At 45.1% G+C, this 573651-nt stretch overlaps 19 protein-coding genes and 7 long non-coding RNA genes across 70 annotated transcripts in view; 12 read left to right on the plus strand and 14 right to left on the minus strand.

The window, feature by feature from the left end:
- Nucleotides 1–8492, minus strand: part of CCM2L (CCM2 like scaffold protein) — a 15947-nt gene extending 7455 nt beyond the window's left edge. For 7 of the 9 annotated variants that reach the window (XM_017660627.3, XM_073236750.1, XM_017660635.3 and 4 more), the window contains exons 1-6: nucleotides 8414–8492; nucleotides 6020–6187; nucleotides 4044–4127; nucleotides 3774–3957; nucleotides 2516–2976; nucleotides 817–952 (exon numbers count right to left, since the gene is read on the minus strand). In XM_017660627.3, the coding sequence (XP_017516116.3) occupies nucleotides 817–952; nucleotides 2516–2976; nucleotides 3774–3957; nucleotides 4044–4127; nucleotides 6020–6187; nucleotides 8414–8443 (1063 nt within the window). In that variant the 5' untranslated portion in view covers nucleotides 8444–8492. The other 2 variants (XM_073236748.1, XM_073236747.1) reach the window with 2 other exon arrangements.
- A 10327-nt stretch (nucleotides 8493–18819) lies between these two features.
- On the minus strand, nucleotides 18820–41229 carry XKR7 (XK related 7). The gene is made up of 3 exons (XM_017660616.3): nucleotides 40640–41229; nucleotides 21568–21770; nucleotides 18820–20331 (listed from the first exon to the last, which is right to left on the minus strand). Exons 1-3 carry the CDS (start codon nucleotides 41227–41229, stop codon nucleotides 19376–19378), a joined length of 1749 nt encoding a protein of 582 aa, XP_017516105.2. The 3' UTR covers nucleotides 18820–19375.
- An 11074-nt stretch (nucleotides 41230–52303) lies between these two features.
- Nucleotides 52304–58655, plus strand: PDRG1 (p53 and DNA damage regulated 1). 2 transcript variants are annotated; one of them, XM_073236753.1, is made up of 5 exons: nucleotides 52304–52502; nucleotides 54056–54206; nucleotides 55125–55196; nucleotides 57126–57206; nucleotides 57740–58655. In XM_073236753.1, exons 1-5 carry the CDS (start codon nucleotides 52416–52418, stop codon nucleotides 57820–57822), a joined length of 474 nt encoding a protein of 157 aa, XP_073092854.1. In that variant the 5' UTR covers nucleotides 52304–52415; the 3' UTR covers nucleotides 57823–58655. The 2 variants fall into 2 exon arrangements, with proteins under 2 accessions (XP_073092854.1, XP_017516115.2); XM_017660626.3 differs by having other exon boundaries at nucleotides 54056–54131.
- A 1705-nt stretch (nucleotides 58656–60360) lies between these two features.
- TTLL9 (tubulin tyrosine ligase like 9) lies at nucleotides 60361–101158 on the minus strand. Of its 3 annotated transcripts, none has more exons than XM_017660618.3 (16): nucleotides 101093–101158; nucleotides 98218–98261; nucleotides 92844–92936; nucleotides 86981–87092; nucleotides 86126–86311; nucleotides 84658–84696; nucleotides 78575–78643; nucleotides 77776–77850; nucleotides 77053–77143; nucleotides 76384–76424; nucleotides 75313–75400; nucleotides 69411–69469; nucleotides 68378–68574; nucleotides 66724–66837; nucleotides 65380–65504; nucleotides 60361–60802 (listed from the first exon to the last, which is right to left on the minus strand). In XM_017660618.3, the coding sequence occupies exons 1-16, from the start codon at nucleotides 101105–101107 to the stop codon at nucleotides 60726–60728; spliced, it is 1425 nt and encodes a 474-aa protein (XP_017516107.2). In that variant the 5' UTR covers nucleotides 101108–101158; the 3' UTR covers nucleotides 60361–60725. The 3 variants fall into 3 exon arrangements, with proteins under 3 accessions (XP_017516107.2, XP_073092853.1, XP_017516109.2); XM_073236752.1 differs by lacking the exon at nucleotides 101093–101158 and adding an exon at nucleotides 99740–99898; XM_017660620.3 differs by lacking the exon at nucleotides 84658–84696.
- A 3517-nt stretch (nucleotides 101159–104675) lies between these two features.
- On the minus strand, nucleotides 104676–111905 carry LOC140849481 (uncharacterized). The gene is made up of 2 exons (XR_012131388.1): nucleotides 107187–111905; nucleotides 104676–106613 (listed from the first exon to the last, which is right to left on the minus strand). It is a non-coding gene; the product is annotated as an uncharacterized lncRNA (long non-coding RNA).
- Nucleotides 111906–112339: 434 nt separating this feature from the next.
- On the plus strand, nucleotides 112340–121394 carry DUSP15 (dual specificity phosphatase 15). 7 transcript variants are annotated; one of them, XM_037004614.2, is made up of 9 exons: nucleotides 112340–112450; nucleotides 112593–113192; nucleotides 113899–113932; nucleotides 115511–115593; nucleotides 117507–117556; nucleotides 118500–118574; nucleotides 119572–119658; nucleotides 119746–119917; nucleotides 120776–121394. In XM_037004614.2, the coding sequence occupies exons 2-9, from the start codon at nucleotides 112938–112940 to the stop codon at nucleotides 121046–121048; spliced, it is 1029 nt and encodes a 342-aa protein (XP_036860509.1). In that variant the 5' UTR covers nucleotides 112340–112450; nucleotides 112593–112937; the 3' UTR covers nucleotides 121049–121394. The 7 variants fall into 7 exon arrangements, with proteins under 7 accessions (XP_036860509.1, XP_036860511.1, XP_073092857.1 ...); XM_037004616.2 differs by lacking the exon at nucleotides 112340–112450 and having other exon boundaries at nucleotides 112624–113143; nucleotides 115511–115627; XM_073236756.1 differs by lacking the exons at nucleotides 112340–112450; nucleotides 119572–119658 and having other exon boundaries at nucleotides 112624–113192.
- A 9296-nt stretch (nucleotides 121395–130690) lies between these two features.
- FOXS1 (forkhead box S1) lies at nucleotides 130691–135651 on the plus strand. Of its 3 annotated transcripts, none has more exons than XM_017653713.3 (3): nucleotides 130691–130831; nucleotides 131393–131511; nucleotides 134319–135651. In XM_017653713.3, the coding sequence occupies exons 2-3, from the start codon at nucleotides 131414–131416 to the stop codon at nucleotides 135415–135417; spliced, it is 1197 nt and encodes a 398-aa protein (XP_017509202.2). In that variant the 5' UTR covers nucleotides 130691–130831; nucleotides 131393–131413; the 3' UTR covers nucleotides 135418–135651. The 3 variants fall into 3 exon arrangements, with proteins under 3 accessions (XP_017509202.2, XP_036860508.1, XP_036860507.1); XM_037004613.2 differs by having other exon boundaries at nucleotides 134490–135651; XM_037004612.2 differs by having other exon boundaries at nucleotides 130703–130831; nucleotides 131369–131511.
- Nucleotides 135652–144515: 8864 nt separating this feature from the next.
- MYLK2 (myosin light chain kinase 2) lies at nucleotides 144516–155727 on the minus strand. Its single transcript, XM_017653702.3, has 13 exons — nucleotides 155585–155727; nucleotides 155388–155487; nucleotides 154473–154914; nucleotides 153281–153585; nucleotides 151658–151763; nucleotides 150981–151074; nucleotides 150449–150558; nucleotides 150230–150371; nucleotides 147666–147736; nucleotides 147409–147537; nucleotides 146702–146854; nucleotides 146433–146565; nucleotides 144516–145470 (listed from the first exon to the last, which is right to left on the minus strand). The coding sequence occupies exons 2-13, from the start codon at nucleotides 155437–155439 to the stop codon at nucleotides 145390–145392; spliced, it is 1818 nt and encodes a 605-aa protein (XP_017509191.3). The 5' UTR covers nucleotides 155440–155487; nucleotides 155585–155727; the 3' UTR covers nucleotides 144516–145389.
- A 135-nt stretch (nucleotides 155728–155862) lies between these two features.
- On the plus strand, nucleotides 155863–194432 carry LOC118969813 (uncharacterized). Of its 4 annotated transcripts, XR_005057631.2 has the most exons (6): nucleotides 155863–156158; nucleotides 162318–162472; nucleotides 168392–168461; nucleotides 183061–183253; nucleotides 190387–190491; nucleotides 190710–194432. It is a non-coding gene; the product is annotated as an uncharacterized lncRNA (long non-coding RNA). The 4 variants fall into 4 exon arrangements; XR_005057629.2 differs by having other exon boundaries at nucleotides 190387–194432; XR_005057630.2 differs by having other exon boundaries at nucleotides 168395–168461; nucleotides 190387–194432.
- On the minus strand, nucleotides 169379–234563 carry TPX2 (TPX2 microtubule nucleation factor). 7 transcript variants are annotated; one of them, XM_073236755.1, is made up of 19 exons: nucleotides 234451–234563; nucleotides 233396–233613; nucleotides 229896–230058; nucleotides 213547–213633; nucleotides 205121–205295; nucleotides 202518–202640; nucleotides 195284–195410; nucleotides 190287–190415; nucleotides 187873–187994; nucleotides 186734–186885; nucleotides 185521–185692; nucleotides 183492–183633; nucleotides 182620–182836; nucleotides 176483–176575; nucleotides 175293–175466; nucleotides 174760–174906; nucleotides 172558–172669; nucleotides 171692–171879; nucleotides 169379–170199 (listed from the first exon to the last, which is right to left on the minus strand). In XM_073236755.1, exons 5-19 carry the CDS (start codon nucleotides 205224–205226, stop codon nucleotides 170089–170091), a joined length of 2115 nt encoding a protein of 704 aa, XP_073092856.1. In that variant the 5' UTR covers nucleotides 205227–205295; nucleotides 213547–213633; nucleotides 229896–230058; nucleotides 233396–233613; nucleotides 234451–234563; the 3' UTR covers nucleotides 169379–170088. The 7 variants fall into 7 exon arrangements, with proteins under 7 accessions (XP_073092856.1, XP_073092855.1, XP_017509197.3 ...); XM_073236754.1 differs by lacking the exons at nucleotides 233396–233613; nucleotides 234451–234563 and having other exon boundaries at nucleotides 229896–230060; XM_017653708.3 differs by lacking the exons at nucleotides 229896–230058; nucleotides 233396–233613; nucleotides 234451–234563 and adding an exon at nucleotides 229734–229813.
- Nucleotides 234564–234710: 147 nt separating this feature from the next.
- BCL2L1 (BCL2 like 1) lies at nucleotides 234711–279522 on the plus strand. Of its 5 annotated transcripts, none has more exons than XM_017653700.3 (3): nucleotides 234711–234914; nucleotides 236331–237006; nucleotides 277906–279522. In XM_017653700.3, the coding sequence occupies exons 2-3, from the start codon at nucleotides 236443–236445 to the stop codon at nucleotides 278041–278043; spliced, it is 702 nt and encodes a 233-aa protein (XP_017509189.2). In that variant the 5' UTR covers nucleotides 234711–234914; nucleotides 236331–236442; the 3' UTR covers nucleotides 278044–279522. The 5 variants fall into 5 exon arrangements, with proteins under 5 accessions (XP_017509189.2, XP_036860560.1, XP_036860561.1 ...); XM_037004665.2 differs by having other exon boundaries at nucleotides 234745–234914; nucleotides 236313–237006; XM_037004666.2 differs by lacking the exon at nucleotides 234711–234914 and adding an exon at nucleotides 235612–236031 and having other exon boundaries at nucleotides 236313–236817.
- Nucleotides 250118–282659, minus strand: LOC108393095 (uncharacterized). 4 transcript variants are annotated; one of them, XR_012131392.1, is made up of 3 exons: nucleotides 280801–282659; nucleotides 255997–256168; nucleotides 250118–255728 (listed from the first exon to the last, which is right to left on the minus strand). It is a non-coding gene; the product is annotated as an uncharacterized lncRNA (long non-coding RNA). The 4 variants fall into 4 exon arrangements; XR_012131391.1 differs by lacking the exon at nucleotides 280801–282659 and having other exon boundaries at nucleotides 250118–254815; nucleotides 255638–255728; nucleotides 255997–257958; XR_012131390.1 differs by lacking the exon at nucleotides 280801–282659 and having other exon boundaries at nucleotides 250118–254815; nucleotides 254918–255728; nucleotides 255997–257958.
- Nucleotides 282660–291239: 8580 nt separating this feature from the next.
- Nucleotides 291240–300253, minus strand: COX4I2 (cytochrome c oxidase subunit 4I2). 4 transcript variants are annotated; one of them, XM_017645790.3, is made up of 6 exons: nucleotides 300195–300240; nucleotides 297112–297162; nucleotides 296019–296150; nucleotides 294458–294622; nucleotides 293391–293522; nucleotides 291240–291484 (listed from the first exon to the last, which is right to left on the minus strand). In XM_017645790.3, exons 3-6 carry the CDS (start codon nucleotides 296098–296100, stop codon nucleotides 291348–291350), a joined length of 516 nt encoding a protein of 171 aa, XP_017501279.1. In that variant the 5' UTR covers nucleotides 296101–296150; nucleotides 297112–297162; nucleotides 300195–300240; the 3' UTR covers nucleotides 291240–291347. The 4 variants fall into 4 exon arrangements, with proteins under 4 accessions (XP_017501279.1, XP_073092860.1, XP_073092861.1 ...); XM_073236760.1 differs by lacking the exon at nucleotides 291240–291484 and adding an exon at nucleotides 291496–291879 and having other exon boundaries at nucleotides 300195–300253; XM_073236758.1 differs by lacking the exons at nucleotides 291240–291484; nucleotides 300195–300240 and adding exons at nucleotides 291496–291879; nucleotides 297467–297491.
- A 16036-nt stretch (nucleotides 300254–316289) lies between these two features.
- Nucleotides 316290–317517, minus strand: ID1 (inhibitor of DNA binding 1). The gene is made up of 2 exons (XM_017655707.3): nucleotides 316989–317517; nucleotides 316290–316747 (listed from the first exon to the last, which is right to left on the minus strand). Exons 1-2 carry the CDS (start codon nucleotides 317409–317411, stop codon nucleotides 316706–316708), a joined length of 465 nt encoding a protein of 154 aa, XP_017511196.1. The 5' UTR covers nucleotides 317412–317517; the 3' UTR covers nucleotides 316290–316705.
- A 23598-nt stretch (nucleotides 317518–341115) lies between these two features.
- Nucleotides 341116–377830, minus strand: HM13 (histocompatibility minor 13). Of its 4 annotated transcripts, XM_037004601.2 has the most exons (14): nucleotides 377533–377656; nucleotides 372997–373054; nucleotides 369122–369220; nucleotides 364888–364970; nucleotides 359676–359764; nucleotides 358009–358094; nucleotides 357790–357915; nucleotides 356951–357008; nucleotides 353909–353992; nucleotides 350565–350601; nucleotides 348562–348664; nucleotides 344291–344376; nucleotides 342445–342591; nucleotides 341116–341559 (listed from the first exon to the last, which is right to left on the minus strand). In XM_037004601.2, exons 3-14 carry the CDS (start codon nucleotides 369206–369208, stop codon nucleotides 341460–341462), a joined length of 1086 nt encoding a protein of 361 aa, XP_036860496.1. In that variant the 5' UTR covers nucleotides 369209–369220; nucleotides 372997–373054; nucleotides 377533–377656; the 3' UTR covers nucleotides 341116–341459. The 4 variants fall into 4 exon arrangements, 3 of the variants coding, with proteins under 3 accessions (XP_036860496.1, XP_017511229.1, XP_017511218.1); XR_001852410.3 differs by lacking the exon at nucleotides 372997–373054 and having other exon boundaries at nucleotides 342390–342591; nucleotides 377533–377789; XM_017655740.3 differs by lacking the exon at nucleotides 372997–373054 and having other exon boundaries at nucleotides 377533–377830.
- Nucleotides 342588–348555, plus strand: LOC140849484 (uncharacterized). The gene is made up of 3 exons (XR_012131395.1): nucleotides 342588–343250; nucleotides 347877–347938; nucleotides 348226–348555. It is a non-coding gene; the product is annotated as an uncharacterized lncRNA (long non-coding RNA).
- LOC140849483 (uncharacterized) lies at nucleotides 359767–369115 on the plus strand. Of its 2 annotated transcripts, XR_012131394.1 has the most exons (4): nucleotides 359767–359885; nucleotides 362905–362991; nucleotides 367947–368059; nucleotides 368570–369115. It is a non-coding gene; the product is annotated as an uncharacterized lncRNA (long non-coding RNA). The 2 variants fall into 2 exon arrangements; XR_012131393.1 differs by having other exon boundaries at nucleotides 367947–369115.
- A 7589-nt stretch (nucleotides 377831–385419) lies between the features above and the next one.
- Nucleotides 385420–397182, minus strand: LOC108394279 (uncharacterized). The gene is made up of 5 exons (XR_001852409.3): nucleotides 396913–397182; nucleotides 396488–396608; nucleotides 395709–395771; nucleotides 389347–389491; nucleotides 385420–388762 (listed from the first exon to the last, which is right to left on the minus strand). It is a non-coding gene; the product is annotated as an uncharacterized lncRNA (long non-coding RNA).
- An 858-nt stretch (nucleotides 397183–398040) lies between these two features.
- Nucleotides 398041–405808, minus strand: REM1 (RRAD and GEM like GTPase 1). Of its 3 annotated transcripts, XM_037004658.2 has the most exons (7): nucleotides 405650–405777; nucleotides 405024–405244; nucleotides 404281–404657; nucleotides 403141–403229; nucleotides 402811–402930; nucleotides 399787–399988; nucleotides 398041–398618 (listed from the first exon to the last, which is right to left on the minus strand). In XM_037004658.2, exons 3-7 carry the CDS (start codon nucleotides 404618–404620, stop codon nucleotides 398350–398352), a joined length of 1020 nt encoding a protein of 339 aa, XP_036860553.2. In that variant the 5' UTR covers nucleotides 404621–404657; nucleotides 405024–405244; nucleotides 405650–405777; the 3' UTR covers nucleotides 398041–398349. The 3 variants fall into 3 exon arrangements, with proteins under 3 accessions (XP_036860553.2, XP_036860554.2, XP_017511240.2); XM_037004659.2 differs by lacking the exon at nucleotides 405024–405244 and having other exon boundaries at nucleotides 405650–405808; XM_017655751.3 differs by lacking the exon at nucleotides 402811–402930 and having other exon boundaries at nucleotides 405650–405776.
- A 2121-nt stretch (nucleotides 405809–407929) lies between these two features.
- On the plus strand, nucleotides 407930–410918 carry DEFB124 (defensin beta 124). The gene is given in 2 exon segments (XM_017655698.2): nucleotides 407930–408135; nucleotides 410761–410918. Coding segments are annotated over 2 exon segments (219 nt in total). The 5' UTR covers nucleotides 407930–408074.
- Nucleotides 410919–427129: 16211 nt separating this feature from the next.
- Nucleotides 427130–443068, minus strand: LOC140849760 (uncharacterized). Its single transcript, XR_012131943.1, has 3 exons — nucleotides 442962–443068; nucleotides 436441–436522; nucleotides 427130–427258 (listed from the first exon to the last, which is right to left on the minus strand). It is a non-coding gene; the product is annotated as an uncharacterized lncRNA (long non-coding RNA).
- An 18691-nt stretch (nucleotides 443069–461759) lies between these two features.
- Nucleotides 461760–462961, plus strand: DEFB121 (defensin beta 121). The gene is made up of 2 exons (XM_017672692.2): nucleotides 461760–461814; nucleotides 462804–462961. The coding sequence occupies exons 1-2, from the start codon at nucleotides 461760–461762 to the stop codon at nucleotides 462959–462961; spliced, it is 213 nt and encodes a 70-aa protein (XP_017528181.2).
- Nucleotides 462962–494551: 31590 nt separating this feature from the next.
- DEFB125 (defensin beta 125) lies at nucleotides 494552–494920 on the plus strand (the record flags this gene model as incomplete). Its single annotated transcript, XM_017672693.1, has 1 exon — nucleotides 494552–494920. A coding segment is annotated over one exon (369 nt), but the record flags the coding sequence as incomplete, so codon positions are not given.
- Nucleotides 494921–513501: 18581 nt separating this feature from the next.
- Nucleotides 513502–515369, plus strand: DEFB127 (defensin beta 127). The gene is given in 2 exon segments (XM_017643342.3): nucleotides 513502–513550; nucleotides 515116–515369. Coding segments are annotated over 2 exon segments (303 nt in total).
- Nucleotides 515370–519869: 4500 nt separating this feature from the next.
- DEFB128 (defensin beta 128) lies at nucleotides 519870–521690 on the minus strand. The gene is made up of 2 exons (XM_017643340.1): nucleotides 521642–521690; nucleotides 519870–520102 (listed from the first exon to the last, which is right to left on the minus strand). The coding sequence occupies exons 1-2, from the start codon at nucleotides 521688–521690 to the stop codon at nucleotides 519870–519872; spliced, it is 282 nt and encodes a 93-aa protein (XP_017498829.1).
- A 28565-nt stretch (nucleotides 521691–550255) lies between these two features.
- DEFB129 (defensin beta 129) lies at nucleotides 550256–552442 on the plus strand. Its single transcript, XM_073238093.1, has 2 exons — nucleotides 550256–550313; nucleotides 551976–552442. The coding sequence occupies exons 1-2, from the start codon at nucleotides 550256–550258 to the stop codon at nucleotides 552440–552442; spliced, it is 525 nt and encodes a 174-aa protein (XP_073094194.1).
- The last annotated feature ends 21209 nt before the right edge of the window (nucleotides 552443–573651 follow it).

Here is a 573651-nt window from a genome sequence, read left to right on the forward strand (position 1 = left end):
AGGAACTAGTTCCACTTCCCAATAACCACAGCTCTCACAGCTGGGAGTGCCTCTTGAAGGAAAGTACCAGATCCCTGATGCTGGAGCTGTGCAAACAGGGGCCACACTGAGGGGGCCAGGGCTAAGGAAATTCATTAGTGGCCTTGAAGGCAGCATGAGGAATAGGGCTGTAGCAGATAAAGGCTTTAGAAACAGACACACTTGGGTTTGAATCCTGACTCTGTCACTTACCAGCTGTGTGGCCTTGAGCATTTGTTGACTGCTCTGAGCTGTAATGCCCTCATCTATAAAATTGGAATTATAAGGCCTCAGAGAATTTTTTCATCCATTCAAAAATACTTCTTAAGCATCTATGGTGTCTCCCTGGTCCTGTGCGAGGCTGACCAGGTTGCTATGAGGGTTAAATAAGACTTGGCACGTAGTCAGTGCTCAATAATGCCTCTACCCTTGATTGCATTCAAGGACCTGTTTGTAAATCTTGGTTTTGACCTAGAGTCCTAATGAGGCAAGACAGCTCAGTAAACAGACAATACATGTGTTTAGATTTCTGCAAAGCAGGGGCATCAGAAACAGAAGGAAGAGAGAAAAGTCAGCTCTGAGAGGCTTATTCTGAATCTGGCAACCAGAACATCTATAAAGAAGCTAGGGTTGAGGTCACCAGGGAAACTGACATTTTATTTTAACTACATATTGGGGGTATACTCTAATTGCGGTAGAGATCAGGACCCCTAAAGCTTTCGTTGGCTCTGAGTCCTGGGGCATCCCTCCAGCCTTTTGGAAGTTCTCACAGGAGTTGCCAGGATTTTGAGTACTCACTGCGGCTGCAGAGCCACGGCCGTTCAGGAGTGGATGTGTAGTGGCAGCCAGCCCGGTCCACACACTCAATGCTCTGGTCCCCATAGATGATCTGGAAGACCTGACAGATGAGGGCACAGGACTCCTCGGCAGCATCCTAGCCCAGAGAGGGAGAGAGAACTCAGGCCCACTCCAGTGACCAGGATGCCCCTGCTTCCTAGACGGTGTGAGGAGGCTCACAGGGCACACATACACTCCTAGAGATGCTTAAATAGACTTTTAACGGCATTTCCCATCAAAATCATATGGCTACTTTCTGGGTCTTGGACTACTATACAAGGTCCAGCGACAACTCTTAACTCTGAAAAATGCACCCCAAATTTCTGGCAATTCACAGGGCCCCTAAAGCTTGTCTAAAATAAGCCCTAAATTAGTTTAATTTACATGTAGGAAGCTGAGGCCCACATAAGTGGTGATCAGCCAGGATTAGAACCTGGGTCCCCTAATACCTACTAGGAGGAAGAATTAAATGTGGAAAATTTAGGTCATATTTAGATATGAGCTTCCTAGTACCCAGGGCAAAAATGGAAGTAGGATGAATACATGACCTTCAGTCTCTGATAGAAGAAAGGAATTTAAGTTTGTGTGTGAAACTTTTTGAGATTACAAATTTGAAGAGGAATTTGCATCTTTAATTTACTTCTTTATGCCTTTAAGTAAGAGACACGGAAAGACAGGGGAGACTAACTTCATAATGCCATTTCCTATTTTGTACCTCAAAAAGCCCAGGGTGTAAGTTAAAATGTAACCCAGGATAGGCATTTTGGGATGGGGAGTGTAATAATCATCAAGCCAGGCTTGATCCTTACAATAACCCTACAAAATGGACAGGGAAGAGTATCCTTATTTTAGAGTTGAAGACACTGAAGCTTAGAAAGTGATTAAGTGACTTGCCTAGGCTCACACAAGTTTACGGCATTGACTAACACTGGCACCCAGGTTGTTTCACTCTAACTCCCATGCTTTCCTTGGGACCATGGTGCCTCAGAGAGGAGGCGAGATACTCCTGGAAAAGAACTCTTCATTTATTTAATGATTCTCATTCACTCCTTATGTGTGGCAGGCACTAGGCCAGGCTCTGGGGTCTCAGAGATAAATTAGATGAGGTCTGTACCCTAAAGTCCTCCAGTCCAAGGGGATAACAGGGTGCACTGTGTCTGCTGACTTCTACCCCTCCTTCACATTTCAGTTTAAAAGGGACAAACTCACTTCTCTACGGAAAATTACTTAGTCTCTGGGTCTCAGTTTCCTTCTCTATAGAATGGGGATGGTTGTAACATTTGCCACTAGGGGGTTACCGTGAGAGTGAAGCGTGTTAATACTGGTTCCGTGTCTGGCATGGGTTGGCACTAGATTCCTGCTGGTGATTAGTGTCCTGATTGTTACTGTTGTAGTGCAGACGACATTGGTGAAGGAGCTGGGCTGGACGAGAGGTTAGATCAAGCCTGATAGAGAGCCATTTTGGCTTTTCATCCCATTGGGACAGCAAGTGGGAGGCGGCCTGGGCCGGAGTTCAGAAGCCTTTTGTCGTCATGAGCACATACACACTACAGGTAGAACCTTAAGTCGAAGGTAGGGCCGAAGGAGGGAGAGGCTAGGGTGGACCCCAGGAACCTCATAACCTCGTGAAAGCGCGGGGCTGGGGTGCCCTCGAGCTCACCCTGTTGGCCACAGCCAGGATGACGAGGTTGCAGTAGGCGTCGGGGCTGGGGTCCTGCGGGTCGAGCGGGTTGGTGCCCGGGTGGCGCCGCTCCCAGCTGCCGCCGCCGCCCGCCTGCCTCCGCTCCCAGCTGCCGCCCGGCTTGCCCGCACCGCCGCCGCCGCCGCCGCCGTGTCGCCGCTCCCAGCTGCCGCTGAACGTCTGCCGCCGCTCCCAGCTGCCCGACGCCCGAGCCCCAGCGCGCTGGCGCTCCAGGCTGCCCCCGCCACCGGCCCCGGCCCGGGCCTCGGCTCCCGCGCCCCCGCCCCACGCCATGCGCCAGTCCAGGCTGCAGATGGTGTGGCGCCGCTCCGTGGTGCCCACCCGCCGCTTCTCGGGCGCCGCGCCCGGCGGGCCTGGGTCGCGCCCCGCGCCGCCGGGGCTGGCGTCTACGCCTGCTGGCACAGGATCCACGCCCAGACCTAGGAGAGACCGGGTGCCTTCAGCAGGAGATCCGAACGAAGTGGCCCCTGCGAGGCCCGCGGCTGGACCTGCCCCCGACGCGCAAGGTCCCAGGCCCCACCCCTGACTCCAAATTCTCGCGGCCAGACCCGCCCCCTCGCGGCCTTACTTTTGGCCACTCCCCAAGCCTCAGGCTCCACCCCTGGTTTTGGCTCTGCAGGCCGTTCCCCCTTGCCCAAACCCACTCTGGCGCCCCTTGCCCCAGGACCCGGCGGTCGGCCTGAAGGTGGTGGGCATCCCGTGTGGCTGTCCCATCCCGCTTGGATTCCGACTTTTCCTCAAAGCCGCCCCTGGCCCAGCCCCAACCCCCACCGCTGGTTTGGAGTGGTCTGTCATCTCCCACCTGCTATCCCGCCGTGAGCTCCGCCTCCCCGGGTATGGCCCCGCCCCTCGCCCTAGGTTTCGTGCCAGCCTTAGAGGGCGGCGGTCTCACTCCCCATCAGCACGCCCTTTAACTTTAGTTAAAGGATTCTAGTCTCTGCCCTTCCCAGGCTCCGCCACCTAGCCTCAGGAAGGCGGGTCAGGCCGCCCACCCTTCAACCTCAACCTTGGGCTCCGTGTTCTTGCGTATGACCACGGCCTGCCCCAGCCTCAGGGAATGTGGTCAGGCCTTCTCCGTCACCCTATAATCCAGCCTCAGCACACCCTCACCCCCTGCCCCAGGTCACGCCCATTCCCAAGACAAAACAAAATGTGGGGCTCTTTCTACCCGCTGCTTGTGAGGGTCAGGCCTCCGGCCAGATCCCGCCCTCTGTACCGGTCTTAAGCACCAGCAGGTGCAAAGCGTCGTCCTGCAGGTAGGAGGCGGCAGCGATCTCATGCGTGGGGATACGCAGAATGAGCTCCTCGTTGTCGCGCCAGGTGAGCAGCAGGCAGCGGGCCGACAGGCTGAGGATGCTGTCCTGCTCCGCCGTGGTCTTCAGGGGCAGCTCCTTCAGTTGCTGCGGGGTGGGTCGGATCTCCTGAGTCCCGGGGGGCCTCGGGTGGGAGAGAGAGTTGGGGACAAGACCCTTCCCCAGAGCCTCACCCTGGCCGTGTCCAGCAGCTGCAGGAGCTCGTCCCGGCTGGAGGGATTCAGTGAGGAGGTGACCCAGGTGAGGTGGCCCAGGAACTGGATGGAAATGGGGAGAGGAGAGGGATGGTGAGAGAGGGCAGAGAGAGGTCACCCTGAAGCCTTGGAGGACCCTGACCTCCTCACTGGCTATTGCAGGGTAGACTGAGATAGAAATATCTGACTTAATATAGGAACCTGGTAATAATGGTTATTAAGGCGGTCATAGAAGCCAGACACCGTCCTGAGAGCTTTATGCACATTCACTCATTCATATTCACTTTAAGGATGAGAAAACTAAGGCACAGCAAAGCTCAATAACATGCCCAAGATTATAGCTAGAAAGGGCGAAACTGCCCTCCCCATACACCAGAGCCACGCTCTCACTGCTGGCTTACGGTGTCTAAACACAGTTATTTAACTATGCCCGAGGCAAGAGTTACAATAATAGCTTCAAACAACCCACCACCTGTGAATTCCCATTGGGTCTGAGTGGCTCTGTCCTCCCTAAGCACCAGTTGTTAACTATTCAAGTCCTTTGTCTTCTTTATGATCTTGTAGAAGTTCAATGGAAAGGGTAGAATGCTACATCGAATCAATATATAATTTTGGCAGAAAAATGACGCTCCAGATCAATAAATTAATTTTTTATTTATTCTTAGTTATAACTTGATGTTGTTACTTAAGTGTTATTAAATGAAAGAATCAACTTTTTTCATTATTTTTAGTTTTATTCTTCTAGGTGAATTCCACCAATCAAATATTTTTTCTTTTTATTCTTTATGAAATTTCAGTCCCCAATTTTTAAGTGATTTGTTAGCTTTTCCCTTCATAATAGGGTTGCCAGATAAAATACAAGATGGCAGTTAAATTTGAATGTCACATAAATAACAAATACTTTTTTAGTTTGTATTTTTAGTATTTTTAGTCTCACGCGATATTTGGGACACATTAATACTAAAAAAGTTCTCCTTGCTTATCTGAAATTCAGATTTAACTAGGAAGCCTGTTTTTTTGTAAATCTGACACTCTTAACCCCCATATCAATATTCTTTGGGTAATGAGGATTCTCCACTCCTCCTTCACGGTGTTCACGAAATAGAGGTAAAGCCCTTGAGAGGTCTGTGGCTTGTTGACCTGGGTTCCTTTAACCTGCACACTGTCTGAGTAGCGAACAATGTCTCTGTAGTAAAACTTCACAGGAAGTATGCCCTTCTCTGGGAGTAAGTTTTGAGCCCCATGTTGACACAGGAACACTGAGGCTGAGCAGGTGGAGTTCACTTGCTGAGGGTCCCCAGCTTAAGTCAGGGGTGAGGCTGGCTGGAACTCAGGCTCTATTCTGAGCCTCCCCTGTGTGACACAAGGCTGGTCAGGGTTTGGTGTGGAGGAAAGGTAAGGTCTCTCCCAGTAGGGTCCAGGACACAATATCCCAAAATATGGCACCATGGCAGAGTGAATATCTTAAACTGAAGGAGTTTGAGAAAATGGCAGAAATGAGGTCACTCTGACTCCACCCACCACCTTTCTGCCCTGAAAGCAGGAGATACATCTCCCACGTGACAGGTACCCTGCCTGTACCAGGAGGGAGACATCCTTATCACCGGTGACAGGAAATTTAGGGCCAAGAAGGCTGTATAAACAAACCATGTTACTCCACCACTTACCACCCTGCAGCCCAAACCCCTCTGCCTTGTCAGTTCTTCACAAATGTATTGTTTCTTTATCAAAAAGATATAAAAGCTTCCTGCTCTGGTCCCTCCTGGGGGTCTTCATTCTCTTGTAGATGTTCCCGTGGATATGTACAAATGTAATAAAGTGTGTATGCATTTCTCTTGTTAATTTGTCTTTGTCAGCTTAATTTTCAGACCTAGCCAGGGGCCCTAAAAGGGTCAAGAAAACTATGCTCCTCACCCCAAGATTCTTTCCATCCCTTCTCCTCATCCCGCACGTACCTTGACCTCTTTCTCCAGGTAGTCACACAGCAGAATCTGGGGGTCGATGAGGTAGTCAGGGGGATAAAGGGGCATCGAGTGCAGGGGCCGGCGGCTCACACTATTCCGAAAGGCTGCCCGGCGTCCAGACTTGGGGAACACCAGCCTCCGGATGGGGGAGACAAAGCCCTGGGGAGTATGGGGTGTGTGGGGGAGGAGTAACAATAATACCAGCAACTGACTTTATCCAGAATTTATATGCCCAGCATTTTACTTATATTATCTAATTTAATTATCACAAAAACAAACAACAGCAACAAAAACGGGTACCTCTGTGATCCCCATTTTACAGATAGGGAGGAATAATACAGATAAGCCTCAGGAAGGAAACTAGCTGATAAGGTCACCAGCTAGTAGCAGCAGAACCCATAGTGCAGGCTGGCTCCAAAGCCTTCTTTCTGAGCATCCAGGTGAGGATGCAGGCCCTGCAGGGCCCAGGCCCAGGTGAAAGGGATGGGCCCAGGCTAGGGCAAATAAGAAAAATATTAAGATTCAGTGTGGCTGGGCGTTGGGTGCTTAGGTATTTGTTAAAGCTATCTCTGTGCTTTCCTAAAAATTAGAAATAGTTAATAAGTATATTTAAGTATAATCCAGTAGGCACCTACATAAAATGGCCTGAAGCAATGTTAAAAGAGCAAATCCCGGGCCCCAGCCCAGTCCATCAGGTTCTGGATCTCACGGGAAAGTTTGAGCACTACTCCAGGGCAGCGGATCTCACCACCACCACCAGCAGCAGTATCCTGGGGACTTAAGAGAAATGCCCATTCTTGTCCTCCATCCAGACCTAGTGCATCAGATCCTGGGGGTGAGGCCCAATGATCTGTGGTTTAACAAGTGCTCCAGGTGGTTCCCATGCACGCCCAGCTCATGCTTAACAACCAATATTCCGGGGCTTGGATGGAGTCTCTGGAAGCTCTGAGAAATGAGAACAAACATCTGGGAAAGGGCATTCCCAGCAGAGGGCACAGCATGTGCAAAACCCTGGAGGCTGTAAGGGCTGGATGAGCATGAGCCTGGAGAAGATGTATGTCATCTGTTGTGGCTGAATTAGGAGATGAACAAGTCATAAAGGGCTTCATCCTATGTAGGTGAGTATGTGTGTATATACGAGTAGAGTGGGCAGGTAAATGTTTTGTCTGTGGCCCCAGCCCTGCCCACTTCTCCAGCCTCATCTTACTCCCCCACCCCCCTACCCATGGTTGCCACTCCTACCTTCCAGCTACAAGGCCATCTTTCAGTCCTTCCTAGTTGCTACATTTCTTCCCACCCTGGGGCTTTTGCACATGCTGTTCTCTGTCTAAAACACTCTTCTGTGCCCTCTTTCCTTCCACTCCTACAGATTTCAGCTCAGCCTGACCAGTCTAGGGCTAGGTCCCCTAATATTCTGTCTCCCAGTATTATGTATGGAGACTTTCATGCAATTTTACATTCATTGATTAAAATAAAAATTAATAGTTGCCTCCCCTGTGAGCTCCTGGGAGGGAGCAAGGATGTGGTCTGACTTTGTTCACCACTACATGATCTCCAGCAGCAAGCAGTGCCTGACACATGATAGGTGCTCAATACATATCTACAGAAGGAATGAACCAAGAGAGCAAACACCCAGGTCTTGGCTCCCTCTGAGCCCCCATGATTCACATGGGAGCCTCTGTGCACAGCCTGACCCAGGTTTCCTGAGGAAAGAGGGTGCGGTTGGGGGTGGGAGTGGGAGTCAGAATGTGAGGGGATTCCTAGACTGCAAAGACCACCAGGTGAGATGACCAGAGAACCAGACCAGCAAACTTCTGAGAGTCAAGGAGGGGTGAGGATCTATAAGGCAGGGAGCAGTGAGGACATGACCCCCAGGCCGTGGCTTTAGGAGCAGAGCTGGTCCTTGTACAAAGATGGGGAGGAGGCAGGCTAGGTTGGAACCCAGCAGGCGAGCAGGTAGGTGTCTCAAGCCTGGAAAGGCAGCCTCATAGCACAGAGTTGCCTTGTCTAGGGAGGTAGGGAACAGGGGGCTGGGGCTGTCGGGTGTCTCTTGGTCTGAGAAGCTGCAGGAGGGAATCCCCAGGAGCACCAGGGAAGCATGGTGAGAGTATCTCCCCAGCTAACCTGTCTGGCCGAGTTTCCCTGGAAGGTGCCTGTCTGTCCGTCCACTCCAGGGATGGCAGAGACCACTGAGAGTGGGGGAACGGTTTAGGGAGTGTGGATCCCAAATGTCTGGCTGCCCAAGGGTGGGGAAGAAGGTCCTTCCAAGTGAAAAGAAAGATCCTACTTATGCCACTTGCTGCTCATCACCCCCACCCCAGGCTTCCCTCTTCCCCAGGTCTGGGGACATTTCTCTCCCTGCATCCCTCCCGACCTCCCACCTACCTTTTTCCCTTTCTTGACTTCATATTCCATGGTGAAGCGTCCCCTCCACTCCTGCCACCCTCTTGGCCACCCCCTCCCTCTTCCCCTACACAGTTCTTTGTTCTTTTTCCTGCCTGGTCGGAAACTCCACCAGCCCGGAGTTCCTGCCCCTCCCATCTGATAGTGAGCAGAGGTTTGGGAGTGGGGGGCGGGGGGTGGAGAACACAGCCTTGGAACCCTCCAGCTGGAGAGAGGACCCCTGGCCAGAGAGGCTGGCCTGAGGACGAAGCATCAAGGCTCCAGCTAAAAGGCCTGCTATCGAAGGGGCTTGCGAGTTCAGTAAGGCTGGGAACCAGTTCCCTGAATTTGGAGGCAGAAAATCACAGATTCCTCCCCTACTACTACCACTGACCTTGCTGTGTGGCCTTGGCAAGGCAAGTCAGTTCCCCCCTGTCACAGCCTCAGTCCCTCTCCCCTTCTATAAATTGGAAGCAAACATTGCCTCCCTCTCTGGGCTGCTGTGGTGAGAAATAAATGAAAGAGTGGGTGGGAAAATGCTTCATAAGCTGTAGAATAATGTGTCCAAGCAAGTTATGATTTAAAAAATTAATCATTACTATTAAGGGAGGCAGTGTGCATGAGCTGCAGAGACAGGCTTCCTGAGTTTGAATCCCAGCTTTGCCACGTACTAGACTATGACCCTGGGAAAGTCCCTAACCACTTGGGCCTCGGTTTCCCCATCTATAAAATGGGCACAATACCAGTCTGCCTTTATCATTAACTTGTAAGATTAAATGCACCTAGAAGAGCTCCTGGCACATATGAAGAGCTCAATAAATATTAACTATTTACTTATCTATGTGTCTGTGTGTCCTGGGCTGGTTTACTGTCCCTTGGGAGAATATTAGGGAGGCAAGTTTCCCTCTGTGGTTCTGTGCTGAGCACTTGACATATTTCATCTCACTTATTCTTCATTATGTTGCGGTACCATTATTACACCTATTACACAGATTTTAAAAACAGGCTCAACTGCAGCGGCTGACTGAAGGAGGTGACATAGTGAGTACAAGGAGGACGTGGGGTTTCTACCCCGGCCTGGATTGAAGCCTCGTTCCTTGCCTTTAGGGCCATGTATTCTGTGTGTCTCACTTAGGACAGTAGGAAAGGTTCTATTGACACATCCCCACCTTGCAGTGACATCTGGGTTCTGGAGAATCAAGTTTGGGAACTGATTTGTTGTATGATCCAGGGCAGGTTGTAATGTCTCCGGGCCTCAGTTTTCTCATCTTTCAACAACAATCCCCAAAGCCCTGCTGTGCAGTCGGAGGTGTGGCGAGCAGGACATTAGGCTATGGATGAGAAGGCAGCTGGAAACTATGAAGTGCAGGGGTCAGTGCCTCAGATTGTTTGAAGGTTTTCACCTGAAAGTGCGGGTGTGCCAGGTCAGTGGCTGTTGGAGTAAGGGCCAAGCTCCCCGCTGCCTCTGGGTGTGAGGGCCACAGGAGACTCCCAAACACTAGCCTTCCCGCTTCTTCCTTTCCTCCCTCCTTTGAGGGAGGGAAACGGCCCAGGCTGCTTAGGGCAACTCACACAGCGACTCCCTCCTGCTCTCCCACATCCTGCCGGTCACCTCCCAGGAGCAGGAAGTGAGATCTCCACCAGCTGACCAGCCAACAGGAAGAGGCCAGGATGTGCCACCCAATTCCTGACTGCTCTGGACATCAAAACTCCCACTTAACCCTTTGAGCAATCCCGAGTTCCCACCCTCAGAGTGGCAGCAGGGAATAAAAAGTGGTTTCTTGCTCTGCCCCCTCCAAGACTAGCTTTCTCTCTTTGAGCCTTGGTTTCCCTTCCTGTGAAATGAGGACTTCTACTATTCCTGAGCTAACTCCAAACATCACTGAACTGCTAGGAATCTCAAATAGGACAAGTAGTGTTCCAAATGCCACAGGAAATAGCAAACTATGTATTCCCCACAGTGACCACCCCAGGGCCATGAATAAATCAAGAGCTTAGGAAGTATCAGTGGGTGGTGACTGATAGACCAAGTTCATTTGTGCATGACCTTGAACAGGTAGCACATCCCCCAGGGCTCCGGAGTTTCATGTGTCAAAAGCAGAATAATGATGGGTTTTTTGCTTCAGAAGGCTGCTGCAGGATTAAAAAGGAACAGAAGCATACAATGCTAGCATTTATTATTAAAATTAGCTTGTGAATCAAAAAAGATGAATAAAACAAAGTCCTTGTTTCAAATAGGATTCATCTCTTTTGAGCCACTTTCTGTTAATTGACTGGGGCTGCTTGGAGCTCTGCAGAGAGGATTATAAAAACCAGATCTAGTCCCAGCAGGAAAAGGGATTGATTATCAATGCTTGCCATGGGATAGGAGGTGGGAATGTGGCAGCAGGTGTACAGTGCATATGCTCACCCTGATCTGGTTAGAGAGAAAGACATATGAACAAAAATTCTGATACAGGGCAAGTGACTTGTTTTGGAGAAGGCAGAATCAGGAGCCAGGCCTTGGAGGGCATACAGAAGGAAGCTCACTCTAGGTAGAGGGAACAGCTTGGGCAAACACACAGTGCCTGATCTGCGAAGCTTATGGCTGCAAAGTCTAGACTACCTGATCAAAGTTGGCTCTCTAGATAAGGACACTAGACTGCCTTTCAAGACAAGAAGTCCAATGGTAAGTGATTTCAGGGCTGCTTACTTGAGTAACTTCAAATTCCTTACATTTTCTACTTTGTTGCTGTTCCGAGCTAACTTGTGCCCACCGACCCATTCAAATTTACATGTTGAATCCCTAACACCCTGTATTTCAGAATGTGGTTGTTTTGGGAGATAAGACCTTTAAAGTTGGTTATTAAATTAAAATGAGGCCATAGCATGGGCTCTCACTAATCTGTCTACTGTCTTACGAGAAGAAGAAATTCAGACACACAGGGAGATACCAGAGCCAGGCACACACAGAGGGAAGACCATTGAGGACACAGCAAGAAGGCAGCCATCTGCAAGCCAAGGAGAGATCCTCAGAAAAACCAACCTGCGGACACCTTGACCTCAGGGTTCCCGCCTCCAGAATTGTGAGAAAATACATTTTCATTGTTGAAGTCACCCAGTCTGTGGTGTTTTGTTACAGCAGCTCTAGCAAACTAATACCACTGGCAAGGTGCCTGTGGTGGCTTTGGGAGTAATAAGGACACAGTGTCATCCATTATCTGCTTTGGATGCCATCAGCCCTTGATGAGGCCAAGGATTTCTCATTCTTGTGGGTCTTTTCGTTGTGAAGTAAAACCTTCCCCAGAGATTCTTTGAAAGACTTTCCTTAGGAATCTCAAGGCCAGGTGTATCAGCCAGGATATATTTGGGCTGTGACAAAGACATAAATAACAGGGGCTTACACAAAATAGAAGTCTATCTCTTCTATCACATAAGCAGTCTAGGGCAGGTATGGCAGCTCCATGTGTTCAGGACTTGGGGGCTTCCTATCTTGTTTCTTCACCATACAAGTTTTACTTTCAACTTCTAGATGGCTCTCCACATAGCTGCAGTCCAGCCAGTAGGAAGGGTAAACAAAGGTTGGGAGAGCACAACCTCACCCTTTAACGGGATGATCTGGAAGTAGCACAAAGTTCTGCTCAAATCCCACTGGATAGAACTTGTTTCCATAGCCACACCTAACTGCAAAAGAGGCTGGGAAATGTAGTCTTCTATTCTGATGGCCATGTGCCCAGCTAAAAATTCCTGTACAGAGAAAAGGGAGCTGGATACCAGGGAACACATAGCAGTCTTTGCCTCAAAGAATTGAATCACATGTCCCTGTGCCCACCAGTCCTCAGTCAGGGAAATTATCTTGGGCTCATGGTTCTCAAATTTGGGTGTGTACCAGAATCACCTGAAAGCCTATAAATATATGGTGCTCTCCACACCCATGGTGGCTGATTCAGTAAATATGGGACCTAAGAATGAGCTTTTCTAACCAATTTTCTGGTGATGCTGGTCTGGGCACCACACTTTGGGAAGCACTGTTTTAGACCAATTGTGACTTACCTTCTGGGGCAGGTAGGGGCTTCATTCCCTGAGACGTGGGATGGGAACCCTTAGGAAATGGGGCTCTACCTACATGAATGATGTGAAAGACCATGGGGTAGCAACCAGGAGAGGCTTATGGAAACAGGAAGATGGGTGGTTTAGAAAGTCTCTGAGGGCAGGCAGGGTAATGTTGGAGATGAGGATCAAGAGGTATCTTGGGACCTGGTTGAGAAAAGGCATCAGGCAAACGGTTTAATCTTTATCTTGAAGGCCCTGGGAGCCACGGGAGGTTCTAAAGCAAGGGAAGATCGTGGTCAGATTTGTGGAAGGATGCATTAAAGCAATGGTCCTCAAAGTGAGGTCTTCAGACTCCTTGCACTCGAATTCCCTGGATAACCTTTAAAATGCAGATTCCCAGGCATGCTCTATCCATCCTCTGGTTCTGGAGATGGAAATCTTCACTGAAAACAAGCCCCCTCCACCCCAAGTGATTCTGATACCCTTTTAAGCTTGAGAACCACTGGATTAGAGGGTGGAAACCTTGGGGGCAGGGACATTTTTTAGGGGCAATACCCTCTAGAAAGTAAGGTTCAGGAGGGGGACCATGCCTGTTTTATATCGTTCTTGTTCACGGTGCCTAGAAGAGCGTCTGGCACATAGTAGGTATTCAGTAAGTATTTGTTTTAGTGGCATTAGAAAACTGCAGTCTGCGTCCTGATTTTGTCATAGACTCATTCTGTGACCTCTGGCTAGCCCCATCTCTCTCGCTCTCTTTTTAAAATTTATCTGTAAACTGAAGAGTTCGAGTTCGGAGATAATCCCTAAAACCTTGGGGTGGGGGTGTGTATGTGGGCGGGGGGGAGGGGAGTGGGTGTATTCCGGCCGATTGATTGAGGCTCTTTCCAATCAACAGGGAGCTTTGTATAACGTCCTGTTCCCGCCCAGATATATGCCTTCTTTTTAAGGAGTTTCAGGGATTGTGGCAGAGGGTATCCCCCTCCCTCCCAGAACAGCCAAAGCAATAGGACACCAACAGCATATACTGAAATGATTTTTAATATCTCATGTCGCAGCAAAATTAAAAATATACAAAAAGTTTGTGGTGTAAAAAAGAGTCTCAGTACGAAGCCCCAGCTTGGGGCCTCCTCCCCCTCCTGTGGGAAGCGCAGAGGGGAGAGTGGAAGTGGGGGACGTGGATGGCACAGATGTAGTAAATACCAGGAGATGGGGCCAGGAATAGGAAAAGTGGGCAAGGTGATTAGGAAGGGAAGAGAGAACCAGGAAGGGAGAATCGCCCGGAGCTGTGCTGTGGGTGGGAACTCGCCCCTCAGGCATGGCTACTGGTTCCTGGAGTTGCAGAAGAAGTGGAGGGGGGCCATCAGGGTCGGGGGTGTTCTGGTGGGTTACACTAAGGATCTGGTCCCACCCTGTCACCAACTGACTATACGACCTTGTGCTTGCTGCCTCTCAGGGCCTTCCTTTTCAGTAAGAAAGGAAGCTAGATGATTAAGCCACTGATTCCAGCTTGGGGTCCCAGACTGAGCATCTGTGAAAGCAGGGTAGGGGGCGCATGAGTGCTCTCAAGAGTATCGTGTATTAAATTATCTGTAAGAATACAGATATTCCCCCACCCACAAGCCCTAGAAGCTAACGAGAGGCCTTGGCAGCCTTTACCTGCAATCAGAAGCTCAGTTGGAGTTAATGTGGGAAAATCAATGATTCGTCAAGAAGTGAGGCTTGTTTTGGGGGAAAATCTCCCAAACTATAGGACCTTGAAGGGTGAAAATAATAAGGGGGCTCTGGGAATGGTTCAGGTCCCTTCTAGCTGTTTTATGACTGGTTTGGAAAACCAAGGGCTGAGGGCTGTGTTTATATTAGCCTCCCTGATCCTCAGGTTTGGTGGGTTAGCCCAGTAGAGATGGGCTGGGATTCTGGGATTCGGGTGAGAGAGAGATGGAGGAATATCCTTTTCCCACCTGGTACCTTTCTGACCCCCTCCTGTCTCAAGCCACCCTCCTCTAGGATTATTGCAGGTACCCTGGGGCCCCACCCCTTCAGCCTGGCCTGGGGGTGGGGTGCCCTTACAATGGTTATGCATAGAATAAAGGCCAGGATTGCTGGGGAGAAGGTAGCCCTCTCCTTGCTGTAAGAAGGAATGAAAGGAATGATGGATGGGGCCAGGCACAAGGGGACCACCCCTTTCCCCCTGGGGAGTTATCTGTCTCCAGGAACTAGGCCATCCCTAGGTGGGGCCTTACTCCATGATTTTCTGCTCTTCCTCCTTCACCCCTACCTGCAGCAACAAAGAACCCAGGAATGTTCTAGCTCCTTCCCAACCATAATGGCACATTTCAGTCCCTTTTCCCCTCAGGCCCAGGGTCTGAGAAGCCCCTCTGGTTGGGAAGGGAAGACTCAGCCCCCATCCCCACTACTGCCCGCTGGCATTCAGTGCCTTTCACTGAGACACCAAGAGTCTCATTAGTACAGAAACTGACAGCTCTCTGGCTTTATCTGGGAGGGAGACAGGTGCCCACGGGGGGCAGGGGCCAGGACAGGATGGGGCAGCTGGGTCCTGACTTGCAGTACTCTTATACCTGGATTCCCCCCTGCCAATGCAGGTTCCTCCTAACCAGGGGCCCTAAAACTGGAGAACACTCCAACCCCTAACCTGCCCACTTCAAGTCCTGAGGGGCCTGGGGGCCTTAACAGACAATGGTTCCTGAGGCAAAGACCCTGTCTTCAAGCCCCCTTCCCTTTCTAGTTGCAGGGGTGGGGCTGTGGTCAGGCTGTGGGGAGTCAGAAAAGTCTCCAAGGGATTCAGGGTCTCTGTCCTTGGCCTCTCCAGAGGGGTTTCCAGACTGCAGGGCTTCCTAGCACCTTCTCAACATTTTGAACCAGAGGTTTCAAACTGGTGACTCACGGGCCAAATGTAAGTTTAGTTCGGCCAGCAGAGGTTTTTTTCAAAAACCTGAATTTTAGTGCCTAAAGGTAGGGCATGTACTCTCCCTTTTGCCAGAGTCCCCACCACTACTCCACTTTCATTTTCATTACCAAAGGCATTTGAATTTGCAACCCATGCACCCCTGCCCCAGAAAACCTTCTCCCCGATGCCTGAGGTTTCTGTGAGTTCCAAGCCCAGGTGAGCCCCGAGGGAAGGACATGTGGGACTCTAGCCCTCAGGAGGGCACTGAGGCTGCCAGGAAGGCCCACGCTGGGTACTCCAGCCTCCTTGCCCTTACCGCAAGACTTGGACACTCCCCACGCCTCACCCTCCCTGCCCTCTGCCTTTCCCAACTCTCACGGGTGACATGCCCCTGTGGGACTCAGGCATAGCAAGGAGCTGGCTGTGGTAAGACAGATTTTGGGGAGAAACAAAGACGAGGCATATCAGAGAAGGGGACTGAGAAAGCCTTCCTTGTTGGGGAGCCCCCTGGTCGGGAGGAGTGGAGGTCTGTGCTGTCCAACTGGATGAGTTACAAGGCACATGGTACATCAGTGCATGGAGGTACAATGAGGGGTGTGTGGTGCCTGGAGACGTTTGGGGAACAAGGTCAGCGGGGATTGGTTCAAGAAAACTGGGAGATAGACTTCTGCCCTGGGAATGGAAACATGGTCTCCTGGGGCTGTAGAGATTCTGAGGGCAGCACAGGGCCAGGCTTGCTTGGTACTGAGTGTCCTGTTCTCTTCTATTCCGGGCAAATTTCACAGACTCAACTACCTCTCATTCCCAGGGAAAGCCTAACTCTGCCACTGACTTCCTGTGTGATCTTGGTCAAGTCCCTGGCCCTCTCTGGACCTGTTTCTCCTAGAAGACCTAGGAGACAGGTGGCTTAGGAAACACCAAGGGTTCCCCTGGGCTGTGGTTCCAGAAACTTCTCTCACTGCAAAGACCTTGTAGGGATTCTGGGAAGGACTGAGCAGCCAAGCTGGGGTTGGGAACAGAGAATGGGGAGCAGGAGGCAGGCACCAGGGGGTCCGGTTCTGTCAAGGAAGAGAGAGACCAGCTGAGGTAGACTGTGTCACAGAAAGGAAAACAAAACAGCTCAAATGGAATGTGCCCTCCCCACTCTCCATGCCAGTGAAACAAGGGGGCCCCTCAGGGAGCAGATGAAGTCGGGGACAGGCCAGTGGAGAGGGGGACCTCAGACCTGGGAGATATGGGGCCATGCTCCTGGGTGTGTAGGGGGCAATCCTTAAGGGGCTAAGCTCATTCCTGAGGGTGAGAAGCAGGAAGAGGTGCCCGTAGCCCTCTCTGAGGGCCCTTTGGCCATTTCCGGCACTCAGATGTCCTGGCAGACAGAGGCCCTGTGGGGAGGTCTTGTGGGATTGAGAGGTGGGCGGTGGAAATGGATAAAGTCCAAAAGTGTGGCGTGGCTTCCTTGACAGCCTCAGGCCATGCCTGAGCACTGCCAGCTCATCCCTGCTGCCTGGTTGTCTGGTGGCTCCTGGAGCTGTGAGGACTCCCAGCTCTCAGGGAGGATATTTTACACTTTTCTTCTAGGATGCCAGGGAACAGGGCAGCCAGAGGGGCCATTCTAGGACCCTGGGGAGGAGCCTAACTTGCCAAGGCTGACCCGCATGTCACTTCTTAAGTGTCTGGGTCGCCTCCTTTGCAAGATGGGTCCATAACACCTCCCTTGTAGGGACGGTGCCAGCAGGGGAGAGTGTAAGTGAAACAACCCAAAGTGAAAACTCCGGTACACTAGCCGGGGAGAAACGGTCAGGTGGGTCTGGGCCCACATCCCCAGTGCCCCCGTCTCACAGAGAGGGCTTTGATGTGTGTGTGACTGGCCATGGAGTCTGGCCTCTGCAGACGGACCTGCGCAGAGAACAAGGAGGATGGGCGAACCTACCGAGGGGGTGTACACGCCAGCAGTCCCGCCCTCTCCGGGCCAGCCTTGGACTTGCCCCACTGCCTATCCCCTTTGGGCCTGGTTCCTGGGGCTTCCTAGGGATCAGGGAAGCAGAAGGAAGGAGAAGCATTCTTTGTGCCCTAGCAGGAGGGAGGCATGCCCAGTCTCGGTCAGCTTAGGTGGGTGTCTACACAGTAGCCAGTGTGCCAGGGGGATGACGCTGGTTTGTGTCACGGGGGTGATGTGTGCTTGTGTACACACTGGCAGTCCTGCCCTCTCTGCCTCTCGGGTCACCCTGCACCCTCAGTGCAGCCCTCTCCTTGCATCCTCAGCAAATTCACTATCACCCATGGCCATCTCACGGGACAGCCAGGACCTTGTGAGACTAGCCACGACACTTGGGCCTCAGTTTCCCATCTGCAGGCTGTACCAGCGAGCAATTCGTGTCCCCTAATTTGCATAGTCTAGGATTCTCCTGGTCCACATCACCTCCAGCCCAGGTCCACATCTGTCCCTCACATTGCCGGCTGTGCCCTTGCTGTAAAAACATGTTGGCATGGGAGGGTGGGGATGAGGGGGGTTTCAAGCTCTGCCTAGGGGTTCTGTCCCCTCACCCCATAGAAATGCCCACTTTTTTTCTCCCATGGGCACCCCAGGATGTTTGGGCCATGGGAATAGACCATGTATCCTAGAGGTTTGTAGCTCTGAGGCAAAACAGGCCAGTTTTTCTGCCCGCCCCATTACCTCCGGGGAGCTGCACGTGCAGGGTGGCTGAGAGCCAAGATTCGTGTCATATCCCCAGAGCTAATTTTTTCCAGCTGGAAACCAGTTGGCAATCGAAATATCTCAAGGGTTCAGAGGACAATTTCCTCTTGGGAAGATGGCCATGGATCAAAGTGGACAAAACAAAGGCATAGACCTTCTTTAAACCCAAGAAATCTAAAACTGGAGTACCCACTTCTAGAATATTCTGCTTATGAGTTCTGGAGCCTCCCCCTTTTGATGCCTGCGAGGCAGGAGCTAGAATCTCCCAGAGCAGAGCAGCAGGGTTCCAGTACTCTCACCCTCATAACAGAATCCAGATCGCGGTGACTTCCTAGGACATTTTATCAGCTAAATATTCTAGAACTGAATCCAGAATTAAGAATATCTCTTTGCTAAATGTGCTAGGACCTAATCTATAAGTGAACCCAGAGTATCTTCCTAGACATTTTATCTGTTGCATTCAAGATCTTTATCTAGAGGAAGTGCTCTAGATGCTCATCTAGAACAAAGAATGGCTCCTTGAAATATTTCACCTGAGGTGTCTGGAACCTCATCCATAACAGAGCCCACAACAAAAGGTGTCTCCCAAGTTCACTTTTGGAACATTCTCTATACTCTGGCTTGCAAACTCCCTACCCCCAAATCTGCTACCCCTTCATGCTTCTGCCAGCCTGGACCCCTCAGATGTCTCATGGTTCTTCCTCCTGTCCAGCCCCAGCACTGTCAGCCCCCACCCTCAACCCCCCATCCCACCCCAACTCCCTCCTTTAATCCCCCTCTTGCCCAGGCTCCAGACCTCAGACTCCACGGGAAGTGCAACACCCTTGTCTGCCAGATGCTCTCACCACACCTCACATCTTCCACAGCCTCCTTCATCCTTCTCAGAGATCTCCTCTTACCAGAGGGGCAGCCCCCCTCCATACCCACAAGTAGCACAGGGCCTAGGTCATGGACCCTGCACAGAGCCCTTGTTCTGGCAGGTCCAGAAGGGGCAACACATGGGTAACTCCAAGCAGGGGAGAGAGAGGGTGTGAGGCCCTGGCACCAGACATGGTATGGAGGCCTCCATGGAAGTGGCAATATAGCACCAGTTGATTCCCTGGGCCCCGGTTCAGGAGAATTTAGGAAGTTGGCCACAGGGCTGAAAACAGGGCCTAGAGCTGGGGCCTCCACAAGGCTGCCCCCTATCCTGAAAGAACCCAATGGTGGGGTCACTCTACCCTTGGACCAACAGATCCGCTCTCCCTTAGCCTGGTGGCCCTGAAATTCTGGGCCCAACACTGTGGTTGATGTGGGTCAGCCGAGCCTACCCCTTTTTGGGGTAGACTGTGGCCTACACTGTGGTCTCATACTCCAGCAGCTCCTGGGAGGTCCCCACGCTCCGGTACTGCAACCGGGGTGTGGTGGGTGAGGAGTACTCCAGCGCCAGAATGGTCTTCCGGAGCCGGCGGTCAATAAAATGAGCATCCCACGCAGGGTACTTCTTACGAGGCAGGTCAATCCGAATGACAGGCCCCTCTGTTCGCAAGGTGCGGGCCACTGGTGTGGGAGGCAAGCCAGGCCGCACCTGGAAGACAGGTGGCGTGGGGGTCCCTGCACGCTCGCCCCCCACTGAGGCCCCATCCCTCTCGGCTCCTGTAGTCCTTGGCAGGGATCTTGGGGGACTTGTGACAGCTTCAGCTGGTGGGCCACAGGGCTCCGGGGCCCCAGGGAAGATGCATCCAGGCGCCTGAGGACCCAGCATAGGCCCATTGGGGTGCAGAAGACAGTAGTAGACACACATGAAGAATATGCCGAGCGCAAAGCTGGAGGCCACCACACAGACCAGGATGAGCGAGCGGAAGTCGGTGGAGAAGTTGCGGCTGGAGTACCAGAAGCCGGTGAGTGCGGCATTCTCAAGCAGGACAATGCAGTAGTAGAGGGTCATGCGACGGCGGCTGCGGCCCTCCTTGACATTGAACCAGCAGAAGATGTAGATGATGCCCACCACCATGTTGTAGATGATCTCTTCCCACTTGGACATGCAGAAGTCTGTCTCGCCCTGGATGACCCAGAAGGTCATGACACACCAGTGGGCCACAATGAAGATGCCAAAGTAGAGCTTGTAGATGCTGGCAAAGAGTGCAAAGGCCAGACTGCGGGCCGCGATGGTGAACAGGTGCCACAGCACCTGGGCCACAGCACCTTTGTAGGACAGGGGCCGCTTGTCATCCCGCGAGTCCCGCAGCACCTTCTGGTAGGAGGCCAGTGTCCAGGCCAGGGACAGGAGTGAGGCGGAGGTGGAAAGGGCTGTGGAGACAGGGTGGGGGTGGGGAGGGCTGGGTTAGGGGTGGGTCTGGGTCAGGGTCTGGGGAGAGGGGGAGGGTTCTGGATCAGGAGCTGGGTTCTGAGGAGGTTCAAGGGAAAGGTCTACAAATCAGGAGGGGTATCTGGGTGTGGGGTCTGGGTGGGTGGTCTTCCAGGGCAATGATGTGGGGCAGTGAGAGTGGATGGGGCTGGGTACTTCTGCAGGGGTGGGAGCACGTAGGAGAGGGAAGGTAGGTGATTTTGGTTTCCATAAGGGTCAAGTTTAGGTCTCTAGTATGGGGCTGAGTTCAAGGTTCTTGGTGGGAGGGTGGAAAATTAGGATCCAGGGTTCTGGGAGTGGAAAAGGAGGCAAAGGGGGTTACAATTAGGAGCCAGGCAGGGACAATTAGAAGCTATAGGCCTCTAGGGTGAGACTGGAGTGAAGAGAAGGACATCGAAGCTGAGCATAGCTGAAGGCATGGGAAAGAAATCCAGGCGGGAGAGTTTGTGGCGGCCCGGTATGCTGGGCAAGGGATGCCCAGAGGCCTGAGAGACGACACTGAAGGTGGGCAGGGCAGTGTTTGGGTGCGAGGAGCATGGGGAGCTCCAGGGACACTGGGGATGGGAATTTTCTCTGACAGGGAAAGGGCTGGCCTGGTCTGCTGGAGTTAGGGAAGGGACTAGGCGGGGCCTGAGTGCCTGCGGATCAGGACTTAGCCTGGGAAAAGTCCCCAGAGGGATGAAGAGCAGTGAGAGGTGGACAGACAGCCTCTCCGGAAAGTGATGGTGACTGAGCAGATCTGTAGGCAGGGGGTCCCCAGGGCGTGAAGGCTGGGGAGGGTCTGACATGTGGTGATGGAGGCAAGGGCCTCTTTGTACTTGGCAGCATTGGGGTCTGCCTGGCAACTGGGAAAAGAGGAGGGTGGTAAGGGGCGGCGCCCAGGGGGTTTGAAAGGAGGCGAGGAGGTGGAGGGGCCAGGTCTCTCCTAACACTGAGGGAAAGGAGACCATTGGAGGGGATATGGGGATCCCCCCAGAGGCCTGGACGGTAATGAGAGTAGAATGGGGGGCCTCCCGTGGAGGTGGGGTGCGGAGGGGCAGGGCATCCCCCAGGGGGCCTGAAGCAGGGAGGGTGAATCGGTGGGGCCCGCAGAATGTGAAGATGAGTGTGCCCCGAGGGGCAGGAGCACAGGGCCTCCCCGGAGCTCTGGGCTGGAGGGCGGAGGGGCCGGGGCTTACCGGGCAGCAGGTCGGGCTGGCCGCCGCGGTGCACCAGGAGGCTGAGCTGCAGCACGAGCTGCGGCGCGCTGCGCAGGAAGGTCTCCAGCAGGCGCAGCATGCTCACGTCGGCGCTCTCGAACAGCATCCGCCAGTAGAAGTGGCGCCGCAGCCGCTCCCCGCGCCAGCGGCTCTGCAGCCCCAGGTACATGGCGCGCAGGTACCTGCGGAAGGGACGCCGCCGTGTCAGGTTCCGGCGCCGCACCGCGCTCGCCCCTCCTATCCCGCCCCTGGCCACTCTGCGAGCGGAAAGTAGTCACTCACTGCGCTGAGCCTGTTTCCTCAGCTTGTAAAATGGGTGTATTGAAAGGACCACGTCGTGGGGCCATAGTGCGGAGCGCCGAATGGGCTCACTAGCTTAAAACATTGGCGCGAAGTAAGCCCGTAATAGAGCATTTTCATCCTCGTTGCTTCGGCAGCTTAGGGCCTGCTTTCTTTGTAGGATTCCTGACACTTCACAGTGCACTGAGCTTACAATACCCTATTATTATCCCCACTTTATAGATGAGGAAACTGAGACCCCAAGAGGTACGTCACCTGTCCAAGGTCACACAGCTAGGAAGCAGTTGAACCAGGATTCAAAGCCAGATAACTTGGCCTCAGGGCCGGCACTCTAACCATTCCGCAACATGGCCTCTCTGTAAGTCATGAAGAGTTTGCTCACACCTAGGTTCCTTCAGGGATAGTCCCTGGTGCCAGCCCCCAGTTCTGTGGCCACCAGCAGTCCCCTGGCTTGTTCCACAACCTGTGACTGCCCGGTTCTCCCCACAGGGCACTGGGCAAGATCTGGGCATGTGAGACTTTGCTGCTGCTTCTTGAACCACTTCTCCCAACAAACTTTCTGGCTCCAGCTGCTGTGCACAGGTCATAGATTCCAGCTTACAGTGCTCTCCTCACTACTGGGCTGTTCCCTCTGCCTGGAACAACCTGCCCTGTCCTCCAACTTCAAACCTGGATAACTCATGCTTTTCTTAGAAGGTTCAGCTTTACACATGACTTCTTTTCAAAAGCCTCCTCTGACCACCTTTCACTTGGGGTAGGGACCTCTCCCAGGCTTCCCTCTAACCTAGCATTTGTCACAGTGGGTTGTAACTGCTTGGTTATGCATCCATCTCCCCCAGACTGTGAACTCTGTTAGAATGACTAGGTCAGCTTGCTAAATGCTGTATCCTCAATTCTTAGCATACAGTAGGTGCTCAATCTGCGTTGGCTGAATGACTGCCTGAATGCCTGATTGCAAGTTTGTTTAACTGAATGGACTCTGGTAGCCCTGTAGGAGGTATGGCAGGGATTCTGAAGTCCTGAGTTCATTTCCTGACTTTGTTTCTAATTTACTGTGTAATCTTGAGCAAGACTCTCTCTAAGCCCTAGTTAATTCCTCCTAAAGTGGCTGTGAGGATTAAATGGATGGGAAGATACTTTACAACTATAAAGTGCAGTGCCATGTGGGATAAGAAGGGACCTGTCCACACAAATCTCTGGATCTGATTTCTGCCCCGGTTCCTTGCCCAGCAACTCTCTCCCTGGCTGTTGCAGCCAGAGACCCTGTTCCACAACCCCCAAAATTCTCTGATTCACAGAGTAGGCACGTACTTTGCTAAAACCAGAGAGGACTCCTCTAGACGTTATCTCCCCAGAAATCAGGGGAGATAATCCCAACACAGACTCAGTGACCTTATTGCCTGAATCTAAAATTGAGGGGCCAGGGATTTGGAGGGTCTATACCCAAATAGAAGTGCTGGCATTTCTAGGATGTTTGGGAACCTAAAGACCAACTATATTCAACTGTGTGTTGCCAGTCCAAGGGAAGAAACAGTCCTCCCTGGAATTTGGGATTAGCTGATACCCAGTTTCCCCAAATGGGTATCCCAGTCATAGCAAGGGTATGGCTCTCTCTGGGCCTCAGTTTCTTTATCTGCCAACAAGAGGGATGGGTTTGCTGACTCTGGGGATCCTTTCAGAGTGGATGTTCTGGAACCCAAACTTTTCCCCCAAAATGTGGCCAGAAACATCCCATTTAGGGTTCTCCTCCCCATCCCTGGGTCTTCCATGCACAAACTGAGGATGCAGACACAGCCTGAACATGATGCAGTATGGAACTGGCAGCCCAGATGGCAAGAGGGCTGTTCCCTCGGAAGCTGACTCAAGAAATGCAAAAGCCCCTCAGTCAAACTCGTCCACACAATGAAGGAATTCCTGCAGCAATTCTCAGCCTCATGCCTTTATACCCTCTGTTCGCACACGTCCCAGGATAGGGCACCCCTACCTCCTGAGGCAGGGCCTTCAGCTTCTGAACAGCTCCAGAGCTGGACTGTGTTTCTTCTGATGAATAGAATTCTGTCTTCCTGTATTTTCCACTCTACGGGCCCTTGCCTACCTCCTACATAAGGATCCCTGCAGCTAGAATCGTTCATTCACGTGGCAAGTATATTCTGACCACTTGTTATGTGCCAGGCCCTGTGCCCTTAAGTATCTTGCAGTCCCATGGGAGAAAGACAAGATAAGAGCTGAAATAGATGCGCTAAGATGCTGTGGAACCTAGAGGAGAGATGGGTATCTAGCTAGGGAGGGAGTCAGGGAAGATCTGATCTCAGTTTAAAGCATGCGGAGGTAGTTGAAGGCCCACAGGAGGCAGAAGTGCATTCCAGGTGGAAGAACCAGCTGAAGCAAAGGCATAGAGGCATAAGAGAACTTGGCCTTTTAGGTGAATGGCCAGTGGCTGGCTGTATCTGGAGGGGTGGGTTTTCATGGGCAGGGACATAAGAAGACTAGAATTGTGAAGGGCATCAAACTCTGGACTGAAGAGTTCATATTTTATTTTAAATCTGAATTCTATCCCAGAATCAGGGGTGATGTGATCAGCTTGCTGGCTCAGAAAGCTTGTTCTGGAGGCTGGATTGGAGGAAAGCCAGGAGAGGCTGGGGTTTGGTCCAGGCCTGGAACGACAGGTTGAGCTTAGGCAGGGCACAGAGGAGAGGCAGAGAGCAGAGCTGGAGACAGTGAGAGAATGGGGCCTGGGGGAGAGACCCAGAGCTTGTGTGGGGCCCAGAACACAACCACCTTGCCCAGCCTCCATCTCCTTACTGACCCCATTTCTTTCCCCAGTCCTGTAGCTCTGGCTTTGAACAGGAAGGGAAGACCAGCTGGTCCAATGTGAAGGGGCCTGGGGAGTTGGGGGAGGACGACACCCTGGAAGTTTCTCTCAGGCTGGAAGACCATCTGTTTCCTGGCCCAGGTCAGCGTGAGGAAGGCCCCAGGCCGGCCAGCATCCATCACCACCTGACAGGCTGGCTGCCCACCTCCCTGCCCATTCCTACCCACTCCTTTGTCATCTCCCAAGGCCCCACGCCCCAGCTAACTACAGACAAAGGGCTTGCCCAGTCCAGGGTGGCTGTGGGCTAAGCAGGGAAGGGACAGGGGAAGAGAGGAGGCCTCTGGGGTCAGCAGGGAGTATGGAAAGACCACACCACAGTCTGGAGGTGAAAAGGCCTGGGTTCAGTCTCTCTTTGCCCCTTTTAGCAACAGGATCCAAAACTGTGGCTGTTCCTTCAGCCGGCATTAAATGCTCACTGCAAAGGGCCTGTGAGGTTTTCATGGGCCTAGGAAAACATTTGAGGCCTGGAAAATTGGCTCTAAAACATGGGGAAAAACTGCAGAATCAAAATTAATAAATGTTTAATTAAATGTCTGCACAACAGAACATGATATCAGCCAGTCAACTGCAATTTGGCTTTTATCTGGTTATATATAATTTACGTTTGATGTTCAATGTGACTGCATTTTAATAGGCTTGAGAGATATGGGGCCCACAGAGGTCTTAAAACAACTCTGCCCAGAACATGCAACCTAATTTCCCTGGGCCTCAGTTTACCTTCTCTAAAAAGGGGCAGGTACTCACCATACTGCCTGCCACATCCCCTAGGGTAAGGATCACAAAGGCAAGACAGCAATATGCTGGGTCTGTGGGTTAGCTTACCAGACCTGTCCTGGATGCTGGGTGGCCGTGGATAGTCTCTCTGCCTCTCTGAGCCTCATGTTCCTCTTTTTGTGAGCATTGAATGAGGTGATGGATTTAAAAATAATTTGTAAACCATAGAGGGATATGCACATAGTGAGAGGGAATATATGCTAGGTGGAGGCTTCTGGCTCTTCCTGATCACTAAGCAGCCTCTCTTGAAACCTCCTCCAGGAAGCCTACCCTCTTCCACTCTGCTTGAAAGGAAGTTGGAAGAAGTTGATCTTCACGAAAATGGGACAGATAATACCCACGTAGAAGAATGCCCCATTCAGGGAAAGGAATCCGACCATGGGGTGGGATGAGGTAGGGGTTAGGGAGAGGGGGCATCTGCTCTTCTCCAAAACACATCCCCAGTTCATCCTTCCTCTCTGCTCCACCTCCCTGGCCCAGGCCACCGTCATCTTCTGCCTTCTCAGTAGTCTCCCTGTACCCACTGCTGGCCCACTGCAGTCCATTCTCCACATGGCAACCAGCAGGATATTTTAAAAACCTGTCAGATCATGTCATTCCCCTTCTCAAAACCTTCCAAGGGCCTCCTGTCACACTTGGAACAAAATCCCAGCTTCTCCCCTTGGCTTGCAGGCCCTAAACCATCTGGCTGTCTGTTTCTCTCAGCTTATCTCAAACCACAGTTTCATTTGTTCCCAGCACTTGCACGTGCCCTGGAGTTTCCTCGAACCCAGCCAGTCTTGTTCCTGACTCAGGATGTGAGCGGTGCTCCTTGCTCTGCCTGGAACACCCCTTCCCCAGATCCTCCTGTGGCTGGCTCATCAGTTCCTGTGTCGCCTTCTCAGAGGGGCCTGCCAGGTCACCCACCCATGTCAGCCCCTCTGCCCTCACCAAACCCTCTCGTCTATCACATTGCCCTGTCTGATTTTCTTCTTAATATACATTATCAATCTTATGTGTCGGTTTACACATTTGTTTTCTATTTTACCACTGCGGGTCCATGGATAAAGGTCTCATCCTCTTGGTGACCCCAGCATCAGTCCATGTAGAAGACACTCAATAAATGTGGGTGTTTTCATATCTTCCTCCTAACCTTGCAGACCCTGGGGCTCTTCTGTCTGAGTTTACACCTCGCAAGCAACTCTGGTCCTCACTAATTAATTTCTATCCTTCCTCCTCCAGGAAGCCTCCCCTGATGTTCCTTAGCCTGGTTGGGCCTCCCCAGTGCTGGCACCTTTCAGACTTAAACTGCTTGAGGCCGGTGTGTACCAGAACCTAACAGAGCTTCTACTACCCCCATGTTACAGGTGTGGGAACAGAGGCTCTCAGAGATCTATTTTGGATTTAATTTGCTGATTCCCAGTCCTGTGCTAAGAGAGGAAGCATGTCTGGGAGGGAATTGGAAGAGCAGTTATTTGAGTATTGTTGAGGGTGAGGCTGGGAGCAAAAAAAAAAAAAAAAACCAAGCCTGAAGGGGAGAGAAGCCAGCAGTTAAGCTGTGAGAACCCTCTACTCAAGGATCTAAATAGGTGTCCCTTCTGGAACCCTTTGCCTCTGTAAGCAGGTGGCAGGGTAAAGAAATGGATGGAAGATGTTCCCTTCTCCCCAGGCCTGGTTGCTTTTGTGACCCAGGAACCTTCCAGCATCCCCCGAAGTTGGGGGGCTCCTCTCTAGCAGGGAGAAGGATGAGGGGATCCCATGTCCCTGAGAAGCCAGAAGCTTCTGGGCCCGGTGTCTGGGTCACCTTGTTTCTCCCCTCTCTGCTGTTCTGGGGTCGTCCTGAATCTCTGGTACTGGTCAGTTTCTGGCCTGGGCCTCAGCCTCCATGGGCCCATTCTTTGCCTGTCCTCTGATCCGGGGTCACGGTCTCTGTCTGTCTGTGCCTCAGATCAGCCTGTTGTGTCTTCACCTTGAATGCAAGGTCAGCCTATTTATCTGTTCCTCAGATACGGTCAGCCAGTCTCACCCTGGGACACTGAGTCAGTCCCCCTTGCTGTCCCTTGGCCTGTGGGTCATGTTTTCTCTTAGATACTATGTTCAGTTAGTCAGATAGACCCTGGGATCTTGGGTCAGCCTGTCTGTTTCTTCTTAGAAGCTGCAACATCAGTCTATCCATCCTTTGGATGTCAGGATAGCCTGTTTGTCCCCTTGGATACTGGGTCTGCTTTTCTCTCTGTATTTGTTTATCTCTTGGATACTGGGTCTGCCTGTTGGTCTGTCTGTCTGTCTTTCTGTCCCTCGGCTGCCTGGCCCATCTGCTGGTCTGTTGCTCAGCTTGTGGCACATGTGACTGCAGTTTTCCTGCCGTCCTCTGGGCCTGCTCCTCGTCTCCCCAGCTCCGGGGCTCCCTTTGTCTGTCTGCGTCTCTCACATCCTCAGCTCCTCCATCTGTTGGTCTCCGCGTTTCTGAGTGTGTGTTCTCGCCCCTCTGTCCTCCCCCTCACAGCTCTGGGCCCAAACCACAGCAGCTCCCAGCAGCTCCCCCGCTCCGCTCCATCCAGGAACTGCCAGCGCCCTGGAGGGCTCTCCAGTCTCCACTGTGGGCCAGGCCTGGGACCCCTGCAGCGTGAGCAGAGGGCAGCTGGGGAGCAGGGCTGATGGGAAGGAGGCTGCGCCCCTTACTGCTGTGTAGGGCTGTAGGGAGACAGTGTGCAGGTGTTAATCATAATCATAATCACTCACATTGAGCGCCAACTGTATGGTAGGCCACCATAAGCCTTTTTATACACAGTGTGCACTCCTCATGGCAAATCTTTGAGGTGGGTAATGTCATTACTCTTATTTTACAGGTGAGGAAACAGACCCAGAAAGGGACTGTGCTTGTATAAAGTTTCCCAGCAAGTTAATGCCAGGTCTGGGACTCAGACTTGCCTCTCCACAGGCCCCTGCCCAGAGGAGGTGCTTTGGCCGCCCCGACAGTACAACTGCCCAGGAGGACCCCTACTGGACAGTGGTGGACCTAAACACTTTGCCTGGGATTCCGTGGGTTTAGAGAAACCTGGGGGAGGGGTGACAATAACAATTGGAGAGTCAGGGAACCCAGGCTAGAGCCCCTCATTGGATTTTCTGGCAAAGTCCAACCCCTGTGTGGGCCTCAGTTCTCCTCTACAGAATGGGCCCAAGTAACCTGTTCCTGCCCCACGGAGTTTTCCTTAGGCCCGTCTCCACACTCATCCAGTTCTGGTAACACTGAGGCCCAGCCCACGTACTCCTCTCTCTCTGCCTGGTGTCACCACTTGTCCAAGCTACCTGGCTCCAGATCAGAGGCAGCCTCCATCCTCCCTGATCTCCTTCCTTCAATCCTTGCCCCCTTAGAGCTCATCCTTCACACAGCAGCCTAAGAGGGCCTGTAAATCCTAGATCAGGCCATGCCACTCCCCACTCACCTTAGAATAAAATCCTCACTGTGACTTTTGAGGCCCAGTGTGATCCAGCCTTTGCCCACCTCTATAACTTCATCTCCCTCCACCCTCCCCATCTCCTACCTCCCCAGCTGCTTGCTGAACACCCCAAGGTCACCCCAGCCTTTGGGCCTCTGCTTGGAAATGTCTGGCACATTCTCATTCTTTCCAACAAGCTCAGTGTCACCTTGTCAGAAAGGCCTTTCCAGACACCCCTGCCCCATCTCCAAAGCACTTCTACCTACACCTCTGGCCACCTCTGTCAAGTTACCCTGTTTTCTTTTCTTAATAGCACATATCACAACCAGAAATGGTCTGATTTACTTGCTTACATATTTATTAGCTACCTCTCCAATGGTGTGGGGGCCATGGCTCTCCTGTTCTCTGCTATGTCCTTAATGCTGGGCACTTAGTTAATGTTCAATATGTACTTATTTATTGAGTAAGTGAGTGAATGGAGAGTGTGAATGCACTTGGTAAGTTCTGCTTTATAAGCTTCCCAAGTAAAGGCAGTCAAGTGCAGAGGGAAAGGACCCAGGCTTGGGAGTCAGGGGACCCGGGTGCAGATTACAGCTCCATCACTTACTGTTGGGTAGTTCTTGCTCAAGCTGCTTCCCTCTTCAAACCCCTCAGCTCAATGCCTACCTTACGGGGTAGCTATGGAATCAGAAAGTGGTACTATGCATTTAACTCCCAGCCCAGTGCTTGGTACTTGACGACAGGGAGGTTTTAAGGCATCATCTGACTCAGAGGTCACAACAGGAAGAGAAGACCTTGTAGTTTCCAGTTTAGTTTCTGATAGAACCTGGTGCTCATTGAATATGTCTCCAAGAGACAAAGGATCAGAGAAATCCCTCTGGGGCAAGTTCCCAGAGCAGATCTTCTTTGGGGTCTTTATCCTCACCCTGAAAATAACTGCCACTCATGGAAGCCCTGGCTAAAATCCTCATTGCAGCCCTATGAGGTTTCATGGGCATGATCCCCATTTTCCAGATGAGGGAACTGCATCTCAGAAAAGCAGAGGTTCATTTGACACTTATTTACCTAGCATTTTGAGTGCCTACTATGTGCTAAAGTGCTGGTGGATGCAATGGTAAGCAAGACAGACCCAGCCCATCTGGTACTGCCTAGCAGTGGGGCTGGACGTTATTTAAATCACCATATAAACATGCTGCAACAATGGGTTCCAGACATGCTTCAAACAGGATTCTGTGCTTGAGCACTGAGGAAGGCAGTGCTATTGAAGAAGGGCTGGGCCCGGCTCAGCAGTCAGGCAGGGCTTTCTGAAGGAGGTGGCTACGGAGCCATGATCTGAAGCAGGCATAGGAGTTAACCAGGTGAAGGAGGGAAGGAAGGAAGGAACAATATGGGCAAAGACCTGACTTGGGAGGGAACAGGAAGTGGTCAGGGCGGCTGTAGCTCAGAGAAGGAGGTGAGAAAGGGAGAGAAGGGGCAGGCCCTGGTGAACCTTTGGTCTTTATCTTTACTGGTGATGGGAGCCACAGAAAGTTTTGAAACAAAGTAGTGACAACAGAGTTAGCGCTTCTGCACTTTAGAGGGAGTGCTCTGGCTGCAGGGAACAGATTGGAGGGAGGCAAGGGTAGAAGGCTGGAGGCCAGTTACCAGGTGAGAGGTGAGGGTGGCCCAGACAGAAAGGCATGGACTCCACGGACATTTAGCAGGCATTTGGAGAAGAAACTTGCCCAAGGTCAACAGCCAGAAACACAGGAGCTGCATCCCAAATCAGGAATGGGCAGCTCCTCCATTTCACCACAGAACAGGGATCAAGCCGAGTCAGGCCCTGCAACCCAGGTGCAGTCTGCGGGTCCTCCGAGGAACACTGGGCCTCCAGTTCTACAGCTACCTCACCTGCAATGTGGCGCAGGAAACTCTTGGGGCAAATGGCTCTGAGACCCCCTCCCCACATCTGTCCATCCCTGGATGGTGAGCCCTCCTGCAAAGATGCAGAATGGGACTTCCTGAGGTTGGCAGCCAAATGAGTCATAAATGTCAGAAAAGAATGTGATTTTACACGTTTGGCTCCTATTTAATGTGATGCTGGGAGCTAGGCTGTCTCCCTCCTCCTCAGCAGTCCCCTACAGAGCCACAGCACCTCTTTTTTTTTTGCTGGGCTAAGGCCAAACATTTCCCTACCAATAATTTTAGACTCTGGCTTAAAAGCTGAGACCCTCTCCCATCCATTATATCAGCTATTATTTTTGTTCAGTAGGGAAGCAGGCAACCCCTCTCCAGCACAATATTTGGGACCAAGTTCACGCCTCAATGTCCTTCATTGCATGAGTGCAGCCAGATCTCTTCTCTATGAGCCTCACTTTCCCAATCTGTGAAATGGGTACAGAGCAGAGACTAACCTAAGACTCCATACTCTAGCCCAGGGCTTTTCCCCCCTTTCTCCCTTTTCCTGATACCTCTGTGCAGAGGCAGGATGGCATGAGCTACTGGGGGAAAAGGGGTTAGATTCCAGTCTCTCAGTGGCACCTGAAGGTACTTGGAGATCAAGGCAGGGAGACAGCACCACTTCTATCTGTCCCTGGCCTGTAAGATCCTAGATGGTAGAGATATTATGAGCGACTCTGGGGAATGATAGAGGGGTGCCCTGTCTAAAAAGACAGCTGTGCCCAGCTGACTAATGCCCTGGGAGTATGTGAGCCCAGAGTGCTGGAATTTCAATTTTTTAACAATAGTTGGAAATTAGGATATTTAGGCAAAAAAAAAAAAAAAAAAAAATCCCAGTTTGGAAATGTTGGCAGCTAATTTAAAAAATACCATATGAATTTTTAAGAAATTATTATTCCTTTTTTTAGGTATGATGACAGTATTACATGTCCTAGTTATATTTTAGAAGTCTATCTTTTTAGAGATGTACTGAAATATTTATGGGTGTAATGATATGATGTCTGAGATTCGCTTCAAAACAACATGGAAGGGAAAGAAATGCGGTGGGATCTAGACCTATGCTCTTCAACACCTACGTGTCCTATACTAGCCAAATATGGCTGTTTAAATTTCAATTAATTCAAATTAAATACAATTTACATTTCAGTTCCTCACTCACACTAGGCACATTTCAAATGCTCAATAGTCACGCGTGGCTAGTATTGGACACCGCAGGTACAGATTATTTCCATCATGGCACGAAGTTCTTTTGGATCAAACAAGGTTGGCCAGCAGTTAATTGTTGAAGCGCGGTGGTAGTACATGGGCCATCATTACCCCGTTGCCTTTGCTTATATTTAAACACTTTCTGTGATAAAAAATTTCATTAACCAGTAGGGAAAAAAATACTGTGTGGGCCAAGTAAACACATCCTTAGGTTAGATTTGCCCATGGGCTGCTGATCTGCAACTTGTGGTCTGGTGGTAGGCATCATAAAACCCCCAAGTTAGATCTACAGACGGTCTAAATTATAAGCGGCTTTAGAGTGCATCTACTAGTTTATCCTCTAAACTGAAGGCAGGAGGCCCTGCTACAGCTTCCCTGCCAAAGTCAGGCCAGCCTGCCCTGTTTCTGGACAGCTTGGCAGTCGGGGTGTTCTCGCTTCTATTCAGACAGATTCTGCCTCCCTTGAACCTTGGGTTGTTATCTGTCCTCTCACAATCTCTGGAGCCACAGATCATGTCTTCTTCCTTGTAAGGGGGTCGGTGGGTGAGGGTTAGTGAGTGTTGGGACCCCTGATGCCCCTCTCCTATCCCCTATCTTGCTACCCAGCAAGTAGCGTGGCTGCTACTTGGGCCTTAAGAATAGTAAAAGTAGTAAATAGTTTCTGAGCATATAGTATGTCAAAGCCCTGTGCACATTTATATTATCTCATGACACCTTTATGAGAATCTTAAGAGGTGGATACTACCACTATTCTCACTCTGCAGATGAGACTAGAGCTCTGGCTGGTGAGTAAGCTGCCCAGGGTCACATAGCTAGGACATCAGAGAGCTACGAGCTGGGCAGGGCCCCAAGCTCTCCGCTACTCTGCTCTCTTGTCTGAGTCCTGGGAAACTCACCCAGGATTCTTAAGCCTTACAGTAAGATGGGGGTAACTGAACCTCAGGCAGGGAAGTATGCTGCTCAAGATTCTGATTTCAAAGATTCTATTCAGTTCACGTGAACATTTATTGGGCACCTAATGCATATGAGGAACTTCCCTCCTAAATCAGGCACACCTGCATCCTCATGGGAACTCAGCCCTGGGGTTGTTCCTACTACATCTTATTCAAACACAATCACATTGCCCTTAGCCCGCATCGGCCCATTGGCAGTTTGGGAGGCTGCTGATGCACGCCTAGCAGAGCTGTGTACTGAGGCCACAACTGCACAGGGCTCGCACACCCCTCAGGGTCCCCATCAGCCCCAGAAGCAAGGCCGGCTTCAACCAACTTCATGTTCTAGGAAACTGCTACAGACCTCACCAAAACTGGACGGTACAAGGCCAACAGCAACAGAAAGTCTGCTCCAAGCCAGTCACCGTGGGGGCAGAGAGAAGAAAGGACAAGGCCCCAATTCCTCAGGGGCTTGTAATCTGGTAGGAAAACCAGCCAGGTGAGCAGACGATGACAACAGAATATGATCAAGACTGTGGGGCTGAAGAGGAATGAGTAATTGTGCCTTGGGGGAAAGTTTGAGAGGAAGAACCCAGAATGTTAACAGTGGGGGTATTTTATATTAAAAAATTTTAAATGCTTTTCTAATTTTTTTTTCCTCTTCCCAAGCAATACATGATTGATTGTTTTGTAAGAACATGCTTAACTAGCAGAAGGCATATCATTTGGTGGTTAAACATGTGGGCTTGGGAGCCCGACTGCATCACTTCAAACCCTGGCCTTGCTACTTACTATTAACTGGGTGGCTGTTACCTCTCAGAGCCTCAATTTCCACATCTGTAATATGGGCCAATAATCTTAACTAACACTAATTGAGCACTTACAATTTACTGAATAATGTGTAAAGCATGTTCCATATATTAATTCAATAAGCCTTCACAATGGCCATTTATATAGGGACATTATTAACCCATTTCACAGATGAGGAAAACAGGCCCAGAGAAGTTAAGTGACTCGCCCAAGGTCACACAGCTCATAAGTGGCAGAGCCCAAGTTTGGGCTTCACAGTCCTTATTCTTCATCACCACCCTCCCCACTTGACAGGATTATTGTGACGAAGAATGATAGAATGATGTAATCTAAGTCTCTATAAATGATAATTACTATTTTCAGTAATATCTGACTTCTAAAAAATAAGTGAATGTGTATATATATATATATATATATATCTCAGTTAATTAAAAACCAGAGTAAAATCTTCAAGCAATACAAGAAATACCTAGGTAGGAAGTGGCAATCTCCCCTAACTCCACTTCTCTGCCCCCAGAGACAAGAGGAGGGAAGTCACCTTACACGTTTTCTGTGCTGCCTGAGGTTTCAACAAGAACACACAGCTCCTTTATAACATACAAACAACCAGGCAATTTCCATTTTCGATTAAAAACCACAATGTGCCCAGTTGAGGGAGTGGGGGGTGGAGTCCAAGGAGCTGAGAGTGAGTGGCCTGTGTTGGGTTTGCTCAGGGAATACTTCTCAGAGGAGGCAGCATTTGAGCGTGGCCTTGAAGGGTGTGCTGAATTTCTCTGGGAAGAGAATGGGAACAGGGTGTTACTGGAGGAAGGACCACAGGCAGTGCCTCAGGCGCAAAAAGAAAGGAGGGTGTGGCTTGCTTTTTGGGGACCAGAGCAGTGAGGAGATGATGAAAGGGCAGGAGGCAAAGGGCTCTGATGCCAGGCTAAAGCACTTGGATTGTTTGAGGGGCAGAGGGAAGCAGGGCCAGCTCTCTGGCTCTCTGGTGGCAGGGTCCAATCTGAGCTTTGGAACTTTCATTCTGGCTGCAGGTGGGGTGGGGTGGGGTGGCGGGAACTGGAGGCTGACAGGATTTCCCAGGGGAAGAATTCCAGGCCCTAACAAAGACAGGGCGGTGAATGGAAGGGCCAAGGGAGCTCCCAACCCATCCTCTTTCCTCTCCCCAGGGACCTTCACCCCAGCTGCTGGGTTCAAAGCTATTTCCTGGCAGCTCTCCCTCCTCCCAGCAGGGCTTCTCCTGTGTGGTCTTTATAGATCAGACGGGACATGGGGCCCAACTGCCGCCGCTGTGTCTGTTCGGAGCAGCTCTAATGGCCTGTTGCTGCCGGATGGGCAGGGAGAGGAGGGCAGCGGGGTGGGGGAGTCCTGGAGAGGGGTCTCCCAAGAGGTGGGTGGTGAGGCTGGGCTGGAACAACCCTGCCAAGTCGGAGCAGGGAGGAACCTATGGACAGTCACTGAGTTCAAATGGTTGTAAATATGTTTCAAGCTGTGGGATTGTCAAAACAAAATCTTAAGACTTGTATCCACCATATCCAAAAAGAGAAACTCAAGAGATAACTCTGTTGAAATCATGGTGACAGGGCTAAACTTCTATGGAATCCAACCCCTGGACTGTTTTATAAATAATAATACAAATTGTAATGGCTAATGAGAATTGCACTGGAATTCTTGTGTTCCAGGCACTGTGCTAAACACCATATATATATTATTTAATTTACTACTGTTTCAAGCCACATGTGATAGGTAGGTACTATTATTAGGATGTACATTTTGCCAATGGGAAAATCAAGGCACAGGTAAGTTACGTCATTTGCCCCAAATCACAGAAAGTGGCAGACACAGGATATGTCTGATTTCAGAGTGAGTTCTTAATCATTAGCTCTTTGGCCCCCATGGGGAAATTGACCAAAGCATGCAAAGATATTCTGTCTTTGCTCGAAATGGACACCTGCCCTCACTGCTCCTACCCTGGTCCAACCGCTGTCTTCTCTCACTTGGATTATGTATATAACATACGTTCTATTTTATTTTGTTTGTTTATTTGTTTCCCCCATTAGAGTACTGAACTCCATGAGGGTGGAGACTTTGTCTTGCTCACCATTCTATTCCCAGAATTCAGCACTGTGCCTGGTAGATAGCAGGTGCTCCATATAGTCAAGTAAGAATGGCTACAGATGAAAGGAACAGCTGCCATGCCATGGCACCAGGGGCCTTTGAGGCCTTCTTGCCCTCCTGCCCCCTCTCTGGCCACCAGTTCAGTGAAAAAACCTCCTTCTACAGGGAACAAAGCTCAGGCTGACGGAACTAATGACTGCCAACAGTTCTGGCTAATTAACAATGGGACCAGCCCTTTGCTAACACTTGGTACACATTATCTCATTAAACCTGGAAACAACCCAAGAGGTGGTACCATTATGGTCTCTAGTTTACAAGGGATGAAACTCAGGCACAGAGAGATTATATGGCTTGTCAGGATCACATATAGGAAGTGGTAAGGTCAGGATCTGAAGTGTGGATATTTGAGTCCAGAGTCCATGCTCTTAACCATTAAGCCAAGAAATCTTGCTTTTCCCAGAGAAGAGACCCAGAGCCTGAGAAGGTCACTAATTAATTTCAGAACTTCTTTTGAGGGCAGGGCCTGTGAGGAGGCAGAGGGAGCAGTGTTCGAGCCCAGACATAGAGGGCACATTAGAGGGAGGGCCTTCAAAGCTGTTTGCCTCCCTTCCTCCCTCCTCATTTTGGGGTCCCCAGATCTTATGACAGATCATCGTCCACTAATTGGCTTAGCAAATCATGCTTATCTGGGCAAAGCTGGGGCCCAGTGAGTTCAAGATTAGGGAAAGCAGGATTCATGGCTTACGGCTCTGCTGCCTACAGGGTCAGAGGAGACAGGGTTAAAACTTTAATTGGCTTAACAGCTCTGAGTGGCTTAACAGCTTAGAGGGTTGGGTGGGTGTGGTGGGGAAGGACGGACACACAAATTGGTGTCCAGTGCACAGCCAGCTTCATGTCCCACCGAGGATCTGTGTGCTCCTCTCTCAGGGATCAGTCTATCTCCGTATGGGGCCATTACTGTGGGATACTTCCAGGCAGCTGATGGGGTGGTGGCAGGGGCAGAGCTTGGGCTTGGGAGTTGGACAAAGCTGGGTGGGCACCTTGCATCTCTTCCACTTCCTCACTGGGTGACCTTGGGCAAGTTACTCGACTTCTCTGAGCCTCACTCTCTTGTCTGATAAGTGGGTATATGAATCACAACCAGAGGGAAGGTTTTAGGGTAAAATGAGATCACACGCCTGGAGCACCTCACAGGCGGCTGCTAGGCCATTGTGGGTGCATAGTGCCCATGAATTCCTTTCCCTCTTCTCCCTCCTCAGAGCCCCATTTTGTGTTTAAAATAATAATAACAATACCCACCCCAAAGGTTGCAAAGAGGATGGGTCCAAAAATATGTTTCTTTTGGTTGACACTATTTTAAAAAAATCTTAACTAGTAGTTGAAAATTGGCAGAATTCACACAAAAATCCCAATTTCCCATTTCTCTTGACAAATGGAGACTTGACAATACTGGATCCATGGTTTCTAAAGGCATCAGCAGCTGGAGGCAAGTAGTGCCCCCCTTCCCTGGGACACTGCTTGTCCCATAATGCTGTCTTTTATTGACACAGGTCTCTGTTACCTGCCTCCTTAAAGTATTCAGGCTTTTGATTCAGCATTCTACAAACATGAGGAGTTGAAAGATATTGTTATGGTTCAGGTTATTTTATTCAGAATTGAGGGTGTGTTGGATCAGGAGGTGAATGGCTGGCCAGTCTCCCAGCTTTGATCCTATAGGGCTCAGACGCTCATCTCCTTCCTCATTACTCCCCCTGCCCAGTTCCACTGCTCAGAACATCTATACTAAGTCCCTCTGAGCAGCGAACCTGTTCATTGTGGGAACATTTCACGTGGTAAGCAAACATGTGGTGTTAACATGCTTAATTTCTAGGAATGCCAGCCCAGATGCCTTCCCTATACTTTGTCTGGATTTTCCTCCATTTAACAAGATCTTCAGCCATTTTAGAATCCAAAGCTTTTGGGACAGGGGCCCAGAGGCTTTAAGCTTTGTTAACTAGACCCAGAGTCAGACTTCCAAAAAGGGAGGCTCTTAATGTCATCAGATCTCATGTTCTCATTCCACATACTGGTAAACTGAGGCCCAGGGTGGGAAGATCCTTGCCCAAGGTCACCTAGCAAGCTAGTTATAAACCCAACTAAAGACTTAGGTCTCCTGAACACGGCCCCCAAATGCAGCACTTTCCCCACAATATACACAGTCTCCCCATCCTAAGCCATATAGTTCATCTCCCTCCCCTCCTTTCACATTCTTATCTCAGTGCAGCAGAAGCCCTGACTTTCTATCATCCTGGAATCTTGGGATCTCAGACTCATAATTCTTTGAGCTTGGGGGACACTTTAGTGGTAGAATTGCAGGGTAGATAAATTGAACTTGGGCTTGAAGGCAGAGTCTTGAGTCCCCAGCTCTTCTACTCCCTAGTGACATGACCTTGGGCAAGGATTCCCTTTTCTGAGGCTCCATTCCCTCATCTGTTAGGTAGGAATGATAATACAAACCACATCCCAGGATTACTAGGAAGAATACAAGAGCTGAAACAGGTAAAAAGGCAACCCACAGGCTTAGCACAAAATGAGTGCTTAGTAATATAATTGTTATAGAACTGCAAATTAGGGCTCTCTTTCCCCTAATCCCTAAGTGAAATGGTTCAGATGTGTTCAAAGGGAATGGAGTTGGACAAACTGGAGCATATATATTCTGTCTAAATTGTCACAAGCCTGATCCTACTAGATTCCTTTTTTTTCTTTTTTTCAAAAGAAGGTAGGACTCTGGATTTTTGAAATACTGTACAATCCAAACAAAACACTTCTGTAGGCCAGGCCAACCCAAGGGCCCTTAGTCTGTCATCCCTGCAAAATCATCTCATCCCAACCCTCTCACTTTATAAATAGAGAGTGGAAATAGCTAGCTCTTTTATTTAAGAAACCATGGAGCTCAATGGACCCTCAGCCATCTCCAGCCACTCCCCTGATGCCCCACCCTCCACCCCATGGCCATTTTTTGCCCTGTTTGAGGTAACTTCAGTTTATGTTCAAGAAAGAAGTGTCAGTTCCTTGTAAGTAGATTCTGAATGAGGGAAGGAGAGGGCTTTGAGGTTGTCAGTGAGTCAAGGGGCAGCTGGCCCACTTTAGGCTGAAGGGAAAGGGGGGTGATGCTTTGGCTACTAAGAATAGGAAGTTGCCATTTCAGAATCTAAAAATATCTTTTACCATCTGTCCACTTGGGCACAGAATGATAAATGCAGATTAGTTCCTGGATGTAGACATGAATCTTTTTATGTGTCAAGCTAACAATAATAACACCACCTTGTGTGGATAAAGCCCCACCCCCCTTTTCCCCCATAGCAAGCTAAATGGAATATACACATCATCTAGGCAAGGCACCGATGGGGAAACCAAGACGGAGAGAGATTTGGCAGCACAACAAGGGTGACACAGCAAGTGAGCAGCTGGGACAAACCCAGGGAGTCCTGATTCCAACCCTCAGCCCAGAATGGAATCTTCTGAGTTAGGCAGAATGTGTTAATAAGTAGCAGAATAGCCATAACAACAGCAATAATCACCTTTACATCTCTACAGTGACTAACTTTTTCCATGCCTTCCCCACATCTGTGATAATCGTGATAATCTATTCCATTCCTAAAACATGTTAAAATGACCAGGGCCTTCACATAGACCTCTTACTCCATCATCCCAACAGGTAAGAAAAATGTGATGGTAGACCAGTGTGATGAGAAGAGTAGGAATTCTCCCTCATTTCACAGGTGAGGAAACTGAGGCTTGGAGGGAGGAAGGGGTTTACCTAAGATCACATGGTAGGCATGTTCATTCTGTCAGTGCACGGTACAGCCTAAGCTACTAGAGCAATTCTGAGTCAAGGGAATCCCTAGGTTCAGAATTCTCCCTGTCTCTGATTATCTCGGCTCAGCACAGCAGGCACCCTCAGTCTTGGCAGAGGAAGAAGCCTGGATATGGGTTGATTGTACAAAGCCTCAATTTTGTTTTACTCTCAGGGAATTAAAGGACAGGTAGGGGCCATCTCATCTCAGATTCAAGATTGCAAATCCCTTTGGCCCTATTGGGGGTGGGGTGGGCCATATTGAAGTAGTCCTAGGATACTGAGTCACATAGAGGAGTCAGGCAGCTTCTCAGCTGGGTCCGGCATATCCTTAGTCAAAAGTCCAAAAAGTTTAGCTGCCTCAAATTCTTTTTCTCCTGGGAGGTTAGGAATGGACTGCAATTCCAAACTAAGGATCTTTGAGAGCAGGGAAGGGCTTCTGAGATCTTTCTTAAGCTCAGGCTCCACACTCACGCAGAGAGGAGTGGGTCAGAGCTAGAGGGAACTCTGGGGCCCTGTTCCAAGCTCTACACTCATCCCCATCTGCCCAGGGCCCTCCTCATTCACACACCCCTAAGGATCTCTTTCTCTCCCTTGTTGCCCCATCCTCTCCTCTCTCTTTGGCCAGCTCAGCCAGAATGGCAGTGGGGTTGGTTGGTCAGAGCTTGAGGACAGAGGTCAAGGAGGAGCTGGCAGAGAAGAAATCAGAGCTGCAATAGGGTGGGGCGAGGTGGAGGTCAGGACTGGAGGGGGGCCTATGGAGATCAGAGCACAGCTGGGGCAGCAGGCAGCCCTCACCCCAAACCCCCATACTCCTTGGGCTCAGTTCCCTCCGCTGCGCGTCTCCTACCTCCAGACCTGGCCAAGCTGCAGGAGGTGGACGAGGGTCTGCAGCAGCCAGACGCAGAGGCGGCAGCAGCGGCGGCGGTAGGCGCCGGCCGAGGAGGGCGCGGGCCGGGGGCTCAGCTCGGGGCTGCCTTCTTTGGTCCGGAAGGCGACGACGCTGTCCTTGGTGCTGACAGCGGTCTCGCCGGCGCCGCTGTCCTTCGTGCTGACGGCGGGTCCCGGGGCCCCCGCGGGCTCCGTGTAATCGTACACAAACCAGCGGAAGCTGAGCAGCTGCACGACTAGCGAGGGCAGGAGCACGAACAGTAACGTGAGGCCGAAATAGGTGCGCTGACCCTGCAGGTAGTAGGAGGCCGCCAGCCACAGGTCCGTGGCGCCGTCGGAGAAGAACACGAGCAGCGCACACAGCACCCAGCAGCAGTCCCGCAGCTCGTAGCGCGGCCCCGAGCCGCCCGGCCCGGTCTCTCCGGGACCCTCGGCCGCCGCTGCCGCCTCTCCGCGCCCGCCCGCACTGCCCCGGGTTCCCCCGGCTGCCCCCTCCGGCCCCGGGCTGGCCGCGGCCGCGGCCGCCGCTCCATCCGACTTCGCGGCCATGTTGGCGGAGCAGGAGGCGGGGAGCGACTTCCGGGCGGCGGAGGGGGTGGGGTGCAGAGTGGGGGGGGACCCTGGGCAGGAGGCTCCCGCCGCCTCCTCTTCCTCCTCCTTTTCTTCCTCCTCCCCTCTGTACTTCAATTATTCATTTCCCCCGGCGCCGCCCCCTCTCTTCCCCCATGCCTGCTGGGCAGTGGCCGGAGGGGGGCAGCCCCCTTGGGAAGGAAGGGGGCACCGGAGGGGAGGGCATCCCCGGTCACCCTCTCCTTCGTTCCTCACGGGCAGACCCCAGCCACATGCTTTTTGCCTCTCAACCCCCACCCCGCTCGACTTCCTTATTTCCTCTTTTCTTCACCACCCCCCTTTGCATCCTCTCGTCTTTCATGTATCACCTCTGCTAACCAACAGGGGCCTGTGTTGGGGAGGGTGGGGGACCAGGGACTCGGAAGTAAGGGACCGCTTGGGCAGGCACCCCAGTAACCCTTTAACAATCACTGATGCCAGCAGACCACTTTCTACCTTCCAGAGGACCCCACCCCTTCTTTGATTCTGAGAGGTGCTCTGTCTTTCTTATTGTTTTGAAGCTAAGAAAACTGCAGCTCTGAGAGTTGCTGTCTCTCCCCCACTTAGCCCTTTCCCTTCCTCAGGGACCCCCTTCAGGCCGCTAGCGCTAGCACGGCAGGGACTGGGAAGGGGCATCAGAGGGAGAGGGATGGGAAGAAATACCAGGTGGGGGAAAGAGCAAGTGCAAAGGCATGGTGGCCTGAGACTGGAGGGCATGTTTTCAAGGAAGTCTGGATCACAGATCCAGGGTCGTGGAAAGCTAGGGAAGATGGGTCTGGGGGGTTCTGAGGGATGAGATCCTAAAGGGCCAGAAGATGATGCACTTTATCCAGAAAGCAAAGGGGAGCCACTGCAGATGAGCAGGGGAGGAATGCAAACAAATCAGGATTTGGAAAAAGTGCTCACAGGAAAGTCGCCTGGGGTCGGAGAGACCAGAGGGAGAGTCAAACAGTAATCCAAGAGAAGGGGTAAGGGTACCTTGATATACCCCTGATACCCCCAGCTCATCACCCACCCCCTTTGCTCAGATTGAATGTACCAGGGCATTTATTATACAAACACTCATGCAGCAGTTTCTGTTTCCCCTGGACAGTTCTAAGCACTGTACAATTACAAACTCATTTTATCCTCAACATTTGTGAGGGAGTTTATGTTTTTTTCCTCCCATTTTACAGATGAAGAAACTGAATCACGGAGAAATTGATTCATTTGTTCAGAGTCAACACAGTAAGTGCTAGAGTCAAATTCTAGCCTATCATCTGGCTCCAGAATAGGCTTTGCTACTGCTCGAGGTTGGGGGGAATTAGGTGAGAAAGGGAGGAAGGAAGAGGGGAGTAGGGGATGTGTGAGGCTGACACCTCAGAGTGGCAGGGAAGGGAAGATGACGGGAGACAGCTGCCTTGGGTCAGAAAGGAGCAGCCATCTGCAGTCCTGTAGCCCAACCTCCCTTTCATGTCCAGGGATTGCTTTGGCCCCAGCAATGTTCAGGAGTTTGGAGTGCCAGCTGTTGCCCAAAGCTGAAAACAGAGGAGGAAGAGTTAGGGATTAATGGAGTTTTCTAGGCTGGGTTCAAAGCTGACAGTCTCTATCCATGGGCATGTGTAGTCTACTGGGAGTTTTTCTGTGTTGGGTTGGAGGGGAGTTCAAATCCCAATGTGATTTAGGCAGGAGCCGTATCTCTTCCTTTTCTTTATCTCCTACAACCCTAGCCAGGGAAACTCATGAAGTTCATAGAACCCTGGGCACAGGGAAGCTCTGACCCCAAGCCCATTTTAGGGTCCTGAGCCTGTTCTATATGTGTTTGAATCTCTGCCTTCTCACTGGACCCCACCCAAATGGAGGCAGCCCCTCTACCTCCCATGCCTCACCACATTCCAGGGTCAGCCTGTTCAAACAGGCATTAGAAGACACATTTTTATGTCTGAGACTCTGGAGCCAGGAGACCTGGGTTCAAGACCTCATTCTTTCCTGGCTCCATGATCATGGGGCAAGTCACTCAGTTTCTCTTAGCTTCAGAAAAATAAAGTAAAATTGTTGGGTGTGTGTTACCAGTGCCTTCACCCTAGGGCTGTGATGAGGATAATTAATGTTAATTAACTGGGGTGATGTCTCTCCCAGGAAGCCCTCTTGGATTTCTCACCCAACTGTGCCCAGCTCCTGATCCCACAGAACAATCTCCCTGATACTCCCGTTATGAGTTTCCATGGCACTTTAGTCTTTTCCTTCTTAACATCAGTACACTGGCAATTTCTTTTTATGTTTGCCTGTTTGAAATTGCCTGGAAGGTCCATAAGAATTGGGACAAATCTTCACCAACAAGTATACTGAGTGCTGTGCCAGTGCTGTGCCTGGCATTCATACGTATCAAAAACCACTCATTCATTCATTCATTCATGATAAAAACTATGAAATAGGCTCCATTATTCTCCTCACTTTATAAAACAAGGTAACTGATTCAGACAGGGCAATGATTACAGAATTATCAAGCCCTTTTGTGTGTCAGGAGCCATGCTAACAACTTTACTGATATTGCCACATGTTATCATCAAACCGGCCATTTTTGGGGTAAGAAACTGGATCTCAGGGAGGCACTGTCACTTGCCCAAGGCCATTAGTTAGCAAGTAGCAAAGCTGATATTCAAGAACTCCAGGCAGCTGGGGGAAGTGACACAAAGGAAGGATCTGATGAGGTGTCTGAAGTATGGTTTATGTGACCCACCTGTCAGTGGTACTGTAGAAGGGACTCTGCCCTGAGCAAGTCTGAATTGGTGCTCTGAGTGGTCTGAGATCAGAGACCAGGGATTCAGACTAGGACCAATAAGGGAATACAGAAGTGGTGTTCGGGTGCAGGTGGGAGACAGGTGCAGATCAGCTTGGGCAAAGGCTCTATTATGGGACTGAGCCAGGCTCATTCAAGGACTAAGAAGAGGCTGGGTCTGGCTGGTGTGGAGGGAGAAGGTGGACCACAGCTGATCAGAACTGGACAGGCCCTTTGAGATCTCATCCAGATCCCTGAGCCCCTCTCTCACGTTACAGAGAGGGACCCTGAGGCCCAAGGCAGTCTCATATCTACCAAGTGGCAGAAGCAAATCTGGGAGGCTTTCCTTAGTCCCAAGGTCATGGTCTCTGGGTTTTGTTGGGAATCACTCTTGGAAACAGCCCTCATCATATTTCCTCAATTAGCTGAGAGCTCAGTCCGTGCCTACTGCACCCTCTGCTTGGACCAGTTTCTAATAATATACCTTTAGTTCCCATTCCAAACTATGCATGAGATAATTAACACAGCATTGTTCTTAACAGCAAATATTGGGAATGTCCTAAATGCCCATCAATAGAGGACTGGCTAAATAAATCATGGACTTTCTGATAACAAAATGGCATATAGCAGTAAAGGAGATGAAGAAGCTCTCTACCTCCTAATACAGAGAGGTCTCTTTAGAGGAAAGCAAGGGACAGAAGAGGGGACAAAGCTGGGTGAATAATCTACATTTGTATTTGCATATGCATAAAGAAACTTTGGAAGTATACTTAAGAAAATTAGATTACTGAAGGGGGCACTGGGCAGAAGGGGAATAAGGATGGGAGGGAGCCTTTATTATATGCCTGTTTATCATTTTTTTTGAAATGTGAATATATTTACTATTAATAAAATAAAATAATAAGGATAGCTGCTACTCAGCTACTGCTGAATGCTATAATCTGGGAATAGGCTATCAGTATGATCAAATTTTCTAATTATTCAAGAGAAGCCAGAAGTCTGAATTTTATAGTAAAATCTCTTGATTTTTAAATGTTGGCTCCATTTTTTTCCTCAAATACTTTTCAGGCCAAGTAAATAGGTCAGTGGGTCAGACAGGGCCTCAGCGCCACCAGTTTTCAGCCTCAGCTCTAACAGCTTCTTGCTTCTAGCACTGGAGTTCTCAGCACCCCAGGGCTTGCCCCCAACGTGGGCAGCAGCTTGGACAGAAAAACACCTCATCCTGCCCCTCCCCTGACACCCTCCAACTCTTGCCTCTTGGGGCTGTGACATTTGGGGCTTTTAATGAAAGATCTGGAAGGCAGAGAAGGGTTATGAACTCTCAGATAATTCTCTCCCCCAGGGCCCTGCAGGCATGGAGGCCCAGCTGCCTCCTGCTGCCCACCCATCTGTCCCTGGGACATGGGGACAGGAGTGGGGCTGACAGTGATGGGGGTGGGCAGGAGTCCCTGCTCTGAGCCTTATATCACTGGGCTCTGTTCAGACTCGGAATCCAAGAGAAGAAACCTAGAGATTGTGAGAAAAGAAAATAGGGGCTTGGTTGCACTTAATTGTGCGTGCTGATATTATTCACCAAATTTTGAAATGCCAGAGCCAAAAAGGCCCTAAGAGACCCCCTTGTTGCAAAGATGGGGAGACCAGTCTCTGCTCCCCACCACACCACCCCAGGCCATGGCCTTGTCACCTCCCTTCTGAACAACTGGACTATACCAGCCTCCACACTGAGCTCCCTGCAGCCCCTCTTTCCCCTCCCTAATGGTCAATCTCCACCCTTCGCTAGAGGAACCTTTTATAACGAGAACTCTGATCAGGCCCCGTGTGTGCTCAGAAATCGACCACTGACTACTTCCTACTTCACTCTGAACCAAAGTCCTCAGCCCTACCTACAGTCTCTCTCCAGCTCTCCCCTCTCATCTCACCTCCTTCTCCCTTGCTCATTCTGTTCCAGCCACACTGGCCCTTTGCTATTCCTTTAACACACCGCCCTTTTCCCTCCCACCAGGCTTTTTTTGTTCCTGCTGTTCCCCCAAGTAGTCACAAGGCTCCATCTTTCTTTTTAAAATGTTGACTCTTCAGAGGGTTTTTCCTGGTAATTTTTCTGACACTATTCCCTCACCTGCCTTATTTTTTATCCACAGCATTTATCATTACATGATGTTGCAATCGTATTTCTTTGTTTCTTATCTGCAATATAAAGCCTGGGAAGGCAGCAGTCTTGCCTATATTGTTTGTCCCTATGTCCTCAGCATTTAGCAGAGCTCGGTACATAGATGCTAAGTGATCCGAGCCAGCTGTGACATTCAGGGCTCAGGTCTACAATCTGGGTGACAGCCGGTAGTGATTCTGCCACCACCTCATTCAGTGGCCTTGAGCAAGTCACCTCACCTCTTCTGCACCTCAGTTTCCTCATTTTTAAGACAAGGGAGTCACTAAGACATCTTCAATTCAGCAACACTGAGATGTCTTCTCTGTTTCAATGTTTCTTTCTTCCCTATAGAATCTGAAAGTCCTTTAAACAATTGTGTTTATTTATTTATTTGTTAAATAGTTAATACCTTCACATGGTTCAAAATTCAGAGGTACAAAGGGGACACATTTGCCTCTCCTACCTTGTCTGCCAGCCGCAAGTTCCCCTTCCCAGAGGCAACCAGTGATACCAGTTCCCCCCCCCCACCTTCTCTCTCTCTCTCCTCTCTCATCTATTTATCTTTATACCCAAGCCCACCATTTTGAAATAAATGATAGCTTAATTATATGCAGTTCCATGCTTTGCCTTTTTTTCTCATAATAGCACTGTTGGAGCTTGCTCCATATAGTGCAGGGAAAGCTTCCTCCCTTTTTCATGGAATCACAACATTCCACTGCACGGATGGACGATAATCTACAGTAATCCCCCCTTTATCTGCAGTTTCACCTTCCACGTGGGTTTCCTTTGGTTGGCTGCAGTCTGGAAGCAGATGATCCTCCTTCCGACTTTTGTCAGAAGGTCAACAGTAGCCTAAAGCTACATCACAATGCCTGCAGCATGCACTTCACTTCATCTCATCACTAGGCATTTTATCATCCCACACCACACAAGAAAAAGGATGAGTAGAATATAATAAGATATTTTGAGAGAGACCACATTCATATAACTTTATTACAGTATATTGTTATAATTCTCTTTTATCATTAGTTATTGTTAATCTGTTACTGTGCCTAATGTATAAGTTAAAATTTATCATAGGTAGGTATATATGGGAAAAAACATGTATATTTAGGACTGGGTACTATCCATGGTTTAAGGCATCTCCTGGGTGTCTTGGAACATACCCCCCAGGGGTAAGGGGGCTACTCTACTTCACCAATCCCCTAAGTGATGAGCAATTAGGTTGTTTCCAGCCTGTTACAACAATACTTCAGTGAATAACTGTGTGGACACATCATTTTAGATATTTGTAGAATGAACAGACTTGCCAATGGAATGGTATGTGTGTTTATACTTTTGATAGACACCCTTTTTTAAGGATTCTACTAATTTATACTACCCACATCAGCACTGAGTAAAAGAGCTCATTAAAGGCCTTTTAAAATTGTCCTGAAGACTCCTTATAGATAGGTAAATCACTCTACCTTGCTAGACTTGTTTCCTTTTCAATAAAATGGGTGTCTTACTTCACAGTGTGGTGGTGAGGATCAACCCAGACAGTGCATGGAAAGCGCTCAGTCCAGTGACCCCTATAAAGGTTGGCCATTCCTCCTCTGCCCCTGGACTGTGAGCTCAGTGGGAACAAAGACCTCGTCTGTCTTGTTCATAGATTTCGCACAGCTCCTGGCTAATGGAAGCTGTCCAACAATTATTTGTTGAGTGAATGAGTCCACTTTCCAACTTTGCTCTGCCCACTGGGCACTCCATTGTGCCCTAGATCCTGCTTAGCCATTCAGCATCATCTCCTACACCGCTCTCCATTTCTGCTTGGGCTCCAGCCACACTACCTTCCACCAGGTTCCCTCCTGTTATAGGGCCTTTTCACTTGCTGTTTCCTGGTCCCCACCCCAACCCAGCCTCTCCATTTGCTTTTTATTCCCATTCATCCTCAGATCTCAGGTCAAATGCCACTTTCTAAGAAAGCTTCCTCCACCTCCACTCCCTGATTTAGGTTGCTACACCCTTCCATACAATCTCACTGGACTCTAAGCTTTGCATTTGAGCCTTATCACAATAGGGAAGGGTACATGCATGAATGTCAATCTTATCCTTGTGACTGAAAGCCCCAAGCTGGAAAACACCATATGTCCATAACAGCAGAATGGTTTAATTGTGGTATAGTCATATAATGGAATACTCTACAGCATTGAGAGTAAGATATCTTCGACTACACACAATAATAGAGAAATATCTCATGAGCAAAATGTTGAGTGAAGGAAGTCAGACACAAAAGAGCACACACTGTGATTCCATCATCATAAAGTTCAAAAACAAGCAAAACGAATGTTATGGTTTTCTATGTTGGAGTAGTGGCTACTCTTGGGTATTGGTTGAGAGGGCTTGGAGGGGACCTCCCGGGGGACTGCTGAGAGGGTTTCACTTAGGTCAGAATTGAGTCAGGGCAGGGGGGAAGGAGAAAATAGTATAAAAGCAGACGGCCCTGGCAGACTAAGTCATGACCATGTGACAGGAACTGAGAGGTGGGACTAATTCAACCCTCCATACTTCAGTGCATGAAAAATAACTATAAAATATAATTTAGAAAATTATATAAGCAAGTGAACTATGGTGGTTATACACTATAGAATATTTTGCAGCTGTCCAAAAATAGGAGAGAGATCTAAATATACCAGTCAAAGAGGTCCAAGAGCAACCAGGCTGCAGGGAGTTACAGTTGTGTGCAATACCCTCTGTCCACCTTCCTACCTGCTACACACACAACAGGCCTGCATATTTCCTCTGGGTTCCTAACAATGTCTCTAAGTAACTATCAGAGTTCTGAAAAGACACACCCACACTGGGACTCTGGAGGGAACTGAGGTGGGGAGAGGGGTGTCAAAAAAACACTTTACTCTTCTTTGTAATCTTTGCACTTTTGTTAAGAAGATTCTACTCCTAAAATTTGAAATGAATAGATTTAGTATTAAAGGTAGTAGTAAAGCCAGCTCAGGGAGGCCTGGAATGATCTGGGCTTGTAGTCTCTTTGAGGTCACTTAAGATTTTTCAAGTCAAGCCATGGGACCATCTGTTGCCTGATGAAATCGAGGCATAGAGAGTTGGGAGACCAGACCCCACCTGGTGTCCCCATCTGGTTGCATGACCTTGGGGGCATCCCATCCTCTTTCCGGGCCTCCGTGTCCTCATCTGTCCAATGGGAATCAGATTTCTGCATTACCCAGGGATGTGGGAGGATACAGTGAGGGCACAAGGAGAATCACATGAATATAAGGGATTATTCTCTAGGTCAGGGGAAGAGAGGGAGTGGAGGCCTCCCTTCCACCTGCCAAGCCCACAAGGGCGCAAAGGAAGCAGAGGGAGGAGCTGGGGACCACCCAGGAGAGCAAATTGTCCATCTGTGGGAGAGGGGCATGCTGTTAGCAGCTGGGAGGCCTGGCCAGGACTCCTCCCAGGCCAGAGCCCATGGGGTAGCCACCCAGGCTGCCTGGAGAACTGGGATATTGAGCCAGCTTCTCACTGTTCCTAGCCACAGTGCAGCCACAGCCTTGTCACCTCTCCAAGCCCCCATCATCACCCTCCCACCCCTGAACCCCCAGAGCAGGACACCACACTTGCCCCTTTTAGCCCATCTTATCACCACAGCCAGAGGGGGCTTTCACAAAGTGAACCCAATCATGTCCTGTGCTTGATCAAAATCTTCTAGTAGCTTCTCATTTGATCTGAGAACAAAATTCAATCCCCTTACCTTAGCCAACAAGGCCTGGTATGATCTGCCACTCCCACCTGCCACTTCTAGCATAGAGGTTAAGAGCCTGGCCTCAGAAAGAATCTGACTTGGTTAGAATTCTGACTCTTTTCATCATTCATTCATTTTTTTTTAAAAGTTTATTGAGCACCTACTATGGGCCGGGCACTGTTCTAGGCATTTAGGATACATCAGTAACAAACGGGACAAAGATTCCTGCCCTTGTGGAACTTCCTTTCTAGCAGAGGTAAATTAACAATAAATACAAAAAAATAGGTTAGACAGAATGCTGGGAAGTGACAGAGGCTATAAAAAAGGAAAAAGAGTTGAGTGGAGGAAGTTGATCAGTAGTAGTGGGAGAGGCAGGAGTTTGTATATTTTAAACTGAGTGGTCATGGTAGGCCTCACTGAGAAGGTGAAATTTAAGCAAAGACTTGTAGGAGGTGAGGGAGGAAGACATGCAGACATCAGGGGTAAGTGTAGGCAGAGGGAGCAGCCTCTTCCCCCAGATATTCACATGACTCACCCCTCACCTTCTCCACATCTCTGCTCCAGTGTCACCTCTTCAGAGAAGTCCTCCCTGACCATCTTATTTAAAACAGCCCCTCCATCATCCCTTCTCCACCTCACCCTGCTCTACTGTTCTCCATAGCCCTTATCACCACCTAACATATGAAATATTTTCTTGTTCATGTGTTTATTGTCTCTCTTCCTCCAGCCTGGGAGCTTTCTGAAGGAAAAGACCATGTCTGGTTTTACTCAGGGTGGAATCCCTGTAACAGGGCCAGGGCAGTCAATAAGTATTTTTGAAATAGTTGGTTCTGAAACATAAAGAAACATATGACCTCTCTCCCCAAACTTCCAGTGGCCAGAGGTGCTCTCTAGGGCCAGTCACAGCCAAAAATCTCCCAATTTGGGAGTCTCTTTTAACCCTTCCCATCCAGGCCCATCTTCCAGGGGTCAGAGGGTTAGCCTGGTCCAGCCTTCTTTGGGCCCAAAGGTGGAAGAGACCTGGTACTGGGGCTCAGGCCCCAGATGAACCCTGTTTCTCCTTTCCCTCTTCTGTCACAGGGCCTGTGCCTGCATTTCTAAAACAGAAGGTGTTTACACAAAACATCCTGGGTTTGGCAACAAATTCACCCTCAATGAGAAATCCTTAATGAATCTCCTTTCTTCCCCAGGGAGAGTGGGGGCAGGGAAAATTAGCTCTGCCTCTGGCAGTTGAAGGAAGCCAAAGGCCAGGCAAAGAGGAGGTGCTACTAGGACTTCTAGGGCCGCAACGTGGGTTTTCTTCCAGGGTCCAGAGATGGCTATGGTATGAAGGCCAGAACGCTTGTAGACACACAATTCTGATTTGCTATGTGAACAGGCATTGCACTTCTCCTGCCTCACTCTACAGCTGTGAAATGGCACAGCAACAACCCATTGTACAAAGGTTTTTGTGAAATTCAAGTAGGGCAAGGGTAAGGAGGGACTTGGTTACAAGTGGTGGAAAAGAGAATAAAACCTGAACTTAGGGAGGCAAGAGGTTGCAATTCTAGTATCAAGTCTGCTGGGGACTTTTTAAAGTCCTTGCTGCTCTCTGAGCCTTGGTTTTTCCAGCTGTACAATGAGGCATTTGGGCACAAAGATCTTTAGGAAGCCCTCTGGTTCTAAAGGGCAGCCACTCTCCACCTGCCTGCCTCTCTTTGGCTGCCTCCAAGATTCCACTGCCCACAGATTTGCTTTCCAGCACTTAACAGAAAAACTCTTCTGACCTGGCACTTCATTGCTCACTGCCCATAGTTTTCCAGCCCCTTCCTTGGGTCTAGATGAACTACTCTGGACTTTAGGCCCAAGACAGGGGCTCAATGGTCAAACTGAATTAAGAATAATTCCTGTCTCCTAGTCCTGGGGAGAGACTTTGAGGGGGATTTTTATTCACTCTCATCTTACAGTACAGAAACTGAAGATGTCAGTTGTATACAAGTCATGCTGATTTATGGGCCTCCTCAGTGTTCCTCAAACAGGAGATGAATGATTTGTTTTTCTCTAAAGCCTTCATCACTGCTTGTCATCGTATGTAATTATTTGTTTTGTCATTAATTGTTGGTATTTCCCACCAGGATACAGTTGCACCAAGACAGAGACTTTGTTTTGTTCGCTGCTATATTCTCAGGCATATAGCACGTGCTCAAGAAATACTATCTTGGCATATAGTAGGTGCTCAAGAAATACAAGGGGCGAAGGGGGTGTTAAGAGGCAGCGCAACAGACGGCTCTCTCTGGGCCTGCAGGGGGTGCTCCAGCCCCGTTCCCCAAAGCTAGGCCCCGCCTCTCGGGTCTGGTTGAAGGGCGTGCGTTGGAGCCTGCGCGCCACGTTCTTCCTGTAATTGCGCATGTGCGCTGGAGCCCTCTCGGAGCTGCGTGTGCGTGCACACGGCCGCAGCGGAGCTTGAACCTGGTCGTAGGAGCACAGAGTGGGACTTGGGGGGCACTATGCTGTCACCCGAGGCGGAGCGGGTGCTGCGGTACCTGATGGAGGTGGAGGAGCTCGCCGAGGAGGTGCTGGCGGACAAGCGGCAGGTGGGAGGCCCGTCTGCGGCCCTGGGGCCCGGCTTCGGTGGCTGAGGCCTGTTGGCGAGCGCTGTAGTCAAGGGCGCGGGGCCAGCACCGCTCGCCGCGACTTGGCATGGGCTGGTGGGCTATGGGTTATAAAATACAGGGTGGCTGTGAGATGAGGTGGGTTAACGCTTGGCCCAGCGCCGCGCATGTATTAAGGGAGCGCGTGCTCCGTGTCAGGGATTTTCTCTCTCCATCCTTTCTCTGCCCCTTACCATGCCCTCTGGATCTGTCCCATTACCGCTTTGGGTGGTTTGCCACAACACCTTTTTCAAAAAGAAGTTCTTCCCTGTCCCCTCTCACCCACCCTTATCCCATTGATTTTGGATGCGCTGAGCCGGTCAAGATCCTGAAGGGAGAAGAGGGAAAGGGGTCTGAGTTGTTGGGCAGGGGTGGGGACGCGGGAGAAAGGTGGGGCCCTGGTCCTGGAGGGCCTTGTAGACCTGTCCAGGAAGCTTGAGTCTTGTTCTGTTTTAAGTGCTAGGTGTTTGAAGGGCGTTCATGGTGGGAGGCAGGATGACATCATTGGATTTAGGTTGTAAAAGGATTCCTCTGGCTGCTGTGTCCAGCACAGAACATAGCGGGACAAAGGGGCCTATGAGGGACCATCGTCAAGGTCCAGGTGAGAAACGGGTTTGGATCACATGATGGAGAAAAGCAGACAGGTCAGAAATACATTTTGGAGATGTCCTCCTACATTTAGTAGTCCTTGCTGATTGTTACACATACAGGTTGAGGTTGTACGAGGAGTTGAAAATGATTCATGACCACTCAGCTTTAGTTAGATTGGATGGTTGCTCAGGTATCTACAGAGAAGGGGAAGACTTGGGGAGATGCCCATTAAATTAAGCACTGCATCGCGGTGTGCTGGGTGACAGTGGTAATAGCAGCTAACGCTTGCCAAGTATGTACTGTGCTAACGCATTTAGTTCCTGGCTCAGTAACCTATGAGGTAGGTACAGTGTGTATCTCCATTTTGCAGAGGGGTAAAGATGAAGATGAAATCACACAGTTCACATGGGCAGCAGGATTCAAACCTGGGTATTCTGGCTCCAGAGCCAGTGCTCACAAGCAGTATGCTCTACTGCCTCCTCACTTCCTTAGTAGTAGCTATTGCGTTGTTACCACCTTCTCAGTGGCCCCTCCCTGCTAGTATTATTGGGTTTCTTACAATACTAGGTCAGAGTCAGCTGGAGGAGCTTGTCCAGGGAGAGGTTTCCACTCCGCTGGTGATTCTGAAATGCCTAAAAGCTTGAGAACTAGCAGTCCAGTGGATGATAACAAATTGTTTAGTGAGCATTTTGCCAGTACCTTCTCTGGGGGGAAAACACCTCACAAAGAGTTATCTTTAAAGACCTGGAAGCTGAGTAGGGGAAGAGATACGTTCATACATCATTCTGTTTTAGGCAGGATGTTGGAACTAACTTAGGAATGATGCCTGTTATCTCTGTTAGGTTTTAACAGCCCCTGGTTGGTTTGAAGGTAGCTGAGTTCTTTCTTGCCCTTGTGCTTTTCAGATTGTGGACCTGGACGCCAAAAGGAATCAGAACCGGGAGGGCCTGAGGGCCCTGCAGAAGGATCTCAGCCTCTCTGGTAAGTCAGGATTTTGTCACCGCAGCCCTGCAGGCCTGTGCAGTTTTCCTTCTGAGACCAGGCAGGAGGCCACAGGTAAGTGACACAGCCCGAGGTGGGGGAGAAAATATTGCAGGTCTGACAGACCGTTGCTCAGAGCTTTAGCTGCTCACTTACATGACAGGCCATTAGCTGCTAGTTCGTTGATGAAGGAACTTGGAAATTGCTGGGTGTGTCTGAAAATAGTGTGGTTCCTGTCCTTGTGCTCTGTAGATATGACAATGTAAATATATAATTGAAAATTCTGAGAAAGCTGAAGGAATTGGTTGTGGGGTAGGTATTAGAGAGGTGGGGGCTCTTTATATGAGGCCACGTCGCTGTGACAGAGTAAACAAGTGGGGAGGGGCATGTAACGAGGCTGAAGAGATGGGCAGAGGTCAGGCCATAAAAGAAAGGCCTTGAGGGCTGAGGGTTTAAAGTGCATCAGAAAGCCTAAAACCTTCCAATTGCTTCTCTTCTCACCAGAGTAAACTTCAGAATCCTGCAAGACCCCATGTAATCCAGACCCCCTGGACTCTCCAACATCATCTCCCCCCTCACTCATCGACTCCATCCACACTGCTCTCCTTACTGTTCCTAATACCCCACAAATCACTGATCTTTGCTGTTCCTGTTGCCTCTCCCTGTGCCTCCCTGTCCCCAGAGGTCTGCAGGGATCACTCGCTCGGGTCCTTTTGTCTCTGCCCAAGTGTGACAGATTCAGTGAGGCCTTCTCAGACCACCTGGCGTTCCCCGTCCCTCTTATCCTGCCTTATTTTCCTCTACAGCACTTAGACTTGTCAGGGTCTGACACATCATCTCGTTGCTTGTTTATTCCCTCTTCACTCTCATGTCAGCTCCACAGAGGCAGGAACTTGATCATCTTCTGCTATGTTCTCAGCCTCTCAAACAATTCCTGGCAGATAGTTGGTGCTCACAAATACTTGTTGAAGGAATGACCATTTGCCATTTCAGATGTGATGGTTTGCTTTGGGAACATGTTTATCAAGATGCCGCACCCGCAAACGAAGGAAATGATTGAGAAAGGTAAGTCCCCCTAGGGATGGGCCAGGCCCCCCACTGCCTTGGTCTTAACCCAAAACTGACAGTCAGACTTTTGGCAGCTTGATGAGAGGTGGCTGTGTGAAAGGGTTCGCACCGATGTGGGTTCTAATCCATGCTTTGTCATTGTGAATTTTTTCCTCATGTACATAGCACAGTTGTTTCAAGTTGAGATAAAAACAGTACATGTGCTTAGCATAGTTCTTGTTTATCAGTGAGTTGGACTGCAGTAACAGAAAACTCAGAAAAGTGAGGCTTAAGGAAATAGGACTCTGGTTTTCTCACGTAAGAAGTGCCCAGAGGTGGGCAGTCCAGCAAGGGCGCTACTGCTCAGCAGTGTCACCTCAGCATGTTCTCCTGGTGTGTGTCACCATGGCAGGCCTGTTGGCCATGTGCCAGGCCGAGGAAAGGTAACGGGCGTTCTCCACATAAGGCCTTGCCTTCTCTTTTGGAAATAAGGTTTGTCCTCCTCGGGTCTCTGACATCTCATTTGCCAAAACTAAGTCGCATGGCTATCCAGAACTATAAGAGAGCCTGGCAGAGTGAGCTTTTCTTTTTCACATACCCTGCAGTAGAGACTGGGTTGAAAATAGATGTTTGGGGAGAATGAACCTCCAGGGTCTGCCACAACCTGGGCACTCCGCCAGCGCTACTCATATCTTCACAGCCACCATCCTGGAGCTCTTTGGAGGAGCATCATAAAGGCAAAAGGCCAGGCTGTTGGTCCTTGGCTGGGAAAGGGGCAGCTTATTCATATTTCCTCTTTTCTACTCTTGAAAATGGACAAGCCGAGAGAACCACCAGCAAGGTTGCCTTAGTTCCTGAAGATGGGTCTACTTCTGTTGAAAGAAAAACTCTAGCAAAGGAAACCGTATCAGTTAGGAGAAGTTTCTAGCTTTTCTGCTGAAAAATATGCATTAATATGGTTATAAAACTGTGAGTTGTCATTGCCCTTGTTTGGTGGGCTGGAGGCCACTCAGGTGAAGCTTTCAGAGGGGTTCGTGTGCCTGCGTTGAGGATCTGGTCCTCAGCTTTCTCGGTCCACTGAAACCCTAGAGGGGTTCTGGGACATCATCATCCTTGGTTCCCAGGGATCAGCACAAGTTACACAAGCTCATGAGAGACTGGGGTTGCTCATTTACAGTGAGAATTAGAACTATTGCCCAGGCCAGAAAGGGCTTCTCCCCATCAGAAAGAATGAAAGTCTGTGGGGAGGACAAACTAGCCAGAATGTCACTTGTGAGCATGTGGAAATGGAGCAGGTGGAGTTGGGTGACATCAATCAGTTGCATCTTCAAACTCTGTGCCTCCACTTATACTGCAGTTCGCGTTCGGTGCAGTGCCTTATAGTAGAACCTTTTCTGTTCTCTATGGTTATGTCGGTTCAGCTTGAGCATTAGGCTCTCCCATTGATTGTTTAGGTCACATTTTGACAATCGTGTTTTTCTAAAAAACCCTCGGCTTAATGCACTTGGGTTTGAAAAATTCCTTAGCCACCCATTTTCCTTTTTCTTCCGTCTTAGGGCATACTGGGTCTAGATTCTTCATTTTGTTCTTACATTTGAATTTTCTATAATTTCACTGTGGGAGAGTGGCCTAAAATCCTGATGTTGCCATCCCCATCCACTGAGCAGCCCAGGGTACTTTGCATAATGAAAACAGGTCAGTGAATTGAGAGCCCGGACTGGTGTGTTCAGCCCTCTCTTGGGCTCAGTCAGCAGTCTTGAACAGGTCACAGTCCTTCTCTAGCCTTGAGTTCTTTCCACAACTAGTCTCTGAAGTACCCTTTTCCTTCCCAAATGCTACAAGCCCTTGCTCTCAAGGAGGCTGGGGAGAGGCTGGTGTCTGACTCCCTTTGGGTCGTTCAGTCTGTAGTATAACCTCATCCTCTGTTTGGCCACCTCATTTTTTCAGATCAGGATCGTCTGGATAAGGAAATAGAGAGACTCCGGAAGCAACTTAAAGTGAAGGTCAACCGCCTCTTTGAGGTCCAAGGTACTGGCCTGGGGGGAACTGGAGAGGGGAGAGAACCATCAACGCACACCTTGCAGGGGAGGGGTGGCAATGCCCTCCCAGGGGGCCTGTAGCCTGGGCAGCATGTGAGTGGCACTGAAGCTGTATAGCCCCCCAGAAATGGAATGGACAAAGAAGTTTGTGGGCTCTTATTCCTTTCATGAGTTCTTTTCCAGGCCCCAGGATAGCTCTGACTGAGGCCTCAGTTAGGTGGTCCAGGTCAGAGCTGAATTTCCAGGTAAACCTATCCACTCCAGACTGGTCATAGGTCTGGCAGAAATCTGGAGGTTTCTGGGCTGCAGAGTCATGACTGCAGGTTCTTGATGACTCAGCAGGTGTCGATGTGCCTCCATCAGTGCACTTCAGAATTTAAGGCCCTTCCCGTAAGATCTCAAAGGCTAAGTATTTGGCAGCCTAAATGCAGTATAAGCCCCTTTCCCGGGCCTGAGTCCAGGGTCAGCAGGGGGCTGGACCACAGGAGGCCGCCTTGCTGATGGATTGTCTTCTCCCCATAGGCAAACCAGAGCTGAAGGGTTTTAACCTGAACCCCCTCAACCAGGATGAGCTTAAAGCTCTCAAACTCATCTTGAAAGGATGAAACTCAAGCACCAAGATGGGGGATATGAGACCAGCATCCCCCCTGGGGTCTTGGAGGACCCAGACTGCCCAGCCTTGAAATCCGAAAGGACAGGATCTATCCTACAAAAGGGGACAGGCATCAGGAACCTGAACATGGCTGCTGTACGAAGCCTCTTTGTCTGTAGTGACTGGCTGCTCTATGACGACAAGAAGGAGCCCTCAGCCTGCCAGTGTCTACTGGGCTGGGTGGACACAAGACCCATTGACAGGCCCTAGTGGGCGGGGGACCACGTCTGCGGGGGTGTGAGAATGGCTGCCACAGGCACTTCTAACAAGGGCCTGCTGTTCAGATGGGCCCCTGCAGGGAAGAGTAGGTGCTTCATTCCAGCATTCCTCTCAGGAAGGGAGGCATTTTCAAGCAGTGTGTGTAATGAAATTGGACTACAGCGGAAGGCTCACAGGGGGTTCCTGAACAAAGGACAGAATCTTGGTGGTTGTGGCTTGCCACAGACATCTGTGGGCAGACACACCATCTCCCCTGACTGCCCCCACTTTGGCCCTTTTTTTCCTGCTTGGCCCAAGGACGGAGCCCAGGGTGGGTGCTGCTTCATCAACCTCTTGCCCTTGCTCTTTAGTCATCAAGGCCTTGTAGTCCCGCACCAGGATGTGTGAGAGGGATGTCTCTTAACATGGTACTTGCATCAAGGATGCCCCTCACCACCTCGGAAAGCAGAGCCTGGGCTAGTGCCACTCAGAGTTCGTGCGGTGGTCTCAGACCCTAGTGTGAATGTGCTGTGAGGGCACCAGGGTGTCTTCTGTGTTCATTGTGGGCTTAATAAATGTTTCTTAAACAAGTGAATAGCCACTTCTAGTCTTACCTTCATTCGGTCCTTAACTGAGAGTACATCTCTCCCTTTAGGACAGTGCCTGCGAAGGAGCAGTGGTTCCTGCCTTGAGGTGGCAGCAGTCAGGCAGGCAGTAACAACACAAATAACAAGACGGAGAGGGCACATGTCACCCATTCCCCTTGATTCACTTGGCAGCAGCCGACAGTTATATGGGAACACTGACTGGTATGGCCAGATCTTAGGTTTATTTCAAGAAGAGCTAGAAATTTAATTTATCTTCTGTCTTAAATATTTCTAATTCAGAAAAATTTTTGAAGACTTGGGTGTTGACCAACAAAATACATAAACCATATTCAGTCCAGACCTACAATTTTGCATCCTCTTTTAAGTTCTTAAGTAGAAATTACTGTGTATTTTCCTCATGATGGCCCTAAAGTAGGGAGGTGGAATTGGAAGCTAAATGTCTGTCCACAGTAGACTTGTTAAAGGAATTGGTAGCTCCAGATGGTGGAATACTGTACAGCTATAATCAAGAATAAGGGAATTCTGAGCACTGATTAGAAACAAGCTCCAAAATACAATAGGTAAGAAAAGCAGGGGCAGAACAGGTATCTAATAAGGTGATAACTTGTGTGCAAACACTACAGGTTCCCTTGAGACAAAAACTGCAGGTTGAAGCACAAGGGTGGAAGAGAAGGACGTGTCACTGTTAATATTGCATATTTTAACATATAAATGTAAAAAAATAGGGAGTTGGGAGTGTTAATTCCTGTAGATGCATCTGGGATGTGTGCCTGGCTTATAATTTCTCTGTCTGAACATTGCTCCTGCCTGTCGGGCAGGGTGGATGCTAGACTAAAGAAGAACCAGTCAGATTCTTTGCCTTGGAAATGTGGAACCTGTGCCTGTGGCTGTTGGGGCCTGTTAGTCACAGGGATGGAGGGAAGTCCCCACACTCTGGAGGCAGGAGGCCCAGAGTGGCCTACTCTTCAGAAGGCTGGCTGGTTCGCTTTTTGGATTTGCCAGTATCTTCCTTCCAAAAAACCCTTTCCTATGCAGTCAGGTTCTGCTATTTGCAGCCAGAAGAACTGTCTTGAAGGAGGGAGAGTGGTAGAGGGAGCTGCCTGGGGTCCATGTATGTCCCTCATGGAGCAATTAGCCCACCACCCAACTCTGTTGCAATCCCTCTTAAACCAGGAGGAGGTTTAGGAATATTGGAATGGAAAATACAGAAATTTTACTGCACTCAATTCCCTAAGCTATTTTCTTGCCTGCCAGGCCAAGGCATGCTTTCTGGTTTAAAAAGCTCAGCTACCAACCTCAAGAAGGCTCAGGCACCTGTCTCCCCGAGCTGTCTTAAATAAGTGCACCTTTGCAGAGACAATCGCTGAGCAGCTTTGCCTTCCTGATCCTTATCCATCTGAGAAATGGGAATGCTCTGGCCCACTGGTTTTCAGATGGTCAGGGAAGTGCCATGAGTTCCCCCGACATTCACGGTCAAGAGTGTTGGAAGGAAGGAAAGATGTGCTTAGGCCTTAGCCCTTCCCCAGGCCCCCAATAAACACAAGATCAAATAACTACATGCTTCACAAGCACAGCTTAAGATGAGTTCCCTAGCCCCTGAACCCTTGCTCCTGAAGGACCCTTCCAGCACTGACCTAGAAGATACCAAAAGGCCAAAGCCAGGAGGACTTGGCTTTCAGCCAACAGTATCCCTTGGACTAGGCCCAGGGCCAGTGACTCCGAGTGAGGCCTGTGCTCATTTATTAGATATGCTCGGGTAGCAGAACTTGCTGTGTTTGTCCACTGGGGTTGATCACCAAGTCAATCCATCAAGGTTAAAACCCACCCAGTCCTGGGATTGGCTCTCTTCTGGTGCAAAGATGCCCAGGGTGGAGTGGGGGCACCCGGGGGCCCAGAACAAGCAGCAAGCAATGGTGCCGGGCCAGCAAAGCTGCCACCAGGCTAGAGGGGGGGGAGGTGAGGACTCTGAGGTGCTGCTGCGCTGGAAACAGTGGAGAGAGGACTAGCGTGGCACCTCCACCGTTGCTTTCCTCCAGGCGGTGGCCGGGGATTAAATGGAAGCTTTCTTCTGGCTTTGCAGGGAGTGGAACAGCTGCCTCAGCTGTTTTTTCCGGTCATTGACGCAGCCTAGAAGGGAGGTGGAGTGTTGGCTGGGATGGCTGCCCTTGGCAGAGGGGAGCACAGGGAGTAGAGGGGCTTGTGCTCCCGTCACCTGTTGGGGGAGGGGAGAGCAGGAGCGATGCTACTTGGATGGCCTCCAGTTTGCATCGGGCTCCACTCCTGAACTGCCATAGCCCTCAGGCAGGTCATTTACCTGTTTGAGCATCAGTTTTCTCATCTGTAAACCAGGACACCTGCTTTATTGAGTGAACATTAAGGATCATCAAAAATAGCAACATTTACTGGGGGTTTACCTCAAGTCAGGGACTGCTTCAGGTGCTGAATATGGATTAATTTTTTGAACATTCACAGGGATGACATATAGGAAAGAAATCACACAGTAAGTAGCAGAACTGAGACTTGAACCTAGGCTATCTAACTCCAGAGGCCAAGCTCTTAACCACAGCCCCACACTGTCTTTCCTCAATGGAAGTGCATTTAAAGCCAGCAAATGCCTGGTACCTACCAGGTTAGATGCAAACTTCCTTCCCTTAGTCAACCCCATGTGCCAGGCATAATCAATTAAGAGATCAGTCTTCCCCACAAATGGCCCCTCCTCCCATGGAAGTGTGTCTTGTGGAAGCAGTTCATGCTGAGAGGCCAACAACAGAAGCTTCTGAGACATCCTCTCCCAGCAAATTCCCCCACTGTTAACCCACTTCCCAGTGTTAACCCACTTCCTGTCTGTTTTCACACCTGACCCGTGAGGCAATTCTGTGGTCAGTTAATACTGTGCCAGGGAACATTGATGACACTCGAAAACGCTGGTTGAATGAATGAATCCCCGTGGCCACAGCTACTCACCTAGAGGTGTCTGTCATCTTTCTTAGTTCCCCAAAGTCCCGTCCCCACCTCCCATGCACTCACAGGGCTTCACTAAACCAAGAGCCTGCTATATGTGTCCCCAGGGTTTTCCAAAGTGGGTTCCATGAAACCCTAGCTTTAACTGTAATTGGCTCATTCATAATTCCCAAATCCTAGTGTCCAGTGTAAACCTTTTCTTGGAGTTCTAGACTTATCTCTGAGTTATCTGCTGATCTTTTCACCAGAACATCCCTTAACATATCCCTAACTCATCAATGCCCTTCCCACCTCAACCAATTCCTTCTACATTCACCACCAGTCACCAAGACACTCGACTGAAGACATGGCAATTATTCTAGAGACTTTTAAAGCAGTGGCTTTCCACCTAGGCTGGGCTTTAGAATTATCTGGGACCTTGAAAAAATGCTAATGTCCAGTTCAACTGTATGTTGATCTTTAGCAAGTATCAGTGTCTTTTGAAGCTCCCATTTAATTCCAATATGCAGTCAAGGTGGAGAACAACTTTTCTGCATCTCTGTTACTCAAACTGAGTTCAGGAACAGGCAGCATAATATCTGAGGTGGGTAGTTAGTGGAGATGGCTGCAACAATTCCTTCCATTCCTATATGCACATTTCTCTGCAAGGTGACTTTGCTGCTCCTCCCATCAAGAGGTGGAATCTATCTCCTCATCCTGTGACTCCTAGCTGGACTACCTATGACTAGTGGATTGTGGCAGAATGACACTGTGGGTCTGCTGAGCCTCGGCCTCAGGAGGCTTCACCGTGTCTTCACTTGCCCTCTCGGAGCTTTGAAATAGTATGTGAAGAAGCCAGGGCTGGACAGCTGGAGGACAAGAAACCACCTGGAAAAAGAGGCCCAGCTGCAGCCAGTATCAACCACTACACGTGTGAATGAGGCTATTCTAGGCCATCATGTCTCAGTAAATCTGCCAGTGCCTGCAGCCCTATGAGTGACCACAGGCAAGACATGAAACATCATGAGCAAGTAAGAGAGTAGTTCTTTTAAGTCCCTAGATTTGGGGAGGGTTTGTTAAACAGCAGTAATTAACTAATAGAGCATCACCTGAGAGCTTGTTAGAAATGCAGAACCTTAGGCCCCACCCCAGACCTACTGACTCATAATCTGCATTTTAACAGTATTTCCAGGTGACTGTATGCACATCAAAGCTTGAGAGCACTGTGTGGTCATCCTCCAACAACCAATGTAGAGACACTAGACAATCTGCTGTGGAAAAGCCATTCACAAAACCCCCTCTCCTTTTCCTTTCTCAAGCAAACTACTTGACATTCCCAGGCTTCCTCGCAGCTGGTGTGGCTAGGTGACCCGGTTCTGGCTAATGAGATGGCAGCAGAGAACCCTGGGAGGGCTTCCCTTTGGAATAAACAGTCAAAGTCTAAGGAAAGGCTTTGGTCCTTGGGCCTTCTTGCCTCTTCCTGCCTGGGACAAGGACACACTGTCTGGAGTTGGAGCAGCCATCTTGCAACTATGAGGCAAGAACCATTAGCAACCTGCCAAGAGGGGCAAAGCGCAAAAAGGTAAGAGCTGAATCCTTGGGGGCATATCACAGCCATTGTATCAGCCCTGTACAGCCTACCCCAAGACTTCTTGTGGCCCAAGACAAATCAGTCCCTCCTATTAACTATTAGTTGGTGTTTCCTTTGCCTGCAGCCAAACCCAATTCTAAATCATACCAAACCCTAAGATTAAAACTTAAGTGTCACAAACAAAATACTCAGGAAAACATTTACCATAAGTTTGACAGAGGGGTAGTATCCTCAACATATTAATATCTGAGACCTTTATCACTTTAGAACAATGTAAACAACTCTCAAAAAATAGATGAAGACTATGGACAGTTTACAAAGAAGTACAAATTGAAAAATCTGAAAAATCTCCCCAGTATTCAATGGAACACTCATAAAACAATGAGTCAGTAATTTTTATCTGTTAAATTGGTAAGTTCTGTTATTTTTCTTTTAATTCTGAGCATGAAAATTTGTGTAATCTTCCTAGAAAGCAGTTGGGCTGTAATAAGTACAACCCTTTAACCCCACTCATTCTACTTCTAGGTATCAGTCCTAAAGAAATAGTCAGAATTTCAGCTGAACTTTATATGAGAGGATGTTCACCATGGCAGTATTTAAAAAAGTAAAAAAATTGGAATTGCTCCAAATGCTCAATTATAAGAAATTGGTCTAGTATATTTGGCATATGTGCACACTGGAATATTTTGCAGCCATATGGAAATTTTGTTCTGAATTGTACTGAGGGACAGGAGAGTCCAGCCATCTAGCATTCAGGTTTTGGAGTCAGTTGGAATTCAAGTCCTGGCTTATCCCTTACAAACAAGACCTTCAGCAAGTTATGTAACATCTGGAGACCATTTCCTCATCTGTAAAATGATAAAAGCTGCCTACAAATGGAATGAGAGAATGTATGCAAAATAGTTTGGACCTGGCCCAAAAGCATTTCCAAAAGAGGCTGTTATTAATGTTGAACGACGTGGAAAAAAACACTACGTGGAAAAGTGGGACTCCAAACACTACTCCAATGCCAATTTTATAAAAGGAAAAGTATGAATATGCATGTTTTAAAACTGGAAGGAAATACAACAGACTGTTAAAGATGGTTATGTCTGGATGATTTTTTAGTTCCTTCTTTAGTTTTCAAATATTTTACAACGAGCATGAATGAGTTTTGTGATCAGGAAAATTTTTCACTTTTTAAAGACCTAGTTTAAAGTCAAGCCTTGAAGTCCTTAATTTATTTTCACATATTGTGCATTTTTTTGTTTGTTTTCCATCTAAGCCCTTTGAAGTCCACCTTCTAACCGATTAATAATTCCTTCACCCAGGAATTCCACTCCTAGAAATTTACCCTAAGAATGCAGGATCCCAGTTTCAAAAAGACATATGCACCCCTGTTTATTGCAGCACTATTTACAATAGCCAAGAAATGGAAGCAACCTAAGTGTCCATCTGTAGATGAATGGATAAAGAAGATGTGGTACATATACACAATGGAATATTATTCAGCCATAAGAAGAAAACAAATCCTACTATTTGCAACAACATGGATGAAGCTAGAGGGTATTATACTCAGTGAAATAAGCCAGATGGAGAAAGACAAGTATCAGATGATTTCACTCATCTGTGGAGTATAAGAACAACTGAAAGAACAAAACAGCAGCAGACTCACAGAACCCAAGAATGGACTAACAGTTACCAAAGGGAAAGGGACTGGGGAGGATGGGTGGGAAGGGAGGGAGAAGGGGAATAAGGGGCATTACGATTAGCACACATAATTAGGAGGGGGACATGGGGAAGGCAGTATAGCACAGAGAAGACAAGCAGTGACTATAGCATCTTATTACACTGATGGACAGTGACTGTAATAGGGTATGTGGTGGGGACTTGATAATGGGGGTAATCTAGTAACCACAATGTTGCTCATGTGATTGTATATTAATGACACCACAATAAAAAATAATTCCCTCACTATGTGCCAGCTGTTCTAGGTATATATTGAGGTAGAAACTATTAATCTCCATTTTATAGATGAAGAACAGAGAGGTTAAGTCCATTGCCCAAATCATGCAGCTGGTATGCTGCAGATCAAATTAAAACAGTCTAACCACTGTGCCAAGCTGCCTCCTAGTCTACCTGGTACCACCTATGACACATCCCTGGTGCCCACTCCCCACTTGGCCCCACATACCAAGGTGTGTGTTGGTCACAAAGTTCCCCATTCCTGACGGGTTGGGAGCCCCCTCTTCTCTACCGACAGGGCCGTCATTCCACATGAGGTCAAAGCCTCCCACTCGCTTCTCCCTTCCCGTGAGTCTGGATAGGCGGGAGACACAAAGGGTTCGTGAAGGTGAAGCTGGCCAGACCCTAACACCCAAGCCAGGGCCCTGATCCATCTCCGCACCCTACTGGTGCCCATGCTTTGGAATGCCTTCTGCCCGTTCACTGGCCATTCCCAGGCGCCTACACAGGTCTCAGAGAGGCTGTCCCCGCTTTGTCCCCAGGCTCCTACATTTGCTTTCAGTAACATGAGCCCAGTTGTGCATTCCGGTTTAAAGTCTGCTGTCCTCCCGAGACCATAAGCTTCATGAAGGTGGGGACTAGGTCTGCCGTGTCCTTTACTGTGTCCCCAGTGTGTGGCACATGGCCTGGCACACAGTAGGGGCTCAAACGTATTTTGAATGAATAAGTGCTGATAGATATGGTGGACATCTGAGGTTCTGACTACTTAGCACCCATTTCACCTTCTTTTGGCCTAAAGTCCCCTTGGTTTTTCTCCCCCATCTCTCACTCACATGGCTCAGGTGGGACTGACCCCACACCCTGAGAGGTGGGCACAAGACCTGGGCCTGGTCAGTCAAAGAGTCCCAGGGACTGGCTCAGAGATGGACATGTGACCCGATCCCCCCAATGAGCAATGAGGTTTTGGAGTCAGCTGGAACTCAGCCCTCAAACTTTTGCTGAAATAATTGGGAAAAAGCTAATACAGAGGGAAGAGATGAGAGAGAGAGGAAGCAGACAGACCAACCAACACTGACTGAGCACCTGGATTCAGCCATTCCTGAGGTGGGACTGTGGATTTTTCCATTAGATACACATTGTTATAACAATATATAGTCTCTAATTGAGCACTTACTGTGAGCAAGGCATTTTACAATAAATGTTATCTTGGTAAATGAATCTAACAATACTTGGAGGCAGACATGGTGTTTCCCATTTTACAGATGAGGAAACAGGCTCAGAGAGGCAAAATGACTAGTCCAGGGTCCCACCGCCAGGAAGTGCTAAGGAAATCCTGCTGCACCGAACCTCAGAAAGCTGTCGTTGGCTCTGCTCTGCCCCCAAAGTGCTGAGTCCTGGGACCAAGATCCAGCCCTGTGTGGACATCTCGGGTCCTCCATCTCTTAGATGCTGAGGCAGGCCAGAGCCATCTCTGAGGGCCTCTCAGTCCCAAGGTTTTGAGTTCTCTGTCTTCCTTGGTGGGAGCCCCAGCTGCCACGTGCAGGGCTGCATGAGCACCACTGCCCTCCCTCACCTGGCCTCCATGTCCACCACATGCAGGGTGTCTTCCAGGAGGCAGGTCTTGAGCTCATAGTCCTCCTTGCTGCTGGCTGTCAGTGATGGGGACGCATTGACCTCCAGGAGCCACCTGTGGGCGGGTGGGGGGGCGGGGGGTAGTGGAGAGCCTTAGGTTTACCTGGTCCCTGGAGCCCCTGGAACTCTCTTGAGAGGCTAGATGGGGTGTCTGGGCCCTACCTCAATTCAGCCAGGGTTGCTCTCTCCACTTTCCCTTTAGAAGAAAGGTTTCAGTGGCTAAAACTTTTTGAAAACAATTGTCACAAACCTTAAATTCCCACAGGGGCCAGGTGGTCGTTTAAGTGAGGCAAACTGGAGGGGGCTAGACTGATTCTGGTGCTCTCATGACCTATTATTGCTTTTCCTTCTTCCAGTAGACCTGTGAGTACGGGAAAATCTTCCCTTTTCTGATGAAAATTTGCCTTACAGATGGCAACACACCTGTGTGTCAGGGCTGGGGGGCAGCAGGGAGGCATTGGGGCCATGGTGGACCGAGGGGAGCCATGTGCAAAGAAGCAGTTGTGGCCAGAGCCGGGACACTGCTGCCGGCGGGAATGTGAGCCCGGAATTGTGAGATGACCTGGTTTTCCAGGAAAGGCAAAAATCCAGATTTTTGCAAAAATGTCTCCCAATTTTTAAAGACTTTCAATGAATTTAAATAAAAAAAACATTCTGAAGGCCAAATTCAAAGTGTCTGTAGGCCAAAAGCAGCCCAAGGGCCTCCATCTTTCACCTCTTGTTTTGTGCAACCCAGTCACTTATGGATAGGAATCTGGGACAGAGAGGGAAGAGCTCGCCCAGCAGGTCATGGGGAGACTGGGGCCCCTTGCCACCGTCTGCTGCCCCCCAGGCTTGCTTCCCCCATCAGTGTCCACTCTAACGTCCACAGCCACAATCTGCAGCTGGTGCTAGGACCCTATTTCTCTTGAACCCAGGCCTGACTTAGGTCTTGCTCCTATTTGTGGGTCAGAAGGCTACTTATCACCTGTATAGTGACCCAGAGGAAGGGATTAGGTCCAGGAGCCACAGTGCTAGTGGGTGGTTTCAGTGCTCAGCCCAGGAACCGAGACCCTGCGCCTGGTCTGCCCTTGACCTACTGCGTAACCTTAAGCCCCCAGAACAATCCCATTGGGCTTCCGTGTCCTGTTGTATAACATGAGGGCCATTGCTGTGGTCCCTGCCATCTCAGGCTCATTCTACTCATCAGCTCAACCTCCTCAATGGGCACTGTGGGAGTACACCAAATTCTTGGCAGGGACTGACGGGGTAACAATATTCCCTTACATGGCACTTTGCATCCTCAAAGCACCAGGGCTTACAGAGGGGAAGTTTCTTGCTTGTTATTAGGAGAGGATCCCTGACTCTGCAGATGTTCAGGAAAGGCCTCTTAGTGCCAGGCCTGGGGCTCAGCGCTCTGCAGACCATACCTCCTTCATTTCTCCTACAGGAACAACGACTGTGTCACAGAGGGACAAACTGAGGCACAAAGAAGGAAGTGCACCCAGCTAGGAAGTAACAGAGGCGAGGTCAAACCCGGGCAGTCTGGGGGCAGAGTGTGTGTAGAACCCCCCCGGGTCTACCCCTGGCTCTCGGCCACCAGCCCAGCCACTTACGGCTTGAGGTTCTGGTCTATGAGGATGTCATAGCCATACAGCTCAAAGCAGTGCTTATTGCTGACGATCACCTTCTGCACACTCTGCAGGCTCCTGATGAAGATGTTGTCCATGTCACTGAAGAGCTTCTCCACTGCCTCGGGTCCGTGCTTGGATGCCAGGTACTGTCGGCAGCGCTGGAGCATCCACTTGCAGCCCTGTGGCCTCAGGCACCGGGGTGGGAGAGGAAACCTCAATTAACTGGGACCTGGCCTGCCAGGACCCTCAAACAATCACCTTCAGCAGGGCCCTTTGTCTTGGACAAGAGTGGCCCAGCCCTGAGTCCTCTGATTAGGAGAACCCCAAGTGTACCCCTCTTTATGGGGTGAAGAATCTGCATGCCAAGGGGAGGTATCCACCCAGAGCTGGTGTCTCTTTCTAGAGCAGTCTGGGTACCCAGGATCCCAGGAGTCCCTGCCCAAATGCCCTGCACAGGCCTCTCCCCTGGGCCCACCTTCCTGGGGGCAGACTGCACTGACCATATGTGTACCCCAAGGCCCAAGGAGTGACTACGTGGTTGCTGTGTTTTGAGTGTGGGCATGGGGGTATGTACGCGGGAGGCCCTCACGGGGTGAGATAGAGAAAGGAGGGAAAAGAGGGGAGTGGGTGTGAGCTGGGGAGCAGCTCTCCCTGTGCCTCTCTGTGCCGGCTCTTAACTCAGAAGTCTGAGAATTCTAAATTTGAACCTGTGTGACAGGTTATTAGATAGATGGATGGATGGATGGAGATGGATAGACAGAGACAGAAGTATATCTGTCAGGGTAGAAAGATAGAACACATTTTGTTACAGGGTATGTTAGTTTGATTTGTAATTATCAAATATTTAGACAAAATGTATGGGCCTGGGATCTGCAAATGGGAATGGTGGCCTGACCCCACTGGTGAACTATGAGTCCAAGACAGGCCTCTCCTGGTCTCCTTGGCACTCTGCCTCCCTGCCACAGCCTGGTCCTAAAAGGCTGTACCTGGAGGGGCAGACGCCCAGCTTCCTCACCTTCTTTGGGTGGTAGTCAGGAGATGTCTTCTGCACAGCAACGTTGGTGAGGTGAACATCTGGCAGAGGTTGTGGTCAAGGACAAGTGGGGGTAAGAAGAGTGAGCCCTGCGCCATGTAGCCCCCCTAGGGGCAAACTAAGACCTTTGCTTGGCATTGATGAGGAAGGCTACAAAATAGCCCCTGTCACCTGTGGCGGCTTCAGTCCGATGGGCCTGGGTTCAAATCCTGCTTGAATCTTTACTGGCCCCTGAACAAGTCACTTAACCTCTCTGAGCCTGCTTCCCCACCTGTTACATGGGGCACATGTAGTATATTGACCTTATAGCATCTTTTGAAAAATCAGATACGATACCATATAGAAGTGCCTCTTACAGTGCCTGGCCTAGCTGAGGTGATTATATTATGATCTTTCCACTCAAGTGGAGGGAACACTATTCTAGTAAGTTGAGAGACCAAATACAGAACAGCCATCTCAGGACATTCTGAGCTCTCTGTCACTAGAGAGGTTCAGGCTGTGTGGCCACTTTGTAGGAATATTGGAGAAATGATATAGCACTGGGGAGGGGGTGGGTACAGTTGTCAAGACAGGCTTTGAAGTCCCAGCCCTGAGACTTCAAGTATCATCATCGTGACCACCAGTAACACAGGCAACACTGCAGCTTACAAGCACGTCTGCATACATCTTGTTTGTGCCCCAAATTATTCCCATCTCAGTAAAGACCTTTGAGGCTCAGAGAGGTTAAGTGACGGCCGTACAGAATATTCATCCTCAACATCCCCCCATGATGGCTAAGTGGGACAGACCTCCCAAAGTTGTGAAGTAACTATAAGACGTACCTTCCTCCAGAACTCACTGAGACATGTCACAGATGGGGAGTTAGAGGTTGTAGGTCACGGGCCCAAGTCTAATTCCCCTAAAACAGTGTTTCTCCATGTTTGTGGCATATCAGACAGGGCAGGGTGGCTGCAGCCTCTAGAGAGAAGGTGGGTCTTCTCATTAGCATCATTTTCCTAGAATGTCTCCTTTAGAGCTTTTCCCCCACATCTGTCTGAGAGATTTTTGGTCTCAATGTCAAAAGAATAAGCATGTGACAAATACTAAACAGGAAGAGAGCCCTTGTGTTCATGGTGAATTGTGAATTGATTTTTAAAAAGGGGGGCAAGGCAGTTCAATGGGAGGAAGCACAGTCTTTTCAATAAATGGGGTGGGAATGCCTGGATATCCACATTGGGCTCCTTCCCCATATCATAGACAAAGATCAACTACAAATGGGCTGTAGACTTAAAAATAAGAGCTGTACCTATAAAGCTCTCAGAAAAAAACTTAGGAATGAGTCATTATGACCTTGGGTTTGCCAGAGTTTCTTAGATATGACCCCAAAAGCACAAGCAATGAAAGAAAAAATAAATTGGACTTTGTCAAAATTATAAAATTTTGTGCTTCAAAGGCCATTATCAAGAAACTGAAAAGGCAGGGCACAGAAGGTTTTTAGGGCAAGGAAAATACTCTGTATGAAGCTATAATGATAGATGCATGTCATACATTTGTTTCAACACATGGAATGAACAACACCCTTGTGAATCCTAATGTAAGCTACAGACTTCGGGTGATTATAATGTGTCAATGTAGGTTCATCAGTTGTAATTAAGTCCCACTCTGGTGAGTGACGGTGATAATCTCTCTACTACTACTAATCATAGTAGACTATGTGTGTGGGGACAGGGCATATGTGGGGACTCTGTACCTTCCTTTCAATTTTGCTATAAACCTAAAACTACTCTAAAATAATTAAGTCATTTTTTTTAAAGAAAAGGACAGCCCACAGGAAGGGGAAAAATATTTCTAACTCATATATCTGAATAGTACTGAAAATACATAACCCTTATAACTCAACAATAAAAAAAAGACAAATAATCCAATTAAAAATGGGCAAAGGCTTTGAGTAGACATTTCTCCAAAGAAATTTACAATGGTCAACAAGCATGTAAAAAGATGCTCAACATCATTAGTCATCAGGGAAATGCAAATCAAAACTACTTCATACCCACTACAGGGGCTATAATAAAAATGGCAGATAATAACAAGTGTTGATAAGGATGTAGAGCAACTGGAACCCTCATACCATGTTGGTGAAAATGTCAAATAGGTGCAGTGCTTTGGAAAATGGTGCAGTGTTTCCTCAAAAGGTTAAACATAGAATTACCATGTGACTAGCAATTCTACTCCTAGCATATACCCAAGAAAAAGGAAAACACATGTCCACACAAAAACTTGCCTATGAATGTGCACAGCAGCATTATTCACAACAGACAAAAAGTGGGAACAACCCAAATATCCATCAACCAGTTAATGGGTAAATAAAATGTGCTATATCCATTCAATGGAATGTTATTTGGCAATAAAAGGAATGAAGTACTGATACATGCTACAACATGAATGAACCTTGAAAACATTGTGTTTCAAGGTTGAAACATTAAATAAAATTAGTCAGACACAAAAGACCACATATTATATGAATCCATTTGTATGAATTGTCTGGAATAGGCAAATATATGTAGATAGGAAGCAGTTGCATAGGGTTGGAAGGAAGGGTTGTAGGGAAATGGGGAATGTCGGCTTATATACAGGATTTCCTTTGGGAGATGACGAAAATGTCCTAAAACTGAGTGTGGTGATGCTTGTGTTAATATTTATCCTATTAACCACTGGGTTGTATGCTTTAACTGGGTGAATTGTGTGGTATGTAAACATATCTCAATAAAGCTGTTATTTAAAAAAATAGGAAAAGAGCATGTTCGAGTAAACTAATGACTTGCTTAAGAGGGGAAATCATTCCTCTGTGATGGAGGAAGTGTTGCTCCTAACACTTCATGCTTCATACACTCCACTGCATCCATGGGGAGGGGAAATGAGGGACTCGCCTAGTGCCGAGGGAGAAGCAGGGCTAAGAGAGGAGCATGGGTGACTGGTCACCGGACCTCAGAGCCTTCCTCTCCACAGACAGTCCTACAAATCAGGTTTCAAAGGACCAAACAGCCAAGCAGCAAAGAGTAAGCAAACAATCAGAACCAACGTACAGGGAAATGGAACTGATTAATTGTGAAATCTTTTGGGGGAAAAGAATTTTCTTAGCTTACAAACAACATCAGAAATCACAGAGGGAATCAGTGGACAGAGTCAACTATGTAACAATAAAAATAATCAGATATCAAGGCAAAAGTGAAAAGCAAACATGACTAGAGAAAAGATTTGTAGCAAATACGCCCAGCTAATGTTTTTGTCACATGAAAATACCTCACAAACTGTTAACAATAAAATGTTATGACCCTAATAGATAAAGGATATGAAAACATAAAAGAGAAAATATAACTGGTAAAAGGCCATCTGAGAAAATGCCCAAGGTTTCTAGTAATAGAAGACACACAATTTTAAAGGGATTTAAAAGGAGAGAAAATTGCAAATTGGAGGTGAAACCCTGCTTCCCCACCTGATTTGTCTTTAAAGAGCTATGCTTTTAGCATGAGAGTTTATGAGTTTTATTTTTATAATTAAAGTAATGCATATCAGTTGTAAAAGCGACTCATAATATAGGAAAATGTGTAAAATTGAAAATAAAGGTTTAAAGGTTTCTTGACCTGGTTCTAATCCTCTGAGGTTTTTAGAGTCAATAGATTAGCGAACATCCTTTCATACTTTCCTCTAAATGGAAACATACTTCTAAAAGCAAAAATGGGATCATAAACATACTAATTCTACACTTGCATGCTGTTTTTCATTTAATAGTCTTTCTTGGACACCTTTCCATGACATTTCAATGGACATCATAATAATGCAGACACAATATCATGTAGATGCTTTATCATTCATTTCACCATCCCTCAGGGGTGATTTAAGTTTTTCTGTTTATCATTACAGCATTGAGGTGATTATTTTTGTGCATGTGTAGCTATATATTTTTATGTGTGTGTATATATGGATATATATTTGAATAATTGTGTATAAACTATACATAATAAAATTAAAAAATATATAGATGAGGTCAGGTTAAAAATATGTCTTATTATCTTGTGATCCAAAATTGATTTGTTATTTTAAAAGTTGGTGTGTGACATCTGAAGAAAATATGGCAAAATATTAGTATGTGTTAAATCTAGACAGTAGGTGCATGGCTTTCTGTTATAGTCTCTTCTGCAGTTTTTCATATATTTTGTATATTTTATATAGTATTTAAAAATTAAAAACAATTAAAAGAAGCAGTGGAAAATAAGGTGTATTCACTCAGTATGAAAACGTCAAAGTCTCATTAAATAGAAACTAGCCCTGGGAGAGGCTGGGGTTTGTTTCATAAGGCCCCTGTGGTGCCCAGAGATACACAAGCACTTTTAAGTGAGAGGAGAGAGAACCACTAACGTGTACTGAGTAGTCACTTGGGCGAGACACTATTCTCAGTGCTTTATGTGTATCATTTAATTTTAATAAAAAACAAAGGCAAAAAAGTGAAACTAAAATTTGATGACTTGCATATAATAAATGCTTGCTAGAATTACAAAATAAAACCAATATGCTAGAAATGATATAGTTGGCAAAATAGAAAAAAATTGTAAAAATTACTCAGGAGGGCCTATTCCTATTCTAATATGCATAGACACATATTTAATGAAATGATATAATTAAGGCAGAGAGTCATGAATCAGCTAAAAGCATTAGCCAGATTGCCCAAGCCAAAAGCTTGGCAGCATCGCCTTCATTTCCGTCTCTCCCATATGCAGCTACTCTAGTCCTGCTGATTTATCTCCTATATATTTCTGGATTGTTTACCCCTTTTCTTCAGATGCTCAAATCTAAGACTCTTATAAACACTGCTTTTTGACATTGATATTTTAACCAGATAAAACATTCCCATGGTTCAAAAGGCAAAAGGTATAAAAATGTATAAAGGAAATATCTCTTTCCCATACCTGTCCCCACCCACACATCTATCCTCCTAAAGGCAACTTCTGTTTCCAGTTTCATGTACATCCTTCCAGAGATACCTATGCACAGATAAAAACATATATAGAAATACAATTTTTGGCCTGAATGAGAGCATACTTCTTAAAGAGTTCCATACTTTGTTTTTTTCCCAATTAAAAGACATCTTGGAGATTATTTCATTTTAGTACTTAAAGCAATCTCCCCCCCTTTTTAACAGCTGCATAGTATTCCACTGTATAAATGAACCATTCATTTAGCTGCTTCCTGGGGTGTTTTGGTTTGGTTTGATTTGGTTTTGCTCACAAACAAGGCTGTGCAGTGAATAACCTTTAAACTTCTTTTTCCCTATCCTGTAGGATAAATTCCCAGAAGGGAATTTCTGGGTCAGAGGGTATGTGCACTTGTCTTTTGATAGACATTTGCCAGATTGCCTCCTAAGCAGTTGTGCCACTTTGCCCTCTACCAGCAACATCTGTACCCCCCCAGCCTCACCAACACAGTGTGATATCAAGTTGTTGGTCTCTGCCAAGGACATTATATTTGAGTGAATGAATGAGTCAATGACTAGACAGATAAAGGCTCATGAAGGAGGCTCATAAGGGGCTCAAACTATCTGACCCTAAGACTCTAAATCAGTGTGAATGTTAGGCATACCACCAAAATGTTCATCAAGCAGAGAAGTTTGCGGTGAGTTGCTCTGAGCACAGCAGGGCTGCTTCCCTCGGATCACTGGGGATCCCCCACCCCCACAAAACTAAGCTTCCACAGGAAGGCACCAGGCCTGTTTTATTCACTGCTGTACCTCCTGGGCCCAGACCAGGGCTTGGCACTCTGCAGGCAGTCAGCAAACGTGTGGAATGAATGAATTCTGTCGGTGGGAAGGGCAGGGTGCATGGGGAATGGGTAGGCAGGGATCCCAGGATACACTGGTCATCAATGCTGTTCAGCGTGAAGCGGGTGTTAGAGAATCGGGCGAAGCCATCCCGGTAGAGCCAGGCCCTCAGCGGGAGGTACTATGGAGGAGGCGGGAGGAGAGGGAGAGAAAAGGGAAGGGGAAGAAATGTAGCCACTTCCATGCACCCGAGCTTTTGTACCTGCTGTTTCCTCCACCTGGAATGCCCTTCCTTCTTACCCACATCGCCCCTCAGGAATCTGCTCCAACATCTGCCTCCTTTGATTCTCCCCGTCCTTCCCGGGTTGGGGTGTGAGGAGATGCAGAGAGGAACAAAATCAGCCTCTTCTCTACTCCACCACCACGTGGCACACCGCCCAGCTCAGTGTGTCCATATTCCCCACCAGACCTTAAGTGCCAGGAGGACAGGGGTGGAGCCTGTCTCCAACTCCCCTACATCTTTGTGCCCAGCACTGAGTAGCACACAGGCTTAAATGTTTGTTGACTGGGTAGAGGGAGTATAGCAACTCCTTGGTTAAAATAATAGGTTCTGGGGCTAGGCTGCTGGATTCGAATCCCAGCTCTGCCACTTGCCAGCTGTGTGACCTTGGGCAAGTCACTCAACCCCTCTCTATCTGTTTCCTCATCTGTAAAAAGAGGATAAGAATAGACACTACCTCTTTGGTTATTAGGAGGACTGAATGAGATAAAACCTGCTAAATACGAGGGCCTGGTACTTAGTAGGTGCTCAAAAATGTTAGCTGTGGTTACATGGATGACTGAATGAATAAAGGAGAACAGGCTGGGGGTGGAGGGATAGGGGTGGGACTCGGGGATGGCCAAATCCAGAATCCGGGGCCTCTCAGGTGGCAGAGCTTGGATCTGTTTACTCATGTCCTCAAGGTTCATCTATGTTGTAGCATGTAATTTCATTACTCTTAATCAATTTAAATGGAAATGTACTTGGCCACATGTGGCCACCCCACTGTCAGATGCCCTCTGGAGTCTCCCAGGCAGGTAAAACCCAACAATGGCACCTGGCCCCCATCCCACAGTCCAGCTGCCCCTTACCTGCCACTGAAGAAGGGCCCCTGTCTTACTTACCGACATCACCAGCACATAGACACGCAGGTCAAACTTGCGGCCTGTTAGGCAAAGAAAGAATGAACCCGTGTAAAAACTATTGATTGAGCACCAGGCACTGTGCTAGGTTTGGGAAGTACAGCAGTGGACAGACACGAATCCCAGTAGAGCAACAGGAAGTACAAGGAGAGGATAACGAGGGGCAGGGTCAGTGCTGGAGACATGGTGGTCAAGGAAAGCCTCATGGAGAAGCGGTGACCTGGAGGAAGAGAAGGTGCCTGCCTAATCCAGAGGGATGGGGCCTCCAGGCAGGAGGAACTACTGAGCTGAGGCCCTCAGAGGGGCAAAGGGCTTGGTGCAAGGGCAGTGGAAGGAAGCAAGGTCAGGGACCTCAGCAGGTCATGTGCAATTTTTGCGCTTTGTTTTACCAACTATGGGAAGCCACTGAAAGGTATCTTATCTCTCTGGCTACTGTGTTGAAGTGGAGCAAAGGATGGGAGTGGGAAGGGCGTGCCAGACAGAGAGCTGATGGGCACAGCTAAGAGGTAGGAGAGTGCAGGGCAGATCCCTGACTTTGCATGCCTCAGGCCTGGTGTCAGGCTGAGCCCATAGTAGCCTGCTTGTTAAGGTTTGTTGACTGACTGACCAACTGTTCAGTACAAAGGCAAGGAGTAGAGACAGGTATCTCACCTCCTATCAGGTAGGGATTTTCGATATAACGCTGAGCTACATAGTTCTCCACGGGAATTTCATCTTTCTGGTCTTCAGAACTTTTTGCATCCTAGTTGCAATAATAATTATTATTAACATTTACAAAGTACTTCCTATGTAGTAGGCATTGTGTTAGGCACTCTATTTGAGGTATATTATTTCCTCCTTAAATCAACCCTATCAGGTAAGTACCAGTGTTATCACCATTTTACAGATGAGAAACTGAAGTGATGGGGAGTGACTTGCCCAAGGTCACACAGCTGGTCAATCGTACGGCTGGGATGTGGACTCACACAGGCTGGGCCCCCAGCCTGGGCATTTAACCTATGGACCTGCACTGCCCAATAGGGCAGCCACTGGCCACATGTGGCCATGTACATTTCCATTTAAATTGATTAAGCACAATGAAATTACATGCTACAACATAGATGAACCTTGAGGACATGCTAAGTGAAATAAGCCAGACACAGAGGGACAAGTCCCTTCACACTAACCTTGTGAGGAAACCGAGGCACAAAGCCAAGCGTCACACACCTGGTGAGGTCGCACAACAGTGCAACAGGGTGAAGCAGGGAACTCGGTGCTTCTGGCCCCAAGGGCAGAATTTTCTACACCTACCATCACCACCACTCCTCCGAGCTGCTTCAAGAGGCAGCAGCCTTCCCTTTCTGGAGCCCGGAGCCACCCTCCACCTGTACTCACATGGCCACCAGAGAGACTGAGGGTGCCCCGGGCTGGCTGGGCCTCCAGGCTGGTGAGCTTCTTTCCAGCAGTGTCCTGACAGCATCATGAGAGGAATCAGGACACGAGGCAGAGGGGGAAATTCATTTATTATGCAGCTGCTGTGAGCCTGCTAGTGCAGTAGGTGCTGGTTGTGTAGGAGTTTGGTCATCCTGCTCCCCTCACCCACCCAGCACCATTATTATCTCTAAGGCTCAGAGAGGTTCAGCAATTTTTCCAAGACCACCCAGCTGCTGAGTGGCAGAGGAAGGACTGGAACCAGAATTTCTGCTCCACTGTGTCCTGGGACAAGGATGGACGAGGGGAGGAAGTTGCTACCACAGGCTCAGTCTAGGGTCTAGAGAAAAAATTAGCCAAACTCTTCCCCCTCAGGTGAGCAGAGGCGCAGATAAAGAATGCAGTGTTCTCAGGTTTTAGGCATATTAATTCATTGCATTGTCATTAGGTACTATTACTATCCCCTATTTACTTGGGCAAAAAGAGGTGAAGTAGTCAGGACTTCTGGCCCCACGGGTGGAATTTTCTACACCTACCATCACCCCTCACTCCTCCTCCTTGCTGCCCAAGGTCACACAGCTATTAGGTGGCAGGTCAGGATTTGAAACCCTGCTGTCTGACTCCTGAAACCTCTTCCCATGGACAGGCCCACAGGCAGAGCTTCTCTGCCAACCCTCTGAGTTTTAAGGGCAGGAAGGAAGGGCCCTTCACCCCAGCAAGGGCCAAGGAGGGTTTGGGGAGGAAGGGGGAGAGGCAAGCTCACCTTCCTCCAGTCCATGATGTCTTTCAGCCTCCGGAAGAGGAAGATGCCTTTCCCCTGCGAGCGTGCTACCTGAGGTGGGGATGGGGGGTGAGTTGCAGGAAGCTGGTCTCTCAGCTCTGTGGGGCTCCTTCTTGGCCCCAGGGCCTGAGGTCCCTCCCAGAGTTCTATCTCCATCTCGCCCGCTGGGCCCCAGCTATTCCCAGAGGAAAGGCCCCGCCCAGCCCTCAGGGGCTGGGAGAGAGAAGGTGCTAAGCCCGGCAGGAAGGCGAGAGGAAAGCAGAAAGGAGTGGGTGCCCTACTTGGCCCACAAAGGCATTCAAGAGCATGAATAATACAAAAGAGCAGACAATTAAAAAACCATTTCCAATAGTCCTGGGAACATACCATCCAATTCTTTTTTTGGAAATCAATTTGTCTTCCTAATTAGGTTCTGCTTCTAGTAATACTGATCAGTCTGCCTTTACTGAATTCCAGCATGGATAATTCATAGCTTCACAGAGTCTAAGAGCTGAGAGCATCTGCAATACCATGCAGAGCAGTTGGCACCAAAGGCATTACTCCCTCCTGTGACATCCCTCTACAATGGTCACCTGCCTGGCCTTGTAGGTGACCAGGGATCTCACTACCCTCCCCCTACCTTCCCATGCATCCATTTTATTGCAGGATAGGTCTATTAAGCAGTCATCCAAAAGGTATATATTAAGTGTCTACTGTGTATTGGGCATTACGCTATAGCAGTAACACAGACCTCATGGAGATTTCACAGCCTACACCTTTGTTGAGCTAAAATTTGTCAGCCTGACTGTGGCTTCTAGGGCCTCCTAGAACACATCAGATTCCTTGGCCTCAGAACAGCCCTTCAGTTATCTACAGTCACTAAGTAGGTCCCCCCTGAGATGTCTTTTCCACAGCATAAAGGCACCCAGGGAGTGCTGTCAGGAATGGCTGCGCAGGGTGTCCACTGCATAAAGGGGAAGAATTCAGTTTAAAATATTTTTGTAAGGTTCATACCTTTTGATCCAGGAACCCCCACCCTACCCCTGTTGGCTGCCTTCCCTATAGCCATTCCCCTTCCTGACTTCCTGGCTGACAAGCCATCTCTCACAATGGAGGCTGTACAGACCAGAAACTTGTTTTCCCGGGCTCCTTTGTAGCTAGTGGAAACCACATAATCAGTGTTGACCAATGAGACCTAAGGAGACATCTGCTTGTTAAATATATTGGAGTTGAAGAGGGAGGGAGGCCAGGAGTGAGGAAGGAATGCCTGGCCCCTTTCCTTCTTTCTCTGAATGCTACACACTGAGGAGGTGATGCTTGCAACTAGAGCCTCCATCTCACACAGATGAGGCGACAAGCCTGATGACAGAAAGACCACATACTGAGAATGCAGAGTAGGCAAAGAGAGGGGGCCCGGGCTTTCAACAGCATCATTGAACACATCCCTAAACCTGAAACTTCCTACCTCTGGCTTTCTTGTTATGTGAGATCATGAAATGCCTTTATCATTTAAAGGATTGTTTAGTAACTGAAATGCTTGTTCTAGGAGATGCCCTCCTAAGGAATAAACCTAAAGAGTGGAAACTGAACTTTCTGCATGGTGATCTGCGAGGGTTGTTAAGACTGGAGACAACCTAATATCCAGCTCCAGCAGATTGTAGTTTCCAAAAATAATCACAATAATATATCCAATCCCATGTTTTTCCAGAACCTTGCTACCCCACCCCTCCCTCCATCAAAGGTAAAGTCAATGTCTCTTCACCTTTAATCTGGGCATTTAGGACTGTCTTGACTAATTGTGTATAGCAGAAGTGACAATATGCGGATTCCAATGCTGGGTCATAAAAGGCAATCCACAGCTTCCACGTAGCTTTCTCTCTGGTGATGGCTGTCCTTGGAGCCCATCCACTCTACTGTGAGGAAGCTCAGGTCACACGAAGAGGCCCACTCAGAGGGTAACTGAGTCCTCCAGCCCTCAGCCCTGAGACAGCCCCCAGCCAACAACCAGCACCAACTTGGCAGCCAGGTGAGGGAGCCTGCCCACAAGCAGATCCTCCAGCCCTCGGGGGAGCTGCCCCAGTACATGCTGGAGCAGCCCCGAGCTTCCCCTGTCAAATGCTGCACAGGCTGGACGCTCATGAGCTAAATCAGGCATGACTGTTTTTTCAAGCCACTGAGTTTTGGGGAGCAGCAGTGGAACCAGAACACTGACTTAAGAGCAGTGGTTCATAACAATGGCGATACCAGCAGCTAATGCTTCTCTGGGGCTTCCTGTGTGCTGGGCACAAGGATCTGCACACGTTACCTCAGTGAAGTTTTAAAACAAAATCCTATCTGTAGGCATTTATATTGTCCCCATTTTGTGGCCAAGGTAACTAAGGAACAGAGAGGCCAAGCACTCTGTTCAGAGTTACCAGCCAGCAGGTGACAAATCCAGGATAGCTAAATCTGAGCTTCACAAGTCTGGAGCTCATGAACCTCCTTCAAAATGCCAGGAAGCCCACAAAATCACATGATTAATGTGGTGCTGTTTCTGGGAGTATCAGTCTTACTTGACTATTTGGGAGGATATTTTTATATTATTTTTATAAAAATGTTATTGATTGGAAAATATGAATGGATTATTAGAATGAACAAAGTATATTATTATACTTTAATTTTGTGCCACCTATGGCCTTTGATCCCCTGCCCCTGGGGGCCATTAATTATGTGGCATTCACTGAGGGCATTAATCAGGGGTTACAGATGTGTTTGGTGGTCTCCACAGCAGCCATTCCCTTTTTTTTCCTGCCAACAGGACCCATTTGGGTCACCTTTTCCCAGTGGTCCTCTGAAGAGGACTGAGCCCTCACTGTGGCCTCATGCGCCTGCCATGTGATAAGCTCAGGCGTGCACCAGCTACATGTCAGGGGAAGTCTGCTGCGGGGACTGTTGGGAAGTTTGTTTTCTTCGAAAGGGCTCTAAGATCAGGGGGAGGTGTGAGGAGCTGTGAGGAGCTGTGAGGAGCTAGAGCTACAGCATCCATGTTGTATTTGAGAGGAGCAGGCAGCACACTGGGCTGGCGATTGATGACGATGTCAGCTGCCTAATAAACCATCCCTGGTGTCAACCTTCCATTATTAAAGGACGTTCCCTAGGGTCTGCAAGCTTGAATGAGAAAAAATTCTTATCTTTATTTTGGTTAGCCCCCACCAGATTTTCACGTTTCCATCCACTATGAATGACAGGCAACAAATCGCAATAGTATTAGCATGCCTGTGACTTTGTTCCCTAAAGAAAACAGGTATCTTTATTATATCACATTATAATTGTTGCAAAAATCTCAAAATATTGTTTATGTTCATTATGACTTGGAAGTTGTAATTATTGGGCCTGCTGTTAGGCTCTCTTTAAATGTTAATGAAAAGCACATATATTACTACAGCATAAAGAATGTTTTAATAGCTTGTCTGGCAGCTGTGAGAAAGCCCCTTGCAGGCCTCCAACTGCAGGAGCATGACTGACTCAGAGAGCCAGATGCTGCTGCTGAAGTCCACGCCATGCGTGCCAGGCCTCGCTGGCAGGGACTGCTCCCAACCAGTGACTGAGGATGGCAGGGACATGAAGGCTGGCCCCCTCCTGGGACACAGGGGACTCCTCTGACAGCTACCTTGGCTTGAGGCCTCCCTGCAGCTTTACTGAACTTCCCTTAGGCCACATGGCAGTCTAGGCACTCCACCCACCCTCCCTCTCTCTGCCTGGGGTCCGAGGGCTCCCCCAGCCTCCCTGGATGCTCCCCCTGTTCTTTCACAGCAAAACTCTGGCATGGTGAATCGTGTCTTGACATGTGTTTCTCAGAGACCCAGACCACCAGTTTGATAACTGTTTTTCAATAAGTTGCCTTCCTTTATAATCAAATGTACTTTATTTTATGCTTTTAAAAACACTATTCTGTGGCACTTCACCAGAGGCCAAAGAGGTCTGAGGCATGAGAAGAACTCAGAACCCCTGTCCTTTGGCCTGAGCCACTGTTAGTTGGGTTTTCTGTTCTTTGCTGCCCAAAGCATCCCAGTTCTTAGATTTCAGTAAAAAGCTGGAGAAGCTCTGGCTGGGGTGGCTTGTGAGCCACAATGGTAAAACGTGGCTCTTCCTGTCCTGCATGTCAGAGGACTCTGAAGCTGAGAACAGCCCAGTGGTTGCCCGGATGCCCACAGCCCTGAGTGAAGTGTCAGGCCAGCTCACTGGACAGCCCTGCCAGCCCAGTGCCTGCCTCCCAGCTGCACGAGGGAGGCTGGAGGAGCAGGTGTGGCCCCCATGGTCTCAGTCTTGCCCACCTCCCTGCCAGACAGAGGGGAGCTGCTGGGAGGGGAGAATGCTTACATGGACAAGAGTTTGGATGGGTGTAAGTTTTACACTAGACTGGCCTTTGAAATGCCAAACCCAAGAGTGGCAGCAAAGCTCTGAGATGATGTGGGGTTCAGGCTGGGGCAGAGGGGTCCCCTCAGAGTGGCATGGAGGGGATAATACTGCCGGCTTCCTTCTGAGCCCAACTTGACCCACCCCCGCACCCCGACTGCTCTGAAGCCACTGAAGAGGAAAGAGAAGGCTCAGCAAACCTCAGGGAACTATGCAGAGGAGGTGCAAAGCAAAAAGGCAGGCCAGTGGCTGCCGGGACAGGCCCAGCCACCTCAACTATGTGAAAACTCTGGTGTGTGGGTGGACAAGTGCCAAGCAGTTCTCAGAGGCCCTTGTAGAAAGAGTAAAGGGATTCACAGATGTTTTTCCTCTGCTTTCTAAATTTGGAGAAATGTCCTATTGTCTTAACATTTCCCTACCCTCAAGGAATCCAAATAACAGGATCACAGAACGAATGCTCTAGCCTGGTGGTTCAGAGTGTGGCATGGACATGTGGCAGTTTCATAACCTGGGGTGATGGTTAATCCTGTGTCAGCTTGGCTGGGTGATAGTGCCCAGCGTTTGGTCAAACACTAGTCTAGATGCTGCTGTGAAGGTGTTTTGTAGATGTGACTGACATCTACAATCAGTAGAGGATATCACCCTCGAAGACATGGGTAGGCCTCATGCAACCTATTAAGGGCTTAACAGGTTTCTGGAAAAAGAAGCAATTTTGCCTCAAAACTAACATAGTTTTCAGCCTGCTGGCCTGCTGCTGCCAATATCAGATACGTCAGCACCCACAATATCATGTGAGCCAATCTCTTACACACACACATATACACACACACCCTAATGGTTCTGTTTCTCTTAAGAACCCTGACTGTTACTCCTGGAGCTTGTGAGAAGTGCAAATTCTCAGGCCCCACACCAGGCATATTGAGTCAGACACTTGGGGGAAGGGTGCTCTCCACAAAAGTCTGACACATTCTTCAGATCTGAGATTTACTCCTCCACAGAGTCACTAAGCACAGAGCTGTCTCTGGGTCAGTAGCCACGGCACCACCTGAGTGCTGGTTAGAAACAGACTCTCAAGCCCCACCCAGACCTGCTGAATCAGGCTCTACATTTTAACCAGAAGCCTGAAGATCTGTGGGCACATTTAAGTTTGACCTAGTGCTTCCCAGGGGCAGGGAGAAGAGAAGGTGTAGCCTGGACTCTCAGAAATAACACTAAAAATGGTCAGGTACTGGGCACCCAAGTGCCAAACCCTTTTGCTAACTGTATAATTCATGTATGTAACATGTGTGACTCCATTTCATTCTCTCACACCTCTATAAGGTAGGTCCACTCATTAATTCCACCTTGTGGATGATGAAATGGACCGAGAGGGGTTGAGTAACCTATTCAGGGGCACAGAGCTCATAAGTCACAGATACAGAGTTAGAACCCAGGCAGGTCTGACTAAAGCACCCATTCTCCACCCCCTGCACCTGAGACTGGAGCATCAGCCATTCAGGAGGGAGGGGACAGGGACACATACACACACACACACACACACATGCACACGCACACGCACACACACGCACACACACAGCCAAAATGCCACCTCTTAATTGCAGCTGTCTTGTGCCTGATGCTAACAAAGGCAGTGGGCTGGGAGAGGAATCAACTTAATATGCAATTGCTTGTTCCCAATTAGCACAAATTACCATTTGTCTGCGAGGATGGTGCCAGGATCTGGAATCCACCTGTGGGTGGGGAGGGGTGGTTTGCAGTGTTCATCTGCCTAACCGTCTCTGCTCCAGCTTCAGGGCCTTCTTCGTGTGTCTTCCTGGAAGGGGATGCAAGCCTGCCAGCAGGCCTCACCAGGGAGAGGATCGGGAGGCCTAGGGAAATCCTGGCTGTGTCCCCTCTGGGAGCATCTGTTGGTTTTGTCTGCCCCATGTTGGTTCCCCTGCCAAGCACTGTTCTACTGGCTAAACGCGCATCTCAGCCAACACGAGCCCTAGACTTAAGCTCGCAAGGAATGGCTGCCCCCGTCTGCCCTTCCCCCAGCTCCCTTCCTGGGGTCTGGCATGGTACCAAGCCCAGAAAATATGAGGGGACTTTGATGATGCTATTCAAGTCTACAGTGGCTTTGTGGTGAGAGAGCAGCCCAGGAACGAGGAAAGGTTCAGGGACTGATGGGCACAGCCACCCTTGCCCTTCACTCAGCTTCCTGAACCCCGAAAGGCTACCTCCAGACACTAGGTCTTCATGCATGCAGTTCCCTCTTCCTGGAATGTTGTTCCCTACTCTGCCCTTCTCCAGGCCGACTCTTCTGCATCCTTCAGGTCAGTACTAATTCTAATACTGGTACTAACAACAGCTATCATTTGTTGAGTACTTAACATGTGCTTTACTTATGTTAATTCATTTAGTCACACAACATTATGTAATAGGTACTATAATTATTCTCACTTTGTGGATGGGAAAACTGGGGCCCAGAGAAGTTAAGTAATCTGTCTGAAGTCACACAGCCCATAAGTGGTACAACTAGCACTTGAACCAAGGGGGTTGGCTTCAGAGCCCAATCTCTCACTTCAGAAAAGCCTGCGAGCAGTGGGGAAAGCCTCCAGCAGTTTCCTCTCTGTCCAGTAACACAACTGTTACTGTGTGATACATCACACAGGTATCCTCTGCATACTGTCCGCCCTCAAGGAGGGCAGAGACCCACTGCTGACTTGCTGAGGGCTGTCTCCCCAACACTAGTTCTATGCCTGGCACATGGCAAGCACTCGATAAATCCTTATAGAAGCCTTGAATAAATAGGCCTCAGGCTACCCATCTTTAAAATTAGGTAATACTTCCTCCCAAGGGCCATTTGGAGAACAGTGACAATGTAAGTAAAGCACTTGGTATGGATGGCACTGTTTCTTCTTATGTCAGAAGAGAGGCGGGGGTCTGAGCCCCAGCAGGGCTCTGGATTCCCTGCCCTGGTGTCCTGATGATCATTGTTCATCTAGTGGAAACGTACTGAACAGCCATACCTGTGGGGTCCACATGCGGCACAGAGGAGATGAGGTCAGCCCTCCACAGATGGCTGAATCCCCAGGTGGAGTCCTGTCCCGAGGCATGTCACGAAGGTCCCCGCTCTGGCGCCACCCCTCCCCCGAGTCCCAGGCCCTGGGCACTCACAGGCTTCATGATCCAGGTGATTCCTGGGTTTTTGCGAAACTCCTCCACAAACAGGTGGTACTCGCAGGGCATCTCAAAGGTTTTGGGGAAGAAGTCACACTTGGCTGCCTCCAGCTTTCCCGCCTCACACTCCAGCTGCTTCCGGAACCGCTTCAGGTTCTTCGCCATGTAGTCTTTGTGGGTCAACTGAGCAGCAGGATGGGCGGGCGGGCTGTTAGTGTTTGCGCTTCACTTCCCAATCCCCACCATCCCAAGTGGGGGATCATCCCTGCAGCCTCCATTCTCTGGCCCAGGAAATAACAACAGGGAGAGTAACTTGGACTGAGAGCCTACTAATAATAATCCCACTTTACAGGCGAGGAAACCGAGGCTCAGAAAGGTTCAGTCAGTTACCCAGAGCTATCCAGCTAGCAGGTGACACAGCCAGGGTTTGACCCTGGCCTGTCTGACTCTGAAGTTCACTGGCTCCTCCAGTCCTGTTTTTGTAGTCCAGTTCCTCCTAGACCTCTCTCCCATCTCTAGACTCCAAATAGCTCAGCTTGTCTCTACCCAGAAATCACCATAATCACTCAAGCATCCTGCTCCTTCGGCCTCACACCCCCAAGCTGGCCTGCACTCTCATCCCGAGTGCTGAAATGCCAACCAGCCCGTGACCTCAGTCCCCACCCAAGGCAGCCTGGTCTTCGGGTCTTACACCCTTGCTCCTCCCACCTGAGTGCATCATAGTCTGGGGCACATATTCCCCACCTGGCACCTACCCCAAATTTCCTCACATTCTTCCATTTTGGTCTTTGTAGGCCCACTCCAGCTCCTGCTTATTGCCCTACCTAGTGACAAGTTGGCTGACCAGCTCACCTCGTAGTGGTTTCGGAAATGACTGATGCGCACATGCTCATCCATGTAGGTGGGATTGAAGTTCTCCCGGAGCCAGCTGACGTCACACCAGTAGAAATCCCATTCCCCTTCACTGGGGGAATGAGGGGGGGATATCATGACCTGAAGACCTCAGCACTGCTTGGGAGTCTGGAGCCCGGGGTAAGCAGCAGTGTCCATCAGGAACCTCAAGGAGGTGGCTGTGGGCCACTATGGCCACAGTGTGCTTTGTTAGACCAGGGTGAAAACTAGAGAAATGTTCCTGTAAAAATGCAGGCTGCTGGAGAGAGAAATCAGGAAAACAATTCCATTCACAGTTGCATCAAAAAGAATAAAATACCTAGGAATAAACCTGACCAAGGAAGTGAAAGACCTATACCCTGAAAACTACAAGACACTCTTAAGAGAAATTAAAGAAGATACCAATAAATGGAAACTCATCCTATGCTCATGGATAGGAAGAATTAATATTGTCAAAATGGCCATCCTGCCTAAAGCAATCTACAGATTCAGTGCAATTCCTATCAAAATACCAACAGCATTCTTCAACGAACTAGAGAAAAATCGTTCTAAAATTCATATGGAGCCAAAAAAGACCTCAAATAGCCAAAGCAATACTGAGAAGGAAGAATAAAGCAGGGGGAATTACACTCCCTGACTTCAAGCTCTACTACAAAGCCACAGTAATCAAGACAATTTGGTACTGGCACAAGAACAGACCCATAGACCAATGGAACAGACTAGAGAGCCCTGATATAAACCCAACCATAAACTCAAAATGGATTAAAGACTTGAATGTAAGTCATGAAACCATAAAACTCTTAGAAGACAACATAGGCAAACATCTCCTGAATATAAACATGAGCAACTTCTTCCTGAACCCATCTCCTCGAGCAAGGGACACAAAAGCAAAAATGAACTCATGGGATTACATCAAACTAAAAAGTTTCTGTACAGCAAAGGACACCATCAACAGAACAAAAAGGCATCCTACAGTATGGGAGAATATATTTGTAAGTGACATATCTGACAAGGGGTTAACATCTAAAACATATAAAGAACGTACATGCCTCAACACCCAAAAAGCAAATAACCCGATTAACAAATGGGCAAAGGATATGAAGAGACAGTTCTCTAAAGAAGAAATTCACATGGCCAACAGACACATGAAAAGATGCCCCACATCACCAATCATCAGGGAAATGCCAATTAAAACCACAATGAGATATCACCTCACCAGTTAGGATGGCCAGCATCGAAAAGACTAAGAACAACAAATGCTGGTGAGGACGCAAAGAAAGGGGAACCCTCCTACACTGCTGGTGGGAATGTAAGCTAGTTCAACCATTGTGGAAAGCAATAATGGAGGTTCTTCAAAAAACTAAAAATAGAAATACCATTTGACCTGGGAATCCCACTCCTTGGAATTTACCCAACGAATACAACTTCTCAGATTCAAAAAGACATGCATCCCTATGTTTATCGCAGCACTTTTTACAATAGCCAAGATATGGAAGCAACCTAAGTGTCCATCAGTAGATGAATGGATAAAGAAGATGTGGTACATATACACAATGGAAAACTATTCAGTCATAAGAAAGAAACAAATCCTACCATTTGCAACAACATGGACGGAGCTGGAGGACATTATGCTCAGTGAAATAAGCCAGGTGGAGAAGACACATGCCAAATGATTTCCCTCATTTGTGGAGTATAACAATGAGGCAAAGCTGAAGGAACAAAATGGCAGCAGACTCAGAGACTCCAAGAAGGAACTAGTGGTTACCAAAGGGGAGGGGCATGGGAGGGCAGATTGGGAGGGAGGGAGAAGGGGATTGAGGGGTATTATGTTTAGTGCACATGGTGTGGGGGATCACGGGGAGAACAGTGTAGCACAGAGAAGGCACATAGTGAATCTGTGGCATCTTACTACACTGATGGACAGTGACTGCATTGGGGTATGGGTGGGGACTTGATAATATGGGTAAATGTAGGAACCACATTGTTTTTTCATGTGAAACCTTCATAAAAGTGTATATCAATCATACCTTAATAAAAAAATTTTTTTAAATGCAGGCTGCTGACTCCCTTTGAACAATCTGCACGTCTGGCCATACTGAGCCCAGATGCCTCCTGGCACCTGTTGCCTGGACTGAGGAGCGGCCACCACGTTAGATGGGGCATGCCCTCTCCAGATCACAGTCCCACCACTCCCTATGTCCCGCAACAACCAGCCAACCTCACCTGACCTTGTCACCTGCCTGGGCTCTAGAAGCATCCGCGTTGCCACCCCCTAGCCCACATTACCAAGCAGTGGAATTCGGTAACGTTTGCAAGCCCTTCCTAGTTCAAAGAGCCCAACTCTCACTGACACCTCACAGGCCCTGAAAGTGAATACGATGGTCTCTACAGCCCTCAGAGGACGATTGCCTTGCTCCCCAGGGACGTGGCAGCCTCAGACCTCCCACCCCCACCTGCCTGTCTCCACATTCTGACCCTGTTCTTCACCACTATGCCAGGAGGAGGGACAGGAAACCTAACCGATCTATTGAATCTGGTACCAGAGCTGCGCTGCAGAGAGGAGGTGCTTGAAAAAGAGATGACAGGAAATAAAATAACCACCACCATGATGGTTTCCAATTTTTTAAAAATAAAAATTAGATATAACTGAAGCCCTGTTGTATAACTGATTCTATCTCCATCTCTCCTGTCCCAAAGGAAGCCACTAGCTAGAATTTGATGTGTATCATTTCTGAGTATCTTTATAGCTTTACCTTGTATACATCTATGTATCCATATACAGCACTGTTTGACATGTTTTTAAATATTCTAATGGCTCATATTTACTGCTCACCAGGTGCCAGACACTTCTAAGTATTTCGCAAATATTGCTTCTCATTGCAATCCTAAATGGTAGGTTCTATTATTATGCCCAATTTATAGATGAGGAAACTGAGGCACTGAGAGGTTAAAGAACTCACTCAAGTTCATACAACTAGCAGGTGGCACAGCAGAATCTGAACTCAGGCTGTCGGGCTCCAGAGTCCCAGCTTTGTGGTTAGAACCACTCCAGTTTCCTTTCACAACTTGCTCTGTCACCAACCTTCTGTTGTGGATGACTGAATAAATAATGCATCATTCATTCATTCATCCAACACATATGTGTTGAGGTTGTCTTCATGTCAGAGACAATGTTGAGCACATTGTTGGGTGCAAGGATACAGGAGGAACCAAAACACATGGCCAGGTGGTGCATATAATGTCACAGGGAGGAGTAACAGTAAACAAGGAAATAAATAACCCTATAATGGGGTGTTGTGAATCATACCTTGAGAAATGCAAGGGGAGGCCATGAGGCAGGGTAGCTGAGAGAAAAGTGTTGGGTGAAGGCTACCCTGTGGAGGTGACATTTCAGCTGAGATCTGATGCATAAAGAGGAGTGGCCAGGTCAAGAACAGTGGGGAGAGGATCCTCATAGGGAAGGGCAGGAACTGAGGCCTGAGGCTGGAAAGGGCACATTCAGGAAAATTGGAGTGGAGGGAGAGAGGAGAGACGTCAGGGATGACACTGAAGAGACAGGTGGGACCCAGTCAAGCACGGCCTCATAGACAGTGGTGTGGATTTTGGATTCTTTTCTGAATCTGAAAGACCATTCATTTGTATACTATCTTCATGAATATCACAGTCACATTGCTCTTAAACCATCCAGGAAGACATTAAGCTGCTCAACAAGACCAGCAGGGATCCAGGGCCCATTCTGCCAATCTTAACATGCTCTCTTCATGCTCATCACCTCAGGTCACAAAACAGTTGCTGTAGTTCCAGAATCACACCAGCTTTCTTGGTGAGAAGCAAAGGAGGGGACAGGTTTGGTTACATCTATGCCAAACTCAGACCTGACAGGCTGAACTGAGTCCTCATTCTGTCTGGATATTCTAACTGGACCCCAGTTAGTTCCTAAAAGATAAGGTCTTGCATTCACAGAGCCATGTCTGGCCTTTTCCTGACTTGAGGACCCTTGAGGTCATGTGGCATCAGCGATGGAGAAACCTGCTGCATGGGCTCCTACACCATGAGCACCAGATAAACCCCCTGACCCTTCCACCTGACCTTGGAGTGAGGCTGAGGTGGGCAGGAGGCAGCCTGAAGTCACACAGCTGGTCAGGACGCTGTTCTATCCATACACCATCCCACCTGCCAGTTACCTCCTTGTCTTCTAATTCACCCAAGTCCCCTACCCTCCCTTACCTTAGTTTCTCCAGATCCAGGGAAGGAAATGCTGTTCCAGGGTTAGTGTGATATGTGAGAGAACCAAGAAGGAAAATCCACAGTAGCTGCCATCATCGCCATTCTCAACATCATTATCATTGTTGTAATAATACCCAGAATTCCAAAGAGACCACTCTGCCATCTTGGATTACCTGTACCACAGCATGCCACAGACAACCAAATCATAATTCTTTGTGGAATGATTTAGCCAAAGCCTGTCTCCCCTGCTAGACTCCAGTTCCAGGCAGTGGGATCATGGATTCATTCCATTCATTCACTTGTTCCCTGAGAGATTGCTAGCAGAGGGAAGAGAGGAACCTGGGAGTCTGTGGACAGACAGACCAGGGGCAGATCCTAGTCCCAGCTCGTACAAGCTGAGTGACCTCAAACATGCCACTTTCTACTGTTTTGTGTCCAGTTTTCTCATCAGTAAAATGGGGATGATAGTAGCACCTACGTGGAAGGCTTGCTGGATGAGTCAAAGAGGTTGTGCGTGCAAAGTGCCAAAGAGTATCTAACAGGCTTAGTTATCATTATGCAACAAATATTTATTGAACACCAAGGCTGGCTGTCCTCACCTCTTATAACTATTCTCCCCTTTTTCTACAATAACAGAATTCCCAATGTTTGCCTGGGAAAATGGAGCCTGCGTTTTCTAGAATAAAGACTATATTTTCCCTTGCAGTTAGGTGGGGCCACCTGGCTAAGTTCTGGCCAATGAAATGTGATGGGCTTCCGGTTGTGTCCCTCAAGGGCAGGGCATGCCTTTTCTTGCCTCCTTTCTACCTACTGATCCTTGGAATGTGGATGTAGGACTGAAACTCCACCTCAGACCATGTGGATGAGGGCCTCACTCAAGGGGTAGCAGAGTGGAAAGATGGAAGCAGATAGGTCCCACATTTCCGTACCATCTCTGAACTTCCTACATCTGGACTTCAGTGGGAGAGAGAGATAAACTTCTAGTCTGTCAAAGCCTCTTTTACTTTAGGTCTGTTATGTGCATCAAACCTTAACCCAGATATTAGCACCTTCTCCATGCCAGACATTGTATGCTTATTCATCTCAGCATCCCCGGGACCCAGCATAGAAGAAGAAATCTAAGCTGAGTGGTTAAGTGAACTTGTTCAAAGTCACAGAACTAGTAAGTGGCCAGGGAAGAGCAGCCCTTGACCTTGACCTGCCATCATTGAAAGATTCAAGCCAGCAGTTGTCTGATGGCTTCATTCCTTGATTCCCCTGAGAGCTATAGGACTCTGGCTCTTGACGTCAAACTGAACTGGGTTTGAATCCCACTCTGACACTTATGGGCTGTATAACCTTTAACAATTGGATTAATACCTGTGAACATAATCATGTCTTGCTGGATGGCTGTGAGGCTTAAATAAGACAGAGATGGTATCAGTTAATACACCTGACACATTGTGAGTGTTAAGGAAATGTTGGACCCTGTCACAAATTGGGACAAGTCACCACCAGTAGCCACCCAGGGAACCTGGGAGAAAAATGAAGGGAGAAAAGGACCTGGAGAAAAGGGAAGGAGAGACAAGGCTGGTGGGGATTGGGGTGTGTGTCTTACTCCTTTACTTCCACCCATCCCGGCCTGTTGCGGAGGACATCCATGAGAGTATTCATAAGCGTGCTCTTGAACCGGATTGATGCTCTTGGCTTTCTGCAAAACAAGGCAACAGAACACTTGCTCAGGATCAACTACCTCCCTAGGGTGGCACAGGGACAGGAAAAGACAGAAAGGAAGAAAGGTCAAGTTCCATATCTGGAAATGCCAAACCACAGAATTACTGAAAGTCAGAATTCAGCATCACAGCATGCAACATTTAAAATAATCAAATTGAGAATTATAGAATCTTTGAATCATTGAAAAACAATAGCAATCATTTATTCAGTGACTACTGTGTGCCAGGCATGGTCTGGTGGCTTTACATGTGCCATGACTAATCTTTGCATTAAATGAGAAGTATTTGCAAATCCCCTTTCCTGGCACTCTTCTGGGAAGATGGAGCAGATGGACTTTCTCTTGTTCCTCCCACTAGGACAACCAAAACTCCAGGACATTATATATAAACAAACATAAGAAGACTGAAAGGTGGACAGAAGAAGGCAGACTGGCTAGGGACCTTAGGACCCAAGGCACAGCATGGTAATGAATTCCCTGGGGGTGTTTTTTGCATCTAAATGAAGAAGCTGGCAAGCCTGAAATGCCAACACGAGCAGATTAAGAGCTCCAACAAAAGCCTGTTTTCTCCCAGACAAGCACCTAATGATTTCCCTCATTTGTGGAGTATAACAATGAAGCAAAACTGAAGAACAAAACAGCAGCAGACTCACAGACTCCAAGAAGGGACTAGCGGTTACCGAAGGGGAGGGGTGGGGGAGGGCGGGTGGGGAGGGAGGGAGAAGGGGATTAAGGGGTATTATGACTGGCACACATGGTGTGGAGGGTCACAGGGAAGACAGTGTAGCTCAGAGAACACAAGTAGTGATTCTGTGGCATGTTACTACACTGATGGACAGTGACTGCAATGGGGTATAGGGAGGACTTGATATGAATGAATGTAGTAACCACAATGATTTTCATGTGAAACTTTCATAAGAGTGTATATCAATGATACCTTAATAATAAATAAATAAATAAATAAATAAATAAATAAAAGTTAAAAAAAAAAAGCCTGTTCTCTCTAGCCAAAGAATCAGCAAAGGAGTGACCCAGCAAGACAGAAGGCCTAGACAATAACTGCTCTACTCCAGCCAAACTGCACAGAAATAATCTGTGGCCCACTCCCACTTAGACTGGCAAAGGCTGAGTAATTTGGAATTCCCACCAGGTTGTGACAAGGTACCCCAACAGCCCCTAAGATGCCTGCTAATTGGTATAAAGGCAAAAAATGAACCTAGGCCCCAACCTCATACTTCACACGAAAATTAATTCAATATGGTTCACAAACTTAATGTAAAAAATTAAACCTCAAAACATAAGAGAAAATCTTCAGGATTTATGGGCTAGGCAGAGTTCTTAGATTTGACAACACAAGCATGGTCCATAAAAGGGAAAATCAATAAACTGGATTTCTTCAAAATTAAAACCTTTGCTCTTTGACTCTGTTAAGTCAATGAAAAGATAAGCTACAGACTGGGAGAAAATATTTGCAACCACATATTTGACAAGAGACTGCTATCTAGAATACATAAGCCAGCTTCAAAACTCAACACTAAAAAAAAATCCAGTTAGAAAATGAGCAAAAGACATGAACAGGTAGTTCACCAAAGAGGGTATACAGATGACAAATGAGCACATGAAAAGATGTTCAGCACCATTTGTCATTAGGGAAATGCAAATTAAAAGCACAATGATATGTCACCACATAGTATTAGGATAGTTCTCATCAGAAACAGTGCAAGCCCGAAGGCAAAGGAACATTATCTTTCAGAATTTTTTATCCAGTAAAGTTTTACCTCAACAATAAAGGCAAAATAAAGATATTTGCAAATAAACAAAAGCCAAGTACATTTATTGCCAACAGAACCACACTATTAGAAACTCTAAAGAAAGCTCTTCAGGCTGAAGGAAAAGTATACCAGATGGAGACTGAGATTTACAAGAAGGGATCAAAAGTAGAGTAAACCTGAAATACTTCCATGTCTTAATTGAAAAAAAAACTATGTAAAGAAAATATAACAAGAATGTATTGTAAGGTTTACAACATGTTTGCAAATAAAATGACAAAAATAACAGCATAAAGGACCAGGGGAGAGTGAACAGATGTGCTGTTCCAGGGTTCTTATGTTATACATGAAGCTGTATATATTGATGCAAGGTAAACAGTGATAAATTAAGGATGCACATTGTAATTCCTTAGAGTGGTTCTTGACCTGTGCCTTAAGTATTCCTCGGGGTCCCCAACTGTCTTTCAAGGATACACAGTCCTCCCTTTTTCAACTACATAGCTTTTATGAGACTGAATTTGCTTCCTATTCAACCAAACCAACATATTACGACAGCTTGAATACAGAAGATTTGAGAAGCCAAATGTTTTCTGTCAAGTCAAACAGTAAAAAGATTCAGAAAAATGTAAAACAATTATGACTCATCTCAGTAAATTGGGGGGAGGGAGTGATAGAATCCGGACTTGAGTACCGCCTTTTGAATAAGCCCACCCAGCCTCTCAGAGAGACCTAGGTGTCATCTTACTTAGGCTACAAGCATCCTCCAGAGGACCTCTTGACCTGTTAGAGACTCTCTTTCCTTTGTTCTGCTGGCCAGGAGAGTGGGGTCCCTCTCAGGTTCAGCAATAAACCTGCTTGGGCTGATGAATTCACATCCCCTCTCTTCTTTCAGGGAGAATATATAGTTCATAAAAATATGTTATTTGTGCTACCATGTAATGAGCATATTATTGCTTTTTAAATGAATAACTAAATAAATATTTTTTAAATTTATCATTTAAAATTTCTAACATGATAAATCTTGATAAGTGTAAACCACACAAACACAATAATTTTTAAGTTGTAACAGGATTCTGAGCTCAAATTTTGAGAACCACTCCTCAAAATAAGTAAAGTTTTAAAAATTAATCCGAAACAATGAAGGGATACAATTTCAAAATCCATAGTATTGAAGAAAATGTTTGAAAGCAGACAAATACCAAGAGTTTACAATAATGTGGAGAAATGATAATTATCCCAAATCCAATGGTAGTATAAATTGGATAAACCTTTGGAGAGCAATTTGGCATATTAAAACCATCAGATAACTATTTGATACACATTAGACTGCCAAAAATCTAAAAGTCCAAGTTTTGGCAACAATGTGCTCAAATGGAAACATCTTCTCTGCTGGTAGAAGGCACTTTGGAGAAACCATATGGCAGTATTTGGTAAAGTTGAATATGCACATACTCTACACTCAGCAGTTCCATTCTAGCTCTATACCCGAGATAGATACCCTACATATGTACTAGGCAATATAGGTACAAGGGTGTTCACTTGTAATTGTGAGTATTTTTAATGGAAATAAGCTGCAGCACACACTGCTGGTGGTCCGCCCTTATCCCTGGCACTCACCATTCCTGTGCATGCCAATTAGGTGAGGGCTTTCCAGCCAGCACCTGCACCCCTTTCCCTGAGGGCTTTTCTTGCCGCACCCCCCACCCCACGGCTGAGTCTACTCTGACAAGCAGGGCTTGGAGATCTGAAATGCCAGGGAGTTACCTGCACCCCTCAACAGCATACAACCAATGAGGACTGGGTTGATGGGTAAAGCCTCCCGCTCTCTTGTGGCTCAGTTAAGTCTGCGGTGTGCTCTATACTAGCTCCAAGGAATCCCCAATGAGACTGAGCCCCACCTGCCCACAGGGATAACTTGTCAATAATGCACCTTTAATGGGTTTCCTTCCTTTACTGTTCCACTTCCCTACTACCCTACCAGTGGTTACTGGAATCATCTTCCAAATAAACTATTTGCTCTCACATTCTTGTCCCCGGGTCAGCTTCTGGAGCAAGCCAACACTAAGGTACAACCCAAGTGCCTTTCAACAGGAAGAACACAAATAACTTGTGGTATACAGTGCAACACATACAGTAGTTAAAATGTGTCCAGAACTATACTAAAAATATAATTTTGTGTGAGGAAAGCAGGGTGCAGAATAACAACAGTATAATGCCACGTATGTAACTTGTTTTCATAGCCATTCATGCAGCTTGGGGGTGTTCATGTGACACAGTTCTGGTCAATAAGATAAAAGCATAGGACTGCTAAGGAGGGTGGGTTCCTAGGAAGCTTTTGTTCTTTAGATTAAAAAAAGAAAGAGAGACAGAGATGTGTTTTGAGTCTTCCCTCCCTGCTTCTTTCTATCTTGATCACAAAATGAAGGCTGGAGCTATACCAGCCATCGGGCCCATAATAAAGAGGTCAAGACAATCACAGAGACACTAACCTTAACACTGTTGAACCACTACACCAGCCCTCGGGACTTTTTGTTATGCGAGGAAAATAAACATATATTAAAAAATTACTATTTTTATTACTAATAAAAATTACTATTAGTTGGGTTTCCTGTTACTTGCAGTTAAACAACATTTCTAATTGATATCAACCATCACAAAACAGATGGATGGATCCTGTTCACTGAAGTGCTCTTTGTTTTGTTGCAGTGGGTGTTGGGGTGTAACTTTAAGGCCAGTATCCGGGACAAAGTGGAGCTACTCTGTGAAAGAGAGTGAGATATTTGAAAATGATGGAATAGAGTCAGTATGGAGAGAAAAGAAGATGGGTGAGAGAAGATGCACGAGAGAAAGGTCAGAGACCAGACATGCCCCCTCAGTGAGAGTATAGCCAGGAGGGACTTTAGAAAGATTAGAAATAGCTAATGAAATTGAGTACTAACCTAAAATCTAAAATATTTGCTACAGTGTGTGCAATATTACCTCCTTCAACTCCCCACAAAAAACTTCAGTGAAGTCTACACTGCTCACTCCTGCTTTGTGCAAGTGGGTTCTATTTAAGGACCCCAGAGAGCGGCTGAGTTCTGCCACCAGGTTATCGCTGCCAAGTGAAGCAGAGGATCAGGACAGCTGCCATTTGCATTATCAAGTCATCACATGGCAGTTGGAGGGGGCAGGAGAGCACGGTTAGATAGCTCTGCCACTAACTAATCCCTTGGTCTTGAACAAGTTAGCCAGCCTCTCTGAGCTTCAGTTTTCTATCTATAAAATGGACACGATAGCAGTAACTGCTTCAAAGGACTGCAGTCAAGATTCAACAAGATAATACAGGTAAAGTGACTAGTCCAGAGCCTGGTACATGACAAGTGCTCAATAATTGTTTATTATTATTATTACTATCATCATCATCATCATTATTGAAGTAAGGAAGGGTGCAGGGAAGGATGGAAGGAAGGAAGGAAAAAAGTCGTGTTGTTTTGGGTGGGACCACTCACCGCTCTTTACCCTTTGACAATCCATAGCCCTTGTAATTTTGATTCTGTAAAGAGAAAAGGAAAGTGATGTACTGGTTTTGCATATCCACCCTGCCTTCCCAGCTCAACTTACCACAGGTATTAAAACGTTCAAATCATCAGACTCAACACTGCCCAGAACCTGAGACATAAAGGTCCAGTCTGGCCCAGTTCTCAGTGGTCAACATGTGCCCAGCAAATTGGTCCTTGGAATTAACCCCCAAATATGCAAGGATCCACCTTACTACAGGATTGCTCCACAGGCATGACAAGTAGAGTGAATACCTAGTTTTCAATACTCCAAAGGTCTAACCCTAGATACCAGTTTTGAGGGCCAATTTCAGCAGACTCTGTGAGAAGGATCTGGACCTTCTATTCTAACCTTGAATGTTTGATTAGACCCATGATATAGGAAGGGCCTACATTAAACACCGAGAGCAAAGTTAATTTCTTCCACCCGAAATGGACCTTTAGATCCTCAAAGAGTGGTGTGTATTATTCTGCCTCTACTATGTTCAAAGCAGTTTGGCTTTCAATCCTGGTAAGATTGATCCCTAATGATGGGTATGAAAAAAGAAATAAAAATTGGTCTTGTGCAGGATCACCTCTGCAGCTTGGACAGATTTGCCATCTGCACTAATTTTCTGTTATTGCATAACAAATTACCACAAACTCAGTGGCTTAAAACAGTATAAATTTATATCTCAGTTTCTCTGTGCCAGGAGTCTAGGCCCAGCTAAGCTGGATCCTCTGCTTAGGTCTCACAAGGCTACAATCAAAGTGAAAGCCTGGCTTATGGTTCTCATTCAGGGTTTGGGGTCCTCTTCCAAGATCATCCAGATTGTTGGCAGAATTCAGCTGCTTGAGGTTGTAGGACTGAGGTCCCTATTTACTTGCTAAGTATTGGCTGGGGACAGCTCTCAGCATTTAGAGACCACTTGCAGTTCATCTCATCATGGCCCCATAAACAGTTCAGAACATGGATGTTTGCTTTCTTCTAGGCCAGTGGGAGCAAGTGCCTCTGACTTCTTACCCTCTCCTCTCCAAGTCAGCCACGATGAAGTCTTATGCAACATACATTATAATAATGGTATTCACTATCCCATCAAATTTACAGGCTCTACTCACCCTCAAGGGGAGGGAATTATACAAGGTGAGTACACTGAGGGTGGGAATTGTGGGAGCCATCTACCCTTCAAAGAGCCAATAGAGGATACTGCATTACAAAACTGGCAGAAGTAAGCCCCCTACAAAAGCAAGTGACATCTTACACCATTCATCCATTCAAGCTCCTCCAGTTCCCCCAGTACTAGTCAAGTGGCCTAATCTTTTTTGATTGTATCTTTTTTTGTGTGTTTTTTATTGTGTTTTCCATGTTTATCCAGTTGCTCCAGAAACTTTGGTTGAAAAACTTTTCCTCACTGAGTTGCATTGCCACTTCTGCCAAATTCAGTTGACTGTGAATATATAGATCTGCCTCTAGGCTCTATTTTGTTTCATTTACCAATTTGTTTATTCTTCTGTCGTGACCATACTGGCTTAATTACTGTGGTTTTCTAGTAAATCTTGAAGTCAAGTAGCATAAATCCTCCAATTTTTTTTTCAAGATTGTCTTTGCAAATTGGTCCTTTGCACTTCCATATAAATTTTAGAATCAGCTTGCAATTTTCTACAAAAAACAAACAAACCCATGTTTGGATTTTACTGGGCTTGTATTGAATATATATGATATGATAAAGTAATGAGTCTTCCAATCCATGAATATGATCTATCTCTCCATTAACAAGTGTTTTAACTTCTTTCCACAATGTTTTCTAGTTTTCAGTACAGAAGCCTTGAAAGTTTTTAATTAAATGTATTCATTTATAATATGGGTGAATGTTGAAACCACAATGTTGTTCATGTGAAACCTCGATAAGATTGTATATCAATGATACTTTAATTAAAAAAGTATTCATTTATAAAAATAAATCTTTATAATCTAAAATTTTTATATTATAAACACAAATATATAATATATAATATATATTTTATAATATAAAAATATTTTTCATTTTCCAATAATTTGATGATAGTGTACTGTGATAAGCAGAGTAATGCTCTCCCAAAAGACGTCCATGTCCTAATTCCCAGAACCTGTAAATATGTCACATTACATTGCAAAGGGAAATTAAGGTTGTAGATGGAAATAAGGTTGCAAATCATCTGACTTTAAAATTGATTATCCTGGATTATCTGTACGTGCCCAAAATAATCACTGGGGTTTTTTGTTGTGAGAGGGAATTAAGGAAATAGGGGTGCCATTCGTGAGAGGTGAATCAAAGGGATAAGAATCAGGTTGGGGTGGGAGGAGTTGGATTCTAGAGCAATTCACTGCCCTTCTTTGGGTCTCATTTTTCCCATCTTAAAATAGGTAGTTGGCCTGTGACTCCTAGAGGGCAGAGGTTTGTCTGATTCACCTCTGCGTCCCCAGTGGCCTGCATGGCAAAGAAAAAGCACTGATTAGATTTTTTTTGGACGGATGGATTACGAATGAATGTGTAGGCAAGCGGGCAGTGGAATGAACAGATCAGGAAATCCGAAATTCTGAGCTTCCCTACGGTTCACAAATAACTGGGTACACTTTAGAATCCCATGTTTTCGTAAATTTCCCGCCCATAAACCAGGTCCCGCGCAGCAGCTCCGGCGGTGCGCGGCATGCCGGGACCCGTAGTCTTCCCTCTAAACTCATCTTTCCCATTCTATCCGGAATCCCTCCGTAAGGACCCCCACCCCCACCCTCAAGGTCCGAATCCTTCCGCGGCTTCCCTCCCTCTCTCAGGAAGATGAAAACAGCTGGATAGGTTGGCGCTCCTACCTTCGGTCGCGACATGATTCCCAGCGCCAGATCCAAACCGCCACAGCGCCCCCACGCATACCTGTGCGTCTGTTGCCAAGGCGACGGAGGGCTTCCGCCGCTCTGATTGGATGAGCCAAGTGCACTCCTCCCGCGTGGTACTTAAGATCGGGTCAGGCCCGGGCTGCTGAGAGCTCATAAGCTGCCCTGGCGGCCCGCCCATACTCTACTCCTTCAACCTCTGTCTTCCAGCCTCACTCCTCCGCGATCCTGGGGCACACCCGCCAGAGACTGGCTGCCCGCCCGCACACTTATTGCCTGGTGCCGCCTCTGGCTGCATTTCGCCCAGCCTAAGAGCACTGAGTCTGAAAAGTTGTCAGCTTTTGCTGAATGCAATGGTACTGTTCCGTTACTCGGTCCCTCACTAAGTCACCGTGTTAGTTGGTGAGTTGGTACTATGGCCAGTCTGTCACTAGTGCTCTCTTGCAGTCACTATCTCGAACTCTTAGGCACTAACTCTATGCCAGGACTCACTTCAACGCTGCAGTAGCTTCCTGACCAGTCTATTAAGTGCCCACGATTGCCCTGTGCATTCCAATACATTCTCCACACTGTACCCAAAGAGCTCTTAGAACACAAATTTGATTGTATCTCTTCTTTGCATACAACCTTTAGTGGCAATTTATTCATCATTGTACTGTACTGTCTGTGTCCTTCCCTGACTCACTTCTCCACTGGGAGCTATATACCAACCACAGCTGATCAAAAACTTTAAAAAAAATTTTTGATGTCTGATAGCAACTCATGTAGTAATGTAGCTAATGAAATACATGAAAGACATTTAATTAAACAATAAATTCTTACTAAGCATCTACTCTATGTCATGTGCCATTCTTGACTTGAGGATACAGCACTGAACAAAAACAGCAAGCATCTGCCCTTATGGAATTTATATTCTCATAGAGAAAATTACAAAACATTGAAGGGCACTAAAGAAGGCATGAATAAGTAGAGGGATATACCATGTTCATGGAAGGGAAGTCTCAAATTCATAAAGATTTGTATTTTCCCAAATCCAATGAGGATTTTTAAGAGAACATGTAAAACCAAAAGAACAAAGTGTATATGTTGAGTCAGGGAAACATTTCTCTGCCTATCATGTCCCATTATAGTTCTGGGAGAGGTAAATATCAATACAACACAATAGCAATCCTAGAAACAGACACAGGTGTGTGTGTATGTGTGTGTTTTAACTTGAGTAATAGAGATGGCATCATAAATCAGTGGGTAAAGGATGAAAGACTCAGTAAATGGAACAGAGAAGCTGGCTTTCCATAGGAGTGAAAAACATGCCTACTTCAAATGGATTAAATAAAAAATGTGACAAATATTTCAGAGTACTAGAGATATATAAATATATATATATAATTTTTTATCTCAGGGTGGGGAAGGATTTCTTAATAAAGCAAAACTGATAAAGGAAAAAATTATCTGTGACTCTCAATGTTTAAACTGCCATATAAACAAAACGCATTGTAAGTTCAATTAAAAAGACAAGCTACAGACTAGCAGGAAATATCTGCAACACATACAGCAAAGACTAGAATTCAAAGAACTCCTATGAACCATTAAGAAAAAGACCCCCTAACCCACAAAAGAAGAAAAAAAGGGACAAAGGATATGAATAGAGAACTATCATCAGGAGAAAGTCAAATAGCCAATAAGCGAATTGAGATCTATAAATCAAAACCATTATATAGTATATATTACTATATATAATTATACATTATACATTATATATTATAAGATAAAATTCTAAACACATAGATTAGACAAAAACATATATCAATGTCAAGTGTTTGCGAGGATGTGGGGAAACTGAACCTTTATATATGGCTGTTATATTCAAACTTTGGAAGATAATTTGCATATCTCATAATGTAGAAAATGCACACAGCTTACAACCCATCAATTCCACTACTGGACATATATCCTATAGGCTTGCTGAATACAGCTGCACAACCCATGGACTACCTTTTACTTTGTAGCTAATGTGCAAGAGAAAAAATATCTCCCCCCTAAAAATCTTGCCCTTGTTTATAGGTCATATGTGCAAGAATGTTCATGGAAAATATAAGAAACAATCTAAATGAACATTAGTAGGGGAAGGCCACGCTTTCCCCAACATAATCAGTTTAAGATGACATGGCTCCCCTGCTAAATTTTCTCATTGGCTTTCCATCACACTGAGAAGAAAAAATGTAGGCGCCAGTCCACTTGGCTCCCCACTTCCCTCTTTAGCCTCCCCTCCACCCAGTCCTACTGGCTCCCCACAAAGACTAAGCTTTTCCCCCAGAGAGGCCTTTGCCCATGCTATTTCTTCTGCTGGAAACCTGTCTACTCTCTTAAGTAACTGGGTCCTTCTTATACATCAGATTTCAGCTCAAATGTGACCTGTTTAGAAAGGTTCTTCCTCTCTGCCCTCCCACCCCCATTTTGTTCTTGCCATTGAAAACTATGACCATTTGTAAATGCTTTGTCTATTTGCTTGTTTGGCTTCCCTCCTAGACCTGAGATGTCCAATACATATGGCAGTTAAGCATTTGACATGTGGCTAGTTAGAACTGAGATGTGCTCTAAGTGTCAAATACACACTGGATTATAAACATTTAATACAATAAAAAGGATGTAAAATATCTCATAATTTAAAAATATTTATATATTGAACTGATAATATTTTGGATATATTGGGTTAAATAAAAACATAAACCTATTTCTTTTAACTTTTTTAATGTGACTACCAGAAAATTTAAGATTACACATGTGGCTTACATTATATTTCTACTGGTCAGTGCTAGTCTAGACTGTCAACCAATGAAGGTAGGAACCATCTCTGTCTTATCTACCTCTGTGTCCTAGTCCTTACCTTATGGTAGGTGGTCAGTAAGCATCATTGAATAATTTGGTTTTTATGAACACCCTGGGTACAAAGACAGCTGAGATAGGCAACCCCATGAGGAAGAAAGACACACCAAAAAAAGTTTTATTTTTTTCCATTCACCACATTTCAAACAGGTTTTGTCCATTCTCTGTCCTGCTCTGTGCTGAGATTTCTCCCAGTCACCTACTACTACAGGTATGCTTGGCGGCGGGGCGGGGGGGGGGGTCTGCTGGAGGAGCAAAGCTGGTTCAGCTGCTGCTTTTTCAGTCCCATAGGTGGTATCTGGTCTCAGTTACTTTACATTCTTCAGCTTTAGTCCTAGCAGCCACGAAGGGCTCACCTCACACTGAGACACACAGGAGAGCTGAGCCCCTGGTTATTTGCTCACGGTCACCCAGCAGGGCAGAGGTGAATACAGCCTGGAACCTTGTTCGAGGACTGTTTCCTCTACATCCTGATGTAGTCTCCTGTACTCTAAGGGGACACAAGTGACTGTAACTCTCCCTCTCCTCACGTTTACCTCTGATTTCTTGAAGCCCTAAGGGTGTAAGCCTGGTCCCAGCAGAGCTGACCCAGATGGTGCCATGCTCATAAAGTGTCCCGACCCGCGGGATTAACGTGGAGTGTAGCCGGAGACGCCTGCAGAAATGAACAAGCAAGGGACACAAAGAACGACCAGCAAGACAGGATGTCTGATCAAGCTGGCGCAGTTTATTTGCAGCAGGCTTAATTTATACAAGTCAGCAAGGAAGGGGAGGGTCAGAAGATGATTGTTCACCAGGTGGTGCTAGCAGGAATGTGTACAAGGGTGATTGGGTCTCGGTGGGTACTGGCGGGAATAGTAAACCCGGAAAAGAAGCAGGAAATCCGCCATCTTGTGGGTGTGGGCCCTTTTGGTCTCCGGCATCTCCTCCTTTTCTATTCTTTTAGGAGGGGTTGGGACAGGAACTTGGAGCTATTTATCTACTGGGTAGACGGTGCCTGTCTTAGGTCTAGAGGTTTTGTACCTGGCCTGTTTTCAGGAGCTTGCCTCTTTTCGGAGTCAGCCTGGTGTCTTCAGGGTAGCTTGCCCTAATACTGGATAGGCCTATATAAATAGGAGCTTGCCCCAGTATTAGATCGGCCCCTGTTATTTTTTACCAGAGGTCTTATGTCTGTCCTGTTTTTCTGCAGGTACAACCTCTTAATTACCCGTCATTGACTACCCGCCTAATTGCCCAGAGATGTTGTCAAGGGACAGGACAAGAAACCTTGACATAGCTCATTCCTGACTTATTTTATTGCCGGCTTAGGGCTCTATGTAAAGATTCATACCTTGATCGGCTAAGGCAAGGCGGTGATAATGAACTTGGATGGGCTTTGCTATGAGGGAGTCAATTTGCTGTTTGACTAACATTGTAAGTTTTTGGAAAGCCCAGGGGCCGAAAGAAAGTACCAGTAGTAATCCTAAAAGAGGGCCTAATATAGGAAGGAGGTACGGGAGGAGTCCATTCAATCCTGTCCAAAGAGGGTTATTCTGGAGTTCTTTCCTTCTTCTCTCGAGATCTTCTTGGAGAATCTTTATCTTATCTCGAACAATGCCTGACTTGTTGGCGTAGAAGCAGCATTTTTCCTGCAAAGCTAAACAGATACCTCCCTGTTCTGCTGTGAGGTCTAAACCTCGACGATTTTGCAAAACTACCTCTGCAAGTGAGTCAATTTGGTCTTGGAGATCATTGATTGTTCCTGAGAGAGTTTGAACATCATTAATTTATTGATGGGATAACTTATGGTAGGAATGTATGGCTATTCCTGCCCCTGCTGTTCCTGTGGCCACTGCGGTAGTAATCCCGAGGCCTACTAGGAGCGGGATAAGCTGGATGGCTCTTTTAGAGCGTGGATGCCCTGCTATATACTCAAAGCTGGGTATGGGGATAGGTTCTTCTCCTGGGATAATATCAATATCTGGGAGAATACTGGCTTGCACACATAACCCAGTCCAATTTGAGGGTAAGGCAGTGAAGGCTAGGTTTCCTCCACAGACAAAAACTTGTCCAATAGCGGGGCAGAGAGCTGAGGAATAATTAGAAACTTGGGAGCAATTTGTGAAAGAGGCAAATCCTACGTTCACGTCATCACTATTATTCTGGGGCTGCTTTTGTATGCATAGGGATGTGTTAAATCCTACAGGCTGTACTCTAAAGGGTGAGTTAAGAGTACAATTCTGTTCTGGCAGTGTAGTGGTAGCGTTAGTGGGAATTGCGAGGGGCATAGGTGTACCAAGGGTCATGCATAGCCAGCAATTTTCAGCAAGGCTGGGATTAGTAGCGTTTAGTGCGCTATGGGTGGCTTTTAGAATATCAGCAGTCTGGGTGTCAAGATCTATGCCACGAGACTTGGGCAAGGCTAGAGGGTGATACTCTAGGGGAGGGTATATTTCTTTGATAATTTTTTCAATTTTCTTTTGAACTTGGGCTTCTCTCACCTGATCTGTTGGTCCACCACCATCAGATATGTGGATTGGGGCTTGCAGTGGCCAGCAGGTCGCCTTGCCAAGTTGGCCATGACAGGAGGCTTGTGCATATTTAGAATGTCCTCGGGGGTTGCTATAATCATACTCGCCTCCAAAGGAACCAGCATAACCATTTTGTAAGATGGCTGTTAGATATTCTTTGCCATCGGCACCGGTGCACTGTTGGACAGTGCGGTAACAGGTAGAGTGTACTGCAGTGGCGTTTTGGCAGGGGTTGGGACAAAGCCCTGGTTTGCTATTAATTGTAGGTATAATTTTGGGCTTTCTTACACATTTCCAAGACTGGGGAGTCCAACCCACTCCAGATGCAGAGATATCTGCTGTGAGGTATGCTAGTTTGTCTTGGCAGTCTACGGCTCCTCTGGTAGTAATTTGACCAGGTAAGTATTTTGTCCCTTGAGATGTTATTTGAGTATGTCCTCTCAGGCTAGGTTCTAAATCCATCACTCCTCCCTTACAATCACAAGGGCTTCCATACAACTGAATGAGGAGTTCTTCCTTATTTGGAGGGGGTCCAAACCCTCCTAGGACAACAGTGACTATTACAGTAGCGATAAGGGAATGGATAGTAGACATGATGACGTTTTAGGGTTTAAATGAAAATAGGCAAGATCACTGGCAGTGGGCCTACAACTGTGCTAACAAAGGTCAGGTGGGCTTACCTTGTCCAATGATGATGAATATTTATCTTCTCCCTGAAAGGCAAGGAAAAACTGTTCTCAGGGTGGATTCTCCTCCCTGGAATGTATTGAATTATTACAATTTTGTTTTGAAGAAGTATTGATGGGTTTAACAAGGCGTTCGGGTAACCATCGAGGTCCGTTTCCCTATGTATCATAAACACAGGCGTGACCTCTACCCCAGATAAGAACTGGGTCGGGACCATGCCATTTAAAGGTTAAAGGATGTTTCCAAAAGACTTCTGCAAATTGGGTTTTTGTTTCTTGGTGCCACAACCTGTCGGCGGCTGACTTATTGTGGTTATCTAATTGTAAGAAATTGAGTGTAAATAAAGCGTGATTAAGGAGGTTTTTTGGAGAGCCTCTTATAGGGTATACTGTGTTGGTTTTAAGTTTGTTAATTGTATTCTTTATTGTCTGATGGGGCCGCTCAACTATTCCTTGTCCTTGGGGGTTGTACGGGATACCAGTGATATGCTTGATTTGAAATTGGTGACAAAAATTTTGGAATGCTTGCGAAGTGTATCCAGGTCCATTGTCTGTTTTAATAGTCTGAGGCTTACCAATAACAGTAATGCATTGAAGAACATGGGCTATGACATTCTTAGTGGCTTCCCCACTGTGAAGGGTGGCAAATATAAAACCACTGTAAGTATCAATAGTCACATGGGTATATTTAAGAGCTCCAAACTCAGGAATATGGGTAACATCCATTTGCCAGATCTCATTAGGGAGTAAACCTCTCGGGTTGACTCCCAAATGGGGGAGGGGCAGTGAGGTAACACACCCTGAACAGTCTTTAACAATCTGCCTAGCTTGTTCTCTGGTGAGTTTAAATAAAAGCCGAAGAGTATGAGCATTCACATGGTGAAGAGCATGATATTGACTAGCTTTGGTAACTGCATCGGTTGTAACAGAATATGTGAAGCGGGTATTTTGATGTGCAAGGGCATTGCCTTGGGAGAGGGGACCAGGAAGGTCGGTGTGGGCTCGTAGGTGCCCAATATAAAAAGGGGCTTGTCTGCGTAATATAAAGGTTTGGAGTTGTTGGAAGAGGGAAACAGCATTGGTAGAGGGCTTAATGTGAGGGACTGTTTCTAGAATAGGAACTGAATATGCTATATAAGCACTGTCGGTATACAGGTTAAAAGGGACTTGGCTCAACACTTTGAAAATCTGTAGGATAGCAAATAATTCTACAAGCTGAGCTGATTTGAAAGGTGATTGAATGCTGTGACTCTGTGAATTAATAACATAGGCAGCTATACCTGAGGAGGAGCCATCAGAGAAAACTAAAGGGGCGTTGTCTAAAGGAGTGGATGAGGTTATTTTTGGGAAAATAAAAGGATGTAATCGTGAAAACTGAAGGAGTCTGTGTGAGGGATAATGATTATCTATTTTACCTTGGAAAGAAGTAAGGGCTATAATCCAATCATCTTCATTTTGTAAAAGCCAATCTGTTTGCTCTTTAGTATAGGGGATGATAAGCTGATCAGGATCTCTGCCAAAATACTGACGGCTTTTTTCCCTACCCATTTTTATGATCTTTGCAACTAGCAAAGGGTATGTAATGAGGACTTTAGATGGGGAAGAGGGCAAATGAATCCATAATAGGGGATTATTCTGCCATAAGACCCCAGTAGGAGTATGCAGCGTATTACAAATGATGAGAGCGAAGGGCTTGTCATAGGATAGGAACGTAATTTGTTGTTGTTGTATAGCTGTTTCAACAATGTTTAAAGTTTCTTTTGCTTCGGTGGACAGTTTCCGAGGGGATGAGGGATCGGGGTCTCCTTGTAGTATATCAAAAACAGGTTTTAACTCTCCAGTGGTTAATTTAAGATAGGGTCTGAGCCAATTAATGTCCCCTAAGAACTTTTGGAAGTCATTCAGTGTATGTAAGTGTGACGTTCTTAATCGAATTTTCTGGGTGGTAATTTTGTTCCAAGTCAATTCAAACCCAAGGTAGTAATAGGGATCTGTTAATTGAATTTTATCTGGGGCAATTTGAAGACCGAAAAAGGTGAGATGGGTGGTCAGTTCTTGACTGCATGTTAGGACTTGAGTGCGGGAGGCTCCAGCTAGAAGGATATCATCCATATAATGAATGATATAGATGGAAGGCCATCGGGTTCGGAGGGGATCTACGGCTTGGGCTACAAATTTTTGACACAGTGTGGGGCTATTTGCCATACCTTGAGGGAGTACTTTCCATTGGTAGCGGTGCATGGGTCCTTTAAAATTGGTGACAGGAATACTAAAGGCAAAGCGCTCTCTATCTTGGGGATGGAGAGGAATGGTAAAGAAACAATCTTTAAGATCAATGATGATCTTGAAATAATTGGCTGGGATGGCTATAGGAGAGGGGAGACCGGGTTGAAGGGCCCCCATTGAGAACATGGTTTTGTTGATTTCTAAGGTCTTGGAGGAGTCTCCATGTTCCTGAATTTTTCTTAATTACAAATATTGGCGTGTTCCAAGGAGAAGTGGTAGGTTCTAAGTGTCCAGCAGCTAATTGTTCCTGTACTAACTTAGTAGCTGCTGTGAGTTTTTCTTGATTCAAGGGCCATTGATCCACCCAGACAGGCGAATCTGATTTCCATTTTATTTTGTCTGCATGGGGTACAGGAAGGTCAATGGCCCTCATGGAAAATTGTTGTTCCCTAATCCTAAACGGTCATTCTTGGGTATAACAGTAAGGGGTTCTTTTATGCCTTGACTGTATTTTCCTAAACCTTGGCCAGGCAGATAGCCTTGATTAAGCATTTGTCGGGCAATTATGTCATTTGGGCTGGCCATGACGAGCTTCAATTGAGATAGAATGTCACGGCCCCATAGATTAATGGGCAATCCAGCGACTATGTAAGGTTGGACTTGTCCTGAATTTCCCTCCTTATCCTTCCAAATTAAGATCTTAGAACTTTGCTTTGGGTTAGTAGATTGACCAATGCCTTTGAGATGGGTTATGGACGTACTGCAGGGCCAACTGGGAGGCCACTGTTGGGCTGATATTACTGTAGCATCTGCTCCTGTATCAACTAAACCTTCGAAGGACTTGCCATCCAATTGTAGGGTTAACAATGGCCGTTCAGTGGTAATTTGTTGCACCCAATAAGCATCAGAGGAACCAAAGGCAGCATTCAATCTGAAATTTTTATTGTAACTTTTGTTTGTTAAGTCTAACGGGAGCAATAGGAGTTGAGCTATTCTTTTTCCTTTGTAAATAGATATTGGGCCTGTCGGAGCAGAAGCTAGGAGGGTAATTTGTCCTGTATAATCATTATCAATAACTCCTGGTACAATATGAAGGCCAGCTAATGTAGAGCTCCCCCATCCTAATATTAGACCAAAGGTATTGGAGGGTAAGGGTCCATAGGTTTCTGTGGGGAGCAACTGGATACCTTGATCGGGTACTAATATTGTGTCGGTGGCGGAACAGAGGTCCAAGCCTGCGCTTCCTGGGGTGGCACGGGAGAGGGAGCTGATGCTTGCGCAGGGAGGATTTGCTGTTGTTGAGCTTGGGGAACGAACCTGATAGCCCCTTGGTTCGTATTCAGTAGTGGGGCCAGGGGCTGGCCCCTCTGGGAGTTTCCCTGGAGTGGCGGGAGGGGGGTACCTTCAATATTCGTTTTAGAACGGCACTCATTAGCCCAATGGAAACCACGCCGACATCGAGGGCATAGGGTTTTGGGGGGAGTACGAGGCAGGGGTGTATGAGGCAGGGAAGTGCGAGGCGAGTGAGGCTGAGTCTCTGCCTGGCACTGGCGAGCAAAATGTCCTGGTTGTTTGCCATTTAAAGGACGTAAGTGCGGGATAAATATTTGGAATCTTAGGGGGATCAGCTATGTCCTGGGTATCAATTTTATCATGGGTATTTGGGGATTCTGTGTCTGGTTGAAATTCAGGGGATTTGTTAGTAGGAATTATGGGTTCGTCAGGAATATCTACGGCTACTGAAGGGCAGGCAGAGGGCGGTCGGGAGTCCTCTCTGAGAGCTTTTTCTCCTGTTTTGATTATAGTTTTAATGTCGGGATCTTGTGAATGAACCTCAAGGACGTCATGAATAAGGTTCCAATATGAAAATGCTGAGACAGGAACTTTTTCAGGGCCAAAGGTCCGATAAAAATCTTGAAGGGCATCACCAACTCTTTTCCACTGTTTGTGATCAATAGTGCCCTCTAGGGGAAACCAGGGACAAGTCTCATGGATAAAAGTAAAAAAATACCTAAGGTCTTTTCTTTTAACCCTAATTCCTCGTGTCCTGAGGGACTCCTTGAGTCCAGTAAGGAAGACTTCATGGGAGTTCAGAGAGTTGCCCATCACTATGGCCGCAACCCTTGCACTGTATAAATTTGAATCCTTTCCTCCAATTTAGCTGCAATTACATCAATGTCCTGAAACACTGGAGCCACTCTCGTCAGCTCAGAGGAGCCCTTGTTTACGTAGGACAGTCGGCAGGTACAATCCGCCTGCTTGGACCCTCTAGGGCAGGGACTCTGGAGTCGGAGTCCCCTGGGTATGCCTTCGAGGTGAACGACCGTTAGCCCAAAGTAAACACAAGGTTTTCAGAGAGGAACAACCAGTGAACAAAACAAGGAATAAATCGCGGTAGCAAACTGGAGGGAAGTGATAAGATCAAATGGACTGCTGAACACCCAAGAGGTTGTTTGGAATCTTGCTTGGGGGATTCGTCTACTCACCTCTCAAGGATCTGTATTACGGACGGGTGAGCCGCAGTGATCCTTCTCCATGCAGAGTCGACATCAGGTCAATACCCGTGCGGTGACTCAAATGAATGCCTGGCCAGGGCTTCCGAGCAGACGTTTCAGCAGGAGTCCCGGGGTGCCCCACGTTGGGCGCCAGTTGTCCCGACCCGCGGGATTAACGTGGAGTGTAGCCGGAGACGCCTGCAGAAATGAACAAGCAAGGGACACAAAGAACGACCAGCAAGACAGGATGTCTGATCAAGCTGGCGCAGTTTATTTGCAGCAGGCTTAATTTATACAAGTCAGCAAGGAAGGGGAGGGTCAGAAGATGATTGTTCACCAGGTGGTGCTTGCAGGAATGTCTACAAGGGTGATTGGGTCTCGGTGGGTACTGGCGGGAATAGTAAACCCAGAAAAGAAGCAGGAAATCCGCCATCTTGTGGGTGTGGGCCCTTTTGGTCTCCGGCAATAAAGGGCAAAGTGGATGGGAGAGAGTGGGAAGATGGATGGATGGATGGACGGACGGACGGGCCGGTGAATGTATGTACTGGAGGAGGCGAGGACAGATGGTTGCATGAGAGGGAGAGGAGAACGGTTGGCTGACAGGATGCCTGCTGGAGAGCAGAGCAGGAGAGGGGATATACTGAAGGACGGAATCACCCACTTTTCTCCTCTCAAACAGAAACTGAAATTCAGAGGACCCACAGGGATCAACGTCCAGCCCGCACCACATTTTCGCTAGAAGGCTGAAGCACGAGGGGAGGGATGTTTCGCCCCAGGGCCCGCAGGGAGGTCCAGGCAGAGCCGGAACTGGGATGGGAGTCCCGGCTGGGGCCCTCTCCGCCCCCCGCCCCCCACCCCGCCCGCGCCTGACAGTGCCAGGGTGGGGGGAGCGCCCCCGCCCCCACCTCCGGAGGCGGCGGCCCACGCGGCCCCAACAAGCTGCCGTTGTCCCGCGGGCGCTGGGCCCGGCACACTGCGGCTTTGTCCAGGCCCCCGCCGCGACCCACGGAGGGGGGGGGCCCACATGACCGAGGGGGTAGGAGGAGCCTGCGGCGGCGGCTCCACCGTCATTTCCCTCACGGGCCGGGGTCCGCTGGCGGCGGCTGCGGCTGGGCAGGCCTGGGCGGGACCGCGGACGCCAGGCCCCCTGTTCCCCGCCAGGCTGCAGGCGCCGGGCCCGGGCTGTCAGCGGAGCGGTGACCCGAGCGCTCTCCGGGCGGCAAGCTGGGGGTGCGCCCGGACCCCCGCCCCCGGGATCATGGGGAATGGCATGACGAAGGTAGGGGCGGGGCGGCGCAGCCGCTCCGGGCCGCCCCCCAGCCCGACGCGGCCCCGCTCCGGCCGCCGCGCGACCCGCCTCTGACCTCTGGCTCTCGTTCTGAGTCTCTCTGTCGAGACCTGTTGTCTCCCTGTGACTCTGAGATCGTATCTTTCTGCGGGTCTCTCTGGGGCCGTATCTCTGACTCTATCTCTGTGTCTCTGTCTCTGTGACTCCGTATTTCTTGCTGTGTCCTTCTGTGGCTCTCTGTCACTCCCAGACTGTGTCTCTCTGGGTCCCTCTTTCGGTCTCTGAGTATCTGTCTTCCTTGTCTCTGACTCCCTCCCTGGTGCTGTTTCTCCATCCTACCGCCCCCACACACCCCTGCCTTTGCAGGACCCTCCACCTTTCCCTGCCATCCCACTGCCTCCTCAGATTTCCCCACCACTCGCCCTAGCTGGGCCACCTCTCCCCTCCCCCCACTGCTCCCCATATCCTCCCTCCGTTAGTCTTCCTGCCCCTCCCTCCTGTTTCCTCTCATCCCTGCTCAAGATGGTCTCCCTTGGTGTCCTCCTCCCACTGGCCTTCCCCACCCCTCTCACAGAGAGCAGAGGCCCAGGAGAGGGAGGGGATTGCTCCCTGAGTCCTGAGGACCAGCGGGCCCCCAGCTGCCTGGGGGGAAGGGTGTGCACTCCCACCCCCTGACTCTGGCCTGTCTTTCCTGTAGGTACTTCCTGGACTCTACCTTGGAAACTTCATTGGTGAGCACTGCCCACTCTGTCCCAAGGCCATGGCTCTCTGCTTGTCCCAGGCCTGTGCCCATGAACCTTGGGCATGCTCAGGAATGGGGCTGGGGGCAGGGACGGGATGCCAGGCTAGGAGGGGACAGGAGGATTAAGGGGACATGGGCAGGAGAATGTCCCCAGTGCAAAGGGCTCAGAAAACTGGACTCCTGGCAAGTCTGCACCTGCTCTGAGCCTTGGCTTCTCCCTCTGCACAAGGCCCAACTGTCTCTAAGGGTTCTTCAGGCCCCGGGGTTCTGGGCTGAAGTCTGGTTGGGGGTGCTGCTGGGAAACTGGGATCCCTACCCCTACCCCCTACAGCCTCCTCCTCAGAAGGAGGTCCCTGAAGACTGGCCTCTACCTCAGTAACTTCTTGATGAGCACTGCCCACTCTGTCCCAAGGCCACAGCACTCTGCTTGTCCCAGGCCTGTGCTAACAGACAAGCTGGTCCAGGGCTTGGGGGACCCAAGACTGGAAAAGTCACTTCCATCTGTGGAGTCAGAGAAAGCTTCAGAGAGGGAGGGTGTCTGCACTGGGGCAGGGCCTCCCCCACCCATCCCATCCTCTACCTGGCTTAACCACTTCCCTCCCATAAACCCTGCTCCCTTCCTCTTTGGAAGATGCCTCAGTAGTTCACAACACTTGATTTCTGAGTATTTGGCTTGTAATGTCTGAAGCCTCTTTAAGTGTGTTAGCTCCATGAAGGCAGGGGCCATGAACTTGATCCCACACCCCCATGCTCAGCCAAGGCTACACATAGTACACTCAGTAAACGTGCTGAATGAGTTAAGTGAACATATGGAGGCAGAGGGACATGTGTTATTTATTCTGATTATCAAAGGTCTGTATATACTGGAAACCCAGCCCTTAGAGATGGTACTGATAGCAGTGTGGTTTATGTCCCTGGGTCGGCTTTCATATATCTTTGTAGATGCAGGTATAATATTTAAAACAAAAGTGGAAACCTATTTGGCATGCTCTTCTGTAACCTGTTTCCCATTTAGTAATATATTGTGGACACAATTGCACATCAGCACATAGAAATCTTTTCAACGGCTACAAAGTATTCGAGTATGAATGTACCATTATTTGTCCAGTCCTCTTTTGATGGACATGTAGGTTGCTCCCATTTTTTAAACTATTTCTGATGTATTTAATGTTATAAGCAGTCCTGCAGAAAATACCATCCTTCCACACACAGCTTTCTGTGGAAGCAAAGCCTTCTGTAGACAAGATTCCTGGAAGTAAAGTTGCTGGGTCAAGGATATGCCAGGGAAGTGGGTTTGTGATGGAAAGAACAGCATAGGGAAGGCCGGGATGATGCTGGGCTGTTACTTGTGGGTGCACCAGAGGAAGGACTGAAGCCTAGGAGTGGGACAGAACCTGTCATACCAGTCGCAGGAAATGGCAAAGGAATAGGAAGCTGGTGGAAGGTGGGCCAAGGTGGCAAGGGAGGGATGGGAGGGAAGCTGGGCAGCAAGCTCCTGCCTAACTTGGCCATCAGGAACACATAATTCATACCTACCAGATTGGCTGAAGCATCCTGTGTCTTTCAGATGCCAAAGACCCAGATCAGCTGGGCCGGAATAAGATCACACACATCATCTCCATCCATGAGTCACCCCAGCCTCTGCTGCAGGTACTCCTTACCCCCATCCTCAGGCTGTGCAAAGGTAGGGAAGGTGGCTTCAAAGCTGGCTTGTTTTACAGAAGCACCCGATTTGATTGCTGTTTGGCAACTGAGGCTCAGAGAGGCAAAGTAACTTGCCTAAGGTCACACATTCAGGAAGCTGAGGAGCTGGGATCTGAATACAGACCATCTGGCCCAGAGGCCTCACACTGAACCTTAAACACCCCCCCCCCCACATGGGCTTCCCATTTCCCACCTGAGAGATGACTCTCCAAAGAGATGATCCTGAGCTGTGACTTTACCTCTCTGACTACCCCTAGGGGGCTGTTGTGAGGATGCAAAGGGGCTACATACAGGAGGCTAAAGATTCTTTGCACACTGTAAAGCATAGCCCTTACCAGAGGATGGTGCTTGGAAAAGAGGGGTGAGGATGCTATAACCTAGAGGAGGAAAGTAAGAAATTCAGACCCCGTGTGCTAGAGTCAGGAGCCCTGAGTTCACATCTTCACTGCTTACTCTCCATAATCTTGGGCACAGGACTTGAACTCTATGAGCCTCAGTTGCCTGATCTGTAGAATGGGAATTTTAAAACAGCACCTAACTCACTGAGTTGTTGAGAGCCATATAATAGGTACTCAATAAAGGATAGCTGATACAATAACAAAGTTAATAATATTCTTATCCCATAAACAGAGCTTCTCCCTGCTTGTCAGTTAGAGTCTGTGTCACCCACTGAAGGGAAGGAACTGTGGGTGGGAAAAGGCTCTGGAAATCTGAGATCCAGACCAGGTTCTAGATTTGCTGTGTGGCCTTGGGCAGGGTCCTACTCTCTCTGGGCCTTCATTTTCCCTTGTATCAGATTTGATGGTCTCTAAAAGCAATCTCCAATGATCTGTGATTCTCAGTGTCATTCAAAGACAAAATGTCCAAGTCAACAGAGTCCAGTTTTGCTTTGAAGGGCAGGCTTGTTTTGAAGTCTTTGGAGTAGTCAGTCACTAAATTGAATGGAGAAGGTTCTCAAGCCATGAATGTATTTTCTAATGAAATGACTGCTCACAGAATGAGTCCCTGCTCCAACAACCCTCCCTCTTTGCACAAGCAGTTTTCCCACCCTGTCCATCAGTGATTTTACCAGTCAGGCTTTGATGATGCCGTGCAAACCCAAGGCCAAATGTGTTGCAAAGTGAAACTACAGACCTTGCAAAAAATGTAGGACTGCATGACCTTGGGAAAAGTGAGTTAGAGAAGGGCTGAAATCTGCAAAGCCATTAACAAATGAGGACCTGGCCTGGTGTCCCTGAGCTACTGGCTGGTGGTGAGCCTGGAACTTGAAAAGAGCCATTTGAATATCAAAGGTTGAAGAGATCCTTGAGAAAAGTGATTCTTAGAATGTGGGCAGAAATCATCTTTATGATCTTGTGTGAAGGTTAAGCATGCAGCGAAGGATGTCATAGCCAGTTTGTTGGAGATATTACTGACAATTCATTCCTTGATTATTTTTATAATTAGAACATAGTTTTATACCCACAATTCATGAACTATAAACTTATTTTCATAGTTTCTGTTTCTTTTCAAGGTAATAAAATCTGCTTTGCCCTTCTTACTGTGTGGTTTCACAATCCTCATTCAGAGGGGAGTCACTTTCAGTGGCCCTTTCCCAGCTATTAATTAAAAGTTCCCTGGATGCTTTTTATGAAATCCTCATACCCAAGTCACCTACAGGGTTAGGATATCATCTTCTCAGAAAGTTCTGGAACCACAAATGGTCAGAGCTGGGAGGCCCTCAGAGATGGCATCTACCCTCTCTGGACAGAGAGAGCAATAGTGGTCCAGAGAGGGGCAGGAACTGACCTGGGGTCATGAGTTGCTTGGGTGGCCCTGGCCAGGGCCCCCAACTGCCCATGTGTGTTTTGTACTTGCAGGACATAACCTACCTTCGCATCCCAGTGGCTGATGCCCCTGAGGTACCCATGTAAGTTCCCCTTAATGGACCAACAGATGGACAGACAACTGCCTTCTCTGGTGGCAGTAGGGAGGGTGGGAGGTGGTCTGAGGGAGAACAGAGAGGACACAGGCCAGATAGCTGTCTTGGGGTCACCCACCCATAGGTTTGATTCTGTCTCAGCTATACCCTTGCCTGTGATTCTGGTGAAGACTCTTAACCTCCAGTCTCTTCAGTTATGAAATAGAGAAAGTACCCCTGTGGATTTGGAAGGGTCAGGCTCAGTCTTTTTCTGGCCTTGGAGTTAAGACATCTGGGTTCTGGCAGGCTTTGCCATTTACTTTCTGTGTGACCTTGGACAAATTGCTTTCCCTCTCTGAGAGGGAAAATGGGGGTGTAGTCATCATCAAGCAGGCTTTGAAAGATCAGATGGCACAGGTTCAGGATTAGGATAGGGCCTGGCATATAATAGGGGCTCAGAAAGCAAGATTTTTATTTGTTATTAGCAATGTTATTTGCGATTAGCAATGCCTCCCTGCCTGGGAGGGACCCAGAGAGACACACTCCTGCCCCTTGGGAATCTTGCTCCCAGCCCCTTTGCTGACCAACATTGTCTGCAGGTGCTCAGACTGCAGACCTGTGGGAGTCCTGTGTCTCTTCCCACAAATTTCCTTGAAAGGTCAAGATAAACCCTCTGTGACAATAGGATCCCAGGGCCCACTGGAGAGGTGCCTGTGTGTGGGATTTGCCATCATTGACCTCTCTTACCACCTGAAACGCCACCATTACTCCTTCAAATACTCCTCCATCTGTGCTACAGTACTGGCCCCTATTCATTGCACACACCGGCTGGCTCGCTGACCTGAGGATCCAGGGCTCTCGGTCTCTTGCCAGCCCATAAATGGGGAGGGGGACGGGGACAACTCCTAGGAGGCCTGCCGCCAGTGCTCCCTGTCCTGTTGTTTTTCTCTAGCAAAAAACACTTCAAAGAATGTATCAACTTCATCCACTGTTGCCGCCTCAATGGGGGAAACTGCCTTGTGCACTGGTGAGTAAGGGGTGTGGGGGGAGAGGAGAAGAGTGGCTGTCCTCCAACCTCAACACACACTAGTCCTGTGGGGAATGAGCAGCCTGTGAATGGAGCTTTCCCAGCCTGTCACCACACCTGACAGCCTACCCTTCATCTGATTGAGGCTGATGGGGCTCAGATCAGGGCCCTATCAGCTGTGTGTGCCAGCTGTGTGGCCATGGCCAAAGAGCTATTTCTCTCTTAAGATTCAGTTTTCTCATCTGTAACATGAGGGAGAGAATGTTGACCTGAAGGGTATTAGGAGGGATAATTGAGGTCATGCAGGTAGCCCAGCACCCTCCCATATTCTAGCTCCCTCTTCTCCCCTCCAGGCCTTTGGAGTGATACGACAGGGCATTGGGGAACCCCGGCTGGGAGACAGGGCCCCTGTGTCTTCCCAGGGGCCCCTGGCTCAACTGATAGCACTCATCCCATAACCTCTCACAGAATACCCACCCCTCCTGGGCTCCAGGCCAGCTCTGTCGGAGCCCCAGCCATAAAACAGCTCCTCCTCCAGCCCTGCCTCTCATGCTTCTTCCCTCCTTCCCCTGCTCCAGCTGCACTGGCCATCTCCCCCTTCTTGAAATCCATGGGCTCCCACCTCATGGTCTGCCCAGAACATTCTCAACTAACCCTTACACAGCTCTCAGGACTCAGCTGGATGTCACTTCCTTGGGAACCCCTTCCCTAACCCTCCCCAGCCTCTCTACTAGATCAGTGCCTCTTCTTATAGGATCTCCTAACCCCTGGACTCATCTTCAAAGCGATTATTGCCACCTAAATTTGTTTCCCTGGTTAGTGTCTGTCTCCCCCAACCATACTGGACGCCTCAGGATGGCAGGGACCATGTCTGTTTTATTCTGCACTATATACCCAGTGCCTGAAAAAATAACAGGATATCAGGGAATGTTTGTTGAATGAATGAAGAAGCTGATGTTTCACTCAGGCCTTTGATGTGAAAGAGGGGATATTCCAGGCAAAGGGAACAGCATGGGCAAAGACCTGAAAATGTGGGAAGACAGGTCCTGGCAGGTTCCTTATGGCTGGAGCTCAGAAGACAAAGGTGGGAGAGGTGAAGTGGGGATGGGGAGTCGGGGAGACATGGGGGAAATTTGGGCCTTACCTTAAGCCTTGGGGGGTGGTATCCCAGCTTTGCAGGCATCTCCCGAAGTACAACCATTGTGACGGCATATGTGATGACAGTGACGGGGCTTGGCTGGAGGGATGTGCTTGAAGCCATCAAGGCCACCCGGCCCATCGCCAACCCCAACCCGGGCTTCAGGCAGCAGCTTGAAGAGTTTGGCTGGGGCAGTTCCCGGAAGGTACGGGCTGGGCAGAGAGGCTGGGGCAGGGGTGAGAGACTTCTTTCCACTTGAGCTGAGCACTGACTGGAAACAGTTTAGCCCATGCTTCAGACCTGGCAGATTTTTCTAGGGTCTCGAACTTGTAGCCCTTGAGCTAATCTAACCTTACCTGTTATTTTGTTTGGATAGCCAGTTGTTTTCTTTTCCTTTTTTATTTAGAATTTGAATGCCTTTGGGCCAGACTAAGGATCTTTCTATTTGGCCAGGTCCCAGCACCGCCTGCTCTACTGGCCTGGAACCTGAAGGCATTTGAGCATTTGGCCCCTCTGGGGAGAAATGCCTAACCCCTGCTTCACCCCTGGGTCCTTGATGAGGCCAAAGCAGTTCCTTCTCTTATGCCCACTGGGCAAAGGGCATATGGATATGCCAGGAACTGAGGCTCCCTGGGAATAAGGGATGAGAGGCAGAGAGAAAAGCATCAAGTGTAGGAAAGCTCTCATCAGGTGGCAGGCTAGCACCCAGAGGCCTATCTGCAAGGCTGCATTATGAATGAGCCAGGCAAGGAAGAGCCCCTGCGTGAGTGGAGTGGTTGTGCAGTGGGGCGGGGCTAACGTGGTCCCCACTGTGCAGGGGGGTGGCTCTAGCAGGCCTGAAAGATGGAGTGTCAAGGGGAAGGGGTTCAGGGGAAGGGAGGGAACTAATAGCGGGGCAGGGGGCCCATGAGGGGAATGGAAACTCGGAAGGAAGGCTGAGGATGCTCTGGAAGGGGAGGGGCTTAGCGAGGCGCCGGAGGCTCGCACTGGGAGGACGCTGTGAGGATCCGACGCCGACCCGCCCCCTCCCGACGTCTCCGTCTCCGCCCCCGCCTCCCCCCAGCTTCGCCGGCAGCTGGTGGAGCGCTTCGGAGAGATCCCTTTCCGCGACGAGGACGAGGTGCGCGCGCTGCTGCCGCTGAGCAAGCGCTGCCGGCAGAGCCCATCGACCCCGGCCGCCTCGCCCGCGCCGCACTCCTCAGCGTCGGAGGGGACCCTGCAGCGCCTGGTGCCGCGGGCCGCCCGGGACGCCCACCGGCCGTTGCCGCTGCTGGCGCGCGTCAAGCAGGCTTTCTCTTGCCTCCCGCGGTGTCTGACCCTCAAAGGCGGCAAGTGAGGAGCCGGCCGCACTCTCCTGCCCCTGCGACTGGTCCCCTTCGAGGGCTGTCTGGCTCTCCCAGGTCTCCGGGACAGGTCCAGAGCCTTGGGAGCCCCGCGGCGGCCAGATCCCTGCCCCCGCCCCCGCCCCCGAGGCCCGCCTCGCTTGTCTTGCGTCTGCAGTGTGTCCTGCGTCTGTGCGTCTCCGTGTCTGGGTTGGCCTGCTGCAGCCACCTGGTGCCTTAGTCCTGGGGCAGGGAGAGGGGCACCTGGGTCTCTACCCTTTAAAGGCAGCGGGAATGGGAGGGGGTCGGTGAGTGGGGACTGGAATGGGCCTGGGGGATATTAAAGATACAGAAGCTGCCTGTCCGAGCACTTGTCAATCATTCTGCAAAGGTGGGTACCGGACAGCAGGACACTGCAGGGGCAGGTGCCTGGAGGGCCCAGAGATGGGAGGCGGTCTGCATCCCCTGGGACCTGAGGAGTCTGCTACCCTAAAGAAACTGCAGTCTTCAGGGCTGAATTCTAAGAGTACTCCGACTTCCCTGACCCTTACCCCATCCCTCCCTGGAGCCCTGGTGTCCTGAAAAGGTCTCTGAACCCTCCTCTCTGGACCTCTTCCCCCTCCCTGAGCCCCTTTCCCTTCCCTGTTCGCAAATACTAGCTAATAAGATATAGTAGTATGCCTCCCTCCTGCCTTATTTTTTACATGCAGGAGTTCACCTAATTCTCAGGGAGGAAACTGAGGTTCAGAGAGATCAGGCAGCTTGCCCGAGGACACACAGCTAAGATAGGGGAGGCTGGATTTGAACCTAGCAAGTTTGTTTCCCAGGGTGGTTAAGCAGCAGTTCCTCCTGGTCTCCGAGGTTACTGGTGAGGAGTAACCCACCCCAGCTAGTGTGAATCACCCTTCCCACCTAGAATTTAAACTCCTGAGCAGCCACTGAGGTGGGAGAGCCTCAGGGCAGCCAAAAAAAAATCAGCCAACTGACTCCAAATGAACAGAGGTCACCAGAGCCTGATCTTTCACAAACTACAATTAACTTGGGAGTTGAGAGGAGTCTGAAATAGCTTCATCTAATGCCCACCTGAATGGGTTTTTTATTATGTACCAAGCCTGTGTTCAGGGCTGTAGGGGAGGCCCAGATTCTACCGTTGGGGGTGGGATGACCTTCACCTGATTCCCAACCTACTCTGTATTCATTGAGCAAATGCTTGTTGAATACCTACCATGCAGCAGGCATTGTGCTGGGCAATGGGAATACAGCAGTAAGAAAAACCCTTGCCTTCGTGTTGCTGACATTCTAATGGGAAAGACACCAGATAAAAGAAAATGGGTGGTAGTGAAGGAGTTAACCCTTTTCCTATCTGTGGGGGAAGCATTCCAGGCAGAGGGAACAGTCAGTGAAAGGCCTTGAGGTAGGATCATTTGTGAAGAGCAAGGTGGCCAGACCCACCAGAGTGCAGGGTGTCTGTGGTTCTCTTGGCTGATTAGTGGCACCACCAGCTGTCTGGTTTAAAACACCTTTCTACTTCTGCTGGTGTCTCCCTGTATTTTTAAAAACCAACATGGCCCTATCACCTGTAGGGCAAAGCAAAGCACCTTGATCTGATGTTCCAGGCCCTTCATGATGCTCCCCCACTTTCATCTCTGCTTTCACCACACTCTGACTCAACAAATACAATAATAATATCACTCATTTATTGAGCACTCATTATTGGCCAGACAATGTGCTAAGCACTTAACCCTCATCTCATTTAACCTTCAAGCAACCCTATGAAACAGGTGTTGCTGTTTAACAGATAAGGAAACTGAGATTGGTGTCCAAGGGCCCCAGCTAGCAAATAGTGGGGCTGGGATTTGAATCTAGGCAGTCTGACTATGGACCCTAATCACTATGACTCTGCCACCCAGAAAAATGAAGAGATTGCTTGTCACACTCAAGACCCCTGCTTAGACATAATTATCACTCTTGTATTTAATCATATGAAGTGTATTGTGCCCCACTGGAGCCCTACAGGTCTGAATTTGAATCCTGGTGTGACTGGAAGTGTCAGAAAGGTGGCTGCTGGTATTTGAGGACAGACGGTAGAGAGCATGAAGAAGGTCCCCCGACAGGTACACATGAGGGATGGTGCTACAGCCTCTGGTCACTGCTGGCTGGCTGGGTGTCCAGCTCTGTGCCCTAGGCAGTGAAGGGTGGTTTCTCTCTCTTGGAGCCTCAGTTTCTCCATGTACACAGCAAGGGGTGGAACAGTCTGAACTACTAGACCTCTTTCATGTCCCAACCCCACTTTGACAATTTAGTGAAAGATACAAACCCTAGAAAAATGCGTAGGCATGAAAAACTTTGCATGCACTTTGTGAGGGGAGGGTGCCGGACCTCACCAGGAGTCCGTGAATGCCAGATATGGCTGTGGGAGGCAGTGCGGTGCTCTGCTTAGGCTCTTGGGTTCTGGGGGCAGAGAAACACAGTTCAGGTCCAACATACTAGCTCTCTGCCCCTGTTACAGGGCTTTAACCTCTCTGAGCCTCAGTCTTCCGAATGATAAAATGAGTAATTATACTCATCTCACATGCTGCTTTGAGACTGCTGGGACACCACAGGAAAGGATTCCACCAGGCCCAGCACTCAGTAAATGGGGACTCCCAGTATTTAAGGAACTAGTTCCCCAAGTCTGGCCCATGGACTACCTGGATCAGAATCGCATGAGGGAACTCCTTAGAAAACCTGATTCTGCAGGCCTGAACGGAGGCTAGGAGTGTGCCTTTTAAATTAGTCTCTGTTTCCCGGTTCTGATGGGAGTCAGAGAAGTACCATGCCTTTCCAGCCTCTGCAGTCCAGTTCCTGAAAAGACAAGTTTCTGGTAGGCTGGCAAGAGCACAGAACAGGGGAAGGGATGCGGCTGCCGCTGGGTGCTTGTTGTGGCCCCCGCTAGGGACGGGCAGAACCCGGGCTACCCTCCAGTGGGTCTTGGCGTCCCACTGTGCCTCTAGCTGTCTCGCTGTCGGAGGCCCGACGCCCTGCTGGCCGGGCCATCACGGGGAGGGGCGAAAGGAAAGGCTTCCCGGAGACGGGGCGGAATGGAAAGCGAAACCGGCCTGCCCAGACTTTCGCTTTCGCCGCCTCCCCTCGCCATCCAGGGGGTCCCCGTTCCCCTGTCGCGCTGGGGTGCAGCCGTCGCGGCACTGCGTCCTCGAGGACCGGCGACCCCTGGCGGAGAGAGGAGGCGTAGGTCCCCGACGGCAGGAGGCCGATGGCGGAGGCCGAGGGTCCCCTGCGCCTCCGCGACTGGCTAGTGGCTCAGATCGAGAGTGGGGGCTACGCCGGGTCGCGCTGGGAGGACGCGGGCATGACAGTCTTCCGCATCCGCTGGAAGCACGCAGCCAAGCAGGGCTACCAGGCGCGGCAAGACGCGGTGATCTTCAGGGTAAGACGGCGGGGCCGCAGAGCGCTTTGGGTGCGCCAGGTCCCAGCGTCCCCGCAGACCGACGTGCTGGTCCAGGGCCTCAGTTGTCTATAGGTTGTGAGTAGTGTTCATATATGGGAGACGCTCAGATACCCTCTTCAAATAGACTCAGCCGGGCTGCAAGACTGGCGGCACCCCCCCAACCTCTCAGGGGGCCTCTCCACGGGGAAATTAGATGCCACTGATGGGAATTCCCTCAACTTCCCACCCTCAAACCGCCAACCCCTGCAGCCTGGGGACATTATCTGCTTTCCAATATCAGCCTTTCTCGGGGACCTCCTCCAGGGATGCCTTCCCTTTCCTCAGTCATCATTAACTTCCTCCAAACCGGCTCCTTCCCATCAGCGTTTAATCTCTGCACTCTGTCCCATGAGCGTTAAGTAACCAACGCAGATCAGGCCAGCACCCCAAACGCCCCGGCCTCCAGCTCCCACTTCTCTGGGCCCTCTCTCCATCCACAGGGTGAGGCATCTGGAAAGAGTCTACTGGGCATGAACTCCCTCACCCATAGCTCCCCAGTTCCTTCTTCCCGATTCCTCACGTCTGTCTGGCTTCTGTCCCTGCTGCTCCTGTCTCTCAGTTCCAGATCCAAGAATGCCAACATGATCTTCTCTGACTTGGTTGGTCTGTGCCTAGTGGCCCGTCCCTCCTCCTTGGAACATTCTTACTTGGTTTCCAGAGTCTCTGCCTTCCTGCCACCCATTTTTTCCTTCTGCCTTCCTGGCCCCTGCCTCTCAGCCTCCATCCCCTCCTTTCGTGGCCCTCAGCATTCGCTCCTGCACCTCCTTCCTTATGTCCCACTACCCCCTTCCACAGCCTCAGCAGGGGGCCCCACAGCTCCCTGCCTCCCGGCCATGCCCCAGGCCTGTGTCAAGTGGCCCCCACAGACCTCTCCAATTCAGCACACCCTTAACACCAGACTCGTCAGCTCACCCCATGGGCTTCTGTGTTCCCCAGAATGGAAGACAGCACCAATTGCCACCTAGATGCCAGAGCCAGGTACCTGAACGCTGACTGCTCCCCTATCTCCTAGTTTCATTCTACTCCATTGCCAAGGTCTGCTGGCCCTTGGCACAAACTCCCTTCAGCCCATCTACTTGGATCCATTCCCACCATCTCTCACCAGAACACCCACAGCGACCTCACTGAGCTCCCTGCTCCCCCCATCCGTCAGGTCTCCCCTCAGTCTTACAAAGGGATCTTTCTAAATGTAAATCTTGGCACTGCCCTATTCAGGATCCTTCCATGGCTCCCTATTGCCCTCATGATAAAGTCCCAGCTCCCTACCATGGCCTCAGGCCCTGCATGAACTGTACCTCCCTGGCCTCATCTCTCTCCAGTCCCAACCCTCCCCAACTTTAGATCTGGCCTGACAGTTCTCTCAGTTTCTAACTGCTTTATGTCTCTGTCACCACTGGACCTTTGCACATGCTGTTCCCCTGCCTGGAATACTGTTGTTTTCCCCTTCACCTGGCCAACTCCCATTGTGCTCAGCTTAAACATCTCAAGAGAGCCTTCCCTGATGCATGCCTTTGTTTAGTGTATTTATTAAGCTCCAACTGAGGTGCTTCTCCCAGGCCATCCCTGATTCCTTCTGCTTCCTCCTTTGGAACAACTTCCCCTATGAGTTTTAAGTACCTTATATGAATATCTCCTCCATCAGACTCCCTCCAGCTGCTTGAGGGTGGTGACACTAAGCACAGTGCCTGGCCCACAGAAGGTGCTCAGTAAGTGATGAACAGCAGGTAGTTAGGTTCTTTTGGACTGTGCTGTCCCAAGGAGGGAGATTCTGGGGACTAGCCCTCCCTGTCCCTCTGCCTGCTTAGACCCATGCCTCAATGTACCACTGACACACACATGTGACTCCCTGGCTTCACGTGCTCCTGGTGCCCCAAAGCCCACAGGATAAAACTTGGCCTTTGAGGACATTCATGATCCAGCTTCAGTCTGTCTCCTCTTCCTTAATTCCTTTTGCCCTTTCAGAACCACATACAGTCAATCCTCATTATTCATGGATTCCATATTTGCAAATTCACTTACTTGCTAAAATGTATTTGTAATCTCAGAATCAATGCTCAAGGCACTTTTGTGGCCATTCACAGACATATGCAGAACAGTGCAAAATCGGAGGCACTAGACGCGCACATTCCCATCTGAGGCTGATCAAGGTGATGCTCTGCCTTCTACTGTAAACACGTGTCCTTTCTGCAGTCTAAAGTGCCATCTTTTTAATATTTTTGTGCTTTTTGGTGATCTCACACTTAAAATGGCTCCAAGTGCAGTGCTGAAGTACAGTCTAGTGTTCCTGTGCATGGGGAGGCTGTGATGTGTCTTATGGAAAAAATACATGTGTCAGATTCACATTCAGGTGTGACTTACAGTGCTGCTGGGCCTGAGTTCAATGTTGATGAATCAACAGCTTATATTAGAAAAGGTGTCCTTAAACAGAAAGACATATAAAACAAGGTTATGTATTGATCAGTTGGTGAAAATGGTGTAACCAGAGGCCGGCTCTTAGGAACCTCATCTTTTATTTCCCCAGAGAGCAATGACTCAGTATCTGTTAATTCAGTGTTTGTGCAAATTGTTTAAAACACAACTACCCCCAAATAATGAGAATCAGCTGTGCACATGACCTCAGACACACATATCCAGCTCCAGCAACAGCAGGCTGCTCCATGTTCCCTGAACGAACTATGCCCTTCCACACCTCCAGGCCTTTGCTCAAGCTGTTCCCCCTGCCAGGGATGTCACTCCACCTGGCAACTTCCTACCACCCTTCAAAGCCCAGCTGAATTCACTCCAGGAATACTGAGTATACCGTGTGTGCCAGGCATCACTCTAGGTGGTTGGGGACACAGCAGTGAACAAAACACAGATCCTCCTCTCATCATGCTGATAGCATCCTGGGTCATGTACCCTGGTTACCTTGGGTTAGAATACCCCTAATATAATGAATAAATACTGCAACAGGTGTGCTCTGACCGTGTGCCAGGTGCTGTGTTAGGCACTTTCCGTAGAGTACTCATCTTACACCCACCAACCTCATGAGATTGGGTATTTTCAGCATGGTTTACCGACAACAAAATCAAACCCCAAAGGTCTCATCACTGGCAAGCATCACCAAGACAGGAACTGTGACTTTTCTGCTTGGTGTTCATGTTTCTCATCAGGCCTGGAATCTCTGAGGGCAGTGATTGAGTAAGACCTGTCATTGGCATGCCTCCCTGGATGTGATGTATGCAAGCAACACATCACCTCCTGCCCTCTCCTTTGGCCCCTCTGGTCTAGCCACACTGGCCTTCCTGGAATCTAGCAACTTCTTTCCACCTCAGGATCTTTGCAGTTATTGTTTCTTCTTCCTAGAACAGTTTTCCCATACTCCATCCTTCTTTCCATTCAGGCTTCCACTCAAATGCTACTTCCTCCAAGAAATCTTTTCTGATTGCCTTCTCTAAAGTAGCCCCTCATATTTCCAATTTGGTTAGTTCCTCTACAACAAACAGTCATCTAGTGTGTTTAATGAGTATCTTTGGTGTGCATGCTTTCTTGCAAAAAGGATACCTGCTGTTTTGTGGATATTCTTGCCTTATACACATCTTAACTTTTTATTTGCTCAGAGTCATGCTCTTAAGACCTATTCTTGTTCTCTGTATGTGTAATTTGCTACTCCTAGATGCTTCTAGATGCTGCACAGCACTCATGACAAATACACCCTACCCTCTTTCCCAGGGGTGGGCACAAGTTTGCTTTCTAGTACCACAAGGAATGCTGATCTGGGTGTACTTGACGTGGTCCTCCTGTGAGCCTCTGTGAGAATTCCTTTGGCACTGGAATTTCTGCTCATGGGGTATGTTTATACTAAATGTGACTAAGCATACCAGGTTACCATCTGGAAGCTCTACACCAATTCCACGCCCACTAGGTGTCCACATCCCCACCAATTCCTGGCATTATCCAGCTCACTAAATTTTGTCAGCTTACAGGCGACATTTCATATTTTTATTTGCATCTCCCTGACACTAATGAGTTTAAGTACATATGCTCATGGACTTCTGGGTTCCTCTTCTGTAAACCAATCCTTGTCTTTGATAAGATCTTTTTCTTTAGGGGATGACTTCTGCTTCTTGTTGGTTTGAAGAAGTTCCTTGTATGTTCTAGATCTTAGGCCCTTGCTGAGTGCAGATATTGTAATTTTTTTTTGGCCCATAGTTCATGCCTTTGAAGTCTTGTTTGAGAAGAATTTTCTACCCCTCAAAAAATTTCTCCTATATTATCTTCTATTGATTTTACACTTTACCTCTTACTTTTTTATTTTTTAATCATCTGGAGTCCACTTTGTATGTTGTAATAGGTTGGGGTTTCATTTATGGCTTTCCAGATAGCAAATCATTGTCACTGTTTTATACCCCACCATCCTGTTTATTTCTTATTTATCACAGTACATAACTTGGACTATAATTATTTCCATTTAGCTGTTTGCAGCTGTCTTCTCCCATTAGACTTGAGTTCATTGAGAACAGGGACCATGTCTGTCTTCCTCCACATTTAATGCCCAGCCCCTCGCTTGCACCTAGCATGCAGAGTTGAAGGAATATGTATTGGACGGAGGGAGATGGGGAGGAAGAGAGGAAAGGATGGAAGGCAGGGGACGGAGGGTTGGAGGGAGAGAGAGAAGGGTGGGAGGCAGGATAGCCCCCTCTCCCAGGTACTCCTCCCCAAGTACCTCTGCTCATCCCCAGGCCTGGGCCATCTACAAGGGCAAGTGCCTAGAGGGTATTGACAAGCAGAACCTCTCCACCTGGAAGACACGGCTGCGCTGTGCCCTCAACAAGAGTGCCGATTTCTGTGAGGTGCGTGAGCGCAGCCAGCTGGACATTTCCAACCCCTACAAGGTCTGCCCGATTGTGTTGGAGGGTGCCTGTGGCCCAGGTACCAACCTGCCCCTGGAGGTAGTGGCCAAGGATGGCTCGACAAGGACCTCACTTTGCCCATCTGTAAAATGGGAAATGGTGGGCTTGTGAGCTTAAACTCATGGGCTGGTAAACATAGGACCCTCAGACACTCAGTTTATCTTCCCATTCAAAAAGGAAGAAACTAAGGCCCAGAGAGACATGGGCTGTGCCTGAGATCATGCAGTGAGCTGGGGTCCTCTTGTCTGGGATCATCTTGGTTGAAGGGGTTGCCCTTGGGGCCCAGGAAACAGCAGGCTGTCTCTTACTCCATCCTGTTGCCAGGGTTTGTGCTTCTCCTGGAGAGGAGGGCATGGCCTGGAGCCTACTCCCCACCTACCCTGACCTCCTCCCTGGGATCTTCAGGGACCTTGATCTAGAGATCAAGGGACCCAGGGGGAGGTGGAACCTAACTGCATCCCTTCCTTCCCCAGGGTCCCGGACACAGGACCCTGCACACCCCTGGAGCCCCTTGCCCTTCGAGCTCTTCAGTGACCCTGGTAAGAAATCTGAAAGCCCTCCCCTCTGAACAGTGTGCAGAACTGGAGAGGACCCAGGATTGGGCTGGCCTAGCCTCTGTCTCCCACCCATAGCACCCAAGCCAGACAACAGCTAACATTTGTTGAGAGTTTTGTCTCTGCCAGGTATCCTTCTAAGCTCTTACCACTGCCCTGTGAGATAGACACTGCCATTATCCCCACTGCACAGATGCAGAAACCAGACACAGAGATTAAGAACCTTGCCCAAGGTCACACAGCTAGTAACCCTGGGAAAGTTACTAGCTTCTCCCAGTTAAAGCCCTTAAGTGGCAGTGAGAGATTACAATGCGGGGGCCTGGCTGCAAGCCCACAGCCTTAACCATTGAGTATAGTGCTGACAGCTCAGGTTATTACTAATATTATTTCTACCAGCATTAAAATATTTGCTGGAAGAAGCTCCTAGAATCCCAGAGGAAGGGGCTGGGAAGACCACAGGGTCCCCTGCCCTGTCGGGGGTGGGGTCCTGGTGTCGCCAACGCCTGGTGCTCGCGCCCACTTCGGCCCTCAGATTGCTGGTTGCACGTGCGGCTGTTCTACAGCGTCCAGCTGGTGGGCGAAGCCACTGCGCGCAAGGCCAAGGGCTGCCATCTGTGCCCGCCTCCGCGGAGCGCCTGCTGGGGCCGCCACTGCCTGTCGCGCAGGTTCGCTTCCGGAGCCGCCGCCGGGCGCCCACCTGCTGCAGCGCCTGCTGCCGCACCTGGAGCGCAGCGTGTTGCTGTGGGTGGCGCCTGAGGGAGTATTAGCCAAGAGCCTGTGCCAGGGACCCGCACCGCGTGCAGCCCAACCAAGTGGAACGTGAGCGCACCTGTCAGCTGCTCGACACGCGCCGCTTCCTCGCCGGTGAGAGCATGGCGAAGGGGCTCCAGGGGCCGTGGGCACAGGAGTGTGAGCCCGTGAAATGTGGGCACAGGGGAACAGGCTAAGGGTTCAGGGCACCGAGTGGACATCGAAACAAAGGACTGGGCACACAAGCGCTGGGAATGGGAGTCAACAAGGGCATCAGAATGGCTGGACACTGATAGAAGACACCGTGTAGGCAAGGGCAGGCTTGGCATATTGGGTGCCAGGCATACACATAGGGCTTGGGCACATATGTTGGTATAGGGCGCTATTCATGGGGTGGGCATTAGGGGCACTGGGCACAAGATAGGCATAGGGGAGTGGCAGTGGGGATGGAATGGACATAAAGGAAAGGTATAGTAGTGAGCATAGGGGCACCAGGTAAGGGTCGTGAGCACTTTAAGTGAGCACAGATGTGGGACACGAGACAGGCATAGGGATGTGGAAGTGGGCATAGAGCATGGACACACAGTGGAGATGTAGACATGGGATATAGCACAGGTGGGCGTCAGGTGGGAATGCCCTGTCTTGGCCCAGCCCCCACAGTCTTGATGCCCATAGAACTGTGCGCCCACCTGCAAGATGGTGACCGAGAGCCTGAGTACCAGATCCGTTTGTGCTTTGGCAAGGAGTACCCAGGGCCCCCAGACCAGCCCGAGGAGCGGCTCATCATGGCCCATGTGAGACACCTCCCCCTCCAGTGGAGAACCACACCCTCCAGTCACGTCTGAATGGCCCCTCCCTGACTCTCTCCTGTCCCAGCTTTGCCCTTGACCTGATGACCCCTCTGGTCTGTAGAACCCTGCTGTAAAATGCCTGTGGGGCGGGAGCTGTCACTAGGGCTGTGACTTCCCACCAGAATGTATAGGGCAGGTAAATGAGAGGGTTGGTTCATTGCCCCACCCACCTCCACAGGTAGAGCCAGTCTTTGCCAGGGAGCTCCTCCAACACCTGAAGCGCCACAGCCACGGTTCCCTGGTGGCAGGTCCACAGTGCAGTGTCCCTGATGACATCACTCACCTGCTGACTCAGCCGAGTCAGCCCTAAGCGGCCACTTCCTTCTCTGTACCCTCCAAAGTCAGCCTCCATCCCAGCCCTGCCCAAACTGAGCCAGTGGACCTGGGGTGTCCCTCAAGGTGGGTGGGAGAGTGGAAGCCAGTTTGGGGCCTTCAACCTCAGCTGCAGGGATGGAGCTTGGAATGCCCCGTGTGGTCCACTGCCCAGCAGCTGGGCCTGGGGTGCAAGGAAGAAACCAACTTCGACCTTGAGGTTCTGGAAACAGCAATTGCAGAAACAAGACTTCACCTCTTGATGAGAGCCCGATAAGTTTATGGCTGTTACTTAGAGCCCATTTTACTTGCAAGTAATCCGTTATAAGGTTTGCTGAAAGCTGGGTTTACCAGTCATTAGATCCTAGGGTTATTCAGTGTGGGGCCAACAAGTCACAGAATGGCCTGCCTTCTGAGACATTCTTCTTCCCACCTGCCATTAGTCTCTCTCCTTTTGTGACCAGAGGAGGGGTCCCAAAACAGAAGACTTGGCCTGAACGGGGCAGGGGAGAGTGGGGCTTTGGAGGCTAACTACTGAACCACAAGCACCAATAGATACTGCCTTTGAGAAACTGAGGCAGTCCCCCAAACACAGCCCTCAGACAGAAGCCACAGCAGGAGCCTGGAATCCAGCCCCTCTCCAAGCCAGTTTTGCAAACTGTAAGTGGTAGACAGTCCTAGAGAACTGGGAGGGAACCTGAAGGCAATTGATCCTGTTTTGTCAGTAAAGTCACTGTGTTCTGCCTCAGATTTCAGGCCTTTTCCTTTTCAGACTTCTATTTATAGGAATTCTTTTACAGATGGCAACAGAATAAATCTTTTAGTGATACATTAATTAGCCATTTTTATGGGGGGAGTGTATGATTCAACAAAGGACAGAAGACAGTTGGATCACTATTTTTTTATTCAGTTAACAAATGTTAATTGAGCACCTACTCTGTTCCACTAATGCTGGGCACAAGGGATAGAGGAAGACTGCATGGTCCCTACTCTCTGGGGTTCACAGCCTGTTTTCCGGTGGGAGCCCAATGACTGTCCTCTACCCCTGCCCCTCACAGAAGAGGTGGTATTAGGGAGTTACAGAATCCTGGGCTCAAATCCCAGCTTTAGCACTCACTAGCTGTGTGACCTCAGGCAAATCACTAACTTCTCTGAGCCTTGGATTCTTTACTATTCAAAAGAAACTATGAAGGCCCCTGGAGCTGGGTGGTCTGAGAAGTAAATGTAGAGGGGACGGGAGCTGGCTTGGCATGGCGAGTGACACACAGTGGTTGCCCTCTCCTCTGACTTGGTTACTTGTGGGTGGGAGAGCATGGAGGAGGCTGTCCCACTTCAGGAGGCCTGACTGTCCATCCTGAGTGTCACTATTTCCCTGGCCAAGGCTGCAGCTGGCCAGGAGCCTCAGTTCAGAGCAGTAGACCTCAGCCATGTCCAAACCCCTACTGTGTACTAGGCTCTCAGAGGCCGCTGGATTCCATATAAGGGCTCCCATTGCCTCCTCACCACGGCCTAGACAGCTGAAGAGTTGCCAGGTCCATTTTAGAGATGGGAAACTAAGACTCAACCAGGGTCAGGGACTTGCTGGGGAAGCCTCTGGGGAGGCCGCTGTCACTGCCAGGATGGCTGTCCTTCCCACACCAGTCACCAGAGGGCACCGGGGCTCAGCAGGCGGGTTTGGCAGCCGTCATTCCCAGGCGCCCAACCAGCATATACCTCTGTGCTAGGAGGGCAGGGAATCGTGTGACCTCTAGGGCTCTTCACTGCGGAGAGAAAGAAGATCACAGGCCTGGCACGAGAAAAAGAGGAGAAAAGGGGAACTAGAAGTGGGGATTTGAGGTCCCCACGGCTTTTCTCCAGGGGACTCCCAGCTTTGCAGCTCAGCCCCTTGGATTCTCTCTCCTCCATCTCACCGTGTGTCTCTCTGCCCCTCAGTCTCTTGTATCTGTACCTGTGTCTCTGTATGTCCATTTTTCTCTCTATCTCTATAGATTCCTTTATTTGCCTCTTTGAGTGATTCTTTATATAGTGTGTGTGTGTGTGTGTGTGTGTTTCTGTGTCTGTGTATTTCTTGGTTTTCCTGTCTCTCATCTTTGTCTCTATGTCTCTGTGTCTCTCTGTTACTGTCTCTCATTAATCTCTGCCTCTCTTTTGTCTCTCTCTTTTTTTAACTCTTTCTATCCCGTTGCTTCTCTGCCTTTATCTCCTTGTTTCTGTCTCTGCCTTGCCCAGTTTCACATCCTGTCCCTCCCCAGCCACCACCACTCAGCACATGTGGGCTGAGGGTCTCAGGCCCTTCCCTCCCATCTCCTCACCCCTGGCAGCTGCTCAGAGCTTCCCAATCCTGGCCTCTCCTGCCCGCCCCACTTGGGCCTTGGGGGAGGGGGGCGAGGGAGGAAGGGAGGGCAGCCTGGCGGACCCACCCCTTTTTGCCTTTCCAGGCTGGGAGGCTGGGCCAGTGGGTCTTTTAACCAGCCCTGGACGCTGTGCCTGGCCCCTGCAGTCCCCGCAGCCGCCAGCCAGGCCAGCTCAGCCAGCCCTGCCAGCATGCAGCAGCAGCCCCCACCTGGGCCCCTGGGCCCTGTGGCTGAGCCGACCAAACCTCCCTACAGCTACATAGCCCTGATTGCCATGGCCATCCAGAGCTCCCCCGGGCAGCGGGCCACCCTCAGCGGAATCTACCGCTACATCATGGGCCGCTTCGCTTTCTACCGCCACAACCGGCCCGGCTGGCAGAATAGCATCCGCCACAACCTGTCACTCAACGAGTGCTTTGTCAAGGTGCCCCGTGATGACCGCAAGCCAGGCAAGGGTAGCTACTGGACGCTGGACCCCGACTGCCACGACATGTTCGAGCATGGCAGCTTCCTGCGCCGACGCCGACGCTTCACACGGCGGGCAGGTGCTGAGGGCATCAAGGGCCCTGCCAAGGCACGCCGTGGACCCCTCAGAGCGAGCAGCCAGGACCCAGGAGTCCCCGATGCCACGACTGGCAGGCAGTGCCCATTCCTGCCGGAGCTGCCAGAGCCCAAAGGCCTGAGCTTTGGGGGCCTGGTGGGAGGCTTGCCAGCCAGCATGTGCCCAGCAACCACTGACGCCAGGCCTCGGCCACCTGCGGAGCCCAAAGAGATGCCTGCACCCAAGCCAGCAGGCCCTGGGGAGCTCCCTGTGGCCACCTCATCTTCCCCATGCCCAGCTTTTGGCTTTCCTATGGGCTTCTCTGAGGCTGAAGGCTTTAGCAAGGCCCCTACACCCATCTTGACCCCTGAAGCAGGCATTGGAAGCAGCTACCAGTGCCGGCTGCAGGCGCTGAATTTCTGCATGGGGACTGACCCAGGCCTTGAGCACCTCTTGGCCTCAGCAGCCCCCTCCCCCACACCATCCACCCCTCCAGCCTCACTTCGGGCCCCACTGCCCCTGCCAGCTGACTCCAAGGAGCCCTGGGTTGCAGGTAGCTTCCCTGTCCAGGGAGGATCCAGCTACCCATTGGGGCTGACCCCCTGCCTATACCGGACACCAGGAATGTTCTTCTTTGAGTGAAGCCATCCCGGGCCTCTGCCAATTATACCCTCCAGGCTGAGCCTAACTAGGATCTGAGGAGCTCCCCAAAGATCCAGGTCTGGCAGCCAACAACTGGAACAGGAAGCCAAGACTGGAGTGGTGAACACTCAGCCAGCCCCTAAGACCCCTGGACTTGGGGGTGAGGGGAGGCAGGGTCCTACTGGGATTTACTCTATGGCTCTCAGGGCCAATAAAGCCAGTGTGATGATGAAGGCCAACTTGTTGGGTGGTTGGGGGCCAAGGACAGGGTCTCCTGGTTCTGTGGTGGCTGTGGTTGAGGAGTGGGGTGGCAGGGGTGGGGGCCCTGGATGGAAATACCTGACATGAAGCCTTCTTTTGCTGGGGACTTTCCTGGGGAGTTTCCCAGGAAGGAAGGGGGAGCAGGAATGGGGAGAGAGAGAAGGGATGCAACCAAGAGAGACACCAGCGGGTGAGGCTGGGCTGGAACGAGGGGCTGATTCTCTAGCCCTAAACTCTGTGACTCAGCAACCCCCATTATGACTGGTCATAATAACCACGGCTGTTTGTGGCACTGATTCTGTCCTGGGCTTGTATAAGTATGCTCTCCTGTGAATCCAAGAGAGACACCAGCGGGTGAGGCTGGGCTGGGACGAGGGGCTGATTCTCTAGCCCTAAACTCTGTGACTCAGCAACCCCCATTATGACTGGTCATAATAACCACGACTGTTTGTGGCACTGATTCTGTCCTGGGCTTGTATAAGTATGCTCTCCTGTGAATCCTGTGTGGTACGGAACGTTGTCCCCATTTCACAGGGGTAGAAACTGAGACTCAGAGAGTTTGGGCCTCACTGGCTCCAACTTCAGATGGCAAATGAGTGGTGGAGAGGAAATCAAAACCAGGTCAGTGTGTCTCTCCCCCCATCTGGCCTGCAGCTTGGAGGAGGACGCGGGGGTAGGAGCAGGGCTGATGGGGACTCCAGAGCTGGGGGGCATTTTTGGAATCCTGGAATGCCAGTGCAAAAGAGGCACCCTTACCCCCTGTACAGACAAGGATCCCAGAGCTCAGAAAGCAGGCACCATCCCTTTGTCCAGATTCCCACATGAATGGGGGACCTCCCTAAGCCCTCATCTCTCCAAAGTCTCCTGGTGACTCTTTCAGAAAGCATTTCTCTCATGGAGGGGAGAGGCGTGGCTGTCCTGAGTACAGATGAGAAGTGATGGAGCCCTGACCTTTGGCCTTCTCTAGCTGCCCCCTTGGGTGGAAGCAGGAGATATGGGTGCTCTTGTGGCCCCCACCAGAGGAACAGACTCGGGGACCTGAAGCCTCACTGTCCTCACACACCCCCAAAACCATGGTTGTTGAGGCAAATGGCTTACTTCCAGAGCCTCAGTCCCCCCATCTGGATCATGGGTATAGGAAGAGAGGGGCCAAGGGTGCTGGGGGAACCCCCTTTCTGGCCTTTGGTGGAGGGGCCTAGAGGGCCTAATGCCCCAAGAGGTGACATCCAGGGGCTGGAGACCCCTTCGTTAGGCAGGCAGCCCAGTCCCCTCCGAGGCCTTCTGCTGGGCAGGCAGCCATGCTGACTTCAGTCTCTGCGGCCGCCTCCTCCCTCAGCAGGTCCCCTGGGGCCTGGGAGGAAGCAAGCCCGGCTGGACAGCCCCAACTGTCTGGTTCCCACAGACTCCAAAGCCGGGGTGGACTGGGGACCTGCAGGGTGGGGGCTCACTGGGGCCAGAAGGGGTTGGGAAAATGCACAGCCAGCTGTGGGCCCTTCCCCACAAAGGCCTCTGGACCCCAGCCTAGGATCCAGTGAACAATGGGGAGGAGAAAGGGTCTTTCCTGTCACTTTCGGGCAGCCTCACAGTGGAAAGGGGAAGAGAGAAAAGTCCTGTGCGGGGCCTGGGTGAGGAGGCAGTTGTGTGGATTCATACTGCAGCGTGTGCCTGAGTGGGTCAGTATGTCTCAGTGTGTGTTCGTGTGTGTGATGCAGAGACAGACAGAGAGATAGGATGAATGATTCAGAGGTGTGAGGGCTCCTTCTCTACCAGGTCAGGGGAAGAGGCCTCTGCCAGGCACTGTTCCCTGTGGTGCATTCCTGTGGAGACTCAGTGACCCCAGTCCCTTCCCAGCCTGTGTCCTGAGCTGGGAGAAGGGTGGAGAGGCTGCCTGCCCACCCACTGAGGAGGTTTAGCATCTGAGCTGGAGTGGGGCCTGTGGGGGAAGAAGGTTACGTCCCCTGCTGCCCACCTGTTGCCCTGGGGGAGTGTGCAAAGGGTCAGCCACACTCAGGTGCACAGACTCAGGGCATGGCCCCCTCTCCATGTCCCTTTCTCTGGTCCCCCAGCATAGTGAAGGAGTAAAGACAGGCCCCCTCCACCCCAATCCCCAAGCAGGACCCTGGGCTCAGTGCCTGCCTTGGACTCACTTTATGAGGCCTGGACCAGTGCCCATCTCTCTGGGCCCTGAGTTCATTCCCTTTGCCCAGTGGGGGGTGTGGGCAGAGTGGGGGGTGAGAGGGACAGTGGCAGCCGGACTCTTTGAGCCTGGATCCCACTGGGGGGGGGGGCCTGACCTGAGGGATGGCCTGGAGGGGATCCCATCCCCAGAAGTGCTGGACCAGGAGGCCCAGACACCATGATCTCATGTTGCCCTCTGCTCACTGCCAAGCCCAGGGACCCCACCCACTGCGCCTCCTGCCCTCACATTCTTTCCATGACCAACAGACACCCTCTGGCTCCTGCCTGGCCATCCCTACCTGGGGGTAGACAGTGCCTAGCAGATTTCAGAATGCCTAAGCTGGGCCAACCCAGAGAGGGCACCTATGCACAGATGGAGAGACAAAGGCCAGAGAAAGTAAGTGACATGCCCAAGGTCAGCAAGGCAGGAGCAGGTACCACCTCTGCTGTCTTAACTATATAGCTCTTAGGGGACAGGGACCATTCCATAGACTGGCTCAAGGATCCTCCTCACTGAAGGCTTATCTGTCTCCAGGAAGGGACCCCCACTCCTCCTCCTCAGAGGTTAGAGTGAGAAAGGACACAGAGTTGCCTTGTAGGGTTAGGCTAAATCAAAATCTAAAATGTCAGAACAGTGGTATTTCAGAATATTCCAGAATTTTTAATCACAGCAGCTCAAGATTCTTGCACTATCAGAGTTGAAAGGGTGTCTCCTGCCCAATTTTGGAATCTCCTCCGCACCAAGTAGTACGGGTCACGTGGGGTCCCAAGAAAGAGGAGCCATGTCTTCAGAGGCCGCCCCTCCTGCCCAAGTTCAGCAGCTGTGAAGGACTGTCAGGAAACTCTTCACCTGCGGGGCCTTAGGTCTCTGCTCTCCCAGCCCCCAAGGAGGCCACCCCCGACTCCACGGGGCTGGGCCTTCCTGCTCTGCCCCTCCACCCTCCACATCTTATCTGCCCGCCCGCCTGCTCTCCCACCTCCCGCTTCCTGCCTTGGTTTAGGGCATTCCACAGCCCAGAGCTGGACATTCCTTCCCACAGCTCAGACAACACCTGGGCCAGGGGTGGGGAGACTCTCAACTGCCAAGGGCGGGGTGCTCTGAGGCCGCCGCTGTGAGGAGGAAGGGGGAGGTTGTGCTGGCCAGTCTGGACCCAAGAGTCCAGGCCTCAGCCAGAATATCCCCTCACCACACAGGCTCCGTCATGCCTGAAGGCCAGGCTGCCAGAAGCGGTAGGTATAGCAGCTAAGAGCAGAAGCTCTGGATCCCAACTGCCAAGGTTCAGATCCCAGCTCTGCTACTTCCTAGCTGTGTGACCTTGGGCAAGTTGCTTCACCTCTCTGTGTTTTTCTCATCTATAAAATATGGACACTAAGAGTACCTATCTCCATGGGGTTGTTGTGGGATTATATGAGTTAATATTTGCAAAATGCTTAGAACAGGATCTAGCATGTGGAAACTGAAATATAAGTTTTTAAGGAAAATAAATAAATATTTGGGCTGTGGGAGCAAGTCCCCTTAACCTGATTTGCCCTCAGAGGAAAGTGCAGCTGCTGTGGAGATAGGAGAATGCAAGGGAAGGAAGACTTATACAGACAAGGCTTTACATTCAATTCCTGGCTCTGCTTACTTGCTGTGTGACCTTGAGAAAGTGAATCCACCTCTCTGAGTATCAGTTTCTTCATTTGTAAAATGAGGGAAAAGATTTCAACCCTCAGGACTGGTATGTGGGAACCTTGCCCTGCATACTGTGTGTACAATTCAGTCAATGAAACTGGAACATCAAACAGCCCCTTGTACCTTCAGCCCAGCCCTCTCTACCCCTCCCTCTGCATGAGGCAGAACCTCCATTCCCACAGGTCCTGAAGTGCCTAATCCCCTGTCCTTGCCCTGCTGGTAACTAGGTGGTGACTCAGGGAGGGAGCTGGTGGGGCCAAAGGAAGTGGTTCCAGGCTAAAAGCAGGCCAGAGGCCCATTTAGTCACACAGTCACACAGTCACCGGTGGCCCCTGGCAAGGCCAGGGCTGCCACCTCCTAACCACAGCCCTCAGGCGCCCTGACCTCAATGCACATGAGAGGCTGGCCCCCTGCTCTCCCTGCTGAGTGTCTTTTCCACCTCTAGGTATTTAAACTTGCTGTCCCCTCTGCCTGGAACATTTACTCCCAACTGGCTGACTTCTCAACACCCAAAGCCCAAGTTCAATATCACCTCCTCAGAGAAGCCCCTCCCCTTTACCTGATAGATGCCCCTAGACTATTCTCCATCTCTGCACCCCTTTGGTTTCCACCCGGCCCCTGATGCACTGTGGACTTGTGCATTTCTATGTGTATTCACTTTTTACTGTGTCTCTGCCTTGGAATAAAAGCTTCAGTGGGCAGGGTTTGGGTCTGTCTTATTCATTTCGTCCACATCCCTAACCCGGTCATGACCCCGCAGCAGGCCCTCAGTAAAGGTCTGCTGAGTGGACAAAGGGAGTCACAGTAACCCACACATCCCCTCACCATGGGTTAAATCTCAGAGGACTCCCCAGGGGCTCCCTGGCCCACCCAGAGCATACCCCGAGTCTTCACAGGGCTGTGTGATCAGATGTCATCCCCTCTTGCCCTCCCTCATGCAAACAGTCTCCCCACTTGTTCTTCCTCTACCTGGAACAGTCTTCCACTAACACCCACAGGGATCACTCCCTCCTGCCCTTCAAACTTCCTCAGAGAAGCCCTCCCTGACCACCGCATCCCCCGCCAGCCCCACCAACACATCCTAGATTCACTATTGCCATTCAGAGTTCTCACCCACTAGAATGAGGCTCCATGAGGCCAGGAATTTTTGTCTACTGTCTACTTGTCCCCAGCACCTAGAACAGTGTCTGGAATATAGCTGGGACTGGAGAAATCGTGTAACAAACATCAGCTCAGCAGCCTGACCCAGCTGCTCTATCTACATATCTCATGTAACTTTTACATCGCCCTTGGGAAGCAGGTACTGATATTACCCCATCTTACAGATAGGAAATTGAGACTCAGAGAGGGCAAATAAGTAAATTTGAACGCTGTTCTGTCTGACCTGCACCCAGTCCTCTGTCATCAGCCTGTCTCCCTAGAGGTGTGTGAGATATGTGTCTCCCTCATCCTGTCTTCACAGTCCTCAAAACCTTTCAAGCAGACTCCCCCTGCTCAGCCTCCCCCTGGCCTCCCTGCCTAAAGTCTCTGTCCCACTTGCTGACTTCCCTGGCTGCAAGGATCCTTCTAAACCATAGATCTGACCATATCCCTCTTTTGTTTACAAACTTTAGGAGCAAACCCAGGCCTCCGATTCAGCAGCCTGTACTGATTGCTTTGATTCAACCTGGCATTTGAGACCCCTGCCAACTTCTTCAGTCTTATTTCCTGCTGCATCATATGTAAAAGCCACACTGGAATGCTCCAAAACAAGCTTGATCTCAGTTGCAAGTCTCTGGACATGCGATCCCTTCTGCCCGGAACCCTTCTCACTCTGATTGGAAAAGGCCTGCTCCTTATTTGCTCTCAACTTGGATGTCACTACACTGGAGAGTAGAGAATGGGGCTTAGCGGCTTCTTCCATGTCCTTGCAGCTTCCCTCTGATCCCCAGCCTCCCACCCACTGTGGCTGCAGAGGCTGTGAGCTCCCTGAGGGAGGGGACCATGACTAATTCATCTCCAGGCTCTAGCTTGGGGCCAGGCCCACGGCAGAAACTCAGAAAATAGCTCTGAAGTGATTGGATGTGTCAGAAGTCAGGCTTCATTTTTTGCATCCTAACTCCACTATTTACTGGCTGGGAATCCGTGGGCTTGTCCATAAATTCCCTGAGCCTCAGTGTCCTCATCTGTGAAATGCCGATAATGAAAACACACACTCACAGGGTGGGGATGAAATGAGTTCATACATGGGAATCACTTGGTCCAGTGCCTGGTGAGCAATAAATAACACCCACTGGAGTGAGAAAAGGAACAGGTGTGTGTGGGCAGCTGCCCAAGGGGGAGCTTGATCCAGGTGGGCACATCCTTCAAGACAGCCCTGGCTGCTTCACACCCCTGGGGCGGCCCTGTCACTGGCTGAATCTTTTCCCACCACTGTCCTGTTGGGTCCAAGGTGGCCAGTGGAATTCAAGGCCACTGGACACAGACAGGAAAAGGCAGCGTCACCAGCCCTGGTGTAATCCAAACCAGATGCGGCCTCAGACCCATGGGGGTGGTCACTGTGGGCCTGGCCAAGGCCCAGAGGCAGGAAATGGTCTTGGAGGGAAGCTGCTCCCTGGGCTGGGACCAGCCTGGAGGAGCTGACCCACTGAGGATGTTAACCCTTCTTAGCCCGCAGGCAGGCCCAGGACACTGGGCAGGGGAGGTGCACAGCTTCATGAAGCTCTTGGAGGCCCCCTGAGGCACACAGCACCTTGTAGGAAGATCACGGCATTGGCGTTGTGATGGGCCCTGTGCAGGAGTGGGCACTGGTGGGCAGGGCATGCCAAGTGAGGGGCGAGGCAGGGGACACTCACAGCTGGCCTCCAGGACTCTCAGAACCCAAGAGCCAGAGCCTTGGCTACAGCTGGCAGACCCAAAGGAGGCATGGGTCCACTCCTGCCATCAGAGTGGCCCTGAAAATGAAAACCCTCTTCTACCAGGCCACCAGGGACAGGAGCTCTGGTGAAGGTGATGGGGCTGGGACCCAGGCCTGCAGAGGGCAGAGACTCAGCCCCACATTAGGGCCACCCCAGCTTTTTCCTGGGTGTGCTCTTTGGCCCTTGTGGGGAGCAAAATCTTTCCAAACCCCCATTTCCCCATCCATATCATCAAGTTTATACATCCTTTACCTCCAGGGACCAGGGGAGGCCTAAAGGAGGTACTTGGTGAATCAGAAAGCTTTCTAAGATGTTCTTGGGAAGAGGTGGGGCAGAGGCAGTGATCAGCTGTGTTCCATGGCTTTGGATGGCCTTAATTCCCAGGACATATTAATCTGCTGTGTGGTCTTGGGCAAGTCACTTTCCTTTGCTGAGCCGATATCCTCACTTGTGAAATATGGTGAATGAGCACCCTGCAGTGGCCCTAGGAGTGGCAGAGGAGAGCAGAGCTGAGGTTGTCATCTACATGTTATAGAAGAGGCCACTGAAACTTGTGCTGGGCATTGGGAATGCTGGGTTCTAGTCCCAGCTGATGCTGTCTTTGCTGAAAGGCCTTCCTCATTTTGGCCTCGGTTTCCCCAGCTGGATCCAGGCCCTGGATCTCTGCTCTGGCTGGACCTCATTTCGGCACCCACCACCCCCACCCGCAACACAGCAGTGACTCATCGCTCATCATCACGCTGTGTGGCCCAGGCTCGGCCTGGGTGGGGGCCGGCAAGGCCGACAGAGCTCAGAGGAAAACACAGGCCTGGCCCAGCTGGCAGGTGCGGGCGGGCAGGGATTTGCAGCCCTGAGGGTCCTGCCCATAGCACATGTCCCACCAAGGTTGACGCCAGGCTCCCCAGGCCCCCCAAGTCCCAAGTGCAAGCCCCACCAAGCTCAGACCCCAAAGTCCTCCATACCCCACCCACCTGCTGCAGTGAGACTCTGCACCTATTGGCTGGAATAGGGCAGGGGTGGGAGGGAGGACACTGGCCTCGGCCTCCAGGCCAATGTTCATAGCAGCAGGAGGGAGGGACCAACTGTCAAGGCCTCAGTCTGTGGGCCAGTCCAAGATTTCTCAAGAGGCAGGCAGTGTGATGGGTAAGAGCAGGGGCTCCATGCCCAGACTCTCTGGGTACAAATCCGGGCTCTGCCACTGACTAGCTGTGTGACCCTGAACAGGTATCTTAACCTCCCTGAGGCTTGGCCTCTCCATCTGAGAAATGGACATAATATGACACCCACCAGGCAGGATCACTGTGAGCAGCCAGTGTGATAATGAACACATGCAGCTGAGCCAGGGTGCGCCCCCAGCAGGTGCTCAGTGCAGAAGAATCACTCTCACTGCTATTCTCGGGAAACGACATGTCCCCCAGCAGGTGGGCTACCTGCCCCACTTAGGCCAGTCGCACTTCTGACTCAGTTGTCCTCAGAGGCAGAAAGCCTGCACTCTGTTAGGGTTAAGCTCCCTTGCCGTCCGGGCAGTCCCCTCCTGTAGATGGAGCCCTGCCCAGCACTGCAGGCCTGCCCGACCTCTGGCTCCACCTGGAGACTGCGCTCTTCTTACACTTTGTCCTGCTGAGAACCGGGTGGGCCCACAGGCGGAGCCGCTCTGGGGAACAGGAGAGTTTGTTTCAAGCCCCAGGTTCCAACCTGTCAAATAGCCAAGTTCCTTCCCCTCTCTAAGCCTCAGTTTGCCCCTTTGTAAAATAGGGATAATAACAATGACTACCATATTAATCCATATGCTGTGGATTAATATACACACAAGTGCTTAAATAGAGCTTGGCATACAGTAATCACCCAATAAATGTTGGCTGGTGCTGTGAGCTCCCTCTCACAGATGAGCAGAATGAGGCACAAAGTGGGGAAGCCACTTGCCCAGGCGGTGCCCTGGGCAGGCTGGCTCCTGAGGCTGCCTGGACAGCTCCCACACTGCTCCCTGAAGTGCCACGACAGCGCATGGCATGCAGTGGTGCTCAGTGACCAGCAGTTGTCTGGGACCTCACCCCAGTGTACGCACACACAGAGGGAAGGAGGCCACATCCAACCTGTACATTTATTTACAGGGTGCAAGCTGAGAGCAGGTTGGGGACTGCCCAGTGGCCTTCCCACTCCTCCTGGGCCTGCTGACCCCATCGGCTGAGGCTGTGTGTGACCCTTGGGATGGGGGCCTGGCGTGACTGGGCTGGGCCAGCTTGGCCCTCAGGCAAGCTCGGGGGTGGCCTCCCCTGTCCTCCGGGCCCTCCCTTCCCCCTCCACCAGGCCTAGGCTGGGCGTCCTCTCTCTCACACAAAGTTCCTGTGTGTTGGTGGTCAGCAAGGAAGGTGGGCGGGGGCCAGGCCTGGGCCAGATGGTGTGTGCTAGGCCTTATCTATTGGGAGTGGGGAGGTGGGCGGGGGCATGGAGGCCCTCTTTCACAAAGCCTGCTCTGTCTGCCCTGGCAGCTGGGCCTTAGTGACTGGCCTTGATGCCTTCCTGCCCCACCAAGGGCCTCCCATCTACAACCACAGAGCCCCACATGCTGGGACCCCCAGCCTTCCCACTGCAGCTAGGAGCAAGCTCAGGCCAGGGATTCCCCAGGTGAGGCCAAGTAGGGGTCACTGGGACAGCGGTTCTAAGACTGGGAGCCAGGGAGGGGACAACAGGACCTGTGGCATCTGGGCTGTGGCTGATGGGCTGGGGCCCTGTCTGGGGAGGCGGTAGCAGGATGGGGTCAGGCCACACCCCAGGTGGCTCACGTCGGGGAAGCAGTCTCTGCGTGGGGGCAAGGGGAACCCCGAGCCTCCCAGCCTGGCACAGCCTCACCCTGGCCAACCCACCCTGGGGGTCTGGCCTGTCTGATCCAGCCTTCCGGGCTGTGTGGCCTCAGCCCCGGCCACTGTGCGGCTGTGTCCAGGCCTCAGCTGCTCCCAGGGCTCAGACCCCAAGAGCCATCAGTGCCCCCGAGCTGCTGATCTTCTTGAAGCGGTTGGCAGCGCTGACGGCAATGAAGTTTTTCTGAGGGATGAGGGAGAGGGGTCCCAGTCAGCACCATGCAGGGGAGAAGCTGTGGGATAGCTGAGTGTCTCCTAAAGCCCTTCAGGAGGGCCAGGTGCCAGGAAAGATGCAGTACCCAGAATGGCCACAGGAGGCGCCAGGGCTCCCACCTCCATTCTACAGCTGAGTCAGCCAAAACTGAGCCCAGCTCTGATGCTCAAATGCTAATGGCTCTTATTTTGCTCCCAGTAAAGACAAACGCCTCGCTATGACCAATGAGTCCCTCCTACCCCACCTCCCTTTCCTCTCCAACCTCATCTCCCCTACCCCTTGCTCATTCCACACCAGCCACACAGGGACCCTACCTGTTCCTCACACACACCAACCATGCTTCTGCCTCAGGGCCTTTGCACTGGGTGTTCCCTCTGCCTGAAACTCTCTTCCACCCAGTACAGGAATAGCACACCCCTGACCTCCTGCAGGATTTTCTTCACATGCTCCTTCTCAGTGTGCCCTCCCCAACCACTCTATTTAGAAACACAGTCTCTCCCCAGGCCCACCTGACCAACGTTATATTTTTTCTAGAGCCCTTCCTTAACCCTTTTTAATAAAGGTTAAAGCAGGGCTCCACCCTCTACCAAAAGTAAGTCCACAAACTGAAATCCTTGTCTCTTTTGTCTACTGATGTATTCCAGTGCCTAGAAGGAGTACATGCTCAATAAATACTTCTAAATGAAGGGCAGAAGCCTGTGATGGGGTCAGAGACCTATTCCTGAGCCTGAGCCCCAAATGGAGGCCCCACCCCACCCCAGCGTGGAGGGGGTGGGTGGAGGGTCACTGCTCCAGGGCAGGAGCCAGCCCGGGACAGAGAGCGAAGAGCCGACCCTGTTTTTCAGACAAGGCCAGGCCTGGTTGGCAGAACCCGCCAAGCCAGAGCCCTTCCCGCCTGCAGGCCTGCCTTGGCCCCAGCCCCTCAGCTATACCTTCCAGCGCCTCTTCATGAGGTATTTCTTAAGCAAGATCTGGGACTTGAGGCGTCGGTTGCAGCGCTTAGCTTTCTCTGCCAGGTTGTTGAGCCAGGGGTGGGCAAGGCACTGAGCGGCGTTCATCCGCACCCTGTGGAGAAGGGGCAGCATGGCGAGAGTGGGCCTGGGAGGCCGGGAAGCCCAGCCCGCCTCCCAGCCAGGCCCGCCCTGCCGGCCCTCAGACACGGGGCTGGCACACGCAGGGTCGTGTCCTGGGGGCGCCTCACCTCTGGTCCTTGACAATGAGCTTGGAGACAAAATCTTTGGCCTCGTCGGACACAGCTTCGAAGGTCTCCTCGTCAAAGTACCAGTTGGCCGAGAGAACATTGTTTAGGGTCTCTGTGTCGTCATCTCCCAGGAATGGGGAAAGGCCGCTCAGCCTGGAGGGAGGGAAAGGTGGGAGGCGGGGAAGTGAGACTGGAGCTGCCGAGTTACCTTCAGGGGCTTAGGGGGGCATATCCTAGGAGGCAGCACTGTATGCTGGAGACCCCCAGCCTCTCCAGTGGGACAGACCTGGGTTTGAATCTGGCTGGGTGACCTTGGGCAAGTCACTTCCCCTCTCTGAGCCTCACTCTTCTCATCTGTAAAATGGGCATAATCATCCCAGCTTCCCAGGGTCACAGTGAAGAAGAGGAATGAAGAGTGCACAGAAATTGTCTGCTACCCCTGTGCCCCCACCCTGGGCCATCAAATATCTGCTGTCCAGAACCCCTCACTGGGACACTATGCCTTTAGGGGCCTTGGTTTCTCCATCTATAAAACAGCGACAAAGTTCCCCTTTCCTGGGTCTCCCTAGCATTTACAATCCCCAGCACACCCCTGCCTGAGGAAGTAGGTGAGTGGGACCCTCACCAGGCCCCTGAGGCCAACCTGGGCCTCAGCTGCCCCCGTACATGACCCAGCCTCGTAAACACCACTCTCTCTCAGGACTCACAGCATGTAGGTGATGACCCCCATGCTCCACATGTCTGTCTTATCGGAGATTTGGTCGTAATTTACCACCTCAGGTGACAAGAACTCTGGGGTTCCAAAATTCACCTTCAGCTTCTCATTGGGATTGTACCTGGGGATAGACCAGGGGCTCAGAGCACAGGTCCCAGCCCATTCCCAGGCACTCTCCACCCTCCCCTGTACCTCTCCCACCTCCACCTCAGGGGCTTGCCCTGCCCTCCCCATGCACCCGGGTGGTACCTTCGCGCCAGGCCGAAGTCAATGATCTTCACCATATGGCCTGTGGTGTTGACGCACAGGATGTTCTCTGGCTGAGGAGAAGGCAGTGGTCTGGACTGAACTCTGACCCAGCTCATCAGGTCCACCCAAGTCCCAGGCTCCCTGGACCAGAGGCCCAGGCTGCCAGAGACCCTAGGACCTGTCTGCTGCAGTCATGGATGAGGGTCCTGAGCCCCAAGAGGAACTCCTCCAGGGCAGGGACCATCTTCTCCTGGACTCCTTTCTCCTCACTCTCAGTGTCTAACAAAGTCACCCAGAAGGTGCTCAGCCAAGGCTCCTGGGAATCCTGGGCCTAAGCCAGGTGAGCGTGTGAATGAAGTTGTCACACGGTTAGTCTCTCCTCACTCTGGGCCTCCATTTCCTCTTCATGTAACACAAGGACACAGGACTAATTCGAGGTTGCAAGGCAGAAACATTTTAAGTTAACAATGTTAAAAGGCAGGAGATTTTGCACAAAAACCCCTAATTTCCTGATTCTCAGCACCTTCTGAAAGACCGGGAGGCTGCGCACTGCGTGGAGCGAGTTGCCGCCGACCCCTGGATGCCTCTACCACCCCAACCTGGTCCCTCAACACAGTTCTGTTATTTGTCTGGGCTCTGCGGGCATTTGATTTAAGGCCCTTAACAGTGTATTTTCTGACGATCCTTTTCAAACTGATGCATTTGCCCAGAGCAGGACCTGAAGATTTTAATGACTTAAGCTGGTGTTGCCCCAAAACAGGGGATGAAAAGAAAGGTCCTAGGATACAGTCGCTTGGGGAAACCAGACAGATTCAGACCTTTTGGAGGACATGAAGCTCCCTGAGAAGCCCTGAAGCTGGCAGGCCTGGCAAGGCCTTCAGGCTGTGCTTCACTCAGCTTACTGGACTGTGAAACCCCTATCTGATGAAAAACTTATTGCTATCCTGAAAAAATAAATACATACAGAAGCTTAAGGTTGAACTTCTTCCCCAGGCACTGCATTTTAATTGGGGACCCTGTGCTTCCCCAAAGAAACTGGCCTTCACGGAGGAATGGCAGGCCTCCAGTGCCATCACGCAGCCAGCCACCGGCTCTGCCCAGAAACTCAGGAGTCACCCTCACTCTTTCCCTCCCCTGCCTGCCCCCATACCAAAACCCCCAGCCAATCAGACCGGCTCTATTTTCAGAATGCATCCATCATCTGGGCACTTCCCATCCCTCCCCCATGCCACTGGCTCCAGCCCACATCATCTCTCCCCTGGCTTGCTACAGCCCCCTCCTAATTCCTTGCTGCCAGGGTGGACCCATGGACACCCATCGCCTTACCCTCCTGGCTTCCTCACTTGTCAGTGGGGATGATCACGGCAGCCCTGCTCCACAGGGCTGTTGGAGAGTATACACCCCGAACAGCTCTGTCCCCAGCGAGTGCAGTAGAGACGTTAGCCGGCAGCCACGGCATCTCATGGCCTGCTTCCGATCAAGTGCACCCTTCTCTGATTTCACTTTGGATGTCTTCCCATTACTCTCATGCACTTTTTCATAACACTTTAAATGGTTTAAAATGATCTGTTTATTTGGTCATTATTCTGTGACTCTTTCCCCCAGTAACCTTAGGCTCCACAGGACAGGGCTGTGCCCTCTGTCACCCCTATGGTAATGCCTGTGCCCAGCACAGCAGTGGATGCTCAGTCCATATTTGTCAAATGAATAGACAAGAGCATTGTCCTCTGAGGGGATGGTTGCTAAGCCACCTGGTGTTCATATTTCATCTTCTCCACTGGCTTTGCTGCTTATCCCACAAACATGACACCTGCCGTAAGGACAGGGCACACCCCGCACTCAGGCTGCTCCTGCCTACACCACCCCGTGGCCCACGCCACTGCTTCCCAGGCTGCCCCCAGTCGTCCTGAGCCGGTGTGATACATGAAATCTGTTAGGTCTTCCTGACCTGCTATTGTGAGAGGTACTGAGCAAGGTCAGAAGAGGGGTATAAATATTCTTCCACGAAGCATTTTTGTTAGTCCCTACCATGTGTGCATCGCTGCCCTGTTGCTATACTTACCGATTTTTCTGACTCCCCTTCTCAAACACAGGCTCCATGAGGGCAGGATTTTTTATCTGTTTTGCTCACCACTGGATGTTACCACTTAGAACACTGCCTGTCAAATAGTAGGCCCTCGACTAGTATTTGTTGCATAAATGAACAAACTTTTGCAGTGCCTATCAGGGGCCAGCACTGAGGTCAGTGGTTTGTAACACTTATTAACAAGTTCTCTGTGTGAGACACTGAGCTAGGGGCTCCCAGGACTGCAAGAGATCCTTTAAAAAGTACTCAGCACTATCCTAGAAGCTCTGAGAGCTAGCACCAAGTCTTCTTTGTTCTCTGTTGTACTTCTGGCAACTAGTACTTAGTAAGTGCCTAGTAAACCATTTTTTAATCTACAGACAGAAGGATGGATGGAGGGAGAGCAGGTGAGATGGGGGAGAGAGGCGGGATGGCCGGTTGCAACACTGATTTCAGGGTTAGCTGCTGCTCCTGCCCCCAACAGGCTCCATCCTGATACCTTAAGGTCCAGATGCAGAACCCTCATCTTGTGCATGAAGAGGATCCCGTCGCAGATCTGCCTGACAAACACCATGGTGTCCACCTCCGTCAGCTGGTAGTCCTCATCCACGATCCTCTCGAAGAGCTCACCACCCTCGATGCTGTGTACACAGACACGCTACAGGCATGCTTCCGGGCCGGCAGCACCCACTGCCCCTCCCCCACCACCCGCACTCACTACTCCATGAACAGGACGATCTCGTGCGAGGTCTCAATGGCCGCGTACAGCTGAATCAGGTTGCGGTGGTTCAGTTGGTTCATAACTTCGATCTCGAGCATCACCATTTCCTGGGGACCAGGGAAGTCAGGGACACCATCCAAGTGTCATCATTTCCTGCCCTCCACCCCCGATACCTGCGCCCTGACTTTGCCTGGACCGCTGTCCAGCCTTCTCCTTGCTGGTCTCCTTGCCTCCTACCTTTCCCCACCCCTGAACCTATGTCCTCACCACCCAGTCCTTCCTGTGGGACACCTTTCCTTCCAGGTTCTTCCCCTCCTCCTACTGACGGAACACTGGGATGACGAGGGCCCAGCACTCCCCACTCGGCATCCTGCCCTCTACACTCTGTCCCTGGGCAGCAGCCTGTGTGACATCCTCAGTACAGGTTGGTCTGCACACCAGGCCCCTGGTGCAGACTCAGGGGTAGAGGGAGGTGAGAGGCACCCAGTCCAAGACCTCCTTCCCCTCCCGCACAGCCAGCCCTGACTACCTTGTCTTTGGGTGTCTGTTTCTTGATGACCTTGGCAGCTAACTTGAGGCCTGTGGCTCTCTCTGTGCAGGTACAGACTGCTCCAAACTTGCCCCTGGAGAGAAAAGGCTGGGAGTGAGGGGTCCCAAGGGGACAAGCCCCGGGGGGGGGGTGGCGGGAGGGCGGGCCTGTGCTCTGTTCCCATCTGGATCCCTCTCTCAGAGATGCGGGCACTTGCTCCAGCCAGCCCTGACTCCCTCCTGAAGCTGTGAGCCCTACAGCAGGGACAATGGTGAGCCACACAAACCATGGGCACAGGAGGTGGAGGCCCAGCTGAAGGAGAGCCCCTGATGTGACAGCTCACAGGCCTGGGGCAGGTAGGGGCCCTGGGGCTCTGGGTCCCAAGGGAGGGCACCTTCAGGTCCTTTTAAAGAGCACCTTGAGGGGGTCAGTGTGTGACTGAAACTGAGTCAGGAAAATACGGGAAACACTGAATGACCAGTGGTGTCTGTGCGTAACAGCAGCATGAGTACGTATCAGCCCATGTGACAACTTGCACACAACTGGTGGACTATGTGGTAGTAACCGTCTGTGGGTCACGCCCAAGCTAAGTGTGTTTGGGCCTTTCTGGGAAGATGTGAGGCCCTGGGGGCTCAGTGCCTCCCGCCCAGGGGCCAGGGCTGGGGCCTGGCCCTCACCCGCCCAGCGCGTCCTTGGAGTTCAAGCTGAACTGACTGTTGACATTCCCGGTCCTCAGCTCCACGATGCGGTGGGGGAAGGGGGCGGGGGGTGGTGGGCAGTCATCTGGGGAGGCAGAGCAGAGAGAGCATGGCAGTCAGCCCAGGGCTGCTGAGGGTCCACCTTGGCACCACACCTTCTGCCTGGCCTGGGTCCCATCCAAGGAAGTTCTCCAAGTGATACCTGGGGGCAGCTTGGCTCCAGGGTGGGGGAGGGAGCCCAGTCTCCAATTACAGCTCAGCCACCAACACAAAATGGCTTTGGGCCTCTGTCAGAACTGGGGCTCAGCTTCTCTGGGCACAAAAATTGGCACAGCTGATTGGACTTCTCAGACCCTCCCACATTAAAAGGTATGAAGATTCCATCCTAAGCTATCTGCATTTTCATTTTTTTTTAAAAGGGGAGGTCTATAATAGTGGAGTACCGGGGTTACTTGTCTGAATGATGGCGCAGGTGAGGGTCCTGCCTACATCCCTCTAAATAACAGCACACTCTGGGCTGACCTGCGGAATGAGTGTCGGGAGACCGGGCACAGATGTTTGGTGGGGAGAGGCTGCCACCTGGCGACAACCACGGAGAACAGCGGGTTCTGGCCGCCGGCAGGCTGAGTCATGGGGAATGGAAACCTCCTTATAAATAGCGAGAGGGACGCAGGGAAGTCGGGCTGGTGATAAACCCGATGGCCCCTGGAGGTTGTTCAGGTTCTGTCCCGGGAGGATGTGATTTCTGGGAGGGACGGGCAGAGGTCTCAGGGGAGGAGGCAGGGTTCCTGGCTGCCGCCCCACCGCCAGGCCCTCCCACCCTGTCTGGGTGGCTCTGGGTGCTCACCAGGCAGGCTGGCGGGTCTCCCAGGGCACCTCAGCCTGGAGGAGGGGGTGGGGGGTGTCAGGACACTCTGGGCTCTCCTGACCCCATCTCACCCCACCCCCGGCCTTGCTGCAGGCCCGCTCCCTGTTACCTGCTCAGCAAACTCACTCATGCTCAGTGGCTCCTTGCGGCCCGTTGAATGAACCGCGGGCTCCTTGTCTGATGAGCAGTTAAGGCCACTCTACAGGCCTGCCCCATCTCATGTGCCCAGCTTCCTTGCTCACTGTTTCCTCTTCACGAACCCTCTGTGGCTCCCATGGCCCTCCTCACCTACTCCAGAATGCAGTTTAACTACCAAAACCTGGCATTTGAGCCTTTCTACAGACTGACTTCAAATCCCAACTATTCAGAGTTAGTGTTGTTCCAATAACCTTCCTGATTTTTTTTCAAAATCCCATTTTAGACAAGTAGAAGAAAATGAAAAGTGAGCCCTGGAGCCAGGCTGCTGTTGACGGATTCAAACCCTGTCCTATCTGTGGATTTGAGGGCACTGGTTCGATTTCTCCTTTTCCAAGCCTCCACTTCCCCATCTAACAAAAGGGACTAGGAGCCCGTACTTCCTGGGGTTGTGTGACTCTTAGATGGATCAGCCTGCATGAGGCATGGCTCAGAGCAGTTCAGTCTGCTAAATGGGGAGACTTGGGGAGGGGAGGGCCCTTCCTCCCCTCCTCCCTCAGCCCCGGGACAGCCCCAGCCCCCACCTGTCCCTGGCCTACCCAAAATCTGGAAGCAGTCCTCCTCCCTTGCTGTGAGACTGAGGGCCTGCCCCATCTCCGATCTCTCCGGGGAAACAGCCTGGAACTCAATCCCCCTCGAGGTGTCCCCTTGCACCTTAGCCTGGCCAGCCTGGCCTGGAGCCTTCTCTTCTGCTTCCTTCTGGCTGTCTGCCAGGATGTTCTTCCCTCCTTCCGCTGCCTTGGCTGGCCCAGGATCCATGGGGCCGGGGGTCATGGGCACCCCTTCAAAGATGAGCTCCGATGCCTCATCTGGGGGCTTAAGCCCAGCCAGCAGCGTCTCGGGGCTAGCATGTGAGAACACAGAGGTGGTGCCCTTAGCAGCCACAGCCCCACAGTGGCCTCTGGCAGATGAAATGCTTCCACAGCCTCATCTGCAATCTGGTACTAATACAATCCTGCCCTCCCTCCCCAAGCACCCCAAATACTTGCAGTGGTGCATCTGGATTCACTTTATATAAAATCAAGGAATGTTAATAACACCACAAATGTCTATGGTCATTATCTTGACTGTCAATGCACTAATAGGTCATTAGTAACTATTTATAGGATTATTGATTTGGTTGATCATCATGTGGCTAGAATTAGGGAGATTATGTAGCTGTTGATTCATAAAAACTGTGCCAAAGCAATTCATGTAATGAGATTAATAACTAATTCAAACAGGTATATTTATTAATATTGTGATTTACAATATATCATTAATAATTTCATTAATATGATTAGCATTCAGATAAGTATAATGGGGTTCACATACTACTGGTGCTATATTATGATTATGAAAGTGTTAGTAATAACCTAACAGTAAGGTTAATAGTCATCTTCCCATATTATACCAATAATTTTATTAAAAAGGGTTATACTTTCCTCCTGACATCTCAGCCCTGCCACTGGCTAGACCCAAGTAAGGGGAACTTGGACTCATGCCTAGAGAAGAGGTCTTTGGGGACCACTCCTCTCTGACAGTCCAAGCTTCTGCAAACTATCACTAAGTCCTGGTTTCTGCAGGGAGACACGGTATGAACAATGCCCAGGATGGAGGGAGCTGAACTTCAGAACGACCCAATGCACCGCTGAATGTTATGACAATGATGGCCAGGACAGAGAAGCTAAGCATGGCCCCTGGGGACAGAGTCACAGGACGTCTGCCTGCTCCAAGGCAAGGGGCATTTACCTTGAGATGATGGCAGGACAGCTGGGGCTGTGCAGAAAGGCAGGTGAGCCCCTCCTGGCTGTTGCTGGGCCCTCTGCCACCTTCTTGTGCACCTTGGTAGAGTCCTGGCTGCCTGAGGTCCCCTGCTTGGCACTGGGCTTTTTGTCACTGGCCTCTGCTGTTGCGGTCTGCTGGGGCAGGGCTGCCGGTTGCCCAGCACTGCCCTCCGCAGGCCTCCCACCCAGACCACCTTCCCCATCGGGGCCCTGGTTGCTAATCGAGGGTTGGGCCAGGGCACCACCCCTTTTCTCTAAGGCAGGGGGTTTGGCGTCTTTCTTCAGGGTGGGTGGATCAGGTTCTTTCTTTGCATCTGGGGGCCCAGGACCCTTCTCTGAGTCTGGGGGACCAGGGTCTTTCTCTGCAGTCAGGGGTCCTTTGCCTGCTGCACCTTTAGGTGCCTTGTCTGCAAAGGAGGTGAAACACCAGTCAGGATCCACTCCCCTCCCCTCCTTCCCCAGTGAGGCTAGCCAGAGACCAGCTCTGGGCCCAGCTCTCCACCCAGGCAACAATTTGCAAATGCTTATCCTGCTGAGCCTCTGGGGCTACTTGGTGGGCTCTAGAGATGGGCTGCCAGTCCTTGGAGGCCCTGTGTGGGAGGCTTCTGGTCCTCTGGTGGGCCTTGATGCCCCCACCATCCCTTGCCCTGAGTGGGTAGGTGCCATCCATAGAGGCTTCATAGCTTCCCAGTCTCTCCAGGGACGGTTTCATGGAGGCCCTTGACTTAGCCCATCCCTGCCCAGATTGTTCTGACTTCTGGGTCCCCCATGCACCATACAAAGAGGCCTTGGGCACAGAACTCCCACTGAGAAGCTAATGCACCCTGGATGCAAACCCCTTCCCAAGCTCCTCCCTCCATCTCCTGCCCCAGCTTGGCACCTGTTGACGGGCTCTGGATTCCCAGCTCGACTGCTCCTTTTTCTGTCGCCATGAGGTAGGGAGGCGTGTGCTTCTGCTTGTCTAACTCAAGTCTTTCTAGCTGCAGAAGGAAGAGTGAAGTGTGTCAGGCGGTTGGATTCCTCCTCTTGTCTGACTGAGAGGAGGCCAGGGCCAGCTGACTTCGGGGAGAGAGGTACCTGCGGCAGAGAGGGGTGACCTGGTGGCCGTCTGTCCTGCAGCAGCCACCCAGGAGCAGTCCTGGGGCAGTTGTAAGGGACTGGCCTGGGTGGGCAGAGGCGGAGGCAGGGGCGCAGGCAGGGGAGGCGGGGACGGAGGAGAGGATCTCTTACACCAGGGGCCATGCAGCTCGGACTGCCACCACCTGTCACTCTTGGCCCCCATTCAGAGGACACAGCATTCTTCCCACAGACCATGGGGGAGAGTGGTGCTGGAACAAGCAGGAAGAGAAGAGGGAGGGGGCACCTGGGGCCCTGGGGGAGCAGTCTTTTCCCAGGCCTTGCCTGGTGTCGCTGGCTTGCATGGGATCAGGAAGGGGGCCTGGAAGCAGAGGGGCTCTTAGGCAGAGCTGAAGGACAAGACTACTCCCAGGAGAGAGCCTGGCTCTGCACACCTGCCTGGCTCATCTCCTGGGGTTCCCCACAACCTGGTTAGAGCCACACTGGCCCAGGGATAATCACCCTGACCCCAGCACCAAGCTCTGTGCCCATGATCCCTGCCCCTGGCATCCGGAACTACTTGGAGCATCTTTGGGTAAGAAATTGTTTCGGGGCACTTGTTCAACATGCCCATGAGCTGGAAAGCCTTTTCTTTTGCAAATGTCTTTTTCTGGGACTCCTGGGGAGATGGAGGCTGCCCCAGGTGGCTGTGGGAGCCACTGTGGGAGCTTGTTCCCTTCCCCTGAGCTGATCCAGGTCTCTCCAGTGGCCCACCTGGGAGGAGAGGGCTTGGGGGGGGGGGGTCTTCCATAACCCTTCCACCACAGGGGTTACCAGGGGGCGCTCAAGCTTGAGGTGTGCAAGCTGAGATGGGATGGAAAAGGTGCGCTCCAAAGAGCGTCCCATCACCCGGGGGCTCTCTGCTCAGAGCTTTTCTCCTGGGTGGGAGTTTGAGAACTAGCTGAGCTGAGTGCATTGGAAATAGCTCTGCAGCAAGTGTCTGGGTTCAGGTCCTTCCTGTGGCCATCCATCGGTCTCTGTAAACTCACTCCCTGGCCTCAGCGGCTCTGACTCTCCATTAGAGGGAACACCCCCACCCTCTGATAAGAGAGGGCGGGGAAATCCATGGAGAATGTAGCACGTCTAAGCAATGGGAAATTCTGCCTGTAGCTGTAAAAAAAGATTGAGGAAGCCATGAATGAACTGACATGAAGCAACCTCCAAAGTGGAAAAAAAATGAAACCAGGTGCAGAAAAGCATGTAGAGTATGTTTTCACATGGGCAAAAGGGGATAAAATACATAATATTTAACATAGTAAGATATAAATTTTCATTTCATACATATAAGAATTTCGTTGACAGGATGAGCAAGCAATGGGGAGCAGGGGCGGGAGGAAGGTGTCACTGCGTGCCCTCTTATTTTTTTATTTGAACCGTGAACTATGTGAATGGATTACTCTTCAAAATGAGTGATTTTTTTTTTAAGTGAGCAAATGTTGGGGTTGATGGTACAGACCAGTGAGAACCAGAGTCAGAGCTCTGTCCCCAGTCCTGAGTACCCGGGTTCTGGCTGGCCCCCTCCTCTGACCTGGCCCTCCTCGCCTCCATTTCTCTCTTGAGGGTCCAGGTGATGGCTTGCCTCTCCCAAGGAGTAAACACACTGACTGATGCCCACCCAGGACTCACCACGCACGGCAGGCCTCCTCCTGAGCGCTCTTACATAGGTTCACTCCTGTGATCTTCAGAAGAACCTGATGAGATAGGTAGGATTGCAGGTGGTGAAGGTGAGGCATGGAAAGGTTGAGCGGTGTGCCCAAAGCTTCACCGTGTGCCTGGGGATGAAGTGGGGCTGAACCCAGGCTCTCCTAAGGGACGAGAGTTCCTTTCTTTGAGGCCCTATAATCAGCTTTATCCACACTGTCTGCAAACAGCACCTTGGTAAGAACTCTACGGGGGCATTCATCTTATTTTCTAGGTGAAGAAGGGGAGGATCAAAAGAAACTAACCCCTTTGCCCAGAGTCACTCCACCAGAAAGGGAGCTGAGCCAGAAAAGTCCTTCAAAGCCCTATTCCTCCCCTAAATTTCCCCAATCAGTGCCTTGGCCCTCTTGCCCCCCTGGATACCCCCGTTATGGGTGTCCTAGCATTCTGCAGGTTGAAGGGCTTCCCACCCATGCCTGTTACAGGAGCGTCGAGCCTGCTAATTGGTCATCCCCACAGCATGTGCTGGTCAAGCTTGAAATGTTGGGCCCCTGCCTCTGGCCTTCTTCAGCTCCAGCAGCTACCACCACTGACACTCTCTGGGAGCCCCTAGAGGACGGGGGCTGGTGATGGTCCTGGGTGTCATCAGCACAAACTGTGCTTGCTGTCCAGTGTTTGGTGAGCAAACAAATAACTAGGTGGCGAGCAAGGCCCCGCACTGGGTATACGAGATTCTGCTACCGGCTAGCCCTTGGCCTCAGTATTACTGTGGTTGCCAATGCCAATCGCTTATTGAGAGTGCCCACAAAACGCCAAGGGCTTTACCAAGCTCACTGGAGCCTCACAAGGGACTCTGGGGCCAAGACTCAGACCATTTTAAAGGTGCAGAAACTGATACCGAGAGCAGGTGAGAGGCTGATCTGTAAAGTCACACAGCTATCGAGTAGCTTCAAACTATCCAGATTCAAATCAGAGCCACTTCCCATAGAGACCAAAATCCAGGCTGGCAAAACATAAGAGGCTTTGTTTGCTGCATTTGTTACTGTGATGGTCCCCAAATAATAACTAGCATTTCTTGAACTCTTATAAACAGGCAGGCCCTGGGGTAAGCAACTTCATGAGGGTCCTCCATTCAATCCTTACAACAATCTTCCCAAGTAGTGGTTCAGGGGCTCTGTCACTGAAGCTGAGACTAATGCCATCATTCGTTTCCTCATCTGTGGGATAAGCACCGTCCTCATAGGGAGGTATATAAAGCCCTTAGAACAGTGCATTTGTACCTAACAAGTGCTATGAAAGCACCAGCTACTTTATCCCCACTTCACGGATGTGACAGGAGAACTGAGTCACAGGGCAAACTCAGTCGGGCTTGGACCGTCTAACCCGCAGCTTAGCTCTGCTCTGTGACCTCCCCATGGGTGGCTGGGAGCATTTAGCAAACACACATCTGGTTGAGAACTTTTCATAGTACCCACAGCACTGCGGGTCGAGATAATGTGGGCACCCTAGGTAGGGGGCTTGGCTGTCCCAGCAGACTCCTCTGTGGGTCTGGGATGAGAGGCTGGCCTGGCTCCGGATCCATGGGATTGCCTGCTGCTTGCTTGCCCGCCTGGCCAGCTGCTCCCTGGGAGTCCCCGAGCTGCTGCTCAGCGCTCAGTTGGAGAGGTGGGGCCTGGGAAACCACCCCTCCACCCAGGTGGGCGCTGCCAGAACTTAAGAGGGGGCTTTCCCACCTTGTGCCAGCTGTGCATCCACCCCCTTTGCCTCTACAAGGCTAGGGCATGGAAGTGGGGCAATGCCAGGGCCAATTAAGCCCATCAGGGGAATTAAGGTCAGCAGGATGCAATTATGCTTGTTGGATTTAACAAGGCCAGAGGGAAGCTTTCTCCAGCCAGAGTCAACGGCTCCTTAGGCCTCTTGCCCTGGATGGCTTTGCATTCCAGGAGCCTGGGCTCCCAGGCTCACCAGCCCTGGAAGACTTTCTTGGGAGAGGAGGGGTTAACTTCACCCAGGCACTGCTTCCTGGCTCCTGGGAGGAAATCGATCCAGCCAAGAGGCTTTAAAAGGACCTGCTCAGAGGAGACATTTCCCGACCTGACCCTCTCTCCCTGCCTGGCTGTGATGGAAAATCCAGGGAGTTGAGCAATGACCTTTCTGGTTCCAAAGAGAGCAGCCAGCTCCCCTCTCAGCTCTCCTCTGGTCCCGACACGGGAGCAGCTCAGGGCTGTTTTCTCCTGCCTTCTCCCACCTGGGGCTCCTAAGCCCAGGGATTCGGCGGGACCTCTCCGGCCTCTGGGGAAGCCCTAGGTTAAATGCCGCTGTCCTTGGAGCCCACCTGCCTTCCCTCCAAGGCTGGCAGAGATGTGTGGACACTGTGGCAAGTTGGACGTAGATTTCTTTAGATGCTCAAATGACACACTGATCCATCCCCAAACTGTAGAGTTCTATTGTTAAGATTATTTACTGAATGCTCTGCTCTGTGGCAAGGACTAAACTGATCACTTAGGAAACAGAGAAAAGTGGAGGGAAAGCTACAGAATCACCACATTGTGCATTTTAGGTGAAAATGATTGTTAAACTATTCATGAAATAGGATCTCCTTTTTTGTTGTTAAAAACATTTATAGGTAAAGTGTCTGGAGGGATCTAAATATACATATTAACAAGTATAGGTATGGAGATAATTTTTATTCTTTGGATTTTCCAATTTTTTTTGAAATGACCATTTGCAACTAAGCAGATTAATGCATCATTTGAAACATATCAACATGGACACAGATTTCTACAATTCAAGATAGAAAGCGGTTAAGAGCTCTATCTGAGATATAAAATATCATGGGATTTCAGAGGTGGAGTCTTTGGGATTGGTGATCAGGGATGACTTCTCAGCCAAAGGGGTGGCTATGGAGGGCTTTCTCAGTGCCCAGGCCCCAGAGTTTGTCAGAATGAAGCCTCTTTGGAAGGGGGGCCCAGGAATCTGCCTTTTAGGTGGTTTCTGTGTGCACACACCTCTGAGAACCCCAGAGCCAGAGGGCCAGCTTTGAGGTACTCCTGCTAAGAGTCCTGCTGGTGCAGCTAGCAGAGCCTCCCAGGACACAGATCCCTCGAGAGCCTGGGCCATGCTCTCGAGCACATGGGAAACACCTGGAGAGCTTCCACAACCCCCCTCAAGTCTGAGCCCTCCTGAAGTCAGGCCAATTAAATCAGAATATTTGGAGGTGGGGCCCAGAATGTTGCTATTTTTAGAATCTGCCCAGAAGATCCTGATGTGAAGTCAGGGTTGAGAGCCACTGCTCTGACACTCTCCCAGGACAGGAATTTCATGTCATTTTCCTGCAATGCCTCCACAAATCAGGGGAAAGCAGGCACATGGCAGGTGTTCTGTTCTAACTTGTATTGACTGTGTGCACTGTGCCACTATCTGGGGCTCTGGGTATCCAGATGCCAGCTCAGAACGGACAGACCATGTCAGTCAACTTTGTATCCTAAGGACCTAGTACAAAAGTGGTGCTGCTATTAATAATAACTGCCACTAATATTTATTGTAAATTTACTATGTGCTGTCTTAACTCCTATAATCTTCATAGCAACCATACAAAGTGGATACTATTATAACTCCCATTTCCAAGGGGAAACTGAGGCACGGAGGAGTAAGTTGCCCAAGGTTTCAGAGATAGTATTCCAGTGGTACTGGCATTTAAACTCAAGCCAACTCCAACTGGCTCCAGAGCCCTCGTGCTTACTCCATACCACAAAGTAAATGCCAACGAAAAAATCAATTTGTGAGTGAAGAATACTTAAGACTATGGAATCAACTTGGTAGTCCCAAGCCCTGACATTCAGTAGGTGCTATGCAAATGTGGAAGAATGAATGTTCCTACTTTGGTAGGGCCCTGGAACAATGGGAAACCAAGACAAGCACCTCCTTTACTCTTTTTTCCTCTCTCCCACCTCAGCCCAACTTCTCTGCTGCATAAACAGCAAAGCCAAAAATAGCCATCTAATGACGTCAGAGGAACAAGGTCATCTGAAAATTGCCCATGGCCACTGGACACCTCCCTATAGGATCAAGTAGCAGGAGGGTACCCCAGGCTGGTGCAGCTGTTCCAAGAACAGGAAACGTCCCAGGAACAGACTTGGAAGCGCAACCTCAGGAAGGCAGGGCCTGTGGGGGCAGGGGACAAATGCAAACACATAAAAGAGTAGAAGTAAGACCCAAGTGCGGAGTATAGACCTGGGAGTTGAGAGTAATGCTTTATCTGCACAAGAAGTTTCTCCCATCACACGATCCTAGGAAATGGCTAAAAAGAAGGGAATGCATGTTATCCTGCTGCACAGGACAGCTTCCCAGCCTACCATTGTGCTATTTATAAAACTTCAGGTCCGTGTGCTAAACTGGGTTACCATGAGAACCAGGGGCTGCAGGGCAAGCTCTGAGCAGCTGCTGGAAGAAGAGGGCCCCGACTGGGATGGTGAGGGGTACCCAAACGAAGGTGAGGAGTGGGCTGGGACAAAGCACCTCCTAGCTGCAGTCACTTGGCACTGTGACCACCTTGGCTATCTGGGCCTGCTGAGGCTTGTGACTTCACTGACTGGCAGCTGCCACATCCCTGACAGGAGTCCAAGCATCCAGCATGGTCTGACATGCTTGCTGTGTCAAGATGAGGAGAGAGGACCTGCCTCCCAACCTCCGGGAAGCTTAGCTGGAGGTTCCCACAGCACAGTTGAGTTCAGTGAGGGCTCCAGCCCCAGCTGCAACCTTCACAAGACACTTGCTCCAAAGTCCTGAGTTGGTGGCCCTGAAGGCTCACTGAAACAACCTCTTCTTCACCCATGGGGTCTTTGATCAAGTGTCACTAAATTCCAAAAAGAGCCAAGAGCTGAGAATGCCCATCCACTACAGCTGGCTCTACTCAAGGGATACAACTGGTGTGGTGGAAAGGGCACCTGAGGGTGGAGAGACCTGGCCCAAATTCTGACGCTGCCACTTACTAGCAGCATTTCTGTGGGAAAGTCACTTAAACTCTGGGCCTCAGTTTCCTCATCTCTCTTAGGACTTGTTGGAAGGCCATATAGAAAAGCCTTCCTCCATCTTGGTAATGGAGTGTTAGCTGAGCAGATGAACACCTACACAACCAACTCGGCAGCTCTCCTGGGTGACGTGAACAGACTGCACAAAGATAGCAGCAGAGGGGCCTCTGGAGGAGAGGTATGTTCTTGCCCTCCGGGTCAGCTCTTGTTTGGCCTGGGCACTGAGGGTCTCAGAAAGAATGGAAACTGGCTCCCTGGCCCGTAGGAGCCTTTGCACTGGGAGACCTGTTGTCTATTGGGACCTGTAGGTCCCTGTCCTGGTGCACTGCTGGACGTGTATCAGTCCCCTGGCAGACTTGTTAAATCACACATTGCTGGGCCCCACATCCAGACTGTCTTACTCAGAAGGTCTGAAATGGAGCTGGAGAAGTTGCTTTTCTAGTTGGGGTGATGCTACTCAGACCACACACTGAGGACCACCGTCCTAGAGAAAAGTCCCCCAGCCCAAGTTGCTGAGCTTCCAGCCTGCTGACTCCTACCCATTTTTGAGGCCTCTGGGAGGTAGGACTGTTTGGGTGTGTGAGGAAACACAGGAACACTCAGATTCAAATATCAGTACAGCTAATGTTTCAAGGAAAGGCAGGTGCACAAAGTTAAGGTATTCAGTGGAGGGTGAGGGTACCGTGAGCCCCTTCCAACTATCTGCTTGCTGAGCTGCTTCCTATATTCACTTCCTATTGCTGCCGTAACACATCACCACAGAGAGGCCAAGGAGCCAGTAAGAATCAGTGAGCCTCCAGTGTGGACTTCACCTTCCAATTAGTAATGAGATTACTACAAGCTCGACTCAAGCCCCTCGCCTTTCTGCCTTTCTCGCCCGCACACTCCCGTGGAGACTCCGCCCTGACGCAGCTCCTTGCTCCCATAGCTGCTAACTGGCAGCTGCTGGCCCTGCCCTATCAGGCTGTTAGCTTTGGGTTAAGCAGAAGGGGCTTCTGGCAAACCCGGGGGACACATACCCACTGATAATGAACACTGAACGTCTGACTCAAACATGGTCACACTGAGTCACACTGGCCGACAGGAATAAGTGCCCAATGTGACAGTCACCATTGCTGCCCAGAGTGCCTCGTCACATGAAAGCTGGAAGCAAATTCCCATCCAGAGAGCTGGAGAAAAGGTTCTTTCTAGAATATTGTTCTAAGATGAGAAACCCAGAGAATTCAAATGATGTGTTCAAGGTCACAAAGCCAGGAGCCACTCTCATAATTCCCAACCTATGGCTCATTCCACTAAATAAGTGTACTCTCCTGAACTCTGACAATTTTCGTAAAACAATCCAAGTGCCACTGACCATGAACACGGTAAAAACCGAACTGCGGTGGAGAGAAACAGAAGAGCATCGAGACAAAGGTGTCAGTTTTGCTGTGATGTCCTTAGAGTGCCTCCAACAACGGAAGAACCATTCGTGGGTAGCCTCACATCCTGGAAGAGCCAGCGACAGAGGGACTTCCCTGTGGTAGTCTGTAAGAACTCACTGAACATTCTGTGCAGTCTTTAACCAGTTCCAAGGTCAAGAGAAACATCAGAAAATATGCGTGTGTGTCAGAGGACATTATTCAGGGATTAGTCCCCTGGAGTGATCTGGGCTAGATTTCCGCTTCCAGAACAACCCTTGGAAAGTCTTCAACAAGATAGCACACTGGTCTCCAACACACTTCACTGAAGTTCAAATGGCAGTCCAGGGGCAGGAGGCCTGCTAGAGGTGCCCTCCTGCAGTAACTGAGCAGCTGGCCACAGGAAAACCTAAGTCTAAAAGACCTGGTGTGGTTACAACAAACTGCCTAGAAAATTTTCTGGAAATATTCAAGCCAAAAAGAGCCTTATTAATCCTTCTAGTTCCATCTCTTTTGACAAATGTGGAAACTGAGTCCAGAAAAGTAGGGTGACTTATTAAAGGCCACCCAGTGTCAGTGACAGAAGTGAACTCTTCCCCAGAAAAACATCACAGCCCCAACTGGGGTTAAGAAAGAGGACATTCTCCTTTCAGATTTGATCTGAAGGCTTAGCAACAACAATCCAGTGCTAAGTCTGAAAATGTAGTTCCAAGAAGTTTAAAACAACATAATCAGAATTCTTTCCAAGAGAGGCTTTGCTGAAGGCCAATAAACTTTTTCACTGTGCATGAGTGACACTGACATCCCATCAGCCAAAAAGAGCTTTCCATTTTGTAAATGTGTATGCAAGAATTATGTCATTAGCTATGATTTTGGGAAGAGCATATATTTCCTTTTAATATTTTAATTACAAAGATTGATAAGTGGTTTGAACAGCATTTAAAGTTTAGAGATAGACACGATACATTAGGGAGACACCCAAAATTGTCCTATAAGTAATCTAGAAAAATCCTTTGCAAAACAAGCATTTTTGGTGGGAAGAAGCAAACTCAGAATAATGCAACAGTATGCTGCTGTTTAAATTGGTATTTATAAAATATGCAGTAATATAGGAAAAATATTTGAGTTACTACTATGCTAAATGAAAAAAGCAGAATACAAAACGTATATAGATACAGAAAAACCCTACAATGTAGAAAAACAGACTAAGGTTCTATACAAGAAAAAAATAGATTATACAAAACATCAGTGTTCAAGGTAGGTGATGGACTTTTTTTCCTCCTATTACCAAGTATTTTCCAGATGTATATAATTAATAATAAACCTCAATTTAAAAACTGAAAACCAAAACATTGCGAAACCCAGCTGAGATTTTTGCAGAGCAAATTCAGTCACTTCTAGTCACAGAGTCAGTTTTGTGACACAGACTGTGTGCATGATGTGTGCCCATGAGTGAGAGAATGTGTCAGGCTGGAGGCTTAGCTCTCCTTACTACCAACCCAGCTTGAACAATACCACTCCAAACTGCTTCTCATGTAATAATTTATGACTGCTATTTCTTGACTCACTGAAAACCACATCTCCCACCCTTGCTCCTGAAAGACCTTGAGAATACCCTCCGTGCCAAAGCAAGCGAGGAAACAGCACTTGGCTACAGTTCTTAGCAGTCACACACCTGCCTATGATGTTTGGGGACCCAGTCCCAAAACTACAAGGGTCTCAGCAGATCAGACCAGGTTTTTATTTCCTTCCTAATAAAATTTTAAAGAAAAGGGAGAGGGCAATTGATGCCTTCAAGTCAGGCTTAGTCTGGTGAAATATTTCCTGGTAAAACCTAGTATTTTCCTAAGCCTTTTTTACCCCTGCCCTTTCAACCATGGTTTCTCCGAGTGAAATGTCAGCATTTGTCAAGACCTTTCAGGAAGCTGATACCTTCAACACATGAGAGCCACACTTTGACCTGAGCCCAGCCACTTATTCTCCTGCAAGAAAGAGAATAACAATACCACCAGATATTTTCAATGCCAGTAACCTTCCCTGCAGCCCTAGAAAACAGTGGTATGCTAGAAGACAAACAAAACAAGGAAAAAATATGTTTTTCTGTCCCTAGGCTTCTTTTTTGTAGCAACTATACTGGCTTCAGCTGGATAACAAATTGTCCTGGAATTCTTGGCATTAGAGCAAACATGTCAGCTCCCTGGTTACGCCTTCGTCACTGCCCAAAGTACCACGCACTTTAACCTTCCTGCTCTTTCCATAGGCCTGGATTTGTCCCGTATCCAGGAAACTTTATATGTTGTCTGAACTGAACATCCCAGCAGGCTGCAAGGCAGATGGCATCTCAGGATTCAGAATGTTGACTGATTCCTACCTGGATCCACACCACCAAGCTGTAACTCAGCCTGCCTGTGCAGAAATAGGAGCCCAAGCACATGGCTAACAGCTTTTTTAACTGCTACTCTCAGCAATGAGAAACCTTCTCAGCAGACAAGACTTAGAAGGGAACTAGAAAGTAAGCAATGTCAAGACTTATCTGAAGGGATACACAGGCTTAACCAGATACTCAAGCCAATATGCCCCCATGGCTCAGCTAAGCCAGGAGAAGCTAAAAGACCCAGGTGTTGTTGACCAGCCCTCAAATCCTTGGGATCTCTGGACAACATGAAGAGGAACCAGACCCCACTACCCATTTGCTTCCATGTTCCTAGATTCTCAGAAGAGGCTTCCTACTTCAGTCAGGGAGGAAGCTAGGACATACCCAAGGTGGTACCTAAACCCAGCATTCAAAGCAGAACACACATGAAAAGAGTGAGGTTCAGGGTGGAAAGTGTGACACTATTTGTGTAAAAACAGGAGGCGGGAGGAGGGAGGAATATGTTTATGCTGATGACATCTCTGCAAGGGAACACTCCGGGCAGCACTGTCTCTGGGGAGGGGAAATGAGCTGTGGGAGAAAAGGTAGAAAATGTTACCTTTTGTAGCTTGTGAATTTTTAAACATGTGAATGTATAATCTTTCAAAGAACAAATGAAAATTAAAAACGAAGACAGAATGCTGTAATCATAGTGTCATAAAAAATGCTCTGTAAGTCTGTGTGTACATAAAAACATTCTGGAAGAGTACACAGCTTTTAGCAATGGGTTACTCCTGGGGATTAGGAGTAGGGGAAGCAAGGAGATGGTCGTTTTATTTTACATAGTCTGTTATAATTGTTTCAAAAGGCAAATACTACTTCCATAATTCTGAGAAAACATCTTTAAGAACTGCACTCTCACCTCCAACAAGAATCTCTAAGCTCCTGCAGCACTTTTTCTGTCTTGAGTGACTCAGTCACATCTTATCTTGTGTTACAAATTACTTGTGTAGAAGTCTCACCTCTGTTAAATGCTGGAGCAACTCCACCTGCAGCCTGTCTACCACTCAAGCTCCACTTTCAGGGACAAAACAGCAGAAAAGAACCGGTAAGGAACAGAATAGTAGTCAAGGTGGCAATGAGGAACAAAATGGCCAACCACAGTCAGTCAGTCATCTTACATTAATTAGCACCACACTACCTGCAGTGGGAAAACACAGCCAAGTCAAAACAACATGGAGAAGAGTCCTTCCCAGAAACTGTGGGGATTCCAACGATCCACACGTGCAAGGAGCTTTGCAAAACTGCCAAGCATAGTGTGACAGCCCAATTTATCATTAGAATGCAGCAGATTCCTATCAGAGAACATGTTCCTTGTTTAGAAAAATTGAGTGACCTCTGAGGATTGAAAGAGAGGCTTCCTCTAGAACATGGCTTGAAGCGACCAAGAACCTGAATTTCTCTGGAAAAATTAAAGCGGAGAGTTTGAGTTTCAGGGGAAAAAGGGCTGTACTAGAAAAATGAAGGTCACGTGAGGTCATCCAGACAAAAGGACTCAATACTACAGAGACTGCTGAGTAGAAATAGGTAGCCACTGGGAAACTGAGAAACTCTGAGAAACAAGAAGCAATGGATGCCTGTCTCATTCTAAGCCATTTGCTCTGAAGTAATGTAATCCCTCTTTGTTGCCTCTGGGACCGTCACACATGACGACCCTGACATGGGTGTCTGGAGGGGTGATCCAGAATGGAGCAAATAGGGTGGAGCTATCCCATAGGCCCATAATTCTCAACAACACTCTTTCCAAAGCCCTCAACTTGAGGGCTGGATTTATTCTACCTGAGACAACCAAAAACAAAAAATGGGCAAAATATATGAGAAATGGTATCAGATGGAAATATCTGAATGGCAGTGAATTATTAGGTAACTCCTGATACAAGAAGGGAGAGAAACTACATAGGATAGACACAGAGAGGGAATTAAGGGATGAAGAGAAGTGGAAAAACCAAAACAATAGATGACCAGGAGAAAACAGCCCCCAGGAAGCCACCAGACTGAGGTAGACCTGGCCTCCTCGCAGTGCAAGGGGTGGAGAACTCAGTCCCTGGGGCTGACACCTGAGTGCCTCCTTTACTGATCCTTCTCTCACTCTCTACATCCAGTCTGTTAGCCAGTCTTATCAGTTATGACTTCAAAACACATTCAGAACCCAACCATTTCTCAAACCTCCACTGCTACCACTCTACCCCAACCCACTATCAACTCATACCTAGACAACATCAAGAGCTGCCTCACCTCCATTTCCAATTTTCCATGCTCCATCCCCACCCGTCTTTTCTCCACACAGCAGAGACGTTTATCACCTGCCAGAAGAGGACAGCTATCGGTTTATTGTCTGTCTCCCCACCTAAAATTAGGTAAGCTCCTTACCTTTTAATAAAAGGCAAAGTCTCCCTTGTACTTCTATTCTTTGCTGTATTCCTAAGGACTAGAACAGTGCCCAGGTATGTCTAGATAGCATCAAATTAAGTGTTACATGAACTACCTAAGTTCTAGATACCACATACCTCTGGGAAATGAACAAAGGAACTGCACTTTGCGTCAGTTTGTGAACCTTCAGGAGACCCAGGGATCCGCAAACTATGTCTTGCTTTATCACTCATCACTGAATTATAAGGGCTTGTACATAACACTCATTGAATGAGTAAGAAGGAATATAAAATAGATTTAATGTCATATATGGTGCCTAAGACTGGTCTGGACAGAATATGGATGCTTTCATATCTCCTGGTACAAGAGTAGATGACTGGTGCAGAGGAGAGTTCATAAATAATGTCAAGTCAAAAAAATACTATTTAACATGGACCTAGTGTATTCTGCCAGCTACAAGAAATAACAGAGATGACTATGATAATTTTTGTCTGTAAGGACTAAGATAATTTTAGCTATCTGTGTCTCTACCAGTTTGTGAACAAGTATAAGTAACCCAGTGATCATCCTTACCTATGGAGGTCAGACAAGCAAGGAAGGATTCATGAAAAAGATTTTACTTGAGTTGTGTCTTATAAGGAAGAGTTTGGCAGATGAGAAAAAGCACATTTAAGGAAGAAGGCACAGTCTGTATGAAAGTATAGACTCATGACTGCCTTCCAGAGTGGTTCCAGGGAGGGAGCTAACATCATTTGGAAGGATATTCTGACATAAGACAGAAAAGATTTACAAAGCACTTTCCTTTAAGGACAGAGCCCATGCTTTTAAAAGTTCCTGGACCCTCCCCTCAAAGTACCCATTTCCCTAATACGACTGACAGATTTTAAAACATCAAATAACAAAATCAGGGAGGGGAAGACAAACATTTTTATTCTGGTCCAGGTTACTAGAAGACTTAAAACATGTGCTACACAGTGTTCCCTGTTATTATAGCACTGACAGGGGAAAATGTGCCTGGATAGCAGCTCTGCCCAAAGCCTGCCAATCATCACTGTGGGCTCCCTGTCAGCCCATGCCGCCTCCTTCCTCATGTGCAGTTAACGAGGCTTCCCCCTCAGAGCCAAAGGCTCCTTAACTTTAAATTCATTTTGTGCAGAGAAGAGGAAAGAATATGATATACTGACTGTTCCTCATTTAAGCCATGACTTAAATCCTACCTCAGTATTTAACTATCTTTATTTTCTGATTAAAATAGAAAAAAGGGAGAGGGAGGTAGGAGCAATACAAATTACACTGTGCTGACATAAAGACCTTAAATTTTAGTTAGAGTTAAGACCCATATTAAAGGTCAATTGATGGTACAAAGAAATATCTACATGGAATCTGACTGATACATACATGAGTTTGAGTCTCATTATTAGCTTCAATAATGTAGGAAAACAATTCTCAACAAAACTGGAGTCCACCCTTGTCTGGTATGCTGTCAGGCATGGGTATGAGCAAGTCTGGAGGAACAGTTTCTCTCTAGGCCCTGGTGACAACGCAAGAAGGCTCCCGGTTTGATGGAAAGAGTAACTCCTCTTCCCAAGTAGTGTCTGCAGTGCACAGCTTAGTCTAGCAGTGGAAGCGAGTGGAGAACTTGGGGGATACAGGCACTGTCAGAGGCTGGTCGCTTGACTTGACCTCCACACTCTGGTATTTGCGGATTGGGTTTGCCTTGTGCACCTGCAGAGAGAGGAAAACAAAGTCACCGCTGGTAAGGACATTAGAGAGCCACCCATTTGGTTTCTATTTTTTCTTCTTGAGAAAATGTTTGTATAGTTTTTATAGATCCTGATCTCTGTTTCAAACAGGAAATTAAAAAAGGCAACACAGTATAATGGAAAAGCACATGAGCTTTGGAGCCCAAGGAGGTTTTGCTGGGTCCCTCAGCTTGCATTGTACAATGTCAAACTTAACTCCAATTTGATTGTTTATTACTAGGCTGTAATAGGGGTGTACTCAGTTGCAGAAGAGAAGAAATATATTTTAAGAATTTGCCAGAGTATAATCTAAAGCTCGCTGATTAATATTCACCAAAAGTGTAGGGAAAAACAACAAAACAAAAAAACTCACAGAGGGCTACTGGGAGATGGCATGTCCCATCCATCCTCTGGGCAGTCTAAAATCAAGTCAGATTAGTCAAGAACTACCTAGCATTGACTGAATTATGCCTGACGATATTGCCACCAGCCTACATTGCAAAGTGAGGTCAGAAAAAGCTGTGTGACAGGGACAGACACAAGAGGCAGTACCAAGGGCTGGAGAAGAAACAAACTCAAGGCTGGTTTTGTGAGATACCTAGAGTGGTGACTATTGTTTTTTCTTCACCCAATCAATAAATGGTAGTTTGGGTTTCTCCCTAGAGCCTTCCTGTGGCCACAGGCACCCCTGCTAACAGCTGTATCAGCTGCTGGCCTAGGACATTTAGACTAAACCTCAACAATCTGTATTTCTACTCATCCCTTTATTAATTATATGAAGTTCCACCTATAAAATGTCTTCTCTCTTATTAATGCAGTTAACCCAGCTTGCAGTCCTCCTAGCAAAAAGGTCCTTAGTATGAATTAAGCTTTCTTTGAATAACTAATATCTAAACCAGTATGCTAGTATTATCATGGAGGGTCACCTGGACGAATATGCACTCTAACTACAAGGAATCTGAGTCAGGTATTGAGAGAAAAATGAAAATACAATCACCACACAATTCCTACATATGTGTCCTTTCCTATCTATGTATTCTTGCCTAATTATAAAACACATTAGTCTTCTTAAGGCTTAAAGAAACAGTACGTTAAATAGAGTCCTAGGAATGCATCACCGAGCCCCTGGAAGAAATTGTCTGAATTCAGTATTGAGGATAAATGTATTTTTTTAATAAGCTAGATTGTTTATATCTTGTGAATGTGGTGAGTTTTGTAACTAGTAGGTTGGTTCCTGAAAAGGACCAAAATTATGGCTCAAATTTAGCAGATACTTGGATCAGAATTTTACCCATCTTTAGCCTCATTCATATCCAACTTTTGTTACTACCCTTGGTTTGTATGATTTCCCACCTTCACTTGTCTTTGATACATCCCTGTAGGCCACCTTAGATCCCTTCTAGAACAAGGCAAGGAACAGATAAAACAAAACAGGGACAACCGCGGGTTAGTTAGTGCTCATGCTGCCCAGTTACCAGTTCTTTCCGTAGCCTGGACAGCTCCTCCTTCTGCTGCTCTTCCTCCTGCTGCCTGGCCTCCTCCAGCTGCTGGGCCTTCTGAGCTTCTACCTCAGCCATTCTCTTCTCCAGCTCTTGCCGTTCCTTGGCTCTCTTCTCAGTGGCCAGCTGAAAAGGTTCCTGAACTAGAGAACCAGAAAGGCTCTCTGAGCACAGAAACATAGAGAATATTGGTTCAAAGCAGGAAATGCATAAACCTATCCCCTATGGGTCCAGCAAGTGGCACAGGCACACATGGCAATGGAAGGCTGAGCTCTAAGGGAGCCCTGTTGGAAGAAAGGTGGAGTAAACCACATATTTAAGTCTTAGAATTTTAAGGGTGAGAAGGGCTCTTGGAAATCTTCTAATTAGAAGAAAAGCAAGACCCACATAGGTGAAGAGGCTTGCTCAAAACTACATAGTGATTTTGAGACAGAGGTGGAAGTAGTCCAATTTTCAGACACCTTGCCCAATGCTTAAGGAATCAAATGTTTGGTATCTAAGTTTGCTTTCAGGGTGAACTCCAGAGAGAAGTCCTGGCTCTTCTTCCCTCATTTACTTGAACTCTTTGTGTGGGGAAAGCCTATACCTGTTTTTGAAATGCCAGCTGCCTCTGCCCAGGCTCTTGTTCTATCAATCTGGCCCCAACACATTCTGCAACTCAACATAGCCACTAGGTTCAGCAAAGGCAAAAGACTGGGTATAGGGGAAGAAAAACTAGATCTTCTCAAGGCAAATGCTCCTGGTTGACACAGCATTATACTGACACAACTGGGTCCCAGGCACTCCCCACTAGGAGGTCTGACAATCCTGCTCAAACCCCCCAAAAGTACATATAATACTACCAGCAACAGATCTTTTCTCCTTCTTGGGAACAAAGGGTTCCTGGGAAGTGATGGTATTTGGACGAGCCTTGAAGCAAGCTGCTTCCTTCTGCTGTTTCAGTTCTTCCTCCAGCTATTGGAAAGAAAGGCTGTTAGATAAGCAACTACAGAACTTTCCATGACTACACACTCAATGACTAAAGCCCTAATGTTTCTAAATTTCTTCATCAATAAGGACAGTAGACAATTAAATCTAAATCCCAGTAACAATCACCTTTACAGTGAGTAGATCTGACTGACAGCATCTGAACCTAATCCCAAAAAGAATCTAACCAAACCTCCAGATCTTACTTATTTATAGGAAATACACGAGATAGAGGAACATATGAAACAACATCATGGCAATACAATGACCAAAGTCCAGACTGTGGAAAACCTATAGGACAATCTAGTTTATTCAATAAAATGGGAATAGAGGAGTCTACAGATTAAAAGAGATTTAAAGATTTATCAAACAAAAGCAATACATGGACCTTATTTGGATCCTTATTTAAAGAATTCAACTGTTTAAAAAAATTATGAGAGGTTTAGGAGTTTATGAATGCTGACAATTTGTCACTACTAAAGGATTACTGTTAATCTTTTTAACTGTGATAACAGTAATATGATTATGTTTTTTTTAATCCTTTTACTTTTAAATGAAATGAGATGAACAAAAGTGAATAGATTCACTTCAAAGTAATCCTGTGTAGGCAGAAGTATAGATGAAATAAGGTTTTCAATGTTTTGATCATTATAGAATAAAGTGACAGATTCTTGAAGTTCAGTACACTTTCTACTTTTGTATATGCCTGATAAACTTAAAATATTTTTATTATAGAAAATACCCCACACAGACACTCTGTCATGATCCTTGAAAGAGAGATTCACTATTTCCAAAGCAACAATACTATGTTTCCCTGGAGAACAGTGCCAACGAGGGACCTATGTTCATTCGTGTAAGCAATCACATCTCTTGAGTTTCAAGAGGGTTGACTTCCTACAAACACAGATTAGCCCAGAGCTCCTTTTGGACAGAGTCCAGGATAAGTTATAATATAAAAATACTGACAAACTTAGGGATGCAAGGGAACCTTTTCCAGATAGAGCAGATTAGATCCCAATCAAACCAGCCAACAACTAATTAATTGTTCTTAATCCCCCGTCATCTATAAAGAGCAAATAGCATACATACTATGTTGAGAAAACAGCCTACCATATTGAGAATCTATTCTCACCATACTGTTTCTTATCAAAGCACCAACAGAAAGGATTAAACATTTAATGAACAAGTCTAATAGATGGAATAGGTGAGATCTTGAACTCCCGATGCAAACAAAGCATGTTCTCACATTTCCCAAACCATCTCTTAGTGCAGGGATCAGCACACTTCAGCCTGTCGGCAAAATCCGGCCTGTCACCTCCTTTTGTACAGCCCTTGAGCTAAGACTAGTTTTTACATTTCTAAAGGATTGAAAAACACACACATGCAAACACACACACACAGAATATGTGATAGACACAATATGTAATCCACAAAACCTAAAATATTTACTACCTGGTTTTTTTTCTTTTATTTTGGTATCATTAATCTGCAATTACAGAAAGAACATTATGTTTACTAGATTCCCCCCTTCACCAAGTCCCCCCCACATACCCCTTCACAGTCACTGTCCATCTGTGTAGTAAGATGCGGTAAAATCACTACTTGTCTTCTCTGTGTTGCACAGCCCTCCCCGTGCCCCCCCACATTATACATGCTAATCGTAATGCCCTCTTTCTTTTTCCCCACCCTTATCCCTCCCTTCCCACCCATCATCCCCAGTCCCTTTCCCTTTGGTAACTGTTAGTCATTCTTGGGTTCTGTGATTTTGCTGCTGTTTTGTTCCTTCAGTTTTCCTTTGTTCTTATACTCCACATATGAGTGAGATCATTTGGTACTTGTCCTTCTCTGCTTGGCTTATTTCACTGAGCATAATACCCTCTAGCTCCATCCATGTTGTTGCGAATGGTACTACCTGTTTTTTTATAGAAAAACTTTGCTAACCCCTACTTTAGAATGTGGGCCCTGAAATAATTCAGTAAGTTAGTTCCAAGAAGAATTTCCGTGTAGTGGGTCTACCTATTCTAACAAACCAACAACCAAGCAATTAACATTTAACTGCTCTCCCCAGCATCCCCCACCTGGTGCTTCCAAGTCTGCGCCTTCAGAGCACCTCTTTTGTCAGTCTCCAAGCAGAAAGGCTCAGCCTGGGTCGTACTCTTCACCTTCTTCTCTGGCAGGTTAATGGTGTCAAAATGAGGCAAAGGAAGTGCCTTAAACTTGGGCACCTAACAGAGAAGAAAACATAAGGTCTAAGATGAGGTCTCTCTAGCCAGGCAGAAGTAGCTGCTTCGGCATTTTTGGATGAACCTGAGAAATAGGAAATGCTGATTTCCAAAGCAGCACGATGCACCTGGAGGAGTGATGCACTCAAAAGGAAATATACATTTCCTCCCAGTATTACCTTAACTGGCAGCAAGATCATGGGCAAGTCACTTAACCTCGTTGTGCCAGAAGGGTTATTAAAATTACTTGTTCTACTTATACTTCATAAGGTTTGTTAGAGGGATCAAAAGAAGTCAGTGATTTTATAGTTAAAGGTGCAACATAAAAGATTATCTTTGAGGGACCAAAGAATAGTATTATGCTACTTTACAGAAATGGAAACACCTACCTCCCCTTTCTGCAGTTCTTTTATTTTCTTCTCCTTCTGTAAATGACGTTCTTTGTCTCGAGAATCAAAAGAGAATGGGCATATTTCCACAGTTCTTGCCTCTGAGATTTGGGGTTTATAAGGCACCCCACAGTGTGGCACAGGATGAGCTCTTATCACTACTGGTTCTTCTTCCTAAGGGAAAAACTGCAGTTTAGACACAAGACTCCTTGCTCTCTCTCGCCTCCTCAGAATGTAGTCAGAAGGCATTATTTAAGAGAATATTAATCAAGGCAAGTCACTCAGTGCCTTAGGACTCTTAGCTTCCTTTTCTATCAAAGAGGAATAATACCTAAGTCACCTACCAACACACAGGGGTGAGTGAGACCACTGGGAAAGCATTTGATAAAGGACTAACACAGTTACTCTCAAAGAGCTAAAGTTTTCCATAGGAAGGATGTAAAAACCAAATGAGATCAAACAATACGAACAAAATGAAAAACAGGAGCCACTAACCAAGCATATACCTTGGCCTCTTCCTTGACCTAGTCTCCACTAAAACATGTGACTGGGAGTTCATGGTTGCCAAACCCAGAATAGGACCAAGTAAGTTGTTTGGGTTTAAGCTGGTAACATAAGATTACTGTGTATTTTAGTTCCAAATGAACCTATAAAAAGGCTATGCTTAAGATCTGCTATAAAATTACCTTAACTCTGGATATTTATAGGTAAAATGGGAGATGTGACAAGAAAGTAGCATAATCAATGACAGTTTATGTATTCAATCTCATGAACCAACGCCACACAGTCACCTCTGCAACCCTTGGGTTAATGGATAGGACAGGGCAGATGTAACTGCTTAGTATGAATTTTAAAAGCCCCTCACTGAATAGTGAAAATAGCTCAGGCAAAGTAGAGAACAGGGTGTGACAACTTTGATCCATGTTCCAATGACAGACTGATTTCCAATGCTCTAGAAATGGACAAACCTCCAGTGAGTGGCAGCCAGGTACCACTGACAGCTAGAAGAGTCACACCCTTACAAATTACTTTTGCTCTTGAAGGAGCAAAAAAGATGATCAAATGGTCATAGCCATTGTTAAAGACAACTCCAGACAAGAGTGACTACCTTTGAATTTCATTAAGTTTAAGAAATAATGCTTAGATTGTTGTACAGAAGGAAGAAGAAAATCCCTATCCCAGAGAATCACCTCGATTTTGGAGGGCATTCGAATTCTGTTCTTCAGTGTGAAGGCCGGTGACTTGGGGACAGTGATTGGAAGTACTTTCTTTTCAGGAACACCCTGCAAGGAGGAAGCAACTCAGTTAGACATTCCAGAACAACCTACACTAGGCTGTGATAAGATTAGATCCCTTTCTTAAAGGGAAGCTCACACACAAAGAATCAAAGAGCAGTTAGTAGTTCAGTACATTGCTGTTCACCCAACTTAAGACAAAGGCGTATCTAGTATGGGGTAGCACTCCAAAGGTGGCCTGTCGTGACAGAACAGCCATGACAAGGACATAACTTGAGTGTGTATTCAGTAAAAATGTCTTTTGGTATTTATAAAAAACACTTGTCACAACAAAGAACAAACTAAATGCCAATATTTTATCATTTCTCTCCCTGTCTATACCCCAATCTGTCAAAAACAAAATAAAAAAGACTTCTAAATGTGTTTAGGATCAGAATAATACTGCCCATTCTCTGAACCTATTCCACACAAAGCCTTCAATGAGAACTTATGTTCAAAACATTACACTCAAAAGACAAAGGGGAAAAAATATTGGGCAAGGGCTAGTTCAATTTCCTTTGCCAAATAAATGGGTAAAGAATAAGAACAAATAGTTCACAAAGATACACAAGAGGCTCAGTCTCAATAATTCTTAAAAATACAAATTAAAACAAGGTATTTTCACCTAAAAGACTGAGTAATATTCACAAGACCCATTAACGCCAGTGTTGGCATGTGTGAGGAGAGGGTACTTACGTACAGTTGGGTAAGGGCACAGGGCATAAATTGGTACATCCTTTGGGAATTAGCTATTGAATCTTTAAATGGTCATACTCTTCCACTCAATATTACACCTCTTGTATTTGATCTCTAGTTAGTTTTGTTTTTAGGTATACTTCAATACAATAATGAAAAACTGCAAATAATTCAATTATTTATCATGAAAGAATCAGCTGAATCCTTTCTTAAACTGTGCTACATCCACACAATAGAATATTACACAGCCACCAAAAAGAATAAAATAAATCTTTATTACTGACACAGAACAGTGCTTATATATAATATTGAGGGGGAAGTGATAAGTTGCTGAAATAGAGAATATTTTTGTTTTAAAAATGTATATATAACATCAAACTCTTAATTCTCACATGTCTTTGTGAGTAAACAAACATTTAATTTTCTATAGTTCATAATTCTAATATATTCAATTACTCTGAAAACTTTTCCCTTCATGGCTAACATTTCAAATCCTTGCAGACTGAATTACATGTATCATACTATGCACATTATTCAAAACTAACACTTTAGAAAGTTGTTTCATAAGCATTTTCTGATTCTCAAAAAATCTATGCTCTATCACAAATCTGGTAATTAATCCTAACTGCCAAATGGTATCTCTTAGGTTGTAGTTTCGGATGATGTATATGACCAGCTCAATTGAAAAAAAAAAATCAAGCCTGAGACATCTTCAGTAACTCCTTTGTTACACTCACAGGCACATGCTGCCTCACAAGCTCTCTATTCTGATTTGTAATTTTTCACTACCATGCCATACATAGGCCACATCATCTATTACCTGTACCATTCTCCTAGCCTTCTAACAGTTTTTCAAATTCCGATCTCTCTTCTGTGTACAGTCAGAATTATTTTTCCAAAACACATCTGATCATGTTACTTACTGACTCAAGATTCTTTAATGGCTTCTACTGCCTACCTACAACAGTACAACAGATTCCTTGGCACAAAGTACAAGGCACTTCATAATCTGGTACTCTGCCTGACTCTCCAGCCTCATGTCCCACCCTCCAACCACAATAAACTACTGGCAGCTGCCAAAATGTAACACTGATTCTCATCTCAATACTTTTGCTTGTGTTCTCTCTCTCTGAAATGCCCCAGCTGCCTGGAAGCACCTAACCCTTCTTTTAAAGCCTTCAGTGAAGCATCTCTTTTAATAGATTGTTCTAACTCCCAGAACCTACAGATCTGACCCCTCTTTCCCTAGTATATAGTTCCCAGTAATAGTATATACAGAACTTCACCGCACTTGTTTAGATGTTCGTCTCCGAGCTGCCTATGAGTGCTTCGAGTGAAGACTGTTATTCTATCAATTCCTAGCAGCTAACACAGACCTTGGCAAATACAAGCCATTCGGTAAATGTTTGAAGAATGAATAACAGAATTTATACCTTGGACTCTAAGGCTCTTGGACTCCAGCTTATACCTTGGGAAACTCCTTAATCTTAACAATGCTGCCACTGCTCAGAACACATGTGAAATGTCTTTCTTGGGAGTGGCTTTCAAAACCAGGTTTGGGGCCATGCAAGGTAGTCACTCAATCTCTACTTTTAATGAAACAAAACTGTTTCCAGCTCTTACTATCTTGGCCTACTACTCAGAAGTTTTAGTTCCAAATGACTTTACTCCTGAAAGGATATTAATCTTTAAAATACAAAGATTTGGCATTGTTGAAAAGCTCCAAATGACTGTGCCATAGGATCCAAGACAAGTGGCTTTTCCAAAATGCTTTGCACACTATCATTGGAAAGAATTTATACCCTCCCAAGGTAACCACCATAAAGGGAATGCTCCTTCTGCTATGAAAGTTCCTACATGTTTTCTAAGGAAAGCCAGGGTCATTTCCATAGGGCAGAACTTGTAATTAGAGTGTTCAAGTCCATGAAATGGCTTTTCAAATAATGCTTACCATAAAACAACAAATACCTATTGCTCTACAACACAGACAAGTGGACAGCAGTCTCTTGCTTGAACATACTCAGGACTTGTGGGAGTGGGAAGAATACTGAGCAGTCAGAGGTTGGTTCTAGCCCAGCTCCGATTCTAATCTGTGTGACCTTGGGCACAGTGGATAGCCTTCTAGGCCTTGGTTTTTTATTTCTGTTGTTTTCTTCTCATGAAATAATATAATGGAAATAAATATATGAGGGCTTATTTATCCCTCTTTCTTATTTTTCTACTCTCTCTGCACCCACCCAGCAGAGATGTGCCCTTTGAATGAAGAGCAATGCAAATCTGATAAATAAACCATGAGATATTTACAAGTAGGATCAATCTTCGTAATTAGTTTGGGGAGAGGAAAAGGTGACTTATGAAAAAAATCTTTGCAGCAACCACCCATCTACAACTACTCTCTACCATAATCAAAGCCAACTGGAGATTTAATCAGATATAAAAAAAGGACATTGGGTTTCTAGAAACAGAGACATCTTCTTGTTTGTTATTTTAACTTTTCTTAGTTATAAGCTCTTTGAGGGCAGGGATATTGCCATTTGCATTCCTTTGCATCCTCCACAGCACCTACAAGAAGTAGTAATTGTTCCATGAACATGTGAAGATTAATATTATGGTCCTTTGTTTACATGCCAATATGCTCTATTAGGTTGCGAAAGTTTTGAGAGAGAGGGCTGTGTTTTCTCCCAGCTTTGAATTCCCAGTGTTTGGCATGGACTGCCATGTTTCAGCTTGTACTGTCATTCACTCAGCTATCCAGTATCAGAGCGTCTATGCCGTGAGGCCAGGTGCTGGGGATTCAGAATTGAACAATATAGACACAGTCCCTGCTCTCAGGAAGTTCACATCGCAGTGGAGGAAAGAGACAGTAAAAAAGTAAATCAAGTACAGTTGACACTGAACATACAGGAGTTAGGGGTGCTGACCCCCCACACAGTCAGAGATCTATGTATAACTTTTGGCTCCCCCAAAACTTAACTATTAATAGCCTACTGGTGACCAGTAGCCTTACTGATAACATAAAGTTGACTAACATGTTTTATGTGCCACATGTATTCTTACAATAAAGTAAGTTGGAGGAAAAAAAAATGTTTTTCAAATTGTTGCAAACCTCCAAAATATTTTTCAGTATTTATTGAAAAAATGTGCAACAAGTGGACCTGTGCAGTTCAAATCCCTGTTGTTCAAGGACCAAATGTATTTCCTAATTTTCACAAGTGCTATGAAGATACCCAACAGAATGGAGCTAAAGATAACATGGGAAGCTTCAATGGGAAGCTCAGGGAAGGTTTATCTCTAAAGGGGTGATGAAATGGTTAGAAGTAAGCTATGTGGTGGACAGATGATGCATGTAGCAAAAGGAGCCCAGTATGGAGAGTGGGGGTGTTAGGGATATAATTCCTTCTAAGGCAGAACATGCCCCCAAGTGCCCTGGGACAAGTTCTCAGGCCTGTCCCAGAACAGTTAGGAAGTTACTGTGAAGCAATGTTATCTCAGGGAGTATTAAAAAAAAAGCCTGCTGTCTCCCCAAGTCATCCCTTAAATATCGCTGCTAAAATTACTCCCTGGCCTCCTGGACACCACATGCACCTCTGTGGTGCCTCAGCTCCCCACTAGATGTGGGCACCAAGTTTACATTTCACACCCTTGAGCTCAAGGCTTTCATCACTTCACCTCTGCCCCAAGAGCCCTTTTTTCATCTCTGCCTCATGGCCCACTGCTTCCCAAGCCCATCTCTCATCAGCCCCATTGTCTCTCTGCCGCCTATCAACCACAAGTGAGAGAGCAGAAGAAACACACGGAATAAAACAGCAGAGTACGCACAGAAAGAGAGCTTTAACACTGGGGGACATGGAAGGGCAATGATGTGGCAGACAGACAGGCAGCATTTGGGCTCTGGAGGCAGCTGCTTCTGTTCTGCTACAAGAGTTCAAGACTAGAAGTTAAGAGACCTAATCTCAGTTTTGCCACCAACCTAAAAATGTGTCTATGAGCAAGACACATTTCCCTTCCAAAGCCTCCCTTTCCACAAAATGAAGAGGGTGAAGAGAATACATCTAATGTCTCCTTCTATGCTTTGCTTCTCTAGAAACAAAGCACTAAAGTGAAATCACTAGAAATTTTAGTAGGGAGAGCTGTCAACTGCCAACATCAAACTCAAAGAAAACCCCCACATTTGCCAAAATAAATGATAACAGTCAGCACTGTGGGGCAGAATAATAGTGTTTAAGGAGATGACAAATTCAAATCCTAGTTCTGCATACTGGACATCTCTAAGTAGGTATTTCCTAATCTGAAAAATGGGGATAAAAATAGAACCCACCTCTTAAGAGTGTTATGAGAAATAAATAAGATAATTTACACAAAACAGTCAGTACAATGTAAGCATGCAATAAAATGACAGGTATGACTATTAACAACCGGATTGCTCACTCAGTGTCAGACCCTGAGCTCTTCACCAGAGCTCTCTAATCTATGCTGCACCTAACAAATCAAAACTCCAGGGGTGAGGCCCAGGAATGTGTTTATGTAATAAGATCCCCAGAGGATTCTGAGAACCAGCTAGATTTGGCACACTCGCTTCAGCATGCCATACCAATTCAGTTGCACCTTCCTCACTTACCTAGTGCTTTGCTGATCTGTTTACCCAGAATTCTCAACAAGGCATAACCTGGTACAAGGCTACCCTAGGATCTCACTTAACTCTTAATGAACTCTAGTCACCTTCCCCACTTATCACTTCACCCTAGCACTTTCCAAGTACAACAAACTGCCAAACCAATTTCCTAAATCAGTGTTTCTAAAAATGGAATTCAACTGGTGATAGAGAAGAGGACGTTAGGGTGGAATGTAGACCTTTTTTTTTAAGAACCACAAAATTTCTTCTATTTTAATACAAGAGTACAAACTCTGGAACCGTAGTGCCTAGATTCACACCCCGCTGCACCATTGGCTAATTGGTGATCTTGGGCAAGTTATTTAACCTCTCTATTTCCTAGCTGTAAATGGACTGATAATGGTGTTTATCTCATAGGGTTATTTTGAGAATTAAGTAAGTTATTACATAAACTAAAGAGCTTAGCATAAAACTTGGCACATAATTAGCTTTATATAAATATTAACTACTACTATTGTTATTCATGGCAAAGAGTACTGGTTTTCCATTTATATAGTGATTTAAATGTTCCCTTTAAAACTGCTTTAAAAATGAGTTGGTTTTAAGAATATATCTCTTTATCTCCTATAGCTCCAAATATGATGCCTGATCATACTATCTACTCCAACATTTATTTGCAGACAGATGGGTATTGGGTCATGAGCAGGACACCTCTGCCAGCAGGCACAGCCTTAAACATCCTTACCACAACATCTTCCAGGATCTTGGTAGGGCAAGGTCTGGAATGAAATTCAAAGTGTTCATCCTCGGGTTTCTTCCTTGACTCCCGCTCCTGGATTCTCTTCTCAATTTCCAAATCAAAGCCAACAGGCTGAGTAGGTGGCTTCACAGGTGGTTTCTTGGGCAAGATGGGTCCACCTTCAAGAATTCTGGGATCAAGTTCCCGTGCTTTGAATTTGTATCTGTAAGGTAAGAGTTTAAATGACACCCACAAAAAAAATTATTTTAATAAAATGAAAACCACATGAAGGAGGCCAAAAACAGAAAAATAATAATGATTAAGATTAGCTATCATGCACGGCAGTTTTCGACTCTATTCATAGCCATTATCTCTACCTCTAGAGCAAAGAATAAATGACAGTCCTAACATTCCCACCACTCTAAAGATTGAGTTTTTTCTTCACAGAGGAAGCTCCTCTTTTTCAAAAGAAATACAAAAAAGACTGGAAGGATACAGAGGACAAACTCCAGCGCTACCCACTTTTAAGTTCCAACTTCCTCCACTGATAACAATACCTGCGACAATCCCTTGGGTAGCCATAAAAGGGTAGAAGCTACCTAATCCAACCTCAGAGGACAACCCTTAGTTGGAATCATAAGTAAGTACTCCCACCCCAACCTTTGCATTAGTTTTTTGCCAGTTTATACTCCAGGACATCTCCATATTCCCACTTAAAATGCTTTCATCATAGAGGCAAGAGCACAGCCTGCAGAGTCCATGATTCAATCACCATAAATTCCCACGGCAAGGAAAATAACAACAGTCCCTTTCACAGAACTGAAATGAAAGTAGGCAAATTCTCAGAATTCTTCCTCGAATACTGCCAGTGGACTTACTGTTGCAATTTTTCGATCTCCTCGGCCTCCTGATCCACTGCACTTTTGCAGGTCACAGGCCTTGCACGCAGTTTGGTTTGTAGCACAGGAGTCTGTGGGTCTCTAGAAATCTTGGCCACAGCAGATTTGGAGGGTAACAGCACTGTAAATTGAGATCACAGTCACCCAGCTCCCTGAGACCTTGTTACAACCTGAATAGAGCTCAGCTGTCCAGAGATGCCAAACCACAGAGTAGCTGGCCCTCCACTCAGCTCAGCTCTCATGAGTCCACCTGATAAACACTGAGTCCCTTCTTTCCTATCACTCTTTATTGAGGGATATGATGAAAGCAGCCCTTGGGTAAACTCTTGTCAAATACTGAACTTAAAATCCATAGTCTGATGGATTCCTTATAACTGAACAAGCCTAACAAGCCTATTAACAATGCAACTATCTTGTTTTATTGACATATGAGATTTTTGGTTATTCCAGCTTTAAAATAAGGCCTTTCTAAAGACCAAGTAATAAATCCCAATTTTATGAATTCCCTAAAAGCATCTAAATCAAAACATTAAGACCACTTCTCACAGAAAGTCAAATGGAGAAAGCAAAAAAACTATGTCAAAGCATCAATAATAAGACCATCACCACCACTCACTGAAAATACTGATTTACCTGGCCAGGAGCAACCTTGCCAATTTCATAATTATATAGAATGAACCCTCCCATTTAAATCTAATCACATAACAATGCAAGAGATAAACCAAATTACTTATTTTAGAAATAAGCCAGACTTCAAGTATACCTATAGCCATTATTTAGCTATAACTGTACAAAGTTTTAAATAAAAATTAAAGAAAACAATTTTTCTTTCTGTTTACCAGGACCAAGATTCTAAGAGCAGGGTATATCAGACTCTAAGAGTCACATATAATTAGGAAGGTCATGCTTAATATTTAAATTTCCATTAGGATAAAAGAAGACTTCAGTATTTTTATAATACAGAATTGACAATCAGCTACTAGAACATAATAACAATATTAAAAAATACTGTACTTAAAGGAACTCGCCTAGCTACCTGACACAGCACTAAACAATTTCTATGCAAGGGCGGAAAAAAATGAGACCTTCAAAGGCGAGATCACCAGATTCTGCTTTATCCAGAATGCTATAGGGATACACTAGACTATTTTATACCACTTCCATTTTTCAAATTCCTTTCTTTACCTTTCTTCCTATAGTAATTATTTTTATAAATATAGAAGCTATTAGATTAGAATCCTCTCATGTGTTCATCACCACATCACCCACCAGCATATGTACCCACTCCTCATTCTTCCATCCTCCTTTCAAAGAACAATCATCCCACCTGTACTAAGTATCCCTCTGCTACCTGCCTGCACAGGGACTACTCACTGGTTACGTCCTTTCTCTCCTGCATCAACTTCCTTCTCTGCCAGGGACTTCTCAGCATAGAGACATGCTCAACCTATCTCCACCTCCCTTGATCCTTATATCTCCCTCCACACTCACAGCAATTACCACAATTTGTAATGATGTATTTCTTTTTCTCTCTCTCATTGAACTGGAAACTCAATGTTCAGTAATACCAAGTCCATTTTGTTCACTTCTATACCCTCAAAACCCAACATAGTACTTGGACTATACTGCTAAAAAAATGTGTTGAATCACTCAATAAAAGCACACAACCTTGAATGAATGAAATGTCTTCATTTTCTATAGGTAAGTATACTATGACACTGGCATATGGCAAAGAAAGCCTTGATGCGTAATGACATCTCAAGTTACCTTAATTCTCCCTGGCTAATTGTTGACCAGGAGGATCAAGGTGGTTGATGTGTATAAATGGAAAGATAGCTAGGTGGTTTGGGAAACGCTCAACTATATATTTATTGTCTGCATATAGGCACATGTAATACTTTAGTTTAAAAGTTAGGATTTTAGCTAAAGGCAAATCTGTACTTAAGATGTAAGCAAAGGAAATTCTAGGGGAGGTTCCAGTTAGCTATGATATTGCTAAGAAACTTACTAATATCATCCTTCTTGCTCCTCAAGTGATATCTGTTGGGGGTTCGTTTGTGGAAGGCTTCGACCTGCTGTGCAAGAGGCACATATGTAGAAGATGTTTCATCAAATGTCCTTTTCTTTCCTTGGGACAGGTTGAAAGGCTTAATAATGGTACATCCCTTAATCACTCGGGCCTGTTAAAGAAAGAAATTGTTTCCCAAATAAAGTGTTATGGAAGAACTCAGATCTACCCAAGCCACATATTCAGTGCACACAATCAAAAAAAAAGGTCCCATGTAAAGCTAAGACTATTATTCTTAAATTTATCAGTTTTTGAGAAGAGATATAACCAGTCTATTCCCATTTTTTTTAAAAAGGGAGAAAGGATCTAGCACTTAACTGTCTGCTCTGCAATAGCCCTTAAGGCGATTTCTCCCAAGCATGTTAATGTTTGGAAGCAACAAGCACAAGTATTCTTAGAATTAAAAGGGAAAAGAGCTGCAAAGATATCCCACTCCTAATCCCATTTAAAAAAACTGGTTGGGCTTCTTAGTACAGACCAGGTCAGGCAGCTGCCTAATCAAAGAACCTCTCCATCTGTCGTCCCCAAAAGTGACTGATGAGGAAGTCTACTCTTTGGATCGTTAATTTTGATAAACCTGGCCTCTGTTTGAAAACAAAACTCTTCATGAACCTACATCTCGAAGGAAGAAGCACAACCCCAGGGCGTAAGACTACAAATGACTGATTTCAGCAAATAATGATGCTGACTGCAAATGCAAGTAGAATTTCTTAGTATTAGAGCTTTTATTTAAGATTACTAATTGCTTTGTTAGTGCTCTGGTAACAAAACTGCACAAGATTTGAGTGTCTGCTCCAACCCATTTTTCCCATAAACCCTGTTATATTTTATACATAATTTTGCAGACACAGATTTTTTTCAAGAATTTTTTAACTGCACAAGTTGTAACAACCCTGTGCCTACAATTTGCCACATATAACTCTATGTTTATGTACATTCTTGATTCAGTTTTCATAGCAACTTGGTAAGAAGATGTTTCCTATAAAGAGAGGTTTACCACACAGCTAATATGGGGTAAAGTGAGGATTTAGAGCTATCGTAACTCAAAAACATACTTTACACAATTACACTATTTTAAGTGTGATCATAAATACTACATGTGAAATCCTCACTGAATTAATAACAAGACTATTCATTTAGTCCATCAGCTTACAGGAGATGGAAGATGCTTTCGCAGTTCAGATGTAAAATTCACTTCCTTATACTCCTCTTGGTTCTTAGGATGTTGTTTGATTCGCTCATCTGTGCAGAAGTGGAAGTCAACCGATTTGGTTACCTGGCTCACTGACTTCTTCACAAGTTTCCCTGAGTGAGGAACAGAACAAAATACATAGTAACATTAAGAATACAGAACATCAGTAAATCGCCTTTTATCCAGTCCTTTTAGTATTTCTATTACCATGGATCTAACTTTGTTCACTCTCTTGCATATAACCCAAAATTTGAAACAGTCCCCAGGGACATTAATACATGTGCTTTACCCACTGGAGTACTATCGGGTTTGACGCCCTTCAGTCAGATGCAAGCTGTGAAGAGGTAGCATGGGGGAGAAGAATCTCATCTCTCCCAGATTCCCAGATGTAGTCACAGCTCTGGAGACACAGAGTAACCAGAATACATGTAATAGGAAAAGCTAAGAACTGACTTTAAAAGCACACTTAACTAAGCATCTCTAAAAGGGAAACCCTCTAAACTCCAGGGGTGCTCTTTCAACTCAGTAAGCAGAGCTTTGAAGCTCTGACTAAGCCAATAACATCTCTATGCCAGAGCAAAGCAGAACTGACCCCTTCAGCTTCCTCAGACATACTTTTCCTCCATAACTACAACTGGATTGGTTTGCTCGGCTTTCTTTTCCTCCCGCTAGGACAAAATGGGAGAACAATCACCAAAAACTGGCCTGCCCAATTGCTTTATCTTCTGTCTCAATCCTAGACCCATCTTTTTCCAATACAAAGAAATAGAATTAGAAGGAAAAAGGAGGGAGGAATTAATTCTACTTGAAGAAATGAGGGAAGTCCTCATGGAAAAAGCACTCAAAAGATGGGTGTGACTTCTATAATTAGAGGTGGACAGGAACAGCATGCTCTAAGAAAGGACCAGTGTATGTAAAATGCTTTATGGAATGATCGTTGGGATATAAATGGTACCCATGTCCAGCCTTCTAAATAAACATATCATTTTATTCTGACTATTGACAGAAAAAAAGCCATTTTTGCTTCAGAGACTTCAAAAAACCCTACCAAGATTATGAGAAGCACCCCTCATACATCACTCAACCAGAACCAAGCTGACCTGCTCCTGCGAGAGCAAGTTTCTTGAATTCTTCATTCTTTTTCCGCATCTCCACCACCTCCTGTTGCATTTTCATTGTTTTCTCCAGTTCTTTCTCCTCAGTACTCTTCAGAATCTTCTGCCTAAAGGGCAAATCAATAAAGGAAATAGGAGAGAAGAAGAAGGTTCAATGATTCAAAATAATCTGAAGACATTACATATATTAGATTTTTAGCCTGTGATAAAATAACCACCCAAACCATAAAGTAGCATTCAATAAATTGATACTGACTTAGATTAACACTATAAAAAAAATCAAGATGCACAATTATACCAAAATACTGAAGAATTTTCAGAAAAGACAGATAAAACAGATGATAGAAGATACTATAAAAGATTCACAAATTTGACTATATAGTTAGCTTTTATTGCCACAAGAAAAACTAAAATTAAAATACCAGTAGAATGGGAAAATGTCTGCAACAAATGTGGCAAACCATTAATATATATAGAATACATACTGTAATAAAGAGGACAGACTTAGGAGTACAGCCACCCAGAGTTCAAATCCCCACTGTGTAATTTCATTTTCTGCCTATGTAAGCCTGAGAAAACTATCCTCTCTGAGCCTGTTTTTGAAATATAAATACTCATCCTCATACAGTATTTGTGACTATTAAATCAGACGTTTCTGAAATACCTGACACATAGTAAAAGTTCAATTTAGAGTAGCCATTCTCAGCAATAAAAACATCACCAAGACAACTTCTAGATAAACAGAAAAAGAAACAGACGGTTCACAAAAGGAAATATGGAAGAGACATTTACAGTAGCAGTAATGAATCTTGTCAGCAATCAAGAAAAGGTTCTGCCTATAAAGATGCTCACTGATTACTGATAATAGTGAAAATTTTAAAACTACATTTTCAACAGGAAATGGTTAAATATAATTTGGTGGAATATTAACAATCTATCAAAAGAGGAAATATGTGAAGATTTTATAGCAGTACAGGAAAAAAAAATGAAATACTCTTGTGACAAGTGAATAAAATGGAACCCAAAGGTTGCTTATACACTGATTATGGAAATATGTATTTTACTTGAGTAAAGACCGGAGGAGAGCTTTGCAAAATAAAAACTTCAAATTAGGTAGTAAGAACCTTTATTAACTTTTTCCTTTCTTAGTTCTTCTAATTTACTCTAATAGTATATTTTTTCTTGATATTTTAGACTAGAACACCCACCAGGACATAAAACAATTCACCTGACCAAGGTTAGAGATTAAGGAGTTTCCTAAGCTCCCTGTGTACCAGGCAGCAGATGTATCATTTGTAGTTTTATTTATTGACTTTATAAAGTTTAAATTCAGGAAAGAAGCATACATAACAGGTGGTATATAAGACACAGTATTTCTACCCTTGGCTGTCTCTTGGGAAGACTCATTCTTTTCAGAAGTAGCTTGGTGAAGACTGCCTTCATCCTCTTTCTCTGGCTTCTTTTTATCGTTAGAACTTGAATTCAAAAGGACAAAAAATATTCTCTGAATTCCCTAAAGAATACCCTGCTCTGTCCTCCTCTCAAATCTATCACATGTGGCTTAAATTTCTTCATTCTTTAGGACATAAAGCATCTTCAACTGCAAGATTCTTCCAATAGTATCATCAGATCATATATGCCAATGGCTACAATAGGTAAACTTTGAGAACACCAATAGAAGTCAAAGTAAGAGCTCTCTGGTAACAAACGGTTCAGGAGGGTCTAAGGGGATTCAACTGCTCATCAATAAATTCACAAATGGCAGACACTTAGTTGCCTTCCCGATATCTAGTCCACTTTCTTATTAACAGAACTCTAATTTTGTTTGGAACAGCAATGTATGAAGGCAACAGTATTGTACTTGCTTCGACAGCCTCTCCTGCATCTGGGTGGGTGGGTCAGGGTAGGGGTGATGGTGCTCCAAATGACGGTTGGGCAACTGAGATATAAAAGGGTTTCTGGAAAATATTTCACTTCTGTGATATGGGTACTGCCCCTCTTCCTTTGCCATACCCTCCTCCTCTTGAACATGGATGTGACACCTTAGAGATACAGCAGCTATTTTGTAACAGTGAAGCAACAAGCACAAAGAAGCAGCTGAGAAACACAGAGCTGCCATCTTGAGCAACAAGTGTGGGGAAAAAAAGCTAAGACTCACAGAAATGCTGCCCTAGCATTGTTCAGTCACTGAACCAAGGTCAACAGCAAACTTCTGTGAAGCAAATAAATCATTATTCTTTAAACCACTCTAGCTGGTTTACCCTAAGCTATTACTTAGGGTAAAATACAGTCGTAACTGATACAAATCGGAACAAGCACTATATATTTTGCTTGCTATCAACAACAGGAACAAACAGGGGTAGAACCTATGCCAACTGACAGAAGCTGTGGCTACTTACACTTTCATTTTTTTGGAGGGTGGAATTTCACTGATGGTCACAGGAGTAGCACATCTCTTGGCTTTCATTTTTACATGGTGTTTTTCTTTCTGTTCCACAGCCTTCTGAGCAGAGAGTCTAAGAGATCTTCTGTGGTTTAGAAGAATTGACGAATTTATCTGAATTATCTACTACAGATAAACAAATGTTCCTCAGAAATATGAAAGTATGTCAAACTATAAAGGGGCTACAGAAAGTTTAGTGGTATTATTCCCACTTTAAAAATGTATTCTCTCCTTATCTTACTGATAGTTTTTAAAATTTCATCATAAAATGTTGGTACTTAAATGCAATTGATATTTGTAAATTAGACCTCAATAGAGCTGATTTCTTTTCTTTAAAAAGGCACTGGCAATAACCTAGTACAACTCCCTCCTTTTATAGGTAAGAGTAAAAATAACAAAAGATGACATGTCTTGACTCTGCTACAGAGCTAATTGCTATCAGACTTGAAATTAGAGATCAGCTCTCCTGGAAACTGATTAAGGTATTTATTTTCTCCTTGTTCTTTTAGGCACATCCCCCTTCTTTGTAAAATATAACACATATGAAAAAATGTACAAAATAAAAATTAAGTTAAATGATTACTAAGTGAAGACTAATGAAATCACCATCTAGGCTAAGAAACAGAACCCTGGCAGCAACTGCTGTCTTGACTTGTTTTACAGTAGTCATTACTTTTTACTTATCATTTTACCACATAAGCATTCATTTCATATACATGGCACATTAGTTTGTAAACAAAACACCAAATAACAACCACAAAAACTTTATATGATGTACTCAGGCTACTGCAAGTATTCTTTTGTCTGGTTTATTTCACTCAACATTATGTTTGTAAGAGTTAATCACATTGACTCATGTATCTTTAGTTCACTGACTTTTCAATGCTGTATAACATTCATTGTAGGAATGTACTGCTATTTATCCAGCCTACTGTTGATTCTTGTGTGTCTCTTGGTGCAGATGTGTACATGTTGCTGGTGAGCATATTAAGTTGTAAAATTGCAAAGTCACAGGACATTGATTATACCAACTAAAGTTGTTTTCCAAAGTGTACCATAAAATGGTGCAGCTACTACAGAAAAGCAGTATGGAGGTTTCTCAAAAAACTAAAAATAGAAATACCACATAATCCAGCAATTCCCCTTCTGGGAATTTACCCAAAGAAAATGAAATTACTAATTTGAAAAGATATTTGCATTCCTATGTTCATCTCAGCATTATTTACAATAGCCAAAATATGGAAGCAAACTAAATGTTCATCAATAGATGAGTGGATAAAAAAAGATGCAGTGCATATATACAACAGAGTATTACTCAGCCATAAAAAAGAATGAAATCTTGCCATTGGTGACAATATGGGTGGGCCTAGAGGGTATTATGTTAAGTGGAAGAAGTCTGACAAAGACAAATACCATATGATTTCACTTGTATGTGGAAACTAAAAAAAAACTAACATATAGATTCATAAGCACAGAGAACAGACTGGTGGTTACCATAGGGTAGGGGTTGGGGGGAATGGGTGAAAGAAAGGAAAAAATTAGTGAGAATGTTTGATACCCTGATCTGGGTGATGGTTAAATAAGGGTATACGTATGTCAAAATTCATCAAGCTGTACACTAAGATACACGCATTTTATTTTATGTACCTCAATAAAAGAACAACACAAAGTGCTTGTACCCATTTATACTTATACTGGCAAGTGTGTAAGAATGCATTGCTCTACAACTTCCTGAACACTTGCTATTGTCAGATGATTTAAATCTAGCCAGTAACAGCAACTGGAAATGGCGGTGGAAAATCCTGGAAGTGAAAGAGCTACAGAAAAGACATCACCCAAAATCTGAGCAAAAACAGCACAAATTCCTACTTGACTGCTAAACTTTGCATGTTTAGGGGAGACCCAGAGGCCCAGCAAAAAAGCAAGCAAAAACTGGTGAGGTATCCACCCTTAAAAGACATAACTGTGCCAGGTAAGACTTGAGTTTGCTGCTTTTTTTTATTACATGTATTCCCCGCTGTGTATATTGTAGAATGGTACAAACCCAAAGTTATACTAGCTTAAGTTGTCAGAAGACAAACATTTGGGATGACAAAACAGCTGGATATTGAGAGACAAAACTCCAGAAGCAAGAGAACCAGAGGGTGAACACTCAAACTTCGTTATAAACACTACTCAAAGTCTTAGCTGACCGTTGACCTTCATAAAGCAGCGGGGAGACTCCAGAAAGCTAGACTGAGAAAGCAGCAGCCATATATAGAGATATGTGAATGGTCATGTATCATGAAATGTAATCAGCATCATTAGTCATAAATGCATATTAAAAACACAATGAAATATTTTTAAAAAGACTGACAATACCAAGTGTTGGGTAAGATGTGAAGCAACCAAAACTCATATATTGCTAGTGAGAATGTAAAATGGTACACTTTGGCAAACTATGGTTTTTTTCTAATAAGCACACACTTAACAGTGTGGCCCAGCAATTCCACTCCTAGGTATTTATTGAAGAGAAACTCAGATCCTCATAAAGACCTATAGCAAAACCTACAGGTTGCTGAGGGTGCTCCCCAAATATGGCAACAACGCCTAGCAGCTTTATTTATAACCCCAAACTAGAAGCAATTCAGATGTCCATTAACCAGTTAATGGATAAATTGTGGTATATCCATTCAAAGAATTTATTATCAGGCATGAAAAGGAACACAATACTAATATATGCAATGACACGGATGAATCTTAAAAGCACATGCTAAGTGAAAGAAGTCAGATATAAAAGTATATATTATAAAATTCCATTTACAAAAATATCTAGGACAGGAAAAACTAATCTATGGTGACAAATTAGAACAATGGTTGCTTCTGGGTGGGAGGTGACAGAGTAAGAAGGTAGGGAGAGCAGTAAGGTAGATAAGCAGTAATTGACTGTAATGGGACAGAGATGAGGCAACTTTGTGATGATGGAAATGTTCTATACATTTTGATTATGTTGTGGTTGCATGTAAGTATATATTTGTCAAACTTAATCAGACTATGTACTCAAGATCTATTCATTTTACTGTGTGCAAATTATACCCCAATAAGGTTGATTAATGATTGTGCATTGAGTTCCCTATACAGAATTTTATTGTTGTTAGCAACCATTTGATCAATAAATATGAGAGATAACTCTCAAAAAAAAAAATTATACCCCAATAAAATTAATTTTTTTAAATGGACTGGAAATCATAAAAATTAGAAAGAAGGCAAAGTGTATGAAGACATAACCATTTTGGACCATTCATTAAATTCAACATATAATGACATTATCTTTGAAGAAAAGAATTGCTGGGTATCTTTAGGGAGAAATGGCTAGGGGATAAAATTCCAAAAATTAAAACATGTATCTCTGGTAAAACAACACCTCCATGGAATAACTATTATTATAGACTAAGGCCTTGTTTACTCTTAACTATTCTGTGTCAAACAAGTTTTGGTCATCTTTTAGCCTATCTATCTAAATTATGTGAAAATAAAATATTTGGAAATTTGTATGATTATCTACACCTTCATATTCTCTCTGCTGTCCAGATTAGGTAACTCTGGACTAAGATAAATCTGAGATCTGAGATGAATGGCACTGATGTTTTACATCCTACTATGCATTCTCATAGTGCAGTATCATTTATGAAGTACTGTCACATATTATCTTTTTAGGCCCTTTCTTACAATAAGCTTGAGAGATACAGTTATCTTCAGTAAACTGAGGTTGTGAGTGGTAGAGGTACCTGCCTTAAAAACAAAACAAAAAAACCATTCAGATCTTCTAACTCTGAGAGCAACTAGCTTCCTGTCATACCATCATTTCCAAAAAGCATTCCAGAATCCAGATGAGGAACACCTTTAGTAATCATATGTTTATACAAAATGGAGAAGCCAAGACACACACTTGCTTGGATTCTGAAGGAATCTATAGGACACTAGTTTCTTTTTCCATTGGCCTCACTTCACAGTCTAAACATGGAACAGAAACTATAGAATCAATCTATAGCAAACTCTTAAGACTCCTGTAATATATACATAGCTGGTTGAGATTTCATAGAATTCTTTGATTAAAATGGTCTCCTTTACCAGAAAAGATTAAGATAACATGTATGATACCATCCTCAAAAGATGATACCCTTATGCCTGCACGAGACTTTGCAAAAGGTAATTTTATCACTTCTGAACAATATTATAAATACTCTGCCATTCCTCTTCCTTGAAGATATTCTAGGTGACATAAAAGTATGAAACAATCAACAGTCCTGCAGTGTAAACTCTATGGGTGGGTGGTAATGATTAGATGGTGGAAGTTTTAAAAAATCTGAATAGATACTTTTAATTAGACCCATCTGAAGGCAACTTATGTTAAGACTGACAGCTCCCAAACACCATGTTTTTGTTATCAAAAAGAGGTTACTGATGCAAAATGCAACATTCGAAGACATTAGATGTTCTGAGTTCACTAATGCCAAGGTTGCAGCTTAACCCACCCATTCCTCCATTAGCTCATTCATCAAGTATTAATTCAGCTTCTCCTGCCAGACACTGTTAGGCACTAAGGATACATGATACTTGCCCTTATGAAGTTTACTTACAACCAATATATAGAAAAAAAAAAATCTGTCATATACTCATAAAAATGTAAAATTTCAACCCATGTTGACAGTGTAAACAGCAGGGGTTTTGGAACCAAAACTTATCAGTTTAAATCCTGATAAAATTGCTTTGGGGAAGCAACTTAGTTCCTCTGAACATTTATCTATAAATTAAACATATTTCCTACAACATATTAAATGCTATGAAGATTAAAAAAGGTAATATAAAGAGTCTAACGAATATAGTATAGGACAGAGTAGGTTCTCTATCCAGTAACTGTTCTTTGAACATTATTAATATAACTACTACTTTTGAGCCCCAAAGCAGTCTTACCTCTGAGGCTGGGCTGGAGTATTTCTTGAGGTGTTTTCCATGACTTCCAGGGAAGAACAAGCATTTGATGGAATGGACTGGTCCACCAAATTTTCTTTTTCTGCCTCTTTGTAATAAGTATTGTCAACTGTAGGAGAGCAAAAACTAGTCAGCACTCCAAATCCAAGGAAATAAGTTGGAGATGGGAGACACATCTATGTATTTTGACTCACTACAGAATTCTAGATCAAAATTGTATATGCATGCATGTGTGTGTATACATATATACATAACCCTCTTAAGCAGTAAAACTTTTAGTTCCAGTGGAATCTCATGCAGAAGACCAGTTTACAAAGGCTACTTTAGTTGAAACAGAAATATAGTATCCAGGGCCCTGCCTATTTACCAGCCTAAGGCATCACCTTAGAAAAAAGCATCCCAAACACATCCTCATGACATTTTAAAAAGGTAAGACTCTGAAAGCTTCCATAGAGAAAAGAAATCACCTAAAATGTAAGGGAAATGGGATAAGCTAAATTCCTCATTAGTAACACAGGATGGTAAAAGAACAACAATACCTTTAAAGTAGTCAAAAAATTTTTTGATTTTCAACTGTATAGGTGGAACAATGAATGACATTTTCAGACACGTGAGAACTCAAAAATTCCCTGCTACACCTAGTCTTAGGAAGTTCCCTGAAGATACACTCCTGCAGAATGAAGTACAAATGAAAAAATACAAAAAAGAAATAAGCTTCAGGAAACAAAGCAGAAAAGATATTATAAATATTAAGAAAGGCTATGCTCTCCAAAAAAAAAAAAAAATGACAGTTATAACCTGCAAGGATCACTGTTCAATATGAAGTGGGCTACAGTATAACAAAAATTTAAGTAATCGGTAAAGCTTAAAGAGACTCTTCCTGACCTTGATGTTTTCTGTGGCCCAGGGATTGTACCAAAGAAACTGAGGAGAACCAAGGAGAACCAAGAAGGAATAAGTTACATCACACTAACTGACCTGGCATCAAACAGTATTTACACAATCATAATAATGAAAATGTTGATGATATAATCATATTATCAGACATAATGGCTGTAACCACCAGTTTGATTTAAACAGTTGAGAGTTAAAAGATACAGCATTTAAGAAAAGGGAATGGGTATAAGGGTGGAAAGGGGAAGGAGGTATTTTATATTCTGATAGTATTCTGATGTTACCATGGTCATTGTGAATCAGAAACAGAAAAAAGTACTATGAAAATAATGAGAATGGAAAAATCATATAAAGAATCATGGTAAAAATAGCACTTGATGGTATAGCTTAGGAACTAAGACTTGATAAAGAAGAAAATGCTAACCAGATGACAGGGAAAAAAATCAGGCACTGAAAATACATTTCATACATTATTTATTATTGAGAACAATTATTTGGCTCATTTCCTAAAGAAACTTTTTTTGTAGAAGGGAATAAAACATAGAAACTAAAAATGATTGTATATTATGTCAAGTCTACAATAGAGACACTTAACTTCAATTCTTCAATTAAAAGGCAGAGATGACTATATTAAATTGAAAAAAAGCAAGCCACAACAACATACTGCCTACAAGAAATGCATTTAATATATAAACATACATCATGCTAACACTAATCAAAAGAAAGCTGGAGTGGCTATATTAATATCAGACAAAGTAGATTTCAGAGCAAAAAATGTCACCAGAGATAAAAAAGATAATCTCACAGTGATAAAGTGGTCAATTCAACAAGATGACATAACGACCTAAATATTAATGCACATAACAGAGCTTCAAAATATATGAAGCAGAACCTACAAGGACAAATAGACAAATCCATAATTATACTCTGAAATTTCAATCTCTTTCTCTAGTTGATGGAACAAGTTACAGAAAAAAATCAGTAAAATATAATAGCCATAAATAATATATAAGCAAATATGCATGGCTGTATGCCAATAAAACTTCATTTACAAAAATATGTTGTGGTCAACTCATCAAGATGATGTAACAACTATAAACTTATGTGTACCTAACACCAGAGCCTCAGACACACTAAGGAAAAACTGACAAAACTGAAGGGAGAAATAGACACTTCAACTACAACTTCAATATCCCCACTTTCAATAATTGATAGAACAATCAGGAGATCAATAAGGAAATAAAAGATTTGAGCAACACTATTGACCAACTTGATCCCAACTGACATTTATGTAACTCTCCACCCAGTGACTACAGAATATACATTCTATTGGAGTACACACAGAACACTTACCAAGACAGACCATATTCTGACCATGAAACAAGTCTTAATACATTTAAAAGGATTTAAGTCACATAGGTATGTTCTTTGACTATAATGCAATTAAATCCCTCAGGAAATCAGAAACAGAAAATATTTTTGGCATCCCCCAAATACTTGGAAATTAACCCACCTCTAAATAACACATAGGTTAACTTGCAGCTAGTAGATAAGTAAGTCCTGGAGCTCTAATACACAGCACAGAGATTATAATCAATAATACTGTATTATAAACTTCAAAGTTGCTAAGAGACTAGATCTTAATTGTTCTCACCACAAAAAAGAAACAATAGTTATGTGATGTAATAGAGGTGTTAATCATATTGCAATGTATAAATGTATTAAATCAACACATTGTACACCTTGAAATTATACAATGTTATATGTCAGTTAAACCTCAAATGTAAAAAACTACATGGGTCAAAGGTAATATCAAAAGGGAAATTAAAAGGGTTTTGAATGTAATGAAAATGGAAACACAGCACATCAAATTTGTAGGACGGCACTAACCAATACTTAGGGGTAAATTTACAGCAGTAAACATTAAAAAAGAAGAAGGATCCCAATGACTTCAGTTGCTACCTTAAGAAACTAAGAAAATAATAATAATAAGAGCATACTAAACCCAAAGTGAGTAGAAAAAGCAAAATAATAAAGATCAGAATGGAAATCAATTTGAGATAGAAAATAGAAAAAAAATAGAAACAAAAATCAACTAAACAAAAAGCCTGTTTTTTGAGAAGTTTAGTAACACTGATAAATCTCTAGCCAGATGAATTAGGAAAATAGAGATAAAAAACTACCAAAATCAGGAATGACAGAGGTGGCACCACTACAAAATCCATAAAAATCAAACAAATAATAAAATATTCTCAACAACTTTTTGCCTATAAATTCAACAACTTAGATGAAATGGACAAATTACTTTAAGGCAAACTACCAAGAAAGATAATCTACATCAATTAAAGAATTTGAATTTGTAGTTGAAAACCTTCCTATAAAGAAAACTCTAGACCCAAATGGCTTCACTAGTGAATTCTACCAAACATTTAAGAAAGATATAATATCAATTCTACAAAATTCTTCCAGAAAAATGAAGAGAAGGGAATAGAGTAAGGCAGCATCACTCTATCAAAATCAAACAAGAGAATCACAAGGAAAGCTACAGACCAATATCTCTCATGAATAACAGATGCAAAAATTCTTAACAAAAATGTGGCAAATTAAACCTAAAAACATATTTTTTAAAATATATCATAACCTGGATTAATGATTGTACATTGAGTGTTGACCCCCCTATACTGAATTTTATTGTTGTTAACAACCATTTGATCAATAAATATGAGAGATGCCCTCACAAAAAAAAAAATAAATATATATATATCATAACCAATTGGGATTCATCCCAGAAATGCCAGGTTGACTTAACATTGGAAAATCAGTATAATTCAACCTATATCAGAAAAAGAAGAGAAAAAAAAAAATCACATAATCATCTCAATATATGCAAAAAAAGCATTTGACAAAATCCAGCATCCAATACTGATAAAAATTATCAGCAAAACAGGAGAAAAGGTAACTTCCTCAGCCTAATAAAGGATATCTATGAAAAAAAAAATACAGCTAATGTCATATTTAATGGTGAAAACCTGAATGTTTTTATCCTAAGATCAGGAATAACACAAGCATGTATACTTTCTCTGGTCCTATCTGATATCTACTAAAGGTTCTAGCCAGTGCAATATGCAAGAAAAATAAATAAAAGGTGTATTTGCAGATGACATGATTATGTAGAAATCTAATGCAATCTATAAAAAAGCTACTAAAACTAGTAAGTGAATGTAAAAGGTTGTAGGATAAAAGATGAATACATAAATATTAATTGTATTGCTTTGTACTAGCAACACAATAGGAAATTGAAATTTAAAGAGGTATGAAAGTGCTTTTAGAACACAATTAAGGGGAATTAGTTAGAGAAAAAAGGATATTTGAGCTAGACCTTGAATGATGAGTAAGAATTTTTCAGTTAAATTAAGGGTATTCTACTAATATTGTCAAAATGGCCATCCTGCCTAAAGCAATCTACAGATTCAATGCAATCCCTATCAAAATATTGACAGCATTCTTCCATGAACTAGAGAAAATAGTTTTAAAATTCAAATGGAACCACAGAAGACCCTGAATAGCCAAAGCAATCCTGAGAAGGAAGAATAAAGGTGGGGGGATTATGCTCTCTGACTTCAAGCTCTACTACAAAGCCACAGTAATCAAGACAATTTGGTACTGGCACAAGAATAGACCCATAGATCACTGGAACAGAATAGAGAGCCCAGATATAAACCCAAGAATATATGGTCAATTAATATGTGATAAAGGAGCCATGGATATACAATGCGGAAACAACAGCCTCTTTAACAACTGGTGTTGGCAAAACCAGATGACTACATGTAAGAGAATGAAACTGGATAATTGTCTAACTCCATACCCAAAAGTAAACCGGAAATGGATCAAAGACGTGAATGTAAGTCATGAAACAAAACTCTTAGAGGAAAACATAGGCAAAAATCCCTTGAATATAAACATGAGCAATTTTTTCCTGAACACATCTCCTCGAGCAAGGGAAACTAAAGCAAAAATGAACAAATGGGACTACATCAAACTAAAAAGCTTCTGTACAGGAAAGGACACCATCAACAGAACAAAAAGGCATTCTACAGCATGGGAGAATATATTCATAAACAACATATCTGATAAGGGGTTAACATCCATAATATATCAAGAACTCAAATGCCTCAACACCCAAAAAGCAAACAGTCCAATTAAAAAATGGGTGGAGGATCTGACCAAACACTTCTCCAAAGAAGAAATTCAGATGGCCAACAGGCACATGAAAAGATGCTCCACATCACTAATTATCAGGGAAATGCAAATTAAAACCACAATGAGATATCACTCACACCAGCTAGGATGGCCAATATCCAAAAGACAAACAACAAGAAATGCTGGCGAGGATGCAGAGAAAGGGAACCCTCCTATACTGTTGGTGGGAATGTAAATTAGTTCAACCATTGTGGAAAGCAATATGGAGGTTCCTCAAAAAACTAAAAATAGAAATACCATTTGACCTAGGAATTTACCCGAAGAAAACAAGATTTCAGATTCAAAAAGACTTATGCACCCCTATATTTATTGCAGCAATATTTACAATAGCCAAGAAATGGAAGCAACTTAAGTGTCCATCAGTAGATGAATGGATAAAGAAAATGTGGTACATATACACAATTGTTTTCAGCTATAAGAAGAAAACAAATCTTACCATCTGCAACAACATGCATGGAGCTAGAGGGTATTATGCTCAGTGAAATAAGTCAGGCAGAGAAAGACAAGTACCAAAAGATTTCACTCGTTTGTGGAGTATAACAACAAAGCAAAACTGAAGGAACAAAACAGCAGCTGACTCACAGACTTCAAGAAGGGACTAGCGTTTACCAAAGCAAAGGAGGTGGAGGAGGTGGAGAAGGAGGGAGAAGGGGATTAAGCGGCATTATGATTAGTACACATAATGTAGGAGGGGTCACAGGGAAGGCAGTACAGCACAGAGAAGACAAGTAGCGACTCTGTTGCATCTTACTACACTGATGGACAGTTACTGTAATGGCGTGTGTGGGGGGAGATTTGGTAATATGGGTGAATGAAGTAACTACAACTTTGCTAATGTGAAACCTTCATAAGATTGTATATCAGTGATACCTTAATAAAAAAAAGAGAGAAGAAAAAAAATTAAGGGTATTCTAGGCAGAGGGAACAACACTAATAGGCAGGTGAGATTGTAATAAGAAAGCACACAAACTTGGAGGGGCCTAAGGGGTGTGCATGTATGTGTGCATGGTCTTTGCCACATGATGGCCCCAGCAAGTCTCTTACTTTGGGGCTTACTGTTGACAAACAGCCTTAAACTGAAAGTGGTCCAGACAAACTAGGTAACATTAAGTCCCCTTTCAATTCAAGACCATCAAAGACCATCAAAGCAACAGAAAATCTGCCACCCTTAATGAACTAATGAATTCTACCTGAGGATATCACACTCAGGCCATAGGCACGCCACGTATGTAAGTGAAACATTCCACACAGTTCTAATCCCTTGTGCAAGAAAGACAGATGCAGAAGTTCAGGGTCCTTGTTCAGATCCTTCATTCAGTAGATATTGTCAGTACTTATGAGTTATTTCAAACTCAGCCTAGCAGCTAAGACTCTGCTATCTAGACAAGCTCACTGAAGCTATTTCCAGATATGGCTTATCTAGTTAATGGTATAACTGAAGCTAGTTTTCAGATTTACCAGAAAGAGTAATTTTCAAATGTTCTAAATTAATTGTAGTTGTGGTCACACAACTACTCTCTGAATGTACTACAGAAAAACAATGAAATGTACACTTAAGTGTGAATTAGTGTGAATTATATCTACATATTGCTGCTACTTCAAAAAAAGAATCATCTTCAAGGATTTATGAGCTCTTAAAGAATGCTTTTGTTCTGATCCAATAGACAATATTCTGTAGATTTAGTAATCATCAGTTTAAACCAATCATTTTTTAAAATCAGAAATATGACTCAGAGGATTCTTATACAGTGACAAGTGGTACTTTCTTCTCTCCTGCTGTTTTGTTTCCCAGTCAGACCCATATTAGGTTACATTAAATCTTGTCATAAAAAGAAAAGAGTTTTATATCTGGCAATAAAATTCTGTTAGCTTAAATTCCAAGAGTTTAAAAAACACCTAGCACATCATTAGTTTCACTTTCATCATGAAATAAGTTAGCCCATGTCACCAATAATAAACCAAGGGATACAACATTTAGGTAATACCCCCAGATCCCTTATGTTCTTAATCCATTGTTCAACCATTCTGACAAAGAGCTTTTTTCTAAGATGTTCTTTCTTACCTGGTCTCAAAGGTGTGACAAGAGCTTGCTGAGGATTAGCCTTCCTCAGAGGAGTTTTGCTCTGAAAAATACCTCCTGTCCCATTCTTCCCAGGAAATTTATTCTCCAAATTGGCTTTTTCCTCTGTGAAAAGGTAAGAGCATCATCATAAACAATCAGCAAGGAAACAAAATAAATCAGTGCCATGCATTTAAAATGGGGCCTAAGGCCCCTTACCTGTACACTCCTAAGTCATTTGGCAAGTACAAGCAAAGTTCTAGTGACCAGCAGGAAAGGAGCAGGAGTGTACGTCAGAGATATACTATAACAGCTGTCATTAAGACACTGGTAACACTGAACAAAGTATAATAAAAAAGGAGAAGTGCAGACTCTGCATTGTGAACAGCTCCTTATCTTTGTTTGATACATATTAGGACCATATAAGAACTGGCCTCATCCACCACTTAAATATAATTTTATCTTCAAGAAAACTGGAGCCACCAAGATCTGCAGGGCTTACAAAGGAACATCTCATAGTTTGAGTTGAGGTTCTTCCTAGGATGAACTAGGATGGTGAGAGGGAAGTTTGGGGTATGTGAGGATGCAACAGAGCTAGGCTCTCTCGAGGAATTATTTTTTTTTTGAGAGGGCAGCTCTCATATTTATTGATCAAATGGTTGTTAACAACAATAAAATTCTGTATAGGGGACTCAATGCACAATCATTAATCAACCCCAAGCCTAATTCTCAACAGTCTCCAATCTTCTGAAGCATAACGAACAAGTTCTTACATGGTGAACAAGTTCTTACATGGTGAACAGTGCAAGGGCAGTCATATCACAGAAACTTTCCATTTTGATCACGCATCACGAACTATAAACAATCGAGTCAGATATGATTATTCATTTGATTTTTATACTTGATGTATATGTGAATCCCACATTTTTCCCTTATTTTTTTTTTTAATAAAATGCTGAAGTGGTAGGTAGATGCAAGATAAAAGTAGAAAACATAATTTAGTGCTGTAAGAGGGCAAATGTATATGATCAGGTCTGTGCCTATAGACTAAGTATTAATCCAAGCTAGACAAGGGCAACAAAACATCCACAGATGCAGAAGATTTCTCTCAAAACAGGGGGGGTGAGGTTCTAAGCCTCACCTCTGTTGATCCCCAATTTCTCACCTGATGGCCCCCCTGTGACTGTGCCTGTCTTAGGTTGTTCCTCCCTTGAGGAATCTTACCCGTCTCTGGCTAACCAGCTGTCTTCCAGAGCTCTCTCAAGGAATTTTATCTTAGTTTCTGCTGTGCCCAAAAGTCAGTGCAAAGCAGTGAAACATCTGTTCTACCAACAGTCTACTGATAGATAGAAGCTTGAAGAATACAGTGAGCCTCAGCAATAATACCACAAATATACAACTGTGTAAAAAGATGTGATTGTTTGGAAGTCAATCAGAAAGTAATATGTTAGAAATAAAGTGGTTTTGAAAAATAGTGGTATATTTTTCTTCCAAACTGTATTTAACAGTACTGTCATGCCAATAATTCCTTTTTTTGTTTTAAAGAAAACTTAGAAAAAGAGATAGACCACCCAGGCCTTTCCTTAGGGTTTCAGTGGAGCAAGGGCATGGAGAAGACCTGTGTAGGGCAGCTGGCCCTCTTTTTTATCTTTCCTCCCACAGCACTTCCAACAGACCCCTCCTGTCGGGATTCCCAATGGATACCAATAAATACCATCACATTTGGACATTGCACTATAAATGATAAGTGCAACTGCAATGGACTCACTTTTGAACCCATCACATACTTATTTCTCTTAGTAAGGAGGATAAAGACATGAGAAAGAACAAAATGAAGAGGACCCAGCAACTACTAGCCTGATGTTATCACTGCTCTCACATATTATTCCAAAGTCATATAAAATCATAACCACATCCTTACTTATTGTTGACCTGGTATCACAGTTTGTGTCATATCACACTACCCAACAATAGGGAATCCTATCTCTGCTTTGGGCACTGGGGCCTAAGCAGCCTAATCCCTCCACTTAAAAATGAATTGGTGAGGAGTAATAAAAGGGAGGTGAGTATAGCTATAAAAGGGCAACACAAGGATTCACAAGTTAGAACTATTCAATATCTTGACTATGGTGGTAGATAAGCTACACAGGTGATAAAATTGCATAGAACTTAATAAACATAAATGAATACAAGTGAAATGGGAAATCTGAGTAAGATTGGTGGATTGTATCAATGTCAATATCCTAGTAGTAATATACTCTATGGTCAGTGACAGAACAAGTTTTTTATGGGCTGCCATCACCACCCACACGTTCTGAGTCCTAGAGTTTCATTCAACTTTGTTTCATTTGGATTTTCCTATATGTCCCTAAGGCTCAAGTGTTTGTCATTCTTAATTGCAAAATAACATTGATTTGTACTGTTAGTCCATTCCCAAAATACTGGGCGTTTCCATTATTTTATCATCCATGGATAACAAAGTGTCTTGGTGCAAAAAGGAGTTTATATTTCAGTTATTTTCTTATAACCCCTTCTGTATTTTGAGAGGTCCCCTGCACAAAGCAAGCCAATAACCCTTGAAATGGCAGGAGAAAGGACACACTTACCAAACCAAGAATCTATGTTTTGGTGATCTTCCTCATCATCCAAAGATGTAAAATTTATGAAGTCCGTGGGAGCATCATAGGAATAGGAGATTTTAACTTGTGACATTGTCCCTCCTTGGCACAGAAGAGCACGCTTTCCCCAGTATTCGTGTCACTCTTCTCAACAGGTCACTTCCTAAGGAAAGAAGGATGTTCAGAAACTTGGCTGCATATTAACCTAAAGTGCTGAGTCCCTAGCAATTACTTTGTGTTTACTATCACATTCATAACTCTGAAAATCATAACTCTGAAAACAATATATCTTACTTTTAAAACCAAACTAAAAATTCACTTTTCTTTTCTTGTGATTTGAAGACACTCCTTGAGGTAAATATGTTGGCATCAATATGAAGCAAAGTTTGCCAAGTACCTACAACATGCCAAACTCTGGGCCAGGTGTTCTACATTATTTTATTTTCCTTCAATCCACCAGTTTCTCATTTCTAGTCTCCCCCACATCCAATTCCTTCTCTCTTTCTCTTCTCTGAATAACCCAGTTTCTGAAGCACACCATTAAATTTTATACCCGCAAACCAAAATTTTACTCATCTTTCAAATTCAATTCAGTTCTCTATGAACTCTTCCCAATTTCTACCTATCATACATAATTGCTGCCTCTCCAAAACCATACTGCTTTGCTTACCATCCTATTTTATACTCTTTAACTATGCAAATGTCTCTCCTGGTAGACTATAGGTTTCTGAAGGCAAAGATGGATTTCATGCACTTGTATATACCTCATCCATTAAGGAGCTTAGAACAGTTTTTTATACATAGTAAGAGCTCAGTACAGTTTTGACAAGCATAGATTTTCTTTCCTTAGAAATATTTTCATAAAAACACTCTTCTTGGGCATGAAGATAAAGACTAAAACACAGCATGCAGATTAGGCAAAAAGAGTAAGTCAAAGATACGCGCCATCCCTGCTGCCATATACAAAGTTCCACACTCTGTCTTGTGGAAACCTGCATAGGCTTAAAGTCAGCCCCCATCCAGCCCTGTATGGTTAAGAAAATAGCTGGAAGTAGTTTGAAAAATAGCCCAAAGGCCACATGCACTGGCAAGTAATTTCCCTATGAAATCCAATGAGCCATTTGTCTTCATATTCTGTATCTTGGAAGAGAAGTAGATACCAGTAATCACTTGCATGTGTGTTTATGTAATTAAGTACCTTTAAGTCCTTATTTTATTATAAAAATATGTACTTATTAAAAACATTAGATCACAAAAACTTTTATTAGTAATCTACAGTGCCACACTGTTTCAGACTCCTGCCTTCTCTTTCTCTCTCTATATATATAAACTTTTTTTAATGGGATCACTGACATTTTGAATCTGCTTCAGACACCAAGAGCATTTTCCACCAATAAATAAAGCTATGTCAACTGATAGCTGCACCAAAACTTCCTTATTCCCTATTTTTAGGCTTTTCCCGATATTTTCACTTTAAAGATACTAGTAGGAGAATATCCTTATAGCTAAATCTCTACACACATCCATAATTCTTCCCTTAATTAAGATGAATTCTTAAAGATGGAATTGCTGGCCCTTGACACATAACTGTAAAAATGTTCCTCAGAAGAGTAATACCCACTTACATTACCAGAGAGGTGTGCAGTTCCCCAAACCATCATCAATTCTGGGCACTAACAGCCCAATGCTCATTTTCTCTACATTAAACCACTATACCTATACTCTGAGCTAAACCATGAGATTAGTTACACTATACTCACTGTTGCTCAGTGGTCTGGCCAGCATTTCATTAGCCTCTCTCAGTAGACAGGGAAAATTCAGAAGGTACTTCAGGGCCTCAGAAACACTTGTTCTGACAAATATTTGGTTTACGTACACCAGATAATTTCATCTTCCCAGTCTCTCCTATGAACTCACTGCTGTCAGAATTCCACAGATACCTTTTTAACAATGCCCCAAATGAGGTACTTAGTGTGGAAACATGACATTTTGGAACTGGGAGGAATCTTAGATGACGCCTAATGTTTGCAATTTATAGGTAGGGATTAATTAAAACAAAAAGGAGTCCTCCAAGATCTCACAAAATGATTATGGTAGAAACAGTTACCAAAATGCTTCTACATGCCAGGCACCATGAAGTACTAAATACATACTATTTCTAATATTCTCAACAATCCTGTAAAGCAACAATTATTATCTCTATCCTGGAAGAGGAAGTTGAGGATAATACAGATTAAATGACTTGCCCAAATTCAATTATATAAAGGCAGAACTAGATCTAGAACTGACACTCCTAACTTCAATACAACATTCTCTCCACATGATTCTGCCCTCTCACCCTGTGAATCAGAGAAGCATGTTAGTGCAGTTGAAGTCTCTATTGGCTGAGAAATAGTATTGGACTTACTTCCAAGTAGATACATTCTCCATAGTCTTTTGCTCTGAAGAGAGGATTCTTTATTATCCTCCTAAATTTTTCACTGTCCCCCATTTCTACTTTCATTATTCAATTTAATTCAAGCTATTTGTTAGTGGTCTGCTCTTATTATACACTTGCTTGGAGCCATAAGATGTGGCCTTGATGTATTGGAGCTCTTTTCTCACTAATATTCAAGGATGAGACTCTATGTCTCATACAAAAAGTAGACCTAGTCTCAGGCACAAAGGTATTTAAAATCTAGATAGGAGCTAAGTTCTATTACACTCAATAAGTAAGACAGTATACAATATTAAATTGTATAGTATAAACTCTAAGTATAAAGAGAATTAGAGATTAATTAACATGGCTTAAGCCAAACTATGAGTAAATATTTTCTATGAATATCATCAAAACAGTACAGTAGGACTCACACTAATACCAGAAGTCACCTCCTTGATCACCACCTTCCAAGACTGGAGTAGCCACAATTATGGCCAGTGAAAACAAGGTAGGAATCTGCTGAGGGACTCATAAGAAAACTCTTACTTTCCTGATACAGCTACAGCCCCCATTCCTGCCCTATCACTTCACCCTTCTTGACTTGAAAGCAGACAGGCCTAGAGCTATAGCAGCCATTGCATACAAGTGAATGCGTGGGTAAGAGAGTAACAAACATTGGCCCTGACATCTCTGAACAACTGAGCATGGATAACCAAGTATCTGCAACCATCTACCTCCAGACAATAATACCCTTTTTATACAAGCCATTAAAGTCACATTTTCTGTCACTTATAGCCAAAAATACTCCCAACTAACACGGAAGTCCAGAATTCTAACTCTGTCTCTAACATTTACTAGACATATATGACAGTGGGCACATCACTCTACCTTCCTGCCCACCTACTTCCCATAAACAAATGAGAAGGCATTTTAAGTGCTATGAAATACCTTCATGTCAGGTATTATCACTGCCTTTTGACCCACTGATGCCTTTTCTCTCCTTGACCACATTTGTATTCAAAAGACCCTTCCTGAAAAATTCCCCAGCAACTGACAGTGGTTAAAATTCCCCTGCAGTGAGGAGGAAGTTTTCCTGTTCTATTGAACAAACATGCTGAAACACATGGGAAAATCTTGGATTCCCATGATCTTAATGCCTAACCCAGGTCACTGGGAACACTTCCCAGGCAGGAATGTAATGAAGACAACTAAAGCTGGGGGAGGGAAGAGGCAGGAATGCAATATGCAGCAGCCCCTCTCAGCTTCCTAAAACCATGATCCCCCTGAAGCATGCTGCTGAAAACCACCTGGAAAGCATTCAAATTTAACTCCTCATATCCTTTTTTCTTTTTTTAATTATGGAGCTATACTGCTGGCCTCTTTGCAGGTCAATTTGCATTTTTCTTTTTGCTAGATCTTGCCAAATGTAGAAATTGAGCTTATAGATATCTATCAATGCTTATATAAGTCTAAGAAAGTTCACCACAACATTGTTCACACAAGCAAAAAAATAGAAAGCCAAAATTACACCAACAGGAGATTGGTTGGATAAATTATGGCATAACTGTATATAAAAAATGAAATAATTTTAATATTAGGTAACTTTGCATATGTGATATGTATAGAATGAGCTCCAAGAGCAATTAAGTGAGAAAAGTAACATACACAAGTGTGTGCTCCCACTGATGTTAAAAAGAATGAAAGGAGCAATATATAAACTATTATGGAAACAGACACAAAAGTGTTAACAATATTTGAGTCTGGAAAGAGAGCTGGAAGTTCTGGGTCAGGGGAAAATTTTTCACTATGTGAACTTTTACATTCTGGATATATTTTATTATGTAAATGCATACCTTTTCAGTTTAAAGAACTAGTTAAACAGTAATTATTCCCCCCAGAATCTATGTTTACAGTCCAGAGGTCACTGAACTTTCTGGAATTTTTATTAAGTATTCTTGATAATTCAGCAATAATTATTAAACCTCTTGACTATGGGAAATAATGCTTCCCATTTACACGGTCAATATATTGGCTACTAACTTCATGTATCCAAATGTTATATATTCTTTTTCTTTTTTTAATGTTCCTGAATAAAAACAAAAGTTCCTGGGTCTGACTTAATAAAAAGGTACATCAACTTGAAAAAAAAATTAAAAATAATAACAGCTATTAATTACTGAGTACTTAGGACATGTCAGACACTGTTGGCAGTGTTTTATGTGTATTAATTCAGTAAATCCTCACAATAATCCTATGAAATAGGTACTGTCATTATATTTGAACTCAGGCCCTAAGGTTATAACCTAAACCACTGCACTATCCACTGCCTCTCACATTTATTTAAAAATAGACAGTATATAGATCAATATGAAATGTCAAGGAACAAGGGACATCTATATAACTTCCAAGTACTGACTGTCTACTACAGGCCAAGCAACTTACCAAGGCACTTCACATAAATCATCTCATCCAAACTGCATTAACAATATAGAAGGTAGATATCATCACCATGATTTTCAAATAAGGGAACAGGCTCAGAGAAGTTAAACTACTCTGAGATCACCAACTAGTAGGCAGCAGTATTGTTTGAAGATGAGGTCTGGGATCCCTATAATATACAAGGTTTTCCTATAACTATTCCTTCAAAACTGAGGTAGGTAAACAAATCATACTAACTTGTCAAACGCAAAAATAACTGCTATATATAAAAATTAAGCATCCCTGACAAGTTGTTCATAAAGAACACTCTGATAAACCTATTCTAAATACACTGAGAAAACTCTGAGCTAAATGTTCTCATAAAGTAAAACACCATCTCTTTTCTCTTTCTCAGTTCATACTCTTGTATATAAAGATTTTGCTGTATGTAAGATGGAGGCTAGTTTGAATCTTTCAGTGAATAGTATAGAGTAAAAGAGACTATGAAAAGAGTATTAAGGAAGTTATTTAAGGAGGGATATTTTCTGAGCGTAGGAGTGCATTTCATTGGTGGGGGTTAAACGGCAAGGTGCTCAAACCTAAATACACCAATTTCTTGTTTAGGTGAAACTTTAAAACCAAAATACCATTTTTCCAACATGACTTATTTTTAAAGAAGCTTCTATTGAGCCATCTTTTTATCTAATAGGCCAACTCAGGAGATCATTCCCACCCTCAAATCCCCCCAAAAAGGGAACAAATACATATCCATTGAGAAGTCTGACTTTCTTCAATAAAAAGGTGACAGCGCAAGTAGATAAACAATAAACAAAACCAAAAGCAACTACTGGGTTATACCAGTTTCACCACACTGATTCTCCCATAAATAACAAATATTAGGATATGAAACCTTCAAAAATTAAAAATCACAAGGCCTAGTAGGAAATGGAACAGACCAGAGCCAGAGCCAACTGTTTAAATGAGAGAGCCCCAGGCATGATGGGAACTGGATACCTTCCTATACCGCTTAATCAAGATTGAATTTCTGTCAACAGGTCTCACTGAGAAAAAAAAAAAGGGCACATGCGTCAACCACATTCCCCCAAACAAACCAAGCTGCCAAGCAAGAGAATCAGCTTCACATTTCAAAATTATCTGAATCCACCACACCACAGCTTCAGCCGCCTGTAAAACTAGAAACATTTAGAGTGAAGAAATAGTTTTCTGATCAATAATCCTTCAACACACCTGAGCAAAAAGCCTCACAGCTGAGGAAAAACGCCTCTACCCTATGTCATGAACTAGTTAGGTTCCTTCTAAAATTGCCTATTATTAAGTGTCATCCATTCTATCACACAGTTCATTTTTGTTTCTAAAAGACAAAGATTGAAAGGATATATATATATAACCGTAAAATCCCTTCCCTTCAGGAACACACATTTGAATGAATGCCAGCAATTATGGTAGTTTTGATACATGGTGATCCTTGCTGTAATGGAGAATAAGCCAAGAGCACTAGGGAAGTGCAGAGAAGGAAAACAAGGTGAAGAAGAGTCAGAAGCTCCCTGGTAGAAGTAATAAACAGAAGATAAAGACAGACCTGCAGAGTTCCAGAGGCTAAAGATGAATATTGACTTTCTCCAGAAGAGATAAATGGAAATGCTAAACAAATAAGGAGAAAGTAGACAGTTGAAGAAGACTTCAAAAGTAGCAATAGCAATGTAACTTGTTTCCACATTCATCTGAAATTAACCTCCCTCCTGTCTTGTGTCTTCATTCTCACACCAAAAATAACTAGCCTTGACAAGCTCTATAAATCAAAAGGTGCAGGTTCAGAGGGGGTGGGGGAAATAGCAAAAGGGCGCATTCTAAACAAGGCTGAAATAGTGGAGTAGCAGCTACTAAGCAAAACAAAGACTTTGTTGTGATAGATGCTTTCAAGCACCTCACTGTCCAGCTGTATCTTGCCTGTTTCTATTGAAGGAAAGTCATGAGTTAAACAATTGGTAGTACAATAGAGTAAAGAGTAACTGACTTCATTAGAAGTGTAGTTAGGTAAGATGGTCCCATCCCAGGCAGTGCTGTTTCCCTAGGGACACCCACTCCTACTTTCACAAGGGATAAGAGATCCTGTTACAGTACCACAAGTTAAATAGAGTTGAGTTATTTTCATCTTACCCAGGGAGAAAACACCTACATTTTTTTTTTTTGCACATAAGGGATTAGCAGGAGTCAGTAAATGGCAACATAATCCAGCATGCAATTTTAACTGTTAATCAAAGTCATAAACTAAGTCTGAAGGAAGTTAATGGACTTTGTGTTTCCACATTTACGTTCACTAACTTCTATGTTGAAATCGGAACTGTTTACAGAAACAGATCTATGGAGCTTCCAAAATTGGGTCAATTTAAAATCCAATGACAATCTCTCACTATCCAAGCACTCAGAAGTCAGCACAGGACACATGGACACTTGTTCTAATTCATCACTGTCCAGAAACCTCAAGCAAATACACTTTTCTATTCTTTCTCCCCCAAACTTGTGAGTTTCTTATCACTCCTTTTGAAGGATTAGAAACTCAGTTCCTTTAATTTATCCACAGAACTCTATGAACTATAATCCACTCTTACCGGACTGACTGAACAGAACCTAGATAAAAAACAATGATGCCATTTATCTCTAGACCAAATAATGACACGATCTTTGTAGAATACTGAAAGGAAATCTTTGTACAATAGCAAAGTGTTGTGATGTTCTTAGTTCTTAGTTGTGTGTAGTTCTACACACACTACAAGTGTGTAAGGGTTGACAGTGAGGCTGTAGGAGGTTATAACCCTAGTTGAATCTCAATTACTCAGTCTTACAGAGATCTGCATCTTTCAAAAGGTATCTGGTTTGGGAAGTACACATAAACAAACACCCAAGACCTTAAAACTAAAAAGTGACTGCCTATGGGATGACATGGAATGAGGTAAACAGTGACAGGGTTGGAAAATTTTGAACTGTAAGTTTTTTTATATTACTTTGATTTTTGCACCATGTGACTGCATTATATATTTTAAAAAAGGTAAATTTGTGCCTGTGTGAATATACACTATTAAGTGGGAATGTAAATCAACATAATTTTCCAGTGAGCCAATCTGATGTTATATATCAAGCCTTAAAAATGTACATTCTTTATGACCAATGATTTAACTGGGTAAAATATTACAATAGAACCATATAATGTACCATACGGCCATTAAAATTATGTTTTAAAAAATTTTAATGACATGAAAAAAATGCTCAAATTGTTTTAAATTTAAAAAATGAAGGTTTTTAGTGATGATTTTTTAAAAGCAAATATAGGTACGGAAAAAAACTGGAAATAAATCTATAAAAATGTTAGCCAGTTTACCTGAGAAATGGGATAGTGAGTGATATTACTTTCTTTTGCTTTTCTATGTTAAGTATATTTTCTTCCAAAATGTGCTACTTTATAAAAGATGCACTAAGTTTATTTAAGCACTTTTAAAGTTAATACATTAACATTTCCCTTATTCCTTTTTAATGCAATTCAGTGCAGACACAGCCTTACCTGTATGTGGTTTAATCACAGAAGTTACAATATACTCTTTTACCTCTTCTGAAATCTTGAAGCCTAGCAAGTACTTCTTATCAAGACCTGAAGAAACAGAAGGTGATGAAACAGGTTCAAGTTTTTAATAATAAAAAACAGAAAAAGAAGGGACAATAAAAGACCAAGGCTCACTCTCAAAACCGAGTGCTTCTGAGAACTAAGGTCTAAATAGCACAGTTACTCCCAAATGCCAACAGATTACTGTTTCCTTAGTGTAGAAATGTTCTTAAAAAAATTTTAATATCTCCTGATGTCTTTGATATTACATACTCCCACTTTAAAGCAATCTTTCCAAAACCTGCAATTTAGGAACACTGACACCAAAGGGTGGCAGTACGTACTTCAAGCCTATTTGAACATCAGGACAATAAGAGCTACACTTAAAAATAGGAAAAGACTTTTACTACCTTTTTTTAGTTAAAAACAAATAGAAATAGCTTTTTTAATTTGAAAATAAACACCTTTCTCACTCACCTTTAATTTCCTTCTAATCAAGATTCTCTGTACAAACAAAGAACCCCTCCCAGTTATCTATAATTATTTCACAAAGTACCTTTACCCTGAGCTGTTGATCTCTATGTCTATTCAGATCTATTCAGAGTTGCTTGGGCTGTTCAACCTCCCTGTAGTCAATTCTGCTTTCCAACTTTACCCATAGCAAAAAAATACTAAGTTTGCCAAAGGGCATTTAAATCTCCTTTCTTACCCAGCAATTCAAAATGAATTAAGCAAGAGACCTAGGAAAGACTGAAGAAAAATAAATACAGGGCATATAGAACTCTGAACCTCTCCTGGTACCTAAACAAAAATGAAGGACCTTCCCATAATCCTGTCTGATGAAACTTATTTGCAACTGTAGGATAAATTAACTTTATTAGGGTTGTAATACACAGACTTAAGCATAAGCCTGGCCAAAATAACCTAATTTCATTCAAATAACTTGGAAGTTTAAACAAATTTACCCACCCAAACGAACATATCTAGTTATTCATACCTACAATTTTATAGTTAGTTTAGATAATGTTCTCCTGTCTATCCAGTTCAACAGATAAGTGAGTGATTTCTGTTCACTGAAGACTGCTCTAGTCCCTAAACCAAACTGCATGTCAAGAGCCAGTTTGTGTCCCACCTCCTTCACTAAGCCATACTTGCCCGTTTTAAGCCTCCGTGACCTCCCTCACCTCTAAATTGCTAGGGCACTTACAATATCTAACAGTAGAGCTCTCAAAATGTTGTCATGTCTTATTCTGATTGTCATTTGTCAGTGTGAATATGTTTTTTGTCCTCAAGCATACTAGAAAATCCTTGAGGACTTCATACATCTGCATACCACATTATCTAACACCAATCTGAGCACACAGTACACCCTCAAACAGTTAATTAGTCAATCAACTAAGCGAGCTGGGAGCCACTGTAATTTTGATTCCAAGAGTGACAACTTAATATTGAGCTGACACACCCAACAGTGCTACTCCAAAACAACCAAGGGTGATATGAGTGGCTTCACAGGGAGGGCGATTCAGAGGCCAGAACACAAGAATATCGTTCTTATAGTGGTAAATAGCTCAATTTCTGACATCTGGTGAGCGAGGCAAATTCAAAGAAAGGCCATAGGATGTCAAGACAAGGTAAGGCTCAACCCAGGAGTACACTAATCAATGACATTAGAGCAAAATCAGTAGAGCACTCAGATACCGTCTTGTCTTAAGGGGAAAGTCCTTGGTACTTAACTACTAGAAAATTTCACGTGAGAAAAAGAAACCATATATCAAGAAAAGGGGGGCAAAACAATCCTACAATATTATAGCCTAGTTCACACTATTCCTTTCCTCTTCAATCCATAAATGTTCTAGGGAAGGAAATCAGAAAAGCAATAATATCTAGTTATTCAATACAAAGGGGAAGGACTGGGCACATACGGATGAACAGAATCAACTTAAAATCCCAAACAGAAAGACAACTCCAAGTGGAATTAAACTCTCCCTCAATATATTCTCACACCACCCCATTTACCTTATCACACACAACAGTTTTGAAATGTACTGGTGACCACATGTTTTCCTCTACCAATGCCGCAGTTTCTCCACCAAATGCCCTTTTCTCGAAATGTATCTAGATTGTGGTCCTCGATTCCCTCCTTTATTAAGTGGGACTAAAAAAACACCTACTTCATTGGCTTCGTGCGAAAATTAAACGAGAAAACGCACGCGGAGGGCTTAGTCCAGTAAATGCTTATTTCATGGGTGCGTGACAATAACAATTGTCGTTACCGTTACTGTAAGTCTACAGCCTCCCACAACTCCTTCCTATTTCCCACAGCCGGCCTCCGCCTCTACCTCCAGACACGGGCTCCCGCCAGACTCCGGCCGGACAGACTTCAGGGGAAAATCCTGTCACCAAGAAATGGGTGGCCCGAAGCCCGGGCTCCTACTCCGCCCAGCCAGGACAGCGCCCTCACACCACACAGGCCTCAGAAGCCCGGGCCTAGAAGCGCTCGAGGCATGCAAGCGACCTCCAGCCGTTCGAAAATCAGAAAGAAAGCAGCCAGGGACCCAGCTGCTCCCCGTTTCTCCCCACCGCTCACCTTGCCTCAAAACGGAGCGCCCGCCAATCCCGCCGCGGGACTCATTCAGTCCGTTGAAAATTTGAACCCAGGCTCTTTAGTCGAACGCACCAATCAGAGTGCTGGGAGCCAGCAACCCCAGCATCCCAATTGGCCCTAGAGAGCGCAGCGACGCCGGAAGTCAGGATGGACAAGCAAATAACCGGTCGGAGAGGCTCCTGGGAAATGTAGTCTCTCGCGACTGGATGATTCTGTTGGACCAACTCTATCAAGGAAATTACTACAAAGCCCAGAATGCTCAGCTCCAAACTCTTCGGAGGAGGTGGTACCAACTGAAAAGATGGGGAGTCGGTTTAGGTAACAGAGTGGCGCCCGTCCTAAACATCCTCACAACTTTCACGGAAGAAATTTCTTCATTCATTTATTACTCTTCCTGTAGCTGTATACTGTGCCTTGAATGTTCATAGGGGTTCGCTTCATTTGAACATAGAGTTCCCTGTATAAAACAGACTCGCCCCCAGCTTCTCTCCCAATCATGAAGGAGTCTCTCGCACTCTATCCAGTCTCTGCCCTGATATTACTGGTTTAAAGCTACGGTCTATAGGTTACCTCCCTTTTCATAACGACGACGTCTCTTGCTTTATCATACTCGTATTGTAGAAGAGAAAACAAGCAGAGAAATTGAGTAAACTTGTCTGAAATCATATAATAAGTGGAGGAGATGGGATCTGAATTAAGAACGCCGGGTCCTCTTTATCCATTCATTCATCGTAGACAGTTTGCTTCCCCTGGGCTAGCATTTTAGTGCGTAGCATAGGGAACGTAGTCAATAATACTGTAATAACTATGTATGGAGGTAGATGGCAACTAGACTTAATCATGGAGAGCATTTTGTAATATATAAAGATCAAATCACTATGATATACATCTAAAACTAAAAGGCTATTGTATGGCACTTATAATTAAATAAAAATTAAAATGATAAAAAAAAGAACGTCGAGTCCTATACACCATCAATAATTAAAAAATAGTAGGAACAAAGAACAAAAAGATCACCGTTCACAACTAACAACATGCTACAGTTTTTTAAAAAGCCTAAGCCATTAATGGGAAAATAAACAAAAACCGGTAAAACTTAGATGAATAACTATAAAAATAATTGGGGTTATCAACCTTCTTAATGGATAAGGAGATCCAATGTTGTAAAGATGTTAATTCTCCATATTAAAATTTCAAGGCAACTGCAACGAAATTCCAATAGGTTTTGTCATGGAACTTGCCAAGTTGATTCTAAAATTCATATGGAAGTGGAAATGTGGCATTTGAATTTTGAAAAATAGCAGAGGAGAATTGCCATACCAGATCTCGTAAATATTATTAAATCATAGTCATTTTTAAAGTGTAGTCAATTGACTCTATGGGGATACAATCAGCAAAATCCAGGCGAGGAAATTCTTCAGGATAAAAAGATCTAATTTCTTCAAAAATAAACTACAAGTGTGGGTTTGGGTTTTTTGTTTGTTTTTCAATACTCTTTAATTTTAGAGATATGTATAGAAATGGTAGGGATGGAATGACTCTATAATTTTCTTCCAAATAATTGGCAGTATGGGGGGGAGGGAAATAAAATAGGTGGGAGTATAGATGAAACAAGATTAGTCACAACGTGATAATTGTGGAAGCTGAATGACAAGTTCATGATATATACGTACATACATATACCCATATACATATATGTGTTTGAAATTTCCCACAAGATTTTCTTTTAAGTAGGGTATTACCACAGAAATTTAAGTAGAAGAATTTTAAGAGTCCAGGAACAGATCCATGTATGTCAAAATTTAGTAAATGCTGAGTAGAATTTCAAATCAAATAGAAACAAATAAATAATGGAGCTGGGACATTTGCTTTTCATTTGGGGAAAATATTATGTTAGATTTTTATTCCATACCATTTACAAAAAGAAATTTCAATTAATTAAAACCCTACAGATACTTCTAGAATTAAAAATTTTAAAGTTTTAAGAGAATAAACATATGATGCTGGGGTAGGAAATTTTTAAGTAAAACATAGGGAAGAACTAACACATAAAGGAAAAGACTGACCAAAGCAAAATTTTAAAACTCTGTTTGACGAAAGAAGAACAATCAGTCAAGACTGTAGGGTGAAATATTTCTAACACATGTTAACAAAGGATTAGAACCCAAAATGTAAACAAAAAATCTCCTATTAATCACTGAGAAAAGGACAAAGATTCAATAGGAAAATATTAGAGAAAAAAAGCAATTTTTAGAAGAAAGAAATTGTCCATTAAAGACACAAAAAGGTGCTAATAATACTGGAAATTTAAACAAGAAGGTACCATTTTCATTCATCAGATTAACCAAAATTAAAAGTTTGATGGTATCAAGAATTTGCAAGGTAACTCAAGAGGTAGAACAGATGGGTTGGGCAACTTTAGAGAGCAACTTGGTAGCATCTCTATTAAAATATCAAACATGTATGCCCTGTGACCGAGGACTCCCATTTTTAGGTTTACTTCCAAAAGACACACAACCACTTTTACACAGAGGCACAGGCACTACAACATTTTTTGCACCTACTATGTGTCTGTCACTGTGCTAAGTGTGGGGATACAACAGTGAAAAGACAATCTCCTCAGGCAGCTGACATTTTAGTAGAGAAGACAGCCACTAAACAAGGTGAATAAATAGATGACGTAGTATATTAGGAGGTGATAAATGCAAAGTTATTTGCTCTCCAAGCCCCAAAGGGTAGATGTCAGTAAGAGGAGGAAGGTGGGGCTGGACAGAGACCAAGGGAGCACAGTGTCTGCCTAGGCTATGGCTGGCTGCCCACTTTCAGCAGACACATCTGCCCACCAGGCGTATGCAGGGCCAAGGAGTAGCCAGGCTAGGGAGGGGGTGAAGGCAGAGGTAGCTTGCTTTATGTTAGGAGGGAAGGGGCATCAGAGCTATGCTGTGTTCTGGTCCTACTAGGCAGAAGGGGCTCAGTGAGTGAATGAGTGAGTGAGTGAGTGAGTGAGCAAATGAGGCAATGCCAGGAAGTCAGGATGTTTGCAAGAACTTCCCAAGTCCTTGCAGACTAACAAGAGGTATGCCTGGCCTGAGGGATTCCTCTCTTATCATTACATCTGCATCAGTTGTATTCTAGATTGAGTCTCAAGTTTCCATTCTTCATGAATGGGCAATTGTGAGGTCTGAAATCACTAGAGCAGAATTTTAAGAGCTGGAAGGAAGCACAGATACATCTAGTCCACTCCATCGACAATTCAATTTCAGTCACTACTTTTCTGGCCTTATCCATGTGAAAGGGGTCTGCAGTTTTAAGCAGGGTAGTTGAGGGACATTTGGTCGAAGACCTCCAGAAGGTGAAGTTGTAGGCAATGCAGATATCTGAAGGAAAAGTGTTCCAGGCAGAAGCAGGAGCATAGCAGGTCAGGGTGGCTGGGTCAAATGGACAAGGAGTAGAGTGTCAGAAGAAGCCAGAGATACTCTGGGGCAGGACTGCAGACCAACCAGATCATTGTAAAGATTTTTTTTTACTCTGAATGAGGTGGGAGTCCTGGGTTGGTGTGGAGGTTTGATCTACTCTCTGCTTTTAATGGGATTAATTCTGGCTGCTGTGCTAAAAAGAGCGGGGATGAACAAGAATGGAACTAGGGAAATCAATTACTAGGCTGTTGCACTGTAGTTGTGAGAAATTTGAAACCACCTAAGTGTCCATAAGTAGGGGAGTATTTCAATAAATTGTCTATAGAATGGAATAAAAAGCATCAGTTCAAAAAGAGTTTGATCTGGAATGACAGGAAGGGATCTTTGAGACACATTTTTTAGTTAAAAACAAATCACTGATTGATATAAATTCATTTTGAAACAATTATATTTTTTAAAAATATGCAAAACAACACTACTTTTAGTAAGGGCATGTATAAATAATAACAGCTAGCACTTATCTGACACTTAACATATACCAGGCACTGTTTGAAGTACTTTACACATATTAACTCATTTCATCCTAACAGTAATCCTATGAGGAAGGTAATGTTATTTCCACTTTATAAGCTGAGGATATTGAGGCTCAGAAAGATTAGATAATTTCTCCAAGGTCATACAGTTTGTATGCGACAGAAGCAGAATTTGAATCCAAGAAGGCCAGCTATAGAAGCCAAGCCCTTCACTGACCTATACTGCCTCTCCAAAACATGGATGTATATATATATAGAGAGAGAGAGGGAAAGGTATGGAAGAAAACTGTCAAGTGTGGGAACTGCAAAGGGCAAGAAATAACTGGATTTGTGGATAGAAAGGATAGATAATTTGAACTATATCTCTAATTTTTTTTTTTAATGTAGCTATATGACCCAGCAATTTCACTTCTGGGAATTTAGCCAAGAAACAAAACCGCAATAAAGATATATGCACACTGACATTCACTGCAGCATTATTTATAATAGCAAAGCTATGGAAGCAACCCAAGTGTTTAGAAAATGGATAAAGAAGATGTGGTACATATATACAATGGAATATTACTCAGCCATAAAGAAGGACGTCTTGCCATTTGCAACATGGATGGACCTACAGGAACATGCTAAGGGAAATAAACCAGGCAGATAAAGACAAATACCATATATTTCACTTTTATGTGGAAAATAAAAAACAAACAAAAAAAGAAATAGACCCACAAATATAGGTAATAGACTGTTGGTTACCATAGGGAAGGTGGTGAGACAATGGATGAAATAGGAGAAGGGGATAAAGAGGTACAAACTGAAAATTGTAAAATAAGTTGGACATAGGAGGAAATACAACATAGAGAATTTAACTAATAAAATTATAGTATCTTGGTATGGCAATGGGGTAACTACACCTATTACGGCAAGCATCTAGTAATGTATACAATTATCCAGTTACTATGTTGTACATCTGAAACCACATAGTATTATGTATGAACTTTATTCCAATAAAAGATTTCTGAAAAAAAGAATCTAGCCCTTTACTTAGTGTGTCATTTGAATCTATTGTTTCTAAAATAAAGAAGTCCTGTAAGGAAGAGAAGTCTGCAAAGGAGAGAGAAGAAGCCAGTGGTGTAGAAAATTTCTCAGTCTCATCAAGCTCTAATTTTCAAATGTGAGAGAGAAAGAATCAACTTTTAGTCCTGCCCCTTCCAATTCTGCTCCTTCACTCTATGTCTGTCAGTCCTTCCACTATTTAACCAGGGGTCACCAGGCCAGAAATCTGAACCTGCCTTCCAGCTTGGTGAAGGCCTCTTACTTCAATGACAGCCAGTCATTGGCTCTGGGCAGCCATGTGACCCTCAGGTATTTCTAGGTGAGGTGGCAGTGCTCACCCAAGGACTTTCCTCTGGAGAAGACAGCAGTGTGAGCCCTTAGTGACAGCCATCAAAAGGATTCTTAGGGAAGCGGGCACCACTCTTCTTCCACAGTTGGAACAGATATACAGCCAAGCAAAGCAAGTTCTGCAGCTGTTCCCTCGGCTCTTGCTTCGTGGTTGATGTGGAATTCTTTTGGGGGAGGGATTACAGAAACCTCAGCAACACTGCGATTAAAAGGAGTGGACTACAGGAAACAACCTAAATGTCTACCAACTGATGAATGGATAAATAAAATGTGTTACATCCACACAATGGAAGAGTATTCTTTAAAAAAGTGAATGAAATATTGTACTGATACATATTACAACATAGAAGAACATGAACGTTACACTAAGTAAAAGAAGCCAGACTCAAAAGTACAAATATTGTGTGATTCCATTTATCTGAAATGTCCAAAATAGACAAAGCCACAGAGACAGGAAGCAGCTTAATGGTTGCCAGGGGCCAGGGAGTAGGGGGGATGGAGAACGACTGTTAATGTAGAGGTTTTTTTCAATAAGTTCATGTAAGATCAGTGGTAGCCAGGTTCAGAGTGGTGCCTCTGTCTTCTCCTGGGGGCAGGAAAGCGAATCCCTTGAAATTCCAACCTCTGCGCTTGCACTAGCAACTGGCTTGGTGCCTAGGCCTCAGCAACTTTAATATTTGAGACTTTCTCTGTTTTTTTAAATAATGTTTTAAAACTACGAAAATAATAACATTTATAACAGAGTAAGGGTGTATGTTAGGTGCTGTACATGCATGATTTCACTTAATTATTGCAATACCCTTTCCAGCTAGGGGACTATTATTTTCAGTTTCTAGATGAAAAAAAAAAAAAAAAACAGGTCAAGGAACTAACATGACTTGTCCAAGACCACACAGCTGAGTTAAGATTAGCAGCAAGATCCATCTGGGTTCAGAAACATTTATGAGGTAAAAAGTGAAGATGCCCTTACACCTCCCAACACATCCCATCATCAGTCTCACTCATCAGTTAAAAAATCAGTATTAAAAGCCAGGCAGAGAGGGGGATTAAAGATGGTGGCGTGAGAGGAGAGACACCGGCTTCCTCCTAAAACTCAATACAATTAGAAAATATAGTTGGCGCAACTAATCCTGAGAGAGCAACAGGAAAGAGGACAGCACCAGACTACACACACCTGGAGAAAAGAGCAGACCTCACCTAACGGGGTAACGTACCAGAGCTGTGGCTCCACGGGACCTGAGCCCCTCCCCCACCCCAGCTCCCCACCCTAGCTCACCAGTGGGAGGAAGAGAAACGGAGTAGGGAGGGAGTGAAACGCTTGGGACTGCTGAATACCTAGCTCCGGAGATCTGCTCTGGGAGCACAAACCTACATTTCATGGTGCTTTCATGATATTCACATGACTCCTGGGTTTGAAAGTTAATACAGGCAGAGTTCCTGGAGAGACTGAGATTCCAGCTACTTGTAGAAAGCAGGGATCCATCTCCAGCTGCTCTGGGACAAAAGCTCAAACCTGTGTGCTTGTCCCACTGGTTCAGGCAGTGGAGACAGGCACAGCAGCCGGAAAGAGGGGAACAGCTCTTTCCTCCCCCCAGGCACCAATACCGCTCCCCTGCAACCCCTGACATTGCTTCAGGGGCTGAGCAGCTCCAGAGTAGAGCTTCTGGACACTAGAGGGCGCCATATACAAATATGAAACGCTAAAGGAACCTGGTCCAGAGTAAAATTAATATAACCGGAGAAAGATTTAAATGACATGTACCTTATGACTCTTCCTGAAAGGGAGTTCAAAATAAAAATCATCAACATGCTAATGGAGGTATGGAAAGATATCCAAGAACTCAGGAATGAATTTAGGTTGGAGATCCAATCGCTGAAGAGCACGATGGAGGATATTAAAAGCAGGCTGGATACAAAGGAGGAGATGATAAATGGAATAGAAACTAGAGAAGAGGAATACAAAGAAGCTGAGGCACAGAGAGAAAAAAGGATCTCTAAGAATGAAAGAATATTGAGAGAACTGTGTGACCAATCCAAACAGAACAATATTTGCATTATAGGGATACCAGAAGAAGAAGAGGAAGAGAAAGGGATAGAAAGTGTCTCTGAGGAGGTAGTTGCTGAAAACTTCCCCAGTCTGGGGATGGAGATAGTCTCTCAGGCCATGGAGATCAACAGATCTCCCAACACAAGGGACCCAAGGAAGACAACACTAAGACATATAGTAATAAAATTGGCAAAGATCAAGGATAAGGACAGACTATTAAAAGCAGCTAGAGAAAGAAATAAGATCACATACAAAGAAAGCCCATCAGGCTAACATCAGACTTCTCAGCAGAAACCTTACAGGCCAGAAGGGAGTGGCATGATGTATTTAAGGCAATGAAGCAGAAGGGCCTGGAACCAAGATTACTTTATCCAGCAAGATTATCACTTAAATTTGAAGGAGGGATTAAACAATTTCCAGATAAACAAAAGCTGAGAGAATTTACCTCCCACAAACCATCTCTACAGTCTATTTTGGAGGGGCTGCTATAGATGGAAGTGTTCCTAAGGTTTAATAGCTGTCACCAGGGGAAATAAAACCACAGTAAAGAAAGTAGAACAGCTAATTACTAAGCAAATGCAAAATTAAGTTAACTATCCCCAAAGTCAATTAAGGGATAGACAAAGAATACAGAATATGATATCTAATATATAAAGAATGGAGGAGGAAGAAAAAGGAGGAGAAAAAGAAAATAACCTTCAGATTTTGTTAGTATCAGCATATTAAGTGAGTTAAGTTAGACTCTTAGATAGTAAAGAAATTAACCTTGAACCTTTGGAAACCACAAATTTAAAGCCTGCAATGGGAATAAGTACATACCTATCGATAATCACCCTAAATGTAAATGGGCTGACTGTACCAATCAAAAGACATAGAGACACTGAATGGATAAAAAAACAAGACCCATCTATATGCTGCCTGCAAGAGACTCACTTTAAACCCAAAGACATACACAGACTAAAAGTGAAGGGATGGAAAAAGATATTTCATGCAACCAACAGAGAAAAAAGCAAGAGTTGCAATACTTGTATCAGACAAAATAGACTTCAAAACACAGAAAGTAACAAGAGACAAAGGACATTTGATGATAAAGGGGTCAATCCAACCAGAAGATATAACCATTATAAATATCTATGCTCCCAACAGAGGAGCACCCACATATGTGAAATAAATACTAACAGAATTAAAAGGGGAAATATAATGCAATGCATCCATTCTAGAAGACTTCAACACTCCACTCACTCTGAAGGGCAGATCAAGCAGACAAAAGATAAGTAAGGACACACAGGCACTGAACAACACAATAGAACAGATGGACCTAACAGACATCTACAGAACTCTACACCCAAAAGCAACAGAATACACATTCTTCTCAAGTGCATATGGAACATTTTCAAGAACAGAACATATACTAGACCAAAAAAAGAGCTTCAGTAAATTCAAAAACATTGAAATTGTAACAACCAGTTTCTCAGATCACAAAGCTATGAAACTAGAAATAAATTACACAAAGAAAATGAAAAATCCCACAAACACATGGAGGCTTCACAACATGTTCCTAAATAACCAATGGATCAATGACCAAATAAAAACAGAGATCAAGCAATATGTGGAGACAAATGACAACAATAATTCAACATCACAAAATCTGTGGGACGCAGCCAAGGCTGTGCTAAGAGGAAAGTATATTGCAATACAGGCCTACTTCAAGAAAGAAGAACAATCCCATATAAACAGTCTAAACTCACAATTAATGAAACTAGAAAAAGAACAACAAATGAGGCCCAAAGTCAGCAGAAGGAGGGACATAATAAAGATTAGAGCAGAAATAAATAAAATTGAGAAGAATAAAACAATAGAAAGAATCAATGAAAGCAAGAGCTGGTTCTTGGAGAAAATAAACAAAATAGATAAACCCCTAGCCAGACTTATCAAGAAAAATGGAGTCTACACACATAAACAGAATCAGAAATGAGAAAGGAAAAATCATTACAGACACCACAGAAATACAAAGAATTATTAGAGAATACTATGAAAAATTATATGCCAATAAACTGGACAACCTAGAAGAAATGGACAACTTTCTAGAAAAATACAACCTTCCAAGGCTGACCAAGGAAGAAACAGAAAATATGAACAAATTACCAGCAACGAAACTGAAATGGTAATCAAAAACCTACATAAGAACAAAACTCCTGGACCAGATGGCTTCACTGCTGAATTTTATCAAACATTCAGTGAAGACCTAATACCCATTCTCCTTAAAGTTTTCCAAAAAATAGAAGAGGAGGGAATACTTCCAAACTCATTCTATGAGGCCAGCATCACTCTAATACCAAAACCAGGCAAAGACACCACAAAAAAAGAAAATTACAGACCAATATCCCTGATGAACATAGATGCAAAAATACTCAACAAAATATTAGCAAACCAAATTCAAAAATAGATAAAAAAGATCATCCATCATGATCAAGTTGGATTTATGCCAGGGATGCAAGGATGGTACAACATTTGAAAATCCATCAACATCATCCACCACATCAACAAAAAGAAGGACAAAAACCACATAATCATCTCCATAGATGCTGAAAGAGCATTTAACAAAATTCAACATCCATTCATGATAAAAACTCTCAACAAAATGGGTGTAGAGGGCAAGTACCTCAACATAATAAAGGCCACATATGACCAACCCACAGCCAACATTATACGTAACAGCGAGAAGCTGAAAGCTTTTCCTTTAAGATCAGGAACAAAACAAGGATCCCCGCTCTCCCCACTTCTATTCAACATAGTACTGGAGGTCCTAGCCTCGGCAATCAGACAACACAAAGAAATAAAAGGCATCCAGATTGGCAAGGAAGAAGGTAAACTGTCCCTGTTTGCAGATGACATGATATTGTACATAAAAAACCTAAAGAATCCACTCCAAAACTACTAGGTCCAATATCTGAATTCAGCAAAGTTGCAGGATACAAAATTAATACACATAAATCTGTGGCTTTCTTATACACTAACAATGAACTAGCAGAGAGAGAAATCAGGAAAACAATTTCATTCACAATTGCATCAAAAAGAATAAAATACCTAGGAATAAACCTAACCAAGGAAGTGAAAGACCTATACTCTAAAAACTACAAGACACTCATGAAAGAAATTAAAGAAGATACCAATAAATGGAAACTCATCCCATGCTCATGGATAGGAAGAATTAATATTGTCAAAATGGCCATCCTACCCAAAGCAATCTATAGATTCAATGCAATTCCTATGAAAATACCAACAGCATTCTTCAACAAACTAGAGAAAATTGTCCTAAAATTCATATGGAACCACAAAAGACCTTGAATAGCCAAGCCAAAGCAATCCTGAGAAGGAAGAATAAAGCAGGGGGAATTATGCTCCCCAACTTCAAGCTCTACTACAAAGCCACACTAATCAAGACAATTTGGTACTGGCACAAGAACAGACCCATAGACCAATGGAACAGACTAGAGAGCCCTGATATAAACCCAACCATATATGGTCAATTAATATATGATAAAGGGAACCATGGACATACAATGGGGAAATAACAGTCTCTTCAACAGCTAGTGTTGGCAAAACGGGACAGCTAAATGCAAGAGAATGAAACTGGATTATTGTTTAACCCCATACACAAAAGTAAACTCAAAATGGATTAAAGACTTGAATGTAAGTCATGAAACCATAAAACTCTTAGAAGACAAAATACTCTTTTCCCTCATTTATGGAGTATAACAACGAAACAAAATTGTAGGAACAAAACAGCAGCAGACTCAGAGACTCCAAGAAGGGACTAGTGGTTACCAAAGGGGAGGGGTGTGGGAGAAGACATAAAACTCTTAGGCAAAAATCTCCTGAATATAAGCAAGAGCAACTTCTTCCTGAACCCATCTCCTTGAGCAAGGGAAACAAAAGCAAAAATGAACTCATGGGACTACATCAAACTAAAAAGTTTTGTACAGCAAAGGACATCAACAACTAAACAAAAAGGCATCCTACAGTATGGGAGAATATATTTGTAAATGACATATCCAACAAGGGGTTAACATCCAGAATATATAAAGAACTTACACACCTCAACACCCAAAAAACAAATAACCTGATTAACAAATGGGCAGAGGACATGAAGAGATGGTTCCCCAAAGAAGAAATTCAGATGGCCAACAGACACATGAAAAGATGCTCCACATCACTAATCATCAGGGAAATGCAAATTAAAACCACAATGAGATATCACCTCACACCAGTAAGGATGGTCAGCATCGAAAAGACTAAGAACAACAAATGTTGGCGAGGATGCAGAGAAAGGGGAACCCTTCTACACTGCTGGTGGGAATGTAAGCTAGTTCAACCATTGTGGAAAGCAATATGGAGGTTCCTCAAAAAACTAAAAATAGAAATACCATTTGATCCAGGAATCCCACTTCTCAGAATATACCCAAAGAATACAACTTCTCAGATTCAAAAAGACATATGCACCCATATGTTCATCGCAGCACTTTTTACAATAGCCAAGATATGGAAGCAACCTAAATGTCCATCAGTAGATGAATGGATAAAGTAGATGTGGTACATATACACAATGGAATACTATTCAGCCATAAGAAAGAAACAAATCCTACCATTTGCAACAACATGGATGGAGCTGGAGGACATTATGCTCAGTGAAATAAGCCAGACGGAGAAAGACAAATCCCAAGTGATTTCCCTCATTTATGGAGTATAACAACGAAACAAAACTGTAGGAACAAAACAGCAGCAGACTCAGAGACTCCAAGAAGGGACTAGTGGTTACCAAAGGGGAGGGGTGTGGGAGGGCGGGTAAGGAGGGTGGGAGAAGGGGACTGAGGGGTATTATGTTTAGTACACATGGTGTGGGGGATCATGGGGAGAACAGTGTATCACAGAGAAGGGACATAGTGGATCTCTGGCAACTTGCTGCACTGATGTACAGTGACTGCACTGGGGTGTGGGTGGGCACTTGATAATATGGGTAAATGTAGTAACATTGTTTTTTCATGTGAAACCTTCATAAGAGTGTATATCAATATATCAATCAAACCCTAATAAAAAATTTTAATTAAAAAAAAAGCCAGGCAGAGAAAGACAAGTACCAAATGATTTCACTCATCTGTGGAGTAAAAGAACAAAGGCAAAACTGAAGGAACAAAACAGCAGCAGACTCACAGAACCCAAGAATGGACTAACAGTTACCAAAGGGAAAGGGACTAGGGAGGATGGGTGGGAAGGGAGGAAGAAGGGGGGAGAGAAGAAAGGGGGCCTTATGATTAGCATGTATAATGTTGGGGGGTCACGGGGAGGGCTGTGCATCACAGAGAAGACAAGTAGTGATTTTACAGCATCTCACTATGCTGGACAGTGACTAATGGGGTATGCGAGGGGGTCTTGGTGAAGCGGGGAGTCTAGTAAACATAATGTTCCTCATGTAATTGTAGATTAATGATACCAAAATTTTTTTAAAAATTAAAAAAAAATCAGTATTAAAAGATGAGTATCTTTCAGAGCTCTCTTAATTCGAATGCAAACCCTCATACCTATGTCTGTACACACATATCACTTATGTATTTTTATATGTTTTTATATATTTCTATATTCCTCATTTCAAAAGTAAAGCTTTCTTATTTTTATATTTGAAAAATAGAGGAAATAATAAAGAAGAAAAAAAAATAACTATAGCCTAGCCTTTAGAGGCAACATCTCTATTACTAGCATTTTAATATAAAATGTATAAAAGGCATAAAGAATGAGGCAACACATTCTGTATACATATGTACAATTCAATTCAATAAGAGTATTTTGATTATCTTTAAAGCTCCCAATTTTACCCTCTTCCCCAAATCATCCTGCACCCTCCTCTGTTAATGTGCAATGGCTATCTTGAATTTCATATTTTTTATCCCTTGCATTTCTTTGTAATTTTACATAGGTGTACATCCCTGTATTATCTATTGCTACAGAACAGACTACCCCAAACTTAGCAGCTTAAAATTACAAACATCATCTTACACAGTTTCTGAGGGTGAGAAATTCAGCATAATAGAGTGGTTCTGGGTCAGGGTCTCAAATAGGGTTACAGTCAAGCTGCTGGCTATAGTCATCTGAAGGCTTACCTTGGGCAGGAGGATCCTCACATGACAGTTGGCAGGAGACATCGATTTCTCACCACACATAGGCGTCTCCATAAGGCTGCTCACAGCACTGCAGCTGGCTATCCCCCAGAGCAAATGAGAAGAGAGAGAGGGAGAGGTAACCTAGTCTTGGAAGTGACATACCTTCATCGCTGCCATTTGCTCTCAGTCACACAGAACCACTCTGGTACACTATGGGAGGGACTACCCAAGGATGTGAAGACCAGGAACCAGGAATCCTTGAGGGCCACCTTGGAGGAAGCTGGCTACCACAAGCCCTGGGATGCAGTATGTTGATTAGTTTGGCCTGTTTTCAGAGTACATATAAATGGAATCATACTGTTATTCTTTTGCAATTTTTTTCATGCAATATGTTTTGAAAATTCCTTCATGCTGTGTATAACTAAATCCATTTTCTCACTGTGTTATATTACTATGTATAAACGTACTATTCTTTAACTGTTCTACTATAATGGACACTTTGGTAGTTTCCAAATTTTTGCTATTACAAGTAGTGCTGCTATAAACTCTTTATACCTACATCCTGCACATGTACAAGAGTTATCTGAGGACAGATAGCAAAGAATAGAACTGCTGGGTCATAGATCATGGCATCTTCAATTCTATTAGGTAACAATGAATTTTTTTCCAAAGTTTGTCCATATTGAACTACACTTGATCTTACCAAATTTTCTCATTTTTCCCAATCTGGTGGGTATGAAATAATATCTCACTGAGGTTTTAATTTGCATTTTCCATGGCAACTAGTGAGGTTGAGCATTTTTTCAAGTTTATTGACCACTCTGTTTCCCTTTCTCTTTAGCATTTGTGCAAGGGTTTTCTCCATTTTCTTTTTGTCTCTTTCATATTGATTTCCCATTTTCCTATGCATGGTATTTAGAGTTGATATCATGTCACACACATCTAATTTTGTATACTTTGAATTTCGCATAAGATTATACTATATCTTCTAATTCTCATCTAAATCTCAGCAAACATGTTTTTAAAACAGTGTTGTCCAATTAAAGGAAATGCAGTCATCTTCAGCTAATACAGAAAAGTATAAAAAAGAAAATTAAGTCACCCCTAATTTGATTGCCCAGCAATAACCACCTTTTTTACATTCTGGCATAATTCCTTCTATTGTATTTTGCATGTAATGTACATTTTTTAATAAATTAGAATAATTCTCAATATAGTTTTGTAACTTATTTTTTTACAAAGTGTTATATTTTGAGCACTTTTTCACACCATCAACTATACCTCAATTACATTTTAAAGTAATGAATTTAACCCATGTAAACCATCACTCTATTTATTGAACTTCTCAGTTTTAATTTTTTCCTCCTTGTGCTATAAATAACCTTGCATAAATATCTCATACATAACCGTGCATAAATATCTCCATGTTTAAATCTTTGACTGCATTTTACTTATTTTCTTAAATTTGATCCCATCAAAGATCATTATTCAATGATCTTTCTAGAGCTACTTCTAGGGCTTTTGATAAATATTGCAAAGTTCCTTTCCCAAAAGATTCTATCCATCTTTCCAAAAATTTAATTTCTTCATGTTCTTTCTGTTCAAAAAGCCAGGATGGCTTCTAGTGTCCTGTGCACACAGACGCAATCTACGTTTAGTCTTCCCTACCACCACTCCCCTCTCAGCCATCCCAGTTTATTTCTAGGACACACCATGGGCTCTCACTTTAGACCTCCATGCCTTTGCTCAGGCAGTGCCTTCCACCTAAAATGTCCCTTACTTCCTTTCTCTCCCAGGCAAAATCCTATTCTCTTTCTAAAGGCCAGTTCAATAAAGCCCACGGTTGTGGGTAGAGTTGATCTGCCCTCTGCTGGGCTCGCAAAGCACATCACAGACTCCCCTATGATGATTTTCACATCGAAATAATTATGATACCACAGGTTTTAAAAATGGAAATCAGATCATGTCCTGTGCCAGTTTAAAACCTTCCATGGAACATGACAAAGTTCAGAAGTGAACCGAACAACTTGGGCATGTGGATTATGATAATGGAGACATTTCAAATGAGCTGGGAAAAGATGATAATACTGGGATAACTTCATCGTTATTTGTAAGAAAGTTTTGGATTCCTGACTCACACCTTACACCAAAGTGAATTTATGATGGGACAAGGATTGAAAATATGTAAAATATGAAACCATGCGAAAACTAGAAGAAAAAAGAATTCATTTTATAATATCAAATTGAAGGTCTTCCCAAGAATGACATAGAACTCGGACGCCACAAAAGAAAAGACTGATAAATTAAAGTACATACAAAATAAAAGGCTGTCCATGGTAGCAAATAATAAAGCGGAAAGATATTTACAACTTATCTGTAGGAAAAAAAGGATAGAAGTTCCTATAAATCAATGAGAAAAAAGTTCAACAGAAACACCACCTGGAAAATGGACAAATGAGATGAAGAAAAAAAGAGCAAATGAAATGAAACCAGAACAAAACCCCTCCCAAAAAATATGAAAAGCTACAACTTCAGTCTTGGTAAAAAGAAATGAAAAATAAAAGTGGCTTTGATTTTGATCGGATTGGCAAGGGTAAAAATAACACATTGTGTAGTTTAGGTCCTGAGGAAACAGGTACTCATACTTTACTGATAGGACAAACTGGTACAACTGCTATATAGAGCACTTTGCCAATACCCATTAAGACAAAACAAAAACAAATTCATATACTCATGTACTGGTAATTCCACTTCCAGGAATTCACCTAACAGACTCCCACATATACAAAATAACAAATGGACAAGTTACAGCATTATTTGTAACAAGAAACGATTGGAAACTACCTGTTTCCAAATAGCGTAGTGGGCAAGTAAATTATGACATGAAGTTGTGTGTTAATTTAAAAAATTGAGGCAGACCCAAAATGTAGAGCTCAGCAGTGAAAGTAAGATGTACAAATATTTATAACAAATACTGTTTGAGTACATTTATACATAGAAATTTGCTTATTATAAATTTAGCCACCTTTTCTGAAAGAAAGAAGTTAAGAGTGATGACCTATGTGAGGGCAACTGAGGACTGGAAAGCAGGGTTGGGAAGAGCACTTTTTTCATTCTATCCTGTTTGGTATATTTTTAATATCCAGTGTTCCTGTATGCCTATATTTAACCAATTAAATTAACACAAAATGAAAACCTTTCAATGCTTAAAATCAAGTCCACCTCACTATCATGGTCAACCTTCCAAACTCCTCTCCCCCATATTTGCTCTCCCTCACTAGCTTTCAGTCATTGCTTCTCCTTCAGCTCCTGGAACATACCAAGATCTTCCTGCCTCAGGACATTTCACACAAGCTGTTTCTTCTGCCTAGGTTGATGTTCTCTAAAGTCTTTGATAGGTTGGCATTTTCCTGTATTTCAAATCTTGGGTTCTACATAATCTCTTCACAGATGCCATCTCTGGCCACCCTGCATAAATGATTATGGAACAAATGCCTCTCTCCCTCATTGGGCAGAGAGAGCAGGGCTTACATCCCTGATCACCCACCCTGTCTAAAACAGCACCATCCCTTCATCTTTTTTATAACAATACCCTGATTTTCTTCATAGCATTTGCCACTCTTCAAAATTAACCTTGTTTGTGTATTTTCTTAGTTGTTTACCGTCTCTCTCCATCAGAAGGATTTAAGTCTCCACATGAACACAGGGATCATGTCTTGTCTTGTTCTGATGCCGGGGTTCTTGTTTGCGGAGCCGAAGAATGAGCTTCACAGTCAAGGTAGGAGAGCAAGGTACAGGCTTCTATTTAGAGATAAGGTGGAAGGACAGAGCTCCCAGGTCACGCCAGGAGGGGACAAGAGAGTCCGCACTGGTGCGTTGTCTAGAGGGTTTTAAGGACAGTTGAGGATTTTTTGAGAACATGAAAAAACTCAGCGGTGTGGACTTGTTAAGTGGTCCCTGAATATTTAGAATTAACTTAACACAAGCAACTTCTGAGATACCAGCATCTTGGTCTAGGGGCATATGAAACAAGGCCACCTGCTCAGCCCCCAAGGTGGGCTGAGGTATTGTTTGCTAAAGAGTAAGTTAAGAATTTCTAACGTCTTAACTTCTTGGGTATTAAAATGCAATCTTATCTTTAAGGTGGAATCCTTCCTGCCTTTTCACTGTGTTGTTTATACCTGGGCTTGCTAAATTAGTTGCCCAGTTTGCAAAATCACTTCATCAGATCTGAACGAGGAAAAACAGCACATAGGCCTGAGCCTTTTAGTATGCAAAAGTAATCTTACACATGATTATAAATGGTTAGCATAATAAAACATGTGCTACTCTTCTTTATCAGGGGAACGTTAACTGATTTCACTGAAGAATGATTCTAGAGCTCAATGTTTAACATAGAGTTATAGCAGGGGGGTTTCCTTGCATGTAGTTACATTGCTCTGACTGCAAATATCTCACCCTGCCCCCTCTGGAGTCCCTCACACTACTCTGACTACATCCATGGTCCCTATCTCAGTTCCTGCCTCTTATCTTCAGCAACACAAACAATATAAACATTTGTTGAATTCATGCAGCATATGCTATGGATCATACATTGTTCTGCGGACCTCACAAATAACCCTTTAAATCCTCACAATAATAATTCAAAAACGGGAGACATTGTTTTTCACCCATTTTACAGTTAAGGAAATGGAGGCGATCAATTGAGTTAACTTACCCAACTAGCAGAGATGGAATCCCAGATACGGGTTTCTTAGCCACAACGCGAGCTTTTTCTATATGGAAACTGACTGATGAATGAAACTGACAAAATGAGTGAATGAATGAATGGTAATGTGAATGTAAGCGCTGGTTTCTTTTCGCGTTTCTAAATTCCCGAGCTCTACCGCAAGGGGGCACTCTCTCCAAGGTCTTGACGCCCGTCCTCAAGGCGCGCACCCCCTTTGCGTCTCGGGCTCGCGCGCGCTGCCGCGGCACCGGAAGTGACTGAGCCTGCAAGTTCCCCCGGTCTCTTCAGGGGAAACTGAGGCCGGCTCGTTCGGAACAGAGAGCGCAAGCAGCCAGCCAGGTAGGCCTGCCGGGTCTGCAACGCGGAACTCGACCGCGAAGAGCCCTCGCGTCTGGAAACAACCTGGCCGATGAATGAGGGACGTGGCCCCCCACGGCTCGCGGGGCTCGCAGGTGAGAGCACCGCCTTCCCTGTACGTGGCAGGCTCTACGCCCAATGGGACCCCCCGCCGTCCCCCTTCCGTGCCGATTTGGCTCACTGATTGGCTACACCGGGGCAGGCCGCCGGGGGCGACATCCTTCCTCCCAGAAAGGTCTAGGGGGCGGCCCTGAGGGAGAGGGGTTGCCTAGCAACGGGGCGGTGCCCCGGAGGGTACCCGGCCTAGCTCGCGGGAGAAGCCGTGAGGCGGTAGCCCACTCACTCCCGGCTCCGGAGAGGTGCATCCCCCGGCCACCATGCCCTCCTGGGGGCGCCGGGAAGCCACCTTGGGCCTTTCCGTAGGAAAACGTGGTCTCAACTGTAGCGGCCCTCGGGCAGGCCTCGACCCCTCTTCCTGACACGAGGAGAGGCCCAGCGCCCCACCCTCACCCCGTCTTTGTGCAGGGCGCCGGCGGCCATTGTGTCCGTGCGGGGAATGGAGGACCCAGCAATCCCCCATTGCCACTACCGTGTCCCGGGCCTTTTGGGAATTCAAAGAAAACCAGCAGCGTTTCTGGGGGGTCCCCGGCCTTCAACCTCCCTGAAAGACCTGGGGATGGCCTTTCCGAGGTCAGTCCGCAGATCCGAGGCAATTTCCCCCTCTGTCCGTCCCTCATCAAAACCTTGAGCCCCATTGAGAAGTCCCTTCAGGGTTTCAGAAGCCTCACCCTGGACTGGTACTTAAATAGGAGAGGAAAAAAAAAAAACAACTAAACCCCACATCAACCACCTCCGGGAGAGTTCTCCTGGCTCCCAGTAGGAGGCGGAGAGCCAAGGGGCGTACAAGAGCGAGGGGGCTGGGCTCCCAGTGGCAGGAGGCCGCGGCTGCGGAGCGGCCGCCCTCGATCCGGGCGATGGAGGAGGAAGCAAACGAGGGGGCCGGTTCCCCAGCTTAGTAATTCCTGTATCGCCGTTTGGGCTCCCAGCCTGTCGGGTCGCATGATCCCTCAAGTCGGAGCTGGGTTTTTTGCCAGCCGCCGCGAGGCCGGCTGAGTTACCGGCATCCCAGCTGCCACCCTCTCTCGCGACCTGTGATACAAAAGATCTTCCGGGGGCTGCACCTGCCTGCCGTCGCCTAAGAGGGATTTGAATGTAGGTGGTGCGGGGGTGGAGGCTGGGGGACTGAGTGCCCATGGGGGTGACTTTCTGAGGAAGGCGTTTCGGAGAAAAGAGGGTGGCTGGGGTAAAAAAAAAAAAAGGTCGGTGTGATGATTCAGAGCCCACTGGTGCTTTCAATTTGACTTCATTGAAGTCTCAGGAAAGCTAGACCCACACCTTCATAAGAGCCACAAAGAAACCAGTTCGGGTACCTGGAGGGGGAATGGGATGTTGTAGGGTAAATGGCATGCATATTAATTTTTTTTTCTCTGAAGCTCTTTATCTCCCTACAGAACCTTATTTTGTCTTCGGATCTCAGAAGAGAACCACTAAGCAGAGATCAGACTCAGTGAGTGAGCAGGTGTTTTGGACAATGGACTGGTCGAGCCCATTCTTATTATAAAAATGTCTCAAAGCAACCGGGAGCTGGTGGTTGACTTTCTCTCCTACAAGCTTTCCCAGAAAGGATACAGATGGAGTCAGTTTAGTGATGTGGAAGAGAACAGAACTGAGGCCCCAGAAGGGACTGAATCAGAGATGGAGACCCCCAGTGCCATCAATGGCAACCCATCCTGGCACCTGGCAGACAGCCCCGCGGTGAATGGAGCCACTGGCCACAGCAGCAGCTTGGATGCCCGGGAGGTGATCCCCATGGCAGCGGTGAAGCAAGCGCTGAGGGAGGCAGGCGATGAGTTTGAACTGAGGTACCGGCGGGCATTCAGCGACCTGACATCCCAGCTCCACATTACCCCAGGGACAGCGTATCAGAGCTTTGAGCAGGTAGTGAATGAACTCTTCCGGGATGGGGTGAACTGGGGTCGCATTGTGGCCTTTTTCTCCTTCGGTGGGGCACTGTGCGTGGAAAGCGTAGACAAGGAGATGGAGGTATTGGTGAATCGGATCGCAACTTGGATGGCCACTTACCTGAATGACCACCTAGAGCCTTGGATCCAGGAGAATGGCGGCTGGGTAAGACCACGCCCCTTATGTGTCCCTTTCCTTGGCCTCTGGTCAGAGATCCCCAACAGCCTTCCCCTGTATCTCTTTTTGTAGTGCTGGGTGATTATTGGATGATTATTGGAGATGTTATTTGTTAAAGAGATGTAACTGGCCTCCCTGCACCACAAGAGTTAACTGCTGTGAAGACCTAGTACTTAAAGGAACAGGCACTGTGCAGTCTGGCAACTCTCAAGACCCCACTCTTTCATACTTGTGTTCCAGTTTCTTGGCAGAGGAAAACAACCCAAAACCTTTGGGCTTGGAAAGTTAGTCCAGTGTTCCCCCAACCTTGACGTAATGGCTCACCAGGCAAAGGGATGATGAATATAATGCCTAGAGAAGATAGTAAGCCTCAGTGACCCACAAGCCTCTCTATTCTTACTCTCTCAGGAATGTCAGTCCTGTCCCAGGCTTCCCTTCCCCAAGTCAAGTGCCCTTCATTTCAGGGTTGTGTATATGGGCCTGTCCTCTCAGAACAGGGCATGGCCAGGGCAGGAGTTCCCATTGGCTTGGATGTCTGAGGATTATCTGATTTTAGGGCAGTATAAGCAGTGCTTACACTAGTGGGCCAGTTGTGTCTGTGCTGCACCCCTGTGTGCATTTCTCTAAAAAATGCATCTCTGTGCATGGTTGGCCTGTTTGGAGAGTGCTTGCTGCGTCACGCATTTAGCCGCGGGACTTTGCACCTCGCTGCCTGGGGTCGGTTGGGGAGCTCCAGCTGCTCTGCCTGTTGCTTTCCGGCCAGGGCCCTGGTGCCTCTTCACAGAGCACTGTTTGCTGGCAAAGCAGGAACCTGTTCTGTGGGGTACCCTGACCCACTGAGATTCAGTGACAGACTTTATAAACGAACTGACACAGGAGTGAGTCCCAGCCCTGTCATGTAACTACTTAGGTAACCTTGGACAGGCCAGTTTACCTCGAGCCTCAGTTTCTTCCACTAAAAAAATGTGGCAAGCCCTCCATGTCCTTCAGAGTATTGTGAATTTTGGAACTAACATGAAGAGTGACTGTCACCAGCAAGTTTACTATAGGAGTTGTTTTTTGTCCCAGACACACTTTCTGAGCCCAGGAGTCATGCCCCATCCCTTTCCCAGGGATTCTCGTTCTCTTGCCTGTCATCAAATCAGGATGAGGTAGTGGTGAGAGATTCTTTACCAGGGGTCATTGTAGGAAGGTTTTGCTCTTCTGTAACAAACTCATCCTATTTGCTTTGCCTTGTGTCCATGCCTAGGGAAGGTCAGGGCCTAAGAAAGGTATTCTGGCCCCTCAGAATGCCCAGAAAATCTCGCAGGCTGTGGAAAATAAGTCATCTATTGCAGGAGCTGAGGTGGAAGGGATCATGTACCATGGCCTCAGGAATGTCAAGAATGTAATTATCCGTAGGCTGGGCCTAGGGCGTGGCACGACTTCAGTTTACTGCTGAGCCAGAGACCTCCAAGTTTGCCCTGGAGCTGCATCCCCTGTCTTATATCCCATTTCTTTGCAACTTCATCAACTTTTCCCTGCCAGTTCTTGTAAAAGGCAAAGGGGTCAAGTCAATAGAGGTTAGATGACTGGGGTTAGGGGGAGGTAAGAGTTGAGGGCTCTCATGAACTAAGGCTGACCAGACTTGAAAGCCATTCTGTAAATAAACTCCCTGGGGGGATAAATGATTAAATAGTTCCTGTTGGTTTGTGCAATGACCTCTCTTACTCTCTCCTGCTTTGATTCTCTGTGGGGGCAAATATTTGTTCAGCTGATTACAGGAGGGACAGGATTCCAGCGCTTCAGACACACCCTCTGAGGCATCTCTAAGTAGAGACTGAGACCATTTTGCCCACTTTGCCTGACTATTGTCTTTGGCCAGTGGTCCTAATACCAGGTGGGTTGTGCCCAGCTATTTAACAAAAGGCAGTCTGGGAGAGGTGCCTGGTCTGCCAGCCAGCCTCTACAGAGGGCTACCTGGACCAGAGCATTGCCAGTCACCCACTGTTGTATGAGGAATGAGGTTTAGACGCAGCAATACTGGGCAAGTACATTAGATCGTAGCTGGATTAAAATTCCATTTTCTGTCTCTTTGCTCAAGAATGATTAGAGCCCGTTGGACAACATACCATATGTTACTCCCTCTTGGTGAACAGAGGAGATGTGCAGCAGGAGAGCCAGTTATATCATAACCATTTCTGAGCATGCATTTTTGCCTGGGGCCAGGAAGGAAAGAAATTCAACTTAGGATCTTTTGGATTGAAGGTACCTGCCCACTTCCCTCTTGGGTACCATCCTGTTTGAACTGCGTGAATTCTGCAGTAGCATCTCACAACCTTCCTGGAGGCTGTGGCTGAGGGGAATCCATGAATGCATGAGTAGGGCCACTATACCCTGGGATATACTCTAAATTTAGCATCCCTACAGGAAAAGGTAAGAAAGCGAGCCTTAATGGAATACATCTTATGTATGAGGTGCAGCCAAAACTTACTGAACATCTACTGTGAGGTAGGAATGGTGCTAGGTGCTGGCCATAGCCAGATAGGGTACCTTCCTTCATGGAAATGACATGCTGTTTCATATATTCTACATAATAACCTTCCAAGGTAGGTGGGATTATTCCCAGTTTACATATGAATATCCTGGTAGCTAAGTGACCGACACCAGCCACCTCAGCCAGTTAAGTGACTGAGTGAGAATTTATACCTAGGTTGGCCTGACTCCAAAGGCTAAACTCTCCATCCATATTCGGTTGTCCTAGGAGTAACAGAGTGACCCAGACATACTGGCACAGAAAGCAAGAGATGCTGTTGGGCCAAGTAAAGCATACCTGTGGAAGTGCTCACCCAGGGCTGTGGTCCCAGAGTTGCTCAGGTAGCTGTAGGAAAAACAGTGCCTTTGTTGGGAGTAGCAGGTTCCCAAAGGCATGTATGTAGCCTCAGATTCTGGCACTGGTAAAACTCAGGTGGGTATGAGGGTTTTGCCCAGAGTGGGCTTCTTGTTAATTTTTTCATTGTTATAACCCTCTCCGGCCCTACTAATACATAAAAATCATGTGCATGTGAGGAGAAGGTGGCCTGCTTCAGCTATGTCTACTTACTTGTGGGTGATACTCCGAGGACTGGAATTCCAGACTCATAGCTACACCACTGCCTGCATGGAGTCACCTGATAAGGTGCTGAACCTGTTTGCCTCCCTTGTGCATCCATCCCTCCCACCTGTAAAACAGAATAATGATAGCCGCCTTCCATAGCTTAACTCTAGTAAAGGATCTAGAATAAAGGCCCTTCTGGGGCCTTAATTGTAGGGTGGAAGCACCTCTTTTAATGAGTGGGCTATCTGCCTCAGAAAACTAAACTTTGACCCCAGAGTTTCTTAATAAATAGAGCCAGCTCCTGAGATACTCACCTATTATCATACAGAATAGTATATGACCTGACCTTCCCCAAAGGGACATGCTTCTGGGGCCTTCTAATGGACATGTGGACAGTTACAGGGTAAGGGCCCAGGTAGGCCAGACCATTTTGGGATCATTGTTCCTGGGAAACCCCTTAGCTTGGTGGAAACACCATTGTTAAGAACAGTGAACAGTATGTGGGGAAGAAAACAACTTGGCCTTTCCCAGGTTGCATGGCTCTGTGATCTTCTAGTTTCTGTAGGTTTCTTCTTGCCTTTTATGTCTTCTTCAGATACATGCTTAACTGAAGCACCTCAGTGACCTTTGTCAATCTCCCCAGCTGTTGGCAGTTCTGCGGTTTTCTTGGGGAAACCCCATTAGAAACCCCAAACATGGAAATTTTTAGTAATCTCTCTCAGGTTCCAAAGTGAGATAGAAGTGACTCAGGGGCTCCCCCTCAAAACACCCAGTTCTTCTAGATGTACATTTGAGGTTGCTCTTAGAACTCTGTTGCCATTGCAGGGCTTTCCAGACTTCTCGGACTAATTTCCCCGGTAGCCCTATGGAGCCTTTCAGCTTCTGGTAGGAAATTACCGAGGTATTTTTTCAGGGGGCTCCAGTGGAACCCAGAGGGTTTTCTTGACTTTTGTTTGGGCAGTCACCAGATTTGTCTGGGCTACAGGAGGCATTACTGTCCCTTTCCCAGCAGGCATTTGTCCTGAGGTCAGTGGGCTTGAGCATCCTCCTCTGTGCCCAGTCTCCCTGGTTTTGCCAGCACTCGCAGCCTTCCATTATGGGGCTTGCTTTCAGCAGCTGTGGTTTTGCTTGGGTTTAGCGTGCATAGATTTAGGTGTAATTCCCAGTGAGCGGCTCTTCTACAGAAACATAATCTCCTACTACCTTAATTAGCAGGGCCTTGTCCCCACCCCCAACCTCCAACCTAATTCTACAGGGTCCTCCCTAAGGACTCCCCCTCTCTTCTTTGAAGGAGTCACTCTACTTCTGGATCCGCTTCTCTTCAGTCTCTCTAGCTGACAGTCTGTCTTCCCCATTGCCTGTTGGCAGACCTGAGTCAGACAGTCCCACTGGGTCTTTTTGTTTAGCCTGGGGTAGAGAAGAGCCAGGAGAATAAGATCACTGGTTTCACGTAACTGAAGGAAAGAGGGGCTAAACCTTTTTTATAACAATGGTAGTGTTTAAATTAGCATTAAGAAGACATTTCTAACACTACCATGTTTCTGCCAGGTTTAGGAGCCTCATGAGGGTAGAGTCCACATCTTGTCCAACTTGTGCCTTCAGCACTGAGCAGAGGTCTCGAGCATAGCAGGTACCAAATGAAAGAGATGCCCACTAAATTTTTGAAAGACAGGCACTTGCTAAACCAGAGTAATAGTGATGACCTAATCATTCATTCATTGATTCAAACAATACTGAGCTCCTTCTATGCCCAGGCTATCCTGTCCTAGGTAGTAAGTGTACAGCGTTAAATAAAAGTAAGTTTCTGTCCTTGTGGAACTCAGCTTTCTAGTGGGGAGAGACAGACAGTGAACGTGTAATTATATATGTAAAACATGTATCAGGTGATAGTAAGTGCTACAAAGAAAATAAAGCAGGTTGAGACAGATAGTATGACTAGCAAGGGAGGTGGGGCTGCAATTTTAAGAGTGACCAGGAAAGGCATCACCAAAAGGTAATATTTGAGCCAAAACCTAAAAAGGATGAGTGAGGTGGTAGGCAATACGGGTACTTGTAGAAAGAGTGTTACAAGCAAAGGGAGGGAGGATGCTTGGCATGTTCAAGGATAAGCAATAAGGCTAATGTGGCTGGAGAAGAAACAAGAGGGAGAATGGTAGGAGAGAAGAGGGGAGAGCAGTTGGAGTTAAGTGGGTAGAGAGCCAGGGGTCACATCACATAGGGTGTCACAGGCCATGATGAGGACTTAGCTTTGGTTGAAAGAGAGGCCAGGAGAAGGTTTGGAGCAGGGAAGAAGTGATCTGAATTCTGCAAGGGTGGCAGCCAGGAGCCCACCAAAGAGGCTGGTGATGCAACTTCCCAGTGTAAAAGGATATTGATTTGAATCAGGAGGTAGAGGTGGAAGTGGTAAAAAGGAACTAGAGAATAAGACCAAACTTGCACATGGCGTATTCATGGATCTAGCCACATTGGAAACCACATTTTTTAACCATTTGGGAATCACAGAATCAGGGCTAAATAAATTAGGTGTTCTTCAGGGCTTGTTCTCTCCAACTGTGATATCCTGAATGATCCTCCTCCATTCTGGCAAAATTTCTGTCTCAATAACTGCCACATCTGGGTTCAGGTCCCAGCTTACCCATGTCTAGCTGTGTGACCTTGAGCAGGCTCCTTGAACTCTCTGACTTGGAGCAAATAATACCTGCCTCATAAAGTCATAGCAAAGATCCAGTAAGGTATGCCTGAGATATGTAGAGCTTGGAGCATGTTGGTATCATAATTCTTTAACCATCTTCACCAGAAAACTCACGTGGGAAACCCATTCACTTTTGTTGTGACCCTCAGGGCAGGCAGGCTACAGTCATATTTGTATTGGGGCAGGAGCTCCGTAGTGTTCCTATGTCATGTTGGTACAAGCACTGATCTTATAGTCAGGATCCCAGTTCTCTCAATCTACTTCAACTCTGTGTCTCACCTTGGCCAATCACTTTACCTCCAGGCCCCAGTTTCTCTGTCTGTAAGGTGAAGGGTTAAAGTAGACAGTCTTGGAGTCCTGGTTCTTAGTGGCTTTAGGCCTCATGGCAGATTCCACCATTGTGCATATTTTGCATTAGGTGTATTTTAGGATGGTTCTTCCCTGTCACAACATCTGCAGCATTTTAATTTCAAAAATCAACTAACCCTATTGTCAATGGGAGGTCGTTTATCCAGACCCCACAATAATAATACTCTTCATTTATGTAGCACATAACTTATAAAGTGCTTTCATGTCCACCTTGCCTTTTTGATGCTTCTAGCCACCCAGGAAGGTAAGCAGCAGAAAAATCAGGCTAAGAAAGATGAAGTGACTTACCCAAGGTTAATCAGGAGAAAAATGCAGGGTCTAGACTTTCAAATCTGGACTTAACCACTTACTGGTTCTGTGACCTTGGGCAAGTCTTTTAACTTGTAAATGGTATAATAATAGCGCCTTGTTCTGAAGATTCAGGAAGTTAATTTATGTCTTAAGGCCCTCAGAATAGTGATTATTAGTTATCAGCAGCAAACAGCGGCTGCCACCTACGGCTCCTTCAGTTAGCATCTGGCTTCCCGTTTATTACGTATTGATTTTTGCAAATAGTGTTTTTGCAGAAAGAAACTGCTTTTAGGACCTTCCGCTACTTGGTTTCATCCCTGACTAGGCTCTCAAGCCAATCTGGAGCCTTACAGCTAGCTCCAAGCTACAGGGCTTTTTTGGGCAGTCTCCTGCCTCCTCTCGGAACTAGAAATTTTTCTCTCGCTCTTCAGGAAATGCCATTGCAATGACTTCCATGGACTGCTTCCTGTCCCAGCCCTGCAGCCGGATTCCTGCTGGCGAGGGCTAGAAACTGGAAAGTAATGTCCCTAAAGGCTCCCCACCACAAACTTTTTTTGTGGGGGGGGAACATGTCCCTCCCTTTCCTCTTGTCAGTTACTTTCTTTGCTCCCACTCACTCCCTTACCCTTCACCTAGCTTCTCTCCAGTCTGTGATCAGCCCTTTAAAATTTGGAAAGTACGTTTCCACTTAATTCTGTCAGAGCTTTCTGCTCAGTCTTGGTCAGAACTCCTGGGTTCTCCCCATGGCTCCATCACTCAGTAGCTGGTTCAGTCTTGGACCCCCACTAGAGGGGCATTAAGCCTGTCACTGGCAGTACCTTGTGTCATCCATTAACCCTGAGTTCCCCCAGAGGTCCCCACCCACCCCTGCATAGGATGGAGACTCCTAAGAGGGATCTTAGAGGTTTGGCACATATAAATCCTGCCTCTTGGATATTGGTGACCGATGGTAGAGGGAAGTGGAGTCTGCCATCGCCTCTCCATAGTCACCTTTCAGGAGGAAGCTAGAAAGTTGAAAACCTCCTTGGACAATCATCTGAGGAATGGGAGCTAGCTTGGGAGGGGATTGGAACGCACTCAACTATGCGTCAGATCCTTTGTTCCACTCTTGAAAGGGAAACATTCCCCTCCCTCCTCCCTGGCCACACACACGTGCCTTTGTTCCCCCAGTCAGGCGGGGCTGGGAACACTGTGTCCCTTCCAAGGAGCCTGACTTGCCTCCCCAGAGGCAGGCCTACGATCAGTGGGACTGGGATTTTTGCTCAGGAGAACCTGGCCTAGTGTCCTTTACACAGAAGGGTCTTTCTCTCAGAGGCGGAGAACTTGCTTACAAACAGCTGCCCAGGACATCCCTGGAATTATTCCATGGGATGCCCATGTCCCAGGAATAAACCATCCCTCCCTGTTATTCCACTTGGTGATTAATATTATTGTTAACATTACTATTAATAGCACCTAACATTTATCAAGTACTTACTCCATGCCAGGCATTGTTCAGAGTGCTTTAACATGTGTTAATTTATGCTGTTCACACAGTCCTCTCTGAAGTTGAGACTATTATTATCCCCAGTTTACAAATGAGAAAACTGAGGTAGAGAGAGGTTAAGCAACTTATACAAGGTAGCACAGTTAGTAAGTGCAAAGTCTGGGAGGGTAGCTTCCAAGCTCCCACTTTTAAACACTGCATGTGCCCCCTCCTCTGGCTATACCAGTGTCTATAGATGATTGTTGGCATTTAGCCAGAGCTCCCTATGTGACAGGCCTTTTACCAGCATCATCTCTGTTTTTCTGTCCCAACAATCTTATCATGACAGGACACCAAAATTTGGGAAGGCTCAGTTAGGAAGGGGCAGAGTCAGGAGTTGAAACCAACTTATTCCAAAGCCCATGTTCTTTATCTCTAATCCTTCCTAAAAACCCTGTAAGGTTATCATCATTTTATGCTTGAGAATCTGAGGCTTAGAGGAAAGTGACATGCTCAAAGCCTCACAGACTAGTACCAGAACAACCTGGGATTCAAGCTCTAGGTATTTGACTAAGCAACACTTTGCCAAATTAGTAGTCTATAGCGTGAGATAGTTGCTTTTATGTGATGGTAATTCTTTATAATTTACCAGATTCTACTGCATGTATCATTTCAGTGTTGTCAGTGAGATGGGTATATTCAGTCCCATTTCAGGGAGTAAACTAAGGCAAGGGGGCTTGTCCCACAATAAATGGTAGAGTCACACTTAGAACCTGTGTTCCAGCTCTTGGTGTTTCCGATTATTGATGTTGCCTGCCTTCCCTAAGACTGGATTCATCCCTCGGAGCTGTCCTCAGAATTTTGTTTCATTTGTTGAATCAGCAAATACAGATGAATGCTTTATGTGTGCTAAGTGCTGGGCATGCTCTGAATACCACTATGAGCAGGACTGGGTCCCCTCCCTCAGTAGTCTGTTTCTGTGGCCCTCACCTTGGGTCTTGCTGGTATCCTGCCATTCGAATTGGGCTGTGTGCATCTCCTCTCCATCCCGTCAGCTCCCAGACACACCAGGCAAGGTTTATTGTAGTTAGTATTGTATAGATCATCTTCAGCACACCCATAGATAAATCCCTGGATTGATTTGAAACTTAGCTTGATTTCTTGCTGGTGGCATAACACTAGGCAAATCAACTTCAAAATCTCATTCATAAACCCGAGAGAATAATACCAACTACCAGAGTAAGTGAGGCTTAAATGAGAACATGAAATGCAAAAGTGTTTTTTAGTAATAAGAGCAGATATTCTGTGTTGAGTGCTTGCACTGTGCCAGGTGCTATGTTTATGACCTTGACGTAATTCTCTTGTTTGGTCCTCACAGCTGCTCTGGTATGAAGATAGAGAATCCAGAGCTTCAAGAGGCTCTATAATATGCCCCCAGTAACACACCTTGGAAGAGGCAGAACTGGGTCTTGCACTCAGATGTATCTGGTGCCAAAGCCTACTCTCAAGCCATTGCGTCATTGCTTCTCTGCAGGCCCAGACTGGCTTCTCTTACCCGGAGTACCTGGCACAGGGCCTGGGGTTGGGCAAAGGCTCGGCCAGTGTCTGCTGAATGAACATTAAGGATGGTTATTATTAGATGCAGGTTAGGCTACAAAAATGTCTCTGTCTCTAAGGAAGCAAACTCATTTGAAGTGCTAGGAATAGACCCAGAACACTTGGTGAATGGCTCCAGGCAAACTGTGCCAAATTTGTGGTGTAGACTCCAGAAGCGGAAGAGGATAGATCTACTGGCTGCATCCCGCAGGTGTCCTGGGCCTCTGCCAGACTAGCCCACTTCCACCATCAGCCACTCAGTCGATGACCCAAAGCCTTCCAACCCCCCGCCTGCATCACAGTGTGTTCCTTCTGCCTCACCAATTGTGTCACCAACTCAGACCCTCTTCTGTGCCAATAGTGGAAAGTGTCAGGAAGGGGAAAGGGCACTAGAGGCTTGGATAATAGCTTTCATAGCAGTATGGCATTGTGCATTTCACAGTGAGTTCTTCTGAAAAATGAAGGTAACAGTCATCCCTTAATGGAGATAATAGTAGTGGTCTCTAGTATCTCTCATAGGCTCTCTGTGTTCTGCCTGGATCACTCTTCCCTTGGATCTGATCAGGGCTGTTTTCTTATCATTTACGTCTCAATTTAAATATCACCTCTCCAGAGGCCACCCATGTTTACATGTTTACTGTCCATGTCCTCCAGCAAAACCTAAGCTCCCAGATTGCAGGAACTTTGTCTCATGTTTTCCTTCCTCCCCTGTATCTAGCAGAGGGCTTGGCCCATAGGAAAAAGTCAGCAAGTATTTGTTGAATGAGTAAGTGACCGTAGCCCACCTAGCACAGTGCCTGACATACAGTATGCTCAATGTTAGACATCGTTACTACCTATCAGGAAGATGTGGGCCATGAGAGTTTTCAGTAGTAAGTGCAGCCTTGGTAGGTAAAAACTTCCCAGACAGATCTGGAAGATGGGAAGTGTATGAAGCATTTGGGAGACCATGAGGGGGCAGACTGGCCGAAGATGGTCTGGATTGTCAGTAAAGTTAATCAGGAAAAAGGTAGCAGACTGATGGTTGAGGCCTTTGGGCAGAGGGACAGGGATGGTTGACATTAGAGGTAGGCCCAGTGGGAAGAGGCCCAACACCGGAGGGATGCAGCCAGGTCTCCAGGAACCCCTGGGAAAGAAAATTCTTTGCCAGCCAGGGCTCAGCAGACAGAGCTGCAGGGAGGTAAAAGCCAGAGGCACCTGCAACCTGTGGATCAGGTAGGCTGCCCTGGTTGTTATTTTGGGGTTCCAGACCAGGTGCAGATTCAAAGGCTTGATTGAAGCCTTTTGGCAACTCTGTTCTCAGCAGGGTAAACATCACCTGTCTCCTGTCTCCTGCCACCTGTGGCAACAATGCCAGGAAGGTACCCTGGGCAGGCCCAAAGGGGCCCACCTTTCTTGCTGCCCTCATGGAACAAGAAATACCCCCCCAGGAGAGGCCACTCCCTTCCCTGCCCTACAGCTCCCTTTCTGAAGGGCTCAGGTGGCAATAAGGTACCTCCTGCCCAAGAGGCCCCCATGGTTCTGGCCCGTGGAAGGCAGGGGCGGGGCATTGGGAGCCGTTGACAGCTGGGCCCAGCTGGCGGGTGGAGAGGGGGTGTCACTTTGGGAGCAGGTGCAGATTTCGGGGAAGGCGGGGCCTGAAGGGAAGTAGGGATCTTGGTAGGCTGCAGAATTTCCCTCCCCATCCCCCACCCCACAGCCACAGCTGGCTTCTCCAGGAACCAGATGACCTAGTTACAATGCTTAGAAATTGTTAGCTTAGCTTGCAGTTCAGGACTGTGCCAGTATCCCTCCTCTCTGAGGTTTCTTGGATCCAAAAGGTGCCCTCTGGATTCCCAAAAAATCTCCCAAGGGGATTCCATGGGAAGGACATGCACCATATCACCTGCACAGGCTTCTTGCCCAAAAGAGGAAAGAACTAGTCATGTTCAGACCTCTTCCTCCTCCCTGGTTTGCCTGCCCCAATCCCAGAGAGAAAACACTCCCTGCCTCTGCCTCTGCCCTTTCCCGTTTCTCTCTTTCAGGGGTTGTTGGGGGGCACGTGGAGGTCACAAACCTCTTCCCTAGAGGTTCAGCGGAGAGGGAGAGACTCCTGTTGCCCTAGGGATAGCTTGAATATACCTAACTGTTCCGCTCTTTCCTCCCCATCTCAGGATGATGTCCAGACGTGATGGAAGGGGGTGAGGAGGAATCTGTTGACACCTTTGGAGGCCCAGCCTTCCTAGGCACTTGCTGCGCCTAGTATCCCTGATTGCCTCTCCAGTGCCTCCCTGGAAGAAATTCTGTCACTGTTAGGAGTTAGGTGTGAAATTTGACAAACAAATGACTGAATTCTACTTTCTCTATAGTTATCATTGGACAAGTTACATAATCTCCCCCAGCCTTAGTTTTCTCATCTATAAAAAAGGGATAATAACATACAGTGCATTTCTTGAAAGACTCTTAGGAGCATGAAAATAACAGGTAGGATACATGGAGCACTTAGCATGGAGGCTGGCATATAATGATGACTCAGTGTGACAGCTTCTATTACTGCTGCTGTTATCAGGTTGCCTTCGCAGTGAGCAGGTTTCTGTGATCGCTATTGGAGCTACTCTCCAGGAGTAAACTTTTAGGCTGACAGAGTATGTGGATATCCTTTGAACCAAGAGCTTAGAGATTTTATGATTCCTGAAGTTGGGGACCATGGCTCATAGCCTTGTCCACTACCTCCTTGGCAAGGGCCCCAAGTCATGCTTTGTACACAGCAGGAGTTTGGCCAGTGTTGCTGACTAGGCATTTGGCAGTGGGGCATAGTTTCTTCAGTCTTTGCCAGGTGCCTCCCAGAAGGCAGGGACCTCCTCTGCTTTATTCACTGCTATATCCCTAGAACCTACCAAAGAACCTGGAATATAGAAACCACTCAATTGTATTTGTTGACAAGCAGAAGACTTAATGAGTTAATTATTTAAAGTGCAAAGGAGCATACCTAGCACATAGTAGGTGCTTAACACATGCTTGAGTGATTAAACAAGGTATGTGGGGACTCTTTAAGTTTTTCCAGGAGGGCCCCACTCCTTGTTTGTTGTGTGTAGCCATAAGCCTTTTGCAAGCTCTGCCTATTGCCTCATCTGTTGAAGAAAGATAACACCCGCCTTGCCTCCCTCATGCACTAGCTGTGAGGCCCAAGGAGATGATAGATGAAAAAGCACTTTGAGAACCATAAATGTTTGGTCTTGTTCTTGCTCCTTGACTGAAGTCAGGAAGCCATACCTGTGGCATTCATACATTCAACCAACAAGCATTTGTTGAGTAGAAGCAGTATTCTAACTCTCAGTTATCTGACTTCATGAATTTGGACAAGTTACTCCTCTAAGCATGAGCATCTATAAAATGGAAATGGTACTCATTTCACAGGATTGTTGGGAGAAGACCAAGCAGGTGCTCTGAGCTTATTGAGGGTGGAAACTGCCTCATTCACTGTTTTCAACTACTATTAGGCTTAGCTCTTGGTGGCTTAGTGTTTTGTGACCAAATACTGAACATTCATAACTATGAATGGTATATGTAAATTGTCCTGTACAGGGCCTGATGTGGAGTAAAAGCACACCAAGTGCTGGGTCTTCCCTTTTCCACTCACTGAAGTTTGGTCTTTCACTGATTCAGCCATTTGTTGCCTTCTGCAACCAAATTACCAGACCTCTGAGTGTGACTCACATGGGAAGTAGAAAAGAATATTTCTGGATGTCCTTGCCTGCCTAGGCTGGACAACTGAGTGGGAGCCCTGACTTGCCAGGACCAGTGATGCTTTAACATAAAACTGTGAGGCACAGCAGGCCTCACCCCATTCTCACCTCTGATTCAGAACAAGAACAACCAACTCCTTGTTCTACCCACTCTCTGTCTGCTCCTCAGCAAGAAAAAATTTCCCGTTGCTCACAGCACCCACATTTATATGCAACCCAATGGTTACCGTATCAAGGAAGTCCCCAGGGAGTCACCCAGATAATAGCCCTTTGGGACAAGGTCCAGGGAGGGAGCCTATGTCTAAGGCTCAGGGTCTCCTGGGACTAGGTCAAACAGCAGGTGCAGGCATGAGGCCCAGGCTCGTGGCTAAGTGATGAAACTGAGAGATGTATTGGGCCAGACAAGAATTCAACCCAGAGGAAACTGCCTGCCTATCTGTGCAGGTGTCTGGGCACCTGGGGGCAGTTTCTGGGTCTGATTTAGTGGTAGAGGTTGGGGTTCCAAATTAGTACCCCAAGACTCAGTGAGGGGAACCCATGGAACTCCAGAGCAAAGCCTGCAGTTGGCACCTTTGAACCCTCCTTAGAGCCCTTCAAGGTGAAACTTCCACACTGGCAGCTTCCTCTGGGCTCACCAGTAACTCCTACTGGCAGATCTCTGGAAACAGTGGAATATAACCACAGCTCTCTTTAAGGAGACCTCTGCTTTGGGTTGGGAGGTTTTTAAAAGAATGAATCATTTTGTTAAGTATGGGCTCTGGGGTCAGGCTCCATTACATACTAACTGTTGGATCTTGAGCACATTCTTCCCCCTTTGAGCCTCAGTTCCCCTGTCCAAAAAGTAGAGATGATAATACCTGCCTCTTGGGTTTTTATGAGGATGAAATGAGATCATGCACATCCAGCTTAGCACAGATATTACAGTAATTTTAATAATAGCTGACATTTATTCAGCACTTACACTTAAGTTTCATATGTATTAATTCATCGATCCTCAAAGCAGCAGCATCGAGGTAGGTACTCTCATTCTCATTTTACAGAGGAGAAAAGTGAGGCACAGGGAAGTTAAGGAATTCATCCAGAGATGCACAGCTAGTAAGTGAAGTTGTGTGAACCCAGACAGTCTGGCTCCAAAGCCCAGGTGCTCTGCCTCTGGATCAGGAGGGCCTCCTGGTCAGTGTGGTGCGGCTGTTACTCTTACATCCAGGATTGTGGCTGTGGGTTTTCGTCTGTCTGCTGGAGTCTGAGCTCAGTGAAGGCAAGAAACCCATCTTAATCACCTTGCATCCCCAGAGACCAGCATAGTACTTATAGTACTCATTAATATTTGCTTAATGGCTGAGAATATTCCCTCTCTTCATTAATCAATCAGTAGCTCTTTATCGACCATTTCCTGTAGGCTGGATTTGAGCTAAATCCTAGGAGGAATACAAAGTACAACTTTGCCTCATAATAAGAAGATTGGGTGTGGTGGGGGGAGCATTCCAGAGTACTGTGTCATTGGCGGAAACTTCCACACAGGAGGCAGAAACAATACAGGTGGCTTGGTATGTTTTCCAAGCTGAGATTCCCACCCCTCCCTGACTGAGCCACTCCCTCCATTCTGCAGAATGAAGTTAACAGATTCCCTACTCCTGTCGAGGGCAGCAGCCACTTCTCTTTGCTCCGTATCTAGTGAGGAGGATGCATGCATCTTTTCTGCTCAGGCAACCAATTCATGGGAGCCTAGAATGACAGGGAAGGAGTCAGAAGTTTGGAGCTGGGAAGGGGCCTTTAAAAATCACTACTGCCCCAACACTGCAGTCAGAGTGACCTTTTAAAAACCAAGATCAGATCTTAGCACCCTCTTGCTTACAACCCTCTGCCCACTTGGAATAAAACCCGGAGTCCTTTACCAAGGCCTGTAAGACCTGCATGATCCAGTACTGGCTGCATCTCCATCCTCCGTCACTCTGCCTCTCCTTCTCTGCACACAAACCACCGGGGCTCCTTGCTGTTCCTGGCTTCTAGCACACTGCCTGAGGGCCTTTGTAGTTGCTGTTGCCTCTACCTGGAATGCTTTGCCCCTGGTGTTTGGCTTGCTGGTTGTTTCAGTTGACTCAGCCCATGGGCCACCACCTCCGAGAGGTTCTCTTTGGCCTTTGGTCTAAAGTAGCCAACCTACTTCTAAATCACTCCATAGTCTTTTACTTTCTTGTATTAGTACCAACCTCTATCTAAAACTTTCTGTGTATTTGTTGTTTTTTATCTGTTTGTTCTACTAGAATATGAGCCTCATGACTGTAAAGACTTCAGTTTGTTCATCATTTTATCTTTGGTGCCCAGACCTGTTCCCTGAAGGTAGTAAACATTCATTGAGTGATTTTGAAGTGACTGATCGAACAAATAGACAAACCTAAGACATTGTTTTCATTCTACACGAGAAAATTAAGGCCGAGAGAAGAGAAGCTATTAAGAATTGAGAGCATTCTTACAACTTACCTTTTGAACATGCTCACTAAGTGCCAAGCACTGTACTCAGTGACTTACATGCATTATTTTTGTAACTTACCTTTAATTGTTACAATGTACTGTTTGGAGCATCATTTTTTTGTTTACCCTTGTGGCATTTAAAAGAAAAGAGTTGGAGGCAACACAGGACAATTCATATAACCAAAAGGATAAACTAACTGTGGGAGTCAGGTGAAAGGAAAGTATCGGTAAGAAGACAAGAGCCAGAACTAAGATTAGTTCAGTTCTCAGAAACAGATACCACACAGGTCCCTCTGTACTGAGCAACATTATTCTCCTACTCTTTATGGTTGATAACTAAAGGATGCCCAGATTCTTGAAAATGACGGTTTTTGAAAATCCAGTCACACGCATGACCTTGGGATTGTCCCAGACTGCATGTGATGGTTCTGGATTTTTTGGCTCCCTCACTGCCTCATCAGCAGGGCTCCTGTACTGAGAGGCAGCAGCATCTCCCCTTCCTTCTCACTCACCAGAGGGGCCAGTCCAGCAGGGAGGAGCCTGGCCCCCTCTCCAGCTCTCTCTGAGCCCATCCAACTTTGTTTCAGAGATAGCCTTTTTCCCAGAAGACTTCTTAATTGAGATACTGCTATTGAAGACCTAGTTCCGCCCTCAAGACACTTCCACTTGAATTAGAAAAAACATGTAAAGCGATCTCATGAAAGCTAACAGTAAATGCTAAGTGCCAAGAGAGAAGACAAGTAGTGACTCTATAGCGTCTTACTACGCCGATGGACAGTGACTGCAATGGGATATGTGGTGGGGACTTGATAATGGGGGGAATCTAGTAACCACAATGTTGCTCATGTAATTATTAATGATACCAAAATAAAAAATATATATAACAAAAAAAATACATAAATGCTAAGTGCCAAATAAGAGAGGCACTCTACAGAAGAGGTAAGATTTGTGCTAGGACTTACCACAGAGACAGGGAAAAGAGGGGCTGGTGCGCCCAGCAGGGAGTCTATGTGAGCTAAGATGGCAGGCTGGGATGGACTCCCAAGAAGAAACCCATATGCAGTAATAGCCCATTTTGGAGTACATGTGGAAGCGTCTCTTTTACTAGGTGGCAAAGCCAGAAAGGCCACCTGGAGCCATGTTTGTGGGAGTCTCGAGTGCCAGGGAAAGATTCTGAGGCCTTCCTCAGCAGCCCAGGTATCCCAACAGATGAGTCATTGCCAGAAATGAATGCCCATCCTGGCTGCCTGCCAGTCTGCTGATTCCCAGGTAGCAGTGCCAACGCCAGCATCTGAAATGGGAGACCTTGAACTGACAGTAAGCAGAGGAGTAGGTGTGGGGCCATTGTCAGGTTAGCCTTTAGCCATCCCAGGTACATTCATTCATTTGGTGATTCATAAGATGTTTATTGAGCATCAGCTACATGCCAGGCCCTATGCTTAGTGCTAGGGGTGCTGTGATGAACAAGGCAGTCAGGGACACTGCTCTCATAGAACCTGTTAGTGAAGGAGAAACAAATAAGATGATTTCAGTTAAAGGGTCAAATGATGTAAAGAAAATGAAACTGAGTAATGGAGTGTCTAGGGGAGCAAGTTTACACAGGGAGGTCAAAGAAGCCTCTCTGAGGAGGTAACATTGGTAACATTTGACCTGAGGGTAGATTAAAGAGAAAAGATCAGCATGGGAAGATTCTGAAGCAAAGATCTTGCAAACAGAAAAGCAAGGCAGGATTGAACTTGGCTCATCCAAGCTTTGGGCCAACACAGATACTCAGCTCTGACACTGGAGGGCCCAGGCTGGGCCTTTGTTTACCTTTGTGTTACAGTTAAAGATGATCTCTCACACCTCCCTCACAGAGATCCAAAGGGAATGATGGTACTACGTTTGTTGCGCACTTACCCCATATCAGGTACTCTCTGTGTATTTTCTCAATTCTCCCACCCAGCCTACGTGGCAAGTGGTCTGTTGGTCCCAGTTTCTCTTCCAATAAAAAAACAGGTTTGTAGAGATAAAGTTCCATGCCCAGGGTGTGCAGCTTGTACAAGATGGAACCTGGATTCAGACCCAGATTGGTCTGGCTCCAAAGCCAGGCTTCTTTCCATTGCTCCACCCTTGGAGTAAATGAATATTGTTAGTTAAAGACATGTGGAAAGTTACTTAGCAAAAGGAGAATTGGGAAGCATTTTGGAGTGAGGGTCTTGAAGGACACCTACTGTTCTCCCGAATGAGAGGAGTCAGAAGAGTTCTCATCTGCAGGAGGACGCCCCAGAGACTGGGGTTACTATTGGGCTTTGCCAGAGGCATGTTCAGACTTAGCCAGCTGAGTCCTCCCTAGTTTCCTGCTTTTACCATCTCAGCTGCTGGTCAGGAGGTTTGGGAAGCTGACATCATCTAGCTGAATCAGCTGCTGCTTCTAGACACATTAACAGGAACTGAAAGCCATTGCCCCTTCCTCCCTGCTCCACAAGTCTCTTCAGAACCAGGCTGGGGCACAGGTATTCCACCTGCCCACAGGGTCTTGGCTAGAATACTGCTACTTGCTCTTAAAGACCTAGAAGGTGCATTTTCTTGGAGAAAGCTGTCCTCCCCATCCCTCTTTTCCACCTTCATTTAGCCCTGTGACTTCAGCAAGAACTCCTGACCTTTCTGATCTCCTTTACCTAAGTCCAAGGCTCAGGCCCAGCACTGTAGAGTGGGCAAACAAAAGTGTTATTTGTGGTCTTTGACCTTAAAGCATTTAGAGTTTGGTCAGGGGACAGAAAGAGCTTATATCTCAGAGCAGAGCAGCCACCACACTATGATATACTGGATATCCCTGTTTGACCCAATGCCTGAGAAGGAAAAAAATGTGAAATGCATCTTTTTAAAAAAAGAAGATGAAAGTAATAAAAAGATGGCTCAGTGCCAAGCAAGTAGGACAGCAGACAGCTTACCTGCTCTCTGACTTTGCTTCTCTCAGCTTCACTGTTTTCACATATAAAATGGATGTCACCAGCTTATGTGGCTCCTTGGGTCATTGGAATACTATATAACACAGGTAAAACATTCAGCCATGCACCCAGCACCCAGGGAGTGCCCAGTGAATGGTAGCCCTGGAGATAGGTTCTCAAAAGAGGAACAGGCCATGGGGTAAGGTGGGGAAGGCTTCCTGAAAAAGGTGGTCTTAGAACTAGACTTTGGAGCCTGGGTAGGCTGTGGATTGATGCTGGCTAGAAGCAGCCTATTCAAGTGGGAAGAGGACAGACTTTGGATGCTGACACTGTACTGTGTGATCTTTGGCAGGTGACTTTACCTCTCAGAGCCTCAGTATTCTTTGTAAAATGTGGGTTCTACTGGATGCCACTTCACGGAACTGTTGAGGGGGTTACCAAGATGCTCTGTTGATAATGGAAACTGCCGAGTAGATCCCCCGGCATTTGCTATTGCCATTTCTTCTTTGGCAGAGGAGATAGCCTGGTTAAAGGCTGCAAGTGGGACAGGAGAGGGCACAGTTACTGCTCATGCCTTCTCTCTCTGAGACAGTTCTCCCCACCGCCTCCCTGCTTCTGCCCTTGCCCCCCTCTCTCTGTTATCTGCAAAGCAATCAGTGGTCCTTCTAAAATGGGAGTCGCATCCTGTCATTCTTCAGTTCAGAACCCTCCAATGGCTCTTCATTCATGAGAATAAAAGCCAGAGTGTGTACAGTGCAGGGACAGATGGAGGACAGTCCTCTAGAAATAAATGCCCTAGGCTGTTCCTTCTCAGAAGCAGCCCTACTCCAGCTCCTGTGTCCCTGTGGGTGTGTGTGCATGGAGACCCAAGTGGACAACACAGTGGTGATGCTATACATTCAGAACATGTCATAATAGGGAGGACTTGACCGCTGCCTTGGAGCTACCAAAGGTCATTAGGGCTGTGAAAGCAGAGGGCACTCAGGCAGGCCTTCCTCCCCTCTGAGTCTGAGTCATTTCCTGAGGGATATTGGTCATTCATTCATTTGTTCACTAACAAATGTTTATCTAGGGCCTGCCATGTATAGACACTGAGCTATAACTTGGGCATATGGTGTAAGCAAACCAAAGTCCCTGTTTTCCCTATACCAGCAAGGGCAGGAGCAACAGGCCAGTAAGAAGCTGAGCGAATGGTGATGGTGGTTTGCTTGAGGGGGGAGGTGTGGCAAAAGTGGAGAGCAGTGGTCAGAGCTTTGATACAGTTTGAAGACAGGGCCAACTGGATTTGCTGGTGCTTGGGTAATGGGTATGAGAGAGAGTGGAATCCAGGTTTTTGGCCTGAGCAACTGGAAGGAGCTTGCTGCTGTTTAATGAGAAGGGAAAGATGTCATGGCCAGTAAGTGGTTTCCTGCAATGGCTGTGGAGTCACACTGCCTGCGTTCAAGTAGTTTGTTTGCTGTTTGACTTTGGGCAAGTGTTCATTTTGTCAGGCTTCAGTTTCCTCGAATGTAAGCCTCCTATTTAGGCCATAGGCAGTTGGGTGCTGTGGAAACTAAATGGGGGTAATTTGTGTGATGGGCTTAGGACAGTGCCTGGCATATAGTAAGGCCTCAGTAAGAGTCATTCTTATTGTGGAAGGCAGGGAATTCCATGACCAAGCAGACATCAGTTCCCACCCCACCTCCACCACCCCCTCAAGGAGCCCACCCTCCAGGAGGCAGCTCAGACACCATCTGTCCAGCAGAGAAAAGCCACTGGGAGACAGCTCTCTGGGGGCATTAGATAGATGAGCCCCTCCCAAGAAACCCAATCTCATTCTCAGCAGGTGCTAATCCCAGCAGCCTCCCTTGGTATCTAAACCCAGCCCACCCAGTTCCTTCCCTACCCCCATCCTGAGTCCCAGATCCTCTTCCCCTTCTCACTAACTCCAAGCTGCCACCAACATACTTCCTTACCAGATGGAGGGGCTCTGACGGGGGAGGCTACCACCCATCTGACTGATCCCAGTCCCACACGTGTATCAGGTCACCAAGGGCTTCAGGTACCACCTGTCTAGAACTGCCTCCCCCACAGGTGCCCTGTGCCTGGGCGTGGTGCTTGATCCAGGCAGATCCAGGCTGGAGCCAGCTGGAGCCAGGGACTCCCACTGTGCCCCAGCTGCTGCCTGTCCTCCCACCCCTCCCACCCTCAGGCTGAGAAATAGGCTTAACCCTTTGGACACCACACATGTAGCCAGAGTTAGTGGTTGCAGTTCTGGCTCCAAGTATTACACTGTATGATAGATAGAAATCGATCAAATATGACAGAGAATATGTAATGCATATGTAAAGTTTCAAGAATAGGAAAATGACCGCCCGTAAACTCATCACCCAGTTTAAGAAATCAAACATTTATCAATACCTTAGAGGCCCCTGTGTGCCCCTCTCCTCTCCAGTCACAACCATTCTACTGAGATTTGTGTTTATCACTCCCTTGCTTTAAAAAAGAAAAAAATTACTACATATATATGGAGAGTCATCTTATGCATGCTTTTAAACTTCATTTAAATATACTATGTGTATTCATCTGCAATTCACTTTTTTCATTCAATATTTTGAGATCCATCAATATGTGTATAGCTGTAGTTCATTTTTTTTTTTAGCTGTAGTTCATTTTTATATTGCTTTGTATGATTATGTCTCAAGTTATGTATCCTTTCTACTATCAGTGATTATTTGGGTTGTTCCCTTATTTTTGCTATTTCAAACGATGTGGTTTTGAGCATTCTGTGCATATCTTCTGGACATGCATGTTTTTCAGGACAGTGGTTCTGAGGTTTTAACTGCCCATAAGAATCACCTGGAGGACTTGTTAAGCCGCAGATGGCTGGGCTGCACCCCTGTAGTGTTTGATTCTGTATGTTTGGGGTGGGGCCCTAAGAATTTGCATTTCTAACAAATTCCTGGGTGGTATTGCTGCTGCAGGTCTCAAAGACCTGCGTCACACTTTGAGAATCATTATTATAGAGTAGATACTCAGGAGTAGAATCGCCTGATGGAAGGTAATGCCTGATTGTTTTCCATGTGCTTGTGAGAACTTACACTGCCAGCAGCAGCTTGCTTCTCCGTGGCTTTACTTCTTTGTTAATACCTAATATGGTCAGACTTTAAATTTTTTATAGAGCTAGTAGTGGATATGAGATGGCATCTTGTGGTTTTAATTTGCATTTCTCAGATTACAAGTGGGGCTGAGAATCTTTCCTCACATCTATTCATGTTTCCTTTTTTGTAGAATACCTGTTCAAGTCTTTGCTCTGTTTTCTTTTGATTTGGCTCTTCCTTGTGGATTTCTTTAGGAATTCTTTATATATTCTGAATGCAACTCTTGGCCACACGTGTTACAAATACAGACTCTCAGTTTGTAGTATGTCTTTTCACTTTTTATATATATCTTAGATGACTAGAATTTCTTAATTTCAGTGTAGTTGAGTCTTTTCTTCTTTTGTCTTTTGTTGAAGAAGTCCTTGAACCTGTGATACTAAAGACATTTGTCTGTACTGTTTTCTAAAAGTTTTGAAGTTTTGCCTTTCACATTGAAGTCCTTTATAGATCTGGAATGGACTCATGTCACCTTAGTATTTTTGTTTGCAGAATACCTTTATTTCAGCAGGTTTTAAACATCTACAAATCTGAATTATTTATAACTTGAGTTATACCTACAGTTTATTATATACACTGCATTAATATTTCATATTGAACAAAGGTGCCCTCATTTGGAATGACTTTTGATCACATTATAAACCCTTCCAAGAATTTTGTTGGATTTTTCCAGTTTTAGATGTGATAATGGTATTGTGGTTGTGATTTTTTTTTCTTTATAATTCTTTATTTTTTAGAAACATATACTGAATATGTCTGGAATTTGCTTCATAATAATACTGGGTTGAGGGAGAGTGGTTAGGGAAGAGATGAGATCAGATTGGTACTAAGTTGATAATTGTTGAAGCTAAGTGATGGTTCATTTTATCATTCTGTCTCCTTTTGTACATGTTTAAATATTCTCGTAATAGTTTAAAGTATCCTAGGACTATTTACAGGGTTCTGTAAGAAGTAGAGCAGCATTTGTTCTTAGATCTTATTAGCCATTTGTGTTTCTTTCAGAGCCACTTGGGTCTCCATCTACTTCCAGGAGTCCCCAGTTTAAGTGTTTTTAGCAGGCAGGCAGATTAATTGTTAAGGAAAACAGGAGGAGGAATGGTAGGAGGTAAAGGGAAAGAAAAGTGTGAGAAAGGGGGTTCTCAGGCTTAGTTCTAGCCCTCCTCTCAGAGCCTGACTGCCCCCACCCCTTCCAGGACTAGGTTCCTTCCCTTCCTTTTTTTCTTCCAAGGCTCTTGGGTAATTTTAATTTTAACCAGAACCTCCTTTCCCTATTATTCTGCCCAGACAGACTTAACCTGGAGGTTAGAGGAGCTTCTTCATGGATCCTGGTCCCCTCCCAGTATAAGAACACCCAGGGACAAAGGGCCAGAGATGGTGGCAACCCTACTATAGTTATCATGCCATAGTTGTGTTGTTTTGGTGTCACAGGATGCAAATACTAGAGCTGTCATTTTTCTCTGATGGTATAATAACTAGCCAAAGACTCTGTGTCTGGGGAGTCACAACTTCTCATGAGAGAATCTCTCATGCTTCACCTTTAAATTTATTTATTTTCTTAGAATAGGCAATACACTCGTGATTCAAAATTCAAAAGGAATGGATGTCACCCACCCACCCCTATCTCCTAGCCACCCAGCTTCCTTCTTGGGAGAATACTCTGTAGACACAGCAAACACATGTATGTTTCCCCCGAGTTTTACACAAGTGATTGTGTGCTGTACATACTGTTTTTGGTACCTTGATTTTCTCACTCAACAGTGTCTCTTAGAGATATTCCTTATCAGTCCATCAAGAGCTTTCTCATTATTTTAATAGCTGCCTAGTGTTCCATACGTGGTACTGTCCTCTACTTAACCAGTTCCCAGTGGCAGACACTTTTTTTACAGTCTTTTGCAATTTTAGTAGCCATAGTCAGTGAACAGCCCTATATATTTGGCTCATGTGTGAATGCAGGGTATCTATGGGGGATTAAATCCCTAGAAGTGGAATTACAGCAAAGGTTATGTGCACTTGTGATTTTGATGGATGTCTGCCAATCTGGGCCTGTAGCAGCGTTGCCAGTTTACAGGAGCATCTTTTCTCTGTGTCCCACTTCCACCAGGACAGGATTCAGCATTTATTGAGTGCCTTCCAGTGCCAGACCCTGGATACAAAGATTACACTTTCATGTATCAAGTGAAATTATTACTGTGTGCCCAGTGCAGGCATAATATCTGGTAATATATAGCCACCCAACAAGGAAGGTTTATAGATGAGAAAACTAAAGCTCAGAAAGATTAAAGAGTGTACAATGGTCACTGACCCAAGCTAGTACATGGCAGAGCTGGGATTTAAACCCAGGTTTAAATACTCTAATCCCTGTGCTCTTAAAGAACATCCTTTGTCTCTCAAGAATAACATATGGTTTTAGAGTCTAATAAAGGTGAAGAATTTGGCACAGAAAGAGTATCTGGCCAAAAGAACACCGGAAGTTGTGGTGTCCCCAAGGGCAACCCACATAAGTCTGATCTGAGGCCTATGGTCTGTACTGAGTTGCCTCCCTGCCTTCCCTGGAAAGAGTTCCAAATCTGATTAGGATTTGGTCAAAACTTTCTCATTCACAGTTGCTGTAGACAGCCAAAAGTCACTGATTTTTGGTGTGCATCGATTAGCCATGAGAGGGGCCCATAGACATAACCCATCTGCGATTAATATACTAATGACAGTATAGTTGCTGCCATTTATTGAATACCCACCACGTGCAAGATGCTGTAAACTGTATTGTTTTTTTAACCCTCACAATAATCTTGTTTGGAAAACATATTGTCCCCATTGTTCAGATTAGAACACCAAGAATAAAGCAAATTAAATAATAGTCCCAAGGTCAAATACTAATAAGGGCAGAATCCAAATCCAATATGTTAGATTTGGAAGCCCTCACTCACTCGGTCTCATGTCCATGGGTTCCCTTAGCCTCTTACACTTGCTCTATTCTTTGGTGTGTCCTCTCCAGAGGGTGTCTGGCTTCTCCACCTCACACTGACTGCTTTAGAGGAGAGGGCTTATAGCTTCTATTTACCCCATACCCCCCCACCACTACTCTCAGTGCACAGATAGCCAAATTGGGTGGGCCTCCAGGTGATGTTCAAGGATTGACAGTGATCATTGGCAATAGCCCCCATGATACTGTCTCAGAAAGGACCCATCTCCCAATCATATGACAAGTGCTCTTGAACACCTGTCATGTGCTCAGTTGTTCTAACGGGAGAGAAATATAAAGTTTAGGCCTTGCTCTCAACAACTTAGATGAGGAGACTACAAGCACTAAAGTAAATGGAAAAGACTACAAAGGTTAGAGGAGTGCAGAGGACAGAGCAGCGTAACATACTTATAATAGTAGCATTTACTGAGCACTATGAGATAGGTCTTAGGCCTGTTTTATAAACGTGAACCCTAAGGCTCCGAGTTTAAGTCATGAGCCCAAGATTGCACAGCAAATAAGTGTCAAGGACTCCGAACCCTTCCACAGCCTCTCAGGGGAAAACACTGTAGGCTCTGTGCTGGGTGGCCTGGAGGCTCCAGGATCTACATGGGCCATATATAGACAAGAAGGGAGAGGCTGAGGTGTTACAGGACAAAAAGCTGAGAGGTGGAGCTGTAATATCCCTGCAATATTACAGTTTGTGCCTTAAGCTCTCCTTTCAAATGGGGGGAAACCCAGGCTTGGGCCACAAAGTAGTAGCACAGGATTGTTAACTAAAATTTGTCAAGAGCTTCTTCGTGTCCATACATGATCTGATTGAGTCTCTGACCATGGTAGGAGGTAGAAGAGGTCTTCCTCCTACCATGGAGGGAACTGAGGTCTTCTGACTTTAAATCCCAAATCCTTTACACCATCCATGCTGCCTTCACATTCCTATATTGGAAGAACACAGGCTCTGCAATCAGACACACACCTGGGTTTGAACCCCACCTCTTCCATTTTGTGTCTCTAAGATCTTAAGATTTGAAAATTGGGGAGTTACTAGATAAAGAACAGGCCCTTTGGGAGGCAAGTATATGTTAAAGGGGTGAACAGCACAGTGAGGCATAATAATCCCAAAGTTCCTGTAGTGCTTTTTTTTCAATATACTTTCAACTCTTTGGTTTACATACTTAGAAAGTGCCCAAGAGGTGAAATGACTTGCCCAAGATCACGGTGAGTTAATAAACAGCAATGCTGCGATTAGTACTGGGTCTCTTGTCTCCTAGGAAAACTTACTTTTTCCTAACATAACACTGCACCCCCGAGGGGGCACAGGTGGAAAGCCTAGGGAAAGTATCATAGCATTTTGGAACTGGAGAGAGTTAGAGATCATCTGGTCCATCCTCCACACTTGACAGATGAGAAAAGTGAGGTCCATGGTGCTTAATAGACATGTCCGTAGTCAGATGGAGCTACCACAGAGCAGGAGTAAACCCATGTGTCCTGAGCTCAAGGTCTCAGGTCTTTTCACATTACCATGCAAAACTTCCAAATTGCCTTTTTCTGTGCAAATCCAAAGCCTCACTCCAAATGCCAGCAGTTTACAACGAGAAGAACATCTCTTTGGTTTGGGGCTTTTTTTTCCAAATAGAATCTTGTGCTGTCTGTCTGTCCTGTCTCTCTCTCTCTCTCTCTCTCTCTCTCAATTCTTAGTAAGTATAATATACTAGAAGAGAAAAAAAAAAGCTTCAGTGAAAGACCTTGGTAAAAAAAAAAAAAGATGAAAATTTGATAGTCTATGGAATCTAGGGAGATCTTCAAAGCCAGGAAATAATTTAGAAACCAGTCCCCTTGCCTATCCCAGCCAGCTCACCACTTGTTCTGCCCTACTCACAATGGCCTTCAGAAGGCCCAGGCTTCCCTTGGCACCTGCATCTGGTGAACACCAACGGAAATCCCTGGTATTTTTCTTTACATGCAACCAACCATGGAGATGTAGGTCAGGCATTGCTGCCCTGGCAGTTTGCAACAGCTCTAGTTTTACCCCTTGCACCTGCAACTATGTTTGCTAGGCCCCTTGGGAATGGGAAAAAAGATGTTCCCTTCCAAACAGGGATTGAATCCAAAAAGGGCCTATGTGGGCGGAGTTGGCTGGGACTTGGGAGGGTGCTGGAAGAGACCATCTGGAATGTGGGGACTAGGAGGGTGGCTCTGTCTCTTAACCCCCTTAGTATTGGATGCCTGCTGTAACTAGTAGCACAGTTGGTGGTGCCTCTGTTTAGCTCAGGTTAGAGTCATCATCACTGACAGAGGAGACCTAGAAGGAGACCCTCCTCCCCACTGGGCTTAATTGGGCCCCTGGGCGTGCACCTGAACCCCCACGCCTGTCTGTGTTTACGGTATTGAAGCTGCCACCCTTTGGGACCTAGCATGTTTTCATTTCTGCTCTCAGCTGTCTGGTCTCCATGGGCCTCACCTACAGGTTTGTGCATGCCCATCCGCGGCATTGCAGCCCCATGAGGTTCCTCCAGCCTGGCTCACTCCTCTTTGGCCTTTGTTCTGTTGAGTAGAGCTGCCAGTTCTGTGCCTGGCCCGAGGGAGAGCTGTCCTAGCCCCTCAGACATGCTTTTTTGGTCAGCCTCGCTGCACCCTTCCCAAGATTCAGTCTGTCTACATTCTGGGGAACAGGGCTGTGGTTCCAAAGCACCAAGGGGGCACCTGTGTGGCCACTCTGGCCTGGCCTCCAATTGGCTGGCTGGTTCTGTCCTGAGCTTTCCCCTGTCATGGGCCTCATGTATATCCTTTGTAAAGGTGTGGAACCAAGATTGGAACATGTACCTTTGATCTCTAAGGTAATTCATAAGTAATATGCAAATAGACATTCTTTAATTTTAATAGTTACTTTTTATGCTGATTCCGTCTGACAAGGTGATACTGGTTTTCTTTGTATAGTAGTTATAAGTTGCCTATTCTTTTTTTTTTTTAGCATTTAGCAAATATTTACTGTCTGCTCTATGCCAAGTACCATTCCAGCTACTAAAGACATCTGCCTTCCTAGAGTTTACATTCTAAAAACACAGAGGGTGATTATGGGGGTGGAGGGTGGCTAGGCAGCTTTTGGTATGTGTTTTTGTTTGTTTTCTTAATAAAGAGTGACTGGGAAAGGCTTCTCTGAGGAGGAGGCATGTGAACAGAGATCTGCATGAAGTGAGGGAGTGAACCATGGGTAGTAATCTGTGGTAAGAACATTCCAGACAAAGGGAACAAGGGCAGAAGCTCCAAGGTGAGAAAGGTGTGCTTGGCATGTTTGAGTAGGAGATGAGTATGGCTGGAACAGAGTGAGCAGAGGAAGAAGTGGTAGAAGGTAAATGTTTGTGTGCCATGGTGAGACATTCTGGCTCTTCCTCTGGGTGGAAAGGGGAGGCAGTAGGGTGTCTGGACCAGACAAAGTCAAGCTGCTTTTAGAAGGATCCTTCTGGCTGCTGTGTCGTGAGGGACCATAGTGGAAAGTGAGAAGCTGGGAGACCAGTAAGAAGGTTGTCACAATATAGGCAGGAAATGATGTTGGTGGAGGTGGTGAGAAGTGGTGTGATTATGGATAAATTTTGAATATAGATTCAAGGGAATTTGCTGGCAGATCAGAGCTAGAGAGGACTTGGTTCCAGTCTTCAGCACCTGGAAGGATGAAGCTACTGCCATTTACTTAAAAGAGAACAGATGCAGAAAAAAACAGATTTTGGGGGAGAAATCGAGAATCTCCAATACATTTATTTAAATTTTTTAAATGTGAGTCAATTAGTAGAAAAATGTTAATAACAATGATGCATGGATAAGGCTACAATAGTGATGACTGAAATTGTGAATGGAGTGGACCAGATATGTTTGTGCTTCCTTCTGGCTCTAAAATTCTGCTTTGGGAAGTTCTTGCAAACATCCTGGCCTCCTGGCATTGCCTCATTTGCTCACTCACTCACTCATTCACTCACTCACTGAGCCCCTTCTGCCTAGTAGTCCCAGGACACAGCACAGCTCTGATGCCCCTTCCCTCCTAACATAAAGCAAGCTGCCTCTATCTCCACCCCTTCCCCGGCCTGGCTACTCCTTGGCCCTGCATGCACCTGGTGGGCAGATGTGTCTGCTGAAAGTGGGCAGCCACAGCCTAGGCAGACGCTGCGCTCCCTTGGTCTCTGTCCAGCCCCACCTTCCTCCTCTTTGCCATCTACCCTTTGGGGCTTGGAGAGCAAATAACTTGGCCTCCATGAAAGCAGAAATGATTTGTCTCTTCATCCCATAGGGTTCCCATAGTTATCAAGCTGGAAAATAATCCTCAAAGGCCTTTTCCCTTGCCTTTTTTTTTTTTTTTTTTTTTTTAGGAGAGCAAGGCAGAGGCTTTTATTTAGAGAGAAAGCAAGAGGACAGAGCTCCTGGTTCAGACCAGGAGAGGACAAGAGAGCCCTACTCCCTTGCCTTTTTTAGACGAGAAACAGAAGGCCAGAGAGGCAGGCAGCTGCCCCGTCCACATCCAATCCATCAGCAGATCTTTTCAGCTCTACTTTTCAAAATAAATTCTGAATTTGACTGCTTCTCACCAGCTTCCCTGGCACCATCCTGGCTAAGCCACCAGGGTATTTCTCCTAGAAGACTAAATCAGCCCCTCACTAGGCCTTTTGCTTCCACCATTGCCCCTGGAGGTCTCCACCCAGCAGCCAGAGGAACCCTGTTAAAACCAGTCTAATCTTGTCCCTCCCCTGTTCAGAACCCTGCAGTGTTCCCATGTCACTCAAAGGACAAGCCCAAGTTCTTAAAAGGCCCTGTTCAATCTGGCCTTTGGCTGTTTCTAGACCCTGCCGCTACCATTTTCCCCTCATTCACGAGGCCTCAGCCACACTAGTGTCTTTCCTGTTCCTGTAGCACCCCATATATATTCCTGCCTCAGGACCTTTGTACTTGCTGTTCCCTCTGCCTTTGCTCAGTTCCTTGCAATGCCTGTTTCCTCACTTCATTCCAGCCTCTGACCAAACGTCACCTCAAGAAGCTTTCCCTGACCACAGGTTCTGATCTTGCCGTCTTCTATGTTTCTCTCTAATCCCTTTCTCTCATTTATTTTCCTTTTTAGCATCATCCTACACATTTGTTTCCTGTCTCTTTCCACTAAATTGTAAACTTATGCAGGTAGGAATTTTCATCTGATTGAGTTAACTGCTTTATCCCCAGTACTTAGCATAGTGCCTGGCCCTGAGTGGGCACTGAATAAAAACTTATGAAATGAATGAATATCCAGAGCTAAGAAGGGTAGCTTGTCTGGTCCTTCCTGTAACCCCGACAGGTCAGCTCACAAAGGCATCATGGTCTGTCTTAGAAAACTCAGCTAACAGCTCCACCAAAGCTATTTGGCATCACTTTTGTTTCCAAGATAGTGACCAGATAGAGGGAAGGACTATCCTTGCTAGAATTGGTCTTGTAGGGGCTGGGGTTGGGGTGGGGAGAAGCACAGAGCAGCCATCAGCATACCTCACCTTTCCCACCCCCGAGGCACCCAGGGAACCAGGAGGCATGCCTCTTCCCTGTCCTCAAAGAGTCACCTCTGACTTCTGGGGCCCAGGAGTAGCGGATCCTCAGATAATGGGGGGGGGTGGGGGGGTGAAAGGCAGAAGGAAGGAAGAGCTCAGTGACATCCTCTACATGGATCCTTTTGCACCAGCACATTCGATGTGCTCTGGAGTCAGACCCTCACTCAGGGACCAGTGAGCTCAGGCTGTCTCAGCAACTCTGAGTCTTAGTTTCCTCACTGGTAAAATGGGGACAGCACCTACTTGCAAGATTTTGAGAATTCAAGCAGCGTCTCTAGTTTTTGTTTGTAGCTACAAATAATGCAACACATCATGAGACACACAAATGGGGCCACTCATTTTTAGCTATTGAAAAAAATAACAACTAACATTTATTACGCTATTAAAAAAAAAATAACAGCTAACTTTCTCCTACCCCCAACCAAGCTCCTACAAGGCAGATCCAATATTGAACATTATTGGACCATTTTGCCTTCTGCTAAGCCTGTGATATAAGTAAGGTATTCTTACTCTATAGTCACCGGGCATGGAGCAGTAAAGGGTCTTATCCCAGGTCCTACTAGTAGGCAGTCACAGAGCTGGGGTCAGAACCCACACTGTCAGACTCCAGGGGTCAGGAGGCCTTGCACGGGAGTACCTTCACTTCCTCTGGGTCTCAGTTTCCCATCTGTTCAGGGAGGGGGTTGAACCAAACATCTCTGAACCACAGATCATGACACATGGTTTCTGTGTGGTCCACATGGCACATCAATTGGGACAGTGGTTGTTTCTGGGGCCTCCTGGTGGTGATGGTGGGGGTGGTCTTCTGCAGTATATTGGTGCTTTAGGTGTTGACTGTGAACAGCAAACCTCCAGGTGGGCCTCCTCACCAGCTCCGGCATCTTCAGGTACAAACGGTCCTCCAGCTCTCCTGGTACCGTTTCAGGCAGCTTGCTGTTCTGCACCTTGATGGGTGGACTGGGATAGAGATACAACAGGGAGAAGACTAGAAGGAACTGGAATGTAGGAAATGCAACCCTGAAGGAGCCTTCAGCTCTGAGTCTTTGGTTACAGGGGGGCTGTGTATGAGCGCTCACATGTACAGTGGGGGGAAGGGTGTTGCAGGGATTTGCTCCCATCCCCAAACCCTCCGGAGTGCCTTCTGCTGTGGAATTTCAAACATTTCCGATCAGATAAAGGTGGCTGAAAATACCCGGGACTTGTTTGGACTAGTTGGAGGTAGTGCTGGGGTGAGGAGGTTGAGGCCACAAGGGCAGAACCCGGCAAGGTCTGGCCCCTCTGATATCACAAAGGTGCCTGTTGGAGTCCTGCAGGTTTGAGGGCAAGGCTCTCAGCAGGCTTTGAGGTGAAGGGGGATCAGACCCTTTTGTGGCAACAAGTCCTATTCCAGAATGTCACCTCTTAGCCTTCCACACTAATGTCGGATCTTTTGGATAGTCCCAAGAGAGACCCTGGGTAGTTGGTCACCCACCTAGGAGTGACTTTCAGCCTCCTCATTCTGCAGCACTAGTAGCAACTCTTTGAGATGATCCCCTTCATTTGGCAGATGGGGAAAGTCCCAGACTTCCCCAGGATCCCAGACAGAAATGGACTCACCCCAAGTGAGCCAGTATAGAGCTGGGACACGAAACCCACATCTGACTCACAGCCCAGTGCTCTTTTTCACAGCGTGCAGCACTGATCATCTGGGTGGGAACAGCTTTGGGTGGAAAGGAGGAGGCTATAGCTGCTTTGGACCATGGAGTACTTAGAGGCATAGACCCCAGAAGGAAGCAGAGTTTTAGGGAGGGATTGGCCCCAGAGACCAAGCCTCTGTTCCTTGTAGGTTGCTATCCCAGTCCCTCTTGCCTGTTGTCAACACAGTGCAAAAAATGTATTCAGAATCTTCTTGTAGCTTCCGATCCTCCTTCCTGAGCCTGGGAGAACTTCATGATTGGGGATTCCTGGGCACCCTGCCCAGTTGCCTAGTGTCTTGGGGCCTCTTCCTAATTTTACCAGGCAGTGAAGATGGGGATGAAGAGAGAGGGAACTGGCCTTTCTTTCCATCTCACTCTCCACCAGTCAGCCGTACTGGTTAGCACCTTCTAGGCCCAGCACTGAGCTAGGCCTGGGGAACAGAGCTCATGACCAAAAATGAGTAGCTCAACAAACTGGGAAGAGAGCTGAAGGAGACTTGGAGGCAGAGAGCAGGAGGCCTTCTTGAAGGAGTAGCCTGTAGGTTAAGACCTGAGAGAGATGTAGGAGAATGTTTGGCAGAGGGACCAACACGGGCAAAGGTCCTGAGACTAAACAGAACATGGTATGTGAAGAATGGAGCAGCCTGGCCCTAGACAAAGCTGAGGAATCCTGCAGCGTCTTGCAGATCAGACAGAAGGCTCTTAAGACTCCAGCCAAGCCTTGTACTAATAGTAAGAGCAGTAATAATAGCTAACATTTTCTCAGAGTCTATGGGCCTGCCATGCACAGTTAAGAGCTTTACATGTATCACTATTGAATCTTCATAGTGTTCTTGTGAAATAAGTACATTTTTAATCCCCACTTTATAGATGGTCCAAAGCTAAACATCTTAGTCTAGTTGCGAGACTATTGGGCCCCTGCCTACTCTCTGCTCCGGCAGTCCAGCTTGCTGGGAAAATGGAAGTTACTTTTTCACCAGCTTTGGCCTCATCCAGATAGTGCTGCCATTTTACAAATGAGGAAATTGATACTTGGAGAGGAGCAGTACCTGGTCCAGGGCCCAGAGCAAGCCTAGCAAAACCTCCTCTGCCAGCCTGTGTTGCCTCCGTGGGCAGCCCCTGGGACAGAGTTGGAGGAGAGCAGCAGAGAGGACCAGAACCAAGGCCAGCCAGCGGGGGGAGGTAGAGGAAAAGAGGCAAATGTTTTCCAACAGAGCTGTCCAAAGACGAAATGCTCCACCCAGGAGGGAGGTGACCCCTTATCACAAGTGTGTAAGCAGAGAGTGCCCTAGAGGGGACTGAATTTCCATGCACATGGACTGTCTGCAGTGAAACAGACCCACTGTGTGAACTGGGCACTCCACCCCTCTGAACCCCATCTGAGAAATGAGAATGAGTATGTCGTAAGACCTTTTGCTCCTTAGTCCCTCTCACCCTGGACACTGGGAGCAGAATGAAAAGCTGTGACCATCTACTTGTGAAAGAATAGGAAGTCACCAAGGATGAGATGATAGAGGAGTGAGGATGAGGGGAGGCCTCAGAATTCCAGGGAATGAATGTACGTGAGCATGTTGCAGTCCCCTAGGAGCCATTAAGTGCTTGGGCTCTGCAACCAAACTGCCTGATTCAAATCCCAGCTCTGCTATTTATAAACTGTACGACCTTGAAGAGGGTCAGTTGACCTCCCTGTGCCCCTTTCCTCATCTGTACTGTGGAGAGTGGTAATGGCACTTACTGGGTGGGGTTATTGTGAGGATTAAGTGAATTCATATAGCCAACGAAGTTCTCAGCCCCATGCCTAGTATATGGTAAAGATCAGCTATCACTCCCATGGAAGGAGGTTGTGAGCTCTTAGATGAGCATCTGTGCCCCCAATAAATACTTTTCTGAATTTTGCCTCTGTGCCTCCAAGACTAGCTCCCTGATTCTGAGCCGAGGTGGGGAGCCCACGCTCGCACTGCTGGTTCCGATAGCTTTCTCAATTCCCCTGTGGAGGTGTTATCTCCTCCCAGCACAACCACTTCCTCTTCTGAGAAATGAGCACATCTGTCAGGCTTAGCTTCTTAGAACTAGTGGTGGGGGTGTGGTAGGGGAGGAGAGGCTGGCAGCTGACAGGGGCAAAGTTGGAGAAAACATGAAGTTTGCTCTGAGGATGCCTCCAAATAGCCCCTAAAGCCTAGATGGCTTGAGCTTCCCATTGATACTCTCTTCAGCCAGTAACACCAGGGTCACCTAGCTTTACCAAGGGCTTTTATTCCCTGATTTCACCACCCACTGCTTTGTGAGGTCAAAGCCAAGAAACTGAGGCTTAGAAGTAGAGAGGCTTGCTTGGCACCCACATCTGAGCTGGCTAGACTGAAGTGTCAGCCCCAGCAGTCTGGCCACCCATCTCTTTGCCCCTGTCCCACTGAACTGCCTCTCTTGGGTTGCCTACATCCAGGTCCATGTTTCCCCTCAACCCGGGCAGGGGAGAGAGAAGCTGTGTTCCTCTCACATTACTGAGGCCAACAGCTCCCCCAGGAAAGCCAAGGGAAGTGGATTCTAACCACAAACCTCACTTCTTCCGAGTCTCCGCCTGCAGCTCCCTGCCCAGAGAGTGATAAGCCTCTCCATTTGCCCCACCCCCCTCCTTGACATCTCCCAGGGATCTCCTAACAGCTTTGTTTGTTAGCAAGCATTTATCATCCTCAGGGAAACTGAGGCCAGGAGCAGAAAGTGAATGTGCAAGTGGCTCATGGCCTGCCCATGCAGAACTGTGGCAAGGCTAGAGCAAGGTACAGTCCTGATGGTCCTGGCACTTTCCCTGGGCTGCTGGGAGCCCCTTCCTCTTCTCCACCTACCTCTTTCCCGAAATAACCAAGCAGGAAGGAAGTGGTGGGCCTGGGCCCTTCAAAGTCACCCTAGAGGAAGGAAGGGCCTGTCTGGCACAGGCGCTTGTTCTCCACTGAAGCCAGGAAGGAAGGGTTTCACTTTCCCTCCTGGTCTTCGTCACATCCTTTTCCTGTGGCACCCAGTTCCACTCAGCTGGCTGGGGGCCAGAGCTCATTCATTCAGCTGGTGGCCTCAGGCCACCTTCTCGCTCCAAGAAGGACACAGAAGATGCCCTGGCCAAGAATATGGGGTTCATTGCCACACATGCTGGGGCTTGAAACTGGCTTCCCCACTTATACTTTGGGCAGGTCTTTCAGTTTCTCTGAGTCTTAGTTTACTGGGCTTCGAATGGGGACCACCTTCAGCAGCAGGAGTGCATGCCCCTGGCCCACAGGACCCTGAGAAGTAGTGTCCTTTTGAAAGTGAGCCAGGTGCTGTATTGGGGTGAGGAGCGGAGGCACTGGAGCCAGTTGTTGGTGCGGGCAACACAGCCAGGTCACCAGCTCACTGTATGACCTTGGGCAAGTGACAGATCGCCTGTGACCTCAGGTCAGCAGCTGCATTATGGTTAACAATAGGACCTGCTGCCCGACAGAACGTGGACACGGCTCAGTGAACTAATCCATGAAAAGGGCTGAGAAGAGTACCTTTCAGGGTAAGTGTTCAGGAAACATGAGCTGCTGGTGCCACCACTGCAGAGGTTACCTCCTCTGTGGGCAGGGAGAGCAGGGCCTGAGATGGCAGGGTTGGACCTCAAAATGGACCTCAAATGGACCTCAAAATGAGCAAGAGGCCATAACTCAGATCCTAGCCCTGCCACTTCCTAAATAGAGACCGTGGGTGAACAAACTCCAAAGCCTCCGTTTTCACATCTGTAGAACAGGATTATTGGTAAACATTATGAGGATTAAATGAAAGTAGTCATTCATTTGTTCATCTAAAATAAATTCATTTAGAATGGCACCTGCTGTGTTCCAGGTATAGCACCAGGTTCTGGAGATACAAAGAATAATCACTCAAGTGAATATGACTGTGCATGTCATCAGGAAATATGTCCTAGTATGGGTGAAGTGCTTTAGTTCAGTGCCTGGCACAGGTAAAACATTCAGATGTGTAATAAAGGTCAGCTTCTATAACACAGGTATTATTTTATTGTTATTTAACAAGTGAGGGCACTGTGGGCCAGAGAGATGGAGTAACCTACTCAAAGTCACATCGCTCGGAGGAAGTGTGGAAACGTGGGAGGCAGAGAAGAAAAGGATGGGAATTAGAGGACTGGTCAGCTTCATTCAGGGACTGCATTTCACCCCTGGCAGGATGGTTGTCCCCTGGCACCTGGGCTGGTGCCCTGAGGCATTCTTGGCCCAGGTTTTTTCTTCTCCTTCTCCAGGATTGCAGGTGGCTGCAGAGTGACCCACACTGTTCAGTTGGCTACCTCTGGGCAGAGATCTAGCTGAAGTCAGTCTGGCCTGAAATGAGGATGGGCCTCTCATTTCAGACATGGGTCAGACCTCATCCCTGTCTGAGCTCCCAGACAGATAGGGGAGACTGACACATAGACAGAGGGCCTCAATTAGGGATGCCCTGACTCCCCTTCCTGCCTCGGCCTTTGCACTTGTTGCTTCTGCTGGAACGTGCTCTTTCTTACCTAAGATTTTTAATCCTCCTTTGACTACCACCACCTTGTCATTCAGGTCTCAGCTCAGTCCTTACTTCCCAGAGGAAACTCCTCTGACCACTCTACCTACATCAGTCCCCCAGGTATTCTCTGTCCTCTCCCCATAACTTTTTTTTTTTTGGTGTCATTAATATACAGTTACATGAGCAACATTATGGTTACTAGACTCCCCCCTTCACCAAGTCCCCACCACATACCCCATTACAGTCACTGTCCATCAGCGTAGTAAGATGCTGTAGAGTCACTACTTGTCTTCTCTGTGTTATTCTGCCTTCGCTGTGCTACCCCACATTATGTGTGCTAATCGTTATACCCCTTTTCCCCCCTTATCCCCATAACTTTTTATCTTCAAAACCCCATCATTTCTGAAGTTGTCTTGTTTCTTATTAATCTGTCTGATCTCCCATTAGGAGAAAAAAGTGTTTCTCAACCTTTTTTCCTTTATCACCACCCCCATAGGAGTCTTTCTTAGACATTTTTGTCCTAATTGCCCTCCCATGACATTTGAATACCACAGCTGTGCTGTGTTATCTCCTTACGTGCTGTGGCCCCGTGGAGAGCCACAGACCACTGTAATATCCAAGAATTGTTTGCTTTGCCCTATCAGAGGTGATCCCACTCATGCTGAGAATGCATGGATTAGAACACAAGCCTCATGAAAGCAGGGACCTGTTTGTCTTGTGCATTGCTGTGTCTCCAGCGCTGCTGTTGGAGCATGGTATGCACTCAGTAAATATTTGTGGTGTGAGTGAAAGTCCAAAAACCCTGCAAACACAGAGGAGGCGTTCATCACAAAGTTGAAAGAGGGACAAGTAGAGAAAGGCCTCTTGGAGGACAGGACTCCAAAATGGAATCTTATAAGCTGAGTAGCAGTTGGCTAACTGAGGAAAGGAGATTGGGGAGGTGACCAGTTAGAGGACACAGAGTTGGCAAAGGCAGAGGTATAAAGCACTCTGAACTCTGCAGTGGGGCCATTCCATGTGTCTGGCCAGGTCTATTAGAAGCAGGACCTTGAAAGTGGTCCCAGCCTTGGCTTCTCCTGGGGATACTGGTTCTTGTCTCAGTGCTTTGAAGGGCACTGAAGGCAAGTCAGGAGACCCCAATTCCTAGTCCAAACTCTTACCACAAACCGGCTGGGTGAAACTAGATGGGCAGGTGGATTGACCTTGCTGATTTGGGAGTCTGCCTGGCTAAGAGTCCATGATCTTCCCGTGGAGGTCATTAGCTATTGTCCTGAAAATCCCCACATGGATCCTTGTGGTAGTGGTCACAACTACCAAGAGAAACTTCTGCCACTTTAAGTGGGAGCTGAGGATGTGTCTCAGGCCCGAGTCTCCTGAAAGCCTCTGTAACATCAGAGCCCTCCCTGCAACCCACCACTACATCGCCTCTCCCTGCCTGCTGTGCCAGCTCTGCTAAAACCAGTGGCAGCCCCTGAGGAGCAGTGGGGACTTATCTCTGCTTTTTCAGACTGGGGCTGCTCTGCAACCTTGTTTATTTATCCAGAGCAGCCGCCCACTGAGAAAATGGCTGTGTTTGTTTCCAAGTGTGCCGTGTGAACCATGGGCTAAATATAAATATACCCACACCACTGCCTCCCCAGCACCCGCCCTGGAACAGCACACCCCATTTCCCTAGTGCTCTCTCTGCAAAAGCAATCCCCAGAATCTGCCACCTTCGGAAATCCTACTCCCCCTCCCCAAGAGAAGGAGCTCCTGAAATGGAGATGAAGGCTGTCCTGGCCAGGAATGCACAAGTGGGGGCTGGGCCCAGCAGAGCCTTGTTCTCTGTGGCACAGAAGTGAGAATGTTCCCTCCACCCTGGAATGGCTGTTCCTGGACAGTGAGTGCTTTGTGCCCTTGCAGGGATAGGGCCTGTTTACTCCAGCCCAGCCCAGAGCCGAAAATTCCCTGTGGCTGCCAGTCCTTGACTTCAGGAAAGTTCCCATCAAGAGAGCCAGGCCTCTCCCACTTTGGCTGCGACCCCAGTGTCCTTGGTTTCTTGTGGGACATTTGGCCTCTTGGGATAACCAAGGCCTTCTGGCCATGGCCTCATTTCTCTGATGCGCCCCACAGCCCAGGACTGTCCCCCACCACGGATCAATGTTTTTATGACTCTACCTGGCCTGTTTCACTTGGGACCAGAAAAATCAAAACCCCAATATGAATTTTCTTGCCTGCGAGCACCAATTTAGGTGGTCCGAATGAGCAGGGGGAGACAGGGAGGCAGATCCACACCAGCCATGCCTGGGCAGCGACAGAGCCAGATGGGAGGCCGGCTGCTGCAGCCACTGCCCTTCTCTCCCCAGACCCAGGGTCCCCTCATCCCCCACCCCAACATCCAGTGTTTCTGCACCACAGATAGGTCCCTCCCAGCGTCCCACATAAGGAAGGGTCCTGTTGTAGCAGCCCTCCCTCTGATAGCTGGCTGACTCCAGGCAAGGTCTTCCCTGTCCTAAACCTCAGTTGTCTCATCTGTGAAATGGGGCTCACATTTCTACATCTGAAGGTTCTGATGAAGGCGAAATGGGACAACAAGGCCTGGCACTTGGTAGACACACAGTACCTTCATTATGCTCATGTATTTATTGAGCACCAACTATGTGCCAGATACTATTCTGGTATTGGATATATAGAAACAAGACAGGATCTTTGACCTCATCAAACCACATCTAGTGCAGAAGACAAAAACAAAAACAAAGTGTAGAATCTGGTTATGAAAAATGCCAAGAAGAGAAATAAAGCATGATAAGGGAACAGGTAGAGAGAGATGAAGTTGGGTACTATTTTAAACAAGGTGGCCAGGGATAGGCCTCTCTAAGGAGATGAAACGAGCAGAGTCAGGAGTGATATGAGGGAGTGAGGCAGGTGATGATCTGGGGTTAGGCCCTTTGAGCTGTTGGAGGAACAGCAAGGAGGCCAGTGCAGCTGGGGTGGAGTGTGCAGTGGGGAGGGGCCAGGTCCCACTAGGCCTTGCTGCCCATGGTGACAAGTAGGGACTTTATTCCAGGTGTGATGGGAAGCCTTCGGAAGGGTGAGAGCTTTGAGTGACATGGTCTGAATGAGGGGCTTTCCTATCTGCTTCCTGTAGTTTCCTTTTCCCCTAGAGAGGTAAGCTTTCTGGTTAGGGCTCTGGCTTATGCTACCTCCCTAATGGCTTAATAAATGTTGAAGATTCTTTGAATCAAATTGGCAGATCAGTGCCCATGACACTGGCTTTCTAAGTGCCAGAGAAAGTTGTTGGAGGTCTTTAAGCACAGGAGTGCGATGATCTGATCTATGTTATTAAAAATCTCTGCATAGAGCATGGACTGAGGGAGTTATCAAGACCAGAAGTGGGGCCAGGCAGGTATCAGAGTGAGCAAACTGGCTGCGTGGGACCCCAGGCCACCTGGAGATGGCAGGTGCTGTCTAAGGGATCAGCCACCACTCAGCCACTTGGGCCCAGGAGGAAATATGGGTCCATGGTGTGAGCTCTTGGTAGAGAGGAAAACATGGTCTCTGGAACCAACCAGTGTTCCTCACTCCCTAAACACATAGCATACTCATTCTATGTACCTGCCACCAGGTTTGGCTTCTGGTTCTACCACTGACAAAGCTGTGTGACCTTACCAAGTCCCTCGGCCTTGAGATGCCCAGCTTCTTGGTCTGTAACTGGGGCAAGATAGCCCTGCACTGCAGTGTTGTTGTGGATTAAAGGACAAATGGGGTGCAAGGTAAAAGGGTGTTCCAGGCTTCCCCTCCCTGCCCCAGGCTGGCCCTACCCTGAGCGGGGTGATTTAACCCACAGCCTCTCCGTGTCATGTGCTTTCCTCCTGACTAGCTCTAGGGCAGAGGGCTGCCACTCTCCTCCTGGCCCCGAGTCATACCCCCTGGGGGGACAGGGCCAGGGCCTCTTAGACCCCATCCCAGTCCTGCATCACTGTTACCTCCTCTGTTCTTCCCTGCTCTGCCCACTCATCAGTCTGTCCTGGCCAGGGAGAAGGAGCTCCTGGCCCACAGTCCCCAAACCTGCTAAGCCCCTAATCACTCAGGAGTTTAGCTTTTTTCTCCTTCCCTAAGACTCAGCTCCAAGCTCCTTGTGGCTTCCAGACCATGCATGATTCGGCTCTCACTCACCCCTGCACCCCGTCTCCCCTGGCCCCTGCTGCCCTGCACTCTGCTCCAGTCACTTGGCCTCCTGTCACGCTGTTCCCTGCCCCTGCCCATCTCTTTCCCACCTTAGGTGCTAGTGTACCACTTCTTAGCTGTCTGACATTGAACAAAGCTCTTTCCCCACCTTGCAACTGCTTTCTCAGTCATTTCCAACAAGAAGGACTTAACCTTTTATCCCCCACCCATTCACACGACTGTCTGAGGACTAAGACCACACCTTCCCTTCTCTCTCTTCCTGCAGGACACTTTTGTGGAACTCTACGGGAACAATGCAGCAGCGGAGAGCCGGAAGGGCCAGGAGCGCTTCAACCGCTGGTTCCTGACGGGCATGACTGTGGCTGGTGTGGTTCTGCTGGGCTCACTCTTCAGTCGGAAATGACCAGACACTGACTACCGTCCCACCCACCCTCCCACCTCCGTCTTTCCCCCACCACATCCCTCTGTCCAGCCACCATTGCCACCAGGAGAACCACTACATGCAGCCCATGGCCACCTACCCATCACAAGGTTGGGCCTAGACCTGGTCCCCTGCAATTAGTTTTCTAGAATCTACCATGCTTATGTGAGAGCTGCCTTCCCTCACACTTCAGTTCTCCCAGCCTCAAAACCCTCAGAGTTTCCCCAAAATCTCCATGGAAGCTAGCAGGTATGGGGAGATTTTTGGCTGGGGGCTGGAGGTCCCTGCCTGATTGGTGGAACCCCCTTATCCCTTAGCCTCCCACGAATGCTTTCCTGCCAGGGAGCTGGAAAGTTTTCTGACCCTTTTCCCCAGAAGGAGAGACTTGCCTTTGTTTTGATGTTTGTGGCCTCAGAATTGATCATTTCCTATCCCCTGTAGGACTTGGGCTCCCCTTTTTTTCATCCCCAACCCCCAAGAGCCGCTTAGGGGCCACTTCTGACTCAGTAGAGATTCAGGCTGTTGGGCTAAAAAAACAAAGACCAGGACCCCCTCCCCACCTCTGGCCTGGCCAATGTCCCCCGGAGGCCTCTGACTAGATGCCAGCCCCATCCATCCAGGAGGGAGGGGGCTGCAGCTGCAGGAAGCACCCCATGCCAAACCTAGGGTGGCCCTTGCAGTTCAGCACCATCCCAAGTCCCTGCCCTTTGCCCTCTCCTGGCTCCCATGACCATGACTGAGGGACCAACTGGGCCCAAGACTGGTGCCCCAGAGCTATTGATGGCCTCAGCTGCCTCGCTTTCTGCAAGTTAGCCTGTGGTATCTTTACCTTGGGCTGTTGCCCATGGGGTCCACGGGTTGAGGCCTCGGCCCAGAGGTGAACGGGAGCTATGGGGGGCAGCTGTGGGAGCCCTAGGGTCTTCCCTACCTCAGGCAGGAGGGGCAGAAGGAGAGCCTGGTGTACCAAGCGGGGCTGGCTGGGGGCACCTAACAGATTTGTGCCCCACCCCCACTGAGCCTGGCAGCAGGGCTGCCAAGGTCAGAGTGGCCTGGCCAGGAGCCCTTCAGGCCTCCCTCTCCCAGCTCCACCCATGGCCTGTCTCACCCCTGGGGGTCCTGGCCTAGCCCCGGCCACCCCGGGCTCTCTGCTGTACATACTCGAAACTAGTTTTTATTCCTTGTGAAGATGATATACTATTTTTGTTAAGCGTGTCTGTATTTATGTGTGAGGAGCTGCTGGCTTGCTGTGCGTGTGCACGTGGAGAGCTGGTGCCCGGAGATTGAACAGCCTGATGCTCCCTCCCCTGCCCTGGTCCGGGGAAGCCAGCCAGGGGTCCTGGCTCCTGAGGGGCACCTGTCCCTCCCCCAACCCTCACCCCACACTGTTCCAGCTCTTTAAAATAGTCTGTGTGAAGGTAAAAGTGCAGTTCAGTAATAAACCTTGTTGACTAAGTGAACAAAGGGTCTGGGCTCCTGTGTGCTGTGGGACTGGGGAAAGAAGGGGCTGCTCAGCTGGCAGAGAGGATGCAGGAGAGTGGGTGCTGGGCTGGCTGTGCTGGCTCTGCTGCCCTCCGGGACGGCTTTGGGTAAGTCCCTTCCACCCTCTGGGCCTGAGTTTCTCCACCTGTACGTTGACGGGGTTTTTATTGAGCACCTGCTGTATGTGGGCATGGGCTGTGTGTGAACAGGACACAGTCCTTGCCCTCCAAAAACTGACATTCTGGTGGCAGGAACAGATAGCTGCTTGGCAAGTATTTACTAAGCCCTGCCCTACACAGGCACAGTCCTAGGCACTGAGGATTCTGCAGTAAACCAAGCCCTTCCTTATCAGATCTTCATTTTAGTGGAGGAGACAGACCAAGGGTGGCTCTGTCTGTCACAGGGCAAACCTGGAAACAGGACAGCCATGAAGAACAATGGCAGGACAGACAAGACCCAGCAGGGAAGGAGGTGAGGAGGGGTCAGACTAGAGATACACTGTAAAGGTAGGACCTACATACAAGATTTGCTGATGAATTAGAGATAGCCTTAGACAGAAAGCGAGGATGATTTGAGTTGTTGGAATAGTGGCGCCATTATAATTAGGAAACCGAAGCGTGCATCTTGAGGCCAGTGCAACCCAAAAAGCTCATGAGTGCTCCAACAGCCTTTAATACAGGAGAAGAGCTTGGGTGGGAGCCAGGAGTCGGTGAGGGGTCCCTGGAGAAGGTGACATCAGCCCAGGGCCTGAAGAGTATTTAAAAGTAACTGAAAGGAGCAGGGAGGAAGAAGAGTGATCCAAATGCACAGAATGAGAGGAGTTTTCTTCAGGCTAAAGGGGAGTTGGCATGTCTGGAGCTGAGAGGGGGCTCCTGGGCCAAGATGATACACTGAGAGGTAGAGTTAGGGGACTGAACTTGATCCTGAGGGCAGTCAGAGCCTAAGGAAGACTGTAAACCAGGAGGGGGATCACCGTGGAAGTAGGAAGACCAGTGAAGCCGCCAAGCCGTGTTTTGGTTAATGCTCTAGTTCCGCAGGTGGACAGGCCGGCTGTGTATCCTGGTCTTGCGGTCTTGTGACTTTCGACAAGTTACCTAATCTATGTCCCAACTTTCCCCTCTATAAATGGGTATGACTGCAGGAGCCAGATCATGCCATTTGGGTTAAGATCTAAAGAGATAACCCAACAGTTTGCGGGAGGCCTGGATGTTGCCCGAGGGGCGGGGAGTGAGGGCAGCAATGACCATCGGTCGGGCTCACCAGAAGATGGGAGGAGGTGCACCTCACCGAATCCCACGCAGCTGCAGCCGGAGGTCCGAGCGAGGTCTGGGAAAGCCAGCCAGGCCTCCAGGGGCGGACGCTCCCGCTGGGGGCAGGGCTAGGGGAGGACCTGGCCCGGGGGCTCCGCCCACCCGCTTTCAGGAGAAGGCTTGACTGTCCCCTGGTGGCTGGGGTTTGCGACCTGGAAGCCATGCCCACCCCTAAGCTGCTCTTCCGCGACACCCACGACCCTCCTGGCCAGTGTGCTCCGGTCCTCCATCCTCCACCCTGCCTATCAAGAGGACCTCAACTCTCCCAACCCTTCGGTACCGATTCAGAGCTTGCTACACCTTTGCCAGAGCTCAGGACCACCTCTCGCCTTCCTTAATTTAAGACCAAAGCCTCCAGCCCCTCCCCCCCCTGATATGTTCCTGTCCCCTGTCCCCCACCTACCCACTCAAGTCCTTCCCCAGATTATTGATATCCTTTTCACATACAGGCAAATACATAGATACAAATACATTTTGGTCCTCCCTCTTTTTTTTTTTTACACAATAACTTGTAGACACACTTTGCCTTGCATTTTTCACCTAAATAATATATCTTACAGACGTTTCCATATTTACACGTGAATCCCCATGTACTTATCACGCAGTTTCAACAGTTATCAACTCATGGGGGCTTCAGTCTTTTTCTAGCCGTGTTGTATTCCATAAATTTCTTAACCAGACCTCTAACTCAGTGATTACCAACCTTATACATCCCATGGTATATGCCTAAAATATTGGAATTGCACACTGAAGAAAAGCTGGAAGGGGTTTTGGATTATCTATGTGGGTCCTGGGGAAAAATTCATTCCACTTCTATATGTTGTTTTATGATGAGAGAAATGAAATACAATATATTTTATAGAGAAGATGTGAAGTTTTAACTTTGATTAAAACACCCAAATACATTATTTTAAAATTTATTTCTTAAGAAACTTGATCTTGTTCCTGTGAACATACCTTTTTATGAGCTTTTGTGATCAAAATGAGTCACACCACTCCTGATCAAGGCTTATTAATGATGATCTCTTCACATTCTTCGTAATCAGCATTGACAGGAGACTTTGAGGCCTCAAGTAGATGATAGAAAAATTTTAACTGTTCCAAAGCTTGCAATTGAAATTTTATTTAAAGGCCACACTAGTTCTTCCCTTTCTTGAACTGACAAATATAAGATTGTAATCAAGTAGACATCAAATCCAAATGAACTTTTTCATTTTAGGATATTTTAAAATAATGATGAGTTCCAGAACACAGGAAATGACATAAAGCTTTCAGCACCCACCCACCCCATCTCCCTTTTTTTGAGAAAATTATAACTCTTATTAACACTGGGAAGGCTGTATAGCACAAAGGAAGAGAGGAGAGAAGGAGAGAGGGGAGAGGAAGGACTTTGTGGTAAGACCATTTAAATTTCATGAGAATTCACAAGGCTCTTAAACATAGAATTATTCAAGCTAATTATTCATGTGTGAACCTACTGAAATGGGATGGTCTAAATAATTTAGGAGGGAATAATACTCCATATGTCCAGCATTCTAACATTAGTGAATGGATATTTATTAAAAATCAAAGAAGACATAAGTATATAGAGATCACATGTGCCAAAATTACAGGAAGTCATTTTTAGAATACTAAGGTACCAGGAATATCGACATAAAGTTTTAAAAAAGGTCCTCTGAAAATAAAATAAAAAGGAATATAAACATAATGTAGAGGTTAGCTATCAAGATGGTTTGTAAATTTGTTGCTAAGTGGGAAATGACCAGTCCTTACATGAAGAAGGCTTGGCTCAAATTGCACTAGTATGAAAAACAGCCACCCCCGCCCCAAGCAAAACAAAACAAAAAAAACTGTTCCTGCCCTATGGCATTTAAAAAATATTAATAAATAAAAATAACAATAAAACTCTTATTTGCAGTCCATTTATGTGGTGGAACATCCCTCTGCAGCTGGTTGGCCATCCCTTATAGGCACGTCAGTCTCATTTGGGCTTCATGCCAAGTTCCCTGAGTACCTGGAAAAGAAACTCATCCAGGGGCTCCATGGACGCTGTGGAGGGTCCTTTTGGAGGGGAAATTGGTCCTCCCTCGTGGGCAGCCACATGCTCTGTGGCTGGCCACACATTAGATGTCCAGGAGGCAAGAGCCCAGCCATAGCCATACTCAGCCCATCCTGACGGAGCAGTGAGGACCAGAAGAGACAGCGCAGTGTCGTGGTTAGGAGCAGGACTCTGAAGCCAGACTGCCTGGGGCAGCCGGGTGCCCTAGGAAAAGTAAGTGACTGAATTTCCCTGTGCCTGACTTTCTTCACCTGTAAAATGGAAATGATAATCATACCTACCTGATGGGGTGGTTATGGTGATATAATGCAGATTTTATGCTTGTAAAATGCTTTAAAATGGCATCTGGCACATAAATTACTATGTAAGTTTTATCAGGCTATTCTCTCAGACCCCCACCTTCCCCCACTGCTCTAAGGATCCCTGAGGGCACTAGTCCTAGGGCTCCTAAGTTCTAACTCTGTCTTAGTATGGATCTCCCCCAAAAGCAAAGCCTAAAATAAGGATTCAAGTGTTAAGTACTTTAAGTGGTGATCCCAGGGCAGTGGGGACAGCAAGGCAGGGAAGGACAGGAAGCCAATACAGAGTACAATGATGGGTGACTTGCCACTTCAGATGATGGGGCCCCTTCCCAGGGGATCCTTTGAAAGATCCATGGAGCTTTCTACAGACAAGAACACCAGAGTATTTATCCACCAATTCCCATCACTCCTGGGCTGAGGGCTGCTTCTCGGTTATTTCTCCTCAGTATTTGCCATGTCCTGCCTGCGCATGCTTGGGCCAAGCATAAACGTGTGGTCAAAAAGACACAGGTGCCTGTTCCCTTGCGTGAGAGCTGTCTGCCAAAGCTGCACGTGACCTCTGAGACGGGCCCCAACACATCTGTCACAGTTTGTAAAACTTCGGAAGCCTTGGGAATCTGCTTGAGGGAGGAACAACTGGGTAGTTCTCAAGTTTTCCTCATCCAAACGATACTACAATAACACCCCAGTGTGTCCATACACGTGTGTGTATCCACAAGATATTCATAGAAGTAGAATTACTGGGCAAAAGGGTATGCATTTGTCATTTTGATGGAGGCAGCTAAAACTGGCCTCCTATGAAACTGCCTGTCTTCTGCACCCTTACCAATACCCATGTTAATACTCTTTGATTTCTGTCAGTCCACTCAATGAAAAAATAATATCTCAGACTTCAAAATTTCATTTTCAAAACTCTAATTGAAGTTGGCCTCTTTTAATAATTTGAAAGCCGTCTGTATGCTTAATAAGTTAATGACTCTACACCATGACCAATGTCAGCTACAAATGGCACACAGTGATAGTGCGGCATCATGTGCTCCTGGCAGAAGAACACAGCACACCCATAAAATAGTCTTGCCAAAAAGTCAAATCTTAATCCTACCAAAGCCTCTAAATGTACCCACCACTGACGGAAAACACAGGGAACAGAGAGGCACAATAAATAATACATGGGAATGAAATCAGAAAAATACAGAGTGGGGGAAACTCCTCAGGGCAAGTGACACCACTTTTGTATTTCCACTACTGGGAAGCTGAAGCAGATGCACTTTTCCCTGGTTCTTCTACTAAGTGAAACTAAAACTCCTGGACATTGTATATAAAACAAGTATAAGAAAACTCTGAAAAGTAGTGAGAAGTTAGACCAACAGGTACCTCAGGACCTGAAGATGACAGGATGGTGAGTCTCCTGGGTTTTCTTTCTGCCTCAGATACCCCAGACTTTGGAGCCAAAGATGTTGGAACTGGCTATCCAAAAAAGCCAATGGGCACAGAAAAAAAAAAAAATAACCCTAATAAAACCCTGCTCTCTCTAGTCAAAGGATTAGGAAAGGAACAGCCTAGCAAGACAAAATTTTTAGGCAATAACAGCTCTACTCATCAAACACCATGAAAAAACCGTGGCTTCAGCCACATCAACAATGGCTGAGTACATGAGTCGAGGTGTCCAATACCCCCACTAATGCAGGGTGTTATGAGATAAAACCAAGGAAGCCAGGACTTTCACCTCTGCTGTCCAGTTATGAGCCCTTTCCTACCACCTCCTCTCCCCATAATGTCAATGGAGACCACACTGGGGAGTCCTGAATTCCATGCCCACCTGGCAACAACGAGAGTGGGTAAGGGACATAAAGGAAGGTAAGGTTTCTGCTTGACTCAAATTGGGAAAATGACACCACCAGTAGACTGTGCTAAGTTATGTATACGTACAGGAAAGCAGAAAAAAGAAAACAGGAGAATGAACAACAGAGAGAACACACAGGGAAAAAAAATAGTTGGGAGATATGTTGTAAAAATAGTTGGGAGATATGTTGTACTGTATCAATAATTATATTAAGTGTAATGGTCTAAATATGCCAATTAAAAGACAAATATGGGCAATGTTAATTTTAAAAGCCAACTCTATGCTGTCTATACAAAACTCACTTCAACTATAGGCAGGTTGAAAGAAAAATGATAAAAAGGATATATCATGCATTAATCAAAGGAAAGCAACAAAAACTGATGGAACTAAAAAGAGAAACAGACAAATGCACAATTAATGCCCTTCTCTCAACAATTGATAGAACAACTAGACAGAAAATCACCAATGATGTAGAACTCAACACCACCATCAACTAACAGAATCCAATTGACATTTATAGAACACTCCACTCAACAGCAGCAGAATACACATTCTTCTAAGTGCCCACTGAATATATATTAAGATAGACCATATTCTGGGCTATAAAACAAACTTCAACAAATTTAAGAGAACTGAAGCCATACAAAGTGTGTTTTCTGACCACCATAAAATCAGTAACAAAAAGATACCTGAAAATCTCCAAACACTTAGAAACTAAATGACACATTTCTAAATAGTTAATGGGTCAAAGAATTCTTAAGGAAAATAAATACATTAAGCAGAATGAGATGAAAATATGACCCATCAAAATTTGTGGGACACAGTTAAAGCAGTGCTGGGAGGGAAATTTATGCAATAAATGCATTCATCAGAAAAGAGAAAAAGTCTTAATTCAATAATCTAAACTCTCACCTCAAGAAACCAGAAAAAGAAGAGCAAAGTAAATTCAAGGCAAGCAGAGGAAGGAAATAATAAAGGTAAGAGTAGAAATCAGTAAAATTTGAGGACATACAAAGAAATAACTCTGATAAAGCTAACTACAGAGGTAATATAAAAGGAGTATTACTTTATTTTCAGTTTGCAACTCTCTTTACTTCCTACATAATTTAAAAAACAAATACATTTAAAAATTAGAAATCTATGTAATGAGCATACAACGTGTTAAGATACAATTTGCCACAAAATAAAAGGGTGTGAAGCTATATGGGAACAGTTTGTATATGTTACTATAGTTAAATTTGTATTAGTTCAAACTAGATTGTTACAAACTTTAAATGTTAATTGTAATCCCTGTGGTGACCTTTAAGAACGTGTCTTAAAAATATACACAAAAGGAAATGTGAAGAAACAGAGGACTTAAGCAATACTATGAACCAATTAGACCTAATAAACGTCTATAGAACATTCCATCCAACAGCAGAGTATACATTCTTTAGTGCACATGACATCTTCTCCTTGATAGACTGTACCTCAAACTACAAAACAAGTCTCAATACATTAAAAGATTGAAATCATACTCATTTGTGGAGTATAACAATGAAGCAAAACTGAAGGAACAAAACAGCAGCAGACTCACAGACTCCAAGAAGGGACTAGTGGTTACCAAAGGGAAGGGGTTGGGGAGGGTAGGTGGGGAAGGAGAGAGAGAGAAAGGGATTAAGGGGCATTATGATCAGCACACATAATATAGGTAGGCCACAGGGAAGGCAATACACCAACATGGAGAATACAAGTAGTGACCCTATAGCATCCTACTACACTGATGGACAGTGACTGCAATGGGGCTTGGGGGGGGACTTGATAATATGGGTGAATGTAATAACTGCAACGTTGCTCATGTGAAACCTTCATAAGATTGTGTATCAATGATACCTTAACAAAACAAAAAAGAAAGATTGAAAGCATATAATGTATCTTCTCTGACCACAATGGAAAGAAACTAGAAATCAATAACAGAGGAAAAACTGGGAAATTCACAAATATGTGAAAATTAAACAACACAAACTGTTAATCAGTGAGTTGAAGAAATCACAAAGGAAAAATTGGAAAATACTTAGAGACAAATTAAAACACAACATACTAAAACTCACAAGTGCTGTAAAAACAGAGCTCAGAGGGAAATTTATAGTAGTAAATGCAACTTATTAATTGAAAAGCACAAACTACCACAATTCACCCAAATGTGAAACAGATAATTTGAATGGCCTTATAATAAGTAAGGAAATTGATTTTATAATTTAACCCCCGTGCCCCTCCAAAACTCTCCAGGGTCAGATGATTTCACTGCAGAATTCTACCAAATGTTGAAGGAAGAATTAACACTATTTCTACACAATCTCTTCCAGAAAACAGAAGAGGATGGAAACTAATTACTGATACCAAATCCAAAGATTCAGGTAAGCAAATGAAATATTTAGATTTAAGATGGATCTTTGTTCCAAGAAAATTCAAATGAATACAACTTTTATGAGGCAATCAGGGAAATTTGCACACTGACTGGGTATTTGATGTTAAGGAAATGTTAAGACTTCTTATGTACAGGCATTCTCAGAGATATTGTCAGTTTAGTTCCAGACCATGGCAATATGGTAAATATTGCTATAAAGTGAGTCAAATTTTTTGGTTTCCCAGTGTATATAAAAGGTATGCTTACACTACACTGTAGTCTGTTAAGTGTGCAATAGCATTATGTCTAAAGAAGAGTACTTACCTTAATTTATAAATCCTTTATTGCTAAAAATGCTAACCATGATCTGAGTTTTCAGCGAGTCAGTCATTGATCACAGATCATCAGAATCGGTATAATAAAGAAATTTGAAATATCACAAGAATTACAAAAATGTGACACAGAGACATAAAGTGAACATATGATGCTGGAAAACGGTCCTGATGGACTTGCTTGACACAGGGTCGCCAGAAAACTTCACTTTGTAAAAAATGCAATATCTCTGAAGTGCAATAAGGCAAAAGTATGCCAGTATATTAATAGCATTTTAGTTGTGTTTATTAAAATAGTCCTTATTGTTTACAGACACAAACTGAAATATTTATGGATGAAATTATGTGACATCTGGGATTTATTTAAAATAATTCAGGGGTCAGGGTGGGGAATTGAATGGGCTGTGAGCAGATAATTGTGGATGCCAGGAAGGCACATGGAGGCCGTTAGACTATTCTTTTCTATACGTTTGAAATTTTCCCTAAGAAATTTGTAGGCTACTTGTTTTCTTTTCTGTAATCTTCTGGCATGACTTTTGCTTTCTTGTTTTTTTCTACTTATTCATCAGACAACTTTAAAAAAAGTAACATAATAAGGAAATCAGCCCTTTATCTCTCATACTGATAAATACTTTTTAGTTCCTTATTTGTGCTTTGAGTTTCTTTTTCTACAGAAAATTTTACTATTACAGGATATTTTGACCCAAATGTTTTGGCCTTATCGATGACTCTGAATTTTGAATCCAAATATTTTTATCAGAATTACACTAATCCTAAATATATCAAGAAAAAGTTTTCTTGAGCAATCTGCATGCAGCCAATTCAATTCCTCAACCCATTAGTTTATTTTAAATTCTTTCTAGTGTTTCCTATTTTAAATTTAATTGTACAGAATTAATTTTTCATGACAGTCACTTGGTTTCCAGAGTAAATGCCACTGTGAAGATTTGGGTCTCATTTTTAGTCTACATCTGATTTCACCAGTTTCCTGCCTTTGTATGTTATCTATTATGTCCATTATTTCTAATTGGTCCAATTCGTTCAGGTCAGATATGAGTATCTAAATGTCAAAATCTTATTCTCTGTTTGAATTTTAGTAAATATCCAATTTAATGTGGTTAGTTTTCCTTTCTGTCAACTCGATTTTGTGTTGGTTATGTCTGCGTATCTGTGGTAGGTTGTCTTATTTGCTCACAATTCTGCCTTCCCTCCCCCCACTCACCATGTGGACTCTGCTGGAGGACATTTCTCTGCCCACAGATGTTGGGCGTAACTTGGGGTGGAGAGAACCACAACAATATTTCCCATCTCATATGCATCTCACATGTTACACTGCGACTTTGACTTCCTCCCAAGTGGGGAAGTCTTTGTCTTCTTCCTCTTGAACCTGGGGAGACCTTTGTGACCAACTGGGTTTGGCAGAAAGGATGCTGTGTCTTCTGAGGCCAGATCATAAAAACACCACACGTTTCCCTCTTGCTCTCTTGGAGCCCACCCGCCATGCTTTGAGGGAGCCCAAACTCGCACAAAGACATTATCTGGGGATGCCTCAAACAGGCATTCTGTTGGTGGCTCCAGCTGAGGTCCCAGATGACAGCCAGCATCCACCCCCAGAGTGAAAACAGCTCCTGAAGGTTCTGGCCACTGTGTTTGATTGTTTTCAGCTGAGACCTCAGACATTCCAGAGCAGAGGCCAGCAGTTCCCACTGTGCCCTGCCTGAATCTGTAACCTACAGAACTGGTAAGCATAATAAAATGGCTGTTTTATGCGACTAAGTGTTGGGGTAGTTTGTAACGCAGCCATAGTAACCAGCACACCGTGGGACTTGCTTTGGTCCAAGCAAAAGTAGTTTCTGGTTCTGTGTGCTAGTTCTGAGCCTGGGCTTTCAGAGCGTCACGTGTCCCTGCCCACCCTCCTGCTCCCTCAGGAGCCTCTGACTTCTGCCATGAGAGGAATGTGCTAAAGCGGCCTGATGCTCCCGGAAGAAGGGAACACAGGGACTAATCCTGAACCCAACTGTTATGTGCTGAATTGTGTCCCTTGCAAATTCATATGTTGAAGTCCTAACCTCCAGCACCTCAGAATGTGATGGTATTTGGAGATAAGGCCTTTAAAGAGGTGACGAGATTAAAATGAGGTTATCAGGAGAGGCCCTACCCAATCTGGTGTCCTCATAAGAAGAGGAAGACTGGGCACAAGGACCCTTCTTACCACCCTCCTATTGCAGGTGCCACATACTCTAGGCCTCACATCAGCAAAGGTGCCCTAGTTGCCCCAACTTGCCCACAGCCTCAGCTCCCCTGGGCCTCTGAGGGCAGCTTCCTGCTTGCCCAGTGACTGCGGATCAGCTCTGGCCCAGGCAGTGCAGCAGAGGTCTCTGCCACCCGAGTGGGCCACAACCACAGCTTCTCCAATGAGGTCTGAACCCCAGCCTGGGGAAGGACTCCCCTTCCCAGCATACCCACCCTTGGGCACTCTGTCTAGGAGAGCTTTTAAAGTTCCCTCTACATCCTTACAATTACTCTCTTATGTACACCTAACAATTCTTTATATGAAACAGCCTCCATTTAAATTGCCTTCTGTTTGGGCTCAGATTGAAACAGTGTATCCTTCCCTCTCTCCTTCCACAGGGGTCAGGCCCACGTCAGTCTCCTTTATCCTTCATGGCATGGCCCCCAATAAAGCTGTCCATGGGTTGAATTCTTGGCATTTACTTCTCCAAGGACCCAAACAGATGCAGCTTCCCTTCACACTTAGCACAAAATCCCAGGGGGCCCTATATCATCTGCTTTCTGCCCCAAGACAACCCTGTGCCCTGGCCCACACCTTCCTACTCTCTCCAAGTCATTCTGCTCCAGTCACTGTGGCCCCCTTGGAATTCCACAGAGATGCAAACCAGAATTCCGCCTCTGCACTTGAAAGCCTGTCTTTGATGCAAGCCTTGTTCCCTCATCTCATTCAGACCTCTTCTCAAATGCCACCTCCTCTGTGAGGCCTTCACTGACCACCTCTCCCCCAAATATCTTTTAATTCTGTGCCTTTATACTGCCTTGTTTTGTCTCCTTACAGCATTTATTGCCACATAGCATACTATATATTATACTGACATATCCATTTTTCTGTCTCCCTCCATAAAGGAATGCCTCCTCTGTGAGGCCAAGGACCTTGTCTGTCTTGTTCACTGCTGCATCCCACAGCTTGGATTAATACCTAGAACATAATAGGTGCTCAGAAAATATTTTAGTTGACTGAATAAAGAGTGTCCTTGCCTTTGTTCAAGCCATTCCCTTCACCTGGAATACCTTCCCATCATCCTGCCTTTCCTAATCCCACCTAGGCCTTAATCCTCCAGGAAGCCTTTTCTGACTAGCTGGGCTCTGAGCCCCTGGAAAGTGGCTTATTCTTGCCCCTCGTCTGCTATACTGCCTAATTTGAGATGTAATGTAGGCTTTGTGGTAGGTAGAGATTAGAGGCAGAAGAGAACAGACCAGCTTTATTGGGTTATGAAGAGGGAGGCCCCTCCATAGCCTCTGGGCCAGCAGGGAGCTTTGGGAGAGCAGTCTGGGCTATGGTGTCACTTCTTCCACTCCTTCTTGTCATAGTCCCAATGGGAGGCCAGGCCTTGCACAGGGTTGCCCTTCATGTCCAGGATGCGCTGGAGCTGCTGGGCCTTCCACTCTTCCGTCAGGGTGATGGGCTTCTCAGGGAACACTGTGGGGAAGGCATGCAGTTGGGACAACGGTGGCTCAGGATGCTGCCATGCCTGCCCCCTCCCCCTGAGCCAGGGTCTCCAGTCACAGGGTTGGGACATCAGGTACTGAGTAGCTCCTCCCCACTGTCTGTCCTCCAAGTTTCACTCCAGGAACCTCTGGACTCTGATGCCCGCTTTACCTTAGACTTGTGGTGGGGAGTCTAAGGGCCAAGAGAAATGGTAGGCCAAGGGTCTTCCCCTTTCTGAGCCTCAGTTTTCTCAGCTCTTCTGTGGCCCAGTGGGAAACAGGAGCATTGATTTGAAGTCGACCTGGGTCCAAATCCCAGCTCCATCACTCCCTTGCCCTGTGACCTTGAGCAAGTCATTTTGTCTCTCTGAGCCTCAGTTTTCTTACCTGTCAAAAATAGATTATCTCTACTAGGGTTGTGGGGATCGAATGAGTTAGTATGTATAAAGCAACTGGCACAATGTGGGATAGATATTAAGTCCCTAATACATGGTAGTAGCTACTTTAATTATGAGTTTGCTCCCACTAACCAGAGTGAGATAGTCTCTTCTGCTTCCTGAGGGCATTGGAGGTAGGAAGCAGTATTCACTGTGGGAAGGAAGTACTTAATCCAAGGGCTGAAGCATTCATGGAGGTTTTTTAGGTGCCTTGATGCGTGGATCAAGGAAGCCCTGGTTGGCTGCAACTCCGCACACTGCTCAAGCCTGCTCCTGAGGCTGATTCAGCCTGCCTGACCTTGTCCCTAGTACTTTCTGTCCCAGTGGGTGGGCAAGAAGGAAAAGATCATTATGGACACCTGTTAGTACCATACATTGGGCTAGACTAGAATTTTTCCCAAAGGCTCCCATCCTCATGCAGGGTAGGAATTCCCATCATGCTTTTGCAGAAGAAGAAACAAGGAGAAGATACTACAAGTGGAGTTAACTGAGGCAAGGCCTGCCAGCTCTTCCCCAATATTCTCTCCCCTTCCTCCAGAGCTTCTCAAAACTGAGTGGGTATCAGAATCACCGGGGAGGCTGTTAAAATAGATTTCTTGCCTCCACCCTCAGAGTGTCTAACTCAGTAGATCCAGACTAGGGCTGAGAATTTGCATTTCTAACAAGTTCCCAAATGATACTGTTGGTCCAGGCACCACACTTTGAGAACCACTCTTCTATAGTAATAAGCAATAAACTGGGCATGTGACCACCCAGCTCAACACTACATTTCCCAGCTTCCCTTGCAGCTAGGCATGGTCATAAATCATTTCTAGCCAATAGGATGTGAGCAGAAGTGGGGTGTGCAACTTCTGGACCTTAAAGAGAAGTGTGTCCTTCCTTTCCCTCTTGGCTGGAATATAGACTTTAATGGCTGGAGCTGGAGGAGCCATCTTTAATGTAGAGAAGGAAGCTGCATGTTAAGGATGGCAGGGCAACAAGCAGAAGGATCCTGACATTGTGGAGTCCCTTTATACCCCCTGGACTTTTTTGTGAGAGAGGAACAAAACCTCTATCTTGTTTAAGCTCTTGTATGTTAAGGACTCTTCATTACAGAAGCTGAAACAATATACTGAAAAATTCATGATTAATAATAGCGATCAGTAACACCATTCACAACTATGTACTAGGCACTGGCTTATAGCTCTCTCTCCTTAAATCTTCACAAGAACCCTGAGATGTGGGGTTTATGTGGGATTATTATTCCCATATCATAGATGAGGGAATTGGAGCCCAGAGAATTAGAGTCCCTACATTCCAACTCAGGCAGCTGTGCTCTGCCCTTCACCCTATACCTCTTTGGAGGACTTCTCAGAACTCTTCAGATGAGTGCCAGCAGAGTTCCTGTATAAGAGCTTGGCTGGTGGCTGTGGCCACAGGGCATAGTCAAGGGCAGCAGTAGGGTAAGGTGCTGCCACTCACCATAGACCCGCTGCCACCAAATGAGCAGCGCTGTGAATCCAGAGAAGAAGAAGACACAGCCCATCACTGTCTTCCACTCATTGGAGCGACGGTTCATCTCTGCAAAGGTCTCATGGAACTGGAGCCGATACACTGGAAACAGATGGGGCAGGGCAGTAGGAACCCAGGGGTATCCATTCCGAGGACCCTGGGCCAACTCTAGGTCTTAGGGATCCCTCTCCCTGCAGCAAATGCTGTACATTAAGCATATTCTTTTTTTGAGAGGGCATCTCTCATATTTATTGATCAAATGGTTGTTAACAACAATAAAATTCTGTATAGGGGACTCAATGCACAATCATTAATCAACCCCAAGCCTAATTCTCAACAGTCTCCAATCTTCTGAAACATAATGAACAAGTTCTTACATGGTGAACAAGTTACATTAAGCATATTCTTATGGGGCACCTACTGGGCCAGGAGCCTGTGAGGAGGCTCCAAATATCAGAGTCAGCCTGGGGCACTTGGGGTCATGCACCCTCCTGCTTCCCAGGGTCAGGCTCTTGCTCTCATCCCCCACACCACTCAGTGATCCCCAGGATCCTCCATGCTCTCTGCTCCCATAGCCTTCCCTGTGCAGCTCCCACTACCTGGCAGCACCCTCCTCCTCAGCATCCATGGTCAGCTGGCACATGCTCTCCTCTGGGAGGTCTGCCCAGATGGCTTCTCTGTCTTCTTCGGGTCCTCACAACCCCTTGGACACACCTCACCCTAGCTGTGCATGCTGTGTTACCGTTATCTGGGTTTGGGTTTCCCCCCACCAGACTGGGAGCACACTGAGGGCAGGAACCATCTGGGTGATTCATTCCTGGTTCCCAGCACCACCTACCATCTGGCTGAACACAAATAGTTGTATGAACAAAATGAGCAGATGAATGACCTTTACCCCTCAGGTATGCTTTCAGGTGGATGGGGGTTTCTGGCTATCTTGGGTGGGGGCTCTCCTTGCCTGCTGCCCTCTGACAGGCCCTTCTTTTCAAAGTCACCCCCCGCCCAGTCTCCCAGGACAGCCCCACCCTGAGACCTACAGGCCACCTTCTCGGCATGGCTCAGCTGGGTCCAGCTGCCCTTCTCCTTCTCTTTCAGGGCCCGCTGCTCAGCGTTGAGCTCTGTGCAGAAGGGCTCGTCTGGCATGGGGTAGGAGCGCTGGGCATGGTAGTTGGTATAGGGGGGCATCTTCCCCGTGCCCTGTGCTGCAGGAACAACAGAGGAGCTGAGTTCAGGCTGCTCCTGAGACATCCCAGCTCCAACCACAATATTAATAAGGAAGGCTGCATTTATTGAGCACTTACTGTATGCCTGGAGCCATTCTAAGACCTTAAGGTAAGTTGACTCACTTACTCTGCATCACTCTGAGCCAGATGATATTGTTATCCATCTTAGAAATGAAGAAACTGAGTAGTTAAGTGCCTTGCCGAAGTTCACAGTGCAAGAAGGAGCAGGGCCAGGGCTGCAATTCAGCCCCTCTGACTCCACATCCCATGTTCTCTGGAAGATGTGAGGTGAGGTGGGCATGTCTGGCAAAGGCTCAGTGGGATAACCCTGAGATGACAGATATGAAACTGTTCTGCAGACTGTAAAGTGCTGTCCATATGGCTTTAGTGAATGGTCAAGGGCATGGCTTTGGCATCAGCTGGGTGGGAGCCCCAGTTCCACCCCACCCCAGTTCCAACAAGTCCCTTTACCTCTTTGTGCTTCAATGTCCTCATCTGGAAGGTGGGGATCATGAGAGAACCTACCTTGCACTGTCGTGGGAAACTTCAGATAATACACTCACAATGCTAAGCACTGTGCCCAGTGTACAGTAGATGTTCCATAATTATATTGGCAGAGAGACTGGTTTTACTACTGGCTTGCATTTCTGGAAGCTCTCCCTGATGGCTAAGCCTGGAGGGCTCCATGTAGGTGTTCAGAGCAAGGTTAAGCACTAGGAGGGTCTCAGTAAATCTTCTGTTATTGTCACCAGAGATGCCCACGAGGAAGGCAGTGGTACCACCTTGCCAGGATGGCACTGGAACTGCTTTGGCCAAGGAGTTCTGGTCCTTTTTACTGTTGAGGTATCCAGCCTCAATTTGCTCAGCTGAGAAATGGAGATAACTGCACACCACCTGCCTCACATGGTTGTAGTGATGTCTAATGTGTCCTCTGTGTAAAAGTGTTTACCACAGCTTGGGGTACCTAACAAGGGCTCACTAAATGTTATGTTATTATTCTCCTGAGGGTCAGGAAGGCCCATCTGCTCTCTGGTTGAAGTGTCCCCTGCTTTAGGCCTCTTTCTTTTGACTAGTACTGACCCCAGGATTGGGAAAGGAGGTCCAGGGTTCTGTCAGCACCCTCCACCTCAGGACACAAAGGCCTTAGGGGCCTGAGGTTTGGGGGTCAGGACCTGAGGAAGCTTGCAGTGAAGGAGGGTGTTGTCTGCTAACCCTGAGAGCAACATTTCCTGAAGGAATGTGGCCTGGGTTCAAGAGGTGGGATATGGTTTTGAGGTAGGCCCACAGTAGTATGGAAGGGACGAGCTGCAGACCACAGAGAGGACCCTGGCCCTGGGCTTAGAGTTAGGCAAGGGAGGGGGTGTGCGGGTCTTACCAGTGCCTCCCGGACTGTGCATCCCTCGCATTCCAAGTCCTCCTTTCCTCAGCACCAAGCTCCAAGCAGCTCTGAAGAACATCTGGTGTGTGTGTGGATGAGTCTTGCCCTTAAAGTGCCCTCTGCCCCTACCTGTCAGGGCCCAGACAGAGAAACCCTTTTCCACAGGTGTGTATATGGTTGCGGGGGGAGTTCCAGAAATTCAAGGTTACACTCCTGCCCCTTCTAATTTTGTCTCCTCTCCTATGGGGGTTCTAGACATATAGAGCCCCCTCCTGGGGCCTTAAGTCACCACATGAGAAGTTGGAGGAGGCCGAACTCCTACGGCAGGGCCTGAACAATTTGGGGCTGGGGGCTTGGCATTTGTGGGTTGGGCTGGGAGACCTCCCTTAGTTTTTTGCTCCCCAGAGGAAACTGGGTGGGAGTCCAGGTAGGGCGGGGGCAGGTCTTGGGGCTGCCTCTGTTCCCGACAGGGCCATCTGTCGAGTTCTGTGCGCAGTCCAGCCCCCACCCTTTCCCCCTTAATTGGCTGCCTACGTGCCAGGGAGAGCCTGCTCTACTGGATCTGGGGCAGGAGGGGGACAGGCTGAGCCCAAACCCCCAGCCCCCAGGGTAGTCTCAGGGTCTGGCATCCTATGGGGAGGGGAGGGCTGTAGAGGAGGACAAGGACCAAGCTGGGTCAGAGAGAGGAAGAGGAGCACACATCTGGGGAGAGGGAGGTGGGAGCCCACTTCTGGAAAGAGAAAGGCCCCCCACAACTGCGGAGAGGGTCACCCAATAATTGGAGGGGTATACAATATGCGGTAAATGGGAGAGGGCCCCCACATCTGGGAAGGAAGGCTCCCCATCAGTGACAAGTAGGTGGGGGAGCACCAGGTATGGGGAGAGGTAAGGGGTAGGTGATCTACATTTTGGGGGAGAGCTGGTGCCCCGAATGGTGACAGAGGATAATTCCCCAGGATTCCTTAACTCTGAGCTGCCGTGAGGCACCCCTCCATCCCCGACCCTCCTCTGTGGCAGGGTCCCTGGGTGGCAAAGCTGCACCCTCACCCTCCAGCCTAGGGCAGCCAGGCTCTCCCTCCCACTCACTCACCTCGCGGCTCCGCGGCGGCAGCGGCTAAGATAGAGCCTCCGCGACCCGGGTCTGCCAAGCGAGTAACGGAGACTGGGCTGCAGAGGGACCAGAGCACCGGCTCCCGCCCCCGGGCCCGCCCCACAGCCTGTCCTTAGGCCGCCCCTGCGTGGGAACGTCCTGCCTCCGCGGGGCGTGAGAGCGCCCAGCCCTCGTCCCCAGGGGGGTCCCAGACCACAGCCTGGGGAGAGGGACTGCAGAATGACTACTCGCCCACGGGGGTCCTGCCTCTGGAGGCCCCAGCTGGCTGTGTGCTGGGCGGGCCCAGCTCTCTGGGTTGGGTAGTCCTGGGAGCTGGATCTTCCTGCCTCCATACCTTTGCTCACTGCTGTTCCTTCCCACTGGAATGCGCTCTGAGGGCCTTTGCAGATCCAAGTCCTGCCAATTTGCCCACCCAGAGCCAATGCCTCCTGCTCCAGGAAACCTACAAGCAGCTGGAATCTGGGAGCTGGCCTGCGGTGTACCACCTCATTCCCATGCCCTCATATCCAAGGAGAAGTGAAAGAAGCCTCCCTCTGGGGTTCAAATCTTAGCTGCATGACCTTCAACAAATGGCCCAACCTCTTTGAGTTCCTATTTTCTTTTCTATAAGAGAGAGCTAATGATAGTTCTATCTCATATGCTGTTATAAGGATTAAATAAGCCAATAGAAAAGCATCAGGTACACTTATTTAAAAATTACTTATTAGGACCTATTACAGCTGGCATTAATTGAGTGTCTATTGTTCGCTAGGTTAAATGCTTGAGAATATAGAGCCAAACAAAACCAAACACAGTCCCTGCCCTTATAGGGTTTACAATCCAGTTCCAAGCAGAGAGAAAGGCCAGTGCAAAGGCCCAGAGGCAGAAAAGCACAAGTGTGTTCAAAGAACAAAGAGAGGCCATCTTGGCTAGACTAGTATAAGGAAAAAGGGGAGAGTTGGAGTGGGGCTGAGCCACCAGAAAGGAACTCATTGGCCATGGGTGCGAATCTTGGATTTATCCAAGAGGGGAGGCTACTAAAGGTTAAGTGGGGGAGTGATGTGGTTAAATGGAGCAGAACATGAGTTCAGTGAACTTAGCCTGGGATTATTAGGAGACTGATGGTGGACTGATGGGTGAAGGCTGTGGGTCCCTTCTGTGGCCTGGGACTGGAACTTTCTAGGTCTCCCAGCTCTGAGCCCATGAATTGTGCCTAGCTCCCACCCATCCATCAGGGTTCCTGGTGCCTAGTGAAGCCACTCCAGCCAGTCTGGAGGGAAGGTCTTAGTCCCCAGGGGACAGATGACTCAGGGGAAGGTGCCAGAGAGACCCTAGAAGGGGTAGGATGCACATCACCTCCATTCTGAACTTCAGCAGCCACAAACAAAAGCTGTGAGAAGGCAGAGTGGGAGACCCCTGGATCTCCAAGAGACCCCCAGCTCCCAGGACTAGCCATGGTTACTCCTGGGAGTGCTCCTCCCCCTTCCCCATGACCAAGGGCATTACAGATTTCAGAGACCCGGAAGAGGTAATGCTGACCACAATGTCCTGAGGAGTAGCCCTGTGGACAGAGAACTAGGGAAACCCTCCTTCAGGCAACCTGGGGAGAGCACACCTTAAGTCATGTCAGACCGTTTCAGGAACACGTGGGTGCTGACTGCACTGGAGTGAGTGGCTGATGTGTATGCTCTCCTATTGCCATGCTGATGGCCAAGTGGTACCATTTCTAGGCCTCAGTTTCCCCATCTTTCACAGGGACTCCCAAGGGAAGGCACTTGTGGAACATGACCCTCTGTTCTGCTCTGTCCTCTTCCATCCCCACCCCTATGGGAACTCCAGGCCCCAGATGCGGGGTGATGCTGTGATAAGGAACATCTGTTGGGGAAGCCAGCCCCCACAGCAGAGGGTGATGGGGTGGAGGCAGGCCCTGTACTACTCAAGATTGATGTAGGGCTGCAAGACTGCCTGCAGGGCAATGCAGAGCAGCATCTCAAGGTCCAGAACTTGGAAACAGTCAGACTGTAACCATGTAGCCCCCTTTTGATGAAGCCCCTCAGACTTTTCATGAACCAAGAGAAGCCCAAGTCTCTTAATCATGACCCAAAGTGTAGGTAGTTAGAGATTAAAGAAAACAGGAGTTTGCAAACCACAGTAAAGCCGACGAAACAGACACAGGCCTCTTAGTTCCCTCTCAAGGCTATTAATAATTGGCTCATGTAACCTTGAGATGTTTTACAGGAACTTAGACTTCTACCAGATGGGCCACCTCCTAACAACAAACACATAAACCCCAGACTGGGTAGAACCAGAGACTGATAGCTAAGATTCCTGAAACAATCCTGTCACCTTACCACTGGCCAAGCAGAAGAATGGCCATGAGCTGATCACACACCCTACAACCCTTTCCCATAATTTTGCCTTTAAAACCCTTGTTTGTAAGCCAATGGCAAGTTCAGGACTTGGGGCATCAGCCACCCCTTCTCCTTGCCTTGTGCCCTGCAATAAATGCCCTCTTTCTTTCACTACATCTTAATGTCAGTGTTTGACTTTGGTGAGCATCAGGCGAGTGGACCCAGGTTTGTTTGGTTTGGTAACAAGGCTCGCCCATCAGGCAGGTCACTCAGAGTCCCTGGGCCAAGGAGTGAGATTCTTTCCTGGCAACCTTGGTGGGCACAAGAGGGGAGGGGGCTCCGGATGGGGCTTTCAGGCCACTCACCACCATGGACCCTGCACGTAACTGCAGGCTGAAGGGTTGAAAACAGCAAGGATGAGAGGTGAGAGGGATCTGTCCCTTTCTCGTTGGCCCTGCAGCTCTGACCCCCAAGGGGAGCCCTTAAAGAAAGGGGCAGCTCTGACTCACTTGACCAGATCCAGAGAGCCCCCAAGATCCTGCCCAAACATAATGACCTGAACCACAGCCTCAGCATCCTACCAGGACGATGCCCACCATTCAGGCTTCGCACCGGACCCACCTCGGACACCCCCCACCCCGAGCCCAGAGGGGATACTGAGGAAGACCTAGTCCTCGTGCAGGACCCGAAGGCGAAAGAAGAGGTGTTAGAAGAGACATAGCGGACCCCTACCCTCAGTCCCTCGGAAGCCTCGGGAGCCAGTTGAAGAGGGAGAACAGGTCTGGGACAGGAGGGGCGGGGAAAGGTATGAGCGGAGTGGGCGGGGCTTACAGTTAGGGCGGGGACTGTAGTGCAAGGACGGGGCCGGGGAATAGAGAAACTGGTACTAAGGAGATTGAGGACGGTTGGTCGAAGGGCGGGGCCGGTGGACACAGGGGCGGTGATCAGGATTGCAAAGCGAGGCCTATCCCGCTCAACCACAGGAATGCAGGTAAGGCGCGCGCTCGGCGGTGCGCTGTGATTCCGAGCACTGAGGCCTGCAGGACGAGGGGTAGCACCAGCAGGAGGGTGCCCACTTGGCAGCGCACGCTCGGAGGACGTCGCACGGTGACCCGTAGCTCCAGAAACCAAGCAGAACGTTTTTGTAACTGCACAGGTGGCCGGGTCTGAATCCAAGCGGAGCCAGGGCTGTCACGGAGACGGCCGCTAATGAAAGGTTTCCCGGCCGTGGGGACGACCCTGCAGAGCGATCAGGATAGATGGGCGCTGTCTGCTGAATTTCACTGGTTCGCGACGGACCGGTGGCCTGGAAAATGGGAACCTCCTTCCGGAGGGTCGGATCTCTGCACGGCCCCCGCCCCAGGACTCACGCCCTCGTCGGAGGAGGGGGGGGCGCTGAACGAGGGGTCCGGGTGGAGCCGGCCGGGGCAGCAAAGGCGACCCGCGATCACCTGCAGCACGAAATTCGCGGAAGTTCGCGGTGTTCAGCTGGAAGAGAATTCCTAGCAGAGGTGCTGGGGCGATATTTGGGGAGACTCTGCGTGGCCCCACAGCCCCGCCCTCCAGACTTCAATCCTCTTGCCCCACCCAAAAGCGGCCCTTATTCCTCGTCTTCCCACCTGCCTTGTCTCTCTACTACGTCACCAAGGTCTCCTTCCTTCCCTGGCCTCTTGCTGCCAGTCACCCTTCCCGCTCCACTCGGCAGTCATTGTGCCCGCTTCCCGTTGGGCTCCACCTGGTAGCCCTGCGCTCCTCCAGCAGCGCCTTACTTCGTCCTGTCAGTCATCTATGGCCCCGCCCATCTGGCCCGCCTTCCGGAGATGCTCCACCCCCCGCCCAGCCCAGGCCTGCTGCTGCCCTGCCCGTTCCCAGCCCTGGCCTTGCTTCACAAGCTACGTTAAACCCTCGCCTTCGTCCTATCCTTGCTCCTTCGGTTACCTCGGTCCCGCCCCCGCACGGCGACCTCCTCCCCACCCTGGCCCTGTCCTGTCCTCCTCTCACCCAGCATGACCCGGCACGCCCCTCTCAGTCACTCGAGCCCCGCCCCTTATGGCACCACCCGCTTTCCCTAGACCCGTCCCCTAGCCTCGCGCAGACTGTCACCTGGCCCCGCTCAGGTCCCGCCCTCACCTCGCGATCAGTGGGCGTGCAGGTCGGAGCCCCCACTTTGAAGGCGCCCGCCGCGCGAGGAGGCGAAGGTATTCCCCAGGCGGGGCAGGACCGTGTGGTCTGGAAGGGCGCTGACTGCTGGAAGGGCGCCCAGCGGCCCAACCAGGATCCCACCTCGCTGCGAGTGGGTAGAAGGGGCGCGGGGTGGAGGTTTCGTCAGAATTTGCAGTGTAATCCTGGGACCTGGGGCCTGGGCCTCACACCACCCCCTCGCCTGGGCAGGTGTATACAAAACACTTATAAACGATCCCCTAGCTAATTTCGGGCAGTGAAGCTGCGAGGTCCATCCTCGTCTGGTTTCAGTCCCTCCTTCCCCGCTTCCCCCATGGCTTCGATTTCCCTTCTCTATAACGCCAGTCACACCCAAGCCTGGCTTAGAGGCTGTGAAGGTGAACGTGATGGTCTGAGCAGGGATTCTCTGAAAGGCAGCCCCAACAGTGACGTATCAGCCAAGCTCTGAATGGGGCTAGGGGTTGGGTGGGCATCACCTTGAGGCCCAGCTCTGTGCTCTGTTCTCATAAGCAGCATCACCACCAGAGAATAGTCTAACTTGGCAAAGGGCTGAAGCAATGGGATACTGGGGATGCAGGGGGTCAAGTCAGCCTTGGGGTAGGCACTGGCCCCATCAAATCCTGTTCTGGGGCTCCACCCTAACCTGGAATGGTCTGCAGCTTTTACTCCAGGTCTTCCAGGGACTCTGCTCCCCAGACCAAACATAGGGTGCACAGGGCAGGGTATGAGGTACTCCAGCCAAGCCCCAAGGCAGGAGCCCTTGTCTTCTCTGGGACACAACCTGCTCTTAGGCATGAGGATATGTCCCAGGCTTTTTTGGGGACAGCCTCATGGCATCCTTGAGCCTTCATTAGTACCCAGTGGCCTCCCATTAAACTCCTTAGCCTGCTATTCAAGGTCCCCCTGCAAACTCCAACTGCAGCTTCCCCATCAACCTCTCCTCTCCTACATGAGCCAGCCATGCTGGCCTTCAGTTCTTGGAACACACTCCATTCTTGCCCGTGGCAGGGCCTTTGTAACTGCTCTTCCCTCTGCTAAAATTCTCTTCTATAGAGCAAGACTCACTTATTCCCAGTTGCATGTTCCCATGAGAGAAAGCTTTACTGGAGTAACATACCTGACTTCTCATCCACAGACCTAGGCTGTGTTCTACACACATGTTTATCAGTCATTGTGTCCTCAACAATATCTCCAATTCCATGCTCCTTTTACAACATGACCTTGACACTCCTGCCATCAAGTGGTGTGATTAATGTCTCCATTCCTTGAACCTTGCTTGGTGTTACCTTTTTGACAGCCTTAAACTTAGAACGTGGTGAAACTGATGCTATGAGGTCTCCACAGCCAGATCATAAAAATGCCTCTCTTTGGATACGGTTTCATAGAACCCAGCTGCCATGCAGTGAGGAGACCCAACTAGACAGAGTGGAGAGAACACATGGACAAGTCCTATGTAGATGTTCTTTCTGGCTACCTAGCCTAGGTGCCAGCCTACAACCAGCCTCAGCTTCTAGATCAGGCACATGTCCAGAAGATCCCAGCCCCTAGCCATCAAGCCCCTCCCAGCTGTTAAGTCTTCCCATCTGAGGCCCCAGATATCATGGAGCAGAGACCAGTCATCCCTGCTCCGCCCTTCCTTAATTCCTAACTGCAGAAGCCATCAGCATCAGACAGCTGTCTTACACACTGTTTTCAGATGGTTTGTGATGAAGTGATAGATAGTAACTGGAACAGCCATCAAATGCCATTTTGATTTCAATATACCTGACTCCTCATTTGACTCAGTTGTTTCAAAACTTGGGCAAGAAAGAGGGTGCTAGGTATTAACATCCAAAACCCCACCATTGTCCCTCAGATTTCAGCTGCAACATCATTGCAGAGACTTGCCCTGTCCCCTGTGGAAAGGGCCCTCCCTAATTAGTCTAGATTTGTATTCTTGCCAGCACTTTTTATTTTCTGAACTTATACACAAAGAAACCCACAGCCTTCTTGACCTGCATGCTCTACACACCAGGCCTGTTCACTCAGGTCTCTCTTCTTCTGGAACTGGGATGAAGTGGGGTGTGGCTTGCAATGGACTGATTCTTTGTGACCTCTCAAAATTTGTATGTTGAACCTAATCCCCAATGTGATGGTATTAGGAAGTGGGGACTTTGGGAAGTGATTAGGTCATGGATGTGGAGCCCTCATGAATGGAATTAGGACCTTTATAAAAGAAGGCCCAAGAGTTCCATTGTCCCTTCTGTCATGGGAGGTTACAGTGAGAATATGGTTGTCTATGAACCAGGAAGCCAGCCAGCTCTTACCAGATATGGAATTTGTCAGCCCCTTGATCTTGGACTTCCAGCCTCCAACACTGTGAGAAATAAATTTCTGTTTATAAGCCGTTCAATCTATGGTGTGTTGTTTCAGCCCCATTTGGACTAAGGTTGCTAGATTGATACCTCACTATTTAATTTTCATTGGTGCTATTGTAAATAGTGCTTACTTAAATTTGTTTCCCATTTCCAGTTGTTCAATGCTATTATATAGAAATGCAATTGATTTCTGTATATGGACCTTATATCCTATGACCTTGAGAAATTCATTTATCAGTTGCATTAGTTTGCTAGGACTGCCTTAACAAAGTACCACAGGGTGGGTGGCCTGAACAGCAGAAATGTATTGTCTCACAGTTCTAGAAACTAGAAGTCCAAAGTCAAGGTGTCTGCAGGGTTGGTTCCTTCTGAGGCCTGGGAGGAAGGATCTATTCCAGGCCTCTCTCCTTGGCTTACAGATGGCTGTCTTCTCCCTGTGTCTGTTAACACTGGCTTCCCTTTATGAGTGTCTGTGTCCAAATAATTTCCTCTTTATTTAAGACCAGTCATATTGGTCTTTTCGAAAAACCAGCCTCTGGTTTCATTGTTTTTCTGTGCCCAATATCATTGATTTTTGCTCTTTAATTCTTTCTATTTGGTTTGGACTTAATTTGATTTTTCTTTTTCTAGTTTCTGAAGGTGGAAGCTTGTATTATTCATTTGAGACCTTTCTTCTTTTTTCATATAAGCATTTAATGCTAAAAAATTTTCTCTTAACTCTTAGTTGAGTAGATGTTATACAGTAGATCTCCAGAACTTATTTGTCTTGTATTAATGAGACTTGGTGTCTTTTGACCAATACCTCCCCTTTTTTCTTTTTTTCTTTTTTTTGGTTCTTTTTCAAGATTTCTATTTGTCTGCTGAGAAGGTCTGTTTTTCCATTCATTTCTAAAACATTAATCTCCCGCTCATGAAGTATGGTTATAATAGCTGCTCTGAAATCCTTGATCGACAGTTTCAACATCTGGATCTTTTCATGGCTGGCATCTATTAATTGTCTTTTTCTTTTGAGAGCTGGTTGGGTGTTCCTTTGAGTAACTGTGCGTTGTATCCTGGATGTTTTAAATATTATCTTGTGAGACTCTGGGTACTGTTAAAAGTCTCTGGAGAATTATTTTTTTAATAGCAGGCAAACCTGGTTAAGTTCAGACTGCGTATTTCAATATCACTTTCTGTGGGCAGTGACCCTTGTATCTGTTTTATTTTCAAGGCTTTGCCATGCTGTTTGGGTCTGCGTGCTGCACAGGTCAGCCTGGGACCTGGGCAGCAGGGTTGTGGCAGCTCAGAATTCACAGCCCTTGTCATCCTTCTGGGGTATGCTCCTCACAGGCACAGCTTGGGTTTAGCTCAGGACTTGTGTTTGTTCAAAGCCAGAATTTCCATAGCAGAGGGGTTTTTTATCCATTTTCTCCTCACCAGGATTTTCTCTACATTTTCTGGCTCCCAGAGGTCCCTTTTCTTGTTCCTCTGGTTAGGAATATGAGGTCCTCTCACCAGCCCTGTCTCACAATCCCTTTCCCTGGGCCGGCCCTCAGGACAAAGCAGCCAGAGAAAAGAGGAAAAAGGAGACTTGGAAGAATCCCACTCTGTTGGCCCTACAGTGGCCCCTCGCCCATGTTCTTTTCTCTGGAGGGTGGGTTTTCTCATGGCCTTTTCTCTCAGAGCGACTGGGAGCTGCACAGCAGATGGCGGCTGCCTTGGGGTAGGGCCAGGTGAGAAAAACCATTAAGTACAAGTAATGACAAGGCTGCTCCTCACTGGCCCATCTCCCTGGTTCTCTCACCAGGACATCAGGCTTCTCTCTGGGAGTTCTTGCAGCCCTTGTCCAACGCAGTTTCCTGATTCAGAGCACCCTGTGTCCAAGCCAGAGGATCGGAGAAGAAAATTTTCCAGGACATGCACTGCTGCTGTGCTGGTTATACTTCATATTTTTCTCTTCACCCCAGTCTGTTCTCTCAGAGTTCTTCCTTAAGCAGTTGCTTTTTGTATTTATCCAGACTTTTTAATGGTAATCAGTGGGAGAGATGAGCTGTAGTAGGCTTACTCCAGCTTAGCCTTCATTATCTGTTCGTTTTTTTTACTTTAATGTCTTTTTTCCTTTTGAGATAATTTTAGACTTACAGAAGTTACAAAAATAATACAGAGACATCCAAAATATACAAAGAGCTCACACACCTCAACAAACAAAAAGCAAATAATCCAATTAAAAAATGGGCTGAGGATCTGAACAGACACTTCTCCAAAGAAGAAATTCAGATGGCCAACAGGCATATGCAAAGATGCTCTACATCGCTAATTATCAGGGAAATGCAAATTAAAACCACAATGAGATATCACCTCACACCAGTTAGGATGGCCACCATCCAAAAAACAAACAACAACAAATGTTGGTGAGGATGTGGAGAAAGGTGAACCCTCCTACACTGCTGGTGGAAATGTAAATTAGTTCAACCACTGTGGAAAGCAGTATGGAGGTTCCTCAAAAAACTAAAAATAGAAATACCATTTGACCCAGGAATTCCACTCCTAGGAATTTACCGTAAGAATGCAGGATCCCAGTTTGAAAAAGACATATGCACCCCTATGTTTTTTGCAGCATTATTTACAATAGCCAAGAAATGGAAGCAACCTAAGTGTCCATCAGTACATGAATGGATAAAACACATGTGGTACATATACAAATGGAATATTATTCAGCCATAAGAAGAAAACAAATCGTACCATGTCCAACAACATGGATGGAGCTAAAGGGTATTATGCTCAGTGAAATAAGCCAGGCAGAGAAAGACAAGTATCAAATGATTTCACTCATCTGTGGAGTATAAGAAGAAAGCAAAAACTGAAGGAACAAAACAGCGGCAGATTCACAGAACCCAAGAATGGACTAACAGTTACCAAAGGGAAAGGCACTGGGGAGGGTGGGTGGGGAGGGAGGGATAAGGGGAAAAAGGGGCATTACAATTAGCACACATAATGTAGGGGGGGACACAAGAAAGGCAGTAAATACAGAGAAGACAAATAGTGATTCTATAGCATCTTACTACGCTGATGGACAGTGACTGTGATGGGGTATGTGGTGGGGACTTGATAATGGGGGGAGTCTAGTAACCACAATGTTGCTCATGTAATTGTATATTAATGATACCAAAATTAAAAAAAAGAAAAAGAAAAAGAATCATTCTCATAAATAGAAAATAATAACAACAATAATAATAATAATACAAAGAGTTCCTGTATTCTCTTTACCCAGCTTTCCCTTTTGTCAATATCTTACATAATGATGGAACCCTTATCAAAATTAAGAAATTAACCTTGATACATCACTATCAGCTAAAGGACAGATTATTTGGATTTCGTCAGCGTGCCTACCAATGTCTTTTTTCGGTTCTGGGATCCAGCCAGGAGCCCACATTACATTTATTCATCATGTCTCCTTAGGCAACTCCAATCTGTGACAGTTCCTCTCTGTCTTTCCTTCTTTTTCATGACCTTGACACTTCTGAAGAGGACTAGCTAGCTACTTTGTAGAATGTCTGTCAATTTAGGGTTTGTCTGAAGTTTTCTTGTGATCAAATTGAGGTCATGCACTATTGGAAAAAATATTACAGACATGATGTCATGCCTTCTCAGTGCCTCCTGCCAGGGGTACATGATGTGCCCTGTATGTAATGATCCTGATATGTATAACTAATATATAGTTTATATTTATATGTATGTTTAGAATATATATTATATTTACATTCTATACTTGTACTTATATAGCAGCTATATATAGCTATTTTATATATATAGTTAATATATATTATATATATTAGTTACATATGTTATACAATAATTATATAATGTATTATATTATATATAACAGTAGTTATAACTCTTATCTTAAGAGCAACTGGAAATATATATATGTTATATATAATATATGTAATATATGTAATGTAATATGTAAGTAATATTTAACTAATATAGCTGTAACTATAGCTAATCTGACATGTATAACTGGTTCTGTTAACCTTGACCACGTGTTATCTGCTATATTCTCTTCTATAAAATTACTGTTTTATAATGACTCTATAGCATCTTAGTAGGTTGATAGACAGTGACTGCAATGGGGGGTGAAGACTTGATAATATGGGTGAATGTTGAAACCCCAATGTTGTTCATATGAAGCCTTCATTAAGATTGTGTATCAATGATACTTTAATTTAAAAAAATACTGTTTTGCTCTTTGTAATCATTCAATATGTTAACAGATGCTTTGAAACCATGAAAATATCCTGTTTCTGCTTAAAGTTTAAGCCCTTGCCTTTAGCATCCTTTAGTGGATTGTTCTCTTTACAGTAAGTGCTTAGGAAGTCAGAGTCATGATAACAATGGCAATGCTGAATTGTGTTCCAGAAGCAGGCTTGCCAGTCATGGCCTAGAACTAGTTTTTCTCTTGGAGCCTCAGCTTTCTCATCCACAAAAACATGGTGTAATCATGGATCTGGGTTGTGAGGTGCTGAAATGAAGTACTGGCAGCAAAACACCTAGCATGGGGCCTGGCACATGGTAGTGTCTCGAGATGAAGCTGTCTTTATATTAGAGGACTGAACTGTGGTAGAGTGGACTCTGTGTGCAGGTTGAGAAGAGGCAATCTGGGGCAAGGAGGTGCTCTGATGGCACTGGGTGGGAATGGTCTTGGAGGAATTTCTGCAACTGTCTGTGATCAGGAAGCTGGGGAGAGGAGGTGGTTCCTGGAGGTCAGGAAGAGAGCCTGGGAGAGTTCCCAAACTGGACCAGCTTTCTGGAGGAGGTGATGTCAGATAAAGAAGGCTTGGAGGACATCATTGGAAAGAGCTTAGCCAAAGTCTGGAGGCTGGAACGAAGAAGTGAGGCCATGGCAGGTGGCACTTGCTGGAGAGGCCCTAATGCCACAGTGGGCTTTGGTGACCAAAACCACTTTCAGGGCTACACACTGGGCCCCCAGGGGATGGCAGGAGCCTGGATTCCCCTCTTCCCAATGCCAAGGTATCTGCAGGATTACCCCAGAAGCCCCATGTCTCAGGGTGAATGGAGCTAGACTCAAGTGTGGTGTGCACACATCTATTCACCCACTCTCATTTATTCAGTAAGTAGTTACCTAGCACCGACTGTGTGCCAGACTCTGTGCTAGACAACAGGCATACCAAAGCTCATAGAGCACCCATTCTAGAGAAAGGAGACACAATACACTGGGAAACAAACAAGATGGTCCTGGTTATATACTGTTCGGTAACGACCTACCCCAAAACGTAGTGGCTTAAAGCCACAGCCATTTTATTATACCTCAGAGATTCTATGGGTCAGGAATTCAGGCAGGGCTTGGTTGGGTGATTATCCTGCTCCCTGTGGCATCAACTGGGGTCACTCTGGGGGACTCAGCTGGCAATGGACTAGTGTGGAGGATCCAAGATAGCTTCACTTGGACATGAGTGACTGGCAGACTGACCTCAGCTGGAAGTGTCATCTGCACTGCCTATTATGTTTGCTAGCCTGGCGGTCTCACAGCTTCCTCCAGAGGGCGCCCCAAGGAAACCAAGAAGCAGCAGGATAGCCTTTCACAATCTAACCTGGGAAGTCATGTAGCATCATACTGCTATAATCTGTTGGTCAAAGCAGACACAAAAACCTGCCCAGGTTCATGGGGAGGGGACACACACCCACCTTTCGATAAGAGGAGTGTCAAAGAATTTTTGGTTATTTCAAAAACTGCCATGAGAATAATAAGCCATTCTAAGTGTACAGAGAGGTTAAGCAACTTTCCCCAAGGACAGACAATGACAGATGCAGATGGTGCTGAGAAGGAAACAAAAAACAGGCTGAAAAGCAGAGAATGAGAGGAAATGGTCTGGTGAGGGATGAGCTCTCTGAGGAGGTGACATTTGAGCTTAGATCTGAAGGACAAGAAGCTCTGTGGGGCAGAGACTAACAGGCAGCAGGCAGCGCACACACAAAACCTCCCAGTTAGAACTGCACACTGAAAGGGGACCAGAATGACTGGTGGGTGGAGGTTAGGGGTTAGGTGCAAGGGAAGGAGGACATGTCAGGGACCAGACCTTACCATACCTGTAAGCCCTGGGGAAGAATCAGGAGCTTATCCTAAGAGCAACTGGAAGCCACTGGAAACTTTTAAGCAGGCAGGTGGTATGACCTGCTTACATTTAGAAGGATCCTTCTGGCTACTGTGTGGAGAATGTGGGGGAACAATGGTAGAAGTAGGGAGAGACCAGTGAGGAGAAACTACTGCAATGTTCAGGGGAGAAAGGACAGAAACCAGGGGGCAACATGGGGATGACTGGAAACGTGTGGGTAGAAATACGTTTAGGGGCTGGAATTGGCAGGACTCAGAGGTGGAGCAACTGTGAGTGTGTGTGTTTGTGGGACAGCTTTTAAGGAGCATTTTGTGTTTCTGCTTTGTCCAGAATTCTAAAAAAACCCAGAAGACAATTTTAAAGGTAAAATAGTCTTGCTAATCATCAAAATGGGAAGAAAATAGGTCCTTATTACCCACCCCCAAAATTACTCCTGGGGCTATGATCTTAGTTCAGGAGGCCAAGGCTGAGGGACTCTGGGCAAGTCACCTAACCTCTCTGGGCTTTCCCTTTCTTACCTCTACAATGAATGCATTGGGTGAAATGATAGGTAAGGGACCTCCCAGTTCTGACTTTTCTGTTTAATCACAACGAACTCCAGTCCAACCTAGTAACATTTAAACTGTGCATGCCCTGTGATGCAGCCACCCCATTCCTTCTCATACATGTTCAACAGGAGACACATAACAAGGATGCTCAGAGCAGCACCATTGATAACAGCAAAAACCGTGAAACAACCCAAAGGTCCATCAGCAGGAGAGTGGGTAAATCAGCCAAAGTGTGAATACTATACAGCAGTGGAAATGAGTGAACTAAGGCTACACACGTCAATATGGAAGACTCTCATGTAATTCATACTGCATGAGAGAACCCAGTGGAAGAAATCACTGTGATTCTATTCATATAAAAGGCAAAACTAGGTAAAATTAAGCAATAATGTATTTAAGGATGCACACTGGCACATATGTGGAAAAAAATTAAAAAAGAACACATAGTTGACTAACACAAAGTTGAATGGAGGTCACATCTTTCAGGGAGGGTGGAGATTTTATTCAGAGGGACACACAATGACTTCAAAAGAACCATATTCTATTTCTTAAACCGAGTGGTACTTAAGTGTTCATTTTATCATTATATTTAAACTGCATACATTAGTAATATCTAATCTTTTGTATGTATAATACATTTCACAATTTAATAAAATTTCAAGAACCTGCCCAATATCTCCTCTTATTAGATCTCCTCCTCTGAAGTAATGAGTTCTCAGAGGGGGCTGTCACACAGAAAGGGAGAAGGAAGAGGATGAGAGAGTGGGAAAAAGAGTAGCTAAGGCCCTAGTCAGAGCAAGGGCTGAGGGTGCACATTTCTGGATTCGTCGCCTACTGTATACATGTACACAGACTCATATTCACATACCAATGCCGAAATGCTCTTCCAATTAACTCACAGTTCTGGATGCGGTTCCCAGGTAGTCCTCTAGAGGCCGCCAAGGCACCAGCCTTCGCCGCCCGCAGGACTAGGGCCTGGTTTCTGCCGGCGCTGGAGCAGCCTTCGGCTCTTCCCGGGAGGGGGCGCCAGTGGGCCCAAGAAGACCCGGCTGGGCGCAGTGCCGGTGTTCGTTGGCGGGCGAGCGAGCTGAGGGGCTCTTCCAGCTTTCCCCGCCCCTTGGAGACCCCGGGATCACCAGATGAAGAAATGAATAGTACCCTCAGATGTGATTCTGCTGCCTTCAAGCTTGGATTCTGTTGTGCACCCTCTGTAATATACAGGGGAGAATCTAGGTTTTCGGGGCCTAGATTTTGAATTTAGGGACATTTTGCAAATTTTACAAAAACACAAAAAACCACCACCACATTGCCAGGACTCTTTCCAGATGAGTAGACTTGAAGTTAAGCTTCAGCAACTTGAGGGTAAATCCTCATTTGCTTATACATATGCATACTTATTTACTGTCTGTCTTCTTCCACTAGGGCAGGATTTCTATCTAAATTTTTAACTCCTACAGCTGCGTTGGTTCCTAGTGTATTGTAGAAGCTTTAAAACTATTTGTTGGGTAAACCAATTAGAGCTGGTACAGTTTTCCAGGTAGAGATGACAGTGGCCTGGCTGAGGTTTTGAGGAGTGGATGGGGTCAGGATGATGCCACTGAAGCCTCAGAACAGTAACTCTAGCACTATTTTAAAGCTGAGGGTGCTAAGGGTCAGGAAGGTGAAGCAAGCGCCTAGCCAGAAGTGGCACTGGGTCCAAAACCCAAGTCTGTCTTTCTTTGTCCCTTTTGGCCTGTAACATTACACCCCCGACCCCATGCAACACACCAAGATACTGCTTGCACAAACTCCTGGTGCAACCCTGTACCAGCCTGGGGGTGCCCCTCTGGGGGACAGTGTTGGGAAAAAGATTTCACAAGAGTTGGGGCAGGAAGAGCCAGCCAGAGCAGGTCTGGGAAGATAAGGGCACCCCCCCACACACACACCTTGTGTGTCTCCAGGACTTCTGGTTTCCTCTCTTCCCTTCCTTTCCCTTTCCCGGAAAGTGGCGCCCAGACCCTGGCCCAGCCATGACTCATCTCCTTTCCCTCTGGCAGCCAGGCTGAGAACTCAGGCCTGCCTTTCACTGGAACGCCTTGCCATGTGTGACACTGGGCAATGGAAAGCCCTTGCTGGCCAGCAGTTCCTGGAGCTCAGTAAGAGTAGCTAGCACGCATAAAGGTTGTATGTCTGAGCCTTAGTCTCAAGAGGCAAAATGTAGGGGGGCGCTCCGGGACACCCCCAATTAAGCCAACTTTTAGGTCTAGGGTGACTTAGGCTGATATAAGGCTGGTGTTTGTGTATGAAGCCCCCTTACTCCTATGAAGGCAAGAGTGTGCATCGAAAGTTCAGGGCCTGGTCATCCCTTAGCCTCCAGGACAGCAGACATTTCCACAATTTGTTTGGTCTCTACCTATTCAAGAGCTGTGCCCAGCTGTGTGAACTGTCCTCTCAGAACCAGGTCACACAGAACCTGGCTCAAGATCTCTTAGAGGTTGAGAAAGCCTGGGCCATTTGCATCTTTTGAAGCTGTAGATTTTTTAAATTAAGAAAAGCTAACATGTAGGTTGCAAAATTATGGTACACATTATGTGTCTTGCATTTTTCTAGTTGATGCTTTTAAAACAAAAGTATATAACGATCAGGTATGACTTCAATTGTAAATAAGATGAAAAGGCTAAACTGGATGTCAGTGTGGGAACATGAAGCCTGACTTGGACCAACCTAATTTCTGGAAAGTCCTCTAAGTACACATCCCAGTGTGGCATTGGGTGGGTCACCTCACCTCTCTGATGCCTCCTTTTGGTCATCTAAAAAGTAGGAATAGTAATGGGCCCACATACCTAACAGGGCTGATGAGACAATTCACTTAGGAAGGGCTCAAATATTTACACCAACATGGACTAAGTGTCCACTATGGGATTGTCACTGCAGTAAGCATTCTATGTGCATCAGGTCAGTTGATCCCTGAGGTCACATTTCTGGAACCCATTTTCCAGATGAGAAAATGGAGGCTCAGTCATATGAAGTGAGCATAAAAACTGATTTAGAATCCGTGCTCCCTACTACACTGTCAGCCTAGTATTGTTGCTGCTGTGGTGGTGGTGATTATTAAAAGGAGCATGACAGCACTGCCCCCATACAGCTTTGAGGAGGACTAAATGCATTAATTTTTTGAAGGAACTTAATGTAGGACCTATCACATAACAGGCACCCCATAAGTGTTTATTAAACAAAATTTAAAAATACTTCAAGTTTCAGGTCCCCAGCTCTGGAGAGGCAGGGTCTGACGCCCAAGAAACTTTGTCCTGGGGCTTCCCTGTGGCCTTTGCCCCGGCCTCTGGCTGCGCCCTGTCCAAGCAGCGGCTAAAAGGAGCAGGGTTTTGCGACACACGCGCGCGCGCTCGCACACACACACACACACCACATACACACATACCCCCGCCCGACGGCGGCCCCATACCCCTCCCTCTGCGAGGCCCGAGCCTCCCGCGAGCCGCCGGCGCCCGTGTTCCCAGGCCCGGCTGCAGCTGCGGGCTGAGGGGCAGGGCGGGGGCGGCGCGCTGTTTGTCTAGCGCGGCGGTGCCAAAGGCGGCGGGCCCCAGACAGCCAGGCGCCTCCGTACACCTGGGGATGCTCAGGTTAAATAGCTCCGCATTCCTCGGGCCCAGCTGATGGAAACGCTCCCAGGCCGCCGCTGAGCCGGCCTCCAGATGGGCTGGGCTCGGGCCAAAGGGGAAAAGAGGGAAACGTGGAAACCAGAGTGTGCCTGAATGGTGGGGGTGGTGGCCGAGGGCCCCGCCACAGCCCCTTCCTCCCCTGGAAAACAGCCCTGCCTTGTGGGACTACACGCGGGGGCACGCCCGCGTCCCCGTGGGTGGGCTTGCAGGCGAGGGCCCACCCACGGGAGGGAGTGGGTACACACGTGCGCCTCTCAGGACATTCCAAGCACACACAGGCAACAATTAATAATGATAATTTATAACTACCAAACACTCCGAGCTAAAGCGCTCTATTCCATTCTCTACCACAGTTGTGCAAAATTAATGCTTTAAAACAGCAGCAGTGTGGGGACTTACTTGAGTCGGGAATTGCAAAGAAGAGACTTTACCTCCAAATGATGTCTTTGATAAAGCCCATCATGTTCTTGGGGAGGGGGTGTACCTAGCTTAATGTTGGTGCTCGTGGATGATAACCTTTAATTGTTTTGTGGTGGTGTTCATGATACAGTTTCTTCTGTTGCAAGCCTGGGATCAGAAACCTACCTTTAGCTCCACAGAGACCCATGGAATTATTTATGTTAAGGGCTGAGCATAGAAGTCAGGCTCATGGTTATTAGGTGCTATTTATTTTATTCTATCTTATTTATTGACAGAATGTATCAATAGTCTACCCTCTCTAGGGTCAAGTTTTTTGCCTTTCTGGACTCCACTTCTGTGTAACTGACCTGGTAGAGATACTTGAGAGGTGTGGCCCCAGGGCCTAACAATTGCCTGGAGGGTTGGTACTAAACCTTTGAGGAAGGGTTTGCTTGAACACAGCTACCCCACCCCCACTCCATCTCCACCCCAGACCAGCAAGAGACCTAGGAATGCCAGCCAATTACACACTTAGAAACCCTGTGTGGTTCTGCAGCCCCCAGACACACAAACTATCTATCAAGGAGACCCATGCAGAGATGCCCACAATGCATTTAGACAGAACACAAGCCCAAACAGCTGGAGGCTGCACACTTATCTGCAGAACACATGTGCTCCCATTTACCCTTCTACACACGCCCTATCCTCATCCATACCCCCAGGCGTGTACACGAACAGATGATCCAGCCCCATAGGGGGGAACTACTAGTTCACTCATGTCACATGCACAGGCCCAGACACTCATGCACTCCCCCAGGTATAAACTCACACATGTCCAGGCAGACAGGCCCTTGCCAATACCTTTTTCCTGCTCAGGAGCTGGGGACTGACTTGCCTACTCCTCCTCAGAGCCCATAGGAGTCCTTGAAGGTGAGAGCAGGTTCCTGTGAGCTGCCGCCATATCCAGGCCCGGGTGAGGGGGTTGGGTCTGACCCAGAGCAGGTGGCCCAGCAGCTGTGCCCAGGCTGGCCCTGCCAACTTGCTCACCCACTTGGACAAGCTGGGCAGCCTGCTGGGATGCAAGGTCAAAAGGCCTAACAGGGAACGCACCTCCTACTGGGTAAAGCGGCAATAGAGGTCCTGCCTCAGATAAGCAGAGGCTCTGGGCAAGTCTTTCCTCCCGGTCTCATGCCCTCCATTTTGGCAAACATGCAGGTAGGTGGTCCAGGGACCTGGGTGCCTACATTTAAATGGCTTCTTGAGCACCCTTCCACCCAGTGGGGACCCTGACAGGTTGATCTGTTTTAATAACCTCCCCAGGTGACCCAGATGACTCAATGACCACTTTGAGAAACACTGGAGGTCTAGAGGATTTAATTTTATGGCACTGGGTGCAGGGAAATGGAGGAGGAGGGAGGCCGACTTTAAAGACACCGGAAACACTCAGTTCAGGGTGGTAAAAGGGACAGTCCAGATGTTGCTTTCCAGTCCCCCCTCTGCGAACTGCAAAAAGGGTCAGAGGTCACTCGCAGCCCAGGTCCCCCCCTTCAATCCAAGAAGTCTACTGCAATTTTCCACCGTCTAAAGTATTTGTTTAATAACAAAAAGAAAAAACGCCCACAGAACTATTGTAAAACAATATTCTCGGTGATCATTGTAATATACAATACAAAGCAATAAATTTCCTCAGAAATCTGAGAAGCACCAAATGTGACCATTTTTTAAAATGCCTACTTTTCAAAAAATAGAAACACATGGGGAGGATTCCCCCCCTCCCACAAGTCTCTGGTGGCTGGTACACGTGGAGGAAGGGTCGGCCTGCCCTGGGCAGTCCTCCAGCCCTGGGCCGGACCCAGCAAGGGCCCTGGGGCCGCCGACTTCAATCTTGTTCCTCCCCAGCTCTGGCGAGACGCTTGGGAGGACCAGAGTACTTATTCCTCTCGCCCCCTGGAGGGCTGGGGTCTGCGGGTCCCTGAGGGCGGCGCTTCAGCGACACAAGATGCGATCGTCAGCTGGAACACACGTTGCCTGTGAAAATGAGGGAACAGGTGAGCCGAGTGGGTCGGAGGGGAAAAGGCTGAAAGCCCCTTTTCCCAGGAGAAACGGTTAAGGGGCGCTTTTTCCAAATATCTCCTTGGGCATCCTTGCATACCAGGTGCCCGAAAGGATGGGGTAGACAAAAGCCAAGTTCCCCACCCCCAACCCCCTTTGGGCTCGGTTTCCCCCTCTGTAGAAGGAAAATATCTCGTGCTCCCAACTCGGTCCTCACCTCGGCCGCCAGGGCGCTGATCTCGCCGTTGAGGGTGCTGAGCGGAGCCCGGGAGGGGAGCCCCCGGCTCCCAGGGCTCCCCACGTGAGACTCTGAGTTCAGCTCCAACTCCAGGTCCCAGATGTAATCGATGACGTGCTGGAGGATCTCCACCCTGCTCACCTTGCGGTTCTGGGGCAGGGTGGGCACCAGCTCCTTGAGGCGTGAGTAGCAACCGTTCATGTCGTAGAGCAGCACATTCACCTGCTGCTCATCGAGCAGAGAGGGCAAGCGCGCCCCGACGCCACCGGCGCAGCGCGAGATGGCCACGCTCTGCTCGGACAGGCAGCGCACCACCTCGCCCGCGCCGCCCGCCGTCTTGCCGGCCTTCAGCGCGCAGCTGGGGCCCGCGGCGGCCGCGGCGCTGCCACTGGCGACCTTCATAATTCTGCCGATGGGGTAGGAGGGAGAAGTGAAAGGAGGCGGCGTACACCTAGCGCACAGTAGAAACTTCTACGGATAAGAAACCGTAGTAAAATGCGAAATCGCGCCCCACTGCCGGATTTTTATGAAGGCGCCGCACCTCCCCACAGGGGCGGACTCAGACGTTCAAAAGCAGCCAATGGAAGGTCTGGAGGCGTGGCCTCTACTCTTCTTGGTCCCGCCTTCTCCTCTACCAACGTACCCTCTCGCGCGTGGAAAGGGGGACCGAGTGCCAAAGACAGCAAGAATAGGAGGGCACCGGCAGGTTGTGTAGTGGAGGCAAGGACTCCTCGGAAAGGAGGCAAGGAGGCTAAGCCGGTGATGCAGATAAAGACTTCTAGAATCAGTTTTCCCAGATTCATGTCGCACCTCTCCAGCCCTATTTTACAGATGAAACTGAGGTCCCAGTGGGGAAGCGGCTGGCCCAGGTCGCCCAGGGCTCCCAGTACCAGAGCCAGGGGTGCCTGGATCCTATTGGAAGGTTACCTCTTGGACTCTAAGCTCCTGAATATTTGGGCCGAAATTTAAAGCGGACCCTCCTTTACACTCTGCTCCCCCGGGCTTGTGTCGGGATCCCAGTTTCCAGACAATGTTGCTGGTTAATGTTCCTGAGACCAGGGGTGGAAGCAGTTAATTTTGGAAAGTGTTCCTCTACAATTGGGGGATGGGCCTCTGGGACCTGAACTACATAGAAGGCGCCTATAGTTGGGGGTGCATCCCCCGATTATACCATGAACTTGCAGCCCCTACAAAAATTCCCCAAATCTGCATCCATTGGTGATTTAAAATTTTTTCCTCCCTGTTTTGGCTGGGTTTTTTTTCTTTTTCCTCTAAAGATCTCGGATCAGGGTCTCCCTCCCAAGGCGCGGCAGCTGTAGAGCTCGAGTCTCCCCCCTCTTCCCGGGCTGGTCTGTGTCAGCGTCTGAACAAGCAGCTCAGACCGTTAGACGCCAGGCCCGTGACGTCACCCATTCATAAAACCGGGACGGGCTGTCAGGCTGGCGCCGCGCGGGCGGTCGCCATGGAGACGGGAAACTGGGCTCGCCGGCTCCCCCAATACCCCCTACCCGGCCAGTCACCTGCGGATATGGTACTGGAAGCCTGGGAATGTGTTCCTCTCAGGCTCGGTCGCTGCGCCAGGGTCACCTTATCTCCACAACCCACACCTGGGAATAGCCCCACCAGGCACACAGGTTGGGCGGCTGGGGAGGTATTTTCACCGCCCCCTCTCTACTCCTCCCTCCTGAGAAAAGAGCTCTGATTCCAACTCTACTGCTGTGTGACTCTGTTGAGTCTCTGACCCTCTCTGAGCCCAGATAGCTACCTAGTATTTCTATAGTAATGACAAAGGTGACGATTTATGGCATTGTTACATCCTGCCAGGCACTGTGTGAGAGTTCGCCTTTACCATCTTCTGTAATTTTCGCCACAACTCTAAAGAGGAGACTTAAGCTGTTTGGTTTTATACAAAAGACTCAGCTGAGGCTCAAAAAGCCTCCCAAGAGCCATAGCTATTGTAACAGCTGCATTATTGGAACAGGGACACCCTAACTGTAACGCACTCCTTTCCTGCCAAGGTAGCCCTGGGTAGGCCAGAGGCAGGGAAACTGAGGCTTAGAATAGCCATCCAAGGCCACGCAGTTTAGCAGGGTTAAAACTCTGTGCTCACACAGGAGAGGATGATATTATGGCCCCTCCTCAGCAATTAATTCACTGGGTATAAGCAGATTTCCTTTTCCCACAGAAGTTTGCCCCGGGTACCTGAAAAACGAGCCCTTCGCCTCCACATCAGAAAACCAGGAAAACTGATTGTGAGACCAGCTTCAAAGGAAAAAGACATCATTAGTTAATTAACACTCCCTTACCACACCCCCCAGCTCTCCAAACTCCCTGGCCTGGTTTAACAATTCTCTAATGGTTGGAGAGAACATTTTGCTGTGCAAAAGAATTGCTAAAGAATTGGAAAGACAATGACCTACTAGAGGAAATTGGAGTATTAACTCATTACTGAGTGTTCATTAATTGGCCCAGCAATCTACTTTCTGGAATCAATTCCAGAGAAACACACAGACACGGGCATTTATTTATTTATTTATTTATAATATTTATTTTGGTATCATTAATATACAATTACATGTAACAACATTGTGGTTACTAGATTACCCCCATTATCAAGTCCCCACCCTGACTCCATTGCAGTCACTGTCCATCAACGTAGTAAGATGCTATGGACTCACTACTTGTCTTCTCTGTGCTATACTGCCTTCCCTGTGCCCCCTCCCACTACAGTATGTGTTCTAATCGTAGGCCCCGTATTCCCCTTATCAGTCCCTTCCCACCCATCCTCCCAAGTCCCTTTCCATTTGGTAACTGTTAGTCCATTCTTGGGTTCTGTGAATCTGCTGCTGATTTGTTCCTTCAGTTTTTGCTTTGTTCTTTTTTTTCTTGATTGTATGAAAATATTTTTAGGTCTCCTAATATATTTAGCATTTTGGATATATTCTTTTTTTTATTATTTTATTTTGGCATCATTAATCTACAATTACATGAAGGACATTATGTTCACTAGGTTCCCCCCCTCACCAAGTCCCCCCAACATACCCATTCACAGTCACTGTCCATCAACATAGAAAGATGCTGTAAAATCACTACTTGTCTTCTCTGTGTTGCACAGCCCTCCCGGTGTCCCCCCACACACTATACATGTTAATCATAATGCCCCCTTTCTTTTTTTCCACCCTTATCCCTCCCTTCCCACCTGTCCTCCCCAGTCCCTTTCCCTTTGGTAACTGTTAGTCCATTCTTAGGTTCTGTGAATCTGCCGCTGTTTTGTTCCTTCAGTTTTTGCTTTGTTCTTATACCCCACAGATGAGTGAAATCATTTGATACTTGTCTTCCTCCACCTGGCTTATTTCACTGAGCATAATACCCTCTAGCTCCATCCATGTTGTTGCACATGGTAGGATTTGTTTTCTTCTTATGGCTGAATAATATTCCATTTGTATATGTACCACATGTGTTTTATCCATTCATATACTGATGGACACTTAGGTTGCTTCCATTTCTTGGCTATTGTAAATAATGCTGCAAAAAACATAGGGGTGCATATGTCTTTTTCAAACTGGGATCCTGCATTCTTAGGGTAAATTCCTAGGAGTGGAACTCCTGGGTCAAATGGCATTTCTATTTTTAGTTTTTTGAGGAACCTTCATACTGCTTTCCACAGTGGTTGAACTAATTTACATTTCCACCAGCAGTGTAGGAGGGTTCCCCTTTCTCCACATCCTCACCAACATTTGTTGTTGTTTGTCTTTTGGATGGCGGCCATCCTAACTGGTGTGAGGTGATATATCATTGTGGTTTTAATTTGCATTTCTCTGATGATTAGCAATGTGGAGCATCTTTTCATGTGCCTGTTGGCCATCTGAGTTTCTTCTTTGGAGAAGTGTCTGTTCAGATCCCCTGCCCATTTTTTAATTGGATTATTTCCTTTTTGTTTGTTGAGGTGTGTGAGCTCTTTGTATATTTTGGATGTCCATTTATTTATTTACTTATCTTAAGATATCATTGATATACAATCTTATGAAGGTTTCACATAAGCAACATTGTGGTTACTCCACTCACCCCTATTATCAAGTCCCCGACACACCCCATTATAGTCACTATCCATCAGCATAGTAAGATGCTATAGAGTCACTACTTGTCTTCTATGTGCTATATTGTATAGGCACTTATTTATTAGGTATTTATTTAACTTTCTAAGAAACAAGTCTGCTCAAGGATGTTCATCGAGGTGCTGTTTGCAAGAGGGAAAGTTAGAATTACCTAAATGTTCATCAATAGTGTCATTATATAAACTATGATTTGAATGTCAGTTCTGCAAAACAGCTATACAGCAGGTGGGAAGTATGGCTCTAAGATGTCTAGATCCTACTGTTGATGGAGAAAGTAAGTGTTAGATTAAGGGTTCAGGTAGTACCTCTTTTATGTAGAAAAGCAAACATACTGCTCCTGATTATACGTGTATCTGGATATGAATTCAAAAACCAAGAGAGGGAATCATGCTGCAGAAAAAAGTTCAAACACAATACTGAGTAATTTCTCTTATATGACATTCTAGAAAAGGTACAACTAGTCTATGGTGAAAGAACTCCCAATGGTGGTTGCCTCTGGGAGTGGAGGGAGGGAGTTGCCAGGGAAGGGGTGTGAAGGAACTTTCTGGAGTGGTGAAAATGTTCCGAATCATGATGAAGTGTAGGTTACACAGTGTAAGAATTAGTCAAGATATATTGATTTATATATGCTTTTGTGCATTTCACTGTATTTAAATTGCACCTCGATAAAAAATACTAGAAAGGAAAAAAAAAAGGAGGATAAACACCAAATTGCTATCATCACCACTGGGAAGAGGAGAGGGCAAGGAGGGCAATGTGAAATAGGAATTTCACTTTTATCTACACATGGGTATTTCATTCTTGCTTTTCTTTTTTTCTTAAGCAGTATTATTGAAGTATAATTGACATACACAAACTGCATATATTTAAAGTACAATTTGATAAGTTTTGACAGGCATATGTACCCATGAACTATCTCCACAATCAAGAAAATTAACATATTCTTCATCACCCCCAAAAGTTTTCTTCTACTCCCCTCTCTTTCACCCAGTGCCCAGACACCACTCATCTATTTTCTCTATAGATTAGCCTGCATTTTCTAGAATGTTGTGTAAATGGAGTACAGTATATATTGTATATATACCCCTTTTTAGCTTTTTCAGCCTAGTTTCTTGAAATATTTCTTCAAAATAGCACAATTATTTTGAAATGCATCCATGTTCATTCCTTTTTATTGCCGAATAGTAGTAGTGTATGGATATACCACGATTTGTTCATCCATTCACCTGCTGAAGGACATTTGGGTTGTTTATAGTTTTTGGTTAGTACAAATAAAGCTTCTATGAACACTTGTATGCAAGTGTTTATATGAATTTATGCTTTTGTTTCTCTTAGGCAAATATTTAGTAGTGAAATGACTGGGTCATAGAGTAGGTTATTTATTTAACTTTATAAGAAACTGCTAAACTGTTTTGCAAAGTGGGTGTACCATTTTACATTCCTATCAGCAGTGTTGAGAGTCCACTCTCTTCACATCTTCTCTAACAGTTGGTACGATCAGTCTTTTTTAGCCATTTTAATTGATGTGTTGCTGTATCTCAGTGTGGTTTTAATTTGTATTTTCCTAATGACTAAAGATACTGAGCATCTTTTTATGTGCTTATATGTCATCCATCCATGCATTTTCTTTGGTGAACTGTCATTTACTTCTTTTGCTCATCTTAAGATAAAATTTTAAATAAAAAATTATTTTAGATTATTGTAGATTCACATGCAGCCATAAGGTCCCTTATGTCTTTACCCAATTTCCCTAATGATGCAATGTTACGACCAGATTTCACCCTATTTCTGGTGAAGTTCAGATTTACTTCATTTTGTGTGTGTGTGTTTAGTTCTTTGCAATGTTATCACGTGGCCACCACCGTGGTGAAGACACAGGACAATTCTACCACAAGGACCCCTCTTGCTATGCTTTAATCTTTTGCCCATTTCTTTTAATTTGATTGCTTGTATTCTTTTTATTGCATTTTGTGGATTCTTTATATGTTTTGAATGCAAACCCCAGATATACAATTGACAAGTGTTTTCTCCAATGTGTGTCTTGTTTTTGCATCCCCTTACTGGTATCTTTCAAAGAGCAGAAGTTTTCATTTTGGAAGCAGTCTAATTTATCAATCTTTTATTTAATGAATCATGCTTTTCTTGTCATATCTAAGAAATCTCTGCCTCACTCAAGATCACAAAGTTTTCTCTTATATCTTCCAGAAGTTTTATAGTTTTAGGTTTTACATTTAGACATATGAGCCATTACACATAGGTATTTCTTGAATATATTTTTAAACAGAAATGTGTTCATGTACTACTTTGTCTAATAAAAAGCCAACTGTTTAGTAAACCTCCCTCTGGCCTGACTGCAAGTAGGGATGAGGTGAAATGTCAAGACAGGCAGTAGAGAACATCAAGGGACATTAAGAACCCCCTCCAATAGTTAAGTGCACTTAGCATTCATGAGCAGCACCCTCCTGCCAGGTCCTGTCCTGCCAGGTCCTGTGCGAGGAATTACTCTGACATCAAGACTATATTATGAAATCCCCTGCTAGGTGCTTTAGAAACACAAAGAAAGGATGAGTTCTACCTTGTAACTCAGGGAGGCTTCTTAAAGGAGGTGACTTATCCTGTGGGCATTCTATATAGGAAGGGCACAAGGAAAATGGCCTGAAGAAGGCGGTATGGGGTGTGTAGGTGTCTGCACAAACAGAAAACTTTGACAAATTAAGGAGAAAGAGTTGGTTGTGGAATAGCTGAAAGGGCTAGGGCTTGCGGTTCCACAGTTCAGGATTCAAATCCTTATTATACTGTGTGATCTTGAGCAGCAACACCCTTCACCTCTCTGAGCCTCTGCTTCCTCATTAGCAAAATGATGTAAGTTCCTGCTTTCCTAGGTTACTGCAAGGAGACACTCAGCTTAGGCTTGAAAGCACCTACCATGGTCCTAGAACATAGTAGGCACTCACTAACGAGTGGATAGTGACAGCATCTGTTCAATTCCAGGCCAGGCCACCAGGACCCATGTGACTACAGATTTGCTTCTGGAAGGTTTTAGTAAAACAGGCTTACAGGCCCCCTAAATGTTCTCTTCACTGTGACCCCTTCAAACTTCCCTATTGAAATAATGACAATCCCCCACCTCGCCCCACCCTGTACTCACACCCATCCCAGGCCTATGGGGAAAAGTTGGTTTCATTTCATTCCAGAAAATTTTCAGTGCTCCAGCCACTGTTTTTTTATCACTTACATTTTTAAGGCCAGACAAGGAGTTAAGACCACCTGTTTCTCTTGTTGCCAAATGGGGATTTCCCTGGCCCTCTCCTTGGTAGTGTGAATTGAGTGAGAATTTTCCTCCCAGGCCTACCTACCAGGTCAGTTCAGGAAAACAGACTCTTTTGGTGGCCAGGAAGTTTGGAGAACACATTAAATGAACCCACTACAGCCCCAACCCAGGGCTCATGCCTGTGGGAAACCTTTACATACACCTGGCACCATCTGATTTTCACAACTGCTCCCTGGGGCTGGTACCAGCTGTATTATTATAATGTGCCATTTTACAGATGGGACTACTGTGGCCCATAGAGGCAAAGGAACCAGCCCTTCATGCCTTCAAATGCTGGCTCTATTATTGACAAGCTGTACCTCAGTTTTCTCATCTATAAATTGGAACTAGTGCTTATCTCTCTTTGCAGAGTGGATGGGAGAATAAATATGCTATGCCAACAGGTGAGCGCAGCACCTGGTGATGAATGCGAGTGCCTTTTCATTATTTCTTAGCCACCACAGCTCTCTTTTTGCCTTCAAGATCCCTCCTCTGGCCTCCAGGGCTCCAGGCAAAGGGCCCCCATTTTCTAAGCATTTACTCTGTGTCAGTCATGGTTCCAAGTTTTAACCTAGGACAGTGAGCTCAGGAGGGCAGGGACCATGCTGTCTTCTTCGAGGCTGTGGTGCCTGGCACAGAGGAGGTACTCAAGGAGTATTTGTCAAGTGAGAAAAACACAACCCATGACGTAGGTAGTAATATCATGTCTCCTTTACAGCTGAGGCCACTGAGGTTGCACGACTTGCTTCAGATCACCAGGCTGGGATGTAGCCCTAAACCCAGGTGGTCTGTCTCCCAGGGGGTGGCTGTGTGGGGCTGAGAGGCTCGTGTGCATGTGTGTCCACACTACCCAGGGCATCCCTGCTCACATGCGCTCCGGTCCTGCATGTTCACCACTGCCCCTCCCAGAGTCTTGGCCTTGGAGGCCCCAGGGAGGTCCTGCCTATGCCACGTGACCTGCTCTGGCCCTGGCCCGGCAGCTGTTCCCCAGATGTGCCCACAGCGCGGTCTTCCAGCCGCCAGGCCGGCGCCTCTGGGCTGGGACTGCCGGAGCTGCGGGGGAGAGACCTTTCGCTCCAGCTGCCCACCCGCCCTTCCCTTGTAACAGGAGACTACCAGCGCCCCCTCCGAGCTCTCTCCCCAGAACTGTGCCTGAGCCAACACTGCCTTGCCTCTGCCATCACCCTAACAATAATACCGAAACTCCTCCCTAGCCTGCAGCCGCTGCCCACCACCCACAGCCACACCTCCTGCTCTTTCCTTTCTCTCACCAGCCACAGGCCTCCTTTACTCAACTAGGGGTCCTACCTCAGGGCCTTTGCCCTGGCTGTTCCCTCCCTCTGCCTAAAACACTCCTCCAGATCTTTGCAAAACTTCTCATTCTAAAACTGTCAGGTCAAATGTCACTTCCTCAGAGGCCTTATTAGAAATTCTTTTGTCTATTTGTTGTCTTTCACAGCCCTGGTCTTAATTATTCATAAAATTTGTTACCGTCTGAAATGATCTCTGTTTTCTTGGGGGCTGTGCATCCTCCCTGCTCCCTAGGCCGTGAGCTCCAGGAGGCAGGAGCCATGGCTCCTTTCGCCACTCCTGTGTCCCTAAAGCTGAGCAAGGAGCCTGGCCCAGGCAGGGTAAGTCGCTTCCTCAAGGTCACAAAGTATAATACATAGAATACAGTACTATGTGGAGTGCTACCTGTTGAATTAGTGAATTGTTACCTTATGGGCCTCAGTTTCCTCATGTGCAAAATGGGGACAAAATCTGAACTTAACCCACAGTTATGACATTTTAGTACTTAGCACATGCTACACACTCAGAAATGGGAACCAAAATTCAGTTTTGTGTGCTTCCAGGGATCTCATTTTTCCAACCCCCAAACCCAGCAGGAGGCTGTGGATGGGCACCTGTAGGTGTGGAGGCTTCAAGTTCTCTCTTGGCTGTGAAACCTCTGCCAAGACCCTTTCTCATTCTGGACCTCAGTTTCCCCATCTGTAAGGTGGCCCTCCTTTCTAGGGGATCTGTGCTGGACTTCTGGGTCATTTCAGAGAGTGTAGGGGTCCAGGCTTGGGTCCACCTTTTGCCCCCCATCCTGTTTTCCAGAGGCCTCAGAACAATGGGCAGGAGGCTGGAGCCTGTGAGTCGGGGCCCCTCCCTGGGTCCCCCGCTGATGAAGGGGGAGGGACCTTCCTGTGGCCTGACAAAGGACACTGCTGCCCTGGGGTCTCGGGGGTCAAAGGAAGGACAGAGGCAGGGCCAAGGGAGCTCCCATCAAGGTCATTTAGCACAGGCCAAAACTGTGGACCACACGCACGCACAGCCACACACACGCGCAGAGCAACACAAATGCACACCTACACCACCAACACAGCACATATGTCTATGCTGACACATTGGCAACACCTCAATACAAACAACCTACAGAGCAGCTGCCAAAATGCACAACACAACAATACCCTGTTACAGAGACCCAACACACTGACCTCAAGGCACACAGCTGAAACTCGTCTGTGCAACCAACACACCAACAAAAAACAGAGACCGAGAAGGCAACACATCATAACACCTGATCGTCACACTGAACAGAATCACACCAAAGCAAGACACCCCAGCAAAGCCCCAACAAACACAACAGATGCACACACCCGACACTGCAACACACATCCACCAAACACAGCATACACGGGCATCAGTATCATTCACACCAAGATGCCAACACATGATGCCCACATCCTTAGAGACAATAACCAAATGCAAATCAATAAGCTAGCTTCCCCCATGCACCCCCTCCCCAGTGTACACACCCTAACAACACCCCACCTTCGCCAGTTCACAGACCCCCAGACTGCCTCCCACCACCCTCAAAGTCTTTATAGATTTAGACAACCTCCACGCCACCACCCCCAGCGCTCACATGCACACATGGTTCAGAATACTGCAGTAGCCCCAGGGACACACAGCCCTCAACCACATCCACCCAGACCCCAGGAATGCGGCCCTGGGCCCTGACCAGGTCAGAGGTGTGGAAGCTGGTCTGATGTCAGTAGTCACAAAGGTTGATGCCCCCAGCCAGGAGCGCCCCAAGTCAGGGCCTCTATCAGCCTGTGGAGCCCAGCGCCCTGCTGCAAGGCCTAGGCATCCCATTGGGGTGAACAAGGGCAACTGGACAAGGGGCCTCCACTGCAGGGCTATGCTGGTTTCCCATATGCCCACTGGGGGACGGACAGAAGGCCCCAGAGACCTCCTTCTCAGACATAGCACCACCACCCCTAGGTGTCCTGCCTGGCCCCCGCCTTGGTGCCCTGCCAGGCCCTCCCTGACTCACCTGGCTTTCCTTACACCTGGCTCCCCCTCCTGCCCTGGGGCCCGGAATCAGGAACAAGCTGAGGGTGTGTCTCTCAGGACCTGCCCAGCTCCCTGCCCACTCTGTCCCCACCCTCTCTTCTCACCCCAGCTCTAAGTACCCTGTCACCAGGGGTTGGCACCTCCAGCTGCACCCTTGCCTCAGGTCGTGGGCGTGGGCCTACACCTCAAATACTATGACTCATGACAATCTCACAAGTCTTTTAAAAAGGCTTACTTCTTTTTGCTGATGCAAAAGCAGAGCTGTTCTGGTTAAAAGGAAGTTGACATCTCAGAAACACTGAGGAAGCCAAGGACCCTTCTGCAAGAAGACAGCAGAGTGAGGTCTGCCAGAGGGCCAGAGAGCCCTGGGTTTGCATCCCAGGCCACTGCTTATGGGCTGTGTGACTGGGTGTCATTTCATTTCCTCAGGTCTCAGCCCCCCATCTGTGGAAGTGGCGATGGTATGAGTTCCTAGCTCTCTGAGGAACACAATGAGTTAAGTCATATAAAGAGCTTAGAACAGTGCCGAGCAAAGTCAGCACACAACAGATACTAGTTATTTTTAGTGATTATTCCACCTCTCCGAGCAGTAACCCCTGTTAAATAACTGAGTAGATGGTCTGCCATTGCATTACAGAGCTTTGGAATCTCTAAATGCCAACCCTTCATCCCACAGACGGCCAGCACACAGCCACTCTGTGCTAGGCACAGCGGAGAAAGGACAAGGTGCAGGGGTGCGCTTTCCAGGGACCCATGTTTGGTTGGGAGTAACCAAATGGGGATCAACAACACTGGCCACGTGGGTGGGGCTTTGCTGCTGTGTCCACATGCTGAGGACCAGATGCAGCTGATGGGTGGCCTACTGCCATCCCAATGGGGCACTTTGTAGGTATTGGAAGAGCCCCTTTTTTTGAACAGAGGAAGTCCTCCAGGAACACTCTCTGTAGCACCTCTGTGCTCTTCACAGCCTGCTTAGTGGCCCTGCAGATGTGATCCCTGCTTGGGGAGTTCACAGTCTTGTGGGGCAGGCAGTCAGCCTCCCATTCCCAGGGGTGCGATGGGGAAGCACAATGAGCTGCAGGAAGTGTGGCCTGGAAAAGACCCCAGTCAGCTGAGGGAGGTCAGGTAGGCCTTCCTGTAGGAGGAGGCAATATCTCAACTGGGATGAAAGAAGGTGAGGAAGGGCAAGGCAGATGTTCCCGAGTCCCAGCATTTGCACATCTGGGATGTACACAGGACACACTTGCCACATCAAACTGCAAAAACTTCAAAGTCTGATAATAAAAAATGTGGCAAGGACGTGGGAAAACAGTTCTCATCCATTGCTGGGAGTGTGTGGACTGGTACAATCACTTGGAAGCCCAGTTTGGCAATACTGAGTAAAAGTGAATATTGGGACACCCTGTGACCCAGCAATTCACTCCCACGGCTGTTCCCTGAAAGTCCTGCTCATAAGATGCTGAAGCCATGGGCAAGATCGTGGAAGCCGTGTCTTCAGCAACAACAAATCGAAAACTACCTGCTTGTCCAACAATAGAACAACAGGGAAATAAAGTGACAGCTGACTAGTAGACAGCAGTTCAGAGGAATCAATTAGACCTGCATGTGTTCTGTGGGAAACACGCAGGTACATGATGTTGCTTAAGGAGAATGTAGAATGATTCTTTTTAAAAAGTGTAAACTCAGAAACACACCCACATCAATCCTAATACACGGATGTGTAGAAAGGGTATCAGAAAGCATGGCCTGGATGCCCAAGACATGCTAGTGGGGGAGTGCAGGGCGTGGAGAACTGTTGGAGAGAAGGGCAGAGCGCTGGTTACCAGGCCAGCGTGTCTGTAAGGTTTCATTAAAGAAGATGCGAGGGGAGCAAACCCAGCCAAGGGCCGCAGTTGTTGGCTCTGGGTGGGGGGATACGGTGTCAGTTACCCAGGCTGCTATACTTGTCTGTGATTTTTCCATTTCACAAAACAAAGTTAGGCGAGCAGTGAGGGAGAGGAGGCGTTTCCAGGCTGAAGGAATAGCCCCGCTAAAGGTCTGGGGGCTAGAGACGGAGGGGGTACGCAGGGGAACCCCGAGTGTCCCGAGTCGGGAGGCACAGGCGGGGTGGGAAGGCGGGGAGGGCCCTTCTCGGAGAGGCGCGGGGAGTGCCGCGCCCGCTTTGCCCAGCAGCCCGGGCCGTGACTTTGGGCAGAGCCGGGCAGGAGAGGCCCCGCAGCCCCGGCTTTGTTAGGGGCGCGCAGCCGCCTGAAAGGCATTCCTGGGCACGGCGCCCCGCCCCTCGGGGACGCCGGCGGCTGGACCGGCCGCCCGGGCAGATGGGCCGCTCCGGCTTCCCGCGCCCGACCCGTGGGAACCGAGCCCGGCGGGCGGGGGCGAGGCCGGGAACCGCGCCTGGGGAGCGGTGCACAGATGGGGCGGGGGCCGCGGGCGGCGGCAGATGGGTGCGAGGCCGGCCTGCGCCCGGGCGACAAAGGGTAAGGGCAGATGTTCGCGGCCAGATGTTCGCGGGAGGGGGAACGCCTGGGAAAAACCAGCTGCTTTCCCGCCGCCCTCCCTCGGCGGCTGCTTAGGTCGGGCGGAGGGTGCGGCCACCGCCAGGGGCACCTGGGAAGCGGGGAGCCGAGGACAGGTCGGAGGGCTTCTCTGGTGGAAGTATTTTACCTCTAGCCCCCCCCGCCGCCCCCGCCACATACCCTATGCCCCAACCGTCCCCCTCTTGCTGTAAAGTGCCAGAAAGACATCTCAGGAATCTGGTCTGAACGTCTCTGCCTCATATGACCTCCTCACCTCCCCCCACCCCACTCAGTCCTGAATTAGTGAGGTGTCCTGCGTGTGGAGGTGTCAGCACACACCCCTGCCTGCATCACCACCATCTTTATCCTAGCAGCAGCAAGCTGGCTGACATTTATTAAGCTCTTACCAGGGCTTTAAATCATTACCTTATTGAATTCTCACAGCCACCCTGTGCAGAAAGGACTCTTCCAGTATCACCTCCAGTTAAGGGAGGATGAACATAGAGGTCCTGAATCATAACTGACTTGGTGAAGGTCATAGCAAATTTGTGGCAGGGCTCAGGCTGGAGTCCAGGATTCTTAAGACCTGTGGTTCTCAAATACTACACCTCCTTTCGCTTTCTGTGTGCTAAGCGCTTTACAAAGTAATACGTATTTGTGAAGCATCTACTGCATGCCTGGCTCTGGGCCTGTGCTGGGATGTTAGAGTGAATGAACAGGCAGAAGTCTCTGTCTTGTGAAGTTTATATTTGTGGGAGGGGGGCTCAGAATGAACAGGGGAGGTACAATATATATGATCTCATCTGGTGTCAGATACTGCGGAGAAAAATGAGTCAGGAAAAGAGGTGACAGGGAACGCCGGGATTGGGGTGGGTTGTAATCTTAAACTGGGGGGTAGGGGGGTCAGCAAAGTCCTCTCTGAGAAGGTGGTATTTCAGTAAACTTGTTCTTTCACTTTCTTCAGCTATTGGGGAAGAAACATCCCAGGCAGAAGTCACTGTCAGTGCAAAGTTCCTGAGGCAGAAGTGTGTCTGACGTGCTTAAGAGGCCAATGAGACTAGAGTGGAATGAGCACGGACAGGGCTAGGAAGCTCGGTCAGGGAGACATGGGCGGGGCGGGGGCACAGCGGGAAGGCAGGCCAGGGTGGCAAGGAGCCCTAGGAGGGGTTTGACCAGAGGAGGATTGTAGCCTGACTCTGTGCTGAATTTCAGCAACTGAATCAACCCCTGTGAGGTTATGGTTCCCTCAGTAACCTGAGGCACAGCCCCGCCCATCTCAGCCTGTGTCTCTCCATTTATATTATAACGGTGGTTGGTTTAGATCAGGGTTTCTTAACTTTGTAGGTTTCAAAGTTGGGTGAATTTAATATGCTTTTTTGGGGGAAAAGGATCCACAGCTTCTGACACATTGCCAAAGGGGGTTGGAAGGGACATCTGAAGTCTTCATAGCAGCCTTGAAGAGCAACCAATTGGAAACAAGCTATGTGTCCATCAAAAGGAGAATGGCCAAATCAACTATGACATACCATGTGGCCCTGGGAAGCCATGAGACAGCACTTCCACTTTCAGGGTTTATACTAAGGATACACTCAGCTGTGTGAAATAACATATATACAGGAAGATCAGGTGCATGGAAAACCCCATATGTCCGTCACTAGGGGGCTGGTGGAATAGAGAGTGTTCTCTCCATGCAATGGCATACATGAAGCTGTAAGAAGGAAGAAGCTGCCTCATATCCTGATCTGTTATGATCTCCCAGGTACATTGTTAAGTGGTAAAATCCAACAAAACAAGCTGCAGAGTGGTGTGCATAGCCTGCCACCACTGGTGTTTAAAAAAGAAGACAAGAAAGATCCTATATGTAATTGCTTGTATCTCCCTAGAAACCGATTGCTGTGGCTGCATGTTTTTACTTCTAAAATTTTGTACCATGAACAAGTATTACCTATTTAGAAATGAAATGAAATTAAAATATAAAGGGAGAGACCTGGATACCAAAAAAATTAAGGGAGAGCTATGTCCCTGGGGTTTGCCCTCACTCTGAGATCATGTGTTTGGAGATTTCTGTGAATAATGAGTCTGAGAAACTCACCTACACCCATGATGGGGCCTGAGAATAGCTCACAGTCACAGCCACCTGGAAGTGGGACAGGGGGCTTGGAGGAGTAAACACCCCATCACTGGGCTGTGGGCTTAGAGAGAGGAGCATTTCTAAAATGTACTCTTTCTTCTTTAATAGTTTTATAGAGATATAATTCTCATATTATACAATTCACTCATTTAAATTATACAGTTGAGTGGCTTTTACCATATCATAAATTTGTGCCACTATCACAACAATTAATTTTAGATTATTTTCATTAGCTCAAAAGGAAACTCCACCTATGAGCAGTCACTCCCTGTTTCCCTGTACCTCTTGGCCCCTGGAAGCCATTTATCTACTATCTACTTTTTGTTTCAATGGATTTGCCTATCCTGTCTCAATGGGCATTTCATATAAATGGAGTTATATGATATGTGGTCTTTTGTGACTGGTTTCTTTCATGTACCATAATGCTTTCAAGCTTTCTTTAGAATATGCTTTTTAAATGCACAGAGACCCCAGCAAGCTATAGTAGTGGTCACTTCTGGGGCTGGATGTGAGATCATGTCAGGGATTCAGATTGAAGGTGGACCTTCCTCTTTTTGCTGTTTGTACTTCTGTATGATTTGCGGTTTCAGAATAGTGTATTCCTTGTATTCAAACTGATTAAAATGATAACACATTCATTATAGATAATTTGAAAACATAGGTCAGCTCTAGACAAAACTAAAATCATCCTTAATCCTATCCCTACACCCATAAATGCATAGAGAAAACCCCTGAATAGTTTAGTGTTGGGGAGGCTGGGTTTGGGCAAGGTATGGGAGAGGCCATTTCTGTACTGGAGAACAGGAGTGGCTGGGGTGAGAGGAGGAGGGCAGAATCCAGTGATTTCCAAGCTTCCATTTAAAGAGGCAGTGATTTTGAGTTTGTTACTTGCTGTAATTGGTAAACATCCCTCCTCCCCAAGGTCTGCTGTGGATACCCCCACCCCTGCCCACTGCTGCCCAGTCTCTGTTACTGTCACAAGGCAGAATTATGTATTTATTTGGAGAATCATTTATTCATAAGCATTTCGGTTTCTGGAGGGTATAAACCAAACAGGAAAAACAATTTCAGCGTCACTGAGTTACAGAGCAAGCAGTGTGGGAATCGCAGGGATCAGGCAGTGCACGGGGCCCCACATGCAGCAGATGCGCAACAGAACACGAGATGAGCAAACACACTGTTACCTAGAGAGTAAAGACATAGTTTTATTGTTCAGTTATTTCGGTCAGCCAGTCCTCACTTATTAAGTACCTACTGTGTGCAGGCTCTGGCCAAGTGCTGGGAAGACAGAGATGAGTAATATTTAGGTCTCTTTCCCTTCCTAGTGTCTTTAGGGATGTTCATGTGGCCTTTTCCAGGATCATTACGTAATTCGATAATTATGGTGATAATGACGGTAATGATCTAACATAGTGGTTAAGAATTTGGGAGTGAGCGCTGAAAGGAAAGAATGCAGGAGTGAGGCAGAAGTAGATTCCAATCATGGCTCTGCCGCTCTGGGACTGTGGGGCTTTGAGCACACAGACTGTCTTTGCTGGGCCTCAGTGTCCTCTTTCTGCCAGTGGGGTCCTAGCAGTGCCACCCTGTAGGTTGATCCCACTCTCTGTTTGTCAAGTTTCTTGGGCCTGTCACTTAGTGCCATGCCCACCAGAATCCTTCCAGCCACACTATGGCCTGGGTACCATTTTGCAGGTGATAAAACTGAGGGTGCCAACCATTGCAGACTGAGGGTGGATGGGGAACTGGGGGCACGGGCACTCTCACTGCCTGACTCCCAGTACCAGGGGGCAAATGGGGCTGGGGGCTGGGAGGAAAAGCCTCTTCTCCTCCACCCTTTCTCTCCCTTCCCTGGGAAAATCCAACAGGTGGCAGGGCTGTGGCACTGGGGCCCATTGTGCAGGGCCCTGGGAGGGTTGGAGGGCCCAGTGTGTGTCTGGGGGAAGATGGATGTCTTCATTTCCATGTGAATCCTGGGAAACTGCCGCCAGGGTGGGTGGTGGGTGGGTGTGGGCTGCAGGGCAGGGGGCTTGGGGTTCTCAGGCTTGGACCACACAGCGTCTGGGAAGGGGGTCCCCATGGATTCCTGAGGGACCCATTAAGAAAAACAGATAATGGGATTTCCCCTCTTGTTTAATTTCTTATTTTAGGACATCTCTATCCTGTGGGGTTTAAAAGGGATACAGACTGGAAACAAAAAGATTTTTTTAAAGGAAGGAAAAACCATTTCTCCCCTTCTCAGTTGACTGTGCTGCACATTTGGGCCTGAACTGTGAAAGTCAGAGCCTTTCACAGCAAGGGCACAAATAAGCTCTCTGTGGGGGCGTCTCTCCACTAATCACTGAATGGTTCTTTCATTCATGTAAAACACGACCTAGGTAAATCCAGGGTGATTAGCAAATAGTTGCTGAGCAAATTGGGAGCAGTTTTTAAGCTTAAAAAACAAAGGTGTTGATTTTTCTGGGGCAGACAGGACTGGTCAGTGTTTGCGACGGAGATGGGAGTAAAGTATAACCAGAAAAACAACAGCCAAGGACTGTGCATCCCCACTGTACAGATGAGAAAACTGAGGCTTTGGAGTGAGGCAGGCAGACAGGTGCACGAACCATAGACTAGCACCTGGAAACACACACAGACTCACATACATGTGGGCAGAAAGGAGGTAGAACAGCACACAGCTCATACAAGCAAAGACTTTCCAAAAACCTATTTACAAACCCAAACATTCCCACATCACACATGACCTCCTTCTCTCCATCTCACACACACGCTAATGTGGCACTCTCATAGATACTCTCACAAACACAGGCTCTTAAATGCTACCAAGATAGATCTGGATGCATGAACACGTGTCCACAAACACAACCAGATAGAAACACATCTACAACATTGTCCCACATGCCATTTTAGCACCTCACACTTACCCACATACTTGTATAAACCCAGACACACAGATTCTTACCAGAACACACTCTTTCTCTCACATACATACATACTCATAATTGCACAGTGAACCTCTCGTGCAGAAAGGGGCTCAGCTCCTCCCCGACCTCCACACCGGCAGCTGGCTTTCCAGTCTTGGCTCCCTGGGTTTTCTCTACCTCCCCCCACCATCTGTGATACATGTGTCTTGTGTTCCTCCACCTTCCCTCCCCAACTCCAGGGTCCAAGTTGGACCCTGCGGTAGCTGGAGGAGTAGGCACCCAGATTTTAGCAGCAAGAGAGGGCACCTGCCTACAGGTACAGGCATATGGAGGCTTTGAACGCAGCACCAAGGGGCTCAGCCTTCTCTGGGGTCCCCTTTCCTGCTTCTTCCCGGTCCCCCGTGGGCACAGGGCTGGGCCACTCCACAGCTTTGAGGAGGGCAAGGTGGAGAGGGGAGGAAGGGCCCGTCACAGACCCCAGCAGGCCTTATCCACCACCAGGTGTGGCCTCCACATACAGATAGCCGGTTTGTCTCACCTGGTCTGCCTTGACATGACAAAGTGGTTGGCTGCCGGGTGAAATGAGGTGACCACTGAGCAGAAAGGGAAGGGGAAGGTGACTAACCATGCCAACAAAGTAGATGTCAAAATAGTGTGTGCCATGAGTATGAGTGGGTGAAGAATACATAATAGGTATGGGAAAAATTCTGAAATCTAGTTGAGTGTGTTAACGGCAATCATCTTTTTTTTTACACATATTCTAATTTCCTACAAGGCTTCTGGAGAAGAAGGTTTTTATAAATGACTATTTAATGACATGAAAGATGACAAAGGGATGGTGGCCTCATATGAGCCCAGAGGTGAGGAAGGTTTGATTGCCATGTGGGCAGGTCCCTTCCCCTCTGTGCCTTTATTTCTTCATGTGTATAATGGAGACTCACCACATGGAGGGTGAGTGCTAAGGATGTAACTCATTTGGAAAGGTGCTTGGCACACAGTAAATGGCCAGATTATTAATCCTCCATGATGGTTTCTGTTTACACTGCCTAGTACAGACTGGACACCTCCTGGGTGCTTGAAGGGGTGAGTATGCCACCAGTTCCTTAGGCTGGCATATGTGCAGGCACACATGCATCTAGGTCTGCCGTGCCCATGTGTGTGCCTTGTGCACACACCAGGTGTGTACATTGCACAAGGCACATTGCACTTTCCTGGGGACATCAGGCACAGGGACAGGTGTATGCAAACAGGTTCACAGGTCCTATAATCTAGGAGAGCCCTGGGCTGGGGAAATGCTATTTCAATCTCAGTTCTCTGGCCAGCACACTCATGCCCTGGTTCCTTTCAGCTCAAACCTGCTGGGAGTTCAGGCTTCTTCCTGGCACTGGACTAGACTCAGGGTCTCTTTCGGGGGTCTTAGGACACTTTTAAGGGAGTGGCGTGGACTGAACAAATGCCAAGGAAGAAGAAATTGGTAAGTAGAATTAGAACACCTGGGCTGTGGCCCTGCCATGCTGCTGCCCAGGGTCCTCAGTCTCCTGGTTTACCCACCCTTGTGGCTCTGGCTCTTTCACCACTCAGAGTATTGCCGTCACTGGCCTGGAGCGCCCTCCCAGGCTTCCTGGCCTCCTTGATTTCTAATGCTAGGGAAGAACCAGGTCATTCCCCTGCTCAGAATCCTACCGTGATGCCCACTGCCTCCAAGATAAAGCCTAAGTCCTTGGCCTGGCCTTGTGGGATCTGCCTGCCTTTCCTCATCTCTCTTTTTCACAGTTCTGGCCTTTTCCCTCTGTTCAGACTGGGCCCCCTCCTGGAAGCAGTGATGAAGGGTAAATGAGAGGTGAGTTTCCTCTCCTCAGTCCCCTTTGTATTTAATCTGGAGTCTAAGAAATTTGTGTTAAAATTTCATCTTTGCATTTCCTTCCTCTTTTGGGCAGGTTTCAGACCCTTTTGAGTTTTTGATGCCTCCTTTGCCAGATGCAGATAATAGTTAATATTTCTTTTTGCTAAAGCTGGATTTATTTTTATTTTCAGTTGTATTTGCTTTGAAAAATATGTTTACTGGCTCAAAATTTAAAAAATATGAAATATTACATATACAACCAAAATTCCCTCCCAATCCATCCAATTCCTTTGTACCTTTCTTGCCCTTAAATTTACCCAGATAGTATCTTTTTACACATTTTGTAGACTCTTCTATAAATAGCATCTATTGAGGACCTGCTATATCTGCTTTCCATGGATTATTTCACTTAATCCTCACAGCCACCCATGAGGTAGACAAGAAACTGAGGTTCAGAGAAGCCACTTGGCTGAAGCTACATTGTTGGTTAAGCAGTACACCCAAGGTGGTAATGTGTGTCCATTTACGAAGTGCCTACTATGTACCAGGGCCCCTAAGATTGCCCCAGACCTGGACATTCAGCAAGTCATTCAACGAATACTGAGGGCCCTCATCTTTCAGTCACTGGGCGAGGTTTTAGGTGAGAATGGCGGGAAGGAAAACACATACTCAGTCCTTTCTGTTTATATCCCAGTGGAGATGGCCCGTCACTGTCTTCCTGTTCTCTGGGTAGTTAAACCAAGGAACAGAGCGTAAGTATCCTGAAATCAGAGTGAGGAAAGGGCTGGGATAAACCGCTCCGTTTTTCAGAGAAGGAAACCGACTGGCCCAATGAAACCCAGGAGTACGTGGCACAGTCCGACCCCAAGGCTCAGACTAGCCAGCCGGCTCTGCGCCGCGGCCCCGCCCCCGGAGGGCGGGTCCACATCGGCCCCGCCCCCGCCGGACGCTTCTCTGGCAGCCCCGGCGGCCGTTTCCTGCCTGCGTAGCTGGGCGGGCTGCTGGCCCATCTGGCGGCCCCCACGGGGCGGCGCGGGAAGGCAGCCCAGACTCGCTGGAGCCAGGCGCCGGCCCGGCCCCCGCCTGCCTGGAAAGCCCAGGTGTGGCCGCGGCGGGGGTGGTGCCTTCCTTCCCGCTCAGCCCTTCCTGACGCACCGGGGCAGGATGCAGCCACCTCCCGCTCCTCCTAAGCCTCCGCCTCCCAAGAGCCCGCCTGGAAGCACGGAGGGCATCCTGGCGGTGGCAGAGCGAGGTGGGCAGACGGCAGCCGCTTCCGCCTCTAGTATCCATTTCTCGTGAGGCTTCGGGCACATGTTGCTCCATTTTGTGGGGGGGTCGTTTCCCCATTTGTGCACGGGACAGCTGAACTTTAACCTGGATGATGTCACAGGCTCTTGCTTTGCCTGTCAGGGACCAGATCGCCCCCACCTTAGGTCTTGATATTATCATTGCTATTACTCATTGATACAGCCTTTCAAGCCTGTCTCCCCACCACGATTTTGCTCGGAAGCTGGTGCTTGACATGCGTTACGTGCTGTGCCCAGCGACCTGACAGTGCCCAACTCATACCTGCTGCCGAGGCCTGACAGGGAGTCTCAAGGCTTTACCCACCAAAAGTTGCAGCAGCCTTAGGAGCGAGGGTCTTAGCCCACTTCACAGCTGAGGAAACAGGACAGTGGGCAGGCCAGCTGGTCACTGTGGCAGCCAGCCCTGCTCCATCAGATGCTGACCCTCTTCTCCAGTGCTGCCCCCAAGAAAGGGATCTGGTTTCAAGGGATCTGCCCCCAGAATGTAGTATCCCAGTTTGTTAGACAGCACCTGTGATGACCATCACGGTCTTAGAAGCCAGATAGCCTGGGTTCAAATCCCCCCATGGCACTTAATGTCTGCTTGTTGCCTTTATCTGTAAAAATGATGGCACTGCCTTACAGGGTTGTTTTAACGATTAAGTCAATCTTTCCAAAAACATATAGCATAAAGCTAGAACTTATTAAATATAAATGAAATATAGTGCAGATTGGGGCTCTCTGCACGGCTGGTCTGCCCCCCTCGGAGCCCTCCTCCACCTACTGTAGTCAAGTCTGCAGAGCGGGACACTTCATAAATTAGGGGTGGAACGTGGGGGTTTTGGAGAGGTTTCCCAAGAACCCACACCTATCCTGGGGCGAGGCTGGCACTAGGCCCACTCAGGGCCCTGAGGAGCCACCCACCCCCGCCTCCCCAGCATGCAGGCCCAATCCGTGCCCGGCCTGGTGCCATTTTTCCATGGGACTCTGGCAGTGGCGGTTCACATCTGGAGTCTAGACTCAGAGGCTCTGCGGGCCGGGCCTACCGCCTGGGCTGGGCCACCACTGCCCGCTGTTTGCTCAGCTGAAGCTGGTTAATTGGAATCAGAGTGGCCTCTGCGGTGCCGGCCAGGCGGGCCCTGGATGGTCGCTGCCGAGGCCTGTGGAACATCTGGCCGGGCCAGGACGGTCATTAGGTGGCAGGCGCCCGGCGCCACTGCCACCTCAGCCTCCGTCGGGGGCCGGCAGTGACTCAATGAGGCCTTTGTAGGCCTCGGGCCGCAGAGCCAACCACGCTGTATGCCTGGGCTGCCTGCCCCATCTGAGCCCTCAGAGGGGCCTTGTTCCAGGACCACACGGCCTCCCCTCTGGAGGCAGCAGGAGTTGGCGGAGAGCCGAGAAGCCCCTGAAAGGAACCCTCTGGCCAGGAGAAGCCTTTGAGATTTCCTATCCTTCCTCTCCTTTCTGGCTCTGGATCCTAGGCCCAAAGAGGTTGGGTGGCTGGCTCAAAGGTGTCTAGTACACCAGCTGCAGTGACTCAGAGCTAGGGGCTTGGAGAAGTTGCCCAGTCCTTAGAAACTTCAGAATTTGATTCAGATTGCTTGAGCCTAAGTCCATGTCCATGGGGAAACTTCCTCAATTCTCTCATTTGCACAAGGGGGCTAGGATTAGCATCTATAGCTTGAGACCGAGACTGAAGTGAAATCCTGCACTGAGGTGTACACGGAACAAGTCGATACCCACTGAGATGATTACAATGGCAATTCTGCTCATACCCATCCTTTAGCCACCTTCAAACTGTCTGGAAGCCACTGTTTTCAGCCTCTGAACCTGAAGCCTGGGCAAGTGACAGCTCTGGACTGAAGCTGCCCAGGTCAGTTGCCACCTGCTCCCACCTCAGTTTCTCCACTCAGTGATCCCACACCTCACCTGGTCCACTGGGGGTTCTCCCAAAGGCTTCAGCAAACCTTGGAGAAACCCTGGCTCTGGGATCACCTTTCAGAAGATCCTGGGCTTTTTGAAGCACTGGGAATCCCTCCTCACCTGTCTCTCCGGGGGCCCTGGCTTCACTGTGGGGAGGGGGCTGGCTCATGGCATCATTAGCCTTCTGGCCTTGCAATAGTCAAAGAAGCCTGAAATGAGCAGAATGGGAACACTGGAGTCTGGATTTTGAGGGTGACCTAGAGTCCAAGTGCCCTCAGGCTGAAGCTATATGGACACTGAGACCAGGAAAGCTGCTCCTGCCAGCCTGGCAATAAAACTGATGCTTCCCTGGGATCCACAAGGTACTGCTCACTTCTCTGGCTTTACAGAAATCAGGCCCTTGCTGAGTCAGGCCAGCTTTTTGACGCTCCCTCCCTACCCTGCTGCATGGGATGTGTGACACATCAAGTACCAGTTTGACACCCTTGCTGCCCCCAAGTGTTGGGGGAGAGGTGGTGAGGAAAACTGCATGGCCTGGGGAGAAGGGGGTGCTCATGGGCCCCTGCTGCTGGCCAGGCACTGCGCAGGCATCCCGGAGGCGGGAGGGCTCTGGAGGTCAGGGCGTCCTTGCAGGCTGTCAGAGTCCCCAGTCTTCGGGAAGGGGCTTACAGGAAAGCTTCTGGGTGGGAGGGTGGAAGCTAGTAAACCCAATCCAGATGCTGGGTGCAGACAACGCTCCCAGGAGTGCAGCAGCCTGCCTGGGTAGTGGGATGAGTTTTTAATATAAGGCAAAGTCAGTTCATAATACGAAAATCTAAAAATCAGACCCACTTTTTCCACCTGGCACCTGGGGAAGTGGGGAAAGCTGGGGGCTTCCTTTGCCTGCAGGGGATGGGGAAGGGCACTGGAAGGCCAGAGAAGGGGGAGAGGGAACCAGGCCACGGAGGCCCCCTGGAGGGATCCTGCTGCCCAACCCCTCTCCTGGAGCGGCCAGGCCTCCTGCACCTGCTGCCCGTGCAGGCCCATCTAGTCTGGGCCTCCGAGGGTCAGACACCAAGCGGCATCATTTCTCCTTCTTCTCCAGCCCCTTTGATGCTGCGGCCTTTGTTCCTTCTTTGGATTCTGTCACTGCTGATGAATCCTTAGGATTTGACTCCTCGTAACTGCCCAAAAAACAAAACAGTGAAACACCTTTAGAGGATGGGGAGAGCAGAATCTTTGGGCTCTACTTCCCCACCATCCCAGAAAAACTTCTGTGGCACACAAGGAGCCTCAGGCCCGCATCCACAGCCCAGCATCTTCTGGTACTTGGCTCCAGGCCCACTGTGTGCCCTTCTCAGATACGCTGCTCTACCTTCTCTGTGCCCAGAGGTGCCAAGAAATGGCAAGGTTAGCAGCAAGTGGGGGAGAAGCTGGGCTTGGGTGGATCAACTTTAAGCTTCTTGAACTTTCCGCTGGAGAGGGTGGGAAAAAAGGGGCGGCCAGGGTGAGGCTGTGGGGGCTGGGCTGCCTCCCAGGGCACATGGCAGGACTCAAACAGCTCAACCCAGGGGTCCAGGCAGGTGGCGGGGCAGGGGGTTGCTCCATGGCCAAGTGGCAAGGTGCCACTCTTGAAGGCAGACATCTTGGCTTAGGGCTGGCGACAGACCCCACTTATTAAGCAACTGAGTTCATGCCAAGGACTGTACCCATATTTCCTCACCAGGTCAACCCTGTGAGGCAGGAATATACCCACTTACAGATGAACAAAGAGAGGCTCCAGAAGAATAAAGTGACTTGCTCAGGGATATATACACACGTGAGCAGTAGGGGTATCTAGTACCACACGGCAAGGGCTGTTGCCATCACTCTCACGTGAGCCCTGTGTGAGGACACTCCGGCCTCACGGGGCGGGTACAGTGACTGCCTGGGGGTTGTGGAGGAGCTGCCGCTTGCCACCTGCCCCTGGCAATACTCCCTGCCCTGCACACTGGAGCCGGGGTGTCTGCCCTACCTTGGGCCTGGGGCAGTGGGGGGAAGCGGGCAGGTGGGCACCCGCTAGGCATTACATGGCGCTGGGATTCTGCGGGCGCCGACGGCGAGGGCCAGCTAGCTTCTGCTGCATGGAGTCGGCCAGGCTGGCTGGGGAGCCCGAGACTGTGGGGAAGTGGGTGAGCCTCGGGGTATGAGGCAGGATTTCCGCTGAGGACTCGTAGCTGTGTGAGAGACAGAGAGACAGAAAACAGAGATGGAGAGGAAAAGACCAAGAGAGGACAGAGGCTTCTCTTCGGAGGAGCAGGGGGCAGAGCTGTGTCGTGGTTTTCTCTCTCTCACTTTGAGACTCAGGGGAAAGAAGCCGGTATTATGGAGAATAAAAAAGAAAGGCCGCACCTGTACAAGGGGCCACCACCCAGCTGTGCAGAGGGACAAGGGTGCTGCAGGTGTAAGTGTGCTGCTGGACAGGCACCTCTGAGACCCCTGCTGTGTGACAAACCGAGAGGGATGCCACCATCTGTGTGAGAATATGTATGTATGCATCTGCCTTTAGGGGCAAAGCTGCCTCTGTGACAGAGCTGGCCTCTGAGGGCCGGCTGGGTGTGGCGTGGGCGTGCCCACTCTCACAGCTCTGGCATTTTGAAGCATGTCAGTGTGTTACCTATTTAAAAATAAGTAAATAAAAAATAAAGGGGGTGGGGAGCACCAATAAGGGAAACATAAAACGAAGGGTGAGGTGGAGAATGAGTGAGCTGGACAGAAAGAGGGAGAGACCACCTGCTTCTTCACCTCAGTCTGACAGCCTCCTGAGGGCTGGAGCCAGAAAGGTGTGGCAGAGCGCCGACCTGGCAGAACACCCAGGGAAACCAGCACCAAGCAGGTGAGGGGGCACCCTCTGCCCTGGCTGGGGGTGTTTGGAGCTTGGCCTGATGAGGACACAGTGGGACTGGGGTTGGAGGGGGGTCACCCCAAGGTGGGGGTCGGGGGCTGAGAGTCAGAGGGTGAGGTTGGGCACTGAGCTCAGGGATCAGGTCCCTTCCCTGCTCCTAGGTTCATCCCCCACCCTGCCTTGCAGTCCACAGGGCTTTGCAGAGCCAGGAGATAATGGGTAGGCAGGTTGGCAGCCTGGGTCTTCTAGGCAGGGCAGGGAGGGCAGAGGCAGGAACGGGGGAGGGCTGAGTCACAGGCTCCCCTGCAGGCAGCCAGGTGCACAAAAGGCCCTGGCAGGTGCTGCAGGGACCCCCTGGAGGCCAGGCAGGTAAAGCTGGGTGGAAGGCCCGAGTGGGTGGCTTCAATCGCAGCTGGCAGCTATTTCTGGGTCCCTGGCAGAATGGGGAACAGATGCTTGTCAGAGTCATATAGACCTTGGGTAGGGGTGGGGCTGTGAGCAGGGCAGGGCAGGTGTGCAGATGGCCATGCGGAAGGTGTGTGTGTGAGACAAACTGACACGGAGAGGAAGTAGCTAGCTATGGGTTACAGCCACAGAGGTGGCTGAACAGGGACTGACACTTCACTCCTAATCTGCAGCACTTTCTAGAACCACCCTAGAGTCCCCCTATTATGCACATGTGAAAACTGAGGCTGGGAGAGCAAGGATATGCCTGAAGTTACACGGTTGCATAGTCAGGCCAGAAAGTCAGGGGGCAGCCTGGGGAGAAATTTTCACTAGCCCGCACCTTCTCCAGACCCAGCCAGCACTGGGGTGTGGCTGCCCAGAGAGCCCCAAGCCTTGCCGTTCTCTGGCTCCTGGCCCCCAAGAAGGTTCCCACTGGTGCCCACAGGCCAGGCACCCACAGGGAGGGGGTGGGGCTGGTGGCAGGAACAGTGTCCTTGGAGAGGTGCACAAACCGTCCTGCAGGCTCCACGAGGTGCTGCAGGGGCACCTGTGCCACACAGACATCTGCCCTCTGCCTGTCTTACCTGAACATCTCTGTCACTTCTCCCTTGGCCAGCGCCACCAGGACGGGAAAGCCGATGCAGGCGGGGACCAGGTACAGGAGGGCAGGCTGTGAGAGGACAGAGTCTGGTGAGGCAATGCTGGGCAGGGCACCCCTCAGGGCATGCCCTTCACTCTAACCCTCTCCCGGGCATGACAGGACAGTGACTGCCCAGATTCACACAGCAAGTCAGTGGCTGGGCCTGAACCTGAGGCTCCTGACTCCCAGACCAGGGCTGCTCCTTCATGGGAGATTATCTACAAAGCCTGAAAACATGTAATTATGCTGGGCTTCAAGGGTGCCTTGGAGTCTGCCTGGCAGCGTCCTCATCACCTGGGACATGAGGTTCAAACATGCAATCTCTTGGGTTGGCCCTATTCCCAGAGACCCTGCTTCCCTAGGTCTGGGGCTGGAAGTTTGCATCTTTAACAAATGCTCCACGGGATGCTGTGACAATGATGACAACGACGACATAGGTGTTATGCATGGAGCCCTTGCTGGGGCCTGTACTGAGGATGCTGGCTCTGCTGGGCTTCACATCCAGGGGCTCTGGCTCCAGAGCCTGTGCTGAGACTCCTGATGAAGCTGGGTTTGGAGGAAAGGATAATTTTACTAACGGCCCCTGTTCATGGAGCATCTACTGTGTGCACTGAGCTCAGGCCTCCCAGGGAGTATTTCAACCCATCTCCACACCCTGCGTGACTGTCCTTGTGTACAGGAGGAAGACAGATGCTTTGGGAGGACAGTAGACAGCACAGGCCTCAGAGGCCTACCTGGGAAAGTGGGGACTGAACCTCGGGCACACCAGACTCTCAGGGTAGCACCTGAAAGCTGGACTTCACTCTGCTGTTCAAGCCTCCTTCATCTCCAATGCTCCCAGTGGCCTGAAGTCCCAGGAGATGTGATCCTGCTTCTTTCTCCAGTGTCACTGACCCGCCCTGCTCTGGCCACACTGGCCTTGCTTTGGCCCTCCTAGTCACCTCCAGCTCCAGGACTTCTGCACGTGCAGTTTCTGCTGCCTGGGATGCTCTTCCCACCTCTGCCTAGACTCCTCCTTCTTCAGCCTTAGTTTAGCTGCTTTTCCCGGGGAGGCCTTTTGCTTGCGTGGTGTCAGGGCCTCTTGTTGCCACTCTCAGGAGCCCCTGCAATTCTTTGCAGCATTCTCTGGCAATTTGGAACAGAACATCGCTGTTCCATCACAGACCAGAGTCTCCCCCCTGCTAGGCTGTTGACTCCGGGAGGGAGGGTCCACAGCTGTCTCGTTCACTGCCGTATTCCTGCCACTCATTAAGAGGGCCTGGTAAATACTCAGCAAATGGCTTCTGCATGGGTGCTCACAGAGTTAAGAGGATGTCTTGGAGATGACTGAGGTGTGGGTGAGGCAAAGCCAGCCCCTGGTCAGAGAACAGGGCTCCACAGCCCTCTGAGTCTGACCTTCAGACCATTTCTTGGTGTCTTCCACAGATGAGCTGTGAACCACACCACTTCATATATATTATCCTTCAATCTAGTAACACCCTAAATATTAGGATCTGAGTTCTACAGACGATGATACTGAGGTTTAGATTGGGTAGGGAGGGAGGGGGAATGGTTTGCCCAAGGTCACACAGGTGTGTGAGTTGGATGAGCTTGGATTTGAACCTGGGCAGCCAAACTTCTCCCAGTGCATCAGGTCTTTGCTATAAATTAGGCTTTGGGCCAAGAGTGAGAGAAATGACAATGGCAAAGGTCAATGCCAAAACTTGTGAGAGGCAGCCAAAGCAGTACTCAGAGGAACATTTATAACCCTAGCAAAGACTTGAGATAATTTTAGCTTTCAAATCAAGAAGAAAAAGAATATGAACACCAAAAAAACAGAAATAAAATAATGAAGGCAGAGACAGAAATTAATGAAACTGAAACTGAAACAAAAACAAACTTAATAAAATTTAATTCTGAAAAGCAGATCTCCTCAGACCCATTTTATAGATAAAGAGACTGAGGATCAGAGGAGGGAAAAGGATCTGTCCTAAATCACAGCTGGTCAGGATGTGGACCCAGCTTCCTCTAGTCTCTAAATCCAGTGTATTTTCTTCACCAAGGCCAGGCTGGGCAAACGAGAGGGTTTCCTGGGGGGAGGTGGGTAGAAGTTTAGCCCCCAACAGCCTGTCTCACCTAAAGGACTGCTTTGGGAGGCAGTGAGCTGGTTATTACCAGAGGGATACAAGCCTATTATTTTCTGTCCTCTCAAGCACCAAGGAACCTCTCTAAAGAAAGTCAGTGCTGAGGAGAGGCTGGGATGTACAGCACTGGGCAGTAAGCTGGGGGCCAGGACTCCTGGCTTTGCTGTGTGACCACGGCTAAACCACTTTCCTCTTTATACAAAGAGGACACCCGATCACCTCTAAGGGACTTTCTAGGAGGCTGCTAGACCCCTGGCTTGGACTGGGTTTTCCACAGAGGCTAAATGGTTAAGGCCACATAGGTAGGGGTGACTCCTACCTAGGGAACTGCTGACACTGGGACTGCCTGTGTTTTGGAGAGCAAGAGGGATCTCATGGAACAGGTTCCCCCATGTCTGCATCCATTTCCCAAGAAAGATTTTCAGAGGGCTGCTCAATGCGGGTAACTGGGGAGGACAGCTGGGCTGCCGCTGGGGAGTAGCACAAGCCTAGGGCCAGGCACCAGGAGTCCAGCACTCCAGCTGGGGCCCAGCCAGACTTGCTGTGTGACCCAGGGAGGTCTTTTCTCTTTGGGCTACACTGTTTCCACAGGGAGGACCACCTCTCCCGCCCCTTCCCCAGCAAGTGAGAGCTCCCTCCCAGCGGGATCCTCCCAGTCTAGACCAGCAGAAGGCAAGGCTGCCATCTCATGGCAGCCAGGGGAATGGCTCTGGGCTTGGAATCTAATGGGGCTGGGAGTTGAAGAGACTTCCAAGGGCCTCTAAACTGGTCTCTCAATCCAGGTTCAATCACTCTCTACCACCAAGTGCCAGTCTCTCTTGGCTTGCACAGCTCCTGAGGTCCTTTTGAGGAGTGGATGAGAGGTGGTTTCTCACTGGTTCTTGGTTTTTCCACTTATAGGCCAGGGACCCTGGACCTTGGACCTTCTGTAAAGTAACATCAGTACCTCTTTCATAGACATTAAAGGAATAAAGGAGTTAATGAACAAAGGGTTTAAGCACAGTGCCTGGGACAGAGTGACTGCTCAACAAACAGCTCTTGCTGGTGACTTTGGGTACGGTGGGGGTAGAGAGCAACAATGACAACAGCGAACACTAACTAGGCAGGCATGATTCTGAGCACTGGTACTAACGCATTTCATCCTCAACTCCAAGGGGTCTGCTAGTATTTATCTGCACTTTGCTTTTATTAATCAACAAGGGAAATCAAGTGTAGCCTGCCCAGAGCCCTGATCCTTGAGTCTGGCTTTGCCCCAGGGCTCCCCGAGCCTCCATTCCATACTCCCGTCCCCTCGGCCAGCAGTTCAGAGCCTGGGCTTGGTTTTCATGCAGCGCATGTTGGAATCCTGGCTCTGCCACATACTTGCCATTTAGCACTTGAATTCCCGTTCCCTCCTCTGTTCACAAGGACACTCATGAAGTACCGAGCACAGCCTGGCACACTGGATATGCCCGGATTTCCAGTAAAGAGTAAGTCTGTAAGATGGGCTTTCCCTTCCCAGTCTTCCCCCTTCCAGGCCACCCAGACAGCTTCCCAACCTCCGCCCAACTCTGGTCCACTCTGGCAGCTCAGTACCCATCTTGCTAGGGCAGAGGACACAGCCTGGCCTGCTTAGGGAGTTGGGGGAGAGGAGCCCTAATACCCTATCACTCATCTGGTAGGGTGGGCACTGGGCTGAAATACTCAACACCCACCCCAATTCCATTCTGTCTGCCCCCACTACTGAGATTGAGAAACCACATCTTTTCTTTCCTAGACTTCCTGCAGCTGGGGCCATGTGACACTGATCTGGTCCATGAGATGTGAGCAAAAATCTGCTGTGAGGGTTCTGGAAAGGTGTTGCCTCCCTGTTGAAGGCAACAGGCAAGGCTGGTATCCTTCCTCCTTCCTTTTACAACTAATGTGCATGTTCTGTTGGGAGCCTGCCTGCAAAACCACGAGTGAAAAGCTAAGAGACTGCCAGACATGCTTGCTTTGACACCCCTGGGCAGCACCTACCTCTTGATCACTTGTGTGACAAACCACTGCTGCACAAGTACCCGACACTTACAGTGAAAGCATTCCTGATACACTTAAGTTCAGCCGTGCTCACCTGGGCATGCTTGAAGATGTGCATGATGAAGATGGTAAGGCCTAGGCCGAAGATGTAGGCTGCAAAGCTGGTGTAGAAGTAGGTGTGGGTATTTTTCTTCAGGCTTCAGGGATGGTGTGGGGAGAGAGGAGGAGAGTTAGACGCAGGCATTTGGACAGCAACAGCCCTTCTGAGTAGACATAGGGAAGACCCTGGAGGCTGAACGGGGCTGCTGAGAGCTCTGGTCTGGGAGCGTGGAGGTGGGCGTGCACTCTGGTATGGCCCAGTTATGTGGCTTTGGACAAGTCACTTTCCTTCTTTTGACCTTAGTTCACTCATCTGCAAAACGGGAAAACCATGAGCCATCTCACTGGTGGTGAATGTTAAGTGCTACAACCTAGAAATGTGATTTTAAGACTTCAGACAGCATACAAATCACCTGGAAGGTTTGTAAATACACAGTTCAAGTTTTAATTCCCAGGGAGTTTGATCTAATAGGTATTTGGCAAGGCTGTCCAGTAATCTGATTTTTGAAAAATCACCCAGGTCAAACTGACTGAGGTGGATCATGTTTTGGAAACACTGGTACAGAAACTGCAAAGCTGAGTTATTATTTTTAAGTGTGGTGGATACAACAGTTCAGTAACTTGTTGGGAATACTAAATAGACGCTGACTGCATGGATAGAATGCCAGTGGCTTCTTGGAGGCAATTCATCCCAGATCAGCTTCAGAGGAGCTAAATCACAATACCACTGTTACATGAGTTCTGTGCATGTCTCCAGCACCTGGGAGTATCCAGCAACATCTGTGGAACAAATGAGTACTTCTGACCCCCTTCTCTCCTGGCTTTGGCCATTGCTGAGCCTGGAACTGGAAGTGTACTGTTGTGAAGCCTGGGGTGGGGTGGCCTCCCTTTGGGAATGGTGCACAGATCCTGGGACCAGCTCTGAAGGGCTTGCTTATCCTGGAAGCCCAGGCTAGGAGTAAGATTCTGTCCCTGAGGGTGCTGGCAGTTGAATCTGCATCTCTAGCAAACAGCCGGTGGACTCCAAGGGTCTCTTTGCACCACTTCTGAATAGCCAGGAGTACAGCAGGCTGGCACAGACATGCCTCTACCTACATACCGGCCAGGGCCTTTCCAAAGGCTATCTGTAAACCCACATATTCTGAGGTAAAGGGTGGCGGGCACTATACAAATAACCCAGATGTATGTGAGTGGAGAAAAGTTTCACAGGCAAACTGGATTTTAATGATACTGGTACTGAGTTTCTCATTACCACCGTCAACAGTATGGCTGTTTTTGCAATACTGGGCATGAGGAGATTAAGTTCACAAAGCACCTAAAAATTAAGCGCATACACACAGCAGCCTCCACTGGGAAGGCTGAGCGCCACCTGCTGGCAGCAAGCCCAGCTGCATTAACTCAGCACAACCTTTTCTGCTTCAAGTGGTGACCCAAGTGGCCCAGCTTCCCTCTCTCTTGTGCTCACTTTCTACTGTGGACTGAAAAAGTCTGAGTAAGGAGAGCGTGGGGAGTTGCTGGAGCAGCTGGGACATGGTGACCTGACCCTGGGCTGATAAAAATGATAATGACGACTGTGGCTGCGGCTGGGTTTCCCCGGTGCTCAGCATGCTCTCCAGATTTTCTTGGCAACCTGAGGGGGCAGTTCTTGTTTATCACTAACTTAAGGATGTGAAGCCTTAGCCCAGAAAGGTCAGGTCACTTGTCAAGGTCACGCAATGAGAAAGCACTAAGGGTATCACAGGGCCTTATGGTTTAAATATTTTGGCCTGTGTTTCTTTTTTTTTTTTTTTGGGCCATAGGCTCTTTGAACACTTAGAATCTCAAAATGTAAAATGCAAATGAAATCAGCATTGCTCTGGCTGCTGTGAGGGTGGAGGGGCTGGCCTTTGGGTTACCCCCTCTGGGTTCCAGATTGTCACTGAAAAGCCCCCAAAGAACCCCTGCCTGGGGAAGGCCCTTACTCATGAAGCTTGAGGGTCAGGTTCCTATGTGGCTTACCTGATGTCAAAACGCAGCAGCAAGGCAATGAAGATTCCTGCAGGGAGAAAGCCAAAGTTAGATGGTGGCAAGGGGGCCAGGCCTTGGAGACGGAGCTCCTGCCTGGGCCCGAGAGGAGCAGGGTGGTGGACTAACACACAAGTGGAGCCCGGCCTGGTGCTCCAGTCCTGGAGCAATCACTGGGGACCAAGGGTGTGGCCAACACTGCCAACTGCCAGCAGAAATCCCGCTTCTCTACCATCAGGCCACCCAGAACAATAAGGTCCCAGGATTCTGCCTTGGCCTGGGTCCACACTGACCTGGCACCCCACAGTCCCATCCTGTGTCACACTGGGTCCATCCACCCTGCTGAGTACCAGGCACTACAGGCAATAAATACAGGGATAAGCAGAATCCCTGCTCCCAGAGAGTTCAGCCAAGGGGCCAGAGGCAGACATGCTGATCGAAGAGGAATAAAAATCAGTGTAAGATTTTAACTGTGAAGGATGTTCTCTGGTTATGGGAAGGTGTATCAGGGGATGAGACCCAAGTCGAGGAGATAGGATGGGAGGAAGGAGGGCTTCTTTGAGGAACACTTGCCAGGGAGTGGCACCAGTGTGTGCAAAGGTCCTGAGGAAAGAGGCTCTGGGGTGTGGCAGGGGCGAAGGAGCCAGTTCGGTTGAAGCCCAGAGTAGGAGATGCTGGGGATGGGCCAGTCGAGCAAGGCCTGTGGGGCACGGGGAGCAATTAGGTCTTTATCCTGAGTAAGGGGACACACTGGAAGAGATCTAAGCAGGAGAACAACCCAAACAGACTTTGAAAAAGACCCAAAGACCCCTGTAGCAGTTGCTTGGTTGAAGGGAGAAAGAGTAGGAGAGCAAGCAGACTACCTGGAGGCTCTGCAGGAGCTCAGGAAAGGATGGTTAATTCTGTCCACCCACTGTACTCATATTTGCGTCTCAAAAGCCAGCCCAGACACCCCAGGAGCCTGAGTCCCCGTGACACAGCCAGCCAATCCAACCTCTGTATGTTGCACACATACCATATCCATGTGTGCATCTTTCTCGCTGATTAGTATTTAGGTGCAGTCAGGGCAAGAGCTGAGTCTCAGTTAGCTGACAGCAGGCTCTCAAGAGCCAAAACATTCCGTGTTGTTCAGAAGCACTGACTGGCAACACATGATTCATCTTACAGATGGAAATGAGTTAGTCCTCCCTGAAGACTGGGTGTGAGCGGGGAGTCAGTGGGTGGAGAAGAGCAAGGGCTGCCTGTCTGGAAACAAAGCTGAGGACTCAGTGCCCCCTGGCGGCTGAACTCTGTAAGTGTTCTCTAACTAATCCAAGGGTCCGAGCTCTGCCAAGAGCCTTCACTCCTACTAATGCATCTGGTCCTTCACACAGTGCTCTGCAGCAACCCATTTCTCTTTGAAGAGTATCACCGAGGCTGTGTGAGGTGCAATCAACTTACATTTATTGTGACTTCTGAAAGACTTTGATATATACAGCCAAATACAGATGTGCAGAGCTGTCCTGTGCATGCCTCAAGCCCAGAACTATGACGATAGACACTGGGGAAGAAGTCTATGTTGGTGCCTGTGACAGACTATGACCTGCAGGGTGAGCTGAATGCTTAAAGGACTCAAATTTCTTCTGTCTGATGGCTCTGCTCTTTTGGGGAAGCAAGTCCCTCTGCCTCACAGCACTGCAGTTATGGAAACATACCTGCCTGCCCCCTGTCTCCAAGGCCTCAGGCAAGTCTTTGAGTCTCAGTTTCCTCATATGTAAAATGGAAATACTCTCTACCTCATCGGGCTGCTAGAAGTAGCCAGGCAGTATATTAAAAGCCCTGAACACAGTACTAGGCACACAACAGGTGCTCGACAAATGATGGCTGCTGTTATCAACATCTTAACTGTTGTAGTTACTGTTGTAAGAGCAGTTCTGATGTGTAACTTTATTTTTATAGTCTGCAGACCTGGTCTGAGTCCTGCGCTGCTGCTGACTTGTGTGTGAAGTTATTTAAGTCCCTTCATTAAACCTCAGTTTCCTCAATGGTGGAAGACAGAAGGCCTCTCTGGCTCACGGCCAGACGCATCACAGTATCACAAGAGAAGTGCCTGCACCACCCCAGTTCTTAGAATTGCTATTACTTCCTATGGTGGGCAATGAATTCACTTTTAATTAGTTCCAAACTTTCTTCTTTTAAGTAAGCACTGGGTGTTTCTAACCCTCTGACCCTCAGGCTCTGGGAGCAAGCATGCCCTCTGGATGTTCGCCATTCTTGTCACCAGGCCCAGATTTGTGAACACACATGCCCTTAGCATGGCAGTGCAGCTTTGCCCTCAGTTTCCTGACCAGTCGTTTAGGCTGCTGGTACCCCAGGGCTGTGTGCTCGCCACCTCCCAGGGCACTGACCAGCATGCACACAGGGAAGGGACTGAGGCCAGCTTGTGCAGCCAAGCAGGTGGGTGCCATGTCCACCTGCCAAGAGTGCAAACACAGGAGCCCACATCCACAGTGCTTGTGTCCACACACATAGGTGTGTTCTCCCTGGAGCCTTGCCAGCACTGGGAGAGGAGGATCGAGGGGACTTTGGCAGTTCTAGCACATCTGTAATACAGCTGACCCTTGAACAACGTGGGTTTGAACTGCATGGGTCCACTTCTATGCAAATTTTTTTCAATAAATATATTGGAAAAGTTTTGGGAGATTTGCAACAATTTGAAAAATTTCTTTTCTCCAGCTAACTTGATTATGATAATATAGTATGTAATATATATATATAGAACATAAAAAATACATCAATCGACTGTTTATATTATTGGTAAGGCTCCTGGTCAAAAGTAGGTAGGCTATCAGTAGTTAAGTTTTTGGGGAGTCAATAGTTACACGTGGATTTTTGCACCCAACCTCGTGCTGTCCAAGGGTCAGCTGCACTTGGAAACAATGGGAAGGGAAGTGCACACTGTATGTGTATGAGGGGTCAGGCTCCTTTAAGACTGCCATGAAACGTGCTTTTTCATGGAGTGCATGCCAGTCTGCCCTGGACATTAATTTTTGCAGTTCTTGAGTAACGCCTGTTCACTCAGACCAGAAGCTCTGTGAGGGGTCTTACTCACTGCTGTCCACCAGGGCCCAGGCTCAGGGCCTGGCACATGACTGGCATTCTGCAATGTGTGCTGAGGCGAACTCCTTCACCAAACCCTGGGTTGACCCAGGGGCGGGGGTGGAAGTTGGAATCACCCATCCCAAACCTTTCTCTTTCCAGTTCCCAGTGGGTAAGGCTATCTGTTCCATGGTACCCCTCCCTGATTCAGGGAGTACTCCCTCCATCACGTGCACTGTGGCCCACTACAGCCTGGTCACCTGGAATGACGATATCTCCGAGTCCCAGCATGGCAAAGTTGTCCGCTTCAAGGCCTTTCTCAAGCAGATCCTGGGGAAACACCACTGCAAGGGGAGGCAGGGATGCGGGGAGCTGGTGAGAGCCCAGCCCACTTTGACTCCTAGCCCCCACTTCTGTTGTATGAAACACACACTTGAATTTCTGGGTGGGGGGGTGGGGATGGGGAGGCAAGAGGATGTTGACAGGCTGAACGGCAAATCTCCATCTGGAACCACAGATGGTTAGAGCGGGGAAGAATCTAGGATCAGCAAGGCCAAAGGGTTAATGCCTTTACTGAGCCATAACTCACATACCATTTAACTTTAATGCCCTTTTATGGCTTTGGAAGCCTCTGGTTAAATGAGATCCACCCTAAAGCCAAGTATGTAAGAAAGAGGAACCCATGCAGAGCTGACTGCTACACCATCTCTCCACCTCACTGCAGCAGGGCTATGCACAGGTGGTGGCCCCATTCTGCAGCAGGGGAGGCTGGGCTGTAGGTTCTCGCTGATGTGCTGGGGCAGAAAGGGCTGGCTACACATCTACAAATTCCTTGCCTACAGCCCCTCATTCAGAAATCCTGGCTGGCTTGTTGGGATAAATATAGATGGAGAGAAATAACCCACTGTGTGTCCAGTTACAGCAAGAGGCAGCTGTTATTGGATTTCATCCATAGGGCCTTGTAAGCAGGTAGGTGTGGGCTTCAGGGTCAGACTGTGTGGGTCTGAATCAGGCTCTGCTGTGTCACTGTGCATAGGTTAGTCAACTGCTCTTAGTTTTCTCACCTGTGAAATGGGTATAATAAAACTGACCCCACAGGGTTGTGGTGAGAACCAGTGATTTGCACACACTGGTAACTGCTACCCCATGCCTTCTTTACTAACCTAGTTGTGACATTGAGTGGAGCAGCCTTTCCAGGTGATGGATCAAGTGGGGTGTAAGGCTAAGACAATCTGGACAATTCCTGACTTCCCCTGCGGCTAGAGGTGGTCACATGACCCAGCTCTGGCACGTAAGCAGAGGTACGCTAGGGTTCTGGGCACGCTTTCTCTTTCTTAAACACACAGATGCCCTTCCTTGCCCACTTCTCCCTGTCTTGAATGCAGTCATGATTTATTGATCTCCTCATTCAATCCTCCAATCCTGGTACCATTCAATTCTGGGTGGCAGATGTCGAAACCAGGGCCCAGAGAGATGAGGTCTCTTCTCTAAGGCCACACAGCCAGCCTGTGTCAGATCTGGGATTCAAGTTCATTTAGCCTGAACTTCACTGCTCTATGATTCTGGCTTTGAGCTCTACTCCTAGCAGTAGAAGGCAAGGGGCCTTCTTCCTAAGCCAGAAAACCAGATTCCAAGCACCAGACACCAAATACGACAGTGCTGCTTCCCTGCTCAAAGCCTTCCAATGGCTCGTCCACTGCCTACTGGGTAGGGTCTAGGCTCCTTGGCACATCCTCGGCTTCCCCAAATCTGGCCTGTTTCCTGCTGCTCCCCTGAACTCTGCCACATTCCCTTCTGATTCTCTGTTCCCAGGGCCCTCCATGCATTTTCCTGCCTCTAGCCCTTTGCTGAAGCTACACTGTTTCAAACACACATATTACCCTTGCTTGCTGGGGAAATGTAATCATCCTTCATGACCTGTGAAAGCTTTCTGGAGCCTTGTCTGGGCTTATCCACCACAGCACATGGGCAAGAGCCACTCTTCTGGTTTGCCCAGTTCCTGTTCTCCTGATCTGGAGAGCTGCCCTCGCTTTACTCCCTTGGCTCCAGGGGTCTGCCAATTCAAACACTGCTCCCAGGCACTGGAGAGGGCAGCGACCCAGGTCCATCCTGGCCATCTCCTCAGCAGGAGCACCTGGCTCACAGGCCAGGCCACGCCTTGTGGGCTTGTTCCAGCCGAAGCTGGGAACAAATTGTTTTCCTCTGGGCTCACAGAGCTGGGACTGTACCATTTAGGAGCACTGTGTAGCCAGGAGTCTCTCGACAACTCATGGAGGATAAAACTATGAAGAAGATGGATATTTCTTGAGTCTCCCAGGTTTTCACCCCAACTGCCTGATGGCATGAGCCAATACCTCCCGCAGCGCTCATTCACTTTTGATGCCCCACCAAAATATGCCCCTTCTTCCTTGTCGCTGTGCCTGAGTCTGTCCTCCTCTTGGGGTCCCGTGATCTCAGGAGGCGACTCTTGATTAGTCTAAGGCTTAAGCTCTAAGCTAATCATGCTTTTCCTGTCCTCCTTGCTGAGGACTGATTTGGATTTGGGCCTGTGATTCAATTCTGGCCAATGAAATATGGGGGATTTTGGGGAAAAACATCTCTCTCTGATGAAAGAGAGAAATAAAGCCCCATCTCATGCCTCTGGGAGTGGCTGTGTAAGGCACCAACTCAGGAAGTGGGGCAGCCAGCTTGGGCCACGAAGGGATGAGCATAGGGGAAAGGCGGACAAGCTGAGACTAATGTAATTGCGGCTCTCAGTGACTCCACTGAAGGTCATTAGCCTGACCCTGAGATGCCCCACCACTGGGCTTGCTGCAATGTAAGATGACAAAATTTACACTGTGTGAGGATGCCTGTAGCTGGATTTTCTAGTCTTTATAAACAATGGCTACACTGAAGAACAAAATCCGTAGAGTGTGAGAGGCATGGGACAGACAGGTGAAAAGGACCCAGTGAGGGGGCTTCTGAGGTCAGTGTGGGTGACCCCCCTTCTGGAGAGCCCCTGCATGCCCCAACCAAGCTGTGCTGGACACCCCCTTGCAGTGTTTGCTCTTTCCAGGTCACCCCACGGCACACTGCACTGTGACCAAGCCTGGAGGCCAGGACCTGGGCAGAGAGTGGCTGTGCACGAACATTCAGATGACTCCAGGAGAAGGAGACCAGGAAGGAGCCACAGGGGAGCTTGGAGAGGACGAGGTGCATGGGGAGGAGCTAAGGGAGCGGTACTGACTGAAACAGGGACCAAGAAGGAAAGGGCTGTGGGTAGGGCAGAGGGACTGCCCATGGCGGGGGCGGTCGCTTACATTTTATTGGCGCCTCAAAGGACTTGGCCACTGTCACCATCACGTTGGTGCCAAATACCTAGAAGGAGGAGAGAGGAGTCTGGATGGAAGTGAGGGCCAGCTGGGGAGGGACGTTGCCTGGAACCCGCAGGGAGTGGGGCAGGGAGTGAGGAGGGGCTCCCACACGATGGGAGGTTGAGATTAGGTAGCCAGGCAACACTGCTCATACAGACACTTCACTGGGCTCCTGGTTCTGGGCAACAAAGAGGGACAATTTGAAGGAGTAGGAAAGGGCCTCTGGTGGCTGGGGCCAGGCATCCTATGATTGTTCAGGGCTCTGCCCCTCCTCAGAGATAAAGCCTCCAGCACCACCCACTCCAGAGGAGAAAGGGTGCCCAAGTCAGGCTGATCTCGATATCTGGCGGTGCCTCTTGGAGCGAGCATGGCAGGTCCCTTAGCAGGGCTGGTGTGTAGCCAGAGCATGCCAACAGCAGCCTCTTCCTCACAGTCAGCGCCCGTGTTGGCCTCGTTCACCTGCATTCACTACCCCTGCCTGAGCTGCTCAGTCTCAACTCACTTGCTGGGGAGACACAGGATGAGTGCACCCCAGCTCGGGCTACTGTGAGGGTGGCTGGGAGATCCTGGCACACATGGGCCCTCAGCAAGTGGGGAGTCTACGTTCTCACTGGTTTCACAGATGCGGGCAGCTGAGCCCAGAGAGGACCTACTCCGGTGTCCTGACCTCCAGGCCCAGGCAGCTGCCCTCCATTAGATGGCTGCTGCTTGGGTCAGAGAGACAGGGCAGTAGAAGGCAAGGGGGCCCAGCAGCCAGACATCCTTCCCACTCCTGCCTGACTCACCCAGAAGACATCGTAGATGAAGAGTCCGCCCAGCAGGATGCAGCCAGTGCTGACGTTGTTCAGGTGCAGGAGCTCCACCCCATTAAGGGAGAAGGCCAGGCCAAAGAGGTTGTTGGCAATCCAGTGCTGGGGCAGGTGGGAGCAACATCAGCTCTCTGGGCCCCGCCCTGCCCCTGCCATCCAGTGCTGCCCCCTCTGCACCAGGCCCCGGCTACTCACCTTCCTCAGCAGGTACCAGACACCGACGATGCTGCTCAGGCCCAGGCACACCAGGTCCTTAGTGTCAAACTCGTAATTGATGATCTCTGGGCAGAGAGGCCGGGTAAGTCCACTCCCCGGGGCGGGCCTGCCCCTCCCACCTGTCAGCCCCTGGACGGAGGAGGGCATGGCTGTGGGCACTGCCAGAGGCCCAGAGGCCAGAGGTGCTCACCAGGGCCGCCTCCAGCCCCTCCGCTTTCCTAGAGAGAGGCGGTCCCTGGTGCTGCAGGCACAGGCCCTGCACCTGTAGCTGGGCGACCTTGGGGGGAAAGCAGTTCCCACTCTGAGCTTCCGTTTCCTCATTTGTAACAAGGGGTCAGAGCACCTCCCTGACAGGGCCACTGCAAGGGGCAAGTGAGATGGTCCTTACGAAGCACTCAGCACAGTGCCTGGCACCTACTGGGTACCCACTCCATGCCAGCTGCCCCTTAACCCAGGTCTCTGGCAAGGTCCCTTCAGGAATCTTCTTACCTTGCCAGCAAAGGAATCAAGAAGGTTGCCGGCAGCCCTGAGTCACTAGCAGAGGAGGAAGAGGAGGGGGAAAAAGCTAAGAGATGGAGGCCTTTGGTGGCCATCCTGATGTTGAAACCATTTTCCATCACTTCCGGGTTTCCTAGTAGGGAAGCCCAGAGAGGTAGGGGAGCTCGCCCAGGGTCACAGAACACAGCCATTTCTTTCAGATTCCCAAGTGTGGCAGACTGCTGGTTGGCCTCACTTTCTGTACCCTGCTCTGGAGTAATAGTACCCTTATGATTTTAACAGGACATGAAGCCAACTAGCTCAGGGCCACATTTTCCAGCTTCCCCTGTAGCTAGTGGGCCTGTTATACAGCTGCCTCTCCTTCCCTATGGTGGCACTGTGGGGTGACCATGTGCCACCCTGGACCCGAGGGCCACCTCAGCATGAGACAGATGGGGCCTGGGACCCCAAGGACTACATGGTACAAGCTCAGCCTTTTTTTTTAGTTCAACAATCATTTATCAGGCACAGATGCACTAGTGATGCAAAAAGTAATCACAAGAAATTATGGCTCTCTAGGGACAAAGCAGAGTATTAGGTGTCAGGAAGAGAGAGACTGATATTCAGACAAACTTTTTACACGAGAAACACCTTCCACCACTTGGTCAAGCTTGTAGAGCATTTGAACTTAGCCCCTAAAAAAAACCCCCAATGCCTAGGCTTTCCCCAATTTCCCATAGTTTTCATTTGTTTCAAAAAAGCCATTGAACCCCCTTTCCAACTCTTAAGAGGGAGAGCAATCACACTAAAGACAGATGTGACAGCCAACTCTGCAAAGCCCCTACCACGAGCCAGGCACTGTGCAGAACGCTTTCCACTCATCACTTACTTGCAGTCCTAACAACATGCCTATGAGGGAGGCACTAGATTATCATCTTCATTTTACAGATGGGAAAAAACCCGCAACAAAACACCCAAGGCTCAGAGAGGTAAATACGTTCACCCAGAGTCCCGCATGAGGGCAGCAGCACAGCTGGGACGTGAACCCAGGCGGCATGATTCCAGAGCCCACCTGTCCGTCACTCACTCAACCGCAGAGCCGCAGCACGGGAGGGACAAAGGGGGATGGCGGCGGAAGGCACCCAAGGCGGGGAACAGGCAGCACTGACCTTCCTTGTTCTCCCCAGAGCCCTGTGTGAAGAGCAGCTGGTACTGTCGACTTGGGAAGTTGGCTGGAAAAAACTTACTCATGAAGGGGCTGGAAGGAAAGACAAAGCAGGTCGGCAAAGAGCCCCCAAGGGCCATCACAGCCCGGCACCCCCCCACAGGCACCCATCCATGGCTGTTACCTCCTGGTGCCCTCATGGCTGCCCTAACAGGTGGGAGTTGTTGTCTCCATTTTACAGATGTGGAAACACAGCTGGCCCTCAGAGGGCAGGGGACTGCCCGGGGACACAAGGGGAGTCAGTATCTGAGCTGAGACTGGAACCTAGGTCTCTGGATTCCTAGTGCTTCTTCTCTGCCTCTTATTATCCAGGAAAAACAAAGCAGAGCCAGACAGACTTTCATGTAAAATAGTTTTTAAGAGATAACAGACTTCAGAGCCTGGTCCATGGACCATCTGTATGAGAGTCCCCTTGTCAAGAATGTGTATTCCTGGACTCCCTTCTAGAACAATCAGTCAGATGATCTGACGGTCACTCCCTAGCCCACACCCTGACACGTCAGGCCCGAGATTTCCACAAATTCAGCTGGACTCGATCAGCTAGAGGAATCACAACCCCAAGGGTGGAGCACCCTCATGTGCATTCCTTCCACGAGGCCTCTGTTGCTCAGGACGGGCCTGGCCTCATCTCTGGAAGCATTCTCTCTGATTACCCAGCATATTCATTGCTTCCTGGACAGGCAGAGAACAGACTTTCTCTGCATCACTTCATAGCAAGGTTAACCAATTGGGGCCTCTTGGCCCAGACTGGTCCTGGGGCAGCAGTATGGGGCAGCGCTTACAAGGTTGGGTGGCCCAGCCCTAAAGCCTGTTCTGCCACATACCAGCTGTGTGGCCTTGGGTGAGCCACTTCAGTGTTCATTTCCTTAGCTGTCTGTGGGGATAATACCTCCTGTCTCAAAGGGTTGCGAAGATAAGAGAAAGCAGGGGAGGAGCTTAGCCTAGCCTCAGACCCACAAAAAGGACATAAGAACTGTGAACCTCCATCATTCTTGGTGCTTGTCCAGAGCCTGAGCCTGAAAGCATTTGGCAGTATCATATTAATGAAAATGCCCAATGAGGCGGGCACATCCAGAATGGTGCTCCGACTGCTAGGTAAATGGAGGCAGGCCGGGAGGCACCCAGGGCAGAGCAGTAAGAGCAGGGAAAGGGAGCTCTCTTCCTAAGACCCTGGAGGTTGGAGAAATACATAGAGTTAAGAACCATCTCTGGGCCTCAGGTTCCCCATTTGTCAGTCAATTCCTCCGAGTCTGCAGGGCTGTGGCATGAATGAGAGGGCTCTGTGAGCAGAAGCATGGCCAGCACAAAGATGGGACTGGGAGTGGGCTTCCACAGCAGGGCTCTGAGGAGGTGGAAGGCAGAACCAGGATGGCTGGAGCCCGAAGCTACTTCCAGCTCAGTTTGCTGAATCACTTTTAGAAGTCTGAAGCCAGAGTGTGTGTACAGAAGCAGAGAGAAGGCCTGAGAAGATAGGTCCTTCACTCCATGCTGGCCTCTTCCTTAGGGGCTTGCTGCTTAGCTTCTTAACCAGCAGAGTGCAACGGTTAAGAGCATGGGCTCTGGAGCCAGACTTCCTGGGTTCAAATTCTGACTCTGCCACTGATTAGCTGTGTGATCTTGGGAAAGTTACCTAACTGTTCTGTGCAACTGTTTCTACATTTGGAACACTACAGTAACAAGTTATTAGGAGGATTAAGGTATGCTTGGTACTCTATAAGCTTAACTGCAGCTCCAATTTCAATAGGAAGCCAGACCGATCTCACTGCTGTCCTAAGAAAAGGGGCTGCAGGGTAACACAGGGCAAGAATCAGGCCACCTCGCTGGTATAAGTGAACTCCATAGCTGATAAATGCTTGCTGAATGCCTCTGCAGACTTTTGTAGCAGGCAGATTCATGTGGCCTTCAATGGCTCAATGTCAGACCCAAAGGTCACTGCTTCCTGTTGGGAAACCACATCCCGGTGCCCTTCTCCCCTGGGGGTGGAAAGACAGGGTCAGTGAAGCTGGTGACGTGGCTTCTTCCTCCTAGGGTGGCAGATTTTGGCCTTATGAGCCTTATTTCACCTAAAGGTCAGCTTCATGGGTGTGAGTTCAGAGGTGATAAAAATAAGCTGAGGTTCCCTTGGCAGGAAGGATTTTGGCGTGTGCCAGAGTCCTGGAACTATACAAGGTGAAGGCAAGCTTAGGTCCCTGCCTCCTCCAGCACCCCAAGCTGAGAGTTCTCCCCAGAGAGGCTTGAGGGTGGTGGTGGAGGTGGAAGGAAGGCACAACCTCCACCTGGGGCTGGTGCAGCTCGGGGCTCAGCTCTTCCAGCCTTGTGGCAGGCTTCTCTGCCCATCCTCAGGAGACCAGGCCTGCTGGAGGGGACGGCAGGCCCACCCTCTTTATACTCTCTCTTCCCCTTTACTTCCACCAAAACTGGAAAAAGTACTGGCAGTGGAGTCATGGCAGACTGGGCTCAAAACCTCACCAGTCATGAATCCCGGTGGTCACACACCCCTCTGGGCCTCAACTTCCCGTGTCTACAACCTTCAGACCTTGCTTGGATCCAGAGGAAGGTCTGACACATGGTACAAAGAGCTCAACAAAATTCTGACAACACCACAGATTTTCTTTGAGAAAGTATTTAAGAAAACTCAATTTGACTGAAGAAGAAAAGCAAATTTAATTCTTGGCTCAACTTTCTAAATACCACGATTACATTATGCTCTCCCCATTTTTAGCTAATATTATTTTCAGCTGATTCAGTTATTTTCTATGAAAAGTTTGTGTAATGTAAATGATTTCTTTCATTTCAGTTTTGGGTCTGTATCAAATTTTTCAGATAGTTCTGACACTGTATGGAGAGTATCCCTCTGCCCATGGCAACCCATTATTTTTATAAAGTCTAATTTTCCCAGATCAAATTATTGTGCTCTAAATTTTACTAAGATGATTCTTCTGTTAATTTTTAGACTCTTTAACCATGCACAATTTTAGCTATTGTTGGTTCTATTTTCTGTTCATAATTTCTATCAGTTAAAAATTATTAACTGATTAAAAGACAATTGTTTCTTGGTTAATCCATGTGAAATTTGAGGCAATGTTCCTTAATTACTGTTCTAAAATGAAGAAAAAGTCTTTGGTGTCAATATAGGTTTATATACAAAATGAGGATGGTGGCCTCTCTTGCAGGGTCGTCGAGATGAAACGAAGTGGCCAAGCCTTCAGGTCATGGCCCAATAGCGGCTTTTCGAATACACCGGGTTCCCACACTCTGAGGTGATGTTTGGGCTTTGGGGGGGACTGGGGCCCTCAAGCCTTCCGCGGATGTGGGTGGGGGGTGAGCTAGAACTGGGGGACCTAGTCGGCATGAGAACGCAGGGACCCCAGACCCTCGAGGTGACAGCCCCTGCCCCACCCCCACCCAGGCCCCTCAGGAGAGGAGAGGTCTGTCCTTCGAGGATGGGTGGCACCTGCCACTATCTTGACAAATCCAAGTCATTCAGGTTCCCTGGGCCTTTATTTTTCCCTGGACTAGATTAGAATTCTCTCAAGGTGACTAGAACTAGATTTTGTGGGTGAAGGGTAGGTGCCATTGAAGACAACAGTAAACTCAGTCAAAAGACCAGAGTTCAAGTCCCAGCTGTGTGACTGTGGGCCAGCTGTCCGACTCATGCTATGCCTGGCATGTCACAGACATGGCTCACTTGATCCTTACGGCCCCTATGAGAAGGGCTCGTGGCATCAGAAGAAACTGATGCTCAGAGGACTGAGTATCTCACCCAAATGACAGAGACAGGAGAGCTGGGCCTTAGCTCCTGGACTGTCTGTCCCCGAGCCCATGCCCCTGACTACCACCCTGTCCTCTGCCAGTGTGCCTAGAGGAATGATGCCGAAGTTGCCTTGGCTTCCAAGGCCTCTCATGAGTGGATCTGCTCCCTCTCTCTCTCCAGCACTTAGGGAAGGTCCCAGCTGCGCCCTCACTTTGCACAGACCTTCTGCTCCTGGCCGGGCTTCTCCCGCCTTGGCACCCTTTCCAGGTTCCCTACCCTTCAAAGCTGAGTCAAGTTATGTTCCTTCCTCCTGAGAACTCTCCCTGGTCTGCTGGCCACCTTGTGGTCTATCAGTGGTTCTTAGCCTGAGGCTCAAGGGGCCAGATGGAAACAGGCTGGGATGCTTCTGAAGTCACACTAGGGGATGGACTTGGGGTGCAATCCCCATTTGGTAAGTAGGGCCAGGCATGGCAAATGTTTACAACACATGGAGAGCTGGCCTGTCTAAAACGGTACTCACAGCTTCACTCAAGGATCACTAGCCTAGAACCCTCATTCCCAATGAACTGACGCAAGACTGTGACAACCTAACAGGGTGGCAGTGGGAGGCAGATGGTTCTGGGGCCACCCAGACCTGGGTTTGAATCTTGGCTCTGCTGCTTTCAGCTGTGTGATCCCAGCAAATTTCTTAACCTCTTTGAGCTTCGGTTTCTAAATGTTACATAGGATTAGAAGCAAAAGCTAACCTTACAAGGTTACCTGGCAGGTTAAGTAGACAGTAATAAGTAACAGCAACAGTTAACAGCTATTGAACACATTACCAGATACTGTGCTAAAAGTTTTCCACATGACCCATGAGGAAGGTACTATTATTTTCCTCCACATTCAGGGGAGGAAACTGAAGCCAAAGAGATTAAATAACTTGCTCAAAGTCACAGGGCTATTGGGTGGCAGAGTCTGGTGGTCGAATTCCAGAGCTTGCCCACGTTAACTTCTCACTATACTGCCTCTCTCTCATTATGAAGTACGATCATGTGTGAAGAGCCTGGCTTAGTGCTTGGCACACAGCAGACTACAACACCTGGCAGGTGGCACTAGCATTTACTCATTTCAGCACTGTGATGACTAATGTGACGTTACTGTTCACAAATAACTTTCCCAACAACGATGGTGGTGGGAAACATCCACCAGAGACTCTTATCAGTTCTTGGAAGGAAACTGGGGCTCACAGAGGTTATGGTCCCAGGTTACCCACGGTGTGACACAGGGGAAAGATTCCCTTGGGTTTTACAGCCAGGATTCAAACCTGGCTCTGAATGACGCCAAAGGTCATGATCTCATCCAAGACCCTGTACTGGCTCCTGAGAAAGCCGCTTCAAATGTTGCAGAGATGCCTTCTGACCTGATGGTGTGGGACAGGGCCAGGATTCCCAGCACGAAGAAATACATGGACAGCAAGAGGTTGATGTACTCCTGGGAGAATATCTGAGGTAGAAATATAAAGAGAAACAGGAAATCAGGGTTGGCTGTGAGAAAAAGAGAAGTCCCCACTTCCCTTGTGGAGGTTGGTCTCGCCCCTCTGGAGTTAGGGAATGGTGTCAGGAAGAATCTCAGACAGAACTAGGGGCCTTCTAGTTTCTGTAGGTATGGGGGAAAAGAGAGGAACCTCAGGCCTCAGATGCACCACCCAGTAGAGTCCAGGTTTATGCTTGGTGGTTCCCTTATCTGGAGGCAGGCAAGATTACTGACCCCAGAATCCTTCCTGGGAATCATGCGGGAGGGGAGCCTGAAGTTCAGAGTCCCAAGAGAGCCGCCTGAGCCTCAGAATGCCCTTCCCAGTCTCCTCGCTGCTCAAAAATCTAGGGGGCCCGTCAGTGGCCATCAAGACCCCAAGCACTCTAAAGTCATCTGTGCCCTGCTCCACACTCTTCTGGAAGACTCCTCCCACGGTGATGGCTGGAAGTTACAGAGCAGGCCCCGAGAGCTGCTTCTATTGGTCTTACTATTGTTAGGTAAAAGTAAGAAATGTCCTCTTGTACAGTTTGTAAAGCCAATTGTCACATGTTAATTCTGGACTTTGGGAAGGCTCTGTCATATCACTCATGTTCCCTGCATCCTTTACTGAATTTGTTTGGTGGGGGCTTCTACCCGGGAGGGGAACACGTGCTGCTGTGTGGGTACAGGGACAGTAGCCACTCCCAGCAGGGCTGTTCCGGAACCTGCTGAAATCCATCTGACCATGCTGTTCCCCTGCTTAAAGCCTCTCAGCCGATTCCCCCTGTTCCCACAAGCTCAAAGCCCGTGTCCTCACTTTGGCCTCTGACTCTGATGGGTGATCATGCCTGACCATCTCAGCTGCAGCTCACACCACACTTGTTCTCTTTCTGCAGCCACACTGGCCACTTTGCAGGGCCTCATTTGTGCCACATTCCCACCCCCAGATTTGCTCTGGGACTGGAGACGCAGGATGTGCTCAGGGCTGGCTGGAAGGCGGACAGAAAGCAGGGGGAAGGATGACTCCCGATCTTTGGTTGAGCAGCGAGGGGGCTGGGGCTGCTGTTGTCTGAGACGGAGGTTTGGGCAGAAGAGGCAGGGTTCACTTTAGGCTGTGCTTTCCTGGCGCTACAAACCTTGACCTCAGAGCACCTCCTAGGACTGTAAACATCACATTTATTGGTGTGATCACTTAAGCTTCTTAACAAGAAGCTCCTTGAGGGCAGGGGTGGGACAGCTCTTTTTCTCTCTGGTATTCCCAGCAGAGCCAGGACACAGCTGGTAGATGTTTATAGAATAACTGAATGGGAGCAAATCAGTGGCCTACAAGCTGAAGGCTACAAGAAGAGGACCTAGGAACATACTTCATAGGATTGTGCCTTACTTAGGAAGTCGTGGCAGCCCTCTCACCAAGTGGCCTTTCAATGAGGGCCCTTGGGAAAAATTTCTCTCTGGCTGCACGCTTAAGCTTTTGGTTGGTCCAACTGAGTGAACTATGAATCGTGCACCAAATTTCACTTTCTTCGTGCTTTAGCTGCCATAAAGTCAGAGCCTTGCCTGTGGTAGTCACTTCCGGTAAGAGTCCACATCTTTAGAGTTCAGTGTGGGGTCTGGGTATGGTCCCTACCCAAGGCTTCACTAAGTCATCATATTTAATTTTCTCCTTCACCCTAATTTCTTCTATTTATTTTTATGCTGTTGGATTTAATTTTTGTAAGATGCCTCAAAGCAATCAGTTTTAAATGAGGTGTGATGGGGTACATTTTACGATTTTGAGAAATATTTCAAACTCCAGTGCCCCATCTGGGAGGAGAGGGGCCGAGGGAGCCCCTGTTTAGTAAACCAGACAATCAGTCTCCAGTCTGGAGTTCAGAAGGAATCTGGTAGCTGTGTGGTCCAGGCAGCTGCCTGCCTTTCCGAAATCTGTGTGGATGCTCTGGAGACATGGGGAAGAGGCATGAGGCAGGCTGGGGTTTATGTGCCTGGAGAGGAGGACAGGCTAAGCAGCAGGTATCCAGTGCCTTAAATAAAAGTGTCCATATTCTCTGTTGCCAGAAATTCCTTTCTGGGGAATCTAGCCTAAGGGAAGAATCCTAAATACTAAAAATGTGACAAGGTCTTAAGGCAAGGGCCTGGGTATGTATTCCTGGCACTGAGCACAGCAGAGACTTGAGAAATAATTGCCACAAGCCAAGCTGGAGGCAATGGGCTAGATGTACACAGAGCCACAGAGAGATCTCAGAAGTGTAGGGGAGGGGAGAAAGAAACAGGGAGATGTACTGCACAGTTTTATTTAGGGAAACTAGACTCCCACTCGACACACAGATACACTGACGCCATGTATTTCATAAGGAGACATACACATCTCAGGACACCAGTCAAATGCACCAGAGCAGGGGCATCCAGCAGAGAGGGAAATGGAGGTAGGAAATGGAGATGGGTATTAGGAGTGAAAGGGGAGAGAAAAACAAGGACGGGGAGCCTGGTGAGGTCTGATGGTGGTGTGCTCTGCACCAAAGCACTTGACCGATTCAACGTTCACCAGGAAAAAAAGAAAAAAAAAACCCAATCAGTGAATATCTAATGTTATTTGATATACTCTCACATACAAGAATAAAAATCAGAATGACCTTTCCTGTTTAAGCAAGGGAGACGCTTTTAGTTGGCAGTGGCACACCTGCTTGTGGGGATATTCTGAAATTGTGGAAAAGTGTAGCTCTGATCCAACACGGAGAGAGTGATGGAACAGGAAATAGGTGTTAAACATGAGGGCTGTGACTTAACTTTCAGACTAGTAAAAATTTTGATGATACTCAAAATGGGGGACTATAGGGAAGCCAGCAAACTTGTAACAGTTAAGAGGGGGGATGTGTAATCTTTTTGAAGGGGTTTGATACTATCTGTTCAAATCACAAATGGAGATGCTATTTGACCTTGCACTTCTGTGACAGATATCTTTGAAAACAGGTGCCTGTGCTGAGATGTGGGCATGGGGATGTGCTCAGCAGCACTGCTATGGTTCCCACGGCTAAATCCCCCTAACCAGAACCGCAAGAGCTATTACAACAACTATCTCCATGGTAAGAACTGTATGTTTGAATTGTACATATAAGAACTGCAGGTATACCTATGTGCATGTGTTTTTAAATTTTAACATAAATGATCTATGTATAATAGAAAGATCCACAAGAAACTACCTTGGTGAGAGAACTGCAGCTCACTATGCTTTCCTTTAGCTTGTAAAACCAAATATAAATTAAAAGTTGTCCTTGAGGAACTTTCCATGAAAAAAGTATCCATGATGCAGTATTAAAAAAAAACATACCACAGTTAATAACATGACTATAGTTATGTTAAAAATACGCTTATTAAAAGCTGGAAAGGAGAGGCTGAAATGTTAATAGTGATTACTTCTGTGTACTTTTCCCTCTCTTTATGCTTTCCCCTCTCTTATTATATTTATATGATAAAAGCGTATATTACTTTTAGAATCAGAACACTCTAAAAATTATATTAGCTTATTATATTAAAAAAAAGTTTGAGAGTTTGCAGTAACATGAGAAAATGCTTATGATGTTATTAATGTGCAGTGAAAAAAGCAGCTACAGGACTGAATACACCACAGGTCACAGCTACGGAGAAACCATGCACCGGAGACACAGCGCAAGGACACACCTCAACAGGGAATCTGTGACTGTCTCTGGTACTGGGGTTTTGGATGGCTGCTGTTTTCCCCTTTTTACTTTTCTGTGTTTTCCAGGTTTTCAACACTGAGCCTGTGTAACTTTTATTGGGGAAATAAACCTCGATAATTAAAAAAAAAGTCAATTAGTAAGGCAAAGGTATGTCTGAGACACATACTATACCCCATCCCGACATAAATAATACAACGAAACCAAACTGGTATCACGAAAACAAAACAAAAGGCTACACAGAGAAAAGAAAGACTAGTGGGAAGGACTCCCAAACACCCAACAGTGGTGATCTCTGGGTAGTGGAGCTGGGGGTGAATTACTACTTTTTTCCCCCCTGCTCTTTATTTTCTACAAATGAACATGCATGTCTCCTGTAATGAGAAAAATAAAACAAAATAAAATAAAGTGACTTAAACCAAATGACACAACAGGTGGTCAAGGACTTACTTTGAAAAAGAGGTAGAGCCCCAAGAGTGTGCAGCTGGCAATGATGGGGAACCGGGCGGCGTCCCGGCTGGTGATGGTCTCGGGCATGTCCGAGGCATTCTAGGGAGAGAAGAGAGGTATAACTCCTGAGCCGGCTGAGTTCTGGATGCCAAGGCCTGGATACTGGGCAGAATCTGATGCCCCAATAGCTCATTCATCTCCTTCCCTCTTTGCCTGTTCAATCTGGTGCCTCGGGTTCCCCATTTTCCTGACTCGAGGTCTTGCTAATGCCCCTCCTGCACTGGGGCAAGGTGCTCTGCCCCCACTGTTCTGCCGCTGAGCAGGTCTGGACCCTGATGGGCAGTCCAGGGCAGGGGCAGGACACGTGTGCACACCTGGGGGGAAGAGCCGGGGCACAGGCAGCTACGGTATGTAAAGCTAAAAAACCCTGTGAACTGGTGACAACAGAGTTGTCCTAGACCTCATGAAAATGATTTCCAACTTTCTTACGGATTAGCTAAGAGGTAAACATGTTCAATCTTTCATGTGGTAGGTAGTGAATATTTCAAGTGGAAATACAACAAACAAAACTGACAATGGCTGAAATGGCAGGTGGGAAGATGCGATGCATGAAGCAGATCTTGACAAAACTCAAACGTAAGAAATTTGACTGGGAAAATGGAATCCTATAGGAGTAAAAACACGCCACAATTAAATTTACAATGGCAGATGCTATGGCTGGCAAGAATGTGATCTGGGTAAATAGCTGACAGAGGATAAATATTTACATGAAAAAGAACTGACTGTAATCAAAATAATTTCAGTATTATAAAAATGGGAAAAACTGGAAGCAGAAGAACAGTGCAACATAAGAACTAAACAGCTTTGCAGAATTTATGCCAAAGGCTTTCTAATGAAAACCCATCCACAGTAGTGTAATTGTTTTAAATTTTCATTAAAAAAACAGGAGCTTTCAGGATCGTGATGCTCTCATGCCCTCTCTCTGCTAGGCAAAATCCTCAGTTCTCCAGGACTCAGCCAATGTCACTGTTGTGAAGCTTTTCCTTATTTCCCCACTGGGATAAATCTACTCCCCAACTGCAATTCCACTGCTTTTTATCTAATTCTATTTTGTATCATAGCTACTCAAAGCCCCAGCAATACCAGGTTAGACTTCACTTATGCCAAAGCAAAGTTCTCTCCACAAGGGCCACTGGCTTGTCACAGCACCCAAGATCCCACCATCACCATGACTGTCCACAGCATCCCTGGGACAAGGGGTTACATTCAGCTGCACAGTCTCATTCTTGTTTTGGTTCACAGCTGCCTCTTAAAACCAACAGGACAGAACAAGCTAAGGGCGAAGCTGCCCAGAGAGGCAGATTTTGGCTCAGGAGGCCTCGTGTCCCGGAGTGGAAGGTTGCAGAAGGAGAATGTGGTCAGGGCACAGAGCAGCAAGCCCATGAAATGATCACTGGGAGATGGAGATGTGGGGACCTCGATGTGTGTACACAGTCGGCTTGAGGACAAACTGGTCCAGCCTTCTGAGGACGGCATTCTGATAGATGCATTAAACTGTAATCTGCACAAGGCCCAAGGACACGAAGGGAAGATTTATGGAACAGGAACTACAAATGGCTCTTAGTTACAGGAAAAGATGTTCACCCTCTCTCTTAACGAGAGAGGCACAATTAAAGTACACTGAGATTCCATTTTTCATCTATCAGAATGGCAACAACCCCCATGTTTGATAACACACAGAGTTGGTGCAGCTGTGGGAAAGAGGTGCCGACACACAGTGAGGACAGGAGGCTGAATTGGTCTTCCTGCAGAGAGCGCTCTGACAGTATTAGTCAGTATCACAAAATGCATATACCCTTTGACCAAGCAATCCCCCTTCTGGGAATTTCTCTTACAGATATAACTGACATGCATGCAAAATGATGCACATAACATGTATCCAAGGTGTTCACTGCTCTGTTAATGGCTTGCTGGGTGACTGAGGCAAGTCATTTTTCTCTGAGCTGGTTTACTTATCTGTCAAACAGGATGCAATCTCTAGCTTTATTTACCTCTAAAAGGGCCAAGGGGCTTAAACCAAATGAGATACAGGATGTGAGCCAGGCAAACTGTAAAGTACTGTGGCCGTACAAAGAGCGTGATTACCAGAGAGAGGCGAGTGGGAAGGCCATTCTCTAATCCCCAACCCCCGCCAACATGCATGGCTGATGCAGCCCAGGCACAGGGCTGGAAGGCAGACCCTCCCCTCGGAGCCACCAGAGGCAGCTCTTCTGAGTTACTCTCCTGCACTTTGCTGGAGGTGGGGGTGGGGTGGGTGAGCAATACTGACAGTGAGACAGGGTTATCTTCCTTCTCTCCCAGCCCTTGGGTTCTGCTTTTGGCAGCAGTGTGCTGTGGGACTTGGGGAAATTGCTTGCACTCTCTGTGTACCTCCACAAACTCAAGGTATTTCCTGTGTGATATAGACACAAAAATAAATTAGACAGCTCCTGATCTCGAAGAGTTCACAGGAAGGTAGGCCAAGACCTTGACCTGTGAACAGAATATCACAATATAGTGTGACACATGACAGAACAAGACATATACTGGAGCAATACACAGCACGAGTGCAAATGGCTGAGGGGGTCTCTGACATCAGAAAGCCCGTCTGACTTGCAGCTCTGCCTCTCCTCAGCTGCAGGAACTCAGACCTAGCAGGGCTTTGTTCTCCTCAGCTCTAAAATGAGGTTCAAGATCCTATGATTTTGCATCGGGAGTACTTCATGTTGTGCCTTGAGCTTGTATAAGCCATACACAGTATAAACTCCTTGTATTATTATTTTGCATAAAGAAATCTAAGAAAGCAGCCACACATCTGCAGGCAAGCAGGGTAGTGTCAGAGGTGGCTAGAGCAGGCGCCACCTAAGCAAGGTCTTGAAGGTCAAGCACAAGGTCTGGTATGTAGTAGGAGCCAAATAAATGCTGAGCTGAGTTTGCTTTGAGCACAAGGAAGGGAAGCACTTCTCAGGCAGAGGGACCTGCAGGTACAAGGCACACAGATATGAAGGCATATGCGGGAATCTGGCTCCACCTACCAACCAGTTATGGCTCATTTCCATATCTTCCTTTCAATTTGGCCCAGTTTCTTGGGCGGGAAAAGGCCTTAATATCATTTGACAACAAGCCAAGGTTGGACAGATGCTCCACCACACAGAGGAATCTGGTCTCCTCTGTGGGTGACTGTTATAAACATCCCATGATGCAATGCTGAGTCAGAAAGGGACACCTGAAATCTGACTGATAATAACAGTAGTAAGGATAAGATTTACAAAAAGCTTTCTATATGCCTGCCTTGTTCTAGGCACTTTATATTATCTCATCTTACCAAAACCCTATGAAGCAGGTGTTTTTAAGAGCTCCATTTTATAGATGAGGAAACTGCTGCTCAGAGAGGCAAAATAATTTGCTTAAGGTCACACAGCTGGTGAGTGGCAGCGCCAGGATTCACACTGAGGCAGTCTGGTTCCAGAGCCCAAACTCTTAGCTACTACCTTCTAGGTGACCTCTACCTTTCCTGTCTAGAAATTTTTGCTGGGAAGTTGTGACAAGGTGCTCAGGGAGCCTGTGACCTTGCTGAGGAACAGACTCCTGAACACACCAAAACAGTTCATCTCTGTCATTAGAAAATACTAAGTTGTTAGGATTCTCTACCAATCCAATTTGGATTTTTTTAACCAGATGCTCTTCTACAACTCCAATAGCTCAGGAAACATAGAACGTAATGAAATAGTGGGGAGAGAAAGCTGACACAAATAGCAAAAATAAATTTAGCTTCCAGTGACATTCTGGATGTTCAGTTATCAGGGTGGAAGTAAAAGCAGCGAGGGAAGACATACCCAGCTTCAAGTCATGGGCTCGGCTCGAGCTCCGGGAGTACTGCATCTCGGCTGCACCCTAGAAATGATCGGGAGGTCATGGACCATTCTGTCACTCTGTCACTCCATCTCGGAGACCCAGGGTCTCTTCTTACCACCACACTCACTTGCTCACCTTGTCACAATTCTGTTCCCTACACATTTCTTGTTCCCTACACATTCAGCCCCCACTCCAATCCTTTGTCCCCACTGCAGTCTTCACCTCCCCAGCCTTTCTGCTCTCCCCTCCTGCCTATCACCTACCCTGCCCCGTGCCAGTAGTTCTGTGGGAAGCCAACACCTGATCATTGTCACACACCTCAAAAACAACTGGAGAATGGAGAAAGGACTACTAAGCAGCTATTACACAGGAATTGGGGTCACAGCTGGTGGAGTGTAAACTGACACAATTTCTATAGTGGAGAATGTGGTCAAATCCATCTAAGTCAAACATGCACAAAGCCTTGACCCGGCAGATCAATTTTGAGGATTTTATCCTAGAAATACACAGACAAGTGTGAAATAAAAAATATATTAAGGAGATTAATTTCAGCATGTTATGTAGTAGCAGAAGACCGACATGAGTCTAAATGGCTTGACACGGACTCTAAATCAGGGGGTCTCACACTTGAGCACACATCAGAATCGCCAGGAGGGCTTGGAAAAGATTGCTGGGCCCAGCTTGAGCTTCTGAGCCAGAATCTGCATTTCTAGTAAGTTCCCAGGTGATGCTGAATCCGCTGGTCTGGGAATTACATTTTGAGAGCCACTGCTCTAAACAAATTTCAAGGTACAGACAGATACTACACAGCTGTTACAGAGGAACACAACCACTCCATATGTACTGACATATATGATCTCCAACATATATTTGGTGAAAAAAGGTGCAAAAATGAGTGTGTATAAAACAAACAATAAGTTTTATAGAAAAATGGGGGAAAACATTCATTTACGTACTTGTAAAGGCCCAGAAACTCTAGGATGGATATCTAAGAAATTGAACAGGGGCTGCCTCTGGAGAGGAAACTGGGCAGCAAGGGTGGGAGGGAGACTTTCATTGTGCATCCCTCTGTACCTTTGGAATTCTCTACCATGGGCGTACCCATTAGCTACATTCCCTGCCAAAAAACAATGAAGATCTCCATGTACTGACATAAGAAAACGACCAAGACATACTATTAAAGAAAAAAAAGTCCAGTTGATATGCACTATAAAATTCCATTTCTATAAAAATAAATTTACATATGCATCTATATGCATGCACATATATGTTTGTATATACACAGAAGTAGTTCTGGAAGGTCACACACCAAACAGCTAACTGGTTACTTCCAAAGAGACGTACTGAGGAGGCTTTTCCTCTATACTTCTGCAGTGCTTGAATGTTGTACACGTGCAAGTGTGCAGTAATTCTGTAGCTACGAAGATTAACTGTAGTGTTGCCTTCAGGATTCTGTACTTCAGAAAGGCTGCAGGCCCCTTGAACATCTTGTTACCACATCCAAGCCCGTGTCCTGGGCTCCTGTCACACTACTCCCAGAACAAGCCTTGCGTTTCTGTGCGCCTGCCTCTCTTCCTGGGCTCAGCTCTCATCCATCTGGGCAAAAGCGGCTACCACCTCCTCTAGGAGGCCTACCAGAACTCAGTTTGGTGGACTGGTCACACATCTGTTTCTCCTTGGTGACTGAGCTCTGTGAGGGCAGGGTGTGGCCTTCTCTGTCCCAGCACGCTTGGTCCCCAGCCCAAGGCCTGGTACAGTGCAGCAGCCCAGTCCAGTTGGCCTAGGGGCTCCTCTGAGTTACAGTCCAAGGGCCTCTGAAGCAATCTGATGTGTAGCTATTGATGGGCTTGGGTTTGCTTCTTTCTGGGAAGGCAGGTCTCTGCCAGGGATGGGCACTACTCTAAGAATGCCCCTCCCACAGCTACTTCTTTCCAACACACTCCTGGATGCTCCATCTTCTCTCCACGATTTCACAATATGCCCTGCCCATTGTGGACAACTTGGCTCTGGGGAGAATTCTGTCCTTACATGTCCTCTCTCAGCTGGGGTCTAACACTGATAGGAAATCAAAGCTCCTGGGCCCCTACACTAACTTTCCTCCTTCTGTGCCAAACAATCAGGGAAACATGACTCACAGTAGAAAAAGGGAACTGTTTGGCCTGTCCTTTCCCTAGGCTGAACTGCCACCTGTGTGGGTCGTTAGAGGCCCCTGTATGAAGCAGAGAACTCTGGACTAACATTAGCGACACATGGTTCTGCCTCTGAGTGGCAGAGGGATCTTGAGAAGTCATTTCTTTGACCCTTGTTTCTTTCTGGACAATCAAGATAATAAAACTGGCTCTCCCTGCCACACTCAGATGCTGGAAGAGTCAAAGAGAGTGAAGACATCATAAACTTTAGAATATGCTGGTTATTGGTGATGGGAGGCTACTAAAGGTTAGCCCGTTTGCAATGTTATGCACCGTCTTCCAATCTGCCTGCCCTGTAGGAGATGTTGGGGGAAGGTATTTAGAGGCTAGAGTGGACCTAAAGCTCTTTGTCTGTTCAAATCCTTTACTCCAGTCACACTTGACCTTCCATTTCCTAGAATGCCTCTTATTGGTACTTCCCTGGTTTCCTCTGCCTAGAATCCATCCTGGCTGTTATTTTACAACAAGGCTCAAGCCCACCTCCAGCAGAAAGTGACCGTGCCTGCCCTAGGTGTGCTCAATTTTTCTCCCTAAACTCTGCAACGCTGCTAGCATTGCAAGCACAGATTTAATTATTCCTCCCTCCTCCAGACACCTACTCTTTGGTGACAGGGCTCTGACCCACTCACCTTTGTAACCCTCCCTCCCCCCAGAAGACAGTGGAGGTTCAGGAAATTTCATTGTCTGGAAGGTGTTTTCTGAAGAGATTAGTGATTCATGTGTGGAAGACGCCAAGGAAAATTACTCTGACAGTTCTGGGAGCCCCACAGATCAAGCTGCCCAGCTTGTGCCAAGTTACCCATCACCTGCTTTGTCCTGGTCTATCTCAGAACATCCATCCCACTGCACCTATCATCTGCCTGAAAGGCATGGTAAGGAGGCTGAAGGGCATCTGAGCTCTGCTAGAAGAGACAGAATGGAAAGGCAAATGGGGCCTCCTAAGCCCTGTGTGACTACATCCCTTTGAGGCTGACCATAGAGGGGGCCAGCAGCAAGTTCTCTGATCTTGGCGAAGAAAGGTGGCAGGCCTCAGCCACGGCTCATTTGGGCAGTATTTAAAAAACCTGGGCTTGAGAAGTTTCAAAAGCATCAGCTGCTTTGTGGGCTTGCGCTCTTTGGGTAAGACAACTTCCGCTTAGGTTCAACTTCATGTTTGGGGTGGGGAGGGGCAGCAGGGAGCCAGAGAGGAGGAGGAGGGGAGAGGGTGCCAGGAAGTAAGAACTCACTGATGCACTGGGCTGGGGAGCTTACTACAGGGAAAAATAGCGATGGTCAGGAATCAGGATCCTCTCAGGTATCCAATGGGACAGATGTTGAGGAGGGCCAAGGACAGGGTGTGGCTCAGTCTTACAAGAGAGGTCAATAGCAGTTCAGTTACTTAGAAAGGAAGCCTAGTCTGGTGGAGGGTCTGTCTCAGGGGGCATAGAGAGAAAAGCTACTTTGAGGTAGGGTCAGGGTCTGGGGTGGGAACAGGGCTAGGGGTTAGGAATGGGATATGAGTTCGGGCTAGGTCGGCTCCAAGAGTAGGTGGTAGTCAGAGAGGAAAATAAGGTCCTATGCATGGTTAAAAAGAAGGGCACCAAGGTGCTAGGTTCTGAGGGGCTGGCTAACTGGCATTAGTTCCAAAAAGTGATGCAAAAAACTGGGACCTGAGCTGGGGCTATTATTCCTGGGTTAATTTTTTTGAGACTGAGCAGGGGCCTGATCTGGGGATTCTAGGAGAGCACACTACAGGTCACAGAATCCAGTTAGGCAGGTTTCAGAGTCTAGGAATGGGCCTGGATGCTAGAATTTGCCTTGGGATGGGGCAAGGCAGGGTTCATAACAGAGGAACCTCATGAGATTGTACCAATCGGAAGTTGTCAGGACCAGTGCCTATTCAAGTACAGACTAGGGTTGACCCAGAGCTAGGGATGGGTGACTGTCCCAGATGAGATGAGCAGCCAGAATAGAGGGTGGGGCAGGTCTGGCCAAGTCCAGTACGTTCAGAGCATTTCGTGCCTAAATCGCAGTGAGGGTCGGCGGACGGTGTTTCCAACTTGATGCACAGAAGGAAGGATGTGTTAGGGTCCCAGTTGGGGGAGAAACCAATTCCTGTTTGAGGAAAGAGATCCGCGATTCGCGGATCGGTGCCAGATCCTGGGGCACCTAAGGCCAGGCCCGGGGTGTGGGCCCGGGGTGGGAAGCGGTGGTATCAATGGTGGAAGGCTCAGGGTCAGGGTCGGGGACAGCAGGTGTCTATCACGCCCAGGGAGAGCGAGAGGACGGTCCCTGTCAGCGGGGTCCGGGTGGGAGGTAGAAAGCGCGCAGTTTGGCCGCTAACCCTACCTTGCCACGGGCGCAGCGCACGGAGCGCAGGGCGCCGAAGAAGATGGGCAGCAACGCCATGAGTAAGAGGCTGCCGTAGGCCAACGCGATGCCCTCGGGCGTGGAAGGCGGCCGTGTCGTGCCGTTGGCTGGGCCACCTGCCTCGGCGCTGCCGTTATGCGGGTCGCTGAGGGCCGAGTCCATGGCGAGGCTGCTGCGCTCAGGATCCAACTCCAGCTTCGGCAGTTGCAGCAGAGACGCAGAATGCAAGACGGGCGCTGCGGGGAAAGCCACGTTCCCTTAAAGAAACAGGAAGTGACGCGCCTCGCCGGCCCGCGCCGCGCACGCGTGCGCGCTCACGTCTCCCCGCCCGCGCGCCCTCTAAGGGTGGCGGAGGGCCGGGCGGCCGGTTGCTAAGCAATTGCTATTGGTCAGGAAATGATCCCGGGCTACTGCTGTGGACATCCTTCCCAGGGGACACCTGAGGACCGCAGTCCCTAGTCTTAGTCGACTTCCTCAATCTCAGATGTCCCCACAAATCATCATCTTAATAACTAAGTATTTGTTTATTCATACATGCATGCATCCAATATTTAATCGTGCCCTCACTCCTTAAGTATGTAAGCATCACATAATATGCCAGGCACTCTCCTAGGCTCTGGGGATCCAGAAGGGAATAATATAGGGAAAAATGGATCCCTCCCATCATGAAGCTTGCATTTTTAGTGCAGTGGTAGGGGAGAGTGTTAGGAAAACAATAAATAAAATGAACAAAATAAGTAAACTATAAAGTCTATAATATAAAGTATAAATTTATAATATAAAGTTAGTGTGTAGTTATTGTCTTGCCAATGGGTTTCAACCCCAGGCAAGTTCGCTATGGATTCAATGTGACCAAAGAAATTGACAGCAAAACGTTCTTTGGGGTGAAAGGGTTTACTACCTGGCTTGTTCTCCCGGCGGTAGGTTGATTACTAGTGTCCCTGCCTTCGCCCAGAGCACTAGGCCGAGCTCTCTATATAGTGTAATAATAGCTTATTACCTAAAGGTGTGGAAGCAGAAGCCTAGCAACAGGCCAGTTACATCATCAGGTGGTTTAAGTTCGGTGAGGATCCTGGCCATAGGAACCCCAACTTACCCACAGTTATATATTACATTGCATGTTAATGGAAACATAATTTAGAGAGACATCCCTCTAGGAAACTAATGCACTTCTGCATATGGTTTGGGCCAGGGTGGTTCCAGTCAGTTCCAGAGGATGAAGGTTGTGTGGCTGGCTCTGTAGAAGCCCCTGTGGGGCTTCCAGTGTGTGTGTGTGTCCACGGGTGAGAAGAGGGTGTGGGTAGGAGTGGCCTGGACTTGGTGCAGGCCCACACTGTCTGGGGATCCTGACTATGCTATTGCTGCCCTTGTTAAGAGCTGGGGAAAATATGTGGCAGACAAACTAGGGAAAGCTGCACCCTGCAGGCACTGAGCATTAGAGAAACTTTGGACCACGCAGTGGAGGAAAAAGCATGCTCTCCAGGAACCCAGGAAGTGAACCAATTTGGAACCAGGAAGGGAAGGTCCATTCTCCTCTGGTGTGCCTTTAGTACACTCTACTGATAAGGCTTAACCTATGTCAGCTGGCAAAAGAGAAATATTTACAAGGCCCATCTCCATTATCACAGAACAGGCAAAAGGAGTGAATTTCAAGCTGAGACAACTTAACACATGTTGTAAAATTACACAGCTTGATCCAATCTTGGCAGATGGTAAGGTGGGGTTGGAGCATGGGGTTCATGGTAGGGGACAAAAAGGCAAGGGGCCAGACTCTGAAAGTTTGAATAATAGAGTTGTTTGTCTAGTACATGCCAGGCAATGTACTAGTAACTTTTTGTGTGTTTGCTTTGATCCCAATAGCACTAGTAAGTGATGACTGATTGGTCCCAATTTACAGATGAGGAAAGTGAGCCTCACAGAGGTAAACTAGCCATCCCAGGTCACACAGTCAGCAGTGGAAGAGGAGAGGCCTGAACTCAGCAGATCTGTAGGACTCCAGAGCTTTTGTTCTCCCCAACATTCCAGTTATACAGAAGGCTAAAGAGTTTGGACCAGAGTAACTTAATTCTGGGAAGATGGTATACAGTTTCAGGGTCTATTCTTCAATAGCTGGACATGACCTGAGTGGACGGATGAAGGCAGTGTGCCTGATGAATTCATCGATCAATAATTCAGACCACATGATTTGCCCAGCAACCAGGCCTCATGGCTCTAAGCCTCATCATCTGAGTATATGATTGGAAATCGAGACACTCCTGCTTCCTGCTAGGATGAGCACTTGATTTTGTTTGTCCTAGGGCAGATTTGGCAGATCTCCGTCTATACTCCAGAGCAGAAGATTGTGAATATGACCCAGGGAACTGAGGGGTTGACCCAAGTTCAGAGAGCTCCTGTCAAGGCTTCTGGAGAGTTGGATTTCTGGCTTGGAGCTGACCTGTGTGGATAATCTCCACAGACAGGGATGAGACAGTGTGAGGGTGGGTGCCCTGAGGCTTTATCTGCCAGAGCTGCCTGTATGGGCAGCAAAGATCTGAGCAAAGGTCAAGCATGGAGTCTGTTTACAGTCTGCAGTAGTTAAATGACTGATATTTGTTCCAAAGAAGGCTATAGCCCCAGACCCCTTTTCACCTATTACTGTATTCAGTCACTGTGAATGGATTTCAGATTTCCCGTTCTTTCCTCACATATGCTCACATACACCACACTCGCACACACTGTTAAATGTTTAAATAGGTCTGAAAATAAGAAGCAAGGATTATCAATGGATGCTAAAACTATTGGGAGAAAGATTGTTGGGTAACAGATATCCACACCATTTTAAAGTGTTACCCCACAGATTATCTATTAATTATAATAGGAAAAAGTTTCCTTTGCAATGGAGTGATCTGGTGGACATTTCCTTAACCAAGTGACTAAACTTAGCCACCAAATGGGATGGAATGACAAGATGTGAGGTGATGCGAGGACATGTTACCTGTGTAGGCTTGCCAAAAATGTTTAACCAGCATCTACTCATGAGAAAACCCAGATTGAGGCATATTCTACAAGACAACCAGCCTGGACTCTTCAAAAATGTCAGTGTCTTCAAAGAAAAAAAAAAATCCACGGGGAATGTTGTAGATGAAAGGAGAGAGAAGAGAGGCAAACCCAATGTAATATGTCACCCTTGGTTGGATCCTGGATCATAACATTTTTAAAAAAGCTATAAAGAAAATTATATGGATTGCATGGGTGTGGTACTGTGCTGTGGTCATAGGACTTTGCGAATCAAAGTGTGGCTGCCAGACTAGTCCCATCAGCATCACGTGGGAACCTAGAAGCAATGCAGAATCCCAGGCTTGACCCCAGACCTACTGGATCTCTAGGTGTTCCACATGCACATTTAGTTTGAGAAATGCTGGTGTAGGAGAAGCTTCTTTGTAGGAAGAATACTTCTATCCCAGGAGCCCAGGTGATCCTTGTGGAAAGACTGGGTGGGAAGGCAGTAAGACTGGATACATGTTTACTGTTCTTATTATGTGCTGAGGCCACAGGGCCTCACATGTATGTACTCAATAAATATTTGCATATGAATGAATGTATTGTTTTCTCCACCTAACCTTCTTTTCCTCAGGCCACAGCTCTGCTTAACCCTTACTCATCCCTGACAGCTTGAGTCAAATGTCATCTCTATCTCAGGTTCCAGTGTCAGGGAACCCCAGGGAACCCCTGTATTTCTAGCAGAGGGAGCTGGCAATGTAATATATCAACCTTGATTGGATCCTGGATCATAACATTTTTAAATGAGCAGGGGTTTTACTTGGAAGAAACAGGGAGAAACACTTTCTGTGCCACCATGCCTTCTTGCATTAGGACCGGAATCCTCATTTGGGCAAATCTTTTTGGAGGCCCAAATGGTGCATGTGGATTGCATTTTCAGCTCCACCATTCTGGAGAAATTCTTGCACAGGTTTGTTAGGGGACACGTCCAGGGATATTTTCCTTTAGTGTTTTTTTTTTCCCAGGGTGGCGGGAAGTTAGTGCAAACCTAGGCGTGTGTTACTGGGGAACAGACTGACAAAATGTGCTGGATGTCTACTATGGGATACTAGGCAGCAACCAGAAGCACCAACCCAAGTGTGTGCTCAGCTAGTGTGACACTGGTTTGCGCAAGACAGTCAGTTTATGATATGTCCTTTGTCTGGGTCTAACTGTTAATAGAGCTCCTCGCAATCTCAAAGTGTACCAGTTGGGCTTATAACGTATGGTCACTATCATAGATGAAGTTCCCTAGAAGCAAAGCTATAGATGAGAATTCTTTGTTAAACGATTTGGGGTTGGGGGCAGTGGTCTTAGGAGGAAGGAATGAGGGAAGACAGGAAGTAAAAGGCTGAAAGGGGATGGGAACTCAGCCAGTGACCTGCTTCACTGTGACTCCAAAGTGAGCTCTGGGGCACAAATTGAGTGTGCCACAGAGCTGTTCCCCTCTTGAGGCTAGGCCTCTTGTATCCCTGCACCTGTCAGCCATTAGCCATGATCTAGGAATCAGGGGTGAGGCATAGTCTCCCTAGATAGTTGGCTCCTGTTTGACCAAGGGCAATTCTTAGAAGAAGGTGGCAGCCCTGAGTGGCCTTCAGGCAATGCTCACAACAGCTGGGGGTTGCATCACTCTGTCGGGTAAAGGGGATCTGGGTGGAGCTTCAATTGCATCACTACAATCCCCCTAACCCTCACCAACATATATAGTTCTTTAAAACATAGAGCTGAGCATTAAGAAAAATGTGTGATATGATTTATGTAGATTAAAAATATATATTACATAACAGCATTACAAATCTAAGAAAGATACTGACATATTAAAGAATACCTATCAAGCAACTAGAAAGGTTCCTCCTAGAGGGATGGGTTGGGAGTGGGAACTGGGGACCAAAACAACAAAAAATGTACACAAGAAAAATAAAACAAGGGCCTTGCTGGAAATGGTGATGGTAGTCTACCACAGAGGGATGAGTATGACGGACTCAGCCCTCTGCTCTTGAGACACAACAAAGAAGATGAAACATCTCTGAAAACTTTAAGAAAAGGTTGTCATTTTAGAGTTCCCTTTGTTCTTTGTCAGGCTGGGGACAGAGGCTGGAATTGTAAAGGGAATGGCAAGTGCCCTTCTGACAGCGAGTCAGGGTTCTTTGGCTTGCAGGGGCTGGAAGCCCGGCTGGAGGCCTTACAGGCAAAGGAGGGAACGCATAGGCTCTGGAGCTCTAAAGACGAGGTGAATCACCAACCCCCTGGACAGGCCAGGCAGGAACAGAGCTGGGCCTCAGTTACCTCAGTTACTCAAACTGTCGGGATCCAATTCCCTGAGGTTCCCTGACACTGGAACCCGACATAGAGATGACATTTGACTCAAGCTGTCAGGGATGAGTAAGGGTTAAGCAGGGCTCTGCCGTGAGGAAACATCTGCACTGCCAGGGTCCCCTCTCTGCATCTCTTCCCTGCTTTTCTCTGTACACTCTCTTTATTCTCTTCCACAGCAAATCTGTGTTACAAATGGCTGCCCCCATGAGCTTAGTTAACAAACTATGATTTGCCTCCCGGGTTCATGGGGTCATGGGTGTCAGAATGTGGTCAGGGTGTCCAGCTTTACAGTTGGAAGGCCTCTGAGGTGGGTGAGGCTTCCACTACGTGGTCGGAGTCTGGCTCAGTGAAGATTTCTGTAATCACGGGCCAAGCCATAGGACGCTGGAATGATAGGATGTTAGATTCATATATTGTTAGGAGCACAATGTACTCAGGAGTAAAATGGTATTCTCTTGGCCCTAGGAGGGAGGTGTACGTATGAATAGTATGGGAACATGCCATGACAATCTGCTTGGAGGGAATATGAGACCCAAAGAACCATGGCTGGCAGGTGCCAAAGAAATAGAAATGGTAAATCTGCTTTGCACAAGAAGTGATCAGGCAGGAGGGAATGAGACAGACAGAACGAAAGGGCGGATGGAGGGAGGAGAGGAGCCAGTGAGATGGCATGAGCCTGGGACACCTCCTGGGGAGGGAAAAATTCCCCGTGGTGGGACAGTCAAGAGCCTTGCTTGTGCTGCACTGATGTGGGCATGTCTTCTGCATGTCCATGTAGTTTTCCATGCCCGCAAAGTGCCCTGGGTCAGTGGGGCTGTGTGAGTATCAGAGATTTCCCTGTTTGGCTCAACACTGAATGATATGAGGAGCTACAAACTGAGGAGAAAGGATTTTGGAAACAGAGGATACCATGAGCACTCCGGCCACTGCATGGGAAACGGACCAGCCAGGACAAGGGTGAAAGTGTATGAACAGATAAAAGAAGAGATGGTGGGGGTCTTGGCTAGGGTTGGGCAGATGGAGTTGGAGAGGAGTGGATGTGATTAAGATACATTTAGGAAATTTCTGATAGGATTTTATTTAGAAAATGGAATAAACAGGACTCCCTGAGGGGGTGTTAGGGAGGAGGAGAAACTGAGTGCGGGTTCCTGAATTGAGCTCCTGGGTGATGGAGATGCTGTAACCGAAACTGGGGAAGACTGGTGGGGGCCAGGAGACTGTCTTTCTCCTGCAATCAGGAATTTTGTTTCTTTGCCAGGCAGCTGCTCCCCTTTTCTAGTGCCCCTTCCTGCCAGCAGAGGGCAGCCTAGGCCAGTTAACAGACAGCCTGTGTGGTATGGGGATGTCCAGGTTGATCCCAGGATACTGGCTATAGGGAAAGCCACTGCCTGGCTTATGGAAAAGCACCAGGTCTGCTCTGAGGCTAAAATCCAGACTTTGACTTTGTGGCCAACTCAGATACAGAAATCTTGGGCTGTCCATGTCCAAGGCTGCTGGCCAATCTGGGCCACATCATCTCTCCCAGGCTATTCAACAGCTTCCTAATTCATCTCCTAAGACCATCTCTTTGTGTGAAACCCTTCAATGGTGCCCCTGCCTTCAAGACACTTTTATGCTCCTCACCATGGCCTTGGGGCCCCTGCCAAGATCTCTAGCTCATCCATCACTGCTCTGCTTTTTTGCATCAAGCTCTTTTCTGCCTCAGGCCCTTTGCATAAGCTATCCCTTCTTGCCTGGTCTTCTCTTTCCCTGATTTTGATTTGTTAAGTGAATAACTTTTCATGGGTCTCAGCTTAAATGTCACCTTCCCTGATTCTTTATTTCAGCTACTAAAAAAAAATCCTTATAGCACACAGCACTTCAATGGGCAATGTGCTATGTACCAGGGCAATTTGATGAATTAATTTGTTTTTTTCCCTCTCTAATTCACCTCCCCATTCTGCATCTTTTGCCTAGGGGAGATTTGGGTCATAGGGTTCAAAGGAGAAACTACCTCCAAGATTTTCCTTTCTGGCTTCCATTTTCTGTAAGTTTAAACATTGTAGAGCAGATACTGCAAACCACCAGTTTCCTAGGCCTAGTCTTGCTCACAGATGGGCTTTTTTGTTTGACCTCTGCCAGGGCTTAACAACTGTTTTCACTCAGATGCCAAAGTTACAAAATAGAACAATTTCAAAATAAAAATCTGGATATGTGGCTTCTCATTTAAAGGATCTGGCAAGCTCAGCCCTGAAGTTCTCTTGTGATGGGCACTAATATTTACTGAGTACCTGCTAAGGTCAGGCACTGCTCAAAATCTTTCCCACATGAAGCTGTCATACAGGTATGTCATACAGGTAGATATGAGTATTTCTATTTTACATGATTAAGGAAACAGGCACAGAGTGGTTAAGTGACTTGCCTAAGAACTCACAGACAGTAGACACGAGAATGTGAACCCAGGCAACGTAGTTCAAGGTGGGGTGGGGGGAGGGGGGCCCTAACCACTGGCCCCCACGGCCTGATGGCAGTTTGGTGAGCTGAGCTGCGCTGCCCCCTCTAGATGGGGCATGTATTTTCTGGTCACCATGTCTTGTACTTCTTTTTGTTACCCGCTTGGCCCCTAGAGGCTCTGAGTTTGCAAACCCTTGGTGTGCAGAGGGTACTCATTGCTTCCCAGGGCAAGGACAGGAGACACAAAGGAGCTCTTGGAGGCTGTGAAGGGGAGGGAGGTCCGTGGAGTCCGGGATCAGGGGACCCTCCTGCCCCCTGCTTGGCAGTGTCCCAAGTGGCGGTCAGAGTCTGGGATGGATGGACAGTGTGGGTGGGGAGGCGGAACCCAGAACCCAGCAAGACTTTCTGCGCCCTCACTTGGCTTGGGGGCAGGGGCTGCTGGACTGCAGGGGTCACGGAAAGCTTGGGCGCTGCAGCCAGAGGCCTCCCATGGTCCATCCGGCACCAGGGAGAGGCCCGGGCTTCCCTCATTGTCCCCTGGCAGACAGTAACCTCCATTAAGTGTAGAGGTTGAATTTCTCTCCAGTGTAGAAGGGTTGGGGTGGGGGTGAGGGGTTCAGGTAGGAGCAGAATTTGGTTTTTGAGAAAATACAAAAATGAATATTTCTTACACACCTGAGTTTGGAAGTGAAGATCACATATGATGTAACAATTTGCAATTTTTAAAAATTATTTCTGCTTTTATAGTTTTCTTTTTTGGTTTGTGCCCTGCATTTGACTGTGAGCCCCTTGAGGGCAGAACAATGCACGATGTTCACTGGTGTTCATACTGTGCACCTACTGTCTGGAGAGTGTTGGGCACATAGTAGATGGTCAATAATCATCATGATACTTGCAATGCACATTCACGGAGTACTTACTTCCCAGACACTGCATTTAACATTTAATTATATTAACTAACTCACTGAATCCTTTCATCACCCTATGGAGCAGCAGGCATCTTCATTGTCCTTACATTGTACATGAAGAATCTGAGGTACAGAGAGGCTGAATAATTTTCCCAAGGTCACACAGCTTGGGTTGTGTCTAATAGATATTAATTGAATGTATGGATGAGTGAATGACTGGAGTGTGTGGAGCTCTGTTTCTTCTAGTCTGTCCCTCCTTTTCCACAGCTGTGTTCCACTGGATTGGAATGACATGGGCCAGACCCAGGCAGGAGACTGTCTCAGGGCCTTCAGCAAGTCCCTGAGGCCTGTGGAGCGACGTCCTCATCCTGGAACTGGTGACTGACCCTTTGCAATCACTCTACTTCCAGCCTACTCTCTTCATCGCCAGCATTATACCCTATGCCTCAACACTACTCAGAAGTTCTAGATTCTTTCAGCCTCTCTGTGCCAGGACCAGCCTTCCAATCCCAAGATTCCAGTATTCTAAAAGGAGAAACTAGGAAGGGAGGCCAGTTCCTGAAGCCACACCATCCCTTGTTTAGTGATACTAAAATGCTAGATCTCATCAGGTCCCCAGCAGCCTTATTGTGGCGGTGCTGAAGGAGGCGACTGTAGAACAGTATTCTCATTCCATCTCTCTGGTCGGAATACTGAGTCCCAGAGAGGAGAAGGGACTTGATAAAATCAAAGTAGGGAAATCAGACTCAGAGCCATGTTAGAATCTGGGTTACTGGCCTCACAGCCCAGAGCCCTTTCCACAACAGGACAGCAACTCTGGTACACAGAGAACCAGGCCTGACTACCCAAAAAAGAGCTCCTTGATTCTGAGCCATTACTGCTCCCAGTTCCACCACTGAAGACCACTTCTTTCTGGGGCAAAGACGATAGAAGGCTTTTGTCTTCAGGGAGCCCCAGCTAATGACAAAAATCCCTGAGATGAGTCCTGTGCTAAGCTCATGTCAGGCTGTTCCCAGGAGGAAGAGCTGGCTGACAGGCAGCCAAGAGTGAGATGCCGTGGGAAGGATATCCTGACTGAGGGCTGGAGGAATGTGGGAAGCACCAAGGCAGGCAGAAAAACAGGGGCAGGGGTGAGGGTGTCAGCCATGGAGAGGGTGAGGCGGACTCAGGAAACTTGGCTTCACTACAGACTTGCTGTGCGATGTTGGGCAAGTGTCCTTCCTACTCAGAGCTGTGATCTGGGTCAGTGCTATGGAACAGCTTGCCTCTGAGTTTATCATGAGGCTCTTGGGGTCAGGAAGTCGGGGCCCCAGGGAGGTAGTTGCCATGACAACTATCTCTGTGGAGATAGTGACCAAGGAGACTGTTGTCATGACTATGATTTGTAGCACAAGGTACAAGAGCCAAGTGATTGGCTATTGTTCTGCTTTGAGACAGGTTTCTCCCCATCACCTCCTTTCATTACCCGCTTAAGTTCAGTGTTTGTGGGGCCAGGGAAGTTGACACCCGAAGGAGGTGTGGGGAGTCAGAGACCTGTGTCCTAAGGCTTTCTCTTATACCGACAGGCCGTGTGACCTCCGGCAAGCCTCAGCTTCTCTCTGGGCCTTCGTTTCCTCATCTGGAAAATGAAGAGTTTGCACAAGGTCCCTTCACCTCTAGATTTCTATCAATTTGCCTTTAAACAAGAGATAACATTTTAAACCAAGGGGTTGTTTCCAGGAATGAGATGAAAAGTAGTGACAACTGTTGTGACCATGACCTGCTGACCTATCCACACAGACCCGGGCTGCTCTGCTATGGCAAATGCCACTCCTATACTAGCTGTAAGTGGGGAGATCTGGGTGGTCCCAGAGGAGGGTGTGGAGTGGCCACTATGCTTGGGGGGATCTTGGAGGGCACTCAGGATAGGGGTTACTAACAACTGGTAGGAATGCATCTACATATTTTGACAACTAGTATGGCCATACCTTTGCATACTGGCTGAACAGCAGCCTTGGTCATATCTATAATGGTTGAATTACAGGCACATAAGTAGTGAAGGGAGATTTTTCTGAGCAGAGGGGCCACACAGAGACCAGGCCACTGATGATGCTGATGGCTCTCAAGCCCAAGCCTTGGTCAAGATCTCCGAGAGTAGGATCACGTCTCTTCCTGGCCACGACACTTTCCTGAATCACTGTACATGGCTCCCAGAGAGCCGGATCTGCCAGCATCTCAATTCCAGGATGGCTGGTGCCCAGACAAGCGGGCAGGGCCCAGTGGCAGGGGGCAGAGCGGGAGCCCGCGGAGGAAGCAGGGAGCTTGAGGGATGCCTGCTTCTCCTCTCCCAGGAGACCAGGCCCTGGGCAGATGCCAGACCCTCGGCTTCCCAGATCTGCTCCTTTCCCCACCCCCAGGCCCAGCATCCCCACCCCCTTGCCTCTCCCAGCAGGACTCTGCAAACAGCTCCTCCGGATGGACGCGGCTGCTGCCTCCTCCCTGCACACTTTCCGTTTCCAGCCCTGAGCCTCGGCCAGGTTCTTCAGGAAAATTGGCTGAAAGAGACATTTTCCATGCTCCTGACTCCTCTGCCGGGTAGCTGTCCCTGCCTCCACTCTCTCCAGTCTCTTCTCCAGCTGGTCACCCAGACTCAGAAGGAGGGGGATACTGGGCCAACTGGTTGCTGCGCACTCACCATTTAATTTTATGTGTTATTTTATCTCTCTGGGCCTCAGTTTCCTAATCTGTGAAAAGAGCTAGCTACCCTGGGGAACAGGCTTGGGAGTCAGACATTCCTAAGTTAACTCTTAGCTCTGCTGGTTACTCATTGTGCGACTTTTGAACAGTGACTAAGCATCTCAGAGCCACCGCTTTCCCCATCTCTAAGACGGTGTTGTCTTATTGTTGTGAAGGTTAATGAAATAATCTGAGAAAAGGGCTTAACTCATCGCTTTGCACATGGTAAGGGCTCAATGAATACCTGTTTTGAAAAAATTGTTCTTAGTGTCTACTAGATGCCAGATGCTGTGGTAGGTGCTTTACACATCTGATTTCTAATCCATGGCACACCTGTGCCAAGTGCTTGTCTTCCCTTTGTGAAGCTGAGGGTCCAAAGGGTGAGTGAGGTGAAGTAACTTACCCAAGATCACGCAGATGTCAAATTGTGGAGCCAGAGGGATTCAAACTCAGGTCTGATGCCAGATTTCCTGTTCTAACCAAGGCTCCGGTAGCTGAAGAAAGAACACCCCTCCTCTCCAGGCAGGTGAAGAGTGGAAAAGCTGACCCTAAGAATTTAATACAGCCCTTAGAAGCTGTACTCTCAAAGCTGCACTGGGGTTTGGGCAGCTAAGGGGCCTGACAATACTCAACTTTGTTATGATCAGGGAAGTGCAAAGTAAGCGATGAGACACCTTTTTTCCCAAACTGCCCGCCTCTTGTCCCCAAGAGGATGTCAGATGAGAAAGGATAATGTGGGTCATGGTGTGGGGAACTGGGCGCTATTGGTCTGAATATAAACAAAAACAGTCCTTTTAGAGGGTAATTTGTCAGTGTTTGTCAAAATGTAAAATATACATGCTCTTTGAACTACTAAGTTTGAATTTGGTCATTTCTCCTAAGTGTGCAAGAATATTCACTGCCGTACTGTTTGTAAGGGCAAACCATTTACATTAACCTAAATGTCCTTCAATGGGTAAAAGATGTATATCCATACTGTATAATGTTTTGCAGCCAGAAAGAAAAGCAAGGTAAAGAAAAAAATGAACAGACTGAAAGGAGAAATGGATGCATCACAATTACAACTGGAGATTTCAATACTCCTTCCTCAGCAATTGGCAAAATAAGTAGGCATAAAATCATGAAGTTCCTGGAACACTTGGACAGCAATATCAATCACCTTGACCTAAAACTGACATTTTTAGAACACTGCACCAACAATGACAGAACAAATATTATTTTCAAGTGCACATGGAACATGGATCATGATAGGCCATATGCTGAACTATAAAACAAGTCTCAAATTGGCAACTGTATTAAATAAGAAACCAATAACAAAAAGATATATGGAAAGCCCCTAAATATTTAGAAATTAAACAGTATACTTCTGAATAACCTATTTGAAGAAGAAACCACAGGGGAAATTAGAGATATTGAGCTGAATGATAATGGAAACACAGCATACCAAAATTTGCAGGCTGCATCTAGAGCAGTACTTAGAGGGAAATTTATAGCTTTATATAAATTATAGAGCTTTTTCTAATATAGCTTTAAATGTTTAGAAAAGAAGAAAGTTCTCAAATAAATGATCTAAGTTTCTATCTTAAGACACTAGAATAAGAACAAAATAAATCTCAAAATAACAAGGTAATTTTGTATATACTGGCATGGATAGAAAGCCAGGATAAATTGGGTAAAAAAAGCAAATTATACCTAATATGTACATATCATGGCAGAGATTGCTTGTTGCCTCTTAATGTCCATTCTTCCCTTCCTGAAACAGAGAATCCCTTATTTCTGAGCTGGCACATGGCTATTTGGAATAAATCACTTATCCTAGACTCCTTTGCAATTAAGTATGGTGGTGTGGCTAAGCACTGGCCAATGATATGTATTTGGAGATAATGTGTGCATCTTCAAGAGGTTGTGCCTGTTTTTTTTTGGTTCCTTCCCACTTCCTGCTGGCTGGAATGTGGATAAGATGGCTGCAGCTTGTGCAGCATATTGTACTGAGGATGGTGGAACCACAAGATAGAAGGAGCCAGGGTCCTGGTACTGTGGAATGCCAGGCCAGCATTCCACTGCCTGCTTCTAAACTTCTTTTATATGAGAGAAATATACTTCTATATTGTTTCCATCACTGCTATTTTAAGCTTCATTCCTTGCAACTGAACTCAGTCTCAGTGCATAGACCTATAATCCCATTTATGTGAAAATATAGGAAACATATCTCTGTATGTGTATCGATTGGGTGAATTAGACTTTGGTACAGAAATCCCCAAGATAATTTTCCTTAGTGCTGAAGATTTATGATTCTACGTAACATAAAGCTCAGAGGTGGGGAACCTTTGGGTGTGGTTAGTTCAGTGAGGTGACTTCGTCATCAAGGACTTGATACTTGCCATCTTTCTGCTTTGCCATCCTCTGACTGGATCTTGTCATAACTGCAAGAGGGTGGCTACAGTTCCAAGTTTCACATTCATACATGTCAATGACCAGTAGATGGAAAGGGACTGTCTCTTCCTGCTGCAGCTCTTTATTTGTTTTATTTTCATCTGTTTTTAATAGCAAAGAAACTTTTTCTAGAACTCTCCAGCCATCCTTCCCTCATGCCTCATTGGCCATAGCTGGGGTATAGGTCTATCTTTCAACCAGAGCAAAATTGTGGCTCTCACGGTGTGGAAGAAAAAGACAATGGTCAAATGTCTGCTACAATGTAATGTGACTGACTGGGGGAGAATGGAAGGGCTTCCATGGCAAATACTAAAGTTGCTATCCAACGACTCTCACGCACTTCTCCTTTGCTCACAAAGCCATCTTGTTAGAGCAGCAAAGGGATGAATCATGATTGGCCCAAGCCAGGTGACAGTCTCATTCCTTTATGCCAGATAGTTGCTTTCTCGGCCTCCCTTGTAGCTAGACGTGACCATGTGCCTCAGTTTAGTGGGATATGGAAGCAAACTTCTGGAAGAGTAATTTCTTCCTTGATAACAAATAAACCTCTTTCTGCCCCCACCTCTTCCAGTTTTTCTTGGGATGCTGTTGTGAGGATGTGACACTTGGAGTTGTAGCCATATTGCAGCCCTGAGGGAAATTCCTGGAGAATTATGGAGATGCAAGCCCAGGGTCTTGGCATTTTAAAGCTGATGAATCAACCTTAAAATTGCCTACTTCTGGACAGCTTGTGGAAAATATCCTTATAAGGATTTCTATCATATGTAGCTGAGGACAACTTAACACATAAATACATCTTTATTTTTTTACCATATGTTTTCTATTGCTTTGATTTATTCTTATAATTAAAATGTACTATTTTTGTAATTCAAAGTTCAATTGAAAAAATATGCCACTTGGCATTGGGCACCTTTGGTATCCCAATGGGCTTGAAGAGGCACTCTTGGGAAGCGGGTAGGGAGGGGGTTGAACAAAAGGAACAAGCTGTTCTTTATAATTAAGTACTAACTTCATGGTATGAGGAGTGACCTTGTGGACTGGGGGATGGCTGAGAATACATTTGTCTGTCGCTATTTGGGTTTAGATCAGAGGTTACAAATTGTCAGCCTCTGGTCAGAATTTGGCTGGTGGGCATCTTTTGCTTCTCCTGCTCAGAGTTTTTAGAAATTGGAATTAGCAAGAATTATTTAGGAATTATTTAAGGACACTTCACATAAATATGTGGCTTGCTGGCTTCCCCCAAAATGCAAGTATCTGGGCAACACTGGGTCATACCCTAGCAGCAGGAAGAGGCTGCTCAGTCCTGCTGCTCCCTCTCAGCAGGGCAGGTGGTTTCAGTTTGCCACAGAACCTGATGCTCTCCAATGTCTTCTCCCAGTCTAATTCACTGATTTATATGACCTGACTGTGAGCATTTGAGTTAGTGACCCCTGGTTTAGGGCTTAGAATTAATGCTTATGTGTGTGTGAGTGTAAGATTCAATAAATGCTTCCCAGACAATTGGGCATGTAAAAGGCATTTATCCCTATTCACATAGGGGGCCAGTCCTAGAAGAGGACTGGATTAGGAGTGCTCACACTCACTCTGGACTGTTCTGTAAGACTAGAAGAGCTAAGAGCACCCTTGACTGTATTGCTGGGGCACCTGGGGTCTCAGGCCAGGCCCAATAACTCAGACTTCTGAAGATGTACTGCTGGGGACAGGGGTCATTCTGAGGCAAGACCTGTATCTGTGGAGAGAGAAGAGGCTTTTCTGAAAGCTGGATGGAGATCTGCCTGGTGGAAGTCTGAAGAAGTTGGTACTTGAGGACAGAAGCATGGATGGAGTTGAGGTAGAATGAGGAAGATCACACTCTGGGGATGGTGTTCCAGAGCCCCCAACATTCCACTAGGAGGCAACCCCTTTAATTTAGGGCTTTCTCTATTTGTTCACTAGAACAAGATTGAGTGTGTGTTTGTGTGGGGGCAGAGTGAAGACCCAGTCACCACCTTCTATGTCTTCCACTCTATCTTGCTTTTAAGGCAGAATAGCAGCTCCCCAGAATGTCCATGTCATAATTGCTGGAACCTGCAAATATGTTTTACGTTGCATGGCAAGGAGGAATTAAGGTCACAGACAAAATTAAGTTCGCTAATACACTGACTTTAAGATAGGGAGGCTATCCTGGACTATCCGGGTGGGCTCAATGTAACCACAAGGGTGGAAGAGGGAGAACCAGAGACGGCAGAAGGAGATGAACTTGGCTACCTTTGAAGATGGAAGGAGTCACAAGCCAAGGAAAGTGACTGGCCTCTAGAAGCTAGGAAAGGCAAGGAAACAGATTCTTTCCTAGAGTTTCCAGAAAGGAACGCAGCCTGGCCAACACCTTGGTTTTAGCCCAGTGACACCCTCACTGAACTTCTATTCTACAGAATGGTAAGATACTAAATTTGTGCTATTTTAAGCCACCAAGTTTGTGGTGATTTGTTGCGGTGGCAATAGGAAATAAATACACCAGGCCACTTGGAAGGGCCACGTGTAGGTGAGATTCCAGCTACTGCCAGTGTCAACTTGCCAGTGTCCAGACAGGTGAGTGAGGACACCAGACATGTGAGATAACGCCAGCCACTCTAGTCTGTGACTTTCCCAGCTGAGGCCCCAGAGAGGAGCTCTACCCACTTTGCTCTGCCCAATTCCTGACTCACAAAACCTGAGTATAATAAAATGATTGTTTTTATGCTACTAAGCTTTGGGGTGGTTTATTATGCAGCATAGTTACTGGAACAGTGTTCTGTCTTAGCCTTGAAGTTGAACCAGATGGAACTGGGGAAACTGCACACACTGCTGAACTCAGAGTTCCCATCCCATCATTGTATTATTTTTAACTGAACCCTGAACTGAACAGAAGGAAACACTGCTGAAATTGAAACTGAACTTGTGTATTTTTTCAAGCTGTTTAGTTAGAATATTCAAATATTCTTGAGACAGAGACAGTCACACAGAGAATTCTACCCTAATGCCTTCACTCTGTTTATTTTGATTTGTCTAAGGTCACACAGTCACGGTAGAGCTGAGAGATTCTTAATCCTTATAAAGCAGCCAGCTGTGACCCTCTCTACCCTCCTTACCTTCCTTCAGAGCACACACACTTGTCAAAGTTTGCTGAATAAAGGAAGGCTTGTGCTGCCCCTGTGGGACATAAATTTCCCACCATCCAAGAACAGGCGGTTCCAGCCTGAATCGGATTTCTTGGAGGTCCCTGAGTGGAAGCTTCATGCCCCTGGCTGAGAAGCTGGAACTTTCCATCAAGGCCAGTGGTCCTCAGTATTGGAGCAGCCTGGCTGGGGCGGGTAGGGGTCCAGATGGCCTTCATCTCATCTGGATCCCAGTTTGTGGCCCTTCCCCACAGCAAGAGGGGGTTGGTACTCTGGAGAGACCCGCGGCCCCTGGGGAGACATTAATCTTTCCAGAGCTTTATCATTTTTTCCATAACACTACTCGCCCTTTAAGGTGGAAAGTCCCCGTGGGCAGCTGAAGATACTCTCAGTGTGCTTTTGTTCTCTGTCCTGCTCCAGACAGGCAGCAGCCGGCTGGGCAAAGACACCTCCCTCCCCTTTATACCGGCCTGCTCTGGACTTGATACCAACAGATGGTGCAATATAGCTAAGCCATCATACCCTGTGACGATTCCTGGGTTCAATTCTTGGCTCTGCTGTTTGCTAACTACAAACTTGGCAGGGTACTGAACCTTTCTGTACCACAGTGTCTCCACCTGAAAACTGGCATGGGGATATAGCCAGTTCTGAGGATGTAATGTATGAAAAGCACTTGGCACTGCCCTTGGTACACAGTGAGAGGGATGTGACTGTTTGTTGGTATTATTACGTGGCCTTGGGCAAGTCATCTCCTTTCTCTGGGCCTCAGTTTCCCCAATGAAGATAGCAGTTGCTACCTGATCTGGGTACGAACCCTGACTACCCTTTCTTGCTGTGTGTCCTTGGACAAATTTCTTGGGTTCTCTTAGCCTCAATGTGCTCATCTGTTTAGTGGCACTTATTAAGTAGATTGTTGTGGTGATGATGAAATAAGAACATGTGTACCAAGCATGTAGCATGGGGCCCAGCACACAGAAAGAGCTAAAATAAAGTTGTTTTTTTTTTTGGTTTGTTTTTACGAGTGAGAAAGAACTTCCTAAACTATGATGGGCTGCATCCCTGAGTAATGTGGTTTTTTCAGATGCTTTCCCAGCCATGGCTTATTCACAGACTCCTAGAATCAGAGAGGTCAGGAACGGAAGGGCCATTTTACAGATCAGTTAATCAATCCAGTCAGCAAATATTTATGGTCACTTACTGTGAGCCAGGCACTGTTGTAGGTGCTGGGGAGAGAGCAGCGTTGAGGGCCCTGCTTTCATTCCTGAGGGGAAGGCAGACAGTAAACATGTGAGCACATGAACATGTAATACAAGTTCAGATTCAATCCCTTTATTTTACAGGTGGGGAAACTGAGGCCCAAGAGGTGAAGAGATTTGCCTAAAGTTCTCTAGTGTCATAGCAGGGCAAAGACTCTGAGCAAGATTTCACAGTCTCAGAATACCCAGACCTTAACAAATCCTGATTTCCCCAAGGTCTAAGGTTATGAGAAAGGTAAGCAATATTTACTGAATCTTCCTAGACCCAGGAACTGTTTTAAGTATTTTACATGTTTTAAGTCATTTAATTCTCATATCAACCCTGAGGGTGGGAAGTGTCATGAATCTTATTTTATAGGTGGGGAAACTAAGGCCCAGAGAGATGGAGGGTAGCAGAGTTTGAACATAGGTCCCCTGGTTCAGGGCCCCTGACCTCAATGGCTGTGCTGTCTGGCTGTTTTGGCGGCCTACTCCCCCTGGATCCATGTTCTTTCTTTCCTTCTCTCCCCTTCTGAGGGAAGGCCTCAGAACTATCTACCTCGCCCCCACCCCTGGTCTCAACACTTTCTTCCACACTGAGTAACCTGGGATAAGCCCTCTCCCTCTCCAGCCCTCAGTTTCCCCATCTGTGAATTGGGAGGATGGCACTGGATTATCTTCAGGGCCTCCCAGGACCACGCTGAGTTTTGGCCCCTTATCTGTTTGTGACCATTTTACTCACTTGTTTTCTAGTCTGCTTTCCCCACGACTGTGAGCTCCAGGAGCAGCAGGCCACTCCTGCTCACACTACCTCCCCAGAGCCTGGCACCGCGCTCTGCACTTAGTAGGCCCTCAGTAAGTACCTGTGGATGAAGAAAGGAAGGAATGATGGCAACTAAACCCAGCTTTCTCAGAAGCAGGCTTGCACTCTCTCCCTGTCCCCTCTTCCTTTCTCAGCCTGAGGGGCCCCCTCCCTCTCTCTCACCTCCCAGGGCCGACTCAGGCCCTTCATCCGGCCTGCATTTTTCCGGGTTTGATATCATTTTTTCCACTCTCCCGGCTGCTGCTGGCTGCCCCTGCCAACTTTCCACAACTACAGCCCCTCCCCCATGACCGCAGGCCAGAGAGAGCTTGGGGTGAGGGAAGACCCTCCTCCTCTTTCCTTACCCAGGCCGGAGTTGGGATGGGGAAGTAAGTGCCATCCGCGCCTCGCTGGCGAGATTGGGGAGTGAAACCATAGGATATGGCTCCCCTGCCCAAGCTTAGGTTTTCCTTGGCACTGTGTTCCTGGTGGCTTGGACATGGCCCACGTCGGGGGCTGAGGCATCTGGGCAGGCAGCTGGTTGGGGGCAGGGGTGTCAGGCATCAGGGACACTATGGTCAAAACCGTTTGCATCTTGTTTTCCTCTCAAAGTAATGACACCTCTTCTCCTAAGGCTGGAAACTTCTGACCTGACCCCTAAGGCCCAGCCCCAGCCAGGCTGGATGCCTCACTACCTCCTACTTCCTGCACAGTCATAGGAGGAGGCTGGGCCCTAGGGTGTAGTGCTCATTTCTGCTGGCTGGGTGACCCTGGGATGCTCGCTTTTTCTCTCTGGGCTTTGGTTTCTACTTTTGGAAAAATGAGTGAGCTGGACTAAATTGGGGGTCCATCGGGGGGATTAATGGATTTAGTTTTTATGATGGAGTCCATGCCTCCACCCCAAAATTGTATGCAAAATTGTGTTTGAAAGTCCATATTTGTGGGACTTTGTCACATTTTCCAAGAGGTCTGTGGATAAGTTGGACACAACTCTAGTCTGATAAGCCCAGGTTAGAATCCTGTACACTTACTTCACTTACAGTAGCTGTGTGAGCCTTCACCTCCAGTGCCTGTTTTCCAATTAGTAAACAGGTGCTGTGAAGATTGATTAACAGTTGCAACAGCTTAGTACACAGCTCACAACAAACATCAGCTATTACATTGCCAGGATGAGTGCTAAGGTTCCTTACAGATAATATTTTATGAATCTAATCTAAAAAACAAGTTAATGAGGTTATCACACTTAACTGTGGTTATTTGTACTCTGCTGGGTCTCCCTTAAAGACAGGGGTCAGGGTGTGGGGATGGGGGTGGCAGGGGCCGCATCCAGTGGCTGGGAGAGGGCTTGAACACTCAACTGATCCGGTGATTTTCCTGACTGCCCTGACCCTAGTCTGCAGGCTAATCCAGTCTGCAGCTAGTATAGATGAGAGAGTGGGGGGTGGAGATGCCTGGAAGAGCCCCAAACTAGAGGTCTGGTCATTCAGACAGGACATCTTCATGGTCTGGTTTATTGTGTAGGGGGGAGGTTCTGAGGGTTGGCCAGAAAGGGACAAGGAAGATTTTTACAAAACGAAACGCACCACATAAAAAACCCCTCTGTGCCCAGCTTGTGCCCATAGTCTGTCCATCACTTTCCGGGGTGGACGGGTCCCTGCAGCCGCAGCTCTGGTTAGCTGCTCTGGCTCTCCGTGCAGCGATCAGGCAAGGCCACGATGTGGACTCCAGGCAACCGTGCCATTGCCCCTTGGGGAGCCCAGAATGCACCCAGTGTTCCGCTTCCCCCCGTGGGGTGGGGGGCCTCAGAGCACGGCCAGGTTGTGGCAGGACTTGGAGCGGGCCTTCAGAGCCCGGCGGGCGCTGCGGGCTGTCAGGCGTGTCAGGAAGTGGCGAGCGCGCTGGCCCAGACTCGCCCTACGTCGGGGCACCGGGGACACCCGGGCCGCGCTGTCCCGGCGGCGCAAGCGCAGTTGGCGCACCACGCCCTCGAAGAGCTCCGCCACGTTGTGCTGCAGCGTGGCTGACGTTTCGATGAACTTGCAGTCGAACACCACGGCGCAGGCGCGGCCCTCTAATGGAGCGGGGGTGGAGGAGGGAATAAAGGCAGGAAGAGGTGTGTTTAGTTTCAACGTGAAACTTTTTTTCATTTGCCCATACGTTGTGTTGGGTGCCAGGGAACTCGGAGATAAATCAGACCCGGCTTTGATGAGTTAATTCACAGGCTAGTTACTAATACAGGCAGAGTAAGGCTGGGAAGGCAGTGAGGCTGGGACCTGGTAGGAAAGGGTCTTGAATGTCAGGTAAGGGGTTTAATCTGTGCATCAGAATTATTTGGGGGGGCCTGTGAAAAAGTAGATTCCTGAGCCCACCTTCAGAGATTCTGATTCAGTAGCTTTGGATGAGGACTGGGAACCTTCTTTGGATAAATCTAGGCATTATGTTGTGGAATTTTGGGGTGTGTGCTCACAAAGCATATGGTCTTCCATCTCCAGGGGTCCACCACGCTGAGAGGCATGGGCCTCTGTTCCAGTCCTCAGGGTCTGGGGACTCTGGAACTGGTATCCCCTCTCTGGGTCCCAGTTGCCATATTTTTTAGATTTTGCCCTGTGAGTAGTGACAGTTTAAGATCTCTATGGGTCCCACCTTTTATATAAATGTATTAAAATATTCCTTCTCCCTCTTTAAATACACTGGTATGTAATTTTAAACATTTGGTTTGCAGTTACTGGCTGACATGTTTTGTAGATGATTAAAGCTTTGTGAAATTTGAATTCTCCGTGAACAATTGCCTTTTTGCAGGTCTCAGATGGAAACCCTTGAAAAACTTGTAGGCACTGGGCCTATTATGCCTGGTGACGAAGGGCATGAGGGGCTATAGCAAAGCAGTGGCGAGGTCAGATTGAGTTCTGGAAAACTCTGACAGTGGAGAGGGGAACCTACTGAGTGGGGATAGAGAAGTACAGGAGCAGGCCCAGGCTAAGGTGGAGGTGCCAGGGTGGGGCAGAGGCTGTGGGCATGGGGGAAAGGGAATGTGGGGTTATGGGAGGAGGACCTGAAGGACTTAGGGCCTTGTTTGGGAGAGTGAGAGTGGGGAAAAGAATGGGTCCTAGCTTTTGGGCTTAGGCAAGTAGATGCAGGATGATGTGGGTGACAGTCACTGAAATGAAGAGCGCTGGAGGAGGGGCAGTGACAGTGGGGGCAGAGAGGAGGATGGAGGAGGAGGGGGGCGAAGAGCTCACCTTCCACGGAGACTTCCCGGCAGCGTGCCAGGTCTGCCTTGTTGCCCACAAGGATGATGGGCACGTGGTCTGCCTGATGTGTGCGCCGCAGCTGAATGCGGAGCTCTGAGGCGCTCTCGAAGCTGCCTCTGTCCGCAATGGAGTACACAATAATGTAGGCGCTGCCCACCTGCAGGCATGAATCCTGGCTCCAGCTTTCATCCTGTAGGGGAGGGACCGCAGGCGCATCCTGAGAGGGTACCTAGACCCTGGCTGAGAAAGGGTGGGGCTGGGATAGGCTGATGGATGGGACAGAGCTGAAGTTTATACTTTGGACAGATTTGGGGGACAAATTCTGCGGTTATTCCCTTTGTCATCTTGGGAAAACCATCGATTCTCTCTGAGCCTCAGTTTCTTTGCCTGAAGAATTGGCCACCTCACCTATTTTCTCATTTGTTGATCCTTTCTGTAGGTTGGATATTGGAGACTGGTTTCTTTTCATGCTAAGGAGGCTTTAGCTCTTTGGTTTTGGGAGGATTTGTTTTTGTTAGTTATTTTGGTCTTCTACAATACAGAATTAAGAGAAAAAAGGAAGAGGCAGAAGTGAGGATGGAGACTGACTTCAAGAGGAGGCTTTCTTTTTCAGGACAGTTTTGAAGAGGGGAAAGAGCGACTGTGGAGTGCAAGGGAAGGGGTGGCAGGGGCGGGGTGTTTTAAGAAGTGGAGTCCTTGCAAACTGACAAGCAAAGGAAAGAACTGGAGTAATTCTGATGTTCTGATTTGGATGGTGATCATTCACCTGGGCAACAACTTTATATGCAGTTAATAAGACACAGCTCCTCCCCTCCAAAAGCTCGTGGTCTGGAAGAGAGGCTATGGAAATGGGGAGTCACAATGTAGTGTGGTAAGTCTCATTAAGAGAGGCACATGCAGGTGGCTAGAGGAGCCCTGGGGGTACAGGTGGGGAGGCTAGAAGGACTCACCATGGCAGAGGGTGGGCATGTGGGAGCACTTCACCATAGATGATGAGTGGGCTTTGAAAGGATGAGCGGGCTGGGCAGGAGAGTGGCCAGGAGTGGGAAATACTACTGAGTGTGGTGGAGGCATTGTTTTTGAGGGGGGAAGAAGTCAGAAAAAATTTCTGATAACCGAATAAGAAGAATAGGAAAGCCTCAGATCTATGGGCAACATCACTGTCAAAGGGGGTAAGTTCTCGACAGCCACACATTCCTTCCCCAGGCCAAATAATCATGGGCTGAAATCAGACAGAAGCAAGTTCTCATCCTTGACCACTGGTTTGGTTCCTTCCTTCCTATTGTTCTCAGTTTCCCCATCTATAGAATGGGTGGGTGGGTCTTGACCATTCATTGACTGCACAAATATTTATGGAGGATTTGTTATGTGTTAGGATCACAGAAGTCAGTTGGTACATGGATTTGCTAGGTAAGAACCCCTTGAGGGAATGGTTAAAAATATGGATTCCAGGACTCCCCTTTTTCTTATTCATTAGGTCTAGGATTAGGCCTGAGAATTTGATTTTTTTATACTCTTCCCAGGTGACCCTGATGGTCAGCCAAGCTGGGACACTACTGGATGAGCCAAAGGCCTACTCAATTCTATCAGATTCTGCCACTCTGAAAGCGAAGGGTACCTTCTAGCTCATGAGTGGAAAGGATGGATGCTTGTTTCAACAAGGCTGCTCCTGCGTGACCCCCATGGGCCCTGCCCCCACAGTCACCAACACATTAATTCTAGGGAAACCAAGGGCCAGAGGAAAAGATAAAATTTCTCAAGGTTGCACAGCCAGCTGGGCCCCAAATTCCAGTCGCTGCCTCCTAGTCCACTAATCTTCCTCCCCCGTCTCCCAAATGGGACTCCCAGTCTGGTCACTCTTCTTAATTCACTACAATCTGCCCCATGGGATTCTCAACTGCATCCAGAAAGGAGCCCCTCTCTCACCAGCCTGTGAGCTCCATGAGGTTGGGGACGAGGGGTGGGAGAGTACACCCGCCTTAGTCACTTCTAGGTCTCCAGGGTCCTGGCCAGTGTTTCTTAAAGAATGAATGAATAAAGGCAGGAACCCTCAGCTGAAGGCTCAGAAGGTGATGCTCGAAGTGGGGATGAAGAGGGGCAACTCTTGTGCATAAGACTACAGGCTCTGGGATCTTGGAGGTCTGGCTTTGAATCCCACCTGCTTTCTGAGGACTTTGGATGCATTACTTAACCTCTCTGAACTTTGATTTCCTCACCAATAGAATGGGGATCAGAAAAACACTCACTATAATCTTCCTCTTGACTGAATGTCATAATAATTGTCAACACCTGGCACAGGGACTGACATTTAGGCCGAGGGTACTCCACAAATGCCAGCTGCTGGTAGGAGAATCATTAACATTGTGCTCATTTGGACTTGGGTTTCCTTTTACCTGCATTAAGGGGAATTGGCCACACAGCTCCTTCATCCCTAGTCCTTTCCACCTATTCCAGGAGTGGCCAGCCATTCTTGTCAATCAGCCAGTGCTCCCCTCTTAAGCCTCATCCTGAGGGCAGGGCCTCCCAACGTGATAGGGGAGGAGCCTACCCTGGAAGAGATGGGATTCCGGGTGATTTTTAGATCCTTCTCTTGGCTCAGTTGTAGTTCTTCCAAATTCTACAGTGAGCGTGTATTACCAGGATAGCAAGAAAAAAAGAGCACTCCAACATGATCTGAAAAACCTAACAGGAACATCCCTGCCTGCTATTCTCCTCCTGCTCTGGAGGGGCCAGGGAATGACACGCTTTGGTGGCTTTCTTTACTAGCTACCAGGTTGTGATTAATAAGAAATATCACTATTTACATTTCTTCACCCATGCTTGGCCTTTTGTTCATGCTCCGAACTGGCTCACCTCTGTGAAACTGCTTAAGAACTTTAAAAATCCACCTAGCTGTAAAGAAGGCAGGCATGACTAGCCCATTTATCAGGTGAGAAAACTGAAATTCAGGGTGGGTTTGTCAGTCACACAAAGGCCACACAACTGTTAAGAAAAAGAGGGTGGGGATTCAACCTCAGGTATCCTGGTGCTCCACTCAGTGCTCCTTCCTCTGCACGATGTGGGTGGGCAGAGGGCGATGCAGCTGCCACTAACAAGGTGGAGGCTTGCAGGGGAGGAGCACATCCTGGAGGGCTGCAGGGAGGGGATCAGCAGAGTGAGACAAAGGGGTCAAGGTCCTGAGGTTCTTCGGTTTTTGACTGGAAAGGCTGCTTAGGACCCTGTGGTTTCTCAGTGTGCTGAGGATGGCCCCTGCCCTGTCCCTGTTGTGTAGGTCCTAGGAGGGGACAGGAATCTGGCCCTAGGCTGACCCCGTCCCCCCAAATCTCTCTTGCAGTGCCATACCGGTTTCTTGGCCTCCCAGGTGTCCATGACCACCAGTGTGGTGTCCTCTCCGTCCACTGTGAGGGTCCTCTCATACACATCTTCTGTAACTGAGGGAAGAGCGGGATCTCAGAGCGGAGGGGCAGGCCTGGGGAGGGTTTGGGCCCCTGCCTGTCTTTCTGGTCACAGCGCCCCTCCACTTCTCCTTGAAGTGCTCACCACCCTTGTTTGATGTCTGTCCAACCTGATGGGGCAGGAAGCTCCACAACAAGCCCGTGTCTCTCCAGCACAGTACCTGGCACATCGTAGGTGCTGAAAAAGCTTGTTTGTTTGATTAAATGAGTGTGGGTGGTGGGGTTAAAGTTGGGCTGGGAAATCTCCCAGTCCTGCTGTCCCTGGCCTAGTGCATGCTTCAGGCAGGTCCTGGTTACCCTCTCTGGGACTCAGTCTACCCATCTGTCACACCTATAGGTGCATTAATATACATCTCTCATACAAGTTCTCACTCTCAGAGGGGTCAGGGTTGGGGAAAGGACCTGGCCAGGTGTCCCCACCCCACCTTCTCTTTGCTTTTAACCAACCCATTCCCCACTCACCCTGGGTCTTCTTAGCTAGTCCTGCAGTGCAGAGACCCATCTTTATTTCCTCTGTCCCTGTCCCTGTCCCTATAATCCTGGAGCCCCTGACCCTCTCAGCTCACTGCATCTCTTGGGAATAAAGGAGCCCAGGCCCAGAGCTTGGAGTCTGGGAGTCTCTATTTGGGGCAGGATGTTAGTTTTGCTCCATAGGGTTGGGAGGCTCTGAGAGTCAGGGGGAGCTGGCTGGGAGTTTCAGAGCTGGGTGGAAGCTCACCATTTCTTTACACATGAGACTCATAGAACTCAGAATTGCTTCCCTTTGGCATGGAAAGAAATCACATACCTCTCATCCACGAGAAACTGGCGAAATTCTCCATTCAAGGAGTTTCCCTCCCACAGACCATTGTGCAGGCTGTGCCCTGCACAACTCTAGGGGGCATCATTCACTTCATAGTCCATGTGAATGATGCACCTTAGAGTGAACAGTGCATGAGTTGTATGACTGTTCTTGGCAGCCTTATGCCCCGATGCCAGGGCTTTCACTCCTTTGGCTACATCCTAGCCCAGCCTACGCGGGCCCTACCTCCCAGCTGTTCATGGAGGTCCCGCTCTTGCTTTCCTGCAAAGAGGTTGGCCAGGCTGGTCTTCCCTACACCAGGATCTCCAAGCAGTACCACACGGTAGAAGGCCTCCCAGGAGCCTTCAGAGTCGCTGGATTCAGAGGACCAACCGTTGGGGCCGGGTGAAGGCTGCCGGGTGGGAGGATTGAGGGAGGCTGACTGGCCTAGTCGGGGATGCTGGGATTGCATGGAAGGTGCTGTGCATAGGAGGCCAGGCTGATGGCCTCGGGGGCACAGGGGCAGTGGAGTGCTGGCACGCCGATGCACAGGGGTCTTTGCTTCTTGCTGGGTGTTTAGTGTCATCCTTGGGAGGTGGGCTTTGCTCCTTTCTTCGTTCCTTCTGTGAGCAAGAAGGGGGAATGGGTAAGCCAGGTGCTTTGAGCCCCCTTTTCTGTAGGGTCCTGATGAGCTGCTGAGCTGACTTCCTCCAGAGCCCCCTCTTGTTCATATGGGAGGAGGAGACACCTCAGCTCCTGGGGTCGGGGCTTCAGGCCCAGAGTAAACCTGGGTCAGGCTGGGAGGGGTAAATGTGCAAGCTGCCAGCACACACATGCATGCACACTCAGAGGCCATTTCCTCTGCCTTGAGGATGACCCACGGCACAGGCAAAGGGGCAGCAGCAAGGTGGGCAGTCCACACTAGCACTCCCACACCCATGCACACTGACCTGCCCCTACCATTCAGACCAGGACGTTCTGAAAGTCACCTGAAAAGCCCCTGTCCTCCACTTCCCCACGGGTCTACTCCACTTCCCCACGCGTCTCCTCCCCTCCTTCGGGTGTTCGTTTCCGCTGCCCGATCTCATGAGGGCCGAGGAAGAGGCTGGACGGGGCGGTTGGCACTCCGAAGGACGAGAGGGGTCTGGGGTTCACTCCGCGGTAACCCGAGCGCCCCGGTGCCATGGGAACGGCGCGTCCGGCCCGCCCCCTACGTGAAAAATTCAGGAGCTGCCGGCGTGCCGGTCTTCAGCGGCTGTTCGGGTGCGGGGGGTTTGAGCAGCCGGGCTCTAGGTTTGGTGACTGAACTGGGTCCTGGCGGGGGGCGGGGAGGGGGCCTACAGGGTCCGCGAGCGCATGTGCCATTCACAGAGCCTGAGTCCGAGCTTACCTATTACCTAGCCCAGGATCCCGGGTGTGAGTCCCCCGAACCCGGGAAGGTTCCTTGACAGAGGCTACCCAACCCTCCAGGCCCCAGGTCGGAGGACCCTAGATCCGGGGCGTGGGTTCGAGGCCCGCTTCACCCCTGCATGCGCCGCAGAAACCCCCCGTGCAGGCGCCTGGTGAACTCCTCTCCAACTTGACGAAGTTGGGAGCGGGCTGCGAGGGCCTTTACCTTGGCGTGGTGAGGGGTCCAGGATCCCCGGCCGCTGCAGCTGTCGGGCGCTCCAGGCTGCACCACCGCCTCGGCGCGCAGCCCCTGGGGCGGGTCCCGTCCGCCGCCCGGGCCGGGGGAGGAGCCGCGACCCCGCCTCGTCCAGCCCCGCCCCGTTAGGGCAGCCCCGGGGTCCCCGCCCCAAGGCCTTTGGCCGCTGAATGACTTTTCTCAGTGCTCTCGGCTGACCCGCCGCCTGCAGTGCGTTGCCTGGGGTGGGGATGGCGGTGCTGGGGTTGCGGCCGAGAGAGAGCAAGGATCCTCTCTGCATCCGCATCTGTGCACTCCATGGAGCAGTGGGACGCACCAACTTCAGCCTCCCCAAAGAACACTTGGGAGCTTGTTGAATGCTTAGATTACCCAGGGCCTAACCTCCAAGACAGGCGGATTCAGCGGTCTTGCTAGAGGGATTCGGGAATCTGCATTTTTAAACAAGTGCCCGAGTGACCGCGATGTAGAGTTCGGGGACCGCACTTTGAGAAACTCTGCTCTGAATGGAGAATGAATTTGGGATGTGGCTTGAGGGGAGGATTGAGCCCAGGAAGTCTGCCCTGAGTTCCCAGTACTTTATTTTGGCATCATTCATTCGTTCACCAAATTCTAGGTTAAGCACCCATTATGCAACTGGGGCTGCCCTGGGCCTGGAAGAAAATGTCACCTCTGAGGAATATTTACTGAGTACGTGTGCTGTGCCTGGTATTATTTGAGCACTTTACCTGGATTATTAGCTCATTTAATTCAGACACAACATGAAATGGATGAGCAATTGAGGCTTACCTGGGCTGGCTCTGACTCTTAGCCTTCTGTCCCTATCACCTGTGGGTGGCTTAAAAAAAAAAATCTCCCCAGGCATGTAGGAGGAGGAAAGAGACATTGTGATTTTGGTATAGAGAAGTTGGCTGTAGGGGGCTGGTGATTTCAGCCATCCATGGGGCCAGAAGCCAGACTCTTGGAGCAGGGTACTTCCTTTTAGGCCACGAGGGACTGGGGTGGGTGTGTATGTGGGGTCCATGGAGACCAGGCTGTACCTGTGGGAGGGGCTCACTGTCATGGCTGAGGGGGTCCAGGTGTCCAGCCCAGAGCAGCTCCCACAGCAGCTTGCTGATTAGCTCAGCCCCTGCAGTGCTCAGGGCAGACATTGAACCCCCATACCTGGCTTGGCCTTCTAAGCTTCCCTTTCCCACCTACAGGATGGGCTGTGAATGGGGCAGTGTCTCCTGTTGTCTGGGAGTGAAGCGACTTAGCTCCAAGTACTAGCTCTGCAACTCAGTTGCTGTATATGGTTTTAGGCAAGTCACCTCCCTTCTTTGGGTTTCACATTTTTTATTTAGAACTGAAATCCGAACAGGTTTATACCCTTCTACAATACTTAAAGTTGTCTACAATACGAAAGCCCGAACTTGGCGTTCGAGTGCTCTGGCTTCTGTCCTCTGCAGGGTCATATTCAATCTCTCCTCCCAACAAACCCTCTGCTCTGGCCATGTCCTGCTCTTTCAGGCACATGCCATTCCTTCTGCCTGGGATACCCTTTCCCCTACTCTTCTTGCACCATGTAACTCAGATGCCTGTGGACCAGACACTGTGCTAAGCTCTGTACATGTATTATCTCAGTGGCCCTCAAACTTCAGCGGCGCATTACAATCACTTGGAGGGCTTGGTGAACCACACACAGATTGCCGCTGGGACCCAGGCCTAGAGCTTTTGACTCAGTAGGTTTGGGTAAAGCTTGAGAATTTGCATCCCTAATAAGCCCAGGTATTGCTGGTGCTTGCAGGTCAGGCACCACACTTTGAGAAGCATTGTATTATCTCCTTTAATCTTCTGAGTGAGCTAGGTAGCTGTTCTCTGTGAGGTAGGTGCTATTACTCTTCTGATTTTCCAAGGACCCCTAAATACGTGCTTACTTGAACCAGTCACTCAGTTCTGGTCCCATCTCTTTGGCATCAGGAAGGGAAACCTTCATGTATTCAGCCTTGCAAGGGGGGCTTGTCTTCATTCCCTACACAACAGCCTGAAGCTCAGAGAGAGTAAGTGACTCATCCATGACATCGCAGGGGAGAGAGGGAGACTGGCATTGAACCAGATCTCTGAAGCTAAGGCTTTCCTCATTCTCTCAGGGGCAGACAATGGCCAGTTTCTCACTCCAAGACTTGCTATAGGAAATTGTGTCCTCACCTTCAGAGCTCAGCAAACTCCAGAGGTTATGGCTGACCAGTGCCCCACAGCTGGCTGAGATTCAGGTCTGTCCTTGGGACCACAAGATCTCAGACTCCTACTTAGGTCTCTTGCTGCCCACACTCCTGCCTTGATCTGTGGCCCAATAAAGGTTGGGTGCAGGCAGCAGGGCTCAGCGTGCTTGGCTCCTCTCCCCAGAAGCCCTGTGGCCATGATGCATCTGCTTCTGCTGGTCTCTGTGGCTCTCCTGGTCCTGGGTCATGTGCCACCAGGTAACATCACCTCTGTGTGTGTGTGTGTAAATGAGGGATAGGATCTCAGGTCCTGGGGATGACAGAGCACTTTTAAGTTCTCCCCTTGCCTCCCAACTGACTTGCAGGGGAGCCTAGGGTGAGATGCTAAATCAGCCTGCACCTCAGTTTCCTAGTCTTTAAAATGGGATTCACTGAACAAATACTCATCTGAAAAATATTTACTGTGTGCCAGGCACTGTTACAACTGTTGGGGATCCAGTGGTGAAAATAAACAAGGTCTTTGCTTTCATGGAGCTGACATTTTAGTCAATGGAGACAGAAAATAACCAACAAAAACATTATCAGTGGGTGATAATCACTAAGAAGAATGAAAGCAGGGCAAGGGGTTAGTTGGGGCTGATGGAGAGCTGATGGGGACAGTCAAGGAAGGTCCCTGATAAACTTTCTAAAATGTTTTTATTTTGGAAAATTTGAAATTTACATGAAAGTAGAATAATATAAAGAACCAGGTGAGATTTAAAATAAATATTATGGAAAAATGTAAACATGTAAAAATAGGGAATAATGTGATGACATGAGCTTTTAAAAGAAACTTTTAGAAAAACTCACACAAAAATAGGAAGTAATATTAAACTCCCCCATGTACACCCATCAACTGGAACCAACCCTGTTTTGTTACTTACCTGCCCCCTCCTCCCCAGTCAACTATTGTGAAGCGACCCTCAGATTTCTTATCATTTTGTATAAGGTGGGTTTGGGTGGAGGCCTGAGTACAGTGAGAATACAAAGAAGATGGGGACAGGCAGAGGGGGCTGGAGAGTGACAGTGTGTGAGGAGCAGTGGGGAGGCCCGTGTGGCCAGAGGCCAGGGAGAGAGGAGAGGGTGGGTGAAGTCAAAAGTACGAGGAGGGGACGGCAGATCACATAGGAGAAAAGAACAACTTCGGTATCTCAGAGTGTTTGGAAGGTTGAAATGTGACGATGTGTTAAGAGTAGTGTTATGGGAACTGCCCTCACCCGGGGGTCAGGGTCTGGGGTTCTGATTCTAGACCCACTGCTCCCTGGTAAGGAAAAGGTAGGTAAGTCCCACCCTTTCTTTATCTGTGAAATAAGTCGGTTGGCCCAGAATGAGCTGGTTGCTCCAACTCTCTAAGATGTCATTCTGATAACCTCACTGTCCATTTATTATTTACTCTGGGCCGGCACTGTGCTAAAATGATTAAATCACCTCTAACTGCCCACTGAAAGACAGTTGTACAGACGAGGAATCTGAGGCCAAGTTCACTTAGCTGGGAAATGGCAGAGCTTGGATTTGGACCCAGGTGGTTTGACTTGGGTTCATACGACACTTTGAGCCATTATACCGCAAACCCTCTCCACGGTGTGACCCTTTCCACAGTGTGGATTGTCTGCTTCGTAGGGATTTTGAGGTCAGCTCTGTGTTGTTCTAAGATTCTTTACCTTGGCAGGATGCTTGACAGGGCTGAATAGCACCCATGGGGAGCTCAAGGTATCATGCGAGGACACCATGGACTCTCTTGTAATCCAGGGAGAGGCCGGGCAGCCTTTACCTTCTGCCTCCCACTCAGCCCATTCTTCAGAGTTGCTCTGCTTGTCTGGATCATCTGCTTAGAAATAGCACCCTAACACGCAGGCCTGCCTAAGTGGTCTCTCTCCACACTTCGCCACACCTGCCCTAATTGGCCATCACAGCACCCTGATCATTTCCTTCAGGGCATTTCCACAACTCCGCTTATTGCATTTATTGGCTTGGGTTTCAACTCTTTTCCCTGCTGGAAGCTCTTTAAGAGCACAGACCATGATCATCACGTGTATCTTGTATCCCCAGTGCCCCATGTTTGTTGAATCAATAAATGAAGGAGTGACCCCATGTAGTGACCAAAGACCCTTAGAGGGGATAAGGGACCTATTTCCCCAAAGCCTTAACTTTTCCATGGCTCATGGGTGAAAAGCCTTCCTTAAGTCCTAATATTAAACAGGTCCATATGTGTGTCAGGCAGTTTGTGTAATGGTTACAAGTGTGGACTCTGGAACCAGACTGCCTGAGTTTGAGTCCTGGCTCTGCTCCTTAATGACTGTGTGACCTTGGGCAAAGTTGTTGTATTCTGTGCCTCAGTGTCCTTACCCATACAACAGGATTGTAATAATACCAAGTATAACTGTATAGTGTTATTTTGAAAAGTGCTTAGGGTATATGTGCAGTGTGGGTTAACTTGGACAAGCAACTAATCTGTAACATGTAACTGGGGGTCTAACTTGTGCTCTGGGGCTAACTGGACTGGGATCTGTGGTCTGAACTGTAGCTGGTTGTCTCACCTATGACTGGTGGTCCAGCCTGTTACCTCCAGTCTAACCCTTGACCTGTGATCAGAGCTCAGGTCCTGTGGCCTAACTTATCACCTGTGGGCTGCTCTATGACTAGTCATCCAGCAGATGACCAGAGAGCTAACTGGTGACTTGTGATCTCACCCAAACTACTTACTTTCTGCTAGGTCCCCTGACCTAACCTGTGGTCAGTGGTCTAACCTGGGGACTAATCCTTGATCTGTGGTCAAACTTGTGAACAGTGGTCTAACCTGTGACCCTTGGGTTGCTTTGTGACCAGCAGTCTTCTTCTGCATAGGGAGGAGCGAATTCAAACGGTGCTGGAAGAGCCAAGGGGCCTGCTGAACTTACTGCACAAGGCAAGAAACCTTCATGCACCTGTGTCCAGACGCCTCACTGTGCTGTCTCTCCTAAGTCCTCAAGCCCCTAGCCGTCCCCAGGGCTGAACATGTGTAGCTGGTCCTGGGGCTGGCACCCTTGTTGTCCAATAAAACACATGCTGCTGGCTGTCTCCTCTTGCTGGCTGCTCTCCACCCCACCAACCCCGGCCAGGTTGGGGAGGTCCAGGGTGTGTGAGGGCTGAAGGGATGGTGGGTGGAGGGCGGTGAGGTGTCAGGGAGAGTGGGTATTAATAACCATTGTAAATGGTTCCAATCTTCCCTACATCCTTCGGGCTCTGTCCAGCTCCAGAAAAATTACTCACCTTCTTAAACTTCTTCAGTCTCCTTATTCATGAAGTGAGGATAGTTATATCAGGAGATTAGGACTTAATAGAAGGAATGCAAAGAGAAAGGTAAAGTTAGTAGTAATAATGAAAGTTAATCATAGTGAGTTAATTATAATAAGAATGAATAGTCATAGTTAATAAAACACTTCCAGCATTCAGAATGGAGATGGTGCATTTGGCTTGAAAGGCAGGTCCTGTTGAGAGTAAAAGGTTTTCCTGTGTTCCCTTATGTCCTATTTTAACATTTCAAGAACCTGCCCAGGTGGAAAGGACCATAAGGATTTTATAAAAGCAGAGTTTTAATATATACAGGTAGGAGTGATAGAGGAAAAGTCTGCCTGTCCCAGACCCAGGGAACTTGGGAATAGGAAGGCAGGGAGAAAACATGAGCAGAGTCAGGGAGTAGGTAGACAGACATGCCTTCTAATTACCCTGTATCAGGATTGCTTTCAGCTGAAAAAATAGGAAGCCCAGCTTGCAGGGATTCTTTCTTAGGTAAAAAGAACTCTGGAGTAGGAAGCAACCATGCCAGGGCAAGCATCTCTGGGCTCCTCTTGGGCCACATATGGCTGCCAAAACTTCGGCACAGTGTCATTGTTTAAAGCAGGAAGGGTGGCAGGGGGTTTGGCATTCGCTAGTTTCTCACTTTTACCAAGAAAGCAAAAACTTCTCTGGGAACCCCCCTCAGCAGACTTCTAGTTACTTCTCATGGCCCAGAACTGAGACACGTGGCTATTCCTGATGTAAGGGAGGCTGGGAAAGAAAGTGCTGGCTGTCTTAGCCTCTGTAGTAGACTAGGAGGAGAGGAGTGGGGAAGACCCTCAGTGTAGGCCACCTTCTCCCTGGGATTGAGCCCGGAAAGTGGCAGGCATGTTGGATAAATTTGAGGGAACACCAAGAGCAAAGGAGCTCTTGTCCACTGTCCTTTGAGACTTTGGGGAGAAGTTCAGGGTAGACTTAGAGTGAAAGAATGGATGGCCTGGCAGAAAGGAGAGGTGAAGTTCAAAGTACTAAACAGCAGAAGGGACACAGCCTGGGGCTGGAGCCCAGCCTTGGAGGCTACCTGCTGTGCCAGGTGTTAACTCCTTGGTTTCTGGTATGAGGGGGGCTGGAGGCCGCTGGCATGGATGAGGGGAAACCCACGGGGCTAGGGCAGCAGTTCTTACTAACCAGGAGGGAAGCGTTGTATTATGTTAATACTGAGGCCACCACCTGAACATCAGTCTGGCCTTGGTACCTCCCTTGGTTTCTGGGTGATCCAGACATTGAAGTGAGCCAGTGGCCGTTTTTAGGACCCAGTGTGGTGGGGGTGGGATGAGGTGGGTTTGGCCTCAGGAGCCTAGAAAGAGACCAGGGTGAGATGGCTGCAGAACCACAGAGCTGGTGGGAGGTGAGGTGAGTCGGGTCTCACCGCCAGGTCCTGGTGTGTCAGCCGGAAGCCGGATCAGTTCCCCAGCAACCTGCCGTCCCCGGAAAGCTGGTGGATGCTTTCAGTGACAGGCCCAAGCCATCCAGGTCCCCGCAGATGCCAGCGAGTCAGGATGACTAACTCACCTCTGTCATATTGGATGGAGCAGAGGGAGGACAGGAGGAATCTGAAAGCCTGAACAATTATACCAAAGAGACAGAGTCTCTGATTTCAGGAAACCTCAGAAAAGAGTATTTACATGGTTGAATTAGATCAAGTTTTAAAGTGGATGGAACTAAATTTAGCTCTGCCCTCTGAGCCCACATTCCAGTTGTTTGAAGGGGCTGTGTTTTCTTCCCACAGTCTCAGAGGTAGCATGAGGGCACGTGTGACCCTGCTGCAGTGAAAGTGGTGGTGATTTCTGGGAGTGAGGAGTCGGACAGACTCCCCAGCTCCTCCACTTCTGGGCCACAGGCCACGTGATCAGGCAAGTCCCTTGCCATTCCAATGTCAGGATCCTTCTCTGTGAAATGGGCAAAATAGCTCTTCATGGGATAGCAGAGGACTCACCCTGGTCCTCTGGCACGTAGATTTTGTTTTCCAGACTCTCCCTTATTGGTAATTTTAAAGTAATACTTTTTTTCTAATTGTAAAAGTAATACATGTTCATTGGAGAGAACTTAGAAAACAGAGAAGAGCAAATAGGGAAGCAAAAATCATCAGTAATTTCATTACACATAAATGCCCACAAATTAAAAAAAAATGACTTACAAATAAAATGGAGTTGAGCTGTACTTTTTTGGTTTTTTTTACTTATCAATATATCACGATTATTTCCATATGTGCTTTGTCTTCCTGAACATGACTTTTAGCATTAAAATGCCTCCTGAAATTTCTTTAAAGACTCCCAATTTTTATCACTTGAGTAACATGTTTAGAACACATTGTGGGAAAATAAAGTGTAGATGCAATTCAAAATATTTGCCATTCTTTCATAATCCTTGTTAGCTTTTGTTATGTATTTTGTCAGGATATATATACATATACACACACATAAATATTATATTTAAAAATATATTTAAAAATTTTAAAGTTACAAACCTGTGTGTGTGTGTGTGTATGTGTATATATATATATATATACACAAACACACACATAATATAGAACATAGAATGAATAGTATGTTCTTATCTAGTCTTACATATGCATTTTCACATGCATTAGAGATTCTTCTACTATGGTGCAGATTAGAGGAGTTCCTTATTCAGCTGATCAGGCGGATCCCTTTTTACAAGAAAGAAAAGAACCAGGCGGTAGCAATGAAGGCTATTGTAGGGAGCTTCAGGTAGGATTTGGTGACCCCACCCCCCACGTCTTCTCCACCTGGGATGTTGAATGCAATTGCTTATTGTGCCAGGCAACATTTAAGTCTGAGAGAATTAGGCCCAAATTACCCTTGAAAATGGCTCAGGATGGTGCCATTCTGGAGACTGAAATACACAGCAAGCACTCTTCTACCAGTGGAGCACATCGTGCTTTTCTCATGATACACCAAAGGAAGTTGTTGATTATGTTTAGGGGGCATTTTTATGAAAAGTAAATATCCACAGTGGAACCACACAGTGATGTGTGATGCCTTCGTTGCCAAGTGCTTCACCTGCATGGGAATCAAAAAACTCCCATCTCCCACTCATGCAGCCACTGGCTTAGGAGGGATTCTTCTGGTTCACTTGGACTGCTATTGCTCATATTTGCAAAATATCTGACAAAGGACTCATTGCTAGAATATATAAAGAACTCCTACAAACCAGTAAGAAGGGGAGAATCTAATAATAGAGTGGGCAAATATTTAAACAGACATTTTACAAAAGAAGGTATACAAATGGCCAATAAGCCCATGAAAAGATGCTCAAAATATTAGGCATCAGAGAAATGCAAATCAAAACTACAGTGGGGTACCATTACGCACCCACCAGAATGATTACAATAAGAAAGACTGACTATGGGGAGGTTGGTGAGGATATGGAGCAACTGAAATGCTAATACATTGGTGATGGGACTATAACATAGACAACCACTTTGGAAAAACAGTTGCAGAGTTACTTATAAAATTAAATAGAAATATGTATATACAAAGATACCTCTATTAATATTTATAGCAACTCTACTGACAATATCCCATAACTGGAAACAGCCCAAGTGTCCAACCACTGAATGGTTAAATTCAAGTTATATCCATATGGTACAGTATTACTCAGTAAACAACAACATAACGATATAGTGATACACACAACATGAACGAATCACAAAAACACTGTTAAGCAAAAGAAGCCAGATACAAAGATGTACAGACTGAATGACTCCATTTGTACAAAGTTTCAGAAAGGCAAAACTAAGTTGATTTAAATGGTAAGAAAAAAAGCTGAAAAAAAAAATCCCCGAATTAACTTATTTCCCTCTCTCTTTCTTATTTTCTATGAGCACATGTAGTTGAATTTGGGTAAGTCATCTGTGCTTCTGATACAGCCCCATCACCATAATAAACAATCCAGGTAGAGAGGACACTGAAAGGACTAGATCAGTGATTCTAAAAGAGGGGAGACTGCCCTCTAGGGTTTATTTTTGGAATTTTGCTGGGGGCATATTTGACTGTCAAAAATAATGGGGCCCCCGGAAGATGACTGGTTAGCCAGAGACGGGTAAGATTCCTCAAGGGAGGAACAACCTAAGACAGGCACAGTCGCAGGGGGGCCATCAGGTGAGAATTTGGGGATCAACAGAGGTGAGGCTCAGAACCTCACCCCCCCTGCTTTGAGAGAAATCTTCTGCATCCGTGGATGTCTTGCTGCCCTTGTCTAGCCTGGATTAATACTTAGTCCATAGGCACACACCTGATCATCTGATCATCTACATTTGCCTTCTTACAGCACTAAACTATGTTTTCTACCTTTATCTTGCATCTACCTACCACTTCAGCATTTTATTAAAAATAAAAATAATAATAATAATAGGAGAAATGTGGGATCAACATATAAATCAAGTACAAAAATCAAATGAATATTCATATTTGACCTGATGGTTTATAGGTCATATTGCATGATCAAAACCGAAAGTTTCTGTGATGAATGCCCTTGTACTGTTCACCATGTAAGAATTTATTCACTCTGTAAGAATTCGTTCACCATGTAAGAACTTGTTCGTTATGCTTCAGAAGATTGGAGACTGACGAGAATTAGGCTTGAGATGGATTAATGATTGTACATTGAGCATTGACCCCCCTATACTGAATTTTATTGTTGTTAACAACCATTTGATCAATAAATATGAGAGATGCCCTCTCAAAAAAAAAAAAAAAAAAAAAAAAAAAGTACCAGCAAAACACATTTAAAAGAGCCTATGTAATCAATTGCTTTTCTTGCTGCACTTATGAAAATAATCAAGCCAAGTGTTATTTTCTTAATCTTGTTACTTCTAATAAAAATGAAGGTGATTTTAGAAAAAAAAAAAAAAAAAAAAAAATAATGGGGCCCCAAACTGGAATATAGTAGGTTGGGGACCCAGAATGCAAGATGGCATGCCATGTGTGTGACCGTTCTGGAAAATGAAGTGTTGACCCATTTCCCAAACAAAATTTAAACATCCTGCTAGACATTTATGTAGGTGAGAAACCCATTTATAATTTTCTGAGCCTGGAATCCAAGGTTGTTTTGCAAGTATTCTTGGATATTGAATTTTCCTGGGATGAAACTACTGTGCAAATCAAAGGATTACTATACTTTTTGTTGGTTAGAACTTTACCCAAACTGTTGACCATTTTGGAAAGTCAGGAGTCAGGTAGTAAACACTTTGGGTGGTTTTGAATTGCGCACATGACATACCTTTTTTAGCTGGCATTTGGTAGCTGTTGTACTCATGCCATGTATAGGTACAAGATCTGACTATTTCATTATGTATTTACACATCAAAAAATATATTATTATAAAATAGTTTCTTTTCTCCTTTATAGTACGGTTAGGGCTTAATTCGAGTTTTCTTGAAATTATATGAGTAGATATGTTGCAATATTTATGAATTTTATTTTAGACCATAAAGGGGACATTGCAAAAAATTTATTACAAAAAGGAGCATTGGGTCTTGGAATGTGAAGCTCTTGTCAACATATTAGTGGGACCTTATGAGGGGATAGGAATTCCTCAAATTTCCAACAAGAAGGTCCATGTTTCATTGATGTTCGTTTCCCTCTAAGCATAGGGGCTCAGTGTTTCATGGGGACAAGAGCAGACATATTCCTCTTTATAGAAGTTTATTGCAAGGATACACGTAAATGTGAATATATAGGACATGCATGACCCACCCGTTTATACTCTTCTAGCTGCCTTGGCTGAAGTGACAGTAATGTGCAGACCAGGAGGCCCTTCCTCCCCATGCCCCAGACACAGCTGATTGGACAATAGATGGGTGACTCCCCAAGCCAAGCTAGTTCTATAGGCTGGCCAGCAACCTATGAGGTGGGTTGATACAAAATGATGAGCTGGATCAATCAGATTCCCATTATAAGAATTTGAATTGGGTAATACAGAGAATAAAACAGTTAATAATTAGAGTTGAAGCAGAAATGATGTCTTAGTAAGGGTCAAGGTTGAAGAGTGGAGTCCATGGTGGGAGGAGGGGTGAGATAAAGCCTAATTTGAGGAGGCAGAAGCTATGAGTAAATAGAAGCTACTAGAGGAAAGGCAGACAGTCCTCTACCTACTTTAATGCATAAGTTGCCCCTGAACTTGTTTTTAAATCCAAACATCGAGGTATTGTGTGGTCTACCACACTGCCTGCCTCTCACTCTCATCTGGTACCTCTCTTCCTCTGCACGCTGGGCTTTAGCTACATGGCCATTCTTTCATCTCTGGAACAAACCACCTTCCCACACAAAGGCCTCTGCACATGCTGTTCTACCTGGCATGTTCTTCTGCAAATCCCCTCCCAACTCTTTGCAAGCATAACTTCTCATCCTATGGATCCCAGGTTAAATGCTGCCTCCTCAGAGAGGGTAACTCAGATAGCTCATGGAGGTACCCCTCCCTTACGACCTCAAACCCCCTGTTCTCAATCCCTGTAAGCTTCATAGCTTACCACTGTATGTAATTATGATTTTATCTTTTGTTTAGTTCCCTTTTACTCCACAGGTTGTAGACTCCATGATGGCAAATCCCATGTTTGTTTTATTTACCATTGTATAACTAGACAAGGGAGGAAATAAAGTCAGAGTGATTACCCCACCAGCTCACTCTCTGCAGTAAATTAACAATAATCCACAATCATTTTCAGAGCTCCATCTACCTTTTGCACAGGGGAAATGGGAGAAATTAAATGTGACTGGGATAAGAAAAAATACCCCTGCATCTTCAAGGGTTTGATGGTGCACTAACCTCTGTAATTCCCCAGGGTTACTGTATTGCATCTGCTAAATGGCTCTAGGTGCCTCGGCCTGAAAGAAGATTTTCAGTATATGGAAGGTTCTCCCAGCCAGAGAAGTTGTAGCTACTTCCTGGAGCTACTAATGTGGGGATTACCTCAACTTGATGTAAGTGTTCCAAGAAATGTGTGACCTATTTCCTGTATTAAATCCCTTCTTTGAAATATCTACTGTATTTTTTGTTATCCTGACTATATCCTGTCTTTTGTCAAATATTGATTTTAATGCCCAGCTCGTTGGCAAATAGCCAGAATATGTGTTCAGTGTATCTTTATTACTTTCTCATGGGGCCAGGAGTGAAGAGATAATAAATACAACAGAGAAAAATAGAGTAGATGCTGATAAATACTATGGAGAAATGCAAGCAGAAAAGTAAGGGAGAGCAATTTTAAAGAAAAAATAAGGTATTCAGAGAAGGTTTCAGTGAGAAGGTATTTTAATACAGATCCAAAGGATGTTAGAGAGTGAGTTGTGTGTACGATTGGAGGATGAGTGTTCTAGGCAGAGGGAACAGCACTTGCAAAGCCCTGATTGGGACTACATTTGGTGGGTCTGAAGAATGACAAGGAGGCCAGCATGGCTCAAGAGGAGTGAGCCAGAAGACTAGCTGGAGATGAGGTCAGAGAAATAACCGAGTCCAGATTGTGGGGTGCCTTGTGAGCTATTATAAGGACTTTGGCTTTACCTTGTGTGAGATGAGAAGTCACAGGGGGGTTATGAGGGGAGAAGAGCATAATCACTCTGCTTGCTTTATTGGGAATAGACTGAATGTAGATAAAGTAAGAAGGAGGAAAATCAGTTGGTGGCAATGTAATAATCCAGGTCAGACTGAAAGGGTATCTCGCCGCGACCCTTCTTACCCAGAACGACTCAGGAGACATGGGCCCACGCAAGAGACTTCATTATCTGAAAGAGAGAGTGGCTGCCCCAGACGGGGGGGGGGGGAGAGAGAGAGAGAGAGAGAGAGAGAGAGAGAGAGAGAGAGAGAGAGGGAGGGAGAGAGAGAAGGAGGGAGGGAGGGAGCAGCAGAGAGAGCAGTGGGACAGAGAGAGACAGAGAGACAGGGGGACAAAGAGAGGGCAGCAGAGAGACGGACAGAGACAGAGAGAGACAGAGAGAGAGAGAGAGAGAGGGCAGCAGCGTGGTGCCTTTTATTGTGGCGGATCTGCTCGGCCGGTTGCTTTGGGGGAGGGTCGGGATGTTTAGAGATAAGGCGGGGGAAGCCCAGGCAAGCCCCAGGCAAGCCCCAGGCATAATTCTCACCGGTTTATGTGCTTGGGACCATGGGGCGAATGGAGGATAAATTACTATATTCTTACATTCCTCCCTTTTCTGTTATAAGTGGTAGAGGATTTGGGAAGGGGTGAAGGTCAGTCTCCAGTAACTGCTTCCTGCTGATTAGGGGCGATGAAGTTCATTTTTATATTGATGGGGGGCAGTCCTCAGATGAGCACTTGGTCTGCAGTGGCAATGGCGTGTTTCAGGTTCAGTAAGGATCATCGTCTTTGGAGAGGGCTTGGTAATCCTGTAATATAAGCTGGTTAAGGGTTTGGGTAGAAATTTTTTGCATTTGGGCTGGTTGCTATGTTTACATAGGGTGGCTGAATTAATAGCATTTTGGGGGAAATATGTGTAGGCAGAAAAGCGACCTGTAGGGCAAAGGGAATCCTTGATGGAATCTTTTGGACTGAAAGGAAAGGAGCGACACACAGCAGCAATTCACCGGAGAGTTCTGCTTTATTAGGGAAAGGTGCTGGGTTATATAGGAAGGGGCATAGGGTGATTGTGGTGTCACTTCTACGGGGCTGGTGGCTGTTGGCTAGGTGCTGGGATTGGGAGGGGGGCGAGAGGTGATTGGGCTTCAGGTGGCGCCGGCGGGAACCGAGGATCCCGAAAAGAAGCCGGAAGTTTGCCATCTTACTGGTGGGGACCCTTCATGGACAGTCTGAAAGAGAAGAAAGCTCTGGCATTGGGAAGACAGGTCTGGTGAGAGAATAAGTGTTGAGACTAGGGTTAACAATCCTGAGGCATCACACATGGCGGTTGTAAGGGAGGTCTTAGGACTCCGTGCTGGCAGAAACTTCTTCAGTGATGAGTGGAAGCGGGGATGAGCATCGTGAAATGCGGAGAGTAAGAGGTCCCGTCAGGGTGGAGTAGGAACCTGTGGGAGATTTGGTGGGAGGGGAATAAGCTAAGACAAACAGCTTAAGGTGGGAGTTGTGTATCTAATGAGGAAGACCCTGGAGTTGAACTACAGTTGGCATGGAAAGGATTACTGTGTATGGTCTTTGCCATTGGGGAGTTAGGGATGCTATCTTTGTTGTTTGGAAAGAGCATGGTTTGGAGAAGTTTTTTTCTGTCTATGGTAGTGGCCTTGTAGTGCGGAGAGAGCTGAACTCCCAGGTATGTGACCTGAGCGGCAGACAGCTGAACTTTGGAGGGTGAAACTCAATAGCTGTGTTCTGAGAGAAAGTTTAAAAGGAGAATAAAATCCTGTTGAGAGGTTTGTAGGGAGGGACTGCACGGGAGGAGATCATCTACATATTGAAGGAGGGTGGAGCTTGAGAGAGTAAGGGATTTGAGGTCTTGGGCTAGAGCCTGTCCAAAAAGGTGGGGACTATCTCTAAAGCCTTGGGGAAGGACTTGTTAAGTGTTCTCTGAATATTAAAAAGTAACTTAACATAAGGAATCTCCTGCCTCGATTTTTCTCTGGGAAAAATCTGGGATACTGGCGTTTTGGTCTGGGAGCATATCAAAAGGCTGCCTGCTCAGCTCCCAAGGTGGGCTGAGGTATTGTCTATTTGCTAAAGAATCCTGCCTTTTACTTTGCCGTCTACAGCTGGGTCTGCATGCTGTTAGTTGCTCAGTTTGCAAAATAACCTCAGATCTGAAGGAGGAAAGACAGCACATAGGCCTGGGCCTTTTAGTATGCTAAAGTGAATCTTATACATGATTGTAAATGATTAGCATAATAAAACATGTGCTACTCTTCTTTATCTGGGGAACATTAACTGATCTCACTGAAGAATGATTCTAGAGCTTAATGTTCAACATAGTTTAACTAGGGGGGGTTTTCTAGCATGTAGTTACATTGCTCTGACTGCAAATATCCTGCCTTACTTTCTCCAGAGGCTCTCACCTTATTCTAATCCTATGGTCCCTGTCTCATTCTCCCCTCTACAGATAGAGACTCTAGCTGCTGCTAGGGAAAAGGGGTGACGACCGCTCTGGCTGCTTCATGCTGAGAGGGGGCGCAGTAAAGGGTGCAGCTAGGTCTCCATCACTGGTCAGTTGAGAGGGCCTCAGATATTCCGGGTTTCATTTCTATTACTATTTGCAGTTTTGTGGATTCTAGGAAAGATAGAACAAATTGTGTTATTAGGTTAAGTAGCAACATCTGGAGTTGGATTTCCCATTCTGGAAGGAGAAACTTGATGAGATTAAGAATGTATGGCTGAATATGATAACTAGAATATGAAGATTCTAATTGAGAATCATAGCCAGGTGTCATGGGGAAACTAGAATTCTGGGTTGAGTTTACATCTCAATGACTCGTATTAGGATTTAGTATAGATAAGGCTGCATTATTGAAACAATGCTTTTCTCTAAAATCACCCTCATTTTTATTAGAAGTAGCCAGATTAAGAAAATAATTAACAGTTGGCTTGATTATTTGCATAAGTGCAGCAAGAAGAGTAATTGATTACATGGGATCTTTTATAAATGTGCTTTGCTGGAACTTTTTGTAAGGAATTTCAGATTGAACTTTTAAGGGCTTCTTGAGGCCAGAAAGCTAAGCCAGACTTGCCATCAGGTTGTGCCTGCAGTACCTGTAGATTTGGGTGAATCCCTGTCTTCTTGAGATTCCCAAGACATTCCTGAGGTTCCTGCACCTGCCAGGAAGTGACCTTCCTTACTCACCTGGTAAGGCTGCTGGGAACTCTGTAAGCAAGGTCCCAGGCCAGTTCTTCTAAGGGGCCTTGTTGGCTTATAAAGTCAATCTTAGTTCCTTAAAGCTGTCTGTTCATATCTGAGTTTACACACGTGTCTCTCAGGTATGACGTTCCAGTCAAAGCCTTGGTAATATAACCAGTGTTTTTAATTGGCCCTCTTACAAGGAAAGCATATTCTTATTGAACTTGTGCAAATAAATATACTGCCATGAAATATAAAAATAGTTACTGAGAGTTTTTAAATTCTGGAGGGATCAGGTAGAGAGAAAGATAAAGTTTCAATTCTGCTTATAAAGGCAGTCATTTACTAAACTGTTGTCAGCTTAAGAGAAAAAGCTTAAAACACTTTATCAACAACATTTGAAACAAAAGCCACAAAATTATCTTCCTTAGTTTACTTAATCCTATGTAACTAATACCTGTTCTGCTGAAATCTAGTTTTTTACTAGTTTAGGAGAAATAAAACAGTGAGTATAAAGACTTACAAATGACAATGGTTAAAGATCTGATGAGAGCTTACTATAAGACAGTTGTCATAAGGAAATTTAGATCTTTCTGTAACATAAAACATTCAGTAACAAAGTTTAGCATCATTCTCTGTGATAGTGCCTTCCAGGTAATTAAGCAGGTAAATAAACCAAATTAGCCAAATATTTTCTCCAATGAGAAAAAGTTCCTCTGACATGTTCTAGGGGCCCTCTGGAAAATATCAGAGTGAACTAGAGGTAAAAAGCACCTTTTTGAATTTGATTTTGGGAAGCTGTTAAAAGTTTGAAGGCACTTAAATAGTTACATTAGACAAAGCTACACTTCACTTTAAGCATTTTTCTTTGAAAGATTTAATAGATACCATAAACTTAAATGACTTTAGGTAAACTTAGGCAGCTGATAACCATAAGGACATGTCTATTTCAGTTCAACTTAAATTAGCATTAATGCTTAATATCTTCTGTTTGAATTTTCTGGAAATTTTAGAATGCCCAATTTTTACAAGTGCTTGCCTTTAAGTCAATTTTTATTAATACCATCTGGAGGTAGAAAAATATTTTTCGTTTACACACTTAGACACAAACATACAGATTGAGACATAATGATACAGTGAGAGGGCAGACAGAGCTCCTGGCATGAGCCAGGAGGGGACAAGACAGCCTGTGGTGGTGCATTGTCTACGAGTTTTATAGGCAGTTGAGGATATTTGGGAACGTGAAAAAAGCTTAGGGGTGTGTACTTTAAGGCAAGTAGTAGGTGTTTAGGATTGCAGGGGAGACAGAGAGAAAGCTTGGTTCAGAGGTAGGAGAAAGCCTGGATATATGGGATCTCTTTCCATTTGCCTGTACACTCACAGAAGTTGTATAAGTCGCGGAGAATTTTAGGATCTAAAGAGCTATTTGGAGGCCATTTAGACTGATTGTCTAAGGGATATTGTGGCCAGATCTCATTACAGTAATGAAAAGGTTTGAGGTCTGGAGTGAGGTGGATGGGCTTTAGATTATTGAGTAAGCACCCTAGTGGTGAATCTGCGGGAACAGAGGGGCCAGATCCTATGGTGAGAATGAGACTGTTCAGAAGTCGCTGAGGCGTCCCTGAGCGATTGAGAAGGTCACGGAGAAGACCAGGCACAGTTATGTGGTCGTCACTACCTCTAACTGTGGGGTCAAGGCGGAAATGCTGGGGAGGCTCCGTACCTGGTACCAGGAGTTTTCGAGTTGAGTAGAAACGTAAATAAAGGGAGACTGGGCTTCAGTGGATGAGGATTCTCACTATGGGGAGGCAAAGAAGGGTCAACTATGGGGATCAACTGTGACTCTGAAAGTCGTGGTTGGGGGTGCCCTTGTCTCAGAGGAGCCCTTGAGGGTGCTGGACACTCAATGGTCACTTCCCAGGTTCCAAAGGGACATTTAAGTTGGCCATGAAGTGGAGACTCACCAAATTGAAGGCCGGTGTTGGGCAAGAAGATGAGCGACCGGGAAAATGGACGGTGAGCCCTTGGAGGAGGATCGGGCAGTGAGGGTTCCCAGAGGAAGAGCAAAGTCAATGGGAGAGCCTCATCCAAGTCACAGCACCAATGAAAGGGTATCTCGACACAACCCTCCTTACCCAGAACGACTCAGGAGACATGGGCCCATGCAAGAGACTTTATTATCTGAAAGAGAGAGTGGCTGCCCCAGACGGGGGTGGGGGGAGAGAGGGAGAGAGAGAGAGAGAGAGAGAGAGAGAGAGAGAGGGAGGGAGGGAGGGAGCAGAGAGAGAGCAGAGAGAGAGAAAGAGAGAGAGAGAGCAGGGAGAGCAGGGGGACAGAGACAGAGACAAAGAGAGAGAGGGCAGCAGAGAGACAGAGACAGAGAGCTACAGAGAGAGAGAGGGCAGCAGCGTGGTGCCTTTTACTATGCCGTTTATACAGAGACATGACGGTGACTGGGCCAGGGGAGCAGCAATGGCAGTGGGGAGAAAACGTCAAAGTAAATTCTGTATGATGCAACAGGTAGGGTTTCACAAAAGTAAACAGGTAACTATGGCATCTTTGGTTTGCTTCAACTGTTTATTATTGTTTACGGGTCATATTTTTCTTCTTCTGTGCATGCCTTTTACTTTTCTTTTGCATGCTTGAAATTGTATTTAAAAGAACTTTAGCCCCTGAAAACTACAAGACACTCTTAAGAGATATTAAAGAAGACACTAATAAATGGAAATTCATACCATGCTCTTGGGTAGGAAGAATTAATATTATTTAAATGGCTATCCTGCCTAAAGCAATCTACAGATTCAATGCAATCTCTATCAAAATACTGACAGCATTCTTCAATGAACTGGAACAAATAGTTCTAAAATTCATATGGAACCACAGAAGACCCTGAATAGCCAAAGCAATCTTGAGAAGGAAGAATAAAGCAGGGGGGGATCTTGCTTCCCAAATTCAAGCTCTACTACAAAGACACGGTAATCAAGACAATTTGGTACTTGCATAAGAACAGACCCATAGACCAGTGGAATAGAATAGACAGTCCAGATATAAACCAAGCATATATGGTTAATTAATATATGATAAAGGAGCCATGGATATACAGTGGGGAAACAACAGCCTCTTCAACAAATGGTGCTGGCAAAACTGGACAGATACATGTAAGAAAATGAAACTGGATTATTGTCTAACTCCGTAAACAAAAGTAAACTTGAAATGGATCAAAGACCTGAATGTAAGTCATAAAACCATAAAACTCTTAGAAGAAAACATAGGCAAAGCTCTCTTGAATATAAACATGAGCAACTTCTTCATGAACATATCTCCCCAGGCAAGGGAAACAAAAGCAAAAATGAACAAGTGGGACTATATCAAACTAAAAAGCTTCTGTACAGCAAAGGATGCCATTAGTAGAACAAAAAGGCATCCTACAGTATGGGAAAATATATTCATAAATGATACATCCAATAAGGGGTTGACATCCAAAATATATAAAGAGCTCATGCACCTCAAAAAACAAAAAGCAAACAATCCAATTAAAAAATGGCAGAGGAACTGAACAGACAGTTCTCCAAAGAAGAAATTCAGATGGTCAACAGACACATGAAAAGATGCTGCACATCGCTAATCATCAGAAAAATGCAAATTAAAACCACAATGAGATATCACCTCACACCAGTTAGGACGGTCACCATCCAAAAGATAAACAACAACAAATGTTGGTGAGGATGTGGAGAAAGGGGAACCCTCCTACACTGCTGGTGGGAATATAAATTAGTTCAACCATTGTGGAAAGCAGTATGGAGGTTCCTCAAAAAGCTCAAAGTAGAAATACCATTTGACCCAGGAATTCCACTCCTAGGAATTTACACTAAGAATGCAGGAGCCCAGTTTGAAAAAGACAGATGCACCCCTATGTTTATCGTAGCACTATTTACAATAGCTAAGAAATGGAAACAGCCTAAGTGTCTATCAGTAGATGAATGGATAAAGAAGATGTGGTACATATACACAATGGAACATTATTCAGCCATAAGAAGAAAACAAATCTTACCATGTGCAACAACATGGATGGCACTAGAGGGTATTATGCTCAGTGAAATAAGCCAGGTGGAGAAAGACAAGTACCAAATGATTTCACTCATCTGTGGAGTATAAGAACAAAGCAAAAACTGAAGGAACAAAACAACAGCAGACTCACAGAACCCAAGAATGGACTAATGGTTACCAAAGGGAAAGGGACTGGGGAGGGTGGGTGGGAAGGCAGGGAGAAGGGGAATAAGGGGCATTATGATTAACACACATAATGTAGGTGGGAGGTCACGGGGAAGGCAGTATAGCACAGAGAAGACAAGTAGTGACTCTATAGCAACTTACTATGCTGATGGACAGTGACTATAATGGGGTGTGTAGTGGGGGACTTGACAGTGGGGGGAATCTAGTGACCACAATGTTGCTCATGTAATTGTATATTAATGATACCAAAAAAAAAAAACTTTAGCAACTAGAATAAGTACTATTTTCACTCAGGGGTAGCATATCCTTTCCTCTGTTAGCTAGTTGGCACTTTTTAAAATGTTTCTTTGTAAACCGAGACAACAAAGTGTTCTTAGTTCTTGTTGTGTGTCTACATAGGTATGGGGAAGAATTTTGAAAGTAATGATTTACTGGCTGATGATGAAGTTACAAAGATTAATAATATAACTAAAGATAGCTAGTGAGGTCACAGCAAAATTACTGAGAACAACCGGAGTTAACCTCTGAAAATGAATACACTTATACTTTAAGCCTTCTACCTTAAAAAATTCTAGGAAGATAAGAATACAGAAACACTTTTCATTAGCTGCCAAAACAATGAAACCCATGTAGATGATATGCCATGTAGATTCCAGAAAATTCCACTGCACACTTATGAATGAAATTGAAAAAAAGAAAATAATGTCTTACTGTTATTATGCAAATAGTTCTTACTTCATAGACCACCTGAAAGGGGTCTTCCTGGGAACTTCTGGGGTACACTAACAGGCACACACGGGGATCAGCCAGAGATGTTTATTGACAGAGCTCAGGAACTTACTGGGGTCAGACTCTTGGCAACTTCATCTGCTTTCATGGCTTCAGGCTTCGTAGAACTTAAAATTGCCATGGCATTTCTCCTGGCAGGCACTTGGGCTTCACACAGCACAGTTTACTATTAGTGCAGTAAATATAGGTCCTTTCCTTCCTGGAGCATCTCTGCCGGCACTTCGCATGAAGATTCCAGCATTTTTGGGTGCTGCCTGACACAAAAAAGAAAGAAGAATGGAGACAGTGTCAGTCCTAAGATCAGGTAGGTTCTGGACTTGAAAGGACTGTTAAAGGATTAAAACAGAAGTGATAGAAGGTCCTCTGGTCTTCCATCTTGGCCTCCTTTCTCTTTTTCTCTTTACCTCCCCTTTAAAAAGTTGTGGTAAAATACAAATAACATAAAATTTACCAGTTTAAGCATTTTAAAGTGTCCAATTCAGAGGCATTAAGTACATTCACAATGCTGTGTGACCACCACCACCATCTAGTTCCAAAACTTTTTAATCATCCCACACTGAAACCCTGAACCCATTAAGCATTCTCACTTCCCCCTCTGCCCAGCACTGGGCAGTCACCAATTTGCCCTCCTGTTTATAGATTTGCTTACTCTGGATATTTTACGCCAGTGGAATCATATAATACATGGCTTTTTGTGTCTGGCTTCTTTCACTTAGCATGCTTTCATGGTTCATCCATATTGTATTTTTTTTTTTTTTTGGCTAGCATTCCATCATCACTCTCTTTATAATTTTATTTTTGTTTTGTTTTGTTTTGCTTTTGCCAAGGCCTATCAGCTAGAATGTGGCCTTACTCTTATTTTTTTATTGTGATAAAATACATATAACATAAAATTTACAATCTTAACTATTTTCAACTGTACAGTTTAGTGGTATTAAATACATTCTCTTTGTTTTGCAACCACCAGCACCATCATCCCTATAAGTCTTTCCATTTTGTAAAAATGAAACTCTATACCCATTAAACAATAACTCCCCATTCTCCCCTCCCTGCAGTCCCTGACAACAACCCATCCATATTGTTTTTGATACCTTTCCTGTCCCAGAGTCTTGACTAACCAACATACTACAAGACTTACAAAACCAGCTCTCAAAAGAATTGTTCTGACAATTTTGGGGGTGGAATTGCACCAATGGCCTCAATCAAGAGGCACAAAAATCTGGAACAATTTCCAACTATTCTAATCACAAATTTTGCAGTAAGGATGAGATTTGCTACCTGAGCCAAACAGGGACACATAACCCTCTCTTCTTTTTAGTCCATGAAAAACCCCAAGCCTGCTCTGATTCAAATCTTGAAATGCTTCCTGATGTCCATCAGCTGAATAAAACGGGTAACCTCTATTTGTGTCAGCAAGCTATTTTCTTTAGATAATTTGGTGCCATGACTCTTCTCTATTTCATTGATTTGTAATTTAATCTTCATTATTTCCTTTGTTATTTTTGCTGTAGGTTTAGACCACGTTTATTTTGTGATTAGGGACACGTTTTCCTTGAGATTATCTTTTGACCAGTATAGGGGAGACTATGAGGGAAAATTTGTGTTTCAGTGGAAAATTATGCACTGTCTGGAGCAGTAGTTCTCAGCTGGGGCAAATTTTGCTCCCTAGGGAATGTTTAACAGTGAACTGTCTGGAGACCTTGTTAGCAAAACTGGTGTGTGTGTGGGGGTGCTACTGGCAATTGGTGGGTAGACCCCAAGGATTCTGCTATGCTAAATAACCTACAATGCCTAGAACAGCCACAACAAAGGATTATCTAACCCAAAATGTCAATCGTGCCAAAGTGCCCATAATTGCCAACAATGTCAACAGTCCCTGCTCCAGATAAACCTTTAGAGCTATCTGGTTTTGATTATGTGGGATTTATTTTACAACTTTATGAGCTGTTGATAAATGGTAGTAGTGCAAAATAATTGTTTTCTGTGTACTGCAAGTATATTTTGTTCCACAGGGGTTCCGCTGACTCCCTACCTTCCCCTACATCATGGGGGAATGTTTTTTCAAGTTTGATTAAAACTAAATCATAGAATCAAGAATCTTAGTGAACCCCAAGCAGAATAAAACCTAAAGAAAATGATGCAAAGGCATATCATCATCAAATTTTTGAAAATCATGTTAAAGAAAAAATTTTTTTACAGCAGCCAGAAAAAAATGACACATTACATAGAATAAAAGGTAAAGATAACAGAAGACTTCTTGTCAGAAACTGCACATTAGACGACAGTACAGAGATGCATTTAAAGCAATGAAATGAAAAAGGACAATCCATAATTCTTTACACAGAAAAAATCCTCCAAAATTGGAGAATATACTTTCTCAGATCTTCAAAATCCAAGATTATTTGGAGTAACAGTGGTGGAATAGGAGGCCCCCAGCCCTCATCCTCCTATAGGAATATTAGTGTGGCAACCACCCAAACATGAAATGTACAAAAGTTAAAATTAAAATAAGAACCATTAGAATAAAAACAAAGAGGTATAGCTAAGAAGGCAATAGTGCAGACAAATTGGAATCATTAAAAACCCAACTGATCTGAAAGAGGGTAAGGAAAGAAGATATAGTGAACAAAGAAAGGATAGGCAGAAAGAAAACAAACAGAAAGACGGTAGGTTAAATGTAAGCATATTGATAATTACATTAAGTGTAAAAGGTCTGAACATCTCAATTAAAAGGTAAAGATTGTCAGACTGGATAAAAAAGCAAGACCTAACTACATGCTGTCTGTAAGAAATTTGTTCTAAATATAGAGACACATCTATGTTGAAAGTAAAAGAACAAAAACAACAAAAATACCATGGAATCACTAATGAAAGAAATCAGGAGTAGCTACATTAATATTTAAAAAGATTTCAAAACTAAGTAAATTACCAAGCATAAAAAAGGTTACTTCACAGTGACAAGGCTTGATTATCAAAAAGGCATATTAATACTAAATACAAATGCATCAAATAACAGAGCTTGAAAATACATGAAACAAAATGGGATTAAAGATGGTGGCATGAGAGGAGAGACTGAGGCTTCCTCCTAAAACTGGATACAATTAGAAAATTCAATTGGCGCAACTAATCCTGAGAGAGCAACAGGAAAGAGGACTGCGTCAGACTGCACACACCTGGAGAAAAGAGCAGACCTCAGTGAACGGGGTAACATGCTGGAGCTGTGGCTCAACGGGACCTGAGCCCCTCCCCAAACCCAGCTCACTGGCGGGAAGAAGAGAAACAGAGCAGGGAGGGAGTGGAAGGCTTAGGATTGCTGAATACCTAGCTCCGGAGATCTGCTCTGGGAGCACAAACCTACATTTCATGGTGCTTTCAGGAGACTCGCATGACTACCGACTTGGAAAGTTAATACAGGCAGAGTTCCTGGGGAGACTGGGATTCCAGCTGCTTGTGGAAAGCAGGGATCCATATCCAGCCGCTCTGGGACAAAAACATACCTGTGTGACCGGCCCACTGGCTCAGGCAGTGGAGACAGGCACAGCAGCCGGGAGGCAGGGAACAGCTCTTTCCTCACGGCAGGTACCAGTAGCGCTCCCCTGCGACCCCCAACATTGCTTCAGGGACTGAGCAGCTCCAGAATAGAGCTTTTGGACCCTAGAGGGCGCCATATACAAACATGAACCACCAAAGGAACCTTGTCCAGAGTAAAATCAATACAACTCCCGAGAAAGATTTAAATGATATGGACCTCGTGACTCTTCCTGAAAGGGAGTTCAAAATAAAAATCATCAACATGCTAACGGAGGTACGAAAAGACATCCAAGAACTCAGGAATGAATTCAGGTTGGAGATCCAGTTGTTGAAGAGCACGATGGAGGGTATTAAAAGCAGGTTGGATATGGTGGAGGAGACAAAAAATGAAATAGAAACTAGAGAAGAGGAATACAAAGAAGCTGAGGCACAGAGAGAAAAAAGGATCTCTAAAAATGAAAGAATATTGAGAGAACTGTGTGACCAATCCAAGAGAAACAATATTCGCATGATAGGGATACCAGAAGAAGAAGAGAGAGAGAAAGGGATAGAAAGTGTCTTTGAGGAGGTAGTTGCTGAAAACTTCCCCAATCTGGGGAAGGAGATAGTTTCTCAGGCCATGGAGATCCACAGATCTCCCAACACAAAGGACCCAAGGAAGACAACACCAAGACACATAGTAATTAAAATGGGAAAGATCAAGGATAAGGACAGACTGCTAAAAGGCCAGAAGGGAGTGGCATGATGTATTTAATGCAATGAAGCAGAAGGGCCTGGAACCAAGATTACTTTTCCAGCAAGATTATCATTTAAATTTGAAGGAGGGATTAAACAATTTCAGATAAGCAAAAGCTGAGAGAATTCACCTCCCACAAACCATCTCTGCAGTCTATTTTGGAGGGACTGCTATAGATGGAAGTGTTCCTAGGGTTGGATAGCTGTCACCAGAGGTAGTAAAACCATGGTAGGGAGGGTGGAGCAGCTGATTGCAAGGCAAATGCAACATTACACTGATTATCCCCAAAGTCAATCAAGGGATAGACAAAAAGTACAGAATTTGATACCTAATATATAAAGAGTGAAGGAGGAAGAAAAAGGAGGAGAAATAGAAAAGAACCTTTAGATTGTGTTTGTAACAGCATACTAAGTGAGTTAAGTTAGACTCTTAGATAGTAAGGAAAGTAAACTGGAACCTTTGGTAACCATGAATCTAAAGCCTGAAATGGCAATAAGTACATACCTATCGATAATCACCCTAAATGTAAATGCACTGAATGCACCAATCAAAAGACATAGAGTCACTGAATGGATAAGAAAACAAGACCCATCTATGTGCTGCTTACAAGAGACTCACCTCAAACCCAAAGACATGCACAGACTAAAAGTCAAGGGATGGAAAAAGATATTTCATGCAAACAATAGGAGAAAAAAGCAGGTGGTGCAGTACTAGTATCAGACAAAATAGACTTCAAAACAAAGAAAGTAATAAGAGATAAAGAAGGACATTACAAATGATAAAGGGCTCAGTCCAACAAGAGGATATAACCATTATAAATACATATACACCCAACATGGGAGCACCAGCATACATGAAACAAATACTAACAGAACTAAAGGAGGAAATAGAATGCAATGCATTCATTCTAGGAGACTTCAACACACCATTCACTCCAAAGGACAGATCCACCAGACAGAAAGTAAGTAAGGACAGAGAGGCACTGAACAACACACTAGAACAGATGGACCTAATAGACATCTATAGAACTCTACACCCAAAAGCAACAGGATACACATTCTTCTCAAGTGAGCATAGAACATTATCCAGAATAGACCACATACTAGGCCACAAAAAGAGCCTCAGTAAATTCAAAAAGATTGAAATTCTACCAACCAACTTTTCAGACCACAAAGGTATAAAACTAGAAATAAATTGTACAAAGAAAGCAAAAAGGCTCACAAACACATGGAGGCTTAACAACACGCTCCTAAATAGTCAATGGATCAATGACCAAATTAAAATGGAGATCCAGCAATATATGGAAATAAATGACAACAACAACACAAAGCCCCAACTTCTGTGGGACACAGCGAAAGCAGTCTTAAGAGGAAAGTACATAGCAATCCAGGCATATTTAAAGAAGGAAGAACAATCCCAAATGAATAGTCTAACATCACAATTACTGAAACTGGAAAAAGAAGAACAAATGATGCCTAAAGTCAGCAGAAGGAGGGACATAATAAAGATCAGAGAAGAAATAAACAAAATTGAGAAGAATAAAACAATAGCAAAAATCAATGAAACCAAGAGCTGGTTCTTTGAGAAAATAAACAAAATAGATAAGCCTCTAGCCAGACTTATTAAGAGAAAAAGAGAATCAACACATATCAACAGAATCAGAAATGAGAAAGGAAACATCACGACGGACCCCACAGAAATACAAAGAATTATTAGAGACTACTATGAAAACCTATATGCTAAGAAGCTGGAAAATCTAGAAGAAATGGACAACTTCCTAGAAAAATACAACCTTCCAAGACTCACCAAGGAAGAAACAGAAAATCTAAACAAACCAATTACCAGCAAAGAAATAGAAGCAGTAATCAAAAAACTACCCAAGAAAAAAACCCCTGGGCCAGATGGATTTACCTCCGAATTTTATCAGACGTACAGAGAAGATATAATACCCATTCTCCTTAAAGTTTTCCAAAAAACAGAAGAGGAGGGAATACTCCCAAACTCATTCTATGAAGCCAACATCACCCTAACACCAAAACCAGGCAAAGACCCCACCAAAAAAGAAAATTACAGACCAATATCCCTCATGAACGTAGATGCAAAAATACTCAACAAAATATTAGCAAACTGAATTCAAAAACACATCAAAAGGATCATACACCATGACCAAGTGGGATTCATCCCAGGGATGCAAGGATGTTAAAACATCCAAAAATCCATCAACATCATCCACCACATCAACAAGAAGGACAAAAACCACATGATCATCTCCATAGATGCTGAGCATTCGACAAAATTCAACATCCATTCATGACAAAAACTCTCCACAAAATGGGTATAGCAGGCAGGTACCTCAACATAATAAAGGCCATATATGATAAACCCACAGCCAACATCATACTGAACAGTGAAAAGCTGAAGGCTTTTCCTCTGAGATCGGGAACAACACAGGGATGCCCACTCTCCCCAGTGTTATTCAACGTAGTACTGGAGGTCCTGGCCATGGCAATTACACAAAACAAAGAAATACAAGGAATCGAAATTAGTAAAGAACAAGTCAAACTGTCACTATTTGCAGATGACATGATATTGTACATAAAAAACACTAAAGACTCCACTCCAAAACTACTAGAACTAATATTGGAATATGGCAAAGTTGCAGGATACAAAATTAACACACAGAAATCTGTGGCTTTTCTATACACTAACAATGAACTAATAGAAAGAGAAATCAGGAAAACAATTCCATTCACAATTGCATCAAAAAGAATAAAATACCTAGGAATAAACCTTACAAAGGAAGTGAAAGACCTATACCCTGAAAACTATAAGACAGTCTTAAGAGAAATTTAAGAGGACACTAACAAATGGAAACTCATCTCATGCTCTTGTCTAGGAAGAATTAATATCATCAAAATGGCCATACTGCCCAAAGCAATATACAGATTCAATGCAATCCCTATCAAATTACCAACAACATTCTTCAATGAACTAGAACAAATAGTTCAAAAATTCATATGGAAACACCAAAGACCCCAAATAGCCAAAGCAATCCTGAGAAGGAAGAATAAAGTGGGGGGGGGGATCTTGCTCCCCAACTTCAAGCTCTACTACAAAGCCATAGTAATCAAGACAGTTTGGTACTGGCACAAGAACAGAGCCATAGACCAGTGGAACAGAATAGAGACCCCAGATATTAACCCAAACATATATAGTCAATTAATATATGATGAAGGAGCCATGGACATACAATGGGGAAATGACAGTCTCTTCAACAGATGGTGCTGGCAAAACTGGACAGCTACATGTAAGAGAATGAAACTGGATCACTGTCTAACCCCATACACAAAAGTAAATTAGAAATGGATCAAAGATCTGAATGTAAGTCATGAAACCATAAAACTCTTGGAGGAAAACATAGGCATAAATCTCGTGGACATAAACATGAGTGACTTCTTCATGACCATATCTCCCCAGGCAAGGGAAACAACAGCAAAAATGAACAAGTGGGACTATATCAAGCTGAAAAGCTTCTGCACAGCAAAGGACACCATCAATAAAACAAAAAGGCATCCTACAGTATGGGAGAATATATTCATAAATGACAGATCTGATAAAGGGTTGACATCCAAAATATATAAAGAGCTCACGCACCTCAACAAACAAAAAGTGAACAATCCAATTAAAAAATGGGCAGAGGAGCTGAAGAGACAGTTCTCCAAAGAAGAAATTCAGATGGCCAACAGACACATGAAAAGATGCTCCACATCGCTAATCATCAGAAAAATGCAAATTAAAACCACAATGAGATATCACCTCACACCAGTAAGGATTGCCTCCATCCAAAAGACAAACAACAACAAATGTTGGTGAGGATGTGGAGAAAGGGGAACCCTCCTACACTGCTGGTGGGAATGTAAGCTAGTTCAACCATTGTGGAAAGCAGTATGGAGGTTCCTCAAAAAGCTCAAAATAGAAATACCATCTGACCCAGGAATTCCACTTCTAGGAATTTACCCTAAGAATGCAGCAGCCCAGTTTGAAAAAGACAGGTGCACCCCTATGTTTATCACAGCATTATTTACAATAGCCAAGAAATGGAAGCAACCTAAGTGTCCATCAGTAGATGAATGGATAAAGAAGATGTGGTACATATACACAATGGAATATTATTCAGCAGCCATAAGAAGAAAACAAATCCTACCATTTGCAACAACATGGATGGAGCTAGAGGGTATTATGCTCTGTGAAATAAGCCAGGCGGAGAAAGACAAGTACCAAATGATTTCACTCATATGTAGAGTATAAGAACGAAGAAAAACTGAAGGAACAAAACAGCAGCAGAATCACAGAACCCAAGAATGGAGTAATGGTTACCAAAGGGAAAGGGACTGGGAAGGAAGGGTGAAAAGGTAGGGATAAGGGCAGGGAAAAAGAAAGGGGGTCTTACGATTAGCATGTATAATGTGGGGTGGGGCATAGAGAGGGCTGTGCAACACAGAGAAGACAAGTAGTGAGTCTACAGCATCTTACTATGCTGATGGACAGTGACTGTAATGGGGTTTGTGGGGAGGGACTTCGTGAAGGGGCAGTCTAGTAACCATAATGTTCTTCATGTAATTATAGATTAATGATAATAAAATGAATTTAAAAAACAACATTTAAGAAATCATTGAACCCTCTTTAAGCAGCTAATCGACAAATCAGTGAATACTTCAGACGAGATCTCATGTAATATCACCAACAGTACTATTGTCAAGATCTTCCTGCCAAAGTAGATGTCTCCTAAAGATTGTTTCTAGACATATATCAATATTTTATTACTCTCCTTTCTAATTTGACTCTCAAGGTTTGTAAGAAAGAACACACTATGTGAAAAAATTGAAAAACTGGAACTTAAGCAGATTTATCTAAATTTTATTGTTCCATTTGTTCTATTTTATTTACAAATTAGGGATGTAAGGTAACTAAGCACATTTGCAAAAGAAGCTGACATATTTGAGTATTTACTATATGCTAAGTATTGTATATTTTTTCATATAGTTTATATAGATTAACTTACCTATTTTACTAAAATATCAACAAATCTATGTAGAAATTATCATCTTCATATTATAGGTAGATAACTGAGAGTCAGACAGATTAAGTAATTTGTCCAATGTTTCTCACCTAGTTACTGGCAGACCTGGAAATTTAATTCAGGTCTTTTTTATTCCAAAGATCATATTCCTTCCATGACATGTTGAAGCCCCTGTAACACACACACAAAAAAAAGAAAATAGAAAATACATGAAACAAAAAGTTGATAGAAGTGAATGAAGAAATTGACAAATTCACAATTACAGTTTCAGATTTTAACATTCTTCTCTCGATAATTGATAGAATAAGTTAGTAAAAGTATCAGTAAGGATGTAGAAGATGTGACCAATATCATCAACCAATTTGAACTCATAGATATTTATAGAACACCCTGCCCAACAACAGAAAAATCAGGGTTTTTTTTCACATGCCTACAGAATATTCACTAAGCTATACCACATTCTGCTACTACAGCATGTCAGTAAAAAAAAGGATTAAAGTCTTACAAAGTCTTTCTGTTCGCTGTAGAATTAAACTTAAAATCATAATACAAAATATATCTGGAAAGTCCCTAAATATTTGGAAATTGAAAAATGTACTTCTAAGTAGATAATGGGTGAAAGAGAAATCATAAGAAAAATTATAAAGGTTTGAGTTGATTAAAATGAAAAACACAATACATCAGCTATTTGTGGCACTAGGGAATTTGTAAACAAACTGTGGTATAGTCTACCCAGCACACAAAGGAACAAGCTGTTGATACACGAACAACATGGATGAATCTCTAAAGCATTATGTTAAGTTAAAGAAGCCAGGCACAAAAGCCTTCCTGTTGTATGATTCCACATATATGAATTCTGGAAAAGGCCAAACTAAGAAGTAACAGAAATTAGATTGTTGCTGCTGGCTGGTGGGCAGGGGCAGAGTTGTGGCAGCAAATGGGCATCTTTTTGGGGTAATGAGAATGTGTTATACCATGACTGTGGTGGTGGTACATGAATATATGCAGTCATTGAAACTTGTGTACTTAAAATGTGGGCATTTTACTTCACTTAAATTAAAACTCAACAAAACTGATAAAATAGAGAAATGAGAAGAAAAAAATTCAATAGAAAGTGACAAATGTTGAAGATAGGGGGTTCAACACAGAGGCAAGATGAGACCTTGAGGAAGGAAAACCAGAGCAAGATACCAGAAAAATATTCTAGAAACTATAATTCAGGAAAACATTCTTCAAATGAAAGAAGACTTGAAAATGGCAAAGGAGTCCACATATTTTATCTGAGAATGTTGGTGTAGAAGAAAGCAAATACAGAAGTAATGTGGGATATTTTAAGTACAAACCCTGTAGTCCTCCCTTTGAATAGGAAGTATGGATATAAATTAATGAGGTATTTTACATATATATTTAGTGTGTTGATTTTCCTGCCTAGCTCTGTCTACTGAAAAAATATAGAAAGAAGGACCAGTTTAGTAGCGCTGAATATCTCTAACATCTAGACCATAGTCCTGAAATACCATTTTCCTACTTAAGAAAAAAAAAAAAAGAGCTTCTTAAAGAAATGGCTAATTCAAGATCTGGGGCTGGAATTGTACAAGATGAGCCTGTCTCCTCACACCAGATAACCAGTTTTGAACCAGTACTGAGAAACACTGTATTCTCAAATCACACGTCTTAGAAACTTTGTATTGAAATCCTGCTGGCAAGTGTGGAACATGACATTCTTCCTGGGGAACGGAGTCTTTCAATACAGAACAGCAGCCTTGATTTCAGAGCCAGGGACAGAGTGTCAGAGAAAAGGTTTAGAGGAATTCCACATTCCTCCTAAATTTGTACTTTCCATGGAGATGGGACCCTGAACCTGTTTCTCCTCTTAAGCCAGATGTTGACCTTCTTTCACTCTACTCTGTGGCCCTGCCTTGCCTTGAAGTCTACGAAACACTACTTCATTTACAATTTACCTAAACCCCACCCTTCCCCTGAACCTTCCAGTGACCCTATTTGGTCCTTTTTTTGATGAGAAGCTCCGTGGTTCCTTTGGTGTGCATTTTCCTTTGCTGCAGCAAGTGAATGTATCTAACTTTGTCAGACTGCAAAGAGACTGTGTATCTCTCATGATGGCTACTAGATGGACTTTATCAAAAGGAAACTATCAAAAGACTAGCATAGGTTTGTAAAATAAGGCCTATGAGCCATATTAAATCAGCTTCCACTAGCCAAGGATGGGACAATGTGAATTTCTGGAAGTATAAAGATCTCAGGGAATGAAAATGTATCAAATATATTTGAATCCATGGTTTATTATGATATTCAAAACTATTTTGTTATACTTGGAGGGTGATAGGAAAATAAATCATTGTCTTGCAGATTCATAAAGAAAAATCACCAAGCGTTTATTCTGTCTTTTTTATATGAACTGTACTGCTGAATAACCAAATAGCAGAGGATGAACATCTTTATTATATTACTATTCCTGTTGACTAGCGAAAATTACATAATAGTATATTACCACTTTGCAATGTCTGAAAAGTTAATGCATCTAGGCTTTGAGCAACAGTGAATAACTGTCACTGAGAGAGACACCAAGATATCATGTGCCTCCTGAGGAAAGAACATATTACCACCAAAACTTTTGCCAGGAAGGGTATAATTTGAGCCTGCTCAAACCTCATGCAGGTACCAATCTGCAGAAATACAGAGGTCAGAGGAATACACTGAACTTCACCTTGAATATGAAGTCAACAAAATCTGTACTGTGGGAAACTACAGGTCAGATGATCCAACGGATAAATCACAAAGACCAGAAAGGGATGAAGATGTAATCAGTAACTTCAAACATTAAAAGTATCTCAAGAGACATTGGATTTTAAGAGTGGGCATGACAAAAATAGGGTATGTAGGGATACATCCTTAGCAATGAAACTGTAAAGAAATGCAAAGAAGTGATTGCTATGAAAGGCAGGATAGTGCTTAATTTGGGGGAAGGAGACAGTGGTGATGGGGAGTAAGTGGAGGGTTTTTTGGGGCAACCGTCAATGTTGTTTATTGCCGTGGATGGTAGTTATGTGGGTTTGCACTTTACAATTCATTATGCTGCACATGTTTTCCATGGCTTTCAGTATTTGTAATTCTGTGTTTTTGTTATACAAAAAAGATAAGGAAAAAACCCACCATTTAACAATGAAATCTCACTTTTTAATTCAAGAATGTCCAGATGAGCTGCTTGTGAGAGTGAGAGCAAAGAGGGTCTTAGACACTTTGTTTTGACCTCTTTGGAGGCTACTAGCAATAGCTTATACATTTAAAATGGTGCACGGTCTTTACCTGGCCATTTCCTTTTGAGATGTGTGTCCTAGAGAAATACTCTTATGTATAGACTGAGAAGCCTCTACACCAGAGATACAAGTCAGAGATAGACATCTGTCCTCAGAGAACTTCCAGTCTATCGAGTGGGGTAGAAATAGCCATTTAAGAAATAACTACCCAGATATCTGATTGATAAGAGTTGTAACAAAAGTCACAAAGGAAGAACTCTGGGTGCTGTGAGGAGGTGTAACGGCAAAGCTGGTGATGTTCCACCTAAACCTAATATCTGCTGGGTTTGTGGTTTTGCCTATATGTCCTGAATTTCCTTAACCTAACTTTAGTATTTGGAATAGATTTATTAATAATATTTTAGTATTTTGAAAATATTAAAGTGGTATTTATTTCATTCCCCTTTAATCAGGAGGCTCTCTGGTTGCCAAAAAGCAGAATCAGGCAGTTCCTGGGATTTAGGGAAATGGTAAACAAAAGTTAGAATGCAGAGTCATTGTTTAGCTTAAATGAGGTGAGTTGTTACAGTTTGTAACAAGACAATAACTTTAAAAACCAAAATTTATTAAGAATAGTCAGGGATTTCCAGTTTCGAAGAACTCCTTTATATATTATTAGGTGAGCCTGTGGGTTCAAATAACACCACTTCACCACACACGATAGGAAGCAAAGGTTGAAGGCTCAGCTAAAGGATCTTCCATTCAGTCTCATTACTACAACCACACCCAGCAGAAGTAGAAGGGCAGTGCTCTGCGCAGGGGGAGCTGGGACGCTCAAGTACACTTCCTGCAGCAACAGCCACAGCAGGTGGCCTGAGAGACCCACTAGAAATCACACCCCACCCCTGGGAGCCAGGAGGATGTGGGGCCATCAGCAAGCTAGGGGCAAAGGCCTTCCACTCCTCCCCCACTAGTGGCCTGCTGGCCGACCTGACACCTACGAAGTACAGACAAGTAATGTAAGAAAGGGAGGCAAGTGAGTCTCTTGCTGCAAACACCCAGATTGGGCTGGAGAAATTGCCAAAGCAAGAGGCATTTACTCCTTGCCTCTCAGAGCATAGCCCAAGGAAACTGCTAACAGCATGGACACAGCACATCCTAGAAGGGGCTTAGAAATGGCTCAGGGAAGTGGCTGAGCCTCTCCCTCTGTGCTCCTTGGCATCAAATAGATCCAGAAGGTCCTCATGTTCCCTTGTATCTCTGGCAGAGATAGGAAACCAGTGATGGGCTGAGAGCCTGTGGGTACTGCCAAGAGTAGACCCTTGTGCAGGAGGTGGTGGGAGAGGGTGTGACTAGCCAAAACCTAGGGACTAGATGAGAGATTTGGCGAAGAGGAAGGGCTGAGTCAGTGCGGCTCATCCACCACAGGACCCAGGAGCAAGCGCCAGCAGAACACTCACTTGACCACACACAACGAGGGACATAATTCCAGATGTCAGTGAAAGTCCAGCACAGGGCCCCATCCCCATGCCTCATGCTCCTGCCCTAGGGCCTTTGCACTTGTTATTCCCTCCAGCATGAATGTTCTTCCCCACAAATCCACATGGTTCACCCTTATCCTCCCTCAGGTCACAGCGAGCCATTCCACGAACACCCCTTTAAAATGGCAAATCCACCTCCCCCTTGCCTGTCTGTTCTGGTCATCACACTCATCAGCTTACATATGTTTAACTTATTTTTAAAAAATTTCTGCTTCCTTCAATAGAATGTAAACTCTTAAGAGGACAGAGATTTTGCTCCTCTTGTTTTGTTCTGATTTGTCCACTGCTTTACCTCCAGCACCTATCACAGGGCCTGAACCAGGAAATCCATTCAACCGTATTAACTGAATGAACCAATTCATTCATTCATGACATATCAAGTTACTTTCCCCTAAATGCCTATGCTGTCCTGGAAAGGAGAAGGGGTCAGAAGAATGGGGAATCTGAAAGACTGAATATTTATTTAAAAGAGACTGAATGAACTTAGAAACCATTTTAAACCAGAAAAGATGTGCATTTAACCACTAAGTTTAGGCACAGCTGCTACGTACCTCCTCCTGCTCTTCCCTTCAGGGGTCCCACCAGCAGGATGGAAATTTGAGGGAAAATTCAGTTGAGTTATGGAAAATCAAGAAGTTACACTTTTTGGCACACCAAAATTTCAGTGTGTTCAATGTTGTTTCCTCACCCTGACATTACTATACACATACTATTGTTTGAGAATTGAGGAAATTGAAATTAAAACCCTGAACAGCTGAGCTGCTTGCTGGGGGTCACAGAGAAACGAGGGTAGAAAATGGTGGGGCAGTTTTTAACTCGGGGTTGGGGCGTTCCTCTCTAGCCCCAGTTGAATGGTGTTTCAGGGATTTGCCACAGGCAGGTACAGGCTGAGGTCAGCTTGTTAGAGGAAATTCACACATTTCCATCCTGTGGAAAGGTCTGATGAAAGCCTTGGCATGAGAAGAAGCTTCTGCCAGCTGAGCAGGAGGGGCCAGATGGCTATGCTGGAATTGGTGGAATGGGCGTCAACAATGGCCCTTCCCTGCCCCCTCACTTGGCCATATGCCCTCACCTGGCACTCAAGGCCCATCAAGACTTGGACCTTGAATGAATGCTACCTCAGCTTTATCCCTTGCCTTGACCCAACCCACTCGTCCATTTTGTGCCAGTCCCCAGAAGGCAGCTGCTCTCTCCCACGTCTGGACCTTTGCATAAGCTGACACCCTTCCTGCTTCTGCCTCTTCTAATTTCTGCACACTTTCAGGACTCCAGGTATCCCTTCAGGAGGCCTCTCCTGGCCCTCAGCCTCCAGCTTGTCCCTCCCATGTGCACCCCAGCTGCTAGATCCCCTCCATCACAACTCATGGCACTCTGGGTTGTAAATGCTATTTATCGTCTCCCCCAGGGCCATGTCATTTATCTCTGGGGTCCTAGCTTCCGACACAGGGTCTGGCACAGAGGCAGACACAATAAATAAGAGCTTTTCTCTCTCCTTAAGGTGACTGAGATCTTTACAAAGCCTCGATCATTCTGGGGACCATTTTGTGAAAGGCTGCTAGTGTCCCCTCTTTCTGCTTCTGCCCGCCCCTTCCATTCTTTCTCACTTGCTAGGCCGCCTGTGCCTGCTTGCTGGGAGAGCCGCGATGGCGTGGCTCAGTGAGAAGCTCTGGATGTCCTGGTTGGCACTGGTGAGGGTGCCTCCTCTACGTGGCCCCGAAAGGTGACCTCCTGAGGACCCACAGCTCATCCTCCCCGCCCTTGGGCTTCTGTCACCAGGCCTCCACTCCCTGACCCTCCCCTGAAGAGGTCGGTCACCTGGAGTGAGCTGGGACAGGGGCAGCAGCGCCGCCAGCGTCAGCAAAAGGAGCTTCATGGCTGCAGGCGGCCCAGGGAGAAGCTGCAAGTCCGGTGCGATGGCAAGGCTAATGGGGGAGGGCTCTGGCCTCTCTGGCTCGCGGCCCTTTTGTTCGCCCGGTCCAGATGTCACCCACACGTGCTCTCAGCTGCCCACGGGCACAGCCCGCTAGCTCCCTGGGCCCACAGTGTGCAGCTGGCCTGCCGCCTCGGGTCATTTGAGCGAGCAGGGAGAGAGAGGCAACAAGACCCACCGTCCAAGTACCCATCCTTCCAAGCCCCTCCCGCGTGAACCAAGGGACCGCAAGGGGGCGCCACGCACATGGAATCCAGAGGTTGAGGAAGACTTCACGGACGAGGCGACGGCAGTGTTTTGACGACTGAATACCAAAGCACCAGGCAGAGGAGCTGGGATGGTGTTCCAGGCAGAGGAAAGTCTGTACAAAAAGGCCTGAGTTGGCGTCGGAAATGAGAAATAGGACGTAACTGGAGCTCAGACTGCCGGAGAGTGGTAGTCAGGGAGGAAGTGCCCAGCACCAGCCTGGCCGTGCCCTCAGAAGTAGCAGCTGTCACAGCCCCCTGCCTGCCACCTGGGTACTCCCCATGACCTTACCCACAGGGTCATGCCTTCTGGGCACCAGGCTGTGGCCCTGCCTCAGAGATCCAAGAACCAGCTCTTCTGGACCCCTCCTCTGAACTCTCAGGTTTTGAAAACCCATTCTCCTCCCTTCAGTTCTGGCAGCCCCGGTGGCGGCCCCTCCTGTTACTAGTCTGTTTCCTCACGGTCCTCTCTTTGCTCTTCTGGTCTTCCAACGACGTGTACCAGTTCCCTATATTAAATGTCCTGTTTGGCTTACATTTCCAGATTGGACCCCACTCAATACAGGTGCCAAGATTATAAAAGCAGATATAGGATTTACAAGACAGGATGCCATTGAAGAGCACGTCTGTGGGGGCAGCAGCACACTGAGGAGGCTGAAGACTGAAAGGTAAGTGAAAGAGTGAGGTCGGCAAGTTGGTAAACAACTCTTCCTAAAACTTATACTGAAAAGGTGACGGCGCCTAAGGCCTAGAGACCACCACTGTACGCTCATTTCTCCTACGGAGACTCATGTTTTCAAACACAGGTTCGTTATGGCTCAATCAGGGAACTAGCAGCAGGACTGTCAGTGTCATGGAATATGGAATTTATCCTAAGAATTGGACTATTCAGTATGGGAGGAGCTGGGAAAGACAAGACCTGCCCTGGCTGGTGGTGCGGGTATAGGAGGCTGTTGATAGCGGTTTGCTCTTCAGGATGACTGCTTTGGTTCCTGGGGAGGTGTTTAGTGGTGGGCCTGGGCCTGGGGCACTGGGGTCTGCGGAGCTGGCAGTCAGATGGAGAGCTGATGAATAATAGCAGGGAATAATCAGGACAAACTGAAACCCGCACACACCCGATTCTGTCCCTCCCCACCTTGACAACCTTCAGAGCACAATCACGCTGCTTCAGTTCCCAAATCTCATGCAATAATAACAACATTAATAAAAAGTTTGTGGCAAACCCTAACTCAGTCCCATACAGGGAGGGGAATTGTGAAATGAAGTTTCATCCTAACTAGGCTGTCTGAGTGCCTGCCAGGTGATGCTACAGAAACATCATGGGTCCGAACTCTTTGAATTATATACAGTAAATATGTGCAGCTCTTTTTGTATATCAGTTATATCTCAATAAATCTGTTTTTTTTTTAAAAAAACATTGCAAAATGCAGTTTTCTAATCTGGCAGCTAGTGAATGGGCCACGGAGAATACACATTCTCCCTTAGGGAGGTTCTGTTTGATTCTCTCTTTCCTATAAGAAGAGACTCCACTACCTAAAACACTGGGATATATGGAGAATTTTGGTACTGAGGGTGGGAGAGGCAAGTTGAAAATATCCAGCCATTAGTCTGACTCTGCAACTAACTGTTTACATCATCTTGGGAGAATCACTTTTTTCTCATTTTCTACGATCACGTTTTTGGAGCAGAGGGCAGCAGGGATCAGTCCTAAGAAGAAGCCAGTTTGAGAAGGTGCCATACTGAATGATCCCAACTATATATGACATGCTGGGAAGGCAAAAACTATGGAGACAATAAAGAGACTAGTGATTGCCAGAGGTGGAGGGAGGAGGGGAGAGATGAACAGGCAGAGCACAGAGGATTTTTAGGAAGTGAAAATACTCTGCATGATATTATGATGCTGAGTTTGTCATATATTTGTCCAAACCCACAGAATGTGCACCACCACGAGTGCGCCTGAATGTAAACTGTGGTCTTTGGGTGCTGATGGTGCATCAGTGCAGGCTCATCAGTCTTAACAAACGTCCCACTCTGCGGGGGGGATTCTGATAATGAGGGAGGCTGTGCATGTGCGGGGGCAGGGGATAGATATATGGGGAATCTCAGCACTTTCATCTTTATTTTATTGTAAACCTAAAACTGCTCTGGAAAATAGTCTTTAAAAATTAAAAAAAAAAAAAGCAAACTGGAACTGATGGGTGAAGGGCATTGCTGAATTGGCACTGAGAGGAGCAGGAAGAAAGAGGACGGAGGGACTTCCTTCTCCAGCCTTGCAGTCTCTTTCTCCGTCATCTCCTACTGGCAGACCCTTACAGGAATGGGCGGGAGAATGAGAAAGGGGGTTTGCCGTCACTGTCCCTGGCATCAGAGAGGAGAAGGGTGGTTTTCCAGCTGTTACACAGTGACTTAGTAGCTGATACATTGTTCCTTTCATAGGAGAAGGAAAAGCTGATGTATCTTTTAGCTTTGGTTGGGTAACAGACCATTCTAAAATGTAGTGGTCTTACACATTAAAAATCCATTATTTCTAAGTCTATAGTTTGGCATTTTCTTTGTCTGGGTTGGCTCAGCTGGGGCTGGGTGGGCTCACATGTCTGGCAGTGGGTTGCTGCCAGCTGCGGGTGACTGGGCCCCAGGGCCCTCATCACCCAGCAGGCTGGCTTTGCTCACCTGGTAGAAGCTAGTGTCCCAAGGACAGTGGCAACGTGTGGTGGGGTGATGGGATATATCCCAACTCACAAGCACCTTCCTTCTTGCATCCTGTTGTTAATGTTTCATTGGCCTAAGCAATCCCATGAGGCTAGTCCACATTTAAGGGGTGTGGAAATAGATTCCGTCTCTTTTTGGGAGGAAGTCTAAAACATGGTAGCCATCTTTGCAATCAGTTACAGAAAGTTAAAAAAAACCAACCAAACAAAAACCTTACTGTTAGCTGATCATGTACACCCACAGAGTCAGAAGAATATACACAATTGTTCATTAGCTCAGCATCTAGCTTCCTATTGCAAATCAGATACTGCTCACTGGCTGGGGATTCAACAGTGACATTCCAGTGGATAGAAGATGGATTGAATGTTTGTGTGTCCCCAGAATCTGTATGCTGAAGCTCTAATTCCCAATGTGATGGTATTAGGAAGTACAGGTTTGGGGAAGTAATTAGATATAGATGAGGTCATGAGGGTGGAATCTTCCTGATGGGATTGGTGTCCTTAAAAAAAGGGGAAATGACACCAGAGGTTCCTCTCCTCACCATGTGAGGGTAACAAGAAGGCAGCTGTTTGCAGCCCAGAAAGAGGGCCCTCACCAGACACTGAAACTGCTGGAACCTTGACTTTGGACTTCCCAGCCTCGAGAACCATGAGGAATAAATGTCTGTTGTTTAGGCCTCTGTGTCTGTGGTATTTTGTTACAGTAGCCCAAGCTGACTTAGATAATGTGTCTTGCAAAAGTTTCAGCATTTCACTTGACTGACCCATATTCAGACAAATTCCTATAATCTGATTCTATCATAGATTTTGTTTGGCTGTACCTGGTTATGTATCCACTGGGTCAAGTTCAGCTTCTGAAGCCAGGGAGGTGTGACCAGCCTCACTTGAACCCCACAAGCAGAGAGTGAGGAAAGGATAATTCCCTAAAGGAAAATTAAAGTTCTGTCACTAGAAGAGGGTGGAATAAGTGCTGGGTAGGTAAGAAAAGCTGGTGCCACTACAGATACCTGGAAACACAATTCCTCAACTGCTGTGTGCATATGTCAAGGCTTTTGATGTTGCCAAATTCCTTTCAAAAAGTTTGCACCAATTTTTACTCCTATAAGCATTGAAATGCTAATTTCTTGATTCCATGAAATTCTGGGATTATTATTTTAAAAAGTCCTTACCAATTTGATAGGTGAAGCAAATTATAGCTCGATGTCACTTTAATTTGTTTTTCTTTGAGTCCTGATGAAATTTGGCCCTCTGGCCCACCATGGACATGTTGTGATGTAGGAGATGTGTCCAGAGGTGCACAGGCAGGCAGAACAGGGGCTTCTATGCTCCTTAATTAGTATCCCAGGGACCCCAGTTCCCAAAATAAGCTGGTGTGGTGAGACCCATTCAAGGATCCTGGGGAGAATATTAAGCCTATAACCAGAGCAAATCCTTGTGCATCAACTATATGAGGAGCCCAAAGCAGTACTGTGGTTCACAAGTGCCATATAGCATATGGGGTGTAGGTATCAAGGGACGAGGCCTGTAACCCAGAGTGTAAAGAGAGCTGGAGCCTACTGAGGGTGCCTTGAGAATCCTGAGGTGTGACCCCAATTAGCCTGGCCTGTGTTGATGTCAAAAGCAGGCAGTTCTGCAGTGTGCCATTTCCTGTGCCTTTGCAGCTTCCAGAGAACCGCAGCTCATGAGGACTGGGTTGGTCCCTGCTGTCCATCTGTTCCAACCTGTTCATTGGTGAGATGGAAGCCCAGGAGGGAACCAGTGACTCTCCTAAGGCCACACAGCCAGTGAATGGCACAGCCAGGAAAAGGAGCTGAATATTTTCCTTGCTTTCTCACCCTCATGCTAAAATCCTTCCTGAAACTGAACAGAGGCAGTGCTGGGCCCTCTTTTCTCAGAGATAAAACACTCACATAGACACATTCTTCCCAAGGTCTGAATGAGTGTCTTCCCTTCTCTACTCCTCTGCTCCCAAATTGGAAAGTAACATTTGAAAATCAAAGCTTACTTAAGTTACATTAAAATCACGATAATAGTGGATCTCTAGACCAGATAACTTACGGCTTTGTAGGACCTAGTAAATAAACACCATGCATTTTTTTTCTCAGTGTGATGTGGAATCACGGATGGTTTTTAGTTGAGTTATAAAAGGGCTGATATATACGTATTTAAAAATCTCTCTGGCTGTTGTATGATTTCTCCCTGCTGGTCCCTAAAAGATAGATAAAAGGAGGTCTATCAGCTTGGGGGTGGATGGTCTGTGTGTCTCGGTGGCATTGGGATAGTGACAGAAGTCTGGGGGAGGCAGGCTGTTCCAGGGCTGACGGTACCCATGGGCAGCCGAGGGCATGTGTAAGTGACTGTGTCCCAGCTGATTAGAGGCAGCAGAGAGCCAGACCTCTCTTCATTTGCTTGTTAACTCGCCAGACCCGAGGCTACTCCCTGGCTGTCTGAAATCATGAAGCTCCTTTTGCTGACTTTGGCTGTGCTGGTGCTCTTGTCTCAGGTCATTCCAGGTAAGCTAGACCTCGTCAGGGGAGGGGGACAAGGTGGAGAGTGGGTCTCAGTCGGGGCAGTCCATAGCCTGGGAGGACGGGCTGGCAGGTGGCAATGAAATGCATCTGGGGGAGAGGGAAGAGCCCCCAGATCCTGTGTGAGATCCTGTCCCACTGTTTGCTAGTTCTGTGACATCTCCAGCAAATTGCTTGGCTGCCCTGAGTTTCAATTTATGTGTTTATCAATTTGAAATAAAAAATCAAGTTGAGGAATCAACACTGAACATACTGAAATTTTGGTGTGCAAACAAATACGGCATCTTTATTTTCTAAACCCACAGGAAAGGGGACTAGATACCCAGATGCCACCTTTGCTAGTGACAAGTATCAGAGCTTAGGCACCAACTGTAATCTCCAGACTTTTCCCTTCGTGCCCCCGGTCACTTAGGCACTAAGTCCTTTGGTCAGACCTCAGGGAAGTAGGTCTGGTGTGTGAGGAGGAGTAGGTGAGGGAAGGGAAAGCAGGAAAGAGGGAGGCCATAGTGACCCTTTCTCACAACAGTCCCTGAAATCACTTGGCTTTTGCACTGTCCACAGCTACCTTAGGGGACAGAATCTCATGGCTGTTGCCTGTCAGTGCCAGCCCCTGTGCTGGAACCACAAAAGGTTTCAAGTAGAGAGGGGCCCCTCATCTGATTTGCTCAGTTCAAGGTGCTAGCACCACCCCTTCCTTCTCATCTGACAGAAGCTTCCACCCCCACCACCCTCAGGCATCTCTCTGACCTTTCCGCAGGGTCAGTATGTGAGTGGATTGCTTGAGAACACTCTGGACTCACACATTGTGTCTGCTCAGGGTAGACACAGGCCTGAAACACCATTCAGCTGGGGAGGAGGGAAGAACCCCCAGATTCCCGGTTAGCTCTGTGACCCCAGCTACTTGGTTGCTTTGAGTTCCAATTTACTCATTTCTCAATTTCAAATAATATGTTAGGTTGAGGGGCCAACAATGATTACGCTGAGATTTTGGTGTGCAATAAACGTAGCATCTCTATTTTCTGTAACTCATCTGGATTTTCCCAGGAGCTTCCATGCTGCTGGCAGGGAAGCCAGAGGTCAAAAAGGGCACAGGAACTGTATATTAATTCATCAGAAAATGATATCCATCCTTTCTGGTTTAAAACAGTCTCTTAGATGAATTCATCCTACTTTGGGTAAATAATTTAGTATTTCAATGCTTCTCCTTTCATCCCTGCCCCTTCTCTTTCCCATGATGGCAGCTGGGTTTAGGGGACCGGGGTGTCATTGCTTAGTTAAATAATTCATTTATTCAATAAATAGTGCTAGCGGATTCCATGTGCCAGGCACTGTGATAGGTATTGGAGATAGAACAGTGAATCAGCCCACCCACCAACCAACTAATCAAAAAAACAAACAAGATTCCTGTCCCGCTGCAGCAGCTTGCATTCTATGGAGGGTGGCAGTGAGCTGAGTAAGGAGAGAATGGGATAGCAATGTAAGGGGAGGTGAGCTGCAATTTAAAAGGAATATTAAGGGAATGCCTCACTGAAGAGGTGATACTCAAACAAAGACCTGAGGAAGTGAGGGGATGAGCTGTGCAGAGACGTTAGGAAGGTCATTCATTCATCAGCTGAACTCTTTTTGTCAAAGGGATGCTTCCTTCATCTATTGTTTGGTTACTTTAAGGGGTTAGAGGGCTCAGAGAGGAGAGGCAGAATAAATGCTTGTCTATCTTTGATCATCAGTTTGCAAGATAATGAATTCGTTTTCTGTCAGCCTCTGAGGTTGAGCAATTCATATTATTTTGAACTCATGGTGCTAAGCCACAAGTCCAGTCTTTTGCAATTATTCCTACTGAAACATAAATTTCCTGTTCTTGACCTGTGAGAATTTCTTCAATTTGGCTTCTGAGTGTTTTTGATACACCTTTGTTACACTTTGATAGCTTCCTTGGTATCTGGTATGGAGAATATTTCAGGATTATTTTACAATTTCCCACCCAAGAACTGGACTAGCGTTGCCTTCTTTTATTTTAGTGGGAGATTATTTTTTAAGACTACAATATGAGTGATAGGGACACCGATTTCTACTGGTTGGTCAATGTTTCTAAGGCTTTTTTAGTAACCAGAGGTGGAAAATGCTGTCTATCATCTATCATTCACATATTTAAAAATAAAGTATCTGTGAACTTATACTGGTACTTCCAATTCAAATTCAGAGCTCAAATTCAGAGACTACTTCTTCTATGTCATGTTAGTATTTTTTCCCCTTATAATGAGATTTCTGGTTCTCAAGGTCACAGAGGATGACAGAATTAGAATATCCCATAATTACTCAATTGATTTGTCCCTCACTGCATGTATGATAGTGTTTCAGTATAATACCAATACTAGCACAACAATGTGATTACTAAAAAGTAGTTAAAATTTCTGCATGTGCTTTCACCATTATTCTCCTGTTTTTACATTGTACTGTGTATGTTGTCAGAACATATAGCCATTATCTACTCTGCTCCATCCTTCTTAATCCTCTTTGATTCTAGTTTTCTGCATGTAACTTTATATCTACTGTTCATTAGTAGTTCTGTTTGACACCCCTCTCATTTAGTTGTCTAAAACTCCTTCCCCAGCAGGTCTTAGGAAGGGCTCACGGGAAAAACAGTTCCTGAGTTTCAGTATGCAGGTAACAGTTTGTTGTGGTCCTTTGTCCTTGGTAGTCAGTTTTGCTGGATATAAAACACTGTTTGCCTACTTTTTCTCTCCTTGAGTGTCTTAAATATATGACATCATTTTTTTCTGACATAAAGCTTTGTCTGAAAGTCTAAGTATAGTTTAATTTTCTTTCCTTTATGTCACTTTGTTTTAGCTTAGTTTTGTTTTGTTTTGTTCTAACTGCCCAAAGCTTTATTTTTCTTTTTCTTTTTCTCTACTGTCCAGTAATCTTACTAGAATATATCTTGATTTGGGTCCATATTCTCAGGTATGCTGTATACTCTTTCAGTATGTGTTTTCAAACCTTTTTCTATTTTAGGAAAATTTATTGAACATAGTTGGTAATATTTATTCCCTTTATTTTGTTTACTTCTTTAGTAGTTCCTATTATTTGTATTGTGGATTTCTTTGGCTCATCATCAATATTTGTAGCTTTCTACTGATTCCCTTTTATCTCTTTCTTCCTTTCTTTTTGATTAAAGCATCCTTTTTCACCTTCTGTTTCTCTTAACTGGTATCTGTTGCATTTATTTGATTCTGTGTTCCTTTCAGTTTGGTCTTTACCTATGAAAGCTTTTTAAAATTTATTATTTTTTCTAAGGTCCTGTCATGTCATATTTGAATTTATTTAATGCTAGTGGTTTTTATACATGACTTCATTTAATCCCCACAATAATTTTCTGATGCAGGACCTATATCTTCTTTTTAGAAAAGAGGAAATTGATGTTCTGGGAAGGGAAGCAACCTACTCATGGTCTTCCAGTTGGTTTGTTCATAGACAGATTTCCATTCTAGATCTATGGAAAACAGTCCATACTTCTAAACTTTATGACCCTTTGGACCTGTGAAATGGGACATTCAGGAAGGGCTGTGATTGGGATGGGGTCCAGAAAGGATGCAAGACTGACTATGCCATCACCCTATAAATCTAGAGAGGACTCCTGCATCTGCTATGGTCTCCCTTTTCTGCCTGGCTGTTAATCTTCTCAAGCCAGGGCCTATTTCCCTTCAGGACTGAAATTGCCTCCTTTCTTTTTTTCTCTTTCTATTAGGCAGAACTGAAAAATGCTGGAATCTCCATGGCTCCTGCCGTGAGAAATGCATCAAAAATGAAAAGGTCTATATTTTCTGCAGGAGTGGTAAACTATGCTGTCTGAAGCCCAAGTACCAGCCAAGAATATAAGCGAAGACAATTGGTGCTTGAAGCTCAAGGACACAAAAATGAAGATAACCCTGCCCTGAGTCTGACCTCAGTAGATTCCTGAGCTTTATTAAAACACTTTTGGCTGACTTCCATGTTTGTCTCTTGCATACCTAACCAAATTCAAGGAGAAGAGGTGCGGGTAAACAAGTATATATAGGAGAGGAACCTGGAACTACTTTGTGCTAGGTGCATCTACTACCTTATCTCTTTCTTTTGATCAATCTAAGACCTAGATATTGTTATTGCTTTTATTTTATGGATGGGGAAACTGGGGCTCAGACTAGTGAAGTGATTTATGTAATGCCACTCACATAACTAACATGAGGAGGTACTGGGATTAAATACTGGTTTGCACATAGGCTTGGAAATAGCTCCTTGCCTCCTGAACCATTGCTAATATAAATAGAAAAACATAGTTTATTTATTTGAATTTCTCATATAAAAAACTGGGAGTAGATAGTGTTACAATGGGGAAAAGAGGGATTTTGGGAATTGTTATAAAAGCTGGAGAGAGTTTAGCAGGAAACAGTTTATCCCCAGGCCTAATTCTTACCCACTGGTTCTCTTTATACATATTATTTTAATTGTTTTATACTTAGCTTAAATTATCTTCAAAACCATACAGTCACATGGTTTTAAGAGTCTACTTCGAATAAGACACTATCATAAAATAGAGCAGTCACCCATTTCCCTTTCTCATCTTGTTCTCCAAAGAAAATCATTTTCGCATCTTTTGGTTGTTTCTTTGGATTTTACTTCCATATCTATAAATAATATACTTATATTATTTTTTTCTTTTCTTTCAGTTTTAGGTATTATCGATTGAATTCCTGCTATGTAAGATGAGAAATTAGCTGCCTTTCATTTTCTTTGAATACTTTTAGAATCATTAGGTATTTCATCAGTCTCATCTTCCTGGAGACCTCACGCTGGGCACTTGGACCTGTTCCACTTCGAACTCTTTGCCTCCATGCCTGGTTATCTGCTGCCATCCTGGATCACCTGGGGATTCTCTGATTTTGTCCTGAGATAAATGCCCTGCTTTCTGGATCCTAGGTCTTTCTTCATCTACTCCTTTACTTTTGGCAGAGCGTTTCCTAGTAGCTTCCTGAAAATGTCTGACCTTGGTGCACTTACCTCACACTTGGTCAGTAGTTTGATTGAAAATGATTGGAAATGATTTTCTCTCAGAATTTTGAAAGCATTGTTCCATTGTCTTTCAACATCTAGTGTCACTGTGGAGAAATCTGAAGCCACTATGATCTTGTCTCTTTGTATATTAACTGTTATTTCTCTCTGAAAGCTTTAAATATTTTTCTCTTTGACTACAAAGTGTTGAAATTTCATGACGATGTGCGTAAATTTCTTGTGGGATTATTTTAATTAATTCTGCTGTGCACTCAATGGACCCTTTCCATCTGGAAACTCATGCCCTTCAATCCTAGGACATTTTTTCCTTGATTTATTTTGTTGGTGATTTCCTGTCTTTTGTTTTTCCTGTCCCCTATGTCTGGAATTCTTATTTTTTAAAATGAGGGATTCCCTGTCTAATTCTTTGATTTTCTTATATTTTCTCTACTTTTATTTTCGTCATTTAATCTAATTTTTAGAAATTTCATCTTTGTACTTTTACAAGTTTTTTTCCCCTCATTCCTTCTTTTTCTTCTTTATAAAAATAGCATCCTGGTCTTGTTTCATGGTTTTAATAGCTTATATTAGTTTTCTGAGGATTTTGATGATTTTTTTTTCTGATGACATTGTCCCCTGAATAATATGTTTCCTTTAGTTGCTTTTTTTCTCTTTACCATTTTTTTTAAATGTTAGAAGTTCTCCTCATCTGGTTAGTAGTTCTTATATTTTGGCTGTATGCTTATCTTTTGGAGTGGGTCACTGTTAACTGGCTTATTTAATCAAAGAATACATGGTGCCTGTATCTGCAGGTTTTTTTCCTCTTGAACTGGTCATATTTCCTTCTAGAATCTTCATGGACTGAATGTTTGTGTTCCCCCACATTCACATGTTGAAATCCCAACCAATGTGGTGGTATTAGAAGGGAGATGACTAGGTCATGAGGGTGGCACCCTCATGAATGGGATTAGTGCTCTTACAATAGAGACCCCAGGGAGCTTTCTCACCCCCTCTGCCAGGTGTGGACACAGCAAGAAGACAGCCATCTATGGACCAGAAAGTGGGTCCTCACCAGACACTGAATATGTTGGTGCCTTGATCTGGGGTTTCCTAGGCTTCAGAACTGTGAGAAATAATTGTTTATTATTTAAGCCACCCAGTCTATGGTAGTTTGTTATAGCAGCCTGGACAGACTAAGATGCAGTGTCTGTATCTTCAGGTTTTTTTCTCTGGGATTAGTCAGATTTCCCTTGGAAGAATCCTCTAAAATCCTGCTCAAAGTATGTAAAAGCCTGTTTCATACTCTATTTCTAGGAAATCCTGACCTAAAATAATGTATTTATCAATAAAAAAATTGAATTTCAAAGAAGGTGATTTATTTAAAGTCATCCAATTAGTAGGTGGTAGATCAAGGACATCACCCTGATGTCTACCCCTAGCATCTTCACTCAACCATGACAGTAGCCTGCTGTAGGTACATTGATGATCTTAGGTTCCTTGTTATTAGTGGAGGTACAAATTGAATGACCACATAGTTACTTCCCAGCCTTTGGACCCAGAATATATTTTAATGCAAAGAGAGGCCTGTATAGACTACTGGACCGTATCCATCTTAAAACACCCCCTTTAGGTGTTTGTTGCCTTAGTGAAGAGGACAGTATTGAGGGATTACACCAGAATGACAATAGAGCACAGAGCTCTACTTTGGGCCTTGGGAGGAGAAATTTGGGGTGATTAGCTACAGAAGAAAAGACCAAACAATAAATGGGAAAGATAATGTGGATCCACAGATGGAAAAAAAAAATCTTACTTTCCATAATCATAAAAAAACAAGTCTTGACACATGTTAGGATTCCCAATATGCCAGAATTACATGGATATTTCTGTAACTTAACTAATAACCTGGAACAACATTAACTTCCCAAATGAAGTCCTCAAAAAGATACAAGAAAATGCCACAAAGAGAAAAAACACTTCAATATAAAGCCACAAGCATTCCTTTTTGGAATTACCATTACAAAGTCTTAATCATACTATTTCATCTGGAAACATGATACTTTAGTAACAACTGTGACACAAAGAAAGTCATTTTTTTTGCTTTCTAGATTATATTCAAGTGCCATTTGTTCAACAAAGATTTGCTACGCAAGGTATTTGCTATGACAGTTACAAAGACGGCCCTAGCCCCCATGGCACCTAAGTCTGGACGAAGAAAAAGACGTGTGGAATAAACGCAAAGCCACACAGTGTGCAGACAAGCCCAAGAAGGGCCCAAAGGGCTATGTTAGTCAGAAGGGAAGAGGTGGGATGTGGCTGGCATTACCAAGGAGGGCTTCACACAAGGTGGCCTTTAAACTACACCAAAAAGACAGAAGTGGTATGCCAGATTTAGACAAGGGGTGATAAGAAGCAGAAAACAAACAAGAAACAAGAAAATAGAAAGGGGCTAACTGTCCTTTTTTTGTTTTGAATTTTTATTTGGAAATTGTCAAGCTTAAATGAAAGTAGAGAGAACAGTGTAAAAAATAAAAAGACCAACAGACCCATGGATAGCTGTCTCCAAGGATGTGACATGGAATTGTTTTTAGACTCTTTGTAGCTGTTAGAGGGCAGAAATGGGGATGCTGGGTAAATGTCGCAGGAAAGTAAATTCTGGGTCAAGAGCAATAACCTAAAAATTAGAGGAGTCTAGTGATGGAATGAACTATCTTGACATGTACCAATTTTTCCATCACCAGAAGTGTTTTAAGAGAGAAAGCAAAGGTTGTTTAGAGCAGATTTTTTTTTTGCTTTCAATACATAACAGATGACACAGCCTCTAAGTTCTGAATTCTAAGAATCTATGCTCAAAAACTAAGAAAAAAGGCAGGGGCTCCATTTTGCTGACACCAGGAACTTTCAAACTCTTTTTTAAAAAAAAGCAGCAGGAAATTTTTTAAAAACAAAAAGTTACATGGAACTCAATGTATCAAACAGATCAAAATGGAGCTGCTCAGGTTAAAGCAGGAAGAGAGAAGGAAGGGAGGGGCCTGTCCCCACCTTCTAAAACTCCTTCAATTCCCCGATTTTGACCTAAGAATTAAGTCTAAGGTTCTTATATTTGCATTCAAGGACTTTGAAAGTCTTATCACTACGCAGCATTATATGGTGCATGAACCCAACTGTAACCATGCAGAATTGTCACTGCTTCCAAATGGCTCACAAGCATTCCTACCGTAACTTCTCTGTTTACAGCCTCCCTTACCTGGAATATTCTCACACCCTCCTCCTTTTCCCATTCCTATGAAACCTATTTTTCTTCAAGGCTCAGAGAAACTCCTTTATGAAGCCTTCCCTGACCACCTGGACTTCCTTGATTGTGTCCATACTCTGTTTTAGTGGAATATGTTTTTTGATTTTGATTCAGCCCAGGTAATTCTGTATTGTTGTTATTCATGTGGCCATCCTGCCTGACCACAGTGATGATCCATTTGGAGGTTGTTATACTAACCATCATATATTTCTGGCTTTCAGCATTCTCAGCCTGGTAGGACTGCACTCTTGGCCCTCTTGTGGTTGCATGGGGCCACGTCACTGCTGCAGCCAGCGGGTTAGGAGTTACGTGCTACTTACAACATCAGGGCAGGTAACAGCCAGTTCAAGCCCTTCCAGAACTCTCTTTTCCTCTGCTATGGTGATCAGCAGCAATGGAGTGGCTACTTAATCAGTCTGGGTCCCAGTGTGAGAAGATGTGGTGCAGTGTCTCCAGCCAACCTGCAGTGGATAAGGAGCATGAGTGAAAAGTAAACTTTTTTTTAATAAGTCACAGGGATCTTTTTTCTTGTTGTTACTTCATCATGACCCAGTTTTCCTAACACAGTTGGATATTAGGAGACAGTATCCTACTCTGCTTTGTATTTCTGGTGCTTAGTAGAATACCCTGTACATAGTAGACAATCAAGATTTAATTTATTTAGCAAACATTTCTTGAGTGTATTTGGAAGTTCATTTAAAGACACCTGCTTTCCAATTTCCCAGAGAAGCTGTAAGCATTTTAGGGACAGGAACCCTCTTAGACAGTTCTTCTGTCACTACTTCCCAGCACCTTGGTCCTAAGTCTACAGGAAACTTTAAATGGCCTGGATAGGTTTGGACAGCGGGGAAAAGTTAGAGGGACATTCTGGGTGGGTGGGTGGGGGATGAAAGCGTGACCTGACATGGAGAGAGCAGTGGTTGGCTCTTGGGAAAGAAGGTAAGGGAAACTGAGCATTGAGGGAAGGAGTAGCTTTTTGAAAGGTTTAGGCAAGAGTGAAGACAAGATACTAGGGAAGATCTCCTGGGAGGCACAAGGAGAGCGAGGAACAGGGAGATCTTGGAAACATGCTCTGATAAAAAGTTGAGAACCTTCTTTACCATCTTTCACTAATGCTTAAACTGAGATACACTGTATTCACACCAGACACAGAGGAGAGATGTGTCCTTGACCCTGGATTCTGGGTAAACATTCTGGGTCTTAGACTTGATACCCAAAATTTTACAAATTTCAACCTTGATCTGAAAAAGCACAATGAGAAGAGGGACAAACAATTCTTGTCCCTTTAATAAAATATTGACCATGCTGACAAGGGCGGACAGCCAGGAGGGCTTCAGGGAAGAAAGGTCCACAGTCAGATGCTCCAAGGAGTCAAGGAAGATGAGAATTCACAGTAAATAACTAGCAGGGGAAACCAGGGGTGGGTGGCAGAAATCTGAGAAGGGAGCGAAGTGTCCTAGGCAAGATGTGATAAATCCACTGGAAGCTTAATAAAGTTCATTTCCAGTCTAGACACACTCCAGCTAAGGAGGCTTATGGTTTACACTGGGTCAAAGCAAGAGTCAATGGCCAGGCAGGGAACAGATGGCAGAGTTTTCTGAATTTCAGATACCCTATGTTCCACTAGGCAGCAGAACCCACTTCAGGCTCAGAGGTAAATGGTGTTGAGTAAAGTTCCATAGCACAGCTTGTTTAAAAGGTCAAGTACACTGGCCTCAGGGCCAGGTTACTGAGTACACCTTCGGTATGGGGACTCCGGGCTCCTGGACACTTCACAGCAAAGTCCACTCATCACCCTGCTGAATGTCTCCTATCTTTCCACACGCTCAGATGGTAATCTTCCCAACGGGCCATTACAGCCTCCTTTCCAATTCTGGGATCTTGTCTGGAAAGCGGACTCCCACAAAGATTCCCTCAAATCTTTATCCCCTTCTTATTTTTCTTGTTTTGTTTCCATAACTTTTTTTGCTCCTTTTCTTACAGGCACTATATTTCATTCTGTTGCTTATTTTTTAAAATCAGTACTAGTTTTTAAAGAAGCCAATTTTATTGAGATAAAATTTACATAAAACAAAATGTACCCATTTTAAATGTGTACATATGGAGAATTTTTGACATCTTTCATCAACCTAAAAATTCTCTTGTGGCCCATCTCAGTCAATGCTCACCTCCTCCCACCCCAGGCAACTGCTGATGTGTTCTGTGTCACCGTAGATTATATTTTCTTTATAGGATTTTGTACAAATGGACTTATTCAGTATCTCCTCTTTTGGCTTCTTTCACTCAGCTGAATGCTTTTTAGACCCTTCTATATTGTGCATAGCAGCAGTTAATACTTTATTGTTGGGTACTATTCTATTGTATGAATATACCACAATTGACTTGTTTATTAGTTGATGGATTTCTACTTATGATGAATAAAACTGCCATGAAAATTCACATGCAATTTTTGGTGTAGACACGTCTTCATTTATCTTGGATAAATACCTAGGAATGGAACTCCTGGGTTGTATGTAAATGTACATTTTAAGTTTTTAAGAAACCATCAAACTGTTTCTCTAAAGTGGTGATACCATTGCACTGGTTTTAAACATCCATTCATATTTATTTGTGTACCTAGTTCTCCAGCTTATGATTATTACAAACTGTCCATGGTGTGTGTCCACCACATATTACCTTTCAGCTCTCCCTCAGTGAGGGAGTCCAGGTTGTCTTTGACTCTCTGTCACCATGAGCCTTGCTTTAATAGAAATTCCTGTGCATATTCCCTTATGGACATCTGTGGGGATTTCTTTGGGACATGTATCCAGGAATGGAATTTCTGGGTTAGAACAAATGCTCACACTTAATCAGACTAAATGTCATTAGATTCTTCCCCAGAACAGCTGCCTCCATCTCAGAATAAGATCCAGGTTTTGTGGGGACTGACACTTTTACAATTTGGGGATTCTTCTTAGAAGAACACAAAATCACAAATTCAAAATTAGGTCCAAAAGCGAGTATTTATTTAGAAGGAGCTAAGAAATTACAATACGTTACTGGGACCTCCTAAGGTAATTTACCTGAAATGCTTACTTACTAACGTTTCTTGATTGTAACCTGGTTTCTCTCCTTACCTAGAACATTCTAGAATTCCCAGCGCTCTCAAGGGTCCAAGCAAGTGAGGGGCTCCAGAACTTCATGAGATTCACAGTCATTCTGCCTCTGATCTACATTCTAGCAGCAGTACATGAATATTCCTCCATCCCCATTTCCCTGACATTATTTGGCATTATTCAGCTTTCTAATGTTTGCCAGTCTAGATCCAGCTTGCTGCCTGGTTTTGTATGGTACATGAACTAAGACTGGTTTTTACATTTTTAAATAGCTGAAAAAAATAAAAAGAATAATATTTAGTGATGAGAAAATTATAGGAAATTCAAATTTCAGTGTCTATAAATAAAATTTGATTGGAGCACAGCCATACCCATTTGCTTATATATAGTCTATGGTTGTTTTTGTGCTACAAATGCAAAGTTGGGTAGTTGTGATAGAGACCGGATGGCCAGAAAACCCTAAAATATTTTCCATTTGGGCCTTTACAGAAAATGTCTGATGACATCTGTTCTAGAGCATTAACTTTTCTTGTAGACAACAATGTTATTCCCCTTATCAGAAAGGAGATGTTCTTCATGTTAGCATGCCTTTGTTTCTATCCATTTTGAGATGATAGACTTTGCCATTATTGTGCTAAAAAGCATTTGGCTCTTTCTGATCTATCTGGTCTTACATAGTATTCCATCCCCAAACTCAATGGCTTAAAACAGCAGTATTTTACTATTGCTCCCATGTTAGCAGGTGAGCTGGAGTTTGGCGGGATTGCTCTGCTTGAGGCTGGGGTGGCAGGGGCAGCTCCATTTCTCACTGCACATCTGGGGGTGGCTCTGCTCCACGTATCTCTCATTGTCTTTGGACCACCGGGGCATGTTCTTTTCATAGTGATGGAGGATGCTCAAGAAGGGAACTGAAAACATTCATAACCTCTTAAAGTCTAAGCTCAAAACTGGCACACTGTCACTTCTGCCCATCTAGTGTGGCTAAAGCAAGTCACATAGCCAAGACAAAAGTGAAGGGACAGAAAGTGCATTACTCCTAGGATGAGACCTTGACAAATGTGTAGATTCAAGTAGGGGTGAAGAATTGGGGTCAATAATGCAATCCACCTGACATTATTAAAAACAAAACAAAAGTAGCCAAATGGCCTTTTCTTTGTCGTCAAGAAGGATGCTACTTTTTCTCATTAAACTTGCACTGTTAAAAGTTAACATCTGTGGACTTTCTGTTTATCCCTCCCCACAAATGTTGACATTTCATTTCATGGTGATCGCCATGGAACCAGCAGGTATATTTTTCCCTCTGCTTTTGCCCCTCCTTCAGTATCCTTAAAACAAACCACCAATACAGGAGATCATCTAAGATGTCCTTATTGCTGGAGAGAACCCAAGGAACACAAGTATCATTCCTTTTCTGTCTTATTTGCTCATTATTTTTCTCTCTCTTCATTTTCCAGAAATGAATTAAAAATGAAAACATTCTCCCCATTCTTGGCTCTCCAGTTGCATTATAAAATTCCTTAAAGGCAAGACTGTCCCCTCTGTGTCTACTCCTCTTCCCCCTCTCCCAGGCTCCTCTGGAAGTGCAGAAGAGGTGGTGCATCTGATAGCCACTGAGTGTGGTTGATTACTTGCTTATCTAATCTTAGAGGACTGTTCCCCTTCTGGTTCACTGATCATGGCTCTGCCATGCTCCTCGGGGCAATAAATACCAGTCTGGGCTGCCCAGATGGAGACCTCTGCTGTCTTGCCATCCCAGAAGACTTCCATCTCTCCCTGAGCTCCTATTACTCATGAAGCTCCTTCTGGTTTTGACTCTTACCTTGCTCCTGGCCCAGGGCACCCCGGGTAACCAGGATCTCTCCCAGAGGGAAGTGGGTTAGGGAACTGATGCATGGCCAGGAAACTCTAGGGGCTCTAACAGCTTGGGGTGGGAGAATGGCCTGGCAGCCTCCATGGAGACCTTTGGATGGTCTTTCTAGCCAAGAGGAAGTTTGAGTTCTCTATTACCGACTGATCTTTCTAGAGTCATTACTTGACCACTCTGACTTTCTCTCTGGTTGGCTCTGGAGAAGTTGAACATGATGGCCTTGGGGGGCAGGGGTAGGGTACATGGAGGAGACAGACTTGGGAATGGAGTAATAGGGAAAATGGGAGCTTTTCCAAAAACATTCCTTGGGTGGATTTGAATTTTGATCTATTGTTGCTTCCATAAACATGGTTCCTGAATTTCTGATTGTTTGAGGATTCTGATTTCACTCTCCCAGACAATCTCAATTCATGTGGGTCACTTTAGGTTGTAAGGTCCCCAGAGCAGTGATCCTAATTATTTTGGCTGGTTAAGAAAAGTGACAACCCTAGGGTGTTGTGGAGAAGGGAGTGTGACATTTTTGGGAGTTTTGTAGATACCCTAGAAGGCTTGCAGATGTCCAGATGGGTGTATTTCAGATTACTTGCCCCCCTTTCATTGATATGGTCAGACAGGGTACCAAAGGGCAAAGGGAGAAAGTAACTAAGTGATCCTGGCACCTGGCACATTGTAATATGGGGGAGATGACACCTTTAGAGAGGGGCTCTCTTGCCTCCCCCAGGGGAGCTGACCAGGGAGGGGCAGCTGCCTCAGGTCCCAAGCCGCTGAGTGGGGAGGACTTTGGTGTTGTGACTGGGGACACAAGTAGGAAAAGAAAGGATAGTGGCCTCCGATCTCCCCTAAAGCTGGAGATGCCTTGTGAGGGCTTCTTCCCACATATCTTATTTTCCTCATTACTGTCTTCTCTACTGGGCTTTGACTTCCCCTTTCCCTGTGCTTTATTTCAAGCCTCCTTTTTTTATTTCAGCCATGAAATGTTGGGGTAAGCTGAGAAAATGCAGAATAACATGTGAAAAGAATGAAGTATTCTATATACTATACAGCGATGAGGCCAAATGCTGTGTAAATCCCAAGTTTGTACCTGTCAAAACTGGATCCTCAAACATAACTGGAAGCCTGGGTTAACTTCTACAGTCTGACACCTGTCATCCATCACTGGATCTCATAGTTCATTAAATCATTCTTGATAGTACCACATTTGTGTCTGGTGATTCCACCTACTTAACTTAGAAATGAATAACAAAGGAAGTACGGAAGGTGTGTGTGGGCAGCAGAGAGAATGGGATGGACTAGTAAGTGATAATAATCTCAGTCTTGTACAAAACTCATAGCCTGCTGGCCCACAGCTGGTCCTAGATGATATAAATAAGAGATGTTCATTCTACCTATTCAATTCTAATTTTCCAGACCAGCAATGCCAATAGAATTTTCTGCAACAATGGAAATGTTCCATATCTGTGCTGTCCAAAATGGTAACTACTAGTCACATGTGGCTATTGAGCACTTGAAATGTGGCTGGTGTGAGTGGGAACTGAAATTTTAATTTAATCTATACCTAAATTTCCATAGCTGAATGTGGCTAGTGGTTATTATATGGGACAGAATAGCTTAAGAGTCTAAAGACAAAAGGCTGAGGCAGGTTATAGGGCTCAATCTCTGGGTATGTCAGGGGAAGTCAAGGAGGCAAGCAAGAATCTGTGATGAACACAAGAACCCACTCCTTGCCTGCTGCTTTGCTCTCTCTACTCTCACAACAAAGGCTGCAACTCCCCTGCTAATACCTGCAGTTCTGTCCTGGACTCCAGGATTGTGTCTCATAAGCTTTCTTCACCCTGGACAGAGCTAGTATCAGGCCGCATGTGGACTCCTGCTCCATCTCTTTCCTTTCCCCCTAGTTGGCACCACATGATAATTATTGGCCAGGCCTTTCCCAGGACCGATCTTGAACGGAGACCACAGGGATTTCACCATGGCCATCTCATGGTTTGGGTCACGGTCCCAAGTACTTCCACCCTGGCTACTTATCTGTCTGATCAGAAAGCACTTGATTCTTCAGCATGAGTCCCCTGTGCTATTCATATGACAACACCAAGCCTGGCCTCAGGCCCAGGGCTTCCCTTGTCATCTCCAGCACATCTTTTTGATGAGTTATCTAAGTATCACTGAAGCTCTCAAAGAAAGAGGACTGGATTCAGGATCCGAAGATCTGGGTTCAAATCCTTGTTTGAGCACATGTCCACTTGTGCGTAAATTGCAGTATTTCCAGAATCTCTCTCCTGGCTTTAGTTCATCTCCATACCATACAATGGATGTTTCCAGGGGGTGGAGAGGAGTACATTTTCATATCAGTAGGTAATTACGAGGGCGACCAAGGGCTCATCTACACCAGAGAAGCTGGGTGGGGGGCTTTTCTGCAGCTGCGTTGCAAGAGACACAGGGGAGCAGAAGTGGACTGCTTGTAAGAAATAAACAGATTTCTTCCACTCCACTTCATTTCTCCCTTTGACTGATTTTGGTTTCAAAGGTATTTTGCCCTGGGATTTCCCCATGGAGTTACACCACTGCATGACTTTAGGCAAGCGATTTAACCCTTTTTTGCTTTATTTTTTCATCTCTAAAATGAAGATTCATCCTACTCAAGGCACAGGGTTGTCATGAAGATTAAATGAAATACCAGCTAGAAAAATGCCCAATACAGAGTCTAGCACACATTTGACTCCTGATAAATGTGAATAGAATCTAGATTGATCTTACTCCCTAATTTTTCCCTTTTGGACTCTGCATAGAAATTCCCAACTGTAAAAAACTAAGGTCCTCCTTCCCCACTTTGCCAACTCTTACTTGCCAGAATTAAAATTGAAGTGCTTGATCTCTCTACTTTTTCACCGACCGTCTCGACCTCCTGACTCCTCTTCCTTCTGTACCCAGGTCAGAGACTACGATCTAGCCCTGTAGCAGTTCTCTTGCAGACATTCTCAGCTCCCACGTTCTGTGCGGCATGGTATTAATCTGTTAAATTCCCAGCCCATAGAATGTAGCCACCTGCTTGTGTTCTCCATAGGTACACTTTAGCAGCTGACCCTTCCTGAAGAAAGTTATCTAACTGGCCTCACTGATTTCACCAGGAATTCAAGGTCTTGAACATCAAATCACACTCAGCATTGCCCAGTGAACCTGTTTTCTTCCATGAAGCTTAATTTCTCACACTGAAGTGACTATTCCATGCTTTCCCCTCTCTCCTCAATCTTCTACCACATTCCTCTAAAATATCACTTCTTGACTCATATTTTGAGAAAGCAGACCATCAGAAATAAGTCCTTCATCTTCTCTTTACTAAGTCTACATATTCTTGCATCTAGTCTTACAACTGCAGACTTCCTTTTGTTTACAATGGAAGACTGGTGCCTAAGCCTGAGAAACCAGCTCCTCCACATGTCCACATCCCATCTGCTCTCTCTTACTCAAAGAATTCACCCTCAAATCTCTTCATTCTCCCCTTCTCTACCGGGCTGTTCCTACCATTACACAAAGGTGCCCTAGCACCTCCCATCTTAAAACAAAGCATCACCTAATCTCTCATCCCTCTCCAGACAAAGTCCCATTTCCTTGCAATTCTTTGAAGAACAAATTTCTCAAAATGTTGTCTTCTTTCATATTTCCCATGTCCTCATTTCCCATTCACCTTTCAACTCAATTCAGTTTGGCTTTAACCCTGCCATTAAAACCTCTTTTTTATTTAAAAAAAATTTCTACGATATATAGTTGATATATAGTGTTAAATTTGTTTCCAGTATACAACACGGTGATTCAACAATTGTATACATTATTAATCCCTTACCCCAAATAGTGTAGTAACTATCTGTCAACACAGAAAGATATTACAGAACTACTGACTATATTATGCATGTTTGTGACTAATTATTTCATCCTTGTGACTAATTTACATATGACCGAGATTTTATGCCTGTTCATCTCCTTCACCTGTTTTGCCCACCCACCCCAACCCCTCCCGCACAGTAACTGCCAATCACTTCTCAGGGTCTACAAGTCTGTTAAACTCCTGTTTTAAAGGTCACCAACTACCCCAGAGTCGCCAAACCAATAGAGGTCACCCTACTTTCCTCTTATTGGCTTTTGAGCAGCGTTTGACATGGTGCCACTACCTCCCCACTGAAATGCTTTCTTCTCTTGGCTTCTAAGTCACCACTCTCTTAGCTTTCCTCTGACTGGCTGGCTTTTCCTCATCAGCCTTCTGTCTAGGCTCCTCCTTCCCTTCCCAATCACCAGGGCTTGTCTCCAGGTTCTTTTCTCTCTATTCTTTCACTGGGTGCTTTGAACTAGGTACTGGCCACTTCCTAATTCGTATCTCCAATCCTCTAGACTGACCTATCTGTCTCCTTAAGTGACATCTCCATGTGGATGCCAAACCCAGAATGGGACTCCTGGTGGGGACCTCACTTCACCAAGCCTTGTTACTACCTCAGTATTTTCTTCCCCAGTAAACAGTAACAACATGTACCTGGCTGCTCCAAACCTAGAGGACATCCTTGGCTCCTCCTTCTGCCTCCCTGCATTCGCTGTACCAGCAAGTCCTGTGGGTCCACCCTCAAACACATCCCAAGACCATCCACTTCTTTCTATCTAGTTCAAGCCACTCTCATCTTAATCTGAATTTCTGTATTAATCTCCTAACTGGGTTTTTGTTTAATCCTCTAATTAATTTTCCACACAGCAGCCAAAAGGTAGAGTATATCCTGTCATTGTTCTGCTTAACACCACACAGTGGGTTCCTTTTTCACTAAGAATGAAGACTAAACTCCCTGCGATGGCCTGTGAAGCACCTGACTTGGCTTGGCTTATCTTCCTCGTGTCTTCCTTTCTCTTTCCACTCAGCTCACCCTGGCCTCCTTTCTGCCCCTTTACCTTAATAAGCTCTCTCCTGCCTTAGGGCCTTGCTGCATGCCATTCCTCCTGCCTAAGAAGGCCTGTCACCTGATAGCCCTATGGTTGTTTTTCTCCCATCCTTCAGGCTTTAATTTAAATGTCATCCTTGATTATCATGTCTAACACATATCACTCTGCCAATTTCTTTCTTAGCACTTCTCAAAAACAATAGTAATTTTGTTCATTTGTTTCTTGTTTATCTGCTCCAGAGAATTTGGATTTCATGATAACAGGGTCCTTGCCAGTTTTACTCACCATTCCACCCTCAGTGCCTGGAACACATCAGGAATGCAATACATATCTGCTGACCCTGTGAGTATTTAGAGCCAAAGTTCACTTTCCCACTCTGACAGGTCTCCCTTCCCATGTTGTCATGCTTTGCCCCTCTCTGAGATGTAAGACTTCGCATGCTTTCGCTTCTCACATCAAGTCAGCAGTCAAGGCCGCTTGCTTCTCCCTCCACAATGTCTCTGAACAAACCCCACCTTTCCTCAGTTGTCAGGGCTCTCAGCTCAGGCTCCCATCAGCACCTGCCCTCCTCCTTTCTCATACTCCAGGCTTTCTACCCTGAGTTTAGCTGCTGATCTTGTAATCTCTCTGCCAGGTCATACTGCACCACAGTCTGGTGTCCCATCTCACAAGTGTTTCTTATTGAATAGAGCCACATTCCCTCAACACATTAAACGTGTTATTGGATGTAATGTTAGAGTTCATCAGGGCCCCGCTTAAGCAGGAAGGACTTTTCTTGGAAGGATAGCATGTAGCTCAGATAAATGACTGGAAGTGTAGACATTTGGGCTTGGAAGGACCAAGGAAGGATGCGCAGCAGAAATAATCTGCCGGGAACCCCATCACCGGCTTTGCATCCTGGTACTGGACAACAGCATCAAACCTGGACTCCTGCCTAGGCTTTTCCCATGGTGGTTTTTGCCTACTGGTCACCATGTGTGTATTTTTTCCATCTTCTCTGTGGTTTGAATTTAGTCCTTTAAGATTTAAAGTTCTTTGTTTGAGTATCCAGTTGGCTGAGCCTGGGTGTGTGCCTACCTGCTAACTCCCAAGGCAGTGCAAAAGATATTTGCCTTTAGTGCTTTCTGTAATGGGAGGTCAGTCTCTTTTCCTTCAAGACCCAAAGAACAAAGAATTACTCTCAGATGGAAAGGGGTTCAGATGCTGAGTGTCTGAAGGTACAGCGAATGATCACTACGAGGGAATATTAACCTTGCCCTTCACCTGGACTGCTTTCCCTTCCACTTTGACCTTTCTTATTGCCAGGGCCAGGACTAGGGTGAGGAGGGGAGGTGCCCAGGGAGCAACATCTAAGGGGTACTCACCCTCAGGGCTGTACAAGTGCCTCCTAGCCACTCCCGCTAGTCCTGGCCTTGCCAACTGGTCTTCTCGGCAGTGCCCACCACACCTGTACTTACATTTACTTGATCAATGTCTGTCTTTATGACAGACTGTAATCTCCATCAAGACAGAGACCACAGAAGATTGACTCTCTGATCCCAGAACAGAATTGGGCACAAATTGGGAATTCAGCCAATATTAGCTGAGAAATTGTCTGCCTTAATGAGATACATATTTAGCTTAAGATGGACAGCAGAAATATTCTCACAGGAAAATTCCCTCTTTCAGGTGTAGCATCACATTGGAATAATATCAATGTTAAGTATTCAGTAGCCATGGAATGATACAAAAATTACATTTTGAGATTACAAGACAAGACACTAAACAGGACTGGGAGACATTCACATCATCTATTGCGGTGATGGTCATTGGTCAATGTTCCCATTATTGCTGAGCAGCTTGAAAGGCTTTTGTGAGTCAGGTGGTTCCTTCTCTGAATGTCTGGAATTCTTGAGGCTATGCCTTGCTTTAAAAGCAAAATTACTGTATATTAATAAGATCTGCTATGCAACTGTGTTTAGCATTTTTTTAAACAGAGGTTGTGGCAGGATATGTTTAGAATTTAATGAACCAATTACCCGATCACTTTTTTCCATTTTTCTGGAATAGGCAGCAGCAAAAAGAGTGAGAAGGTAATTTCTTTTTGCCCAGTTATGGGAAAGGAAGCCAAGACTGTGTTCTGAGTCCTGGATTCTCTTTCCCACTGGCAAATTGAAAGTGTGTGTGTGTGTGTGTGTGTGTGTGTGTTGTGTGTTAGTCTCAGGAGCTGTCCTGAAGACAAGCCTTCCTGCCCCTTCACCCCATCTTTGTTAGAGAGGCCTGGGAGCAAGGAAGGCAGTTAGGTTGCCTTGTCTCAGGAGAAGGGGTATGAAGATTTTTTGCTTCACGTCTTGGGAGGAGTAGCCTGGCATTTAGAGGTGCTGAAGCTCCATATAACTGAGAGAAGAGATGGGTTTGGCTTCCAGGGTGTTAGATAAAGCACTCTAAGGTGACAGGCACTTGGATGGGGTTGCCGGCACGGAAGGCGGCCACTCTGGAGGCAGCCACTCAAGCTGCGGTCCTGGAGGAAAGGCAAAGGCTCTGTGGCTGGGCCTGTGGCCAGCGGAGAGCCATGGCGAGGAATAATTCTCCAGCTGCCCAGAGCTGCCCAGTGATCAGCTGATGGAGTCCAGCAACGATATCCTGAACACGGGGAGTGAGAAAAATGAAGATCATCACTGCGGAATAAGGATCAGGTCTTCCCTCATTTCCCAGAGCCCTGGTGTCCAAGGAGGATCAGGTGGAGGAAGGCAGGAAACTCCCAGAACAGCTGGCATTGGACATCTCACCAACTTAGCAAGTGGTATCTTGGAGGTGAATTTAAAATAAATAAAAATAAATAAAGCATCTCCTGAGGTTTGAGTGTGGTGGAGCATTCATAATTGATGTTTAATATGTGGCGTTTAATAGAGGAATGAATTTTAGAAGACCTGCTCTCACTAGCATCTATTTCTTTCATGGAATATCACCTGAAACGGGACACAGTTGGGGATATACTAGCACAGGGGTTTCTCTAGCACCCACCCCTATAATTGCCCCCCACCCCCTACACTTTTCTGCAAGCTGGACCCTCAGATTACCTTACTCTGAGCCGCAGACCCTCACCTGGATACTTCTCCTCCCTACCTGGGAAAGCAAGGAGATGACATGGAGGCGCAGAGGCCAAAGGAGCCCGTAAAATGCTCCCACATCTCCTACCTTCCGGTCATATTATTAACCTCCCAGGTTAGAGGGAGGATAAGATGAGGTAAGCAGAGTACTTGGCCTGTGTGGTCCCCACGCTCTTATTTACTTGGTAACTAGTATTTCTCGCTCCATCCCCACCATGGGATTCAGGCCTCAGGCAGTGGGCAGTCCCTCAAGAACTTCCAAATGCAAGTGCACAGATTTCAGGGCGTGGGTGGTGTTGGTCTCAGAGAACTGGCCAGGCCAGGCTGTACCTGTGTGGGAGGTGTTACAAAGGCCGGGGCTACAGGCTGTTCCAGCCTTGGTGGGTCTGAGATACGACACAGTGACCGGGAGCCAAGCAGGCTCTCTGACCAAGTCCTGCCTCTCTCCCTATCTCCTGGCCTCTTCTCCCACTGTGGTTTCTGCTTGCTGGCCCCCTTGGCAGCCCCTGCTGCCTGCTTGCCCTTCAGCCGCCTTTTGGAGAGAGTCCTGGGCTTGAATTGAACCTTGGCCCTGCGATGGCTCTGGCTTAGTTTCTCCATTTCTCTGAGTTACAGCTTCCTCCTTAGGCATTTCTCCTTCTGAAGATTAACCCAGAGGATGCGCAATACTAGTTGATGGTGTTTTTATAAACATTAGTTCCATCAGGGGTGGGGTTGGGGGGACATAGGTAGTGACTATATATTGGCATGAGGCATGTTTTTGGGGTGACGGATATGTTCTAAGATTGGGCTGTAGTGATGGTGGTACAACTCTGTAAATTCACTAAAGCTCATTGCTTTGTACCCTTACTGAGTGGATTTTATGGAGTGTAAATTATATCTTCAATAAAGCTATTACAAAATAATGAAGGTCACAAACATTCATTTCTCTGATTCTACCTCTTCTCTCTGCAAAAACTCCTCAAATTTTTCTAAGCAGGAATCAGTAGAGGCTTCTTTACAACTGGCTTCCTCACATAGCTGGTACTCCTGCCACTCCAAGTCTGGAGACACAGCAGGAGACAGGGCTGGGGAGAGAAATACTGTAATTGGGGGCTAGGCAGACCTGGGTTCAAAGCCTGGATTTTCCATGTGGTCACTTGGGCAAAACATTTATCTTCTGAACTTTAGTTTTCAGACCAGCACAATGGGGGCAAGCTCTATCTGGGTTATGTGAGAATGACATGGGCCTGTACCTGGGATATACTTGTCACCCACCTAGCAAAGAGTCAGTGCTCATTAGCTGGTTGCTATGGCTACTTGCATGGCATCAGCGAGAGGGTCTCCTCTGAGGGTCTCACCTTTCAGTGTTGTCTTTCTTCTCTCAAACCCTTTATGTTTATGCTTTCACAGTTACAATGCAAACCTTGTAATCTCTCCTGGGAGAGAAATAGTTTCCTTACTAATCTTCCCTTGCTCGCCTCTGCCCTGACAATTATCTTCATTTAACATGGGTGTCAGAGTGATTTTTTAGGTAAAAAAAATCTGAAAATACCACCATGGTCTTCTCTAAAAGATCTTACTATTCCCCATTGTTTATGGGATGGATTCCAAAGCCCTGAGTGTGACATTGATGGTGTCTCCCTTCCCACTCTGTCTCCCCTTCTATCTCATTCACAACCACAGATGTCTACGGACCGTTCCTCTGACCTTCCTCTTTAGAAACCTGCTTTGTATTCTCCATTCTTCTCCTCAACTAGGAAGCCATTGAGTAGTTCACAGCTCCTAAGTCTCAATTTAGTCATGTATGAATTGGAGGCTTATGATTTCCACTTGTGAGGTCTGTTCTGAAGTTACTAAAGATGATAAATATGAGGATGACAATAAGAACAATAATGGAAACCAAAAATAGTAATAGTTAATAATTATTCAGCACTTACTATGTGTCAGGTACTTTGCAAAGTAATTTATTTAAATTATCCCATTTAATTAGGTCAGGTACAGTTATGATTTGTATTTTATTACAGGAGGTTCAGAAAATTTATCTTACTCAAGGTCAACAGTTCTCAAGCACCAGGGCCAACACTCAAATCCAAATCTGTGTGAAACCAAGATTTAGTCCCCAATCTACTATCCTAGGATTCTAGAATTCTCTTCTTTCTTCATCTCACTTCTTGTCTCTTAAGTTCTGCCTGAGGCCCAGCATTTATTCAGCTTCTTTAGAAGCTCAGCTGAAGGGCCCAGTCCACATGCCTTCTCCACACTCTGGAAGGATTTGTGTTACCTCCATATCAGGTCACTCCTCATAGCCTTACTCAGTGTATCCATCCTTTCTTCAGTCTACAAATATTTTTTGAGCACCTGCAATGTGCCAGGTGAGCCAGAGAATGCTACCTCTTTCCCAGTATCTGTTTTCCCTTCTTCATAAGACAATGCCTGAATTTTAGCTAGCCATGGTTGCCCAGAATAAAGAAAATATTTCCAGCCTACCTTGCAGCTGGGTGTGGTGTGGCCATCTGAATGCACTTTGGCCAATGGACTGGAGTGGAAGTGACGTGTGCAGGTTCTAGGTGGGGTCCTTCCAGGGAAAGGTGTGCACTTCATTTCCTTCTTTCTCCTTTCCCTAATGGGTGCAGTGGGGTCTTGACATTGGGAACCGGAGCAGCCCTCTTGGATTATCGACCGAAGCTGCCTGTTAAAGATGGCAGAGCATCAAGCTAGAAGCAATCTTGCTCCCTGCTGAATCCTGAAGTGGCTACACTTAACTGCTTGCCTAGACTTTTACATGAGAAAGAAATCAATGTCTGTCTTTCGGAGTCATTGTTTGGGGAGAATATCTGTTAAAACAGTTGAATTAATACCCTAATTAATATACCAGGTGATATTCTATGTACTGGGGTTATAAGGAAAATGTCTGATATTTTAATGGGAGAGACAAAGATTAAACATGTAAAAGATATTTTAAGAGAAGAGATGAACCTGTGAAGGTCACAAAGTAAGTTAGGATGCAGGGTGGCTGCCGGTGAGAGCACCATTATCTAGGATGACCACGAAAAGCCTCCCCAAGGAGATGACATCAGATATGGGACTGGATGGTGAGTAGAAGGCAGCCACAGGAGGGTCTGGAGGAAGACCTTTACAGGAAGGACAAATGACAAATGCTGAGGCCCTGAGCTGGGAATGAGATGGGCAAGTTCAAGGTTCAAAAAGACATACATGTGTGTATCCTTCTGTTAGAAAGTTGAGAGTAAGTCTATTTAAAAACAAATTAAATGTTTCTTGATTGTACTTATATATTAATAAATTCCTGTGTGGGTCTCAAAAGGCCAGCTGGCTTTAATTGGTCTATCTCTTTCCAGGAGGGAAAGCCACTTGTAACGCCCGTGTTGGCCAGTTTCCCACACTCACATCTTGTGCTCTCCTACATCTGCTACACACTGTCCTTTGGCCTGGATCTCGTAGAAATCCTCTCCTGCTATTATTCACTGCCCACGGCCCTGCTGATACAAGCAAGGCTCCTTCCTGCTGCGGAGCTCTGCTTCCACCCCCTGCTGCACAGCCACCTCCTTCTCCCATACCTGCCAGCCATGAAGTCTCTTTTCCTGTTTCTTGCCATTCTTTTGGTCATGGAACTGGTGGCATCAGGTAACTTGGGTCTTTCAAGTGTCTGGGATGCTGGTCATGAACTTCTCTGCTTCCCCCTCACTGTGGGTAGCTCCTGAAGACTTTCCTCATTTTGTATGGCTTTGGGAGTTTTTCCCAGGATCATTCTGTGCCCACGTCTCTCCCTGATTCTTCTTCACCGAGGTGGTGGGATGATAGATGCAGAGCAGCTACAGTGAAGGGCAGGAATGGTATTCTGGTGGAACCTGGGGAGAGGGCTTACAGGGGAGAGTTGAGGGGTGGTTGGGGACTTGTGGGGGGCTTTGGTAGATTAGACTAAAGGCTGGGGGTGGGGGTGATGGGGGAGAAAAGCCTTGGTGATGGAGTAATAGGGAGACAATCTGGATTAGCTGGAGTGAGGAGTGGGGCTTCCCTGATGATTGGGGGCAGGTTAGAGAGGGGATGGCATTTGGGATCAAGGGGAACTGGTGTTGGGGATTAGACTGGGGCTCAACTTGGTGATGGATGATGGCCCAGGAGTGAGGTTGGTGGCTTGATTAGATTTGGGTTCGGCTTGGAGTAGGGGCTCAAAGGGAATGGAGTTTGGTAAGGAGTGGAGTTCTGTCAGTCCCCTCCCTGTCTCTGACCCGCAGATAAGGGAGGAGATGCGATGAGACATCAAAGATCTGAAAGGTCCAGCCAGGGGACTCAAGGCATAACAGTGCAAGAGTAATGCTGAAAAGCCACTCCTCATATTTATTGAGAAAATGAACCCAAACATCCAAAGACTTTTGAATAGGGGGTTCAACACATGATCAACACACAACCATTATCTGACCTTGAGTCCAGCCCTAGGGCATGATGCTCCTCAAGGACACCAAAACCATGTGAGGGCAGTCATGAGTTGTAGGAACTGTTTTGTGTTCACTCAGTTTGTTATTGATCAATCAGGTCATATGCATTTGAACAATAGATTTCAATATTACTTGATTTATATATTAATCCCATCAAACCCACAGTTTGGAAGGGAATGGAGCCTTCTTTGACAGAATGGAACGCAATAGAATGTGGTGGAATGGAGTGAAATATTGTGAAATGGAGAGGAATGGGGTGTAATGTGATGCAATATAGGGTACCTGAGTGGTTTGGAAGGGAATGGAGCCTTCTTTGATGCAATGGAGCGCAATAGAACATGGTGGAATGTTGTGGAACAGAGTGGAATGGAGTATAATGTGATGCAATAGAGGGCACCTGAGTGGTTTGGAAAGGAATGGAGCCTTGTTGATGGAATGGAATGCAATAGAACGTGGTGGAATGTTGTGGAATGGAGTGGGCTGTTGTGGAATGGAGTGGAATGGAGTGAAATGTGACCTAATAGAGGGCATCTGAGTGGTTTGGAAGGGAATGGAGCCTTCTTTGATGGAATGGACTGCAATAAAATGTGGTTGAATGTTACGGAATGGAGTGGAATGGGGTGTAATGTCACACAATAGAGGGTACCTGAGTGCTTTGGAAGGGCATGGAGCCTTCTTTGACAGAATAGAATGCAATAGAATGTGGTGGAATGTTGTGGAATAGAGTGGAATGTTGTGGAATGGAGGGGAATGGAGTGGAATGTGATGCAATAGAGCTACCTGAGTGGTTTGGAATGGAATGGAGCCTTGTTGATGGAAAGGAATGTAATAGAACATAGTGGAATGGAGTTCAATGTTGTTGTATGCATTGGAATGTGGAGTAACATGATGCAATAGAGGGTACCTGAGTGGTTTGGAAGGGAATGGAGCATTCTTTGATGAAATGGCACACAGTAGAACATGCGGAATGTTGTAGAATGAAGTGGAATGGAGTGGAATGGGGTGTAATGTGACGTAATAGACGGTAGGGTACCTGAGTGGTTTGGAATGGAATGGAGCCTTCTTTGATGGACTGGAATGGAATAGGACGTGGTGGAATGGAGTGGATTGTTGTGGAATGCAATGGAATGGGGTATAATATGATGCAATAGAGGGCACCGGAGTGGATTGGGAGGGAATGTAGCCTTCTTTGATGGAATGGAATGCAATACAACGTGGAGGAATGGAGTGGAATGGGGTGTAATGTGATGCAATAGAGGGTACCTAAGTGATTTGGAAGGGAATGGAGCCTTCTTTGATGGAATGGAACACAATAGAACGTGATGGAATGTTGTCGAATGGAGTGGAATGTTGCGGAATGGAGTGGAGTGCGGTGTAAAGTGACGCAATATATTGTACTTGAGTGGTTTGGCAGGTAATGTAGCCTTCTTTGTCGGAATGGAATGCAATAGAACAGGGTGGAATGTTGTGGAATGTTGTGCAATGGAGTGGAATGTTGTGGAATGGGGTGTAAAGTGATACAATAGAGGTACCAGTGTGGATTGGAAGGGAATGTAGCCTTCTTTGATGGAACAGAACGTGGTGGAATGGAGTGGAATGGGGTGTAATGTGATGCAATAGAGGGTACTGGAGTGGTTGGAAGGGAGTGAAGACTTCTTTGAAGGAATGGAATGCTACAGAACGTCCTGGACTGTTGTGGAATGGAGTGGATGTTGTGGAATGTTGTGGAATGTGAGGCAGTAGAGTTTACCTGAGTGGTTTGGAAGGGAGTGGAGCCTTTTTTGACGGAATGGAATGCAATAGAACATGGTGGAATGTTGTGGAATGGAGTGGAATGTTGTGGAATGGAGTGGAGTGGGATGTAATGTGATGCAATATATTGTACCTGAGTGGTTTGGCAGGGATTGTAGCCTTCTTTAACGCAAGGGAATGCAATAGAACGTGCTGGAATGTTGTGGAATGCTGTGGAATGGAGTGGAATGGGGTGTAATGTGATGCAATAGAGGGTACCTGAGTGGTTTGGAAGGAAATGGAGCCTTCTTTAACAGAATGGAATGCAGTAGAACGTTGTGGAATAGAGTAGAATGTTGTAGAATGGAGTTTAATGGAGTGTAATGTGACGCAATAGATCTACCTGAGTGGATTAGAAGGAAATGGAGCCTTGTTGACGTAAAGGAATGGAGTAGAACATGGTGGAATGGAGAGGAATGTTGTTGAATGCATTGGAATGCAGAGTAATGTGACACAATAGAGGGTATCTCAGTGGTTTGGAATGGAATGGAGCCTTCTTTGATGAAATGGAATGCAATAGAACGTGGTGAAATGTTATGGAATGAAGTGGAATGTTGTGGAATGGAGTGGAATGTGGTGTAATGTGGCGCAATAGAGGGTAACTGAGTGGTTTGGAAGGGAATGGAGCATTCTTTGACAGAATGGAATGCAATAGAAGTCATGATTGTAATGTAAAAAAAGAATGAACAAACTATAATAATGTGTTCCCTAATTATGTCAGATGCAATATCAACTTATAAGAATCTATAGCCCTTCTCTACATGAAAAATAACTAGAAAATATAATAAAATATACAACAAAGTTATGAAGTTTCTTGTTGTAAATGAAGATACTGATGATCTCCATGGGACATATTTTAAAACTTGAACAGATGATGTGATCTTGGATGGGATGACTTAATTATGATAAAGGTTCACTTACCCTAAATTAATCCATAAATTTAATGCACTCCTTATCAACATCCTGATGAGATTTTTGGGGGACTTGATTATTCTATTTGAAAATTTGTCATGAAGAACAAAGGCCACTGATAGCTAAGATAATGTAAAATAAAAGAGGCAAGGCAAAAGCTTGCCCTTCCAGACACTGAACGACTATAAAGCAATAGTATTACAAAAGATACCATATTGTCACAAGAATGATTGACAAATAGAACAGAACAGACAGCTGAAACAGATCCATGCTTAATGGGGAAGTTACTATGCAATAACAGTGACAGCATGAATCAATGCAGAAAGCACAGATTATTTGGCATACAGAGCTGGAGAAACCAGCTCACTCCATGAGAACAATAAAACTGGATTTACACATTCCATCTGGTGGCTTAACGATCTAAATGTTTAGCAAAGCTAAACAAAGTTATTAGAAGACAATGTCAGATTCCCTTTGAGACATAAGAGTGGGGAAGGACTTTTTGAGAAAATCACTTTAATAACCCAGAGGGAAAAATATTGTTGAATTTGACTGGACCAGCATGAAATGTTTTTGTTCAATGCAAGACTTATCACGGGTAAAATTCATAGGTAGATGACAGGTTAGGGGATAATATACCCAGTGACTGAAGTTGATGGGAATAATAGATTTAAAAAAAACTCCTGCATGTCAACAAGAAAGCATCACCTGCCCAGTAGAAACAATGGGCAAAAGGATATAAATGGGCAATTACCAGGAGTGGAAAGAGTCCTTTGTTTATTCATTCAACAAATGTTTGTGGAGTGTTGACTACCTAGCAGGCATTGTTCAGAATGCAGGAAGATACATCCATGAACAAAATAATTCAACTTCCTGGTCTCATGGAGGTTCCAGTCTTTTCAGGAGACAGTAAATAAGACAGGAAGCAGCTGAAGAGTGTGAAACGGTCTCTGTTGGACACTGTTAGGCACAGATGATGTGCACTGTGGAGAGCAGTGGAGCAGGGAATGCGTGGTTGGGAGGGAAGCAGTAAAAGTCCTCACTGAGGAGGAGGGGAGGGAGTGAGCTATGAGTCTAACTGGAACAGTGTGCCAGGCAGAGGAAGCAGCAAGTACAGAGGCTCAGAGGCAGGATCTATCCCAATGTTTTTGAAAAGCACTAAGGAGCCTATGGTGGCTGCAGAATAAATTAAATGGACAATAATTGGGGAAATATAATGGAAGTTGAGGTCACACTGGGTCCTGCAGGTCATTGAAAGGAAACCATTCATATATTTAGACACAGGGTAAGATAAATGCAAATTAAAACAACAGCGTGATATTACTTTACACCCACCAGACTGGTAAAGCTGAGTGTTGGAGGGATTATGATGATATATATGGTGGCCTTGGTGCACTGCTGCTGATAAGTGTGGAGATTTTTCTGTCTCTATAAATGTCACTGCTTTTTATTCTTCCTTAAACATAGGGGTGGTCCAAGGTAAAACATGAAGACTTTATGCTTTTTTCATCATCTTAATGATTCTTTCCAAGGGGATGGCACCAAATTTATATCGTTTATGAGAACACACAGACTTGAGACCCCAGAACATGTGATATTTCCTTCACTCTCCACATGCTGAGTTTCTATGCTTTTACCACATCTTTTACATCTGTCTCTTTCCTAGTTTCAACACTCCCAAAAGAACTCAAAGCAGACACAATTGATCCCATGTGGACTATATGGCATTGTCTCTGACTGTATCTGGAATTGCAACTGGAGAATTACTCAAAACCCCAATAACTAGCAATTTCTATTGGCAGTGTCTTGAAAGGTATGTAAGGGAGGAATTCATGGAATAAACATTTTACACTTACCTTTAATCTGACCATTCAATTTCAAGGGACCTATTCTATGTAAATCCAAATATGTAAAAGATACTTGTACAAGTATGTTCACTAATGTGTTGTTAGAAAATTAGGAAATTCCCAAGCCACATAAATTATGGCTTATCCTATAGTGGAACTTTGTGACTTTATAAAGGATGAGGCAGATTTTTAGGTGGTGACATGGAAAGGTGGTTACAAAATATTAATAAAAGAATGCTACATTATCATGTATATAGTGTTTACTCTTTATAAAACAGAAATATTAGATTAATTTTTAAACGACTTTGTTCATACATTGAAATGTATCTTGAAAGATACACAACAAAGAAGAAAGCAGGGTACTTTGAATAAGAAACTATTCAGTTCTTCTGAAATAGCAATTTTGACATTCTGGTCATGACTTTGGATATAGTTTAAAAGCAGTGGTTATAAAAGCCTAGACTTTCATTGTAGAAGGCAGAAGGTAAGTCAGTTCTGTTTTTCACATAATAGCTCTGCAGATACTTTCTGACTTATTCACTGAATTCTGATATATAAGAAAAAAGAAAGGAACTCATTTAAAGCTGCAACAGGACTTTTAGGGCCAAGAAAACACAGGAAACTGGGTTTTAGGAATCATTTTCAAGAGCTGGCACAGACTTTAAGAACTGGTAAGTCAAGCTTTCATCTGGCTCCTTAAGTGGCAACTTGGAATATAGAACCAAAATATATAAAGAAAACTCGTGCAACACAATAACAACTCCCTCTCCACAAAACAAAACAAAAAAAGCAAACCCCCAAACAGCAATTCAATTAAAAAATGGACAAAGGACCTGAATAGACATTTTTCCAAAGAACACATACAAATGGTCAACATGTACATGAAAAGCTGCTCAACTTCACTGATCCTCAGGGAAATACTAATTAAAACCACAATGAAATATCACCTCACATCTATTAGAAAGGATGCTATAAAAAAAGATAAAGAAATAAGAAGTGTTAGAGGAGATGTGGAGAAAAGAGAATACTTGTACAATCTTGGTGGGAATGTAAATTGATACTGCCACTGTAAGTATGGAGGCTCCCTTAAAATTAAAAAAAGAACTACCATATGATCCAGCAATTCCACTTCTGGGTACATATCCAAAGAAGACGACATCACCGTCTTAAAGAGAAATTTGCATTCCTATATTCACTGCAGTATTATTCACAATAGCCAAGATATAGAAACAACCCAAGTGTCTGTCAACAGATGAATGGATAATGAAAATATGGTATAATACACACACACACAATGGAGTATTACTCAGCAATGAGAAAGAAGGGAATCTTTCTATTTGTGACAAAATGGATAGATCCTGAGGACATTTTGCTAAGTGAAATAAGTCAGAAAAAGACAAATATTTGCATGATTTCACTTCTATGTGGAATCTAAAAACATCAAGCTTGTAGAAACAGAGAGTAAAATGATGGTTACCAGGGATGGGGGATGGGGGAAATGTGGAGATGTTGGTCAAAAGGTACAAACTTCCAATTATAAGATGAATAGGTTCTGGGGAATCGAATATACATCATGGTGATTGTAGTTAACAATGGCTTAAGCTTATGTAATAATATTGGTCAGATGTCCCACGGGTTGTTATTATCAAGTATTAAAATTGAGTTAAAGGTCTCCAGATACTATCGTTGACTTGACAATTTTTCTCTGATACACTGTCATTTGTTGTTTTTCAAATCTGGAGCTGAAATCGCAGGTGTCAATAGATTTTCGTAGCTCTGTTATTTCTTTTACCAGTATATAATCCATCTCTTTGTCAATACGTTTTACCAAGAATTGTTCTTTGTTACATATTAAGGTTGCTATTTCAGCTTTCTTTCAGTTTATATTTGCCTTATGTGGCACTTCATTATTTTAATGTTTCCATATCTTTTTATACCAAGCATGTCTGTATCTTTCAGACAACATGCTGTTTGATCTTTGCTATTTGAAAGCCTAAGCCTTTATATAGTGAGCTTAATCCATTTACATTTGTTGTAATTAAAACTATATTTGGACCTATTTCTGCTGTCTTATTTTATATTTTCATTTATTGTAGTTTCTTTATTTAATAATTTTAATTAGATGGATCAGGGTTTTTCAGCTAGTTTAAAATGTACTCATTTTATTTTATTCTTATGTTATTGGTAATAACATAAATCCCATGTCCATGATAAGCTATCTTTATTAATTTTTGAAACTTATATATAGCTTACTCCTTAATAAGACAATTACCTCAGTAGTGCTCTTATATAGCTGGGTCTTCTCTCCATTGAGCCTTGCCCATCCCCTCCCTGCTGATTATCTAAAATTTATGGGAATTATGGGATATAATTTCTCTTCATCCATTCTTCCTCTCTTTCCAGTCATTTTTTATACATCAAATACAAAATTACAAATTAACTCATAATTCCTACCTCTCATATAATTTCCAGCATCCTTCTGGATTCATTTTTTTATCTGAGTTTTTCCTCCAAGAGTTTCTCAAAGTGTGTCTTTGTGGGGAAACATTCTGAGGCTATGTTTGAGAATATTTTTGTTATACTCCTACATTACATAGTAGTGTAAGTGGATATAAGATTCTAGATTCAGTGTTCATTTCTTTCACTATTTAAAGTATTTATTTTCCTTTTATATCAGTGTTACAGTTGAGAAGTTGCCACAACCCTGACTTTCCTGGGTTTATGTAAAGAATGTTCATGTGGGATGTCTAAATCTCCTTTGCCTTGGAAGGCAAGTGATTTCTTCTGGCTACATCTGTCCCAAAGGAGATATAGAGAAAGAGCTTGTGGAAAACAAAATTAGAAACTTAGTCTACCTAGCAAGTTGGTCTCTAAGAACCTTATTTAGAAAATTCTGTCCAAGTAAGTAAAAAAATATATACAAAAAGTCTATTGCATTTTTATGTGTGTGTTATCAAAGACCTGGAAAGGTCACATTTTACCCTCAATAGGGATTAGATGTATTCATATGATACAATAGTATGTGACTTCTAGTGGCCAATTTTTATGTGCTGACAATGAAGATGTCTACCATATATTACTGAATAAAAATGTTTTAGAACAATATTTACTTTTTTTGTTAAAAAAACTATAGGTACATACATATTTCTATGCATTTAGATATGCATAGAAAAAAGGTTTAAAACACCAGAGAGATGAAGAGAATGGTACCTTGTCTAAAAATTATTCAGCCCTTCCTAAACTGTATTTTCAAAGCTCTGGCCACTTGTTTGTGAAATATTACTACAAATCATTAAGAAAACCAGACTTTCATAGTTGGAAAGGAGAAGAAAGGACTGTATTCTTTTCCACCTGACTGCTCTGCAGATATTTTAATCTCAGACTGGGGAACAGGGACTTCATATGAAGGGCTAATAGAACTTACTAACAAAGTCTTCAGGACTCACAATCTGACAGAGATTGGAAGGACAGCTGAAGTCAGGCAGCTGCCCACTTGGGTCCTTGGGACATTGACTGGTGCAAAGTACCAAAGGCAATTTTGGATGCTGAGGATATACCTGAGTATGAGAAGGACTTCTCAGAAGACATGCCCTACTGCATGTCTCTAGGTATCCTGGCCAGATAAACATCCCCAACATGGGGTCTCAGGTTTGTCCTGAGAGAACTACATTCTGATAAGGTCAAGCAGACTTCAGGTGCCCCTGAAAACCCTGTCTGAGTGGACAGAAAGATACTAAACCTCCCACTGGCAGTTTCCCACCCTAGCTCTCTTTTCCTTCTTCCTTGGTTCTGATTACCTTCTAACATCTGGTACAGCATCAAAAATACAGTAAGAGTCAGGAGCGAGAATTTCATGATCTTTGAGAAAGATGTGGCAAATCCAGGAGTCCAGAACATTCTGAAATGGGGTTCTGAACTCAGGTTTTTATTTACCTATGGGGCAGGGTTCAGGGGGGGTGGATCAATGAAAGGTATAAAAGAACATTGATCCTTTGTCCATTAATTGATTATCCACTACTCAGAGCCCAGTTCTAGATACTCTGAGGGAAGACAGAAGAATAGAAACAAAGGTAAAAATATCATGGAACTATAAGAAAATATCCTTACACCAGAAAGTCTTTCTTACCCCCAACCCTACACCACTCATAGGAGTGTTGCAATCTGTCTATTCATCTTTTCTCCCCCTCTAACATAGTCCCCATCATGCTGTACTGGGACCAACTGAAAACTCTTTGTGGGCAGAAACTATCTCTTTCTTCACTGTGTTTCCAGGGCTAAGGGCTTAAATTAAGAGGGACTCAGAAATGAATAGTTTAACTAAGCAAAATAAACACATTTTTAGACAATGCATAACACCCTGGAGACTCTTACCAGCATCTTTGGAATTAAGTGAGCCAGACTTCCTTATTTTATAGATGGTACACTAAGGTTCAGAGAGGAGGAGAGGCCAGCAGGCAGGAGAGTTGGAGAAAGGATCTTGCAACAGGGTCTGATATAATCAGAAATGCCCTAACCTAGGGGGAAATGAAGTGTAATGGGGATACTGCTTCTGACATGGGCCTCCTGGGGAAGAGCAGTAACATACAGAGCTGATTTTGGACCAGTTGACCCACTGAATCCAGTTCAGTCTTGTCTCTCTCAGGCTTCATTTTTGCCCTGTATTAGCCCTTGAAGGAATGAGTAGTATAATATGCCCACAGGTCTGCTTGGCCATTAAAGTGCTAATAAATTTTCAAGAGAAAGTGCTTAATGTTCTTGTTCTGGATGTTTCCAAGTGGTTTCTTTTTTTTTTGGTGGTTTATTTTGGTCTTAATGGACTATGGTTAGAAAATAGGGCCTGCTATTCTTTAATTTTGGGAATGTAGTAATGATTTCTTTCTGCTAATGAATTGGGTTCTTTGGTATGATCTGGGACAAGGTCCCCTTTTAAATTAAGCTTCTTTATTCTCTTAATCAAATTCCAATATGTTTACTTAATTTATATTTACATGAACTATGAAATGCACAAATAATTGTGATTATTATTATCAGTATTATCAAGTGTGATTAAGCATTTAATTGAATTTCCTTAGATTTTACATTACAAATTAATTTTGCTGCTTTATTTTAAGATGCATCAATTTTTTACAGCTGTCACAGCTTCTCTGTAGATTGTGACATTTACTTTCCCATAATACTTTACTTTATCTTGCTCTTGAATTTAACTTTTGTGCGAACATAGAAATTGTACTCTGGCTTTGAGTCTGATTCAGCTTTTGCAGCTCTTTCAGTAGTTTATAAAAATCATTATTGCACTTCCAACTTTCAGAATTGCGGATGAGAAGTCTGATGTTAGTTTGATTCTTTTTTCTTTATTTGTATCTTGTATCATTGCTTGGAAGCTTTTGATATTGCCTTTCTATGCTGGGAATGTAGATTTTTTTGTTTTATGAATTTAAGCCTAGGTATGTGCTTTCTATCATGGATATGCCTGGGATTTGAAGAATTTTTGCAATGTAGAAACTCACATTTTTCTTTAGTTTGAGAAATTTCCTTCTGTTATGTTAATAATTTTAACTTTTACATGTTCACCTTTTAATTCTTGAGCTCATTCACTACTGGAGAGGTAGCATGGAAGTGTTCTTCCAAATGCTTTCCTTCTTGGAGTGTGCAGCAGAAATCTTCCCATGAAAGCATGATGAAAGTGCAGGGAGCTTCCCCCAGCTAACAATTTCCATATCATTGTATTTTGTTTTGTGAAATATTTCCCTCATTTCATCATATAGGTCATCAATTCAATTATTCTTATGACCATCCTTTGCTCACTTCCTTGAAAACAATTTTAAACTGTATTGCTGTGAGTTCTACAAGGTATTTTTTTGTGCTCCATTTTTATTTCCTTGAATCTTTATTGTGTCAAAAAATTAAATTTTTGGCGAAGCCAAGATGGTGGCATGAGTAGGGCAGTGGAAATCTCCTCCCAAAACCATACATATTTTTGAAAATACAACAAATACAACTATTCTTAAAAGAGAGATCAGAAGACTCAGGACAACAGCCAGGCTACATCTATATCTGGGAGAACCCAGCGCATCATGAAGGGGGTAAGATACAAGCCCTGGCCTTGTGCAACCCAAGGGCCACCCCTACCCCAGCTCTCCGGTGGGAGGAGAGGAGTTGGAGCGGGGAGGGAGGGAACCCAGGACTGCTAAATACCCAGCCCTAGTCATCCACACCAGGAGCGTAGACACACAGTGCGTGGTGTGCTGGATACTAGGGAAATGGAACAGTAAAACCTGTGAACGGGTTCCCACAGCTGGCACCCCTGGGACAAAAGAAAAGTGAGTGCTTTTTGAAAGTCTTAAAGGGACAGGAACCTCACAGCTGGATGGAAGCATCCTAGCACACTCAGCCCAGCACTGGAAATCCCCAAGAACTCTGGGCGCCCTAACCCCCTGGCCAGCAGCGCAGCTCTGAGACCCCTCATGGCGATAAACAGCCTCCCGCCCATTCCCCTTCCGGTGTGGCCCTGCCATAGCAGAACAGCAGCCTGATTCATGTGGCCACACCCACAGCAGCCATGCAGAGCTTCCTCCACAGCATCCCGGGCAAGAATCAGAGACTCCGTCTGGGTGCAGCTGCACAGCACGAGCAGCAGGGGGTTGCTGTTCTCCCAGGAGAGGAAGGTGAGGAGCAAGCGGGAAGGGATTTTGTTCTCCCAGCTGACACATACGCCAACTGCCCACGACTACCTCTATCGCCATGAAAAGGCAGAAGAATTTGATCCAGACCAGAATCACACAGACATCCTCCCCTGAGAGAGAACCTGAGGAGACAGACTTAACCAATCTCCCTGAAAAAGAATTCAAAATAAAGGTCATAAACATGCTGATGGACTTGCAGAGAAATATGCAAGAGCTAAGGAGGGAGAATACAGAAATAAAACAATCTCTGGTAGGACTTAAAAGCAGAATGGACGAGGTGCAAGAGTCCATTAATGGAATAGAAATCAGAGATCAGGAACACAGAGAATCTGACACAGAGAGACATAAAAGGATCTCCAGGAATGAAAGAATATTAAGAGAACTGTGTGACCAATCCAAAAGGAACAATATTCACATTATAGGGGTACCAGAAGAAGAAGAGAGAGAAAAAGGGATAGAAAGTGTATTTGAAGAAATAATTGCTGAAAACTTCACCAAACTGGGGGAGGAAATAGTCGCTCAAACCACGGAAGCACACAGAACTCCCAACACAAGGGACCCAAGGAGGACAATACCAAGACACATAATAATTAAAATGGCAAAGATCAAGGACAAGGATAGATAGAGTATTAAAGGCAGCCAGAGAGAGAGAAAAGGTCACCTACAAAGGAAAACCCATCAGGCTATCATCAGACTTCTCAACAGAAACCTTACAGGCCAGAAGAGAATGGCATGATATATTTAATGCAATGAAAAAGAAGGGCCCTGAACCAAGAATATTGTATCCAGCACGATTAGCATTTAAATATGAAGGAGGGATTACTCAATTTCCAGACAAGCAAAAGTTGAGGGAATTTGCCTCCCACAAACCACCTCTACAGGGTATTTTAGAGGGACTGCTCTAGATGGAAGCACTCCTAAAGCTAAATAGATGTCACCAGAAAAAATAAAATTACAGCAAAGAAAGCAGAACAATCAAATACTAACTAAGGGCAAAAAATAAAATCAACTGCCCACAAAAGCAGTCAAAGGAAACACAAAAGAGCACAAAATAAAACACATAACATATAAAGAAGGGAGAGAAATAAAGAATCATCAGACTGTGTTTATAATAGCTCGATAAACAAGTTAAGTTAGACAGTAAGATAGTAAAGAAGCTAATCTTGAACCTTTGGTAACCATAAACCTAAAGCCTGCAATGGCAATAAGTACATATCTTTCAATAATCACCATAAATGTAAATGGAGTGAATGTACAAATCAAAAGACACAGAGTAATAGAATGGATTAAAATGCAAGACCCATATATATGCTGCTTACAAGAGACTCACCTCAAACCCAAAGACATGCACAGACTAAAAGTCAAGGGATGGAAAAAGATATTTCATGCAAACAACAGGGATAAAAAAGCAGGTGTTGCAGCACTAGTATCAGACAAAATAGACTTCAAAACAAAGAAAGTAACAAAAGATAAAGAAGGACATTACATAATGATAAAGGGATCAATCCAACAGAGGACATAACCATTATAAATACATACGCACCCAATACAGGAGCACCAACATATGTGAAACAAATACTAACAGAATTAAAGGAGGAAATAGAATGAAATGCATTTATTTTAGGAGACTTCAACACACCACTCACTCCAAAGGACAGATCCACCAGACAGAAAATAAGTAAGGACACAGAGGCACTGAACAACACACTAGAACAGATGGACCTAATAGACATCTATAGAACTCTACACCCAAAAGCAACAGGATACACATTCTTCTCAAGTGCACATGGAACATTCTCCAAAACAGACTGCATACTAGGCCACAAAAAGAGCCTCAGTAAATTAAAAAAGATTGAAATTCTACCAACCAACTTCTCAGACCACAAAGGTATAAAACTAGAAATAAATTGTACAAAGAAGGCAAATAGGCTCACAAACACATGGAGGCTCAACAACATGCTCCTAAATAATCAATGGATCAATGACCAAATAAAAATAGAGATCAAGCAATATATGGAAACAAATGACAACAACACAAAGCCCCAACTTCTGTGGGATGCAGCAAAAGCAGTTTTAGGAGGAAAGTATATAGCAATCCAGGCATATTTAAAGAAGGAAGAACAATCCCAAATGAATAGTTTAAAGACACAATTATCGAAATTGGAAAAAGAAGAAATGAGGCCCAGAGTCAGCAGAAGGAGGGACATAATAAAGATCAGAGAAGAAATAAATAAAATTGAGAAGAATAAAACAATAGAAAAAAATCAACAGACTAAGAACTGGTTCTTTGAGAAAATAAACAAAATAGATAAGCCCCTAGCCAGACTTATTAAGAGAAAAAGAGAATCAACACACATCAACAGAATCAGAAATGAGAAAGGAAAAATCACAACAGACCCCACAGAAATACAAAGAATTATTAGAGAATACTACAAAAAACTATATGCTAACAAGCTGGAAAACCTAGAAGAAATGGACAACTTCCTAGAAAAATACAACCTTCCAAGACTGACCAAGGAAGAAACAGAAAATCTAAATAGACCAATTACCAGCAACAAAATTGAAGCAGTAATAAAAAACTACGCAAAAGCAAAACACCCAGGCCAGATGGATTTACCGCAGAGTTTAATCAGACATACAGAGAAGACATAATACCCATTCTCCTTAAAGTTTTCTAAAAAATTGAAGAAGAGGGAATACTTCCAGACTCATTCTATGAAGCCAGCATCACCCTAATACCAAAACCAGGTAAAGACCCCACCAAAAAAGAAAATTACAGACCAATATCCCTGATGAACATAGATAGAAAAATACTTAAGAAAATATTAGCAAACTGAATTAAAAAATACATCAAGAAGATCATACACCATGACCAAGTGGGTTCATCTCAGGGATGCAAGGATGGTACATTAGAAAATCCATCAACATCATCCACCACATCAACAAAAAGAAGGACAGAAACCACATGATCATTTTTCCATAGATGCTGAAAAAGCATTCAACAAAATTCAGCATCCATTCATGATAAAAACTCTCAACAAAATGGGTATACAGGGCAAGTACTTCAACATAATAAAGGCCGTATACGACAAACCCACAGCCAACATCATACTTAACAGTGAGAAGCTGAAAGCTTTTACTCTAAGATTGGGAACAAGACAGGGATGCCCACTCTCCCCACTATTATTCAATATAGTACTGGAGGTCCTAGCCATGGCAATCAGAAAAAACAAAGAAATACAAGGAATCCAGATTGGTAAAGAAGAAGTCAAACTGTCACTATTTGCAGATGACATGATATTGTACATAAAAACCCTAAAGGCTCCATTCAAAAACTAGTAGAACTAATACCTGAATTCAGCAAAGTTGCAGGATACAAAATTAATACACAGAAATCTGTTGCTTTCCTAACACTTACGACAAATTAACAGAAAGAGAAATCAGGAAAACAATTCCATTCACAATTGCATCAGAAAGAATAAAATACATAGGAATAAACCTAACCAAGGAAGTAAAAGAACTATACCCTGAAAAATATAAGACACTCTTAAGAGAAATTAAAGAGGACACTAACAAATGGAAACTCATTCCATGCTCTTGGCTAGGAAGAATTAATATTGTCAAAATGGGCATCCTGCCTAAAGCAATCTACAGATTCAATGCAATGCCTATCAAAACATTCTTCAATGAACTGGAACAAATAGTTTTAAAATTCATATGGAACCACAAAAGACCCCAAGTAGTCAAAGCAATCCTGAGAAGGAAGAATAAAGCAGGGGGCATCTTGCTTTCCAACTTCAAGCTCTACTACAAAGCCACAGTAATCAAGACAATTTGGTACTGGCACAAGAACAGAGCCACAGAGCAGTGGAATAGAATAGAGACTCCAGATATTAATCCAAACATATATGGTCAATTAATATATGATAAAGGAGCCATGGACATACAATGGGGAAATGATAGCCTCTTCAACAGCTGGTGTTGGCAAAACTGGACAGCTACCTGTAAGAGAATGAAACTGGATCACTGTCTAACCCTATACACAAAAGTAAACTCGAAATGGATCAAAGACCTGAATGTAAGTCATGAAACCATAAAACTCTTAGAAAAAAACATAGGCAAAAATCTCTTGGACATAAACATGAGTGACTTCTTCATGAACATATCTCCCTGGGCAAGTGAAACAAAAGCAAAAATGAACAAGTGGAACTATATCAAGCTGAAAAGCTTCTGTACAGCAAATGACACCACCAATAGAACAAAAAGGCATCCTTCAGTATGGGAGAATATATTCATAAATGATATATCTGACAAGGGGTTGACATCCAAAATATATGAAGAGCTCACGCACCTCAACAAACAAAAAGCAAATAATCCAATTAAAAAATGGGCAGAGGAGCTGAACAGACAGTTCTCCACAGAAGAAATTCAGATGGCCAACAGACACATGAAAAGATGCTCCACATCGCTAATCATCAGAAAAATGCAAATTAAAACCACAATGAGATATCACCTCACATCAGTAAGGATTGCTATCATCCAAAAGACAAACAACAACACATGTTGGGAAGGTTGTGGCGAAAGGGGAACCCTCCTACACTGCTGGTGGGAATGTAAATTAGTTCAACCATTGTGGAAAGCAATATGGAGGTTCCTCAAAAAGCTCAAAATAGAAATACCATTTGACCCAGGAATTCCACTTCTAGGAATTTACCCTAAGAATGCAGGAGCCCAGTTTGAAAAAGACAGATGCACCCCTATGTTTATCACAGCACTATTTACAATAGCCAAGAAATGGAAGCAACCTAAGTGTCCATCAGTACATGAATGAGTAAAGGAGATGTGGTACATATACACAATGGAATATTATTCAGCCATAAGAAGAAAACAATCCTACCATTTGCAACAGCATGGATGGAGCTAGAGGGTATTATGCTCAGTAAAATAGGCCAGGTGGAGAAAGACAAGTATCAAATGATTTCACTCATATGCGGAGTATAAGAACAAAGCAAAAACTGAAGGAACAAAACAGCAGCAGAATCACAGAACCCAAGAAGGGACTAACAGTTACCAAAGGGAAAGGGACTGAGGAGGATGGGTGGGAAGGGAGGGATAAGGGGAGGACAAAGAATGGGGGCATTATGATTAGCATGTATAATGTGGTGGGAAGAACGGGGAGGGATGTGCAATACAGAGAATACAAGTAGTGACTCTCTAGCATCTTACTATGCTGATGGACAGTAACTGTAATGTGGTTTGTGGGGGCGACGTGGTGAAGGGGGGAGCCTAGTAAACATAATCTTCCCTTCCCTCTTGACATAGCTGAGCAGGTGTGCTTCTCCATCTCAATGTGCTGTATGTGATTTAGATCCTGTCACCTTATCAAGGACTATGCCCTTCTGCTGTCTCATGTCCTTGTTCTAATTAATATTTTCCTTTCTACTTTTTTCTTCTTCACTGTTTGCACGCATGCTCTCTTATTTCCATTCTTCAAAATAAATCTGAATTAATGATTAATGATACCAAAATAAAAAAAATGGATTAACGACCTAAACATAAGATCTGAAATCATAAAACTTATCACCTTCTCACATACAAGACAATATCCTAGTTTATTATGGTCTGTCTTCCCTGCTAGGAAGTAAGCACTGTGTGATTCTCTTGCTTAGTCCACAAATGCTTCTTAAGGGCCTAGAATAGAGTCTGCACCATAGTTGGGGACTCAAAATGTGTTGAATGAAAGGCATTAACTCTGGAGGGAAAAGGTAAAAAGGAGTAGTGAGCAATGCCAGGGAGAAACAATTTTGAAGAAAAGTGACAGAACAAGATGATTTAAAGAGCTTGAGAAGGGGACAGAAGGGCTGATTTCAAGTATGGATTTCAAGTATGGATTTCAAGTATGGATACCCTGGAGGAAAATAAACATGGAGAAAGAAACTTTGGAAGTGAAGAAGAAGCAATGTTAGAGTCTGTCTTAGATGAAAGAAGTGGAATGTCTACACTTGAAACTTGTAGAAAATTCTCCAAATTGGAGTTAGTGAAATCATAAGCGAATGAGTGATTGGAGCAGTGGGGAAGAGCCAGGATGTCCCGTGGGGGGTGAAAGGAGCTGAATTATTGTACACTTTGTATATATCAACTCATTAAAAGCAGTCTTTCTATATTATGAAATTAAATCCAAAATAGGTTGTGTTGAGAAGACTTGCCCTTCCTCATATATGCCGCTTTCCTCCAACATAGAACCTTTGCTCTAGCTGCTTCCTCTGCCTAAATATACTAACCTTCCACTTCTTGGACAGTTTGTTGAGAAAGATGGTCATGTAGTTTGCTTGATAAGTGATCATACAGTAGAGTAGAATAGTTTCACTTTAGATTCATATTATTACCCTCCAATGAATTATCATGCTGCTCAGAATTCCTACTGTATTTGCCTGTGAGCTCACCTTTCCTCCTGCCCAGATGACCATTTCTTACTGCCCCTCTTTCTCTCTACTTCTGTTCCACTCCTCTGCGTGACTCTTCCTCCCAGCTTACGGCTTTACCCAACTCCATGATTGTAAAACCTCAAATAGAACATTTTCTCATTATTACCACTGCCAGTATTCATACCAGTTTGCTTTGCACCTGTCTTCCTTTCCCTCTTGACATAGCTGAGCAGGTGTGCTTCTCCATCTCAATGTGCTGTATGTGATTTAGATCCTGTCACCTTATCAAGGACTATGCCCTTCTGTTCTCTCATGTCCTTGTTCTAATTAATATCTTCCTTTCTACTTGTTTCTTCTTCACTGTTTGCATGCATGCTCTCTTATTTCCATTCTTCAAAACAAATCTGAAAAAATCCTCCCTGGACCCTCTATTGTGCTTCCAGAACTTCTCTATTCCCTGCTCTTCCCCACAGCTGAACTTCCTAATAGTTTGGTCTCCAGGTGGACTTCCACTTCCTCCCTCATTCACCTTTCACCAGCTTCACTTTGTTTCTTTTCGTCCTACCACTCCTGCTCCTCTCTAGCTTGCCAGTGGCAATCATCAAGTGAAATACAAAGGACAGTTCTGCCCAAATCTTCTCAGCAGTATTTGCCTACAAAGCTCTGCTCATCTCTTCAAGAAACGTTTTGTCTCTTGCATCATCTAGTCGTATCTGATAACAACTTTCCTCGTATCCTTTTGGCATTTGCCATTTTCATGCACAACAGCCTGATATGCAGCTGACAACGAGCCTGATCCCCAAAGTATGGTTTACTGCTCGTGAAACACCCCTGTACAGGGTGGTCCAGAAATGCCAAGGAATTATCAGCTCATTCTAGGATCATGTACCAAGTCTTGGCCGGCAGGATGGTGGGTAAATACTCCAGCTCTGTTGACCTGCCCCACTCTCCACCCCACTCAGAGGGATAACTCTGAGGCTTGTTGCTTACACTGGCCACCAGATTCCGGGGTATCATACATGTTTTGAAATAAATGAGAATGCTCAATAATGGCCTAAAGTCGTTGGTATATGGCATTGCTACTTCAAGCTCATTTCTTCTTGTGCCCTGTTGATCTTTGAACATCAGCCGCAGTGTAACTAACCATATAACTCATCTCTTTTTGGCTTTCTTACTTCCCTAACTTCCTACTTCCAAACTGATTTTGAAGGGTGGGGAATACCTCTCAACTCAATTATTATACTCAAATATTTGCACACATCTGCTTTTGGGGAAGCAACCTAGTTGTCCAATGTCTCATTGTCCTGTTTTGCCCAAACTTACCTGGTTTTTCTCTTTGAGTCTTTCCCTCCTATCTCAGCTCTCAATATTGACACTCACTGGAATTTAATTATGGCCCCCTTTTATTTTATTTTTTCATTAAGGTATCATTGATATACAATCTTATGAAGGTTTCACATAAGCAACATTGTGGTTTCAACATTCACCCATATTATCAAGCCCCCGCCAACTGCAATCACTTTCATCAGCGTAGTAAGATACTATAGAGGCATTACTTGTCTTCTCCATGCTATACTGACTTCCCTGTGACCTATATTATGTGTGCTAATTATAATGTATGGCCCCCTTTTATTACATATTATTCCAAGTTACTGCACTTTATCCATTACTATATTTTTAAGTACTATCCATAAGCAATGATTCAAAAATCTGCAACTACAGTCCAAACTCACCTACTGAAATCCAACAGTTATTTCCCACTGCCTGCTTGATATGCTAGGCACATACATGTTAAATGCTCTGTAGCAGACATTGAGCCCACCTTTGCCTCTTCATTAAAATCTTCTTCTTTCCTCAGTTTATTGTTCTGTGAATGGCCAGTATCACAATCTTCCCAGTCTCAATTCACAAATGTGGTAATGCACTTTGATTTCTCCATCTTTCTCTGACCCCATATCCAAACAGTCAGTGTCATAAATCTGTCCTCTTCTTCCCACAGCTCTCACAGCCCCGTTCCAGCAGCCGTTCTGTCCTACCTGCCAAAGCCTATAACATGCTTCCCGGTTCTAGTCTCTCTTTTCTCTAATCTAATTTCCCCTTAAAATCCTAACCAGTTCTCTAAAACATAAAGCAAATTAGCTCACATTATGTTTTGAAATAAATGAGAATGCTCAATAATGGCCTAAAGTCGTTGGGACATGGCATTGCTACTTCAATGTTGATCTTTGAACATTACACGTAGTCTCTTCAGCTTCCTCGAAATAACTTAAACACATACGCAGTTTCTCGACATTGTGACTGAGCATTTCCTGTTCTTTTCCTGAAATAATGTTTGCCTCCTGTGTACATTGAGGGTCCCTTTGATCATTCTTGCCATGGATTAAATATCAGCTCCAAGTACGTGTATCATTTCTGTCTATTTTTCTTCCTCCTACTCTTTCTCTTTCCTTCTCTCCTTCTCTCATACTCTGTCTCTCCCTGTAATTTTCTTGATGACTCATGTCCCAATTAATATGCACAACATTACTCTAGTTGGCAGTAGAAGTAGTTATCAAAGTTTTGAATTAAAGTTGATCATGCTGTTGCTAGAGTTAAAAACTTGACTTACTTGTTTATTCTCTGCAGCTGGATGGAAAATTCAAAGATGTCAGAAGAATTATGGTGGGCACTGCAGAAGACAATGTTTACATACTGAAAGGTACAAATTTCTCTGTACAAACAAGCAAACATGCTGCATTCCCACCGAAATACATAAAGAATACGCTCAAACATCAACTCCCCCACCTGCTAGAGAAGATGTAACTGTTGAACTTAGTACTTGGAATTTTATTCCCCAATCCCCCATTTCTGGGTTCCACGATGAGATAACTATTTATAAATCTACAACTAGAGAAAGCACAGTAACTGGGACCATCACTCCTAAGACAAATCTGTCTTCCCAGGCATTGGTACATCCTTCTGAGAGCACTAATGGCACAACTAAGTAATGTTTTCTTTGGGTATTGGACGCTAGAGAGAACCACTGGGAATAATACCCAAGGAGCCAATCCTGCTGATGTTATTTTACCGGGAACAATTCCATTGGGGTTTGGATGACATGGAGATGGACATAATACTACCACCAAGATAACAGCCAAGAGTTACCCTACAAATGGAAAAGTGTGAAGAGGAGTGTAAAGAAGATACAGGCATTCTTATTGGGCTTAAATTCTTTATCTATGTTCCTCTGACGTATTAAAATATATGGTCTAATATTTGGTTTCAAGTGAACTATTGTGTTCTCTGTACTTTTCCATGCCCTCCCCCACAAAAAAATGAAGACCAGAGTTTGGAGCTGAATTTATGGTTGAGATGTGGATTTTTTATTTTAGTAATGCCTGAACCAGTACTGTCATATATGAGGGAACCTATGCAGGAACATGAAAAGTTCCAGACAGGCCTCCCTTTCCCACACCCACCTTTTATTGTAATCTCTGACTTTCAATCCTGTCTGTATCATGAGGTCAAATTTTGTTTAAGGCTTCAACTAAAAACTAACCCAGATGTGGTTAGAAACACCTCATTCAGCCCAAACACTGATTGAACCAGACAGAGATGAAAGTGGGGCTCACCTTGAGGGCACATCATATGAAATGAAAAGCAGCATCACAAATTCTACTTATCTTTCCAATGTCCTTTCCATACAAAAGTTCCTACTTCTAACTATGGTGGTCTCAAAGAATGGCCCTCCAGATCTTTATTTGGTCCATAAATGCTAGCTGTGTGTGTAGGGTATCTATGCTTTGTGTGACTATACGCCTGAATGGAATTTTGGGTATATAACGTGTAAGGACTGGAAAGAACTGTGTGATCTATCTACCTATCTATTTATCTATTATCTGTGTATCTGCTACCTATTAACAACTTTCACATCTACCTACTGATGGGAAAAAGATCTCTGTTCTTACATTTTTCACAGTAAGACCCAAAGGAAAGTTGATGCCAATGATCATCTCATTCCAGTAGAGAATAATATACATAAACCAATAAGAAAAGCATTTTCTATTTACAAACAGGATGCATTTACAGTATAATAAAAAACTCATCTTTGGTTAATAATTACCTTGTTTTATGTCTTTCAGTCATTGCAGTGGATTCAATTAATGCCCAAAAGGAAGTTAGTCACACGAATGATATACACATTTTGCTACCTCTGGAAATTTTCTTTTTTTCAATTGAAATATATTTGTCATGTAACTATGTGTAAGTTTAAGGTGTACAACATGTTGATTTAATGCATTTATATATTGCAATATGATTGTAGTTAGTATGCAATATGTCATTGTAGCATTAGCTATCACGTCTATCACATCACACAATATGCCACTGTCTCATTAGCTGTCACGTCTATCATATCATAATTGTCATTTCTTTTTTAGTAGTAGGAATAATTAAGATCTAGTCTCTTATTAAGTTTGATGTCTATAATAAAATATTGTTGACTATAATCACTACACTGCACATTAGATCTGTAGAACTTACTTATCTACTACTTGCAAGTTTGTACCCTTAAACAACACTCTGCTCGTAACCACCGTTTTACTCTATGCCTTCATGAATTTCACTATTTTAGGTTTCACATATAAGTAATATACAATACTTGTCTTTGTCTATCTTATCTCACTTAACATAATGTCCTCAATGTCCCTGATAGTTATGATGCTGAGCGTCTCTTCATGTACTTGTTGGCCAATGTGGGTGTATTTTTTTTTCAAAAATGCCTATTCAAGGCATGCCCACCCACGTCGTCTCAAATGGAAGGATTTCTTACTTTATCATGGTTGAATAATATTCCATTGTATATTTATATTAAATCTTCTTCACCCATTCATCTATTGACAGGCACTTAGACTGTTTCCGTATCTTGGCTATTCTGAATAATGCTTCAGTAAGTAAGGGAGTGCATATATCTCTTCAATCTCTTGTTTTCATTTCCTTTGGCATATACCCATAAGTGGAATTGTTGCATCATATGTAGTTCTATTTTTAATTTTTTGAGGAACCTCCAAATTGTTTTCCAAAATGGCTGAACTAATTTATATTCTCACCAACAGTGTTTAAGAGTTCTTTTTTCTCCCACCACACTTGTTATCTCACCTTGATGACAGCTTTCTAAAAGGTGTGAGGTAATATCTCCTGTTGGTTTTGATTTGCATGCCCCTGATGGTTATGATGCTGAGCATCTCTTCATGTACTTGTTGGCCAATGTGGGTGTACTTTTTTTTCAGAAATGCCTATTCAAGCCCCCTTCCCATTTTAAATTGGGTTGTTTGGTTTTTGCTGTTGTTGTTATTGAGTTTATGAGTTCTTCACATATTTTAGATATTAACCCTTCATCTGAAATATGGTTTAGAAATATTGTCTCCCATTCTGTGGGTTGCCTTTTCATTTTGTTGACTGTTTCTTTTGCTGTGTAGAGGATTTTAAGTTTGATGCAGTTCCTCTTGTTTATTTTTGTTTTATTGTTTGTGCTTTAAGTGTCATATCCAAAAAATAATTGCCAAGACCACTGTAGAGGAACTTCTTCTCCAGGCTTTCTTCTAGGAGTTTCATGGTATCAGTTCTTACATTTAAGTCTTTGATCCATTTCAAATTAATTTTTATTATTATTGTAAGATGGGGATCTAATTTCATTTTTCTGAATGTGTTTATCCAGTTTTCCCAACACCATTTTTTGAAGAGACTCTCCTTTCCCCATTGGGTGTGCTTGGCTCCCTTGTTGAATAATAGTTGACCATATATGCAGAGGTTTGATTTTAGGCTATTATGTTCCAATAGTCTGTATGTCTATTTTTATGCCTGTACCATACCACTGTAATTACTATAGCTTTGTAGTATAGTTTGAAATCAGGAAGTATGAGGCCCCTGGCTTTGTCTTTTATCTAAGGATTGCTTTGGGTCTTTTGTAGTTCCATATGAATTTTAGACCTATTTGTTCTAGGGCACTGAAGGATGCTGTTGGTATTGTGGTAGGGATTGCACTGAATCTGTAAATTGGTTTGGGCAGGATGGCCATTTTGACAATGTTAATTCTTCCTATCCATGAGCACAGGATAGATTTCCATTTACTGTTATCTTCTTTAATTTCTTTCATGAGTGTCTTATAGTTTTCAGAGTAAAGGTCTTTCACCTCCTTGGTTAGCTTTATTCCCAGGTATTTTATTCTTTTTGAAGCAATCATAAATGGAGTTGTTTTCCTGATTTCTCTTTCTGTTAGTTCATTGTTAGTATATAGGAATGCAACATATTTCTGTGTATTAATTTTGTATCCTGCAACTTTGCTGAATTCAGTTATTAGTTCTAATAGTTTTTTTGGTGGAGTCTTTAGGGTTTTCTATGTATAATATCATGTCATTTGCAAATAGTGACAGTTTAACTTCTTCCTTACCAATTTGGATGCCTTTTATTTCTTTGTGTTGTCTGATAGCCATGGTTAGGACCTCCAGTACTATGTTGAGTAAAATTGGTGAGAGTGGACATCCTTGTCTTGCTCCTGATCTTTCAGCTTTTCACTGTAGGTCTGTTGTATATGGCCTTTATTATGTTGAGGTACTTGCCCTCTATACCCATTTTGTTGAGAGTTTTTATCATAAATGGATGTTGAATTTTGTCAATTGCTTTTTCAGTATCTATGGAGATGATCATGTGATTTTTGCCCTTCTTTTTATTGATGTAGTGGGTGATGTTGATGAATTTTCAAATATTGTGACATCCTTGCATCCCTGGAATAAATCCCACTAGGTCACGATGGATGATCATTTGATGTATTTTTTAATTCGATTTGCTAATATTTTGTTGAGGATTTTTGTGTCTATGTTCAGCAGGGATATTGGTCTGTCATTCACTGAATTCTTTGGCTCCAGAATTTCTGTTTGGGTCTTCTTTAGAATCTCTTTGAAAAAGAGTTTTGTACATGTACTCTTTCTTAGTATCATTGAACTATCTTACTGAGTTTTCCTTAGTTCATAGAGGTTATTCAAACAACTATTTAGAATTCTTTATTAGCTAGATTGCAGTATTTTCTGGCTTTAAGCTCAGTTGTTGGAGAATTATCGGTATCTTATGGTGGCATATTTCTTCAGTTCTTCATGTTCCTGTGTTTTTGCATTGCTGCTTTCGCATTTGAAGTAGAAGAAACCTCCTTAAGTATTTACTGGTTGTCTTCAGATGGGGTACCGTTCATTGGTGTTGCTTTATTTGGGGCTTCCTAGTTTTGCATGGGCAGACCAGCTCCAGACTTCTTGCTCCCTCTTGTGGCAGATTTCTTGAGCTTTTGTTTTTTTCTCTCCTGAAACTCACAAGGCTGGTTACTGGAAACCTCCCTGTGGTTTCCAGAAGATGGCACTACAGCTCCAGTTTGTGGTTTCTCCTTGCCCACAGACCCGGGTCCTTTCTCAGAGCAGTCTAACCTCCACAACTGCTCTTGCGGCTGCAATGGGGAGCCCACTCAAGGATCTGGGTGCAGAGTTGTGGTAGGATTGCTAAAGAGGGGCATTGTGGGTGCTGGTGGACCTGAAGGGGAGATCCTCAAGTGGGATACTCCCAGAGGCTTGTGGGTGGACCTGCTGCTGAAGTCCTAAACCAGTCAGCAGGAACGGCTTTCTTTTAGTGCCTTTTGATATTCTTATTTGCTTGCTTCCCTTTCTCTTCCCACCCCCAGTCATAGGAGTCCTGTCTCATAGGAGTTCTGGAGAGAAACAGGTTCCCCCAGCCACAACGGTACAACTGGGGTAGCAGGGTACTACTCACTTTCTGCTTTCCAGCTCCTCAGTGGGAGAGCTCATCACCACAACCGGACAGCTTAGCCCCTTGTCGCCAAGGGGGTGAGGGGAGGTGCTCTGGTAGAATTCCTCTCTCCACTGCATCCAAACACATCTTTCCTGTCTCTGATTGTGAGATGGAATTTCCCTGTAGTGTAAGCCTAACAGTGTTTTCCTGTTTGTTTTTGTAATGCAAGTGCCTGACTTAAAGCTTTGATTACTGAGGCATCCAAAGAGGCATTTCAAAGCAGCATCTACTTCAACATGGCTATCTCTAATAAACATGTTGCCAGTCACACACTAGATAAACAGCCAGGCCATCTCCCCACATTAAGGCTCCTTTGTTTTAGAGATGTTGGTTGATTTCAATAACTGACCATTTGGGCCACTTTTGTTCTCTTTTCCTGCTTTAAATTATGCATCAATAGTGAGTGAGCCCAAAAAGCCTAGGCCCCACCCTCAACCCCAATAAAGCAGAACCAAAGGTCTCTCTGTACTTTCTCTCTGTACCCACAACTCCAGTGTGTGGCTCCAAGTATTCTATGTAATTTCCAGGTCCTCTTAAGTAACAGATCTTTATTTTTTCAGTTTCCTCATGGTTGCTACTGTAGGGTATCTTGCAACCATAGTAACAGCCACAAGGGCCAGTCCAACCACAACACTGGTTATTGATAAACTGATACCAGCACACAACACTCACTCCAGCTGGACTTCTACAAATTCTCTACGGATCAGTTTGCAACTTTTGCATTATCATATAAATTACATTGTTTTTGGCAATGATTTTGTAGATATGACACTGAAAGAACAAGCAACAAAAGCAAAAATAAACAAGCAGGACTACATCACACTAAAAAGCTTCTGCACAGCAAAAGAAACTATCAACAAAATGCAAAAGGCAACCTACAGAATGGGAGAAAATATTTGCAGACCATATTTTGAATAAGGGGTTAATATGCAAAATGTATTTATAAAAGACTCATACAACTCAATAACAACAAACAAAAACAATCTGATTTAAAAATAGAGGTAGATTTGAACGGACATTTTTTCCAAAAAAATATATCCCAATGGCCAACAGGTGCATGAAAAGATGCTCAATATCACTAACCATCAGGGAAATGCAAATCAAAACCACAAGGAGATACTATCTCATACCTGTTAGAATGGCTGTCACCAAGCAGACAAGAAATAACAAATGTTGGTGTGGATGTGGAGAAAAGGAAACCCTCTGGGAATGTAAGTTGGTGCAGCCACTATGGAAACAGTATGGAAGTTCCTCAAAAACTTAAAAATAGAACTACCATATAATGCAGCAACCCCTCTCTGAGTATATATCCAAAGGAAATGAAGTGGGTCATCAAAAATAAATCTGCTCTCCCATGTTTATTACAGCATTATTCACAATAGCCAAGATACGGAAACAACCGAAGTGTCTGTCAGGGATGAAGGGATAAAGGAGCTGTTAGGTATATACAATAGGGGTAATTCAGCCATGACAAAGAAGGAAATCCTGACATTTGTGACAACATGTATGGAACTTAAGAGCATTATGCTAAATGAGATAATGGAGAAAAACAAATACTGTATGATATTACTCACATGTGAAATCTAAAAAAGCTTAACTCAGAGAAACAGAGATAAGAACTGTGGTTACCAGCACTGCCAGGTGTAGTTAATTGTGATTATGTTGGTAAAAAGAGTAAAAACTTGCAGATAGAAGATAAATAAATTCTGGAGATGAAATGCACAGCTTTGTGATTATAGTCAATGATACTGTATTATATACTTCAAAGCTGATGAAAGACTAGATCTTAAATGTTCTTAAAGAACAAAGAACACCTAGGAAAAAAGAAAAACCACAAGATGTTAAATGTAAACCCAATATATCAATAATCACACTAAATTTAAATTATCTTAACATTCCAATAGCATAGATTGTTAAGTTACATAGAAAAGCAAGACCCAAGTATTTACTGACCATATGATATATTTACTAAATAAAGATTGGGTTTAGAACTTGAATAGTTTTAACAATATTAGGCAAAAAAAAAAAAGAGCAAGAATTATTAGCAGGCATACAGGAGTTATTCCTATAATAATTAAGGTGTCAATTCATGAAGAGGACCTAGGAACCTAAATGTTTAAAGACCTAAAGCCTAAAATACATGAAACAAAGAATAATAAAATATATGAGAGGAAAAAAGATAAATTCACATAAGCAGATATTTCAACAACTCTTTCTCAATTATCAATAGAACAAACAGAAAAAACAAGGTGGAGAATTAGACAAACATCAATTAATTTGATCCAATTTACATTAATTCAACATTTCAGTCAAAATCAGACATTCTTTTCAATTGTAATATAGCTCATATACCAATCAATGAAAGCAAACACTGTTTTTTCTTAAAAAGATCAATAAAACCTAGCCAGAATGATAAACAAAAAAAGAGAAAGACAGAGATTACCAATTTCCAGAATGAAGAGAGGGACATCATCAAAAATCCTACAGACATTAAAAGTTTAACAGCAGATTATTACGAACAGCTTTATAACCAATAAATTTAATAACTTAAACTAGCCAATATCTTGAAAAGCACTAAGTATACTAGGAATTGGCAAGGATAAATGACTTGGGTGTCCTGAATCTATTAAAGAAAACTAAACGGATAGTTTAAAACCTCCCTACAAAGAAAATTTGAACCTAAATGGCTTAACTGGTTGACTCTACGGAACATTACTATGTCTACGTAAACTCTTCTAGAAAATTGATGAGGAAATATTTCTTAATTCATTCTCTAAGGTCATCATCACTTTTCTACCCAAAACAGACATTAGCTTTAAAATAAAACTATATATCAATAGCTTAAAAGAACCTGGACACAAAAATACTGAATATTTTAGCAAATAAAATACAATACTCAAAAATAATACAGCATGAACAATTGGAAATTATTACAGGAAATTAAGGTCAGTTACTTTAACTAGCAATGTAATCAAACATTTTTAACAGTCCAAAAAGAAAAACAATATAATCATATCATAAGCAGAAAATTTTTTTCAACAAAATTCTTTATCCAATCATGGTAAAATATTCAGCAAATTAGAAACAAAAGGGAATTTTCCCAGTATGAAGAAGGGCAACTACAAAAAATCTACAGCTATAATTCTATTCCTGGTAAAAGACTGAATGCTTCCTCTCTAAATGTGACAAAAGCAAAGATGTCTGTTCTTACCATTTCTATTCAGAATTGTACTGTATGTACTTACCAAGGCAAGACAAATAAATACAAGGCATCCACTATGGAAAGAAAGAAAACTTTTTGTATTCTTAGACAACATGTTCATCCATGTACAGAAATTGATAGATCCACATAAAAGGCTGTAGAACTTAAAAGTGAATTTAACAAGTTTTTGAAATACAAGGTAGATATAAAAGAAATTAACTTATTTCTGTATACAATCAATGAACAACTGAAAGTGAGAGAAAATGTAAATATATACATCAGTATCAGAAATAAATACTTCATAATGAATATGATGGAGTTTTGCAAAACTAAAAGAGATCACTGAGAGAAGTTAACCAAGACCTACACAAATAGATATGTAAAACACTCATGGTTTGAAAACCAACATGTCATTTCCCCAAAATTCATTTATGGATGCAGTGTAATCCCAGTCAAAGTTCCAGCAAGCTTCTTTGTAAAAACTGACTAGCTGATTCTAAAATGTATGTGGAAATACAGATGACATAAAATTGCCAAGAATACTTTGTGAAAGAACAAAGTTAGAAGACTTACACTACCTGAGTACAAACTTATTGTAAAACCACAGTAATTAAGACAGTTAATGCTGCCATAGTGATAGACATATACATCAAAATAGAGAGCCCAGAAACAGACCCAGACATTCAGTAGTGAAAAGAAAACATTTTCCATACTGAAAATAAAATGATTCTTGACCATTATCTCACATCACATACAATTTTAACTCAAAAACTAAACATAAATTTAAACATAAGCCAAACCACATGATCATCTCCATAGATGCTGAAAAAGCAATTGACAAAATTCAGCATCCATTTATGATAAAAACTCACAACAAAATGGGTATAGAGAGCAAGTACTTCAACATAATAAAGACCATATATGACAAGCCCACAGCCAACATTATACTTAAGAGCAAGAAGCTGAAACCTTTTCCTTTAAGATCGGGAACAAGACAAGGATGCCCACTCTCTGCACTTTTACTCAACACAGTTCTAGAGGTCCTAGCCATGGCAATCAGACAAAACAAAGAAATAAAAGGCATCCAGATTAGCAAGGAAGAAGTTAAACTGTCCCTGTTTGCAGATGACATGATGTTGTACATAAAAAACCTAAAGAATCCACTCCAAAACTACTAAATCTAGTATCTGAAATCAGCAAAGTTGCAGGATACAAAATTAACACACAGAACTCTGTTGCATTCCTATACACTAATGATGAACTAGCAGAAAGAGAAATCAGGAAAACAATTCCATTCACAATTGCATCAAAAAGAATAAAATACCCAGGAATAAACCTAACCAAGGAAGTGAAAAACTATACTCTGAAAACTACAAGACACTCTTGAGAGAAATTAAAGAAGATACCAATAAATGCAAACATATCCCGTGTTCATGGATAGGATGAATTAATATTGTCAAAATGGACATCCTGCCTAAAGCAATCTACAGATTCAATGCAATCCTTATCAAAATACCAAAAGCATTCTTCAACAAACTAGAGAAAAGAGTTCTAAAATTCATATGGAACCACAAAAGACCCCGAATAGCCAAAGCAATCCTGAGAAGGAAGAATAAAATGGGGGGAATTATGCTAGCCAAAGCAATCCTGAGAAGGAAGAATAAAGTGGGGGGAATTATGCTCCCTGACTTCAAGCTCTACTACAAAGCCACAGTAATCAAGACAATTTGGTATTGGCACAAGAACAGATCCATAGACTAGTGGAACAGAATAGAGAGTCCAGATATTAACCCAAGCATATATGGCCAATTAGTATACGATAAAGGAGCCATGGATATACAATGGGGAAATGACAGCCTCTTCAACAGCTGGTGTTGGCAAAATTGGACAGCTACATGTAAGAAAATGAAACTGGATTATTGTCTAACCCCATACACAAGAGTAAACTCAAAATGGATCAAAGACCTGAATGTAAGTCATAAAACCATAAAACTCTTAGAAGAAAACATAGGCAAAAATCTCTTGAATATAAACATGAGCAACTTTTTCCTGAACGCATCTCCTCGGGCAAGGGAAACAAAATAAAAAATGAACACATGGGACTACATCATCCTAAAAAGCTTCTGTACAGCAAAGGACACTATCAGCAGAACAAAAAGGCATTCTACAGCATGGGAGAATATATTTGTAAATGACATATCAGACAAGGGGTTAACATCCAAAATATATAAAGAGCTCATGCACCTCCAAAACCAAAAAGCAAATAACCCTATTAAAAAATGGGTGGAGGATATGAACAGACCATTCTCCAAAGAAGAAATTCAGATGGCCAACAGGCACATGAAAAGATGCTCCACATCGCTAATTATCAGGGAATGCAAATTAAAACCACAATGAGATATCACCTCACAACAGTTAGGATGGCCAACACAGAAAAGAATAGGAACAACAAATGTTGACGAGGATGTGGAGAAGGGGGAACCCTCCTACACTGTTGGTGGGAATGTAAACTAGTTCAGCCATTGTGGAAAGCAGTATGGAGGTTCCTCAATAAACCAAAAATAGAAATACCATTTGACCCAGAAACTCCACTCCTAGCAATTTACCCAAAGAAAACAAGATCCCTGATTCAAACAGACATATGCATCCCTATGTTTATTGCAGCACTATTTACAATAGCCAAGAAATGGAAGCAACCTAAGTGTCCATCAGTACATGAATGGATAAAGAAGATTTATCCAGCCATAAGAAGAAAACAAATCCTACCATTTGTAACAACATGGATGGAGCTAGAGGGTATTATGCTCAGTGAAATAAGTCAGGTGGAGAAAGACAAGTACCAAATGATTTCACTTATCTGTGGCGTATAAGAACAAAGCAAAAATTGAAGGAACAAAACAGCAGCAGATTCGCAGAACCCAAGAATAGACTAACAGTTACCAAAGGGAAAGGGACTGGGGAGGATGGGTGGGAAGGGAGGGATAAGGGGGAATAAGGGGCATTACGATTAGCACACATAATGTGGGGGAGGGGGGCACAGGGAAGGCAGTACAACACAGAGAAGACAAGTAGTGATTCTATAGCATCTTACTACGCTGATGGACAGTGACTGTAATGGGGTATGTAGTGGAGACTTGATAATGGGGAGAGTCTAGTAACCATAATGTTGCTCATGTAATTGTACATTAATGATACTAAATTAAAAAAAAACTTTTATTCTTTAAAAGACCTTGTATGTAAGTGAAAGGAAAAATACTCACAAATCACATATCTAACAAAGTTCTTATGCCTAGGACATATAAAGGACTCATAATTTAACAATAATAAGCAAGAATCATAATCAAAATATAGGCAAATGATTTGAAAAGAGATATATGATGGCAAATAGTACTTTAAAAATATTCATCATGCTTAGTTATTTGGGAAATACATATTACAATCACAGTGAGCTACTACTATGCATTCACCAAAATAGCTAAAAAAATTTTCAACTAATGATTCCAAATTTTGTTAAGGACATAGAGAAAAAGGAATTCTCATACAATGTTAGTAAGAATTTAAAGTGGTATATTTGAAAACAATCTGGCCGTTTCTTGATAAGTAAACACATACCTAGCCTGTGACTCTTCCATTCAGCACTTCCTGCTGTTTTTCTAAGACAAATGAAAGCATATGTTCCACAAAAGCTTGCATACAAATTAGCAATAGCCACTTTACTTGTAGTAGTTATATTTGTAAACAACCAAATTAACAGGTGAGTGAATAAACAAATTTTTGTATATCCATGAAAGTGAATGTTATTCATGAAAAAAATGAACTATGACCATATGTAAAAACAGGATGAATCTCAAAATAATTACACTAAGTGAAAAGAAGACAGGCTTTAAAAAACCATAGATAGGGGAACCCTCCTACACTGTTGGTGGGAATATAAATTAGTTCAACCATTGTGGAAAGCAATATGGAGGTTCCTCAAAAAACTAAAAATAGAAATACCATTTGACCCAGGAATTCCACTCCTAGGAATTTACCCAAAGGAAACAAGATCCCTGATTCAAACAGACATATGCATCCCTATGTTTATCACAGCACTATTTACAATAGCCAAGATATGGAAGCAGCCTAAGTGTCCATCAGTAGATGAATGGATAAAGAAGACGTGGTACATATACACCATTGAATACTATTCAGCCATAAGAAGAAAACAAATCCTACCATTTGCAACAACATGGATGGAGCTAGAGGGTATTATACTCAGTGAAATAAGTCAGGCGGAGAAAGACAAGTGCCAAATGATTTCCCTCATTTGTGGAGTATAACAATGAAGCAAAACTGAAGAAATAAAACAACAGCAGACTCACAGACTCCAAGAAGGGACTAGTGGTTACTAAAAGGAAGAGGGTGGGAAGGGTGGGTGAGGAGGAAGAGAGAAGGGGATTAAGGGGCATCATGATTAGCACACATAATGTAGGTGGATCACAGGGAAGGCAGTACAGCACAGAGAAGCTCAGCAGTGACTCTGTGGCATCTTACTACACTGATAGACAGCGACTGCAATGGAGTGGGGGTGGGGACTTGATAATATGGGTGAAGTAACAACCACGACCACAACGTTGCTCATGTGAAACCTTTATAAGATTGTATATCAATGTTATCTTAATAGAAAAACATTAAAAAAATTTACATTTGCCTCCAATAAGGATTTCTTCCATGTCAATTTCTTTGATGAAAAAGATATTCCCATGAAAAACTACTATATGATCTGAATGGTAGAGATAGTCCTTATCCAAATCAATTGGTTACCTTCCTTTCTTCTTTCCTTCATCCATCCCTCCCTCTCTTTCTTCCCATATTAATTGTTCACAGGGTCGAAATTTTTTGAAAAATGGTATCAGTAGTTTAAGGATTATCTAGGTAAGTATCTCCCCCTAGTGGAGACTTTTGAGTTAGTGAAAGTCAGATACCTCAGAGTTTCCCAAGATTCTATTACAGAATAGACATATACACACACGAGTGTGTGCATGCACACCTGCAAGCACATACACGCATAGGTACTGCTTAAATAATAATGGAATAAATAAAATAACAAAGAAAATGTTTTAAAAAGGAAAGTTAAAATGTTAAAAATGTCAAAAATTAAAATAAAAACTTTCTCAAAGACAAGGTGTATCTGGTAAAATAAATACATAAATGTATGCATCTTTTGCATCTTCCTTAAATTGTGGTAAAATATATATAGGATAAAATTGCTATTTAACCATTTTTAAGTGTAAAATTCAGTGTGGCATTAAACACATTCATAATGGGCAACTGTATCTGTTCCAAACTCCTTTCATTACCCCAAAAAGAAACTCTATAACCATTAAGCAATAACTCTCCATTTTCTGCTCCCTTCAGGCCTTGGTAGCCTCTAATACACTTCCTGTCTCTCTGAATTTGCCTATTCTAGATGTTTCATATTAATGGAATCATGTAATATTTGTCTTTGTCTCTGACTTAATTTGCTTAGCAGAGTATTTTCAAGGTTTGTCCCTGTTAGCACATGTAATCAGGACTTCAGGTGTTTTCAGAAAGAATAATATTCTACTATGTTATATATATTTTGCTTATCCATTATTCTGTTGATGGACATTTCAGTTTATTTTCACCTTTTGTATATTGTAATTACTGCTCCCATGCACATTCACATTCAAGCATCTGCTTGCATCCCTGTTTTCAATTTTTTTAGGTACACCGAGAAGTGGAAATTCTAGATCATAGAGTAATCTATGTTTAACTTTTTGAGGAAGTTAAACAGTCAAACTGTTTTCCTCAGTGGCTGCACAATTTCACATTCTAATCAACAATGTATAAAGGTTCTAATTTCTCCACATATTCATCAACACTTGTTATTTTCCTTTAAAAAATTTTTAAACTATACTAGTAGGTGTAATGTTGTATCTCATCTTGATTTTGATTTACAATTCCTTAATGAATAAAGATGTTGAGCATGTTTTCATGTGCTTGTGGGCCATTTGTGTATCTTTGGAGAAAATTCAAGTCATTTGTCCATTTTTAAATTGGGTTGTTTATCTTTTTGTTGCAGAATTGTAGCTCTTTATATATTCTTGATAGTATATTTATTGGTTATATAATTGGCAAACATTGTCTCCCATTCAATAGGTTCTTTTCAGTTTTTTGATAGTACTCTTTGGTACACCAGTTTTTACTTTTGATTAAGTCAAATTTATGTATTTTTTCTTTTCTTACCTGTATTTCTGGCATCATATTTAAGAGACCATTGCCAAATCCAAGGTCATAAAGATTTTCCCATTTTCTTCTAAGAGGTTTATAGATTAGCCTCTTAAGCTAGGTTTTTGGTGAATTGTGAGTTAATATTTTTAAAGGGCACAAGAATCTAATTTCATTCCTTTGCATATGGAAATCCAACTTTTCTAGCACCATTTGTTGAAGAGGCTATTCTTTCCCTATAGATTGGTCTTAGCACCTTTGCCCAAAATCAGTGGACCATGATGCTTTTAATTATATTACATCAGTCTGTATGTCTATCCTTATGCCAGTACCACATGGTTTTAATTACTAGAGCTTTGTGGTAAAATTTCAAACTGAAAAGTAAGAGTCTTCCAAATTTGTTCTTCAAGATTGTTTTCCCTATTTGGGGGTTCTTTGAAATTTCATTTCATCTGATGAGTTTTTACATTTCTGGGAGGGAAAAAGGTCATTGGGATTATAACAGGGTTTGCATTGAATCTGTAGGTTGCTTTGGGTTATTTAACAATACTGTCTTCTAATTCATGAACATAAATGTCTTTCTACTTTAGTTAATCTTCAAAAATGTTTTAGAGTTTTCAGGATACAAGCCTTACACATACTTGGTTAAATTTATTCTTAAATAATGTGTTCTTTTTAATATTATTGTAAATGGAATTAGTTTCTTAATTTCCATTGCAGATTGTTCACTGCTGGTATACAGAAATGCAACTGACTTTTATGTGTAGATTTGTATCCTGCAACCACTGAATTCATTTATTAGCTCTAACAGGTTTTTTGTAAATTATTTACGGTTTTCATATATATAAGATTTTGTCCTCTGTGCACAGAGATAATCTTAATTCGTCCTTTCTAATTTAGATGTCTTTTATTTCTTTTTCTTGACAAATTTCTCTGGCTATAACTTGAAGAGAACTATGAAAGCAGGCATTCTTGTCTTGTTTTTGATTTTAGTATAAAAGCTTTCAACCTTTCACTCTTCAGTATTATGTTAGCTGTAGTTTTTTCATATATGGCCTTTATCATTTTGAGGAACCTCCTTTTATTCTTAGTTTGTTTTTTGATCATAAAAAAAAGGTATGCATTTGGTCAAATACTTTTTCTGCATCAATTGTGGTGATCAGTCTTTTTGGGTTTTTTTTGAGAGGGCATCTCTCATATTTATTGATCAAATGGTTGTTAACAACAATAAAATTCTGTATAGGGGACTCAATGCACAATCATTAATCAACCCCAAGCCTAATTCTCAACAGTCTCCAATCTTCTGAAGTGTAATGAACAAGCTCTTATATGGTGAACAAGTTCTTACATAGTGAATAAGTTCTTACATGGTGAACAGTGCAAGGGCAGTCGTATCACAGAAACTTTTGATTTTGATCATGCATCATGAACTATAAACAATCAAGTCAGATATGATTATTCATTTGATTTTTATACTTGATTTATATGTGAATCCCACATTTCTCCCTTATTTTTTTTTAATAAAATGCTGAAGTGGTAGGTAGATGCAAGATAAAGGTAGAAAACATAATTTAGTGCTGTAAGAGGGCAAATGTAGATGATCAGGTATGTGCCTATAGACTAAGTATTAACCCAAGCTAGACAAGGGCAACAAAACATCCACGGATGCAGAAGATTTCTCTCAAAACAGGGGAGGTGAGGTTCTAAGCCTCACCTCTGTTGATCCCCAATTTCTCACCTGATGGCTTCCCTGCAACTGTGCCTGTCTTAGGTTGTTCCTCCCTTGAGGAATCTTACTCGTCTCTGGCTAACCAGTCATCTTCCAGGGCCATACAGGGAAATGTAAAGTTGGTAAGTGAGAGAGAAGCAATATTGTTTGAAAAGGTTAGCTTTTTACTTCTTTGCAGATTTATGCCCTGTGGCTTCTATGCCCAGCATTTGTCTTGAGGTATCTTTACCACTTGGAAGAATTATGATATTCGGTAATTTTCTATATGAGGCACGAATTGTGGTGATCAGTTTTATAGTTTACTAGGAATTTCTGTTTCATCTAGATTATCCAACTTGTTAGAAGTTATTCAAGTATTCTCTCATAATTGTTTTTATATCTGTAAAGTTGTAGGAATATCTCCTCTTTTACTTTTGATTTTAGTAATTTGAGTCTTCTTTATTTTCTCAATCTAGTTGAAGATTTATCAACTATGTTGATCTTTTCAAAGAAAAAACTTTTAGTTTTGTTGATTCTCTCTGTTGTTTTTTATTCTCCATTTCACTTATCTCTACTCTCATTCTTACTACTTCCTTCCTTCTGGTTTTGGGTTTAGTTTATTCTTCCTTTCCTACTTCCTTAGGAGGAGATAACAATTTTTTAAAAATTTGAGATGGTATTCACTGTAGGCATTCACTACTATCAATTTTGCCCTGGGCACTGCTTCACTGTATCCCATGAGTTTTGGCATATTGTGCTTCATTTTAATTCATCTCCAAGTATTTTCTAATTTCCTTTGTAATTTCTCCTTTAATCCATTGGTTAAGACTGTGTTTTAATTTCCACTGTGTTTTTAAATAATTTTTTATTTGGGGATTTTCACATTTTCTTTGTTTTTGACTTCTAGTTTCATCCCACATTGGTTGGAGAAGACACTCCATATTATTTAAATCTTTTAAAATTGTTTGAGGCCTGTTTTGTGACCTAATGTGTGGTCTATCCCAAAGAATGTTCCATGTTCACTAGAAAAGAATGTGTATTCTGCTGTTGTTGGGTGGAGTGTTCTATAAATATCTGCTAGGTTTAACTGTTTTATATTGTTAGGTCTTCCATTCCCTTATTAATCTCTGTATAGATGTTCTACCCATTATTAAAAGTAGACTATTGAAGTCTCAAACTACTTTTGTAGAACCATCGATTTTTCTCTTCAGTTCTGTCAGTGTTTGCTTCATATGTTATGGACCTCTTCTGTTTGGTGCATACATGTTTAGAATTATTTTATCTTCATGATGAACTGACTCCTTTATTAGTAGATAATGTCCCCCTCTGTCACCTAACAGGTTTTGACTTAGAGTCTATTTTATCTTACATTATTAGTACACCATCCCAAATACCTTTTGGTTACTATTTTCAAGGAATACCTTTTTCCTCCTTTCACTTACCACCTACCTGTATTATGGGATTTAAAGTGAGTCTCTAATAGGCAGCATATAGTTGGATCATGTTTTTGGGGGGAGGGAATTAATCAATTTTGCCAATGTCTGTCATCCAATTGGAGAATTTAGTACATTTATATTTAAAGAATTACTGATAACAAATGGCTTAAATCTGTAATTTTGCTGTTTAAATGCCAATTTGGTTGCTCTGTCCATATTTTGATCAAATTAGGGTGGGAAGGTTTTTTTGTCTTTTGGTTTTCTTTATTAAGTTATCATTAATATATACTCTTATGAAGGTTTCACAAGAAAAACAATTGTGGTTATTACATTGACCCTTATTATCAAGTCCCCCCCATACCCCATTGCAATCACTGTCCATCAGTGTAGTAAGATACCACAGAGTCCCTATTTATCTTCTCTGAGCTACAGTCTTCCCCGTGACCCCACACACACCATGAGGTTTGTTACTGATATGTGTGATTTCTTTGTATTTTGGCTTTAATCCCTTATCTAATACATGGTTTGCACATATTTTCTCAGATTCTATAGGTTGTCTTTCATTTTGTTGACTGTTTCTTTTGCTGTACAGAAGCTTTTTAGTTTGATGTAGTCCCACTTGTTGGTTGTTGCTTGTGATGTTTATTGGATCCATTGTTAGTCCTCCATCATTGTATATTGCTTGTCTGTGAGTAATTAAATTTATCTCAATGTGAGGATGAAAATCAGCTACCATCTGAACTGACTGAAGTAATAGACACAACACCCAGAGATTCTAGACATAGCTGAATGCAGTAAATAGAATAGGCTCAATAATTTATATTACCTTACTCTATCTTAACCTAGCTGGCAGACAGCCAAGGCAGAGAAAGCACAGATTCTTCTCACCAGCAGTCTACAGCCTATAGGAAGGCATCAAGTGTGATGGGAATGGAACATACTGTGTCTCTGAATTCCATGTGGGGGTGAAGTGGGTGACCTCAAATTTCCTGTGCCTGACCACATGATGCAAAGTCCACAGTTCAGAAGTTTGGGGGCACACTTCATATCATACCATCTTTTCTGGTTCAGTGCATAAGAATCCAAGTACCTGAGGAAGGTGACTTAGTGTGCAATTCACTGGACCAAGAAGTTTAGCTGCCACCTCTTTTGGGAAGCCTGGCCATGAGGTTTCTCCTGATCATTGCAATTCTGCTGTTCCAGAAGTCCACAGGTAATCCAGAGCTTTACATGGGTTCACTCAATCAACAATGGGATGGAGTATTTCCAAAAACCCAGGAGAATTTTATAATTCACAGTAGGAATAGATAGGGCCCGTAGGGATGGCTGAGGTCTACCCAACATCATCAGAAATTCCCTCTTCATGAGGGATTCTACCATGGTACTGTTCTTAAAAAGGAGTAGTCACAGACCTGAAAAGAGGTCATAATTTCCTCTAGAAGGACCTCATTATATAAAGGAATGAACCCAAAATCTAGGGATGCCCTTATTTCTTTGAATACAGTTTTTACTCTGGCAGCCAGATGTATTTTCTTCCACTCCAATATATCTTTTTTAATTTGTTACACCATAGTGTTTGAATAATAGAAGAAGCACAAATTTTTTAGTCAAGTTTGAGAAGCATGCCTTCAATGTCTTCTAGTTTGTTCACTTGGATAAATGGTGAAGACTCTCTGTGCATCAGTTTTCTCAGTGCTCATGGGGCACTTTATTAAACGATATAACATTTGTAAAATATCTAGCATAAATCTTAGTACATGATAAAAACTTAAATATTAGTTTTCTTTCCTCTTTCACAACAAGGTCTCTTATATTGTCCTTACTGTAGGAATAGTAATGGCCTGTCCCTGGCCCCCTAAACTCTAAAGAATCAAAGAATCCAAGCCTGGAGTTGGAGGCAGCTTCTTTATTCTCCGTCTTCATCCCCTGGGGTCTATTCCAGAGGATTGTACAAACCCAGAAGAAAAAATTTGATATTACTTTTATCAAATATTATTTATATTATTATTATTGAAAGTGTTTATATAATTCTTATATTATTGAAAATATTTAGGATCACTAAAGGAAAGAATATATATCAAGGTGAGCAAAAGTCTGGAACTGAACATTGGAGGAATTCCTGCCTCTGGAGGTAGAGAAAGAATGAGGAGTCACAGAGGATAAAAGAAGTCCAAGATTATTGTGATGACATAAACCAAAGGAAGAGAGGCGCTGGCAAATATGTACAATGCTGAGAATTAAGAGGGAAAGAAGATTACTGAGGGGGAAAAAAAAACCTGACTGGACAACAAGAATATCATTCCTCACCATGTAGTGAGTATAGACCCAAGAGCATAATTTGACTCAGACATAAATACACAACAACAAATTATTACTCTCTCATCTTTAGAAGTGGGGCAGTGGTAAGGAAATAATGTCCTGGGAGCACTCAAATGGTGGCAGATTTGCTGAGGTTCCCAGATGAAGCATAGTTCCATACACCAAAATCAAGGATTCAGTTCCTTAATTTTCCCAGATAAGATCTGATACTCTCAGTGGAATCCATCAGATGTTGGATGAAAGCCCAAAATCTTGGAGGAACTGAATATAGTGATCAGTTTAGACACTGAAGTTTACCTTCTTGGAGCATCTTCCATAGGATATTATGGGTATATGGATATATACCTTTTGGATCTCCCATATTCCTAAACCCTAGAAACATTCTGTGTCTTCTCTGTGACCAAAGTTGCCTTTCAATCTCAGACACTAACCTTGGCCTATTACCTTTGTATTGCACAGTAACTAAACAACTTAAGAGATGCTGGGATGAATATATACAAGGATACTGCAGGAAAATATGCCAAATAACTGAAATACATGAAGTACTATGTGAAAATGGGAGGTACCGTTGCCTCAATATTGTGAAACTGGAAGCACGTAAAAAAAATACATAGCTACCTCGTCCAAAGTCAATGACTTATGCAATAACTTTTCCTCAAGATTATGATATAAATACAAAAAGTTATGCAAGCCCCAAGGCAAATTCTACATAAATCAAGTATAATTTCTGTTCATTCCTTTCTCAACCTATTCCAAAAAGCAGTTCTCTCTTCTGTTCCTTGATCCCCAGAATGACCTTAAAGCAGATTTTAATAAAGCTCATTGTCAGGTTTCTGACTCATTTGTTCTTTAACCAGAGATTTAACACTCAGTATACCAAGTGATGAACTGATGGACAACTTAGAACCTCCCATTAAAAAGGGGATACAACCAGTGATTTAAAAATCTTTAATTTGGAAGACTGAAACAAGAAACTCAGAGTAAGTTAACATGTAATTCAGAAGAGGGAAAGGTAAAGCCTAGTATCTGGGGGAAAAATTCATGAGTTTAGGGTTAAAGTGATATCTTATGAAATGTGCAGGATTTTAGTAGGTGAGTATTAGTAGGGAAGGTTAACTTGAGGTTAATTTGAGTGAACAGAATGAAATCAACAAATGGGAAGAAATTGGAAAAAAGCACATTTCAGGAGAGTACACATGCAGTTTATTTGGTTTAAGAATAGAGTACCCAAAGTTGAACTATGGAGAAGTATAATTTCTTTAGTTCCTCTATTAAAACAGTGAGGTAGAAATAGAGATGAATAGAATGTATTGTATGAGATTTTATTGATGTCTTGATATACAAAATGACATAATGACAACCCATGTTATAATCTCATCTAATTCTTAAAGATATGCCTTTTGAATATGATTAACATGAAAAATTTCCTTTCCAACTATATTTTACACTCATTTTCAAGTTTTGTTTCTTATGTCATTTCACCACTGTAACATTCACCACAACTTTGTGGCATGTGTTCTCTTGATTATCCTGTTATCTCCTGTACTAGGGCTGGGGCAAACAATATACAAGATGAGCTGTGAGTGCTTTATAGTGACAGAAAGTAAAGAAGTGTTTTGAAAATCAAAAGCCTGGTGCATGTTCATGGGACACAGGAGGCACTTTGAAAGGGCTTTGAATGACTGAAGTTAAGAAAATTTGAGCAATAAAAAAAATAGCATTGGATTATAATACAATATAGAAATAAATATTCATGAGTCCATACTGATATGAATAGATAGATAGATAGATAGATAGATAGACAGACAGACAGACAGACAGACAGATAGATAGATAGATAGATAGATAGATAGATAGATAGATAGATAGATAGATAGATAGATAGATAGATAGATAGATAGATACCAATGTTCCATACAGAATTCCAAGTAATTTATGTAGGTAATCCTTCATCAAGAAGGTGGAGCTTCACTTCCCTTTCCCTTAAATGTGAGCTGTGCTTAGTGGCTTGATTCCAAAGAGTAGAGTATGGAAAGGAGCAAAGAGGAAACTTCACAATGAATAAACTGATAAGATCATGTTTAAGATTTTATGGAGAGATCAGGTTGATATCATGCACATGTGATATGATACAATGAGAGTGTCACTTCACCTTTGCCATCTTCATCCCAAAAATCCATAGCCCCAATCTAACAATAAGAAAAACATCAGAAAAACCCAAATTGAGTGGCATCTGTAAAATATTTGAACAATATGCCTCAAAACCGTCAGCAAAAACAAGAAATTTCTGAGAAACTGTCAGAGACCAAAGGAGAATAAGGAAAAATAAGGTAATGTGATATCCTGGATGGGTCCCTAGAGCAGGAAAAGGACATTAAGGAAAAACTATCGAAGTTATAGTAAGTGTAGAGCATACTTACCTGTGACAAATGTGCCATGGTAGTGTGAGATGTTAACAACAGGGGAAACTGAGAGGAGTATGTAGGAGCTCTCTGTGCCATCTTTGTAAATTGTGTCCTATACACAATTTTCATGTCATATATATGAGGTCATAGGAAGCATGGGTCCACTCAAACTCATTTAGAAAATGAGGACCTATTAAAAGAAATGGTAGCACTCACTTGCATTATATCCCTCTCTTCCAACTCAGAAGACACTTCATTGGTTGATCTGATACTAACTAAGCCAAAATGGATTCTTGTATCTAATTTACCGATGGACTCATGTAGGGTAGTGGACACATATAGACTAATAATAATGGGCAAGACCCATCTTCACAGCATAGTGACAAAATGGACCCTCCCTAAAAATGCCTGTGGTGATTCTAAAAAAGAGGATAGAAAACTTAAAAAGAGAAGAGCTTGTCAAGTGTTACAATAAAGAAAGGGTGTTCTTATGTGAGCCGTTTTAAAGGCTCTGAGAATTAGGTTGAAATAGTCATGCATTAGCTTCCATGGTGCTGAAATCATCAACCAAAAATTTCTAAAATTCTAAAATTTAGTCTCATCCTTGTTTCCTAAACACTTCTCCAGGATTCTCAAAAGTCACAACTATTAAAAAGAAGGTCCTTGTAGGTTCTTAAAATGTTAACATACCAATTTAAATATTTGTCTGTCCTCCCAGTGAAACAAGATGGTGAGGGGCACATGGAGAAACAGGCACACTTATTTATCTCGGATGAGTAAAAGTTAGCTCCACAAAAGTTATTTATTACCAATACTTCATCCAAGCAATATCAGTGGATGTCACCACCAAATATTCTGTTCTGTTCTTCTGCAGAGCATTTCCTACCATCACGAACTTACTGAAATTATGTCTAGTTCATGTGGAGCTTCTAAAATATGTCCTCTTCATTTATAAGGCTTTGAATTTCACACTGCTTTTTTTCAGCTTTATTGAGGTAAACTGACTTATGAAATTGTAAGATATTCAAAATGTACATCATGATTTGATATATATACATTATGAAAACATTCCCCCCATTTAATTAACACATCCATCACCTCACATATTTGGGGGGGGTGAGAAGATTTCATTCCCATTCTCTTAGCAAATTTCAATTATATAATAGTGTTATCACCTATACTCACTATATTTTACATTAGAGCCTCAGATATTATGGTCTTACAGCAAAAGTTTATAAATGTCATGCTATTGAAACAGAGAATATGCAACACTTTCAAAGATCCTAACAGTAATATATGTCTAAAAATTATGTCAACTGGATGTCAAACTGCTACTAAAAAAGGAGTTGGAGCATGCACACTAAATGAACTTCAAATGATGTACACGTATCCTCTGCTTTCTGAAAGTTATGTAGGCCACTTCACTTTTACAAAACACCTATATTTGTACCTGTTTTTTTCTAACTGAAAGAAATCCAAAGAGGATCTCCACTTATATGAAAAAAGGCAAAAAGCAAAAATAGTGTTCACTGTTTATTTTGCAGTAAGTCATTATAGAGTGATCCTGGGAAGCTTCTTCCCAGGGAACAACGTTCAGCATCTCAGCATCAATCCATCATAGCTTTGAACTGTGTCTGTGAGTATCTGTGCATTATCTAGATTTACTTTGTGCATCTGTTAAAATTTGTGTCCTAAGATATCAAAGAAAGCCTGAGAGGTTATTTTTGGGTCTGGGAATGCTCAAAATACTTCCCACATAAATTAATAATTGCTTCCTCAATTTATGCCATTTGCTTATGAAAGATTTCATAGGACCTAGAGGATATTAATTATGCTAAGTAAAATAAGGCAGGCAGAGAAAGATAAATACCATACAATTTCACTTATTTGTGGAATATAAAGACAAAATGAACAAAATAGCAGTAGACTCATAGACACTAAGAAGTGACTACTGGTTACCAAGGGGGAGGGATTGGGGTGGGTGGATAGGGAGGGTTAGGGGGATAAAGAGGCACAAAATCTCAATCATAATATAAGTTGGTTATGGGGATGGAAGTATAGCATGGAGAATATAGCCAATGATTCTATAACATCTTCTATGCTGACAGATAGTAACACACTAGTGGAGGCATGGATTTAATAATATGGGTAACTGTTGAACCACTGTGTTGTATATTTGAAATGAATATAAGGTTGTATATCAACAATACTTCAATTTTAAAAAAAGAAAGATCTTATAGGAACACCCTACTTTCAGATAACAAGGGAAACTTGTATTGGAATTATCATGAGGTGTCATCACTCCTCATTAAATCTGCCCCCAAAAATGTTATGAAAATGTTCAAATATTTTGCCTTCCTCTAATGAATTCTTGGTTGTTAGCAAAACCCTCTGTATTCATCTCCACACATTGGAAGCTGGGACATTCATATCTTCTTAGACCTAAGAAACTTCATTATGTGAAGTGTTCCTCTTTTTAGAGGAGTAATACCTGAAATGTTATGAAATATTACCTTGCATAGCAAGTGGAGGGAATAACTTCCACCTCTACCAACATGTTCACTTCAGCTCTGCATCTCTCATCTCACAAGTATAATGCCTGGAACATGATAACTATTCATTTATCTTCGAAGTGTTCAAAAAATAGAGTGAATACATGAATAAATAAATCCAGGGAAAAGCATAAAACTTTATTATGTGGAGAATCAAATTCACAGAAAGAAGTGGATAAATCTCTGCCCCAGCCTGTTGGATTAGATGGTGCTTTTGATGTGTAAAGAGTGGGGACCAGTGGAGCAAGCACTTGATTTATGGTTGGGTTGTGAGAAGTGTGGTGGTGGATAAAATAATATAGTCCATTTCCCCATCAGACTGTATTGGAGATGGAGGAAGCTGTTGAGCATCCAGGTATTTATTGTTCTCTTCCTTAACACAACATAATTTCCCATTTAGACATGCTATTTCATATGCTTCCCCCATTTCACATTTCTTCCTGCAGTAGCCTTTTACATTACTGAAGCATTTTTTTGGTAGTGCCGTATCTGTGCCCAGGAAACAACATTGAACCCAGATTAGTACCTGAAGCAGAATGGAAGAGGTACATAGTTCCCTACAAGCTACGGCCTCCCATAGTCCCAAAGTGAACCTTAGGCTGGTAAGAGAATACTCAGCCTCTTCCTCAAAAATTATCCCAAATTAAGGATATCTAAAACCCCAGGCTTCTATCCAATACCCAGTTGGCTCTGAGAACATTAGAATTTACATCACGAGAGAGAAGAGAGAGCTCAGTTCATGGTCATCCACAGAGCTATGCCCCACCCCAGGATGTTGGCAAATCTGACTCTGTCTTCTCTGCTCCAAAGTCAGCACTCCCTCAGCCCTACTCTGGTCCAGTGTCCCCAGTCACCATGGCACCCTTGTCACCTTAATAACTTGTCACCATGGCAAAATTCAGAGTATAATTAACTTTTAAAAGAGTACCAGAGACAGCAATTTTTAAGCAAACAGTGTAAATGGGTATCACATTCAGTGACATGGGTAGCAGATATCTCCCTTTGCTGAGCCATCATGAGTCTCAGCAATATATGACGTTAGGAACTCCTTCCCTTATTCAGCCTCAATGACTTCTCCATAATCTGGCTTCTCTCTCTCTCTCTCTCCTCTCTCACTCCCTTCCCACCCACCCCTCTCTCCTTGCCTGTCTCTCCCTCTCTCCACCACCCTCTCTTCCCTTCAATCTCTCTCCTCCATTAGATCCCAGATAAATGTGCCACCAAAAGATCAAATTCAATTCCATGTATACATGTCTCCCTACAGATCCAAACTGTCACCTATTCAGAGTATTGCATTGAGAACCCAAGTCTGTTTGCAATTCTTTATTTGCCCCTGTACACAAATGTGGCCAATCCCATGCAATAAAGATGGAGAACAAAGACATGGTTCTCTCTATCCTAAATGCCAGAACCAGGAAGTATCTTTGCAGGTTAGAAAAGTATTTTTAGGGCCACAAAAAGATAGTATCTTTCTCCAGCAGCAAGACAGAAGGAAACCCTCACTGGTAGAGCTCCTACCATTAATTTGGTGCTTCACATTTGCAAATTCATGTGATCCTCACATGAAATACATTCATTATGAAATTGAGTCATCATACTGATAAATGAGAAAGGGAATAATTCAAAAGATCAATTCATACAACTAGTCAATAATTGAGATATATTTTAATGTCACATCTACATGACTCCAAAGCTTGTGCTGTTCTCTTTACTGTTGTAATATAGGCTGAAAATGAATTTGAATGGAAAAAGTGATGGCCGGTTTCCTGGATGAAAACTATGTTAAATATTATGAAGATAATTCTAGATGAGGCGTTCATTCCTACCTTTGGAGGGGACCTCTAAGAATGCAGCCCTGATCTCTTCTTATCTCCCTGGATATTCTAAGACACAGACTCAAGTCAGGCACAGACTCAAATGGGTACCTTTGATGATATTGGCAAGATCTCAACAATCTTGAAGACCCTGACCCCATTCCTATGGACGGTAATATCTCCTAGAATTTCATGGTACATTTGGACAAATTACCTGTGGGTTCCTCAAGCAGCAGAATAATGAGAACCAGAAGGAGCTTCATGTTTACAAATTTCCCAAGAGAAACAGGCAGCAGGATTTCTTTGTCCACTGATCTGTGTCACACAGTGTCTTTCACAGTGAGACAGTTTTTGCTGCTATCAGCATTCTGAGCTCTCATTTTAACCCACTGGGACAGACAGGAAATCCAAGTCCACCCCCAACTTCATCCCCAAATATGGAGTTCAGCATTACAAAAGATCACATCACATCACACCTACTCCTACTCCCTCAGGATGTGAGCTCCCAGAGAACAGGAAAAATGATTTCTCCACCTGGGCTGCCAGCCCATTTGGGTCAAGGTTGGTTGGTCTTATGCCCTGGCAGGGACAGTCCTAGTTTATGCCTGTTGTTCTAGTGTTTCATTCAACTACTGCTACCTTTTACTCATGAAAGTAACCCATTTGGAAGACTGAGTAAATCATTAAAGTAGAACACAAAAGCATATACAATTATAATTTTTTAATGTATTAAACTTCCGGAAAACCATCAAGGAGTAAGACTGCTTTTAGGTTTGACTAGATAAATTAACATTATTTCAGAGTTTCCCACAAAATCTTACCCATCCAGTATAGCTAAATTCTACAACCAAAGTCTTTTAAAAGATCAGATCCCTTTGGCACAATGTTCAACTCATTATCATCTGGTCCCAGCTCACCTCTCCTAGGGCATTTTATGGAACCACTTATGTTTCTGCCAAACTAATGTAGGTACCTCTACCCAACCTGTTACTTCCACAACCTGTTTCTTTGCACATTTAAATCCCTCTTCACAAATCACATTATGGTCCCCCATCCCATCCATGTAACTGGCCCTGTTGAGCTCCTAATTTTTCTTTAAAACCAACTTGAATCATCTTCACATAAGTGAAAGTCTCCCTGACCTAACCAAATAGAGCTAGAAACCCCCCTTCTTTGTGCCACCACAGCATCTTGTACATATTTTTGTTGGTGGTCACACCATGTTGTGTTCCAATTATTTGGATATCTGCAATAATCTATGAGCCCCTCAAGAAGAGGCCTCTGGTTTTTTTTACTTTGGAGTTCTTAATACACAGCACAAAATTCATGCTATTTCCTCCATATATAGTTACAGAATGAATGATTTCAAAGTACTGAACAAATTATTGCTCAATAAAACACTCCAAGAGAGTAATAAAGTTAAGATGTTTCCTAAAGAATGCTGTTTAACTCGTTACAGTTTCTGCACCCCAAAACCTTTAATTTACAATCATAAGGGCCCACCCAAATTTCTTTCTGTGACAGTAACCTGGAAGAATTTTGGAATTTGTGAAGGCTATATAAATATTTGTTGATGAAGACTAGACTTCTATCACAATATAGGGTTAGGGGTAAGGTTAAGGTTAGGAATGAGCATTGTGTATAGCTTATTATGTTACCAGTACCTAGAATGAATTAGGTTTGTCAAGGAGAGGGAGTGCCAATGCTGCTGATATGTCAAGATGAAGAATGAGAACTGGTCAGTGGCCCCACCAAATGTGCACTAGCCCCACCAGTATCTGCTTGGTCTCAACTCATTTCTCAGCTACATGACCTCTTAATGTGTGCCTACTAGATGACAAGTACATTTTCTATTCATTATTTACTTTAATCCATATAAGAATGCTGAAGTAGATATTAATATCTCTCTTTTTCAAATTGAAAAACCATAATTTAGGAATTGGCAATGTGCCCAATGTCACACAGCTAGTCAGGTTATGAGCTAGATCAACACAGGTTTGTATGAACCTAAAAGTAAAGGGCTGAGCCATAGTGCTAACCTGCCTCTCTAGCTATATCCTTTATGACATTCTTTGGAAGACTGAAGACAAAATATTCAAACACAAGACATTGCTTCATTCACAAAATTTACTGGTCATGCACTTGGCTGGACATCTCTCCCCTGTCCACCTCCTTATATCGTAACAACTATGCAGAGAGTAGCATGTAAAGAGAGAATTCATATTTCTGATTTCCACAGATGACATCATTACAAACTGGAAGCAACATTGCCAGCCTTCTTCAATAGATTCCTAAGTGTGTTTTTTGTCAACTCTGTCATCTGTGTCAACCCTTTAGTATCAGAGAGCCTTTAAACAATCTTGGCTGGGCATCAGAGCACGCAGTCTCCTCGTTTTCAAAGCCCTTTGTGGCTAAGCAATAGATTTTTCCTTGAGTAGGCTGGCATGGATAATGAAATGTTGCTTTTTAGTTACAGTCATTAAAAAAATCCCCCATGAACATTTTTAATGCACCTCCTACTGATACACAGTAGTACAAATTGCTTTCAAGATATACATGAACTTTAAATGTGTTTCCTTTTTTAGAAATATTCTGTGAATTCTATTTAAGGTGTTATCTTTCCAAACTGTTATACTGAATTTGGGCAAGAAATAGGATTACTAATTCCCTCTTAAAAAGACTGGAGGAAGAGGGGGTTAAGGCAAGATTATTTTGTTGTTCTTTGTTTAGGAATGAGAGGAATTTAACATTTCAGAGAGACAAGTAAACAAAAAGGAGAAAATAAAAACCCTTAATCTTACATCTCTCTGTTTATATTAATATTTAGCTTTCTAAATATTCTGTCTCAAAAGTAATTCATTCTGAAAATCAGCTAAGATATAAGATGAAGTAAAGTGAGCTTTCTTGCTTTTCATCCACTCAGTTTAAAATAAAGTCTGCTAATCAACACTACCTGAGCACACACACTGATACACATATAAAGTCTACATTCATCCTTTCAATTCAAGAAAGAGGCCTGTTGGCAAGACATATACCAATGAAGAAGAATTCCACATAAGTTGCCTTTACTAATCTACCTTTATGTCTAAATATATATCACCAGATATACAGAATATATATATATATAAATATGTATCACTAGTTTTAGAAAAATAAACAATAGAGAAGGGCTTAAATGAACAATAAGAATAAATTATCTCAAATGAAATAAAGCTAATACTGAAGACAGAAGATCTTTCAAAATGATAAGAGTGACGCATTTGACTACATACTTGCCTAAGATGTTCATAACAAAATGAGTACAGGGTAAGGTACAGGCCAGTGTAAGAGCGAAAGACAATCATAGTACAATAAAATCTGTAAATGAATTATATACCATAAAAGAATTAATATCCAAAATATATAAAGAATATTTATAAGTAAGAAAATGACTAATGACCTTCTAGAAAATAGGCAAACAATATCACAGTAACAAAATATGTAAGCACCTCTTTCAGAAAGTTGATATAAATTCAGAAATAGAATATTCCTTTAAAGGGAATCTACTTTGAATCCACAAACTGTCTCACAGAATGATTTATTAGGGTAAGACTGAGGGAACCAATTAGGGTTGCAATTTGCTACATGACTATTCTTTCTCATTCCACTGCATTCCTGAGATCCAAATGTGCTAGGAATGTGTCATATATTAGAAATGCATATTTGGATGATAATTATAAAACAATACACAAAACCAGAAAAATGTTTAGGGTGAGAATTAATACTCAATCACAAATTATATTTCCTTAAACACTAAAGATGTAAGTGAATTAACTTTAAGTATGCTATTTGACTATTGCCCTCCTTTTTCTTTTTCCAGAACTATTAAAAGATTAAAGTATTTGAAATAAGCAATGTCATGGTTTTGTCTCTCTGCTGCAGTGTGTTTCAGATCACTTTATAAAATCAAAGTGAATATGAAGTTTTATTTATTTTGGCTCTTTTTTGATAGTTAAATAATACTATGATAGGTGGATCTAAATAAACTAAAAGAGGTAGCACCTCTTTTAAAAGAGGTAATTTGATGCTGAACTACATAGCATGCCAAAATGAGAACTTTCTCCAAGTGAGATGTGTGTGTGTGTATGTGAGAGAGAGAGTGTGTAGAGCTGCCCATGTCTGCCTGATACCTCCATTCTTTTGTTGATGAAAATTTTCAAAGGTTGGTAGTACACTAGATAAAAAAGATCATTTGTTAGTAATGACAAATAAATGATTTAATTTATAGTCAGTCAATCTGGTTTCAGCAGATTGGCCTTATATGTCTCCAATAATAATTAAGGATTGAAAAACTTAAAGTGATTGTTTTTTTTAAAACTAAGCTCAAAGCATCTTGGGTGACTCAGATTAACTCTGCTTCTGGTAAGGCCTAAAGAGAAAATTACATGAGTCCATGATGGGTAGGCTGTGTCAAGGTCTGGATGGTCTAAATATCCTTGCATTTTGGATTCTAGTTAAAGATAAACATGAAGAAATCAGACTTGTCAATCAACAAATAACATACCAGATAACTTCATATTTCAGCCTCTATATATCTAAACCCAAGTTGATCTCAGCTAAATATTTCTCTTCTTCCTTAACAAAAAGCTTATATCAGTAAAAACAAATATATAGAGCTTCTTAATTTACGATGGGTTACATCCTGATAAACCCATCTTAAGTTGGAAATATCATGTCCAAAGTGCATTTAATATACCTAACCTATTGAACATCATAGCTTAGCCCAGCATACCTTAAAAATGCTCAGAACACTTACATTAGCCTATAATTGGATAAATCATCTAACACAAAGCCTACTTTAGAGTATTGAATATCTCATATAATTTATTGAATACTGTTCTAAAAGTGAAAAAACAGAAAGGTTTTTTTTATGGTTCCAGAATGGTTGTAAGTGTATTATTGTTTACCCTCGTGATTGTATGGCTGTCTGGGAGCTATGGCTCACTGCCACTGCCCAGAATCACAAGAGAATATAGTACTGCACATTGCTCTCCCAGGAAAAAATTAAAATTCAAAATTCAAAGTATGGTGTCTACTGAATGTGTATCATTTTCTCACCAGTTGTAAAGTCAAAAAATTGTAAGTTGAAACAGCTTAAATTGGGGACCATCTATATGACCAATTTTGAGCCAATTCTAAAGATAGAAAAAACAAAGTATGTTGATAATATTTATGGTAAGCAGAATAACGGTCCCCTAAAGATGTCCATATTCTAATCCTCAGAGCCTGTGAATATGCTACATCACATTGCAAGGGAAAACCAAAGATGTGGATGGAATTAAGGTTGCTAATCAGCTGACCTTAAAATAAAGAGATTATCTTGGATTATCTGGGCACATCCAATGTAATAACAAGGATCATTTAAATATGGAAGGGCTAGGAAAGTCAGTGTGAGAGGAAGATTTGACAATGCTAGATGGCTAGCTTTAAAGGTAGAGGGGAGGCCATGAGCCAAAGAATCCAGTCCTCTAGAAGATGGGAAAAGAAAAGGGAAGACTTCCCCTACAACTCCCAAAAGCAATATAGTCCTGCTAACACCTTGCTTTTAGCCCAGTGAAACCCATTTCAGACTTACATATAACCTTCTGAACTGTAAGATGGTAAATTTGTGTTATTTTAAGCCACTAGATTTGTAACACATAGTTTGTTACAGCAGCAATAACAAACTAACACAGTATTCACTCTCCTGTCAAGATGTCAGCATTCCTTACAGTGATCTAGAATAATTCCACAAGCTGGCGGTGACATAATAAAGCATTTAGAGGCAGACACTCTCCCAATAAGCTTCCAAACCTGAACACAGACTTTATTCACACGGGTAATTGGTATCTTCTAGCCCAGAAAGTAAACCCCATAATAACTCAGTTGCAGATATTCTTCTCTGAGAGTTTCCCAAGGTTCTAAAATCTAAACCAGAGATACATTTCATCCTTTGATAGGACACTCCAGAGATTTCTCCAGGCCAACATTCAGCCAGTTACCAAGTAAGGAAAAGCTGTGTCCTCAGAACTCCACATACATCTTCAGATGTTCAGAAAAATGAAGAAAAAACTTTTTTCTATCAAAATAATTTTGGCATAAAAATATTATTTTGAAAACCCATCTATGAGAGAAAACTGGATATTTAGGTAAAGGCTCAACAAAATACCTACCTCATCTAGAGTTACTCCTGATTGTTTTAGTATGAAACAATAGTTACAGATAATTATAAAATTTTGGAAGCAATAAAATTGATATACCTCAGAAACTATGGATAAACATTCACGTTAGTCAAAATTATATTCTTAATCCAATTCCCTTCATATCAGACAGGAGGCAACATAAGATATTAGGCATATTTTTCCCAGTTGAAATATTCTATTTAACATTCTTGCAGCTCTTGCAAAACCCACTGCAGTCATGTTTCTTTTCACTTTTCTTCAATCATAAACCCCTTGAATGGCTAGTCCCAGTTTTTATTGTCCTCCATTAAAGTGCCAAATCCAAGTATTCTGGATTTCAAGTACCACCTAGTGGCCAAAGCAAATCACAAATCCTCTGTCTAGATGTCCAAACACTCCCAATTCTAAAATTTCAAGATAGCTCCCTGGAAATGAGGCTAACATCATGCTTCTCTAATTGCTCTTCATGGTCCACAGATACCCAGACACTTCAAAATATTAGCAAAAGAATGATCGAATATCAGGAAAATACTTTAAAAATTCAAAAGGAACTAAAGACTTTCATAGTTTTTATCCTGTATGTATGTAACTCTCAACAAACCTAAATACATAAATAGTATCTTCTGAACTTAAAAATCACTTCAATGGAGAAGCAAGTTGTCCTAACCACACCCCTAGCACCCCACATCAAGTAAATGTTATGTTAAGAGAAAGCTCCAAAGTGACTAGTCTTGGAGTAAGTCTTAGTTTAGACAAACCAGTTGTAAAAGAACACTTCAGGACAATTGAAGATAATTGAATATGGACTAAGTAGTAAATGCTATTAAGGAAATTTTATTAATTTTGCTAAATGTGATGATGTTATGCTGGCTATGTTGGAAAATATTCATTTTTTTTCAAAACTTTTTACTGGGATATATAGGAATGGAATATTATGATGTTTGTAATTTACCTTAGAATATTTCAGCAAAAATGAGGCAAGTTCCAAAATAGGGGGAGGAAAAAGAAAGAAAATATTCCAAGCAGCTGAACACTTTTAAAATATTGGGCCACCATTTATTAAGAATGTTATTCTTTTACTGAAATCTTATCTATCATAGACCTTGAAGCATTATAAATAATGGAATATTTATTGGCCACCATGTATGTACCACAACCTATATTAGAGACATTTTACCTGAAAAACAAGAAATACATATTTGAGGTCAAATAAACAAAGCAACTTAAAATTAACAACAAAAAGAATGCACTGTAAAAGGATTCGTTATGGTAAAATTAATAAATGAAAACAAACTAAAGGAAAAGGCTAAAATGATTGCACAACAATATATTTTAGAAAACAGATATTGAAGAAGCCTCTCAGAAAAATCTTAATGCACCAAGTTCTGTTTGTTCAGTTGCTCATACTGGTAGCAGCCTCTCTCTCTCTCTCTCTCTTTCTCTCTCTCTCTCTTTAGAGCTTTGTTAAAATATTGGTAATACAATAAACTACACTTATTTAAAGCGTACAAACTTAGAAGTATGACATATGTACATCTGTGAAACCGAAACCATCAACACAATCAAGGAAATGAGCACAGACATCACCCTAAAGAGTTTTCCCTTACCCTTTGTAATTCCTCTCTCCTGACCCTCCCTACCTCCCATCCAGTCAACCACTGATCTTCTTCTTGTCATTATAGATTAGTTTGCCTTTTCTAGAATTTCATATAAATGTAATTGCACACAGACGTAGATGGGATTAGTCTTTAGATGGAATTTAATTTCAGAAGACATAATTGTGTAACGTAAGTTCACTAAGAGATGCCTACACGGGGTAAAAACTGATAATCTCTGGCTCCTTTTGAATTTTTTAAGTTTTTTTCTGGTATTAGAGAATTCTTTTATCAGTATTTTGAAGTGTCTAAATGTCCATGGACCATGTAGAACAATTAGACAAGCATGATGTTGGCATCATTTCTGAGGAGCTATCTTGAAGTTTTAGAATTTGGAATATTTGGACAGCTAGACAGGGGATCTGCTTTGGCCACCAGGTGGTACTTGAAGTCTAGAATACCTGAATTTGACACTTGAATGGAAGATTCTAGTGAGGAGTTCATGCTTGCTTGGAAGAGAGAAAACATAGTTACACAAGTCCCTAGCTCTGTATTTTTTAGCCTGGGACTAAGTGAAGCCCATGTGGTATGCACTTATTTATGCCAAGAATGCACATGGAAATCTCAGACTTTCTGGTATATGTAATGAGAAAAATACAGGCAGAAAACATTGAATGCCATTGTAAGTGGTGAAATCCTGTGGTAGAAATAATCAGAAAGTAGATTCCCAAACTCTGTTTGATCCCTGAACCATACATGTGTGGCACAAACTCAAAAGAGCTGAGAAAAGGGAAGGGGAGGGGATAATGGAAGAGGTGGAGGAAAAGGAGGAGGGAAAGGGAAGAGAAGAGACTAGAGTTGCTACATAATAAACAGTTTGCAACTCACAGTGAGCCAGAAAAATTACTGCTGAAGTAAAGGAAAAATACTCACTAGAGAAAAATAACAGAATGCAAAACCTCCACAATTTATCCCCATAATGTTTAGAATACAACCCAAAATTTCCCAGTATATGAAGAATAAGAAAAATAGAACACATTCTCAAGATAAAATCAACTGAAACAAACCATGAGAAAACCACATATTAAAACTAGTAAACAAGGAATTATTATATCTGCAATAAAGCAAGACAAAATGTTTTCAATGAATGAAAATCTCAGCCAAGAAATTGGAAGTCTCAACAGAAAAAAATTAGAAACAATCAAAAAAGAACCAAATGGAACATTAGAGTTAAAAATTCAATTTCTGAAATTAAAAAAAAATCCCTCAGTTACCTACATAGGTTTGACAGAGAAATAGAAGTGAACTTGAAGATAGATCATAGGAATTATCCAAAGTTAAAAACAGACAGAAAAATATTTTTTAATGAGCTCATGGACCTGTTAGGTGATACCAGATAATGAACCATATATGTAATTGAAATTCCAGAAGTAGGAGAGAGAAAGAATGAAGCAGAAAAAAAGCTGATGAAATAATGGCTGAAGTTTCCCCAAATTTGATGAAAAATTAAAATTTGCAGAGACAAGATGCTAATCAAACACCAAGCAGAATAAACACCAAGAAGCTCACACCAAGGTACATCATGGTCAAAATGTTGTAAACCAAAGATAAAGACAAATCTTGAAAGTAGCAAGAAAAGAATTACACATAACATGACACAAAGAAGGTACTATATAATGATAAAGAAGACAATCCATCTAGAAGATATAACAAGAGTAAATATGTACACACCCAACATTGGAGCAACAAATGCATTAAGCAAATACTAAAAGATCCAAAGGGAGAAATCAACAACAATATAATAATAGTAGGGGACTTCAATATCCCACTTTAAGTGAAGGCTATCATCCAGATAGAAAATCAACAAGGCAAGGTTAGAGTTGAACCAAATGGACTTAGCACACATTTATAGAGTTGCATCCAACAACACTAGAATACACTTTCTTCTCAAGTAAACATAAAACATTCTCCTGAATATACCATATGATAAGGACACAAAATAAGTCTTAGCAAATTTAAGAGGTCTGAAATCATACCAAGTATCTTTTCCAACAACAATGGTAAGAAACTAGAAATGGTAAGAGGAAACACAAACATACACAAACAAATGGGTCAAAGAGGAAATCAAAAGGGAAATCAAAAAATGTCTCAAAATAAATGAAAATGTAAACACCACATACCAAAACTTGTGGGATGCTGCAAAAGCAGTTCTGAGAGTGATGTTATTACTATAAACATATAGGAAAAATGATCTGGAAAAAAAAAACTAACTCTATACCTCAAGGAACTAGGAAGAGAAGAAAACACAGACTAACGTAGCAGAAGGAAGGAAATAACAAAGATTAGAATGGAAATAACTGAAAGAGATCAAAGAATATAGAAGAAAAACAATGAAACTAAGACTCGATTTTTAAAAAGATAAGCAAAATTGACAAATGTTTAGATACACTAAGAAAACAGAGAACACTCAAATAATGACTAGACATTATAACTGATACTACAGAAATACATAGGCTCATATGAGTCTACTATGAACAATTACATGCCAACAACCTGGATAATCTAGAAGAAATATGGATAAATGCCTAGAATCATACAACCTACCAAGACTGAATGAGGAAGACAGAAAATCTGAACAGACCAATAACAAGTAAAGAGATTCAATTAGTAATCAAAAGCCCCCTAACATAGAAAAACCCCATACCAGATGGTTTCACTGATGAATTCTACCAAACATTTAAAGAATTAATGCCAAGGATTCTGGGGAAAAGATGGTGGAGTAAGAAGACAAAGTGGAAACCTCCTCCCAAATACACATAAAACACAAAACTACAGCAAATACAACTAAACCTGAAAACAACCTGAAGACTGCAGAGCTGACTACCTACATCTGGGGAAGAAGAGAAGACCTCACAGAAAAGGGTAAAGTGGCAAAGCCAAGATCCAATGAGACCCAAGCCCTCCCCCAACCCCAGCTCACAGGTGGGAGGAAGAGGAATGGGGAGAGACTACCACTCCAGGATCACTGAGCAACTGGCCCTAGAGATCTGCTCCAGGAGAATGAGCCCACATTACATGGTGCTCTGGTGATTAGTGGGGCTGGACAACAAAGACAGGTGGAACATGGGCAGGCTGAGATTCCAGCTGCTTGTAAAGAATAGGTACTCTCTACCAGCCCCCTGAGACAAAAACAAAGTAGGAAGTTTGAAAGACTTCTCAGCAGCAGGAAGGGCATGATAGGGGCACAGGATATATGGAGCTCTCTGCTCAGGAGAAAGGGCCAGTAGATGATACCTCCCCAGGCCACCTTTGGCCCAAGAGGTTGGGAACTCTCAGGAAGCCCAGATGCTCCATCCCCCTTGTGGACCTCCCTGCAGTGTGCAGCCTATAGAAAACCCACTTAGCCTGGAAGTGGTGTCAGATTTTAGTACCAGATAGGCAGAGGAAGACCATCCCAGCTTTCTCAGCCATGTTTCAGTCCAGCCAGGAAACTGCCTGTGGGAGCCAGCCCCAGCAGCTCCTTCCTCCCAAGGGAGCCAGATCCTGCACAACAGGCCTGAGCAGACACACACACTATCCTGAACACCCTTTAACCCTGAAGCCCTCACCACTGCTGCAGCCCAAGCAGAGGGTGGCCCTGCCCACAGCAACACCAAGAGAGACTTCTGTGCTAATCACAAAGGTACATCAGAAGCAAACAGCCAGCCTAAAATCAGATCACTACAAGTCATACAGGAGGCACCCACTGCATGCTAACATCTGGGGCTCCTGAACTGGAAAGCAAAGTGTGTTGAACTTCTGGGCACTAGAGGGTGCCTCCCTCATAAAGCTACTACTCCATAGGAAACATTGGAAAAATGAGGAGGCAGAGGAATTTGTTTCAAACAAAACTACAAGACAAAATACCAGAAAGAGGGCTGAGTGAAACTGAAATCATGAATCTCCTTCATAAAGAATTCAAAGTAAAAGTCTTAAACATGCTCACAGATCTACAGAAAAAATATCCAAATATCAGAGAAGACCTCAACAAAAAGCAAGAAGACCTGCAAAAGAGCCACTCAGTTGAAGAATACAGTATCTGAAATGAAACATACAATGGAGGGAGTTAATAGCAGGCTTTCACAGGTTGGAGAAGATGTAAATGAATAGGGAAATTAGGGAACAAGAAAACAGCCAGAAAACAGAGAAAAAGGATCCCTAGGAATGAAAGAGTAATAAGAGAGCTGCATGATCAATCCAAATGGAACAATATTTGCATAATAGGGGTACCAGGAGAAGAGAGAGACAAAGGGACAGAAAGTCTCTTTGAGGAAATAATTGCTGAAAGCTTCCCCAGGGTGGGAAAGGAAATAGACACTCAGGTCATGGAAGTGCAGAGAGCCCCTAACAAAGGGAACCCCAGGAAGACAACAACAAGACATACGATAAATAAAATGGCAAAGATCAAGGACAAGAAGAGACTACTGACAGCAGCCAAAGAGAGAAAAAAGATTACTTACAAAGGAAACCCCATCAGGCTATTAGCAGACTTCTCAGCAGAAACACTACAGGCCAGGGGGAGTGGCATGATATATTTAATGTAATGAAACAGAAGAGCCTCCAACCAAGAATCCTCTACCCAGTAAGACTATCATTTAAATTTGAAGCAGGGATTAAACAATTTCCAGATAAACAAAAGTTGGAGAAATTTGCCACCACTAAGCCAGCATTACAGGCTATGTTAAAGAGACTGCTTTAGATAGAAATGTTCCTAAGGCTAAATAGCTTTCACCAGTGAAAATAAATCCACAGTAAAGGTAGTAGAAAAATTAATTACCAGGCAAGTATGAAATTAAATCAACAACTAATAAAAGAAGTCAAGGGATACACAAAAAGTACAGAATATAACACCTAATACACAAAGAGTGGAGAAGGAAGAAGAAAGGGGAAAAAAGTACCTGTAGATTGTGTTTGAAATAGAGTACTCAGCAATTTAAGATAAACTGTTATAAAGCAAGGAAGCTGCCCTTGAACTTTTAGTAACCATAAGTCTAAAGCCTATAATAAATACAGAAAGAAAAAAAAATAAGGAAAGAAAGAAAGAAGGGAAAAATTAATCACATTAAAGAAATCCATCAAATAATAAGAGAAGAGAATAAGGGAGGGAAAAAGGAACAGAGACAAGATACAAAAACAACCAGAAAACAATTAATAAAGTGGCAATAAGTACATATCTACCAATCATCACCTTAAATGTAAATGGACTGAATGCACCAATCAAAAGACATAGAGTTGCAGAATGGATAAAAAAACAAGACTCATCTATATGGTGCCTATGAGAGACTCATTTCAGACCCAAAGACATGCACAGACTAAAAGTGAAGGGATGGGAAAAATCATTTCATGCAAATAATAGGGAGAAAAAAGCAGGAGCAGCAGTACTCATATCAGACAAAACTGATTTCAAAACAAGGAAAGTAACAAGAGAAGAAAGTAACAAAGAAGGACTTTACATAATGATAAAGGGGCCAGTCCAACAAGAAGATATAACTATTATAAATATCTATGCACCCAATATAGGAGCATGTAAATATGTAAAACAAATACTAACAGAATTAAAGGGGGAAATGGAATGCAACACATTCATTTTAGGAGACTTTAATGCACCACTCACATCAATCAGACAGAAAATAAGTAAGGACACAGAGGCACTGAACAATACATTAGATCAAATGAACTTAACAGACATATACAGAACACTCCACCCAAAGCAGCAGTATACACATTCTTCTCAAGTATACATGAAATATTTTCCAGAATAGATCACATACTAGGCCAGGAAAAGCCTCAATAAATTAAAAAAGATTGAAGTTGTATCAAATGGCTCCTCAGACCACAATGGTATGAAACTAGAAATAAATTACACAAAGAAAATAATAAAGGGTTGACATCCAAAATATATAAAGAGCTCATGCACCTCAACAAACAAAAAGCAAATAATCCAATTAAAAAATGGGCAGAGGAGCTGAACAGAGAGTTCTCCAAAGAAGAAATTCAGATGGCCAACAGACACATGAAAAGATGCTCCACATCGCTAATCATCAGAGAAATGCAAATTAAAACTACAATGAGATATCACCTCACACCAGTAAGGATCGCCACCATCCAAAAGACAAACAACAACACATGTTGGCAAGATTGTGAAGAAAGGGGAACCCTCCTACACTGCTGATGGGAATGTAAATTAGTTCAACCATTGTGGAAAGCAGTGTGGAGGTTCCTCAAAAAGCTCAAAATAGACATACCATTTGACCCAGGAATCCCACTTCTAGGAATTTACCCTAAGAATGCAGCAGCCCAGTTTGAAAAAGATAGATGCACCCCTATGTTTATCACAGCATTATTTACAATAGCCAAGAAATGGAAGCAACCTAAATATCCATCAGTAAATGAATGGATAAAGATGTGGTACATATACACAATGGAATATTATTCAGCCATAAGAAGAAAACAAATCCTACCATGGATGGAGCTAGAGGGTATTATGCTCAGTGAAATAAGCCAGGTGGAGAAAGACAAGTATCAAATTATTTCACTCATATGTGGAGTATAAGAATAAAGAAAAACTGAAAGAACAAAACAGCAGCAGAATCACAGAACCCAAGAATGGACTAACAGTTACCAAAGGGAAAGGGACTAGGGAGGATGGGTGGGAAGGGAGGGGATAAGGGCAGGGAAAAAAAGGGGGTATTACGATTCGCATGTATAATTAGCATGTAGGGGGGGCATGGGGAGGGCTGTGCAACACAGTGAAGACAAGTAGTGATTCTACAGCATCTTACTATGCTGGACTGTAATGGGGTAGGGGGAGAATTGGTGAAGGGGGGAGCCTAGTAAACATAATGTTCTCCATGAAATTGTAGATTAATGATAACAACAACAAAAAAAATTGTAAAAAAAAAAAAGCCTACAAACACATGGAGGCTAAACAACATGCTTCAAAATAATCAGTGGATTAATGACCAAATTAAAACAGAAATCAAGCACTACATGGAGACAAATGAAAACAAAAACTCAACAGCCCAAAACCTGTGGGATACAGTGAAGGAAGTTCTCAGAGGGAAGTACAGAGCAATACAGCCTTACCTCAAAAAATAAGAACAATCCCGAATAAACAGTCTAAACCAAAAATTAGAGAAATTAGAAAAAAGAAGAACAAGTGAAGCCCAAAGTCAGTAGAAGGAGGAATATAACAAAGATCAGAGCAGAAATAAATAAAATAGAGGAGAATAAAACAATAGAAAAAATCCATGAAACCAGGAGCTGGTTCTTTGAGCAAATAAACAAAATAGATAAAACCCTAGCCAGATTTATCAATAAGAGAGATTGTATACACATAAACAGAATAAGAAACAAAAAAGGAAAAATAATAACAGACACCACAGAAATACAAAGAATTAGAATACTATGAAAAATTATATGTCAATAAATTGGACAACCTAGGAGAAATGGACAACTTCCTAGAAAAATACAACCTTCCAACACTGACCCAGAAAGAAAAAGAAAATATAAACAGACTAATTACCACCAATGAAATGGAATTGGTAATCAAAAAAGTACCTAAGAACAAAATTCCTGGTCCAGATGGCTTCACAGCTGAATTTTCCCATTAAAGAAAAACTAATACCCATCCTCCTTAAAGTATTCCAAAAAGTAGAAGAGGAGGGAGTACTTCTAAACTCATTCTATGAGGCCAGTATCACTCTAATACCAAAACCAGGGAAGGGGAGAAAGATGGTGGAGTGAGAAGTGAGGCAGAAACTTCCTCCCAAAACCATATATAACATGAAAATACAGCAAATACAACTAATCCTGAAAGAGCAACCAGAAAACTGCAGAGCAGACTGCCTACATCTGGGGAAAAGAGAAGACCTCACAGAACAGGGTAAAGTAGCAAAGCCACGATCCAGCGGGACCCAGGCCCTCCTCCCACCCCAGCTTACAGGCAGAAGGAAGAGAAACAGGGTGGGGAGGGAGCAGAAGTCCAGGATTGCTAAACACCCACTCCTGGAGATCTGCTCCAGGAACATGAACCCACATTACATGGTGCTCTGGAGATTAGTGGGGTTGGAAAGCAAAGACAGGCAGAATACTTGGAGAGACTGAGATCTCAGCCACTTGTGGAGAACAGGTATGCACAACTGGCTACACCAGGACAAAGAAAGGGGGGCACTTTGAAAGACTTCCCAACAGCAAGAGGGATGCTAAAGGGGCAAAGACTACACAGAACTTGCTGCTCAGGAAAAAGGGCAGGTGGACAAAATCATCCCGGCACACTCAGCCCGTTAGGTTGGGAACTTTCAGGAGCTTCAGATGCTCCATCCCCCTGGCTGGCAACACAGCCCCAAGACCCACACTGTGATTCGCAGCCTGCCGCTCCTTTCTCCCAGCAGGAGGCAGGCACCAGTCTGCCCACCTGCTGCCTCCTGCCATCATGCCAAGCCAGCTGAAGGGTGGCCTCACCTATGACAGCTATAGGGGTGTAATGCAGAGGCTCCTCCCTGTGCCGTGGACCCACTGGCCCTGGCAGTGGAGGCAGGGCCCACAGCTGGGAAGGCAGGGAAGAGCTCTTTCTTCCCGGCAGGCGCCAGCACCACTTGCCTGTGACCCCTACCAATGTTCCAGGTGCTTGCCAGCTCGAGAGAGTAGAGCTTCTGGGCACTAAAGGTACAGCTGACACAACATTACTATTCCACAGGAATCACTAGAATGAAACAGCAAAAAAATTTTGTACAAACAAAAATTCAAATGCCAGAAAGAGGGCTAAGTAAAACTGAAATCACCAATCCTCTTGATAAAGATTTCAAAATAAAAATCATAAACATGCTCATAGAGCTACAGAAAACTATTCTAAAGACCTCAGGGAGGACTTCAAGAAAGAGAAACTTTGAAAAATAAAGTATCTGAAATGATACATACAATGGAGGGATTTAAAAGTAGACTAGATGAGGTAGAGGAGACAGTAAATGAAATAGAAATTAGAACAGGAAAACAAAGAAGCTGAGGCACAGAAAGAAAAGAGGATCTCTAGGAATGAAAGAATAATACCAAAACCAAAGACACCACAAAAAAATTACAGACCAATATCCCTGATGAACATAGATGCAAAAATACTCAAGAAAATATCAGCAAACCAAATTCAAAAATACATAAAAAATATCATCCATCATGACCAAGTGAAATTTATTCCAGGGATGTAAGGATGGTACAATATGTGAAAATCAGTATCATATACAACATTAACAAAAAGGATAAAAACCACATGATTATCTCAATAGATGCTGAAAAACCATTTGACAAAATTCAACATTCATTCATGACAAAAAAACTTTTAACAAAATGGGTATATAATTATATGTTAAAGTGTTGGTGAGAATTTAAAGAAAAGGGAACCCTTGTTCACTTTTGGTAGAAAAGCTAATTGGTTCAGTTACTATGGAAAACAGTATGAAGGTTCCACAAATAATTAAAAACAGAACTACCATATGATCCAGCAATCCTACTTCTGGGTATGTATCAAAAGGAAATGAAAATAGAATATCAAAGAGATATATGACCTGCAATTTAATTTTCTTGTGGCATCTTTGGGATCAGAATAATACTAGCTTCACAAAATGAGTTTGGAATAGTTCCCTCCTCTTCTATCTTTCAGAATAATAATTTTTAAGTGTATGAATGTTTCTATTTCTAACAGCCTTAGAAGTTGTACAGAAGTTTACAGAACCTCCTCAGTTTCTTCTGGAGAGAGTGATGAAAGGGGTTTCAGGAATAAGGGAACCAGAACCTTGCTTGTAAATCCATGAGGACTAAGATTCACTACCTTGCTAGGGGGCACTTTGATAATTCCCTTTTCTTTCTTCAGCTTCACTCTTCCTATCTGTAACATGCAAATGTTGGACCAGATATCACCAAGATTCTTGTATTCTAAGCTATGAGTTCAGCCTATCCCCAGGGATGAAAATTCCTCATCATCCTTTTAGGAGAGACCGACCCTATAATTTTGGGGTATCTGAAATACTTGAGATATTGTGTCCCTACCACATATACTGGTGACTGAACCACATACCTATAAGTTTCATCCTCAGCTTTCCCCTCTCCTGACCACCCCCAAACTTTCCACACACATGCAGCACTCTCTATCTCCACTTTCTCCTCCCTGCTTCATCCTTCGTCACCTCCCATCTCTTGCAGAACTCTCTTCCATGGTCTCCCTGCTACCAACCATGCATTCCAACAACCAGAGCAATTCTTCTTCTATAGTTTTATACATAGTCTATTTTGTTTTTAAAATGGAAAATAACTATATGATTTTATATAAAAATTAAGATAAACTATTCTAGAAGTATACATGTAAGGTGAAGATAAAACGCACTGCCCATACATCTTACTACACTGATGGACAGTGACTGCAATGGGGTGGGGGTGGACATGATAATACAGGTGAATGTAATGACCACATTGTTTTTCATGTGAAATCTTCATAAGAGTGTATATCAATAATACCTTAATAAAAAAAACACACTGTCCATAGCACTTAGGAAATTAAGATCTACAGTAAAGAGAAGACTGGGACTCATCCTACATGAAACAGGGTAAACCTGCAAAACATCCTGCGACTCCTCTAGAGGGTGCTCCCCGATGTGCTGGTAGACTATCATAAAGCATTATGTTCCTGAAAATGCATTATGCCACTCTATCGTCAAGTACAAGAGTCTCTGCTGATCTATCCTAACAAGGAGTATTACGACATGCAGCAGCACAGGGACTGGGGTCTTGGTAGCTACGTTGCAGAAAGGTATTGCCAGAATCTCATCCATAGAGGCCACCATTGTATATACACATCAGTTAGCCTTCCCACCCAGATCCACATCTCCCACTGTAAGAAGACCTTGACTATGACCACTTAACAGCTTCATAAACTTGCTTTATGTCTCTTTCATGAACAGATCAATGAGTTTCAGACTGTTGGTGCAAATGTAAAGAAACACAAGGAAGTCCTATCTCATTCTTAAGCACCTATAAGTGGCACCAAACACTTCACCTCACATTCCATTGATAAGAACAAATCACAAGAACAAATCACAAGATGTTGAATGGGACATCGACAACCCTTTATAAGTGACAATTAAATACCATGGAAGAGGAGCATACATTTGAGGGGTAAGTTGGTCATAGTTGCCACAGGTGTAGAATTCTGAAAATAGAGAGGGAGTTGAAAGGTGCTGGATAGCTAAAAGAAAGTGTCTAATGTCTATTACAGAAGGGCATCAGTACCAAAAGATGTATGAGTAAAAACTTTTCTGCTGTTTCATGAATAGCAATCACCAAGAAAGAAAAAGAACAAAGGTTTCTGTTGGACATATCCAAGCACTCAACAAGAAAAGACATTTTTGAACCAAAATCTAAATGAAAAAATAATCACGTGGTTAAACAATCAAAACTCCAACTGTTTTGGGATTGCACAGTTAAAGTGCCAATGTATACTGCATTGCATTAAAATGTTATATTTTCTTTATATTTGCTACTGCAATGCAAAAAAACATTGTTCATTGTTACAAAATAAAAAGAATTGTTACATGTATCAACTGTTTATGCTATTACATAGTTTCATAAATTAATCTATCTTACTTCTGACACACAGTTTTCTCCTTTAGGGAGTTATAGAAGCATAAACTTTGCATCCACCCAATAATTAGCCTGTGCATGTTCTCAGTAACATGCATAAGTCAAACTGTACTGTCTTTGTTTGAGGAATTAAGGGAAATCTCTCCTAAGCTTTGCTCTCTAAACCGTGGCAGAACTACATGGACATGAGTAACTGCAGATCATGCTGTGCCTCGGGCAAGGGTCTACTAGTCAGATTAGGAGAGATAAGTCACAGGTACAAGGAGTTTGGGATCTGTCTGCTCAGACAGAGCAGTTATTAGAGGCTCCCTGAAGAATTCATTGTACTTTCTGCACTGGACTACCCTGATCACTGAAATCACCCTGGAGTCACAGAACCGAGATGAAGGAGCTGACCTTGTTGCTAAGCTTTCCTTCTTAATGTATTTTATCTTCTAGTCCCTTAACTGCCTCTTCCAGGACAATTTCTTTATTCCTTATGTTGTTTCATGGGACAATCACCCTGCTAGAATTCCAATAAGGACAAGAGAAAGGAAAGGAATAAAAGAAGGGAAGGGGACATCATGTGGAGGTGAGCTAATACTCTGTGGACCCCAACCATGTACTGACTACCACTGAAGTCACCACACTTAAAACTCATAACACTTTGGGTTTGGTATTATGACAGCTATTTTAAAATTAGGGCCAAATAACTTGATCCCCTGGGTCTACAATATCTCCAAGAGAGAAAGGAGAATAGGAAACAGATATTCAGCTTCCCAACATTTCTGGGGCACTCCCTGGAAACAGTTATGCATTGGAAAACATGGGGGTAGGGACTGACAGATCTAGACCACTGGGAAGAAGTGGGAACATACAAGGGGGTGGGGCTCACAGTGGCCTGCAAGTGAATCTTGGAAGTGGAACCACATCTCAGGTAGTGACCTCGCCCAAAGAGAGTCATCAGTGGCTCCTCCCACCTATGAAGCCAAGTCAGCTGTTCTTCTGGCCAGAGAGCACAGCCAGCATTTCTGTCTGGTGAGGATCCTCAGCCAATGATCCAACCCAGCTGTGGGGCACAGACTGGGGTCTTGACTGATCATACAACACAGTCGGTGACTCTGTCCAACCTCATAGCCCAGCTAGTGACTGTGGGACCAGGGAGCAAAGCCAGTAGCCCCAACCAGAACACAGCCTAAATCCCTGCCCAATTGCAGAGCTCAACCAGTGGCCCCACTGAACTACGGAGCCTCACTTAATCATATAAGGTAGCTAAATGCACCACCTAGCCAGGGAGCATGAGTTGCAACCTCATGCAATCAAGGGTGATTGCAGAGACTGGCCAGTGACCCTACCCATTTGTGGAGTCCAGTTAATGGAAATGCTGCATTCACAACCAACCAGTGAGCCCAGCAATAGCCCTGCCTGACTATGGAGACCAACCAGCAACCTGGCCTGCCTACACATCCCAGTCAGAAGCCCCACTTGACTGCAGAACCCAGCCAGCAATATACCCAAGCTCACAGCACAGGCTACAGACCCCCAGCCAGAGACCCTGCAGAAGGCCCCACCTGCCAGCACAGAGTATGAACTAACCCATCCAGTACTAGGGCAACTTGTGAAGGTCTTTTTATGCCAAAATAAAACCATCAAGACTGGAACAGGTGACTACTTCCTCGAATGCACAGATAGCAACAAGAATATTCAGATCATGAAGAATCAGGGAAGTATCACACCACTAAAAGAAACTAATAAAGCCCCAATAACTGGTCTTAACAGTGGAGATCTATTAACTGATGAACAAAGAATTCAGAATAATACTCCTTGAAAGAAGTTCAGTGAACTGCAAGAAAACAGAAACAACTAAACAAAATTAGGAACACAATACATAAACAAAATTGTAAGTTCAAAAAAGAAATAGAATTTTTTTAAATTTCTAGAACTGAAGAATTATATGACTGACCAAAGGCACAATCCATGAAATAATAAATAAACTGGACTTCATTAAGACTTAAAACTTCTGATCAGCAAAAGACAATGTCAGAAAAATGAGAAGAGAAGACAATGAGAAGACAAGCCACAGACTGGAGGAATACATTTTCATATATTTCTGATAAAGGATGATTATCCAAAAGATACAAAGGATTCTTAAAACTCAACAACAAAAACCCATGTAAAAAAAAGGGCCAAAGACATTAATAGACACCTTGCCAAAGAAGATATGCGGATAACAGACACCTTGCCAAAGAAGATGTGCGATACAATAAAGGAGCCATGGATATACAATGAGGAAATGACAGCCTCTTCAACAGCTGGTTTTGGCAAAACTGGACAGCTACATGCAAGAGAATGAAACTGGATTATTGTCTAACCCCATACACAAAAGTAAACTCAAAATGGATCAAAGACCTGAATGTAAGTCATGAAACCATAAAACTCTTAGAAGAAAACATAGGCAAAAAATTCAAAAAATTTAATATAAATATGAGCAAGTTTTCCTGAATGCATCTCCTCAGGCAAGGGAAATGAAATAAAAAATGAACAAATGGGACTACATTAAGCTAAAAAGCTTCTGTATAGCAAAGGACACCATCAGCAGAAGAAAAAGGCATCCTACAGTATGGGAGAATATATTTGTAAATGACACATCCGACAAGCGGTTAACATCCAAAATATATAAAGAACTCACATGCCTCAACACTCAAAAAGCAAATAACCTGATTAAAAAATGGGTGGAGGATATGAACAGACAATTCTCCAAAGAAGAAATTCAGATGACCAACAGACACATGAGAAGATGCTCCACATCGCTAATCATCAGGGAAATGCAAATTAAAACCATGATGCTCACCTCACACCAGTTAGGATGGCCAGTATCGAAAAGACTAAGAACAACAAGTGCTGGTGAGGATGTGGAGAAAGGGGAACCTCCTACACTGCTGGTGGGAATGTAAGCTAGTTCAACCATTGTGGAAAGCAATATGGAGGTTCCTCAAAAAACTAAAAATAAAAATACCATTTGACCCAGGAATTCCACTCTTAGGAATTTACCCAAAGAAAACAACTTCTCAGATTCAAATGACATATGCACCCCTATGTTTGTCACAGCACTATTTACAATAGCCAAGATGTGGAAGCAACCTAAGTGTCCATCAGTACATGAATGGATAAAGAAGATGTGGTACATATACACCATGGAATACTATTTAGCCATAAAAGAGAAACAAATCCTACCATTTGCAACAACATGGATGGAGCTCAGTGAAATAAGTCAGGCAGAGAAAGACAAATATCAAATGATTTCCCTCATTTGTGGAGTATAACAACGAAGCAAAACTGAAGGAACAAAATAGCAGTGGACTCATAGACACCAAGAAAGGACTAGTGGTTACCAAAGGGGAGGAGGTAGGGAAGGTTGGGAGGAGGGGAAAGGGGATTAAAGGGCACAATAATTCACAATCACACTATAGGTAGGTCATGGGGATGGTAGCACAGCATGAAGAATACAATTAATGACTCTATAACATCTTACTACGTTGATAGACAGTGACTGCAATGGAGGTGGTGAGGACTTGATAATATGGGTGAATGTTGAACCACTGTGTTGTATATTTGAAACCATCATAGATTGTATATTAATGATACTTTAATTAAAAAATGGGACAGTATAAAGGGGCTTATGTAGTGGTAAAGTTTCTATATTCCACTTGAAATAATAAAACATTAATTCTATGTAGATTATGAAAGGATAAGATTGCATATTGTAATCCCTAGAGAAAACACCAAAGATACAATAAAAAATACAATTCAAAAAATGTCAAAGGGATACTAAAAAATATTCAAATAATCCAAAAGATGGCAGAAAAGGTGACCATAAAACTCTTATAAGAAAACATAGGCAAAAACCTCTTGAACATAAGCATAAGTAATTTTTTTCTGGACACGTCTCCCTGGGCAAGGAAAACAAAAGTAAAAAGAAACAAGTGGGACTACATCAAACTAAAAAGCTTCTGTACAACAAAGGAAACCATCAACAAAACAAAAGGACAACCTACCATATGGGAGAATATATTCATAAATGATAGACTGGGTAAGGGGTTAACATCCAAAATATATAAAGAGCTCGTATACCTTAACACTAGAAAAAACAACCCAATTAAAAAATGGGTGGAGGACCTGAACAGACATTCTTCAAAAAAGAAATACAGATGGCCAACAGGAACATGGGAAGATGTTCCACATCACTAATCATCAGAGAAATACGAATCAAAACCACAGTGAGATATCACCTCACACCAGACAAAATGCCACTATTGAAAAGACAAGAAATAACAAATGTTGGCAATGATGTGAAGAAATAGGAACCCTCCTGCACTCTTGATGGGAATGTCAATTGGTGCAGCCACTGTGGAAAGCAGTACGGATCTTCCTCAAAAAACTAAAAATAGAAATAATGTTTGACCCAGTAATTCTACTTCTAGGAATTTACCCAATGAAAACAAAATCTCTGGTTCAAAAATATATTTACACTCCTATGTTTAGATTATTTACAATAGCCAAGATATGAAAGCAACCAAAGTGTCCATCAACAGATGAGTGGATGAAGAAACTGTGTTACATATATACAATGGAATATTATGAAGCCCTAGAAAAATAAACAAATCCTGTCATTTGTGACAGCATGGATGGACTTACCAGTACTATGCTAAGTGAAATAAGCCAGGCAGAGAAAGATAAATACCATATGATTTAACTTATAGGTAGAATCTAAGAACAAAACAAAACAAAATGAAATGAACAAAACAGCAATAGACTCATAGACACTGAGAGGTGACTGGCAGTTACCATGGGGGAGGGCTTGAGGTGGGTGGGTGAAAGAGGTGAAGGGGATAAAGAGGCCCAAAATCTCAGTTATAATATAGTCATGGAGATGAAAGTACAGCATAGAGAATATAGTCAATAATTCTCTAATATCTTACTATGTTGACAGTAACTATACTAGTTGGAGGGAGCATTTAATAATGTATATAACTGTTGAATCACTAGGTTGTATACTTGAAACCACTATAATACTGTATATCAACTATACTTCAATAAAAAAATTATCAAAAAAAAGAAGGCAGAAAATCCAAAACAGCTGAAAAACAGAGGGAACAAGCAGAAAACAAATAATAAAATGGTGCCAGAAAATCCAAACATATCAGTAATCACAATAAACATAAATGGTTTAAAACACAAATTAAACCATGGATGTATTTTTTTTCTCCATACAACTAGTGACCCATAAAAGTGCCATGGCTCATTTTAATTTTTTTATTGTGGTAAAATAGTCATAACATAAAATTTACCATCTTAACCATTTTTAAGTATACAACTCAGTGGTGTTAAATACATTCACATTGTTGTGCAACCAATATCCAGAATTCTTTTCACCCTGCAAATCTTAATTTCTTTAACCATTACACAACTCATTTTCCCCTCCCTTCATCTCCTGACAACCACACTTCTTATTTCTGTCTTTATGAATTTGACTGTCCTAGGCACCTCATATAAGTGGAATCATACAGTATTTGTCTTTATTAGGACTGACTTATTTCATGTAGCATAATGTCCTCAAGGTTCATCCATGTCATAGCACATGTCAGAATGTCCTCCCTTTTAACTCTGCATAATAGTCCATAGCATGTATATATCACATTTTGTTTATCCATACATCCATGATAACATTTGTGTTATTTCCACCTTTTAACTATTATGAATAATGCTATTATGAATTATGAGCATATAATATATCTTCTAGACCCTGATTTCAATTATTTTGGATATATACCAAGAAGTGGAATTGCTGGATCATACTACAGTAAGTAAGCAGGGCTTGTGCTCACAGGGCCTGTGGCACTGTTACAAATAGAGAAAGAGTTCTTAGACAGCTACCCCACAAGGGCACAGCACAGAGACAGCAGACCAAAATGTGCCATCAGTCTTTCTGTGAAAGAAGCCTATTAGCTTACCTTCATAGCTGTGGCCTGAGGGTAGGCTTCTAATTAAACACACATTTGGGGACAACTAAAACCCACTCCAGGGACCAGGAGACTGGCAGGTGCCACCTCTGATCTCCCTCTGCCCGGCTCCAGGTTGTTGGTATATTACTCTTGCCCTGCTCAAACATTAAGGAGAGGTACAAAGGGCTTGTATTTTCTTTTATATCTTATACATCTTATGTTTCCCCCAGGATCAAGAGCAGGGAATGTGCTGCATAGAAGTATTTAGGAAAGATTGCTGTTAAACATTATGAAAATCTATATGCTAACAAGCTGGAACAATATGAAAACCTATATGCTAACAAGTTGGAAAACCTAGAAGAAACGGACAACTTCCTAGAAAAATACAACAAGACTGACCAAGGAAGAAACAGAAAATGTAAACAAACCAATTACCAGCAATGAAATTGAATCGGTAATCAAAAACTACCCAAGAACAAAACCCCTGGGCCAGATGGATTTACTGTGGAATTTTATCAGAGATGCAGAGAAGATATAATACCCATTCTCCTTAAAGTTTTCCAAAAAACAGAAGAGGAGGGAATACTCCCAAACTCATTCTATGAAGCCAACATCACCCTAACACCAAAACCAGGCAAAGACCCCACCAAAAAAGAAAATTACAGACCAATATCCCTGATGAACATAGATGCAAAAATACTCAACAAAATATTAGCAAACTGAATTTAAAAATACATCAAAAGGATCATACACCATGACCAAGTGGGATTCATCTTAGGAATGCAAGGATGGTACAACATGCGAAAATCCATCAACATCATCCACCACATAAACAAAAAGGACAAAAACCACATGATCATCTCTATAGATGCTGGAAAAGCATTTGACAAAATTCAACATCCATTCATGATAAAAACTCTCAACAAAATGGGTATACAGGGCAAGTACCTTAACATAATAAAGGCCATATATGATAAACCCACAGCCAACTTCATGCTGAACAGCGAGAAGCTGAAAGCTTTTCCTCTGAGATTGGGAACAAGACAGGGATGCCCACTCTCCCCACTGTTATTCAACATAGTACTGGAGGTCCTAGCCATGGCAATTAGACAAAACAAAGAAATACAAGGAATCCAGATTGGTAAAGAAGAAGTTAAACTGTCACTATTTGCAGATGACATGATATTGTACATAAAAAACCCTAAAGACTCCACTTCGAAACTACTAGAGCTAATATCGGAATTCAGCAAAATTGCAGGATACAAAATTAACACACAGAAATCTGTGGCTTTCCTACACACTAAGAATGAACTAATAGAAAGGGAAATCAGGAAAACAATTCCATTCACAATTGCATCAAAAAAAAAAAAATACCTAGGAATAAACCTTACAAAGGAAGTGAAAGACCTATACCCTGAAAACTATAAGACACTCTTAAGAGGTATTAAAGAGGACACTAACAAATGGAAACTCATCCCATGCTCCTGGCTAGGAGCATCAAAATGGCCATACTGCCCAAAGCAATATACAGATTCAATGCAATCCTTATCAAATTACCAACAGCATTCTTCAATGAACTGGAACAAATAGTTCAAAAATTCATATGGAAACACCAAAAACCCCCAATAGCCAAAGCAATCCTGAGAAGGAAGAATAAAGAGGGGGGATCTCATCCCCCAACTTCAAGCTCTACTACAAAGCCACAGTAATCAAGACAATTTGGTACTGGCACAAGAACAGAGCCATAGAAGAGTGGAACAGAATAGAGACTCCAGACATTAACCCAAACATATATGGTCAATTAATATACGATAAAGGAGCCATGGACATACAATGGGGAAATGACAGCCTCTTCAACAGCTGGTGTTGGCAAAACTGGACAGCTACATATAAGAGAATGAAACTGGATCACTGTCTAACCCCATACACAAAAGTAAAGTCGAAATGGATCAAAGACCTGAATGGAAGTCATAAAACCATAAAACTCTTAGAAAAAAACATTGGCAAAAATCTCTTGGACATAAACATGAGTGACTTCTTCATGAACATATCTCCCCAGGCAAGGGAAACAAAAACAAAAATGAACAAGTGGGACTATATCAAGCTGAAAAGCTTCTGTACAGCAAAGGACACCATCAATAGAACAAAAAGGGTACCCTACAGTATGGGAGAATATATTCATAAATGACAGATCTGATAAAGGCTTGACATCCAAAATATATAAAGAGCTCATGCACCTCAAAAAACAAAAAGCAAATAATCCAATTAAAAAAATGGGCAGAGGAGCTGAACAGACAGTTCTCCAAAGAAGAAATTCAGATGGCCAACAGACACATGAAAAGATGCTCCACATCGCTAGTCATCAGAGAAATGCAAATTAAAACCACAATGAGATATCACCTCACACCAGTAAGGATCACCACCATCCAAAAGACAAACAACAACAAATGTTGGCAAGGATGTGGAGAAAGGGGAACCCTCCTACACTGCTGGTGGGAATGTAAATTAGTTCAACCATTGTGGAAAGCAGTATGGAGGTTCCTCAGAATGCTCAAAATAGAAATACCATTTGACCCAGGAATTCCACTCCTAGGAATTTACCCAAAGAAAACAAGATCCCTGATTCAAACAGACATATGCATCCCTATGTTTATTGCAGCACTATTTACAATAGCCAAGAAATGGAAGCAACCTAAGTGTCCATCAGTACATGAATGGATAAAGAAGATGTGGTACATATACACAATGGAATATCATTCAGCCATAAGAAGAAAACAAATCCTACCATTTGCAACAACATGGATGGAGCTAGAGGGTATTATGCTCAATGAAATAAGCCAGGTGGAGAAAGACAAGTACCAAATGATTTCACTCATATGTGAAGTATAAGAACAAAGAAAAACTGAAGGAACAAAACAGCAGCAGAATCACAGAACCCAAGAATGGACGAACAGTTACCAAAGGGAAAGGGACTGGGGAGGATGGGTGGGAAGGGAGGGATAAGGGAAGGGAGAAAGAAAGGGGGCATTATGATTAGCTTGTATAATGTGGGGGTGGGGGAAAGGGGAGGGCTGTGTAACACAGAGAAGACAAGTAGGGATTCTATAGTATCTTACTATGCTGATGGACAGTGACTGTAATGGGGTTTGTGGGGGGTACTTGATGAAGGGGGGAGCCTAGTAAACATAATGTTCTTCATGTAATTGTAGATTAATGATAACAAAATTGAAAAAAAAAGATTGCTGTCAAACAGAATCAGAGAAAACACAACTGCTGTGAGCAGTGGCTGCACTTGACTGCTCATGGCCTAAGGCCATGAAGAGGCCAATAAAGGCTGGAACTCAAGAACACCAACCCTGACCCAAGGCTTCCTCTCTGACACCCAGCGATGAAGCTCCTTTTTCCTATCTTTGCCGGTCTCATGCTACAGCACCAGGTGAACACAGGTAATGAGGAATCCTGGGCTTACAAGGGGTTTGGTGTGAAGAAGCAGGGATCTGGCTGTCCTTGACAATGGAAAGCCAAAGAGATGCTCAAAGTTGAGATGTCCAAAGAGATGGATGAAGTTTACTTATTGTATCAGTCATGTACCACCCCCCTCACATCACTATAGGCCCCAAGCCCAGACTATCTGATGGGGACACACAGGGAGCTACAGAGAAAGCAGGGTGTTTTTTGTGTGCTCAGGAGCTACCCAACATATAAAGCTGCCTTCCCTCCCTCTACATAGCTATTGACTGGGAGTCAGCCCAATCTACCTTATTTTTGCTCTGTTTCTAATTTAAACCACCTCTTAGAGCAAGGATTCCTATCAGTTTGTCTCTTGGTATAATGAGAAAGTCCTTACCATTATGCTCAAAAAATTTCATCTTAGGATCCTGTAAAGAGGGATTTTTCTAAACCCCAACTTTTTCAGATTTTTACAGAGTTTCATCCCTTCTCTCAGCCTTTGTCTCCTCAGAAACCCCCAAATTACCCAGAGTAATGGGGTAAGGCTTAACCAGGGGATTGGCCACCGCTTTTTGAAAAGAAGAGAGAAGCATTGAGATTTGTTTCAGAATACATGAATCACCCAGCTATTTGGAATAACTTGCAATAAGTCACAGAAAGGAAAGTTAAGAGTCAAGTTAGAAACAAAGATGTTACTAATGCTCTTATCTTGGGACTCTAAGAGAAAGATGGTGACATAAGCCAGTATGGCTGTGTCATCTTGGGTGAAGTCACTTTGAGCCTCAGATTCCACATCAGTATACCAGAACTAATCAATGTAGCTGCTTGAAATACTAGAATTTTACTGTTTTGTCTAGTGAGAAACAATGTTGAAATGTATGTGAACATTAGGTGGTACATAAATCTCTTGTTACTTATGGAAAATCAGTTGTATTGTGAAGATGAGTGAGGGAGAGCTGTCTTGATTCAGAAAAAAAGGTGAGACACCGGGATGGAAAAATCATCAAGCAGGTGAAGATGAGATACTAAACTAAGCAGGGAATTTAGGGCTGTAGATAACAGTGTGGGAGTTATCTTGATAGAGATGCAGTTAAGGCTAGAACAATGAATAGGACAGTGTGTCCAGAGAGACTGAAAACAAAAGAACCATGCTCCAGGAACCAGAGGTCAAGTGATTGTCAAGATGGTGAGGTTATGGACCACTGGGTTTGGCAAGCACTCCTGACAGCCCTATTGACTCTGTTTTGAAATTCTTTCTTAATTAGTTTCACAACAGATTTTTATACTTGATTTTTATGACAGATATTTCCTAGGATCACAGGGGCAGATAGTGTTGCCCTACATGTGTCTAAGATGCTAAGTTGGAAGTCTAAATCCTATTCTGAAGCAAATAACCGGGTTCCCTTTCCTTCTTTCCTCTATGTGCCCTAGATTTTTTAAGTTACTCAATGAGAGAGACTAGAGAGATTTATTTTGAGTGTCAAAGGTGTACAGAGACTCTCTGGGCCTATTAGGTGCCTCCATCAACATCCCTGAACACTGTACTTAAAATTTAGCATAATGAACTCCCTCTTACTCTATTCCTCTTCCTCCAGCAATTTTAACATCATGTCTAGTCATTAACCTTAGCCCAGTGGTTTTCTCTTTTCTTTGTACAGAATACTTTGGCTTGAGAAAATGTTTAAAGGGTTTGGGGAAATGCAAAGACTATTGTGCTGTGCATGAAAAGGAGGTACAGAAATGCAAGAAGAAAAAATGCTGTATTGGACCAAAATTGGTTCAACTGCTAAAAACCTACATACAAAATGAAATGTCCCACATATTTGAAGAGGACTCCCAAGAGCTGCTAAAAACCACCATGAATTCTAGAGCTGAGATACAAACAAAATATCATACTACATCTCTTCTCCCCAAAATGAAAAGCACCAGCCCTTTTGCCAACATCAACACCCCCATCATCCAAAATGTCACCACTGTGAACTTTGACACCACCAACCCCATGATCTCAGAAAAGATTAAGTACACTGCTACTTCAACCAAGAGGGTCACCAAAGAAAGGAGAGGTTCAGCCACTGATACCCCACCACCACCAGCACCACCATCACAGTCACCGCCAACACCATGACTGGAGCTGGAGGAAGCAGATGAGTAGGGACGTGGGTCTTTCCCTTAAAACACCAAGTTCCTCTCTATCTTTGCTATCTTTAAAATAAGACAGAGAACTGTTTTCTGTTATCATTCAATAAATCCTGTTTAAGTGCCTATGGTTTATACAATGTTTCCATTCTCACAGGAGCCTCATAGACAAGATAGAGCTGGAGAAGGATCGAATTTTAGTTTATGTACCCAGCAGAAAGCAAGCACTAGGAAGAGTGACTACAGCACTGAATTTGGCACATGGATGGCCCAAATTAGTCCTCTGTAGCTAGGATTTATGGTTCTCACACATGGTGTGCTTTTCTTGGGGCAAGAAGAAGGAAAACATCAAGGGAAATATTTTCTTTCTTCATAGATTTTTGGGGCAGACCCATATGCAAAATGGAGTAGGGGGGTACGAAGTCTGCCATCTCCACAGAAGAACATAACCTCATCCATGGAACCATTTAATGTAAGAATATGTGGGGAAAGGGTAAGGTAGAAGATGCAGGACTTCTCTCTCTGGGCCATGGCATTTTCAACAAGATTCCCAACAAGCAACAGGCAAAAGGTATTGTGGTGCTTCCAATAGATAGAGAATGCAAAACCAAATGCAAACTATGTAGGTAATTTGGAATTTTCTAGTAGCCACAGTAAAAAAAAGTAAAAAGAAACAGGTGAAATAAATATTAATAATATATTGTACATATGGCAGTAAATCTAAAATGTTATCATTTCAACATGTAATCAATACATGTAATCAATATAAAAATTATTGGGGATAGTTTTCATTTTTTTGTACTAAGTCTTTGAAATCTCATATGTATGTTACCATTACAGCACATTCCAATTCATACTAACAACATTTCAAGTGCTCATAGTCCCGTGTGGCTGATGACTACGATATTGAACAGCACCAGGTTAGAGAGTCCTGAGTGTACAAGTAGATATAGGACTGTTAGGCAAAGGGGGTTATGATAACCTAGGGGAAGCAGCCCTATTTCTGAGGGCTGTGACATAGAATTTATGAGTATAGAAATTCAGGTCTGATGTGCCTGGAGTAGCATTATAGTTCTGGCACTTTTTAGCTGTGTGACTTTAAACAATTCACTGATCTATATATGAGCATCTGTTTATTCATTCATAAAGTAGAAAGGTAAACATTACATTATATCCAAGAATCCTCTTCCTCATATCCCAGGTCACACTTGCTTTTATTGCCCAAATTACAATGGTACAGACCTCTATTCCAGTTATTAACATATTTATCTCTGCTGTATATCAACTCCTTCAATGTAAAGACCATCTTTCCTTAACCTGTTGGTTCTTTACTATAGTATCAAAGATTTTCCCACAATACCCCACAGTGATGCTGGAATGCAACTTTTAAAAATATGTTCCTGCAAGTAATGATTCTATAGCATCTTACTACACTGATGGACAGTGACTGTAATGGGGTATGTTGGGGGGACTTGATAATAGGGGAGTCTAGGAACCATAATGTTGTTCAGGTAATTGTACATTAATGATATAAAAAAATATATAGATCCACATTTGACATTAGAACTGAGATGTAGCAAGGTGGGATCATCCAAAATAAAATGGAAGATATATCCTGAAAAAAAAAATGTTCCTAGAAGATTTTGTACAACAGAATAGAGTTGCCACCCAAAGAATAACTTCCACTCCTGGTAGATATGTGTTCTCTGAAGAACCCCAGGTATATCATATGGGCATTCGATTCCCTCCCTGCCACAGCTGTTTGCCAAACTCTTGAAAGGCCAACTTACTTTTTCTCACAGTTGGAGTGCCCTCTTCATTGCCTACTCACAGAAAGGAGAGACATTTCCTTCTCACCTAAGTTTAAGGCTTCCTTTTGAATCCTTATTTCCTATCATAGGACCCACATATCTCTCCTCAGAATAAATGATACTGGGAAATACCCTCTTCCTCAGGGAAATCCCATATCCACCATAACAGGTGCGGTAAGTCTCCACTACCTGGGTTCCCCTTTCACTGCAATAATAGAGCCCACGTCTGGCCTGAGGAAAGGCTGCATTTCCCGGGCAAAACTGGCCATTCTTCAATGCAGAGAAGACAGAACTGACCATCCTTGCAATTATTCATTAGTATTCTCGGAGAAAACATCGTGCTTCCATTTTAAAGACAAAGGGGGGCCTTTTTCTGAGCCACAGGACTGAGAGTTCCCTAGCACATCCTAGTGCAGCCCAGACTCTGCCACTCAGGATCCATGGATTAGGTTTAGGATTCACTCTGGCACATCCAATGCTGCCCCAAACCCTGCCCTTCGGGGTTTGAATGAACTCTAAATGTTCTAACTCCCCAGAGCCAATATTCAAACCCAGACTATCAAATTTGAAACCCATGAACATTTCACTAACTAGCCCTGTATCTATAGAGCACTTTACAGTGAGTCATCAATACAGAGACACATACATAAACAAATAGACTGCTGCCCTACCCTGAACTATGTGTGAAGTTGAATCCTTCCTACTTTTGCCAGGTAGCAGGTTAATCCCATACATAACGATGACATCACTGACTGTATGGCAGTGGAGGAAAAGAGAACAGGGCTGATGAGAAAAAGAGGATTATGAGGGGGCATCCCAACATATTATTACCATCTACATCACTTATAAATGGCATGATATCAAGTCCAGAACTACTCTGAAAATATTGTTTATGAACACGAACTGTCACTTGTAAAAACTGTGAAGTTTAACACTGTTATGAGTATATATAAATTAAGTCAACCTGTAAATAACCTACAATGATGGAGAGAAGGACACCAAATAAAACTCTAGATAAAGTTGGGTGCTGGAGATAATGTCCAGAAAAAAATACTCATTTTTAAAAGTAAAGCCAACTATCAATAGCCGAGGCTCTGAAAGTAGGAAGGAATACAGAAGGTCCTGGGGACAAGGGAGGTGCACAGCAGCAGACACTGCTTGTCTAGGCTCCAGTCTATACCCAATTGAATGGATAAAAACTTGAACAAGAAACAGCATCATTGCTGGCTTCCCTGATCTCTAATCACTGCTCTGGCCCATCCTGCTCCCTTGGAAGACAGGTGATATCACCTTCCTTTGACAACACACTAAATGAGCCACTGGCCATGTTAGAGACTGAATTGTATCCTTCAAAGATTCTTATGTTGAAGCCCTAAGCCCCAAAATGATCTATATTTGGAGAAAAGATCTTTAAACAGGTAATTAAAGTTAACTGAGATAATGTGAGTGGGCCCTAATCCACTATTACTGGTATCCTCACAAGAAGAGAAAGATGTCAGGGGTGCACAGAGGAAACCATGTGAGGACACAGAAAGAAGACGACCATCTGCAAGCCCAGGGGGAGGCCCCAGTAGAAACCAAACCTATCAGCACCTTGACGGTAAACTCAGCCTCCAGAACTGTGAGAAAATTCATTCCTGTTGTTTAAGCCAACCAGTCTGTGATGTTCCATTATAGCAGCACTGGCAGACCAATACAGGCCATTAAAAAGATGATATCCTTTTCCTTCTTCTTTTTAAGCTATGGGTAAAAAAAAGTGGGAACAACAGATGCCTCTTAAAATATCCTGAGCCTCTGCCTTCATTTTGGGCTTGTCAGTCACTGGCCCTGGGCAAACCTGAGCAATGACTTTTATACTCAAACCCAAGATACCAGTTTAAATAAAGTTGTGATCAGATATGACTGTTTATTGTTAACCAAGAGAATAAAACCCAGAGAATACATAGTGGAAGGCAACAAGCATGAAATGATCATTTAATCTTTGTCAAATAATTTGAATTTTTGCACATGAATCATGTTTGAGTTTACTAATAAAGATCCAAAAATGATATTTTGGGAGAGAAAGGAGTCCATTTGTGTTTAGTATCCTGTTCATACACTTTGCAAGTGACAGCACCATGGGTCTGACTTCCAATTCCAGCATGTGAGTTTAATGGGCTGCAGCAGTGCCATGCATTGCTGCTGAGACAGCTGCACTCAGGTGATCCAGCTTACAAAATATTTTATGTTAAAGAGTCTTGATGACATTGGATTCACTGGAGTAGGCCCGCTTGAAGCAGCCACATTTCTAGACACTTCAGATAGCTAAGAAGATACGTCTTTTTGTACCTAAACTCTTCTGTTCATTTTCTCTCTACTTCAAATGATCCCAGTCTGTATTTAGTCAGAGAGGTTTGTCTGTGGTATTCATTTGCATGTGCCATAAGGCTGTGCCTGCATATCCCAAGGATTTCAGATATAAAGTCTGAACATTCAGTTCAATCAATGAGAAAGTCCATGTGACATTTCCACCACTGATTGGCTGAAATGTTTTGGTGATCACCTGCAGAGCTCAAGCTGAGCTAACCAATAAGTTATGGTCAGAACTAAAAGCTTGGTTCTATAGTCTGAATGTTCGTGTCCCCTCAAAATTCGTATTTTGAAATCCTACCTCCCAGTGGGATGTCATTAGAAGGTGGGCCCTCTGGGGGCAGAGTCTTCATGAATGAGGTTAGTGCCTCTGTAAAAGAAACCCCAGAGCTCTGTCCATCCCTTCACCATGTAAGGACACAGTGAGAAGACAGCCATCTATGAACCAGGAAACATGTTCTCACCAGCCACTGAATTTTCCAGAGCCTTGATTTTGGACTTCCCAGCCTCCAGAACTGAGAAACAAATGTCCTTTGTTTAAAAACCACCTGTTCTATTTGTTATAGCAGCCCAAACAGACAGCCACCTAGTCAATTATTCCAGGTTTGACAGGTACAAAGAACTGAGTGATCAGAAGTCTGATGGGGTACCTAGAGAAAAGTGGCCTAAGGACAAGGACAGCTACCAGGATCTGAGAGATCATCTCCCTACAAATAAGCATACCTGCATCATTTCATCACATATACAGTAATCATCCTCAAAAAAGATATGCCTCACATGATAGAATGAGAAAATCACCAATCTGCAATCCCAAATGAAACAACCAATTCAGGTAAGAACCATAAATGGATACTAAAAAATTAGGTGAAATGTTGATGGAGAGCTAGGTATTTGCATGGTTTCAAAGTTTTACCCAGAAAATATCAGCAAGTGACAAAGGGGGAAAGAAAGCCTAGCACATTAGTAGGTGATCAACAAATACATGGTGAATGAATGAATGAATGAATATATACTATGATAGGATTGTCTTGCTAATGAAACTAGGAATCTTAAAATTCTAGGGCACCCTCCCTCTGGTCTAGCAGGTCTGAGAATGCCATGTCCCAAAATAACCCCCAGGGGCTCTCGTTTGTCCAAGCTTCCTTTGCAGACCTTGCCTGTGTGTTTGGCACATTCTTTCTTTAGCTAGATAGAGTGCCCTTATGGTCTTCAGTCTGCTTTCTCCTCCTCCTGTCTCTTCAGAAAGGATTCCTAACTGGCATCCTCTCACTGCTGCCTCACCTCGTAATATTACTTAGATTGTACCAGTCACAGCCTTGATGCCCTTCCCTCTGCCAAGGCATCAGCCTCTCAAACACACAACCATGGAGTCCAATGGAAATGGGAAGGACCTTTATTTCTGCCACTTAATCATTGTTGGACCTCTGCTGAGAAACTTAAATCCCCGTTACTTCCAGTTCGATATCTGCAAAATAGGGAGAGTATTCTTTGCTTTGAATAATTGGTAAAAGTACTAAATGATATAACTTAGGCACCTGGAAACACTCTGTGGCTCAATTGAAATGGTTCCTTTTCCTTCCACATCATAAATCAGAACAGCCCTGTGTTCATCTTACAATGTTTCTGGTCTTTTGTTCATTTAACAGCTCTTTATGAGGACCTACTATGTGTCAGGTAAGTGCTCAATTCTTGGGGCTCTGAAGTAAAAAAGATAAATAAGGTCTTGCTCCCATGAGGATTACATTCTAATGGGAGAGGATAGACATAAAATAAAGAATTAGTATATTATGATGTGAAACAAAACATGTCCATTAATTGGTCCCAAGTTTTTAATTTACACAGACCCAAGTTCACATGGGTTGCTATAAAATAATGCATGTTACAATATGTAGAGTAGTACTTAACATTTCCTCCTTCCCTGGGTCTCTGAACTCTTGTTCACTTGGGCATGAATTTCCTTCCCACCAGAACGGGTTGTTCTCTTCCACCCATTGTCAGTTCTTTGCTTGTTAATTGGTCCTCCAATGGACTGTATCTGACCCTCCAGCAACGGCCATCCTGAACATCCCAATTTGCATCAGGAACAAGGAGCCTAGGGCCTGTTCTCACATCAACACCACTTTCCTCTTTCCCCCAGGGTTGTGTGTGCCTACATTATGCCAAGCTGTGCTGACAAAGTGGAATAGACACCATTTTCACACTTCAGGAGCCCTCAGTCCAAGGATGCAGGAAGCTTTGTCTCATGAGATGTCTCTAGGGTGCTGTAAAGGAGCACATCACACAGCGTTCACAACTGCCTGCTCCAGACTCCAGAAGAAATCAGCACCTCCATTGACCATGGATCTCCTGAGCTCTGAAGAAAAATAAATGCTGAAGTGAAATCTGAGTAAACCCAAGTTCAGATTCTCTGAGCACTGCTCCATCATGAAACTTCCTCTCCTAATCTTGGCTGCCCATCTGGATATGACTCCAGAAGCTCAGTTACAGTAAGAAAAACATCTGAGTAAGAAAAAGCAAGGCATGGGAGAGAGAGAATGACCTAACCATGGAGCTCCATCTAACTATCCAAGGGAAGAAGAACAGGTCCAAGAGTAATTTATCACTGCCCAACATCAGAAATGCTTCTCTTCAGGACCTCTTCATGGACCTAAACCCAAAACTGTGTCTCTGATGAAGCACCTGAAGATGTCGTTGGGTCCTCTAACATATAGCACCCTGAACTGCCTTCAGGTGTCCAGACCCCTCGTGACTTTCACACTACAGCTTTTCCCAGTAAATAGTGGTTTCCTTCTTTGCAGTGATAAGCCCTCTCAGGAAACTCCTATTTTGGGAAAGAAGACAGCTTTGACTTTGTTTAGCTTTACTTTGTTTTAATTTGGAAGGAGGGAGAGTAAGTTGACGAGTGGTCCTTAAAGGACTTCCTCTAAGTTCTGAAAGGGCTCCCTGGTGGCACAGACTTAGGATTTGTTGTACAGACCTGTGGCCCACATCATCATGAACTTCAGTATTTTAAGTTGAAGTGAGAACCCCCATCAGTCTTTGTCTTTCTAAATAACTTACAGATACCCACATGGGTGGTTTTTAATGAACAGAAAAAGGCTGAAGAAATAAATTGAAAGGGAAGGACAGGGCAGGACATATTTTAGGGGAAGAATTACATTAGGAACGATTTGGGTGGAGGAGAACATGCAGACTGTGATTTCAGCTTGTTGACTAAGTGATCTTTATCAGATTAAGGGGGTTGCATTCTATGTCTAGTGTGCTGAGTGTCTAGATGACTGTTGTTTTATAGTAAGTTTGAAATCAGAAAATAAAAGCCCTCCCACTTCATTCTTTTTACAAAAAAAAATACATTTAGTGATAAGATCAGCTTGTCAGTTTCTGCAAAAAGAAATTCTGCTCAGATTTTGATAGGGATTGTATGTTGACTCTACAATCAACAAAGCCTATGAAGAAATGCTCAAATTCACTGATAATCAGAGAAAAGCAAATAAAAGCAATAATGGTACAAGTAAAACTAGAAAGCTGAATAACAGGAAGATATAGGAATATAGGAACCCTCAAATAGTGCCTGTAGAAGTATGGACAGTTCATCTTTCCTGAGAACAATCTGCTACTACTTAGTCAAATTCATTATACACTTATCTTATGACCCAAGAATTCTACTCCTCAATATAGCCCAAAGATATTCTTACCCAAGTCCTAAGAAGATGTGTACGATATCATTAGTTAGAGCAGTACTGGTATGGGCAATACCAATCCAAAGTAATCTGGAAAGCCACTCTGGAGTGGTGAATCAGTAAAATTACATGATGCACACTTTAGAATACCACACATAAGTCAGGAGCAATGGATTCAACATACATATACCTATGTAGGTGGATCTTAACTATTATATCTCTGAATGAAAAAAATAAGCAGACCTATAATACCACTTTTGCAAACTAAAAATATATGCAGAAAATACACATTTAACCAACATGCAAAAGATATTCATTAAACTTGCTATAACAAAAGGTAGGGGAAATATAATAGGGTATTAAAGAGACAAAATGGGTAAAATACTATTGGCCTTGCACAGACCAATAATGATTATGGGTCATGAATGGAGGAGAATGAGTAATTCAAGAGATTAGATCCCAAAAAATGGTGAGGATGAAGTGAATACCAAGGGATAGAGTAGCTTGCACTGCAGCCTGGACCAGCTGGAAAGCTTTTGCCCATGCTTGGCCCCAGTAGAAGCCTGAAGGCACAGGCCGGAAAATACTCTCAATATGCCTCAAAAATTTAGAGGCCCAACTGGCATGTAAGTGGACAGGAAGAGCAAACTGTCTTTTGCTTTTGACCCTAAAGTATGGATCTACAGTAGTTCTGCTGAAATGGAAGTCTCCATTATTTTCATGGAGGTTTTGCTGCATCCCCTGGCTTCTGTCTAGCAGGCAACTAAGATAACAACTACTTTCTCTTCACCAAGTCTAATCAGCACACTATGGACCTGTGTGATATTCTGTGGGCTGATAAAATTAGCAAGCTTCCTGTGGATCCAAATTGTGGAAACAAATGGAGAACAAGATGAGAAGAGTGTACTACAGTCTAGACTAGGTGAAAACAACTGTTGAAGAACTACATGAGTGGAAATCACTGATACAGCTGGTGCTACTTCCTCTCCTGAGTGAGTCTCGGGAAAGAAGACAAACAGCACTCACTGCGCTTCCTGCATCTTGGATTCCAGCTTTTGAGCACAGTCCCAGGACCTAACACATAATCATGGTGAAAGTGCCCATTTGACACTGTTGCGGAGGGAAAATTTTCTCCCTTCCCCATGTAGTTCTTTTGGCCGGTCAAATAATTTAAATGGCATAAGACAAGAGAAAATCAAGTTTAACTTCATACCTATGCAAAATCTACAAAAACATGAAAGATTCCAGTAACAGGCAAAATGAGGTAAATATGTTATCTTGAACTAAAGAGAAACAGTTAGGGTTCTGGGACTTCAAAAGGAAAGAGAGCAACTCACAAGAAGATGAAAAAGAGTAACTATTTGGTAAACAAATGTTTGCTGGGCCACATAGAAAAAAATAGAACACAGAGAGGAATTTTAACAATCAGACTTTGCTAGGTTCCTCCTGGTCTACAACACCTAGTTCATATTATACTGCAGTTATCAGTGGTGATAAAGTCCTTCCTGGAACAGCTACTCTCTCTAAATTATTTTAGGCAGTTATGGGAATAAAAAAGAAAAATTTCCTTAGTCTTCTGCTTCTTAAAAATAATGAGCCTAAATTCATCCTCATGCCCAAGAGACACATAGTGGGTGGCAAGTTATGCTCCCTAACAATGTTAATGGTAAGGTCACCTTGGCTCTAGAGATTCTATGTACCTACAATAAGGACCCCCTTATAACTCTGGATTCCACAAACCCAGGGCTTATCACTGATGCATCTAACTCCTGGAGAACCTGAGAACTGAAAACAAGATCAATAAATACAAGCTCAGTTCAAAAGCAACCCAATGAATTAGTAAGTGCTCTCTGACAATACCAAAGGATATTAAAGGAAGGATAGCAACCTGAAGAAGATCTATAGAAAAGCAATATTGCTAATGAGAATATTTAAGAGTTACAGAGCACTTTTGAAGCACCAGGTATAGCACTGAGGACTTTGAATGTATTATCTCATTTAGCCCTCTAAAACCACCCCATACATGTTACATAAATAATACAACAGAGGTTTGTTAAACTGCTGGAGGTCACAGGTAAGTAGTAAAACCAGGATTTGAATCCACATCTAACATCAGAGCCCTTACACTTAGCTACCATGCTACCTTGACGCCCAGTAATGACAGCTTTGGAGCACATGCCCAGCGCCAAGGCATCTATATGGATAACCTCATCTCATACCTTTAGCAATGACTTGGAAGAAGTGACTGAAGACTTGATGGTCACATCTGCTGCTGACTCCATGCAATGAGGTGAGGAGTGAATATGCCTATCCTAAGGGACTTCATCAACCTAATGGACTTTGACAACTCCTGCCACAGTCACATTTAAGTGACCTGGTTAGTTCACACAGGGATTATTGCCTTTACTTATGGCTACCACATTGTAAAAGGAACACTTAGACACTTTCCATTTAGGATAAATGGAATTAGAGCACAGAATAGGAACCATGATAATGAAAGTATTAAAAATCCCCATTAAGAAACTCACTGAATTTAAGTCATAAATTCAGTGATAATAGCTCATGATGCTTTCATTTTGAGAGATGGGAAGGACAGGGTTATCAACAGTCCTACAATTAATTCTCTCTCTTCACTAGGAATGCTGATCGAAGGGAAAAAAAACCAAAGTTGACACCATCATATCTCCTTATAGACATGCTGACAACAGTTGTGGTGGGCTCCATCTAGCAGGAGGCATCTGCTCCCTCTAGAACTGTTTCTGGTAAACAGCCCTGGAATCCATGCATTTACAGGGCATGGCTTCTTGAAAAATGTCATGTATTTATCATGCTATGCAATTTTCAGAGAATAAAATAGAGATGTTTCTCAATGAAACAGCTCCCTTTGTGTAAGTGACATACTCACAAACATCACTTAGACATCACTCAGATCATTTAGTTTAAACCCAATCCCCAGCTCATCCTAATGAAATAAGAAAGGGCCTGGGAGGTTGTGTGGACACCCCAGACTTGTGCATATTCTCCCTGCTTCCCAATTACTGGATCCTTGAATTTATTATGAAAGTTTAATATAAGAAAGATCTCTGATTTCTGTGAATGTGATGAACACAATCAATCTTTTGTGTTAATCAGGAAAGAAAGCAAATATTTCTGTGTGAATATATTTATCTCAATACTTCTCAAAAAAGATGTTTTCCCTACATGGAAATAGCTTAATTGATTTTTTCTAACTATGAGGTTACATATATTCATTTTATAACATTCAGATAAAACAAAATTATGAGAGACAAAATAAAAATCTCAAATAATCTTTCTCTTAAAATTTTTGGTATATGTCCTTTCAGATTATTTTTTATAAGCATATATATGTCTGTATATATATATATATATGTAACAAAGGCCAACTCATAGTACATATACTTTCTCATAATTTTTCTTTTTCACTTAATGTATCATTGACAATTTTTTATGTCATAAGTTCTCAATTATCATCATTGTTTAAAGATACATGGAATTTTAATGTGTTATGTACCATAATTATGATAGACGTAGATTTTTGCATCCTCATTATAACTAATGCTAAGAAGGAAACACAGGACTTACACATCTGGGTGAGCTTATCCATTTATTCTGCATATTAATTCTAGATCAAAGGGCAGTATAGTTTTGTTTAATTTTATTTTAGACATTGAATATATATTGACATTATTTTCCAAAATATACTGTATCAATTTAAATTCACCGGAACAAAACACAGTTGTCTTGTTTTGCCTCCCCTAGTTAACAGTAGCTAGAAATTGTTTTTTCCAGTTATTCTGTGAGTACTCAGTAAATGTATGCAGTAGCCAATTAGTCTGACTCAATCTATTTGCCATGATGGTGATTTCTGCTTTATCACTGGCTAACTGCCCAACTTTTGGTCTCATCTGAATTCTAATAAAATATAGAGCTCCAGCACAGAACCCAAGAATAGACTAACAGTTACCAAAGGGAAAGGGACTGGGGAGGATGGGTGGGAAAGGAGGGATAAGGAGGGAAAAGGGGCATTATGATTAGCACACATAATGTAGCAGGGGGAGGGGGAACACGGGAAAAGCAGTACATACAGAGAAGAGAAGTAATGATTCTATAGCATCTTAATACGCTGATGGACAGTGACTGTAATGGGGTATGTGAGGGGGACTTGATAATAGGGGGAATATAGTAAACATGATGTTGTTCAAGTAAGTGTACATTAATGATATCAAAATAAAAAAATATACAGATAGCTCCACACAAGTGACATAGGTAGCTCTGTCCATCCACCCCACTGACTCTTCCCTGGCATGTCCTCATCTTTCAGGCATGAAGTTCTTGCCGCTGGCTTTTGCTGCTTGTTCCTGGCTCCAACGACCTTAAGTAACATGTGTTTCTGTATATTGAAAAGACAGTGATGGAGAGCACCACTGATTTGGGCAGTGGGACCAAAGCACTAGATACATCTATTTTAAGTGGACATCTATGGGAGGAGGAGAAAACAAAGCAGAGGGGACAGGTTAAAAAAAAGCTGGGCTTCCCTAAATATATATTGTTTTGAAGATTTGACTTCGGAATCACTTAAAATATGTCACCAGATATTAAAATTACCAAAATTTAAAAAGCAATTTCTAAAAATTAAAATAAACCAATTTAACCTGTGTATTGAAGTGGTGGCATAACCACAAATAGAATTACTTGAAGTGATGGGAAATAATCATTCCCATTTGGTTTGTAAAAGGAAAACCTGGAAAAATAAAATACATGTCCATCAAGAAGGGACTGTTTAACTAAACCACTGCATATCTATGTATGTAGAGTTACGTAAAATTTAAAAAGAATAATGGAAATCTACATTTTAGATGTGAAAAGAGCTCTTGGACATATTAAATTTTTAAAAGGAAGCTAAAGAACAGTAAGTACTGGAGGATAACAATTATTTATGTTTTATAATTTGCTTAACATCATGGAGTAAATTTGGCTTTCTGTTCTTTTGGTGTACAGTTGTATGAATTTTAACATGTTTAGATTCATATAATCACCACCACAAACAGAACATACAATAGTTTCATTACCCTAAAAAATACTCCTTTGTATTCAAACACTCACCCCACCATAACCCCTGGCAATCATTGAACTATTCTTATCACTACAGTTGTGCCTTTTCCAAGAATGTCACATAAATGAATGTTTTGAGACTAGCCTCTCTGACTGAGCATGTCTTTGAGATTCATCAATAACTCATTCCTTTATACTGCTGAGTAGTATTGTATTTCAGGAATATAGTACAGGATTTTTATCCTTTCACTCATTGCATTTGGGTTGCTTCCAGTTTGGGGCTATCACAAATAAAAGTTGCTATAAACATTTGCTTACAGATTTTTTTTGTGATCCCAAATTTTCATTACGCTGAGGTAAATACCCAGGTCGAGGACTGCTAGGTCCTATGGCAAGTATATGTTTAAAAGAAACTGACAAACCATGTCCCAGAGTGACTGTGCCATTTTGCATTCCCACCAACAATGAGATTTTCATTTGCTCCATATCCACACCAGCAGTTGGTGCTGTCAGGAATTTTTATTTCAGCAATTCTTATTAGTGTTCAGTGATGCAATTGTTTTTAAAATTCACAGAATTAAAGTATGTCATAAATGATTTGTGTAATTAAAACAAAACACAAATGCATAAAAGGAAGATAAAAATAAATAATTCAAGCTATGAAAAGCCTCCTATAAATTATAGAAGCTCTAAAAAGAGTATCAAAATTAACCTTATGAAATCAGAAGAAAAGCATATACACAAGGAGAATAGTTTGCTACTCCCCCAAATTCCTCTCTAAAGCAAACAGCAAGCAGGATAGTGGAAGGGCAAATACAAATTAAAAATAAGAGCCTAATTCTCCCTGTTGAATATAAGGGAAGAAACTAATCCTCTCGCTCCCTTTTCTTAGAGCATTTATTTTAGAAAACTTGTAAGTCATCTTCTTTAAAACATCTGTAAATCTTTTTAAAATGTAAGTAGACCTCTTGACTGCTTTACAACCCAGGATCACCTTTCTCAGAGATCTGGGAACCACCGCTTTGAAATGCAATCCTCAAGGAGGACGCCACCCCATCTCCCAGTGTCTGTGGGTAGGTAGGGGCCTATCAGGGTAGGTCATCAGCATGTTCCGCTGGCAGAACTACCGCCTGTTACAAGGATATGCAAGTTTTGTGTTTCCTTTGGATGAAGCCAGTTAGCAAACACAGGTGGCCACTCCAATGATCAGGTAACTTCAGGATGAACTATGTGTGACAAATGGTACTTTCAGGTCCTCTTACTTGAGGGCTACTTATTGTTTCTCTTGAGAACATGTATGTAGTGGGTTGTATCTGCTTAGCTACATAAATGGGTAAGATTTCTGTCCTTGCAATCTTTGGCAGATTGTGATGCACAGCACATTCTAGTTTCATGCTTAGTCGGTGGTAAAACTATTTTCTTTCTCTTCTCCCTGTGGAGAGGTTTTTCTGGATTGAGAGATTTTGTTTTTAGTTATAGTCCCCCCAACAAGAGCAACATACACACATACACACGCACACACAAATGACATCATCCACGAAACTAGGTGTGAGGGAACTCCCATCACCAGAGAAAATGAGGGGGACAAAGCAAAAGAGGAGTTCACCACAGCAAGAACACTAACAAGTGGCCCAGCAAGCAGGATATCCTGCCTTGAATGCAAGATTAAACCAGCGTTTCTCAAAATGTGATCTCCAAAAAGGGAACCCGTGTGCACTGTTGGAAGGAGCATAAACTCATGCAGCCACTACTAAAAGCAGTTTGGAGGTTTCTCAAAAACCTAAAAATAGAAATATCATATGACTCAGCAATTCCACTTCTGGTTATTTACATGAAAAAAACAAAAACACTAATTCAAAAAGATGCATGCTCCCCCTATGTTTATTGCAGCATCATTTACATCAGCCAAGATATGGAGACAACTGAAGTGTCCATTGATAGATAAATGTATAAAGAAAATGTGGTGTATATATACAATAGAATATTATTTGGACATAAAAAAGAATGAAATATTGCCATTAGCAATAATATGGATAGACCTTGAGGGCACTATGCTAAGTGAAATAAGTCAGAGAAAAATGAGTACCATATGATTTCACTGACATGCAGAATCTAAAAATCAACAACAAAAACAAGCTCAAAGATATAGAGAACAGACTGGTGGTTGTGGGGTGGGGATGCAGAGTTGGGAGCTGGGGAATGGGTGAAATAAGTGAAGAGGATCAAAAGGAACAAACTTCCTGTTATAAAATAAATAATGACGGGATGTAATGTACCACATGGTGACTATAGCTAATATACTGTATTGCGTATCTGAAAGTTGCTAAGAGAGTAAATCTTAATAGTCTCATCACAAGAAAAAGGAGATTCTGTAACTAGAAAGGGTGGTGGGTGTAAGCTAAGCGTACTGTGGCAGTACACATGGATGTCTATCACCACAACGCACACCGGGAGCTGATAACCGTCTGTCCAGTCACACCTGAATACACTAAAGGGGCCCCAGGCCGGCAGCACCAATCCCTGTGACCGCTGCAGAAACGGAGTCTCTCAGGCACCCCCAGGGCCCAGGGAGCCCCCAGCCCGGGGTAGGGACCTGACTATCTGTGCTTTAACCAGTCTTCTGGGTGAAGTCAGCAACTGCTAGGGCTTGAGAGCCCCTGGACGAGGCAGAGAACCAAGAACCACCAGTGAAGCCTGGCACATCCGTACAGGTGCGTGCATGGAAGGGATGGACAGAGAACTACCGTCCTGAGCTGCTCACTTGAGAGCAGTACCAAATAAACACCCGTTACAGAGACAGTTCTTCAGAACGGCCACGGGAGAAACCCAGCAGACCCTAGTCATCCTCACCGTTTCACTAATGAAAGTCTTAAAAACAACCATTTAAAGTCTCTGGAGATTAAAAAAAGGAAACAAAATTTAAATAATAAAGTCTCTGGAAATTAACCTAAGGGTAAGCAACAAATCGAAAAGTATTCAAGAAAATCTACTAAATCTCAGTAAGTTACGGAAGTCTGTGGCACAGCAAACATAGGGGTGCCTATGTCTTTTCAAAACAATGATCTTGGTTTCTTCGGGGAAATTCTTAGAAGTGGAATTACTGGGTCTTACGGTATTTCTCTTTTTAGTTTTTTGAGGAACCTCCACATTGCTTTCCAAAGTGGCTGCACCGGTTTACATTCCCATCAACAGCGCAGGAGGGTTCCTTCTCTCCACATACTCCCCAACACTTGTTTCTTGTCTTTTGGGTAGTGGCCATTCTGACTGGTATGATGTGATAGCTCACTATGGTTTTGATTTACATTTCCCCGATGATTAGCAATGTGGAGCATCTTTTCATGTGCTTATTGGCCATCTGAATTTCTTCTTTGGAAAAATGTCTATTCAGATCTTCTGCCCATTTTCAGATTGGGTTATTTTTCTTATGGTGTTCAGTCATATGAGTTCTTTATATATTTGGTTGTTAATCCCTTATCAAATATGTCATTTATGAATATATTCTTCCATACAGTAGGTTTTTTGTTTTGTTGATAGTTTCCTTCGCTGTACAGAAGCTTTTTAGTTTGATATAGTCCCACTTATTCCTTTTTGCTTTTGTTTCCCTTGCCCAGGTAGATGTGTCCAGAAAAAAATTGCTCATGCTTATATTCAAGATATTTTTACCTATGTTTTCTTCTAAGGGTTTTATGGTTTTATGTCTTATATTTAAGTCTTTAATCCACTTCAGGTTTCTTTTTTGTATGGGATTAGACAGTAATCCAGTTTAATTCTCTTGCATGTACCTGTCCAGTTTTCTCAACACCATTTATTAAAGAGACTGTCTTTTCCCCATTGTATGTTCATGGCTCCTTTATCATGCAGTATTTTAAATTAAGTATTTTTTAATGTTTTTAAAAAGTTGTTCACTACTAGTCTTATGTGTATGCATATGCACATGTGTGCATAGTTTTCTAATATTTAGGTTTTGGATATTTAATTATATTGGGACTTCTATTTGAGTGGTCTTCTTTACAACTACAATTTTATACAGTACCTTTAGATATCCATCTCTCTTTTTCAAACAGCATCTACTAGTTCCCTACTAGAAGGATGATACAGTTTGTTGTATTTTTTCTCCTCCCTTTCCACCACCATCCAATATAAGTCAACACAATTATTTTTATCAATGTTATCTCTATATTGCCAAATATGTTTATGTTTTTATTACTTGATTTTTCAGCCTTGATTATTCTTTGAATTGCACATATTAAAGATGAGGCAATCAGTAAAAGTCAATCTCTTTGCCATCTTTTCTCCCTAATTCCCCTTCTTTTTTATTTAAGGCTATGAAGTTTCCACTTCCTATCTCTTAGGATATTTACCTTTGAAACCCACCCTCTATTCCACATGAAGGAGCCTAAATAAAAAGGAACCAAGAACCTGACTCTCATGTCCACTGAGTTTCCAACTGACAGCATCAACTTGGCAGACACATGTGTGAGCCATTTTGGAAGTGAATCCTCCAGCCCTAGTTGACATGCCCCAGTTGATACCATATGGAACAGAGATGAGTCTCCCCTGCTGAACCCTGCCCAAACTGCAGATTCATGAGCTAAATGAAGAACTGTTTTTATTTAAGCCACTAAGCTAAGTCTTTACATAACAACAAGTAACAGGAAAAGTAAGTAGCACTTGAAGCTCTTTCCAAACCAGGGATTTAGAGAGCCCAGACCAAGCTAAGAGAAGTGGTTCCACGCTAAATGGCATGCCAAGATAAACAATTCAATCTGTTCCCATCTGCAGGGAACTTATTATTCCAACTCAATTAGTTGGCTGGTATTAACTAATACAAGGAGCCCAGGCTGGTCTACTGTGCATCTAAGGTTTGGGTGATTTCACTGGTGATTTTGTCTCACATGACTCACGGTTTTCATATTGTGTTTTCAGCTTAACTGCCCACTCCGCATGAATAAGACTACATCTACATGTGTGGAGGCTCATGCCCTTCAGCCTCCCTGAGCCACTCCACACCTGTTCCAGAAAGTAGTTGTGGGAGCATGGAGGTAAGTCCTGGAAATTTTGGAGTGGTTGCTGACTCCTCTAGGGCATAGGTTACTGCACAAACAAGAAAAGGTCATTTCTACAGATTAGGAGAACATCCCAAAAGAGATATAGTGACCACTCTGAGAAATGTCATATTTAGTCATAAGGGTTGAGCAATTAATGGCTGTTACTCCTATTGCTGGGCATGAATATGGCATGGAAACAAAGTCCGCATCTAGGTCAAACTAATTGAGGGGTATGTTGCATTACTCCCCCAAAAGACAATAAAATACACTGCCAAGTGACCTAATCAAGAAAATAAAAGATAAGTGACTGTGAACTTGAAGTGCCAGCACTATTAACATTAGAGGAAGAACACATTTCCCTACTTAAGAGAAATTAAGGACTTAGAGAACCACACACATTCCCTTCAAAGAGGTCATGACAGGACTCTCTTGTCCCCTCCCAGCGTGAGCCAGGAGCTCTTTCCTCTTACTTTATCTCTAAATAAAAGCCTCTCACTTGCTCTCCTTAAAAAAAAAATAAAAATAAAAAAAAGAGGTCATGGCTACCACAGGACAGTGACAAAGAAACTCACCACAGGGAGCTGGCCAGAGCTGACCCATAGAAGAGGCCAGTGGGTGGAGAGACAGTTGCCTGAGGGAGCAGTCAGGGCTGCTGCTGAAACGCCCACCAGGTGGAAGGAGCATCACCTGAGAGCGGGGCAGGAGCTGGTACATGACAGCCACAGGGCATCGTGGCTGGATTTAAAAATGGAAAACTGAATTCAGAAAGGCAGTGGTGTTCTGCCATTACCATCCTGCAGTGTTCTTCTAACACCCCATATTCATGAAACCTAACACTGGGTCAGGTGGCAAAAGAGGCATGTTTCCAGGGTCTAGATCCAGTAACAGAAAACAGGGCCAAAAAAGGTAGATTGGGAGCTGAGAGAGAATTGGTACTCGGCTCTTCTACGTGCTGAGGATAGCAGAGAAGAAGGATCCAAGAATGTCTTCATCCCACCACCGAAACACCCACTTTCTTCTTGCGGGTTAAATAATAAATATTCCTGTGGTTTAAGCCACTATTAGTTGAGTTTCCTGTTTCTTACAACCTAACATATTCCTAATTGAAACAGGAAGACTGCTGGGATATCTTTAGTGAACTGCCCATCCAGTGAATGAGTCTCTGCTGTATGTTGCCACTCAGGTCCAGGTGCTTTACCAAGGATCCTTTGCAGGATCTCAGGCCCCTGAACTAGCATATCGAGGACTGAAAAGTAGGAAAAGGACCCTGTCACATCTGGGCCAATGCACAGCTCTTTATGACCTCCCCTTTATCAGTCACTGCTGCTCTTTACTTTGACATGCAGAGTTCATCTCCTTGCAGGGCCAACCACACAACAGCCCTCAGCCCTCCTAGTCACCCAGGATCAGACTGAACAGAGGGAAGAGGACTTTTCTGCTTTCCTTTACACCATTGGCCCTCTTGTTCTTAGTTCCCCCTCTGTGTTGGGCAGAGGAGGGAAAAAAGGAATTGGGATTCACTGTGCTCTTCTGCTGTGACTTCTTAAAGAAGTATCACTGTGATGGTGACAACATAAAGACAGCCTAACTCTGATGCTAATGGAGGGCTCAGGAGAAAACCTCTCTCCCCAGGGCCTCTGCACACCTTTAAAGACATCTCTTTTTACCTGTGGGTGCTCCATCTCCCAAGGATAAGCTAGTCTCATCTCTATGTTATCTGTTTGTTTAATAACAATACCTAATATTATTGCTATGCACTAAACCAGCAGTTCTTTAAGGATAGTTTGGGAATTGTTGAGGGTTCCAGAAACACGTTCAAGGGGTCCATGAGATCAAAACTATTTTCATTAGAACACTAAGACATTATTGTGTATACACACACACACACCACACACACACTGGAATACTACTCTGCCATAAAAAAGAATGAAATGCCATACACAACAGTATGGATGGACCTAGAGGGTATTACACTAATTGAAATAGGTCAGACAGAGAAAGACAAATACCACATGATTGCACTTATATGTGAGATCTAAAAAGAAAAACAAATGAACAAACAAAACAAAACAGAAGCAGACTCATAGACACAGGAAACAAACTATTAGTTACTAGAGTACGGAGGGGTTGGGCTGCAGGAAAATAGATGAAGGAGAGTAAGTGGTACATACTTACAGTTATAAAATAAACAAGTCATGATATGCAATGTACAGCATAGGAAATATAGTCAATATATTATAATAATTTTGTACAATGACAGATGGTAACTAGACTTATTGTTGTGATCATTTTATAATATATAAAAATATCAAATCACTATGATATACATCTGAAACCAATAGGATATTGCATATCAATTATACTTATAAAAAAAGACATTATTTACCATTTCACTCTCATTCCCTCCCAACAGAGCTCTCCAGAGGCTGCACTGTATGTGATGTCACAACCGACTATAATGCAGGTGTAGATATGGGGATCCAGCTCTCTTCTACTTAGACAGGTTTTAAAGAGATTTGAGAAAATGTAAAATCATGCCATTTTCCTCACTAAACAGAAATAATTTATAGAGGATCATGCTGCCTGTGGAATGCAGGGATAAACTCAGGAGCAAGGAGCCCCTTTTCACCAAAGACCGACTCTGGAACTGTATTAGGAGCTGCTAGATTCAATCATCATTGGACAGTGCCCTGTAAAGAACTCTCAACTGACCAAGCAAGAGCTGCTTGCCTTGTGCATGGCAGTTCCAAGGTGAATGGATAACATCTTGTTTGGAAGCCTCCACTGTGATGATAAAAGGTATAAATAAATTAGTTCAGTGGACTGAACTGCATGCTGTTTTTCTAGCAGTGATGGAGGAATTCAACAGTGGCTTTAAAAAAATGAAAAAAAAACTATGTTTGTTTTTTTACTCATGAGCAGTGGCCAATGGCCACTCAGGGAGGGGAGAGTAGCTGGTGAGAAGTTTAATCAATCACCAATAGCCAATGATTTAATCAATCATGCCTCTATAATGAAACCTCCATAACAGCCTAAAAGAACTGGATTCAGAGAGCTTCTGGTCTGGTGAACACGTGGAGGAGTGGGGAGACTGGTGCACCCAAAGACAGCAGGGATGCTCCATACCCCTTCCCCATCCTTTGCTCTCTGCATCTCTTCTATCTGGCTTTTTCTGAGTTGTATCTTTTAATAATAAACCAGTACTCTAGTAAGTAAAAAAAATTAAAGTAAAATCAT

Source organism: Manis javanica, chromosome 5, assembly GCF_040802235.1.
Source record: "Manis javanica isolate MJ-LG chromosome 5, MJ_LKY, whole genome shotgun sequence".
Classification (NCBI taxonomy): Eukaryota; Metazoa; Chordata; class Mammalia; order Pholidota; family Manidae; genus Manis; species Manis javanica.

Bases quoted from the DNA above. Each gene is read 5' to 3' on its own strand.
- XKR7 (XM_017660616.3), bottom strand. From the start codon at position 41,229: ATGGCCGCGAAGTCGGATGGAGCGGCGGCCGCGGCCGCGGCCAGCCCG. The intron at 21,771-40,639 runs GTAGGAGACGCG...TCCCTTCCGCAG, and splicing joins CAGCTTGGCCAGGTCTGGAG to GTACCTGCGCGCCATGTACC. The intron at 20,332-21,567 runs GTAAGCCCCGGC...CTGTCTCCACAG, and splicing joins CCAGCCCGACCTGCTGCCCG to CCCTTTCCACCTCCGCCTCA.
- PDRG1 (XM_073236753.1), top strand. From the start codon at position 52,416: ATGCTGTCACCCGAGGCGGAGCGGGTGCTGCGGTACCTGATGGAGGTG. The intron at 54,207-55,124 runs GTAAGTGACACA...TTGCCATTTCAG, and splicing joins GACCAGGCAGGAGGCCACAG to ATGTGATGGTTTGCTTTGGG. The intron at 55,197-57,125 runs GTAAGTCCCCCT...TCATTTTTTCAG, and splicing joins GAAGGAAATGATTGAGAAAG to ATCAGGATCGTCTGGATAAG.
- TTLL9 (XM_017660618.3), bottom strand. The intron at 84,697-86,125 runs GTGAGTGCCCAG...CCCCACCCACAG, and splicing joins TCACCTGGATCATGAAGCCT to GTGGATTCCAGATCCTGGCA. The intron at 77,144-77,775 runs GTGAGTACAGGT...TATTGCAACTAG, and splicing joins TCAGTCTCTCTGGTGGCCAT to GATGCAAAAAGTTCTGAAGA.
- DUSP15 (XM_037004614.2), top strand. From the start codon at position 112,938: ATGACCGAGGGGGTAGGAGGAGCCTGCGGCGGCGGCTCCACCGTCATT. The intron at 115,594-117,506 runs GTACTCCTTACC...TTGTACTTGCAG, and splicing joins CACCCCAGCCTCTGCTGCAG to GACATAACCTACCTTCGCAT. The intron at 119,918-120,775 runs GTACGGGCTGGG...GCCTCCCCCCAG, and splicing joins GCTGGGGCAGTTCCCGGAAG to CTTCGCCGGCAGCTGGTGGA.
- FOXS1 (XM_017653713.3), top strand. From the start codon at position 131,414: ATGGTGACCGAGAGCCTGAGTACCAGATCCGTTTGTGCTTTGGCAAGG. The intron at 131,512-134,318 runs GTGAGACACCTC...TTGCCTTTCCAG, and splicing joins AGCGGCTCATCATGGCCCAT to GCTGGGAGGCTGGGCCAGTG.
- MYLK2 (XM_017653702.3), bottom strand. From the start codon at position 155,439: ATGGCGACAGAAAAAGGAGCAGTCGAGCTGGGAATCCAGAGCCCGTCA. The intron at 154,915-155,387 runs GTGCCAAGCTGG...CCTCCTTTGCAG, and splicing joins AATCCAGAGCCCGTCAACAG to ACAAGGCACCTAAAGGTGCA. The intron at 147,538-147,665 runs GTACCACCCGGG...GTCTATCCCCAG, and splicing joins GACTTCGGCCTGGCGCGAAG to GTACAATCCCAATGAGAAGC.
- TPX2 (XM_073236755.1), bottom strand. From the start codon at position 205,226: ATGTCACAAGTTAAAATCTCCTATTCCTATGATGCTCCCACGGACTTC. The intron at 202,641-205,120 runs GTAAGTGTGTCC...ACCTTTTCACAG, and splicing joins AAACATAGATTCTTGGTTTG to AGGAAAAAGCCAATTTGGAG. The intron at 183,634-185,520 runs GTAAGTTTCTTA...CTCAATTTACAG, and splicing joins GAGCAAGAAGGATGATATTA to TGCTGTTACCCTCCAAATCT.
- BCL2L1 (XM_017653700.3), top strand. From the start codon at position 236,443: ATGTCTCAAAGCAACCGGGAGCTGGTGGTTGACTTTCTCTCCTACAAG. The intron at 237,007-277,905 runs GTAAGACCACGC...CTCTTCCTGCAG, and splicing joins TCCAGGAGAATGGCGGCTGG to GACACTTTTGTGGAACTCTA.
- COX4I2 (XM_073236759.1), bottom strand. From the start codon at position 296,100: ATGTTCTTCAGAGCTGCTTGGAGCTTGGTGCTGAGGAAAGGAGGACTT. The intron at 294,623-296,018 runs GTAAGACCCGCA...TTGTTCCTGCAG, and splicing joins GCACAGTCCGGGAGGCACTG to CACAGGGCACGGGGAAGATG. The intron at 293,523-294,457 runs GTAGGTCTCAGG...ATCTGTTTCCAG, and splicing joins CCATGCCGAGAAGGTGGCCT to TGTATCGGCTCCAGTTCCAT.
- ID1 (XM_017655707.3), bottom strand. From the start codon at position 317,411: ATGAAGGTCGCCAGTGGCAGCGCCGCGGCCGCCGCGGGCCCCAGCTGC. The intron at 316,748-316,988 runs GTGAGGACCGAG...TCATTTTCACAG, and splicing joins TCAGCGCCCTGGCGGCCGAG to GCAACGTGTGTTCCAGCTGA.
- HM13 (XM_017655740.3), bottom strand. From the start codon at position 377,715: ATGGACTCGGCCCTCAGCGACCCGCATAACGGCAGCGCCGAGGCAGGT. The intron at 369,221-377,532 runs GTAGGGTTAGCG...TTCTCTCCCTAG, and splicing joins TGCGCTGCGCCCGTGGCAAG to AATGCCTCGGACATGCCCGA. The intron at 344,377-348,561 runs GTGAGCACGGCT...GTCCTCTCACAG, and splicing joins ACATCTTCAAGCATGCCCAG to CCTGCCCTCCTGTACCTGGT.
- REM1 (XM_037004659.2), bottom strand. From the start codon at position 404,620: ATGACACTAAACACCCAGCAAGAAGCAAAGACCCCTGTGCATCGGCGT. The intron at 403,230-404,280 runs GTAGGGCCCGCG...CTCTTCCCTCAG, and splicing joins CCTCCATGAACAGCTGGGAG to TTACAGAAGATGTGTATGAG. The intron at 402,931-403,140 runs GTATGGCACTGC...CCCTCCCTGCAG, and splicing joins CCTGGGAGGCCAAGAAACCG to CCCTCCAGGATGTGCTCCTC.
- DEFB121 (XM_017672692.2), top strand. From the start codon at position 461,760: ATGAAGCTCCTTCTGGTTTTGACTCTTACCTTGCTCCTGGCCCAGGGC. The intron at 461,815-462,803 runs GTAACCAGGATC...TTTTTATTTCAG, and splicing joins CCTGGCCCAGGGCACCCCGG to CCATGAAATGTTGGGGTAAG.
- DEFB128 (XM_017643340.1), bottom strand. From the start codon at position 521,690: ATGAAGCTCCTTCTGGTTCTCATTATTCTGCTGCTTGAGGAACCCACA. The intron at 520,103-521,641 runs GTAATTTGTCCA...TCCTGGGCACAG, and splicing joins GCTGCTTGAGGAACCCACAG to ATACGGCACTACCAAAAAAA.
- DEFB129 (XM_073238093.1), top strand. From the start codon at position 550,256: ATGAAGCTCCTTTTTCCTATCTTTGCCGGTCTCATGCTACAGCACCAG. The intron at 550,314-551,975 runs GTAATGAGGAAT...TTCTTTGTACAG, and splicing joins ACAGCACCAGGTGAACACAG to AATACTTTGGCTTGAGAAAA.